The 576,716-nt window shown below is 45.9% G+C and overlaps 1 protein-coding gene across 1 annotated transcript; it reads right to left on the reverse strand.

Annotated features, from left to right (window-relative positions):
- Nucleotides 1-83,225: 83,225 nt before the first annotated feature.
- FAM20A (FAM20A golgi associated secretory pathway pseudokinase) lies at nt 83,226-460,802 on the reverse strand. Its single transcript, XM_086930966.1, has 11 exons — nt 458,589-460,802; nt 286,573-286,757; nt 283,087-283,137; nt 281,826-281,904; nt 201,496-201,588; nt 195,992-196,107; nt 192,225-192,405; nt 137,733-137,842; nt 117,384-117,465; nt 113,882-113,941; nt 83,226-83,999 (listed from the first exon to the last, which is right to left on the reverse strand). Exons 1-11 carry the CDS (start codon nt 459,116-459,118, stop codon nt 83,741-83,743), a joined length of 1,746 nt encoding a protein of 581 aa, XP_086787092.1. The 5' UTR covers nt 459,119-460,802; the 3' UTR covers nt 83,226-83,740.
- Nucleotides 460,803-576,716: the final 115,914 nt, after the last annotated feature.

The following is a 576,716-nucleotide window of genomic DNA, read 5'->3' on the forward strand; positions in this document are numbered from 1 at the left end:
AGGACTGCTGTGAACTCGGCAGGAGAGATGCTCCTTATGTATTAACGCTATCCCACCCCCTTTTCCCTGGCTCCGATCAAGATGTTGAATGAGAAAACCCGAGGGCAGAGCTAGGACAATGTCAGGGTCAGAATCTGGAGATAGCCATGTCTCTGTTAGAAACAGTATCGCCAGTTTGTGTTCTTCAAGAAGTATGTTGAAGAGCTCTTGTCCCAAAGATTTACAAGGATACCCTTTATTACTAGTAATGCTCTGTAAAAAGACAACACAGGGCTGAACCAGAACAGAAGATTCATATGTTGGAAGGTGTTTTTAGGCACCAAGCTCCTAGATCAGGATATTTATGCTAACACGAATGTGCACTCTGTACTGGCGGAGCCACACGGCCCGTCCACTTACGCACGCACACAGCCCGGGGGCGGAGTAGCCCTCGGGTATAAATAAACGGGTGCAAGACTGCTCGTGGTCTTTCGGCCCCTAACCTATAGCCAGTCGCAGTGTCTGTTTATATTGCAGTGTTAGGTAGGCCCCACTCTGCGGCCTAGGTCACCTTTACCCTGTTGCAGGTTTTACACTGGCGACGAGGCGGGTCTTTTGCCCACGCCTCGCCCCGCGGAGGCGCCTGCCGTGTCCCGCGCTCGTGCTGCCTGCGTTGGAACCTACGGCCGGCGACGAGATCCATCACGGGTGCCGACCCGCTGTGCTGGCATGTCCGGCCCTACCTGTTGCCGGTGGGTGTTTCGCGCCTGTCGCGGCGCGAGAGGTGAGCCCCCTCCAGAAGGGATTACTGTACCGGCCGTGGGGCCGTGGGCCCGTGCTGATGCGCCCTCACCGTGAAGGCCCAAACCTGCCTTGCCGACATCCCAGCGCTCTGGCCTGCTAGCGCGTGGGAGGAGAGTCGCGTGCGGCGCGCATTGGGGGGACTGGTTCGGCCCTCACCACACCCTACGGTTACTCACGCATCTCGCGGAAGGATCCCGGGTGGTCAGCAGAAGCGGGGCCGTGCTCCTCACAACGCAGAGCTGCACCAGCAGGTAGATAGGAGTCCAGCGTCGCACCACCACAGCGAGTCCCATAGTGCCACCGTCGCAACTTCACTGCTAGTGCGCAGTCTACGGGTCCAACATCGGTTACGATCAGCGGGGATGCGGACCGGGATGCCCCCAGGTTTCAGAGTGGACTTAGGGCGGTGGCGAGCTGGATGAAGAACAACTGTCTCCAGCTCAACGCAAAGAAAACGGAGATCATGATCGTCGGTAGGAGGTCGGAACTATGGGGGGACAGGTGGTGGCCTGCAGAGCTGGGGCCGGCCCCCATTCCGGTCACAGAATTAAAGAACCTTGGAGTATGGATGGATCCCTCCCTCAGTTTTGTGGGCCATACGAAGAGAACCGCGGCCTGTTGCTTTGGTATACTACGGTCGCTGCGTCCCGTCTTGAAGTTCTTCGACCATCGTACCAGGCAGCTGATAGTCCAGGCTACAGTGTTATCTCACCTGGACTATGCCAGCTCGCTTTTGGTAGGGGCCAATGTGGCAGAGGTTACCCGCCTCCAACGTGTTCAGAATGCCGCGGCGAGAGCCATAGTTGGCTTACCCCAAACATGTTCCGTCTCCGGCACATTGAGATCACTGCACTGGTTGCCTATCAGGGCAAGAATCCAGTTTAAAGCGCTGTGTTTGGCGTTCAAGATTTTGAGGGGTGGGAGTCCTCAAATTCTTGCGAACCTTTTGTCCTGGTATGTGCCTACCCGGTCCCTGAGATCTTTGGGCCAAGCTCTTACGGTGATCCCCCGATACAGGCTGTGTCGGGTCGGCGGCCGCTCTTTCCGGGTTAGAGTGGCCGAGCTCTGGAATTCTCTTCCTGTTGAGATGCGGTTGCTTGCTGATCTTTTAACCTTCCGTAAAGCTTTCAAAACTTTTCTGTTCGAATAATTTGCCTTTGTCTCCTCTTCTGTTATGTTCCCTGTAGGTGTTGCTTATTACTTGCCATGCGCCAGGACACCCCTTAGCTGGGGCAGCTGTGTGCAATACAAAAGTCCGTAACATAACAAAACATAACAAACATGAGCCAGCTAGCATCGGGAGGGACAGCACCACAGGACCGGCCCAGCGTCCTCCCACCCTGCCACCTCGACCACCACAGAATGCTGGGCCAGTACAAGCAGGGCCACCTCCTCAAGCCCCGGCCAACAACAACAACACCACACCCATGACGCAAGGTCACGCCATGGCGGCCCCAATTCCGCCGTTCAGCGAACTATCGGAACCTACCACAGCGGCCGCACGATGGTGCCGCTGGCTTGGTCGCCTAGAACATTATTTTGTGGGTGTGAGGGAGAGATGACAGCAAGGTCAAGCGCTCGCTCCTGATGTGTTATGGGGGCGACAAGCTATATGAGCTCTTCGAGACGCTGCCGAACAGAGGGGATGACAACGACTACGCGGCTGCAGTCACGGCCCTCAACCGCCATTTTGACCCCCGCGCCAACCCAGATTTTGAGTGGTTAAAGCTACGCCAAGCCTGCCAGGAGGAGGGTGAGTCGATCGACGTTTTCTACGCGAGGCTGCGCAAGCTGGCGACGTCATGCGAGCTACCGGACAGGACGCTGGAGATCAGGGCACAACTAATACAAGGATGTTGGTCGGTCCAACTGCGACGCCTAATCTTGCGGCAGCCACGGATCAGCTTGGACGAAATCCTCGTGCTGGCGAGGTCACATGAGCTCTCTAACGCAAGAGCGGAAGTGATGCAGGCCGCACTTGACGGACCGGTGGCGCCGGCGAAACACGTGTCGATTAAGGAAGAACACGTGGACGTGGTCGGGAGAAGGCCTTCTTCCTTCACTCAAAAAGGTCAACCGGCAGCAACCTCTCGATCCGCATGCGGTAACTGCGGGATGGACCATCCCCCGAACGGACGGTGTTTTGCACGTGGGAAGGCATGCTCCAACTGTGGCAAGATGAACCACTTCGCAAAAGTGTGGCGCAGCAGCCGCCGCACCGGCCCTGCTGGAAGGAGCGCCGCCCAAGGAGTACGTCAACTCTCTCTAGAGGACCCGGATCCATGCGGTGACACGCGCCAGACAGCATTTCGGCTGGAAGAGGACGAAGACGAAGACGTTTTCTTCGTTTCCTTTTTTGGGCGAATCGGATCCAGGAAGAGGCCGCCGCCGATGTGTGAAGTCGAGATTGGGGGTTCCCCAGTGAAGGCACTGATAGACACAGGGGCGTCGGTGAATGTAATGGACAGTACGCTGTATGAACAGTTGCACCCTCGCCCACCGCTCCTACCCTCAAAAGCCAGAATTTACACATATGACAGCGATGACCCCCTGCCACTGCGCGGAGTGATCGACGTGACGGTGTCATGCAACGACCAAACGGTGAGCACGAAGTTTCATGTGACCGGGGGTAAATGGGGCACGCTGCTCAGCTGCCACACCGCGGAGGACCTTCAGCTGGTGTTCTTCGCCAACCAAGTCCACGAACGGAGGGTGCCGTTCCACCTGCGGCCGGAGATGGAAGAGGAGCTAAAGAAGCTCGAGAAATTGGGAGTGATCGAGAAGGTTTCAGGGCCCAACCCGTGGATATCACCCCTTGTTGTGGCACCCAAGCCTGAGCTGCCTGGCGCAATAAGACTGTGTGTGGACATGCGCCTCCCAAACAAGGCAGTCAAAAGGGAACATCATCTCACGCCCACTATGGACGACATTGTAGCTGATTTGAACGGGGCCAAATGGTTCTCTAAATTGGACTTAAACGCAGGTTACCACCAGCTAGAGCTCCATCCGGACAGCCGTAACATCACGACATTTTCAACATATGTCGGCCTCTGCAGATTCAAACGTCTGAGCTTCGGCGTGTCCTCAGCCGCCGAAGTGTTCCAAAATGCGATCAGGGAGACGATGTCAGGATTGCCCGGTGTCATCAATCTAAGCAATGACATTCTAGTCTTCTCCAAGACCCTAGAGGAGCACCATGGCCACCTGAAAGCTGCTCTCCAGCGCCTAGCAGACCACGGACTCACGTTGCATCGAAAAAAGTGTTCATTCTACAACAAATCAGTCGAGTTTTTTGGCTACATCTTTTCTCGCGACGGACTGCGAGTGGACCCAAAGAAAGCTGAAGCCATCCGGTCAGCACCGAAGCCGACGTCGGTAACCGAGGTCCGCAGCTTCCTAGGGATGGCCACATATTGTGGCCGGTTCATTCCCAACCTGGCGTCCCTATCTGAACCCCTGCGCACACTCACCAAGGTGGGACAGCAATGAACGTGGTCTGTGAAGGAGGATGACGCGTTCCGAGCAGTGAAGGAGGCCCTGATAGATGACAAGGTCATGGTGTACTTCAGGCCACATCGTGGACGCCAGCCCGGTGGGGCTAGGGGCGGTCCTGTTGCAGAAGATGGAAGATCATACATGGGTACCCACGGCATACACCAGCCGGGCGCTGACGGCCATGGAAATGCGCTACGCACAGACTGAGAGAGAGGCTCTCGCCATAAAGTGGGCATGCCAATACTTTCACCTGTACCTTTTCGGACATGATTTCACGGTCATGACAGACCACAAACCACTGGTTCCGCTGTTTGCGGGGACGGCCAGACTTGCACCACCCAGAATTGAAAGGTGGGCCGTCCAGCTCCAGACGTACAGGTTCGAGGTCATCTTCCGCCCCGGAGCAGACAACCCAGCGGATTTCCTCTCACGCCACCCAGAGCACGTTTCCAAAACAGTTGTACACCAGGGCCTGGAGGAGGTGGAAGAGTTTGTCAGAATCCTGTCACAAGATGCCTGCCCCAAGGCCCTCACGCTAGAATAGATCGGTACTGCCACCGACCAGGATGAGTGTCTTCGGAGGGTGAAATACACCCTGAAGGACCGTAGCTGGAAACACTTCTTGGATGGCGCCGGCGCCCTTACGACAGTGGAGAAGACGTTTCGCCAACAGATGTGGCGCGCGCAAAGTGAACTAAGCACTGGACCTCATGGGGTGGTTTTGTGAGGACCCACGATTGTCATACCCTCAAGTCTGCAAAGGGAAGTAGTACGCCTTGCTCATAAAGGACATCAAGGCATAGCAAAGACAAAGGCCCGACTGCAGGGAAGGGTGTGGTTCCCCGGCATTGACAGCGCGGTAGAGGAGGAGATCCGCAACTGCCACTCATGTGTCATCACAAGTCAGGAACCTGCGCCACATCCAGTCATCACGGAAGACTCGTGTGACATTCCCTGGTCCAAGATAAGCATTGACTTTGGATCTTTCCCGGATGGGCGCCAAGCCATGGTACTGATCGACTCATGCTCCCGATTTCCAGTGGTGGAGGTGATCCCATCCACCGCGTTCAGCCATGTCAAGCCAGCCCTGGATAGGGCATTCGCAATGCTAGGCTTCCCGGATGAAGTACGATCAGACAATGTGCCGCCGTTTCAGGGCTCGGATTTGAAAGCATATCTAACCAGACGGGGGATACGTCATCGGAGGATTACACCCCAGTGGCCGCAGGCCAATGGGGAGGTCGAGAGATTTATGAGGACAATGAACCGAGCTTTAAAGATCGGTGTAGAGAAGGGTGAAGTAGCCGAGGAATGTCTGTCGCAGTTCCTGAATGCCTACAGACAGACACCACACTGTACCACCAAGTGCGCCCCAGCGCACGTCATGTTCAAGAGACCTCCACGAGACTGTGTGCCAGTGAGCCCAGCATGGCAAGCACCTGAATTAGATCATGTAGCAACACAAGACCGGAGACGAAACACGAATGAGAGAGCAAGTCGAACGAGAAGTGCTGGAGTCCGGCCACTGGCCATAGGCGATTGTGTGGTCCTCAAGACGCGCCACCATCAATGGAAGTATCAAAGAACGTTTGAGCCTGAGATATGGGAGGTGGTGAACATCCACGGTACCATGGTATCAGCGTCCCTCGGATCAAGAGTGGTGACATGAAACGTGTCATGGTTCAAGCGAGTGCCGATGAATGAAGCAACACAGGAACAAGGGTTGGAAGACATGGAGATTGAAGAGGACCAGCCGGTTACCCCCGAGGCAGCCGCCAACCCTCGGGACGGAGAACCATCGCCAGCACGAGGGGAAGCAGGATCAAACATCATCCCGCCAGGTCCTGAGAGTGAAGCAGCAGAACCGGCAGGTGCCCCCGAGGTCGAAGGGCAGCGAAGCCGGAGATACAACCTACGACCAAACCCGACTCCCAGTCAGCGGCTCCAGGGCTATGCCTGGAGACTACGCACTGCAAAGAACCCTAAATAAGACTGGACTATTCATCTGTGAGTTTGGAGGGATGTACTGGCGGAGCCACGCGGCCCGTCCACTTACGCACGCACGCACACAGCCCGGGGGCGGAGTAGCCCTCGGGTATAAATACACGGGCGCAAGACCGCTCGTGGTCCTTCGGCCCCTAACCTATAGCCAGTCGCAGTGTCTGTTTATATTGCAGTGTTAGGTAGGCCCCACTCTGCGGCCTAGGTCACCTTTACCCTGTTGCAGGTTTTATACACTCTTCAGATCACTTCATATTTGCAAGTGCGTAGTAGAAAAGAGACCTTCGAAATTGTAGAACATATAACCACTTTAACCGTTTTAATCGTATTTGGACTGAATCTTTCTTCCACGATTGCAAATGAACAATAGAGAAGTACCTTGAAAGACAATTAGGAAATGTAACCCTGTGCAAATTTGAAACCTAAAACAATCAGAATCTTCCAATGCTTCCATATCCGGCATTATAAATGTAAAGGCCTCATAAAAAAATATATATATTTTTACGTTTATGCTGTTTGTAAATGTCAGAGATTATACATTGAAATGATGGTAATGGAAATGGAAGAGCTCCACAGAGAAGAGAATCTCAGTATATGAGGACGATGAACTGCTCCACTTAGCAACCCCCACCTTACGGGCTGCATTGTCTTAGACTATTTGAGCTGTATGAAGAGGCCTCTGGACTCTGGGTAAAAAGGGCAAATCCTGGTGGTCCCGATCCATAGGGATAGTGCAGTATCGCAACAGCGCTCATTAATACCAATAACATGACTCCGTTTTAAATGGCTAGGAATATATATCCCATGCAGACCAAAAGTGGAATGGAATCTTAACATGACACTACTCGGACCACCAACAATGGGCGACCCTGCCACTAAACATACTGGGCCGAGGGTTTCTCTTCAAAATGGTGGACCAACCTCGATATTTATACAACCTCCAGAGGTTCTCGGAATAGATCCCTAACCAATGGTTCAAGGATTTCACATCATCAACACAAACCTTTCTGTGGGTAAATCACCCAGCTACCCCACATAGAATGGAGTAATGTTACAGAATTAGTCTATGATGATGGTTTGGACAGGGCAGACCTTTAACTGTACAATTGTGCAACAAAATTATTAGTGTTCAACAACTGGTTAACCGGAGGTTCGGATGACCCTGGGTACCAGGAAAAGTTCTCCTTTCCTGGACTCCACAAAGTAATAGGACTACTACACTGAGATCCCATCCTGTAGCGTCTTCCTGAACACACCTGTGCAACGTTAATAATTTGGTGCATGGCACTGCGTTATATGAGCTGGCAGGACACAATAACACAAAAACCCACAATGTGGAGAGGAAGACAACTCCATAGTTGTGCTGCACAGCTTCAGGGCGTGGGGCATCATAGGTAGCACAACTTTTGGGGATGTGTGGCAAAGGGGCCACATCTGGTCCTTTCAGGACGTCTACGACCAACCAATATGACCTCCACAAGACCAAGCTCCACAAATATTTGGAACACAAGCATGTTCTAGCCACATTCGGAAATGGATTGGAGGAGCACCCTGAATACACAACCCACTTGAGGCCAGGCCACACTCCTGATTGGTAAATTGGAAAGAGGTGGGTGTCTCCCCTATATACGGCACAGTATTAAACAATGCCCCTGACAACAACACCACTGAGACCGAAAAGGCGGGGGTTGGTGGGAGGGGGTGGAAAGACCCCCATGATGACCTGGAGTGTCAGTTTGCATGTATGGGACCCCTGTGAACTTGTATTCTAGTTAAAAAGCATGAGAGTATAAACTGCAGTGGGAGCTTTGCTTTTGTTCATGATTCGACAAACTGGGACCTTTGATCATTTGGACTATTGGCTTTTACTGAACATGTGCATATATATATATATATATGCATGTTATGATTATTCTGCAATGGGTATAATTGTATTTGTATTTAGTTTTTTTGTTTTCAGTATTTCCATAATTCATAATTGTTTTTACTATTTTGTTTTATTTAAATACATGGAGTCGTTACAGGAGGTCGATTTCACGTTAGCGCACATTATGCATGAAGAGCATTGTGTTTAATTTTACCACAATGATGACAAAGCACATGTTATAGACCGCCAATCAACACTGTTTAAAACTCTTGTTGCGAACGGTTTGCATTTTTACGATGGACTGAGGAGGAATGATGTTTTAGACCTTGGTGAGTATATTAAGTGTTTTAAATTGAGCGGTTGATCAATAACGAAAGCGTGGCGTGATGCGAATAGGATGCACGAAAGGTAGTGACAACGAACCAACGGCGGACCCCAGTAGCTCTCTGCTAAGTTCCCTTTATAGTGTCACTAGCAGCCCGTCCCGACGTTGTCCGGATATGAATTGCTGCTGGTCAGTATTACATTGTTTTGTAGGATTTCATTTAGATAGCATTTCTTATCTGTGACAGGCCTGTGAAACGCTCCGATTCACAGTGCACTGCTGATGCACTTAAGAGTGCTCGTTTAGTAGTGTGTAAACTCGAGTTTCCCTACTTTATTTTTCCTTGCAATAATGTATAGTGCGCACTCGACAACATGGCATATGCACAATTTACATTACAAAAGAACACATTCATTTGTGGTAGGCACGGGGAGACAAAGCGATTTGCCTGGAATCACAGGATGTTGAGCTGATGCCGAGATTCGAACGTAGCTCCCCAGCTCTAAAGTTTGCAATTCTAGAACTTGTGGCGGGAAGTGTGTCTAAAAGTGTATGTCGGTGCTGGCCATCAATGAGAGACCTGTGCATTTTTCAAATGGGTGGTGAAAAAATATGAGTATGTTGCTGGAGATGTGGGCCGCAGTGCCACCAATGTACTTACCGGGGGAGGGTAAACACCCATTATTTCGCAAATTTCTTTCTGCATGCCATCACTCCGCATACTTTCATTACGAAAGTACCATGACTTCAAATGCCATTATAACGCATGGCATTACATTTTATATGCTTTTACCAGGCACAACGAAATTCGTTGTAAATGCATGAATGGTAAAAGCGTGTTTTAAAAAAAATGTTTGGATAAGGTAAGTATGGGTATAGGGGTATATGTTTTGGGGGTACTGAGGTATATGTTTTGGGGTGTTTGGGTATTTTAAGGGTTCAGATATAGTTTTGGGTTATGGGGTACAGGGGTAGTTTTAGGGTTTAGGGATAGGTATGGGATTGGGGGTACAGGGGTATTTTTAGGGTTCAGGGCTAGGTTTGGGTTTTGGGGTATAGGGGTATTTTTATGGTTCAGGGGTAGGTTTGGGTTTTGGGGTACAGGGGTATTTAATTTTTAAGGGTTCAGGGCTAGGTTTGGGTTTTGGGGTACAGGGGTATTTTTATGGTTCAGGGGCAGGTTTGGGTTTTGGGGTACATGGGTATTTTAAAGGTTCAGGGCTAGGTTTGGGATTTGGGGTACAGAGGTATTTTAGGGTTTAGGGGTAGGTTTGTGTTTTGGGGTACAGTGGTATTTTTAGGGTTCTGCGCTAGGTTTGGGTTTTGGGTTACAGGGGTGTTTTTAGGGTTCAGGGGTAGGTTTTGGTTTTGAGATACAGGGATATTTATAGGTTTCAGGGCTAGGTTTGGGTTTTGGGCTACAGGGGTATTTTTAGAGTTTAGGGATAGGTTTGGGTTTTGGGGTACAGGGTATATTTATAGGGTTAAGATGCGTTAGTGTTTAAGGGTGTTGGGGTATTTTAAGGAGTAAGGGTGGGTTATGATTATGGGGTGCAGGGGTATTTAAAGGGAGCAGGGTGGGATTAGCACACGATATGAGACATGGCATGAAGGGCGGAACGTACCACACGCCCCCAGCATTTGTCACGCCCCCAGCACACGCCCACAGCACAACGCAGACACGCCCACAAGGGACTACTTTGCTGGCACGGTTCTTTTACCTTCTAAATGTATATGGTGGGTGTCTGCATAGCCTATGTCCTTCTGCTGCAACTGCCCTTTCCAACGCTGTATTGGGTGTTGTAATTGGTGCTGTGGTTCCTGAGATTACCCGCCTCAAACGTTTGGGCTCTCTATTATATTAGTATGGATGAAAGATGGTGTGCAAAAACGGCTCCTGCACCTGCCGCTGAGAGATGCAAATTGCCAATCAGATTTGAGATACTTTGTGAACTGGAGTGGTGCACTCCCAGACATATCTTTTTCAATGACAGAGACTGGTCATTTCCTTTATGTAAAGCAATTCTTTATTTCAAATTCCATCAGAATATATGAACTCCAGCCTATGCATTACGTTCAAGTGATTGAACTTCGTCAGGGCTGAAAAAGTTGTAACATAAATATACACTTATACAAACAGTGATGCAGAATTTGAATAGTTACACATATCATATTTGTGCTAAGACAAAGAACATTTGAGACATAACACCAGTGACAGTTTAAATACTTAATAAAAAAATACACATAAAAAGCATTTTTGTACACAAAACACAGGACAAATACTATAAAAACAACAACAACCCACACTGGACTCAGACAACCTCACAAGACCAGATGGCTCTGGCACCCAGTATAGTGTCCATATGTTTGTATTCTACATTTTATTAAGAAAAAGTGACTGACTAGTTACAATCTGTATTACACATAGTTTGCCTATGTTGTTTGTGGCAGTTATCTAAACCAAGATTGCCCATATGTGAAACCTGTACTGTGATAAATGGTCATGGACGGTGTGTCTAGTTCCAGAAAGCGTGGAACAGACAATTAAAAAGATATGTATATATATATATCAAAGCGATACAGAATGGTATGCGAATATCCGACCACAGACATGATGCAAGGATAAATGTCCAAAACAACCGGATGACAATATGATGGTGAAGGATCTATCCAAGGAAAAGCGAAAAAAAATCGGAAGGGGTAGAAGGGAGAGGGAGGGAGGGGCCTAACAGAACTGTATAAATCTATATAAATCCAACTTCAAAATGTGTGTGGAAGAGCTGTAATAGAACTAACCACTACAGCTGAAGTCAATCAGTATGAAATCACATACATACCAAACAATATTGGGAAATCCAAATGAGTGGTTCCCCAACTTCAAAGTAGACGATACTGCGCGCAATAAACCATTATGCAGTTAAGTCTGGGATGTCACGACTCAATCGGTGACTCCGCATTCTGCTGGGTCTCCTTGATAAGGGCCTGGTTCATGAACCTGAGTGGAATAAGACATGAGTGTGTAAACACGTCGAGACCATGTTAAAAGGAACAACATGATAATAATCTGGAGGCAGCAAACACTAGCAACGCACATCCTCTTCGGTGGTCTATTCTTATATACCTGAATTAAAAAATATCCTGAACTACTCGAAACAAATTCCAGGCTTAGTGTGTGGCCTAACCGCTTCAAATAAATAACATTGTCAACCCCAGTAACACAGGTATAAAAAAGCATAAATCCAAATCCAATGTTGGTCCTATCGATAAAACCCTGTCTGTGATATATGACTAGGTGCTCAGCCTGGTTACAGTTAATGAGGCACCGTGACACAGGGCGCAAAAAAAGAGCTTGCCCCGGTGGGGTTCGGTGCTCCAGGTAGTTTAAATACAAAAAAATTACTACAGGACCTGAGAGCGAAATATAAGGTGAGGCCAAGGATTCTGAGACAACCGTAAAAGCTGAAAGCTTGTCCTAAGTCAATAACTTTGACATATAAACTACATCACCTCACAGTCTGAGTAAACAGTGACCGAGTGCCCGGAATGTGGATAAAGAATTGCTGTACCAAAACATGTGGATAAAGTGATAATAACGTTCCCGACACAACACATTCTACACCATAGGTAAGAATAAATTACTATCCAGGCTTGATTAGAGAAATGCAAATCCCTCCACTAAAAAACAATTCTGAAAATGATGACACCTCTTCCGTATTCGGCAACCTGGATGTATGCCGGAATTCTTCAGTTGTAACCACCAAATCATTTAACAGAAAAGCAATTAGAGATAAAAGAAAGTGGTGCTAACCTAACGCAGACTCAAAAGGGTGCTCCTTCCTAGCTTCTCATAATCGCAAGATGTAAGCAATGCCACAAATGGAATGTGCCACTTATATGCGGTGGAAAAACTGTGTGACAAATTGAAATCATCAAAGTGAAGAAAGACTCATAGGGGTCTGCTGCCGAGTAAAACGCTATCTCTGCTCTTCATCCTGCGTGACTATAGCGCAGTGGGATGGCGACTCAGTTGCCGGTTCCTACTTGGCACGTATTGTCGGCATGGCAACCAGAATGCCCACAAAGATAAACAACAGACTGATGGTACAAACACCACAGTACTGCACCAATGCTCATAAACCCGGTAATGGTTTTATGCATGACAAAAGTGCCCGGGTAGATTAGAAAAAAGAAAAAAAGTGTGATATATGTCTACAGGAGTACTGGTGTTTGAGGGCCGACGACGAGTACACGGGCACTGGAAGTCCTAACCAGAGGCAGACTTTTGGCATGCATGTGTATGATGTATAGCATCGCAAGCATGCGAGAGGGACAGGTCAGGCAAAATAGAGTCCGAATGCAGCCAGCCAATCAGAGGGGAAAAAAGCATTTACAAATGCAATAGGACTCGTATTTTCGGGAGTGCTATTGCATTGTAAATAAAACTGCGGTCGTCAAAAAGGCAGGAACAGGAGTGGGTGGGGGGGGGGTTGGTGTGGGCACAGAAGTGATGGACTGTTGGTGGGAACGGGGGGGAGGCAGGGGAACAAAACAGTTTTAAAAGTAAAGGGGCCGATAGCTATGGAAGGAGAAAAATAATGTCATGGCAGTAAGGGGGTGGGACTAATACCCCGGCAACCAATGAGAATGCAGCATTTCAGACTTGAGCCAATCTAAAGGATGGGCAGAAAGTGGGAGGAGCTTCCCCCACAATACTGTATACAGCATCTCTCAACGACACAGCGCATGCGCTGCCTAGCCGAGACCTAATCAACGAGAGAGCGCATGCGCTGCCTAGCCGAGACCTAAAAATGGAAGAATGACTTTAAGGTTTAATTTATGTAAACAAAGTGAACGTATCACTGAAGTATGGTCCATGCCTGTCTGAGGACAGAGGCTTCCTTCACCTAGTAAGGGAGGGGAGATTGGGGTGTAGACGACCCAGTAGCCCTACTCCCACCAGGGCACTTTGGGCAGGTGGTATGGTCTGGTGAACAAGGGGGAGATGATTGGCTCTCAGACAATGGTGGTGAATAGGGGAAAGGGTGGTTATAACTGACCCAACCTTTTCTTGTGGCAGGGCATCACACTGGTCTTGAGAGGTAGTGAGTTTTTTCCATGTTTTATTTATTGCTAAATAGAGTTAGTGATTGATTAGTAGGTGTGAACATGGCCAGTGCGCAGCGTGAGGTGGCTATTGAGGCTCTTCTAGCATTAAAAAAGGTGGGAAGGGCAGATCTCTTAAAAGCCAAGGGTGTTGGATCAGGCAAGGGTGCCTTGGCGTACAGGCCACCAGAGGCGCTCTGGGGTGGGGTGGGGATGGGCGTTCAGCATGCTCGCCCCCCCCAGACGAAAGTAAATAGGAGTGGTGGCGATGAGTATGAGGTTTTGATGGGAGGGCATGGGGAGAAGGGGGCAGCCCTCAGGGCCGTTGGAGCCAAAGGTAAGGAAAACAAAAAGGCACAGGTGTCACCTGTAAGTGCAGGGAAGGGTGGTGTCAGACCCAAACAGTGGAAAGAGAAAGATGACTGACACATCCTACAAGTGAGGGCATAAGACACTGTGCCACGTTGATGTGGGAGTTTAAAAGGTGGAGGAGTAGAGTAGCAGCACCGGCAGCAGCAGTGATGATGGGAATTTTCGGTCCTCTTTAAAAAAGTATATGTGAAAGGGGGTGGGGATTTAGTGTTCTCTGTTTTTAAATGCAAGCATATTATGGAGGCTCACAGGGCCAGTAGCAGGATGAAAGTCATCAGTGGGAGTAGGGGTGGCAATTATGAGTGGTTCTTCAATAGCAGGTACAGGGAGGACCATTAATTGTTTGTTGGTTAGCGAGGAGGGCGACAAGGGAGATCAGAGTTTGCTTTATTACAGAGAGAGAGAGAGAGAGAGAGACAGAGAGCGAGAGAGAGAGAGAGAGAGAGAGAGAGAGAGAGAGAGCGAGCCCTGGCGAGTTGGGTGGTGGGGGGTTCCGCACACAGCTTGGAGGGACAAAATGTCAGCTGAGAGAGTCTAGTGCGACTCAAATGTCCCACCGAAGACAGAGCTCAGGTCTGTGCAACTGGTTCTGGGACAGCATTGGACCAGTAGCCAGGAGCGAGAGTAGTATTGACCACGGCCTCCTGTCAGAAGAAGAAAAATATGCACACTGTTGAATTTGGTGATGGTAACGGTGGTGTGGGTCATGGAGAGATTCGTGGCACAAGTGCTGATTTGTGGAGTGAGCAGTGTTGTGTAAATGAGGAGGACACGTTATTGGACTATGATGAGGCAGATCTGGTAAGAGGAAAAATATGGGATCCCATATCTCCCCTCTCACCAGATCTGCCTCAAGGACGGTGAGAGGGTGAAATTGTGTTGAAACGTGCCTTGTGATTTACGTCATAGCAAAAGATTGTAAACAAGGAAGGTGGAGTTGGTGTTAATCAGCAGGGTTTGGCGTCCAAGAACAATGAGAGGTGACTGCGCTACAGAAATGCTGACTGGTACCAGGATGGGAAGCTTTGGTAACAAGTGGAGAAAGAAGACAGGTAAGAGGTACTCAAAGTGTGCAGTAAAATCGATTGGTGTTGGTTGCAAGGGTAGGAGGTGCAGCTTTTAAAAGGTAGATATGTAGAGGGTCAAGGTGCAGGAAGTGAGAAGGTGGGGAAGGAGGAGATGGCAAAGAAAAAAGAAACAGCTGTAGGTCGTGATGGCAAAGGTGACGTGGGTGAAAATGAAGGAGGTGCTAAGAAGGAGAGTAAAGGAATTAAAATAAAATAAATTGCCATACATGGGCATTACAAAATCTTTGGGGGCGCATTAAAATGGCTTCTCCCAAAGAATGGATATTAAAGGGCGAACATAATCACATCTTTTAATTATTACACAGGGAATTAAGAGGGAAGGAAGGTTCTAAAGAGGAGGAATCGGAGCTTTCAAGTAGACCTAGAGTTCCAGTCACAAAAGAAAACTCAATTGCGTCTTTTCTTATTTACGCCAGCGTATATTGTGAAAAATATCCAGAATTATGTGTTGCCCTATTTGAACATATTGGTGTAGGGAGAAAAGCTCAGATGACATTTGGGGTGTGGGCATGGGTTTAATATTATAAGTAGATCTGATAGAGACATCTAGCCGCCGATCCCTTTCCTTAAAATTTCCAAGGCATCAGGCTTGATCCGGAAGACTTTTGCAGGAGCAACATCTTTGTGCGCCAGTAGGTGGTGTTGTTCAGTTACTCATGACGTTGTCGGTGTCGTCCGCGCCGAAAGTGATATCCGCCTCACCTATATAGACACCACCTCTGCGTGCTGACGTTAGTTCTTTTCTTTCCGTGCCTGATAGCACAGATCTGTGAAGAAAGCTACCCTCTGTAACTTTTTGACCGGCTTTTTTTGAAGTTTTGTCGACAATCTTGGTGTGTAGGTTTTTCCTCCAAGTCGAAGAAAATTCCTGGATTCAAACCATGCAGCTCCTGTCATCGCACCATGTCGGTTACGGATCCACACTTAACTTATCTATGGTGCCTGGAGCGCGACCACGGCTCGAGGTCATGCTCCAACGGCCTTGGCTCCAGGCTTTGAGGGAGCGGTCACTAAAGCTGTGGGCGGACCAGCATTTGGTTCCATGCCATTCACCCCAGAGGTCTCTTTCCCGGTCGAGAGGAAGGTCCGAGCACTGCTCCAGCAGTCCCACGTCCTAGTCCTCCAACTCGAAGTCATCTACTTGGTCAGGTAAGATGCATAAGAAACACAAGAAGTTGTAGAGTGCTTCAAATTCTCGCCGTCCTTCGACCGAATCTATGACACCATGTGCTTCATATTTGGGCGACCTAACTCTCCCGGCACATGGAGGCTCAGAGAGGGCTCCATCAGGTTCCTTGCTGGTGGCTCCGACCTGATGCCTCCCTTTAGATCCATTGGTGGATTCGGTGCCCATACGATGTTCCTAGGTGCCAGCCCCCTTGGCGAGTTTCAAGATGTCACCAGCCGCTGTAGCCCTATTTATATCCCTGATGGCCCAGAACCCTATCGACGCCAACGCCACTCCTACATCAGTTCCTCAGCCTTATTTTGAGGGGCTGGGAATGGAGGACGATTGGGAGGGATTCCCTTTACAAGTACAGCATGAGCACAAAATGGACTGGTATGAGGAAGTGGGTGAGACCAGTGGACTGGATACCTCCCCATATTCTGGCCTACTTTCTTCCTCTACCATGGCTATGGAGGAGGGGGCTTCATATGCTATGGTGTTAGGGCAGCCGGGGTCCAGAACCTTTAGCTCCCTTCATTGGGAGTCAATACAAACATCTGGACAGAGCTCTTGCAGCTGTATGTCTCCTCCTTGGCACATCTCCTGCGTTTCACATCAGGCCTTGACTGATGTCCTTCTGGGAACCTGGTCCAAGCCCATGATTGGGGCTCCTGTGAATAGGACAGTCACCCGCCACCATCGTCCTGAACCAGGCGACCCAAAATTCATCACCAACCACCCTACCCTGAGATCTTGGTGGTCCAGGCCTCTACCTCACAAGGCGTGTTCCCTTCTGCACCCCCGGACAGGGAATCCAAGAAGTTTGGATGGTTGGGGCAAGAAGATGTTTTCTTCTGCCAGCCTTGTATTGCGGTAAGTGAGCACTGCATGCCTATTGGGCCATTACATCCACTTCATGTAGAAAATGGTTGCACAAGTTCTGTAGCAGGTCCTGTAGGAGGCCCGGGCCATTCTCTTCCAAGCAGTATCATATTGGATGTGTCAAAGTTCACCATTTTTTGTTGGCTTAATGTAGGGGGAACGCTGCTCTGTGTTCTTACTGTGCTTCCTGGGTGCGACCTCTTTCTCTTTCCCTCCTTAGCTCGGGCCTTTCTTCTACATCCCATCTAGGTTGCCTCCTTCACTCTGAGCTATGTGCTGTTCTTTTTGCTTGTCAGAAACCCTGGTTCATGTGGAATAATAAAGTCAATATAGATAATAAGGTGCACAATCACAATGGAAGGGTTAAAATGATGTCAGAGGGCGAAGAAACCACATACGCCGATGGTTTTAGTTTGATACAATCATATTTTATATTTTACAAACAAAATTCTATATAAAATGAAAAAATAAAAAATGCCCGTAGTGTTCTCAGTGAGAAACAGGAACCTAAAATATTGGTGACATAATTGTGACAGTATTTTACAAGGTTTCCAAGGTATTTAAAAAAGTCGACCATTTAGCAACTCAATACATAATATGGAGGTGATATCTCACAAATTTTACAACGATTAGAATGTCGCTGGATAGAGAGAATTAACTCTATAAATGATGGGCTGAACTCCGCCGAAGAATGGCGCGGTTATATGACCACACTAACCCACTGATGTGACCATATCGTTGTCAGATCTCCTGTCTATAACTGCATCTTGTAAACTTGTCAATGCATATCTGTAGTCATTAATATTATTTTCTCCTATGGCTGGTTACAATAGATGTACATTGTGAAACAGTAACAAAAGGACATACCTCTATGCTATATATTTCAGCACAATAGCATTTCTTCAAATGTCTACCTTTTGATTGCCGGCTAAAATATGTCCTTCTTACCAATGTCACAGTTGAAGCTGAGTGTGGCTGCAGAATATAGACTATTATTTAATATAGGATGTCATCAATGAAAGAGAATGTATCATTACGTATACGCCTCCTTGGACAATCTATTTCATGTAATATGCCAACTGTAAGAGATCCGCTTTATATGCACAAGACTAATACATAGCTCATCAACCCTAATAATGCCTTCCTGCACGCATTTTTGGTGCAAATCAGAACTGTATTAACATGATGATGTAATTAATCATGAAGTACTAATCCTTGTAATAACCGCTCAACATTTACTTTCTGTAAAAAGTTCATGATAATCTCTGTAGGTTATAGAAATTGTGAATTATGTCTTTGCGCAATATTAAAATTCACTACATACAATTTTATTAGTGGAAACACACACGTATCAGACATGTTTTGAAAACAAACCAAGTTGATAAACTAGGACTTGTAAATTTCCCCTCATATGCCCCTTTTGTTACAATTCCCCCACATGGTTGCTGGTTGGTGCATGGGATACTCATCACTTTTTCAACCATTTATGCATACGTTTTTTACATAAACTCTCAAAGGACAAGCATTCATTATTTCAAATACCCCTTTACTGTGTCGCAGCCGTTTTTTGCCACAGTGTAATCCTATCCTTTACCCTGCATTTACCTTCTCTTTACTTTTTGACCTTTCAATCTCCAGTCTTTCTTTACTTTCTACTTTTTATACTGAAAAACGGATGACACGGTGTTGCAGCACTCAACTGTGATGCCTGCCGGTCATCCAGTTTTCGGTGGGAGATTGTCTATTTAAAGGCAGAGTCAGCACCGGTTCACTGTTATTTGGCCAACAGCAGACAGACTGACGCTGTCATGCTACCGGCATAGTGGATCGTCACGAGCTTTGAGGACTGTTATTATTGAAGGTAAGAACCTGATGATGCTGCGCCTACGTAGGGACTCTTGTAGCTTCACTCTCCCTGTTGCCTCACTAATCGTCTGATTCCTGTTAATGATAGGATTCGTCTTCATTGAAAAATACTCGCTTCTATAGATGGGCTTCATACTATATGTAGGTAAGAACCTTTGACCTTGCCCGCCATTGCTCCACCGCGCAATGCCGATATGCAGTAAAACCAAATGTAACTCTGTCCCCTCTGCTATTCTCAGGTACAGACCACCATTTTCAACATTTGTGATTCACAGGTCAGCGCAACAGCACCGCTTGTGATTAACACCAACTCCAGGTAAAATCAGTCTCCAGAGGTACTCACTCTATAGAACCACACCTTACGTGCTCAGGCCCTATTTGTTTCCCATTATTATTAGAGTTCCTCATCACCGTCTTCATACATGTCTCTGTGTATCATCAACACAGTAATAGTGCTCAGATACCCATAGAGTGCCAGCCTTTACTCACACTTGGGGTAAGGTTTCCTTATTATCTATTATCATTAGTACAGATAGCCATTACAGTACCCCTACCATCTTGCTTGCCGTCCTTATACTTAATATTCTTCTCTTTGCTTTTCTTCTCACATAATCAGTACCCGGCTGGGTGTCCTTGTGAGTATCTTGTTTTCCTTTTCCTCCTTCACCCACAGTTATGTTATGTTAAATCGGTCTTTTATAGCGCACGGCTACTCCGAGGAGTGTCCCGGCGCTTTGTACTACATGACCTAAGAAGGGACAGGCAAAACATAACAGTAAAAAAAGAAACAAAAGGACAAGATTCCGAACAGAGCAGGAAGTCTCTAGCAAGTAAAGAGCCAAGTCTTTAAGCCCTTCCTGAACGCAAGCAAATTAGAAGTAGAGCGCAGGGTCAAAGGTAGGGAGTTCCACAGCTGCGGAGCTAACAGCCTGAACGAACGTCCACCAATGCGGGCTTTTTTTATTCGGGGCACCACAGCAAGGAAAAGAGACTCCGATCTCAAGGATCGTGCCGGGTGGTAAAAAGCCAGCCTCCTTTGCAAGTATTGAGCTCCCGTGGCATGCAAAGCTTTGTGAGCCAACGTCATAGCCTTGAATACTATCCGTTTCCGGATAGGGAGCCAATGTAAAACTTGCAATAGGCTAGAGGCACTGGCCCGGCTGTGGAGGCCAAAGATGGCTCGCGCGGCAGCATTCTGGGCCACCTGCAGGCGCTGTAAAAGGTACTCCGGGAGACCAAGATATAAGATGCTCGAGTAATCCAATCTGGATCCAATAAGGGCCTGAACTGTCGTTCTCCTATGTTCCTCAGAAAGTAGCGGGAAGAACCTCCATAGCATCCTGAGAATGCCAAAACATGTTCCTGTAAGAGCCAGCACCTGGGATTCGAGCGTCAGCCCATTATCGATTTTAATTCCCAGGTTCTTAGCTGACTGGGATGAATGAGCTGGAGGGAACATGTCGTCGGGCCACCACCCATGCCAATCCGGATCAGATGGACATCCGAAAAATAATATCTCAGATTTATCTGAGTTGCACTTGAGGCTGTTTAGCTGGAACCAATTAAAAACAGCCCCAAGGCACTCACGGATACTTTCACCATCAAATTCTTCTCCCTTCCGGCAGGTGAAGAGAAGCTGGGTGTCATCGGCGTAGGATACGATCTGGGCCCCGAAAGACTCCACCAGTGTCGCCAAAGGGGTCATAAAGATGTTAAATAGAGTTGGGCTCAACACGGAGCCCTGAGGAACTCCGACTCCCAAAGGCGACATCTCGGCGGAGCCAGGGGAGGCCCAGACCGTTTGTCGGCGGTTGGCTAGAAAAGAGCGAAACCAGCTGAACACCGTCCCCCTCTGACCGATTTCATGAAGTCTTACGAGGAGATCCTCGTGGGGACGGTGTCAAAGGCCGCCGACAAATCCAGCATGACCAGCATAACTCTGCTTCCAGCATCCAGCGTCTCCTTAACGGCCTCCGAAACCTCCAGTAGCGCCGTCTCTGTGCTTAAATTGGGGCGGAAGCCGGATTGAGAGGCATGTAGTAGCTCGTGGGATTCCAAAAAATTGGAAAGCACACCATGTACATGCTTCTCAAGGATTTTGGTCAATGCCAGAAAAAGCGAGATGGGCCTGTAATTGGCAGGGACTTCTGGGGCAAGGCTCGGTTTCTTGAGAAGGGGGATGACCATAGCCTGCTTCCATGTCTGCGGGATAGCCCCCTGACTAAGGGAAAGATTCAGAATTGGGTTGGCTAGAGGGTTGACGATAGCTGCCATTTTAGCTAGGAATTTGGCCGGGCAGGGATCACGAGGCGAACCAGATTTGAGATTCGTCATAAGTGTCAGCGACGAAGATATCGAGAGTGGCGGGAAAACCGCCAAGACTGGGCCTGGAGAGATAGGGTGGACTGACCCCTCCGGAAGGTTCATAAAACCAACCGTCGGCCTAATAGGAAAAGAATCCTGTATCAGCCTGATTTTGGTGGTGAAAAAATTGGCCAGGGTGGCGGCCCAAGTCTCAGAAGGAACTTCCTGAACTGAGTTAGTGCGCATAGTTGTAAATTCCCTGACAATCGAGAAAATCTCCTTACAGGTGTTTGCTGCTTCCTAGATTCTCCTAGCGAAGTAGCATTTTTTTTCCTGAAATACTTCCCGATGGTAGGTTTTGATCATTGATCTATAGGTCAGCCTTGCCTCGGCATCGTACTGAGTCCGCCACGCCCTTTCGGCTATTTTACACTGCCTACGGGAGTGCGCCAGCACTTCGGTGAACCACGGTGCCGAAAATCGTTTCACGGTGGTTCGAGGAGGATGACAAGTACACCTCACGCGGCTGCGCATTTGACCTGTCAGGTACTATTTGATTTTATGCCCTTTTATCCAATTGGTCGCATTTGTGCCAGTACATGGGCCATATGCTTATTTTCTTTTTTTTTCTTTTCCTAGATGTTCCTAAATCCTTAGGTCCTGATGAGACCCTAGATCACGTATAGGGTCAAAACGTCATTGGCAACAAAAGAAAGCGAACCATTAACAGCGTGTATTATTGTATATAGCTGCTGTATATTAGATATTGAGTTGCTAAATGGTCGACAGTTTTGAACACCTTGGAAATCTTATAAAATACTGTCACAATTATGTCACCAATATTTTAGGTTCCTGTTTCTCACTGGGGACACTAGGCACATTTTCCTTTTTCATTGTATATAGAATTTTGTTTGTCAAATATAAACTATGATTGTATCAAACTAAAACCATCGGTGTATGTGGGTTCTTCACCCTCTGACATCATTTTAACCCTTACATTGCACCTTATTATCTATATTGATTCTATTATTCCACAGGAACCACTGTTTCTGACAATAATTTAGCCACCCAGGTTCCTTAGTGAGTTGGGTTCCCTTGTCCTTTTTCTCCTTCATTTTGCTTGAGCTTTGCCCTCAAATTCACTCTTGTTTCCTCAGCTACCTGAGCAAGTCCTATAGCTCCACCCTCGTCTTCGGTTCCAGGGGGACTGAGGCCCTCTTCCTCATTCCAGCTAGCCGTATCACTGTCTACAACCTCTACAAACCTCCCTGTCACTTGTGTTTGCTCACCTAAATCAGTGAGGGAGCATGTACTCTGCGCCGCTTGGATTCTATATGTTTAGTGCAAAGGACGGGGGTAGAACCTCTAGGAGCCCTAGCACCGTCCTGGGGTTGCTCTGTGATTGCTTGGGCCTGCTTGCCTGTTAGTCTCTCATGTCTGGACCTAACTGCTTGTTGTTCGGCAGGGGGGCAGCCAACTTCTTCAACTGGGGGATTAGAGTATTCTAATGTGGGGAAAGCAGACAAGAGCACCTCCATACCTGCATACGATGGGGTAGGTGCTGAAGCCTTGTTTGTTTTGTGTCATGCAGGACTGTTGATCTGGGCCTCCTCAAAGATAGCCCATAGTTCTAATAATACCTCTCTCTTATCCTTCTTATGACCTGTATATTTGGTTTATATGTATATTCTCATGTGTTCAAGTATGTTAGTTTCGAAAGTTCCCTTCTTTGGCCAGGGAACTATATGTGCCTTTGTGTGTACCTGCCATTCTTGGCAAACCTTATTGCTTTTTTTGCCTGTGTGGGGATTCAGGTTTGTATGTGTTTTAATGGTGTCTCCATAATATGTCTGGTAGTTTTAGAGAACAAGGGGGCATATTACCAAGCAATAGCGATAATTATCGCTATTGCTTGGTTAGAGACAAAAATTTACTGCTGAGCTGCGGCGATTTTTACCGCAAATAAACCTTGGTATTATCAAGGTTTATCGCAAATGCGATAAAAATCGCTGCAATGCATGAATATCGCTGAAAAGTCAGCGATATTCATGCATTACCGAGATAATGCTCTTAGCCATGTTATCCACCTCCCATAGTGAAGTAGTGTGGCTCACTGGTTAGAGGCGGCAGACCCGAGAGCAGAGAACGGCCCGGGACCAGGGTTCGATTCCCGGCGCGGCAGGTTTCTGGACCAGGGTCAGCGGACTCGATAATTCTCTCGCCTCGGTGCCCACTCTGATCAGTGATCACACTCGGCAACTCTGGGCATTAGCTTGCCTCATCTTCACTAACGGCCCCACCAGACCGCCGGGGATGCCTGGAGATACCCATTAAGGGACCATCTCTCAGGGAAACCAGGAAGGGTTTCGCAGCGGTCGAAGCGCCTTGGGACCCTACGGGTAAGTAGTGCGCTATATAAATGCCAATACATACATACATACAATACATACATTGGATAACATGGCTAAGAACTGCTCAGGGCAGGTGTTAGCTTTTTGAGATATTCGCGCTTAGCGCGAATATCTCCAAAAGTTGGTAATAGGAGATAGCGATGTTAGCGACTGTTTTCAGTCGCTAACATCTTGGCACGCCCACTTTGCATGTCATTAGTGATAAATATCACTGACATGCAAAGTGGGGCCCAAGATGGTCGCTATCTCCTACTAGCTGTCGCTAACTGGTGTTAGCGACAGCTAGGTAATAGGGAGATCATTTTATCTCCGCTTTCTTGGCTTTTAAAGCCAAAAAAGCGGAGATAAACCCCCTTGATAATATGCCCCAAGATGTCTTAGCTTCGTTGTGTTAGGGATTCTCTGGTTTTACTCTGAATCGTGGGGAAAATATACACATTGGTTTACTGCTTCTAATTATGTAACTATGAGTTCAGCACTATATACAGATGCATCAACAATGCAACATGAACATTTCATAAACACAAATATCAATACATATGAAGTGTTGCAACATGTGGTGAAAAATAGCAGCATCTTCATCTGAAACATTGGGTAATCAACAAAAACACAATACTTAGGACAAAACACAGTTTTCAGCCATTTAACAGTACTACAACATCACATATACACTTCACATCAACAATTGCACCCTGTATCACACACCGGGGCTAAGCCCACCAACTGTATCATGCCCAGGCAACCAACACCAAAAAAAACAAAAAACAGAGAGAGGAATAATGATGAGTTTGTCAAAACAAAATTCCTTAGCCTGCTCCTAGTGCATGCTATCCAGTGACCATGGGAAGCTCTGCGCACTACACAGGACTAAGTGAGCCTGATAGTCTGTCAATATTGGCTCCAGGACTAAGATAATAACAATAGTTAGTGGAAAAAAAGGAATAACTCGAGATCCACAGGCCCCTCTTGTCCCTCTTGTCCGAATCGCACCCTGTATCACACCCAGGGGTTAAGCGTGCCATCTGTGTCACGCCCAGCGGTCAAGCATAATACTGACTGTGTCACGCAAAGTGGTAAAAGCATACCATCTATGTTACGCCCACCAATTCAAGCAGCCAACACCTCTCACTTCTCGCAGGCTATCTTTTTACGCCTCTCCCTTGTTTTCCATACTCCACATGCCTTACTATGGTTCTGAAGTCGTTTCTTACCCTCTGTGACGGTTGCTTCAGGATGCCCTTCGTCCCATGGATTCAGCAGAACTTCCAATTAATTGCGGTATCCGCTCACCTTCCTTGTTGCGCAAATCTAAATACATCCGGCGGGATCCCCTTCCTTTAGCTGTAAGGTTCCAGGTACCAATCAGTTCATATCTGACTCACCAAAATGTTGCTTGAACCTGAAATACCATGAAAAAACTCGAGACAAGAGGAGTTTGACAAAACGGGTACAGTTCCTTTAATTAAAGAATGCTCCCAGGAGCACAGTCACATGCATAGGGTCTGAGGACTGTCTCAATTTACAATCAGTCAGTACAATGTTTCCGGTGATAATTTTTTGTGGTAAGGGATATGTTCCTCTGTCTTTGGAGTCATAAATTAAGGTTTTGGATGATAATCCAGGTGGGCCTGGACCTAGGGTAGACACAATGCGGCCAGTGGGTACCATGTCCAATTGTCCTGCATGTGGAGCACGTGATCACTGTATGTACTGTGTGTACTGTGTCTTGATTGGCTTAATGTTCCTAACTGCTAAACAAAGAGGGAGGGTAGAGGTATGGGGAGGTGGACTCATCCTCCTCGATGCAAGCAGATAACCAAAAAAGAGTCCCTCCTGAAGAGATAACGAAGGAGGATAACCTCTTTTGTGATACAGGGAAAGAAAAGTATCTTTTTAAATTAGCCTCACCCACCAGAGTTGCCTGATGGTGGCATGCTTCATCATAGGGTTCCTCCCTGTCCTACTAAGGAAAGGGGCATGCTACTACCAGCGGAGATGCAGGAGCACTGAATGAAAGGAAGTTCCTATACACCTATGTGGTATTTGGTATGTTGGAGTGGGTTAAATATATAAGAGAACAGCGGTGAGTTAAAAATATCAGACTATTACTAAAACAAATTTTATTCGCTCCTCTTGTTTAATATATTAAAATAATGATATTGTGGGAAACGTTACTGTTTCACCCTTGCTGTTCGGACAATCTAAGCGACAGGATACCCTTTGGGTGACAGTTCAGCGCTATATAAAATTCCCTTACATTACATTACATTACATGTCTGGCCTACCATTTCCTTGGTTGACTAGTTTCAAGTCCTACCCCAGGGCTTTTCTTCAGTACCTTCAAGGAGAAAATGCTCCCACTCCTAAAATTAGAATTAAACTCATATGCTATAATAACAAAAAAATGAATATAAAATGTCATTCAGCACTTTATTGATCTGTTAAAATTCCAAAAGTCCTACAGAGGTTGTGGGAGAAAATGAAACAACATGATTAAACAATAAACGACCCCTCGGGCCTCATATTATAATAAAAGTTTTTTTTGTGGTAACTTTGTGAAAATAGTGCCAAAAAGTAATCAAAATGTGTGAGCACTCCGTGTGCCATATTGTGACGTTTCACATTCAGAACCCTCACACACATATAGCAACAGACAATACATACTGACATACGATGAACATTACATACATGTTTCTGAGACCATGACTGGGCCTCATGAGTTCAGCTGGGAAAAGAGGGACCCCTGTAGTCAAACACTGTATGTAGAGTGAGCAAAAAGATCTCAGGAGATAAAATATGGTCCAGCAACATGGTAAAACCTCATAGGCGCAGTGCGAGAGCTGACACGCTTAATCTTTCAAGGCTACTCCCTCGCTGAATAACTTGACTGATCGCCCTTGGACTCCGGAGATACTGTGGGGCATGGTGCAGGTAATCTATGCACGCGTCGGAAGGACACGTCGATGTCCTTGCGGTCGCTCGCACTAGGACGCCTACTGCCTTCAATCCTAAGGATGCTCAATGTAATAAAAACACTTCCTTCCGGGAGGGAGGGGTGTGGCAAACGTCCCGCCCTTCTGGGAGTGTGCCACCGGGCGCGCAACACCCATTGGGCTCACAGGGCTTCACACGCCCCCCCCCCCCGCCATGTGTGTCAGCCCGGGCGGAGACACGTACGCAGGCTGACGAGCATCTAATTGAAACGCACCCGAGTACTTAACAGGTCTTCAAAAGACCATTTACTTGCAAATGAGGCTTTTGCTGTGTGTTCACCCCTTTTTACAGCCACTCTGTCTATGGTTGGAAGAATTAGCCCCCCCACGAAATATTTTTCAGCCCCCCAGAAATTTGGCTGCTGTTGCCCGCCTGCGTGCCACAGTGTCTTGGCTGCCGTGATTCCAGCAGACAATGAAGCTCTGTTGAGAGCTTCGGGCATGATAACCCAGCTTTATTGAGCCTACTATGCGGGTACAACAGAGTTCTGTTGAGAGTTACTGGCATGATAATGTTTTTTCAAGGCTACTATACAGAGGAGGATATGGTTAATTAAAGACGAAACAAGGTCCGAGATCATGTGGTTTTTTAAAACTATGCCCAGTATGGTGAATTACATATTGATAAAGCGTTTTGGCAAGGATCGCTCAGTCTTCTCTGTATTATCCCCCAAAAATAAAATAAATATAATGATAGAGAGCCTTTATTTTATGGCATTATTTATCAGGTCATTGTGATATGCTCCAAAAAATACTTACATCGGTCGAGTCCCAGCTATGAACGCCCAATCATGTTTATGATTATAGTATGAAAAAAAGGGGGAATTGGGCATAGAGAGTGATGGGACTAGATGTCACAGGAAGTGGATCCTATTTTTGTGTCTTAGTAAGATCAAAAAAGGGGACTGGGTGTACATAGACAGTCTGTACTCATTCAGATGGGAGAATGTGCTTTTTCTTGGGGAGACAGAGAGAGGACCCCCAGTGGCTGTTTCCTTACATGAGGCAGTTATTTGGGTCTCTGTATGTAAACTGTCCCCAGAGAATATTTTCATTCAGCCCTGCATCATCGGTTTTTAATCTATACACCCATTGTTGTTCTTTTTCAAGGTCTCGTTGTTCACTTGTTCGACGACTAGTCATCGTAAATCCTCATGGTGTGTTGATGTTCAATATAATGGGCAGTCATCTTGGTCGTTGTTCTCTTACATTTCAGATTGCTCCGATGTTCGCAAATCCTGCTCCTGATTTTTCTTGTTGTCATCTCAATGTAGTGGAGATTGCACGGGCAAGTGATCATATAAACCACTCCTTCGGTATTGCAATTAGTGAACCTTCTTAGCTCCCATGTGGTATTGTTATTGAAAGTGATCGTATTGCAGGTTTGTGTAAGATGGTATACACTGCAATTCCCACAAGGGTGATGTCCACTGATAGGATTGATGAAACCCTGACCTGATTGTGTTTCCTGGGATGGACGTGCTCATGTGTGTACCAACATGTCTTTCAAATTTCACCCCCTCCTATGGGAAAAAATGGGCTTAGGGATTAGTACTGCACTGCATCTCAAGAACCTCCAGTGCTTATTGATGATTCTTATTACAGCATTAGATGCACTGCTGTATGTGGTAATACAGATAAGGCATGTTTCCTTCTCTTTAGGTGCTGGGGGTTCCAAGAGGGCATCCCTATTATTGTTTCTTGCCTTTTTCATTCCTTTTGCCACTACTTTATCAGGGTATTTGCGTGCTTTCAGTTGTTTTAGTGCCAGACCACTCGCTTGTGATTTAAAGTCACTGATTTCAGAGCAGTTTTGCCTCAGTCTCAAGAATTGGCCAAAGAGCAGATTTTCCCTCAGATGTCTCGGATGAAAACTGTTAAAACTCAGTAGGAAATTCTTTGCCATTGCCTTGAAATGTGTGCAGGTTTTAAGGCCACCTTCGCCTACATAGATGTTGAGGTCTAGAAATACCATGTAGGTTCTGGATATAGTGTGGGTACATTTCAAGAACTCATTTTGTTGGTTCAGCCAAGTCATGAACTCTGTGGTGGTATTTTTATTACCCTTCCATATGACCTGGACAACATCGATATATCTCTTCCAGAGACTGATGTTGGGAAGGTACGGATTCTGTTTGTCTAGGACCATCTCCTTTTCAAGGTGGTGGACAGAGAGCTCCGCCACCCTTGGAACAAAAATACTCCCTATAATTGCGCCGTGTTTTTGTAGGTACAGATCGTCTTCAAACCTGAAGAAGTTTTTCATTAGGGCAAGTGTGAAACACTCCTTGACTAGGTTCTGCGTGGTCTGATATTTCCACTCTGGTGAACATAACTTCCTGTAAAATATCCATAGATTTGGTGTGTGGGAGACTCGTTTAAAGATTCTCTATTTCAAGTCCGATTAGTAGCTGTATTTGAGGATAGAAGGGTACATTCGGTGAATCCGTAAGACATCTCTGATGTATTTTAGGTATGTCTCTGTGTTTTGAATGATTGGTCTCAGAAAAGCATCAGCAAAGCGGGAGAGCGGCTCCAAAATTGATCCAATCCCTGAGACAATTGGGCGTCCAGGTGGTCTGTGTAAGTTCTTTGTATCTTAGGGATCGCATAAAAGTACAGGGTCACTGGGTTTCTATTGATCAAGAACTCACCCTCCTTTCCTGAAACCCAATCATGGGTTAGTTCCTCCTCTACCATGCTCCCTACATGGACTATTATACTCTTTGTGGGGTCTTTAGTCAATGGTTTGTAATTGTGTTGGTCTTGTAACAGTCTTAGGCATTCTGTTTGGTATGCTTCTCTTGTCTGAATGACAATAGCACCACCCTTGTCCGCTGGTTTTATGACCAGTTTGTCATTCTCTGAAAGTTCTTTAATGGCTTTTAGCTCCTGCCTCGAGGTGGTTTGAAACATTGTAGTGTCTTTGGGGTCGAGTTCCCCTATCTCTTTCAGGACTGCTTTCTCAAAAGCTAGGATCTCAATAGGAACCGCAGTGGCTGGTGGATTGGAAGTAGATTTTAATCTGAGTCCTGTATGGTCTTCTGGTTCCTCACTTCCCTGTTTGTCTGTAAAGAAAGCTCTGGGCTTTAGCTTTCTAATAAACTCGTTAACCTCACAGCTGAGTTTAAATGTATCCAGTTTAGCTGGTGGTACAAAACCCAGCCTTTTTTCCAGGGCACCCTGCTGGCAAGTTGTCAGCGGTATATCAGTCAGGTTTACAACGAGACTGTTTGGTAGCTCGATCCCGCTTAGTAGTTGAGTGAGCCTGTCATGCTCCTGGTGGATACCCTGGTCGTGTCTTGGATGGGTTACCAGTGCACCTGGCTCTGTTTCCTCATTCTCCCTCTCAGGAGGCCTGAAAAACTTGTGGATTTCATGTTATGGTCTTTGATGCCCTGTGGATGCTTCCCATGGATTAAAGAAAGGTTGGTGCGGGGGTATGTTGGGTGGAGGGCCATAGTAGAATGGTGCAGGGTAGAGGGGGACCTTGAAAATGTCCCCAAAGACGCCAGTTGGCCCTTTTGTAACCTCTCCTATAAGGATGTTTTCCTCTGTTGTGCCCCCTTGTTCCAGCACTCGAATTGGAACTGTCTGAACCAGCGTTGTATATGTCAACATCTGTGTTGTAGTCCGGGTTACTTCTGTAAGACACACAGTCTTCCCTGGTGCATGGCTAGACCTTCTTGTGGCTGAAATTAGCTGTGCTCTTCAATTTTACAAATTTGCTATGCTTCAATGACATTTCAAAATCATTCAAAGTCTTGTTGAGTTCTTCCAGATTTTTCTTTTGGAAATTGACTGATTGGTACAATTTCAATCGTACCTCAATATCTTGTATTTTGGTATTCATTTCTTGAGCCAGCCGTGTTGTAGTCTAAATGATCAGTCAATCTCCTATGCAGTGCCAGGAGATTAGCGACCAATCTTTTTTGAAAACCCTGTCGTGTTGGAATATTAAAGGCTCATTTTTCACTTTGAGACCTTGTGGGGATGCATTAGCCCTAAGATATCTGGTCATCATGATCCCGAGTATTACAGTTTCTATTTGGATTCTTCGTAGGGTACTCATTTTATCCCAATTATTGCTCTCTATACCCAGATTGATGTTACATGTGCCCTCAAACGGATACTTGCCGCCAGAATCCTTTCCACTTCTTCAGTTGAAAAAGTGAGACCTGTGATCTCCGTCATTGTGATTGATTGACTGGATTTGTTAGTGCGTGAGTATATGGCACTTCTATTAATCTAGACAGGACAGAGCTGTAAATACAGACTATGACAAAGGAACGCAAAAAAGAAAATAAACTCGAGCAGCTGTGCGCTGCCCAAATACTGCTAAATAAAGAGGGAGGGTAGAGGTATGGGGGGTGGACTTGTCCTCTATGATGCCAAACATTTAAAAAGAACCTTTTCTTTCCCTGTCCTAAAAAAGAGGTTATACTCTTTCATTATCTCTTCGGGAGGGGCTCTGCGCACTACACAGGACTAAGTGAGCCTGATAGTCTGTCAATATTGGCTCCAGGACTAGGATAATAACAATAGTTAGTGGAAAAAAGGAATAACTCGAGAGCCACCGGCCCCTCTTGTCCCTCTTGTCCGAATCGCACCCTGTATCACACCCAGGGGTTAAGCGTGCCATCTGTGTCACGCCCAGCGGTCAAGCATAATACTGACTGTGTCACGCAAAGTGGTAAAAGCATACCATCTATGTTACGCCCACCAATTCAAGCAGCCAACACCTCTCACTTCTCTCAGGCTATCTTTTTACACCTCTCCCTTGTTTTCCATACTCCACATGCCTTACTTTGGTTCTGATGTAGTCTCTTACCCTCTGTGACGGCTGCTTCAGGACGGACCTCCGTCCCATGGATTCAGCAGAACTTCCAATTAATTGCGGTTTCCGCTCACCTTCCTTGTTGCACAAATGTAAATACATCCGGCGGGATCCCCTTCCTTTAGCTGTAGTCAGGTTCCAGGTACCAATCAGCTCATATCTGACTCGCCAAAATGTTGCTTGAACCTGAAATACCATGAAAAAACTTGAGACAAGAGGAGTTTGACAAAACGGGTACAGTTCCTTTAATTAAAGAATGCTCCCAGGAGCACAGTCACATGCATTGGGTCTGAGGACTGTCTCAATTTAAAATCAGTCAGTACAATGTTTCCGGTGATAATTTTTTGTGGTAAGGGATATGTTCCTCTGTCTTTGGAGTCATAAATTAAGGTATTGGATGATATCCAGGTGGGCCTGGACCTAGGGTAGACATAATGCGGCCAGTGGGTAACATGTCCAAATGTCCTGCATGTGGAGCATGTGATCACTGTATGTACTGTGTGTACTGTGTCTTGATTGGCTTAATGTTCCTAACTGCTAAACAAAGAGGGAGGGTACAGGTATGGGGAGGTGGACTCATCCTCCTCGCTTCAATCAGATAACCAAAAAAGAGTCCCTCCTGAAGAGATAACGAAGGAGGATAACCTCTTTTGTGGGACAGGGAAAGAAAAGGTTCTTTTTAAATTACCCTCACCCACCAGAGTTGCCTGATGCTAGCATGCTTCATCATAGGGTTCCTCCCTGTCATACTAAGGACAGGGGCATGCTACTACCAGCGGAGATGCGGGAGCACTTAATGAAAGGAAGTTCTTATACACCTATGTGGATTTGGTATGTTGGAGTGGGTTAAATATATATAAGAAAACAGCTGTGAGTTAAAAATATCAGACTATTACTAAAACAAACTTTATTCGTTCCTCTTGTTTGATATATTAAATTAATGGTATTGTGGGAAACGTTACTGTTTCGCCCTTGCTGTTCGGACAATCTAAGCACCAGGATACCCTTTGGGTGACAGTTCAGCGCTATATAAAATTCCCTTACATTACATTACATTACATTACATGTCTGGCCTACCATTTCCTTGGTTGACTAGTTTCAAGTCCTACCCCAGGGATTTTCTTCAGTACCTTCAAGGAGAAAATGCTCCCACTCCTAAAATTAGAATTAAACTCATATGCTATAATAACAAAACATGAATATAAAATGTCATTCAGCACTTAATTGATCTGTTAAAATTCCAAAAGTCCTACAGAGGTTGTGGGAGAAAAAGAAACAACATGATTAAACAATAAACGACCTCTCGGGCCTCATATTATAATAAAAGTTTTTTTTTGTGGTAACTTCGTGAAAATAGTGCCAAAAAGTAATCAAAATGTGTGAGCACTCTGTGTGCCATATTGTGACGTTTCACATTCAGAACCCTCACACACAGATAGCAACAGACAATACATACTGACATATAATGAATATTACATACATGTTTCTGAGACCATGGCTGGGCCTCATGAGTTCTGCTGGGAAAAGAGGGACCCCTGTAGTCAAACACTGTATGTAGAGTGAGAAAAAAGATCTCAGGAGATTAAATATGGTCCAGCAACATGGTAAAACCTCACAGGCGCAGTGCGAGAGCTGACACGCTTAATCTTTCAAGGCTACTCCCTCGCTGAATACCTTGACTGATCGCCCTTGGACTCCGGAGATACTGTGGGGCATGGTGCAGGTAATCTATGCACGCGTCGGAAGGACACTTTGATGTCCTCGCGGTCGCCAGCACTAGGACGCCTACTGCCTTCAATCCTAAGGATGCTCAATGTAATAAAAACACTTCCTTCCGGGAGGGCGGGGTGTGGCAAACGTCCCACCCTTCTGGGAGTGTGCCACCGGGCATGCAACACCCATTGGGCTCACGGGGCTTCAGCCCCCCCCAACGCCATGTGTGTCAGCCCGGGCGGAGACACGTACGCAGGCTGACGAGCATCTAATTGAAACGCACCCGAGTACTTAACAGGTCTTCAAAAGACCATTTACTTGCAAATGAGGCTTTTGTTGTGTGTTCACCCCTTCTTACGGCCACTCTGTCTATGGTTGAGAGAATTAGCCCCCCCCCCCCCCGAAATATTTTTCAGCCCCCCCACCCCCCCCCCCCCCCCCCCAAATTTGGCTGTTGTTGCCCGCCTGTGTGCCACAGTGTCTTGGATGCCGTGATTCCAGCAGACAATGAAGCTCTGTTGAGAGCTTCGGACATGATAACCCAGCTTTATTGAGCCTACAATAAGGGGACAACAGAGTTCTGTTGAGAGTTACTGGCATGATAATGTTTTTTCAAGGCTACTATACAGAGGAGGATATGGTTAATTAAAGACGAAACAAGGTCCAAGATCATGTGGTTTTTTAAACCTATGCCCAGTATGGTGAATTACATATTGATAAAGCGTTTTGGGAAGGATCGCTCAGTCTTCTTCTCTACATTATCCCCAAAAATAAAATACATATAATGATAGAGAGCCTTTATTTTAAGGCATTATTTATCAGGTCATTGTGATATGCTCCAAAACATACTTACATCGGTCTAGTCCCAGCTATGAACGCCCAATCATGTTCATGATTATAGTATGAAAAAAGGGGGAATCTGGCATAGAGAGTGATGGGGATAGATGTCACAGGAAGTGGATCCTATTTTTGTGTCTTAGTAAGATCAAAAAGGGGGGACTGGGTGTACATAGACAGTCTGTACTCATTCGGATGGGAGAATGTGTTTTTTTCTTGGGGAGACAGAGAGAGGACCCACAGTGGCTGTTTCCTTGCATGAGGGAGTTATTTGGGTCTCTGTATGTAAACTGTTCCCATAGAATATTTTTATTCAGCCCTGCATCATCGTTTTTTAATCTATACACCCATTGTTGTTCTTTTTCAAGGTCTCGTTGTTCACTTGTTCGACGACTAGTCATCGTAAATCCTCATGGTGTGTTGATGTTCAATATAATGGGCAGTCATCTTGGTCGTTGTTCTCTTACATCTCAGATTGCTCCGATGTTCGCAAATCCTGCTCCTGATTTTTCTTACCATCATCCCTATGTAGTGGAGGTTGCATGGGCAAGTGATCATATAAACGACTCCTTCGGTATTGCAATTAGTGAACCTCCTTAGCTCCCATGTGGTATTGTTATTAAAAGTCATCGTATTGCAGGTTTGTGTAAGATGGTATACACTGCAATTCCCACAAGGGTGATGTCCACTGATAGGATTGATGAAACCCTGACCTGATTGTGTTTCCTGGGATGGACGTGCTCATGTGTGTACCAACATGTCTTTCAAATTTCACACCGTCCTATGGGAAAACATGGGCTTAGGGATTAGTACTGCACTGCATCTCAAGAACCTCCAGTGCTTATTGATGATTCTAATTACAGCAGTAGATGCACTGCTGTATGTATTAATACAGATAGGGCATGTTTCCTTCTCTTTAGGTGCTGGGGGTTCCAAGAGGGCATCCCTATTATTGTTTCTAGCCTTTTTCATTCCTTTTGTCACTACTTTATCAGGGTATTTGCGTGCTTTCAGTTGTTTTAGTGCCAGACCACTCGCTTGTGATTTAAAGTCACTGATTTCACAGCAGTTTTGCCTCAGTCTCAAGAATTGGCCAAAGAGCAGATTTTCCCTCAGATGTCTCGGATGAAAACTGTAAAAACTCAGTAGGCAATTCTTTGCCGTTGCCTTGAAATGTGTGCAGGTTTTTAGGCCACCTCCGCCTACATAGATGTTGAGGTCTAGAAATACCATGTAGGTTCTTGATATAGTGTGGGTACATTTCAAGAACTCATTTTGTTGGTTCAACCATGTCATGAACTCTGTGGTGGTATTTTCATTACCGTTCCATATGACCTGGACAACATCAATATATCTCTTCCAGAGAATGATGTTGGGAAGGTACGGATTCTGTATGTCTAGGACATCTCCTTTTCAAGGTGGTGGACAGAGAGCCCCGCCACCCTTGGAGCAAAAGTACTCCCCTTACTTGCGCCGTGTTTTTGTAGGTACAGATCGTCTTCAAACCTGAAGAAGTTTTTCATTAGGTCAAGTGTGAAACACTCCTTGACTAGGTTCTGCGTGGTCTGATATTTCCACTCTGGTGAACATAACTTCCTGTAAAATATCCATAGATGTGGTGTGTGGGAGACTCGTTTAAAGATTCTCTATTTTAAGTCTGATTAATAGCTGTATTTGCGGATCGAAGGGTACATTCGGTGAATCCGTAAGACATCTCTGGTGTATTTTAGGTATGTCTCTGTGTTTTGAATTATTGGTCTAAGAAAAGCATCAGCAAAGCGGGAGAGCGGCTCCAAAATTGACCCAATCCCTGAGACAATTGGGCATCCAGGTGGTCTGTGTAAGTTCTTTGTATCTTAGGGATCGCATAAAAGTACAGGGTCACTGGGTTTCTATTGATCAAGAACTCACCCTCCTTTCCTGAAACCCAATCATGGGTTAGTTCCTCCTCTACCATGCTCCCTACATGGACTATTATACTCTTTGTGGGGTCTTCAGTCAATGGTTTGTAATTTTGTTGGTCTTGTAACAGGCGTATGCATTCTGTTTGGTATGCCTCTCTTGTCTGAATGACAATAGCACCACCTTTGTCCGCTGGTTTTATGACCAGTTTGTCATTCTCTGAAAGTTCTTTAATGGTTTGTAGCTCCTGCCTCGAGGTGGTATGAAACATTGTAGTGTCTTTGGGGTCGAGTTCCCCTATCTCTTTCAGGACTGCTTTCTCAAAAGCTAGGATCTCAATAGGAACCGCAGTGGCTGGTGGATTGGAAGTAGATTTTAATCTGAGTCCTGTATGGTCTTCTGGTTCCTCATGTGGAGAAGTGTGGCTCAGGGGTTAGAGGCGGCAGACCCGGAAGCTGAGATTGGTCCTGGACCAGGGTTCAATTCCCCGCCTCGGCGGGTCTTGGGCTCAAAAATTCCACGGACTCGATAATTCTCGTTCCGGTGCCTACTCGACTCATGGGTTCACACTCTGAGACTCTGGGCAATAGCTTGCTTAATCTCCACTACGGCCCCTCGCGGCGGGATGCCTGGCTTTCACCTTGTGGATACCCTGCTGGGGTTATCTCACAGGGGAATACCAGGACGGGTTCCCAAGGCAAGCGCCTTGATGCCTTCGGGTGATACGTGCGCTATATAAATCGCAATACATTTACATTTACATTTACACTTCCCTGTTTGTCTGTAAAGAAAGCTCTGGGCTTTAGCTTTCTAATAAACTCGTTAACCTCACAGCTGAGTTTAAATGTATCCAGTTTAGCTGGGGGTCAAAACCCAGCCTTTTTTCCAGGGCACCCTGCTGGCAAGTTGTCAGCGGTATATCAGTCAGGTTTACAACTAGACTGTTTGGTAGCTCGATCCCGCTTAGTAGTTGAGTGGGCCTGTCATGCTCCTGGTGGATACCCTGGTCCTGTCTAGAAGGCCTGAAAGATTGTGGATTTCATGTTGTGGTCTTTGATGCCCTGTCGATGCTTCCCATGGATTAAAGAAAGGTTGGTGCGGGGGTATGTTTGGTGGAGGGCCATAGTAGAATGGTGCAGGGTAGAGGGGGACCTTGAAAATTTCCCCAAAGACGCCTGTTGGCCCTTTTGTAACCTCTCCTCATGGCTAGACCTTCTTGTGGCTGAAATTAGCCGTGTTCTTCAATTTTACAAATTTGCTATGCTTCAATGACATTTCAAAATCATTCAAAGTCTTGTTGACTTCTTCCAGATTTTTCTTTAGGAAATTGACTGATTGGTACAATTCCAATCGTACCTCAATATCTTGTATTTTGGTATTCATTTCCTGAGCCAGCCGTGTTGTAGTCGTAATGATCAGTCAATCTCCTATGCAGTACAAGGAGATTGACTCATGTGCCCTCAAATGGATACTTGCCGCCAGAATCCTTTCCACTTCTTCAGTTGAAAAAGTGAGACCTGTGATCTCCGTCACTGTGATTGATTGACTGGATCTTGTTAGTGTGTGAGTATCTGGCACTTCTATTAATCTAGACAGGACAGAGCTGTGAATACAGACTATGACAAAGGAACGCGAAAAAGAAAATAAACTCGAGCAGCTGTGTCCTGCCCAAATATTGCTAAACAAAGAGGGAGGGTAGAGGTATGGGGGGGTGGACTTGTCCTCTATAATGACAAACATTTTCTTTCCCTGTCCTAAAAAAGAGGTTATACTCTTTCATTATCTCTTCGGGAGGGACTCTTTTTTGGTTATCTTATTGTTCCTAACTTCATGTGGTAACTGACTTTATGGTGTTTTGGAAAAGCATGCACCCCTCTGGCCATGTGTGCTTCATTGGGGTCAATCTCCCTGGAACATTCTGGTGTTGCTGCACCTATCTGTGGGATCAATCTGGGATTTCCTGTTCATGCATTTGTCTGCTAGCTACATGCCACCCCACTTGTGATCTGGCAATCAGTGAACCAAAGCCTGGGTCTAAGGGCCTGCCTAACTACATATTTTGGAGTTGGGGTTGACCTGGAGTTCATAATGGTCTAATTTGCCATTAAAGATGCGATTTCCTTTGTATACAGGAATGTTTCATTATTCATATCAATATTGACTTATTCAATATTATCAAGGGAGTGGTCGTTCACATTTACATCTGAATAGGTTGTGTCCTGCCCTCACACAAAGGACTGGTTTACACCCTACTAATTGTTTGGAGCAAGAGCTGGGCTGAACGGGATCTTTCTGCACTTCTGAAGGCTCTTTTGAAGTCACCCCCTACATCAAAGGCATTTTTGAGTATAAGTTTTGTGGCTTTGACTGCACATTTTCAGAAACTGCATGGACTTCTACCCAGGTGCTGCAGCCTCTATATCTGCACATAGCAGGGAGGACTTCTGGGCTGCCAGGAGAAACCGTCATTCCTGTTAACTGCTTTGCTGTGTTGGCCTGCTGCCTACTGATTGCTGGGCTGAAGGAGGGACTGCCACTTTGCAATTTATCTGTAGAAACTGTCCAGCTACCTGCTTTTGTGCCCCAAGTGTTCTCCAAGGGGTTGTTGGCTTGCTGCCTGTTTTTCAGAGACTCAGGGGCATCAAAAACTGCATCCGCTTTATTGCTGTGGGGCTCTGAGTCTGGAAATTCTAAGTATCAAACAAAGCCAGCACTTGATTCTGCTCCAGCACACATCTCTATGTTGCCTATAAATAGTGCGTCTTGCCTGCCTGAGCGCCAGCATTGTTGCGTGGAATGGCACCTCAGACTGGGGAAGTGTAAATCGCTTTCCGGCAAGAGTTGTTGCTCAGGGCAACGCTGGAGAGCCTCCGTGACATCAGCACCACCCCTTTCTACTGAGGCAATACCAGGGAGCCAGTTGCACCGCCCCCACTTGACCCCTGGAAACAGAACACCCGTACTGTGCAGCCACATCAGTTGAGAACCACCAGCGCGGGGTCCTACCCTCAGTAGCGACTGCTCCCAGGAAGCAGTAGTGGGGTGGGAAGGGGGAACCGAGGACCTGGGGTTTTCAAAGACAAAAACAAAAAAGACCACTTACCTACCGGCCGGCCACTGCCTCTCTTCCGTCCTCTTCCTAGCTTCTGTGTGAGAAGGAAGCAGGAAGCACCCAGACTCCCTTAAGCCAATTGGTGTCAGCACCATGGTTCTGCGCTCAGCCATGGAATGGGAGCCTGGGCATGTTCTCCACCCAGGCTGTAATGCAGCCTGGGTGGGGAACATGCAAAGTGCGTATTAATGTTTGGCCGGCCCAAGACGGACAGCCAAACATTTATGCACACTTACAGAGTGCCAGCACTCGTCTCCTTTGCTCTGCCCAGCCCAGCCCAGCCCCACTGTCTCAGCATGGAAAAATAAAATTATAATAACCTTAGGTTATCATTTTATTGTTCCTTTTTTACATTGTTGAAAGACAGTGGGGCAACGCTCCACTGCCTTAACAATCCTGTGTGGAGTCTCTTTTGTGGTGAGTGTGTTGCAGAAATGCTTTGCACATTGCCTCTGTAGATAAGCCTGCCTGCTCTGTGCTAAGCTACCAGGGGTGAGCATAGGTAATCTCTGCTATGTATCTTATGTAGCCTAACTAGAGTGACGTGTTCTGCATGGCTCGGGTGCATACCTTAGCTAACCAGAAACCCCATTTCTAACAGGCCATTATTAAAATTTAAGGGCTAAAATCCAATCCCTGTGTGATCATAATTATGAGTCGTGTGATAATTAGCACAACTTTGCATTTTTTGCTTGGTAAATATTGGCAGGTCAACCCTGCCCAAATTTATCAGGTATAAATAAAGGCCGGAAAAAAGCCAAAGCATGCGGAATTTAGTGTGTTAAAAACCACTTAAGCATGTTATGCCCCATTTTCCCTTTAAAAACTTGGGAAAGGTAGCATTTACTAAGTCTGGGAAATACTCCACACTATTCCAACAAACTTGTAATGAGGGCTTGAATTGAGGGCCTGCCGTATCACAAGTGCATTATACTCTATGACATATCTAATATGGCATACTGGATATCGGCCACATTTTTCGGGAGGGGCTCATCTACCAAACTCGAAAAAGGCCCTAAATTTTAAAATTCAGTAACAGGTTAGACATGTAATATCTTACAAATATTGTATTATCTGAAATGCCGAATGTTTAGTTGGGAAGTCGAGTCAGATAGATTTTCTATGCATAGCCTCTTAAATAGCATGGGAACTGTGGAATATATTTAAAACAAAAACTGCCAAATAAAATGATTTTATTTAATGTATAATGCATAATAATGTCCACGTGATATACAAAGTACATTTTGTAGAAACATTTGCATTCAATATTATCTTTTTAAAACAAGTGTTACTGTTTTAAAAAAAATCCAATTCAGTGTTAGAACCCTTTAATATATGACTCTTTTGAAGGCTGTGCTTTTTGTTAAGTCAAACTGAACAACTGGCAGATGCAAGGTTACTTTCTCATAAGGCAAACTAATACATTTATAACTTTTCCATGCCAGTGAGTAATCAGAAACGATACTTTATTATTTGAATTGTGAAACATCCTTTGTTGTGTTAGCTGCACAGAAGGATACTGCCGTATGTAAGGTCGCCCAAGTGAAGCTCTGGAATGTCTTTTGAGGAAAATATAGCATAAAAGTGTGAATTTAAAAGTACAGTCCCGAGTATAGGAGATATATATAATCAATAACAAAATTGACGACTTCCTAATTTGTTTATGCCACATCTGCTATATTTGACTGACAACTCGAAGTTTTATATTGAGGGAGTGAGCGAAACTAGGAATTTTCTGCCTTTTTATAATTTTTCTGGCCTCTGCTGTTTTAACTGCTTGGCTTCTCCAGCATTTGTTGGCTTGCAAGGTCCTGAGGTGACATCTGATGTACCACATCAAATAAAGTAGCTGTGGTTATGCAGAGCTTTATTATTTTAAAACGCAATTATTGAAATAATTAAAAAAACAACAGCAACAGCAGTGTGCCTTGATTGTGTCATTTTAATATGGGAGCGAATGGACTGAAGCAAATACATCTTTATTCATATGTGGGCAGTCCAAGGGTCTGGTGAAAGGTTGGACACTTCTTCACCTCAAAGCAGAAGGGGCCACAAAATATTTGGTGGATTCGCATGTGTGATATTTCCCTCTTTCAACTATCCTGTCCTTCCGCACAGAAGCATACTGTGAAGAAGTGAATTAATATTTGGGGTCGTTGGTAGTCCACCAGGAGTAATAACGTCTGTACCTTGTTGTATCCAACTGGCATAACTTAGAAAAAAATGTGTAAAGCATCTAGAACTACCAAAAAAGTTAAAAAGTCAGACACACGACACACAATAAAAACCCATTCCATTTTTTTAAAGTAGAAAAAAACTTAATAAGCACATGACACCATAATGACAAGTATCCAATAAAAGGCACCTGATGTAGGATTCTTTTTTTTTAAATTCTTTTTATTAACAACACAGAAAAGGTGATGGTCATCACAATCAAGGTCCTTAATAGTCACATGCGTCTTGGGAAATCACAAAGGATACAAAGCATTTACGCTAAAAGGATATTCGTAACAGTGCATCACAGTGCATTTCACAGTACGAGCGGTTCGTCAACCAGGGCAATTTGGGGGGGCTCACATATGTTGCCTCTATCCTCGTTCCAATTGGACCACACTTCAATCCATTTCCGGGGGCATCCACGTGCCACGTACACAGTTTTCTCCTGGAGCATGCACCAGTCAATATCCGTCTTCCAGGAGCCCAATCTCAGGGGCACCGCTGCCCCCCACAACCTAGCTATGTTCCGTTTTGCGATTGAAAATCCCAATGTCGCCCATAGCCTCCCTCGGGGTGACAGATCTGTGGGTTCCCAAATGTTCAGGAGGCACCTCTTTCCTTGCAGTCGCAGCTCCACCCCCCCACACCTCTTGCATACAGCGAGTCACCCGGTTCTAATAAGTCCACAGCACAGGGCATTCCCACAGTGTAGGATTCTTTTAACATTTGAGTGAATATTGTACCAAATAGCGCAAAGCACCAGTGAAAGTTAATGGTCATAGTACACCAGAACCTAGGGTTGATTTAGGCTGACCGCAATATAGTGCTGGTCGGAGACATCAAGCAGAGTGGCCCTGCTGCGGCCTGGAAGTAGGGAAGTTTGAAAACTTCTTTGAATCTTGTCCATGTGGGCCAAACCTGAAATTCAATTTGATGCCATAGAACTACCTATCTGGTAACATTTGTGGTTGGTCCTCTTTGAGCTATGGAGCAAACTATTTGTAAAAGATCCCAAACTACTTTTTGGTGCCCAAACAATCACAGTACACTTTTAAGGCTCCCAGGATGTAGGGGAGACCTCTCAGGGTGTCGGACAGATGGCAGGAGCAAAATCTGGTCCAAGTCCAGCTCTTTATGTTCCTGGAGCCTTCCAGGAGAGCAACCTCATGATCCTTCAAGATCTTTCTATCTTTGGATTTCAAGTGAGAGGGGATGCAATCTACTCAGGTCCTTCTCACAGATTTCAAGTGCAGCAAGTTCTGCCAGCTTTGCATCCTTCACTGAGTCCAGCAATGTTCTGATGTGATGCCTTCGGTATGACATTTATGCCTAGCACTTTCTAGTGGGTGGAGATGACTTCTGGACACTCCCTACCCAGGAGGGTAAAGGTTGCTACCCTCTTTCAAAACTTCTTCTTTGCCTTACTCACAAACAGGCCCAAAATGAGCTGTGCCAGGGCATTTTCAGAATTGCAAAAGTCTTCGGCTATACTAAACCTGGGCTCCGAGTGCTGGGGGGTATGTGTCTGAGCGCAGTTGGGTAAGTCACAGTGTCTTTCCACAACTCATTCTAAAGCAGGCACTGTGCCCACAACAAACCCAGAGACAGACGTATGGTGAGCCAAAAGCATGAAACAGACAGGGCATACACAACATTTTTCTTGCCATCCTGCTCTCTCGCTGTCAAGAGCACCCAAGTGTTACATGTGGCTCAACAGACCTATCAAACAGGATTTGACAGTGTGGTGTGAAAGGGATGCTACCACTCTGAATATTCAGAAGAGACATCTCTTTGAGACATCTCTTCCCAGCCAGGTCAGCCTATTGTTTGTTGCTGGGAGACATTTCTCGCCTCTCTCACACATAATCCTGGGCTTGTGCACAGGCTGGTATCTGGCAGAGACTGGTGCTAATTAGCTGTCTAATAATTGAGGTAGCTGAAGGGTCATTCTATTAAACTAGGACAATTGTAATTCAGCAAGCAGAATATCCATCACATTATGTATCTCATGCCTCAAATTCTAAGTTGGGTCCAATGTTTCCTGGGGGACTGAACTGAGACAAAGAGATACAGGTACATTTGTACTATGTTTGCACATAGTTACACTGAAAAAAGTACATAAAATCAATAGAGTGTACTAGGTCCATCGAAGGGCTATAAATTGGACTGGATTGTGGCAGGTAAATTGTTGTGAAATATTTACTTACTGAAGAATGACATGACCACAAAATCCGTACTTAAAAGCGGATTAAAACAAAAACTGAGACACTATTATTTAATTCATATTTGCAAGTAGTTATGGTATGCCTTATATTTATGCAAGAAGATCTGTGTTTGTAAACATTTGTAAGTATGAACAGTGTAGAAACTAATTTTCCACACTAAGATATGGTAAACAAAGAGTGTGTAATAAGCTGGTTCCATGTGTAGAGGTGACACGGCAGACGAAGCCAGGTGGTGTCTTTTAAGTTATTCGTTCAAGTCTTTAACATCAAAGGTAATAGGGATAGCAGCCCCACCAGGAGCAGCCTACTAGCTGCTCAGCCCATCTTCCCAACTGTCTCACACACACCAGGCACCCAAGCATTCCACTCATGTCAACATTCCACACAGAACACTGGCTGAGCAGCTAGATGTAAGGTAAAGAGAACACAATAAAGATAACATGAAGATATTACATTATCTTCTCCCTTTAAGATTAAAAATAAATAAAACCCTAACAAAAATGAAAGACAACTATACACAAAATATACAAAAGTAGTCAGAAGTCTTGAACCCAGGGTTAAATGGAGAAAACCACTCCACGAGAGGGAACACAGACAACACAAAAGAAGAAAGAATACTGAAAAGCTAAATACAAACTATCACCATCCTCCTCCTGTAATGGAAAAAAGAAACAAAGAAAGAGCAAATAATGTTTAACTTACTGACAAGAAGTGAGTAAAAACCACATGACCATACATGTGAAACGGAATGGAGAGAAACAGTAGAGAAAGACTACAGGAACTCTACATAATGACGAGACAAATGGGGGGACACCCCCAGAACTCATACATTATGGGTGGACCACACCCATGTACGTACAACAAAAATAGAAACAGACACTGTGGGTGCACCACACCCACGTACGTACTCCTTAACTTTGAAAAACAAAAGCTATGGGTGGACCTCACCCATGCACGCTTGAACGAAAGATTAATTGACTATATGGGTGGACCCCACCCACGTACCAAGACTAAAATGTGAGTGAACCGCATCCATGTACATTCACCGAAATATGGGCGGACCACACCCATGTACATACACCAAATTATTATGGGTTGACCGTACCCAAACATGCTAAAATGGGACTTCAACCCATAAAGCAGACTGTAAATGGGACTGACACCCATTACTCAAAAGTCACACCTTCAGTAAAAGAAAAGTGACTTAAGACGTGGCGAAGGGGCTAAGACCCATTGCAATTAGCTAAGTGTGAAGTACTATATGACTATCTATCACACACACTTGAAGAAAAAGGTACAACACAGAACACAACAGTAAAAAGTGATGCGCAGGCACACTCCAATTGACAAACCTCCAGGGTATAAAGAAGCAAAAAAACTTTGGCAACAATAAACAGTTTGCTACAATCGAAATAAATGCTAAGACAATGCAAACTCTGCCACCCTAAACAGTAGTACATTATTTTAAAACAGAAAACACATCCCGGTGAGCGACCTCTCACCCAAGTTGGTCATCCTAAGGAACATTTTAGTACTGCGTACAACTTTCAGTGATCATGCCCACCAGTATTAATAATGCCTGTAACACTTATTTTCAGAAACATGTCCACCTGTGAGTGAAGAAAACATAGTAATGATGCTCAAAAATGATAATGTGTGCCTTTAAACAACCTTAAGTGATGCAGTAAAATCCAGAAAGTACTTGAAAAGGTCAACAGAAAACCATTTCATACTGCAGAATCCTCCTCGTACCATTCGGAAAAGGACAATTAAAAACAGTCACAGAGAAATCGACTGTCACGCCATCCAAACGTAGATATTGGCTGGAGACTAATACCCGTAAATACCTGTGTAATGTCGTGTAGTACCCAGCAATGATGACGCTGCAATCATGTATGTTTAACAATCTTTATTCAGATACGTCTATCCCTGAAGAGCGCCGCGCCTCAACTGACCTAACTGTCTTCCGCGCCAACCCACTACGCAGCCGCGTATCCTTGCGCGGGCGCGGCACGTCACGTGGCTTACGTGACGTGCGTACACTAGTGCGCGCTACTACATATCTCCCCCTTTTACCCAACATGGAGATAGTCTCTCATTGTCCACTGTTCAACTCATAGTCTTTGTATCTCACTGGTTTAACCACCACCCTTCCACTTCGGGTCAGTCTTACCGGGGTGCTGGTGTTCTCACATTCGTTACTTCCTTCTGACTCCTGCGCGGCCGCGCCTCCTTCTCCTTCTCGGCTACTTCCTCGGGCCATCCCCTCCAATTCATTCTCTCTTGTCTCTAGCTCCTGTGCTTCTACTCCTTCCTCCTCAAGTGCTCCCTCCGGGGCCTCTTGCTCAGCCAACTCTGTTCTTTCATCCTCCCAGTCTGTGGTTCTCTGATTCCAGTTCACTACCTTGTTACATCTTGCCATGCGGTCTTGTGACCAGACGTTGCCATCACTTAGTAGGGCCGCTCTGCCTCTTACTTCTCTCACTTGCATCGGCTTGCTGTACTTACTCGCTCCATTCCTCTGCACGTTAGCCAACCTCACACGTACCCACTCTCCTTTCTCTAATCCTGTGTCACGTACATTCCGTCTGCGATCGTAGTGTTCCGTGTAGGTTGCTTGTGCTTTCTCAAGGTTGGCTCGCACCACTGCGGGCGACCATTCACTGGTAATTGTCTTTTCCTTCCACACACGATTGTCCTGTGTGAAGGGCTCTCTGCCTCGGAGTATTTGGAACGGGCTGTATCCTGTACTGGTAGGTGTTATCCTGTACGCCCAAATCATGTGCCAAATCTCCGCCTCCCAGTCTCTGGCATCAGTTATGGCAGCCTGGATTGATCCCATCACCACTCTAATAAAGCGTTCGACCAAACCGTTGCCGGCTGGGTGATAGATAGCCGTGTGCCTAGCATCTATGCCATTTCTTTCCATGAATCTGTTCCACTTCTCGGATTTAAAATGGGGTCCATTGTCACTAAGTTCCACCTTGGGGATGCCTTCTCTCACAAAAGTGTCTGCCAGGGACTTGATTATTGCATCTGTGTCCATGGTCTCTCTTATCATAATTTCAGGCCATTTCGAATACCTGTCCACCATGACACACACGTACTTCTGTACTCCTTGTATGTCCAGAACCGGGCCCAGTATGTCCACGCTCAGTTCTTCCCATGGGTTCTTTGGTATTTCAAACTTCCCCATCTCAGGTCTGAGAAGTTTCAAGGTTTTATCTGCTCCTTGACACCTGGTGCAGTTCCTGACATGTCTTTCTGCTTTCAAGTCCATTCCCGGCCACCAGTAATTTTGCCTGGTCCTCAGCCTCAATTTGCAGATCCCCAGGTGTCCCTCATGGAGTGTGTCCAGTAACCGGTCTATGAGGTTGGCGGGTGGTATCACTCTCTCTCCCCTGTGCACAAATGTTCCATTATCTCCTATCGACAGTTCCTCTCTAACTTCGTAGTAGGGTCTGATTTCCCTCGCCAGCACTCTTTTCTCAGGCCAGCCTTGTGTCACAAACTGCTTCACTTCCCGCAGCACTGCGTCCTCCTCGTACGCCTTCCTCCATTCTGCGAGGCAGATGGCACTTTCTTGGTCCTCTGTGAGTGCCACCCATTCCTCTGATCCTTCCATATCTCCTTCAGTGGATTCCATCGCAGCAGCTCTGCTTAGGTAGTCTGCCACACGATTTCGGTTCCCGGGTACATGTTCCACATCGTACCGGAACTCCATTAGTTTCAATGACATTTTTGATATTCTCGGCGTGGCTTCAGCATGCCCAATTGACGTCAGTACCTTGAGCAGGGGTTTATGGTCTGTTCTCAATAGGAACCGTATCCCCCACAGAAATTGCCTGAACCTCGCGGTGGCCCACACTACTGCCACCATCTCCTTCTCTATTACGCTGTATCGTTTCTCTGATCCGACAGCGTGCGCGAGGCAAAACTTATGGTCTCCATCTGTCCTTGCCCTCTGTCCTGCATCAGGACTGCTCCCAAGCATCACTGGCATCCGTGGTTAGGACCGTTTTGCCTTGGGGGTCATACCCTTGAAGGGGAACGGCTTCCGTGATCGCCTTCTTGATGTCATCAAACTCTTTTTGTGTCTCTGCTGACCACCGGAACTCAGCGTTCTCCTTCGTGAGTTGCCTCATGTCATGGGTTCTGGAAGCAAAATGTTGCACGAATTTTCCATAGTACTCGGCCATGCCGAGAAATGATCTTATCTCCTCCTTGTTGGTTGGAGGCGGTGCTTCGTGGATCGCCTTGACGTTCTCCGTCTTGGGGGTCACTCCATCTACGCCTATTTCATGACCCAGATATGTCACTGACGACATTCCAATGCGGCATTTGGACCATTCCGCTGTAAGACCCTTTCTTTCCAAAATCCGCAGCACGTTCCCTAGTTTTGCATCATGATCCAGCTTGTCTCGGCCCATTATCAAGATGTCGTCTTGAAAGTACTGGATGTCAGTGCTCTTATGGAAGAGTTGGTGCATCAGTTTTTGGAACACTGCCGCTGCGGACGCCAGTCCGAATGGCATGCGGAGGAACTGGTAACACCCGAACGGGGTGATAAAGGACGTGAGCCGGCGGCTTTCTGGGTGCAGGGCTATTTGGTGGTAGGCGGATGTCAGGTCGATGGTGGAATACCATTTAATGCCTCGGGTGTTGGTCAGCATCTCTTCTTTCCTTGGCAGGGGGAATTTTTCCACAACTATATTCTTTTTCAGCTCCCTGAGGTCCACACACAGCCGTACCTTCCCGTTGGGCTTCTTGACCACCACCAAGGGGGATAGCCATTCCGCACATGTGATGGGTTGAATGATCCCCTTCCTCTTCAGCTCTTGGAGCTCTTCTCGTACGGCCTCACGTACTGCTATGGGGATGTTTCTGACTCGGTGGGCTACCGGTACTGCCCTGTCCTTCAGGATGATCTTATGTGCAAACTTCTCCAGCTTCCCCACCGTGCCTCCGAACACCTTGGGGAAGGTCTTCCTCCACCTGTCTTGGTCAGGCCACTCCTCATGTTCCGTTAACAAGATCTGTTCCACTCCTCCTGGGTCCAGCTTGATGCCCAGGTCGCCCTGGTCCAGCCATCCCAATACCGATGGTCCTTTTTCTGCTACGTAGAGCTTGCAGTGGGCCGATCGGCCTCGGAATTCGAACCTCAGTGGTCGGAACCCCACCATGGGTATGCGGTCCCCGTTGTACGTGACCGGGCGTATATCTAGTTTCTCCAGTTCCGGGCCTAGTCGTGGCGCAAACTTCTCCTCCCGCACGGCCCTCTGGACGATGGTATACGGCGAACCAGTGTCCGCTATTACGCTGATCCTGACTCCTCCCATAGCCATCTCCAGCACCGGTTTCATCGATCTTTTCCCATCCACGCTCATGACTTGCACATCCGCTCCCAGTACCTGATCATATATGCCCAGTACTGTGGTTACTTCCTCTTCCGGTGTGTCTTCCTGTGTGTCACTGTCCTGGCCGACTAGTCTCACTGTGTTCTTGGAGACTTTCTTTCTGCACACCTTCTCGAAGTGTCCTATTATACCGCAGTACATGCACTTGGCCCGGAACGCCGGACATTTCCTATCGTGCGCCTCGTGCGACCAGTTTCCGCACCTGTAGCATGGTTTCCGGTTGGCGGCCACGTGCCTTCCTGAGGGCCCGCCCTTGCTGTTCCATTTGGCGCCATTTCCATCCGTGGTCTTTTTAGTCGATTTGTCCTTACGGATCACGTCTTCATCGATCTTGTTCACCATAGAACTTGTCGCCGTCTCCTTTTTAGTTGCATCCGCACATCTCCTCGCCAGCTCCGCTCTTTTAACAATGACCATGACCTCTTTCAGGGTGGTTTCTCCGCTGGCCCACAACTTGTTCTGCACAGAAGCGCACGTGGTGTGCATAATTACTTGGTCCTTTATGAATTCCTCCTCCCAGTTGTTGTACTTGCATGCGGCGGCCAGCCGTTTCAACGCCGCCACGTACTCCTCAACCGTCTCTCCTGGCCGCTGTTTTCTTTGCTGAAAGTTGAACCTGTCCACCGACACACACACCGCCGGTTCGAAATGTTCATTCAGGTCCTCAATTGCCTGCTCTCGTCCTCTAGCACGCCAATGAAGTTGTCGATGTATTCCCTCCAGTCGTCCCACTTCATTAGCGGCTCTCCTGGCCTGGGCAGGAATTGCACCGGCGCCATCGCGTATCCCGTTTGGATGCTCATTCTTTCACTCTTGATCGTGGGCTGGTGGCTTGTTTGTCCTTTGGGGTTTCCCGGGGCGCTCTCACTTTCAGCTTTGTACGCGTGGTTCTGGGGACCACCTGTGTCCGCCCCCTCGATCTTTACCAAGGTATCCAGCTCTTTCCTTGATTAATGGACGATATCTCGTGGCTAGCTGCTGTAAGTGTCTTCCTCGTTCCCTTCTCTGGGCTCTGGAGGAGATTGTAGTTGTTCGGCCCTGCCGCGCTCTCCAGTTGGTTGCTTGGTTGTCGTCGGTTCACTGCGGGGTAGGGATGTCGCATCCCACCCTCGTCGCCATTGTAATGTCGTGTAGTACCCAGCAATGATGACGCTGCAATCATGTATGTTTAACAATCTTTATTCAGATACGTCTATCCCTGAAGAGCGCCGCGCCTCAACTGACCTAACGGTCTTCCGCGCCAACCCACTACGCAGCTGCGTATCCTTGCGCGGGCGCGGCACGTCACGTGGCTTACGTGACGTGCGTACACTAGTGCGCGCTACTACAACCTGCAGTCTAGATTCAAATATAAAGCAGCTCTCCCAGCGCCTATCACCTCCTCCAGCGATTCCAATAGGTGGTGAAAAATTGACTAGGTTAATGTACAAACTGACGATGACCTCCATATGCCATGCTGCTCACCATCCAAACTGGAAAAAAAATCCCCAAAGCATTTTCGGTGTGAAAGAAACGTTGTGCTTAAATTGAAAAAACATTTCAAAATCAGCCAAACAGATGGCATGCCACAGAGTACTCCGGGAGAAAAAGAGTTTGAGTACTATAAGCCGGTAAACCCAAGATGGTGACGCACACCAGTAACGCAAGCTGAGTGGCTCCCGGCATGCCCACACGGCAAAGCCTCTAAAAGCAGCATGCTGGGGAGCATGCCACCGAAAAAGAAAACCTCTGCATGACGCAAGGCATGGAGCACGCGTTTCGCGACTCCGTTTTTAAACCAGATAAAGCGGTTTAAATGCCAATATTCCAGGGTGTCCCACAAATGTTTTTTTCTTTTTTTAAACAATAAAAGAAATGGAACATAATTCTTCTCACCAAAGTACCCGGCATGAGAGCATACTTTACATGTCAGCAATCCAGACTGGGCAGAAAGCTTGTTTACAGTAAATTCCCTTATGTAGGCACACATTTCACAGCACAGGGAGTGAATACTTGCATAGTGCCTGCAGACATTTCTCTATAAACTCCCAACTCGGTAATGTTCAGTCGTGTGGACACACATTACGCAGCACAGGGAGTGAAAACATGCATTGTGCCTGCAGACAATTCTCCATAAATGCCAACCTCGTCACCAAATGCAATAAGCTGGTTCCATGTGTAGATGTTCCATGTGTAGAGCTGACACAGAAGTCGAAGCCAGGTGGTGTCTTTTAAGATATTTATTCAAGTATTTAACATCAAAGGTAATAGGGATAGCAGCACCACCAGGAAACGTCTACCAGCTGCTCAGCCCATCTTCCAAACTGTCTCACACACACCAGGCACCCAAGCATTCCACTCATGTCAACATTCCACACAGAACACTCACATTGGCTGAGCAGCTAGATATAATGTAAAGTGAATACAATAAAGATAGCATGAAGATATCACAGTGTGGGGTATAGGTGCCTTACATATGGTGGAAAGAGAAGAACGACTAGTAAATCAGTTGTGAGCAAAATCACAGACTGCAAATTTGAAAAGCCTAAACTGAAGTTTTATCTGTGATTGTCCTAATTCATTAAAGTGCAAATAGCGGAGTATTGTTCTGTCTGAAAGAAAGGACATGGTTGTAATCTATCTATCTATCTATCTATCTATCTATCTATCTATCTATCTATCTATCTATCTATCTATCTATCTATCTATCTATCTATCTATCTATCTATCTATCTATCTATCTATCTATCTATCAATCTATCTATCTATCTATCTATCTAGAGTAGACATATAATGGGTAACCATGTAAGATGACCCAGCATTGAATTCTTTGTGTCACTAGAACCTCAAAATAACATTAGAGTAGGGTATTTGCATGTTGCAAGTTAAGCACGGTCATATCTTTGTCATACTTTTTTTGGGAAAAAAATATTCTTTTGAAACAAGATAATGTTTATTACAAATATTAAGTAATATGCTGGACCATACTGTTTGGTTGTCTGCAGTTAAAAGTAGAGAACATAAATGTTTTGGTTTTGTTTACCTTTTATGAATAGACTGTTGAAAAACCAACAGAAATGATCAGGCCCAATGCAATTCCTTATCCTTGCTCCCCCCTAAGGCATGCCCACCAGTTCAATCCATTTTTTCTGTTGGAGGGTAGGGAACCAGTGAGGAAGGGTGAAGGGTAGGAAGGCCAAAGCAGCCAGACACCTACAACTCCCCCCAGTCCACCAGTAGAATAAATTAACCAAAAGTTGGAAACTGGAGGGGGAGGAGGAAAGGTTGTGCCTATTCCCTCCCATTCCAAACCCCAATTCCTTGTTAATTTCTTCTGTTGTTGTGGACTGAAAGTATGGTGCATCTGGTTCCTTGCTGGGGAACTTCACCTCTTTTCACAATGCTTTTGTCTCCATAAGCAGGAACCAGACACTGGATGGATTTTTCTTAGCCTCTAGGGGCTGTATTACTCATACGGTGCACTTTCCCTGTTTGCGCTATGGTGCATCTTTCAAAAGGTGCTCCAGGTGCAAACCGGTAAGGTGCCCCATATTAGAAAGAATGCGCTGTCTACAGGTTAGCTGTGAACCTGTGCTGCCCTCGGGGCAGCTCATTCAAGTGAAATATGGAGCAGCTATTTTAAAACTGCTCTCTGTTTTATAGTGTAGGTGGCAACCCGCCTGCACTTGCAAGATGGGAGAGAGATCACCTTGCAGGCGGGTGCAGGGATTGACTGCATCTGTCTGCAAGGGGATGTCTGGAGGGTCCATGGGACCCCCTTTATCCTCTCCAGAGGGCTACCTCTAGGAAGTGCATACCTTTAAGAGGAGCACTCTCTGTCAGCCTTGTAAAGGCATGGTTGCCTCTGCGCCCGCGTCCATAATAGGGTTCTGGGCTTCGAGGAAAACTGATTACCCATTTCCCTCATGCAAATGAGGGACAGCCCTCTTTTTTTTTTTTTTTTTGTCCTCATATATGCCACCAGAATTCGTATGCTCTAGATGGGTCTCACTGTTGCCCCTTATACTGGTATTTTCGAGTCCGCCCTGGAGACAGTATCATAGCAAACAGAGATGTCCCAGAGGTAGGCTGTTTTCCTTATCCTACTCCCCCTAGCCTATTTTGGGAGCCCTAAACCAGGGGGAGGACAGGACCGACACAACCTCTGGCATAATCATCGGACCGTTTACTTGTTTAGCCGGACCACCAATTTAGACCAGACATTCTCAGTGTTCTCATTACGTCCAACCATGCCCATATTGCATACTTCCATTATATATTTTAAGCATACTGCAAATCTGGGGGGAGCTGTTGACTTCCACTCCATACAGATTTGTCTCCTAGCAATGACTACTACGTAGAAGATAAACTGGGTATCTAGACTATTAATATTATAGTCTTTCAATAAACCAAAGAAAACAAGTCTGGGTGAACATATAATAGTTGTTAACAGTACATCACCCAAAAAATCAATGATCGCTCTCCAGTAGTCCTGAATAGCTGGACAGTCTAAAAAAATATGAATATCGTCAGCTGCACTGTGGTTGCAACGCGGACAGTAATAATTATTATGTGTTATCTTGTGCAATTTGGCCGGGGTCCAATATACTCTATAGGCTGTGAATAGATGGTTACGTCTTAAATTGGCTGGTTTAATTAGCCTCTGAGAAAGGAAAAAGGAGTCTGACCACATTTTACTAACTTCTTGGGGAGGATCAGCTATACTGTTTTCCCATAATTTTATCACCTCCAAGTCTAGTTTGTTCTCCTCATCCTTAATTATCGATTTATACCAAAACAATACTTCTTTCATCCATTTCCCCCCTCTACCAACTGCATCAAGAATATCTGGATCTTTTTCCCGTTGCAAATTCTGACTTGACCACCAAGCAGATAGTTGATAATATTTAAACCTAGTCAGCTGACCATTTGTGAGTTGTATTAAAGAATTCCAATTCATAAGGCCTGAATCTACCCAAAGATCTCCCCACTTTTGTAGTCCGGCTGTTTTCAAGGGTTGTGAAAGTTGATCTTGGAGACATAGGGGTTTACCCGGGGAATCCCAGATTGGGGTGTGTGTGTGATAGTATGGAATATCAAACACCTTCCGGATAAACCCCCAATTTTTAAGTGCAGTCTGCAGTATCTTAAGTTGAATTTTTAAAAAAAAATTCTGGTCTCCGAACTTGAATAGAAAGTAATCATGGTCATAAGGTAAGTCATTTAATAGAGCTTGAAACAAACGGCCCTGTGATGATGCGTCTAACGTGTTCGCAAGTAGCCTAAAGTTTTTAAAATGAAACGCATGACAGTATGATAGTAGATCCGTAAGGGCTAAACCTCCAATTTTTAAACCCCTTCTCAATTTTTTCCAAGCTATTCTCGATGACTTACAGGCCCATATAAATGATCCGATCTTACCCTGTAAAGTATTGATATCTTTTGGAGAAAATGATAAAGGGATACAATTATATGAAAAGGTCAATTTGGGAAGAATTGTCATTTTAATAAGGTTAACACGGCCATAAATATTTAAAGGCAGGTTCCCCCATCTTGTTAGAGTTTTGTTAATATCTTTGACCACAGTCTGCCAACTAAATGATGTTATATTTTTTAGTGCTTGAGTTAAATAAATTCCCAAGTATCGCATTTTATGTTTTACGCCCTGTATGTGTATGTTATTATTCCAGCCCATTATCTCCGTTTTCTCCTTATTAATCTGATATCCTGACAACTTCCCAAATTCTTCAGATAAAGAAAATAACCTAGGTATTGCCACTGAGTGATTAGAGGTATACAAGAGAAGGTCGTCTGCATACAAAGCAACTTTCAGTGACATATTACCAAGCTTAAAAGGTTGAATTATATTATCATCTCTGATTCCACAAACAAAAGGCTCCATGTAAACATCAAACAAAAGAGGGGATAAAGGGCAACCTTGTCTAGTACCTCGGGATATGTCAAACCAATCAGATAGTATTCCGTTAACTAATACCTTTGCCTTTGGGTTATAATATAGTGATTTAACCGCCTTAATAAAAGTTAGAGGGAGCCCAATTGCCGACATTGCGGCCCATAAATACTTCCAGTTGACCTGATCAAAGGCCTTAGCCGCATCAATAGCAACCAAGGCCAACGGGAGGTTTTTATCATTGGCATAATCTATGGAACCTATCACTTGGAAAGTTAATTTGTTTAATTGTCTTCCTGGAATAAAGCCTCTTTGATCAGGGTGGATTATAGATTTTATAATCTTCGATAGTCTGGTAGCTAAAATTCCGGAATAGATCTTCATATCCGTATTTAGCAGTGAAATTGGTCTATAGCACTCTATTCTCTTTGGGTCTTTGTTAGGTTTTACTACAAGCGTTATAGTAGCTTCTGCCCAAGAGGGGGGAACAGAGTAACCATGAATTAATAAGAGGTTAAAAAGTTCCCTAAGTGTAGGTAATAATTGATCTTTAATATCCATATAAATCTACACAGGCAACCCATCTGAACCTGCAGCTTTCCCTCGTTTCATTCTATTCAGTTGATTTAGTATTTCCCCTTCTGTGATCTCACTTTCCAAGTATACCTTATCCAATTCAGACAATTGAGGTAAGTTTTTTGATAGCAACCAAGTTTCTAAGTCATCCCCCTTAGGGTCTTTATCTTCCGTGTAGAGGCTTCTCATAAAGGACCTCGCTTCCTCTCTAATCTCTGCATCTGTCTCTATCAAGTCTCCTGTCTGCCCTTGTAATAGGGTTTTAATATTGTTCCTCGTTCTCTCTTCTCTAGATTTCCAAGCTAAGAGGGCTCCACATTTTTCTCCGTAATCAAAGTTTTTTAGTCTACTGGTCTCCCACTTTTCTTTAAGAATTTTCTCATCCGAGATTTTAAGCTGAAGTTGTAAATCAATAAGTTCCTTCTCTATCAAGTGACCTCTCCTGAAGTTAGTTAAAATTGCGTTTTGTAGCTCTAGATCCTTTCTTGTTATTGCCACCAGGTCTTCTCTTCTTTTTGCTTTCATACTCTTTCTCTTGTAAGTCATTAAAGAGCCTAAGATTCCTCTCAGAAAGGCCTTATATGCCTCCCATACTACCTGGGGAGTAGAAGTACCTGAATTTATTGTAAAAAATTCTACTGTTTTATCTTTGACTTCAATTTTTATTTGATTATCTAATAAGAGTGATCTCTCTAGGGTCCATCTTGTTTTTAAAGGAATTAAGTTCAATTCAATTACCATTTCCAGTACTGCATGATCTGACATCCCTGTCGGTATAAAGGAAAGGTAATTGATATCTGTGAGAAGATGCTGATCAACTAAAAAGTGGTCAATCCTAGAATAATTCTTATATTTCTTACTGTAGTAGGTAAACCCTGGTAAGGTTCTGTACTTTTTTCTCCGTACATCTAAGAGACTGAAGTCCTTCATTATAGCATCTAGGGTAGCAAGTGATTTCGAGGGAGCGTGATATTTGGCTTTAGATGTTCTGTCTAGCTTTTGGTCAAAGACCAGATTAAAGTCGCCTCCCAAGATTATTGGGCCGGTTGTCCCTAATAATGCTATCTCTAGCTTAGATAGTGGGCCCGGGTTATCATCATTCGGACCATAGTACGCTGCCAGTGTATATGGGATGTTTTGAATGGATATTACTGCTACCAACCATCTTCCTGATTGATCTGTCTCGTATTTTTTTAGACTTATCCCTCTATTCGCTCGGATTATGATGGAGACTCCCCTTGTAGTACCCGATTGCCTGGAACAGATTATTTCCTGGACCCTCCTTGAATTCTTAAAGAGATAACTGCAGTTATCTGCCTCTAAATGGGTTTCTTGTAGCATTATAAGATGTGCTTCTGAATTTTTTAAAAATTCACAGATTCTATTCTGTTTCCTTTTTTCCCCCAAACCGTTAATATTCCATGACAGGACTTTAAGCTTATATGGATTACTCATGAGTCTATTATTCTCTCATACCCATCCATAGCTATGTACAAAATGTGTTCATCTATATATGAGGATTTTTTATTTTTTCCTCTTGCTCCCTCCACCCAGTGAACACCCTCCCCCCTGAGGAACCCCCCCGACATACCAGACGATGGCTTCGCCTTTCGGAGCACCTAGGTGAGTCCCCTGACCAAATCAAATATGTTATAGCGAGTGAAAATTAAATCCTTAAATAAGTTGTGTCCCCTATACTGTTGTTTAGTGTTTCTGTGCTTCAATTTACTCTCTCCCTTTTTTGTTGTTGTAAGGAGTAATAACAAAATCTGCCCTTTATTGATCTTCCTGATCACTTCTCATTCGGTCTAAAAGATTATCGACCTCTCCTGGCTGAGAAAAACTATAGGTCTTATTCTTCCACATAATCCTGAGCAAGGCAGGAAATCTCATCTGCACGTGCGCCCCCAATGACCTCAAGTCTGGCATTCTGGTGCCCAGCTCCCATTGTCTCTGTGCAGTTCTTGCACCTATATCAGACCTGATAAGATAAGGACTGGACCGATAACGAAGATCTGTTTTTGAAAGGCATCTCCCCAGAACAAGCTCCTTAACGCTGTATGTTTGAAAGTTTACTAATATTTTCCTAGGTGCTTTCCTGTCTGTGCATCTCTTATAAGGATCTCTATGCACCCTTTGAATTTCGGCTTCCAAGTCTATGTCTGGGCGATCTTTTAAAACACCTTCTCTCAGAAGTTTACAAACAAATCCCTTTATGTCCTCCAACTCTTCCCCCTCTGGTATTTTCAGAATCCTTAAATTGTTCCTTCGTGCTTGAGTCTCCAATCTCTCGATGTCCATAGCCAATGATCTATTTTGGGCCTTCAAAGTATCTATTTTTTTTAAATTTCCATGTACAGTTTTATTCAGTGCAGCTGCTTCTGTTTCCAGTTTCCCTGTACGAAGAGTAACCTCCTCTAACTTAGATTCCAAAAGGTCGAATCTATCATGTATTGTTTTTTGATTATTTTCTGATATCTCAAATTTTGACATCATATCGCTTCTCAAAGATCGAAAGAGATCCCCCAAGCGATCGTTCTCTTGCTCGCACGAATTTTCAGAGCCTCTCCTCGTTCCATTAAGAGCTGGAGCCGGGTCTGATTGATTAACCTTATTAAGATCCTGTCTCCTAATTCCCTCACCTGCTCCCTTTGAACTACTTTGTGCAGGTTTGGCTGTTACCGGCTGACTCTTGGGTCTAGTGTCCTGCTTTCCTTGCACTTTATCACTAGAGGGTGCTTTATTTACATTAGCAGGAGTAGATAGTGCGGGGGGTACACTTGGATTTTTAAACTCAGGAAAATTCGACTGAGCCTGTTGCTGCTCTAAACCAGCTAATTTCAAAGTCTCCGCACCCTCCTCTTCCTCACATGTCACTCCCCCGGCATTTTCCATGTTACCCAAGTTCTCCAAGGGCCCAAAACGATTTTTTAGAGGTATAGTGCTAGTACTATCCTCCATTTGCACGGAGGAACTCCTAGCCTGATCTAGAACCTTAAAGTAGGATTTGAGTGAGGGGGTGCTCTTCACCACTTGATTCTCAAGGGTTACTCCCTTAGATTTTTTTACTAAGGTAGTTTTTTTGTTTTTTCTTTTACAGGGGGTTAATGGCATAGGTCTTTCCGTCTCTTCAAATTCCAAGGCACCTCTCTCTTTTAACTCTACCCTGGATCTCAACTGATACCTATTCCTTCTTATTGGAGGGGTGTTCCTTTTTCTTACTGTATTTGAAATTATATCTACAGTAGCAGGCTCGACTGCTGCAGTTAAGACAGTTTCCGTTATCTTTTTTGTTGACTCAACAGGTTTCAACAAAGCCGGCTCCTGTACTGATCCTATCTTCAAAAGTGCAAAATTGTTTTTGATAATTGGAGCCTCAGTCTGCGTTTGATCCATACAACCCTGCCTCCCAAAGGAAACCCCGTGATTTGCTACTTGCCCCCCTTTCTCACCACACCTTACCGCAAATGGGTAGAGCTTCTTCCCAGTCTCCGTTCTGCAAGGTTTTAGTTTAAATACATTAAACACCGGACCTCTTACCTTGATTTTAAATAGAACGGAGCGGAATCTGCTCCATAAACACCGCCGACGTTCTTCCAGTGTGAATGAGAATGCAGGTGGGCGCGGATCCGTGCAGGTCCTAGCGCTGTCTTCTTCTTTTGTGTATCCAAGCCAGCCGATGCCTCGAAAAAAAGGAAAGCAGAGCGAGGCCGATTTAGAAAAGTGTGCGAGACCCTCTCGCGCTGCAAAATTCACATCTCACCTAAAAGCAGGGGACATAAAGCTTCAAAACCTCCTCTCGCGTAGAGCTCGTTCACACTCCATTAGGTCTACGGAGATCCCTAGGTGCGTCCGCGACCGGCTCTCAGCCTGCCGCCATGTTCCTCGTGGGCGTGGCTAAGCTTGTTCCCGTCTAAAATGCTTCAATCGAGGGACAGCCCTCTTATGATAGTGCTGGTGCAACATGTGCACCAGCGCTATCTGTATTACAGAAGAGGACACACAAGTGTCTGTAGTCCCCTCTGTGCCTCGGGGACGCATAAAGTGTGCTCACACGCCCGCTGTGCCCCTGGGGCACAGTGTATAATATGGCCCTGAGTTGTGCATCATTAGAACGTATTTAGTTTTAATAATTTCCATAAAGTCTTGGGTTTGAGATCTGTTATCAAAAGAAGAGTGCACAATGCCTCTGCCACCATTCAGTGATCAATGCTAGATGTAGTGACGTGCAGTCAGCATACTAGTGGTTGTCAGTGTATGTGATACACTGTACACCCACCCACCGCAGGTGACGCTGAGATAATAAAAGTGGCCGAGCGCACGTGCTCTGGGCCAGTTGCACCCAGTAACCACTGTGTTCCTGTCACCAGTCATTCCTAGCATGTGGGCCTAGGGCCTAACATTACACTAACATCACGTAATTTAATGTGCATCCCCTAAGAAACCCACACAAGTCTAGCATTACCACACTGCAGACATTAAGGCAACACGTTTGTGGTTAGCATTCGGAGATTTATATTTATAAAAAAAGAGGATACAACAAATGAGTATGCAAATTGGTAACATCTGTATATTCTTCGTTATATCTCAGGGTTAGGGCAAACAGTGTACAGCGTCAGCTTGATGGAGAGATATAAATGGGAATGTCAGGAGAGCCAAGTACCCAGGTACATCAACCAACACACACACTCTGCCAAAAATAAAGAACAAACAAGGAGCACATGCAGTCTCACACAATCAATCAGGGTATTGTGAAGCGCAGCTACTCACCCGAAAGGGTCTCAATGCGCTGGGAGGGGAGAGGGCCGCACAGCTCCTGGATGTTCAAGGTGATTTGTCGAAGAGCCAGGTCTTGAGGTCCTTCAAGAACTTGGAGAGTGTTGGTGTCTGTCTGGGGTGGAGAGGGAGGAAGTTCCATGCCTTGGCCGCGAGGAGGGGGAAGGAGCGTCCTCATGTTCTGATCTTCTTGAAGCATGGTACCTTCGCAAGGGAGAGATGGGCTGAACAAAGTGATCCTTGGGGTGCGTGAAATGAGAGGAGGTGGTTCATGTAGGCTCATTAGGTGTTGTGAAAGGCCTTGTGGGCGTGGGTGAGTTGCTTAAAGATGATTCTCTTGTCGACGGGGAGCCAGTGTAGTGTCCGTAGGTGTTGGCTGATGTGGCAGTGACGCAGTAGGTTGAGGACTAACTTGGGGGAGGCAATCTGAACGTTTTGGAGTTTGCGGGTGAGGTTCTTGTTGATCCCAGCATAATGTGTGTTTTCGTAGTCCAGTCTGCTGCTGATGGGGGCGCAGTTGATGGTTTTCCTGTGTTCGAGGAGTATCCAGTTGAAGGTCTTTCGGAGTAGGCAGAGGGTCTGGTCCAATGAAGAGATGACAGTGTCGAATTGTCGGTCCATTTTGAGTTTGGATTCCAGGATGATTCCGAATTTGCCTGCGTGGTCCGTGGGAGGAGGGAGGGTTCCTGAGGGTGGTGGCCACCAGGTCTTGTTCCAGGCGTCGGGGTGTGGACCCACGATGAGTACTTCGCTTTTGTCCCTGTTGAGTTGAAGACAGCTGTTCTTCATCCACCTGGCGACTGCTTCCATTCTTTCTTGAAGGTTGTGTTTGGAGATGTTGGGTCCGTTGGATAGGGAGAGGATGAGTTGGGTCTCATCTGCGTGCAATACGATGTTGAGTCTGTGTGATCTGACGATGGATGTGAGCGGGGCCATGTAGATGCTGAACAGGGTGGGGCTGGTGCAGGATCCTTGGGGGACTTCGAAGGTGGGCTATGTGGGTTCCGAGAGGATAGGGAGTAGTCTAATCCTCTGCGTTCTTCTGCAAGAGAGAAATGAGCAGATCCAGTCGAAGGCCTTGTTCCGGATTCCTGCTTCATGGAGTCTGCGGGCTAGGGTACGATGTGAGACTCTGTCAAAGGCAACACACCACAGCCAAAGTCAGTAAACACACAAGCAGACACACACACACGCACACACACCTACCCACCCACCAAAGATCAAATATAGTGCAGGCTCATGTTGCCATAGTGTTTAGATGCTTTACACATGAAATAAAGTTTGAGACATAGAAAAGGACAAAATATGGGGGTCCATATCTATTCAATCGGAGCCTCGTAAAGAAATCTCTTTTCCTGGGTAATAGAATACGTCAGTTCCTGCAGTGTCCTCCTATGAAAGTCCTCTCGCCGTAACAATGTAGTGCTCGCTGCATGCCCACTGCATCCTCTGCCTCTTGCAGTAATCACACTTCTCTAGCACTGCAATGTAGTGTCTTCATTTCTTTTGGACTCACATATGACACACATAGGTTTATCAGATTACTTTTCTCCATCAAACATTGTATGTCCGGTCCTGGGCTAATACTGTATTACTATCAGTCCCTGTTTTCTAAGGCATTTAATAATGAAGCAAATAAAGGCAACAACTCCCACAATACACTGATTCATTTCATGGACGCTCAGAAACAAACGCAGGCTGCCAAGAGTACATCGACAAAACTACATAAAATGTACGTACTTTCCTATTCAGTATAAAATAAATGCATCTTAGTATTTCACTGCATTTCAGCATTTCTTTAAAAATACAAGGACAGCGAGTTCTGGACACCTCTTAGGTAGGTATGTTTCAAACTTTTGTGAAGAGAGGACAGTGCAAGAAAAGCAGCTGTGGTTTATGGACGGTATCATCATTGCGCATGGCTGTTGTGGGAGGTGTGAGTGTCCATTATATGTTGCCAAGCCAGAGCTTTTATCTGCAACTTTAATTGTACTTTGTAAGAAATTGATAGGGCGATGTAGACCCTGCAAGCAGCCTGGCAGATGACAAGGTTAGAGAAGGCCAAGCGCCGCCTGCCACATTTTGGGATCCGCACTAAGAAGGCTGGGGTTTCTGTGCCTTCAGCGGAGCTGACAGTCTGTGGTTCCACTGAAGGCACTGAACTTTGCCAAGTGAGTATCATGTTTGTTTTTTTGGTACGACAAAGGGTTTTGTTTTCAAGGAACAAACCCGAAAGCAGGAGCTGCTTGTGGTCAACAAAAAACAGTGGTCCTACTATGCAGCAAATTTATCTGTAGGTTGTGGTTTTGCTTGATCTTGTCCTGGATTGAGATTTCCTTCATAATGGTTCTGACCAGGGAAACCTAGGGTCTGATTCGTAAACTACATTTTTTAGCATGCAAAGTAGTAATACAGTAGTACTACTTACCACAAAATGTTAATCACAAACATGAAATTGGAAATCTCCCACAGTCCTATGTTTTTTTTTTTATGCGGAGATCTCCACACGTGTAAGTTTACTGCTTTGCTTAGAATGTGGGTGGGACAGGGGGAGTGGTGGGAAAATGGGAAATATCTATTACAACAAGTATTGGCATAGCCAATGGGTCTCCCCTTTGGAGCTTTATAAGTATTTAGTTATGCAGTACAATATCCCTGGTGCAACAACATCAACTGTTGCATGGCTAAACACTTATAATGTCCCAAAGGCGAGACCTATTGGCTATGCCAATGCTTGTGTTCTATGAGTTAGAGATGCTTACCAGGCTTCTGTGCTCTGTCTGGTTTGTGTGGGGAAGAAGCTTGCACTGTTACTACCAGTATTTGTTTTATGCATGATTGAAGCCTACTATGCAGATGTTCGGTGTCTTGCCTGTGTGGGAAAAAGCTTGCACTGTTACTAGATGTTGTATTTGTTTATGCATGAGAGAGGCCTGCCATGCTGCCGTTCTGTGTCTGGTTTGTGTGGGGAAGAAGCTGACACTGTTACTACCAGTATTTGTTTTCTGCATGAGAGAAGCCTACTATGCAGATGTTCGGTGTCTTGCCTGTGTGGGAAAAAGCTTGCACTGTTACTAGATGTTGTATTTGTTTATGCATGAGAGAGGCCTGCCGTGCTGCCGTTCTGTGTCTGGTTTGTGTGGGGAAGAAGCTGACACTGTTACTACCAGTATTTGTTTTCTGCATGAGAGAAGCCTACCATGCTGCTGTGCTGTGTCTGATCTGTGTGGGGAAGAAGCTTGCACTGTTACTACATTTTGTATTTGTTTATGCATGAGAGAGGCCTGCCATGCTGCCATGCTCCGTCTGATCTGTGTGGCTAAGAAGATGCTTGCACTGTTAATATCAGTATTTGTTTAAGCGTTAGAGAGGCGTGCCATACTGCTGCATCTGTCTGGTATGTGTGTGGAAGAAGCTTGCACTTTTACTACCAAGCTGTATTTATTTTATGCAGAAAAGAAGCCAACTATGCTGAAGTGCTCCGTCTGATCTGTGTGGGGAAGAAGCTTACACTTTTACTTCATGTTGTATTTCTTTACGCGTAAAATAACCAAACAATGCTGCTGTGCTGTGTATGTTCTGTGGGGAAGAAGCTTGCACTATTATTACCAGTATTTGTTTTACCATGAGCCATGCTGCGGCTCGTGGTCATTCTGCCTGTGTGTCTTAGTGAAGTCTCAAGGGAAAATGTGCACTTTACTGTCTGAAGTGATGGCATGTGACCCAATCACAGTTCAAGCAGAGTGATGTCACCGGATAGGCCCAGCCACGTGTGCAGGTGCCCAAGGGTAAATAACGGGTTTACATCAATGAGCAGAAGAGTCAGCTAGTTACATCGGGTTCTGGCTGGACAGTCTAGGTCCCTCGATCCTCACTTACGGTCCGAGTGGGAGTGGGGTGGGGGGGAATGGAATGGAACGCCCAATCCTACCTCCCATCGCCCTCTGGCCCGTCAGCAATCTCCGTTCTCCCAGTTATCACCTGTTCAAAACAGGTGGTAAATAGGTGAGGAAAAGAGCCCTTTATTTCTGCAGAGTTGAGATCCGCATTCAGATTGTGGTCCGATTGAAGAGGGGCTGCAAGTTATTCCTAATTCTGGTGGATTAAATCATAATATCTGGATATAGGTTCGAGAAGACTGTCTAGAAACATACATTCCCCCCACCCTGTTTGTGTGCACACATTTCTGCTTAACCAGTTATGGGGCCCTTTGATATTGATTTTTCAGCATATATTTTTGCCTCAACTTTCTTGTCTCCAAGGTTTGCTCAAGAAACCGCTATCCGTGCCGCATACAAAAATCTTATAATGGTCTTCCTCTCCAATTTGCATGAACAGAAGACGTGACGCGCGTTCATCTTTTAAGTGGGCCGCTCTCGATTTCTAAGTAAAACATTACCTTTCCTGGTGCACTTAGCAAATCCGTTCAATATTTCAATGTCGAGCTCTTGGGCTGTATACGTTTTTAATCTTTGTTTGTGCTCTTTGCAGCCACTAAGCAGATATAATGATTTTTCGAAATTGCTATATAGTGAATGCATAATGGTTACATTCAATATCACATCATCCGGCTGCCTGTGTTTAAGTTTCTGCCTGCTACGGTTATTTCGAGGTTCCGTTGAGAGTTTGTAATTAAGTCTGTAAATGGCACGCGCCTGCCAGCTTATATCTGTAGACTAAATGTGAAGAGAAAAGGATGCAAGCACGCACGCCTCGCGCTAAAAATGGGAGGGTTGTGGGGAGTGCGGCCGACAGCACACAAAGCGTTTCCCTTGCGGGAGCGAGCCAGGGGCACCATGTGTTTGTGCGTTAATTACAAACATATGGTGTCAAGCTCGCTCTCGCAAGGAAATCGCCAAACGTGCACACATTGCTATTGAAGGCAATGGAACACGTGCACGTTTTTGGCACAAAAACCGAAGCGATTGCTAAAGGTCTTTTTCTTATGCAACGCATGAGCGCTGCGTAGGCAAGACCTAAAAAAGGGTAATGGCGTATGGAGGAGTAAGTAGAGGTTTAGAAGGGGTTAAGGAGGGGTTTAAATAGGAACAGTCTAATGCAAACATTCAACCAAAAAAGAGTAAACCCATTTCTATTCAAAAACTACTCTTCTAAAGTTACCATAGCCCAAAAGGCCATAAAACAGTCAGAAATACACTTGAGGTCAGCCTTGAGTACATCTAACACCACACCTGGACACTCACTGGTACTACAACACACTCTCATGTAAAATAAGGAAGGCAGTGACTGAATATAAAACCCTATAAGAAACAATATCAAATACATTTAATTAATTGGACTTTTAATTTAAATGTATGCATATAACTGTTTTAGTGCTCAAAGTTATATTAACTTAAAAATGTAATAATTTTAATTTAGAAAAATGTGAAATCTTCAAATGATATCAAAGGTGGGATTTTTTTTTATTTGTTTAAATAAAAACAATGAACCTTGTGTAATTATGATTAGTTAATGTACTGTAATATTTTATTTTATTATTTCTAGGTTAATAATAATTTAAAATGAATTTAAATTTTATTTGACATTAATATATTTTGAATATTTTTTAAAAACATTTATACACTGTATCACTTTCTCCCACACTTCATCATAGGGTGTTCTACATCTTAGGGGTTGGTTCCGACCTGATCCGGAAAGCATTCCTACCGATTTGGCCCAGAATGCTTTCCGGACGACTTGGATTGGGTGAGCCCGACTGAGTGATTTTGATATATCTGAATGCTTCCGGATACAATTCGGTTGGACGCCCATTGACTTCAATGGGTGCGTGTGTTCCGAACGAGAACACAGGCTCCCATTGAAGAAAAGGTTGCTGGGGAAAATTGTGCACACTGTGGCAGGCCCCCCATGGTGCCTGCCACACTGTGCATGCCTGAAAAGGGAGGTCCCTTGGGTACCCCCACGGGCCCGATTCGGAGGGCCCAGGGTTAAGTGGGGCCTGCTACGGGCCCACAAAAACAGATTCCAGCAACTGATTTGTTCAGGAGAAACCGGATCGGAACGGCTGTCCAAATCGGTCATCGTAATTGCTCGCTCGGAAACCGAGTCCATAGAGCTGTACGATTCGACTCTGACAGACGCAACCTGTCCGAATGCCTTCTGGAACTGATTCGGACAGCCCTATCGGTTTCCGGCCAGCGTAATTGGTTGTTGGGAACTGTGTACGATTCAGTCAGAAACAAGGGTTCCGAATTGGATTTGGCAAACCTGAATCCGATTTGGTGCCCTTCCAAACTGCATCGTAATTGACCCTCAAGTCATGGAGATCTCACTTCGGTGGTGGAGATCTCTTCCCTGGTGGTGGTGATCTCTGCCTATGTTTGAAAAGTTACTAGTAGTACCTTTGCATTCGAAAATTTGGCTCAACCAGAGGTTGAAGTGGGCGTGATCGAAGGGAAAGACATGCCCATACTAAATTTGACAGAAACAATTCCCCTACTTTATGTTAAAAGACAACCTTCCTGGGATGGTCAATTAAAAGGCAGCCATCCCCAGACAGTTAATTTGGCATTTGAGATGCCTCAGTTGAAGTGAAGGAGAGAGAGTCTCCTGTGCTGTGAAGCAGAAGGAGGGACATATAGCTGTAAAAAGAAACACACCTTTTTGTCAGTGTGTCTGCTGCATGTAAGAAAAGTAAAAATGTGCATTTAGTTAATCTACAAATGTAAAGGCTGCTTAGAAACCCATATTGGCTTTACATGATGGTATCACTTGAAGAGTATTCTTTTTGGGAGGTATTGTAAGGTGACCTGATTAGCTATAGTTGTGTGCTTTTAATGGACAGTTATACACCATATGCCGTCTGCACATTACTCAGATCTATATTTTGAAAGCATGTTTGTTTATCTTAAAACTAAATCTTTTTCGGCACTTGTGGCAGCATATCTTATACAGTGTGCAATGCAAGTCTAAAATAAAGAGGTACATATTGAAGGTGCTTTCTGTCACAGGCTGGGACCTTCTAACATTTAAAAAAAAATAAGTCACGATTTCTCCACTGTACCAACAAGAATTCATTTCTGTGCCTCTATTGTTACACTCACAGATATGTCAAGTGACTGTATTAACCAATAGAGGCTTCACGATATAGTGCATCTCTCACTGATTAGTTTACCTTGGAATTATCTGTTTTAAGTTGTGAGTTATTTTATATGTAGTTACTTGAAGGTGAAAGTTTAACAAAATAGTTACAGAACATTCTGTTCTTTTTAGCCACGCCTTTGATTCTGACCCTCATGCCTGCTCAACCCTCTGTTTTCTGTGGGTGGGGACATGCAAGCCTACACTTTAAATAGCTTTACACTCCGAAATAGTTCATATCCAAAAGTAGTAGAGTTACTCCAAAGATCCTTTTGCCAAACAGCTCTGGCTAGGCATCAGGTGCACCAGGCCAAAGCATTCAAGATTTTGGCAACATTTTGGTACTTTGCAGTCAGACAGATTATTCACACGCAACTTGCAGTCACCAATAAGTGTGGCCCTATTATAAGACACGAGGACTTATTTGTTAGAGTCTATCAGGGTATTCAATCCAAATTTCCCCATGCTCAGTTACATTCATATATACTGCTACAAAGATGAATGACGGCTATCAAAGGAAAGACAGTCTACAAAGTCAAAGCTCAACTTGTGCCAGTAGTATTCAGTTCGCGGGTAACACAATCCCTAAATTCAAGGCAAGCCCTCTACCACTGGTAGACTCCCTATTGTGATAAATAATTGTTATCCCTCCTGAGATGGCATTTGATATATCAAGACCGAAGCTTTCCAATAAACCAATACCCAGATTTACTAACATTTTGTGTCACGGTTGCTTCACTTTTTTTTTAATGGAGTTCCAATACGCAATGTATATCAGTATTTACTAAGGCAAACAAAGCCAGATTTGCGTGACTTAGTAAAAAAAAAATTACTCAACACAGACTATTCTCTAACAACATAAGGTTTGGCTCTAATCAGCAAGGCTGAGCCTCTTGTCAAAATACAACAAACACCTTGCCTGTACTGAGACTTTCTTTCAAGAGACAAATCAAAAAGGTAACAAAAAACAAATTAATGTCACCCGAATTCAAACTTTGTAAATTGTGTTCATTAATTGACGCAGTGCAGAAATTCTTCTTCTTTTAAAGAACTCACGCTGTTTCTCTGATTGCTAATTTAATGGTAAGGAATTGTTTAAACAAAAGAGATGTGTTATATGTCCTGTCTATGAGTCAGTTGTATTGATGTTGTAATGACCCAAAGGTATTGATTGTCTTGTGCTGGTAAAATATTGGTTCTTGTGGTGTGTTTTGCAAAAACACTTTTTGTATTGTGATACATGTTACACGTGACAAGATGTATGAAAAATTATTCTCAAAATGGTCTTTGAAATTAAAAAATATATTTTGTGATCATTTTCTAATTCGGGTGACATTAATTTGTTTTTTGTTACTTTTTTGATTTGTCTCTTGAAAGTAAGTATCAGTACAGGCTTGGTGTTTGTTGTATTTTCAACACAGACTATAGCACTGCCTTGTGTGACCCTGCATTTGGGAGGCGTCCCATGAGTGAAACATGGGCGTTCCCATGCAGCCATCCATGGATTTTGATGCACACCTAGATTTACTAAAGTCTGTTAACCTGGATTTGCTCCAAAATGGTTCACCTCTCTGAGACTGGCGTAACACTGAGAAAAATCTACATTCATCCTTTTTACTTCGTCTTTGCGTGTTTGCTGCACTCTGCAGCACACGTGCACAGAGGAGTTAGCTTTTAAGAATTGTTTTTATGCAGGAAGGTGTGCCTTCCTGCACAAAAACTATTTTGACCACAATTCATGCTTCTTTGCTTCATGGTGTAAAGGTGCATACTTTGGAGCTAGGGTTCCATAAGTGGACCAACAAAAGGAGAGAGTAGAAGTGTGCCATATCTTTATAAATATTCAGGAAATTGTGGTCAAAATGTCCAGTAGAAAAACAATCCCCAGTTGTAAATTTCTGCAGAAAGCCATCAAGAACTTCAACAGCAAGATAACACAGTGTACAAACACCCTGGCTCCCCTCAAACACAACCCAATGGCAAGAACCTGACCACTAACAACTTTAGTGCATTATTCATAATAGAGTGAAATATCATTCAACACAGTGTTGCCAGATTGGGCTATTTCCCGCACAAATGGGTGATATTTTTCCCAAGTGTGTGGGAAAAAACTTAATTGGTGGGTGCCTTTTTTTGGGCTTATATTTGCCAATTTGTGCACATTTTTAAAGCTGGGTGGTACCCAACAAATGTAATTAAAACAAAAATGTTACATTGCGTCAGCTCAGCAGTGCACGCTTTCATCATTGTCAAACAAGCTTTATTAAATTTGATATTTATTTTTATTTATTTATAAAGTTTTATATAGCGCAAACAAGATCCCGGAGGATATCAGAGCGCTTTACAAAGGATGGAGACAGGTAATAAGAGCAATATCAGCATTAGATAAGAATAACAAAACAAAACAATTACATGACAGAGGGGTCAGACGAGAGAAATACCAAAACTGTTACATAGCATGCATTGTTGAAGCACACAGTAGGGACAAGAAGGTAGCCTCCAAAGAAGGTCTCATGGTTGTAAAATCTATGACTTAGAACAGAAGATCCTATCCTATTTAAGGTAGGAACTTGTTAATCAGGATTCTTTTTAGCTTTCAATTTGAAAGCAACCATGAAGGATATTCTGCATATTTCCAGTGGAAGAGAGTTCCAGTTCTTGGGGGCAGTGCCGGAGAAGGCTCGGTGGCCAGTTCTCTTTTTGCTAAAGATCTGTGGTTTCAGGAGAAAAGAGTTCACACTTCTTGACGGTGTACCACCTCTGAATAGTTCGAGCTTTTGAGCTAGGTAACTGTGGGATTTGAAATGGACGGCTTTGTGCAATAGATAAGCAATCTTTAGCTAAATTCATGCTTCGTAGGGCAACCGCTTAAGGGATTTTAGGATTGGGGACATGTGCGCATTTCTGTTGGTACCCGTCACCAATCTTGCAACAGCGTTCAGTGATGCCCTTAATGGAGCCAAGGTGTATTTGGGGAGGCCACAGAGAGTAGCACTGCCACAGCCTAGTCTTGTCAATGCAAGCGCCTGGACCACCTGCTTGAAGTGAGCTTGTGGAAGGAATGGTTTGATATTTAAGAGTATCCTCATCAAGTGATTAGTTCCCTTACCGACATTGCTGATATGATTCTGCATGTTCAGGTGCTTGTCCAGGGTGATTCCAAGAGATTTGGCTCAGTCTATAATGAGGGGGGAGCAGTTGAAGGCAGTGAGGTGATTCAACCACCAGTCTAGCTTGGGGATGTGTCTCGGAGGGGAGATGAGAAGGAATTCCGTTTTAGAGGTGTTGAGAAGGAGGTGGTTCTCGGTTAACCAATTTTGAGTAGACATTAGGGTAGTGTTGAGTGAAATGATGTTATCCGGGGAGGAGATTTTCAGATAAAGTTGCGTATCATCCGCATACATATGGAAGAGAATGTTCGTAAAATTTAGTGCATTAGCTAATGGTTCCAAGAACAGGTTGAAGAGTATAGGAGATAGGGCAGACCCTTGGGGGACCCCCATGGATACTGGGGAGGGCTGAGAGAGAGAGAGAGAGGTTTGCCTTGACTCTTTGTGTTCTGTGGTGGAGGAAGGACGAGGACCATTACATCACCCAACCAGAGAGGCCCATCCTGATCTTCAAAACGGATAGGAGGTTGTTGTGATTGACCGTGTCGAAAGCAGAGGAAAGGTCAAATGGGATTAGGAGGCAAGATTCATTTTGGTCAAGCATTTTTAAAATGTCATCCATAAGTTGAATAAGAGCGGTTTCATTGCTGCGCCCACTGCGAAAGCCAGATTGGTGCTGGTCCAGGAGTTGGACATTCTCTATGTGAGCACAGAGTTGGGATTGGATGTATTTTTTTTAGGAGTCCTACTAGTGTGAGGATGTTAGAAGTAGGGCGGAAGTTGTTAAGGTCGGTACTATCTGCATTAGTTTTTTTTAGTGTAAGTGAAACCTAAGGTGCTTTTAGGCAATCTGGGATCATGCCTTGTGACAGTGAAGCGGTTACAATCTTTGTCCAGATTGATATGACAACATTCTTGATTTCTTTGAAGATGGAAGGAGGCAAAGGGTCGTTAAAGTGATTAGATGGGTTGATACTCTGAAGAATCTTGTTGATGTCTCTTTCACTGAGGGGAGTAAAGGTGTCCCATGATGCATTGTTCTTGGTGCTCCGGTTTATAGGATTGAGCTTCTCTAGGAGGGCAGAGGGTGGTGCGGACCTGGAGGATGGCAGTAGAGCCTTCTTAGCGGCGAGTTCAATGTTGATAAGTCTTGATTTCTCTGTGAAGAAAGCAGCCAGATTGTCGCATGTGGGTTGGCTGACTCCAGAGTCAGAGTGGTTAAGACCTTCTACTGATTGCTGTTTAACCAGTTCAAAAAGTTCCTTGGGACGGTTAACAGCTTGATAAATTTGGGATCTGAAGTAGTCTGCCTTCGTGCTCTTGATTTGTTTGTTGTAGGAGCTCCTAACCTCTTTAAGGAGTTTTAGTTGATCAAAGGAGGGTTTGGATCTCCACGATCGTTCAACCGACCTAAGGTTGCAGCTTTCTGAGTTTAACTTGTTGTTGAACTAGGGTTTGGATATTTTTGTTGAGGCATTGTTTTCTTTGAGGCGTGCAATGGCATCCATGATTTTGGAGATGGTAGAGTTGTAAAAGTCAATAAGTACCTGAACTTCTGTCATATCAGTTTGGAAGGAGAGGGCCGATTTTCAGTGGGCTGCTAGTTCATCTGTATTGATAGATCTGAGGTCCCTTTTCCAGATCCGAATCATAAAAGCATTACAGACATTATAAAACAATCACACAAACATCAGTATCACAAATTGGTAAAATTCATATAAAATTACATTATCATTTTGGTTAAAACAGTTGTCCCTTCAAATATTCTTAAAATGAAACAATTGCAAAATGCTATATTAAAATGAGTTTAAAAAACAAACTCTCCCTCTTAACAATATCTTCTAATTGTGATTGTTCATTTCGTAAAATTGAGGACACAATAACAGATATATTCACACTAACAGATATCTTCCTTCTTTATAAGATACTGGCGATGAGCCCTCAATAAAGGTAACAGAAATCTATCTCTCCCTGTTTTAGACAGTGAACAAAACAAAGTAAAGTGCATAGTGCTTTGTTTTGTCATGTTATTACATGGGCACAAGGGAATAGTATTTGCCCATTCGCATCTCTGCAGGAAGGCAACCTGAAAATGAATTGAGGACAAGCGGAACCTATTCAGATAAAATCTATGTTGCAGATTTCTAAATAAAATAATATAAGGTTGAGGTTCTGTGACCAACTCACCCACAGTAAGCATGGACGTATTTTGCGAATCTGGCGTTCGCGAATTTTGCGAATTTGCGAACTCGCAATCCGCAAAAAACAAAAAATCACAAAAAATAATCTATATAAATGACACGATCTAAGTGCCTTTCTCGCATGATTGCGACTACGCCTACTCAGCGTTTCAAGTCCGTTACTCACTGAAATGTTTGGCGTTCAATTTATCCGTTACAAAAGGATTACATCAGACACCAAGGATGCTTCCGAAACTATCGACAGACAGATTGTAAAATATGGTAAAAGAGGTTATCCTAACCAACTTCTACAAGAGTCTAAAACCAAAGTCATGGCTCTAACAAGAGAGTCCCTACTAACTAAAAAAGATAAAACTGACCAAAACCTCACAGTGTGTGTATTGAAATATTCCATGCAGTCAGCACAAATCACCAACATCATGAGGAAACATTGGGCCATCATCACTCAAGAACCTGACCTGTAGTCTTTGTTTGCGGAACGGATAACATTTGCATACAACAGATCTAAGAATTTAAAAGAATTGTTGAAGAGCAAAAGAAAGGATCCCATGGAGCCAATGTACAAAGGAATGCGTAAATGTGAAAACTGCACGCACTGCAACAACGTAATAACAGGATCATCTTTCACACATCCCAGAATGGGACAAGTAATACAATTGAAACATTCAAGCACGTGCGACACCAAAGGTGTCATTTATGGCATTAAATGCCCTTGTGGTAAGTTATACGTTGGACAGACGGAGCGCAAAGTTAAGGTAAGAATAACCGAACACAAGAGCAATATTCGGTTAAAAAACTTGAAATCAATTGTGGCAGCACATTGGACTGAGACAGGACATAATATTGCTCAGTTACGTTTTACCATATTAGAAGTGGTAAAAGCGCGCTCAGATGTTGACACACACAAAATGAGACTAAGATCTGAATATTTTTGGATAAAAAAAATGGGGAGTCTTCAGCCAGACGGGCTCAATGACAGATTGGAACTAGACGGTGTCCTGACAGAGCTCCGGTGAACAGTGTTTTTCTAGGCAGCGCATTGAGATCACTAAATAATTCATTATGTACTGTGTTTGAACAATATGCATTAGGCATTAAGGTTATGTTTTATTTTCACTTTTTTTGCTTCTTATAAACCTGTTGTATATCCGTAATAGAACATATCCCATGCACTGAATATTCACCAAAACACCGTCCTTTTTAAAAATGGCCGACACTTTTGTCACCGTGATGTTAATGATTTGGAATGAATAAGAGTGAATATACTGTTCCAGCAGCAATGTTTAACTATGCCAGATAAACTGTTCACCGATTGAGAATTATGACATTCATTCTCGGAGATACCGATTGATTACGTAGTCATAATAGGAAGGCTTCGTACACGCATAGTATCATCAGTTTATTTATTTTATTCATGTAAACATTGAAATGAAACGAATTGATACGCAATCTAGATTGTTAGTTTATCTTTTGGTTAAACAGAAATCGTTAAAACATTCACAAAAAGTAGCGACCATGTGACCGCACTTCTAACCAATCAGAGCAGCTATAAGTCTAGAGTTTGAAATGCGAGCCCAATGCGGCAGGGATTGGATGAGACGGCAGGAGGCTTGAACGCCAAACATTTCAGTGAGTAACGGACTTGAAACGCTGAGTAGGCGTAGTCGCAATCATGCGAGAAAGGCACTTAGATCGTGTCATTTATATAGATTATTTTTTGTAACTTTGCAGTGCCACCAACACGTTGTGCATATTGAATAGGTTATAGGCAGTGATATTAATAACGTTTGTTTCATGCAATATATCTTTTGATTCCCGTATAATTAGTCATGCTATGATGATGTATATGTTTTGTAGACTAGACGAACATAGCTTTGGGCTCATTATGTATTCTTTGTTCTTTTCGTAGAGACCCCCGACGAAGGGTCCATTTGTACCCGAAATGCATTGGGTGAATGTGAAATGTTGTAACAATGGAACCTGCTAATATTTGAAAAAAATGAATTTAATGAGAAATTATCATTAAAAACCATACAGAAAGATGGTACAAAAGAAAACGCATTTAAGGATTCTTTATTGAACAATGATGATGTAAATAAGAGGACTGATATTGGTCCATGAAAAAGAGTGTGCACACCTTGAACCGGAGAGCAGTACCCCTGCTCTCATCTATCTCAATTTACATGATAGTGTTCCTAGACAAAACACTTAATAAGGTAGTCGCACAAAGTTAAGAAATCAAATGAAGATTGATGAAAACCATAACAAACAAAAGTGTGCAACTGCTGGCTAAAATAAGCAACTGTAATGCCCCACCAAGCTTCTATGAGAAAGTTGATTTCTAATCCAAAAGTTATCCAAAGAAAATCAAAAGGCCTCAAATCCAAAAAAGTGCAGGCAAATGTCAACCTGAGGAGTTATTCTGATAAAAATCATCATTTTCAGAAGGTCTATGCTGCTTGCTAGTAGATTTCTTGTGCAGAATTGCAATTTTTGTAATTTCGCGAGTGCGAGATTGTTGCTGCCCGCCGCACCTACATGTTCGCAATTGCGAACTTACACCGCAAAGAAAAAAAAATCCGCTGCGTGCGAATTTGCGGATTTTCGGTAAATTCGCGAGCGTTCGCGGATTGCGAATTTACCGAAAATCCGCAAAATCCGCGAGCGTAATGGATTTTCCGCCCATGCTTAACCCACAGTCAAATGACTTAAAGAACTCTGCAGATTCAGCAACTGTTAATGTTTTACACTCACTCTACTTCCATAAGCTGTTTTAATAATAGATTTTGCTTGCTTGGGAAAGTTAGTAGGATTAAGATAAAGATCAGTTAAATCCAATTCCTGAAATTTATTTTTAAGATAACTGAACCAGGGAATACAATTGATATTGGATAAAAGAAGACAATCTAGAATAATGGACCATGTTAATTCCATATATTGCTGATGTAAGTAAAGCCCTTCAGGCTTCATGCGCTTTTAACAACTTTAGTACATTATTTAACAGATTTCAACTGCGTTGGAACAGGAATAATCGCAGCACTTTATTTTTCCTATTATAAATTAACTACTTAAAAAGTATTGTGCATTTTATCTTAATGCTTTGTAAACAGTAATGTTTCTTTCAGTGTGTGTAAAGGTTTTAATTAACCACACATGATTGAAATAAATGGTTCTGAAAATATTGAGCTATGATACCAGAGCCTAGGATATAACATTTAACTTAAAAATGCTCTCCAATTTACCCCTTTAACACAGCAAAATGTAAATACCTGTAACTTAGCTGCATATATAGTTTAGTACATATCAGCAGTACGGAAAGCAAAAATAACGCACATTATTTGTAACTCTGAAGAGTGATGAAAACAAATATTTTAATGGGCTCAAAACAAATCAAGACACTTACTTGGTGAAGGGCAAGTTATAAATATTCACTGAAACCAGATTTCCACGTTATCATTTGTGCGCTGTATAGTTTTATTAATAAAACTATAACTGTCTTTTAAATTTTGCATCCATTTCAACAACAAATGTGCTGTCTGCAAATTACAGTGCGCTACCACACTCCAAAATGCACCACCAGAAACATATTATACCCTTACCACGCTCCTGCTGAATAGATTTGCTACACTTTTTGAGAAGCTGAGATTTTTCACAATCCATATGACTTCAGTAATGTAACATTGATGTGAGAACCCCCACTCTGCTACTTGTTCAAGCACCACTAGTGTGAAGACGCTGAAATATGTCCCTAAATTCAGTTTTAATCCAAATCAACTTTCTTTTTTGCTGTTGTTTTTTCACTTCACAAAGCCATTTCAAGAGAGAAAGAGAGAATTTACTCACTATACGTGATCACACACAATCACCTCACTGTTGTATGACTTTCACACATAAATTGAGAAAAATGTGCGTGGCCTAATGGGCAAGCTCCCTATTTTTGATCTGTTCCAAATGTTTTTCTGTAGCTTTGATTTGCATGCAAAATGGGAGCCTTGTAGAGGACTCAATTTAGGGCCTGATTAAGAGCTGTAACTAAAAGCAATGCAATTAATACACTATGGGCTCCATTACGATGTCGGGCGGATCGCCACCGCCATGGTGGTGGTGGCGATCCGCCCGACAGAAATGCCCGCCCGCCACCCTTTCCCCCCCCGCCACATTACAATGGCGGGGGGGACCACAACGGAGAGAAACACCGCCCGCCACTTTTCCGCCCCGGTCGCCTTGCGGCCGGGGCGGAAAAGGAATAATATGGTGGCGGTGTCTAATAGACACCGCCAGGCATATTAAGATGAGTGGTGTGCAGTGCCTTTCTGCGGCGGCGATGCCGCCACGGAAAGGCATGCGGTCTTCCCTCTGGGGGCCCCCTGCAGGCCCCCAGAGTGAAGTACAGGTGGGGGGTGCACGTGGGGGGTACCTGTGGTACCCCCTTCATTGTCATTTGCAAAGTGGCAGGCACCGCGCGGTGCCTGCTCTTTGCATATGACAATGTTAAAGTGCATTTTCAGCATTGTGGCGGGCGGTGCAGAGAGCACCGCCCGCCACAATGCTGAAAATACAGGATGTGCCCGCCACTGTGGCGGGCACATCCTAATGGCACCCCCGGGACCCCCGCCCTTATGGTGGGCGGTCCCGATTTACGATGGGATGACGGGCGGGCAAAGTCCGCCCGTCATCCTAATGGAGCCCTATATTTGCATTTAGGTGACCGCGTACAAGGATTTGTTTGTCCTTTGCTACTTGTTCAAGCACCACTAGTGTGAAGACGCTGAAATATGTCCCTAAATTCAGTTTTAATCCAAATCAACTTTCTTTTTTGCTGTTGTTTTTTCACTTCACAAAGCCATTTCAAGAGAGAAAGAGAGAATTTACTCACTATACGTGATCACACACAATCACCTCACTGTTGTATGACTTTCACACATAAATTGAGAAAAATGTGCATGGCCTAATGGGCAAGCTCCCTATTTTTGATCTGTTCCAAATGTTTTTCTGTAGCTTTGATTGCATGCAACATGGGAGCCTTGTAGAGAACTCAATTTAGGGCCTGATTAAGAGCTGTAACTAAAAGCAATGCAATTAATACACTATGGGCTCCATTACGATGTCGGGCGGATCGCCACCGCCATGGTGGCGGTGGCGATCCGCCCGACAGAAATGCCCGCCCGCCACCCTCCCCCCCCCCCCGCCACATTACAATGGCGGGGGGGACCACAACGGAGAGAAACACCGCCCGCCACTTTTCCGCCCCGGTCGCCTTGCGGCCGGGGCGGAAAAGGAATAATATGGTGGCGGTGTCTAATAGACACCGCGAGGCATATTAAGATGAGTGGTGTGCAGTGCCTTTCTGCGGCGGCGATGCCGCCACGGAAAGGCATGCGGTCTTCCCTCTGGGGGCCCCCTGCGGGCCCCCAGAGTGAAGTACAGGTGGGGGGTGCACGTGGGGGGTACCTGTGGTACCCCCTTCATTGTCATTTGCAAAGCGGCAGGCACCGCGCGGTGCCTGCCGCTTTGCATATGACAATGTTAAAGTGCATTTTCAGCATTGTGGCGGGCGGTGCAGAGAGCACCGCCCGCCACAATGCTGTAAATACAGGATGTGCCCGCCACTGTGGCGGGCACATCCTAATGGCACCCCCGGGACCCCCGCCCTTTTGGCGGGCGTTCCCGATTTACGATGGGATGACGGGCGGGCAAAGTCCGCCCGTCATCCTAATGGAGCCCTATATCTGCATTTAGGTGACCGCGTACAAGGATTTGTTTGTCCTTTGCTAACTGATGTGGATTTCCTCCATTGTTTGCTCGTTACTAATATTACCCGCCTTTGTTTATATTTGAAGTGTAAGTGTAAGTGTTTAACATGCCCTTATTCTTTAAGTGTGTGCAATTGCACCTTACCTAGTCGGGGGCTCTGCTTTTCTTTTAAGGAAGATTTAATCTTGTTTCTTCAAGTCATCAGATGCTTCTCATCTTTGGCTTTAACGGGCCTCATTATGTAAAGGGCGCGCTTTCCCTGGGCGCAAACAGGAAAGTACGCCCTATTACATACAATGTGCTGCCCTCAGGTCAGCCGCGAATTCATGCTTCCCTGGGTAAAATAGAGTGGCTTTGAAGCAGCCGTTCAGTGTTTCACAGTGCAGGGGGCATCCCGCCTGCACTTTTAAAGGGGATTAGAGATCCCCTTGCAGGTGAGTACATTCAGTGACTGCACCCGCCTGCAAGGGGGTGTCTAGGGGTCCATGGGACCCCCTTTCCCTCGAGCCAGAGGGCTGCATTCATGGGGCGCACTGACAGTGCACCACCTTTGAGGTGGAGCACCTTCAGTGTGCCTCCTGAGAGGTTCTTTGCCTTTACGCCCGCATCTGTACTACGGCGCTGGCACAGAGGCAAAGGGATTCCCTCATTTACAGGGGGTTAGGCCCCCATGCAAATGAGGGAACACCCTCTTGAAAAAGCGCTGACACTGTATGTGCACCAGCGCTTTCAGTAGTACAGAAGGGGACGCATAAGCATCTGCGGCCCCCTCTGTAATACCAAGGGGCCAGGGGGGAGCGTATAGCGGGAGCAAACGCCCGTTGCACCCCAGGACACCTTCTGTAATATGGCCCCTGATGTTTAGTTCACTTGGCTCCAATGGGCAAATTTGATGGAAGTAAATTATGATCCGCCCCCTGCATATTGGATTCGGGTGTTGTAAATTTCCACTAGTGAGACTATTCACTTTATTTTATTTATTTATTTATTTATTTTTATAATTTATTGAGCGCGGCGAATACCCATGGGCGTCTCGGCGCTGAGTGATTCCCTCATTTCCCTAGCGGCTCATAGAAAATGTCTTAGATTACTGATCAAACAGCCAAGTCTTTACGGAACTGCAGAAGTGAAGGAGACATCTTAATGCAATGTGGCAAGGTATTCCATAACTTGGATGCCGCAACCAGAAAGCGACGATCTCCCCAAGAAACTGTCTTGGATCGAGGGACCACTAGTTGGTTCAAAGTGGCCGATCGGAGCTGTCTGGTTGGTTTGTAAGGTGTCAACTGTTCCTTAAAAAAGTGAGGAGCCTCATCATGCAGTGCTTTGTACACTATGCATAACGATTTAAATTTTATTCGGTTGCGGATCGTTAGCCAGTGATATTTCTTGATGGTGTCAGAAATTGGAGAGAATTTAGGTGTTCCCGAAAGAAGCCGTGCTGCTGCATTCTGCAGTGACTGAAGCTTGTTTATTATCCTGGCTTGGGCATTTAGAAATAGCCCATTGCAGTAATCAAGAGATGTTAACACCAGGGAGCTGATCAGGGTTTTGGCGGCAGTATCGGGAAGAAATGGAAGGATTTTCCCGATCAGTTTTAATTTATGATGGGCTGTTGCCGCTACCTTGTTCGCGTGTGCCATAAAGTTTAGGTCCACATCGAATGTTACTCCCAGGCTCCTAACCTTAAGAGCTGGCCTGGGCGGCTCTCCCATGGCTGATGGCCACCAGGTTGACGACCAATCTGGTCGAAGGGGTCCAAAGATAAGCACCTCCGTCTTATCGGAGTTTAGCTTAAGGCAATTAGATGCCATCCACTCACTGATTGCAAGCATTCCGTGTTGAAATCGGTCTTACCATTTGGTGACGGTAACCTTACTTCTCTGTGTGTTTCTATTACTGTTTTTAAGTTCCACCTGCACAGCAACTGCGTTGTGCTTGTGAAATCTATTGTATTACATTTAAATCTTAAAAGGTCTTTGCATCCCACCCTCGCTTTTCATTGCAACCTCCAATCTTGTACGGGGTAACATCTCTCACCCTGTACACTCACACAATTCTCATTCTGCAATGAACACACATGAACCACCATGCATTCAGGCACTTTTACCCTACACTCAGACACTTATCAACCTTCATTCATTCACCACTCAATCCTGCACAGAGAGCACTCACACCTCTCTCCCTGCACTTATACACTGCTCCCTCGCCTCTTATTATTCTTCCCATAGGTGAAACCTAGTGCATTTTACCAATGCTTGTTTATTTAGCCATCTGATTCGCTAATACGGGACAGTTTTATTTTGGTGCCTGTGGCTATTTTCTGCCCAGTCCGACCTTGTATGAAAAGGGAACGGCTCAGTAGCAGTGTGCAGTTGTCTGGCCATCAGAATTTTTTTTTTGATCCGGGAGGCTGAGGGGGAAGATTCAGTTGCCATATCCACGTAAAAATAAATGAAAATAAAGAAGCAGCTGGGAGGAAGGGAGGAAGATGAAATAATAGGGATTTAAGGCCTGGTAGCACTGTGCAGTGTCTGGGCTCTCATTAAACTGGAACTAAGTTAATAATTAAAAATTTCAGACACGGCTGAGAGCAAGGAAAGCTAAGCACTCCCACTGCGTTCTGCGTGCTTCAAACAAAATGTAATAAAGAACTCCCTGCCATTCAGTACTGGAGGAATATAAGTTAAACATACAGAAACTGGTAAAGAAGGACTGCTCCAGGAGTGGGACAAGATAAGGAAGGAAAGCCATCACATATGGAGAATACAAATGAGAGAGACAAGAAACCATCCAATCACGAGCAAAGGGCAGACCCTAGGCCCAGTCTGTGCATATAGGTTTCTAGGCCCCATTGGGCATCAAGCTAGTCCGACTTAAGTGAATATACAAAATAATCCCAAGCAGAGCGACAGTAACAATACCAATTTGTTTGTATAATGCTTTGAGACTCTGATTATTTGCTTCTGAATACAATATTTTTTTAGTATTACAAATATACATAATTCAAGGTGCTGCCAGAGAAACTTCAATTTAATTGTCTCTCTAAAAAGTTCGAATGTGCAGAACCAACAAGGAGGAAAGACGCTGCGAATTTTCAGAGTGAGGTTACCTTGATTCAAGTTTGTAGCAGTTAACTGGCATTTTTTAAGTAGATTTATTTTGTAATTTGGGAGGCTATATGCTTGCAACTGGCTCCAAGCAAGTGCTAACGATAATCGAAATTACAGCTCCAGTTTAATTCACCTACAGAGTTAGACCGTTTCATTCATACCCGGAGTCTTCTGGCCTCCTCTACGGCCTCTCCTTGACACTATGCAGAGACCACGGGATGCCACTCTTCATTCAAGCAATGCTAGACGTGGTCTCTGCCATTCTGGCCCTTGAGGTAACTCTTCTGCCTTATTTGGTGTTCATCACATGAGGCCTCATTCTAGCTCTAGAGTGTGTATAAGTGGTATGTGTAGGCAAGCCTAGCGCACGAGGGATCTAAGCAGGTGGACAACTGGAAATTTTCAATACTCCTCCAATCGAGAGATTTATCAAACCTTGACAAGTTGATTCTTCTTCTTCCATGGGGCTAGTCAGTAAAGGGGAGAGAATCAGAACACAGGAGGCCTTTACCTTCCTTGCACCTTGAAGGTATTGTATAAAAATAGCTCATGTGGCAAGTTTGTTCAGGCAAAGTATTGACTACAGCGTTAAAACCAACATTGGTTTGATTTGTTTCAACAGACTCCAGTGTACCTTCAGGCCGGGACTGGAAAGTGACCTGCAATGGTCAGTAAATGGGAAACTGCTGTGGTTAAGTCTAAGTTATGGCTAACATACTGATGGTTTTGACAGCCTGGTAGGACTAGGGAAGGAATTGTGGTCTAGCAGGTACGGCTTGAATCTCGTAGTATGTTCTGTTATTCTGTGCCTTCCAACTTTGGAAGTTTCACAATATGCTACCTGTTTCTGCATCCGAGGCATTTCCTGCTAGACATAAAAAAGCTGTTAGACCAATATAAAAGAAATGTTTAGGGGATATAGATGACATATGAGATTGCTCTGCCACATCATTCAAAGTTCCAAATTGCTGAACTTTATACTTAATTCGCAGAAACACATTAATAACATGGCCTACAATACAAACCATCAACTCATTCTTACCTCTTGGGCCAACCCTTGTCGATCTGAATAGAACCATAAAATCTGGTACTCTCGGATTTAGAGCCCACCAATGGCGGCCTCATTGGCATTTCAACCAAAGCTCCCCTGCATGCAGCAGCTCATTGCCTGTTGAAGATTGGCCCGTTTTGAGTATATCACTCCTATACTCACTTCTTGAGGTGAGGGCAGAGCTTCACCTAAACGTATGTTCTTAGGACACACACTCTTAGACTCTGCTTGCTCATATTATCTGGCAAAGACATTGCGGATCTCAGGGGGGTTTGCCCAGTGATGCTGGCCTGACACTCTATTAGTTGATATCCCTCTTTCCATAAAAAAAAAACCTTGGAGCAGTTGTTCTCTGGATGTGGACTCAAAGTCTGGAATTCCTTTATTCCTAGTACGTCCTTGTCTGCTTTCAAGGAAGAGCTTAACCATTCCTGCTAAATTTTCACGTATTCTACTCGTGCCTCTAACTGCCCACTCCTTGTTTTTATCAATAATGTATATGATGTTCTCGCTATTTGATGCAACCTTTATCATACATGTAAATTATTTTTTATCTAGTAATCCTAGTTTTGTATTTGAAACTGGACTCTTCAGTGTTCACATTGTTGCTTACATTTTTGCAGTTCAACACAATATTTTGTTCAATGTAAAGCAGTCTGGAAATCCTGGGCTTTGTATGCGCTATATATAACACTCTGTAAAGGAAAACATGTAAGACTACGATTAAACGAAATCTGGTTTCATATGTCTTTAATTTCATTTGTAAGAGATCAACAATCTGCTGGATACAGGACAGAACTTTACTCTAAAGGACAGTGTCCTGCACTGACAAGCCTGAGCACTTCTCAAGGGGAATGGTTAACCTTAGACTCCCACTAAAGGAGGTTCCACTCTGAAAGATATCTAAGGCAGTGATGAACTGGATTGAAAAATGTTTCCTTCTTTCTCCCTTACTGGCCGTCTGATATTTGGTTCAAGTATCTTACAAAATGGCGTCTATCAAAGAGAGGGCTCCAATAGGGCTTTAGGTGAAGGTTCTCCTTTACTTTGCTGTGCTGAGTAGCAGGCCCAGTTATCCAAATAGTAAGTAATCCTGTTGTACTGATGTGCTTGAGTGCAAAGCACAACGCTTAGGATCTTGGATGCTGAGATTTAGGTTTCAGGAATGTAGTAATTCTATACTAAGCCTATTACATCAGACCTCCACCAAATTCACCATAGCTCTAGCGTCCCTTCGTCCACCACAGCTGTCACGTGTCTCTGTTGAATGTGGATGCGGTGGGTTCCTCCAATAGTTCACTGACCAGCACAGCCTCTTCTCCGTGTATCTGAACACACTCCTCTACTATCTGAAGTGTCTTATGCAGCCGCCTGTCCAAAGCCAGGAGATGAGGTTCAGTGAGAACAGGGGCCAACTGGTCCTCGAGCAGCGATTCCCTCATGATGTCACTCAGCTGGTAGTCTGGCAAGGACAGGAGTTGCAGGCGCTGCCACGTTGCCTTCTTTATCCTAAAAAAAGAATGTGGAGTTATAGTGGTATTTGAAAAATCTTAAGCACAGAATCCTAATGCATGCCATCAACTAGCATATATTTGGACCTATGTCTTCCATAATATCAAGGTGTTGACAGGGAATATATATTCTCTTTGACGCACTGCATAAAAGCAAGTAATAGGTGCCAAAGTGCACATGGAAATCAACAAAACAGCAGTTTAGCCCAAAGTGTATGGTCTCTTACAGGGAAACACTCTCTTTTGATCCTATCGTACTTCGGCACATAAGCTCTGCTGCCTGAAGTTTCCTATTGGTCAAAAAAAGTTTGGATGGATAGATGCTTATTGAAGGCGGTTGATTTAGATTGCCCTACCATTTGGAGATATCAATAGCCAGAATGGTGTCTTGAATCCCATGAGACATGGGGCTGTGCCACTTATCCATGAAGTGGCTTCAGGCAGGATTTGCATAGACGTTAATATCATGAGTAACCTTGTGTTTAGGGGGATCCTTGGAAAACTGACAGAAAAAACAGACTGCGCAAGTTATCTTAAATTCATATTGTGGCTTGTTGGACTAGTTGTCCCATTTCCTGAAGATTAACTCTTTGTGTTGTGACAGTGGGTTATCCATTGTGTATTGCTTGCAGACATAAGAGGCAAATTCAGAATATCTGCACAACTTCGCTAATAAATTTTGCACTTTATAGGCCTCTCTGTGGTACAAGAGGACTTCTGGGGAGAAGGTGAGAGTTCTTTATTGGGAGCTACCTTTGTAATTTCCATCTTCGATCCTACGACATAAAGACCATGACCACGATTCAGACGGGCAATGAAAATCTGCCCCTACTATGAGTAATGCTGCTTGCTACTTGGCAAACGGTTCTGATTTTACAGGGTGGTACTGGTGCTCCGGGGTTCCTTTGGAGCCATACTATGTTGTTATGGGTACTGGTACGATATACTATAACCTTTGAAATGAGTGTGTTTGGAAGCAGAGGAAGCAGATAGTTGTCCAGAGGACCACTAGAAAGCAGCAGCCTCCCTCCACCCCTCCCCCATTGTTCTGCAATAATTATCAACTGTTATTTGTGGAAACAGCCCCCACCCCTTTCATGGACAGTGCTTGCATAAACATTTTTTTTAGGGAATGTGACTACAGAATCCGACGTTTTCTATCCCTCACAGGCCACCGTCTCTGTATTTGCAGCCATTCATTGTAAAATGCATGAGGACTCCTGCCTAATAAATAATAATGAGGCACGGGTTTTTGCCACACCTTGAAAATGGGCAAACTGAGCAGCAAACCAGCATATCTTCAAAATGAAATTGACTGGGTTGTGATCTCACCTTCATACATAAGGCGCTATATGGTGGTTGAATAAGTGCAAATGCAAACATCTAATCTTCATGGAACAGAGCTTCCTGTTTGTGATAGCAAATCACCCAATCAAAAAAGTTGCACCAAAAGAAATATTCACAAAGCAAGATTCTCTAACTGACAAACAAAGGGCTTCCTGGTGCAGAAGTAAATCAAAAGGAGAAAGATCACATGACAGCCAGAGTACTGCAATATGTAAGATTATTGTTAAATTTTCTTTTGTTTACGTTAGTTTACAGAGCCACGTGTAGAGCAGGACGCATTCAAGATAGCACCACTGAGTTTTTGGATCAACACCACGAAGGGCACTCTTTGGGTTCACAATCATTGGAAATAGACAGAATTTAAACTTTTACAAAATCTCAGGTCCCTGCTAGTTATCTGAGAGCACTATGTAAAGGGTTCCAGAGTTTTGCTACATAAAATAGAATACCACTGCAAACAGTAGGCGAAACCATCACAACCTGACTGGAGCTTGCTCAGAAACTTAAATGGGCTGCCCTTTGATAGAGAGGCAACAGAAAATGAATATAGCTTCTTTTGGTCACAAATGGGCTACTGCAATCTTCACAATCTCACGCATGGATCTCACATGCACTGAAATGTGTTTCTCTAGAAATACCTTTTCATTTAAGAGGATGTGCAGGTTTTGGCTTAAAGGCACTGTAAAGATTTGGTTGCTTGTATCATCTGACCAAAACTTCCCAACCAGTGAGATTGCTTTTCCCTGACTATTATTTCGGTTTTATCAAGATTGAGGTTACACCCATTTGTGCCCATCCATTAGTCGACAAAAAGAAGACGTGAAAGAAAGTTGGAAATTGGTGGGCCAAGTTGTTACTATAAAGGCGAAGCAAAATGTTGGGTGATAAGCATGGGATAAAATGGAAACCAGAGATTAGTAAAGTAGAGGTGACAGAGAAAATGCTTCAGTGACATCAGCACTTCATATTAAAATGCAAAAGGCGGTCGGGTCTCAAAGTGGCTCATAGCCAACCAAAAAGATGCTAGTGACTTCTAATGAGCCAAAGACTATGGCAGGGTATGCTGCTGACAGATCTAGATACCTCGAAGAATCAGGACATCATCACCCTCAGCATCATTTGGCATCCAGTCATAAAACAGAAGAGGTTTGGTGGAACAAATAAGGTAAATTCCTCTTACAAGAGAAACAAAATAACAGACATTGAGACCAAAACATCAATAGTGTGTACAGCACTAGTTTTAATAAATGTAAGGGTTGTTGACAATACTTTGATGGATATGATTTGAGGTTTCCAATTTAATGCGGGCAATATACATTACCAGTGGCTGTGATTAATTTAGGCATTTCACCCATCACCTTGTTTGCTGTTCCAAACAGAGTTTACACCCAGGATGTAGAAGCAATTTCACAACTTTTTTTTGTCTGGGACTTCCATTGTGTGTAGCATTTTTGGACAGAGAATGCTAATGAAAATGTCATTAGAGAGGTCACCCTGAATGAGCTAGCCTCTCTGATGCAGTTTTCATTGGTGTTGGGTGCACGTCGGAAATAAGTTTGCAACTGTGGCTTCCCCTGCACTTTAAATAAGGCAGTGAAATGGAATGGAGTGTCAGTGCAACATATGGCTTTGTTGGTTGATGTCCTGTTACTGTCTTCCTCTAAATTAGGTTCTAAGCCTTTGAGATCTGGTCAGCGATCATCGCCACAGTCAATTAAGGAGAACATGAGATCCTTACCACTTGCACATTACTGTACTTTGAACAACCTGCCTCAGACCTTCCACCGGATCTAATGGATAAAGCAACCTGCAACCTTTTTTTTAATTTAACTTTATTTATTGAAATTTTCAAAGACACTGAACAAAAACATACATTTACCATGACATAAAAACAAACAAATATACAAAATAAATAAAAGTACCCAGGTCACACGTTAGAGTTCCAAACATCACACGAAGGATTTGAGAAGGAGGAGAAGGGTCATTGGCATTCCATTTACAAAGCAGCAATTGTACACCTGTAGCATCCCTTCAGGAGACATATTCCAAATACCAAAACATTAACCCCACATAGGCATCACAGTAGTCGACTATCACTTCTCTATAACGCTAACGCTGGCAGGATTCCAATAATGTGACGTGCAACATTAGTCCGCTGATTCTGTAGCAACAATACATTTGGATTCTTGGTATTGAGCAAAGAGTGCCCAAAGCTTAAGGGAAGGGAGGAAGGTGGGAGTAGCTCACTGTATACCTCTGATTGGGTATTACAGTACACCATGACTCTTTCCCATTCGGCTATGGTAGATAAAGGCCCCTGCATCCATCTCATGGCAAGCCTGCGTCTGGCCAAGAGAAGGGCCATTGCTATCAGTTTACGCATATTTTTGCACAGAGTATTTTTGTGTATCCCAACAATGCCAATAAAGGATCCGGTGTGATGGGGGAGGCTACAATAGCCGTGTGTGTCTCAAAAATCTGATGCCAAAACTCTGCCACTGGCAGACACAGCCATGCCAAATGGTAAAAGCCAGCACATGGACCCTTGCAATGGTCACAGCAATCAGAGTCCCGCAACCCATACCTGTGCAATCGATCCGGCGTGTAGTGAACCGTATTGAAAAATGTAAAGTGTGCTAATCTGTGCCTGCCATTAAGAGAGATTTTGCAGTGACTTCGCAACAATAAAACTAAACATCATCCGAGAGTTGCTCCCCGATGTCAGCCTGCCAAACCAATCGAGCTTTCGTGTATGGGGATCTCCTAGTCCGTAAGGCCGAAACATATAGTTTAGAGACCAACTTGACTGGGGACAGCGACTGAAGTAATAAAGGCAACGGAGGAAAGACCATAGGTTCTGCTAACTCCTCTCCCAATACCGCCCGTAGGGCATGCTTCGTGCAGAAAAACTGAAACCTTGTTAATGCAGATGGTTGCTCCCTGTTCGCAACGGCATCCACCCAGTCGACCATCTTACCGTCACGAAAGAGATCACCCATTTCAGCCAACCCGAGACTATGCAGAGCACGGAGCACGTCCCTGTCTGAACTAAAAACGAACCAGTGGCACCACTCAATACGCATGTGCGGCGAATATAGTTGAGCTCCGGGAAACATGCCAAGCAGGGCATGCCACGCATGAGCAACAGAGTTCGCTGAGTCAAGGACGCCACAACGTCGATCCGGAGCTTTAGTTAAAAGCCAGAGCAAGGGTTCGGAAGCTGCCGCAACCCTTTCTATATGAAGATGCGGAAGAGTTATGGGACTGTGTACCCAGGCATGTGCGTGGGAAGCCTGAGCTACCCTATAATAACGCTCGAAGTCCGGAGCCCCCAAGCCCCCGGCAGAGCATGGCAACATGAGGGTGACCATAGAGACAAGCGGCGTCTTACCCGCCCAAACCAGTCTGCCCATCAACACCAGCAATTCCTTAAACAAATGCCACAGGACAACAATAGGAATGTTCACAAATAAAAGGAGAAGGCGAGACAGCACCACCATCTTCATCAAGGAGACTCTACCCACTAGGGATAGCGGGAGGTTGATCTAGCGATACATGTCCTCACTCAACTTGGCTATAACTCTACCGTAGTTTGCCCGGATGACCTGGTCAGCATCCGAATGGACCTGGATACCGAGGTAGCGAACCGGATCAGTGGTCCATTGCAAAAGGAAGTGAAGATCCACAGGAACGGTAGTGGGAGTCAACGGGAAAATCAGGGACTTGTCCCAATTAATGTTTAGACCGGATAAGCCCCCATAGCGCAACACCTCACGAATAACCGGAGGGAGATGCAGTTCCGGGTTTTTAATGTACAAGTGTGTCATCCGCATAGGCTGATATGATTAAATTGTAATCAGGAAAGCGGAGGCCCCTATGAACGTGATATTCTCTCAAGGCCCTTAACAGGGGTTCGGTCGCCAGCCCTGTCTGGTCCCTATAGAGATAATAATTGGGTCAGATACCGCATGCCCCACACAAACTCGAGCTCCTGGCTGATTATAGAGAATTCCAACCAATTGTAAAAAAATATCACCGACCCCCACACGTCCCAGAACTGCATAAAGGAACGGCCACTCAATACAATCGAACGCCTTATCTGCGTCTAAGAAGACCGCCACTGCAGGGATATCCGAACGAGTGTGTTGTAAAGCGCCGAACACCGTGCGAAGATTCTGTGCAAGCATGCAACCTGGAATAAAACCGGCCTGTTCAGGCCCAATTAACTGAGGCAATAGAGGAGAGAGATGGTTTGCAAGTATCTTAGCAAATATCTTACCTTCCACATTCAACAACGAAAGCGGAGGATAAGAGGAACTTAGGCGTGGGTCCTTGTCTGGCTTCGGTAAGATAATGATCAAGGCTTCCTGCATAGTCTGTGGCATAATTCCAACAGTGCCAATGTCCTGAAACAGCGTGGCCAACTCGGGAATCAATAGATCGCTAAAGGCTTTATACAACGTGCCTGTGAGGCTGTCTTGACCAGGCGCACTGCCTTCCCTCATAGAGTTCAACGCAGGCGCCAGACGGATTTCCTGTAGCTCTATAGGGCGCATTAGGAACTCCCTACGCCAGTTTTGTAACCAAGGTAGTTCAATATATTCCAGATATTGCAAAATATCTGTGTCGTTAGGGGAGACCTTAGAGCTATAGAGCCCCTGATAGTAGTGGCGTAAATTATCAGTGACAACCTCCGTAGCAGACTCAGTGGAACCAGATTCTGAAGATAATACAGGAACACAACTGGGCCCCACCCTACACCTTGCCATGGCCACCAGGACCGAACACGGCCAACCAGCCTCCTAATAAACTCTTGCTGTGGCATATTTTCCCATGTGCTTAACCTCGGCGTCCGCCTCTTCGTTAAACTCAGCTATCGTGGATTAAAGGAGGCCCTGCAGTCGTGGAGAGGTCCCCCGAGACAGTTCGTCCTCTAAAGCAGCGATCCTAGCTTCCAACAGCGCCAGCCTGCCACGGATGGAGCGAAGTACCCCCTCGTGTTTGCTGATGGTTATACCTCTGATTTTTTTTTTTTTTTTTTTAAATATATTTTTATTGCAGGAATCAGTACAACAATACAGTAACGACCAGCATCATATTATAGCCAACTTTTACCAGATATAGCCCACCGACCCCCTTCCATAGCATTGCTATACAGCCAAGCAGCCCATATCCCTGGGGTTGGGCGGCGAATGTAGCTGGGGTCAGTAGGATGCGGGAGCTGGTCCGGATAATACACTGTCCGTCCTCTGCTTTTCTAAACAAACCCCAACCCCCAAAAGGTATCCCCCCCTCAAACTTCCAGTCATTGTGAAACTCCCCCCTCCCCCCCCCCCCACCATCAGCGCCAGGGAGCTTATCACTTTAGGATCCACTGCTTGACCCTCGGGGAAGGTAATAGTGCTGTTAATGCTAGAGTCTAACGGGACTCGGGTCTAGTTGCTTCTTCGCTTTCGGAGTCGCTGAGGGCACAATAATCCCTGAGGGCCTGCACCAGCGTTTCCCATTCTAACGCGGCCTCCTGCGCCTTCTCATTGCTTTGCCTCCAAGCCAACTGATATCGCAGCGCGCTCTCCCCCGCCGCCCATTTCAAAAGTTCACCGTGCCATCTGCCGCCCGCAGGACCAGCACGTGCCTTCCAGTTCCTGGTCACCTCTCGTTTAGCAAGTAGGAGCCCCAGGTCGATAAATTTACTGGTGATTTTATTCCGGGGGGTATGGGGGAACCAGTGCAATAGCCCCACCGCCGCATCGAACGATAAGTGCCTCCCCGTCACCTCTTCCAAAGTCGTCGCCACCTCCTGCCAGTAGGACGTCAATCCTGGACAGGCCCATAACATGTGTAGGAGGTCCGCCTCCTGAGCCGGGCACCTAGGGCATTCCGCCGAAGCCGTGGCAAAATAACGCCTGATCTTAACCGGGGTCAGGTACGCCCTATGGAGAACGTAATAGTGGACCAGTTGGAAACGGGCGCTACGTGTACCCTTCCATGCTCGCCTCACCAGCTGGGACCAGGTCGTCTCCGGGATCTCCCTACCGATGTCCTCTTCCCAGCGGGACTTCAGTGTGGCGAGAGGGACCAACCCCTCGGTAATCAGCCTGCCGTAAAGGCAAGTGACCGCCTTCACTGTGCCCGCCGACATCATTACATACTGGCACACCTGGGACAATTGAGGTTCCTCTAGTCCGTTTTGCCAGTGCGCCTGGATCACTCGCACAATGGCCGAGTGCAGCAAAAAGTCGCCCCGGGAGATCCCAAAGCGGTCGATGAGATCCTGAAAGGACAGGAGCACTCCGTCCTCATACAGGTCCCCGACGAGCTGTAAACCCGAATCCTCCCAGTCCGCCAGTCGTGACCAGTCTCCTCCGTGGGGGAGGGCCGTCAGCATTCCCAATGGAATTTCAGGTGCATATGGGGTCCGCAGGTGACCTCTGTTATGAGCCCGATTCCAACAGAGTCGGATAGTCCGCTCCTCCATCGACAGGTCCCGAAGGACCAAACGCTGTCGCAGCGCGATAAAGGAGAGGATGTGCCTGGCCATACCCGTCCCTCTACCGTCTTCCGGGCCTCTGAACTCCCTGGCTATCTCCTGGGTGTATGTCTGGAGCTGCGCCGCTAGGTAATACTTCTCGAAGTCCGGCACAGCGAGCCCCCCCTCGTCCTTCGGCCTCATCAGGGTATTGAGGGCCACCCGCCGCCGGCCCGTGCCCCAAAGGAACCCGACCACCATGGAACGCAAGCGGCGAAAAGTAGCCGGCGGGACCCAGATCGGCAAAGTCCGAAAGTAATACAATAATCGGGGGAGCGCCACCATTTTGAGCAGGGCGACGCGTCCTGCCACGGAGAGCGGCAGCGTGGCCCAAAAGTCCATGCTGCCTCGGAGTGCTCGTATGCAACGGGCAATGTTTCCGTCTAGGAGGTCGGGCTGGTCGTGGTACACAAATACCCCAAGGTATTTAAAGCAGTCGGGTTCCCATCTGATCTCCTTACTTAGCGCCGGAGTGGGGACACCCCTACGCATCGGGAAGAGGCAGGTCTTAGACCAGTTCACACGTAGGCCTGAGACGTCTCCGAACTCCGTAAGCGCTAATTCCGCTCCCCGTAATGCGTCGACCGGATCCTCCAGGAAGAGCAACAGGTCGTCCGCATAGAGCGAGACGTAATGCGGGCCCGCCGCTGTCCGTAAGCCCGTATAGTGGGCTCCCGAGCGAAGATGCATTGCTAGTGGCTCCACCGCTAGTGCAAAGAGAAGCGGGGATAAGGAGCACCCTTGCCGCGTGCCACGCTCCACCGGATATCGCGATGAAATCAAAGGGCCCGATCTAACCCTGGCTGAAGCGGAAGCGTAGAGAACTGCTGTCCATTTGATAAATCCTTCCCCGAGGCCGAATTTCCGCAATACCGCGCTTAAGTAGTCCCACTCCAGGCTATCAAAAGCCTTCTCCAGGTCCACCGACAAAACTACCGGGGACGGGGCATCCACGAATGGTTCCCCAAGCAAGCGAAACAACCTTCGGATGTTCATGGTCGTATTTCGCCGTGGGATGAAACCGGCCTGGTCCTCGTGTACTAGGGAGCTCATATGTCCTAACAGCCTCGAGGCCAAGATGCTGCTCAATATTTTGTAGTCCACCGTCAGCATTGAGAGGGGACGGTAGGACCCCGGGTCAGACGAGTCTCGGCCTGGCTTGAGGAGAGGAACCACCAACGCCTCACACATCGAGCCGGGGAGGCGACCCAGCCTCTTCGCCTCCCTGTAGACCACCAGTAAACGAGGGGCCAGGAGGTCAGCATAAGCTGCATAGAACTCCACCGGCAGGCCATCTAGGCCCGGGGTCTTGTTCCTCGCCATCCGTTTGATGGCCCCGCGGATCTCCCCCAAGCCGATGTCAGATCCCAGGGTGTCTGCCTCTTCTTGTTCCACTGTGCGGAGTTCCAGCGGGCTAAGATAGTTATCAAGCCGGTCTGGGTCACGCGCGGAGCGACTGCGGTATAAGCATTCGTAATAATGCCGGAAGCAATTAAGAATCTCCGGTTGGGTGCACACCTCAGTCCCATCCGCCCTACGCATCCCAGTCGTCGTTTGGGACTGGCGCGCAGGGTTGGCCAACCACGCCAGTAACGCGCTCGATCTGTCGCCCTCCGCTATAGATCGGACCGTGTAGGCCTTATAATCGAAACAGCGGAGCCGTTCGACCTCCACCGCCACCTTCTCCCTCGCCTCTACCGTTTGTGTTTGCAATTCCGGGTGTCCGGGTCGGCTAATTTCGAGCTCGCGGAGCGTTCGGTCCGCTGCGTCTAGATCAGCCAGGATAACTCGCCGCATGCCCACCTTCTTAGAGATACAGTACCCCCTCACCACCACCTTGAAAGCGTCCCATTCGAACGCCCTAGTACTCGCGGTGCCGCCGTTGGATGCAAAATAATCCGTGATTCTCTCCCCTAGGTCTGCCTTGAAGACACTGTCCTCGAGGATCTCGGGGCGCATCTTCCAGGTGGGTACCGCCGGCGTCCCAGGGAACCAGCGAATGTCCAGCAGGAGGGGGTTATGGTCCGAGATGGTCCGCGATAAATACTCCGATCGGGCCGCTGCCGAGACTAATTCGGACGAACCAAGAAAGCCATCCAGTCTGACATGCAGCTCATGAAGGCTCGAAAAGTACGAATAATCTCTAGACGCGGGGTGATGCGCCCTCCAGATGTCCGTCAAACCCCAGCGGGTCTGCCAATCTTGACGGCCCTTAGCCGTCCGCCGGACCGGGGAATCGGGGAGCGGGGGATGCGAGCGGTCTATGTCTACATCTACCACGGAGTTAAAGTCTCCCCCCAGCAGGAGGGGACCGGCGAAAAAGTGAGCCAACGAGCCCGATAACCTGGAAAGGAAGGCAGTCTGGTCCACATTAGGGGCATACACACAACAAACATTCAAGTCCCTCCCTCCCAGCGTGCCTGATATGGCCACGAAACGCCCCTCTGGGTCCAACACTGTCCTCGTGACCTGGAAGGGGACTCCTGCCCTGATCCATATTAGCGCCCCCCTGGCATAAGCAGAGTACGCCGTGGAAAAGACCTGCCCTCGCCACCTACGCTGAAGCGCCGCCCCTTCCGCCTTGTTCAGATGCGTCTCCTGCAGCAGCGCCATTTGCACTCCCCTACGCACTAAATAAGCGTGGACCCTGTGACGCCTGGACATAGTGTGAAGCCCCCTCACGTTCCAAGTAATACATTTCAAGTTTGCAACATCAGCCATTGTCCCAGAGTGTTCTTGCACAGTCTCCCCGTCCGGGTCCCCATAAAAAAAGGACATCAATTCTCCCAGCGCTGACGGCGGCCATTTTCCCCAACCAGATCCAAACCCCCCAAAAACCAACAAAACCCCCTCCCAACCACCCCAGAACAGGACCCAAACTGCGCCATCTAGATCCCATCCAAACTTCTATGAAGAACAACCCCAAAAACCCCACTAGTCCCACGGTCGCCACCGTAGGAAGGCCTTATGGGCCAGGTGCGGGCTGAGCGGAGGCAGTGGGCCCTCGTCGCCCAGGCCACCAGGACTATAATAAGCCCCCCCCTGTGTCAAAATCTTTCGGGGCAAGAGCAGAAGCCTCCCAACCCTCCCTCTCCCATTGTCAGCAATAAAGAACGGCAGCCGCCTCCCCCCTGCCGGGCCCCCACCCAAAACAAGGCAACCTATCCCATTACCCTTGTCCGTCCAAAAGGTCCTCCACCGATTTCGGTGTGATCACCGGTGTGTGGGTACTGTCTGCCACTGAGTCTTCCGAGTCCGATGGTGCCCCCTGAGCACCCGGGTTGTCTTCCTCCTCTTCGATGTCTTCGCCCCTCGCTCCCGACAGTTCCGACAGAACTTCCAACACTCCCCTCCGCTCAGATGATGTCTCCGCTGTCGAGGGCCCTCCCGTGCGGCCGCGGCGGTTCCTGACCCTTTTAGAGCGCCTCCTTTGTTCCGGCTCCTCCGCCTGATGGGTCGAGGCATTATAACCATCCTTCCCCGTTCGGTACAGTTCGAGCCAGTCACAGACCTCCTCCGGGGTGTCGAAGAACTGGGTTTTGTCGTCGACAATGACTCGGAGCCTCGCGGGAAATAGGAGTGAATATTGGATGCCCTCACTCCTGAGTTCACGCTTAACCGCCAGGAAGGAGAACCGCTTGCGCTGCGTCTCGTAAGTATAGTCAGGGAAGATATTCACCTGACTGTTTGCAACCTGGAACGGGCCATTGTGTCTGGCGGCGTTTAGGATCAGATCTCTGTCCCGGAAATGGAGCAACCGCGCCACCACCGGCCTCGGGGCTCGTCCCAGCTGTGGGGGCCGCGCTGGAACTCTGTGGGCCCGTTCTAGAGTGTAAAAGGAGGACAGGCCCTCCGGGACCACCGTGTCTCGGAGCCAGGTCTCCAAGTAGCGCACCATATCGCCTTCCTCGATCTTTTCCGGCAGGCCCACTACCCGAATGTTATTCCTCCTGTTTCGGCCTTCCGCATCCTCCGCCCTCCGTTCGAGGGTCTCGATTCGGGACATGGCATCCTTGATCGTCGCAGCCAGGGTCCTCTGCGCCGGTTCGATAGTCTTCACCGTGCTCTCCACCTCCTTGACCCGGTCTGAGAGTTTACCATGGTCTGCCCTAAGGAGGCCCAGGCCAGTCGCCACCTGGGCAATGTCCTGTTGTAGAGCCGACCGAGTTGCCTCTATGGCTTCCAGTACACGGTCGAATTGTTGCTGGAGTGGTGCGCCACCAGGTCGTTTAGGATCTCCATGCTCTTCCTTGTCCTGGGCCTCAGAGTCCGAGGTGGCCTGGCTGGATCCCTTGGCTCCTTTAGGTTTCCCCATGCTGCCAGGGGCTCTCCGCAAAGGTCCCGGAGTAGGCGTCTCCGTGTGCAAGTGTCCAGCACGACTTTCCCGGGATTTCGCCCTCCAGTCCGGAATGGGCGACCTCCTTCTCCAGAGCCTGTGGAGACTCCGCCGTTTCGGCTCACGCCACCGCCACGGCGTCCGAGGGCACCGATAAGGGGGCGGAGACACCCGTCTCCGAGTCGGGCAGGCCCGTTCACCCACTACAGCTCTGGGGCAAGGGCCACCAACTCCCCCGGTTGTCCTGAGGCGCCCGAGTGTCGCGCCATCCATGTAGTCGGGGTGGCCAGGAACTCGCAGCTAGCTGCGGAGTCGCGGTGCAGACCACCGCCTGGACCTGAGGGCACCCGTGCCCGGCGCCCTCTAACGCGTGGGCACCCGCCCGGTCGTCCAATCGAGTATGGTCCCGCTGTGGAGGGTCCGAACCAACCAATGTCCAATGCCTAAAGCCACTGAGGCTGGTGAAGCCGGGTGCCGGGCGACATCCGCGAGACCTCCTCAACTCCGTAGGTCCGTTCAAGGGGACAAAGGGGTCCGGGCGCCATATTGGGTCGTCCTCCGCCACTCCGCAAACTTCGGCATTTCTTCAAAGCCACCCCCGTCCAAACTCCACCAGGGCCCTCGGCAGGGTGTCGTCGCCTCGCTCAACCGAATTCGGGGTCTGGGGTGCCCCTCAGCCACGGATGTTCAGGATAATTTCGGGCTTAGTCCCGGAGCCGAGCTCTCAGGCGACCATCGCCATTGGTGCCCAAGCCACGCCCCCCTGGTTATACCTCTGATGTAAGCCTTAAAAGATTCCCAGACTGTGACATAAGAATCCACTGAGCCGACATTTAACGTAAAGAACTCCAAAATAGCATCACTAAGCTCCGCCTTAAAGGCCACATCTAGCAACGAATAGGGGGGGAACCGCAGAGGAAGGGGGAGGCCCGCGCGGAGGGACCGATAGAGTCAGCAGGATAGGTGAGTTGTCCGAGAACGTCCGCTCCAACACTTCACAATTCTGCACTGTGGACAACAAGGTTTGCAAGATGAGCCAGTAGTCAATGCGTGTGTGTGTATGTCGTGTGGGGCTGAGTAGTGTGTGAATCCGCCCCTGTCCCCCGAACGAGCCCTCCACACATCAACCACCCCCAACTGTAGAAACACATTAGCAATCGCCCTAGCATTAGCTAAAGGCGGCCTCAGGGGACCTTTAGAGCGGTCCAAATGTGGGTCCAAGACACAATTAAAGTCACCACCACACACCACAGAAGAAGGGGCACGTGATTGAATAGCCCTGTAGACAGAGTGATAAAACTGTGGATCATCATAGTTCGGGCCATAGGAGTTAACTACCAATAAATCCACTGAGGAATTATAGCAGCGAGTAATGGTGTACCTGCTAGATGGATCCGCCACGCAGCAGTCCATCGGAGCCTCGCACTGGGATTAACACAGGTCAAGACTCCCCTAAAGTGTGAGGTGAAGTCAGCTGCATGAAACTCCCTCAGCATACGGCTACTTGTCAGCAGGCTGCAGCTGGGGTGGAGGTGGGTCTCCTGCAAGACAGCAATGTCAACCTCTTTCCTCTTTAGATAAGCTAGAATTTTGCACACTTTTCTATGGTCATTAAGACCCCTAACGTTCCACGTCAAGAGTTTCAAGCTCTTTCGGTTAGACATACTAACCAGCATTTAACAAGGGAAGTGAGCAATTGCCAGTGCCATTTACAGCTTGAGATTGATACCCCCACCTGGTACAAGAAATTATAATCAGCAAATACGACCTGCAATAAAAACATATATCAGAGACATACAAAAAAAACACATTGCCACACCCCACCCACGCCTTGCAACCCCCAACCAAGGAAGAGCGACCCTCAACCCACCCAATAAGGAGACCAATCCAATATACCCAATAAAAAGAAACATAAAGACCACAAACAACATCCCCGAGAACATTCTCAACAGCAATGGGTAACGCTTAGGGGCGGATGTTACCCAACAATCTCCAGTAACAGTATCCGAGAACCATTTTCACCGTAAACAAATAGAAGGCCTCATACAGTTAGGAAGCACTGTGAAGGGGGCCAAGGGCCTACAATATAGCAATGGGTAGCATTTAGGAATAGGCATTAAAGAGGAAAATATTGCCACAAGCATCAAACAGCAACATCATAAGGAAAAGAGTTCCCCCTCCCACTGTGACCAGAGAAATAAAAGCGGAGCGCCAACAGCTCAACCCAGTTCACAAGAAGAGACAAACAGGAGTCAGTATATGCAGTCAATCATTGTCCTCCAAAATATGCGACAAGGAAGCTCCATCTGTGCCCTCACCCTGCGCCCTTCGGCGTTTACCTGCTACCTCCCAGGATTTCAGTGCCTTTTGTAGAGTTTGCGGATCAAAGAAGATACACGGCTTGCCATCAAAAAGTACCTTGAGCCTCGCTGGTTAGAGCATAGCATACTCTAGGTGGTGATCTCGCAACTTACGCTTCAGGGGAACAAACTGCTGCCAGGCCTCCTGCACTTTGATGGTGAAGTCGGGAAAGAGGGAGAGGGTGAAGCCCTCATATTGCAGTGTGCCCAGTTCCCTCGCTTTACGGAGTGCAGCATCCCTGTCCCGGTAGTTGAGGAGCTTAGCAATAATGGGCTGAGGAGGAGCGCTGGGGCAGGGTTTAGGGCCCAAGGAGCGATGTGCACTCTCCACACCAAACATAGCGGAGACGTTGTCAAGCCCCAGCAGCATTTTGAGAAGCTGCTCAATGAAAAGTTCCATGGGCCCAGTAGGTGTAGATTCCGGGAGGCCTGTGATGCGGAGTTTGCAGCGCCTAGACCTGGCCTCCAAATCCTCGAAGCAATCCTGCAGCGCGATCAGCGTTTTCTCAACTTGCCGCTGTGTGGTGGTGGCAGCCGATTGGGCCTCCTCTGTTTCTGTGATACGGCGTTCCACCATATTAAGATGCTCCGCGTGCTTGTCGACCCTCTCCGAAATCCGGTCCATTCTGTAGGCCAGCTTATCTATCTTGGCGTCAATAGCAGTTAAGCCACTCTGCATAGCAGAAATAATTTGTTTTATATCCTGCACTGGGTCATCCGCAGGGGTATCTGGGTCAGATAACGCCGAGTCAGCTGCCTCCTCATGCCGTCGGGATTTATGATGTTCAAATGTGAGCTTGGGCTGGGACTTATCCGGTTTACCCATGTTGGTATGGGAGGCGTCCACAGAATGCTGTCAAGGAGGCCCACATGCACCCCCCAAGTCTCAGGGGAGTGGGAGTGCCAGGGAGAGCACGAGGAATGAAAAACAAACCAAGGGGACCGGGCTCCCTATATGGCCTCATCAATGTCCTGCCACCTCATTATTATTGTATGACGATGTATGAGACACGGCCCCCCGTCACGTAGCTCTCAGCAGCTCCCAGATCCAGCCAACCCAGAGTATCGGTGATTCAACAGAAACAGGCCACAACTGATGCAGGATCCCAAGACTATCAGGCCTACCGTGCCCAGCAAACCCCCGGCAGCCTCACACGGGGCTCAGCACAGGATATGGGACACAGGCAGCTTATTAGGAGTCCAAGGGGTAGCAATGATGTACAGGCTGCCGAGCGCCGCTCCCCAGGGCCGCGGTAAAGGAAATTCACCAAGCCATCAGTGGGCCCCGGGGCAGGGCTAGAACGGCCGCACTGCTAAGGCCGGGTCCTGGGGCAGCGGCGAGCAGGACTCTAGAGAACACTGCCCAGTAGCCAGATTGAGGGCACGAACTCTACGTCAGCCCGCCAGAGCCGAGCCGCGATGTCGATGATGGGGCTTTGGGCAAACGCAGCGCGCCCCCCATCACCTCCGTGGTCGGTATGCGCGACAGCCATGTTTTAGGCCGCAGCGATATGTGTCACCGGAACCTGGAGCGCTACGATCGTCCGGACAGGTCCAGTGGGTTCAGCAGAGGGTCAAGAACACAGCCCCCTCCTCCGTTACTCAGGTAGGGGCCCCAGAGGCCGCAAATTATGCAGGATAGTTGCGGTGAATGGCGGAGCCCGATCACCTAGCGGCCATCTTACAGCCAGGCAAGCTCCGCCCCCAAGCAACCTGCACCTTCTAAGTGGCAGTTAAGCAGCAATATATTGCAGCTGCACTTTAGGTTTGGAAAGAGTGATCCATCTTTACTCAAAGTTGATGGTGGAAACAATGGAGAGGGAAAAATTCTCCTTCCCAAGCTCTGACTTCCTGACAATATAAAGTGTTGGGCATTTCGGTGGAGTGCAAGAAAGTAATGTTTGACTGGTTTTCCTAATTTTAAAAACATTTTATAATGTATTTCTGTATCTACAAGGCCTGTTACGCTCTCATCTGCTAAGTGGTACAACGCCCCCTGTCATGGCTCAGGGATAGTAGGACTCTGCAGGACAGAGTCCTCACGGGTTCTCAGTAAGGATACTGGACACCACTTACTGCGTGGGCCAGTGGCGTCACTAGGGGGGGGTGCGGACCGCACCGGGTGACACCATCACATGGGGTAACACCGTGAGCCTCTGCTTTAAATATTCGCTACATAAATCAGGAGCCGAGGAACCCGTTACCCGGCCGCCTGCCAAGATTATTGTCCAATTAGAATTAGCTGTGTTAGCTGTATGACGTCGGCGTCCAGATGTCAATGACGTTCGTTCGAAATGTCACTCACGCAAGGAACGGCTGAATGCTTTTGCGTGAAGCACCGACGGAGAAAAGTTAAAAGCTGAAAATCCGCGGTGCAGGTGAAGGGCAGGTAAGGAAAAAAGTTGTGCGTCGCAGTGGGGTGGGAGATTAAAAAATGCCACTGCCACATACATCACAAACTGGGCTGTATATCGAGCTGACCTCTTACAAATGAGTTCTACTAGGTACAAATCACTCAGAGCTTGTAGGTGACTGACCGCGCGCCTACTTTTCCCACACCAATCTGATAATATTTCATCCAACTCAGAAATTTTTCTCTTTGTATTCTGTCAATTGTAGACCTGGTATTTTTTTGGGCTAATGTGGATTTCATGTGACAGAATACAAAGAAAACCTCAAATGATGAAGTACTCTGAGACCTGGGACACGTGATGTTCTAGTCTGAGCCCATCATAGCATGGCAGGAAGTCTAACATCCAAAAATGATCAGTCAGCAACTGAATTGAAGCGAGTGATACTTTAGAAAGGAAGCTAGCAAAAATGCACATTGCTAGCCACTCTGTGTCATCTGTAACTTATGAAGCGTTTAGTTATATCTAGCTTTTAGCCAATGCACTATGCATGCTAGGCATTTTCAAGGCTTTTTCTAGAGGAGGGACTATAAGTCCCGGAACGCAATGTATCATTTTAGCTAAAAAGCTGTGGTTAGTTAAAGATGCCGCACTGGGCATGGGACGATGGGAGAAAGTTCAGAAATGGCATAGATTTAAGCAAAAAATAAAGATCCTCGCATTAGTGTGCCACTCTGTACCATTGGATTCAGAAAAGAGGGTGGTGATGAACAGAGAGTCTGAATTAAGCAGACCACTCTTACCCAGTCCAAAGATCAGGGCTTGATCCATCACCGTTTTTTAGCTCACTGCACCATCCCAGCTCAGAACCTGGCTACATGCAAATTAGTCTGTTCCTGTCCCAGTGCATGATGGGAACAGGGCAAACCAAACTACCAAGCCAATTCTTATACTGGGAAGGGAACAAGCTTCCAGGGGCCGGTTTCTGGCATTTCAGCCGTCGTCGGCCCGGCTTGCTTGAATCCTGATGGTGCAATGAGCAAGGGACTCACATCTGAGTATACCCTTCCACGCTTATGGTGGACAAAATGATTCAGAAAAGAGGGTGGTGATGAACAGTGTCTGAATTAAGCAGACCACTCTTACCCAGTCCAAAGATCAGGGCTTGATCCATCACCGTTTTTGGCCACTATAAGTGTGGCAGGGTATACTCAGACATGAGTCCCTTTCTCACTGCACCATGCACTGATTTGCATATAGCCAGGTTCTGATCTGGGATGGTGCAGTGAGATAAATAACGGTGATGGATCAGGCCCTTGGTAGAGTCAGGAAGCATGGTGAACAAAGAACACTCGGCTGCAGGCTAAGGCAGGGATCGAGGCAAGCTCCCCCATATGTAGAGGAACGAAGGAGACAGAGAGGGATCAGGACAATAAAGGACATATTAAGTACTCATACCTGGGTCTGGGTCTTATGTCCATGCACACAACACTATGCTCCCTTGGTGGGAAGTGTGAGCATGACTAAAGCAGAGGCATATGAAAAATGAGGAGAGGTGATCCTGTTTAGATTGCAAGCCTCAAGGTGGATTACTGGAAGGGCTGACACAGCTTTTCGCCTTTCCAACACTGAAAAAACTGAGTAAAATTAAGTTTGATGGTCATAATGCTTGGCACTGCCGCTTCACCTACCACAGCACACACACCAGCCCAATGACCAGCCCCACCCAAACACACCACAGTCACCACCTGAACAAAAACACCAACTCGCATGTCCTTCTCAACACATGCTCACTATGCAAACACACCACCAAGATTTGGAACCTCATCTACACCTTCACACCCGATGGCCTGTGCCTCAGTGAGACCTGCCTCAACCCCACTTCCATACCTGAAATCACCACTGCAATATCTGAAGGATACAAGACCACCTACCTTGACTGCATCAGCAAGTCTGGTGGAGGGATCAGCATCATACACAAGGAATCCAGCAAATGCACCACCGCAAACGACGACATACCCCAAAGCCAAGGAACACCTCAACTTCCGACTCCAAAAAGATAGCAAAACCACCATTAGGGGACTCTCGCCTACCATCTTCGAGGACCACTTCCAGCCTTATGCAACTCCATCGCCAACTTAACCGCCCCCCGTCATGGACTCCAACAACTAAATTTTTACGGGACAAGTCAACTTGAATCTCATCGACCACAATGACATCAGCAGTACCAACCTCCTCAACAGCATGAAACACATATGACTTACCCAACTCATCCACGATCGATCCCACACACACACCACAGGCCACATGCTAGACTCCATCTTTACCTCAAGCGACTACATCAGGTACAGCCACACTACAGAACTCACCTGGACCGACCACTCCATCGTCCACTTCAACATCATCAGCTCAAAGATGTCCACCCCCAGTCTGCCCAATGCCCCGCACTGCAGCTGGAACAAAGTCTCAACACCACCCACCCCATCTCCTTCAACACCCTAGACTTGAACTTCAGAAACTTCCACAGTTTGATCACCAACTGCTCCCACATCATTACTCCCATCTACAAAACAACCCACAGAAGGTCAACCATGCAAGCTAGCTAGCACACAGAAGACTTCAGAACCGCTAAACGACACTGTAAACAAGTGGAAAGGAGATGGCGCACCAGCAAGGATACGTCCAACAACACTGCTTTCAATACAACCCTCAACCTCTACCATAGACAGTTGAGAGATTCGAAGAAAAAGGCCTTAGTCTCACATGTTGAATCAAGCTCCAAAACAGCCAAGAACTCTTCAACATAGTCAAAGAATACTCTAACCCTTCAGCTGCAACAAACCAGATTAACCCCTCACAGGAACTCTGCGACAACCTTGCAAACATCTTCCAATACAAGATTGCCAACATCTGCAGAAACTTCAAACCCCAAACCAAGGCCAGTAACTTCTTCAAGCAACACAACAAGCCGGCTACCACCACAGACATACGACTTACCGAATGGAGGTAGCTTGCCCCACAGGACACAGCGTCCATCATGAACTTGGTCCACTCAGGGGCCAAAACTGACCAATGCCACCTCATCTTCAAACTAGGCAAGCCAGAATCAGCCATGTACTCACCAACTTGTTTAACACCTAAATTGCGATGGCCAACTTCCCCGAGGATTGGAAACATGCAGAAGTCAATGACCTACTAAAGTAACTACTAGAATACGCCAGCATACTGCCCAACTACTGACCAAACTCCCTGCTCCCCTTCCTGGTCAAAGTATTAGACAAATCCATCAACTAACAACTCTCCTCATATCTGGAACGGAACTTCATACTTGACTTCACCCAATCTGGAGTCCACAGCAAGCACAGCACTGAGACAGCCCTTATCGCCGTTACTGATGACATCCAGCCCTACTTGACAGAGGAGAGACTACTGCTCTGATCCTCCTAGACCTCTCTGGAGCCTTTGATATGGTCTCTCACCACACACTCATCACAAGGCTGCACAACATAGGCATCCAAGGAGCCACTGTCGGATGGATCGGCTTTTTCCTGACTGGAAGAACGCAAAAAGTCTGCCTTCCCCCCTTCACCTCCGAATTAGGGCCGGACTGGCAGTAGCGGGCACCTGGCATTTTCCCAGTGGTGCGGCAGGGTGAAGTCGGTTTTGGCCAGGAGGTGGCCGTATTTGGTAGCAGTGCTGTAATATTGGTCCTGACACCCCTGCGCCCGGTCTGACTTAATTGCAAGGGCCAGTTTGCGTTCCCAGTCTGGCTCTGCTCCGAACCCAAGAAAATCATCTGTGGAGTATCTCAAGGATCCTTATTCAGCCGCACCCTCTTCATCACTTATGACACCTCTGGCCTGCATCGCCAAAACCCACGGACTCAACATCATATCCTACCCCAACGATAAACAATTCATTCTTTCCCACTCCGAACACACCACCAACACCAACTTCCACAACTGCATGACAGACATCGCCAACTGGATGAAGGACTACTGCCTGAAGATCAACACGGACAACAGAGAGGTACTGATTTTTGGAAACTAAAGCTCACGATGAGATGCATACTGGTGGCCCTGAAAACTCGGACCTACTCCTACCCAATTGACCAGGGTAGGAGCCTAGGCATCATTCTGGACAACATGCTAACCATGACGACACAAGTCAACTCTGTCTCCTCCTCCTGCTTCTTCATCCTTCACATGCTTTGTTAGATATTCAAATGGCTTCCCCAAAACTCGAGACACAGCATCCCTCAGGTCCCTATGTCCAGGTGACTGGACTACTGCAACACTCGCTACGCATGGATCGCAGCTCACCTCCTCCTCCTCCATTTACAGACCACACAGAATGCAGCAGCAGACAACTGCACTGGCTCCCTGTACAGAAAAGATGCCAGTTCAAGCTCCTGACCCATGCATACAAGGCCCTACTTAACTACGGTCTAGCCTAATTGAACCACTGCCTGAACTTCCATCAGCCCACCTGATACCTCTGCTCCGCATCACTTTCTCTAACCCTCACCCCCCTCATCTGACGTAGCAGAAGCAAAGTTTGCTCCTTCTCCTACCTAGCAGCGAAGACAAGGATCGAGCAACCCTTTCATCTAACCTCCCCATCTCTTCCAGAGTTCTGAAAGTCCCTGGCTATTTGGCAAACCAACCTCACGGGTAAAAAGAAGCGCTCTACAAATCTACTGATTTATATAAGCGCCAATGGACTCTTCAATTTCTGCTGTAAATAGGCAACATTACTTGCCTTATCATCATTAGAGGTGCTTCAAATCCTCTCTTATTTCCCAATTGACAGCACTGTGCTGCTTTTGATGTCACTTGAGATGAGGGAGCCATAGAACATATGCCACGTTTGTGATTTCTTTGAAAATTTGGCGTAGAGAACAATACCATTTTCATAGGAGTTCACATAGGCCATAAAGGTAAATCATTGTTTAATGGCCAGGTGGCACATTTACAGTATTTGAAAGAGTCATTTGCTTTGGCCTGAATGATGATGTTGTAGTGCTGCTCCAAGCCTGCAGACAGAACGGATTTCTTAGAAAGGGGCTGCACATCACCTGATGAAGTGCCACGGGTGACAGCTTATCTGAATATTAAAGGAGCTTGCAGACTTTTATTTATGGATAAATAAACTGGATCCTGAAGAGCATTGCAATTTCAGTCACCTAATGCGCAAGAGGCTATTGAATACCCAGAGCTGGGGGCACAGTCTGATGCTCTATGCATTTAAAGTGAATCCAGGGAAAGTCTGAAAGTGTCACGCTCTGAATAATAATAAACATATTGTTTTTCAACAGAGTTTCATGCCGTAGTTTTGCGCCCTCTAAGCACTGTAAACAGTAGTTGTTACTATTTACCAATTTAATGGTACACCGTTAATGACTTCGGTAGGATAGGAGCCTGAGCTGGTCTTGCCAGGATTTTAACTTGCGACCTACAAGTCATAGCAATTGTCAGCAGCATATGTTTAACTCACAGGCCTTTTGGCTGTCTCCTGAAGGTGTATGTAAGGCTCACACTCTGTTGTCCAAGGGGAGAGGGCTCTCTGGACACTGAAGGCAGCCAAATACCAAACCATTACACAGGAAGCATATGCTTGCTTGGATTTTGGTGAACCTGTAAAATACACAAGATCAATGGTCTTTCTTACTGGCTCTTGCAACTCAGCCTTTCCCTCATTCAAATGGCTCTCTACACATTATGGTAGGTAAGGGAGACCTTTAGATCTCATTTCAAAAGGCGAGAGATCACTATGGGATATATGACTCATAGGACGGGTAGACATGACCACTCTACAATGAAACAAAGCGACTGAGAGAAAGCAAGAGTGGATGAAAGATCATGTGAGAGAGCATGTGTGAGAGAGAGACAACAGCTAATTTTTTGAATGGCGATAAATGTTTGATCCTTTGGATGCAGCATATGCTCCCCGACTACCAAGATAGCTATGGTCATTGCTGGGGTAAATACATAGGCTTGCAACCATTATTTTCCTGCAGCCAGTGAGACAGCTTATGGTGCTATGTTTTAGAGATAATAAAGACCAGAGTATAGGTAATTGAGGGGGAGTGAGTTTTTGTGCATTAGCCTGTGTGTGCATCTGTGTGTGTGCCTTTATTCACTGTCCTGCTACCAGACACCGAGGGGAGGCGCTCGTATATTGTAACATGATGTGTTGCAGCTATGTCCTAGAGGCTCTCCAGGCACATTTCCAGAAGGCTTCTCAGCACGCCTGAACTCAGACTCTTAGACCTCTCCTGATGTAGGGCATGCAAGTCAGTGTAAAATAAACCACTATACAAGAGGCGCTGCTTTAGAGAAGAGCACCACAAGTTTGGTTCACCCATCTTTATTGTTGTGTTCCACTATGAAACCCTACATTTCTGCTGAGTGCCCCGTGTAAAATGTTTGTTCTGATTATGAATGTGTAGACTGCAGGGTTTTCCATGTGTCTTAAGCAGCTCCCTGGTCTATCATGAAGAAGTTTGTTAATAGATTGAGTGCTGTGTCTCCTGAATTTTATGACAAGGCTGTGGTATTTCCACAGTATTAAGTTTAGCGTTAGGAGCTAGTACATATATGTTTTCAGGTGAAGAGTACAGAATAGCCACTGGAATGGCAGTAAGTATTGTCAAGCCGGAGGGTGACAAGAAATTTTCCGCACCGGGTACCACCTGACCTTGTTACACACTGGTAAGCACCAATACGTTTAGGGTTTGTGGACATTCAGAAACTGTATCAATGGTACCCCCACCCCTCCACCTACATCTGGTGCTAAGAAAGTAAATATTTAGTGAGAAACTCTTGAGTATCTCAACATTTTGTGGGTACATTGTCAAGAGATTTCTTCACAAGAAGAATGTTTTCAATTTTAAGAAAAAAGTTAGCAAAAGTTTGATGTGTCTATGCAAATTTCTGTCAAACTTCCTCTTGTAGATTGTGTAGCTTGCTCACCAGCCCACGTAGATGCAAATATTCATGCCATTAGCTTGATATTGCAAGTCCTAATTTCTCAGCGTGTATCCGTTAACGGAACATTCTGCATCGGGAATTCTATCACCCACGCATCTACTTCACTGTTCTACGAAGACCATCAGCAACAAAACGTGTCCCATCGTCTTTAACTCACAAACACTACATCTCCCCCTTTGTTAAGTAAAAATAACCAATATTACATATGTGCATTACAACTCTTCAATAATAAGTTTTGGTGCTCAAGTCAATCGCCCAGATCTGATCATGTGAGGCTGCGTAGACACCGGAGAAGTACATGACTGGCCCTGGTGACAGAGATATTGGTACAGTCATTGGGCTCTCAGGTGGACACGTATCACACCTAACCCCTGGAGTTGGTAAAGGTCGAGGCAGGTGCTTGAAATGCAAAGAATCTTGCAAAATGGACTTCCGGGGATGGTGAGCATTCACCAAGTGTCCTTTAATAGTCACAACCCTCAGTGGGTAAGCATCAAAAGGACTTTGGTTTTGTTTCTGCCTGACAGTAACTCTTCTTTTGAACAGAGTCCTCTGAGCACAGCAGCGTCTATCCACATAGGTCTTCATTTTGTGTTTGTGAGATACATCAGTAGCGCAAAGTTTAGCAATGCCAGTAGATCTCTCATTGGTCCAATGTGGCACTTTAGTTCCTATGGATCTCCCAAACACCCGTGATAGACTGGGGAGTTGACATGTATGCACAAAGTGTAGACTGCAAAACTGATTTGAGTTCAAGCTTTTCCAGTACAGTGTGCTGAACAGCCTTCTTGAGGGTGTTCATAAATCTTGCAACAACACCATTCACCTATGACCAGAGAGGTGTGTTTTTCTGATGCTTGACTTTTAGATGAGTGAGGAAATCTTTAAATGTGAGCCTATTGAAAGGCGATCCATTGTCAGATTTCACAATTGGAGGAACAACCCAGGTTGCAAAGATACGTTCTAGTCCCTCAATGATTCTATCATGAGTAATTGACAACAGATCTACCACAATGGGAATATTCATCAACAATTACTACTAGATGATGTCCGTTGTAAAGGAGTCCAAAGAAAGCAATAGTAATCTCCTCCTATGCATGCTTTGGAAGATCAGACACGTTTAACGGACGCAGGGCTGTTTTGGATGACAAGCAGTAGCACAAATGACATGCCTTTAACATTTTCAACCCCATAATCAAGGCAAGGGAAACACCCTCTGTCCCGTAGAGCTTGTTAAGGAGCAACAACTCCATGATGTCCCTCTTGAGCCAGTTCAAGGACTAGTTGTCTCAGATACTTAGGTATGACAATTCTCAACCCCTCATATGATGATGCCTTCTGGGGTAACTGAAAGGTCTTCCTGCACATTTTTTAAATTCTGATATTCAAGGCCATCATGAAGAGTTTGACTGTGTTTTGGCCACGATTGATGTGTATTAATGTCTTTGAGTTTCAGCAAATCTCTGTCAGTGCTCGTGGCAGCGATGATTTGCTCCACCAATATGGAAACTGGAGTGCTGGATTTCACAATGAGGTTAACATAATCATCAGCCGCTTTATAAGTAGTGCCATAACACTGTATTGGCAGTCGTGAGAAGTAGTCAGCGGGGTTTTGATTTTTTCCTGGACGAAGCATCATCGTATAATCACATTCCTATAATCATAACCCCCACCTCTCAATACAAGGGGGCGTCTTGGCTTTAGGATTGCCGAAAATGGTGAGCAAGCATTGGGTGGATGAGTCGAAAAGGTAGTAATGTACCTGCAATTCTCTTCTAGTTGGAACTGGTGATTCCCTTTATTCAAATCAAGGCGCGAAAAGTCCTTAGCTCCATTCAGCTGCATAATCATGTCAGCAATTTGAGGACCTGGATGTCGTCCTCTTTCTGTCGCCTTGTTCGCTTGGTATACAGCAATGTAGATGCACACAACTCCTCCACTATCCATCTGAAAATATACCCGAGCTTAGTAGATCAGAGCACAAATTCCTTAGGAACCTTGTGATGCTGCCCCAAAGTACCCCCTTCACTCCCCTAATGCTTGATATGTGCAGCCGCTCTATCAGCGATATAGAGAGGCTTCGCCTGCTGCTTTTCTGGGCTTGCTTCAGGAGGACCCCAGAGCTTCTGCCCTACACGGAAGCCCTATCAGAGGTCATCCGTTTAGACACGTGCAATAAAGTAAGGTGGATCGAAATGTTAGGAAACTGTTGTCAGATGTAGGGCTTCAGGCCCTATGGGAAAAACAAGATCCACCCTTGTACCGAAAAGATGTATTAAAGCAACATTATTGGAAATGAGCTAAGCAACAAGAGTTTTCCAAGCCTATCCAGGGGAAACTCACCATAGAATTCTATCTCCACAAACAGGCAAGACTATTAGAACCCTACCTAGATCTAATCCAGGCCCCTCAGGATAGGATGTTATATATCCAATTCAGGTTTGGCACTCTCCTGTGGGTGAGGTAACCACCAAGTGGCATCCAAATGACCTAACCCTGAGAATTTGCCCAGGATGCAAGGCACCAGTGGAGTCCGTTGCTCATGAGCTGTTTGCATGCCTGACTTATGCGCAGCCTATGTCTAAATGGTTAATACCGATCTGCCGGCATTTGGGCAGACAGAACCATTGGGAAGCCGTGCACATCCTAAAATTGGATCCCAGACCACTCTTTGTCTGTGGAGTGGCTAGATTCCTAAGCCACATGTGGGGTATTAGGAGGAGGGCCCTAATGAGAGAACCATAGCAAACAGTGGGTTGGTCTTTTGGCCTAGCTGCCCAAGGGTTTATTAGTTTTTATATCCATTAAATTCTTGGTTCCCTTAGACGCAGATCACAAGCACTTTACTGTAATCAATTACCTCACAGTTTTTCCATGAGAGGGTCTAAAAGCAAAACAATGCAATCGCTGGATATGAAGATCAAATTAGAACATTTTAATTGTTGTAACATCACAATGGTTCTTCTTTCTTATTGAGATCGTTATAAGCACTTTTACACCTCCGCAATAACTTGCTAGTTGTTTTTAACTCTAATTACTCATTATTTTATGTTTTTAATTGCTGCAATTTAAAACCAAATGAATTTTAACCTGTTTGTAAGAAGGATTTTGTACTATGAATTGTTCCCCATTGGTTCATGTTGAAAGGACACAGTACCTTTCGATTGGATTACATTTTGGATCGCCTTCCACCTGAGGTGTTGATTGCAGTAGCATTGTGCTTCATAAGTAATTATTGGACGCCGTTTTAACACAAGATCTTTTTATAGGAAGTGTGTCGCAATAACCATACTGTTCTGGAAGGAAGAACCTGTACACCCATTGTGACATGTTCTATGTACTGTCTATTCTTATTTTCTTATCTGTATTTTAATTGGTGCATTCTTTCTAGCTTTTATGACACGAGCTGTCAAAATAAAGCTTATACTACCACTATGCTTTTTCAGCATCTTGCATATGAAATGCAATTCCATGATGCTGTTGAGGAACAAGACGAATGTCCTCATTTATGTAAAGATACACTTTTGTGGTCTTAAGCCTTCCTAGACCATGAAACAAGGATGGAAACTGATTCATTATCCCATGATAGGCAATGACATTGTAGTTTACAGAAATCATCCCCAAGTCACCACCAATACTGAAACTGAGTAAACACTCAGGACTCAATGAAGTGCCTGGCAAATGAATTGGTGCATCTTTTTATGCTTCAGAGTCGCTATGAATGAACCTTGACTTTGAAGTGGCGTCAAAGCAGCCCACATATACACTTTGCTTTTCGATGGGGCACTGGAGACAGTTCATTGTACTTTTCCAGTGGCATAATGTTTATCGATGCGCCACTGTCTATGATAAAAGGTATGGAGCACCAATTCACTTTCAGTGTGATCTTGGGACAGTGTCCAAATGAATTTCACAGTCTCCCTTGTCGAACTAGTTTTGACCGGCATTCTTCCTTGCACAAAGCTAATCCTACATGTGCACGTCATCCAGAAGTCAACATTGACATTGCACATTCATCTTCCTGACTTTCGCTTCACAATGATGGTGACAAACGTTTAGATGAGGAAATTTTATGAAAATCGACATTGTTCAGTTTCTACATGCCTCACCTGATGTGGTCGCTTGTCCATGTGGGCATTCTGAAATCCATGTTGTTTCCTCGACGTGACTCACTGGATCTTTCCTCCATTTTGTTTTCTCGACTTAATGCACTTGATCTTTCCCTCACCGTTACAAGCTGGTTGTCTTTCTCTCATCCTTTGCATATATGTTCAATGGCGGGATATTTATCTTCATGTGAAAAGGAAAATCCACATTGACAACACAACTTCTTTTTCTTTGGTGACATTACTTTATGTCATTCTACCTTTTATTTCGACGTGCTTTTCACTCTCAGCGCCGATTTATTTGGGCTGTTTCGGTCAATGTTAGCTGCTTGTCTGTCAGCTATTTCTTCCACTCTGGCAGCCATGAGTACTCGCTCCAAGCTGAGTGTCTCTTTTAGCATTCATGGTCTAAAGGAAACGGATAGACGACCATCTATTTCCCTGAGATGCATGGCCTATTCATAGTTGAACTCATAGAACTTGCAATGCTTGATGAGCGAATCAAGTCTTTCTACAAACTCTTCCATCGTTTTGCCAGCTATCTGTCTTTTCTGACTGAAAATGTACCTTTCATAGTCAACATTCTGCTTCAGATTGAACTTGATGTTTTACTCCACTTTGATTTGATGGTACGTCACTCTATCACCTTGTGGTATTTTCTTATCACTTCTTTTACTTCATCAACTGCTGAATTCCTTATAATATTTAATGATATTTTTTGTTATTTGCTTTTTCAAACTGCAATTTAAAACCAAATCATCAAAGGCAATCCATCTGTCGCCAATATTTTGCTTCTTGGCAGTATCTAAAGGAAGTGGTGGTTTTAGGAATGCAGCAGCATCATGACCTTTGGAACTTCCTACCGGGAGTGGAGCTCATTCCAGCAGTGTCTGCTACCTGCTTGGACCAGCACCTTTGTCAAGCACGAGCCGTGTGCTGACATTTGAGTAATCGCGCCCAATCTCTGTTCGTGAGCTTTGTTTCTTGTATGGGTTATTCCCCTTCTCATCTCTTTTCATTGTGCCTGGTTCTGCTGCCTTTAGTGTTTCTTTGCATTAGAAATGTTTCCGCTTTTGACACTTTCTTTGCACTTGGCTATCACTGCCTTTACCGCTTCGCTGTACCTAGTTATCGCTGTTTTAACATTGTCGTACTGTATGAATGACGGCTCTGTGTTGCCTAGTGGCAGGGTACCTCTTTCCTCGACTTTACCAGCAAATTTCTAGCCGACGACAAACAAACGTTTATAAGGCCTTCAATTTCTGCACAGGCCTTGCACTAGCTGGAGTGGCTCTTTGACGCCACATAAGCCAACAATTGATTTTCTCTTTGACTGAGGCACACAAGGCATGCACAAGCAGTCTGCTGGACCATTACAAACTCTCCTGGAGAGCACTCCGGTTTTTCAAGTCGCAGGGTTTACATAATCCCCTATCTTGTCACCAGTTGTAGCGTCCTCTTCAGCCCGAGTATATGTAAATGATCATGCCACACATGAAGCTTTGTATTACACATCTTTAGTCCTTAGCATGTAACCGTTAACGGAACATTCTGCATCATGAATTCTATCACCTACACCCGGCACCTATGTCACTTGTCTAGGGAGTCTGTCAGGAAACAAAAGGGTCCTGTCATCTCTAATTTACAGAATGCTGTAGATTGTTTGCTTTGTGAACAATCTGCAGAATTACAAGTAGTCAGTCATTTACTAAAATCATCCAAGGATTAGTGGATTTCCTACTTCTTTAAAATAAGTTAGTTAATTGATCCTAGAGAATAGGCAGAACTAGTTGCTGTGTGCATCAATATCTACATTAAAAGGCATTAATGGTCATTTTTATTAATGATTTCCAACTTACAGGCAGCACTGATAGAGAGGCGCTAAAATTGTGATTTCATCTTGCGAATGCCGTCCAAACCTAGAGGAGACAAATTAAAAAGTTTATTTTTCACATGATACTTCATGACTTGTGACTAACTTGTTTCAGATAAAAAAAAAGAAGGAATAGTAAGATCCCAGAATTGGGTCAAGTATAAGCCCATGCATATGTGATTCATCAGCATTTAACTTTAATCACTAGAAAAAAGTTGACAATTTTAACGACTTAGGCCACATCTCCCCCGGAGCTTATACCTGGTAAAAAGCACAAAGAAGATGAACATTAGCAAGGGATGTGTACAGATTATTGAATCTTCCATTCCCTACACGTTGAAGATTCAGACCTCTGTCTTCAATATTCTGTCCTACATTTTGCTTGTATCCAGTCTTTAAGCTGCAACTCTCTGTCCTTTGGCTTTATTCATACCTGACTTATGTTTGACCTCACATTTAATGTTTTATGTCAACCTTCTGTAACAATCTTTAAGCTTCTATCCTGTCTATAATCTCTGACACCATTGTCTATTAAGCTTCTAATCCTTATATGTAATATTCTTCCCCACCTTTAAGCTTATCTCTAATTTTCCTTTAAACTTCTAACCTCCCCCCATCTTCTACCATAACTTATATCTTTGGGGTTCTAGTCTCCATCTTTAAGCTTCTGTCTTCATGCTTTTATAATATCCCATATTCCATTTGTTAAGCTTCTATCACATGATTACACTTAGCTTCTATGCTATCTTGGACCCTCTCTTTTATAACCTTCCATCTCCAATATTTAGCATTCTTTCTGTCTCTTTGAATCCTCCCTTTATAACCTTATGTCCCTAGTATTTAACATTCAACACTGTCTCTTTAAGATTTTACACTCCTTTTGGACTTCTTGAGCGGTCTTGATTTATGGTTTAACCATTTCATCTGGCAGTTTTTGTGCTTCTAACATTTTATCCTGCTGTCATTAAGTGTTTCGCTCTCTGTTTCCATGTTTATGTCCCCATATCTTTGAGCTGATATCCTTGTGTGAAAATTATAAATTACAGGCAAAATGTTCATTATGAGGATCTGTTCACATAAGTACATAATGGTGGAATGTGCATTTGCACCACTAATTGGAGATCACTTTTTTCTGCATTTTCACAGATGTACATTTGCACTCAATAGCAGGATAGGAACTAATTAGAAGTGAAAAGCCATAAACTTGCAGGTTTTTAGGTGTTCCTTTCAATTTGCCTGGCCATCACCCTAAAATGCCAACAATTCCATCCCTAAACTCAACCCACAGAACATAAGATGTTTCCAGCCCCCATGCGAACATTTGGCTTGTTTTGTGTTTTAAAGAAGTCACAATTTGTGAGGAACTAACTACTTCCTTATTCTCCTCCACCTGCTGGTACCTCTCTGTTTTCCGATATGTCTGCTGAGACCTTGGAGTATCCCATGATCAGGATCCTACTTGACATAGTTTTAATTGTTAGAGTGAAGTCACTTATATCTCGAAGAAAGAAGATGCTATGATCTGGTTTCAGGTACATGATGAAGGAATCATTTATGTTGTGGGAGCCATGATGTAACTAAGATCAAATGACAGATACAGTGCTGATGAGATTCTCATTAATGTGATAGTTTCCAAGACAAGAAGATAAGGGTAACTTCTCCAGCCTTTTTCATGGCTCTATTCTTGGAGATGACTTTGTAGGAAAGGTACAGAATTTAATCAAAAAGATCAGCTGCATTTTTCCATATGCTAGGCTTGTGTTACATACATCTGGAATGTGGTTTCTCTTTGTCCACTGCACCATTAATTTCCTGAGCATTTTTTATTAGCCATTTGTACTTTGCATGTTATGTCCTAAATGTACCCTACCACTAGTTTGGTTGGCTTCACTAACGTTGTTGGTTGGAGAGATAGGATTATTCAGATTTTTGCTTCTGGTGTCCACATTTCTTGATGAGGGATAAACCATTTCTGGTGATTTTATCATCTGCGTTTGTATGTAGTTTGATCTCTTTGACTTTTGTGTGAGAACTAGAAGAGTGGCCATAAGTAATGGAGTGGACGAGCCTCTAGGACTCAGTTCCCACTTCTGAGTAATGGTACGAAGGCATCCAAATGTATCAAAGAGAGATTTTGACACATGTGAGGGTTTTCTCACTTGAGCTGGTGGGATTAGTGATGAAATTTGCTGACACATTTTATTATGTTCCAAAGACCTTTAGATGAATCACCAACGTGGAATTTAATAGCACCCTATTGTAAGTTTATGAATGCATGGATGTCTCCCCACAGTGATCAGTCTTTGACCACATAAGACTGATCTTGCAATGTCAATACTTATAGCGATCAGAAAGAAGATAAAGCATCTGCCCATTGAAGATTTCACGGCATACAGAATAGAAAGCCTACAGACTATAGTATACTTAATTTGATCAAATGTACTGTGAAGTGTGATAGTACCTGCATTTCATGCACTTACCACACTTTTTTTATTCATACCTTTCGACTAGTGTTTATCAAAAAAGCTCTAAATGCTAGGTAAAATCTGGGATAGTGGAGTAGAGCAAATGCTGAATAAAGTTATAAGATTTCCAACCTGAGTTTAGGCTGCTGCAGAAAATAATATATTTCTAATACATTCACTTAAAAATATTTTGGTAAAATTTGGGAGATTAGATTTTGTATCCAGGTGTACACTATCCACTGTGGGTATAATTAATGATGGTTGATGTTGAAAATGCACTGGCACGACTAGTGTTGGTAAAATGAGGAACTTCCATACTTTTGCTCATTTACACATACTGGGCCAGATGTACGACCATTCACTTTTGCGAGTCACAAATTGCGTCGAATTGAGACTCGTGATTTGTGACTCGCAAAACTGAATGTACAACAGTGTCTCAGACACTGTTTGTGATTAACAATGGGGTCGCAAATTGCATGCCTCATTATTATTCATGAGGCAAGAGCAACTTGCGACCCCGTTGGGAATGGCTAGCACTCCCAGGGATGGTGGCCTGCTGGGGTCAGCAGACCACCATGTCTAGGACTGCTTTTTATATAAAGCAGTTTTTTGTTTAATGCAGCACGTTTTCCCTAAAGGAAAATGAGATGCATTTAAAAAAGAAAAATTTAACTTTTCTGTTTCATTTTTTAAAGGCAGGCAGTGGTTACTGCCTGCTCTTGAAAAATATTATCGCACACACTCACAAAGGGGAAGGGACCACTTACCGTTTGCGAGTGGTTTAAAACAGTCATACATCTAGCCCACTATTCCTTTCATAGCTCATGCATAGTGCATACAATACTTCTGTATTGAGGCTTTTTTTTTATTATTGGAACAGACAAGACAAGCACTTTCTGGTCTTCTACGCCTAGTTGTTCCATCTATTGATGGAAAGTATTTAGTGAATGATCTTGAATGGTCCATAGAGGCAGAGTGAAAAGAAAGATTATTATCAATAAACTGTTCATATTACAATCTTACCCTCTGGCATTGTCCAGGTGAAGCAAGAAACCCTCTTCGCCAAACTTAGTGAACATCTCATAATGATGACGATCCATGTTTCCTTTAAAAACCAAAAAGATAAGGTGCTTTAATGCATAGTGCCAAAAACTCAATTTGGACAACCAATCCCTTTATTTTAGTTTCCACATCCATATTTAGATATTCTAGTTAGTTTTGGTGTTTCATGCTGATGGTCTTAACTCAGACCACCAAGAAGCTCATTACCTTCATCCCATTACAAAACAAAACTTATTTACTACAATTCTTTGTGGTATGGTTCTCAACATTGATCTTTTTTGTTTTGCGGAAGGAACATCTTTATTATTTACATACATCTATTTTGGCCAAGTCTATCCCCCCGCCACCAAATTTTGTTTTTACATTCACAGTATACCACACAACATTTAAAACAACAAGCAAAAACATTAAAAACAATATTAAAAACTAGAAATGAGAAAATTCAGTTGGCCAAGTGTGCCTAATATCTTTTACATCATATTATTGTTTATTATAGTAGCATTTGTTTAACACCTAATACTTCTGACAATGCTACAAAGTACCTCTAGTTGTTGGGTAATTCAGTGCTCCTTTTGTTGTCCTTATTTGGTGGCAATTTATAATGTGACCTTTGTGAAGCATGTTGATGTTGTGTTGAGGACCAGAAGGACGCTCCAATCTTGTTGCTGTGAGCTTCTTGCCAACTCTACGTATGGAGTGAGGCAAAGAAGCTTAGGATATACAGTCTCAATTTGTATTTACTTGCCATGTAGGTGTGGGATCCAAAATACCTGTGCTCTTTGGGTTGCAGTGCTGTATAGCAGCCAGCAGGAGTGGAGAATTGTGTTGTGCTTGAGGCCTCAATGGGTACTAAAAACATACCACACAAGCAAGGTGCTGTCTTTAGGCAGGTCTAGAATTGGTTCCATGGCACTAGATTGGGAGGTTTGGTGTTGAACCTGTGTCAGTGTTTTAGGTGTTTTGGGTTGGCGTGAAAGATAGACAGAAATTGAAGTATTATCCTTCTTTGTGGTTTGGGAATCATACATTTAGGAACAATCAGCTCTTTACAACGTTGAGCCAGTTGTACTTGTATGCTACAAGTATCACTTCCGACCCATTTACTTCAAATAAACAACAGCCTAAAGCTCCCCCACCCCACCTCGCCCGAGCTGTGTCGTGGAACGACCTCCTGTTTCAATAAATTGTACATCTGGTCCTAGGAGAGAGGTCCAGCTGAAACCCCAGGCCGCTCCCTTAATAAATATATCCCCATTCCCTCAGGAACACTGAAGTTAGTTGCCCCACTCATCTTAATCTTAATTTTGGATGCGGCTCCAAGGCATAGACTGATAGCAATATTCAGGCATGAAAGAAACAAGATGGTGGCCTGGAACCTTTTCCGACAATGCAGTTGGGCGTGGCCCAAAATCTCTGAGGGCTGTGTGTAGTTAGTGCGATGTTTCACCATGTTTGGTGGCATTGGTCTAGGCCTCTTGGATTGTCAAACTTGATGATTTGTGCCTCATCCACATAGTTGTAGCAGGTTATTATGGAGGGTTTGGTGAGGTTTGCTTCAGGGCTTTCATATGTATTGAAGAGTAGTGTAAAGATAAAGGAACCATGTGCAGTGTTGATCTTGATAGGACTTGAAGAGTGTAGCAGGACATACATTATATTGGATCTGTCAGAGAGGTAGTAGGGTATCCAATCCTGGATAAGGCATTAAATGGTATGATCATTCAGCCTCTATAACAGGGTGGGTTGGTGGACTGTATTAGAGGTGAATTAGAGGTACAGCATCTTCATTTATTTTTGACAGTGGTCTTTAGATCATTCCAGAAGGAGGTCAAAACAGTTTCTGTTCCTCTGTCAGAATCCTGTTTGGGGGATCTAAAAGCAGCCTATTTTCTTCTAAGATATCAGAAATCTGTATGAATGTGGTCTTTGTTGAACATTGGAGATTAAGCAGTACCTGGTGGATTAGGGTCATTTTTTAACAATGGGGAAATTAATGGGCTTGATGAGGACATCTTAGATCACCCAGTTTAGAAATGTCGAATTTGGCCAAAATGCGCTGCACCAGCTTTTCACAGATGATTGGCAACCAGCGTGCGTTGGGGACAGGAAGGGCTGAGGAATACAATGTGGAGGCGCCAAGGACGTGCCACAGCTTATCCCAGGCCCAGTTGTTGGTGGAGATGGTCTGAATATCTTTAGGGTCTCTGGGTATGAGCTTAGGTAACACAGTGGATAACTGCTCGAGAAGGACGAAATCAGCCTCTGGGCGGAGGAAGGGAATCCTGGCGTCGGGGTGGAACCATACAAAGGCGGCCAAATAGTACAAGTGGAAATCTGGAACGCTGAACCCTCCCCTCTCGCACCTGCCAGTGCACGCTGGCCTATTCCCCCCCCCCCCCCCCCCCCCCAGACCAATCTAACAAGGTGTGACCACAACGTTAAAAAGAAACTTTTCAGGAGGGGTATGGGAATATTATTGAAAAGATATAAAAATTTAGGGAGCTCTACCATCTTAATGATTGCCATGCTGCCGGCAATAGACAATGGAATCCGTCTTTCCACTTGAGCCTCAAGGGCGCTGTTGCCCGCCCGTAATTAAGGCGGAGGATCTGAGCGGTCTCCAGATGGATGTGTATGCCCAAATACTTGACAGAGTCAGAACACCATTCAAGGGAGAATTCACAGTCCCAACAAGTCGTAGTGGAGGTTAAGGGAAAAATAACTGACTTACGCCAGTTGATTCCCAGGCCGGAGTGTTGACCAAATCGGATGATCTCTCTAATGAGTGGCTCCAAGTTCACCTGTGGCTCTCTGACATAAAGGATGGTGTCGACTGCGTTGAGCGAGACCAGGAGAGGGCCCCTGTTGAACTGTAGGCAGGCAGAGGACAGCCCTACCAGGTGCCGCGCGAGAGAGAGAAGGGATGGTAGAGCGTGCCATTCAGGCAGAGTCTCGTCTTGGGGCGCAATATAATACTGCAGTGGTGCCATGAATCCCACAGGCATTCCCATACGGCGCATAACCGAAATGAAGAAGGACCACTCTAATGATTCTAAAGCCTTTCCAGTGTCCAGTAGGATGCGGAGGCAGAGACCTCAGGGTTAATCCTGTGGAGGACCAACAAAAGTGTCCTGAGATTAAGTGAGGTCAATCTACGGGGGACAAAGCCAGATTGGGCTGGCGAGATGATGAATTCCATCAGCTGGGACAGGCGATTGGTGATTATCTTAGCTAACATTTTATAATCCAAATTCAAAAGGGACAGAGGCCTATATGACCCACATAACAATGGGTCTTTGCCCAGCTTAGGGAGAAGTATGACGACCGTTTCACGAAGAGTGGGGGGAAGAATTTGTTTCTCGAGGGCTTCAGCGTACACTTAAATTAGTTGCAGCACCAAAAGATCTTTATACGCCTTATAAAACTCCCCTGTAAAGCCGTCCAGCCCAGGGGCAGAAGAGCATCAAAGAGTATCAATGGCACTTAGGATAGTCCTGCATGTATTTTTCCAAGTAAATCAATGCAATCGCCGATAAATAAGCTTCCTGGGCCGTGGGGTCATGCCCCACCTTGGAAGTGTAAAGAGATGTAAATAAGTTAAGAAATTCATCACGAATTTCCAGGGTGCCGGAGAGCATCTAGTTTGTGGAAGATTGGAGCTCAGTGATGCAAGCCCTGCTGTATGGGGGCCAACGCATCTGAGCCAATACACGGCCTGGGTGCTTTTCTGTGCCGTATCACCTGGCGGTTTGATATTTGCCTAGATAAAGTATCTCGCGATACGCAGTGTCCCTGTACTCGATAAGGAGGGCAAAATGTTTACCCGCTGTGTCTGTGTCAGGAGTATGAGTTAAAGCGTTGTCCAGTTCTGTCAGGTCGCGCTCTAACCGTGAAAGCGTGGTCCGGAGATCCTTGAGTACCCCAGCATGTTTGGCGATGCAAACACCTCTGATAAATGCCTTGAAGCCCTCCCAGAGAACCGCCCAAGTGTCGACTGAGCCCATATTGATAGGGAAGTATTCTTCAATAGCTTCGTACACATCATGCTTGGAAAAGGTCGTCATTGAGGGCGTGACTTGGGAAGCGCCATTGCTGTTCGAGCCCTTCATGTCGGGGAACCCTAAGAAGAACCTTGACCGGGGAGTGGTCCGAGTATGTTCTCGGTAGAGTCACAAGGGAATGGACCCAGCTGAAGATGCCTGGGGAAACAAGACAGGTGTTGTGTTTGCCAGCGTAGTGCGTATAGTCAGTGTTGGATGAGTTGCGCCTGCGCCTAATGTCTAAAAGAGAGAATTGCTTGCAAAGATCAAGGAAAGCACGACACGCACGAGGTTTAGTGCCAGGGGAGACAGCAGTACTGACTAATGCGGGATTAAGGAGCAAATTGAAGTCCCCACCCACTAAAAAAGAGGATGGGATATATCTTTGAAAGCTGCGTATGTAAAGAGTGAGAAAATTCTGAGGAGTCAGTGTTAGGGGCGTAAATGCACACCAGAGCTGAGCTTTGACCCATTAGAGATCATGTGACAATCAATTATCTACCCTTGGCGTCCGTTACGACTGAGCGGGGGTGGAAGGGGACTCTCTTGTGAATGAGAATAGCCGTGCCCCTGGCGTATTTACTGTAGTTGGTGAAATACCTGTGCGTTCCCCAGCTAGAAGCAAAGTGGACAACGTCCGTCTTAGATAAATGCGTTTCCTGCAGGAAGGCAATGTCCATGTTGTGTCAAATAAGATAATGGACAAGGTGCCGTCTTTTACTATTATCGTTGAGACCCCTGACGTTCCAGGATATCAAGGACAGGTCAGATGGACCCTCAATATTACCCAGCTGAGCCATCTGCTAGTAGTAGCATAGGTGACAGATGCATGCTCCAGCAATTGAATGAGAACCATGACAGTGTACCAAACAGAAGAAAATTACAAATGGAAATACAGTAGCAGTTATTCCCCCCCACCCCTCACCCAGCATTACTACCAAAACAGCAAGGTAAACACATGATAGGAAACAATGCGTTAAGTACCAATTGACTTTACAGTGGAACGAGAAAACCCTGAAACAGTACATTTGTGTAACCGAAAACAAACCCATGGTGTACACTACATGGGTGGCAACGCCATGTCAGACAACCAGCTATCTGCAACATTTCACTATGGTGAAGAACATTATCCCAATTGAGTCCTGCTAGAAAGAAGAGGAGACAGAGCAGTTGTGTCAGCCAGTCCCGGAACCAGAGAAAAGTTCCATGCTTGCATTGGAGCCACTGTGTGGAGGGAAGGGACCACCACCTATTGCTCCCGACTGACTGTTGGTCTGCTTGTATGTACGGCAGAATTCCTGCACTTCAGAGGGGTAATTGAAAATGCAAGGTCTACCATTAACATCAATTCTCAATCTTGCGGGGTATAGCATGCTATATTTCAGACCCAAGTTCCTGAGGGTGGCCTAGACCCCGTTGTATTTGTGCCAGGCCTCCTGCACAATGATAGTAAAGTCTGGGTAAAAGGATAGTTTTGAGCCCTGCCAGGTCGTGTCTCTGCGTTCTCTGGTGAGGCGCGGAGCAGTATCGCGGTCCTGAAAGTTCATGATGCGGGCGATAGTGGGTCGTGGAGGGCAGCCAAGGTTAGGCTGGGGCCCCAAGGTGCGGTGAGCGCATTCCACTATGATTCCGGGAGTAAAGGAGTCTTTCACAAATATGTCTGTCAGCAGTATCTCAACAAAGAGGTTGAAACAGCCCGTGGCGGTGGACTTCAGAATTCCCAGGATACGGATGTTGTTGCGCCATCTTTGAGGATGCGCTCAACTCACTCCAACCTCTTAAGGGACTGTGCGGTACCATTCTCTATGTCTGAGATGCGTGCCTCGGCCCCCTCTAGGCGCCTGTCGTGCACTTGGATTTTGGCTCCCAGGTTCGCCAGATTCTTGTCCAGGGCATCGAAACGACCATCCAGTGCCCTAAAGCCCGCTCTCATCTCCTGTAAGAAGGAAGAGGATGGAATGGAGGAATCTTCAACATGGTCCGCACCCTGCCCACCTTCCGCCATTCTGGATCTTTTCCACAAGTTTTTCAAAAAGGAGGGTCTTCTGCTTAGGGTCTCTATGGCCCATGCCGCAACCCAACCCAACGGAGGCAGCAACAGTGGAATGATCCCTACAGGTGGGTACGAAGCAAGGACTGGACAAGTCCAAAGGACAGCGATTGAAAGAGAGGGCAAAGCAGCGCGGCGGACCCTGGGCATCGGTGGAGCAGACGAAAATTACCACTGGTCAGTTCAGCTCCCGACCCTCCAGGCGGTCTAGGACTCCAGCATGTTGATTTGAACAATCAGGTGTCCAGTATCGCCCAGGTTCGAGGCCCAGCGCAGGAGAGGGATGGAATCTCAATGAAAACTTGTGATTGACCAGAGACAGACGGGACAGGGGGCGCAATCCGGAGCTGCCAGGGAATCAGCGCAACCGAGAGGGAGTCTAGGCGTGAGGCAGTGACCGGGTCTCAATCCAGGCGTGTAGGGAAGTTAGAGTACCTATGGAGAATTGGTTGGTGGCTGATGCTCTAGGCCAGGGGTCTCCAAACCGGTCCTGGAGGGCCGGATCCATGCCAGATTTTTAAAATTACTACATGTATCTCAATGAGGGTATCCAAAAAATCTGTAATGGATCCGGCCCTCCAGGACCGGTTTGGAGACCCCTGCTCTAGGCCATCGATGAAATATGTTTCTGAAAACTAAGGTGATTGTCAAGGATAGAACCCAGTGATTTAATTTTCTCCACAATGGTTGGTTTGCAGTTCAGGGGAAAGGAAGAACTGAGCCCCTCTTGGGCAGGTAGGTTGGATTTATTTGGTGAGATTAGTAGAAATCCAGTTATTGTTGGGTTCAGTTTTAGGTGGTGGTTGGCCATCCACTTTCGAATCCTGTCAAGGCTGTTGAGTATAAGGATTGTCTTTGGGCAAGAAATATTCAGGTAGATCTTGGGTATCATTCTCATATTGATAAATAATTCCAAATTTACTCTGAATTTCTCCAAGTGGTTAGAGATATAGATTAAATAAGGTTAGGGATAGCATCAACCCCTGTGTAACCCTTTGTTTGCTAGAGAGAGAGAGCTCCTTATTTAACTATTTGCCATTGGTTGGATAAATATGAATCTAACCAGTTCCAGACTAGACCATCAATTCCCACTCGTTCTTTCATGTTAATCAGAACATGGTAATTGACAGAATTGAAAGCTGGTGAGATGGCCAAAAGCATAAGGGGTTGGCAGATCTTGGTGGAAGTGAAAGCCCAATCTACTTTCTTTACAACAACTGCACTTTACACAGTTCCCATGAGCACCGGCTATCTTTGATTTTACTTGTGGCAGAGGACCACCAAAATAAAATTGTTTTCCGGTACCTTGTGCCACGTTTTATCCTCACCCACACTATCTACTCTGTCCTGGCCCCTCACCCCCACTTCACCCATAGGCAGTTGGATAAAAGATCTCCGATAAAGAGCCCCTCTTTGAGGTGAGCCGATTGGGCATTGCACCGCATGCCCAATGAGGAGCATTGACGATGATGAAGCATGACACTCGCAAGGGTGTGCGAGGCCATTATATCCAACAAATTGGATACCCAGAGATGGTCCTCCATTGAGCACTAGCCCTTATACCCTAGTGACCTTTTCCTCCTTCCCTCCTTTCTTCCCATTGGCTCTGAATGCTCATTTTTAAATGAATTCCTTGCTGGAATCATTGGCACAGCAGAGGTTAGAAGCAACTGGAATCTAGAAAGATCTAGTGTTCTTTCATTCATTCAGCACACCTTGTCACCTGTCAGGCATTTAACACATGCACCAAGAGTATTTCCTCACTCAGTGTCAGACAGGTCTGTTCCTCAGCAATCATATGGCAGAGATTAAAAGAAATCTCTTAAGCACTGACACAACAAACTACCTTTTGACCCCTAATCACATTGAGCATTAATGTGCTTTAAATAAACTTCGCACAAACACAGCCAGCGTTGCCGGGCAGTTTTGCAGAGTCACATTCACTAGTAACTCTGTCTCACTCCCTCCCGACCTCTGACTCTCTCTCCCTTCCTCCCCCCTCCCTTTCACTTGTCTCCCTCCCTCTGTCACCTCACCTTGCGTGCGTGAGTGTCAGCTGGGGCTGAGGCAGCTTGCCGGCCGCACCCGAGTACTTCACGGGTCTTTAAAAGACCACTTACTTGTTAATGAGGCTTTGTTGTATTTCGCCTCTTCTTAGCGCCCCTGCATCACCTGACCTTCGCTGGAATCGCCCGACCCCCAGAGAGCGCTGCTGCAACCGCAGTGTTTGGGGACACTCTTTAATAAAAAAATTTGAAACGCAGGTAGGATGTCGGAAAGGTCCGCGGGCCGCCAAGGAAGGCTTGCCGGGCCGCGGGCCGTACTATGATTACCCCTGGTGTAGAGGGAGGGAGAGAAGGTAATCAAAGGCATTGTTTGAAGCATCCTTCAGTCAACTTTCTATCAACACCAACCAAGAGATTCAGGTTGAAGATCACAATTGTATAGGAAACCTCCAGGCAATTTTTATCTGCAGCTCAGCAAATATGCGATAGACAACGCAGCGATGAGTGAATGGATTTGGAGACAGGAGCTTTACAGTGTTCAATAAGGACATGAGTGATATTGGATAGATCCTTCTTCCTGGATGGTGGGTATGATAGAGGAGGTCTGAGAATCCCTTGGGTGAGGATGGGGAGACTGTCTTTGGTAGGGAAATAGACAGGCTTGTTGATAACATTCAAGACTGAATGTTGTCCTCATGTAATGCAACTGGTGCTATGTAAAGCGCTCTGATAACTGATTCGGATCAAGTTTGCGTTATATAAAACTCTGTAAAATGTTTTTTTAAAAGACTCAATAACTTTGAATGAGTTTAATAAGATCAGCATCATCCGGAGAAGGTTTTGTTCAGTTGTCCTTGGGTTTCAGGTTGCTCCTAGGTAGATTTTCACCCCAAGGAATATTTTTTAGGGACTGTCAACTAAGTTGTGAATTATGGTTGTAACAGCAACTGAGCATGGACATGGAAAGTGAATGTTGTGAAACTGCCTGCAAGAGGACGTTAAATTTGCTACACAGAAGAGTAAGTGAGGATAAGAGATCGGGAGAGGAAGTCAGGAATGTTGTAAGGAGAAGTTATTTTGAGTTACTATTTATATTGCGCATAGGGGCTGTAGGGCTGGTCTCCAAATTTGGTTGCTAAGAACTTGACATTTGAGGAGATAGGCAGGTAATGGGAGGAAATCCACTTGGAGATCCAGTCGGAGCAGGAGGTGGGGATAGATCAGGATATGGGCCTGGAGAGGAGGAGGGGAAAAAAGGCAGGGGACACTTGGTTAAAGTAGGTTTCGTGTCCATACTTGCGGGTAGGAAAGAGAGATGCGGACAGACATGTATGTAGCTGTGGGAGATTAGGGGGGTCGTGGGGGAATAGAAGTGGGAGGCTGCCCTATGTACTGGGGCGGGGATCAAACGGCTAGCTGTGAGTAAGTTGTTGGGTAGAGTAATACTGGGGAAAAAGGTATTATGGGGAGCGAGGCCAGATGGGGTGTGGGGACAAGTAGTAGGGTGAGTGGGGAAGATAGCAGGAGCAGGTGAAAAAGGGGAGGAAAAGGTGGTAAAAGAGGATGGAAAAGTGGAAAAGGTCACAGCAACAGGTCAGAAGTGCAGAGGAGTGTGTGAGGGTACTATGGTGGGGTGGCGGGGGTGCAGAGTGGGGGAAATGTTGGTATGGATAGAGAAATAGAAAAAGCAAGAGGAGTCAAAACAGTAGGCGAGCAGATGTGGCGAAGGGAAGGCTCAAAGGTCCATGAGATAGACATTGCTTTCATCTCAATACCAATGTCATGGGACTTGACTAATGCTTGGAGAAAACCTACAACAGGTACTGTTACAATTGCTATGGGACTGCCCAAGTAAGCCCACAGGAAGGGGCAGCTTCCAGCGCTACAACGCTGCAGTGTTAGATTCATATGCAGACACTTTTAAAATCCAGCATTCCCATTAATAATAGCCAATGGCTCGTGATTCTTGGTTATTAATGTTTAACAGTCATATTCACAAAAAAGCCCACGTTTGCTCGCCCGCTAATAATGAATCGCGCCCCTTTTCAAAGCCTGGACTATGAGGCTATTGTTCGCACAGTGACGCATCCAGTGACACACAGACGGAATCCCCCTCTTGCAGAGGAACAAAAGCCCTGGAACAAGCTATTGAATTGCTCTTTAATTCTTGAAATTACGTAAGTGCAGAGTCTAGCCGTCAGCATTGAAGCTGGAAACAACTCATTATTTTCCGAGTTGGAACTTGCTGCCAGGTATTTAGCATCTTTGAAGATTATTTTGCAGTTCTTACGTGTTTTCCATTTTGTTATCTATCTTGCTGACAAAGACTGTTTTGTCGAGACGGTTTTACAAAGCAACAGTGTTGATTTTCTTAGTAACTGGGAATTTGTAATGGAGAAACCACGTAAAGAACGTGTCCCCTTATTTCTATATAAGGCATCCCAAGCTGTTGTACTTCAGGACAGTTATGGGGAGTGTCATCACAGCATTGGCAGCTAGAGCTTGAAGCGATGCAACTAGAGAAAACATGTAACAAGAAGTATTGGCAAAGCCAACAGGTCTGAGTTTAGTTTAGTAAAACATGTAGCGGGACAAGAGCCCACTGTAATAAATGTCGGAAGACCTTATTTGATGAAATCCATTGAAGTTTATTCCAAAGGTTATTCACGCCCAATAACAAGCGTCCTATCAGCCCGGAGTTCGTTCAGCAACTGCAGTCACTGAATGAACCACGAGCCCAGAACACAAGAACAGAACAGATACAAATCAATACAATGCACACTTAAAGAAACATCATAAAAAAACATAGTATTCTATTACATCACCTTCTCCCTTATTACAACAAAACAAAACAAAATAATAAATAAATAAATAAATAGAATATAGATGAAACTAATATCTACAAATTCAAAATATACATTAAAACTAATATCTTACAATTTCATTGAACCTTGAGGGAACTTTTAACATCCTACCAATGCGGCTAAAAGAAATGGAAGGTAAACTAGAATCAGTAGCATTCAGTTCAGATTTAAATTACCCTGATCACCACCCTTTTCACCCACATTAGTTTGTAACCAGTAAGTCCACTCACAGTTATCAGAAACATTTTTATTTTAGCCCTATTGACCACCAAGGCTTGATCTCTGGACATTCTCACCAGTTGCCTCATATTTCACCAGCCCTTCTCTCCTAAAAAAGCTGCTCCCTTACTTACTTTGACTACCTGAACCGGATTTGAAAAAATAGAATTCCCTTTTGTCTATTTTGAAAGGTTTTTTAATCATCACCCAGTCCCCTACTGAGATTTCTGCAAAACTAGAGCACTTTTTCCCATCAAAATTTTTTTCATTACCTCTTGTTTCTCCCTAACCACCTCAGCCAAATTTTTACGCGAACCTTCCTTACCAATGTCTGGGCATTTCATGTCCAACAAAGCTGGGACCAATGCCGAGTGAACCTTTCTTCCTCTCAATAACTCAAAAGGTGTAACCTCTGTAGTGCAATGTGGAGAGGTGTTATAATTCCAGACCTTTTCTTCAATAAAGGCCCCTACGTCCAATCCTGAAGCAATGGCTGTCTGGATACCCTCTTTCACCACTTTATTACCGTGTTCAACCAGACCATTCGAGGCGGGAGAATAAAGGGCTTCTCTAAACTGCTTTACGTCCTGAGAGGTTACAAATTTACAAATCTTTTCAGATACAAAGTGAGTACCATTATCCGTCACCAAAAACTTGGCGGCACCCTCCAACATGAAAGGTTTTTTCAAAAACCTCATGGTATTGTCTGAATTAGGCGCTTCTAAAAATTTGTAATACAACCACTTAGAAAAGTAGTCCACTGCTAAAATCAAACACCTCATTCCCTCCGGTAAGACATTATATGGACCTGAAAAATCTAAGCCTACTTTATCCCAAGGAGAACTTGGAAAAACTGTAGGGTGTAAAGGGACGCTAGGTGACTTCCAATGTTTATCGGAAAGTAAACATTCCTCACAATTGTAAACCACTGACTTAACCTGAGCATCCAGGCCCGGCCACCAATAATGTGATTTAATCCTCATGCTTGTCTTCATCACCCCTAAATGACCATTATGCACCAACCTTATAATATCCTTTCTAAGTTCAGAAGGAGGGACAACCCTATCTCCCTTAAGTAAGATATTGTCCTTTACTGACAATTCTTCTGAAACCTGAGCCACAGTTCTAAGGTCTCATGATAAATTTCTTACATCGGGCCATATCCCAGAAGGAAACTCAATTGCCTTGGACAAAACAGCATCTCTCTCTCCTGCTTCTTTCCAATCTTCCTCTGAAACCGAAAGTTTCAATTTATCAATCGCGTCCACCGATGTCACGCATTCCACATATCTTCAATTAAATCATCCACCTTCTATTTATCAAGTGCCATCCTGGACAAACAATCCGCCCGAAAATTTTTCCCTCCAGGAATCTGTCTTAACTCAAAATTATACTCCTGTAATTTCGAAACAAGCCTTGTTAACCTAGGCTGAAGATAAAGGAGAGAGGTTTGTGATCAGACAACATAATGAATTTGCGACCCCATACCTACATCTTAAATTACGGAGCCGCCCAAACGAAGGCTAACGCTTCACGCTCTATGGTACTATATCATTTCTCAAAATCCTTTAGTGATCTCGAAGCAAAAGCCACCGTTCTTTCTGTACCCATAACCACCTGGCTTAAAACAGCTCCTAAATAATAGTGCAAACTTACGAGGTGGGGAATAGTCAATTGCATCTATGGCTACCAGATGATTTTGAAATAAACCCAACCATTCTGGCCATAGTAAAGTAGGTTTACCAGGCTTGTCAAGAAAAGGAGGAGGCTGTGTAATATCCTTAGCTGAAGACATGTTTGAAACAAAAGATAACATGAAACAGGTAAAAAATAGAATTCACCCACAATAACGAGCGTCCTGTCAGCCGGAGTTCGTTCAGCAACTGCATTCACTGAACGAACCACGAGCCCAGAACACTCAAGGAGATTCAAAGCAATACCATTCACACTTAAAGAAACATCTTAAAGAAACCATAGTATTCTATTACACTCACACAAAAAGAAGTTAGAGAAGAATGTTGACATCATGACCCTTTGAGCTAAACACAGGTAAACTTCAAAGGTGAGGGTTCTTTAGGAAACTGGGAATACCAAACCCTCCTTTTTAAGTCTGGCTTGACAGTACAGCTGTCTGCAAGATGTACTGTAATACATTTAAAAAATCTATATCTAACAGGCTTTGGCTCTACCTAGAGCAGTATTTCTCTCTCATCTCATAGTGTTTGCATGTACCATTCCTCCTTCCAAGAAGGGCTTCCATTGGTATGTGTGAATTACTATTTTGCATCTCTTTTACATCTAAAAGAGGCTCAGGCTAAATATTGTATGACCAAAATTGAAGAAAGTCATAATCCAGCCAAAGAAATATTCGTGATTGTGCAGGATCTAATGAAACCATGTGCCAGTGCTTCGGTGGAGGATGCTTCTGTTGAGAAATGTAATTTGCTCGCTGATCATCCACGAAACAAAAAAGAGACTTATACTTTAGTTTTTCTAAAACTACTGAACTGGTAAACAGAACTGCAGACCCGATCAGAAGGGTGGCCTCTTAATTGTTTAAATTATTGTCTAGGAGAATTTGTCCCAGCAGACTTAGAGTGGCTTCAAACTATAATAGCCCAAAATAAAATCGGAATCTCCGGATGACCCAGCTAATCCAGATGTGTTATAAAGAGTAGTCTCTGTCAGCTTTCCTATATTCCTTAATCTGAACCTATATGAGTTGAGGAAGTGCCTGGAAAATTGAAGCATGCAACAGTGCTCCGCTTACTCAAAAGATGATCACTGAGGCCCTGATTATCTATTGTTTTAGACTATTATAATGTGCTATATCTGGGTTTGTCTATATATGCCAAGAAAAGACTGCAAACCATACAGAATGCAGCTACGAAACTACTTTGCCATGTGCCACATAATCGATAACTCAGCAGGTTGGCTTCCCATTGATAAGCGGTTACCTTTTAAGGCCTTATGTGTAGCGCATCATATTTTTTATGAAACTGGCACACAGAGTTTGTGCCCTCTTATTCAATCATACCGCCCAGTTGGGCCGCTAAGTTCAGCAGAGTTACATCTAGTTGTAATCCCTCACTATAAGAAGGCAAGACAGGGAGACATTCCGTTTGCTAGCGCCTACTGTATTGAGCAAACTCCCTGGTCACTTAAGGACAGTGTCTAATCAATTTAGCTTTAGCAAGCAGCTTAAGACCTGGTTTTCCCGCTGTAAACGTTGCTATATTCCACTGGCTCTGGTATGCACTGGGAAGCTCTAGCATAGGGCAGCCATGCACACTATAAATAAACATGACATCTGCAGGCTACTCTCAATCATTGCGCTGTTTGTTACATTTAATTATTTAGCTCCTCTGTGTGCCTTCTATAAAAAAAACCCTTTCACTACTTCTTCTCCCAGCATTGGTAAACCCGTTAGGGCTAAAAAGTGATAAAAATATTTATGAATGCAATGCATGTAAACAGCATTTGTGAGTGTTATGTTACGATACATTATTTTGTAATTAAAATAACACTGGTCCCTAAGCAATAAATGTGAACACAATACTCTTGGAAAAGTAATAATTCCCTGAAATTGTTCCAATTACTTTAAGGAAAATATTTTATTTCTGATAAAAAGCGACCTTAAAGAATGTATGCGCCACCGGGGTATTTCCTGAACAAGTGTACACAAAGTCTAGTGGGTCAGTGTGTGGGTCCCACACTCTGACTCGCTAGGCTTTGCATAACTTTCTCCTTGGGTGCAGAAGTGCTCTATTCTTGAAATTATTGACCTTGACGTTGCATATAATTGCTGGTCATATTTTGTTCTTTGCCTGTATGCTTTTTATTTTGTCTGGTTTTAACATTTATTCTGGAATTAAACCCAGTGGGGATATATTCTTTAATGTGGCTTTTACTCATTAATAAAATATTTTCCTTATAGTCGTTGGAACAACTTCTGGATTTCTGGGAATTATTACTTTTCCAATAGTACTCTGTTCACATGTAATGCTTAGTGACCAGTGTTCCTTTAATTACAAATTACCCTTGGTCCCCAATGATCCTTGGGTTCCCTTGTTTTTAAAACTACATTATTTTGTAAAGCACATTCTCACCATGAGGTCACTTGGTACTAAATAAACAACACTATTTGGGGAGAAGAGTAAAAAAGCATATCGTAAGTGCCAAGTGTTTAGTCATTTCCTAAAGGTAAAATAATTGGACCCACCTGAAGATCTTTAGGTAGTTTGTTCCAAAGAATTTGACCACAGACAGGAAAAGAGCCCCCTGATGTGTGCTTTGCAGTACCTTGGAGCTTGCAAAAGTAAACCTTCAGATCAATACAGAGTCTAGATGGAGGATATTTTTTGATTTGTTACACAATAAAATCAGCTGTGGTACTGTATAATGTACAGTTAATTATGTAGAGGGCCTTAGAGATTATGCGTTGCTGGACAGCGAGCCAGCGAAGCACCTTGCAAATCGAAATAGGTAGCGGCCCTAAACTTGGGAGCTCCAGCCACAAATCTAGCTCCTTGTTTTTGGGTGGACTGTAGACAGCCTGGATGTGCTTATTTTGCCAGCGTTTGTTTTTTTACAGCACCTATCTACGGAGTTATTTTAGGGACCTCTCTATCTAGTCCTGTAATGATAATTATGCATGTGAAAGGGAGGAAGGTAGACTTGTATTGTATGGATCATCAATGCCCGTAACATAGCTAACCCCATGTACAGCGACAACATATTCTTCTACTTTCAAATATTTCCTGGAGGAAAGGCTTTAATTTTCATATTTTGCTTGTTCTCTTTTTCCTGTTGGTCTAACTACAACCTCTAAAACTGTCTTTTTCATATTTTTCGCCTGTTCTGAAACTTCTTTAATCACTGTTGTTCACAGGGTGGCTAACCCTCCATGTTACATCACAAAGCGCTTTCTGCACGTGAAACCAACAGAAGACATATATGGTGCTGGGTTAGGGGGTCAATAAAAAAATGACGGGGTTTCATTCCATAATGCCACACTCTAAATCAAGCTCTTTATAATATATACACTGAGTGTATGAAGTGTGATCACAGTGCAGTAGTGCAGCTGAGCACAGTCCCACTGCGACCTCCTTGAGCCGGGGTATAACTCAGGACCGTGAGGCGCCGGGGGCTCCAGCTACTCAAGGGGGCGCCATTCAGTCCAATGTCATTATTTGTGGTGAATGGGAGAATCATGGACCCCTTATCACATTCTGAAGCAGTGGGGGCATCATTTTGTGTTAGCCCACTGACCTGGAGGTATCTTTGATTTCTCACAATCAGTAGCCTTAGAGAGTCGAGTGTACAAAGGGAGCAATTTGCTTTTTAAATCAGTAATATATAGGATCTAGGTCACCAATTGAGATAGACATTATCCCCTACATATGCTGTGCCAAAGGCACCTCCTACTCCAAGACTTTTAGACAAGGCTGCTCAGCCTCCTACTGCCTTTGTTCCCTTATCTATAAAACATTAAGGGCCAGATGTAGGTAATCCCAGATTACTGATTCTTAAATACCGAATCATACCAATTCGGTATTTAAGAACAAGCAAATGGGATGTAGGTAATTTTACCGAAACAATTATCGAATCAGTAAGTTTCGGTAATTACCGAATCGGTCTTTACCGATTCGGTAATTGCCATTCATTCCTATGGGCATGTATGGTATTTTAAGGAATTGGTAATTTACCGATTCCTTAAAATACCAGTCGGTTAATTACCGAATTAGCAATTTGGGGACCTACATCTCAGTAGCCTAATTCCGGTCAGTAACGGCCGAAATTCGGTAATTTCGGCTGTTACCGACCGGAATTACGCTTCCTACATCTGGCCCTAAGAGCGTTTAGAAGCAGGCTCAATTCTGGCAGGGATTGCTATAAATATAACCTTGAGCGGACTCTCAACACGGTGGGCATTTCACTGGGGTTTACAGACAGCACCACCCCACTTATAGATATGATCCAGTGGGTAGGGTTTAGCCTTGGAACTACAAGGTTTAAAATTATGTCCCAGGTTATCATTTTACCAAATTATGATTGTAGCAAACACTGCATAAAAAATCTAGGCAGGGCTCTCATCTCAGTGTTCTTGCTGTGGTAGGGCAGTTATCGGCCCTTGCCATCAGAACCGTCCCCAACAAGGGTAAGTTAGAAACTGTGGAATTAGAAGACATGTTTTTTATTACAAACAATAATTTTTTTAATGTATTTCTCTGCTTTTTTTTTTTTTGCAACGATCGAAAGAACTTGGAATCAGGTTAGGTGCTTCCAGTATGTGTGATAAGAAAACACAACTGGAACCCAATACACACTGGATATCACCCCGGAGGCCAGCAACCCTAACTCACTGTCTGCTCACTAAAATGTGGTGCAGCAAGACTGTTACAGGTCTTGAAACATACACCCGTGTTGCAATCTGTGTTCTCCTATGTGACCAACTAGGCTGATCTTGAATAAATCATGTTCTCATCTCAGACACCTCGATTTAAAAACCTTCCAGGGGTAGTGTAAGAGAGACTGCACAAAATTTGACCAGTGATGGCAAAATAGGGTGGGACCTTAGACTCTCTTATTTGATGCAGAAGGGCTAGACAAAGGGCTCAGAGAGGAAACTACAGAAAGTAAATGGGGCTCAGTTTCCGTGAACCTTCACCCCAGGGTTATTAAGTGCAGTGTCAGGAGCTAAGAAAGGATCAATCAGGATTAGTAGCTGCTAGATCTGGCTCCCACCAATTGACATCAAAGATTCTCCCGGTGGTGTTGTCTTTTCTGCCATGTGAAACATTCGAAATAGGCTCAATGCAAACAATTAGCACCCAAGCTATATTTCCAAGAGAGGCTTACAAAGGAGTCTTCATTCATATATGATTATCATTTCATCATATTTTTTTTCAACTAAATGGCTAACATAGACAGATAATAACCACCTGGACCAAACTGGACCCTAATTGATTAAATCCATAACAGGCTGTATAGTTTCAGGAGGGGCTGGGTTGAGTGGGTGTTGGTTTTTTTTAATTTTAGGATGATTTAGAAAAGCAGATGAAGATCGCTCGTTTATCTGGATCAACCCCATCATTATGCCGGACCCCCATATGCGACCTTATAGCAGACGCCGCCCGACCCTTGGGTTGTGGGCTGAATGGCTGTGTATGGAAGGAGTTTCCTCACGGGGGATCTGTTGTTTTTCTTTTCCACTGAAGTTATGTCGCTGATCTATCATGTAACTTTGGCTAATTCCTGCAATAAAAATATATTTAAAAAAAAACAAAACAGGCTATATAGTTTCCATTGCTGGATATACTCACACATTATGGTTACAATAAAGATGTGTGGAAATATTAAACTCCAGACGTACCACACAGAGGTCGAAAACGGAGTTCAAAGAGTCCTGAATTCACCAAGTTGTGTTTTCCTTTTTTGCAGACAGTAAAGTTGATACAATTTTCTGCTTAGCAAGGGGTCCAGAAACATTTTCAGCTTGATTTAGACTTTGGCAGACATGTTTTTATGCCATCAGGGCGATGGAGTAAAGTACCCCATCACCCTGATGGAGTCCACGCCTGCCAAATTTTGAGATGTATGCCGGCCCAGTGGACATCGTTAGCTCTGGCAGGAACTGCTGTGACAGCGGCTCCTTTCAATGCATTGTAAATTTTGATGGACGCCGCATAGCAAACTTACAATGTGTTTTTAAAATTTTCGAAACAAACCAAAGTGAGATTTTGTTTTGTTAAATTCTGAGATCAATTCCCTGCTCGCTATGGGAGTTTTCTCCCATGATGAGGGGGGCAGTTAGCAGTTTTCACTGCCCTTACCACCAGGTTTTACCTGGAAGTGACAGATATTTAAACTGGTCATGCGTATGCCCACTCTAAATTCGGTGCACAGACAAATGGACAAACCTCTGACGGCTCTTTCTCTGTCGGGCTATCAGCGGTTTATGTCGGCCATGGAGACGGAGTAGTCTCTGCCGTCGACATAACGAAGGCCCGCTTGATTTTAAATCAGGCAGGAGGGCCTTCAGTTTGGGGCTTTTTTCTAGGATGGCTGACACATTTTCCTCAGTTTCCAGGTTTAGGCAAACAACGCTGCAGGCACTTGCATTCATATTATAATCTCAGAATTTAAACATGTTTCTAAACCCGTCCATAAAGAGTCCTGCACAAGTCACATTCTGAGCTGCAGGTCATCCCTTTCAGTAAGTATGTCAGCAAATGCTGGTCCCTCACACATGCCTCCGAACAGTGTTCACTGTGTCAGTGCTGGAACATTTCGCAAAGTCACTTGATGCATCAAGGCCCAGATATTTGTTTACACTCTTCTGATTGATGAGCTACATTGAGCAAATAGTGGACATTTTTTCAATCCTGCACATGGTAAGACACATCGAATGCACTGCAATCTCGCACAAATTAGGACAGGTGGTCACCGCAATTCTATGCCTAAATCGGATTTTTTCAACTCCTCCTCTCACAATTTTTTATGAAAATAGTGGAGAGAATTGTGATTGTTTTTGACTTCTTGCAATAACAGAAATTTCTTCTTCTGTTTCTTTTAAAATATATTGTAAAACCCTTAGTTTCTTTTATTCTTCATATTTTTGCTTGAACTTCTTTTGATTAAACACACCATTTTCTCATTTTTTTCAAGTCGAATATTATTGTGTTAATGTGTTTATCTTTCACTTGCACTATTCGCTACACTTGCGTGAAAATAGAAATACGTTTGTAAAATTTGAAAAATTCCCGAATGATGTAGTTCTTCAAATTAGCGGAATTTCTCACAATTTTGTAATTTGCAATTTTGTGTATTTTTTGCCCTCAGGGGCTTTTTTGCATGGAAAATGTGTTGCTTGGTAAAACGTTCTGCTCACACCTGCCGGTATCTCACAAGTCTTGTAGTTAAGTGAGGTACGTCCTCGTGTAAAAAAAAATGTCACACGATACTGGCAAACCACATTTCATTCTGAAAGTGTAAATTTGTCACATTTAAAAGTAATTTAACACCATTTCACAGAAAACGTTATTCAGTTTTGTACACCTCTAGCAATAATCACATTAGTTTAACTAAATCAAAGATTCCATATTAAAATATCATGCACTTAGTCATACCTATCAAAAAGTCAAAGATAGCCATGTCAATGATGTTCAGTAACCTGTTGCTGCTGTTGTATGGATAGATCAGCTTCATTGTGTTGCAGTAAAGAGGATTGACTTCCCATCTGCAAAAGAGAGAAACTGATTGCTAAGATTTATTGTTCTGTATGCAGATAATACAATGTCTAAGGATTTCCTGAATTATATTAAGTATGCACTGGTTATTCTCCACACAACAGGCTGTTCTTAGAGGTTAGTCATATAGCACAGGGGCTTACAGAGGCGTTCCATGCCAATGATTCATTCAGTCATTATTTGAACACTGTTCACCACTGATTGTTTGGAAGAGTAAAAACATAAGAGTAAACACACAACTAAGTCATTGTCTAGCCAGTGCTAATCTTTAGGAAAAATGTAGGTCTTTACTTGCAAAACAGAATTGTAAGGCAGTTGAAAGAGATAAGATGATGCACACAAATGACAAGATTGCTCTAACACATTCTAGGACCAAGATGACCTCAAAGAAATAGTTATTGCTTAGACACAAAAACTCTACGAGAGACTAAAGGCAATGTTATCCAATGGCTGTGCATTTGTGAGGTTCAAAAACATTTGGATTGGCTCTGTTGGGAATGAGGTGGCACCAATGGTTGGCTTCTAGGGTGCAAATATCCAGGACCTGTACATCGGAACTGGACAGTAGAGAACAAGATTATCCACTAACCACGGACCCAAGTTTGGTTGTTTCCACCATAAATCCATAATAACTTCAGAACCATACCACGTATAGAGAACGTGAGGGTTCAGAGAGCTAAGAGTTCGCCTCTACTAAGCAGAAAGCCACCTAAAGCGGGAGGCGGAGCTGACAAACAACTAAAATGCTGTCCTGTGAATACGAGTGCTTTCTGATCCCTGCATAAAACCCTGAAACTTGTAGTAGGTGATATTTATTGCACCCGATAAATACCGTGCCACAGGTTATTGTTAATTATTTGGTGCAATAACAAGCACCTGGATTCAACAAACTTGGAATCAGGGCCTAAGTGGAGGGGAGGACCGCTGTGCCATAAGACCTTTATCAGTGCTGAAGTGAGACCAACACAGTGCCTGTGCTCCACTGGGGCCACGTCTACATTGTGCAGCCTGGATCTACCACTAACGCAGAAATGGCCCCTGCAAGGTTTTACTCTCTAGCCTGCACCCCAACTTCAGACGTTGTGAGTCACAAGATGGAGTGCGACCTTAGAGGTAAGCCAGATGGGTTGCTCCCTCTGCTGCTGTATGTCTGACCCTTTTTGGATGACTGTTGTCTGTTATAATTCCTTTCTGGGACCCGATATTAATGTACTTCTGTCACTGACTTGTTTTTAATACGCTGTTTTTAAAAACAAACTCTCACACTGGGCGTTTGTTTTTGAAAAACAAAAATATGTCAATACTTTGGTTTAGAACTGTCAAAAAAGTCAGCAGCTGTACACCAAAGTTTTAGTACATTAAGGTGGAGTACCCTCAGGATGGCAGCGGTGATGTACTGATGTACATTAGTCAGCCCCTCCAAACATTAATCACGTCCATAGTTAGTATCGAGCCTACAGCGACAGTGCGCATGCGCTGCTCGCTTTGCGAGGCATGCAGTATTCAGCATGGAATGGAAGCTCTGTGAAAGCTCCGCCCATTCCCCACCCATCTTTTTCATTGGCTTAGTTCCTAAATGCTGCCTACCGATTGGTTTTAGGCTTGTTAGTCCCTTCTTATGACAGATATGTTGTCATTTGTATCCTTCCATGGCTACTGGCCCCTTTACTTCGAGTGTTGCACAGAATTTTTTATTTATAATGTGAGCACTATTAACTTCCTGTTCCAGACCCCTTCCCGTTGTCCATGTTCCCGTTCTCCGTGTTCCCTTTGTTCCCGCCCCCCTCCCGCTGTCCGTTGTCTCGCAGCTTGTGGCGGCCATGGATGCGAGCGCTTGTTGACCATGAAGCCTCTGTGGCGGCGGCTGGATGATGTGGTGGCCTGGGAGGTGCTGCTGGAGGTCTGCGAGGGCCAGCTGCTCTCCATGGCCGAGGCACCAAGATTTAGTCAATCTTGGGCATGTATGTACCTTGCCTTCATCGAGGTAGAGAGCGACATGAGTGACTCTTTGCTCCGGAGAGCGGGGGAGGTTTAAGGGGATCGCAGGGGAGGTGCCCCCTCCCCTTTATTTTATTACCGGGGTTGCAGCCTGTGACGAACAGTAACATCTCTGTATTTCTTCCTGTGTATTACTCTCTCCCCCTGTAGGAAGAGCCGCAGACCTCCACTCCAAGGTGCGTCCCTGGCCATCAAGCCTTTCTTTATTTTGGGGTTTGTCATGGCCGCGTTTCGGTTAATCCTGAACAATTGGTGGATGTCTAAAGGGTCAAGGGATGCACATGATCTCGTTAAGATATTGACAAATGAATTTGTCTAGTGAGGATTATTGAATGAAAGGTGGTCTATAAACGTGGGTTTTGTATTATATTCATGTTGTTGTGGATGTGCCAACTTCAACTGATAAGGAGATGACTTGAAATAATAATCACAAAAAAACACAACTCTAGAGGTGTGATTTGGGAAGGTTGCAGTGATTGGGCAGCATGCAGAAAACAGAACAGCGACCCATTAGCTTGTACCGTGCTTAATTCGAAGGACAGGTTTGGCTCTGCATCTTTGCTGTCGTGGACAATATGCTATTGTCACCTGGAAAGGATTTGAGAAGCGCACTGCCAGGCAATTAAGGGTAAGGTGGGCATGCGTGGTTTCTACTTTGCCACGGGGGCTTGAATCGCGGTATATCAGGTTCTGATTTAATGGACATTTGCGGCCTTGCTGGTAGGTAATGAAAAACATGTGCAACTCAACAGTGCTTATTTCATTAAATGGAGGAAATGTTGAGACAGCCCTGTCGAAATTATGAAATGTTGAGTAAGTCCTATGAAAAGATCTAAATCTCCGAACTCCAGGTATCAAACACATCTCAGAAAGCAGAAACCCACGGAGCAATGTAAGCAGTTTATAGAAATACGTCTGGAGAGACCTTTGTATCTGGTACTACGACAAAAAGTAAAATGGGGCAGCAAACAAGGACCCCTGAACTGCATGCTCCGCCTGGTCCCTGGCAGTACCCTCATTTTGTTGGTACAATTGTACTGTATTAGTAAGGGCCCACCCATTCCACTCGAAACCTGCCTTTTCTTTTCCCGGACATTAAATTGCCTCTAGATAATACCATCTGATGCATGACTCATCTGGATTTTGACGCTAGCACCTAAGCAATAAATGTGTGAATGTGGGTATATTAGCACAGTTGCCCTAAATAACTATGCATATATTACCCAGTGAGGACCACGTTTACATAGGAAAAGCATCTGTTGGGAATGGTGCAGCTCTGGACGTGTGAGACAAGATGGCTGTCGACTAGACTGTAGCAGCGCACTGTGACAGAGAGCCCGGCTTTCTTCTAAACTATGCTGTGATTTTCAAGCGGAGAAGGCGAAATGATACCGGAGCTTCAGACGGAGATCCTACGGACCCCTCAAAATCCACAGTGGTGCTTTGTGCAGTTGGTTGGGGCATTTATTGGTTTGGCGCTGCTTAGGTATTTTAAATACCTTAAAGGCACTTTTTCGGCTATCCAGACGGTACCTGCGGACTGCATTGGAGGTGGAGCGGGATTGTGGTTGACGAGGTCGCCAGCAGCAGAATCAGCACCTGCCTTCTCGGAACAGGGGGCCGCAGAGCTTGTAAAGATGGGCCCGAAGTCGGCGGCGTCTCAGGTTAAAGCAAAGGCACGGCTCATCTTGAAGAATCCAGTTGGGGCCACGGCTGCAAACGCAGACATGGGGGAAGATGCTTCACCGGGTCTAACCCCTCACGAGAAGGCAGAGGTGAAGGAGCAGAGTCAATCCAGTAGAAGAATTGGAGAGGCTGAGATGCGGTAAAGGTGCGGCCGGCCTGTCCCACAGTGATTGACCCTCTGAGAGGCCAGGTAGAAAAGGTAGCTGTCTCGCCTGTGGAAACTGGGGAGAAGAGAGCCAAGAGGGAGTCGCTGACAGCTTATTCAGAGCAGGTATCAAGCCATGTATTGGGGGAAGAGGTGGGGGATAGTGGGCCCGCTCCCAACTCTACACCCCCACCCAGGGGCAACGGGAGAGAGGCTGAATCTTAATTGTGTGCTTCAGAGGTAGGGCCTGCCCCAATAGAAGAGAACACTACTGAAACTGCAGATACTGGGGTCCCTGCTCTTGGTATATCAGGTCAAATGATAGCAGGAACAGAAACAGAAGGTGAAAATATGAGTGGAGGTAGGAAGCCTGAAAAGGAATCCGAAAAAGAGCTTGACTTCTTTTCTGTTTCAGATGGAGGTGAATGGTCAGAGGATCTACAGAAAGCAGTAGCACGGATTTGAGCAATAGTGATCTCGAATTGACAAATGGAGGAAAATCAAAAACAATTTTGAGGAAAAAGAAAGCGTGAGAAAGAGACCTTACTTTGGACTAGACCCCTTCAACCCAGCTTATTAGTGCCTCAGCAAACGGACAAGCAGGAAATGGGGAAGAAGTATGTGGGTCCAATTCACTGATGTTAGAGGCTATTTTTCAGGCAATATCTACCCACCGTGAGGAGACGCGTCAGGATGGGCACAAAGCTCAGGCAGCTATGATACAAGTACAAGGGGTGGCGTGAAAATTGATGAAAACGTGTAGTGCTTTTAGGGAATGGATGTCTGATTTGGAGGCAAGGATTTGCAGAGCAGAATCAGCTCTTGCAAGCACTCAGGAACTGGCTAAATCACAAGAGGCAAAGATAGCTGATATTCAGTGGAAACTGGAAGAACATAAGAACTGCCAACAGCGTAATAATTTACGGGTTCTAGGGGTTCCAGAGGGGGAAGACGCCCGCAGGTATGCTATAGAACTGTTTAGAGAGTCACTGCCAGAACTTACTGACTGGAACTGGTCAATGGAGATTCAGCATGCCCATAGAATGCCTTTTATACAAAAGTGTTAGACCTGACATCATTGGCTTGAGTCTCTCCTCCATTTTTTCTGTTTGCCTCCACTGTTTTACGACGTTTTGCTGGTATATGCTTTGGGCGCCGTGCCACTGCTGATCAGTGCCACAGCGCAAGTGCTCCCTATGTTAAATTGATGTATCTATTGTATCCATGTTTGGCTTATTTGGTTTACTGTCAGTCCCTAGTCTAGTGCACCCGGAGTGCCGGGGCTTGTAAATACAAATGCCGCTCGTGGGCTTGCAGCACGTGTTGTGCCACCCACAGGAGCGGCCTCGTGAAAGAATGTCTACGGGTCGGTCATTGCGAGACCCACGTGTAGCCTAGTGCTGTCACGCAGGCTGCGCAAGTATACCTACTTGCCAGCCCCTCAAACCTTCCCTTAACTTCATGCTAGTCACCCCTATGGTAGGCCAGCGGGCAGGGTGCATTGTAAGTCTAAGGTAGGACACGCCTGACCAAGTTGGCATGTCCTAAATAGTGAATTACCGCCATCTTCGTTCTTCACTATTGCGAGGTAACCTGCTCTCCGTTGGTTAGAATGGGCCGCCGGGATTATTAATGCTATGATCCTAGCTGGCTCGGGGAGCATGGTGCAATGTCGAGTTTGGTATCCCTGAACTCGGGGTTTAATTACGCATCCATTGGTGTGGATGGTTTTTGGACTCTGGGTTTGAAAATAGCACTTTTAGAAAGTGTCTATTTTCTTGTCTAACCATTTCTGGTTTCTGCTGGTCTTGCGTGTGTGTGACAGGAGCTGGGTGGCTCCACAGGTCTGGATGAGTCAGTGTGGGATGAGTGGGACATTTGCGTTGAGAGTAGGGGGAGAGTAGTTGTTGATAGCCTGCCCTGCCTGGTACAATGCTGGCTCCACCTCCTGCCAAGCGGCTGATGGTTCTGTGCCTGCCATGGACGATCCTAGCCCCACCTCCTGCCAGGAGGCCGATAGCTCTGCTCCTGCCAGTGTCAATGCTGGCTCCACCCCCTGCTGGGCGTCTGAGGACCCAGCCCTGCGCAATGAATAGACCAGGTGTTTCTGCCTGGCTCCACCCACAACAGACCCAGGATGTTGGGAAATTCCCCTGCATGGACAAAGGGATCAAAGCCAAAAAGGGGTATAAGAGAAGGACCCCTGAACCAAGAATTTAGATCACTTCTGACAAGGAACCCTGTAACCAAGGACAAGAGGCCTGCTGATCTGAGGACTTGCCTACCCCTTCTGCCAGTGTGCTGTTTGCTGGGGGGAATCCTGCAGTGCTTCTTTATTTTTGCCAAGGAACCAGGAGAGAGGAACTGTGTGTGTACTCTCACGCTTGCTAAGAAAATCTCCAAGGACTGGAAGAGTGCCAGTCTCCTGCTGAAGTCACAGGGCTAAAGGACTTCATCTGCTTAAAGTGCTATTTGCTGGAACCTGTGAATCCGGCACCTCTGAAAGAACCAGCAATCTCGACGCCGACGGACGTCGCCGAATTCAGCTCGACATAGTGAGTAACGGCTCCAGTATCCCGCTTCCTCGACGACCGGCCGTCGGGCCCGATCGACGCCAGCAGCAACGCCAGTGAGTAGTGAGTACGGCTCCAGCTCCAAGGGACCTCGTGTCTGCACCGCTGCTGATCGCATCGCCTCATGCCTTCTCGACGCCGTGAGCGCTGCTCACTCTGTGCAACCGCATCATCGACGACGATGCCTGCTGAGGCCTGATCGGCACCGAAGGCGCGACGCCGGATTGCTTGACGCCGCTGATCATCGTGTGCTTCATTATCCAAAGGTACTGTGTTGTTGGGGGTCCGTGTGACTCCGGGCTCGACGTAGCGCTCCTCGCGGTCGACGCCGAACCTTTGGATTAACTTTGCCTCAACGTCGTGTAGCTCCCGTGTGAGTTACCCTGTTGCTAAGAACTGTGTTTCCAAGAAGAAGATTTGCTTTGATACTAAAGACTTTGTGCTAAAGAAGAAACTACCTTGAACTATTTTTCCCCTTCCCAGAGTATTTATTAAGATTGTGTACATTTTTTGTCGTTATTTGGTCTTGTGCTAAGCCTTATATAAAAATACTTATTTTTATAATACTACTGTGTCGTGTCCATTTGTAGTGTATTCACTTTATTACTGTATGTGGTCATAAATGCTTAACACACAGCCTCTGAGATAAGCCTGTCTGCTCTGCCAAGCTACCAAGGGGGTGAGCAGGGGTTATCAAAGGGTGTGATCCCCTTGCCCTGACTAGAAAAGGTGTGTCCCTACTTGTCAGAAGTGTATACCTCTGCCAACTAGAGACAGCCGGTTCTAACATTGGATGCAGCGGTGAGGATTTGGACCTTGCATTTATGACCCATGTGCAGTGATTAGTGTACGCTACGTAGTGAAAGCAGACCATAGCGCAGTCACGATCTAATTGGGAAGGATCCTATTTTTGGTTCTCCGCTTTTCTGAAGCTTGATTTTTTTAACACTGCCAGTTTTGACCATGAGTGACAACGGAGTCACTACCCCTGTTGTTGTTGTGGAGGAGTTTGATAGGAAGAAAATGAAGAAATACAAGAAAAAGCAGCTGCAACACTTTTGCGAGCAGCTTAAAGTTCCTACAACTGGCCTCGAAAGGAAAGAGGATTTTCGCAAAGCTTTGGAGGCCTGGTTGGAGTCCAGAGATCCCACTGATCCGGTGGTGGTACCGCCAGTGGAAGGAGATGAGGAGGCGCCAACGAATGGGCCTGAGTCCTCTCCCGGAAGCAGTGTTTCCTCCAAAGGTCTTTCCCCTGAAGAACGAGAAGAAAGGGCGAAGGAGCGTGCATACAACATGGAAATGGCAAGGCTAAAGATAAATGGGCAGTTGGAGTTAGAAAATGCAAGAGGTAGAAGAGAAGCTGATTTGGAGACCAAAAGGTTAGATTTTGAAAGAGAGAAGTTAGCTTTGGAGCGTGATACCAAGTTGAGGGAGTTGGACATCCAAGCTAAAAAGTTAGAATTGAATCCCTCTGGTGGCAGCATCCCATCTGGGCCTGCAGAAAGTAAGTTTTACTTTCCCAAAGATGTGATAAAAGATTATCATAGGAACGAAGATATTGGTCAGTGGTTTAAAGCATATGAGTTAGCATTGTTGGCCCACCAGGTCCCTGAGAAGAATTGGGGAGCGGGGTTGTGGGGTCGCTTTGTGAATGAGGGGAGAGATACCCTGTTAGACATGCCTGTTGCGGATAGGATGTCGTATGCTCATATGAAAGATGCTTTAATGTTGCGGTATGGCCTAACCCCCGAGAAGTACAGACAAGCTTTTAGAGAATGCAAGAAATTGCCTGGTACGACGTGGGTTGAATATGTGTCTTATTTTTGCAGAGCCATGGATGGTTGGGTGAAGGGCAGCAAAGTGGAAAGTTATGAAGCTCTTTATGATTTGTTGCTTGGGAGCATTTGTCTAATAACTGTTTTCCAGAGCTGCGCCAGCACCTTATTGATAGCAAGATATCTAACCCTAGAAAACTTGCTGAGGAGGCGGACCGCTGGGTCAGTACCAGGGTCCACAAGGGTCCAGTGGGAGACTCAGCCAAAGGTGGGCAGGGTCCCCAGCAGAAGAGTGGGGGGGACAAGGGTAAACAGAAGGAGTCTCAGAAAGGGCCCCAAAGTAATCCCCAAGGGAACCAAGGGAAAGGTTCCCAGCCTCCCCCTGAGAAGAAGCCAGGGGCCCGACGGGTACACCTGTTCATAGGGGCCCCCTAACCTGCTACACTTGTGGGCAGGCGGGACACCGGTACTACGACCCCCAGTGTCCCATGAAGAAATCAAATGCACCGCCGAGTGCACCCCCCAGTCAGTTGGCGAGTGTAGCCCTGGGAGGGGAGGAGATGGTTGTCCATGGTGGGAGGGGTCCCACAGAAATGTCCCTGGTCTCGCTAGGAGACATGCAAATGGTCCCTCCACCCCCTCTGCCTAGTAACACTAGTAAATATAGGCAGTAGGTGACCATTAATGGCCATAGAGTGGAAGCTCTCAGAGACACCGGAGCGAGTTTGACAGCTGTCAAGTGTCACTTGGTGTCCAGAGAGGAGGTGGTTCCCCACGCATTCTACCCCGTGATAGCTGCCGACAACTCCCAGAAAGAGTGTGAGGTAGCTCAGGTTTCCTTTGAATGGGGGGGAGTTTCAGGTACTCTTCAGGTTGCTGTGAGGCCCGCCATGCCTGACGATTGTCTCCTGGGCAATGATTTAGAAGACTCCCCTTGGGCTAAGGTGGAGAGAGAGGCGCACTTGAAAATGTTGGGCGTGCCAGAGTGGGTGTGTGCAACCACTCGATCGATGACAGCAAGTAAGGGTGTTGATGGGGTCCCGGAGCCTGAAAGTACGGCCCAGGACCCAGCTGTGAAGAGAAGAGGCAGGGGGCGCGGGAAACCGTCCCCCGTAGTTCCCGTGGTCCAGGAGGAGGTAGACCCTGAGGGGGATGCCCTGGAGCCCACAGGGGAACAAATTGCCGAACTGGGAGACCTGCCCGAGCTGGTCTCTCGCCATTGTCTAACCCAGGGTGGTGTGGAGTGCAAAAAAACGATGGATTTGGGCCCAGATCTTTTGACTGGGGGAATGTGTGACATTGATCCACATTCGGTCCATCACTTGTTGTTTTTGCAATTGCCGCCCTAAGTGCGCTGGGGATGCCCAGACGTGGGTCCCAGGCACTCCACACCACTTGGAGTCAAGCTAGCCGGGCTGATGAGAGGTGTTACCTCGAAACCGGTCCGGTCCTCGGATGCTTGATTCCGTTCTGGGAAGGACATGGCTTTTGTAGTTCGGACTGGACTGTTCCCATGGGGCAACAGGGTCAGAGCTGATTTGCATATCGCCATTGTCTAACCCAGGGTGGTGTGGAGTGCAAAAAAACGATGGATTTGGGCCCAGATCTTTTGACTGGGGGAATGTGTGACATTGATCCACATTCGGTCCATCACTTGTTGTTTTTGCAATTGCCGCCCTAAGTGCGCTGGGGATGCCCAGACGTGGGTCCCAGGCACTCCACACCACTTGGAGTCAAGCTAGCCGGGCTGATGAGAGGTGTTACCTCGAAACCGGTCCGGTCCTCGGATGCTTGATTCCGTTCTGGGAAGGACATGGCTTTTGTAGTTCGGACTGGACTGTTCCCATGGGGCAAAAGGGTCAGAGCTGATTTGCATATCGCCATTGTCTAACCCAGGGTGGTGTGGAGTGCAAAAAAACGATGGATTTGGGCCCAGATCTTTTGACTGGGGGAATGTGTGACATTGATCCACATTCGGTCCATCACTTGTTGTTTTTGCAATTGCCGCCCTAAGTGCGCTGGGGATGCCCAGACGTGGGTCCCAGGCACTCCACACCACTTGGAGTCAAGCTAGCCGGGCTGATGAGAGGTGTTACCTCGAAACCGGTCTGGTCCTCGGATGCTTGATTCCGTTCTGGGAAGGACATGGCTTTTGTAGTTCGGACTGGACTGTTCCCATGGGGCAACAGGGTCAGAGCTGATTTGCATATCGCCATTGTCTAACCCAGGGTGGTGTGGAGTGCAAAAAAACGATGGATTTGGGCCCAGATCTTTTGACTGGGGGAATGTGTGACATTGATCCACATTCGGTCCATCACTTGTTGTTTTTGCAATTGCCGCCCTAAGTGCGCTGGGGATGCCCAGACGTGGGTCCCAGGCACTCCACACCACTTGGAGTCAAGCTAGCCGGGCTGATGAGAGGTGTTACCTCGAAACCGGTCCGGTCCTCGGATGCTTGATTCCGTTCTGGGAAGGACATGGCTTTTGTAGTTCGGACTGGACTGTTCCCATGGGGCAACAGGGTCAGAGCTGATTTGCATATCGCCATTGTCTAACCCAGGGTGGTGTGGAGTGCAAAAAAACAATGGATTTGGGCCCAGATCTTTTGACTGGGGGAATGTGTGACATTGATCCACATTCGGTCCATCACTTGTTGTTTTTGCAATTGCCGCCCTAAGTGCGCTGGGGATGCCCAGACGTGGGTCCCAGGCACTCCACACCACTTGGAGTCAAGCTAGCCGGGCTGATGAGAGGTGTTACCTCGAAACCGGTCCGGTCCTCGGATGCTTGATTCTGTTCTGGGAAGGACATGGCTTTTGTAGTTCGGACTGGACTGTTCCCATGGGGCAACAGGGTCAGAGCTGATTTGCATATCGCCATTGTCTAACCCAGGGTGGTGTGGAGTGCAAAAAAACGATGGATTTGGGCCCAGATCTTTTGACTGGGGGAATGTGTGACATTGATCCACATTCGGTCCATCACTTGTTGTTTTTGCAATTGCTGCCCTAAGTGCGCTGGGGATGCCCAGACGTGGGTCCCAGGCACTCCACACCACTTGGAGTCAAGCTAGCCGGGCTGATGAGAGGTGTTACCTCGAAACCGGTCCGGTCCTCGGATGCTTGATTCCGTTCTGGAAAGGACATGGCTTTTGTAGTTCGGACTGGACTGTTCCCATGGGGCAACAGGGTCAGAGCTGATTTGCATATCGCCATTGTCTAACCCAGGGTGGTGTGGAGTGCAAAAAAACGATGGATTTGGGCCCAGATCTTTTGACTGGGGGAATGTGTGACATTGATCCACATTCGGTCCATCACTTGTTGTTTTTGCAATTGCCGCCCTAAGTGCGCTGGGGATGCCCAGACGTGGGTCCCAGGCACTCCACACCACTTGGAGTCAAGCTAGCCGGGCTGATGAGAGGTGTTACCTCGAAACTGGTCCGGTCCTCGGATGCTTGATTCCGTTCTGGGAAGGACATGGCTTTTGTAGTTCGGACTGGACTGTTCCCATGGGGCAACAGGGTCAGAGCTGATTTGCATATCGCCATTGTCTAACCCAGGGTGGTGTGGAGTGCAAAAAAACGATGGATTTGGGCCCAGATCTTTTGACTGGGGGAATGTGTGACATTGATCCACATTCGGTCCATCACTTGTTGTTTTTGCAATTGCCGCCCTAAGTGCGCTGGGGATGCCCAGACGTGGGTCCCAGGCACTCCACACCACTTGGAGTCAAGCTAGCCGGGCTGATGAGAGGTGTTACCTCGAAACCGGTCCGGTCCTCGGATGCTTGATTCCGTTCTGGGAAGGACATGGCTTTTGTAGTTCGGACTGGACTGTTCCCATGGGGCAACAGGGTCAGAGCTGATTTGCATATCGCCATTGTCTAACCCAGGGTGGTGTGGAGTGCAAAAAAACAATGGATTTGGGCCCAGATCTTTTGACTGGGGGAATGTGTGACATTGATCCACATTCGGTCCATCACTTGTTGTTTTTGCAATTGCCGCCCTAAGTGCGCTGGGGATGCCCAGACGTGGGTCCCAGGCACTCCACACCACTTGGAGTCAAGCTAGCCGGGCTGATGAGAGGTGTTACCTCGAAACCGGTCCGGTCCTCGGATGCTTGATTCCGTTCTGGGAAGGACATGGCTTTTGTAGTTCGGACTGGACTGTTCCCATAGGGCAACAGGGTCAGAGCTGATTTGCATATCGCCATTGTCTAACCCAGGGTGGTGTGGATTGCAAAAAAACAATGGATTTGGGCCCAGATCTTTTGACTGGGGGAATGTGTGACATTGATCCACATTCGGTCCATCACTTGTTGTTTTTGCAATTGCCGCCCTAAGTGCGCTGGAGATGCCCAGACGTGGGTCCCAGGCACTCCACACCACTTGGAGTCAAGCTAGCCGGGCTGATGAGAGGTGTTACCTCGAAACCGGTCCGGTCCTCGGATGCTTGATTCCGTTCTGGGAAGGACATGGCTTTTGTAGTTCGGACTGGACTGTTCCCATGGGGCAACAGGGTCAGAGCTGATTTGCATATCGCCATTGTCTAACCCAGGGTGGTGTGGAGTGCAAAAAAACGATGGATTTGGGCCCAGATCTTTTGACTGGGGGAATGTGTGACATTGATCCACATTCGGTCCATCACTTGTTGTTTTTGCAATTGCCGCCCTAAGTGTGCTGGGGATGCCCAGACGTGGGTCCCAGGCACTCCACACCACTTGGAGTCAAGCTAGCCGGGCTGATGAGAGGTGTTACCTCGAAACCGGTCCGGTCCTCGGATGCTTGATTCCGTTCTGGGAAGGACATGGCTTTTGTAGTTCGGACTGGACTGTTCCCATGGGGCAACAGGGTCAGAGCTGATTTGCATATCGCCATTGTCTAACCCAGGGTGGTGTGCAGTGCAAAAAAACGATGGATTTGGGCCCAGATCTTTTGACTGGGGGAATGTGTGACATTGATCCACATTCGGTCCATCACTTGTTGTTTTTGCAATTGCCGCCCTAAGTGCGCTGGGGATGCCCAGACGTGGGTCCCAGGCACTCCACACCACTTGGAGTCAAGCTAGCCGGGCTGATGAGAGGTGTTACCTCGAAACCGGTCCGGTCCTCGGATGCTTGATTCCGTTCTGGGAAGGACATGGCTTTTGTAGTTCGGACTGGACTGTTCCCATGGGGCAACAGGGTCAGAGCTGATTTGCATATCGCCATTGTCTAACCCAGGGCGGTGTGGAGTGCAAAAAAACGATGGATTTGGGCCCAGATCTTTTGACTGGGGGAATGTGTGACATTGATCCACATTCGGTCCATCACTTGTTGTTTTTGCAATTGCCGCCCTAAGTGCGCTGGGGATGCCCAGACGTGGGTCCCAGGCACTCCACACCACTTGAGTCAAGCTAGCCGGGCTGATGAGAGGTGTTACCTCGAAACCGGTCCGGTCCTCGGATGCTTGATTCCGTTCTGGGAAGGACATGGCTTTTGTAGTTCGGACTGGACTGTTCCCATGGGGCAACAGGGTCAGAGCTGATTTGCATATCGCCATTGTCTAACCCAGGGTGGTGTGGAGTGCAAAAAAATGATGGATTTGGGCCCAGATCTTTTGACTGGGGGAATGTGTGACATTGATCCACATTCGGTCCATCACTTGTTGTTTTTGCAATTGCCGCCCTAAGTGCGCTGGGGATGCCCAGACGTGGGTCCCAGGCACTCCACACCACTTGGAGTCAAGCTAGCCGGGCTGATGAGAGGTGTTACCTCGAAACCGGTCCGGTCCTCGGATGCTTGATTCCGTTCTGGGAAGGACATGGCTTTTGTAGTTCGGACTGGACTGTTCCCATGGGGCAACAGGGTCAGAGCTGATTTGCATATCGCCATTGTCTAACCCAGGGTGGTGTGGAGTGCAAAAAAACGATGGATTTGGGCCCAGATCTTTTGACTGGGGGAATGTGTGACATTGATCCACATTCGGTCCATCACTTGTTGTTTTTGCAATTGCCGCCCTAAGTGCGCTGGGGATGCCCAGACGTGGGTCCCAGGCACTCCACACCACTTGGAGTCAAGCTAGCCGGGCTGATGAGAGGTGTTACCTCGAAACCGGTCCGGTCCTCGGATGCTTGATTCCGTTCTGGGAAGGACATGGCTTTTGTAGTTCGGACTGGACTGTTCCCATGGGGCAACAGGGTCAGAGCTGATTTGCATATCGCCATTGTCTAACCCAGGGTGGTGTGCAGTGCAAAAAAACGATGGATTTGGGCCCAGATCTTTTGACTGGGGGAATGTGTGACATTGATCCACATTCGGTCCATCACTTGTTGTTTTTGCAATTGCCGCCCTAAGTGCGCTGGGGATGCCCAGACGTGGGTCCCAGGCACTCCACACCACTTGAGTCAAGCTAGCCGGGCTGATGAGAGGTGTTACCTCGAAACCGGTCCGGTCCTCGGATGCTTGATTCCGTTCTGGGAAGGACATGGCTTTTGTAGTTCGGACTGGACTGTTCCCATGGGGCAACAGGGTCAGAGCTGATTTGCATATCGCCATTGTCTAACCCAGGGCGGTGTGGAGTGCAAAAAAACGATGGATTTGGGCCCAGATCTTTTGACTGGGGGAATGTGTGACATTGATCCACATTCGGTCCATCACTTGTTGTTTTTGCAATTGCCGCCCTAAGTGCGCTGGGGATGCCCAGACGTGGGTCCCAGGCACTCCACACCACTTGGAGTCAAGCTAGCCGGGCTGATGAGAGGTGTTACCTCGAAACCGGTCCGGTCCTCGGATGCTTGATTCCGTTCTGGGAAGGACATGGCTTTTGTAGTTCGGACTGGACTGTTCCCATGGGGCAACAGGGTCAGAGCTGATTTGCATATCGCCATTGTCTAACCCAGGGTGGTGTGGAGTGCAAAAAAACGATGGATTTGGGCCCAGATCTTTTGACTGGGGGAATGTGTGACATTGATCCACATTCGGTCCATCACTTGTTGTTTTTGCAATTGCCGCCCTAAGTGCGCTGGGGATGCCCAGACGTGGGTCCCAGGCACTCCACACCACTTGGAGTCAAGCTAGCCGGGCTGATGAGAGGTGTTACCTCGAAACCGGTCCGGTCCTCGGATGCTTGATTCCGTTCTGGGAAGGACATGGCTTTTGTAGTTCGGACTGGACTGTTCCCATGGGGCAACAGGGTCAGAGCTGATTTGCATATCGCCATTGTCTAACCCAGGGCGGTGTGGAGTGCAAAAAAACGATGGATTTGGGCCCAGATCTTTTGACTGGGGGAATGTGTGACATTGATCCACATTCGGTCCATCACTTGTTGTTTTTGCAATTGCCGCCCTAAGTGCGCTGGGGATGCCCAGACGTGGGTCCCAGGCACTCCACACCACTTGGAGTCAAGCTAGCCGGGCTGATGAGAGGTGTTACCTCGAAACCGGTCCGGTCCTCGGATGCTTGATTCCGTTCTGGGAAGGACATGGCTTTTGTAGTTCGGACTGGACTGTTCCCATGGGGCAACAGGGTCAGAGCTGATTTGCATATCGCCATTGTCTAACCCAGGGCGGTATGGAGTGCAAAAAAACGATGGATTTGGGCCCAGATCTTTTGACTGGGGGAATGTGTGACATTGATCCACATTCGGTCCATCACTTGTTGTTTTTGCAATTGCCGCCCTAAGTGCGCTGGGGATGCCCAGACGTGGGTCCCAGGCACTCCACACCACTTGAGTCAAGCTAGCCGGGCTGATGAGAGGTGTTACCTCGAAACCGGTCCGGTCCTCGGATGCTTGATTCCGTTCTGGGAAGGACATGGCTTTTGTAGTTCGGACTGGACTGTTCCCATGGGGCAACAGGGTCAGAGCTGATTTGCATATCGCCATTGTCTAACCCAGGGTGGTGTGGAGTGCAAAAAAACGATGGATTTGGGCCCAGATCTTTTGACTGGGGGAATGTGTGACATTGATCCACATTCGGTCCATCACTTGTTGTTTTTGCAATTGCCGCCCTAAGTGCGCTGGGGATGCCCAGACGTGGGTCCCAGGCACTCCACACCACTTGGAATCAAGCTAGCCGGGCTGATGAGAGGTGTTATCTCGAAACCGGTCCGGTCCTCGGATGCTTGATTCCGTTCTGGGAAGGACATGGCTTTTGTAGTTCGGACTGGACTGTTCCCATGGGGCAACAGGGTCAGAGCTGATTTGCATATCGCCATTGTCTAACCCAGGGTGGTGTGGATTGCAAAAAAACGATGGATTTGGGCCCAGATCTTTTGACTGGGGGAATGTGTGACATTGATCCACATTCGGTCCATCACTTGTTGTTTTTGCAATTGCCGCCCTAAGTGTGCTGGGGATGCCCAGACGTGGGTCCCAGGCACTCCACACCACTTGGAGTCAAGCTAGCCGGGCTGATGAGAGGTGTTACCTCGAAACCGGTCCGGTCCTCGGATGCTTGATTCCGTTCTGGGAAGGACATGGCTTTTGTAGTTCGGACTGGACTGTTCCCATGGGGCAACAGGGTCAGAGCTGATTTTCATATCGCCATTGTCTAACCCAGGGTGGTGTGGAGTGCAAAAAAACGATGGATTTGGGCCCAGATCTTTTGACTGGGGGAATGTGTGACATTGATCCACATTCGGTCCATCACTTGTTGTTTTTGCAATTGCCGCCCTAAGTGCGCTGGGGATGCACAGACGTGGGTCCCAGGCACTCCACACCACTTGGAGTCAAGCTAGCCGGGCTGATGAGAGGTGTTACCTCGAAACCGGTCCGGTCCTCGGATGCTTGATTCCGTTCTGGGAAGGACATGGCTTTTGTAGTTCGGACTGGACTGTTCCCATGGGGCAACAGGGTCAGAGCTGATTTGCATATCGCCATTGTCTAACCCAGGGTGGTGTGGAGTGCAAAAAAACAATGGATTTGGGCCCAGATCTTTTGACTGGGGGAATGTGTGACATTGATCCACATTCGGTCCATCACTTGTTGTTTTTGCAATTGCCGCCCTAAGTGCGCTGGGGATGCCCAGACGTGGGTCCCAGGCACTCCACACCACTTGGAGTCTAGCTAGCCGGGCTGATGAGAGGTGTTACCTCGAAACCAATCCGGTCCTCGGATGCTTGATTCCGTTCTGGGAAGGACATGGCTTTTGTAGTTCGGACTGGACTGTTCCCATGGGGCAACAGGGTCAGAGCTGATTTGCATATCGCCATTGTCTAACCCAGGGTGGTGTGGAGTGCAAAAAAACAATGGATTTGGGCCCAGATCTTTTGACTGGGGGAATGTGTGACATTGATCCACATTCGGTCCATCACTTGTTGTTTTTGCAATTGCAGCCCTAAGTGCGCTGGGGATGCCCAGACGTGGGTCCCAGGCACTCCACACCACTTGGAGTCAAGCTAGCCGGGCTGATGAGAGGTGTTACCTCGAAACCGGTCCGGTCCTCGGATGCTTGATTCCGTTCTGGGAAGGACATGGCTTTTGTAGTTCGGACTGGACTGTTCCCATGGGGCAACAGGGTCAGAGCTGATTTGCATATCGCCATTGTCTAACCCAGGGTGGTGTGGAGTGCAAAAAAACGATGGATTTGGGCCCAGATCTTTTGACTGGGGGAATGTGTGACATTGATCCACATTCGGTCCATCACTTGTTGTTTTTGCAATTGCCGCCCTAAGTGCGCTGGGGATGCCCAGACGTGGGTCCCAGGCACTCCACACCACTTGGAGTCAAGCTAGCCGGGCTGATGAGAGGTGTTACCTCGAAACCGGTCAGGTCCTCGGATGCTTGATTCCGTTCTGGGAAGGACATGGCTTTTGTAGTTCGGACTGGACTGTTCCCATGGGGCAACATGGTCAGAGCTGATTTGCATATCGCCATTGTCTAACCCAGGGTGGTGTGGAGTGCAAACAAACGATGGATTTGGGCCCAGATCTTTTGACTGGGGGAATGTGTGACATTGATCCACATTCGGTCCATCACTTGTTGTTTTTGCAATTGCCGCCCTAAGTGCGCTGGGGATGCCCAGACGTGGGTCCCAGGCACTCCACACCACTTGGAGTCAAGCTAGCCGGGCTGATGAGAGGTGTTACCTCGAAACCGGTCCGGTCCTCGGATGCTTGATTCTGTTCTGGGAAGGACATGGCTTTTGTAGTTCGGACTGGACTGTTCCCATGGGGCAACAGGGTCAGAGCTGATTTGCATATCGCCATTGTCTAACCCAGGGTGGTGTGGAGTGCAAAAAAACGATGGATTTGGGCCCAGATCTTTTGACTGGGGGAATGTGTGACATTGATCCACATTCGGTCCATCACTTGTTGTTTTTGCAATTGCCGCCCTAAGTGCGCTGGGGATGCCCAGACGTGGGTCCCAGGCACTCCACACCACTTGGAGTCAAGCTAGCCGGGCTGATGAGAGGTGTTACCTCCAAACCGGTCCGGTCCTCGGATGCTTGATTCCGTTCTGGGAAGGACATGGCTTTTGTAGTTCGGACTGGACTGTTCCCATGGGGCAACAGGGTCAGAGCTGATTTGCATATCGCCATTGTCTAACCCAGGGTGGTGTGGAGTGCAAAAAAACGATGGATTTGGGCCCAGATCTTTTGACTGGGGGAATGTGTGACATTGATCCACATTCGGTCCATCACTTGTTGTTTTTGCAATTGCCGCCCTAAGTGCGCTGGGGATGCCCAGACGTGGGTCCCAGGCACTCCACACCACTTGGAGTCAAGCTAGCCGGGCTGATGAGAGGTGTTACCTCGAAACCGGTCCTCGGATGCTTGATTCCGTTCTCGGAAGGACATGGCTTTTGTAGTTCGGACTGGACTGTTCCCATGGGGCAACAGGGTCAGAGCTGATTTGCATATCGCCATTGTCTAACCCAGGGTGGTGTGGAGTGCAAAAAAACGATGGATTTGGGCCCAGATCTTTTGACTGGGGGAATGTGTGACATTGATCCACATTCGGTGCATCACTTGTTGTTTTTGCAATTGCCGCCCTAAGTGCGCTGGGGATGCCCAGACATGGGTCCCAGGCACTCCACACCACTTGGAGTCAAGCTAGCCGGGCTGATGAGAGGTGTTACCTCGAAACCGGTCCGGTCCTCGGATGCTTGATTCCGTTCTGGGAAGGACATGGCTTTTGTAGTTCGGACTGGACTGTTCCCATGGGGCAACAGGGTCAGAGCTGATTTGCATATCGCCATTGTCTAACCCAGGGTGGTGTGGAGTGCAAAAAAACGATGGATTTGGGCCCAGATCTTTTGACTGGGGGAATGTGTGACATTGATCCACATTCGGTCCATCACTTGTTGTTTTTGCAATTGCCGCCCTAAGTGCGCTGGGGATGCCCAGACGTGGGTCCCAGGCACTCCACACCACTTGGAGTCAAGCTAGCCGGGTTGATGAGAGGTGTTACCTCGAAACCAGTCCGGTCCTCGGATGCTTGATTCCGTTCTGGGAAGGACATGGCTTTTGTAGTTCGGACTGGACTGTTCCCATGGGGCAACAGGGTCAGAGCTGATTTGCATATCGCCATTGTCTAACCCAGGGTGGTGTGGAGTGCAAAAAAACGATGGATTTGGGCCCAGATCTTTTGACTGGGGGAATGTGTGACATTGATCCACATTCGGTCCATCACTTGTTGTTTTTGCAATTGCCGCCTTAAGTGCGCTGGGGATGCCCAGACGTGGGTCCCAGGCACTCCACACCACTTGGAGTCAAGCTAGCCGGGCTGATGAGAGGTGTTACCTCGAAACCGGTCCTCGGATGCTTGATTCCTTTCTGGGAAGGACATGGCTTTTGTAGTTCGGACTGGACTGTTCCCATGGGGCAACAGGGTCAGAGCTGATTTGCATATCGCCATTGTCTAACCCAGGGTGGTGTGGAGTGCAAAAAAACGATGGATTTGGGCCCAGATCTTTTGACTGGGGGAATGTGTGACATTGATCCACATTCGGTCCATCACTTGATGTTTTTGCAATTGCCGCCCTAAGTGCGCTGGGGATGCCCAGACGTGGGTCCCAGGCACTCCACACCACTTGGAGTCAAGCTAGCCGGGCTGATGAGAGGTGTTACCTCGAAACCGGTCCGGTCCTCGGATGCTTGATTCCGTTCTGGGAAGGACATGGCTTTTGTAGTTCGGACTGGACTGTTCCCATGGGGCAACAGGGTCAGAGCTGATTTGCATATCGCCATTGTCTAACCCAGGGTGGTGTGGAGTGCAAAAAAACGATGGATTTGGGCCCAGATCTTTTGACTGGGGGAATGTGTGACATTGATCCACATTCGGTCCATCACTTGTTGTTTTTGCAATTGCCGCCCTAAGTGCGCTGGGGATGCCCAGACGTGGGTCCCAGGCACTCCACACCACTTGGAGTCAAGCTAGCCGGGCTGATGAGAGGTGTTACCTCGAAACCGGTCCGGTCCTCGGATGCTAGATTCCGTTCTGGGAAGGACATGGCTTTTGTAGTTCGGACTGGACTGTTCCCATGGGGCAACAGGGTCAGAGCTGATTTGCATATCGCCATTGTCTAACCCAGGGTGATGTGGAGCGCAAAAAAACGATGGATTTGGGCCCAGATCTTTTGACTGGGGGAATGTGTGACATTGATCCACATTTGGTCCATCACTTGTTGTTTTTGCAATTGCCGCCCTAAGTGCGCTGGGGATGCCCAGACGTGGGTCCCAGGCACTCCACACCACTTGGAGTCAAGCTAGCCGGGCTGATGAGAGGTGTTACCTCGAAACCGGTCCGGTCCTCGGATGCTTGATTCCGTTCTGGGAAGGACATGGCTTTTGTAGTTCGGACTGGACTGTTCCCATGGGGCAACAGGGTCAGAGCTGATTTGCATATCGCCATTGTCTAACCCAGGGTGGTGTGGAGTGCAAAAAAACGATGGATTTGGGCCCAGATCTTTTGACTGGGGGAATGTGTGACATTGATCCACATTCGGTCCATCACTTGTTGTTTTTGCAATTGCCGCCCTAAGTGCGCTGGGGATGCCCAGACGCGGGTCCCAGGCACTCCACACCACTTTGAGTCAAGCTAGCCGGGCTGATGAGAGGTGTTACCTCGAAACCGGTCCGGTCCTCGGATGCTTGATTCCGTTCTGGGAAGGACATGGCTTTTGTAGTTCGGACTGGACTGTTCCCATGGGGCAACAGGGTCAGAGCTGATTTGCATATCGCCATTGTCTAACCCAAGGTGGTGTGGAGTGCAAAAAAACGATGGATTTGGGCCCAGATCTTTTGACTGGGGGAATGTGTGACATTGATCCACATTCGGTCCATCACTTGTTGTTTTTGCAATTGCCGCCCTAAGTGCGCTGGGGATGCCCAGACGTGGGTCCCAGGCACTCCACACCACTTGGAGTCAAGCTAGCCGGGCTGATGAGAGGTGTTACCTCGAAACCGGTCCGGTCCTCGGATGCTTGATTCCGTTCTGGGAAGGACATGGCTTTTGTAGTTCGGACTGGACTGTTCCCATGGGGCAACAGGGTCAGAGCTGATTTGCATATCGCCATTGTCTAACCCAGGGTGGTGTGGAGTGCAAAAAAACGATGGATTTGGGCCCAGATCTTTTGACTGGGGGAATGTGTGACATTGATCCACATTCGGTCCATCACTTGTTGTTTTTGCAATTGCCGCCCTAAGTGCGCTGGGGATGCCCAGACGTGGGTCCCAGGCACTCCACACCACTTGGAGTCAAGCTAGCCGGGCTGATGAGAGGTGTTACCTCCAAACCGGTCCGGTCCTCGGATGCTTGATTCCGTTCTGGGAAGGACATGGCTTTTGTAGTTCGGACTGGACTGTTCCCATGGGGCAACAGGGTCAGAGCTGATTTGCATATCGCCATTGTCTAACCCAGGGTGGTGTGGAGTGCAAAAAAACGATGGATTTGGGCCCAGATCTTTTGACTGGGGGAATGTGTGACATTGATCCACATTCGGTCCATCACTTGTTGTTTTTGCAATTGCCGCCCTAAGTGCGCTGGGGATGCCCAGACGTGGGTCCCAGGCACTCCACACCACTTGGAGTCAAGCTAGCCGGGCTGATGAGAGGTGTTACCTCGAAACCGGTCCGGTCCTCGGATGCTTGATTCCGTTCTGGGAAGGACATGGCTTTTGTAGTTCGGACTGGACTGTTCCCATGGGGCAACAGGGTCAGAGCTGATTTGCATATCGCCATTGTCTAACCCAGGGTGGTGTGGAGTGCAAAAAAACGATGGATATGGGCCCAGATCTTTTGACTGGGGGAATGTGTGACATTGATCCACATTCGGTCCATCACTTGTTGTTTTTGCAATTGCCGCCCTAAGTGCGCTGGGGATGCCCAGACGTGGGTCCCAGGCACTCCACACCACTTGGAGTCAAGCTAGCCGGGCTGATGAGAGGTGTTACCTCGAAACCGGTCCTCGGATGCTTGATTCCGTTCTGGGAAGGACATGGCTTTTGTAGTTCGGACTGGACTGTTCCCATGGGGCAACAGGGTCAGAGCTGATTTGCATATCGCAATTGTCTCACCCAGGGTGGTGTGGAGTGCAAAAAAACGATGGATTTGGGCCCAGATCTTTTAACTGGGGGAATGTGTGACATTGATCCACATTCGGTCCATCACTTGATGTTTTTGCAATTGCCGCCCTAAGTGCGCTGGGGATGCCCAGACGTGGGTCCCAGGCACTCCACACCACTTGGAGTCAAGCTAGCCGGGCTGATGAGAGGTGTTACCTCGAAACCGGTCCGGTCCTCGGATGCTTGATTCCGTTCTGGGAAGGACATGGCTTTTGTAGTTCGGACTGGACTGTTCCCATGGGGCAACAGGGTCAGAGCTGATTTGCATATCGCCATTGTCTAACCCAGGGTGGTGTGGAGTGCAAAAAAACGATGGATTTGGGCCCAGATCTTTTGACTGGGGGAATGTGTGACATTGATCCACATTCGGTCCATCACTTGTTGTTTTTGCAATTGCCGCCCTAAGTGCGCTGGGGATGCCCAGACGTGGGTCCCAGGCACTCCACACCACTTGGAGTCAAGCTAGCCGGGCTGATGAGAGGTGTTACCTCGAAACCGGTCCGGTCCTCGGATGCTAGATTCCGTTCTGGGAAGGACATGGCTTTTGTAGTTCGGACTGGACTGTTCCCATGGGGCAACAGGGTCAGAGCTGATTTGCATATCGCCATTGTCTAACCCAGGGTGGTGTGGAGTGCAAAAAAACGATAGATTTGGGCCCAGATCTTTTGACTGGGGGAATGTGTGACATTGATCCACATTTGGTCCATCACTTGTTGTTTTTGCAATTGCCGCCCTAAGTGCGCTGGGGATGCCCAGACGTGGGTCCCAGGCACTCCACACCACTTGGAGTCAAGCTAGCCGGGCTGATGAGAGGTGTTACCTCGAAACCGGTCCGGTCCTCGGATGCTTGATTCCGTTCTGGGAAGGACATGGCTTTTGTAGTTCGGACTGGACTGTTCCCATGGGGCAACAGGGTCAGAGCTGATTTGCATATCGCCATTGTCTAACCCAAGGTGGTGTGGAGTGCAAAAAAACGATGGATTTGGGCCCAGATCTTTTGACTGGGGGAATGTGTGACATTGATCCACATTCGGTCCATCACTTGTTTTTGCAATTGCCGCCCTAAGTGCGCTGGGGATGCCCAGACGTGGGTCCCAGGCACTCCACACCACTTGGAGTCAAGCTAGCCGGGCTGATGAGAGGTGTTACCTCGAAACGGGTCCGGTCCTCGGATGCTTGATTCCGTTCTGGGAAGGACATGGCTTTTGTAGTTCGGACTGGACTGTTTCCATGGGGCAACAGGGTCAGAGCTGATTTGCATATCGCCATTGTCTAACCCAGGGTGGTGTGGAGTGCAAAATAACGATGGATTTGGGCCCAGATCTTTTGACTGGGGGAATGTGTGACATTGATCCACATTCGGTCCATCACTTGTTGTTTTTGCAATTGCCGCCCTAAGTGCGCTGGGGATGCCCAGAAGTGGGTCCCAGGCACTCCACACCACTTGGAGTCAAGCTAGCCGGGCTGATGAGAGGTGTTACCTCGAAACCGGTCCGGTCCTCGGATGCTTGATTCCGTTCTGGGAAGGACATGGCTTTTGTAGTTCGGACTGGACTGTTCCCATGGGGCAATAGGGTCAGAGCTGATTTGCATATCGCCATTGTCTAACCCAGGGTGGTGTGGAGTGCAAAAAAACGATGGATTTGGGCCCAGATCTTTTGACTGGGGGAATGTGTGACATTGATCCACATTCGGTCCATCACTTGTTGTTTTTGCAATTGCCGCCCTAAGTGCGCTGGGGATGCCCAGACGTGGGTCCCAGGCACTCCACACCACTTGGAGTCAAGCTAGCCGGGCTAATGAGAAGTGTTACCTCGAAACCGGTCCGGTCCTCGGATGCTTGATTCCGTTCTGGGAAGGACATGGCTTTTGTAGTTCGGACTGGACTGTTCCCATGGGGCAACAGGGTCAGAGCTGATTTGCATATCGCCATTGTCTAACCCAGGGTGGTGTGGAGTGCAAAAAAACGATGGATTTGGGCCCAGATCTTTTGACTGGGGGAATGTGTGACATTGATCCACATTCGGTCCATCACTTGTTGTTTTTGCAATTGCCGCCCTAAGTGCGCTGGGGATGCCCAGACGTGGGTCCCAGGCACTCCACACCACTTGGAGTCAAGCTAGCCGGGCTGATGAGAGGTGTTACCTCGAAACTGGTCCGGTCCTCGGATGCTAGATTCCGTTCTGGGAAGGACATGGCTTTTGTAGTTCGGACTGGACTGTTCCCATGGGGCAACAGGGTCAGAGCTGATTTGCATATCGCCATTGTCTAACCCAGGGTGGTGTGGAGTGCAAAAAAACAATGGATTTGGGCCCAGATCTTTTGACTGGGGGAATGTGTGACATTGATCCACATTCGGTCCATCACTTGTTGTTTTTGCAATTGCCGCCCTAAGTGCGCTGGGGATGCCCAGACGTGGGTCCCAGGCACTCCACACCACTTGGAGTCAAGCTAGCCGGGCTGATGAGAGGTGTTACCTCGAAACCGGTCCGGTCCTCGGATGCTTGATTCCGTTCTGGGAAGGACATGGCTTTTGTAGTTCGGACTGGACTGTTCCCATGGGGCAACAGGGTCAGAGCTGATTTGCATATCGCCATTGTCTAACCCAGGGTGGTGTGGAGTGCAAAAAAACGATGGATTTGGGCCCAGATCTTTTGACTGGGGGAATGTGTGACATTGATCCACATTCGGTCCATCACTTGTTGTTTTTGCAATTGCCGCCCTAAGTGCGCTGGGGATGCCCAGACGTGGGTCCCAGGCACTCCACACCACTTGGAGTCAAGCTAGCCGGGCTGATGAGAGGTGTTACCTCGAAACCGGTCCGGTCCTCGGATGCTTGATTCCGTTCTGGGAAGGACATGGCTTTTGTAGTTCGGACTGGACTGTTCCCATGGGGCAACAGGGTCAGAGCTGATTTGCATATCGCCATTGTCTAACCCAGGGTGGTGTGGAGTGCAAAAAAACGATGGATTTGGGCCCAGATCTTTTGACTGGGGGAATGTGTGACATTGATCCACATTCGGTCCATCACTTGTTGTTTTTGCGAGCTGACCCATTGGCAGCAGGATGGTGGTCCCTCCAGGGAGGCATTCTGTGCGGAACAGAAAGTGTGCCCTTCTCTTGTGGGCATGAGGCAGCAGGCCTCAGCCCAATCCTCAGGTGATCAGTCAGGGTCACATTTTGTGTACTGGGAGAACGACCTCCTGTATAGCGAGCCTAAGGCTGCTGAGCCTGGGTCAGCCCGTGTGCTGGTGGTACCCCATCGCTTCAGAGCCTTCCTACTGGGTTTGGCTCATGACGTTCCGTTAGCTGGACATCTGGGGCAGGACAAGACCTATGACAGGCTTGTCACCCATTTTTATTGCCCTCAGATGCGAAGGGATGTAGACATCCATTGCAAGACTTGTCACACTTGCCAGGCAAGTGGGAAAAGCGGAAGGAAGCAGAAGGCTCCCCTCCAACCTTTTCCAGTGGTCAGTACCCCCTTTGACCGGGTGGGTATTGACATTGTTGGGCCCCTGGACCCAAAGACAGCCTTGGGCAACAGGTTTATCCTGGTCTTGGTGGACCATGCCACACGGTACCCGGAAGCCATCCCTCCCCGAACAGTGACGCCCCCCGTGGTGGGACGGGCACTGATGGGTGTTTTCTCCCGGATGGTGTAGGAGAGTAGGGTCTGCAATCCCATGATCACCCAGATTTTTTGCTTTTGTTCACTGGTTTACGACTTTCTCTGGCTGTGGGCCTGCTAATCAGACCCACAGCCTGGCTGTTCTCTTTCTAAATTACGACATGTACCCTAGGTGCATTTACCAATTGGTACTGGGCCACCTTATCAGACCCCGTAACGCAGGGCATAGGTGTACCCAGGGCCGCCAGGGGCTGCAGCATGTATTATGCCACCCCTGGCTGGCCTCCTAAATTTGACACAACTGGCTGCATGACAGCTGGGGCGAAGTCGTGTAATCACACTTTGCTTTAGATATAGTAGCCCTATATCTAACCATACAATGGACACCCGAGTTCCTATCAGTCACTCCTATGGCAGGCCTTGACAATCCTGAAGGCAGAGTGCATGGGCTCGTGTGAACTAGGCTCTGGCCCGAGCCGAGCCCGGTTGCAGCTGGCGGAACCAAGACCCAATGGCTGTTCCATGATAACGCGTACCTCATCGGTAACTCCAGTGTCGCGTTATCAAGGCATGTCGAGTAAGGTGTCATACGAATCGGGATGCTGCCCCCTCACCAATTCTGGCGACGAGGTTAGCATTCCGCCCTTCTAGAGGGACACGACATGTACGTAACTGTGAACCCCGGTTAAAGTTAACTAAAGCCTCAGCTCCACAAAATGGATGCTGCCACCACAGACACGAGTCTGACCTCCTGCTGCTGGGAGTCCTTCCAGTGAGGGGAGCTTGGACAAAGGGTTTCCTGTCGAGGGCGGTGTTCGCACCGTCCCAGACAGGGTTTGTGTATTCTGGGTAGGTAGGGCTTTTGCGAGAAGGTGACTGCGGAGTGGCACCCCGGTGCTCACTACGCATCTGCCGGTCAGAACCAGTTCCAGGGGCGCCAGCCCTGGCCTGGGGAAAGTCCGGCAGGGGAGAGGGGTGTAACTACCCCCCTTCCTGGTCCCACCCTTAGGGCAGGACCTAGTCATGTACCCACCCCTTTCTTTAGAATAAAGGCCGGAGCGGGGACCCTTCCAAATTAGATCATCTTTGAATCAAGAACTACTTTCTACGAAAGGACACTCAAGACTCTTCTCAAGATTTCTCCCTTGTGACTAAGGAGTAGTCACCCTGCATCAGCGGGCACCATCTAAGAACTCTGCGGTTTGCTGCAAGTCCTTCCTCAAGGATCCGACGGCCCAGCTCGACGAGAACCGGCTTCCCTGGCACCTCTGACCTCTACCCACGTCATCAGCTCAGCTGTGATCTGTGGGTGCGACGAGACCTCGAGGGACCGGCCATCATCAGGACCTGCACGCTCTTAAACCAGCACGACCATTGAAGCGATTCCCTGGTGAGTGCTCTGGGGTCCGAGAAGCCCCGACCCTGAGCCGCTCTAGCACCGAAGTGCAGTCTCCCAGCATCTCCACGATCTGCGTGGGGCCCTTCTGCTCGCTGCTCAGCACGTTGTCTGGTCACTCGCCGCTGGCTTGTGCCCTTCTGTGACGACATCCGACAATCAACACTGCTGGTCTGGTTGCTCCAGACTGGCCCTTGCTTCCATCTCTGCGATAAGCACCCCGGACCCTCCTGGTCCACTCACGACGCCATCTTAGGCCCACCACGTGGCCCTGAGATCTGCCAAGGCTTGTTGCCCCAGCCTGGGCCCAGCGACGCCGACAGCATCATCCTTTGTGGGACAGCTCGCACCTCCGCCGTGGTCGCCGACAACGCCTCCTGGTCCGTGAGACTGCAGAGCCTAGCGTCGCCCACTCACCTGGTCGAGGTGACGGCCAACCGGTGCCATCCTGGTACCCCCTGACTACTGGCTAGTAGTACGAACTTGGTCCCCTCTGCTTTCAGGTATCAACAATCTCTGATCCAGGCTTGGATCTCTACGAACTATTCATCACTGGTCGCCGGCCAGCAACTCCTTTTCTTCCGGCTCCTGGCTCGTCAGCGAAGACCCCGACGCCTGTAAGACTTGTGCAGCCGCAGCCCTCGTGGCTAGGTAACTCGGCATTTCGGTGCCTGCATAGCCTCTTTACTCTAGGGTCCCGAGTCCCTCGCTTCCGACTTGCCTTATCGGGTCCGCCCGAGACCTTAAACTTTCCGTGTCCTCGGACACTTGTTTTAATTGTGCACTTGAAGTATTTTCCTAAGAGATTTGGTTTGTGCTTAGTACCCTGTCCTCATAAAGAGTCCAGGGCTGTTGTGAATCTTAATAAATATCCTGTTTATTTTCATAACACTTGTGTGGTGTCCTTTCACTGGGTGTTCAAGGGGTACATGTGTGGTAAACAGCTGGCTTAACGCGCCCTCTCGAGTCTTTAGCCTTAGACTGCTCGTATCCACGCTACTAGGATAGCTGGTCTATAGGTTGACTTACAACCAAACACCATAAGGGTCGTTGGAACGATACATAGCGGTCGCTAGAATAGCGAACGTTGCATATCGGGCCAACTTCTCACATTGGTGAGCAGCGGTTGGGATTTGAGCTTGCTGTTGTTTTACCACACGTATCCTAAGAATATCTTGTTGAAAGATCGCATAAGTACTGTTAGTACATATAACTAAAGCTTAGAATACTCTGAGTTCTACTGAACCAGCTGTTGCAGCTCCTCAAGGTCTAGCACACCTTGGCTGCAACTCTTAGCAAGGGAACAGTAGGTAAACACATAGTGTAGGTAGGTGCATCACTTACACCACACTAGAAGCAGTATGTCGGACAAAGGAGGAAACTCTGAGTCTCCCCTTGTGTCAGTTGACCCTCCACAGGTCATCCCTTCAAGATATACTGCGCTTAACTTCCATGAGTTACGACAAGTATGTACCTCTAGGAAGATTAAGCAAGGGGCTAACCCCACCACCTCCTTTCTGATTGGTCTCCTCGAGACTTATGATGCCAGAAAGACTGAGAAGCTTCTTAGCCATTCTAATCCAGAAGGAGACATGCCTCCCCTCAAGGGAACCAGAGGTGACCCTGACCTAATCCTCCTCTCAACCGAGAATGAGAATGTGGAGGAGGATGAGGATGAGGATCCTTCTGGGGATGAGGCAGATAAGGGACAGGTAGAAGTCGTCAGACTAAGCAGGTCCAACTTAAGCAAACATGATAGCGGTACTGGGGGACCCCTGGGGCCACTATCAGGTCAGCTTAACATTGGGAATGGACGGGCCCGATCTCTGTCAAGAGACTCTGGCAGATCCCTTCAAACCAATGGCTCTCGCAACTCTTCTCAGAGAGGGATGACGTCCCCTCAGCGGAGAGTGTACGAAGCTAAGGAAAGGGCAGCTAATCTGAGGATCGAAAGGGAAGAACTTGCCCTGGCCAAAGAAAGGCTTGCCTTTGCGAGAGAGCAACAGTTAAGTGGGGTAGTCCCCACTGGTGGCAGCAATGTACCTAGCAATAGGGAAAAGAGTTTCGATACGAAACACCTTGGTAAGATAGTGCCCCCCTTTAAACAAGGGGACGACATCCACAAATGGATTACTGCTTTGGAGAGGGCCTGCACTGTGCAAGGTGTTCCCCAGAGTCAGTGGGCAGCTATCTTGTGGCTCTCCTTTGAAGGTAAAGGAAGAGACAAGCTCCTCACCACAAGGGTGGAGGATGCGAACGATTACCAAGTCTTGAAAAATACACTCGTTGAAGGGTTCGGCCTAACCACTGAGCAGTACAGGGTGCTGTTCAGGGATACCCAGAAAACGCAGTCTCAAGACTGGTCTGACTTTGTCGATTGTGCCACTAAGGCTTTTGAGGGCTGGTTGCTGGGCAGTAAGGTTACTGATTACAAAGGATTGTATAATTTGATGATGAGAGAACAAAATTTTAAACAATTGTCAGAACCAGTTGTTGCATCAGCATCTTGTCGACTCGGATCTGACCTCTCCCCAAGAATTGGGAAAGAAGGCAGACAGATGGGTTCGCACGAGAGTTAAACAGAACCAGGGCCAGAATCAAGGTGGTCAGAAGAAAGCAGACCAAAAGGGTAAAGATTCTAAAGGGGAACAAAATGACCAGAAGTCTTCGACAGGTCCCCAACAACCCAAAGAGGGAGGGGGTCAGGCTCCCCAAAAGAAGAAAGAAGGCCAATCCAAAAGATGGTGCCAGTACTGTAAAAGTAAATCTCACTGGTTTAGTGAGTGCACCAAGAAAGGAGGAGGGCAGACTCCTGCCACTGCAGCCCCTAAGGCACCTGTGCCCCCTAGTACAGTCAGCAGTGGTAGTGCGCCTCCCAAGGGTTTAGTAGGGTTAACCCTGGGTTCTGAGGGACGTGACAACTTAGTTGGCACACTCACTCAGGCTGTCCTTGTCAGTACAGGGGACGCGGACGTGTCCCCTGACATAAGTCCCAATACCTTGGGCAAATACAGACAGACGCCTTTCATAAATGGAAAGATGGCTCAGGCCTATAGGGACACTTGTGCCAGCGTCACCATGGTGACGCCTAACTTTGTGGACCCTGGACAGATCATGCCAGGTACAGAATTCCTGGTGACCAATGCAAGCAATGTCACTACCAATCACAGTATGGCAATTGTAGCTTTCTCCTGGGGAGGGGTAACTGGCCAAAAGAAGGTTGTAGTTAGTCCAGACCTCCCAGTGGATTGTTTGTTGGGCAATGATTTGGAGTCATCACAATGGTCAGAAGTGGAGCACCGGACTCACATGGAAATGTTAGGTTTGCCAGCACATGTGTTCGCTGTGACCAGGTCACAGGTCAGGAAATGCCCCACTGAACAGGTGCTGGATCCTGGAACAATGGACCAGACACCTCCCAAGAAAAAGAGCAGTAGGGTTAAGGCTGCGCCTTCCCCCTTGCCCCAGGTCGTGGATCAAGTCTCAGAGGAGGCTGACCTACAAGAATTGAGGGAAACTGAGCCTAGGGAGTTCGAACTTGATCAAGTTGAATTCTTGGGTTCAGGGGGACCCTCAAGGGAAGACCTGGGGAAGGACCAGTTAGACTGCCCTTCTCTTGAACCCCTCAGACAGCAGGCTGCTGCTGAGGCTGCTGGGAACGCCACAGGTACCCACAAGGTATACTGGGAAGACGGACTCCTGTACACTGAGTCAAGAGACCCCAAGCCTGGCATGACCAGGAGGCTGGTTGTACCCTTGTCTCAGCGTGGTTTCCTACTTACCTTGGCCCACGAGATTCCCTTAGCAGGTCACTTAGGCCAGACGAAAACGTGGGACAGGCTTGTCTCACACTTTCACTGGCCTCATATGAACGAAGATACCAAGGAGTTTTGCCGCTCCTGTGTCACTTGCCAAGCCAGTGGTAAGTCAGGTGGCACGACAAAGGCCCCCCTTATACCAATGCCTGTGGTGGGGGTGCCCTTTGAACGGGTGGGGATCGACATCGTCGGTCCCATGGAACCACCAACAGCCTCAGGGCACAAGTTTATACTGGTGGTAGTGGATCATGCCACCAGGTATCCTGAAGCTATTCCCCTTAGGACCACTACAGCACCTGTTGTGGCAAGAGCCCTAGTTGGAGTATTCTCCAGAGTGGGCTTCCCTAAGGAGGTCGTCTCCGACAGAGGTGCAAACTTTATGTCGAGCTACTTAACTGCTATGTGGAAGGAATGTGGTGTCAACTACAAGTTCACTACACCCTATCATCCACAATGCAATGGGCTTGTTGAGAGATTCAACAGGACCCTTAAAGGGATGATTCATGGACTACCTGAAAAGCTTCGGCGTAGATGGGACGTCCTGATCCCCTGCCTCTTGTTCGCCTACAGAGAAGTCCCACAGAAGGGGGTTGGCTACAGCCCTTTTGAACTTTTGTACGGGCATCCTGTAAGAGGACCCCTGTGTTTGGTGAAGGAAGGATGGGAGAGACCTCTCAAAAAGCCTGCAGCCAACATAGTGGACTATGTGCTTGGCCTCCGCTCGCGGATGGCTGAATACATGGAGAAGGCATCTGAAAACCTTAAGGCCAGCCAAGAACTCCAGAAAGCTTGGCATGACCAAAAGGCTGTCTTGACTGTTTATCAGCCCGGACAGAAGGTGTGGGTGTTGGAGCCAGTGGCCCCAGCAGCACTCAAGGACAAATGGTCCGGGCCCTACACCATCCTGGAGAAAAAGGGAGAGGTCACCTACCTGGTCGACCTGGGAACTCCCCGGAGCCCCCACAGGGTGCTTCATGTTAACAGGCTCAAGGCATATGTCGACAGGAAGGACATGAGTTTGCTCATGGCCCTAGATGAGGGACAGGAGGAGGAGAGTGACCCTCTCCCCGACCTGCTCACTCAGAATCCTGACGATGGATCGGTAGATGGTGTTGTCTTTTGTGGCAGCCTCTCCGAACATCAACAGAGAGACTGTAAACAGGTTCTTCAGTCTTTCAGACATATGTTTTCTCTAACACCCAGCCAGACCGATTGGTGCGCCCATGAGGTTGACACTGGTGACAGCTTGCCCGTTAAGAGTAAAATCTACCGGCAGCCTGATCACGTTAGAGACTGCATCAAGAGTGAAGTGCAGAAAATGTTGGAGCTGGGAGTCATCGAACCCTCGGATAGCCCTTGGGCTAGTCCCGTGGTTCTAGTGCCAAAACCTCACACCCAGGGTGGTAAGAGAGAGATGAGGTTTTGCGTAGACTACAGGGGTCTCAATGCAGTCACTAAGACTGACGCCCACCCAATACCAAGGGCAGACGAGCTTATCGATAGATTGGCTTCGGCCAACTACTTAAGTACGTTTGACCTGACAGCTGGGTATTGGCAAATCAGGTTAGCTGAGGACGCCAAGCCTAAAACCGCATTTTCAACCCCTGGTGGGCATTATCAGTTCGTGGTAATGCCCTTTGGTCTGAAAAATGCACCTGCCACCTTCCAAAGGTTGGTGAATCAAGTCCTTACTGGGCTGGATGACTTCTGTGCGGCGTATCTTGACGATATCGCTGTCTTTAGCTCCACCTGGGAGGATCACCTGGTCCACCTGCGGAAAGCGTTAGAGGCCCTGCAAGCAGCAGGCCTCACTATTAAGGCCACCAAGTGCCAGATAGGGCAGACACAGGTTGTATACCTGGGCCACCTTGTAGGTGGAGGCCAGGTTCAGCCACTGGAGAGCAAGATACAGTCAATCAGGGACTGGGCTCCTCCAACCACCCAGACTCAGGTTCGAGCTTTCTTGGGCCTGACTGGATACTACCGGAAGTTTGTCAGGAACTATGGTTCCATCGTGACACCATTAAACGAACTGACAAGCAAGAAAATGCCAAAAAAGGTTCAGTGGACAGCGAGCTGTCAAAAAGCATTCGATGACCTAAAGCAGGCCATGTGCACGGCGCCTATCCTCAAGAGTCCGGACTACTCCAAACCATTCATTGTCCAAACAGATGCTTCTGAGTTGGGTGTGGGAGCTGTTCTTTCTCAACTGAATTTTGATGGTCAAGACCAGCCCATTGCTTTTATAAGCAGAAGGCTGACCCCTAGAGAGAAGAATTGGTCAGCTATTGAGAGGGAGGCCTTTGCTGTGGTTTGGGCCCTGAAGAAGCTGAGGCCATACTTGTTTGGCACTCACTTCAAGATTCAGACCGACCATAAGCCCCTCTTGTGGCTAAATCAGATGAAGGGTGAAAACCCCAAACTGCTTAGGTGGTCCATTTCCCTACAGGGGATGGACTTTACAGTGGAACATAGACCTGGTACTGATCATGGCAATGCCGATGGGCTCTCCAGATATTTCCACTTAGAACAAGAAGACTCACCTGGTCAAGGTTAGCTTATTGTTCCGACGTTTGGGGGGGGGTCATGTAGGAGAGTAGGGTCTGCAATCCCATGATCACCCAGATTTTTTGCTTTTGTTCACTGGTTTACGACTTTCTCTGGCTGTGGGCCTGCTAATCAGACCCACAGCCTGGCTGTTCTCTTTCTAAATTACGACATGTACCCTAGGTGCATTTACCAATTGGTACTGGGCCACCTTATCAGACCCCGTAACGCAGGGCATAGGTGTACCCAGGGCCGCCAGGGGCTGCAGCATGTATTATGCCACCCCTGGCTGGCCTCCTAAATTTGACACAACTGGCTGCATGACAGCTGGGGCGAAGTCGTGTAATCACACTTTGCTTTAGATATAGTAGCCCTATATCTAACCATACAATGGACACCCGAGTTCCTATCAGTCACTCCTATGGCAGGCCTTGACAATCCTGAAGGCAGAGTGCATGGGCTCGTGTGAACTAGGCTCTGGCCCGAGCCGAGCCCGGTTGCAGCTGGCGGAACCAAGACCCAATGGCTGTTCCATGATAACGCGTACCTCATCGGTAACTCCAGTGTCGCGTTATCAAGGCATGTCGAGTAAGGTGTCATACGAATCGGGATGCTGCCCCCTCACCAATTCTGGCGACGAGGTTAGCATTCCGCCCTTCTAGAGGGACACGACATGTACGTAACTGTGAACCCCGGTTAAAGTTAACTAAAGCCTCAGCTCCACAAAATGGATGCTGCCACCACAGACACGAGTCTGACCTCCTGCTGCTGGGAGTCCTTCCAGTGAGGGGAGCTTGGACAAAGGGTTTCCTGTCGAGGGCGGTGTTCGCACCGTCCCAGACAGGGTTTGTGTATTCTGGGTAGGTAGGGCTTTTGCGAGAAGGTGACTGCGGAGTGGCACCCCGGTGCTCACTACGCATCTGCCGGTCAGAACCAGTTCCAGGGGCGCCAGCCCTGGCCTGGGGAAAGTCCGGCAGGGGAGAGGGGTGTAACTACCCCCCTTCCTGGTCCCACCCTTAGGGCAGGACCTAGTCATGTACCCACCCCTTTCTTTAGAATAAAGGCCGGAGCGGGGACCCTTCCAAATTAGATCATCTTTGAATCAAGAACTACTTTCTACGAAAGGACACTCAAGACTCTTCTCAAGATTTCTCCCTTGTGACTAAGGAGTAGTCACCCTGCATCAGCGGGCACCATCTAAGAACTCTGCGGTTTGCTGCAAGTCCTTCCTCAAGGATCCGACGGCCCAGCTCGATGAGAACCGGCTTCCCTGGCACCTCTGACCTCTACCCACGTCATCAGCTCAGCTGTGATCTGTGGGTGCGACGAGACCTCGAGGGACCGGCCATCATCAGGACCTGCACGCTCTTAAACCAGCACGACCATTGAAGCGATTCCCTGGTGAGTGCTCTGGGGTCCGAGAAGCCCCGACCCTGAGCCGCTCTAGCACCGAAGTGCAGTCTCCCAGCATCTCCACGATCTGCGTGGGGCCCTTCTGCTCGCTGCTCAGCACGTTGTCTGGTCACTCGCCGCTGGCTTGTGCCCTTCTGTGACGACATCCGACAATCAACACTGCTGGTCTGGTTGCTCCAGACTGGCCCTTGCTTCCATCTCTGCGAGAAGCACCCCGGACCCTCCTGGTCCACTCACGACGCCATCTTAGGCCCACCACGTGGCCCTGAGATCTGCCAAGGCTTGTTGCCCCAGCCTGGGCCCAGCGACGCCGACAGCATCATCCTTCGTGGGACAGCTCGCACCTCCACCGTGGTCGCCGACAACGCCTCCTGGTCCGTGAGACTGCAGAGCCTAGCGTCGCCCACTCACCTGGTCGAGGTGACGGCCAACCGGTGCCATCCTGGTACCCCCTGACTACTGGCTAGTAGTACGAACTTGGTCCCCTCTGCTTTCAGGTATCAACAATCTCTGATCCAGGCTTGGATCTCTACGAACTATTCATCACTGGTCGCCGGCCAGCAACTCCTTTTCTTCCGGCTCCTGGCTCGTCAGCGAAGACCCCGACGCCTGTAAGACTTGTGCAGCCGCAGCCCTCGTGGCTAGGTAACTCGGCATTTCGGTGCCTGCATAGCCTCTTTACTCTAGGGTCCCGAGTCCCTCGCTTCCGACTTGCCTTATCGGGTCCGCCCGAGACCTTAAACTTTCCGTGTCCTCGGACACTTGTTTTAATTGTGCACTTGAAGTATTTTCCTAAGAGATTTGGTTTGTGCTTAGTACCCTGTCCTCATAAAGAGTCCAGGGCTGTTGTGAATCTTAATAAATATCCTGTTTATTTTCATAACACTTGTGTGGTGTCCTTTCACTGGGTGTTCAAGGGGTACATGTGTGGTAAACAGCTGGCTTAACGCGCCCTCTCGAGTCTTTAGCCTTAGACTGCTCGTATCCACGCTACTAGGATAGCTGGTCTATAGGTTGACTTACAACCAAACACCATAAGGGTCGTTGGAACGATACATAGCGGTCGCTAGAATAGCGAACGTTGCATATCGGGCCAACTTCTCACAGATGGGGTTCCCCAGAGAGGTGGTGTCAGACCGGGCACCAACTTCATTTCTAACTATATGAAGTCTCTGTGGAAGGAGTGTGGGGTAACCTACAAGTTCACCACTCCTTACCACCCTCAAGGAAACGGGCTGGTTGAGAGATTCAACCGGACCCTTAACGGCATGATCATGGGTCTTGAAGAACCAATGAGGCGGAAATGGGACGTCCTCTTGCCATGCCTGTTGTTTGCTTACCGAGAGGGGCCGCAGAAGTCTCTAGGGTTCAGCTCCTTTGAGCTCTTGTACGGTCATCCGGTAAGAGGGCCTTTGAGTCTGGTCAAGGAAGGCTGGGAGCAATCTCCCAGGAAACCTCCCCAGGATGTATACAGCTACATGCTGGCCTTTCGGAACCAGACTCGGCGCTTCAGAGAGCTTGCTCAGGCAAATCTGGAGGCCAGCCAGGAGGAGATGAAGCGTTGGTACGACCGGAATGCCACTCTGGTAGAGCTTCAGCCTGGTCAGGAAGTGTGGGTCATGTCCCCTGTGGAACCTTGTGCGCTCAAGGACAGGCGGACTGGACCGTTTAAGGTTGTGTAGAAGAAGAGCGATGTCACCTACTTGGTGGACTTGAAATCTCCCAGGAACCCCTTGCGGGTCCTGCATGTCAACCGTTTGAAGCCCCACTTAGAGAGGTCCGAAGTGGGCATGCTCCTAGCTACAGATGCTGGAATGGAGGAGGAGAGTGAGCCTCTTCCTGACCTCCTGTGTGCTAAAGAGCAAGACGGGTCAGTGGATGGTGTGGTCCTCTCTGACACACTGACCCTTGAGCAGAAACAGGATTGTCGCCACCTGTTGGGACAAGTCCCGGATCTGTTTTCCTTGGTTCCGGGTGTCACTCATTGGTGCGTCCACGACGTTGACACCGGAGACAGCCCTCCTGTGAAGCACAAGGCTTACAGGGTGACTGACAAGGTTCGAGCATACATTAAGGAGGAGGTCTCCAAAATGTTTGCGTTAGGGGTGGTTGAGTCCTCTAGCAGTCCTTGGGCCAGCCCAGTGGTCTTGGTCCCGAAGGCTGCAGCGCCTGGTGCTTCACCGGAACTCCGGTTCTGCGTGGATTACCGAGGACTCAATTCGGTCACGAAGACTGACGCGCACCCCATCCCCAGAGCTGATGAGCTCATCGATCGGTTGGGGGCTGCCCGGTACCTTAGTACGTTTGATTTGACGTCTGGGTACTGGCAGATCGCCTTAACCGATGGGGCAAAGGAGAGGTCAGCATTCTCCACACCAGATGGGCTATACCAGTTCCGGGTGATGCCCTTTGGGATGAAGAATGCCCCTGCCACCTTCCAGAGGTTGGTCAACCAGGTCTTGGCTGGACTGGAGGATTTCAGTGCCGCCTACCTGGACGACATCGCAGTGTTCAGCACCAGCTGGGAGGAACACTTGCGCCACCTCCAGGAAGTGTTGTTGGCCCTGCGCAGAGCAGGCCTCACAATCAAAGCCAGTAAGTGCCAGATTGGGCAGGGTTCTGTGGTGTACTTGGGGCACCAAGTAGGGAGCGGCAAGGTTGCCCCCCTGCAACCCAAGATCGATACCATCCTGGCTTGGGCGCCGCCCAAAACCCAAACTCAGGTGAGAGCCTTCTTAGGACTCACGGGTTACTACAAGAGGCTTGTCAAGGATTACGGTAACATTGTGCACCCCTTGACTTCGCTGACTTCCAGGAAGCAGCCACGAAACGTGATCTGGACTGATGCCTGTCAAACGGCCTTCGACACCCTGAAAACTGTAATTTGCACAGCACCTATACTCCAGGCACCCGACTTCTCGAAATAATTTATTGTCCAGACGGACGCTTCAGAGCATGGCGTGGGGGCTGTTCTAGCTCAGGTGAATGAAGAGGGCCGAGACTTGCCTGTAGCCTTCATCAGTAGGAGGTTACTTCCCAGGGAAACGAGGTGGAGTGCGATAGAGAGAGAAGCATTTGCTGTGGTCTGGGCGCTGAAGAAGCTAAGACCCTACCTGTTTGGGACTCACTTCCGGGTTCAGACAGACCACAGGCCCCTCAGATGGTTGATGCAGATGAGGGGTGAGAATCCGAAACTGTTGAGGTGGTCCATTTCCCTACAGGGGATGGACTTTACGGTGGAACACCGCCCTGGTACAGATCACGCCAATGCTGATGGTCTGTCCAGATTTTTCCGCCTTAGTGAAGAGGACTCCCTAGGTTAAGGGTAGTTCTCCCCACATTTCAGCTGGAGGGGACACGTGTTAGACCTGACATCATTGGCTTGAGTCTCTCCTCCATTTTTTTCTGTTTGCCTCCACTGTTTTACAACGTTTTGCTGGTATATGCTTTGGGCGCCGTGCCACTGCTGATCAGTGCCAAAGCGCAAGTGCTCCCTATGTTAAATTGATGTATCTATTGTATCCATGTTAGGCTTATTTGGTTTACTGTCAGTCCCTAGTCTAGTGCAACCGGAGTGCCGGGGCTTGTAAATACAAATGCCGCTCGTGGGCTTGCAGCACGTGTTGTGCCACCCACAGGAGCGGCCTCGTGAAAGAATGTCTACGGGTCGGTCATTGCGAGACCCACGTGCAGCCTAGTGCTGTCACGCAGGCTGCGCAAGTATACCTACTTGCCAGCTCCTCAAAACTTCCCTTAACTTCATGCTAGTCACCCCTATTGTAGGCCCACGGGCAGGGTGCATTGTAAGTCTAAGGTAGGACACGCCTGACCAAGTTGGCATGTCCTAAATAGTGAATTACCACCATCTTCGTTCTTCACTATTGCGAGGTAACCTGCTCTCCGTTGGTTAGAATGGGCCGTCGGGATTATTAATGCTATGATCCTAGCTGGCTCGGGGAGCATGGTGCAATGTCGAGTTTGGTATCCCTGAACTCGGGGTTTAATTACGCATCCGTTGGTGTGGATGGTTTTTGGACTCTGGGTTTGAAAATAGCACTTTTAGAAAGTGTCTATTTTCTTGTCTAACCATTTCTGGTTTCTGCTCGTCTTGCGTGTGTGTGACAGGAGCTGGGTGGCTCCACAGGTCTGGATGAGTCAGTGTGGGATGAGTGGGACATTTGCGTTGAGAGTAGGGGGAGAGTAGTTGTTGATAGCCTGCCCTGCCTGGTACAATGCTGGCTCCACCTCCTGCCAAGCGGCTGATGGTTCTGTGCCTGCCATGGACGATCCTAGCCCCACCTTCTGCCAGGAGGCCGATAGCTCTGCTCCTGCCAGTGTCAATGCTGGCTCCACCCCCTGCTGGGCGTCTGAGGACCCAGCCCTGCGCAATGAATAGGCCAGGTGTTTCTGCCTGGCTCCACCCACAACAGACCCAGGATGTTGGGAAATTCCCCTGCATGGACAAAGGTATCAAAGCCAAAAAGGGGTATAAGAGAAGGACCCCTGAACCAAGAATTTAGATCACTTCTGACAAGGAACCCTGTAACCAAGGACAAGAGGCCTGCTGATCTGAGGACTTGCCTACCCCTTCTGCCAGTGTGCTGTTTGCTGAGGGGAATCCTGCAGTGCTTCTTTATTTTTGCAAAGGAACCAGGAGAGAGGAACTGTGTGTGTACTCTCACGCTTGCTAAGAAAATCTCCAAGGACTGGAAGAGTGCCAGTCTCCTGCTGAAGTCACAGGGCTAAAGGACTTCATCTGCTTAAAGTGCTATTTGCTGGAACCTGTGAATCCGGCACCCCTGAAAGAACCGGCAATCTCGACGCTGACGGACGTCGCCGAATCCAGCTCGACATAGTGAGTAACGGCTCCAGTGTCCCGCTTCCTCGACGACCGGCCGCCGGGCCCGATCGACGCCAGCAGCAACGCCAGTGAGTAGTGAGTACGGCTCCAGCTCCAAGGGACCTCGTGTCTGCACCGCTGCTGATCGCATCGCCTCGTGCCTTCTCGACGCCGTGAGCGCTGCTCACTCTGTGCAACCGCATCATCGACGACGATGCCTGTTGAGGCCTGATCGGCACCGAAGGCGCGACGCCGGATTGCTCGACGCCGCTGATCATCGTGTGCTTCATTATCCAAAGGTACTGTGTTGTTGGGGGTCCGTGTGACTCCGGGCTCGACGTAGCGCTCCTCGCGGTCGACGCCGAACCTTTGGATTAACTTTGCCTCGACGTTGTGTAGCTCCCGTGTGAGTTACCCTGTTGCTAAGAACTGTGTTTCCAAGAAGAAGATTTGCTTTGATACTAAAGACTTTGTGCTAAAGAAGAAACTACCTTGAACTATTTTTCCCCTTCCCAGAGTATTTATTAAGATTGTGTACATTTTTTGTCGTTATTTGGTCTTGTGCTAAGCCTTATATAAAAATACTTATTTTTATAATACTACTGTGTCGTGTCCATTTGTAGTGTATTCACTTTATTACTGTATGTGGTCATAAATGCTTAACACACAGCCTCTGAGATAAGCCTGTCTGCTCTGCCAAGCTACCAAGGGGGTGAGCAGGGGTTATCGAAGGGTGTGATCCCCTTGCCCTGACTAGAAAAGGTGTGTCCCTACTTGTCAGAAGTGTATACCTCTGCCAACTAGAGACAGCCGGTTCTAACAAAAGGCAACCAGTGAGGGCGGGGGCTTTGCCACAAGCCATTCTGGTATTTTTTGGTAGTTTTCTACTATGTCAAGCTATCTTTGAAAAGGCAAGACCCGAGGCAAGGAGATCCTGGAATGGGGTTTCTTATTTTGTTTGTCCAGACTTCTGTCACATCACCGTCGAAAGACGGTGGAGGTTGAGGCAGATGATTAAATCCTTCCAAAATAAAAATGATTAGGCTTTTTTGAACAACCCTGCCCTACTAAAAGTTGTTTGGGGTGAGCAAACACGTTTCTTTATGTCTGAGGTGAAAGCCAAGGAATATTTGTATAATTTGAAAGGAGAAAAAAAAGGAGAACAAAAAACTTGGTGTGGGATAGGGTATTATAGTTAAAATACAGGGGGGAAGGGGTATGTATATCGGTAAGACAAATAAACACACAGTATGTATTGGCTAAAGGAATATGTGTTTATGGCTCTCAGCTCTGTGCGATGCAGCCATAATGCACAGACACCTGTCTGAGTGCCTTTCGGGAGGGATGTTGGGGGGGATGGGAGGGGAAGTGGGGAGGGGAGGCGGGTGACAGGGGGGTAAAATATGGAAAAGACATACCCAGAGGAGAAAAGGAAATATGCATACAATCAAAAGTAATTCGAGTAATTCAGAATATGTAATGTATTGTGTTGGGGAAAACAGGTAGAATAATAGGAATGTTAGGATCACAAGGAGCCGCTAAAGCTAAATGTAGATGGGGAGAATAAACATTTGCTCGATGAATGTGGCAGTGCTAAATGATGGAGCCAAGAGAGCTAAATTGGGGGAATTGTTGAGGACAAACTCATTTGATATTGTTTGCTTGTAAGAGACCCACGTCCCGTGGGGGAAAAGACATTGGCTGATAATCCAGGGATATAATCTTTTGACATCCACATCTCAAACCTCAAATATCCGTAGAGTGGCGATTCTGGCTAAAACATCTCTGGGCCAAGTTAAACGAAAGGCGGCCGATGCTCTAGGGAGGTGAGCAATAATTGAGCTAGGGATGGGACTCACTATCTGCTCAATCTATGGATCGAACTACGATGATCCCCAGATTTTTGAAGATCTTGAGTTAAAATTGGCGACGTGGCCTACGCCGCTAATTGTATGCAGAGATTTTAATATTGACCTAGACCCACAACAAGGTCAAACAAATCAAGGGATATACCAGGGGGGAAACCCCGAGTATATAGGGCACTAATTTCACTTAATAGGAGCCATGGTTTGGTGGATGTATTGATGGCCAAAAATCCCCCCAAAAATGTAGGATATACATATTACTCATGTCCGCATAGAAAATATGGTAGGATTGTCTATTCTTTCGGAACAACAGATCTACTTAATCAAGCTAGCATTAACATCTTACCTAAGGTCATATCTGACCATAACCAGATAATTTTAGAGGTGGAAATTCCAGACTTTATGAAAAAAGGGGAAAATGGTCATTTGACAAGAAGCTATTAGTCAACATAGGATACATCGAGCATATTAGCAAGTGGACAAGTGAATATTTTAATATCAATAGATATAGTGCCTCTAGAATAATTGTCTGGGTTTGAGAGGAGAAACTATTAGCTACACTGCCAGAGATAGAGCTCAGCATATTACGAAAAATCAAGAATTAATGTACAAACTTAAAGAGGCAGAAGAGGAACATGTCTTATTGATTAAACAGGGAAAGGATGTAACACAGAAACAGGGGCAAATCATGGCCCTTAAGGCAGAAATGAATGGTTGGCTAGCTCAGAAATCGGCGGAAGAGTTTCAGTTCCATCGCAATAGCTTATATGAAAGTGGGGAACTGGTTGGAAAGAGATTAGCTCTCCGCACCAGACAGAAGATAGCGCAGAATCAAATACTGGCTATTAAAGCAAGAGGAGAGACATATACTGACCCAGACGATATAGTTAAGGTTTTTCAGGAATACTATCATGTACTGTATTCAGAGGGAAGGGCTAAGGATGTAGCTTTGACATTGAATGATATTAGCCATTTGGTGACTATGGGTGAACTGGGAGAGGTCCTGGATAGATCTCTTAAGGAAGAATTAGAGTCTGAGATCACACTGGAGGAAATTCAAGCAGCTCTGCAAAGTATGGCTTCAGGTAAGGCCACGGGCCCTGATGCAATACCTCTCGAGGTATATAAAATCTTGGGTATAACAATAATGCCCCTCCTGTTAGATCTCTTCTGAGGTATTCAGTATAGTGGTAACACTCTGGATTTGTGGAAAGAGACAAACATCATAATCTTTCCAAAAAAGGGGAAACCTCCCGACAATCCAGGGTCATATAGGCCAATTTCTTTAATCAACACCGGAACAAAAATGTATTCCAACATCTTAGCTACTCGGTTGGGAAGGAGCATTGGCCAGCTGGTCTCCCCTTGGCAACACAGATTTATACCAGGGAAAGGAACAACAGATCACATTCGTAGAACCATCTCATTATTTGATGTTATGTCCGAAATGGGAGGCCAGATGGCCATGATCCTCCTAAATGCCGAGAAGGCATGCGATCGAGTGACATGGGAATTTTTGTGGGGGATCCTGGAGTTAAAGGGGTTTGGACAGGGATTTATTAGGGCAATTAAAGCAATGTACTGTGATCCAAGAGCCTGGATACAAGTGATGGGGAGGGAATCAGGTGATATTTTAATATCTAGGGGAACCCGGCAGGGGTGCCCATGTTCACCTATATTGTTTGCTTTGTATATTAACCCTTTAGTGGCGAAATTACAACAGTCCTGTAAAATCAAACCTATATCTACCAGGGGGTATCAGACCAAAGTTCTGGCCTATGCAGATGACGTGGCAATTCTAACAACAGATCCAGAAGAGGCCATTGGGGAAATTAATCACATAACTGAAAGGTTTGGCCTTCTTTCAGGATATGCTCTAAATAGAGAAAAACTATTGTTATTTGTACAGATAATGTAGATTTTAACGATTCTAGGTGAGTTGATTTGGCAGTCTATCTTGGTGTGCGAATTACAGCAAAAGTGGATGTCATAATTAAATGCAATTTTGATCCATTTGTTAAATGTATAGCCATGGAATTAAAGAGAGTGAATGGGCAACAGTTGTCTATAATTGGGAGGGGGAACTTTTTTAAAATGACTATTCTGGCCAACATCTTGTACCTGTTTATGTTAATTCCGCTTGCATTAGAGGATCATATATTGAAGAATATTAACTCTATTTTTTCTAATTTTATGTGGCAATATGGGAAGGTGAGGAGGGTTGTGAAGTACCTAACATTGCCACAGGATCGAGGAGGGCTTGCAACTCCAAATATCGTATTATATTATTGGGCTGCCCTACTGCCTCAGATGGCACTGCTGTTGGAAATAGAAGTAGTAGCGAGGACAGGATGGAGAGAATTCCCACAAAAATCGAACTTGCTATGGGGAAAGAGACCTCTGGTGCTATTAAAACAACTAGAGCAAAGTTACTATAAAAAACTCATTTAAAAACTATACAGAGTGGAGGGCGTGGCTAAGCGCGCAACGGGAATGGCCGCCTTTGGGTAGAGCTCCGCACCGAGCTCCCCTTCCCGGCGCATTTACCCGTGAAACCGCCGCTTGCAGCCGGCCGAAAACCGCCGGCGCCGCACTGGGACGTCTCCCTTCACCACCCTGCCGATTCTGGGACAGATCGGTGACGGTGAAAATCACCGAGACTTCTGCGACACGGAGGCCGCCCGCGAGGCACCCAACCCGGACTGGCGATCAGGAGAGACCGCGGCTTCGCCACACACGGTAGGCCTGGACTCGTGGCCCACGCACTAGGTGATCACGAAGTGCAGCGGGGTGCTGGCGATATCTGAGACTGGCCCTGGCCCGACCTGCAGACCCACGCAGCAGGCGCCTCCCGCCCCCGTGCCCCGACCGGTCAGCAGCCCAAGACCGCCTGGAGGGAGCCGGCTGGACTGACGTGCACCAAAGGTAGGCGGGGAAGACCTGCTTCACCAGCAGCGGGGACCTGCAAACACCCCCCCACACCCCCGGGGACCCTACCCCTCCACACAGCGGCTGGTGGACCTGGCCCAGAACTGTCATCGGCAGGAACAGGCGCGCAATTGGGTAGCGGACACGGCTGACCCTCACTTAGCTCCAGTGAAGTGATCTGCGCCATCCCGGCTGTAGGAACAAGCACCTGCCCACGGCCGGACCACGACACGCCGAGGGCACACGGCGCCCACAACACCACTTGCATCAAGTGTGCAACGGCCCGCACAGCTCATTGCGGCACCCAGACACGACGAGGGGAGGCACGCCTAGAACCCACGCCGCCCGCTGCTGGTGAGACATCGGCCCAACAATCCCCGGAGGTGGAATACCACCGACGAGAAGCCACGGACGCAGACGTCTGCACACACACACACTGTGCACACCGGGGGATACTCTACTGCCCTGACACTCGGTGAGTTCACACATCGACAGGCCCCCAGGAGGTGGGACACACCACCGGCGCGAGAGCGACACCGTGGTGCAGATGTCTAACGGACCTAGGACGCGCGCTGGGGCTGGAGGCGCAATCTCGAAAGGCAAAATGGATAGGTCCGGGAAAGGCACAGACCCAGACCACACAGCGGCAAAGCTCGACACAATGCTGGCAGCAATGGAAAGACTGGAAGAGTCCATGCAACTGACCCGCACCTCCCTGGCCGCCAAAATAGACAGCGTGGCCGTGGACCTGACGCACCTACGGGCGGACCATAAGAAGCTGGCGGAACGCACCACAACCCTTGAAAGCAACATACAGGAGCTTCAACCCCGGACAGACCAGTCGCACAAGCAAATACAGGACTTACTGAACAGGGTGGAATTCTTGGAGGACAGAGCTGAAGATGCGGAAGGCAGGACGCGCAGAAATAACGTACGCCTTGTCGGGGTTCCGGAGAAATGGGAGGGGAGGTCCCCGGAGGAACACATGGAACAGTGGCTGAGAGACATTCTGCCGGAGGGGTCTCTCTCCCCACACTTCGTAATAGAACGAGCTCACAGAGTCCCCACCAAGCCCCTGGCGACGGGCTCCAACCCGAGGCCCATGCTGCTCCGCGTGATGAATTACCGAGACAGGGACTCCATACTACGCGAGACGAGGAAACTCCATGAGGTCCGGATTGACAATGCAACGGTAATGTTCTTCCCGGACTATACCATACAGGTGCAACGGCAACGACAAGACTTCATGGCAGTGAAGAAGCGCCTGAGACAGCTGGGCTTGCAATACTCCCTGCTGTTCCCCGCAAAACTGAGGGTAGTGGCTGGAGAACGGACTCATTTTTTTACGGACCCAGCGGAAGCAGAATCATGGCTGGACAGTGGAGTAGACACAGTCCCAAGAACAACTGCGGGATCCGCGCCCCGGCGACAACCCGGAGGCTATAGGAGAAGACGTCGACCCCGCCAGAGATCACGAGCAGGGCCGGACTCCGAGACGAGGACTCCCCCCCCAGCGGACACCACGCGCCAGGAGAAGCAGGACGCCCTTCGCCTGGTGATGGAACTTAGTAGATCCCCAGCGCAGAACGACACGGCGGAAGGCGGCACACAGGAATTTCCCAGCGACGACGAGGCCCTTTATGGAGTACCGGACTCCCCAACATCGGAGGGGCGACCGGATGTCACTCCCCAAACGGCGGACTACATCAGCTGACCAAGCAACGAGCAAGGCGACCCCAGAAACATTTGCTCAGCGCCACCAAGATGGCCCCGGAGCCACGCACTACCAGAACTGACGGGGGCGACCCCCTCAACCCTGAGGGATAGACTAGCAATGGATACACACCAGGGGTCCTCCCCGATGGGTGGGACGCTGCTGTCTGACACTGGGTGCCTGACCAGGATACGACTGCAGAGACTCTTCGCCTAGCAGCGGCTCAACTGGATCAAGTAACGTATAATGCTTGCTGCATGTATGAATGGGGCTCCCTGCGCGCCAGTGCGGTATAGGCCGGCACGCTCTTCCCGGGAAGGCAGTGGGCTTTCCCACAACGCCATCACTGACTTGATCTTACTGACTAAGTGCGCATAGCACAACCACCCCCTTAGACTTACAAGTTGGTTGCTCTCCTAGAGAGCATGGACGGGAGCACGTTTTGCATCCGACCTTTTGGTATTCTAACTGTTCACGATGTTCGCTGGCTAGTTGTTCTTTCAGCCATGTCCCCTTTTCCCCCACTGGTCTTAAACGAAGTAGTGTGCCAATTTATTCTGATTGTTCGCAGGAATGTTTGCTCGATGGCATGTGTGGGTACCATGTGGGAGCGGCGGTCGGTTGGGAGGGAAATGCTATTGTGTACATGCAATGTTGGCCTATAAAGTTTGTACGTGGAATGTGAGGGGTATGCATACACCGTCCCGGCGTTACCAAATTTACTCATACCTCAAACGCCACCACATACAAATCGCCCTACTGCAGGAAACACACCTCAGCGGCGCTGAGACACCCACGCTACGCCGCAGGTGACGCGGACAATTATATGCCACAGGTTTCTCGTCTTATGCCAAAGGGACACTGGTATGGGTTAAGCCGGGCACCCCATGGACCACGCTGGACGTACACATAGATCCTGGGGGGAGATACGTAGTAATCCACGGCAGGCTAGATGGGAATCCACTGGTGTTGGCATCAGTGTATGCGCCCAACACAGGCTTGTCGGATTTCCTCACCCAGCTGTCACACGCACTAGCCCCCTGGCATGGGGTCCCCTGGGTACTCGGTGGGGACTATAACAGCTCACTAGACCTAGCACTGGACCGCTCCCACCCTCCACAACCTAACTCGCAGGCATATAATACCGCGAACACACTCCGGGCCTGGTCCGCACAATGGGACCTACACGACGCATGGCGCACCCGAAACCCGCACTCCAGGGTCTATTCATATTATTCGGGAGCGCACGCCCTACATGTACGCCTGGATAGGTATATGGTCACCAGCGAAATCCTGCCACATGTCACAGACACCACCTACATGGGCCGCACACACTCTGATCACAACCCGCATACGTTAGAGTTACTGTGGGAACAGCCACGGGCCCCGATCCCAACGTGGAGGCTACAACCCGACCTACTGTTAGACGGCCAATTTCGGGACTCCATAAATGCACAAACTGCACAATATTTTGAGGACAACACTGGCACAGCGTCAACACCACAAATAGAATGGGACGCTTTCAAAGTGGTCCTTAGGGGGCAATGCTTGGGCACTCAGGCACATTCCCGACGACAATTGGAAGCTGACCTTAGACGCTTAGAATCACGCTTGCTGCAAGCGGAACAGGCAGCAGCCGCGGGCGCGCGCGCTGACTTGCTGGAGATGCGGGCAGAACATGACAGATTGCTCGCCAGGTTGAAAAACATTAACTACACGGCCCACTCAGCCCGTACACACCACACAGGTGACAAGCCTGGTAAGCTACTGGCTTGGCTGATACAGCGAGAGGAACGTACCACGCCTGTGACAGCGATACAACCCACAGTCGGCCCCACAGTATTCACCCAGTCGAAAATCCATGAGGCCTTCGTGACACATTACAGGGCGCTCTACGAGTCCCACCTTCGGACGACACAACCCACCATAGATGCATACTTAGATGACATAACACTGCCGACCCTAACAGACGACCAACGGGACGAACTTGGGTCACCACTGGCAGCGGACGAACTACGTGAGGCCATCTTCGCCCTCTCGAACGGCAAGGCCCCCGGCCCCGATGGGCTGCCAGCGGAATATTACAAAGCCTGCTCTAATATCCTGATCCCGGAGCTCCTCAGAGTATACGCAGCAGCGGTGGAGGACTCGGCCTTGCCCCTGTCCATGAACGAGGCGACCTTAGTGTCCCTACTAAAGCCGGGACGAGAGGGAACGCTCTTAGGTTCGTACAGACCCCTAGCGCTGCTAAACACAGACTATAAGATTCTGGCGTCGACTCTTGCTCGCCGCCTGGCGACCCTAGTACCTGCCTTAATCCATAGTGATCAAAACGGCTTCGTGCCCACCAGATGCACCTCCCACAACATACGGAGACTCTTCAGGGTGCAAACTTATGCAACACGGGATTGGCCAAGGTCGGGTTGCTTGATTCTAGACTTGGAGAAGGCATTCGACTCAGTCGAATGGCCCTACCTGCTGTCGGTACTGCACAAGTTCGAGTTGGGGGAGGAGTACATTGAACTGGTTGGACTGTTGTACAGACATCCCGTGGTGAGAGTCCGCACGGGCAAACTACTTTCAGATGCCATCAGGGTACGCCGCGGCACCAGACAAGGCTGCCCACTGTCCCCATTACTCTTTTCGCTTGCGATAGAACCCCTAGCCGAGATATTACGCAATAGGGGCGCGCAATGGGGCATTCCACTGGCAGACGGCGCACACATTGTCTCGCTATATGCGGACGACTTACTCTTGTATATCAGAGATCTCACTAACATACCGCCGGGACTCTCAGATATTTTCCGGTCCTTCGAGGCCATGTCTGGCCTCAAAGTGAACTGGGCCAAATCTGGGGCGTACTCCTTCAATCCCGACATTCCGGTCCCAGACATTAGGATCAACGGCGAACAGCTGCCATGGCATCCAACTACGTTTAGGTACCTGGGAATATATATCTACAGAACACCCCCGGATGTTCTGGACGGTAACTTGACACGCGCCATCACATCTATAAGATCCCAAATTGCCTTCTGGAAGACCCTACCGCTCAATGTCCCGAGCAGAGTCACATTGACGAAAATGATCGTCCTACCCAGACTACTGTACTATTTTGCCAACATCCCGATATATGTGCAGGCCCGCGTTTTCAAGGACCTGGCATCCATGCTCAGGGGCCTGATCTGGAACGCCGGGAGACCCAGGGTAGCCCTTCAGAAATTGTATGCGCCGGTCAATGAGGGCGGCCTCGCAGTACCGAATTTGGAATTGTACTACCTAGCTGCGCAGCTACAGTGGGTGACTGCTTGGCTCGCGGGAAAGAACCTGGAGGAAACGGCCACAGCAACAGACGTGCTGACCACCACACAAGTACATACCCTATTCCACCCCCTGGCTCACTCGAGGAGATCGTCACAACCACATGTAGAGGTAGCAGCGCAGTGCTACACCAGGAGCTTGCGGCTCACGAAACACACCAAGCCATATGCCCCAGCACTCCCACTCCTAGGCACCCCTAAGACCACTTCCATCGTCACGGAGGCGACACTAGAGCACTGGACACGCACAGGGGTGGACACCATGGCGGACCTCTATGCTGAGGGCACCTTGATACCCTTTGAGACGCTGGCCGCTGATACGGGCCTCCCAGCGGGACAGTTCCTACAGCATGCCTCAATTATCATGGCATACACACAGCGGTGGGGAAGCATTGCTGAGGAACTGCCTACACATCAACTGATCCAACATCTGCATGTCATGGGGAACGGCACACATGTTGTACACTGGCTGACTCAGGCACTCCTGACACACACGCAAAATACTCTGCAGCCACTGCGCACCAAATGGGCACTCGACAGGGGACGGGAATGGACGGACAAGGAGTGGGCAATGATACTCATGGGCCCAAGAAACATTCCCCGCAACGCACGCTTCAAACTGATTCAATTATACATTCTACACAGAGCGTACCTTTCACCTGATAAAATTAACCAGTACTTCCCGGGCACTACGGCTAGCTGCCCCAGATGTGCCCTGGTGGGAGCAGACCTGCTACACATGCTGTGGCAGTGCCCGCAGATCCAGACATACTGGCAGACGGTGCTACAGATTTTAGAAAAGTGCACAGCTATGCCAATACCACACACCTGGGAGGCGGGCCTCCTCGGCCTGTACAGACGGACCAAACAAAATAAAGTACCCTCTCGCTTCTGGGACCTCGGCCTCCTCACAGCCAAAAGGCTGATAACGAAACACTGGAAACGAGCCACTCCACCCCTGACGGAGCACTGGAGCACCTCCCTAGACAATTGGGCGAAGGCAGAAAGTACCACCCTGCACAGTGAGGAAACGGCGGGACGGCGACAGTTCCCGATTGCGGCACTATGGGACGCGACGCTCAGCTCCTTTCACAAGGAATGCCAACTGGTGGGGCACTCCCAGCATGACCCCCCCCCCCAGAGGAGACCAGGAGACACAGGGTGGAGAGGGGGACACATAGGCCACAACCTTGTTACCACCGACAGAACCACACACGATCACCCCGACAGCATAGACACGGCGTAGGCAACCGATGCTCCATGACGACCACCAGGGCGCTGTCCCGCCCAACACTTTCCACGCTCCTGACGCCCACCCACCCCCCCGCCAGCCCGCTACCCTCCCTGACACAGGACCCGCACCCATAACTGCGCCCTGATAGCCATGAGCACCCTTAACATCGACACTCCTTCCATGCAACACACACACACACCACACTCTCGGAATTAGTGACCACACCCTCCCTTTACCCTATCCCCCCTGGTTCTTTCCCCCTTTCACTGTTAATAACGTTATGTTTTCTCCTTTGCCACGCAAACATGGGTGGGAAGTATGTAGCACACTACCAGCGCGATGTATGAAGTAATACAATGCTATGTGATATACTGTGCCCCGCAACCATGACAGACATCCCCGGGATGTAAAGATGTGCAAGACGAATCTTGCAAATGTTCTTATCTCCTGTGATTTTCAATAAAGGATATTTTAAAAACTATACAGAGTGCATAGAGGATATGGAATCAAGTATCAAAATGTATAGGAATACCTAGGGTTACTCAATATACCTCTCTGTGGCATGTATCACTTTTTCCGACAGTAGTCTATGATGCTATGGGGAAGGATTAGGAAAATAGAGGGGTGATCACAATTGGAGAGTTTTATGCCCAATTCTCTAAGCTCCAACATGATTTTGGAATAGCTCCCAATTACTTTTTTTAATTTGCACAGATTACGAGCATCCTTGTGGCTTAAAGACCAACTGTGAAAATTGAGAATATACCTTTGATGGATCTTATTAATAAAAAAATCATGTAGAATTAGAAACATATGTAGTCTATTGTTAACAGCACTGCCAGACGATTTGGAAAAGAACGAGACGTCTTGGGCTGTGAAATTAGATAATCCCGATTTAGACATCTACAGGAGCTTAGATCTTTCTGTTGAAATATTTGTATCTTCAAATCTTAAAGCCCAATTATATAAAACTATATTTCATCTTTATTTTACACCAGTTAAACTATTTATGTGGGGGAAAAGGGCGGATAATAAATATCCCAGATGTGGGGTAGGTCCGGACGCACTGATAAATATGTTTTATGAGTGTGGGAAACTGATTCCCCTAAAACTAGGGCTGCTTGGCTACTGGAAGAATCTATTTGGTATTACATCTGAGCCGACCCCCACATTAGCAATCTTGAGATATGATAGCTCTTTGGGTCTTAATAAGGAACAAGAATATTGCCTTTTTCTGGGCACAGCTATTTTTAGAATAATGTTAGCAGCCTGTTGGAAAGACATAGAACCCCCGACTTTTCAGATGTGGCTAGCCAGACTTCTTGGAGTTTGGAAACAAGAGGCAGCCCTATATGCATGCAGGGGAGGCAAGTCAGAATTCGAGGGCTAAAAATATGGGGATATATCTCGGAATGGAGCAGAGAAGCTAGGGGATTGGAATAGGATGGAATTTACAAAATGCTACTAAAAGTTTTATGAAAGAATTTGGTGCTATATTTAAATAAGCTATGTATCTTTATGAATTTTATTTTGATCAACTGCTATTTATTTCTATATACTATATTTATCACATTTATTTCAATTTAATAGATATGTGTATTGAATTTGTGATATATTGTTTTTATATATTGTAACCAACTATTTCTATGAACTGATATGTCATTGATTATTTTTGTAAAGTGGTCTACTCTGGGTATGAATTAAAAAAAAAAAAAGGAAAAGCATCTGTTGTTTGCTTATCAGTTTGGCTCCGCTTGATGAGTCTTCACAAAACTTTCCCATAAAAATGTTTTTCCACCTCAGCTCCTTCCTGAAAAGTTTCAGGGTGCTCTGCTGGGGTAAAACTGGGTTGGTGTGCACTGAAAGTCTATGGTATATCTATGTGACAGAGGACATTTGTGTTCCTTTGGCTTTTCCATGGTTATCTCTAGTGCAGTGCTGTGTGCACTACCCAATACTTCTAACTCTCACAAATGTTAGACCAATTTGCATTGCCAATGCTTGTTTTTAATCTGTCATGTGGCTACCTGGCAGTATCTGACATATTAAGTGAGTTTGGGTGATTGAGCACAGAGACATTTTTCTTGTCTTTCATTCTTGAAAGAGGGATGAAGGAAGAAGGACCTCCAGAAGCTGCCTCTGCAGTTTAAAACCCCAATGCTAGTAGTAGGGTCTGAAGGTCAATGCACTCCATGGATAGAGGACTGCATCAAGGATAGAGAGGTTCATTGTGAATCAACCTAATAATACCAGTATAAACACATTGATGAAACCTCATTCCAAAAACAGCACTTTGAAACACCTGGCCAAATCAAGAAATATTCTGGAACTGAGGAAGGCATTGGAGACTTGGATCTTCTCAAACGGATGAAGAAGTGTCACACAACAAGTAGACAGAAATTATTCCATCAGAGAGGACATGGACAATACAGAACTCCTGATCATACCCACCTCATCCCGCAACAAGTCACCCCCAAAGAACCGCATACACAGCTACCTCACAGCCTTCTTCACTCTATTGCAGACATTAATGCGCCTACACTTTCTCAGCGACACAATCTGAGCAAACTTGTCATTGCTATGCTACACGGAATTAAAACAAAGAAACAATGAAACACTTCTCGCATGGATCACACCAGAAACCCACAATCTTCTATCTAAGCACACCCACGGAGCAGGGTGCTCTGGTCTGCAAATGTACTGCGGAACCTTGACGGAAGCTTACGAGCTATATATAGATGCAATCAAACTAGAGGTACATGCCAGGTGACCTCTGGATGGTTTGTGAGTGCGGAGAGAAGGTGGTGGAGAGTTCGGAGACAAATAGCTAGCCCTCTGATAAGCATCCTAGTTCACTTCTTAACAATGTAGGCACATTTTTACCACTGGTGAGAACACCTGAGCATCCTCCTGGTAAATCGATAAACAATAGGAACCCCCCATCTCCTACTCACTCTTCTTTTCCGGTAAATGTGTAGGACCGGATCCATGGGTTGGGAACAGAGAGTCTCGGGGCAAGGCTGAGTGATGGCAGGAAAGCCGAGAGTGACCCCTCCAGCAAGTGGGGGCTGCCGCAGACCGCATACTCTGTTTTACACATGTAGGGACATTTTGCGAAGAAACAGGTGTTGTTTGCTGTGAAAGATAAGCACAGTGATCAATATTTTACACTGTTTGGCTTAATGCTTGCATCAGATACAGAGTATGTCACCGAGTTGCTACTCATACCAGCCCACCTGCGCAGAAACTTGAAAACAGCTGTGACAAATCTACCACTAACAGCTGATGACGATGTCTGGTGAACTGCATCCCCTCACTTCAGACACTGTTTCTTTTCTTTATCAACCTCTTGTACTACAGGCATACTTTAGATTTGAAAAAAACGTATTTATGAAATACCAATTATAGTTTCCCAATGAATATCTATCTGGTCAGGTTTAAAGTAAAACAGCAGTGAGTGCAGCATCACTCAATCCCTTGTATAATTAATCTTTACAGTGATTTGTGTGGCTGTTCTCAGCCTGACTCACCCAATCATTGAGATAGATTAAACGGGAAACGGGCTTTCCTTCACGGGCAAAGCCACGCGTGCCGTTTCCCTGCAAGCTTAACCACGCATGCCGTAACCACACATATGCCTTAACCACGCAAATGCATGGTTAAGGCAGTATGTGGTCTAGATGCGTGGAAGGGCGGGTCCAGGAACAGGAAGATCTGGAGAGGACGCGGTGAGGTAAGTGGGGCTGGAGCCTGATTTTGTGGGGGGGTAGTTTTTAAGGGTTGGGGTAGTTTTTAGGGCTCAGGGGGGTCGGGTAGGTTTTAGGGTTTTGGGGTAGGGGTAATGTTTAAGGGTCAGGGGAGTCTGTGTCGTTTTTTGGGCTCGAGGGGGGGGGGGTGTTGGGGTGTGATCTTTGCCACACATCTCTTTATCCGTCATGCCTTTACCACAAAATTGCATAGTAAAGGCATTTATTTTAATTATTTTATAAAGTTTTATATATAACTCTTAAAGACCATCTTTTTACTTTGTAGGGTAAAGGTTGACGATTTTGGGTGACACCATTTTGGAAGGCTTTAGGTTTTTGAGGAATGTAGCAATGTCTTCCAACGCCCTGGGCAAACTGACAGCTCGCATCCAATATAAAGTGATGCGGCCTGCATTCATAATTCAGGGCAGAGCCTCGGACAGTGACAGCTGGTCTTTATGGACATTGGTTCTCCATCCTGCTTATTTTCTACTCCTATTTTATGGTACTAATAGTGAATATTAGCCTGTTATTCATTATTTACTTATTAAAAAATGCAGACCCTTGGTCGGAGGGTCCAGCAGCAGTCTGAGACAGGGTGTGGAATTACTTATGCCAGGTATAAAACAGATTGGCAATGGCTGGTGAACGCCCATCCCTGACTTTAGGAGCCTGCCACAGCTCAGGGCCTCTTAATTTGTGATGTTTTGCAGCATCATCCTTTCAGAGAACCCCTTGCCCTTTACACTTAAGCCCTACATTGCCCAGGGTTATCCCTCAATCAGACTGTCACTAAGTCCTTCATTTGAGCCGGTGGGTTCCACAGGCACTTTTTTCCTTATAAGACAAGAGAGGGGAAAACAAATAAACTGGAAAAGAGAAGAAGACGGAAAACCTGTGAGACGGAGAAAGCAGAAGCCTGCAAGAGTGAGATAAAGGGGCAGGGAGAGGCTGGCAGTGGATTAAAAAAGGCATGAGGTGGATTCAAGACTACGCAGCCTTGGTATTCGGCGCAGGGACATTTAATAGCTCTGGCCACAGTGCTTTGGGAACCGGCACTATAAGCACTGCTATCACCTGACACACTCTTGCATCTCATCAGAGGGTGGGGAGCCTCACTGACCCCACAATACCATGTGACGAGATGCGGTGAAAAAGCAAGAAGCTTAAAACTGAAGTCTGTGCAGTGAATACAGTATTCACAGCGTTGGTGTCAGCTCTCAGGTGCCTGCTTCAGTGCATGAGGCAGGAAGGCGTCACTCAGCATGTCTCTCCAATTCTTACTTCAGCGCTTGGACGCCCTTGGGCAGCAACCGCGCTCAATAAATGTATTTCTAATTCTAATTCTAATTCTAGTCTGGCCGAGGGTACATCTATCAGTAGCAGTGGTTAATTTGTAAAATAAAAAATGCCGGGGCTCTCCTCAGGAGGCAGAGCTAACAGGAGAAATGTGCTGGGGCAAACTGCCTCCTGACTTGAGCCCAGGCACTTATTATTCTGGAGAAAACTTGACCTCATGGCTACAGCTGCTGATTTCGGAGCTGGGGAACCAGGTTCGAATCTCGGCGTAGCTCAACATCATGTGATTCTGTGGAAAATCACCTGCCTTCCAAATGAGTGGGTCCTTAACTGGTCCTATAGGCACCGGTGCGGAGTATTAGGTGCCGGTGCTGAGCACCTGAAAGCACCTTCTCAAATTAGGCACTAATCAGCAGCTGAGGAGCTTAAGCACACTGATGCAGACAACAGAAGTGAGGTAACTGAGAACAAATCTGCTACATCTTGTGTGTGAGCCTGTAAGTGAGACAATGTGTGTAAGCATGTGTATGTGTGATCACGTGTTTGTGTGTGTGTAAATATTTGTAAGTGAAAGTAAGAGTGAGTGACAGATTAAGTGGAAATAAGTGATTCACAGTGAGAGGGAGACTGAGGCTGAGTGATAGAAACAGTGACATTGAGTGAGATTGAGAATGAGTGTGAGTGAATCGATGTAAGTGAGCATGAGTGAGAGTGTGTTAAGCTTTCAAGTCTGCATCTGGCCCGGCATCTTGGAAGTAATTGATAGCATATGGGGTACCAATGGCAAATTGCTGGAGTGAGGAAGCTAGAGGCGGTTCTTGACATAGAGGGTATTAATGGTAAAATGCTGGTGCTGGCACATTGGAGGTAATTCTTGGCATACGAGGAACGTGGAGCAAAATGCTAGAGGTGATTCTTGGGATACGGGGCAACTATGAAAAATGAAGGCACTGGCATATTTGACATACTTATGGTATAATGGAAAACCATTGCAAAAGCTGAGAAGGGCATATTAAATGTAATTCTTGGCATAAGGGGCATCTATGTGAGAATACTAGTCCATTAGAGGTTTGTTTTGCAATATGAGATACACTGGCTAAATGCTGGAGCTGCCATACTGAATGTAAATGTTGACCTTAGAGAGCACAGCATTTTTTACATATGCGTCACCAATGATGATAGGATGACATCAATTACAAACTTCTGTCACTGACCTACTGTAATTCTTGACATTGGGAGGACGGCACTCATTACATTTGGGGGCACATATTTCATATGGAATAGCAATGACTGAATCTGGTCCTGGCACAGTCGGGTAGTCAGTGAAATATTGGAGGTACACAATGCACATTTTGAAACAATATGTGGGCAGCTCCTGGGGAGCATCAGGCCTAATAGAATTGGCACACTGTGTAAGCACTTCAAAAATGAATTGGGCATTATAGAAAATGTCTTTGGACATCGTGCTTTAAAAAGCACTATTCGACCCAAGTTGTTGTTTTGCTTTTTTTTTTTAAACCAGATTCACAGCATTCAGAGTATGCTTTGTCCCCCTCTCAGGTGCTCAAATCTTGCTTGTAATTATAACAGTATGTATTTGGAGGGAGAGATAGTGCGTCTGTTTCTTTCAGTCAGAAACCTGTAACTATTTACCTATATTGGTACTTGCACATTACCTGGTGAGATGAAGAATACGCTCTGTAAGACTTCGTTCCGGGCAACCTCCAGGACCTCACTGGAGATATTTATGAACCTTCCAGCCACTGGGGGGACCCGCCGAAAGTCCAAAATCCTATGAATAGGAACACACAGTATTGCTAAAGTTTAGGTTAGTAGGACAGGACCTTGCTGGAACCTATCTAGAGACTTAAACCGTGCTTAATTTGTTCCGGTGTTTGCCTGTGCTTGGCACCAGCACTTATATACTAACATCGGCACATATTTATGGCAGTCTACCACATGGTGGCACTATAAGTCTATTTATTTTAACACTCACATGAGCAAAGTGTTTACCAATTCAATATCTGATCAAAAATGCCAGGGTGCAGAGACCATTCTTGCAACTTTGGATCACCTAGTACAGACCAAATTGTAACATTTGAAGGACTGTAATAATAAGTAGGTGTCATTGGTACTGGGATTTGGTAGAGTTGACAGGTGGCACAAGCAGCAGTGGCCTCATGAGAAATATCTTGGGCCCTGGCACTTGTGTTTTTTTACACAGCTGGAGCACTGGACCTAAGACATATAAACCAAATGGATGTGCCTGGTGAAAGCGCCACGAGTCATTGCAAGGCTTCAATTGACTTAAACCACAGCCCTTATATGTATTACAGACTAATATAGTTACAGGCTAGTTAAAGTTAGGGAATGACTTGTCTGTGGGCTAGGCAGTATCATGAACGAGCAGATCATTGCAGCTGGTTTAGCTGTACCATACCTGCTGAAGGCAGAGGAGTTCTGGTCTATATAAACATCTGTGTATTATATACATCAAGGGCCTGTGAAAGGCTAGTAGAGTCCCATCTCTATATGGCCTTCGGAAAGAACACATAACTTTGTAGGCAATGCTCCCAAAATGTCAGTCTGCTCAGAAAAGTGCGAGTGCAACCAACAATGTCTCCTTTTACAAAACTTAGATTAGAACCCTTTAGCGCCTACCACTCCACCCCTTGGGCTGCAACCCAACCGAACTACGAGTTTGTAGCCCCTCTCCTAGGTTATCACGCAGGAGACCACCCTGCTAACGTTGGCAACTAATAAGTATGCTACAACAGGGAGACCTGTGTGGGACAAAGTCAAGAGGTGTTCAACACAATAGCTAGAGATGACACAAAGATATGCAAAGTCTTGTAAGGGTATTTGCCATACAGAGCAAACATTGTTTTACAATAGAATAGAGACATATTCTCAGTGCAAAAAACCCTTTGCACTGCTTTGCATTACTTTGGGTCTGGGAGGAGGGGACGTTGCTGGGGCATCGACGGGGCAGATCAGTGCATAGACCATTAGGATTTGAGGCAATGCCCAATCTGCTACCCAGAATGGACTTTGCATCAAAATCTAACACCTAGTTGAAGCCGGCCTCAAGGAGAAACGTGTTTAGTTCTATAAAAAAAAAACAACATTGCATGTATTCTGCAGTGCACAGCACACATCCAAGCATCGGATCCTTTTGAGTTTCTCTAGGCATTGGAATTTGTATCCGAATAGTATGCTCCCAGTACAAATCCAACATTAGACAGCGCACACTCATCTCTGCACTGGGGTGTGAGGCTGGGTATTGCACAAGGCACTGTTTGTGGGCCAGCACAGATGATGATAGCAGCAACAGGCAATCTCACCAGGCATGACTGCTCTGTGTTTTCATCCATGCACTACACAGCACCACAGATTGGATTGTTCTGATGTATTACATGAACAGATAGTAAAGCCGTCAACAGGTGATTAGATCCATTGGCAAGAGACAGAGAGGATAGTGAGTGCACTTAAATATGTCCACCAGTGTACCAAGGGCTGCAGAGAGGTGGTCCTGGAATTCGTTTTCTAGCAACGCTTTAACTACATATGGGGAAGGATTCTGACACCTAATGATAGGAAAGTGGACGATTCTAGGAAGAATGTAACATCGCAGGAAAAGTGCCTTGGAAACTGAAGCTGTGCTCGCTCTAGTTGCAAAAATATTAAGAATGCTGGACATAAAGGGGAATGATCATGGGAGGAAATAACTTCAACACCCAGAGGGCACATAAGCTCTTTGTAGAAATAATGGCCCCTTTTTTTAGGTCTCGCCTAGGCAGCGCGCATGCGCTCCTCTAAGAGGGCCTTTAGCCATCGGTCTGCTCCTTTTGAAGCACACTTGTGCTTGTGTTGGCATCCACCTTGCGGGAGCGAGCAGTGGCACGCGTGCTAATTGAAAACATATGGCTTTCGCACCACCGCTGCTCACTCCCGCAAGGCGGAGGCCAGCACAAGCACAAGTGTGCTTCAAAACAGCTGCTGCTTGTTCTTTACACCGTTTCCACGCCACTTATGGGTGCGCTGCGCTGCCTCCAGAGCCAGTTCTCGTAATCTCTCCGTGCCTTACCCCCAACACCTCAGCTCAGGGCCAGACTGGGAACCAAAACTGGTCCTGGCAAAGTGCTCGGCCAGCCCCCTCCCCTCCTGAGGGGGTTGTGGGTGCCGCCGAGCTCTTTGCCGGGGCCGGTTTTTGCCCAATTTTGTTACAGGGCCGATTTTGCAGCTATGCTGCAAAAACGGCCCTGTAACAGAAACGGCCCCCAGGGGCCCCAAAACAGCCCCCACCCATGCGGCACACAGGGGGATTGCCCAGTGCCCGCTACGGCAAGTCCGGCCCTGATTCGCTTACGGCTTCGGAAGCATCTGTTCTTAATTGTTCAACATTTTATGTGCCCCTTTATTCATTTATAAAGTGCGCCACTTGAACTTTAAATGTAAGGAGCACAGCTGAGTACCACTAAATTGGACAGAATCTGTGTTGCGTTTCGACTGTTGAAGGTATCGTAGCATTTACATGAACACAGATTACATTGCCGTAATTCACATTCCTTTTTGGGGAGGGATATAAAGTGTTCCCTTAATCACGCTCAATGTGTTACTTTGAAGCACCATCTGCTTCTCAGAACCCCCGCACTCCACTTTACTGTTTGCCTTCTGTTTGTTTTTTTACCGTGCCAGTGGCTTCCTGCTGTTGGAGCCTGGGCACGAGTGCTGTGTGCATTGTTGCGAGTGGAACAACAAGTTGCAACTCAAAGCTCTACTTGCTGCTGCAACAGCTCTGCACTCAACACATAGGGATTGGAGCTGGCTGCTGCCTTCCACAGCTATCAGAAAGTGCGGGACACCCTGACCTCCATGGGACATTCTGTCCATCAACTGTGTTTTTTGCAATTTTCACCCCGAGTGTGCTGGGTATACTCAGACGTGAGTCCCAGGCTCTCCACACCACTGGAGTCAAGCTATCCAGGCTGAAGAAGGCTGATAGCCAGAAACCGGTCCTTGGATGCTTGATTCCGGTCTGGGAAAGACATGGCTTGGTAGTTCGGACTGGACTGTTCCCATGAGGCACAGGGTCAGAGCTGATTTGCATATAGCCAGTGTCTAACCCAGGGTGGTGTGGAGTGCAAAAAAACGATGGATTTAGGCCCAGATCCTTGTTCTGGGGTGAATGTATGACATTGTTTTACATTCTGTCCATCAACTGTGTTTTTTGCAATTTTCACCCCGAGTGTGCTGGGTATACTCAGACGTGAGTCCCAGGCTCTCCACACCACTGGAGTCAAGCTATCCAGGCTGAAGAAGGCTGATAGCCAGAAACCGGTCCTTGGATGCTTGATTCCGGTCTGGAAAAGACATGGCTTGGTAGTTCGGACTGGACTGTTCCCATGAGGCACAGGGTCAGAGCTGATTTGCATATAGCCAGTGGCTAACCCAGGGTGGTGTGGAGTGCAAAAAAACGATGGATTCAGGCCCAGATCCTTGTACTGGGGTGAATGTATGACATTGTTCTACATTCTGTCCATCAACTGTGTTTTTTGCAATTTTCACCCCGAGTGTGCTGGGTATACTCAGACGTGAGTCCCAGGCTCTCCACACCACTGAAGTCAAGCTATCCAGGCTGAAGAAGGCTGATAGCCAGAAACCGGTCCTTGGATGCTTGATTCCGGTCTGGGAAAGACATGGCTTGGTAGTTCGGACTGGACTGTTCCCATGAGGCACAGGGTCAGAGCTGATTTGCATATAGCCAGTGTCTAACCCAGGGTGGTGTGGAGTGCAAAAAAACGATGGATTTAGGCCTAGATCCTTGTACTGGGGTGAATGTATGACATTGTTCTACATTCTGTCCATCAACTGTGTTTTTTGCAATTTTCTCCATGGGACCCCAGCAGCCCCAGTTTGCTGCCCCCCTTCCTTGCTTTCAGGTATTCAAGAATAACATGTTTATAGCAACATTTCTTTTTGCACTAATTTATATGGTGTAATCTCAACCCGACCTAATGGTATTGGAGTGCTTTACACGCGTGCCAATTACAATACCTACGTTTACCTGATTTGCCAAGAGAATATTGCGTGTTTTTGCAGTGGCCTCCCTTCCATGCTTTCCTTCGTCAGGCTCTCTGTGTTACTTTAAAGCACCATGTGCTTCTCTGCCCCTCTCCACTCACCCTCAGTGGAAAAAAAACGTAACTCTGCATTGACTTTGATGTAACTTCAAAAACACTTTCGCGCTTTCATCATTTTAGAATCTGGATGCAATGACGGAAGAAGCAAAATACGGCGGCACACTATGCTAACTAAGCACAGATTTTTAGCTTAAGTAATTTTAAGCCACACCCTTAAGTTCATCAGCCACGCCCCTTTCAGAGACCCCCCACTTAAAGCCCTGGCTACAAGGATGACACATTTGAAGCCCCTGAAAATGCCCTACATTATAAATGACCGTATTGCCATTTTTGTAATCAGCACACAATTTTATTTTTAAAAATTACAACTCAGTTGTCTGTTTACAACAGCTGTTGAACTACTTTTGGATTTAGTGCAAAGCTTCTCTGTTTTCCCTAAGGGACTGTTTTAGTGTATCTGTTACTATTACAAGGGCACTACATGTTCCACCCACCCTTCTATAGTATAATGCCTGACCCTTACAGTTTCTTCAGTCTCTTGTGGCCTGTACAAGCCCATCCTGGCTTGATTGGCGGCTCTCACTCACCCGTTCACTAGTGGCATGTAAGCATCAGTAGATGTTGTAGCACCTTTAATAATGTGGTGCATGGCCATAAACTTACAAGGTCCCAAAGGCGAGACCTATTGGCTATGCCAATGCTTGTTAATTTACAGGTATGTCTGAGTTATCGTTGGGTAAATATCTTCATTGCTCTGGTAATTAGGATTGAGGCTGAGATAATTGGTCCTCTGGGTCCATTATTACTTTTCCCTCTTTACAGAATGGTGTGATCTTGCGCAAATCAAGTTCTCGCTCTCTCTCAGCCTCAGTTCTCATATTTGCCCCAAATTCTGAATACTTAATAACCGTCTGCACACCGGTATAAACCTCTCTCTCTGTAAATACATCACATTTATGTTTTTCACACACAGATTATGGGAAACCAGAGTCCTAGCAGTGAACGCATAAAGGACAGGTGCAGATTTGATTGCATACCTGTCGAGGTGGAAGGCGGCTATCTCTGCATTGTGCCGTTGAAAGTCGATGAAGTAGAAGAAGTCCTCCGGGGTCTCGTCTTCTCTTTTCTGTCTGAAAGAAATTGTAAATTACCAACGTGCAGGACAGCATGGGGGCTATGTCTGCGTGAGGGAGTTCTGTGAAAGCTGGAAAACAATAACAACAAACAAGTTGATTGATAGAGAGCAATGGTGCTCTTTCATTTGTTGGGGTGTATTATATAATCATGGGTAGTGCGCACCTACATTTAATCCTTTGTTGTGTTATCCTGTGATAGTAGAATGTGTACTGTGATAAAATGAAACGTGATGTGTTAGAGACATTTTTCATATAAATGTGGAGAAATTAATAATGCAGTACATGCGTGTCTAGCTGAAAACATTAACGTGTAGATTTGCGCTAACTGTTTGCATTTATTCCCGCATCTGATGTGCCCATGTAACCTGTTGATTTAGAAATGCTCAATGCAAGATAGCATTTATATGTAAACTTATGAGCAGGGCAGGACTGGCTGTAGCAGGCACCGGGCATTTCCCCGGTGGGCCACCAGGGTGGGGGCCAATTTTTGGCCCTCTGGGCCTTTTTTGTCACAGGGCCGTTTTTGTAGCATAGCTGCAATATCCGCCCTTGTAACAAAATCGTCTGAAACCAGCCCTGAAAAACAGCTCAGCTACACCCCCACACCCCGGAGCCAGCCGAGCATTTGCCAGGGCCGGTTTTGGTTCCCAGTCTGGCCCTGCTCATGAGGCCTATGTATTATTTTCTTATGTTGTCCGGTTTCTGCAGGCCTGAAATGTATTTTCCCTGGTGCTCTTTAGTCATAGAGGCTGTTTGAATTCCATGTGCCTGTTAGATTTGTTCCTTTCTCATGTTTCTGTTGCAGGTGGAGAAACCTGTATGTGTTAGTTAGAATGACTCTTTTGTTTTAGTAGCTAGTCTTAAGGGAGGAAAGAATACAATTACCCAAGGGACTGTGTTTTTCTCACTGGAGAAGGCATGGGAATCAAGGTCATCGTACCAGGAGCTGGGAGTATCGAAACTAACTGGAAAATCATCTATGAGGAGCGAGCAACTGGATGAGGTGATCAGAAGACGAGTAGGGGGCGTGATCAGATATTTTGGTGTTTGAATTAGGGACAGTGCCTTGGGGGTTGAGAGAGGAGAGGAGATCAATAAGGAGAAAAGGAGCATCTTAGAACGAGCTCTGTAGCCTTGGGCTACTTGACCCATACAAAGTGAGTGCACTTCTTAGGAAGACTTCACTCGCTGACACCTTTTCCTGACTTGCCTCAGGAATGCTAAGTAGGGATGGCACGTTAGTGGTAGAGTAGGGACAGACTAATGCTTTTTACTTACGACCTTCCAGAGAAGACCAATCTAGACGTGGGGGCACTTATTGACTGCGTTCTGGTCTTGGAATTTGTCATCCTTTTCATGTTCCAGAAGCTAAATTTCGGTCATAGGTTAGGCTATACATTAGTTCCAATGTATTTTTACAACCTTGTCTTGAAGTGCTTGAATGTCCAGTTGTTTTTGGCTTCGTAATAAACTCACTAAACCTGACAACTTGGAGTCTGTGATTCTGTGGAGTCCTGATTCTTTGTGCTGTTGATTCCAACTGAATTAGTTATTTTTCCTCTCTACACTTTTAAAGCAGACACCAAAGGTTCATCCACTGAGTGTTCCAGAGTACAATTGAGAGAGGGAACCCGGCTCCTTCACAAAGATAGCATTACCAGTCACATGACTTGATAAGGCAGGGTGGTGACAGGCAGCCTAGTGCAGGAGCTGTGAGGTGTTCCACGAGCACACTGGCAATCTATAGTTTCACTCTCTCTCAGTCGTGGCCGGCATAGCTGGCAGGTGGGGTGGAGGGAATGGGGGGGTCATGTTGTGTGGCGGGAAGAAAAAGCCCAATGAGAGAACAGAGAGGCGATCCATTGATGCACCTTTTTTCCCCAATGCTCGAAGAATTGAACTAGCTTGTGCAGGATTATTAAAGTTCACTATTATACAGTCACCTGCTGATGTTTTGTGGGACTGGCCTATCCAGCCAACCCTTTGAGCCATTAAAATTCTTCTATCAAAATCTGAGTGGGAGGATGGTAAGTTTTCACCCTTCTTGCCAGCCAGTGTACTACTTTATTCTCAAGCTGAGGGTAGTTTTCCTGTGCATCCTTCTTCAAAGGAGGTACATCCACCAACGCAAGCATATAAAGAGTGACCGCCGGAGGTAGTTGGATGGGAATATCAGAGGAGTGATCACCCAAATGAAGATTTTGAGATGTACTAGGAGCAGCCGACCCTATATTAGCACGATTCCTTTGAGCAAGCACTTGGTCAGTGACTAAAGTTGGCCGACCGAGATTATCCCCGGATAAGCGAGAGGGAGAAAATTGATGATGATTACAAATGCTCAAAGGTGAAGGTAATAAGGCTCCAGATGGAACCTGAGCCTAGGACAGGGGTAATGCTCCTACTCCTAAGTTACCAGCAACTTCACTCAGAGGAATTCTAAGACCTGTATTTGACATGGTTCTAACTGAGTCTCTGGGCTGGCTGCTAATGCTTAGATGTAAATTGTTCAGAGACCCTTTTAAACAACCAACTGTTTTGTCTATTGCAGTTATCTGAGAGCCAAAATCATTTAGAGCCTCGATCATCTTAGTTTGAAGATTTTTCAAGAATGACTCAAGTGTGCCCTTTGCTATGTCCTGCCCAGGAGCTGTAACTATACTGGGAGCAGATATAACTGAAATCTTCTTAAGGCCGGTTGTTGCCTTCCTGATTGAATTTGCAGGAAGAGACTGTGATGAGTAAGATGTTTTATGTTGAGTACCCGTTTTACGAAAGTTATCAGTGCATTTCAGTATAGCATCACTAACAGTAGGCTGTACAGCATGGGTGCAGAGAGAGCTGGTCAAAGGAGCTTGGATAGAAAAAGCAGGTGGAAGAGATGCTCTAGTGGTAATGTTGACAGAAGCAACGACTGCCTCACTTTGCGCCTTTATATCATGCGATAAAAAACGATGATTAACAGCCAGCTCTATTTCAGCACTAGTAATCTCATCGAAGGGCACCCCCACAGCTTGGTTTAAGAATGTCAGTATAGTATTGCTAGCTCTCATCTTTTTTCAGTCGCTTCTGAGGTTTCTTCCTTTCTCTTCTCCATCCTTAATAAGTCAGGCTAGCTCAGGCTACAAGGTGGCAGGCTACATAGAAAGGTGCAACTCCCAGCAGACAGAAGGGCCATGAAGTCAGGTGGTATACAACAAAAATAGCACCACTCGCCGTCTCCAGATTCCAAAGTCCAAGGTCCAGAAGTAAGAGAATGGGCCCAATCCAGTCTCTTCCGGGCGATGAAGGGCCCGCTTTGGCCTTGACCCGAGTGCATCTCACTCTTGACCCACATGGCGGAGCCCAATTACCTTTTCATAGAGCCTCCTGGTGCGAGAAGGATGGCAGCAGCTTCTTCTTCCACAAGGAATGACTGGGACTTGCAGTCCGCCCCTAGTCAGCGACAACAATGGCTCCTAAGTCCTGATATTTGCTTTTCCTTTTCGGATTTATTAATCAACTAAACAGAAGATTTGTATCAGAAATGTCCTTCTTTTCTTTCTTTTCCTGGGGAATTTTAGATTCTTCTGGCATTCGTCTCCATCCAGGTAAATGGGTAAAAATAAAAAGAAACAAAAGTGGCACAGGTCAGCGTTAGGTTCGGATTTCTACCCGTATCAGGGAAGGGAGTGTAGGATTCACACCATTGAAAATAGGCAAGCGGATTGAGGGAATGGATAGTGCCTTCACCCATGAAAACAGAAGAGGTACAGGCTTAATCACATGTGTTCCCTCTGGAAGGACTGTGTCCGTCCCTCTACCTGCCTCCCACTGTAGTGTAGTTCCTATATTCCCAATAGGCTCTGCGCTTTGAAATAATATATACTATAGATGTGACGTAGGACTTAGGTTGACTAGGTCTCAATCGAATATATTAGACTTAATTGTGAGTGCCAGCTAGCTCAGAGTTCACTAGAAACTTTCTATAATAAATAAAAAAAAAAAAGAAAGAAAAACAACCACATGAACAAGACAACTTTGTTTCCCAAGAATAAGAAATATATCTCTAGAGTGGCGGAAACAATAGATAGTTATTTCACTCAGTCAATCGTGCATGCTTCGTTTCACCAGAGGTGCAGAGAAATAGAGAGAAGGGCGTTTTCAATAAAAGTATTTATTGAACAGTCTTCTTTCTCATGCAGAAGAAATGAACTGCTACAATCGTAATACTGGTTGTGAATTACAATGCGTACAGTACAAAGAGTATTACAAAATAATACAATAAAAGCATGATATGGTTCTAAGCCATAAAATACATAGAAAACATACATTAATAAATAAAGACTAAAAATACTCAACTGGTGCTTCTAAAATACGCCTGCCCCGGTGTACCTAACCTAAGTCTAGTACGAGGGAAGAAGTAAGTCAGGTGAATCTATCCAAGAATTCTCTAAAGGTCTAATCAGCTCTGTACCTTGATTTAGAATGAAGGAGGTCTGGTATCTCTCTCTCTCTCTCTCTCTCTCTCTCTCTCTCTCTCTCTCTCTCTCTCTCTCTCTCTCTCAGGACTCGATTTCCCAACAACCCGCAAGGTAGCTTGGAAAAACTGGAGCTGGATTTCTCGGCAGGGGAAAAGACAGCTTCTTTATCAGCGCGTCTGCTGGAGGGTCGGCTTCCTTCGGCACTTGCTGCGGCGAGCTGTGTCGTGTAGGTAGATAGTCGAACTGCTCCAAACCACCGTATCTTTGCCAGGGCAAGTGTGGGCATATTTATATCTTGAAGGTGCCGAGATTGACGTAAGGTTGGACATAATAACGTCATCAAAGACTCCGTTCTTTGAAAACTCCATGAGTGACTGCTGAAGGTGGGTTTTTCCAAGAAATGGATTTTCGGAACTAGTGGAAGTAGCCATGCCGTATTTGGACTGCCTGAGCTATGTCTTAATATGGTTATGATTTCTATGCCTATATAAGGATATGGTGATTTACACCTATATAAGGGCATGAATCGGGAAAATTACACTAGGGTCCTAAAATGCTCTACAACACCACCTCGCAAGAACCTAGCATGCACCTGTCCAAGCCACATTCCTCCAGTAACGTGGCTGGGCGCTAGGCGAAATGGTTGGCCTCCTAGCGTCTTTGCGGCCATCTCTGCCCTGAACTCCATGCTCTGCAGACCCTGCTCCGTATCTTCTCCTCCAGAGTGTGCTCTATCTTGGCCGCCCATGAGTCTCATTCTTTATCACTTGGTAGATTTCAGCTCAGTGAAGTGAGCAGCCTCATTTCTACTCTCTTCACTCTGCACACTTTGCTTCAGCTTGGTTACTCCCAGCGTTGCTCAGCCTGGCCCTCCTGCCGAAAGCTTCCAGGTACTCTCAGCTGCAGCCTCCATGGACTTCTGCGGTGCCGTCTCCATCTGATTGCTGAAATCAAGGACTAACAGACCCAGGTGCCATCACTTTCACTGAGCGATCTGAAGGGATGATCTTGGAGTCCATGGCCCTGTAATTGGACATGTGCAGGCTCTGCCCCCGGGCACCCTGCGCACGACGGGTCAGGCAATGGTCAGGGAAGGGAGGTAAGGGCAGCAAACTGTTTGTCTCCGGTGTCTCGGCGTTGCAAGTTAGGCAGTGGTTCCTAGATCCTGTGCCGGGCTGGCACGTGCAGGGTGACCGCCCTGGTCCCAGTGGCAGCCACAGCGCGTGAAAGGCTCTGCGCCCCCCTTTCCCATTTCCTCCTTCTCCAATAATTCCCTCACTACCACTCACCAACAATGCATCTCATCTCTCTATAGCACCTTTCTGACAAACATTACATTTTTTATAGTGCTACTCATAGTTTACTCACACTCAGTTCTGTGATCTACATGGTACACGTTCTTTGTAGCAGGCATATTAACTCTCTGCGCTGTGTTGGTGGCAGGAGTGCCCCTGTGAATGCATGGTGAGCAATGCAACAGGGTGTGAGTAGGTTAAGAGGAGTGACTGCAGTGTGAGTGAGTTGACCATATGAATTTGCGTGCGGATGTAAGTGCAGAGTGGGATGAATGGAAGCATGGTTAGTGATGGGGTTTGAGTGAGATTGCAGATTGAGCAGTGAGGGGGACAGGTGAGTGAAGTGTCACATGAGTAAAGGGTGAGTAGTGTGCTTGTGTGACTGCATAGTGAGGTACAGGGTGAACAGCACAAGTGCATTGTGAGTGCAATGTGATCACTGTGATTGCAGGGTGAGCGGGTGAATGGTGTGAGTGCATGGTGATCGCTGTGAGTGCAGGGTGTGCTTGAAACTGAAGGGCGAGAATGAGGAGTGAGTTGTCTGGATGCAGGGTGCATTCACAGACACTTGAAGCACCTCAACATGTTATTGACGGCAGCGTAGTATTTCAGATATGTTAAATTATTGCTATTGTGGCATCAATCCTGGATCGAGGGCTCAAGGAAATAGATAATGTGCTGATCTTGCAACAAGCTACCAGTCTTATGATTAGGGTTGCCATCTCATTGTTTTGATGTCACAGATGGTACAAAAATAAACAGTCACCTAAAGCTGTATTTTCAGCACTTATATTGGCATTCCTCTTGCAACAAATATGAATAGAAAGCACTTTAAATTGTGTTCTGGGGCTGCCTGAATGATCCATGACTGATTATTGGAGCAAACAAAAGTCACATTACAAATGAATAAATACTTTTTTATGTATAACTCTATTCAGTGTCAAGACGAGGTATTTGCAGGCTCTTTAAACAACACATAGCTGCCATTTTACTTTTGGCAACCCAACTTTATATGCGTTTTCATGAAATGTATTCCCACACTACAGCAGTAAATGTAAAATATAAATGTAAGGAATAGGCAGAGTGTGGGCCCACGGGGTATTGGAACTAGAAAGAAAAAAACTAAGCCTTGGTAACTAGTTTACAATGTTATGAAAATGGTTCTAATTAGAGCACAGAAATGTCATAGCACCGGATACTGAACAATGATCCATAACAGAAGTGCCCAAGACTCCAGAAGCAATCCCAGCGGATCTGCGTGAGTTGTTTTGGGTGTAAGACCCCTTTCAAGTCTTTGTAGTAGAATCTTGGGCTTAGTAAAGGCTGGACTTCAGGTGAAAGACCAAATCTTCTCAGGCTTGTAATTGATGTACTAGAAATACAGCTCTGTCACCACCTGGACTGCAACTAGAAGCACTGGAGCTTCGAAACTGTAGAACCACAGCACTTTATAAAGACTAGAAAAAGACTGGAGCATGGAGAATCAGACACCTGAGAGAAGCAGCCAGTAAGAGCTGCAAAGCAATAATGTGCAACTTGAGAACTGTCTACTCATTGAAGATTCTATACATTAAAGCCCAGATTTACTAAGAGTTCATGCAACACAGGGCAGCAAGCAAAGTTGCAGTGCTTTTTTTTTCAAAGCAATGCAAACAGCCATTTGCATTGCTTTGTAAATACCCCAAATATTTTGCAACTGGTCTGTTAAAAAAAACAGTACCACAAATATAAAGCAACATCTTTGTAAATCTGGGCCTAAATGTATTGCAGCAAAGCTCAGAAGTGCTGGTATTCTCCCTTAAAAATAGGAAAGTGCAAGGATTCAGTACCTAATAGTACTGGCCCATTTAAAGCACTGGTTTGATAATGACTAAATAATATGACAAACAGGCAATGGCTTTTAGTAACTAGTGCATTGTTATGGGTATGACAAAAATAATTTTGAAGTAATTTTACAATAGCTATAAAATATTAAAGCCCTCGTTTATGAAAAATGTCACATTGCTGCCTAAAAACAGAAATACAATACTTTTCATTGTGCCATGCTTGCGACACCATGGATGCACCGTATTTACTGTACGGCACTCCGTGTCACAAGGATTTACAGATACGCCAGTATTTCTGATGTATCTGTAGGCACAGTAATGACACATTGCTGGAATGTGTTGCAAAAGTGATGCTACTCCAGCAATGGGTCATTACACATGGATAATTCCCAGGTAAAAGGCTCCTGCATCAGTCTGCTGTGAGGCAAGCGTGACATTTTGATGCAGTGGCGCTCTAAAAGTGGCATTGTGAAATCTCATAGATTTCACTGCGCCACTTTTATGACCCTTTTTTGCAGGGGAACGCCCACCCTGCACACATTATACCTGATGCAGGTGTAATGTTGTGCAGGGCTTTACAAAGTGACACATCTGCTTAGATGAGTCACTTTGTAAATATGGCGCAATGTGTCACCTTTTTACGCTGCCTCAGCATCACAAGATGTGACACAACAGTGGCACAAAGGGTTAATAAATAAGCCCCTAAAATTGTGTCAAAGTGGAAGAAACATCTGCATGAAGCCACTTTTAAAACTTTCCAGAGATCCCCGCAGAAGGATTTGACACTAATTAAGTTTCAGTGCCATTGACTTTGGGTCTCCAAAAATACCTTACCACCCCCTCAAAAGCCTCATTTTACAGTGACTTCTGCAGGAAAGAATTACCCTGTATAGGCTACTGTCATCTTAAAGAATAACATGCTGGTAAACACCATCCACACAACAGCTCAGGAACCTAAAGAAGAGCCTCCACTAATTGTGTTCCGGCCCCAGTTCTCTGCAAGCAGGGCTGTCACTTCCATAAGGCCTGAAAAATTGCCTTTTTAATATGGAACAGTGAGTGCTCCTGTAACAAACTTCTAGTTTGCCTGGAGTGCCTCAAATTGTTACACCGTTCTATTGTGCAAGTGAATGGGCGCTCCAAGTATCAAGAGAGCTGAAAGAGGAATAGAAGAATGAAAACCAATGGTTTTCCATCTCAAACAGAGGGAGATTTCAAAGAGGAACAATAGCGTTGCAGGATGCTTCCACCACCAGGCTACAGATTTACTAACATTTTGTGTCAGTTTTGCATTAGAAAAGTGGCACAAACTGGTGCAAAAAGTTCTTTGAAATTTACTGTCAAGCACAAAACTTTATTTGTGCTGGAAAGTAGCCCTAAAGTATAAAGTAGTGCTTGTGTTGCTTTGAGTCAAGGGGGTGCACATTGGGTGGTGCCTGGGAGTTCCCAGGCAACCACCCATGGTTTTTGACAGAAAGCCCATCTGTCAACATTTGTAGACGGGCCGTATGCCCAAAGGTAACGCCTCTTTGAGGCTGGCATTAAAAGGGAGTGAAGTTTTATTTCTCCAACCGTTTCTGACTTTGCATGTATGCTGCACTGTACAACAAACATCTAAAGTGAGAAAAGTTATAAAGTTGGCCTTAGCATAGTATTTTGTACTAGAAGGTCCCCCATCCAGCACACAGCCTATACTAAGCATTTCTCAGACCCCTTTCCACTGTGGTGCAAAAGTGTGCTTGTTGCCCTGGGAGTATGATTGTACACCATTGCTGGGGCAGTGCCTGATAGTACCATTTCTTAGTAGATCTGGCAGCAGAAGTGGAAATCAGATCACCTTCCTGAACCATAACCAGACAGGTCCCCAGGCCAATGGTAAAAAGTCATATTTACTGTTGAAATATCAATAGTATGAGGGTCTCTTTATTTGACACAGAATAAAGAGCCAGATGTACTAAAATAGGGCTTGCAAAATGTTGTGCGATTAATTTGTTTACTTTTTGAGAATTCTATGGTATTTTGCAAACCGACCTATGTACTAATAGGCTGGTTCCCAAAACACAAAATCGCAGTGGGTCACAATTTGACCTACCGCGTGAATAATGAATTAATGAGATAGGTCACAAAATGTGACCCACCACTATTCGCTGCCATCACTGGGATACTTGCTTGCAGGGGTCAGCAGACCACCAAGTCGGTGTATTTAAATAAAGCAATTTCTGGTCATCTTGCCTGTTTTTAGAGGAGTCGTGGACGCTGCTTGGGGCTGCCAGCATAGAGGACGCTCCCTGGTTTTCACCTGCGCCTTAACCAACACCTCGCAGCACCCGCTTCGCGGGTGCCGCTTCGAGTGCCTGGACGCTGGGAGGTGTTCCTGTTGTTGACTGGGCTGTGCCACAGTCCTTGGACTACGGAGGGAGAGGGTGTGGGCTATCGAACGCCGCAGGGACTCAGTTGTCCAGGAGTCCCTGCGAGACCACAACACCTGGTCTGCGTTGCTTGCTCGGCCCCGCCCACCGGTCACCACGCCTTGAAATTTGACTGACTTTGCCATCCATTTTTTTAAAATTTTTTATTTATTGTTTTACTTCAACAAACAGTCATACATTGAGCAATGTAAAAAGGAGCAGAAATATTATAAATGAGAAACAGACTGCGAAGATACACAAATAGGGGGAGTATCTTAAATCCATTTAGTAACTGGATCCCAGATTTTTGATCCTTGCCTTTTTTTCCTTATCCCCTTAAGCCTATACATAGCCATTTCTAAATGATAAATAGAGAGCAGCTTACATTGCCATTGATGAAAGGTTGGGGGTTCATTATCAATCCAGCGAGAAGTGATGGAGAAACGGAAAACAGACATACAGATACACAGAAATGCTTCTTCAGCCGTAGGTCTTACCCCAGACTGATCTGCTTGAAAACCAATAATTACCAGTTCGGGAGAAAATTTCACAACAATCCCTAAATTACTATTAATAAAAGATTCAATATCGATAATAAAACAAGAAAGTTTCTCACATTTAAAAAACATATGAATGGAGTCCGCATCCACCTCATCACAACGATTACATGACTTTGCCATCCAAAGCAGGATCTGGTCACCTTGCCTGTTTTTAGAGGAGTCGTGGACGCTGCTTGGGGCTGCCAGCATAGAGGACGCTCCCTGGTTTTCACCTGCGCCCTAACCAACACCTCGCAGCACCTGCTTCGCGGGTGCCGCTTCGAGTGCCTGGACACTGGGAGGCGTTCCTGTTGTTGACTGGGCTGTGCCACAGTCCTTGGACCACAGAGGGAGAGGGTGCAGGCTATCGAACGCCGCAGGGACTCAGTTGTCCAGGAGTCCCTGCGAGACCACAACACCTGGTCTGCGTTGCTTGCACGGCCCCGCCCACCGGTCACCACACCTTGAAATTCGACTGACTTTGCCATCCAAAGCGGGATCTGGTCACCTTGCCTGTTTTTAGAGGAGTCGTGGACGCTGCTTGGGGCTGCCAGCATAGAGGACGCTCCCTGGTTTTCACCTGCTCCTTAACCAATACCTCGCAGCACCCGCTTTGCGGGTGCCGCTTCGAGTGCCTGGACGCTGGGAGGCATTCCTGTTGTTGACTGGGCTGTGCCACAGTCCTTGGACCACTGAGGGAGAGGGTGCGGGCTATCGAACGCCGCAGGGACTCAGTTGTCCAGGAGTCCCTGCGAGACCACAACACCTGGTCTGCTTTGCTTGCTCGGCCCCGCCCACCGGTCACCATGCCTTGAAATTCGACGGACTTTGCCATCCAAAGCGGGATCTGGTCACCTTGCCTGTTTTTAGAGGAGTCGTGGACGCTGCTTGGGGCTGCCAGCATAGAGGACGCTCCCTGGTTTTCACCTGCGCCTTAACCAACACCTCGCAGCACCCGCTTCGTGGGTGCCGCTTCGAGTGCCTGGACGCTGGGAGGCGTTACTGTTGTTGACTGGGCTGTGCCACAGTCCTTGGACCACGGAGGGAGAGGGTGCAGGCTATCGAACGCCGCAGGGACTCAGTTGTCCAGGAGTTCCTGAGAGACCACAACACCTGGTCTGCGTTGCTTGCTCGGCCCCGCCCACCGGTCACCACGAGGCCTATTTCATTGATACTGGTTCCTGCTGCGCAGGAGCGCTGGGCGAAGCCCGGGCCAAGGGCGGGCCGTCTGTGGCCGTCCGGGGCCAGAGGAGGCTGGGATGGGCTACCCCCCTTGGATCTTCCATCAGGTACTTGTGTATTGGATCGTATCAGATTACCTAGCCTTATGCCTGCCATAGGACTGTGGACATTTTAAAAGACTGAGTTGCGCGAACTTTACTCTGCCTTTGGATGGGGATGAAATCGTTTTAACGCATTAATAGCGGCAGGCCCTTCCGTTGTTACCCTATTGTCCCTGTATTGAGCCAATCCGGAGGCAGATTATAGTGCAGATTACTGTCTAAATACCATGGCCACCAAACCGAAAACTCGCTCTACTAAGGGTAAACCACGCACACCCCTAATACCTACTAAAACAGGCCCGGACCACAACACTATAGCAGGACATATAGCGACACCAAGGGCAATTGACTTAATGCTGAGGAAAGTCATTGTGGAGATTGAGCGCACTGAGAGGCGCTTATCCATGACGCCACCAACTGTGCCACTCACACCCACACAAACTTTGGTTGTAAACTCATGTGAGACCTCACACAACGCCGGTCTGGACAATTCACCTGAAGTTGTCCCTTGCGCCCAACCGATAATAGACGCTGAGGTGCTGACAAACAGGGTTGAAAATAGAACTTCTGGAAATAGAAGTAAAAGAAGGGGTCTCCAAGAATATACATACCCGAAAATTGAAACAAACTAGAGGGGGCACAAGGGCAAAAGAGACAGAGGATGAGGTTGAGCTAATAGAAGCCCCATGTCCCTCAATACCCCCGGGGTGGCTGGACCCTTTAATTGCAGAACTCCAAAAACATCTCGAGGCCTTCATAGTGAGCCAAATAAAACCATTAGTTAGTAAACTAGATAAGATAGCTAATGAACTGCATAAACAGGGCAAGATAAAGGAGACCACAAATGTCAACCCAATTGGTAATAACCTCTTCAGTAGCGCTGGCCTTAACTCAGCAATCCCCAGCTAGGAATAACTGTGTAAGCAATGAGCAATGCACTATTGTACAAGTTCATGCATTGCCCAAAGCTCCAGCTCAATTGGGGGAAACAAGCATACAAAAAGGTGGGAATAACGACAGAGATAAAACTCAGTGGCAGTCAAATTTCACACAAACACAGACAGGGAACCCTGCAATTCACAGCTTGACAGACAATTATCAGAGAGTCCATGAGCGAAAGGACAGAATGCATTTTCCTGTACCATGTATAAACTTACCCCCGAAGCAAGTCCATACGTTGTCGTTTTTGCTGGAGTACCGGAACTTAGAGTGGGTCAGAAAGAGTCGCATATGGAACTTAAAAATAAGATTGTCAACTGGTTGAACATTCATAGGCCATTGTAAGGGGAGGAATCTGGAGAAATCCTCCATGTGAGGAGGGTAAATTGGATTGGCAGTAGGAGGAAAGATATTGAAGGGAATTGCATCATAGCAAACTTTAGGAATCCAAACCTAGTGGATTACATACTGGGTAACTGTAATAGGAATGTTACGAGTACTATACGATCTATGCCACTAGGGTATTTCTATCCTAGAAAATGTGTTACATACCCTTTAAATCATGCACAGGGCAGAAAGGACAGAGTAACAGACGGGTACTGGGCAAGGAAATATGAACACTGTGGCCTGCCCATATTAAATCAGGGCGGTGTACAGTGGACAAATAGATTTAGCCCCATACAGTCCCTGGACGAGAACGAATGACTACCCCTATTAGGTTACTACCACGAGGGGACAGATAGATGGGTCTCCAGTGATTGTAGTGAACAAGGACGGCAGGGAAGGCAACAGGTGATGGAGCCTGAAGAACTACCTTTAAAGCAGGACGGGGGAGAACAGGGGGTTATGCTAATGAGTAGGGATGAACGCAGGTTAAACGCTCAGGGTATTAATGTTGTGAAGGTGCCAGGGGGAAGGGTGAACATAATGTCCTGGAATATAGCAGGCTTAGCTGGAAAATTTGAAAATGTAGACTGGAGAAACCACCTATGTGGTTTTCAAATACTAGCTTTCCAAGAGACCTGGGCAGTCAGTTCCTCTCCCTACCAGATAGAGGGCTACAAATGTTTTTTCGTCCCAGCCCAAGAAAGTAGAGCAGGCAGGGCTAAGGGAGGGTTAGCATTGTATGTTGACCTTAATTTAGAGGGGAAATGGACACTACCATCCTGGACATCACATACCCTTCAAGCAATAACATTCCAAGGGCAAGGGCTAAGGTTACAGCTATTTAATATCTATAACTTAGGACCTATAAACGGTAATAATGCTGTCCTGCAGGAATTAGATGGTAGACTTACTCAAGAGGCTGAACAAAGGAAGGGGGGGAGAACCTCTGTCCAAACCTAATCCCTGTAACTGCAGACTGGGCCACTTGCCCGACTAAGAATGGGCCACATTTTGAGCATAGCAAAGAGGGTACAACAATAACTAAATTATTAGACACCCACACACTAGCACACATGATTGACTTGATAGCCCCGGGCCCAGAGGGCACGCTCATCCCAACACTTAAAGGAAGAGGATCCTCCTCCATTATAGACTTTATAATGATATCCACCTTTGCTAAAGCTTGGATTATAGAGGCCAGAATTGAATGGAGTACTTTCAGTGACCATAATCCCTTAGCTTTAGAATTAATATGCAAGGGCCGTCTGGAAAGGAACAAGCAAGTAGATATTAGTTTGAGACCAACCGATCAGGGGAGGCGACTAAGGTGGGCGAAAATTAAGGCCCAGGAATTCTATCATACACTACTGGAAAAGGGCAGAAAACACGTCGAAGACTGCTTAGACCCTTTAATAGGGGGAACTGAGCTAGTCGCGACATTCGGGTCACTGACTAAACTGGCCGACACATTAATGGAAGTAAAAGGTCCTAGAAAGATTAGTACACAGCCAAGATGGTTTGATACTAATTGCTTTAGAGCATTAAGAAATCTGAAATCAAGCCTTAAAGCTAACCCCAGGGACAAGGTAGAAGTGGCTAAATGTAGACAAATTTATAAAATAAAGGTAAATGAGAGGAAGGCTACTCTACAAGCGGAAGTCTGGGCGGATTTAAGAGAGGCAGGAGAAAATAGGGATTTTACAGAATTCTGGAGGATCATTAACAGGCCCTGTTTCCAGGACAGTAGTACCCCGGTTATCAGTACTAATATCCTCCCTGATCAATGGGTGACCCATTTTGAGGGTCTCTACAATCACTCTAAGGAGACAACCCAAGAAGGGGGCTGGGATGGCACACGGAGTTCGGAAATAGAACTCTCATTAACAGAGATAACTAAGGCGATTCAAGGTCTGACACCGAATTAAGCTCCAGGGCCCGATGGTACACCCCCAGATCTTTACAGAAGTAACACGGATCTGTGGGCGCCAATTTTAACGACGGTTTTAAATGCGGCTATTAAATCAGGTCTACCCCGATCTTGTTCTACCACATTAATTGTCCCTATCTTCAAGAAAGGGAGTAGGGATTACCCAAAATGCTATAGACCAATATCTCTAATTGACGTATCAGCTTATGGCCTGGACAGAAGAGCATCACATTATAGCTGACACACAGTATGGGGTCAGAATGGGTAAATCGACTAGTGACCAGTGTCTTAATTTGTATTTGTTAGCCGCCAAGTACAGTAAAGCAAGTAATGGCACCATTTACATGGGATTCATGGACCTTGCTGCGGCCTTTGATAATGTGAATAGGAATAAGCTGTGGGCCTTGATGTTTGATTTGGGAATAGACTCAGGTCTCATAAATATCCTAAGAGAGTTGCACTGGAACACCACTGCTAGGGTCCGCTTCAGCGCGGAGGTGGGGCGTACTGACCCCTTTCCGTGCACAAGCGGAGTAAGGCAAGGGTGCATTCTCGCGCCCTTTTTGTTCTCGCTGTATATTAATGAGTTAGAGAGTACCCTTATCGCCTTGAATGTAGACTGCCCAAAAGTAGGAACGCGTCAAATTCCGGTACTTCTGTACGCGGATGACGTGGTCCTGCTTGCACGAACAGCACGGAGTCTACAACGCCTCATGGACGGATTTGTAAAGTTCATGGAAAATCTAGATTTGTCGGTGAACCTGAGCAAATCCTTCGTGATGGTGGCAGGTAAAAAGCCCTCCAAGAAATTTGTGTTTAAAATAGGTACTCACACACTGGATACTGTAAGCACTTTTCCCTATTTAGGCCTTTTATTTGATGGTGAGATTCAGTTTTATTCCCTGATTGAGGAACGCTGTACAAAGTTGGTTTCCGCAAATGGTGCCATATTAAATTTTGCTCGCAGGCTGGGCCGCTCGTCCCCAGAACAAGTAATGTGTCTATATGGCTCGATAAGTACGGCAAAGGCCTTGTATGGAGCTGAGGTTTGGGGCTTTAGGGACTCTATAAAATGACAGTTAGAGGAAGATAAATTTCTCCGGAGAATCCTAAAGATTCCTCAGTCTATCCCAGCTGAGATCGCACACAGGGAACTGGGGATTCCGTACATAACAGATCAGGTAAAGATGAGGCCAGTCATGGCATGGCTCAGAATCTGGGCCAATCCTGAGGCGGAATTAAGCAGGGACATTTTTGCAGACTGTTTGCAAAGGGATAAGGGCCTGCAAATCCCTTGGCTGAAATATGTTAAAAATACACTAGAGATCATAGACCAGTATAACCTCTTTAGCAATCCGCGCTTAATCTCTACTGCCTGTAGACCACGAATTAGAAAACTGCTGCTGGAAAAATTTGAAACTATCAGAGCAGGCACTGAGTTTTCAAAGCGCTCAGTAGTGGCTTACTCTCTAGTCGACAATGGGGAGAGCATGGAACCCTACTTATGGCTGATGCATAATCAGCAGGATAGGTTTTTAATGTGTCGTTTTAGGCTCAATCTGTTACCTAATATTTTATCTTATCCCTCTGGTTTTACTGTAACTATTGAGCAGAAGGGTGCCTGCGGCTGCGACAATAGGTCTCCACAGGACACTCTTCATTTTGTACTTCTTTGTTCATTTTATCGGACACCTCGGCGTAGTTTTTTGGTTGATATTTTAAGAGAGAAAAAATTCTGTCATGCTAAAACTGCACTACTCTTTCTACAAAGAGCAAATGATATGCACACTTTATGCTCTGTGATAAGTTTTCTAAAAGTTGCAGTTAGGTTAAGGAACACAAGAGATTAAGCTATGATGTGTATATAAATTTTGTATCTCCTCTTTATGAATTGTATCAGCTTTGTATCTGTTTTTAATTTAAATAGAGTTCAGAAATGTAATGTAATGAATTTTTTAGAACTTGTAATTTTAAGATGGTTTTAATCATCGAAATAAAGATTTACTGAACTGAAATAAAGCAATCTTTTTTCTTTAAAAAATTAAACTTTTTTAAAATATTTTTTAAGAGTAGGCAGTGGTCTTATGGAGAACTACCTACTCCTAAAAATGTATTTTTTTGACCAGTGGTAAAGAGTAATGGGTCTCTTGGGGGCTGTTTTCCATTTGCAAAGCGGTTGCCACTTCATTTCAGTCATCAATAAAAGATTATTGTTTAACAACCGGATTTCAGTTGCAAAACATTAATACATACCATAAGAATTCAATATTTGGAAGGGACTCCCCTTCCAAATAACAATTCCTGATTATTTCCCAAATCCATTCACCAATGTGGTCTGGTTGCAGACGCTGGGGTTTACCGAAACGCAGGGGTTGCGACCAGTAAATGTGTTCCTACATTAGGCCCGAAGAGGCCTCCCTTCCAGATCAGACTCAGTGCAAAGAACATATTACATGAAATCCTTCAGTATGGTGGTCTCATGGGAACCTGCAGGGCTATCTATGTCTCACGAGTCACGCATTGCAGATATCAAAAATGCATATGGTGCAATGCTGACATGATTTTCTCGATAACACGTGTCTAATATTTACTTCTTTTTTCCAGCAAAGTACGAGCAGTTTATAAACATTTTGTAAATTAATTTTGTAAATTATATAAAATCCGTGCAAGGCCTAGATGTATGTGGGATTAGTGTTCTGACTTCATAAGGCTAGGCAAACAAGATTACAATTTAAAAAAAAAAACATATCCATTTTACTGAAGAGCAAATTAAAAATTGATTTTTTTTTGGAGTTGATGTGTATCTACTGCACGAAAACCCTGCATAAATGTGCAATGGAAAACATAATTACTGTCATAAACCACAAAAGAGAATGGAACTGAGCTTTGGGGAATCGTCAATAAATATAAAACGGCAAATACATACGTTCGGAAACGTAGTTGGCAGGATAGACTTGTTTGTGCCCACGTCATGGGCCTTAGAAAAAAGTCTCCATGTTCTCCGCCGACCCTCGGGCTGGCACTCGCCGACGCCAAGCCGAGGTATAATGGCTCTCTGGCTTCAATTATCTGCCGCCCGAGTGGATTATCGCAGGGGTTTTGTGAGGGGAGCATTATGTACGATTGCTCAGTTCACTGTAGATGTTTCGAGACTAATTATCTGAGAGCTTCTATCTTCGCCCCCGGTGTTTGGTGCAGTGGAATAAGACAGGATGGCTGTGCGTTGACGAGCAAACCCTCCTCTCGGGTCGCCTTCTCTGTAAGTAGTTTATTTTCCCCATAGCGCCGCGCCAGTAGGTGTCTTGTTTTCACCGCTAGGTGTTTTGAGTAGCTTTACTACCACTCCTGTAGGCGCCTTGTTTTTATACCATGGCCTCCTGCTGTAAGTGTCTTGTTTCACCCTACGCTTCTTCTTGTAGGTGCCTTGTTTTCAGCTTACCAAAGTTTTCATAGTTGTCTGCTTCTCACTCTCAAACCTCCTTCATATGTGCCTTGTTTCACACTATGGCCTACTATTTAAGCGCCTTGCTTGATCCTAAAACATGATCCTAGAATGTCTTGTCACAACATAATCCATAAGTGCCTTGCTTTAACCCTCATACTTCCTTCAAGTGTGCCTTGTTCCAGACTCATGCACACTACGCAACAGCCTTGTTTCATTCACCCTACAACATTATCCCTAAGTGCCTGTTTGCTCTTCATTTTAATCCTTGAGTGCCTTGTGTTTACCCTCAAACCTCATGCATTTGTGCCTTGCTTCTTCCCAATATTGCCTATTGCCTACCCTGCAATTCACAGCTTGACAGACAATTATCAGAGAGTCCATGAGCGAAAGGACAGAATGCATTTTCCTGTACCATGTATAAACTTACCCCCGAAGCAAGTCCATACGTTGTCGTTTTTGCTGGAGTACCGGAACTTAGAGTGGGTCAGAAAGAGTCGCATATGGAACTTAAAAATAAGATTGTCAACTGGTTGAACATTCATAGGCCATTGTAAGGGGAGGAATCTGGAGAAATCCTCCATGTGAGGAGGGTAAATTGGATTGGCAGTAGGAGGAAAGATATTGAAGGGAATTGCATCATAGCAAACTTTAGGAATCCAAACCTAGTGGATTACATACTGGGTAACTGTAATAGGAATGTTACGAGTACTATACGATCTATGCCACTAGGGTATTTCTATCCTAGAAAATGTGTTACATACCCTTTAAATCATGCACAGGGCAGAAAGGACAGAGTAACAGACGGGTACTGGGCAAGGAAATATGAACACTGTGGCCTGCCCATATTAAATCAGGGCGGTGTACAGTGGACAAATAGATTTAGCCCCATACAGTCCCTGGACGAGAACGAATGACTACCCCTATTAGGTTACTACCACGAGGGGACAGATAGATGGGTCTCCAGTGATTGTAGTGAACAAGGACGGCAGGGAAGGCAACAGGTGATGGAGCCTGAAGAACTACCTTTAAAGCAGGACGGGGGAGAACAGGGGGTTATGCTAATGAGTAGGGATGAACGCAGGTTAAACGCTCAGGGTATTAATGTTGTGAAGGTGCCAGGGGGAAGGGTGAACATAATGTCCTGGAATATAGCAGGCTTAGCTGGAAAATTTGAAAATGTAGACTGGAGAAACCACCTATGTGGTTTTCAAATACTAGCTTTCCAAGAGACCTGGGCAGTCAATTCCTCTCCCTACCAGATAGAGGGCTACAAATGTTTTTTCGTCCCAGCCCAAGAAAGTAGAGCAGGCAGGGCTAAGGGAGGGTTAGCATTGTATGTTGACCTTAATTTAGAGGGGAAATGGACACTACCATCCTGGACATCACATACCCTTCAAGCAATAACATTCCAAGGGCAAGGGCTAAGGTTACAGCTATTTAATATCTATAACTCAGGACCTATAAACGGTAATAATGCTGTCCTGCAGGAATTAGATGGTAGACTTACTCAAGAGGCTGAACAAAGGAAGGGGGGGAGAACCTCTGTCCAAACCTAATCCCTGTAACTGCAGACTGGGCCACTTGCCCGACTAAGAATGGGCCACATTTTGAGCATAGCAAAGAGGGTACAACAATAACTAAATTATTAGACACCCACACACTAGCACACATGATTGACTTGATAGCCCCGGGCCCAGAGGGCACGCTCATCCCAACACTTAAAGGAAGAGGATCCTCCTCCATTATAGACTTTATAATGATATCCACCTTTGCTAAAGCTTGGATTATAGAGGCCAGAATTGAATGGAGTACTTTCAGTGACCATAATCCCTTAGCTTTAGAATTAATATGCAAGGGCCGTCTGGAAAGGAACAAGCAAGTAGATATTAGTTTGAGACCAACCGATCAGGGGAGGCGACTAAGGTGGGCGAAAATTAAGGCCCAGGAATTCTATCATACACTACTGGAAAAGGGCAGAAAACACGTCGAAGACTGCTTAGACCCTTTAATAGGGGGAACTGAGCTAGTCGCGACATTCGGGTCACTGACTAAACTGGCCGACACATTAATGGAAGTAAAAGGTCCTAGAAAGATTAGTACACAGCCAAGATGGTTTGAAACTAATTGCTTTAGAGCATTAAGAAATCTGAAATCAAGCCTTAAAGCTAACCCCAGGGACAAGGTAGAAGTGGCTAAATGTAGACACATTTATAAAATAAAGGTAAATGAGAGGAAGGCTACTCTACAAGCGGAAGTCTGGGCGGATTTAAGAGAGGCAGGAGAAAATAGGGATTTTACAGAATTCTGGAGGATCATTAACAGGCCCTGTTTCCAGGACAGTAGTACCCCGGTTATCAGTACTAATATCCTCCCTGATCAATGGGTGACCCATTTTGAGGGTCTCTACAATCACTCTAAGGAGACAACCCAAGAAGGGGGCTGGGATGGCACACGGAGTTCGGAAATAGAACTCTCATTAACAGAGATAACTAAGGCGATTCAAGGTCTGACACCGAATTAAGCTCCAGGGCCCGATGGTGCACCCCCAGATCTTTACAGAAGTAACACGGATCTGTGGGCGCCAATTTTAACGACGGTTTTAAATGCGGCTATTAAATCAGGTCTACCCCGATCTTGTTCTACCACATTAATTGTCCCTATCTTCAAGAAAGGGAGTAGGGATTACCCAAAATGCTATAGACCAATATCTCTAATTGACGCATCAGCTTATGGCCTGGACAGAAGAGCATCACATTATAGCTGACACACAGTATGGGGTCAGAATGGGTAAATCGACTAGTGACCAGTGTCTTAATTTGTATTTGTTAGCCGCCAAGTACAGTAAAGCAAGTAATGGCACCATTTACATGGGATTCATGGACCTTGCTGCGGCCTTTGATAATGTGAATAGGAATAAGCTGTGGGCCTTGATGTTTAATTTGGGAATAGACTCAGGTCTCATAAATATCCTAAGAGAGTTGCACTGGAACACCACTGCTAGGGTCCGCTTCAGCGCGGAGGTGGGGCGTACTGACCCCTTTCCGTGCACAAGCGGAGTAAGGCAAGGGTGCATTCTCGCGCCCTTTTTGTTCTCGCTGTATATTAATGAGTTAGAGAGTACCCTTATCGCCTTGAATGTAGACTGCCCAAAAGTAGGAACGCGTCAAATTCCGGTACTTCTGTACGCGGATGACGTGGTCCTGCTTGCACGAACAGCACGGAGTCTACAACGCCTCATGGACGGATTTGTAAAGTTCATGGAAAATCTAGATTTGTCGGTGAACCTGAGCAAATCCTTCGTGATGGTGGCAGGTAAAAAGCCCTCCAAGAAATTTGTGTTTAAAATAGGTACTCACACACTGGATACTGTAAGCACTTTTCCCTATTTAGGCCTTTTATTTGATGGTGAGATTCAGTTTTATTCCCTGATTGAGGAACGCTGTACAAAGTTGGTTTCCGCAAATGGTGCCATATTAAATTTTGCTCGCAGGCTGGGCCGCTCGTCTCCAGAACAAGTAATGTGTCTATATGGCTCGATAAGTACGGCAAAGGCCTTGTATGGAGCTGAGGTTTGGGGCTTTAGGGACTCTATAAAATGACAGTTAGAGGAAGATAAATTTCTCCGGAGAATCCTAAAGATTCCTCAGTCTATCCCAGCTGAGATCGCACACAGGGAACTGGGGATTCCATACATAACAGATCAGGTAAAGATGAGGCCAGTCATGGCATGGCTCAGAATCTGGGCCAATCCTGAGGCGGAATTAAGCAGGGACATTTTTGCAGACTGTTTGCAAAGGGATAAGGGCCTGCAAATCCCTTGGCTGAAATATGTTAAAAATACACTAGAGATCATAGACCAGTATAACCTCTTTAGCAATCCGCGCTTAATCTCTACTGCCTGTAGACCACGAATTAGAAAACTGCTGCTGGAAAAATTTGAAACTATCAGAGCAGGCACTGAGTTTTCAAAGCGCTCAGTAGTTGCTTACTCTCTAGTCGACAATGGGGAGAGCATGGAACCCTACTTATGGCTGATGCATAATCAGCAGGATAGGTTTTTAATGTGTCGTTTTAGGCTCAATCTGTTACCTAATATTTTATCTTATCCCTCTGGTTTTACTGTAACTATTGAGCAGAAGGGTGCCTGCGGCTGCGACAATAGGTCTCCACAGGACACTCTTCATTTTGTACTTCTTTGTTCATTTTATCGGACACCTCGGCGTAGTTTTTTGGTTGATATTTTAAGAGAGAAAAAATTCTGTCATGCTAAAACTGCACTACTCTTTCTACAAAGAGCAAATGATATGCACACTTTATGCTCTGTGATAAGTTTTCTAAAAGTTGCAGTTAGGTTAAGGAACACAAGAGATTAAGCTATGATGTGTATATAAATTTTGTATCTCCTCTTTATGAATTGTATCAGCTTTGTATCTGTTTTTAATTTAAATAGAGTTCAGAAATGTAATGTAATGAATTTTTTAGAACTTGTAATTTTAAGATGGTTTTAATCATCGAAATAAAGATTTACTGAACTGAAATAAAGCAATCTTTTTTCTTTAAAAAATTAAACTTTTTAAAAATATTTTTTAAGAGTAGGCAGTGGTCTTATGGAGAACTACCTACTCCTAAAAATGTATTTTTTTGACCAGTGGTAAAGAGTAATGGGTCTCTTGGGGGCTGTTTTCCATTTGCAAAGCGGTTGCCACTTCATTTCAGTCATCAATAAAAGATTATTGTTTAACAACCGGATTTCAGTTGCAAAACATTAATACATACCATAAGAATTCAATATTTGGAAGGGACTCCCCTTCCAAATAACAATTCCTGATTATTTCCCAAATCCATTCACCAATGTGGTCTGGTTGCAGACGCTGGGGTTTACCGAAACGCAGGGGTTGCGACCAGTAAATGTGTTCCTACATTAGGCCCGAAGAGGCCTCCCTTCCAGATCAGACTCAGTGCAAAGAACATATTACATGAAATCCCTCAGTATGGTGGTCTCATGGGAACCTGCAGGGCTATCTATGTCTCACGAGTCACGCATTGCAGATATCAAAAATGCATATGGTGCAATGCTGACATGATTTTCTCGATAACACGTGTCTAATATTTACTTCTTTTTTCCAGCAAAGTACGAGCAGTTTATAAACATTTTGTAAATTAATTTTGTAAATTATATAAAATCCGTGCAAGGCCTAGATGTATGTGGGATTAGTGTTCTGACTTCATAAGGCTAGGCAAACAAGATTACAATTAAAAAAAAAAAACATATCCATTTTACTGAAGAGCAAATTAAAAATTGATTTTTTTTTGGAGTTGATGTGTATCTACTGCACGAAAACCCTGCATAAATGTGCAATGGAAAACATAATTACTGTCATAAACCACAAAAGAGAATGGAACTGAGCTTTGGGGAATCGTCAATAAATATAAAACGGCAAATACATACGTTCGGAAACGTAGTTGGCAGGATAGACTTGTTTGTCCCCACGTCATGGGCCTTAGAAAAAAGTCTCCATGTTCTCCGCCGACCCTCGGGCTGGCACTCGCCGACGCCAAGCCGAGGTATAATGGCTCTCTGGCTTCAATTATCTGCCGCCCGAGTGGATTATCGCAGGGGTTTTGTGAGGGGAGCATTATGTACGATTGCTCAGTTCACTGTAGATGTTTCGAGACTAATTATCTGAGAGCTTCTATCTTCGCCCCCGGTGTTTGGTGCAGTGGAATAAGACAGAATGGCTGTGCGTTGACGAGCAAACCCTCCTCTCGGGTCGCCTTCTCTGTAAGTAGTTTATTTTCCCCATAGCGCCGCGCCAGTAGGTGTCTTGTTTTCACCGCTAGGTGTTTTGAGTAGCTTTACTACCACTCCTGTAGGCGCCTTGTTTTTATACCATGACCTCCTGCTGTAAGTGTCTTGTTTCACCCTACGCTTCTTCTTGTAGGTGCCTTGTTTTCAGCTTACCAAAGTTTTCATAGTTGTCTGCTTCTCACTCTCAAACCTCCTTCATATGTGCCTTGTTTCACACTATGGCCTACTATTTAAGCGCCTTGCTTGATCCTAAAACATGATCCTTGAATGTCTTGTCACAACATAATCCATAAGTGCCTTGCTTTAACCCTCATACTTCCTTCAAGTGTGCCTTGTTCCAGACTCATGCACACTACGCAACAGCCTTGTTTCATTCACCCTACAACATTATCCCTAAGTGCCTGTTTGCTCTTCATTTTAATCCTTGAGTGCCTTGTGTTTACCCTCAAACCTCATGCATTTGTGCCTTGCTTCTTCCCAATATTGCCTACTGCATAAGTGCTTTGTTTCACCCTACAACATAATCCTTAAGTGCCTTGGAATTTACATATTAATCCATAAGTGCCTTGTTTTCATCCTCAGGCATTCTTCATTTTGCCTTTTCAAATGATTGCCTATTCCGTAAGTCCCTTGTTTTCACTCTACTACCTCCTCTGCAAGTGCCTCTTTTCCCTACAGCTTCATTCATAAATTGTTCGCGCTAAGACTGCTCCATGGAGCGCCGTATTTTTGCCCTAACATTACCTCTGTAGGTGCTTTGTTTCATCCTCTTCCCTACGTGCTTTGTTTCCACTAAAATGGCTTCATAATAAATACCTTTTTTCAGGACCGAGGTTTTTTCCCCTCTTAGACTTCTGCTTTCCCCCTAAATGCCCCTCTATAATGACCCTGTATTATCCACAATGCCTCATCTAAGTAATTTCTTACTGCCCTAGTGTTTCATCCATAAGAGACCTAATTTTGCATGAAGGCTTTATACACTTTAATATCTTCCCCGAGTTCCTTGTTCTCACCTCTGTGTTCTCACTGAACATGTCCTATTGCCCTGCCCCAGGGACTGCTCGATAAATGTTTAAACTCTTTTCTGCAAATGCTTTGCTGAAACTCATCCTCCTGGTCTATCTAATGTTTCATCCAAAGAGGCCTTGTTTTCACTCTAGTGTCTCTTCTGCACAAGCCAAGTTGTTTTATTAGTGCCGAATTCATAAGTTACTTAATTTCTCACAGGACCTCCTCTCTCAGGACATTATTACTGGTTGGCAGTTACATTCTGACATGTGCAGTAACACCTTGTACCGCACATATCACAATCATAAGTATTGCAGTAAATATGGCTCCCCTAATAATCCCGGCAAGTCAAACCTGCTGATATTTATTGGGGTAAAAATGCCTGGTAAATATATAGTGACATGTTCATTTTGGTGAGGTACATATCAAAATATGTGAGGTATTCCCCATTATAGGGGAAAAGCTCTTATTTGTTTGGTAATTATCACACCCAGAAAACTCCAATCCAGTGCAGTCAGATTTTATAGGGTCAAGATATATTGTACTGGACAATTCAACCATAATGCATTGTTGTTGTTATTTTATCCATTTAGTACTATCTGACTCTTGGTGATTCACTAGATAAAATTCCTTCAATTGTTTCGGTCCATAACAGAATTGTTTAGGCCTTGGAGATTCTTGTTTGTATCATTCTTGACTAGTCATGATCTTGGTCATCCTTGTTCAGTTTTCTTTCCATCATTCCCAACATAATGTTTTTTTCCAAGGGGTCTTCTCTTCTCATTACGTGGCCAAAATATCTGAGCTTAATATTTATAATAAAAGACAAAAAAGTTTGTAAAAGTTTCGGCTTGATCTGGTCAAGCATTGATTGATTCGTTCTTCTAGCAGTCCATGAGATATGCAAAAGCCTTTGAGAGCAGCTGAGTTTGAAGGAGTCAATTCTTTGACGATCATTATTATTAGTTGTTCAGCTTTCACATCGAATAAATTGTTGCAGGAAAGACCTTTGCTTTGATGATTTGTATCTTTGCTATTAGCAAGATGTCTTTGCTTTTTAGGTTTTGTCTGCACAGTGCTTGTGAAATCTCTTGTAATCAATAGACATCTTACAAGGGGCTTACAGCCTACCCTTACTTTTCATTAATTCTTGAGCTTGCCACTTTTGTTTACTCGGTTTCTGTTGGCTGTAGAATGCTATTTCCTGAATGTGTTTGTGTGTCTTTCTTATCAGTTAAGTTTGACCCAAGTACTCCTTTTCATCCGATTATTCAACTTACTTTTTCTCTGTGAGCAAGCGTGTTTGGCGACTGCATGCTATTTGAGTACCCCTGCTTTTTAAATACAGTCCATCTCCTTCAACCCCACCCTCTTCTTGCTGTTACTCCTCTCTTTCACTTATGTTCACTGTCCGTATTCCCTCCACTGTCCATCATTTCTCAACCACCACACTTTTCCCTTATCTTACTCCCCAGCTGTGAAATTACCATGTTTACAGGAAAGGCAACGCACAGGTGTCAGAAACATAGTTGCGCAGATAGAATTTTTGTTTTTCTTTTCACACTTGATGAAGGAAACTAACCGCACTAAATATATGAAACGGTAAGAGGTGCAGCTTTTCTTTTTACCCTGCAATTAACTTCTTGACAAAGAATTTAATTGAGAGGAATTGGCATAATAGGTAGAGCTGCTGACATTAGAACTGGGGGACCAGGCTAATTCTGCTTCTAAGTGTTCAAATATAGCAGGATCGTCATCATTGGATCCATACACATTGCATATAGTAATACCAAGTGTGAGCTTGACTATAGCCCATCTGCCGTGGGGGTCGGAGAGATAGCGTGATGCCTCCCCCAGATGTGTCTTGGTTAGTATTGCTACCCCTCTAATATTTGACGTTTGGGTTGAAGCTATTGCTAAATTATAGCCCCTTAGATTTAATAAGGATTTCCTATCCCAAGGCACATGTGTCTCCTGGAGACATATAACATCGACTGGATTTAAACCAATTAACTCAGCCAATCGCCTGCGTTTTTCACTGTTTAGGAGCCCTCCAACATTCCAGCTTTTAATACTCAACCTACCCATTGTCGTATAGGAGAAACTGAACTGGTGTAAAACTTATTCCTTTATTAGTGTTAATACTTGATGTAGTTTCCTTCATTTCTACAATTATCTTCATTGCAAACTCTATGTTCATTTGTGAGGCAACTGCCATCCGGCTAGGTTCGTATTTTTTAATTTTTTGCACACCCCCTCCCTCCCCCCCACCCCGAGTAGACCCATCTACCCGTTGCCCTCCCTCCACCCCCCATCTATGAGGCGATCAGACTCAATTAGAGTCTGGGTGATGACTGCAGAACAACACCAGAGCTTCCGCTATCTTCATTTGAAACAGAAAATGATATGTAATAATAAACAGAGTGTCTAAAAAAAAAACATCATGCAACATGCAACAAATTAACTACCATAACCTTTGATTACTATATTAAATTCAAACAAGATCACAAGGTGAAAAAAGAAAATGAGACCAGAGTTCTGAGGGCTAATATCCTGTTGCCCTACATATGGGCAAATCGCGCCCAATTAGTTTATAGGTTGGTCTTACTATTACTGATTAAAGAAATATGCTGTTTTTCAGTAGATTATAATCCCCATCCTTAATGGACTGTAAAGGCTAAGATTTAATATAAAGTAATGCAGAGTCGATTACTTCATCTGTTCTAGGAAGGCCTGAGCTTTGATTTCGGATATAAAAAATTTTGTCAGACCCCCCTTAACTACCTTAAGCTTTGCAGGATTGTTCAAATAGGCCTGGGCTCCTTTCTCCTGAAAAGGCTTGATTAACATACATAATCGCCAGCGCCTTTCAACCGTTGCATGACAAAAATCAGGTCTCGTGAAATATGATATCTCTTGGAATGTCAGTTTATGATCTGGCCTGGCTTTCTCAGCTATAGTTTGCCTTAACAAAAAGTTTCCAAAATAAACCAGTATTGCTCTTGGATAGGGACCAGGTTTAACGGGAGGATTGAACGGCATTCGATGGGCACGCTGGATTTCGAACTCCCAGTTCCAATCCTTTAATTCGGGCAATGACTCTTTAAATAACCTAATCACAAAAGCGCGTACATTTTCCCCCTCCATTTTCTCTGGGACTCCAAGTATGCGCAGGTTATTGCGGCGCTGACGATTTTCAAAGTCCTCGAGCTTCTATTTAATGTCAGTTAGCTCGCTTGCTTGAAGATTTAAATTTTCCGTATTAGCCATAGCCTCATTTTCTGTGGAAAGAACCCTTGATTCCACTTCCGCCATTCTTATACCAATCTGCTTACATGATTTCGATAACTTTTTGACCACACCTTGCATTTTGCGGATAGCCGCCCGTGATCGCCTGCTATCCTGAGCAGTCTCCTCTCTGTGGGCGGCAATGGCCTGTAGGATTGTCTCTACGGCAGTGTTAGAGATACCATGTATGTTGGCTCCTCCTGAATCGGGGTCCGTAGCCTGTGCAGATGGGTGGGGTAAGGCTGGTGCCTGCAGTGAGCCCCCTGCTTGGTTTAGCCTAGTCATGGGCTTTAGTTTAGATCTCACGGTGTTGGTCCTTGCGTCTTCTTCCTCACTGAATTCACTACTGATAACACCCATAGATTCCGAGTCTACCTCCTCGTCCTCGTCACCTTCTTCTGACTCTGAGCTAGACCCGCTGAGACCCAGATTACCTTGTCCTTCCCCTCCAAATTCAATGTCTAATCCTGCCTCATCAGTAAATGAGTAGAACTCGCTACGGTCCGTATCAGGCTCTAGGGTAGCCCCTTGTAAGTTAGAAATATGATGCCCCTCGGGTTGCATCCCTTTACCTCCTACGTTAGTAAGTTCATCAGGGTATGGAGCTGCGACCATACTATCAGATGTAGTTAAAGCTATAAAAGAGGTTATAGCTCCAGCCGGCGCAACAGATAAGATTGGTGCTGTTTCACTAACGTCCTCCTGCACCTCCTGCACCCCCATTATATTCGCGCCCACTCCAGAAAAAGACATAGATTGTTTTTCAGCCATCTGGATAGTAGTAACATCATCATCATATGCCTTCTCCTGTGCTTCAATAAGTGAAATACTCACAGTTCGAATGTCTGGGGTCAATATGGCAGTCTCTGTAGGTGTTGCTTGTACTTCAGTGACGATGGAGATAGAGTCCGAATTGCCCCCGGAGCCTTCAGGATTTTGTAGCGATGATTCCTGTGAAACCAGGTTTTGATTCTCCATTGTGGTTATTTGTATGCCGGTCGTGGGAGAGGCGGGAGAGGCAAGAGGCCCCTGTTTCCTAAGTAGCATATCCATAACTGTATTGCCGGGTAGGACCATGATCTGGGTATTTTCTTTATTTATTTTCCTTTTGGCAGCCAGGGCTGCTTGCCTTGGCGTGTTCTCCCCAGCAGGTGGTCTCTGAGTTTTGGATTTCGACGGGGGGTTAGTACTGCTCGAGGATTCCCCCTGCTGCATCTCCTCCTGCTCTGCCTCACGTAGAGCTCTAGCGGCCTTTGCCAACCTGGCGCATGCTGCAGCTGCAGATGCAGCTTTAGAAGGCATTTCACAAGTAACTGTCAGTGTGAACAATTCACTGCAGACTAGCAGCAACTGGGTTTTAATTCGGCTCCAAACTCTTTGTCCAAAAAAAGGCTGCAAAACCTCAGCTAAAACGGAGCACAATACATCTCTGCCAGAATTTTCGTCGCTTTCCTCGTTTTCGAGCTGACAGCAATGCTCTCCCTGCCGGTTCAACTTCCCCTGTAGCAGTGAGTCAGGCAGCGCTTGGCGGGAGAGAGGACAGCTGTGCGAGTCGATGGTCACGCCCAGCACCTTGCCTGCAATCCAACCGAGGAGCAGGCAGCGGAGCTCAACATATTCGGCAATGGATTCTCGCCCTACGCGGCATGACATGCTGTTCCTAAACAAACGGGCAGACGAGCAAAGGGACAGACGAAAGACGCTATTGGAAAGGGGCGACCAATCGGTCCCCCCGAACGTATGGTCGAGTACCACGATCCCCCCGGGAAGCCATCTTGGGCGGGAGGCGAGTCTCGGCTGGTATGCCCGAAGCGGCGTAGCCGGGGCGCGCCTTTTTCCCGCCCTAGAGTGGGCTGGCCTAGACACCAACACGGCCGGCCACGCCCTTGGAGGCAGGCGGGGGCGGGTTCACGCCCACCCTGAAGACGGATAAAAGGAGCGGAAGCCAACAAAGCATCCTCTTGTTCCTGTGCTCTGAAGCTGCACCTCCCCGCTGCACGTGAGCTCGAGACGGAACGAAGAGCAATTTTGAGCGTTGTAATCCCTCTTTTTGTCTTACAGATATCCCGTCTAAGAATGCCCAAGAAGGTCGGAAAGCGGGTCGGTACCGAGGAGATGCTCCGCATACTCATGAAGGAGATAGCCGATCTAAAGAGAAAGGTTGAGGCTAAGGACGGGGAGGGAGGACCGAAACGGCCTTTACAGGGAACAATTCCCGGTGGAAAGAGCAAGAGGCCTAGAAGGGGAGCACTTGGGGGGGAGACCCCGGTTCCCGAAGCGCCACGAGAGGAGCCAACCCCGGCGCCAAAGGAGGGGAACCCAATCCCTGTGGTGGTCACCCCTGCGAACAGGGAGGATATGCCCCCCGAGTTAGCGGCGCAATTGGCAGCGTGGTTGGGAAACGATAGCGAGGGCGCCACGGCTGACGACGCCCGGGCAGTGATGAGGCAACTGCGGGAAACTAGGGAGGCTGCGAAGACTCCATCTCCTGTTCCCCCGCAGGTCCCAGCGGTTGGGAGTACAGCAGGCCCAAGTGCGGCGACAAGCGTGGGGTCTACTTCAGGTAAGCGGCCATTGCCGATTGCGGGGGGGGAGTCTGCACCTTCTCGAAAGGAGAAGATTGCCCAGCACGTCCCACTAGAAGGCAAGGAATTGATTTGGGCGGATAAATATGTAAACATGTTTTCATTGCTTACCGACCAATATGAGATCGAGCATGTAAAGAGTCAAAAGGAGCTCATGCATCCGAGTGTTTGGCGCGCTAAAATGGCCGCCTTTAAGGTCGACGAGACCATTGGTACTTGGGGCAGAGCGTGGGGAATTTTTACTTCCATCATGGGGGAGCGCAGACCTGAGTTGTTGACCGAGTTACCCATTTATCAGTCACGTATTATGGAGTATTCTGTGGCATATGGGGGCAATCAGTGGTTCTGCTATGATAATCTGTTTAGAAAAGCTAAAGAACACGACCCGTTGTTGTCCTGGGATTGTTACGACTCTGTGTCTTGGCAAAAAATGGAGAGTACAGGGATGTTGAAGGTGCCATTAGTAGGGAGTAACGGGGGGAATCCTCCCGCCAAAACTCTGGGACGCCCTTTCGGACGGGTACAGGTAACGAGTTCCACACGAAGCCGAGTGGCAACACAGGTAAAAGGGGGATCTGTTGGAATTTTAACAGGGGCAAATGTACCAGGCCCCAGGGGTCATGCAAATTCAGACATGAGTGTGGGGGGTGCGGGCAGCCATCCCATCCTGAGTCCATGTGCAGAGCCAAAACGGGTGATAACGGTGGTAAGGGAGGCGCCAAACAGGTCTAATATAGTCCGAGGGGCGCCTTTACCGACCCCGATTGATACCATGGCAATGATTCCTTGGCTCAGCGAATACCCAGATCATGCTTCCGCTGGGGTGTTGCGGAACGGGTTTTCATATGGTTTCCGCATCCCAGTGGGGGATTTTCAGGGGGTACCGGACTGTAAGAATCAAATGTCGGTCTTACAGCACACGGCGGTGGTGCAGGTAAAGATTGGGAAAGAGGTGACTCGAGGTCGTGTCGCTGGTCCATTCGATTTGCCACCAGTTGCTAATTTTGTGTGTTCTCCTCTGGGGGTGGTCCCCAAGAAGGACCCGGGTGAGTTTCGGCTGATACACAATTTGTCAGCCCCACATGGTCTTTCCGTGAATGACGCGATAGACCCGGAAGTATGTTCGGTGCGGTACGCATCTTTCGATGAGGCCGTTGCCATGTTGAATCGCCTGGGGCCCGGGACGCTGATGGCCAAATCGGACATCGAGTCAGCGTTCCGGTTGCTCCCGGTACACCCAGACGATCAGCGTCTCCTTGGTTTTCAGTTTCAGGGTCGCTATTACATGGATAAATGTATGCCAATGGGATGCTCGATTTCATGTGCCTATTTCGAGAAATTCAGTTGTTTTCTGCAGTGGGTATTCATGAGGAAGACAGGTTTTCAACATGTTATGCACTATCTCGATGACTTTCTGTTTCTGGGGGCAGCCGGGGATTCTGAGTGTGGACAGGCCTTACATGAATTTTGTGTCCTAATGAATCAATTTGGTGTGCCATTGGCGCCAGGTAAGACGGTTGGTGCCTCGACCTTAATCGAGTTTCTGGGGATCGAGCTCGACTCAGTGGAAGGTTGTTTTCGTTTACCTAAAGAAAAGGTGTTAAAATTCAGGTTATCCCTTGAGACATGTATGCATGCAACGAAAGTGAACTTACATCAATTGCAACAGGTGGTAGGTCAGTTGAATTTTGCCCTAAGAGTAATGCAGATGGCACGCCCTTTTTCCCCGCTCGATTGCACAGTCCATGGTCGGCTTGAAGGAAGGACATCATCGTACGAGACTCTCGGCGGAGGTTCGCCAGGACATGCGCATTTGGATTGCATTCCTGGCGGATTTCAATGGTCGAATTGTCTGGAATAAACCAGCAGTGTCTTCTGAGGAGTTGGGGCTATGGACAGACTCGGCGGGGAGTGTGGGTTTTGGCGCCATATTGGGTACACAATGGTCGGCTCAAAAATGGCCGTCATGGTGGCATGAGTGCGGGTTGACGAGTAACATTGCTTTTCTCGAACTGTTCCCTATTCTGGTGGCCTTGAAAACATGGCCAGAAGGGTTTAGGGGTCACTCTGTGGTTTTCTGGTCTGATAACATGACCGTGGTTGAGTGTATCAATAGTCAGGCAGCACGTTGCAAATTGATTCTGAGACTACTCAAGGAAATTGTGTTGTTGTGCATGCAACTAAATGTACTGTTTAGGGCGCGACACGTGCCGGGGGTGATGAACCAAGCGGCTGATGCGCTCTCTCGTTTCCGTATGCAGGCCTTCTGGGGTTTTCTGCCCACAGCGGACCCGGTGGCGGCACCCTTTCCCGAAGCTCTCTGGTCTCTCGGTGCCCCGAACTACAAGACCTCGTGGGAGAGAGTTTAGCACCCAGGACGAGGAAGGCATATGAAGGGGCGTTCCGTTCCTATTGGGCCTTTTTGGGTACTGCCGGGAGGGAGCTTTGGGGTCTGGAAGAGTCTGTAGTAAGATTCCTGCTCTCTTTACGTCACGCAGGCAAGTCAGTAGCTACGGCCCAGAAGCATCGGGCCGCCATTTCCTTCATGGCAAGGGCTCATGGGATCCAGGACCCGACAGCGTCTTTCGTTGTGCAGAAAGCGCTACGTGGGTGGCAACGCCTTGAGGGTCGCAGAGTAGACGATAGGCACCCGATAGGTTTGGATAGGTTGGCCCTGTTATTATCCGTGCTACCGGTAACATGTTCATCCCAGTACGAAGCAGTGTTGTTCCGAGCCGCATTTGCATTAGCATTCCATGGGGCTATGCGGGTAAGCGAATTAGTGGCAAAGAACAAGCAGGATACGATGGGAGGACTGTGCCGGGAACACATTCAGGTCAGGGAGGAGACGATGACGGTCTCGTTTGTAAAGTCCAAATCCGATCAGGATGCAATCGGGGACTGCGTAATCATCCAGAGGATCCCCGGGTCTGCCATGTGCCCTGTTGGGTGCGTAGAAGCATATTTAGCGCAGAGGGTGGCAGCATGGGGGGGGACCTTGTTAAGACACGCTGACGCCACCCCACTGACGAGGTTTCAGTTTCAGCGGGTGCTTGCGATGTCGATTTCTGCCGCGGGCTTGAACCCCGGCGACTTTGGGACCCATTCCTTTCGGATAGGGGCTGCTACGGAAGCTACAGCCAGGGGTCTGAATGTTGAACAAATAAAACGTGTGGGGCGTTGGTCCTCGAACTGTTATAAGAGGTATGTACGGTTGCACATGTTGTGAAGTTGTAACGATGTACTCACGCTTCTTGTTTTTGTTTGGTTTTCAGTTGCGCAAGCCTACGAGGCGGGGCGGACTGTCCAGTCGACCCGACACCGGGGGGCCAGCGGTCAGACATTACCGGCTGTGAAAAAGGAGGTGTGGGTCGTGGGCCACTCATACGTGAGGCGTGCCGCGGACGTATTCAAAGCAGGTGACATGATTCACGTGGCTGGGGAATACGGGTACAGTGTGTCCTTCTACGGAAAGGGCGGGCTCTGTATTGACCAGTTTCGATCATTTTTCGAGGGTTTGTTAGGGCGGACAAGGTCACCGCCGTCTGTAGTCATAGTACATCTTGGGGGCAATGATTTGGTGACCACTGGTAGACGACTTCTTCTTGAGGCGATGCTTTCCACGGTAAGTTGGTTGGCGAGAAGAGTTCCAGGGTGCACAATTGCATGGTCCCATATGATCCCACGGAAAGTGTGGCGGGGGGCTATTTCTGTTTCTGCACTGAATCATTCAGTAAGGAAAATCAATAATAAAATGAGTAGATTGTTTCGTTCAAGTACACTGCATTCTGTTTCGCATGGTTGTATTAAAGGAGACAGTATGTATTTGGGGGACGGTGTTCATTTGTCCCGGGTGGGGAACGAATTACTCATAGGAGACTTCATAGCATGGTTAAGGAATTTACAGCATGACCTTTAGGTAGGAGTGTTTTGTGGGGGGTCCGGATAGCCGGTCAACTATCCGGCCTGTGGCGGTAAGGTCATGATCGGTGAGCAGTAATTGGAAGATCCCTATGAGGGGGCGTCACCCATTACGGATGGGAGCGCGCGGGGGAGGTGGCCAATTGGCCCCTCAACGGGGAGGCGGTCCTGTCTAAGGAGAGGCCGCCGGAAGGAAAGGAAAGGTGGTCAAGGCCCCTTCCTGGATAGGAGGGGCTACGGCCCCTCCTGGGGAATTTCCCGGGGCCAGGACATCTGCGACGGCAGATGGGTAAGTTGTGTGGGGTGCGGGAGGGGGTTTACGCTACCTTTTAGACACCTCACACGAGTCCTCGAACGACCGTTAAATGGCGTCGAGTGTATTTGGGCCCCCGTCAAGTACAAAGGGAAATTGGTAAATGCACTTGAGGTACGCCTCTGTGCGGTCGCCCCTCTCACAAGTGAGGGGGGTATTTCTGGTTTAGGGATCTGACACCGGTTACGACCTTACCGTTGGCCCTTAACGTTAGGATGTACAATTTCAAGTCAAATGTTTTGTAGGATGTTAGTTCGGCTAGGAGAACCTTTGTATTAGAGATCTGTTAAGGTTAGCCAACATCGTAATGTGGAAATGAAATTGTACATTATATGAAACTGTTATTTTAATGTTTTCTTTTGTTTCATATTCTAATAAATACGGCCGGGAAGGGTGACTCCCTTCCCGCCTTCCAAAAGTTCAAAAACTGTTTCCGGTTTCCCAATTCTTGGGGATTGTGTTGAGAGGGGGTGGCGGGTATCTCGGCCATATGGAAAGGGGCGACCAATCGGTCCCCCCGAACGTATGATCGCGTACCACGATCCCCCCGGGAAGCCATCTTGGGCGGGAGGCGAGTCTCGGCTGGTATGCCCGAAGCGGCGTAGCCGGGGCGCGCCTTTTTCCCGCCCTAGAGTGGGCTGGCCTAGACACCAACACGGCCGGCCACGCCCTTGGAGGCAGGCGGGGGCGGGTTCACGCCCACCCTGAAGACGGATAAAAGGAGCGGAAGCCAACAAAGCATCCTCTTGTTCCTGTGCTCTGAAGCTGCACCTCCCCGCTGCACGTGAGCTCGAGACGGAACGAAGAGCAATTTTGACCCACCCACCAGCCCCTGAGGACAGCGATTCGTTGTAAATACAGTTGATATAGTATCTTGGGTTTTCTCTGCTTTCTTACAGGTTGTGATGATTGTCGTGAAAGTTCTTAACGATGCAATAAAGATTGATTATTTTCAGTATGTTTTGCTAATAAAGTAATTTTGAACAAGGATTGATCAGTATTTACGCTTGATAATAAATGTTGTTTTGCTTTATAGATCTTAGTAACTTAGGTAGAACTGTCGTATTTATTTTGGTCGGGCGGTAAGGTCATGATCGGTGAGCAGTAATTGGAAGATCCCTATGAGGGGGCGTCACCCATTACGGATGGGAGCGCGCGGGGGAGGTGGCCAATTGGCCCCTCAACGGGGAGGCGGTCCTGTCTAAGGAGAGGCCGCCGGAAGGAAAGGAAAGGTGGTCAAGGCCCCTTCCTGGATAGGAGGGGCTACGGCCCCTCCTGGGGAATTTCCCGGGGCCAGGACATCTGCGACGGCAGATGGGTAAGTTGTGTGGGGTGCGGGAGGGGGTTTACGCTACCTTTTAGACACCTCACACGAGTCCTCGAACGACCGTTAAATGGCGTCGAGTGTATTTGGGCCCCCGTCAAGTACAAAGGGAAATTGGTAAATGCACTTGAGGTACGCCTCTGTGCGGTCGCCCCTCTCACAAGTGAGGGGGGTATTTCTGGTTTAGGGATCTGACACCGGTTACGACCTTGCCGTTGGCCCTTAACGTTAGGATGTACAATTTCAAGTCAAATGTTTTGTAGGATGTTAGTTCGGCTAGGAGAACCTTTGTATTAGAGATCTGTTAAGGTTAGCCAACATCGTAATGTGGAAATGAAATTGTACATTATATGAAACTGTTATTTTAATGTTTTCTTTTGTTTCATATTTTAATAAATACGGCCGGGAAGGGTGACTCCCTTCCCGCCTTCCAAAAGTTCAAAAACTGTTTCCGGTTTCCCAATTCTTGGGGATTGTGTTGAGAGGGGGTGGCGGGTATCTCGGCCATAGAATTTTAGGTGAGACTGCCGTTTTTTTTTCCCTTCTGTTCGGCGTTCCCTTTTCACTTTTCGCTTTCCAATCGCCCTTTAATATCTCTTTGAAACCGCATTCTTCCGTGGGGGCTTTCCATTCAAAGAATGCCAGTAAGATAGGTATGGTAAGTCACACTCTGTTCATGCGAAGCGGAGCTCCGGCGTAGTGCTGCATCGCGGTCTACAGCCAGACCGCCATCTTGCCTCAACCTCTCTTAATCACTCACCCAAAACCGGGTTCATGACAAAATATGTGGTCCGAAAACCCAAAGTTTATAAAGCAATTAAAAGGCTAGTCAACAGTTTTGGTTTAATAGATGTTTGGGCTCAAACTAACAAACAAGATCCAGGGTACACTTATTTTTCGCACCCACATCAGAAACACGTACGTATAGATTACATTTTTGTTACCCAGGAGTTAGCCCCTCAGTCTTCGATTGTCAAATGTCCCCAAATAATATCAGACCATAATGCCCTCATTCTTTCTACTGAATTTGGCTCCTCACAAAAACAACCTAGGCACTGGTCATTCGATCGTAAACTTTTGGTTAACGCTGAATACATTATGTATATCAAGAATTTTTTGATATGAATCGTTTCAGTTCTTCAAGAAATATTGTGTGGGATTGTTATAAGGCAGCACTTAGGGGAGAAACTACTAGCTATCAAAACAGGATTCGAAAAAAACAACTTAATGAACATAATCTGAAAATACCCACCCTAGCTAAAGCTGAAGCAGAACACACCAGGCTAATTTCCTTGGGACAGGACGCCAAGCAATTAATGTATCAAGTAATCACATTGAAATCTGAGATTAACACAGTTCTTAGCCAGAAAGCGGCACAAACATATAGGGCCCATAGAAAAGATCTATATGAGAACGGAGAGAAAGTAGGCAGACAACTGGCTCTAACCACCCGGCAATAAAATGTTGCCAGTAATATCAGTTCAATTCAGGAGGGTGGTCAAACATTTACTAAAGCGACTGATATAATACAACAATTTCAGCAATACTATCAAAGCCTATACACTGAAGACCTAGCTACCACCGACGCCCAAATAAATCTGTTTCTTAACAATTTTCTGGATAACGATAACGAAGAGAAAGTTCTCGATGAGGCTACTCGGAAAGATCTGGAAGGGGAAATCTCCATCGAAGAAGTATTAACAGCACTTACTGCACTACAAGCAGGAAAAGCAGCGGGGCCTGATAAAAATCCAATAGATCTGTATAAAATTCTATCTGAACAACTAGCCCCAATTCTGCTTGATCTTTTTCTAGGGATACAATGGAACGGAGTTTCTCCTGCATCTTGGTCTGAAGCCAGTATAGTTGTATTTCCTAAAAAAGGAAAATCACCCGTACTTCTCACTTCATATCGCCCCATATCCCTTATTGATTCGGACTCCAAATTGTTTGCTAAAGTAATGGCCAGTAAATTAAGCAGGGTGATTGAACATCTGGTCTCCCCTTGGCAGCGTGGTTTTGTTCCAGGTAAAGGGACTACTGATCATACCTGCAGAGCTCTGGCCCTCTTTGATGCCACTGCTGTTGGGGGAGGGCAGATGTCAATGATCCTGTTGGACGCCGAGAAGGCCTTTGACCGTGTCTCATGGAAATTTCTTTGGGCGGTTATGGCAAGAAATAATTTTGGCCCCAAATTTTTAAAAGCTATGAATTCTATGTATACGTCCCCCAAAGCCAAATTACAAATTATGGGTTCCAAATCTGGACAGATTAATATATCGCGTGGTACTAGACAAGGCTGTCCTTGTTCACCATTATTATTTGCGCTTTATATTAATCCGCTTATATTAAAACTCTTAGAGCATACACTTATTACCCCCATCCTGAGTCATTCATTTGAGACTAAAGTACTAGCCTATGCGGACGATATCGCGGTCATCACCGCTGATCCAGTAGTGGCCATGCGCGAAATCGAAGCATTAACTCTGGAGTTTGGCTTATATTCAGGCTACTCCCTGAATAGGGGAAAGACTATTATACTGGCTACAGCCAATACAGTGTGTAACGACCAAAGAAGGAGTCCTAAAGCCACCTATTTGGGAGTCATTTTAAGCCCTGACACCAAGCATATCGTAGCTCTGAACTATGACCCTCTCATTGCCAAGATTAAACAAGACCTAGATCGAGTCAATAATTTACACCTCACGATCATAGGAAGAGCTAACTTTCTTAAAATTAATGTCTTACCCAGATGTTTATATCTTTTTCGTGCAATACCGTTAGTAGTAGAGTCAAGGATATTAAAAACACTTGACTCACTTATGTCGAAATTTATATGGCAGCACGGAAAGATTAGGAGATCGAATAAACTGCTCTCTCTTCCTATAGAAAGAGGAGGACTTGCTGTTCCAAATTGTACGCTCTACCACTGGGCTTCGATTTTAAAACTCTCATCTCCAATGCTTTGTAATAGCAATGGTACTACACATGTTGATATTGATTACATTCCTTCAATATATGAGCTGGTTCTCGGTAAAGAAGCAAAGGGGCTTTTTCTCCAGGCAATTGACACTAAGCATATGAAAAAGAAATGCAAGGTTGAAATTATGTTAAGCGCTTGGAAAGTCTGGGAACAGGTTGTTAAACTTATACAACTTAAGAAACTTAACAGGTATACGCTATTATGGAAACATAGTACTCTTTGTGCACCATCCTATGATGTGATAGCAAGAAAATGGGAAAGGATTGGTATAACCACAATTGGCGATTTCTTGATTAACGATTTTGAAACCACTTTTAACGACCTAAAACAGAAATACCTACTCTCAAATGGCGACTACATTAAATTCGCGCAGGTAATAGCGTATTTAAGAGCAAAACGTCTCTCTATTTATTTGGGGAGAGTAGAGATAATTGAAGCCCTTTACAATACAAACACTAGAATAGGAGTACTTTATAGGCTACTCCTAATTAATATGTCGGATGACTTGGAAAAAACAGAAACTAGCTGGGCGACAAAATTAAATAATCCTGATGTGGATATTGATAGGATACTAGAGATGAGCCAACTTTTGGTTATGGCCAGTAATTTAAAAGCCCAAATATACAAAACAGTTTTCAATCTCTATTATACACCCGCCAAGCTGTTTCTATGGGGGAAAAGGGAGAATGACATTTGCCCAAGATGTTCGAAAGGTCCTGCCACCCTGATACACATGTTTAGTAGCTGTCCCTCACTTGCGTTAATTAAGAACATGCTCTCGGATTTTTGGGAAGAGCTTTTTGGGCATAGGGTACCACATTCAGATACACTTTTTGTTTTAGGATTCGATACTACTCTAAAATTGACTAAAACAGAGTAAAAAATACTATATATTGGGACTGCTGCCTTTAGAATCATTCTGGCAGCTTGCTGTAAGGAGCAAGAAGCTCCTAGTTTTCAGATGTGGCTATCCCGTTTCCTTGCAATCTATAGCATAGAGACGGCTATATATACTACTAAGGGAAAGAGAGCAAGGAAACATGGGGAGTCACTATGGCTTCCGATAACTAATTGGAAATCTAAACATAATCCTATGACTATATAAGGCTTTTAGGGCCATATGTAGGTAAATGGCATTTACCGAATCGTAAATACCGAATTTTACTGATTCGGTATTTACAATTCGGTAAATGCCATGTAGGTAATTATTCTGTAAATATTACCAATTCGGTACTATGCGGTAATTACCGAATCGGTATTTACCGATTCGGTAATTGCCATTGATTCCTATGGGCCTTGAGGCCCATAGGAATCAATGGCAATTACCGAATCGGTAAATACCGAATCGGTAATTTTACCGATTTGTCAAGGGGGACAGGGTGTCACTTTGACACCCTGTTGCACCCCTGATTTTGGCTTGTGTGCAATGTGACACACATACATGCCCTTAGGGCATGTATGTGTGCCACATGGCACAGGTGTACATGCACAGATGTGCATGTACACAGAAATTCGTTATTTACCATGCCATTGTATTTTATGGTAAATAACGAATTTCTGAGGAGCTGTGGCACTGTTCCCAGTGCCACCTACATCCCAAATTACCGATTCTGTATATTTACCGAATCGGTACTTTACTGATTCGGTAAAATTACCGATTCGGTAAATATACAGAATCGGTAATTTTCAGGCCCCCTACATCTGGAATTACGAATACCAGTCGGTAACGGCCGAAATCGGCCGTTACCGACCGGTATTTGGCCACCTACATATGGCCCTTAGTTCGCTCCATTCTAGCTGCTTGCTCTGATGTTATTTGATGTATTTCTATTACTCCTTTTCTTTTTAAATGAATTTGTAATGTATTGCTTTATATGATGTATTGTATAGATCCTGTCTGGCTCTGCCTGTGCTGGGTTCGTAATAAAAAATTAAAAAAAAAAAAAAAAAAAGAACTGGGGGACCAGGTTTGAGTCTCAACGTCATCTCAACATCCTGTGATTCTTGACAAATCACTTCATTTGCCCATGCCGATACACAAAAAAAGTGAATGTGTCCTTGAGTATTTTAAATTTTGGTCATGTAAAGTGCTGCAATGCCTTTGGTTCTTGTTCGCGCTATGTAAAACTGCAAAAAAGAAAATAAATAATACTCGTCTGTTTTAATAATTTGATATCAGTGCCAATTCAAGCAGTGCCTTCAAGGCACTCCTGTGTAAGACAAGCATGTGGCTTTTATGAACTTAAAAATAATACACTTTGCACTTTACTCGATTTTAATTGAAGTTAACTGGACTTTCCTCGATTTTAAATCAAGCTAACTGGGCTTTCTTATTTGCTGCACCACCATTCATTTGATTAAGGGGTATCCACTTGTGTTCACTGCCTGTTTATTCCTCACTGTCCATTATTTCCCAACCACCACTCTCCTACCTCACCTTGTTTACCAGCTTCTAAATTGCCATATTTACAGAAAATGCAATAAGCAGATGTCAGAAACATATGTGTGCAGACAGGATGTTTCTTTTGTTTTCACGCTTGATGCGGGAAAGAAACTGCACAATATAAATGAAAACCGTCAGAGATGTGGCTTTGCTTTACACTGCGCTTAAAATCTTGACAAACAATTTTCAGGAGTGGAATGTTTTTCTTCATTGAGAGGATAGGATGGGGTGTAATAGGCAGAGCTGCTTACTTTTGTACTGAGGGACCAGGGGGCATATTACCAACAAGTAGCGATATTTATCGCTAAATAGTCTTAGCGATGATTTTTTTATCGCTGCCTGTCGCTGGATATGTTAGCGGAGAAAACATGCTATTAGTAACGTTTTTCTCCATTATGCTAAAATATCCAGCGATAGCGGCGAAATGCGTAAAAATATCGCTGAGAATACAGCGATATTTACGCATTAGCGACAAAATGCTCTTAGCCATGTTATCTACCTCCCATTGGATAACATGGCTAAGAACTGGTCTGGGCAGGTGTTACTATTTGGAGATATTCGCGCTTAGCGCGAATATTTCCAACGCTACGCCTGCCTGGCTAATAGGCGATAGCGATGTTAGCGACTGCTTTCAGCCGCTAACTGGTTGGGTACGCCCACTTTGCATGTCATTAGGGATAAACATCGCTGACATGCAAAGCGGGCCCCAAACCGCTCGCTATCGCCTAAAAGCTGTTGCTAACATCAGTTAGCGACAGCTTGCTAATAGGGTGATAGAATTATCGCCGCTTAGTGGCTGAAAACGGCCGCTAAATCGGCGATAATTGCCTATCGCCCCCCTTGGTAATATGCCCCCCAGTTCGAGTTTTAGCCCTATTTCAACATCCTGTGATTCTAGGCAAACCACTTAATTTCCCCATGTCTATAAGCAAAAGATACATGTGTTCTTGGGTAATTCATTTTGTTTCTCTTGTAAAGCACTTCAATACTTTCGTTTTGAGTTTGTGTTATACAAAACGGCAAAAAAGTAAACAATAATCCTTGCCTGTTTTATAAATGTGATATCTGTGCCAATTCAAGCAGTACCTGCAAGACACTCCTGTGGAAGACACATATGTAGCTTTTATGACCTTATAAAAACATACGTTTTGCACATAACTCAATTTGTAGTGAAGATAACTGGGCTTTATGTTCCGTGGCACCTCTGTTCATTCGATTAGGGGGTATTCTAGTGGAATCTAGAACAAGGGAAATCAGTAAGGGGAAGTGAGGAAATACTACTGAAAACTAATCTATAATGTGGTTTGTCCTGCCTCAGATTGAGAAGTTTGACAAGAGAGTCAATTTAAAATTGCTGACTCTTTACCCTTGGCTAACTAATGGACACACACCTCTTCAGAAGGCGCTTAAGGAGGTTAGAGAATACTCTTACAACTTTGTTGCCAAAATATTTATCGCCTCCTTCTCTCGTCCCTTTCAAACATTTACTGTTCTATTGTGATTGATAGGGCCTAAAATGCTCTATTACTCCGGGTCACGTTGTCCTCGTTCCATTCATAACAAAGTGGAGATGACCATCTCCCGACAGAAAAAAACCAAGAGGAATGCTGGGACCCTAATACTGCCCTTCTACCGGGAGTACATAAGCAGTACTTACCCAGCATCCCACCTGTACAACCAAGCCCAGACAGGAAGGCCGTCCGTCCGGGAGGGAGGGAGGGGCGTATGAATGGGACGAGGACAACGGGACCCGGAGTAATGAAGATTACCGGTAAGTAATAGAGCATTACCCCAAGGTCCCGTTGTCCTCATCCCATTCGTAACAAAGTGGAGAATACCAAAGCAGAAACCGGCCTTCCGCGCCCACAAGCACACCCAGAAAACCACAACAAAAGCAGCAGCCCATGGGAGCACCGAGAAGTAGGGAAAGGAAGACCGCAGAAAACAACCGGCCCGCAACCCAGAAAAGAACAGCAGAGACAAGGACCGGAGACAAACAGAAGGCCAGGACCCCAAAAAGGAGGCCGCCAACCTGAGAAAACGGAGAAAGGGCAACCCGGACTAGAACCCAAAGAATACGCTAAAACAACCCACCGGACAAGGCCGCCAAGCCAAGAACCAGCAGGAAGGCACACAGGACCCGGCAGACACACAAGGAAACCGAGACATCCTCAAATAATGCCAAAGAAAGAAACGGCCAACAGAGCGCAGGCACAAGCACCCAGACCAACAAGGAAGGAGAAAGCACAGGCCAGAAACCGGCCCACCTCACCAAACCGAAAGACCCAGCTCCAAAAGAGACCAGAGGAGGAAACCCCGCCGAGGAGGTCCAGGAAGCAACAAGAACTCAGGAGCCGAACAGGAGCCATAACCTGAACCAAACCGAAAGACAGGGAAGGGGAAAGACATCATAAACCCCAGGAGGCCAAAAGCCCCGCAGGGAAGGAGGCCACCAACCAAACCAGGAAGGCCACCAAACCCAGAACCCAGCCCAAATACCAGAGACGCGTTTCCATAGAAACTCAAACTGCTCCACCCCCCTATCTCCTTGCCCTATCGCTGCCGATGACATCACTGTTGTTGTCATTTCCCACCCCCTACCCTTGACTCAGTCCCAGCCCTAAACGCGGAAGTGAAATATCTCTTCCCTTTCAGCGCCCGTCTCAGAACTGCCTCGTGGACATGCTGACGGACGCGCTGATCTAATCAGGTAACTTTGAGCACCGGCCCCACCAAGCCTTCATGACCATGTCTCCTTATCCAATACACATAGGAGAATGGCAACTTACTCTCTCCCTTATTTATTCCCCAGCGCCCATTCAGCACGGCTGATTGAAACGGCCGGCTGCAACACTGATCTCCCCGGCATATACTTACCGAAGTACGGCTTACTTACAGGGCCGACACGAACGCTGAATTTTGCAGCGAGGTATGTTATTGTCACCCCTTACCCTCCGTGACTCTACCCACTCGAGCACCACCCAATTTGTTTGCTAATACCCTTACCGTCCAGCCAATCATCCCCTCCCCTTGTTTCTTCCCAGCTCTGCCCAGCAGCGAAGACACCCATTAACCAGTGACCTACCAAGCTGCCTCAAGCCTTCCCATTCTACTTGGTTACAAGGATTCAAATTCTTCAGGATCCTCCGAAGGTAACCATTACCCTTGGCTAGTCCTTCCACTTGGGCACACCTTCTTACCCCAGCCCCCCTAATATCTCCTCCCTTCCTCCCTTCCTCCACAGCACTTCCTAAATCAGACAACCAGTCCTGATGATGATCCGAAATGCTCCGGATCGAAACGCCGTCGACCCAACAGCCTGACTAATAGGCGCACTTCTCCTTAGTGGCTTTAGACTTGAACCAAAATTAATTGGGCCCACTGTGATATCACAATGTCACATGCGCCGTTCTAGCCACTCACTGTAAATAGTTTGCACCGTATGCACAGTGCGCCGACTACGCTGTTTTTCTTTCACTTGGTCGCCACCTGCACTATTTATTCACGTTTGTTGCACCAAGTTCCATATGGTTGTCAATACATTCTATGCAGTGCTGTTCCTAACTGTGTATATCCGACCTTGAAATGAATGTTACCACATAAAGATGAATAATTATCTTTTGACATAAAAAAATGAGTAATCTCCTTCTTGCCCACCCAAGTAATGCTATGTGCATGCTATATATAATTGTCTATTGACTTTCACCTTTCAGGACATTGTGTTCTAATTGTACCAAACCCAGAACAGCACGGGCAGAGGAGGCCAACACAAAGGCCACCGCTCAGAGACGCCCCCAGAAAAAAAAACAGTCGAAAGCCGACCAAGCGGGGAGAGGCCAATAAGACCGAAAACCAACAACAAACAAGCCCAACAAGGGCGGACACAGAACCACCGGCAACAACCCCCAGAAAAACCCTAAACCCAAAAGGGAGGGAATATAAGGCAGGAGGCGAGTACAGAGCAACCGGGAAACCCTAGCATCCCCCGAACCAGGCACAGAGAGCAAGACAAAAAGAATGCCCCAACACGGCAGAGGACCCCACAGGCACCCCACACCCAGGCCAGGCAAGCAGCAAGGGCAGGAGCAGCGGAAAAAAGAAATGCCCCAGGGTGCACAGCACCCAGACCAAAACCACAAGGCCCGAACCCAGCAACGCCAGAGATGAGCCAAGTAAACGGCAAAAAGCAGGGCAACAAACGCCAAAGGTACCAGGAAGCCAGGACCAGAGCCAAACTACCCGACCATGCAGGAGGACCTTAAGGCCCACCAAACCCCAGAAGGAGCCATGCATCGCCCAGGCCAAGCAAAGGGCAGGGAGGAACCGAGAATCACCAGCCCAACACCGCTGGACCACACAGAAGGCCGGAAAAGAAACAGAGGAAAACCGCCAAAGCGGAAGCTGGAGGTAGCAGAAAAGGCAAAGGGCCAAGCAGCAGGAAAACCCCTAGACAAACAGCAGCCAGGAGGGAGGGCCCCACAGAAGCAAGAGCACCATAGAACCGCACCCCAACCAGAGTGGGGGGGGGGGGTGCACCCAAACAGACTCACACCGGGAACAAAGCCTGGGGAAGCAAGGGAGGAAGAAGCAAGCCAGGACACCAGAACCAGGAAAGAACCAGGAAACGACCGGCAAAACACTCCCAACAGCAGCCCGAAAAGGGACAGCACAGCCAGAAATCCCAGGAGGCACAGCCCGAGGCCAACCCGAACCAGCAGGAAGCCCGCAGACCCGGAGCCACAGGACCCCAGAAGGACCCACCAGGATGCGGCCACAACAGCAGAGTACCCCCCCCAGGACCCAAAAGAGAGCCCAGGCAAGGAAGCAGAGCCAAAAAAGGAGCAGAAAAGCCCCAGCAGACAACCAGGCATGGGAACCAGACGAGACCAGAACAACCCAGGGAGAAAACACACCTGAGTGCAGACGGACCAATGAGCCAACAGCACCTGGCAGCCCCAGGAGGTCAGGCAGGGTCCAACCCGGCCCGACCACGCACAAAAACAGAGAGCAGGTGAAAGCAGTCTTAGAAAGGGGGACACGGCCACAGGCCACCAACCTGGAGAACTGCAGAACAGAAGAGGAGAAACAGGCGGTACGCCAGGACATGGTAGCAGCAAAAGACAGCCAGGCCCAGACAGCAGCAGCACAAACCCCAGGGCAGGCGCCCAACCACACCAACCCGAAAAACCACCACCAGTCACCCCCAGGAGGCCCCTAGCCAGGAATAAACCAAGCAAGAACTACCACAAAACCAGGAGGGGCGGCCAGGAACCCCAGAAGCAAGCCAAAGGCAAGCACAGGGAGAGCCAGGGCAGAAGCAGCCAGACCCCAGAAGCAAACCAAGCACACAGAAGGCCCTGGGACAAACACCCGAAGCCCCAGGCCAGAGCGAAGGAGAAGCCCGGGAAGGAGCAAGAGGAACCAGGCGCAGGCCAACGAAGCCAGGAACCAGGAGCCCCAAGAAGGAGGAGACGAGAAGGCTCAGCGATGCCGAAGAGCAAGCTCCCTTAAGTCTGGCGCCGGAGACCACTCGGACTTCCCGACAGTGGCCCGACCAACCAAGCAGAAGCCAGGAAGCGGAGGCGAGGCCACAACACAACAGCCGACGGCAGCGGAGCGAAGGGCACCAGAAAAAAAGGCACATGCAGCACACCTAAGGCCAGGCCATGAAACACCCACACCTGCGACACCCCGAGAGCAGGGGCAGCAAAGAAAAGCGGAGAAAACAGCGGCGCGCCAACAGAAACCCAGGGGAGTCAACAGGACCCCCCCCCCAACAGCCCAAGTAGCAGGAACACCGACTCACTACCATCAAATGAAGGTGAGGTTCCGTGACGATTTGAACCCGTGTTTTCAAGTTTGTCGGAAATACATAAAATTAGTATCAGTGAACCGCAAATGATCCATTTAGCATATCCTGGTGTTTTCGCTACGCTACGAGCAAGAGCACTCCTTCCATTGACATATTTCTGATATACCCACGGCATCCATCTTAGATCGTGGCCGCCATTTTGTGGTTCCTTGCCCTCACATATGCAATAGCCTCTGATCATTTCATTTACTTCACTTTGATTAAGGACACGTAGCCTTAGCCGGAGATTCACCTCTTACATGACACGTGCACCTTAAACCAGATCACGCTGAAGCTGCATGACTCGACAAAGGCTGCCTCCTCTGCCCGAGGCCAGCCCACCTGAACTGGTTTTCCTGTCCATTGTACCTGATCATGATTAGGCGGCCGAAGCCGGTAGCCTTGCCCATTTACAACCCACAAACATCTCTTATCCCGCTTTTCTATCTTCTGCACCTGGCTCTGCTCCTTTCCTTCTGGGCCTTTATTAGGGGGAGGTAACGAACTTTACGATGAGGCGGTCCGGGTCTTGAATGCAATATTGACAAGGGATTGTGATGGACTGGTGGGAACCCCTCTTCGTGATGTTTGGTATCAGATATTATCGACAGTTCCTGTGTAACGCCAAATATTTATTGTTTAGAGACACAAAGGTTTGGGAATGTACCGACATGTGAAATATTTGCCTAGAGCACAATTTTTGGTATATAAGGAGCAACCCACTTTGTACAAATCGAACAGTCTCCTAGATTCTGCCCGTGTGTAGATTCTGTGATTTCTGTGTCCCTGCAGTAATAAACCTTTGGTCTTTGACGCCACCATCGAGAAGCCCGTGTTTCTGTTCATTTGTGCACCAAGGCAGGTGGGACTCCGGGGTCTTTGGGTGTTGTACCCTGACACCTCTGGACGGAACCAAAAAGTCCAGAACTCCAATTGGCGCCCAACGTGGGGCGACGTCATTCGGTACCGGTCCAAAAGCCTGAAGAGTTCGAGAAGCTTCGTGTGAAGATTCCTGAGGGAGGCGCCCCACTTCATCGATCCCGGCATATCGCAAAAGTGGCCCTGAAGTTCTCTTCCACGAGGGTTCCCGTTCAGGACGGCTGCAGTGGGCCGTTGCCTTGACCGTCGCCCTGTCTTGGACCCGAAGTGGTGCAGTCCTTAGTACGGCGAAACGTGACGGGTTTCTCCTTGGTGACGTCTTCAGTGCCTCAGTTAAGTATTTAGTGATAGCTAGCTGGTTACTTTTGTGAGGATTGTTAAAAATCCTTGATCGGTTCTTGGTTTGGTTTGGTTTTGTAAGATTATCTTTGGTTGTTCTAGTTACGATAATCTATTTGGTTCAGTTTTGGGTATCGATACATCAGTTCGTTTTGGTAGGCCTAAGTTCTTGGTTCAAGTGCACAATTTGTTTCGTGTTTTGTTTGTTTTGTGTTCCGGACTGAGAATGGTAAGTCGGAAAATGTTGTCTTGTTTTAGTTGCAACAGTGACTCACAATTAGAGGATTCCTGTCTGGTTCCTCCGATTGGGACTCCCCTATATGACCTATATTGTAAGTATGGTGTGGGTCCTATAACTTATAATGAGATATGGGTCCGTTATTGTAAGAAGGATGGTGTCCTTAGTTGGCCACTGTATGGTAGTTTTGAACAAGAGATTCTCGACAATTTAGAAGCGAAATTGTTTAGGAAGAAAGCCCGGCCGGCAATGTTTGACTCTTTTCGTTATTGGCGGAAAGAATCCAAACAGAGAGAAATGAAAAGGTTGAAGAAAGAGCAAAAAGAACTAGAAGAGTTAACTCTAGAGCAAGCGACTAAGCAGTTGCAGGCTAACGAGTGTGAGAAAGCCATAGATGTAGCCATTAGAGAGCGTAACTTAGCGATTGACAAGTGCTATCCTGCCTTGCCATCGAAAATGGCTAAGATACTGGAGGATTCCGAAAACGATCGTCTGCTATCTTATCTGTTACGGTCGCCTCCACCGTATGCACAAGGTGCTACGGCTCCACTTATACCGAATGTTCAATTGCCGGTTGCTGGACAACCTGGTGTTCTTGTTCCTCAGAATCAAGTTCCTATACTTCCTGTGGTGAATGTAAGTGTTCCTACAGCTCCTCCTCTTCCTGCACTGCCCGCTCCTATACCTACCACTGTACCTATTGGTCCTCAAACTATTTTCCTCGATACTCCTACTGTTTCGTCATCTATTCCTACCTCTACTGCGTTCTCTATGTCTGCGAGTGTACTAACTCCACTTTCTGTTCGTCGAAGAATTACTGATTCTGTTACTAATATGCTGTCTCCTATATATAAAACCTTGATTAAGACTCCTACTCCTGACTCTGTTCAGAGACGGAGTCAGCTTCCAAGTACTGAGGAACGGGGAGTTTTAGACTCCACAGCTCTCAGATGGATTACAAAAGTTAGAAGATATAGTACGAAAGATGTGTTAGAGACATTTATGCAATGGGGAGAGCCAACACAGCGATACGTCTTCGACGAGATGTGCTCGTTGTTGCGTGAGGAAATAGAAGAAGACGATGTCGAATCAGATTTGGAAGATTTAATTAAGATTCAAAAAGAGTTTGCTGCTGGAATGATAGTGGGCGATAATATAAAGGAAGCGATGGAACTCATTTTGAGTTTTAGGAATGATCCATCTCTTCGTTCGCCGAGAGATTTAGAGAAAGGTAGAATGAAGCCAAGTCGCCAATATCCTATGAGGGAGGTTCCTCCAATTTGGCGCGAAGCAGTACAACGTGATGATAATGCGGGTATTGCAGCTGCTCCAGCACAGTTCCAAAGAGTATGGATACATATTCCGTGGAAGCGAGCAGAAGTGTTAGCAGTGAAACAGGCCTTGCCAGATCCACGTAAGAATCCAGCCGGATATTACAAGGAATTGACACAGACAGTTGAGGCTTGTATAATGAACTTAGCCGACATTGATATGTTGTTCGGTAATGTAGTTCCACAACCAGTGTGGGCTAAAATTCGTAGAGAGGATCATCAGGCTGCTTTAGGTGGTGATTGGGCAGCTATCACTGCAGCAGATGCTCAACAAATAGGTGGTGCGAAACCCGAACCCCTAATTGCTAATCTGCCAGGCAGAATAATAGATTTAATGAAGACTCTGATGCCAGCATTGCGTGTTAATTGGGATAAATTATCCGCATGCAAGCAGAAGAAAGACGAAAGTGTCTCCGACTTCTTCACGAGGTTCGAGGAGACTTTTGTAGACCATAGTGGTCAGGATATGAGCACTGAAGGAGGACAGAGATTGTTTGTCGATAAATTTGTGCATAATTTGTTACCCGAATTATGCAATAAATTGAAAGACTCAGAAAGTGCGTGGGCTGTATCTACGACAGCGCAAATACTTGCGACTGCACAGTACTATGAAAATAGGGATAAAGAGGAAAAGGAGAAATCAGAGAAGAAAACGAAAGATTTAAAGACTAAAGTTCTTTTACAGCAGGCGTATCCGCCTCGCACGAATCAGACTAATATGCAACAGAATTCGTATCAAAAGACAGATTATAATTCGACCAGGCCTCAATACCAGTGGAATCAGTGTGCGTACTGTAAGAAAGAGGGTCACTATAAAAATGATTGTCAGATTTTAGCGCAAAATAATGCGGCAGCAGCTCAGAGAGGTCGTGGTGGTTTTGCACAGAATTCTAGAGGTCGGGGACGAGGTGCTATGCCTCCACAAACTAATGATCGTCCTTCTAATCACTTTGATCAGCGAAATGTACAGTCAGCTCAACAGAATAGATCTCAGCAATATCTTGTTGAGGATTATTGTGAAGTTGAAGAGGGATTTCAACAAAATGGGTACTAGGACAGCCATGGACAGAGAGAGGGAGTAGTATCAGTTCCAGTGGATCAGAGTGGGCCTTATGTCGCAGTAGCAACATCAGGTGTAGTCGAACCGTTTCTGTTGGATACTGGTGCCGCGAAAAGTTCTATCATGCATGCGAAACTCCCTGGCGCACCTTTGTCTGGCTCAACAAATGTTTCCGTAGGTTTTTCAGGCGCCCCTGTGTACAACCCGATATCTGGTCCTTTGTCTATTTCTGTTGGACCGTGTCAATTGAAAGCACCCTTAATTTTGACGACAGGTTGTAATGAAAATCTGCTTGGTTTAGATTTGTTAAAACGACTATATGCGACATTGTACTGTTCTCCGGAAGGAGTACAGCTTACTTTGGGTAAAAGACTCACCTCTCCGATGTACTTGTCTATGGACGCACTCCCGCCGGAGCTACGTTCACTCCCTGATTCTCTTTGGGCGACTGGTCCCAATGATGTAGGTCTACTAGAGATTCCACCGTATGTAGTAACTTTGAAAGCGAATGTGAAATTTCCAAGAATTCCTCAATATAAAATATCGAATGAAGGTGAGCGTGCACTCTTATTGATTGTGCAAGATTTGATTAAGAAAGGTGTGGTTGAAGAAACGCGAGGAAATGTTTGTAATAGTCCTGTATTGCCGATTTTGAAACGAACAGATCCTACAAAGCCTCCAGTCTATAGGTTTGTCATAGACCTTAGAGAAGTTAATAAGATTGTAATTCCGCGGTTTCCTGTAGTGCCAGACATTACTGCTTTGTTAACATTGATTCCTGCTACAGCTACATGGTTCTCAGTCATCGACTTGAAGAATGCCTTTTTCAGCATTCCGATAGCCGAGGAAAGCAGAGATATTTTTGGCTTCTGTTTAGGAGGTCGGAGTTTCAGATTTAAACGCGCTCCACAAGGCTATTGTGAAAGTCCATCTATTTACAGTCAAGCTTTAAAAAGTCAGCTAGATTCTTTTGTCCTTCCTCCAGGCTCTGCCCTAGTACAGTACGTAGACGATCTTTTGGTGGCTGCCGATGACAAGGAAACTTGCAAGGCAGCTACAATTTCACTATTGCATCATTTGTCTAATTTGAATCATAAGGTGTCACCTTCCAAAATGCAATATTGCTGCCAAGAAGTAACCTACCTAGGTCACCTCTTATCAAAGGAGGGAAGGAAGTTGACCCCAGAAAGAATAAAAGCAATTACGCAGATGAGTGTTCCACGCACACAGAGGGAAGTACGTGCCTTTCTAGGTATTACCTCTTACTGTAGGCAATGGATCCCAAATTTTTCACTTTTGGCAAAACCGTTGGTAGCTTTGACTGGGAAAAATGTTCCGAGTCCGGTGCCATGGTCTGATGAATGTCAAGAGAGTTTTGCTGAATTACGAAAAGCTTTGTGTTCAGCTCCTGTATTGGGCACACCTGATTACAGTAAGCCATTCACGCTCTACGTTCACGAAAGAGAAGGTTGCGCGTTGAGTGTCTTGACACAGAAGTTTGGTGATAAACAACGCCCTTGTGCGTATTTCTCATCAACATTAGATCCGGTAGCTAGAGCATTGCCTAGTTGTTTGAGGGCTACAGCGGCAGCTGCAGCTTCCATTCGACAATCTGCTGGTTTGGTGATGAACAATATGCTAGTGGTCATGGTTCCTCATGCAGTGGACACACTCATGAACCGAACGAAGACACAACACCTTACTAGTGCGAGATTATCTGGTTACGAGTTGACGTTATTAGCGAGTCATATTCAGATCAAAAGATGCAATGTATTGAATCCAGCAACATTGTTGCCGACTGATCAAGAGTCGAGTGATTCTGAGCCACATGACTGTTATTTCAAAACGGAGGAAGAGACAAAAGGTCGTATCGACTTGAGAGACACTCCTCTATTCGACCCAGATGGTACGCTGTATGTGGACGGGTCATGTTTTAAATTGGAGAATGGTGATGTGACTGCTGCCTACGCGGTAACGACTTTGAAGACGATTGTGGAGACTGCAAGAGTGAGTCAGAATTCTGCCCAAGCTGCAGAGTTAATAGCTCTTACGAGAGCGTGTGTTTTAGCTGAGGGAAAGAGAGTGAATGTGTTTACAGATAGTCAGTACGCATTTGGCGTGGCCCATAGTTTTGGCCGGTTGTGGAGAGAAAGGGGTTTCATTACGTCCCATGGGACTAAGATTCAACATGGTCAGCTAGTTAACGACTTGTTAGAATCTCTAACCTTACCGACTGAAGTTGCGATTGTGAAGTGCAGTGCTCATAAAGCAATCACGGATGATGTTGGTCGGGGAAATGCCTTTGCTGATGAAACCGCTAAACAGACAGCTAGAGACATGATGAGTAGAATGTATGTTGCTACGTCTGCAAGATGGATTGCTGAGTCTGGAATGTGTGAGGACACAATGGAAAGTGTGAAAGAGATTCAGAAAGAAGCGACTGAGGAAGAGAAACGCGTATGGAGAGAAAGTACGGGCAAATTGGACTCGAATGGATGTTGGATCGACTTGACAGAACAGCAGCGTTGGATGTTGCCTGATGCATATGTGCTTGCAGTAGTGACGATGGCGCATGGAGTGGCGCACATAAGTTCTAAAGGGATATGTAAGATGTTAGCTCCGGTTTGGAAGAATGAGGGAATCAGTAAGTGTGCAGAGAGAGTGGTGAAAAATTGTATGGTGTGCTTGATGCATAATCCTGGCAAGGGAACTCCAACTCCAGCTGGTCATTTTGCTCCTCCTTCCTGTCCCTTTGAAGTAATACAGTTAGACTTCATTCACATGGAACGCTGCAACAATTTAAAATACGTCCTGGTGGTGGTTTGTGCTTTTTCCAGGTGGATAGAAGCATACCCACTAAAGGACAACACTGCTTTATCAACTGCCAAAATTCTTCTCAAAGAATTTTTCCCTAGGTTTGGAATGCCACGGATTGTATGGTCAGATAACGGAAGTGAGTTTATAGGGAAAGTTATGCAGAGTGTGTGTGCTGGTCTAGGATTGAAACAAAAATTTCATAGTGCGAACCATCCCCAGTCTGCTGGTTTAGTTGAGGGTTACAATGGCACCCTCAAGCTTAAAATAGCCAAAATTCAAGCATCCACAGGTTTGGCTTGGCCAGACGCACTTCCTTTGGCCTTGTTATCAACGAGAGCAACAGTGCATTCTAGAATAGGGCTTTCTCCATATGAGATTGTATTTGGCCGCCCGGCAAATGTCTGGGGTGTGCCAAGGCCTAAACAATTCTGCTCCATTGAATATCCTATGTTGATAGACTATCTTTACGACTTGACTGCTAAATTAAGTCTTATTCATCAACAGGTCTTTGATGCTTTGCCAAAACCTCCGGAGAGTCCAGGGCATCAGCTGAAACCCGGCGACCACGTGGTGGTCAGAAATTTTGCGAGGACAAAGAATCTTCAGCCTCGCTACATCGGCCCCTTCCAAATCCTGCTGGCGACGAGGACAGCTGTACGTGTTGCTGGTCGCAAGCACTGGATCCACGCTTCTCACGTAAAGCGTGTTCCACTGCCGCTGCCCTACGACGACTGGGTGAAGAAGGGAATTGGTGCCTCCGAAGCTGAAACAACTCCGAAATTTGTCCCTTTCAGCGATGCCGATTTGATTTCTGACACTTTGAAACGTGACTCTCCTCTTGAAAAGACTGCTTTGAACATTGAAAATTTGTCTCCAGCACCAGAAGAAACTTTGCCATCTGCGAATGTAAACTCTGCAACAGCTGCTAGTGATACACTATTCTCCGATCAGACAGTACCAGCGAAGCAGAAATACAACCTTAGAAGCCATAAAAAGGACTAATAAAGCAGGCAACTGCATACTGTGATTTTGATATATATATATATATATTTTGAACTTTTGCCTTCAGCCAGGAAGTTTGTTATTGTTTATTGTTTTTAAAATTGCCTTGCCGTCTGGGTAGCCGTAGGGTCGTGGCTGTGTGCCTAGTTTGAATTTGCAGGGGTCTGACACAAGGTCGATCTTTCTGTTAGTACTGGGAACTCCCAGGGCTGACAGAGGCATTTTCATCTACGTACACATCATCAGTGGTCGCGAGCGGATTGTAGAAGATGGAACTTCCTGCGCTGCAACGAGAAAATGTGATTTACGTTCGCAGAAACAGACTAAATAGAATTCTTCATAGCAAATGTTTCTTGATGCAATGTGCCATTACATTTTTGATTGTTTTAGCAACACTGGTGGGTGGAATTGTCTTTAGCATAAATTTGATTTTTGTGCCAGTATCTACAGTACCTCCCCTTGATCCTGCTATTTCTACTGTTTCTTCTATACACTCTTTTCACTCGTTTCCGGAACATGAGCAAGCTCGACGCTCAGAATTCATTAATAATACTTTTTTACAGCTCTTGCACCAACACCAACTGGTAGTTAACACGACAGACTGTTGGGTGTGTGGCTTGATACCCCACACTATGGATAAAGGTATTCCCTATCTGGTTTTGCCTTTCAGCTACAATGGATCATTTCAGGCCTTCCAAACCATCTTTGCTTATGCCCTTGAAACTTATCCTCCACGTCCACCACGTTCCACTAAATATAACTCTGCTAACAAAGCTTTAGTCCAGGGAATTATTGACATGGTCAAGGACGTCAATAATACTCCATCATACCCTAGAGACGAATTGCGAGTATATTTAAGTTGGAATACTTCAGAGTATCGCCTTAGTTTAGGAGAAAGCAAGCGTAAAAGCTCAACTCCAATCTGGGTCGTACCTCACCGAGGTCAGATCTGTTTGCAAGGTAATGGGAGAAATCCGAGAGCTCAGCTAGGGAGGAGTGAGTGCGTAGAGACTTATGTGTTTCCGGCTAACTCTTCCCCTGCCTTTCTTACTGCTAGGGGTACCTATTTCATTTGTCGAGACAGAGCTTATACATGGTTGCCTGCCGACTTCTCAGGATCATGTTATATTGCTCGATTATTGCCTCCGACATACACTGCTTCACCTGATTACCACAGAACAAGAGTAGCGAGAGGTGTCTTCAGCAAGGAAGATACAGCTGGTCAGGAAGCTGGAGACTTCTTCAAAGGCTTCCTTCCGTTCTGGGGGCCTATGGCCAATAGTAGAAACATACGTCAGCTAACACGGGTAGTTGAATCTACTATTACCGAAACTGCTGGTGCCCTTAGCAATCTGACAGCTGAGCTTCAGGCGGATAGGCTCATGACATTGCAGAACCGTATGGTTCTAGATGTTATACTTGCAGATCGAGGTGGGGTATGCAGAATGATCCAATCGAGCTGCTGTGTCTTTATTCCTAATAATGCTCCAACAGTTTACGAGGCGATCTCTAAGTTGCACAAGATTTCGGACTCCATACATGTAGATGAGGGAAACTGGTCCTTCATGGAGTGGTTTTGGACTCTGATCTCAGCGTGGGGATGGAAGGTTCTAATGGTCATTGGTGTCATCCTAGTATTCCTATTCTCATGTTGTCTGATTATCCAGTGTGGTCCTGCTCTGTGTAGTCTTTGTGCTGCAACCTGTTTTAGGAAACCACCTGCGTTTGGAGAAAAGACACGAGAAAGGATGATGATACAACAGCATGTCACTGACCTGATGAGCATAGAATTAGACTCTGACATAGACTGAGTAATTGCCTATGTAAGGGCAAAAGGAGGGTCTGAGGTTCCGTGACGATTTGAACCCGTGTTTTCAAGTTTGTCGGAAATACATAAAATTAGTATCAGTGAACCGCAAATGATCCATTTAGCATATCCTGGTGTTTTCGCTACGCTACGAGCAAGAGCACTCCTTCCATTGACATATTTCTGATATACCCACGGCATCCATCTTAGATCGTGGCCGCCATTTTGTGGTTCCTTGCCCTCACATATGCAATAGCCTCTGATCATTTCATTTACTTCACTTTGATTAAGGACACGTAGCCTTAGCCGGAGATTCACCTCTTACATGACACGTGCACCTTAAACCAGATCACGCTGAAGCTGCATGACTCGACAAAGGCTGCCTCCTCTGCCCGAGGCCAGCCCACCTGAACTGGTTTTCCTGTCCATTGTACCTGATCATGATTAGGCGGCCGAAGCCGGTAGCCTTGCCCATTTACAACCCACAAACATCTCTTATCCCGCTTTTCTATCTTCTGCACCTGGCTCTGCTCCTTTCCTTCTGGGCCTTTATTAGGGGGAGGTAACGAACTTTACGATGAGGCGGTCCGGGTCTTGAATGCAATATTGACAAGGGATTGTGATGGACTGGTGGGAACCCCTCTTCGTGATGTTTGGTATCAGATATTATCGACAGTTCCTGTGTAACGCCAAATATTTATTGTTTAGAGACACAAAGGTTTGGGAATGTACCGACATGTGAAATATTTGCCTAGAGCACAATTTTTGGTATATAAGGAGCAACCCACTTTGTACAAATCGAACAGTCTCCTAGATTCTGCCCGTGTGTAGATTCTGTGATTTCTGTGTCCCTGCAGTAATAAACCTTTGGTCTTTGACGCCACCATCGAGAAGCCCGTGTTTCTGTTCATTTGTGCACCAAGGCAGGTGGGACTCCGGGGTCTTTGGGTGTTGTACCCTGACACCTCTGGACGGAACCAAAAAGTCCAGAACTCCAAAGGTAGTCGCGGAGGAGCCAGAAGCAGGGGAACAGAGTTGCACCCCCAACAGGCCGTGGCCGAAGAAGCGAGAGGCAACGCCGACACAAGAGCAGCAAAGGGCAAGGCATAAGCAAGCAGGCTGGGAAATTAAATGAAATGAAAAATTGCACTGGTATAGCGCGTAACTACCCGGAGGCCTCGCAGCGCTTGTGACTGATTGCTTAATGTGGGCTCAGGGTAGTTCAGCAGGTTTTGGCAAACAAGTGCGTTTTCAGAGCTTTCCTAAGAGACACCAACAACACTAGAAACCCAAGGAGCAAGCACCGGCAGAGACAGCAAAAAAAGGAACCAGCCACCACAGAGGCAACAGGAACCCACGCCAATCCGAGGCAGTTAGAAGCAACCCAAAGGGAGAAGACCCCCGGTACGCCCTACCCCATAGAACAAGCGAGAGCAGGGGTGAGCAGGAGGCAAGACCGCAGGCCAGAGACAGAAAAGCCCAACCACGTAGACCAAGGGAGAGGAGCCCAGGAACCTGCGCTGACGACAAGCACCGAATGCGGAACCACAGCGCCCGACTGTAAGTGAAAACCAGGACAGCAGTGCCATACCACAACACCAGTGTGCATGTACAAGAAGCACCCGGAGGCAGACAGCCAGCGCCCAGACATGGGCATTGCGCCACCACACAAACATACGCAGCTTGTACACGGAATGACACGGTCACCACACAACAATGCCAAGAATGAGTCGTCACTCAAACAGACCCCGGGCCAGACAACCAAGCTCCGAAGGCGGGGGCGGGGGCAGAGAGCCCTATAGAGCACCAGGACGGAGTCCACACAGGAAGCACAGACCCAACCCAAGGCACACTCGACCAGGGCAACGAACCCCCAGGAGTAGCGGGGGAGCGTTGGCAGCAGCAGGACAAGCAGGAATGTAAAACAAAAACCCTCATCATGCACAAGCACAAAAGAAACACTCCCAAACTACAAACGAGGCACTGGCGGCCACCGGAGAGCACCAACGCCAGCCACATGGTGACCACCCGCGCAAGGGAGCGAACCAGGAGATCGGAGCACCTAGGAGGCAGCCGCGTGGGCCGAAGCGCCACCACTAAGCACGGAGGACAGAAGCGGGGATGTAGCTCAGTAGCAGAGCGCATGCATCACATGTATGAGGCCCCGGGTTCAAACCCAGGCATCCCCAGGAGTCTCCTGTGCGTATCGAGGCAAACACCATAATGCCAGCCCACCATCAATCCAGGACCAGCACCAGCACAGCAAAAAAAACCCATCCAGGGCGGGGGCCAACAGCACAAAGACCCCCACCACCACCGGGAATAGAAACATCTTCATCATGCACAGAAATGTCGAAACAGTACCTGAGAAACACTGGAAACGAACACACTACCCCAGCACTCGTCCCCACACAGAAACAAGACAGGGAATATCACAGTTCGGGTACCATCTGAATCGTGAACAATGCATGCGCAACCCAATCCACACTGTAACCCAGGATAGCGAGCAACTGCTTGCCTGTACGTTCTGACATTGCTGCCACCAGAAAGCACAAGGAAGGAAACAAAAACCCGGCAAACGGGACTCACCCCGGAGGCAGGGCCAACCCCAGGAACAAGGCCCCCACCCCAACTGCAACACATCCAGGAGACCGGCAGGAGCCCATCCAGCAAGGCACGTCTCACCCAGCCAAGTTTGGGAAGACGAACCTGTGACCCGGAAGCAACCGGGAACTCCAGCCCCAGCCGCAAAGGACCGGAAGATGCACGCAGTGCACAGCAGAACACCGTTTGCAAGAGAGACTGATGCCCAGCAAGCCCGGCAGGCCAGGAGACAGTCCAGGGAACCCCGTGCCCGCACAGCCAGGCAGCCGGGCAGGGGGTGAAGAAAAAGTACTGCCACTCCAGCCCAGCAGGAGCAGCACCAGCACACCGTCCATTCTATCGACGGACACCAAAAAGAACAGGGGGGACGCTGGTTAAGTACTGCTTATGTACTCCCGGTGGGAGGGGCAGTATTAGGGTCCCAGCATTCCTCTTGTTTTTTTTCTGTTGGGAGATGGTTATCTCCACTTTGTTATGAATGGGACGAGGACATAAGGGACCTGGGGGTAATCTCGACTGTCAAATACTGACTGCAGTCTGAGCAATATAATTCAGTGCCCCCACTCTCAATATTCCAATAAATGTGCTAATTGCTTTTATTTGTTGCACCTATAGCACCAGAATGCAGCAGCAGGCTGTTTCAAAGTGGTTGCCAATGAGAGGTGGCATTGGGGATCGGAAGCAATGAGGGAAAAACAGATTCCAGAACAGTGATGCCCTTAGAGGTCTGTTATGGGGTCGTGTTTATTTTTATTTTCCTTTTTCATCCCTTGATTGTTCCCTCTCTTCTTGTTGTCTTTTTTTTGTTTTATTTCTATCAATGTTTTCTTAGACATCTTGCACAGCAGCGCATGCATTGTAACATGCCTTAAAGCAAACAAAAACGTAATATGATGCGGTCAACGCCGGCCAAGCCAAAGCGCTTTTTTTTTACCTTAAGCCATGTAGCACAGCAGTCTGCGCTGCTCTGCAGCATCTCGTCAAAAATATTGACAAGGCATAGGTGGAACCTTTTGGCTTTGTCAATGCTTGTTAATACTTTGTCCAGGCTTGTTATTGCTTTTCTTCCCAGTAATAGTCATCTTCTGACTTCGGGGCAGGAATTGTCATCTCGACTTAGCTGTGATCCTAAGAAAATTAAATGTTTGAGGATCTCTATTTCTTCATTGTTAATTCTGAGACATAGTAAGATTCTTGTTGACATGATTTTAGTCTTTTTCACATTTCGCTTTGGTCCCAGCTGCAGCGCTATTTTCTTTGATTTTGACAATCATTGCTTTGAGATCTTCTGCACTTTGCACAATCAGGATTAGGCCATCAGCATACCACAGGTTGTTTTTTCCCCGAATTTTGGATTGTTAGAAGGGGCGGCTCCAGAGGTCGGGTTATGTCTACCCAACTCCTCCGTGACCCACCTCTCCTACCAATAATGCAGAGCCTTGGGAGGGATCTCCACCGGGGAAGACCTCAAGTAGCGAATCGTACACACGAGGACAACACCACACTTATGAACAGACACAACACCGAAGGATTAGTTATCAACTTCTTTATATTCACGAAGAAAAGCAATCCCACACTTATGTACAACGATCGAGGAATCGCAAAGAGTCTCAAGTCTTTCGGGAGAGGGTAGCGGGACAGTCTTATGGTCGTAATCCAGAACGGGGCATACCCTGCACACAGCTCTCAATCCTCGAGCCGGGGGGATACGGTAGATGGGAAACGCACTGGTGATCCTACTCACTTGCGGTTATTCTCTTCAAGATGTTAACTTCGATAGTCCCGCCGGACTAGAATGTTCCTTGAGCCTCGACAGCGTCAGCAGGGCTCGCTCTGTAGAATGTTCAGGAGGAGCCACGACCACGTCAGCAGGGCTCAGAGGGTTCCGTAGATGTCTTCACGATTCAAGCTCGAGCCGCGACGAGGTCAGCAGGGCTCCGATGGTTCAGTTCCAAGAACGAGCCGCGACAGCGTCAGCAGGGCTCAAGAGGTCATGAGGTTCAGTTCAGCCGCGATCAAATCAGCAGGGCTTCCTGGTCCAAGATACAACTGCCCGCTAGTTCTGGGGTGCCCCTTGATATAGTTCAGGGACCCTTTGATGTCCGGACCCTGGTAGGCGGGGGTCAGAGGCTGTGGGGGCGGTTGGTTCTTTGATCCTTTCAAGGATGCGTCTGGGAATTCCCAGACGCCCAGCAGGTCTGGAGCCAGCACTCGGGGAGGCCAGAGGTGACATCGAAACTGGCCCTCAGGGGAGGATCAGAGGTGTGATTGAAACCGGTCGCTCAGGGGAGGCCGGAGGTGCCATCGAAACTTCTCGTCTTCTCTCACTAGGGTAGCCCCCACCCTCCCAAGGGGGCTGGCGCGTCTGGAGCCTACGCTGCGCTGGGGCTGGGGTCAGGCTAGGCCTACGGCATCAGGGATCACGGGAAGGGAAAATGGCTGCCGAGGGGCCTATGGGGCCTTGCGGGTCTGGGGCATGCGGGTTGGAAGAATGGCCGGGGACAGGCCGATACAGACAATGGGCATTGGGTCAGACATTGGTAGGGCAGCTAGGGAGTCCCTATGTACAGAGTTGGCTGACGGGGAGCTGATTCGTGAGGGGGGGAACCACGCCACGAGGCCGGGTCCAACACGCGTCCCCCCCAGCTGAAAGGCGGAGAGAACTACCCATCCCCTTGGGGGTTCTCTTCACTGAGGCGGAAGAAACGGGACAGGCCGTCAGCGTTGGCGTGGTCAACACCTGGCCGGTGCTCCACAGTGAAGTCCATCCCTTGGAGGGAGATGGACCATCGCAGCAATTTGGGATTGTCTCCTCTCATTTGCATTAGCCACCGGAGGGGTCGGTGGTCGGTTTGGATTCAGAAGTGAGTACCGAACAGGTAAGGCCTCAGCTTCCTCAGAGCCCAAACCACCGCGAAGGCCTCCCGCTCGATGGTGCTCCACCTTTGCTCTCGAGGGAGTAACCTCCGGCTAATGAAGGCCACTGGTTGGTCCAGGCCTTTCTCATTCAACTGGGACAGGACGGCCCCGATGCCATGCTCGGAGGCGTCCGTTTGGACCACAAACTCTTTGGAGTAGTCGGGGACCTGCAACACAGGGGCAGTGCACATGGCGTGCTTCAGGGCTTCAAACGCTTCTTGGCAGGCGGGGGTCCAGTTAACCTTCTTCGGCTGGTTTTTAGAGGTCAGTTCGGTGAGGGGCACTACAATGCTACCGTATCTCTTTATGAACCTGCGGTAGTACCCCGTGAGCCCGAGCAAGGCTCGCACCTACGTTTGGGTGGAGGGGGCTTCCCAGGGCACGATCGCATCGATCTTGTGTTAAAGAGGTGCCACGAGGCCGCTGCCGACCTGGTGCCCCAGGTAGACCACGGACCCTTGTCCGATTTGACACTTACTGGCCTTAATGGTGAGACCGGCCCTCTGCAGGGCCAACAAGACCTCCCAGAGATGGAGGAGATGTTCAGGCCAGTGGGAGCTGAACACCGCAATATCGTCCAGATAGGCGGCGCTGAATTCTTCCAATCCTGCCAGTACCTGGTTCACCAGTCTCTGGAAGGTGGCGGGGGCCTTTTTCATGCCGAAGGGCATCACCAGGAAATGGTAGTGGCCATCCGGGGTGGAAAAGGCGGACCTCTCCCGAGCCCCTTCGGTCAGGGCAATCTGCCAGTAGCCACTGGTCAGATCGAAGGTACTGAGGTATCGAGCAGACCCTAGGCGGTCAATGAGCTCATCTGCTCGGGGAATAGGGTGAGCGTCGGTTCGGGTGACGGCATTGAGCCCTCGGTAGTCTACGCAGAACCTCAGCTCGGGAACAGCGCCGGGGGCGGCCGCCTTCGGAACCAGAACCACGGGGCTGGCCCATGGGCTGTCAGAGGCCTCGACCACTCCCAGGGCTAGCATCTTGGAGACTTCAGTCTTGATGCAGGCTTGGACTCTGTCGGGAACGCGGTAGGCCCTGTGCCATACCGGAGGGCTGTCCCCGGTGTCCACATCGTGGACGCACCAGCTGGTAACTCCGGGGACGAGGGAGAATAGGTCAGGAAACTGCCCCAACAACTGGCGACAGTCTTTGCGCTGCTCGGGGGTGAGGGAGGGGGCAAGTCTCACTCCCTCTACAGAGCCATCTTTTTCCTTTACGCACAAGAGATCGGGGAGGGTATCCGTCTCTTCTTCGGCTCCGTCGTCGGTGGCGAGGAGTAAACTCAACTCGGACCGCACGAAGTGGGGTTTCAGGCGGTTCACATAGAGAACCCGCAAGGGGTTTCGTGGGGACTGGACATCCACAAGGTAGGTAACCTGACTCTTCCGCTCCACCCCCTTGAAGGGACCCGTCCACTTGTCCTGCAAGGCACAGGGTTCCACAGGGGCCATCACCCAGACCTGCTGTCCGGGTTGGAACTCGACCAGAGTGGCATTCTGGTCATACCACCTTTTCATTTCTTCTTGACTGGCTTCGAGGTTTGCCTCGGCCAGTTCTCGGAACTTTCGAGTCTGATTCCGAAGAGCCAGAATGTATCGAAACACATCTGGTGGTGGCTCTAAGGACGTCGTCTCCCACCCTTCCTTGACCAGGCTAAGAGGTCCTCGGACTAGGTGCCCATAGAGCAGCTCGAAAGGGCTGACCCCCAGGGACTTCTGGGGGACTTCGCGGTATGCGAACAGGAGGCAGGGGAGGAGGACGTCCCACTTGTGTCTCAGTGGGTTCCTCAAGACCCATGATCATCCCCTTGAGGGTGCGGTTGAACCGCTCGACCAGGCCATTCCCTTGGGGATGGTACGGGGTGGTGAACTTTTACGTCACCCCGCACTGTTGCCAGAGAGACTTCAAGTACCGGGAGATGAAGTTCGTTCCTCTGTCGCTCACTACTTCTCGTGGGAATCCCACCCGGGAGAAGATCCCCATGAGGGCCCGCCCCACCACGGGGACTGTCACCGTCCGGAGGGGGATGGCTTTGGGATAACGGGTGGCGTGGTCCACCAGGACCAGAATGAATTGGTGTCCTAGGGACGTTCGGGGGTCAAGGGGGCCCACGATATCGATTCCCACCCGTTTAAAGGGGGTACTGACCACGGGGAAAGGTTGGAGGGGAGCCTTGCATCGCCCTCCGCTTTTTCCGCTGGCCTGACACGTGGGGCAGGACCTGCAGTGGGCCTCCACATCGGAGCACATATGGGGCCAGTAGAAATGGGTGACCAACCGGTGGTAGGTTTTGTCTTGACCGAGGTGTCCCGCCAGGGGTACATCGTGGGCCAGGTTCAGGAGGAATCCGCGGAAACGTAGGGGTACCACCAGCCGCGGCCCCACAAGAGAGGGACACGAGGTCTGCTCCAGGCAGAACTCCTCTCGGGAGGGCCCTCCCTCTTGGCGCCACTGGGCCAACTCGGGGAGATCGTCCGTGCTCGAGGCTGGCTCACCAGCTTGGTCCAAATGACCGGAGTCGGGGTCACTGCTTTCACTGGGGAAGAGGTCCAGGCCCTCCGTCTGCCCGCGACCCTCTGGTTCAGCGGGAACGGGGGGAGGTAATTCGGTAGTCACCTCCTCGGGGGTGGCCACCCGGGCCGCCATGGATCGGGTGGTCACGCAGGCCCACTCGGGTAGGCCCACCATCTCAAGGGCAGTTTTGCGCCCTACTTGCTTCCAGGGAGAGCTCTCCAGATCGTTACCGAGGAGACAGTCCACGGGCATGTCGGTGCGGATGGCAATTCGTAACTCTCCGGAGACGCCCTCCCACTCGAATGGGACCTGAGCTATCTTACAGGTGCGGACGGTATTGTCAGCGGAGATCACTCTGCAGAAGGCACAGGGTACTATTTGGTCTGGGGTGACAAGATGCTCTTTCACAGCCATGACACTGGCCCCAGTATCTCGGAGGGCTCCTATGCGGAACCCGTTGACAGTCACCTGCTGTCGGTACTTCTCTGTGTTATCAGGTAGGAAGGTTCCGGGGACCATTTCTCTATCCCCCAGGGAAACTAGGGTCATGGCTGCTGGTTCCCACCCCTCGGGGTCCTCCATCTCCTCTTCTTCTTCTAGGGCTACGTTGGCGAGGTGGCGCGCAGGGGGACCCGCAGCAGGGGTCTTCTTGAGCAGGGGGCAGTTGGGGTCATTGGCATAGTGCCCTGTTTGGTTACATCTATAGCAGGCTGTGGCTATTCTGGGTCCTGATCTAACAGGCGGGAATCCGGCCTTGACGTCTGGCGGGGGGTCCCTGGCTGGTTTCTAGGAGGACTGCGAGGAGGCCCTGTCTGGGGAGCCCTCTGCCTATTCTGATTCCCCCCTCCCCTCTGCTGTGGCTTTTCTTGCTCGTTTCGGTTGGAGTCTCCTACTGGATTTCGTGGGACTCGTGTTCACCCATCGATCAGCTTCGACAGCCAACTTCCTGGGGTCGGCCATCTTACTATCAAGAAGATGCTGTCTCAGGTCTACAAAGCAGTTATCTGATAGATGTTCATAGGCGATGAGGTCTACCAGACCTTCGAAGGTGGTCACTTTGCTGCCCTTGATCCACCCATCCAAAGCTCTGCTATAGAAATTCACATACTCCACCCATGTGGTGCCGGGTATCTTCTTGCAGTCCCGAAATCTCTGCCTGTACATTTCGGGGGTTAGTCCATAGCGAGTCATGAGGGCGTCCTTCATGTGGGTGTAAGAGTTCACGGCGGCGGAGGGCAGAACCAGCAGGGTGTCTCTCCCTTCGCTGAGGAAGCGGCCCCATAATCCGGCCCCCCAATCCTTCTCAGGTACTCGGTGGGCGGTCATGGCGACCTCGTATTCTTTGAACCACTGCTGGATATCGTCGTTCTTGTAGTATTCCCTCACCACATCCTTGGGGATGTGTACCTTCGGTTCGACCAGGGGAGCAGGGTCTCTGTTCCCCGGGGGTCGGGACTCTTCGTTCCGGGCCTTGATCTCGAGCTCCTTCAGGCTGCGCTCGTGTTCGAGCTGGAGCTTTTTCTCCTCGTGCTCCCGCTGGAGCTTCTTTTCTTCCAGCTCCCGCTGGAGCTTCTTTTCTTCCAGCTCCCGCTGGAGCTTTTTGTCTTCCAATTCCCCTTGCAGCCGTAACTGTTCGATGGCCAGTTTTTGTTCTGCCAGTTTGATTTCACCTTCAATTTTAAGTCGGACCAGTTCCAGCTCATGGCTCCGGTTGCGTTCCCGGTCTGCCAGTTCCTCCACCGACAGGCCTCTCTCCGTGTGGGTAGCTCGTGGTAGGGAGTCGGCTCCCTCTTCCCTCGGGCCATCAGTTTTGGTCGGCGGCTCTTCCTCTCCACTGTTTCCTTCAGTCGTGGGGAGAGGGGCCCCGGCTTCTACCCAGGCCGTCAGGGCCTTCTGGAAGTCGTCTTTAGTGCTCAATCCAGTGGTAGCGATGCGGAAATCTTTACAGAATTGTTTCAATTCTTTGTAGGTGTATTCTTCCAGCTTTTCCTTCTGAAATGCGTTTTTTTCGTTGGATCCGAAGAGACTCGTGGTTGGTCTTGTTCGGGTGGTGTGTCAATCACTTTACTGTACGATTCTAGGCGTAGGCTCTTATCCCGTCGCTTGCCACCAATGTTAGAAGGGGCGGCCCCAGAGGTCGGGTTATGTCTACCCAACTCCTCCGTGACCCACCTCTCCCACCAATAATGCCGAGCCTTGGGAGGAATCTCCACCGGGGAAGACCTCAAGTAGCGAATCGTACACACGAGGACCACACCACACTTATGAACAGACACAACACCGAAGGATTAGTTATCAACTTCTTTATATTCACGAAGAAAAGCAATCCCACACTTATGTACAACGATCGAGGGATCGCAAAGAGTCTCAAGTCTTTAGGGAGAGGGTAGCGGGACAGTCTTATGGTCGTAACCCAGCACGGGGCGTACCCTGCGCCAAGCTCTCAATCCTCGAGCCGGGGGGATACGGTAGATGGCAAACGCACTGGTGATCCTACTCACTTGAGGTAATTCTCTACAAGATGGTAACTACGATAGTCCAGCCGGACTAGAATGTTCCTTGAGCCGCGACAGCGTCAGCAGGGCTCACTCTGTAGAATGTTCAGGAGGAGCCGCAACCACGTCAGCAGGGCTCAGAGGGTTCCGTAGATGTCTTCACGATTCAAGCTCGAGCCGCGACGAGGTCAGCAGGGCTCCGATGGTTCAGTTCCAAGAACGAGCCGCGACAGCGTCAGCAGGGCTCAAGAGTTCACGAGGTTCAGTTCAGCTGCGATCAAATCAGCAGGGCTTCCTGGTCCAAGATACAACTGCCCGCTAGTTCTGGGGTGCCCCTTGATATAGTTCAGTGACCCTTTGATATCCGGACCCTGGTAGGCGGGGGTCCGAGGCTGTGGGGGCGGTTGGTTCTTTGATCCTTTCAAGGATACGTCCGGGAATTCCCAGACGCCCAGCAGGTCTGGAGCCAGCACTCGGGGAGGCCAGAGGTGACATCGAAACTGGCCCTCAGGGGAGGATCAGAGGTGTGATTGAAACCGGTCGCTCAGGGGAGGCCGGAGGTGCCATCGAAACTTCTCGTCTTCTCTCACTAGGGTGGCCCCTCACCCTCCTAACGGGGGCTGGCGCGTCTGGAGCCTACGCTGCGCTGGGGCTGGGGTCAGGCTAGGCCTACGGCATCAGGGATCACGGGAAGGGAAAATGGCTGCGAGGGGCCTATGGGGCCTTGCGGGTCAGGGCGTGCGGGTTGGAAGAATGGCCGGGGACAGGCCGATACGGACAATGGGCATTGGGTCGGACATTGGTAGGGCAGCTAGGGAGTCCCTATGTACAGAGTTGGCTGACTGGGAGCTGATTCGTGAGGGGGGGGGGGGGGAACCACGCCACGAGGCCGGGTCCAAAATGAATCATATTATCAAGCCTGGGCACTAAAATTATCGCCGCTTTATCAGCAGGAAACTGCCGATAAAGTGGCGATAATGGGCTTGATAATATGCTCTATGGAATTCCAATCGAAGCTCATGTTAGATGTGAAGGACATCTAACATGAGCTTCGATTGGTATTCCATAGAGCATATTATCAAGCCCATTATCGCCACTTTATCAGCAGATTCCTGCCGATAAAGCGGCGATAATATTATCGCCCAGGCTTGATAATATGCCCCTTTGATTCCAGTCTGAACGTCATTGAGTCCAGATTTTTACACAATATGCTTAGCGTAGAGATTGAACGAATATGGTGAGAGGATACAACCTTGTCAAGCATGTTTTGCCACATTGAGTCACTCTGTTTCTCCATAATCGGCCCTCACTGTCTCTTTTCGATTGGTGTACAGACTCTGTATGAGGCTGATCAGGGGGTATTTTAATACATTCCACAATTTTCTATGATCAACATAGACGAAGGCCTTGGTATTCAGCCTTGACCTTGCCGTCATCAGCACACTGAAACCTTTCCACCGCAGTAAGGTAGTAATTGATGGAAAGGACAATAAAGGATAGTAAAACGCTTTTGCATTTACAGTCTCGTAATTTACAATCACATCCCAATCAATTTCAGTTGATTTAAAATGTCCAGTTAGCAATTAGTTGTATTCCAGGTACTATTTCTCACTCTAGATACAGAAAATAAATTAATATCTTCATATTGCTCTGTTGTTAGAAATTTCTTTACGAGTTGGTGACTCCACAATATTGTTCTTGTATTTCCATTTTTCGGCAGTTAAACAAAATATGTATAACAGATTCTTGGTCACTGTTGCACAGCCTGCACCAGTGATGCCATCTAATAATTCCAAACCATCTACATCAGGTCTAGTAATGGAAGATGGTTCATGTGGAGAAGCATGGAAACCCCTCTCTGTTCAGGGTTCAGTGACAATCTGCATTAGTCAGTGGTAAGTTTTGTGGCACAATCTTTAGAATGCATGGAAATGAGCATTTATTTGGGAGAAATATCCTGGCTTTGATATAAGATCCTTTCTGTTCTCCAATGCTTCCTCAGGGTTTTCATCAAATAAGATACAGCAGTTTCTAGAGGATCGTAAAAATGGCCGTCAAAGAAAGGTTATCCACCCTTTGAGTGTTATTGTAACCCTGTTTTTTGGATCAACCATTCCCAAATACGGAGAGCAAAGAGGGAAGCTGTTGTTACACAAACATGGAGTTCATCATAGACTGCATGCTCTCGCTTTACACTATGTCACTGGAATCAAGCTCTGCCTGGCTGATGAGCCCTAACTAGGAAAAAAACGGTTCTGGGTTGTTGTGTTCCGTTTCAGGGAGGACCTGGTTTGGCAGTTCGGGCTGGATTGTTCCCATTGGAGCAGGGTCAAGAATGATTTGCATATAGCTGGGTCCAAACTGAGGTGGCATGGTGTCCAAAATAACGATGGACTGGGATGCAGCCCCAAGTAATTACCAGTGGCTGAGATTAATTCAAGCATTCCATCCATCACTGTTTTGTATACTCGCTTTAGAGAAAGGCGTTGTCAGTTCCAAGCATATCACCTGGATAGGAATAGAACTTCTAAACCCCAAGGTGGATTTAATACAGAGCCTTCTATTAAATATAAACCAGACCTCAATCCGTTTAGCCCAAATGACAGCCTTATCTATTAAGTGCGGCCGCGGCGTACTTTACTCTCATACGCAAATACTAGATGTAGCGATCTGTTTGCCATGTAATTAACTAGACACTTAAACGTCTCTTCTCGAAGTTTCTGTAAATTAACATACTCTCCAAGTGTTTCTTTCCACCCTTAAGTATGACCTCACCTCATCTTTCCTTAGTAGTTTTGAGATCATAATGCCCAGCTGTTGCCCCCGATATTTTCTGCATTCCCCAAGCCCATATGAATATTTTCTGTCTCATACTAGCGAATATTTACAACAAGGGGTGGTGAGGGACAGAGTCTCTGAATTAAGCAGAAAGCTCTCACCCAGTCAAGAGATCAGGGCTAGATCCAACACCGTTTTTTAGCTCACTGCACCATCCCAGTTTCAGAACCTGGCTGTATGCAAATTAGTCTGTTCCTGTCCCAGTGCATGATGGGAACAGGGCAAACCAAACTACAAAAGCCAATTCTTACACTGGGAAGGAAACAAGCTCCTGGGGACCGGTTTCTGGCATTACAGCTGTCTTCGGCCCGGTTTGCTTGAATCCTGATGGTGCAATGAGCAAGGGTCTCACATCTGAGAATACCCTTCCACGCTTAGGGTGGACAAAAATATTTACAACAAGGGGTGGTGAGGGACAGAGTCTCTGAATTAAGCAGAAAGCTCTCACCCAGTCAAGAGATCAGGGCTAGATCCAACACCGTTTTTTAGCTCACTGCACCATCCCAGTTTCAGAACCTGGCTGTATGCAAATTAGTCTGTTCCTGTCCCAGTGCATGATGGGAACAGGGCAAACCAAACTACAAAAGCCAATTCTTACACTGGGAAGGAAACAAGCTCCCGGGGACCGGTTTCTGGCATTACAGCCGTCTTCGGCCCGGTTTGCTTGAATCCTGATGGTGCAATGAGCAAGGGTCTCACATCTGAGAATACCCTTCCACGCTTAGGGTGAACAAAAATATTTACAACAAGGGGTGGTGAGGGACAGAGTCTCTGAATTAAGCAGAAAGCTCTCACCCAGTCAAGAGATCAGGGCTAGATCCAACACCGTTTTTTAGCTCACTGCACCATCCCAGTTTCAGAACCTGGCTGTATGCAAATTAGTCTGTTCCTGTCCCAGTGCATGATGAGAACAGGGCAAACCAAACTACAAAAGCCAATTCTTACACTGGGAAGGAAACAAGCTCCCGGGGACCGGTTTCTGGCATTACAGCCGTCTTCGGCCCGGTTTGCTTGAATCCTGATGGTGCAATGAGCAAGGGTCTCACATCTGAGAATACCCTTCCACGCTTAGGGTGGACAAAAATATTTACAACAAGGGGTGGTGAGGGACAGAGTCTCTGAATTAAGCAGAAAGCTCTCACCCAGTCAAGAGATCAGGGCTAGATCCAACACCGTTTTTTAGCTCACTGCACCATCCCAGTTTCAGAACCTGGCTGTATGCAAATTAGTCTGTTCCTGTCCCAGTGCATGATGGGAACAGGGCAAACCAAACTACAAAAGCCAATTCTTACACTGGGAAGGAAACAAGCTCCCGGGGACCGGTTTCTGGCATTACAGCCGTCTTCGGCCCGGTTTGCTTGAATCCTGATGGTGCAATGAGCAAGGGTCTCACATCTGAGAATACCCTTCCACGCTTAGGGTAGACAAAAATATTTACAACAAGGGGTGGTGAGGGACAGAGTCTCTGAATTAAGCAGAAAGCTCTCACCCAGTCAAGAGATCAGGGCTAGATCCAACACCGTTTTTTAGCTCACTGCACCATCCCAGTTTCAGAACCTGGCTGTATGCAAATTAGTCTGTTCCTGTCCCAGTGCATGATGGGAACAGGGCAAACCAAACTACAAAAGCCAATTCTTACACTGGGAAGGAAACAAGCTCCCGGGGACCGGTTTCTGGCATTACAAAACAGACTGATTTGCATATAGCCAGGTTCTGAGCTGGGATGGGGCAGTGAGATAAATAACGGTGATGGATCAAGCCCTGATCTTTGGACTGGGTAAGAGTGGTCTGCTCAATTCAGACACTCTGTTCATCACCACCTTCTTTTCTGAATCGATTTTGGCCACTATAGGTGTGGCAGGGTATACTCAGACATGAGTCCCTTTCTCACTGCTCCATCAGGATTCAAGCAAGCCGGGCCGAAGACGGCTGAAATGCCAGAAACCGGTCCCCGGTAGCTTGTTTCCTTTCTGGTGAAGAATTGGCTTGGTAGTTTAGTCTGCCCTGTTCCCATGATGCACTGGGCCAGGGACAGACTGATTTGCATATGAACAATTGTTACTTACCTGTAAACAGGTGGTTCTCCAGTATTGGTGTCTTTCATAGATTCACATGCTTGAATATTCCCCGTCGTCGGAGTGGGAGTCCCACGGTAAATAAAATAGCAATAAATGCTAAATATATAATAATATATAATAAATATATATATACATAATAAGGAAAAACCCAAAAAATGCATACAATAACCATCTGGTACCTAACCAAGAGTTTCCACATAGGAATGCATGGGGAAAAAGAAGCTCCAATGCAGCCTATCCTTGTCATTATGTTAGTCCAAACTGCAGCCAATCAGGCGCCAGCAGCCCTCTAGAACCTTCTCCTCAGAGCTCAAGCCCTCAGATTTTCGTAGCACAAGAGTGACCACAGAGTCTATGAGGAGAAGCGAGCCTCTGAGGGGAGGATGGGAGGGTCGCATGTGAATCTATGAAAGACACCAATACTGGAGAACCACCTGTTTACAGGTAAGTAACAATTGTTCTTCTCCAGTATTAGGGGTGTCTTTCATAGATTCACATGCTTGAATATAGAATAGTAAGCAGTCCGTATCCGAACACAAAGTTTCCAGGATGCAATGTATACACAGAAGGTTGGAATCAACAGGTGTAAACCCATGCCATAGAAGTTATAAAACTATATGTATACATAGAGAAGACATGCATAAGACTGGAAACCATAGGAGGAGGGTAGAACAGAGGCTCACCTTATTGAAAAAGATTACGGAGCACAGCTTGTCCCACTGCGGTATCCCCTTCAGCCATGGCACCCAGGTTGTAGTGCTTCGTGAACGTGTGCCTGTTGGACCACGTGGCAGCTCTGCAAATCTGATGCAATGGAACTCCGGCAAAGAGTGCAGTCGAAGAGGCCACAGACCTGGTAGAGTGGGCTCTTACTGTAGACTGTAAAGGTTTTCCCGCTTTCTGATGGCAGAAAGCAATCGCCGAAGCCACCCAGCGGGCTACTGTAGGTTTGGTGACTGGTCGCCCTTTTTGAAAACGGCCATAGGCCACGAAGAGCTGATCCGATTTTCGGAACTGGGCTGTTCTGCTGATGTAGAACTTTAAACATCTTTTAATGTCCAAAGAGTGCAGGCGTTGTTCCGCAGGTGATTGCGGATTGGCAAAGAAAGACTTCAGTATAACAGGTTCATTAATATGGAAGTCTGACGGCACTTTTGGAAGGAAAGTAGGGTTAGTGCGTAAAAGCACAGAATCCGGTTTGAACTGTAGAAATGGTTGTTTAATCGTGAAAGCATGCATATCACTCACTCGACGTGAGGACGTGAGAGCAAGTAAAAGCGCAACCTTCCAGGTGACATACTTGAGGTCTGCGCTATGGATTGGTTCAAACGGAGCAGTCATTAATTGTGACAAAACAATGTTGAGGCGCCACTCTGGAGGAGGACGCCGAACTGGAGGAAAAGTCCGAAGAAGTCCTTTGAAGAATTGACGTATCAATCTGGATGAGCATAAGGAGGCGGAGCCATCATGGCGGAAGCGTGATATTGCCGCCAGAAAAACTCTTAAAGTAGCATGTGACAAACCCGACTGAGCCAGATGGAGAAAGAAAGGGAGGAGCTCAGCGGGCGTGGCACGCAAAGGATGTACTCCGGCGTCTGCACACCAGTGGCAAAAGCGTTTCCATTTCAACTTATAGGTTTTTATAGTTGATGGAGCCCTGGCCTGAGCGAGGATGTTACGACACTCCTGAGGGATGCTTAGATGTGCAAATTCACAGTGCTCAGGTTCCAGGCTGACAAGCTCAGGGAAGAGGGGTCCGGATGGTAGATTTGACCCCTGTTCATGGAGAGAAGATCCATTCGAGGATGAAGAAGAATGGGTTTGCATTGAGACAGGAGTAGCAGCTCTGAGAACCACGCCTGTCGTGGCCACCTGGGAGCAATCAGAAGGATGTGGCAAGGCTCTCTCCGCATCTTCCAAAGTACGCGTGGCACTAGAGGAATCGGAGGAAAAGCGTAGGCGAAGAGATTCGACCAATCCATCAAAAGGGCATTGCCTTGGGACCCTTTGTGGGGATGCCAGCTTGCGTAAGCGGGGCATTTGCGGTTCTCTGGAGTCGCAAAGAGGTCGATTGCAGGGAATCCCCAACGGTGAAAGACCATATCGAGTGTTGGCTGGTGGAGTTCCCACTCGTGGTTGGATGATCGGGATCTGCTGAGGGAATCCGCCAGGAGGTTGGACAACCCCGGAAGATGTACTGCAGTGATTTGGATTTGATGATTGATGGACCAGTCCCAAATCGCCTCTGCCAGGCGGGATAACACCGGAGACTTCGTTCCGCCCTGCTTGTTTATATAATGCATGCAGGTCGTGTTGTCCGTTTGTATGAGAACTGACTCTCCCTGCAGCACTGGTTGAAATGATTTCAGGGCCAGAAAGATAGCCATAAGCTCCAACTTGTTGATGTGCCAGGACTTTTGATGGAAAGTCCATTTCCCTTTCACGGACAGGTCTTGGAGGTGAGCTCCCCAGCCCTCCAGGGAGGCATCCGTCGTCAGTGTTAGATCTGGGGTGTTGGACAGAAAAGACGTGCCTGCTGCTAGCTGGTGTGGTTGTGCCCACCATCTGAGCGCCTTCTTCATGGGAATGGTGATGGAGACCTGATCGTTGAAGGAACCGGTGACTTGACGCCACTGCTTGTCCAGAGCCTGTTGGATAGGTCGTGCTCGAAGTCGGCAATGAGGGACAAGAGCGATGCATGACGAAGCCATCCCTAGAAAAGACTTCAACAAGCGGACTGAAACGCACTTCTTTGCGAGAAGTAGCGAAACTAGCCGGAGGATCCTCTGTTGACGTTCCTGGGAGACAAATGCTTTGGCCAGGTTGGTGTCCAGCGTTGCTCCTAGGAAATCTTTGCAAGTTGTTGGCTGCAATTGAGATTTCTCCAGATTGATGGACAGACCCAAGGAACGGAACACTGTCTGGCAGATTGCTGTATGGTGTAGAAGTTGTGCGCGGGATTGTGATTTCAGGAGGCAGTCGTCGAGATATGGGAATATCTGTATGCCTTGGAGACGAAGAAAAGCCATGACCGGAGCCAACATTTTTGTAAAGACTCGGGGGGCAGAACGGAGGCCAAATGGAAGGACCCTGAATTGGAAATGAAGGTGCCCCACCTTGAAGTGCAGGAATTTGCGATGAGCCGCTAGAATTGGGACATGGAAGTAGGCGTCCCGGAGATCGATGGTAGTCATGAAATCTCCGACTGAGAGCAAACGCAAGATCTCTGTAAGCGTGAGCATACGGAAGGTCTGGTCCTTGAGATAATGATTGAGTGCTCTCAAGTCCAGTATTGGTCTCCATTCTCCGTTCTTTTTGATGACGAGGAAAAAACGGGAATAAAACCCCTTCCCTCTCTGCGACTTTGGCACAACTTCCACCGCACCTTTTTGAAGGAGAAGGCGAACCTGATGAAATAGTTCTTTGAGGTGCGGAGGTGGTGGTCCGGAAGGTGGCGTTGGAGGAGGTACCTCGACAAATTCCAATGCATGGCCTCTCTTCACAATGTCGAGTGCCCAACGGTCCGTAGTAATGGAGGACCATTGAGAACCAAACAGAGAGATTTGACCTCCAATTCTTCGTTCGACAGAGGAGTCATTGACGTTTGTTGGATTGTCCTCTGAAATTAGACTTCCCTCTGTAAGTTCTGGCAGGCTGCTGACGGGAAGACTGCTGGCGGTTACCGGTGTAACGCTGGTTACTTTGGTTGAAGGACCGGTATTGACTGCTTCCTCCACGAAAAGTGGACGTAGTGCCACGTCCTCGAGCACCCCGAAAGGGCTGCTTCTTAAACTGAAGGGTACCCAAAGCACGTGCAGTGTCCGTGTCCTTTTTAATAGATTGTAGCGCTTCATCAATATGCGCTCCAAATAATGACTCGCCGTCAAATGGCATATCTAGGATTCGTGCTTGAACTTCCTGCCGAAACGAAGTTGAGCGTAACCAACCCTGGCGACGCAGGACGGCCGCTCCAGCGAGCTGGCGAAAACCTGTGCAGGCTACATCCACTGCACAATCTATAAGTTCTTCTGCCGTCCTTTCTCCTTCTTGCAGAATCTTCTGTGCTTCTGCCTTGGAAGCATCTGGGAGTAACGCTACGTAGGCGGCCATGTCAGCCCAAGCCTGACGGTCATAACGGCCTAGAATGGCCATTGCGTTAGCTACTCGAACTGTTGTAGAGGACATGGAGGAAAATTTTCGCCCAATAGCATCCAGGCGACGGCCCTCACGGTCCGGAGGAGCAGTGATTGTAGACGCCGGATTCTTTGAACCCCGTTGAGCTGCCTGCGTGACGACAGAGTCGGGCTTAGGTTGACCTGTAAGGCATGCTGGAGATCCTATAGGAGCTTTGTATTTCTTTTCTAACCTTGGCAGCTGTGCTGGTAGAGAGTTTGGCGTCTTCATTATTTTCTCCCCTTCAGACCAGATGAAGTCTATAATCGGGACTGTGTGGATCTGTTTCAAGGGCTGGTTTTTGAAATCGTATAGGAAGCAATCTTCCTCTCGGTGTGCTCGTGGCAGTTTGAATCGCTGAGCTGCCCTATCCATTAACTGGTGGAAGCCTGCGATGTCTACTGGAGGAGAATCCGCTGCAGGCACCTGAGAAGGAGATGGTGTTTGAGCACGATAGTCATCCCACTCCGCCAAATGTTCCTCCCCATCCTCATCTACTTCAGAAACTTCACCATCTTCACGCTCTGGAGAATTCTCGTCATCATCATCCTCTGGATAGATGGTAGTATGAACACGAACTGATGTAATTCGGTGACCAGGGACAGGCGACGCTGGTTGAGGAGGAGCCAGAACCGGGTTAGAAACTGGATTAATTACTGATGGGACCGTTGTAACCTGTGGCGTTGGTGGGAAACGCCGATTGTAGTCTTCCAACATACTTTGGAGGTTAGATATCATGGAGATAGGCAACATCGCCGTTGGAACTTGAGTGTGAGTTGTTTGATGTTGGCCATAAACATCTTCCTCGTCGTTACTGAAGTCTTGGCACTTAATATTTAGATCCGAAAGACTGTGAGCTTGGTCATCAGACTCTTGATCAGAATCAGTCGCAAACAGCGGAGATGGAGGATTAATCATCTCTTGCTCTGTAAGAGTCTCGAACTGTGGCTTGCTGGACTGCAAGGGCAATAGAGGCATTGTAGCAAAAGAAGAGGCCGGCGTCGAAATTGTATCCTGCGTACGCGTCGACGGCATGACATCAATTGACTTTTGCGATGGGATCGGCTTGGATGCCATCGTCGACGAGGAGACCGTCGACGGAGCAGTCTTCATTGGTATTGATGGAGTCATCGTCGACGGAACCTTGACTTTCAATGTCTTCGTCGACGGAGTCATCGTCGACGGAGTCATCGTCGACGGAGCCATCGTCGACGGAGTCATCGTCGACGGAGCGGTCGTCGACGGAGCGGTCGTCGACGATGACTCCGTCGACGGAGCGGTCGTCGACGGAACAGATGGAACAGGTCCCCTCGTCGACGGGATAGCCATCGACGGTGCGCTCGTCGACGAGAGCGTAGACGGAGTCAAAGCCTTCACAACTCTAGTCGACGACGACCGGGTCGTCGACGAGTGAGCTTTTTTCGTCGTTGAAGATGAAATAGGAATCACAGAAGACACAGTCTTAGAGCTGAGAACCACTCTCATCGACGATGAAGACGTCGACGCTAGAGCCGACGACGATCCAGAGGCCAGCGTCGTTGTGACTGTCGTCGTCGATTTGGAACCAGAGACAGCCATTCTCGTCGACGGAGTAGAAACCACCGTCGTCGACGGCAAATCCGTTTTCCTCACAGAAAAACTGGACTTTGAAGCAGAAAGAGCCTGAGAGCTTTGTCTCGTGGGCCCAGACGTGGTAGGCAAAGGTGAAGACACCGCAGGGGTCATTGTGAGGGAAACTTTCCTCTTTTTAAGAAATGGCGAAGGCACCTCCTGCACACTACCACGTTTAGAAGCTGCTTTAGAACGGCCTGACCCAAGACTTTCAGCGTCAGAAATTAAATTATCTTTGTCTTTAAGCCTCTGAAGCCAGACAAGTAAACGGCCTTCTCTGTCCTTTTGAGTTTTCTCTGAGAATTTTCTACAGAGTTTACAGGTACCCACTTCATGGTCCGGATAAAGGCAGTAAATACACTTACTGTGTGGGTCATCATGAAATAATCTCAGCTTTCCACATGAGGAACAAGCTCTGAAGAGAGACTTCTTACTTGAAGACATTTTGGAAGAAACTGGAACACTTGAAGAAAGAAAACTGAGCAGAGCTCAGGGAGACTCCCTTACACACGACGTGCGGTAGAAAATCTGAGGGCTTGAGCTCTGAGGAGAAGGTTCTAGAGGGCTGCTGGCGCCTGATTGGCTGCAGTTTGGACTAACATAATGACAAGGATAGGCTGCATTGGAGCTTCTTTTTCCCCATGCATTCCTATGTGGAAACTCTTGGTTAGGTACCAGATGGTTATTGTATGCATTTTTTGGGTTTTTCCTTATTATGTATATATATATTTATTATATATTATTATATATTTAGCATTTATTGCTATTTTATTTACCGTGGGACTCCCACTCCGACGACGGGGAATATTCAAGCATGTGAATCTATGAAAGACACCCCTAATACTGGAGAAAGCCAGGTTCTGAGCTGGGATGGGGCAGTGAGATAAATAACGGTGATGGATCAAGCCCTGATCTTTGGACTGGGTAAGAGTGGTCTGCTCAATTCAGACACTCTGTTCATCACCACCCCCTTTTCTGAATCATACTAGCGAATAGGCATTTTTTTTTTTAAAGCAATGGCAAAGCTGCCAGCCTTTTGACTTTTTGTCAATACTTGTTTCTTTTGTGATGTTTTTTGTAAAACTTTATTGTTGAGAGAACTGTTAGACACTCACCAATATATATAAAAAATAGGTAAAAACAAAAGCGATTTTTGTTCCACAAAAGCATGTATTTCCTTAGCAGTAGTTGGCACTAAAGGGAACTACTTGTGCGAGCAAGTGCACTTTGGGAAGGAGCAGAATACTGTCAATCAGAGTGAACTTAAAATCGGCTGACCCACTGCCCGGTGCTGTATGTTGTAGGGAACGGAAGAAAATGTGGATTACACACAACTGATCAATAGATGCAGGGGGCAGGCTCAAAGCTCTTATATGTATACATATTATGCATGCAATTATATTATAATCAAAGGTTTTGGCAAACGGCAGACCAAAAAAAAAAGATAGCAAATAACAGCCGCATGCAAGAGAGCACACTTGTCACTTACCTCATTGGTTTGAACATTGCTTTGCCGAAATCCTGGAACCTCAGAACGAGTTTCAGATGTACCCCACTGGGCTTCACGACTCAAAGACAAAAAGGAAAAAGTTAAACATACTTTATTAGGAAATTAACCTCACACTTTTTCTTGATAGTTAATATTCTAACATGTGTATTATTACTTTTGGTAAACTTATAATACAATTAGAAAATTGAACATATATGCAGATTCTCAGAATTCGACATGGAAGCCAGTCACATCCTATTTTTTTCTGTGCGACCACCCAGAATCCTTCACTCTGCAGAATCCTTATTGAAGAATGTGAAGGTCTGTGTGATAAGATTGTCAATTCGCTGTGTTCAGCTTCTACTGATAGTGACCAGTGACCGCTCAATGGACATAATCAATGTGCAGTGACCATCTCTCATCATGAGTAGAATACAGAAGTTTGGCATCTGTGGACTAAGGGTCAAATGAGGGTGATAATGTAGCAAAATGGGTGAGGCACTGAGGAAAGGCATTTGCACAACTTGGATGTACCGGTGAGCGAAGTATGCCCACAAAAAGACCAGCAAACTAGGAAGAGAGTTCAGTGAAAGCATCACTCTCCACAGGGAAAGGCGAAAAGTAGAAGACCCACAACACTAGAAATAGTGAAAGGGGTGAAGGGTATAAATGCACACAATCAGATGGAGGAAGAAGGGAAGAAGAAGTTCTACACAGTGAGAAGGGAACCCATGCTACTGAGAAGGGACGTGAGGTCGTTGCACATTGCAGAGCCTAGTGCCTGTTTTTGGTGCCTGCAAGGCGAAAAATGAATTTGAACCCAATATTTCTCTGAGTTGTTGACTTATTTTCAGATAATACTGCTCAGATTTGCCTCTTTCTGAGCTGTAACTCAGGGAAATATCAGGCGAAATGAATTCACTTTACGCCCTGTGGTCCCATAAATCTAGAGGTGGTTGGAACTTGTGGAATTTAACTCCGCAGAATTGCACTACATTGCATAAAAACTCAGTGAGATTCCACAGTGTTCTGCCAAAGGGAAAAAATATAGAGGTTGTGCTGCTTGCTCAGTAATTTAGTGCTGATTGCAGTACAAGCAGTGCTGAAAAATCAGTGCGAATAGCACAATGAGATATGCAAGAGCGAGCAGCAATTCTAGTTGATTTTGCTGCAACTGGAGACAAAATCTACTTGAGCAGCAGCATTAAAATCCAACATAAAATGAGCCCGTCAACTAAGATGTAGGTGAAACATGACTTACTCTGGCTGCAGTCACAAGTTCCTAATAGAGCCTTCTCGTCCTGACTGTAATCTGCAAGAAAAGCAGAAAGAACATGAGACAAAAGCAAGGCTGTTACGACAATCATCGAGGAAGCTGATGTGGCCTATAATGAAGCATAACATCCCTTCAATGATCAATGACAGACCTTTGAAGGACCAGTGGAGGTGGCCTCCCTGCAGCGTTCACAATAGGAATGATGAGTATTGTCCGTTCTTCCTATCAATCACGGGTCAATGAGGAAATAAGACGCTCTCGCCACCCTCTCTTGCCTCTGAAAGTCCAATGGGCTGGAGGAGAGTCAGTTACAGATGAATTTCACCCAGACGTGACTCTCCCAGCCCAGCATGTGTTGTAGGGGTTCCAGCGGTTGGAAATTCTATCAGTTTTCCTTTTTGCCTAGTTGTTTCTCTAAACCTCAAGCTCTACCCAGACAGTGACTCATTCCACTTGTGGGTTGTATTTTGTAAGAGCATACCGTAGATTTCCAGCTAATCTCTGTCATTATTGAGGCAGGATCAGTTGCAGTCGCTTTGTGCATGTTCGTAATTTTCACTAATCTGTTTGGCTCTTTTCGCACAAAACATGGATCCCAGTGCTGAGTAGTAAACCCCTCACACCACGTACACGTGGGCCTTAGAGTCTTAGAGGCTTCTGTTGCATCATCCTAACGCTGGCCCATCGCCTGTTACCAGGCAAAAAGAACAATTGATGGACACAATGATGAACAGTGTCATACATTCCTCCCAGTACAGAGATGTAGGCCTTAATCCATTGTTTTTTCCCTCCCCATGCCATTCCAGTTTAGACCCAGCCATATGCGAATCTGTCTTGACCCTGCGTCCAATAGGAACAGTCCAGACCGAATGGCCATTCCAGGTCGTCCCTGGACTGGAAACAAGCATCCTAGGACCAGTTTCAGGGTTTCACCCCTCATCAGCCAGACTAGCTTGACTCCATGGAGAGCACGGGACCCACGACTGGGCATACCCATCAACCTCAGGGTGGCAAATGCAAAAAGAACAAGTGATGGACAGAATGCAGAACAATGTCATACATGCACGCCAGTACAGAGATCTAGGCCCAAATCCATCGTTTTTTTGCCCCCCATGCCATTCTAGTTTAGGACCAGCTATATGCAAATCAGTTTGACCCTGGTGATCATGTAATACCTGATCACCAAAGTCTCAAAGCACTCATAACACATTACCAATTCACACCCAGAGTTCAGTCCTAGCCCCAGGGTATTCCAACTGCACAATACTTTTATTGCAGTATCATCTGCTCCATTGGTTTCTCATTGACAGTTTAATGATACACACATCATTTTCTCCTTTCGCTCTTGCACACTTCACTCACATTAAAACAAAAATTTCCCACTGTTTTATTGCTATTAGGTATTTAATGGCCAGCTGCTGCTTCATGCCTAGCTCCTCTTAAATAAAGATACTCTGATTTATTCATTGCACTGCTGAAAACTTCATCTTCCCCAAGATACCCCGTATCCCTCACCCTCAGCCAGAAAATGAGGACCACGGTTCATTTCCACCATGAGACTTGCACCTTCCTATTCACTGTTGCTACTGCCAACAAGTTCTATCTTCTCAACATCAACAAGATTTGTTCCCACTATATTACTACCGTCTTTAATCAATCAATCAATCAGGGTTTTATATAGCGCGCTACTCACCCGTGAGGGTCTCAAGGCGCTGAGGGACCGCTCCCGATCAGTTGAAGAGCCAGGTCTTAAGGTCCTTCCTGAACATATGCAGGGTCGGGGAGCATCTGGTGTTCACCGGGAGCTCGTTCCAGGTCTTGGCTGCGATGTGAGGGAATGCTCTCCCGCCTGTTCTGTTTCTGCGGATGCGGGGGACCTCTGCCAGGGCGAGGTCGGCGGATCGGAGTTTCCTCTTGGGTGCGTAGAAGGATAATCTCGCGTTGAGATATTTGGGTCCGATGTTGTTGAGTGATTTGTAGCGTGGGTGAGGAGTTTGAAGGTGTCCCTCTTCTCGACGGGGAGCCAGTGGATGTCTCGTAGGTGTTGGGTCATGTGTTCGTGATGTGGTGTCCCGAGGATGAGTCTGGCTGCAGCGTTCTGCATGGTTTGGAGTTTGTGTAGATGGGCTCTGTTGATACCGGTATATAGGGCGTTGCCATGGTCCAGTCTGCTGGTTATGCGAGCGAGGGTGACGGTTCTCCTGCAGTCGGGGTGGGATCCATTTGAAAATCTTGCGGAGGATGAGTAGGCAGTTGAAACTGGTGGAGGCGACTGCATTGATCTGGCGGTTCATGGAGAGGGAGGAGTTGAGGATGATGCCAAGGTTTCATGTGTGGTCTATGGGGCTGGGCGGGCCCCCTAGGGCAACATGTGGTTCAAAATTAGACTTCAGGGATTGCATCACTCCACTATTCGACAACAGTGCCTTGTTTATTTGGCTTTACAGTGGCACAGAGATGAGATTTAACTTCCACCATGTACACAAGTTGATTCCAGCAGATCAAGAGCTAACCCTGTTGCACAGATAAAAGCCATTCCTCCCAGATCTGGACTTCAGAACAGTTGTTCAAGCACTAATCCTGTCCTGCCTAAGCAAAGGCAATTACTTGATGGCCGGCATCCCCAAGACCCATTTACTGACCTGAGGAGCATACTATATGCAGTCAGCAATTTTATCAAAGATCTTCAGAAGGAGAATAAAATCAATGAAATCCTAAACAACTAAATTATCTCATTCCAGCCATCTGCACCCCACTCAGGATGTGCTGCATCATATACAAAGCAAACAACTTCTTCAACCAACTTCTACATCCAACAGGTCTTGTGTCCAAAACTGACATCTCCAGTACAAGATGCAAGACACAAAGCATCAGCATCATCAGATTGGAAAACCAGGAAATTAAAGCAAAGATGGACAAGGTGATGAGCATTCTCTTGGTATATCCTGATAGTTTAGAACTCAATCCAAGTCTGCATCTGCCTGGCTCCATCTCTTTTCCGTTTTCAAACAGTGAAAAAACTCAAGTCTTAAAGTCATCTCTCATCGCATCATAAACTCTAGGTTCGGACATCCACGTCAAAGGACACCCTTCATCCTCTGCAGGTCTGTGTGTGCTAAATTCCCCCCTCACTCGCATGCCGCAACTTCACCCATTGTAGTCCCGATGACCGCTCTCTCAAGATTTACACACTCTGCTCCTGCGCCAAATTCTATCCATACCTAAATCACATAACACCCACATATACCGCTATCAGCATAACATTCTCTCATCTGCCTCAGCCGGGACCACCTATGCCACCTCCCTGTTTCACTGCTTCCATGATTCACTCTTCATTATAAAACTTCACTTCTTGTCATGTGCTTTATTTTGTAGCTAGTTAGGTTTGGGCTGTATGAGTCCCTCGCGTATGTATATACATTCATAACAGCATATTTAGCACGTAAAATCAAAGGTTTGAGAAGTTCTTACCTGCACTGATTGTGATAAAATGCCCCAGATTATCCAGAAGTTTGTCAACAGTAGGGCTGGATCTTGGGTACAATGAATGCCGGTTGATTTCCCGGTGGAACTGTAGCCATGATGCCTGCAGGTTGACTCGAACAGGTCTTTCCGCAGAGGTGTTGTTGAGCTCTTCCTTGTGCATCCTGTGTCTCCTGTAATATCAGAAATGAAGTTCATTTTAACATCGGCCCTTGAATCCTTACCTCAGCAAACAAAGCACTTAGAACATAAATATTCATCCACAATCCCAAACACATTCATCCAGTCAATCCAAAGTTTAGAAATTGCCGTGGACATGCAATGCTGGAATAACATGCCACGCCCTAAAGTCACCTTGGATTGTCTCTATTGACTTTCCAAACTAGATAGCTCCTCAGCTGCATAAAACAGAGACATGATTGTTCACATTCAGCAATTATTTCGGCTTAAATGACCAGCACTGAAATGGCGAGGATGATGGGACCCGGAGCAGGTTGGAGCCTCACTGGGAGAGGCACATCAGGCAGACACTATATTTGTCCTATACTGGAATGCCTGGTCTGAGCTAGTCCTCTGATGTGGCACATGACTGGATGGAAGCTATCTGCAGTAATGCAGCCCTCCACCAGAGCTATGTATAACACACGAGGTTTGTTTGCACTGCGCGCACTATTCATCAAGCTCTGTTGAACGCGCAGGCGCTTCACAGCCAATCTAAGGACTTCTGCGTTATACAACCGGCGAGTAACAAGCGCGTGCCCTTTTCCATGTAGATTGCGTATAAAGCGGAAATGGTGGCGGCTGCGCGTCTTCCAGCAGGAGGAAGCTCAGGAGAGAAGGGTCTAGAGAAGAACCTGCTGCGCTCTTAGCAGCAGCGCACTTAGCAGCAGCGCGCTTGGCTCATTCATCCTTTGTACTAAGCATAACGCAGAGAAACACAAAAGTGGCCAATGCTCCTCCTTAAAAAGGGACAGCGCAGCGCCTGTGATCTTTAGTTGGTAGCACTTTTTATGTATGTAACGAGTGTCTATTCTTACAACTGGGTCCTACCTACCCTATAATGTAAAGTGCTTTGATAACCTCTAGGTTCCTGTTCGTGATGCAATACTTGATAAATAAATAGTCAAATAGACTTTGCTTTCTTGAACTTTAAGTTATCCTCCTTCAGAAAGCACTGCCGAAATCATTCCAAAATATGAGAAGAAAAAAAAATTAGAGATCTTATTTTGGCGTCTATAAAATATTTTATTTCCCACTTCATTTGAGTTTTCCCATTTATGAAAAAGTCATGCAGCTCACAACTTGGTGCACTGCACTGCGCTGCATGACAGGAAAAGGGCAGTAATGCACCACTTTTAGGGCAATATGGCACAATCCTGCCTTTTCCTCTGCTTTGGCGCTCTTTTGGAATGCCTTCCCAGGGCAGAGTAAGGCAGTGCAGTGATGTGTGCTGCGTTACCTTTCTCTAGTTTTATGAAGCCGCTCCGGACCACTCCAAGTGGCCTTGGATGGCTTCATAAATCTGACTTAAGGTTTGTGCTGCTCTTGCATCATGTTGCAAGAGTGATGTAAACCAGCTAGTATATAGGCCCCTCTTTGTTTTCCTGGTGAAGGATTAGTAACGCAAACCTTTCACAATCTTATCATAGTTGAGAGACTGGCAAGTTGGGATGCAGTAAGCATGAGTTATTCAGAATGTATACATTCCAGCGCAGCAACCAAAGCTGCATTAAAGGGACGGAGGAAAACAATGTCATATCTTCTAAGATGTAGTGCTTTTGCTCTTTTCCTCAGAACTGGTGTGCGTTAGGCTGCCTTGCACCACTCACATACCCCTGCACCACACTGAAATGGTGTGTGTCTCATGTCTAGCATAGGTTTTGTACTGGAAGGACATTGTTACATTACAATATACTTTAGTTTAAAACATTTGCCACTTTTTTTGCTGTACATGACGGAAGGTTTTGAGAAAATACATTTTTTCTCAATTGATATGCTTGAATCACCCATGAGAAGCCTCCTCACACAAAGCACTGCAAATCAGCAGAAATTGCTACTTTGCGTTACTTTATGGCTACTTTCTAGCAGGAATCACAATTTGCACTGGAGTGTAGAAAATTTACCAAGACTTTGGGGCAGATTTACTAACCTTTTGTGTTACAAAAAAGTGATGTGAACAAGCACAAAATGTTTATTTTAAATTTACTTTACAGCGCACTTGTTTTGCGCTGGAAAGTTGTCCGAAAGTAATACATCACTGTGTGCATTGCTTTGCATTTTGGGAGCCTACTTGGGCAGTTCCATGCAACCACCCATTGTTTTTTATGCAAAACCTTATCTACTAACAATAGTACACAGAGTTTTGCACCAAAAAATGACACCTCTTTGAGGCTGGCTTTAAAAGAAAAATTGCTTTTATTTTTCCAAAAGTTCCTGAATTAATTTTCCATTTTTTAATTTATGATGTCTTGTATAGCTCAAACAAGACCAAATGCTAGTATTGGGCGCTGAACAAAAAAAAAAGCAGAGAAAGTACATGGGGTAATATACAGAATCACCAGGTGATATCAGAGTGCTATATAATGAACATTAACATATAGAGTGCAGAAATAATACAACGAGAGACAGGGTGATATCACAAAACAAGAATAGCTGGGCCCTGTAATGCAGAATACCAGTAGGTTGAGTTGAAGTGAAGATCAGCAAGAACAAAATTGGTAGAGTCATAAAAATAAACAAATGAAAGTCAGGCAAAATAAAGCACAATGCCAGCAAACAGGTGGATTGAAGAGGGTTCAGTTAGTCATATCAGAGAGGGAGGAGACTATTCAGTAGTACCATTTTTACATCTTTTTTTAATAGGGTTATTGAAGGGTTGGTCCCTGTCTTCGGGGGAAGGAAGTTCCAAATTTTGGGGGCAATTCTGGAGAATGTTCACTTGTAGGTACTCATTTTGTGGAAATGTTGGGGTTCAGCAGTAGGGAGCTTGTGCTACGAGAAAGATCTGTTCCCACTAGATAAAACTTGTTTCTGGGCCAGTTAGCAAAGAATATTGTGGTGGATGGCTTTATGCATCATTCAGGCAATTTTTAGAGAAATCCCAATCTCATAAGGTGGCCAGTTCAGTGAATGTAGGACAGGGGTGATATGCTCACTTTTTCTGTGTGGCTGTGATGAACCAAGCAGCCGCATTCAGGTTAGCCCCCAGAGGTACCAGTTTAATGTTCAGTAGGCCTGTGAGCGTAGCATTTCCATAATCAAGTTTGGAGGTCACAAGTGCTTGAACCACTATTGTTGTTCAGTGTTATTCCTAGGGATATGTGGGGCACAGTTCAGGTAGTAAGGAGTGAAAGCCAGTCATTGATGCTGTAGGTGAAGTTGGCTAAAGAGATTAATGTGAATTCGGTTTTAAGGGCGTTAAGTTTGAGGTGGTTGTGAGTCAGCCAATGTTGAGGTTTGGTCAGGATGTTATTGAGGATGCTGATGTCTTCTGGAGATGCAATATTCATGTAAAGTTGCATATTATAAGAATACATATTGTAGAGTTGGAGAGTTTGAGGATTTCAGTTAGGAAGTCCATTTACAGGTTAGACAGGGTGGGTACAGTGTTGAACCTTGGGGTATGTCGATTGTGACTGACATCTGGTCAGAAAGGGTGTGATTATTTAGGACTCTTTGAGATCTGTTTTGTAGGAAAGAGGAGAACTATTTTTAGACCGTACCTGAGAGACCCATCCTGTGATCTAATAGGTTCAAGAGATTCTCATGTATGACCATATCAAATGCTGCTGATAGGTCATGTAGAATTAATAAACCGGATTCATTTTGCTTGAGTACGAGTAAAGCATTGTCGACAATGTGGACCATGGCAGTTTCAGTTTTGTGACCTGGTCTGAAACCAGATGGGCAGTGGTCAAGGAGTTGGTATTGAGCAATGTGATTGCAGAGTTGCTGATGAACACATTTTTCAAAGAGCTTGGCTAAAGTTGGGATGCTAGATATGGGGCTGTAGTTGGAATCAGAGAAGTTGGTGTCGGGCTGTTTTAAGATAGGGGGACTTGCCCACTTTTAGACAGTAGGGAATGGAATTTTGTGTGAGAGAGGTGTTGATGATCCTGGTCCATAAGGGGAGCAGGAGGTGTGTAGTCTCATTGAGGAATCTGTAAGGAAAAATTTAATTGAAGTGGTTGGCGTATTTTATGAAAGTCAATATCTTTAGCCCCTTCGATGCTTGTGACGGAACCATTACGTCATCAGTCACGGTTGGGCTGTGCTGATGACGGAATGGTTCCGTCACGACCACACCCATTTCAATGAGGGACAGCACAGGAGGGGAATTCCATTAGCAGCGAAGGTGTTAAGATGTGAGTATCATCAAATGTATGGAAGATGGACTTGCTATGTGCTTGGGTTAGGCCCATGTAGCAAAGCAGCTCATTTCTTACATTGTACTATTTTTTGCAATAACATTTCTGCTGTGACCTTTTGCACATATTTGCGTGCACCACAGTGTTGGATTAGTTTCTCTGAAACTACTTTGTTTACACATCTAGCTTTGCACATTATCATGATGCCTTGAGCACCATGTACAAGGCTCTTCCACGCAGTGTGTACAACTGTTGTTCTTTCTTCATCCACAGGCGACAGGGCTATCCACATCTCCATAAGATCACTAATCTATACGCACATCACAAGGCTGCTTTCTATTATAAATAAAGTCCATCCCAAAAGATTATCAGAGGAGGCACTTCAGCTTACACCGAGGGTCCCTGCATTCTGAGACTTCACTACGCAGTGGTCTGACATCTCCCTGAGGGGTGTCCAGATCATGACCAAGACAGGCTCCTACATTCTCTCCCACCAGGTAATGGATTTGGATCAATCCTTGGGGGGAATCTTGGGTACACACCTACACACACTGCAGGTACACGCAGAGTAGGGTCTGCATAGTAGGAGTACGACTGATTTCTGCCTTGTTTATATTCCTGCATATATACACTGTTTAAGCACCATGGTAGAACTGTATCTACCATTTACTCTTTTAGTTCTTTTAATCACTTCATTTTCTTCTGTCTACTGAATATCACAGCTCATGTATTCTATACAAGAAAACTGTTGGTTCAATAAATATATTGAAACGTGCCACTATGTATTCTGTATATTTATGTGAGCACTTGTAAGCATGAGTGACTGAGCGAAAGGTTTTGATCTGGTTCCACAATCCTTGAGGGATCAGGGTTGTCTTGTTCAGTGGTTGCCAGAAACCATTTGCTCCCTGGTAAGGTTAGGGGGCTTACGTGGCACTGTGAGCTAGCTGGTCTCTAGGCCAACGTATCTTGCGGGGGTGCCAGGAATCAGTCTAGGCACCTCACCCAAAGTTTATGTTGTCTAACAAATGTGCAGGTCCTACTGATTAGTCGGAGTTACACAACAGACCAAGAGGCATTGCTTTTCATTTTCAGGAGATGACTGCCAAAGTAATGAAGGTGCACTGTAGAGGGACTTCAATTGGTAAGAGATTCTCAGCATTCCGGAGATTTCCATGTGTGCTGCACGCATCCAAAATGGGAAACGTTTTTAAAACGTACTAGGTATAGTAGTTTGTAGTGCAAGGGTACGCTTCATGTTCAAAACCTATGCTATGCATGATGTAGATACCCTTTCACTGTGATGCAAAGGTGTGTTATGTGGCGCTAGGCAGCCTAATAGTGGGCCAGTACTAGGGAGAGTGTAGGAAACTGCCACAGCTTAACAGATATGGCAGTTTCCTGCTTTCTTTCTCTCACACAATGCAGATTAGCTTAAAGTTGCTGCACTGTGTGATACCTTTGTACATGTGCGCCTTTGTGTCAGTGGGTATCACTTTTTGTGACTCTGCACCTGGAGAGGCCTCAAAGGCCAGTGCCAGTAGTTGTGTTGTGACACAGCAGGCACATTTCAAGAAGTTCGTTACATTTAAGTCCTTCTAAAATGCTCTCCAAACCAAAATCTGAGCACACCACTTGTATGGGTGCTTCCTTCTATGAGAGTCAAGCTGTTAAGTGAACCTTTTACACAAGTAGAGACCCAACTTTCGGATCGATCGCAGGCCATAGAAAATTGTGTGGGAATCTTCTCTGCTTTATATATTCTGCTACACATCTGCCAATTCCTTTCTTTTCATTCACCCATAATCTTCCAAAATGCCCCTTGTTAGTTTTGGGGATCTCTAGTTGGCAGAGGTAGGTTCCTTTGACGAAATAGGGACCCTTGCGTCTAGTCAGGGTAAGGGGGTATACTCCTAAAATAACCCCTGCTCACCCCCTTGGTAGCTTGGCACGAGCAGACAGGCTTATCTCAGAGGCAGTGTGTAAAGCATTTGTGAACACATACAGTAACCCAGTGAAAACACTACAGATGGACACCACACAAGTTGTAGTATAAAAATAGGTATTCTTATATAGACTTAACACAAGACCACAAATGACAACAATCCACAATACTGTACTTTAAAAATGGTAGAAATAGCATAGTTCTCTTTGGATGTAAAATGCGACACTTTGGGTTCAATGTACCTTTGGACGAGTAACGCTATACAACAAAAGTGTTGCAGGGAAGGTGATGCGTCCGTTCCTTACATGCAAGAACGGTGATGCGTCGGGTCCCTTCTGCTACGTAGGGGATGCGTCGGTTCTTCTCTGCGTGGGGAGGTGATGCGTCAGTTTCTTACTGCGCTTCTGTGGCAATGTGACCAGCAGCGCCGTGATGCGATGAAGATCCGGTGCAATGAGACAAAATGGGTTTCTTCTTGGTGCGACAAAGATGTGCGCACGCCCGATGGCGACTCAACGATTCTTCTGAGCTGCAACAGGCCCTGAGACACGCTTCTCTGGTGATGTGACGGTGTCTTCTGTGAAGGCGACACACTTCTCCGGTGATGCGAGGTGCTTCGGGTGATGTGATGGTGACAGCGGCAGCGGTGGCACGCTTCTCCGGTGATGCGATGGCGTCTGCTGTGAGGGCGACACTTTGCTCCGGTGAAGGGGCGACAAGGGTGCAGCGGTGACATGCTTCTTTGTCTTGAGTCGTGCTTCCAGCTCCCAGCGACACGCAGTCTCTCAGAAGGCCCAGCTCAACAGCAGGCACTTCAATTCCCAGCAAGGGACGGCAGGGGAGCTGGTTGGTGAAGTCTGTTGTCCCTGAGACTTCAGCAGGAGGCAAGCTCTATCTCAAGCCCTTGGAGATCATTTAGAAGTTGATTTGAAAGTAGCACAAAGTCCTTTCTCCTTTCTTTGGCAGTCAGGCAACCACTGCAGGCCAATCCCCCAAACAGCACTCAGCTTAGTGATAGTCTCTTCCTCAGTTTCTCTGGTTCCTCTTCTCAGCAAAGGTTCTTCTTGTTTCCCAAAAGTGATCTAATTCTCTGGGGTCTGGGTCCCCATATTTATAGTAGCAAATCATTTGTCCTCTGAAGGCAGAGGGTCCTGTACCCAGTCCAAACCAGTTCTGTGCAATCCTGGAGCACTTTGTTAGCAAGACTCCTTCTTTCCTTTGACAGTGTGGGCCAGGGACATAATACGCACCACATGAGGTGGAGCCAGCATTGTGGAAGGCAGGCCCAGCACTATTCTGGTCGCAGGTGCAACTACTCCCACCCATCTCTATTCAGCCCTGTGCTGACTCACCCTGTCTCCTGGAACCCCTCAGCCCCTGTCACTCAAACTCCAGACAAGAATACACAACCTAGCAGAGGCAGGCAAGAAAATACCTACTTTCTAAAAGTGGTATTTTCAAACACAGAATGTTAAAACCAACTTCACTAAAAGATGTATTTTATCATTCTGAATTCAGGCATACTAAACTTGAATTTCTTCCTAGTTCCCTGAGCCAGTTAGGATTATAAGATGTTATAGTCAAACTGCCCATTCTGGCCTATGGGGAACAGGTTGCCTTGCAATAGTGAAAAACGAATATGGCTGTAATTCATCATTAGGACATGCCACACATATCAGGGGATGTCCTACCTTTTACCTATAATGCACCCTGCCCTTGGGCCTACCTGACTAATATGCAGAAAAGGGTAGGTTTAGGGACTGGCAAGTGGGTGCACTTGCCCGGTCAACATGGCAGTACCAGACTGCACACAGGCTCTGCGATGGCAGACCTGAGACACACTTTATAGGCGGCTTCTTTGGGTGGCACAACCAGTGCTGCAAGCCCACTAGCGATACAAAAGGGGGTGGTGATGGAGGCTGAAGACGGCTGGAATGCCAGAAACCGGTCCTCGGAAGCTTGTTTCCGGTCCAGGGAAGACATGGCTTGGCAGTTCAGGCTGGACTGTTCCCATGAGGCACAGGGTCAGACTGATTTGCATATGGCCATGTCTGAACTGGGGTGGCAGAGTGGGCTAAAGAACGGTGATGAATTAAACCCAGATCTTTTGACTGGGTGTGAGTGTTTGATTAATTCAGATACTCCGTCCATCACCACCCCCTTTTGTACCGCTTTTGGCCGCCATAAGTGTGGCAGGGTATGCTCAGACGTGAGTCCCTTGCTCACTTTGCCACTGGATTCAAGCAAGCCGGGCTGAAGACGGCTGGAATGCCAGAAACCGGTCCTCGGAAGCTTGTTTCCGGTCCAGGGAAGACATGGCTTGGCAGTTCGGGCTGGACTGTTCCCATGAGGCACAGTGTCAGACTGATTTGCATATGGCCATGTCTGAACTGGGGTGGCAGAGTGGGCTAAAGAACGGTGATGGATTAAACCCAGATCTTTTGACTGGGTGTGAGTGTTTGATTAATTCAGATGCTCCGTCCATCACCACCCCCTTTTGTACCGCAAGCCCACTAGCAGCATTTGGTTTAAAAGCCCTGGGCACACTCAGTGCACTGTACTAGGATCTGACAAGTAAACTAAACCAGTCAATCATGGAATCACTAATCCATACATCAATTTACCATAGGGAGAGCATATGCACTTTAGCACAGATCAGCATTGGTAAAGTGCCCAGAGTCGTAAAACAGCCAACAACATGTCAGAAAAAAATGGGAGGAGGGCAAAACGTTCAGGGATGACCTTACAAAAAGGGCCAAGTCCAACACCCCTTAAAAAGAGTAGATCCAAGTACAGAGCCGAAAGTGATAGAAGTTAAATAGCAGACATTATGATATTTAACTGACTAACGTTACATAACATACCCTGGTACTCTGCCACAAACAGATATTAGAGAGTTAAGTGGGAAAATTCTATTTTTGGTGATCTCGCCCAGTGATTCAAGATTTATGAATGGACGTTCTGAGTTGGATGAGGCATATCTCAGCAATCTACTGACAGAATGCACTAGAATACATTCTCTTCACATATCTTGGCTCTGAGTCCAGTGGCAAAGCAAACAAGTTAACATGGTGATAGCAATTAGATTGTCAATAGATTTTACATGAAATATAGAAGGAAATCTTCAATGCAGTAATAGCTGATCAAAGTCACTCACCTCTATGGTGCAGTAAAATTACCCTACATAAGAAGAAAAAAAAGTGTAGAAGTTGATGGAACCTGGTTTACTTTTACATTACTAATAAAAACACAAGCCCAATGAGGGTCCCTCATTTTAGGCTTACTTTAGATCAACTGTCTTCTTTTTCTCCAGATGTACTAGGTAATCCTTACCTTACCTATATACTACTAATCAGTGTATTTTCTTACTCCATTAGAACTTGCTGTATTTATTCACTTCTCCCTACAATTTACTTTCTTTTTCGAAATGTAGTCTTATAATTCTGTAAAAAAAAATCAGGCAGTATATTTTAACCTCTTCATCTCAGATGGTTTTTATTATTCCGTGTCTCTGTGGAGCCAAATTTCGTTCTATATTTTTAGGTCTGGAATTTGACAGTCCAATTGTCAAACAGACCTATTGCTTACAATATACAGAGAGTGCCCTTTTCGTCCACCCCTTTCAAATATTGGCTTTCTTTAGCCAGCTTCTTCCAGTTAATGGCTTTGTAAATCACAACTTGGTGTTGCCCAGTAGAATATTTATTGCTCACATAGAACTATTGGCAGTTTTGGTGTATCGTTCTGCCTCCACACAAGTGAATGAATACACCTTAATGAGAAACTACTTTACAACTGTAACCCTCTTCGTCAGCTCCTGCTGAAGGTACTAGTAGCAGTAACAGCATTTATAAAGCACCTACAGGCACATGCATCAAATAAAAAACTGGTTGCAAATGGGCAGATTTTCAGAATCTGTCCCTTTGTGACCAGTATTTTTGCATTTGTGATGCATCATCCCAAATGCAAAATTCGCAAATTAAGTAATCTCTAAATTGAGATTACTTAAATTGCAATTGCATTTAAGGAATCGCAAATTGAGATTCCTTAAATATAATGCATTAAAGTAAAAAAGTTAGCGATTTCGCTAATAGGGGGTGCAAATTACCATGAAGTTGAACTTCATGTTAATTTGTAAAAACTTTGAAAAATGCACTAAAGTGCATTTTTCAGAGTTTCATGTTGTGCACACACATGCCCTTAGGGCATGTGTGTGCACAACATATGTGCACAAATCAAGTTCATGGGTGCAACAGGGTGTCTTTTTGAAACCCTTGCACCCTGAAATTGCATGCGCAATTTGCGAGGACCTATTGGTACTCTCACATTGCGCATGCTGATAACAGCCCCACTTGCTACTGAATAAGCTGTGCCCTGCCTTCACACAAAGGACTTTTCACCACTGCATTGTTCATGCAGCCAGCTTGATGGCAGGACTGGGGAAGCATGACACTTTAAGGACTTTAATGTGAATTATTTTGAAACTTTTCCCACTTCACAGTGGGCACCAAATATAAATTTTGGACCCTCAGACCCAACCCAGGGTGAAATGTGTTTAAAAAGCAGGACACGTAATCTTAAGTTTTAAATGCTTTGGAATTGTAATGTAAAATCCTCTTTTATGGTGAAGTCAGAATTTTTGTTACAATTTTGCAAATACCACTTTTAGAAAGTTAGAATTTTGCTGCCTAGCCATTTAGTGCATGTGGGTCACATGGCAGAGTATAGTTGGCAGTTGGTCTTTGTGTATTCCTCCTAGACAGCCACACACAATAGTGAGCTTAGGTGTGCCTGGATGGGGCATCACTGGCAGGATGGGAGAGCGGAGCCCCACTTACACCTGAACAGGCTGTGTCCTGCCTTCACACAAAAGATTGTAAAGCCCCTGTAGTTAGTCTGGAGTTGCGGCAGGGGAGCCAGGTAACCTGAGCACTTCAAAGTAGTCCTCTGAAAGTTTCTACCACTTCAAAGAAGGCACCAGATATAAATATTTGGCTCAGACACCAACTCTTCAGTACACTCCTAGACCAGTGCATACTACAGAAGATGGGCAGCTATGCTGCTTTGCTGCCAGAGGTACTGCCACTCTGCTGCCCGTTGCCCTGCTTGCTGAGAAAGAAGACTGGAACTGCACTCTTCATCCCAGGCTAAGATGACTCCAGGGGTCAGCTGACTGACCTCAGGTTTTGAGCTACATGGATATAACAATCTCCAGAGGCACCCTGCAACTGTCCAGCTGCCTGGCTGTGCAACTGTACATGCTACTGGACCTGCCTGCTGGGCTCTGCTTGAGTGAGTTCCTAGCCTTCAAGAGGTGCCCCTCAGGTCCTGAACCCTTGGTCTGGCAACGGTTGAGCTCCCCTCCAAAGAAAAGGAGTAATCGTGACGTTGTGGGTTCTTTGAGAAGGGGAAAGGTCCCAGTCAAGCCAAGATCTTGCCACCAGTGCCTCCCGCCAATACAAAGTACCAACAAATGTGACTCTTTGTGCCATGGTGACCCGCAGCTATGCCAGACAGTGCAAGATCTGCACTTTGTGTTGCAGCATTACCAGCTCATGGTAGCCTTCAAAGCGAAGTTCCAGCAATGACTGTCCACGATACCCAGCAGGATCTTCACGCTACAGCAACTGTTTGCGACGCCCGGCATGCTCTTTGCTCCTCATCTACAGTCATCGGCGAGGCTCTCCTGCTCCTCATGGTCCCTTCCACCGCAAACAGACTCTTTTCGCTAGACTTTGAAGGTAAATGTTTCAGCTGAACTAACCTGGTCCCTCTGTCTGGCACGCACTCGATCGGGGTCGAACTAAAGCAGTAATTCCTCCTCTCATAGGAGGTTGCAGCCTTCCCATGTGGAGGTATAGCCTGCAGTATGAAGTACAGCCATCCATTTGAAGTGTCTGCAAATGGCAGTGTGGTCTTCCCATGCAGTTATAATTAATGTCCATTTTCGCCTCAACTTGCACATATACATCCTCAAATACTCAGGCCCATATTTATGAAGCCTTTGCATTGCTGTTACTTTGTAAAGAATTGTAACAAAGGGCAGCTGTTTGAGCTGTGTTACATTACATTTCAACCTGAGGGGCACTCGATGGGTGGAGCATGGGCATTGTCATGCCTCCACCCATGGATTTAGCGTGTTCCCAGATTACAAAGGCTTGAAAGCCTGGGAGTGCATCAAAATGCTACACCTTCTCAACTGAGTGTTAATGAGGAGAAATATGTTTATTTCTCCTCGCCATTTCCTCTATTCAAGTGTGTTGCATTCTGTGGCGCGCATAGAAAGAGGAAAATGTCTCTAAGGATTGTTTTGTGCAGGACGGTGTGCCTTACTGCACAACAGCAATCCTGCCTGTAGCGCAGTCAACCTTGCAAAGGTGCAAGATTGCCTGTGTTGGCGCTAGGCTGCACAGTGCGCCAGCACAAAGAGGGAGCAGAAATGCTCCATATCTTTGTGCGGAGGCGGCAGGTGTTAATTTAGAAGGTGGACCTGCCAATCACCTATTCGAGTTTCTGCCCCTTGAGGCAGAGGACTTTTATGGATTAGCGTTTGGTATTCCTTCTGGGTCCCCCTTAGATCTGATGCCCTATAAAATCTGGAAAGAGTTTAAGGCAGAGTTGTTTCCTACACTCCTTCAGATCTGTAATCAGTCGCTTACAGACGGAGTGGTTCCGTCTCAGTGGAAGCAGGCTGTGGTGACACCCCTATTAAAGAAGCCTTCCCTCGAACCGGAGTGCCCTAAAAACTATAGGGCCATCTCTCTCTTGCCTTTTCCTGCTATGTGGAACAAGTGGTGAGTAGCACTCTTTCCAAATATTTGGAACAACATAATTTACTGGAGGAGATCCATTTTGGATTTCGGCCGTACCATGGCACCGTCACGGCCTTGGTGACCGTGATGGATGAACCTCGGAGGCGGTTAGACAGAGGTCAGGCAGCAGTACTTATTCTGCTTGACCTGTCTGCTGCCTTCGACACAGTCAATCATGGAATCCTGCTGAGAAGGTTGAGAGGAGAGGTGGGGGTGACGGGCTGTACTCTGAGGTGGTTCCAGTCTTTTTTACTGGACAGACAGCAAGCAGTGTCCCTCTCCTCTTATCAATCTGCTTTTGCTAAAATCACGCATGGCGTACCGCAGGGCTTGGCCTTCAGCCCCATTCTGTTTAATATCTATATGAAACCCCTAATTGCGGTCATCAAACAACATAATATTAATATAGTAAATTATGCTGATGACACACATCTGATCCTCTCTCTTGAGGGAGATCAGTCAACTTCATTGGAAGTGTTTCATAGCTGCCTGCGGGACACAGTGTTTTGGCTGAAGGAAAATTCGCTGCAATTTAATGCTGAGAAGGCAGAGGTGCTCTACTGTGCTACGGAAAGGGTTCCCTCCGGGCGGCCTAGTAAATTTTTGCCTATTGACACCCTGACCGTCATTCAGTCAGTAAAGACCGTTCGTAATCTGGGCGTTATATTTGATAGTAAACTTACTATGGAAGCGCAGGTGACCAAAACAGTGGGTTGTTGTTTGGCCATTATTAGATCTTTGCAGAAGATTTTCCCTCTGCTGGCCCCCTTGGCGAGAGGGCTTATAGCATGCAGTACTATTAGCAGATTCGATTACTGCAATGCCTTGTTACTTGAGTCCCCGAACTTCCTTCTTGACATGCTGCAGATGATTCAGTCAACGGCAGCCAAATTAGTGCTAGGCTGGTCCAGAAGGTTCTCTTCCTTGGCCTTGGATGAGTTGCATTGGCTCCCACTGAGATAGAGAGTTCAGTTCAAGTCTCTTTGTTTAGTGTTTAAAGCCCTGTATGGGCTGAGGCCCGTTTCCTTCCCAAGAAAATTCGAATGTTATGTCCCTATGAGAACTCTGCGCTCCTCAGGGGCGAAGCTAGTAAAGATACCTAGATTTAGGAAAGTTAGTTCAGGTGGCATATCCTTTGGGGTTTCATCTGCGAAGATTTGGAATGCTCTGCCTCTGGAACTTAGACAAGTCAGTGACCTCCTTCCTTTTAGAAGGAGACTAAAAACATGGTTGTTTCTGAAGATTTAGGAGGTTATCTGCAGTGCGGCCCACAACTTGTTGTGATTCTGAACTGCCAGTGCCAGGATGCCTGCTAGGTGACAGTGCGCTCTATAAATATAATAAACTAGCTTACCCGTTGCGCGTTGCTGTGATCTCAGAATAAAGGAAATTCAAGGAAACTCGTTATGATAACATTAAATTTACATTGTGTCATTGATATTGAAACTCATTCATTTTATTATTGAAAACATTTCTAAGTGTGGCTTGAGCAGTGCGTCCTAGATTGGCTCCCAATCTTGATTCTGGTTGCTCTCCTGTTTCGTTCGAGCGGGCTTGAGCAGTGCCTAATTGATTGTTTTCCAATCTTGATTCTCGTTGCTCTCCTGTTTTATTCGAGCGGGCTTGAGCAGTGCGTAATCGATCTGTTTCCAATCTTGATTCTCGTTGCTTGTTCTTTTGAGAAGAACAGGCTTGAGCAGTGCGTACTCGATCGGCTTCCAATTTTGAATCTCTTTGCTCGTTCGTTTGAGAATTACGGGCTTGAGCAGTTTGTATTCGAACAGCATTACGGGCTTGAGCAGTTTGTATTCGAACAGCTTCTAATCTTGCTTCCCGTTGCTCGTCTGTTTCTGAAGCTCGTAATGTCTTTTTCTTTTGTGCTTCTGATGTAGATTGACCAATCGATTTCTGTTTGGGGGTCATGACTGTCGACAATGCTCGCAAATTCGCTGTCTATTTCAGTATTTGAAAGATTATGAGGGCCCTGCGGGTGGTCGATTTTTAGAAAATAAATTTGACAGAAACCTTCATGGGAGTGTAGTCAACAACTTCACAAAGTTTCAAGGCAATCCAATGAATGGTGTAGTAATGCATAAAGGACAAACAGACTAACAGACATACTTTTGTTTTTATATATATAGACTAGCTTACCCGTCGCGCGTTGCTGCGATCTCAGAAGAAAGGAAATTTAAGGAAACTTGTTATGATAACATTTAATTTACATTGTGTCATTTTTATTGAAACGTATTCATTTTAATATCGAAAACGTTTTCAAGTGTTGTTTTAATTCTGTTTATTTATTCGAGTGCTTGTGGATACACGGTATTTTTTGGTTTTCCGTCTGGTGCGTACACGAATAAATCAGAAGGTTTTCCGACGCGTGAGCTGGCCACATACATTTGTCCATGTGAGAAGCACGGATTCTCCAAATCTAGTCCACACACTTGCAGCGATAGTCCTTGTGCTTTTTTGATGGTCATTGCAAAAGGGAGTTGCACCGGAAACTGTAAACGTTCAGTATTGGAAAGATTATGAGGGCCCTGGGGTGCCGGGGGGCCGATATTTAACACATTTTTCTTTTTTTTTTCTTTTTTGCCAGAAACCTTCGTGGGAGTGTACTCAACAACTTTTAACATTTTTTTTTTTTTTTGCCAGAAACCTTCACGGGAATGTACTCAACAACTTCCCAAAGTTTCATGCTGATCGGATGAATGGTGTAGTAATGCATAAAGGACAAAGAGACAGACATACTTTCGTTTTTATATATATAGATAAATAAATCAATAAATAAACATCTTTGTAAATATGGAGCATTTCTGCTCTCTCCCTTTCACAAAACACTACACAGTATTTATTTAGCTACAAAGTTTTATATTGCGTGAACATGACCCATGAGGGTAACAGAGCACTTTACAGGTGACTGTGCTTGCTGCCCTGCGTTGCGTGAAAGTTCAGTAGAAGTGCCCCTCTATAAAAAAAGTGGTGATGCAGCCATGGTCCTGACTGTCTAGTTCTGTCTCTTCATGAACAGAAAGTGCCTCAGACGTCTATCATTGTCTTTCCACGTGGAGCTTCAATTTCAAGTGCCTGTGCACTTTACACACATGTGGGTTTAACTTCAAATGCCTGATGCAGCCTCACCATGCATGTGTATGGTCTAATATAACCTAGGGCTAATATAACCTAGTGCTTTGAGTCGAGCACCGTCCGAGGCACTTTAAATTCTCAGTAGCTCCTCCTAACACCTAAAAAATAAAGCTTCTGAGGCTGCTGCCAATGTCCTGGGAAGGTTTCACATCCAGGAATGGTCAGTGGCTGCACAGAGCATCCAAACACTTATCTGGAAACGTGTTGGCTGCAGGGGTTCCCAGCAAATTGTGTGCACACTGTGTGGTTTCGACTTCTCACCGGGTGATTGTGTGAAGAGTTTCAATGTCGTGTCTCATAAAATGGCACTGTGTGAATTGGAAGGTCTTCCATATATAAAATAATATATGTGCGTGTGCTTTTGTGTGTGTGTCTGTATGTGAACTAATGCAAAGTAAAATGGTTTTGGTTTGAGTGGTGTGTTAGCTGTCACTGAGTGCAGATATTTTATACGTACTTCTGCGCATGCTTGGTGATCACATGGATGGTGATGGTGTGCGTAGTAGCACGAGTTGCTAAATGGCAAGCCCTGTGTAGCAACTGTTACCACTGCACCCGCCTAAATGATGTTCATAATTACAGGGCAGGCATGATTCATTCTGCCTGAATCTCTTCTCGCTGACCAATTTTTCCAGACAAATCTGGACACAAAGTCAGCGGAAGCCTATTCTTACACAGTCATAAACTGGGAATCTCAGACCTTTCTTAGAGCTCCATGAATCATGTGAGACACACAAAGAACGGCACACCACCCCCCTCACTGTCTGCACAGAGAGGGTTTCATTTTGGGCCTAGTCCAGCACCTAGTTACCACAGCTGCTTCAAGGTTCTTTGGGTTCACACATTAAGGAGGAAGGGAGCAACATAGGTATGAAAACGATGTAGATTCCAGGGGATGTAGATTCCAAACGAGGAGTAAAGTGTGAAGGGAGGAACACTGCAACTCAGCGGCAGCTTACTGTGGGGATCTGCAAAACAATATTCAAATGATAGCCAAAGAAAACAAAATGGTGCAAGCATAAATTGCACAATAGATGTTCAATGGCAAGGCTGGATTTTTGGACCAGTGGGCAAGGCAGGAGAGGTGAGGCGATAAAGTAAGATAGTCCAATAGCTAGACTGCATGAATGGAAAGTCAACAGCATGAGCAGTGGATACCCTGTTGCCTGGAGAATTGTTATACTCTGTGAGGATGAGACACATGAATGACCAAAGATAGCAAGGATGAAGAGTGCATGGAAAGGTAAAGATGTGGAGTTGCATGGAAGAGAATAGAGACAGTGCTCTGAAGAGGCAAGGTTTAGCGAAGGCACCCCAATGAAGAGCTAACCAGACACTAGAAAACTGACCAGAAAGCCAGAAGAGCAGAAACTTGAGGGGGCGAGACTTCTCAGATTGGTCAGACCTTTCCCAGAATCATGCTGACTAAAGTAATGAGCAGGATATGACAGAGGACGATGCAGGAGAAGTGAGTCCACATGAAACCAGAGTAAGCATCAGTATAAGTGAGGATGGAGAGGGCAAGTGGCAGAAGGTACACTGGGTCATCAAGTTCAAGAGAAGCAAGTGGCACGGATGGGCTCATTGTGACTTGTCTTATAACAGGTATAATGGGGTCATTTGTAGTAGACTGAACACATTGAAGCTTTGGAGGTGAGGAGTCACGGTTGACTTGTGAATCAACAATGAACAGTGAGGGTGGCCTATTTTAGAGGGAGAAATTAGCACATAACTTGGACAAGTGAGAGATGGCCCGTAGTGAGCAAGGGGTACATTTAGAGGACACTGAGAAATTCTAATTAATGTCTGCTGTATATACCGTTGTTTATACTCACTACCAAAGAAGGAAGATGTTTCTCTCTGGTCCCTCCTAGAGCAAGGAAAGATCTGCTTAGAATATTAAGGAAAGACCCTCACCTGGGGTCCTTCAATAGCAGTTAAATGCCATGTGATTTAACTAGTTACCAAGGAGCCGTCCAGCTTGCTTGCAGCTGTGCTTGAGTAGTTTATAGTTATATTGCTAGACCAGCGTCTAGAAAGCCTTTTGGTAAAAAGTGGTATATAACTGATGTTAGTTGGTTGTTTTTTAAGTAAATAAACGGCCACTGAGATGAGATGAGTTTAAGATGAGAGAAGCATACAGCATGTCGGTTCCAGTGCAACTTACTGTAACGAGGTCCATCAGAAGAGGCAGCAGGCCGGGCCGAGTAATTGGAAAGTGGAGTTTAATGTGGCACCTTCAGGAATGTGATGAAGAGTCCAAGATGGCCACTCTGAGCAGATTATGATATTTGCCACAATGTGGCACCGACTGCTCGCCATGCAGCAGATAGTTTGAAGAGTCACAAACTGCTGAAAGTGATGCAATGAGTTAGGTGTGCATGGTACAGAATTGAGGGATGGGGAATTGTAAAGGGAGGCTGCAAATGGTGAGAGATGCAGACCGGGTGGGGAAGAAGAGGCTGCTTTGAATAGGTTGTAAAACTGGGCATAGCAGAGGGTATCAGGGTTGACAGGTTGAGGGGTTATGGCCACTGTGAATGGAGTCGAAACGCAGTGTTTTACTGCTGTTGGGCTGGTTTCCTCTGGGTGACAACTGGCTTATGGACATGCAATGTAGAGGAGCGACATTAATTGATAGTGCCACAACAATTTAGTGCAATTTCTCTTTGACTTCGGTAGGAAGTTTGCAGGTTTTGGCCATGTTTACTAACATTTCTGGTTCTGAAACGATTTGGATTGCTCAGAGGGTAAATACAACTTCTGGATCCGGCGGGAATTATTGGGGTATTAAGGTTACGTTTTTAAGCAGAATGGTTCATGGCTTGCTGGTGTAGCAGCTGGGACAATAAGTCAGATGCTCTCTGATACCCTGAAATGACTAGTTCAGTGTTTATGGCTATTGACACGTGAGTAATTGGCTGTCAAATGTTAAGGAGCAGACATGTTTGTCAGATTGAGAAGCTTCTTGGTTTGAGTTTTATGGCTATTATTAGAGAATGTTTGGGACTCAGACTTGATGGAGTGTGTTAAAAAGATAGAGAAACCATCTATCAGAAGAACTGTGATTGGCTATATGTGCAGAGGCTGCACTATTTTTTATAGAGGGATAAAAAGTTCTGAGAAAAAAAATAGGGGGCAACACACGAACTGGCCAAACTATACCACAGACATCTGTATGTGTAAGTCTGAAATCATATGTGTGATTTAACTGAATCATGTTTATTTTGGTTATAGAATAGAGATATTATAGACCATTACTGTTATATTATATGACCTACTGTTATGCTATAGGACCGATGCCTGAAATTTAGATGGGTAAGAAAAATGGGGATTCCATTTCGCTATTCTGAACTTTGATCGTCCACATTTCAAGTCTGCCTGATATTTGTTGCAACGTTTGACCCATGAACGCAAACTCAACAAAATGCTTGGTAGTAGAAGTGGCCTCAGGCACCCTTTAACTCAAATGACATCACAGGGTTGACTCTTTACAGAGGTCTGAGGCCGCACTTGCTGGTCAGTCTGATTCTGTTTTGTGGGTTGGTAACTGTTCTGAAAAGGGTAGTTGGTAAAGCATTAGAGGCTCTACCAGTGCCTGACAGGCCCCTCGGAGTTACATGTGTGATATTCGGCAAGGCCAGAAAATGCCATGTGAATCGAAATCCTGGCTTCTGATTTTAATTACAACTCGGTAGCCGTAACCAGACCGGGCATTAGCCCGGCGCTGCCTTCCACCAGACAGTTTACAATTACGCCTTCCTTCGAGCTAAAACCACACTGCTCGCGACGTGTAATTAACAGCAACAACAAATGCTGTGGTTTTAAGAAAACAGTTATTGTGGCAGCGTCAAGCCTGATAATGCACATTACCTGCATTCCTCGCGGCGGCTCGCGCTAGGTGCCAATATAATCACGGGTCAATCAATGTGCGCTCGAGTGCCTCGCGTCTCCTTCGGCGCGCTTTAAATAATGAGATCGAGTCTACAATTGAGAGCCCGGGGACGCTTCCAGCGTCATTTCTTGATGTTGTTGTATATAAGACACAGTGAATTTTAAATAGGAAAACGCGCCTAATGCGGAGTTTCCCACCAGAAGCCCTCCCAGACTTGGACATGCCCCTGGTCCGTTCAGTTTACGAGGGGAAGGGGGGGAGGGGTATATACTCCCCGAAACGGGTGTGTGTGACACGTGGACTCCGTGTAACAAGAGAGACGATTCGTTCGGAGAGTTCTACCTTAGGTAACAACCTAAGGTGGGAAATCTCCGAACGAAGCTTATCTCTTGTTAAGGCTTGGTTTCACACAACTTTAGTTGTCAGCCAGAGCTCGTCATCCACACGCAAAATACACTCAGCCTGGATTTTAGCTCATAACTATGAGCAGTTATTATACATAGGTGTTGCTTTTAGTGTGACTGGGAATAAATAACACAGTTGACTCCACCGATTGTCTAAGCATTAAGTTATTCTTTGCACAATTATTTCGATTCTGTACATATCCCCATAACATTTCTATCCCCTTTATATATACTATGGAGATCAACAACCGCAAAGATTTTTCTCCATTACAGTAGAAATGAACCTGAAGGATTCACGATTGTAGGTCAAAATGGATTGAGGCTACACACATTCCCATACAAAGAATTGTATGTATGCAAATGTACTACACAAGGAAAGTCACTGAGGTGTCCTTTCATTCATAGATCAATAATTGCTTCGCTGTCCAGCATTACCAGCAAAGAACTTCACTCACTCAAAAACTGATGTGCAAAGTAAAACATCAGTTATTTATCCGTTTAAAGGACAGCTAAGTGCACAAAAGAGAAGGTGTAGTGGCAAATGTCACTCGTCCATCAATGTTTTATCTATGTTCCTATGGTTTATAGTGCCTATCCAGCCTTCGCTTGTGCCCCTTACCTCTGTCGCTCCCTTTCTCTTCAGTAGTCCAGCTTCAGAGTTCCCTCATGCGTTATTACAATTGGGATTGTGATATTCCAGAACGTATTATGCATTTCACGAACCCATATCTGCTGTGACAGGGCCAGTATACTTGCAGGTTTGTTCTCGTAGTGCATTTGCTTGCATGCATTTGTCCATGCACATGCATGTAAAGGGTGCAAGAATACAAGCTAAAGCAAAGGACATCAAACACAATCCGAGAGACTGAGTTCAGCATCTACCGGGCCATCAGGGTACCTGCCCCAGGATCGCTTGTGGGCTCATTCTACCCTTTCTACCAGTCACTCGAGGCCACAGTAGCTCTATAGCTTATTCTTACCCCACTGAAGGATTACTTGGTCCTTTGATTAAGTGTTTTTACGAAGGCACATAGCAAGGCACAATGCACACACAACTTTTATAGTTTGTACAATTAGTTTCTTCTTGCTAAAGTCTTTAAAAATTTACAAAATGGGTGTAGCAATAACGTAAATTGTAATTTTTCATGATGTGGTGGTGGCACAGGCATCTGCCTGCACTGGGCACCCAGTAACCCAATGTATTATTACAGCCTTTGGCTGACTTTAGAAGGACTTCTAGGAATTACTCGAGCCACTGCACCCATTCTGCGGGGTTCAGAAGGCCCTCAGTAACAACCTGTGTTACTGCACATGTTCTGCGACCTTCAGAGGAGCATCTAGTAACAACCTGTGGGATTGCCCCTCATGCAGTTGGCAGTATAAGGAAGATGAAGCAGATCAAGAAATCACTGTTGATGAAGGATGGGTGTAGTGTCATCAGTATAAATTCTACAGGCCTTATGTAGACCTAGGCAGACCAGGGTTCTTCACAAAACGTGGGGTGGACCACCCTGCCCCCAGGGTGTCCACCACCCTGTCAGCTGCTCTATTTACAGTTGGGAGAACTGACGTATTTCCCGTGGTGGAGCCTAAGTTAGCTTCGCTGGCAGAAACATTTGACAGACGGCCCAACAGGCATTGGGCCATCGGCCAATGGAAAAAAACCTCAGGGGCATTTAAAAGATTCTGGGGAGCCTGTGCCAAAAAATATTCTGGGGAGCCATGTTTGGAACAGCTTTGAATTTATGATCCAATTTCAGTTTGTACATGCCCTTTGAGGTCCGGTCACTGACACTGCAAGGGCAGACTGCTCCAAACTCGAAATGGGTTTCCATCTAATATTTAGGGATAGTGATGTGTGTTTTCAATATTGTATTATAGCAGTCACTTACTAAAAGTATTGCAAAAACTCTCTGTGACCCACTGCCCTTTCTCATAAAAGGACAATTTTTATGGATGTTGCCTGAAGTTGAAAAACATAAATACAACATTTCTCTGCAAAATGTCTGAAATGGACTCCCACACATTGCAATACCGGGCAATTGTATTGTCCAGTTCAGGACCACCAGAGAAAGCATGTATTAATGAACCCAGTGCACTGGCAATTAGTCCCAGTGTGTCACAGCAATTTTTGTTTTGTTTTTTTACCAAGAAACTACTGCTTTAGTAATTTTTAATAACTACAGAAATGAAAATGGCACCGACACCACAAAGTTTCAGTGCCTTCGGCAGAGCCACTATACGTATTGTGGGCTCTATCAAAGGAACAAAGATCACTGCCTGGTTTGCCGAGATCTCTATACCTAACCAGCTGTAGTCCTTCGGGGCAGTGAACTGCATCCTCTCGCGAACGTGGTGGAATGGAGCATATCCACGACCACAAAAAAAGCCACAACGCCATTTGCATATGAAAATTGCTTACATTGGTATTAGCAAAGCTAACTCTTCTAAATAATAGTACAACTCTGGCCTGACACCCAAGATTTTTGACAACGAATCTGAACAGTAATTAAAAATGAATAAGTTATGAAGCAAATTTAAACATACTCTAAGGATTACTAAGTGATGGAGCACATTTAATAAAAATAAGGACTACTGAGTAATGGCATATTGTAAGCAATTGTGGAGATGCTAGCACTGGTTCAATTGTAATACTTCTTTATATATTTTTGTGGCATCTTTAGGACTTCATTGCATAGCCATGGTGTAATCCTTACATTGGTATAATGTTGGTAATTTTTGGCATATTTAACAATTCTAAGGCTACTGCTATCTGGGGCATTAGCCTGTAAATTTTGTGTAACATGTCTGCACTCATTCATATGTGACTAATTAATGCATTCATGCACTGACCTATTTACTTATTCATCAATTCAGGCATCCATCTAGGAACTCACTGACCCAATACTTATTCTTGCATTTAGTCACTTATTCATCTACCCATGCATCCGTTCATCCATCCAACCATGGACTCATTATCACAATCGCACAACCGCACATGCAAACTTACCAATCATTGAAGAGTCACATTTGCCTATAAAATAGCACGATCCACCGGCTTTGCCAATGTTTGTTGTATTGACTGAGTGCCTTTCCCATTACACCAATGATAACTGTCAACTTTCATTACTGCGAAGTCACTCCCATTGCTGTTTCTACCCAGAACTTCTACTGTGTTTTTTTCTGCTCCAGCCCCCTTATGATTAATGGTTCTCCTTGGGTAGTGATCGACTTTGGTGCATGCTTGTTACCCATTTGCTTATCTTCTTCATCATGGGTTTATTAATTTTGGGGTTAAAAGTCAGAAAAACATATGCAAAACATCTTCTCACAGAAATATAGTGTCCTAAATATTGCTTTAAAAAATATCATCCTCTTGGTCTGTATTTTATATTATTAAGTCCAGTGGGGCAACGTTTTGTAAATCTTATTTAGGATGCAATACTTATGTCAGAGTGTATTCTGACTATGACATTCTCATACCATGTACAGCACTCAGGCGCCTATTTGTCTGTAGTCTGCATTATTAACAATGGAAAATCAATCAATAAAGGGCTATGAGGCCAGGGAAAGGTAGTAAAACCTCTTGAATATGTGTAATCTTGAATGATGACCCATGGCTTTCCAAACTGGCATGGAGTGGCAGCGCAGTGTATTTGTGAAATAGTCACCACATGCATATCTGTAGATGGTAACGGAGTGGCATAGCTGAGAGTCTTGGTCACAAGCTATTGTAAGTAGGCTGTGAGTGGAATATGCAGAGCACGAGTCAGGGGTACACGAAGGTGGATGGCGTCCACCAGGACGCTGTCCACCCTGCCAAGAAGTTGGACCTCACTGAAAAATATGCTCAAATCGTCCCGGTGTAATTTGCAAACACCGGGACACATTCAGCAGCGCCTGCACTTTGTCTGCTTTTGATCCACAACAACGTGCAGGCGTGGATCGGGCTTTCTTATTTAAGACTCCTGCTGGGCCCATAACAAAGGCCAAATTTGAGGGGGTCATCATTTTTATTTTATTTATTTTGGAGTTTTATGAAGCGCCTGGCTACGCGGAGGCTTCCCCACGCTGACGATTAGAACCGTGATTGGGAGGGGAACCAACTAATAGTTTCCTGGAAACAGCCAGGTCTTCAGTCCCTTTCTGAAGGCCAGCTCATTTTGTTGACTTCTTAGATCCAGCGGCTGCTCATTCCATATCTTAGGAACCAGATGTGAGAAGAATCTGCCTTCCCATCTGGATCTTTTTATTCTGGTGGCTGGTAGGAAGTGAGAGTGGGAGGACCTCAGTAGCCTAGTTGGGGTATGGGCAGAAATCAGAAGTCTGTTTTTTTCTGGGCCTTTGTTGTTTACTGCCCTGTGGGCGATGCAGAGGGCTTTGAACTTCACTCTTGCGGCGACTGGGAGCCAATGTAGTTTTTTCAAAGATTATCGCACTGAGGTATGTTTATGGAGTTTGAGCAGAAGCCTGGCTGCCACATTCTGCACCGTTTGAAGCCTCTTAATCACATACTTAGGCGAGCTCAGGCAGAGGGAGTTCCTGTAGTTCAAATGGTCAACTATCAGAGACTGCAGGACAGATTTCCTGAGCTGGTCTGAGATAAGGTCAAGAATCTTCCTGAGCATTCTCAGAAGTCCGAAGCAGATACCAGACACTTTGTTTGTCTGTTGGTTTATTGAGAGGGAGTTGTCTAACCAGATGCCTAGGTTTTTTATCACCTGTTTAGGGACTGGTGGAGGACCCATACAGGCTGGCCAGTTGTAAGATGGCCTTTGAATGTCCCTGTAGCCTAGGATCATGAGTTCCGCCTTTTCGCCATTCAGTTTTAAGTAACTCTCTGACATCCATCGGGCCAGTTTGTCCTGGCCCTGGTTATGATCTTGGGGCAGGGAAACAATCAACTGGGTATCGTTAGCATACGAAACACCCATCGGGCCTCCTTTTGTTCCAGTCTCTTGGCTGGGAGCAGTCAGGAGCCTCACACCTGATGCCATTGCAGCAGAGGGAACAAAGGCTCACTCCTTGTTAGCACTTCACACAAACGTAAGCAAGGCAGCTTTTCACTTTGTTTAGGAGATATGCATGAGCTGTAAGAAGGTCAGATGTGTTGGTCTGTCCCAGTATTTACACAAAATAAATAGCATTTATATAGTGCTTACTACCCCTGAGAAGGAGATGTAATAATTTAAATATCACTATTTTTCATTGTAAAGCACTATGGGTAGAGGACGTTTACGCTGACAAAAATCAACACTGTTTTATGTGTAACTTACAAAAGTGTGAATCTTCTGCCTAATTCAGGAGGGCTTCCCTATATACTCGAAATATGCTCCAATGTTCTCATGATAGACATGATAGACATGTTAAACATGTATGTGAGGGTACACAGACAAAATATCGAGTTTTAAATATCGATATACCAAAATATCGAGTTTTAAATATCGATATACAAAAATATCGAAGGTAAGTAATATCGACAGTCTAAATATCGATATTGGTATGTTATCAGTAATATCGAAGTTGTAAATATCGATGTTAACAATATCGAAATTAATAACTTTGATGTTACTAATATCAATTTTTAAATAAATTTAGTGTATATTATATTGTATTTATTATGTTTTATTAATTATTTTTAATGTAATTTAATTAAATATTGTCTTTTACTACTGTAGCGGGTTGTGGGTTTATAGGGGAATAGGGTGGGAAGTAATTTAACTATGTTAAATTAATTAGTAGGAATTATTAATTAATTAACTGAGAATTAATTATTAATTATTTTTAATTAATTGATTAATTGATAAATATGTTCTGTAGCGGGTTATGGGTTTATAGGGGAATAGGGTGGGAAGTAATTTAATAATAATTAATTAAGTGATATATGTTGTACATATTTTAATTAATAATTAATTGGTAATTAATTTCTATTAATTAGTTAATTAATTATTATAATTTTTTACATATTTTTAATTATTAATTAGTTGGTAATTAATTATTATTAATTATGTTATTACATTAATTATAGTAATTTCTTTAATATATAATTTATTGTTATTCTTAATTAATTAATTGGGCAAAATAATATTAATTATTAAATTAAATTAATTACAGCAAATGTGCTAATATATTTACTTTATTGTTATTGTATATTAATAATTAATTGGTAATTTTATTATATTAATTAATTTTGGGTACAGGGGTATTTTTAGGGTTCAGGGTCAGTTTTCAGTTCATGGGTAAAGGGGTATTTTTAGGGTTCAGGGTCAGTTTTGAGTTTTTGTGTAAAGGGGTATTTTTAGGGTTCTGGGTCAGTTTTCAGTTCATGGGTAAAGGGGTATTTTTAGGGTTGAGGGTCAGTTTTCAGTTTTTGGGTAAAGGGGTATTTTTAGGGTTTAGGGTCAGTTTTCAGTTTTTGGGTAAAGGGGTATTTTTAGGGTTCAGGGTCAGTTTTCAGTTCATGGGTAAAGGGGTATTTTTAGGGTTCAGGGTCAGTTTTCAGTTTTTGGGTAAAGGGGTATTTTTAGGGTTCTGGGTCAGTTTTCAGTTCATGGGTAAAGGGGTATTTTTAGGGTTGAAGGTCAGTTTTCAGTTTTTGGGTAAAGGGGTATTTTTAGGGTTTAGGGTCAGTTTTCAGTTTTTGGGTAAAGGGGTATTTTTAGGGTTCAGGGTCAGTTTTCAGTTTTTGGGTAAAGGGGTATTTTTAGGGTTCAGGGTCAGTTTTAAGTTTTTGGGTAAAGGGGTATTTTTAGGGTTTAGGGTCAGTTTTGGGTTTTTGGGGTACAGGGATATTTTTAGGGTTCAGGGTCAGTTTTGGGTTTTTGGGGTACAGGCGTACAGGGTAAAAACAAAAAAATATTACATTCCATCAAATAAATTAGATGAAAAAAATTAAAATTACTTTACATTTTTAAGTGTTTTATTTATTTTAAATTTATATGTATTAGTTTTAATTTTGTTTTAATATTTTTATTTAATACTTGTAAAATTATATGTATTTAAATATTATTTTTACATTATTATTAATACATTTAAAATAACGATATTTTTGATTCCGATATTTTTGTACTTCGATATTATTTTTTCGATATTTTTGTACTTACCTTAATGAAGATAGGATTCCGATATTTTTGATGTCGATATTTTTGCTCCGATATTTTTGTATCTCGATATTTTTGTATTCGATATTTTGTCAGACATTCGTATGTGAGGGATTAAGATCTGATGGCACTTCCTGTGATGCCACTTCCTGTAATGTCAATTCCTGTGATGTCACGCGCCGTGATGCCACTTTCTGTGATGTCGCACGCTGTGATGTCATGCGCCCGGGATGTCACTTGCATGCTGATTAACTAGGTTAGTCCCCCCACTTATGTTTTTAGGAATTGTGCCCTGGGAATATGTGTGCAGCAGGGGCCACCTGATAGGCTAGAGGTGTTTGAGGGGATGTATGATGCTACATTGCAAACGTTTGCATCGCATACCTTTACATTGCCGTCTTTACCTAGCATGCTCATTCACAATCCAAGTTTTCCCATTTAAATCCATGCAAAAGACATTTACAACGCACACAAACACACCGTATGCTTTAACATCGTGATTTTGTTCCCAAAATAACCCCGCAAACTAAAAGACATTTACAACGCACACAAACACACCGTATGCTTTAACATCGCGATTTTGTACCCAAAATAACCCCGCAAACTAATACACTACCCTACATAACACAGACTTTACAACACTACCATGCAGCACAAAACAATCCACTACCCTAAAGCCTAACACTACCCCAGCAAAACCCTACTCCTGCACCCGTCCCCCTAAACCTGAAATCTTAAATCCTTAATTATTACCATACATTGACCCGACCCTAAACCATAAAACAGTACCCTACACTTCCCTAAACCCTAAGCCCAAATACACTACCCTACAGTAAGACCCCCTGACACTACCCTCAACCCTAAGCCCTAAACCCTAATGCCTAATACAGTATCCTACAGCAAGATCCCCTGACACTACCCTAAAGCCTAAACCCCAAAGCCTAACACACTGCCCTACACTACGACCACCAGATACTGTCCTAAACACTAAGCACTACACTCTAAGCACAATCCCCCTTACCTCTGTCTCCTTGCGTCATCCCTCGCCTCTTACCCGGTGCTCGTCCATCCAGCCCGCCTTGCGTCCATTACCCCACATGCGATTTAAAACCGCATGCATTTTAAATGCGCATGCGATGTAATGGTATGCGTCGTAAAGGTCCGCGTCGTAACATCGCTTACGTTGTAATGCTTCCAACGTAAACGCATGCGATGTAGCGCATGCGTTGTAATGGATGTTCGCCGTTGGAGGCCCCATCCTTTTAGAGTAAGGACCGGTGGTAGACATGGACTGGGAGGGCATGCCGTTCTGGTGGCCACATGGCTTGGTGCCCATTTACAAGGAAGGGTGTGACTCAGCAATAATGATCAGATGTCTTCATGTGCTCAGGTTCTATATTTCAGCATGTGCATTGATGCAAATATCCAGGAATCCGCTTTTCACAGCCTAACAATATCGAGGTGACTTGAAGGGAATTCAAGTCCAGTTTAGGCCTAGAAAAGCCAACAATTATGCAGAGAGTGGGTTTTGGGTCAGAACCCTTCATACTTGGGTGAGCCCTCGGTGGGTGAGCTCTCTGTGCCACTGCTTTGAAACATTGTCAATCACACATTGGATCAGAACAGAGGAGTGTTTTAGTGTCTTAGTCTCAACATCTTGCTTTTGGCAGATGTCTGCTCCTGCCCCAGGGTGAACACTGAAATACGAATGCAGCATGCACAACAGCTTTGGCAAAATCTGTAGGTGTGGGCCTTGAACCTGTTGGCTTTACCAATTCTTGTTGCTTCATAAATAAGAATACGAATTGACCGTGCTGGCCATGAAAAAAAAAATTACTTTTGTTTTAAGGCAACTACTAAAATAATTAGTTCAGTGTTGGTCACATGGTTTGGAATTTTGTTTATTGGAGATAACCAATCGCTGTCGTTCACCTGAGACAGACACTGTCTCGAGAAGCTTTCTTTTGGGTCCTCTTAGCAAGTGTTACCGTAAACGCACTTTCATGCCAAACTCTTCCATTACATCCTTGGTGGTTGTTAGTTTACAATGTTTCAGCTCTTGAGGAATGCGGACTTAGCACCTCTCTCGCTTCGAACCCTCAAATAACTGGAGTGACAGCGAAGCTCGAGGTGAGAAAACTTTTTTTGCAAGTTAATTCCTCTACCAAATGAAGTTTTTTTAACTGATATTTTTCTTCTTAAAATCAATTTCAGTTGTTTTTGAAGCTGATACTTTTTAAAACTAGGATGGATGAATTAAATCACTTACATTGCAATGTCTTTAAAAAGATGTCATGAAATATGCCGAGTCCCGTAATCTTACAAAGGCCCCAAGAGGATAGTGCTCCAGCTTCCAGGTCTTCTGTAAGGTTCTGAGGTGCCTCAGGGTCAGGTGATAACAGGCACAGCAGAGGGTAGGTTTCAAGTCATTCTCATTCTTGACACTAGTGATATTTTGTGCTATTTACATATTCATTACTTGATAATAATGTCTTGCATCAAGAAGAGTCTCTGAATGACAAACTACCTCTAACTACCCTTTCAGGATGAATTTTTTCCGTGACATTGCAACAGACTGAGCATGCGCTGTTGTAATTCAGCAAGCAGAAAGGGGCAGGGAGCTGACAAGTCAGGGGGTCAATTGGGTTAATACTTCTGCTTCCTGAGAAGGGATGACTGGGCGACTGGAGCTACCTGCTGCAGCTTTTAGAAAATACCTCCATTTTGGATTCTTGCTAGTTCCACCCTCACCAACATATCTTAAACAAATTAACAATAATTACTCCACCATTGCCAATTGAGGCATTGGGGCACTCAACCACTAGTGAGCAGGGTGGCTCCTCCACTAAAGCGAAGGAGCATCGCCCCACTGCACTCCGAGTAGTTCAAAAAGAAGAAAGAAAATTATAATAATGCAACGTTATAAGTTTTATTTGTCCTTTTGCAGTGGCTCAGTTTGTTTCTTGTGGGCGGGGCTGGGCTTCGTGATGTGGTGACACTATCCAAGTGTGCATGGCAGTTTGGTCGGCCGTCTTGGGCCGGATAAACAGTCATGCGCACTTTGCATGTTCTCCTCAGGCTGAATTATACAGCCTGGGTGGTAAACATGCCCAGGCTCCCAGTCCCTGTCTGAGTACCAAACCACTGCGCTCATACCAATCACAACGCTGCAGTTCAGTGTTGTGATTGGCTTTGGGGAGCCTGGGAGCTTGGGTGCTTCCTGCTGCCGGGACTCCAGACAGGAAGAAGAAGACGAAGGAGATAGAGAGGAGGCGGCGGCTGGCCGGCCAGGTAAGTGTTTTTTTTTTCTTTTTCATTCCCCCTCTCTCCCCCTGTCCTTGCCGCCTCACCATCCCATCCGGTAGCAGCTGCTACTGGTAGCGCAGACAAGGGCTACAAGGAGTTTAACCCTCTTTGAGATGTTTCTGCAAAGGTTACCGTCCACGCAACACATGGTCTCTGGTATATACTCCCTTCTCAACACACACTCTACAAACATTAAGGTTCCATTTCAGCTACAATGGGAGAAAGAACTGGGTTTTACATTCGACGAGATACAGCGACCTATACATTCTCAAGTAATGCACAGGTGGTTTGTGGGTTATTGTCCTCCAAGTTGCCTGTTTCAAGCGGATAAGTGTCTCTGAGTCTGTGCTGAGTAATAGAGGGTTTAGGGGGCTGTAGTTTGCTTAAAGCTGCAAAAAAACATATAATTCCCTTGAATAGGTACACACGTTAATTAGAAAGAATTATCAGTTTTCATTTAACACCGTTGTACATTCATTTTGTCTGGCATAAATAAATCACCCAGATCCTGCCTGTCTGCTACATAGTACTACTACACTGGTAATCATAACGCCTTACTTGCTGTGTAGATGCTCCTAATTGTTCAGATCGTGGGACTAATGTTTTCTTATTTACCATTTGAACGGATCCCACAAAAGCTAGGTGCAGATGGCAGAATCCAAATTTTGTTGCGGATTCAAGAACACTTTGCACACAATTGCATCACAAAAGTGATGCGGACCCAGTGCAACGTGTTGTGGTGGGATTTCCTTTCCAGCGCAAAGGATGATTTGTGTTGGAAAGCTGTCTAAGGTTATCCATAGTGGTGCTATGCGATACTTTGCATCAAGGGGTAGTATAATGGTTGGCACATGAGTATTGTCATCCAACCACCCATGGGTTTTGATGCAAGTCTCTATCTACTAACATTTGTAGACAGAAATTATACCTCCTTGAGTCATACGAAGCAAGTTTTAAAAGTCTCCACATTTTTCCTACTTTGTATGTGTGCTGCACTGCACAGCACACATATACATTTGGAAAATAATTAACCCCAGTAACCCTTCCAGTACAAAAAATATGCTTGACAGAACACACATTCCCCTGCAATTCTGTGCCAGGGTTTGTGCATTTGCACATGGCAGCCTAAACTACGCCATCGCTGAATGAGAGAAAAAAAGCTACATATATTAATAGATATGGGGCCAGATGTAGGAGAGAAAATACCGGTCGGTAACGGCCGATTTCGGTCGTTACCGACCGGTATTTAGGATTTGGCATGTAGGGCCATCATTTTACAGAATCGGTAAATTTACCGAATCAGTAAATTTACCGATTCTGTAAAATACCGAATTGGTAATGTTACCGATTCGGTAAATCCACATGTAGGTGACACTCCTAAGAGTGTAACAGGCCCTTAAGAATCGGTATTTTACCACCCAATCCAATTGCGTGGTAAAATACCGAATTCAGGTGTGCATGCACATCTGTGCATGCACACCAGTGCAATGTGACACACAGACATGCCCTTAGGGCATGTCTGTGTGCCACATGGCACACAAGTCCGGAATTGGGGTGCTAGAGGGTGTCAAAGTGACACCCCCTGCACCCTTGCAGTATTCAGTATTTACCGATTCGGTAAATACCGAATCGGTATTGCCCATTGATTCCTATGGGCTTCATGGCCCATAGGAATCAATGGGCAATACCGGTTCGGTATTTACCGAATCGGTAAATACCGAATCCTACCGATTCGGTAATTCTTAAATTAGAATTACCTACATCTCCCCCCTTCATATTTACGGACTCTTAAATACCGAATCGGTAAAATTTGGTATTTAAGAGACGGTAAATATGAATTACCTACATCTGGCCCATGGTGCTGTTTTTCTCTCACCCTTTTGACACCCTTTTATTTGCAAGGATGTGGAATAGAATATAGTTGTCAGCAGCAAAGAAACTGAACGTGAGGGCCAAGATTCACATAGGGCAGGAAAATCTGGGGAAATGTGACGGTAAGGTTTTATACAAAGAATATTGATTTAGTGTGAAAGTAGGTAGGGACATAAGCAGAATGGAAGGGCCTGGTGGTCTGCTGTCAGCATGCTCTGTGAATCTGTGTACATGGAGAATGTATAAGCTCTTAGATCATTGCAGCCCTCACAGTCTTGCAAGCTGTGCACTGTTAGCTAGCATGTGACACACTGTATCTATTCCATGGACTCAGCTATTGTAGTTGTAATATGTCTGATTGCCCTTTGAAGGAGTAAAAATGCCACAGGGTAGCTCTGCATACACCTCAAAGAGTAAACCATTGTCGCTCCATCCGTGCTCCGTGTTCCAAACATGATGTCCTACAGGCCCTCAACCATTATCTCCCAAACTTCATTACCAGTTTTCCCTGATCTCTCACCACTTGAAAAGTCCACCCAACACGTTTATTTGGGAATTGAATGGCTCATGGTACAGAATCTCAGAACCCAGTAATTTTATTTTTTAATGTAACCTCCAGTGCTCCATTTCAACCAGTGGTTGCCGGAGGGAGCCACTGGTACTCATATTTGTGGACTGGCACTTATTATTCTGCATCAAACTTTTTAACCCAATCAAAAGAGGGGAAAAACACAGAAAGTGGAAAGCCGGAAGAAAAGAAAGACGGAAAAACCATCACAAAGGGAGAAAGCAAAAACCTGCAAGAGTGAGCTAAAGAGACAGGGCGTGTCTGGTAGTGGATTATAGAGGCATTAGGAAGATTTAAGACTACTTAGCCTTGGTATTTGACACATATACCTTTGATTGTACCAGCGTGCAGAGTTTTGGGCCCCAACAATCCTTCTTTTACAAATTAAGCATTAGTAACTTTTGTTACTTTTTCCCAGCAGCTGAAAATTAACACTTTTCAGTCGCCATCTTTCCCTTTCCTTGATATTTTCGGACACATTTGATGATCCTTAAATGCTACTTAGTTACTGTATTTATTTTTGTGTGTGTGTATGTTTGCGTGTGCTATCCTATGTGTGTTTTTAAATGCTCCTCATAAAGTAACAATGCTCTCTCCAGTTGAAACTTGTCAGAGAACAGCAAGGAGGGAGAACGGTGATGGCTGCCAAGTGTGTTATTTTCAGCTCTTAAAGTGACTGAAGTTTCTTTTTTTTAATTTTTATTTTTTTAGAAAAAATGTCTAACTCTGGGATTTTGTACTATGACCCATTCAATTTCCCAAAAACGTGTTGGGCGGAAGTTCTCTGTTATACATCTAATTCTTTACCTTTATTTTCCCATTCTCTCTTTGTTTTCCTCTATCCCTTTCTTTATGTCCCCACTTCCTGCTTGCTAGGTTCTCAAAAGTTCTCTGACACCACCACCATATATACAAGTGTTACAATTAACAAAGGTAACTGTTGGCTTAGCACATATCCTGATTGCCTGTTGCTGAGTCACTGTCTGCTGCGACTGCCTACATGTGGTATATGGACTTGATGCAATAACTGTACCTGTTGCAACAGCTTGATCCCCTGCTGACAGGATTATCCCACATAATGCATGTGGTTTCAACACCCATGATTACATTCATGGGTGTACTTCTGTTTCTAGCTATTTAGAAGTGTTTTCACCGTCAAGACAGGTACTCATCCGAATCTATAAAAGTGCTAGTCATAGTAGGCTTGGCCATTTCTGCCCCTCCAGCCCAAAGATGCCTCTATCCACCAGCTAACTATGGTACAACCAACATGCCAGCCCTGATGTCACTAGAGGTTGGACTTGGCTGGGTCCACCAGTGAAGATTTCATAAAAATCTCAGATGTATGAAATAAAGTCACTAGGATCAAATGGAATGGAAGCTTTGGCAACTGACGCCGATCACCAGCTGTGGGATCGCCAAAAGAAATTGAAAATATAGAAAAATATATATTGACCAGAGATTAAACTGAGGGGTGGAAGAGCCCTTCAGAGCAGAAGCGATTTGCCAAATGAAACACAGTGTGAAAGCCTGATTGAATGAAATTCAGAGGCAAATTGAGAGAAGGTAGAAACAGGCCTAATGTGGTCAAACCTAGAGCAAAACTTCTCGGCAAAGATCGCTCAAGAGCATTTTTTACCAGTCTAAAGTGTGTCACACAAGTCATAAAATGGTTAACATTCAGGGGAATCTCGCTTCCTATGGCAGGGAGAATGTATAGCCTACTCACTTACAAGCAGCGAAGGCCTCCACATAGACTAGGAGATACCATCTACCTTCCAAGTAGGACAGGTTAGGCTTTCCTCAAATATTGAGGAGTGCGGCATTCAGCCACCCAGCACTTGATCTACTTGAGATATAGCATCCTACGGAAGCCCTAGGAGAGCAGGGTGTGTCTGCAGTAGAAAGCAACTTTCTGAGCCCAGTGTAAATGCATATTTGGATCCACATATCTATGACTATGAGAGCCTAGATCTGCCTTGTGAATCAGTTCATGTTTCCCTATTTGTACAGACCACAGTTGCATGCTGGGTAAGAATGGTGTGTGTCTTGAATCAGCTGCTCTCCCTTCAGGTGGTCCATGAGCAGAGTTGGGCATGGTTTTGCTTGCTACAGCCGTTTAGCCTTTATGTCGTTTAGGAGACCTAAAGCTCCACTGTGGCATTCTGACTCGGCACAACCACTGACTTGGGCACACTGGCTGCGTCTTGAGGGCCACTGTTAGTAAGGGTAGGTCTGTGTTAACAGGGCTACTGGAATTATGCGATCAGTGGCTGCTGCGTTTTCCACATAATTATGGAATTGCAGCACTTGCCATATAATCCATTATCTGCTTCATAATCTGCAGGTTTAAAAAAAAAAGAATTTTGCTTCTTGATCAAATGGATCAAAAGTTAATTGAGATGCAGTGACATGCAGTGTCGCCAGGCAGTGGAGAACCCTTGGCAAAGGTTGACTTATCACATTTTATCTGCATATTTCTGTATTTGGTATTAAACTGGTTCTAATCAGGTAAATCCTTTGCCTGAGCAGTGTCAACATGTGCAAAATAATTAAGAAGTACTATCATAAAATGTGTCCCATTATGCCACTAAATTTGCATTTTCTTGCCGCATAATTTAGTGTACACTGCTGCGTTCTTTGGCCTTCCTCTTCCGCATAATTCCAATGGCCCTGTGTAAAAGTAGGTGCACGAGTGCACCAACACGTGCCACTCGTTCTTGCTGAGGCAACATGCGAGGGTTTGTTTGCTGATTCTGCAGTCTGAGTTGTACATTCCCCACTTTGACCCGCTGTGCGGTCGTGGGAGATCACTCTGTCCCACGTCTCGGGTGATTTCAGCTGGATGTCGACTGTCGAGGCACCTGTGCCGTTGCCACATACACACAGGGCCACGTGGCACAGGCACCCTGCAGGCATATTCTTGGCGCCAACAGCCTTGGGCGGGCTGCGTGACCTGGGTCACCTCACTCCAGATGAAGGGCGGTGTGTGCACGAGCAAAAACAGACTGTGTGCTTCTCTAAAACCTTGCCAAATCCATTATTTACCTTTTTGCGAAATATCTCTCCTAGGCTCTGCTGTCTCCAGTCTTCCAGTCAATATCAGGCTGTTTATTAGGTCGCGGGAAAGCAGCAACTCCTTTGCTCTACCAGTACTGTTGCATGGATGCCACGGGTCCTGGTGCCCTCAAGAAAAATGGGCCCTTTTTACTGCTGATTGAGTAGTAAATACAGCAATTATCAGGGTTCACTGGGCCTCGGTGCTACTGCACCTGCGGTACCTATGGTTGCTAAGTCCCAATGCTCTGCTGAGGAATTGTAACTCCTACTAACTGAGCAGCTGCACTTTCTCCGTATAGGAGACGGGGGCAGCTTGCGTAAAACCTCAATACTGTGGGGCTTTAACTCCACTACGCAGGAACTGCATTTCATCCATAAGGACGGACTGAAGCGCATCTGTGCTGAGGGTTTTAACCCCTAACCAGAGCTTCATTTGAAAAATAATAAGAGCTGGGGCCCAAAGGTTTGCTCTGAAGCTCCAGGCCAGCTCTATCGAGGTCGGAGTAACGAATACCAAGAATATAAGCTTGATTCCTTCTCAGACACCCTTAATCCAGCACCAAACACTCCTGGCCTCTTTATTTTACTTGTGCAGGTTATTTGTAATTTTTTTTTCCTCTTTGACACTGATTTTCCATCGTTCTCTTCCTCCATTTTACCCCTTTTGTAGTTTCCTCTTACTTGCTCCAGCTCAGCGCTGTTGAAGACAAAATAAGTGTGGTTCCCCCAAAACGAGTGCCGATGGGCCCCACCGGTAAGTACTGGTTCAAAGACAACACTGGCTGTAACCTCTGCATACAGACGGCTCTGGCCTCAGCCATACTGGGAAATAGAACCTAGTTGAATTGTGGGTCAGCAATACCACCACGCTGATGAGTTAAAACAGCTCCTCACGGAGGGGCAGCAGAGCAGCAAGGATACCACAGGCCCCAATGTGCCCCAGTTTCAGTAGAAAAAAACAGCTTTGGTTTGCACTGACCCCACACACCTCTGAGCACTGGTGATACTGCACCTGCTACACTGTTAGTAGATACGCCCCTGCTGAGGGGCTCTAGCTACTTTATATAGAGCAACTCAATTCTTCTATACTGTGGCACTCTGGTTCTACAACACAGAGGGGCCCTGACACATCCACATAATTGGGCTGTGGCGCCCCCATGCAGAGTTACCATACATTCTGTTTACTGAAGGACTCTCTAGCATAGTATGAACGCAGATTTTCAGGGACTGCAATGTATAGCAAGACTATTTGCACATATTTAAGCAGAAAGAAATACAGCAACACCAAAACACGATATTACAACAGCACACTGAAAGAACCGGAATATAGCACAGCAATACATCAACAAGTATCACACGAGAAATAGAGAGCACACCAACACAATACAATGTATCAGTAAAATGAAACAGAGCACAAACACAATAACAAAACAAAAACATCAAGTTAACACAACAAATCAACAGAATACATCAACAAAACATAATTATACACCAAGATGAATAAACACAATAGCACCTCTTTGAAACTGTGTTGTGTGATTTGTGTTATATTATTGTGTTGGGTTCTGCAGTTACTTTAGAAACATCAACAAATGCTGCTATATTTCTAGCCAGAACCAGAACATTCCTTTACATTTTCAGAGGCAGACAAACATTTACCAATGTCTAATGTGGTAAGTAATTGCTGCTCTCCGTATTCATCAATTTCAGATACCAGTCAGCCCAAAACTGCATCAGAGACCATGCCTTAAATATGGACTTTCAGGGCTCATTGTACGTGATCCAGCCAAGTAACTGCACCACATCGAGGGGTTCTCTTATTCCCTACTAATGATAGGTTGTGATTAAACATGCTTCGGATCATACCCTCCTTGTTACTGAGCATCCCTCAGTGACGCTCCTCACAGAGTTGGGTGGGGTGAGCAGTCTCAGTGTACCCATCTCTCTTTGCGGCAACTAGGGGGCTGTCACCTCCGCTCATTGGTTACTCCATAAGAAGGTCAGCCAATGAAAGGAGGGGCAGTCCAAATCATCAGGAACCACTAAGGCTTCCCTCCCACTACCTGAGATCACTGCTACGGCCTGGTAAGTTTTTTTTGTGTGTTTGATGTGTATGTTTGTGTATCTGAGAGTGTGTTGTGTGAGTGTGTGTGTGTTTGTAAATGGTGGGTGTATGTGTGCATGTGTGTGAATCTGAATGCATAGTTGTGAGTGAGTGTGCATGTGTGGCCCACCGGCTCCCCCTCCTCGAAATACCTTCCGCCACTCGTATCACTCCAATAAGTTATAGCTCGTCTATACTGAGGACTCAGACTTCTTTATAGCAAAATGCACTGTCATACTGAGGAGCGCCAAATACTTCATACTGAGGGGTGCTAAACCTTAATACTAAGGGGATGCAATTCAGTGTCTAACCATATAATACTGGTAAGCTGTAACTCCGCCATACTAAGGAACTGATGTAACTCGTCTGGTATGGTGTCACCTCTACATGCCACGGTGCTCTAACATACAGTAGGGCGGCTATTGCTTATCTATACAGTGAAGATCTAAAAATATCATATGGACGCGATGTAACTCCTACGTATACAGAGTCTGTACCTACTCCATGCATGGGGCCCTAACTCTTCCTTATTTATCCCCTTCAGGGGTTACATGTCCTCCATAAGGGCTCTACATGCTGAAGGAATGTAACTCCTCCACCTTGAGAGGCGGTGTTAACTGCGTTGTACTGGGGGTCTGTGATGGCACCATGATGAGGGTTCACACCACCCCGTACCAAACAAAAGTACATCCTGCAGTTTCTGGCTTGCAATATTCTGCAAATCTATCTTCGTGACAGAAAGAGAGCACGGTGCAGGAACATTAGTATAGAAGGAAACCCCTCACAAAACTGCCCCCCCCCCCCCTGCCCATCTGTAGGGACAGTGCCGTTATTGTGCCAAGGGTAGCTCGAAGCAATGGATACCTTGATATAGATCCGGCGAGGGCGGCGTAGCTGGAATGAACCAGGGCTGGTAGGCTGGGTGCATACCTTATCTCTGCAAACAGCAAAGCCTTTCAGGAAGGAACAAAGAATAGGGCTTCTTTGCAATTCACAACAGACAGACCTGTAAGAGATGTACCAAGCAGACATTGTGCTCTAAGTGGCAGCCGGTGCTATGTACAACGGAACTCTGGAGGGCCAAACACTATGGGCCTGAAGTATCGATATCAGGAAGGTAACCCTGCCCCGTGGGGTCCAAGCAGATCCATGCCTGGTGATGGTGGCTTTCTGTGCCATGACTAAAGGCAGGTGGGCTGACAGAGCAGATTGCCAGATGGACCAATGCAACAGGAAGTACAGCCAGTCTAGGGTAGTCCAAATTACATTATAGAGGAGATGCCTGGCTCGCACGTAGCTTGACCAGCCTTTCAGTTTCTCTAGTCCCTGTGAAGGCCAGCATGGCTCTGTCTCACAGTGGCCAGAACATGTTGTATGTTGGAATGGGCTGATCCATAGAGGGCCTAATGTGCAGACCAAGACATGAAGTAACCTTGCTTACAGCCCCCAAAAAAGGATTAAACTAGTGTTTCTTCAAGAAAGGCTTTCAGTAGCAGTCACAATGAACGATTTCAGCTAACAATGGTCTACAGTAAAAAGAAGTGACATTGTGTGTGAGACCCAACTAAGGGATGCGTACGTAAATGCAATTGTTAGCTGAATGCTCTCTGTATTTTTGATTGCAAAACGAATAGTATCTCATCAAGATACACCTTTTTGTTACTGATGTCTTCCCGGATTTACTATTCATTCACCTCTATGCAATCTGTATTGAACTCTTTTGTCTGCAAGCGCTTAGAAGCTATGAACATTTCTGCCTTTCGTTGTCAATCTAAATAAACACGATTATTACTACATGTGCATGCAGTGCACTTTTAAATGTTGGCAATAGTGTTTATGTAGCAATAAACGCAATTTTTGATAACGATATTAACTACTTAAAAAGGACACCACTAAATCATAGCAAAAGATGGTATTATTAGTATCTGGATGTTAGCCGTTGTTTGTTATCTAGGGGGTTTTATGCATTGCCCTGTATTGTACTTTAGCCATCTGTGTAGCGCTTTATAACACTGTCGTGGCCCAAAGTGCTTTGTGTGGTCTGGTAGGAGGCTAACCCGCTATTTGTGCACGGTGGATAAACACTGTGTGCATGAGAGTGAATTGAAAAGAGCGTGTGCTGGGGAATGCTGGAGGGTGCTCATGGCTCAGGCTATCCTTTACTGGAGCATTGAAGCTGCCGTAGGCCTTTCTACCTCTCTCATAAATCCTGTTCCTTCTGTCGTTATATTGCTTTGTTACAATTTTGTCTAGAGACAAAAAAAGGCCAATAGGCCTTATTTAGAGTTTGGTGTATGGAATAATGTCCATCAGGGGTGACATCTTGCTTCACTTCGTCGTCCTGACGGACATTCCTTCCACCAAATTCTGAGCTGTCCTTCGGTCCTGCAGACAACTCTGTTCATTGACAGGAACCGTTAGCGCAGGTGTTCCTATCAATGTAGGAAATGTCTGGCAGATGGCACCGCCCACCATGACAGATGGTCGCCAAACTTTTCAAACATTTTTTGTTTTTCAAAAACAAGCTCCCAAATGTGGGAGTTTTCTTTTGGAAAAGAACACAAATATTGACCCCTCACACCCTGTGAGTTTTCTTCCTGGATGTGGGCGGTCATGTTGACCTTTTTCGTGTCCCTTGCAACCAGGTTATTTTCTTGGTGAAAGTTAAGGGGGAAAAAAACCCATCACAACCTCCACCTTAATAAAAAGGGCACACACTGTAAATTCCTTCCTCTGAGGGCTCCTATTCCATCCGCCTGTCAAGGAAGTATTCTGTCGATGGAGTCAGCGGGGGCTCTGTCAACAGAATACTTACGGTCCACCCAGCTCTATATGAGGTTGCGGGCGGTCAGTTCTCGAGACAGAAAGTACCATGTCGGCCATACTCTAAATCATCCGCAATGTCATCAATGTTGGAGAATATTTGTCAATTAACGGATACTAATGGACCATTCTGGGTCAGGGGAACAGGAGACTGCCTGAGCAGTGTGACCCTGAAAAGACTTCGTTGGTACACAGTCCATCTTTAAAAAGGTCAACTGATGCGATGAAAAGTGTTCACAGATTCACAGCGAGATTAAAATTCTCAGAGAAGAATGAACTGGGTGCGAGTGAGGGGGACAAGGTTTGCAAAATGGTTAAATGATAGGCCTTAATTTAAAAAAGCCTCCAAGAGCAGTCAAAATGGTGACATAAACGTGGGACATAATAAAGATGATGCTAAAGCACAAAGTGGGACATAATCAAGGTGCTAGTAAACCATAGAGTGGGATACAGTCACGATGGCATAACACATAACGTGTGACGTAATCAAGATGGTATTTAACAACAAGGGGTGGTGATGGACAGAGTTTTTGAATTAAGCAGAATACTCTCACCCAGTCAAGAGATCAGGGCTAGATCCAACACCGTTTTTTAGCTCACTGCGCCATCCCAGCTCAGAACCTGACCGGTTTCTGGCATTTCAGCCGTCGTCGGCCCGGCTTGCTTGATCCTGATGGTGCAGTGAGAAAGGGACTCATGTCTGAGTATACCCTGCCACACCTATAGTGGCCAACGACGGCTGAAATGCCAGAAACCGGTCCCCGGTAGCTTGTCTCCTTTCTGGTGAAGAATTGGCTTGGTAGTTTAGTCTGCCCTGTTCCCATGATGCACTGGGCCAGGGACAGACTGATTTGCATATAGCCAGGTTCTGAACTGGGATGGTGCAGTGAGATAAATAACGGTGATGGATCAAGCCCTGATCTTTGGACTGGGTAAGAGTGGTCTGCTTAATTCAGACACTCTGTTCATCACCACCCCCTTTTCTGTATCGTTTTTGGCCACTATAGGTGTGGCAGGGTATACTCTGACATGAGTCCCTTTCTCACTGCACCATCAGGATTCAAGCAAGCCGGGCCGACGACAGCTGAAATGCCAGAAACCGGTCCCCGGTAGCTTGTCTCCTTTCTGGTGAAGAATTGGCTTGGTAGTTTAGTCTGCCCTGTTCCCATGATGCACTGGGCCAGGGACAGACTGATTTGCCTATAGCCAGGTTCTGAACTGGGATGGTGCAGTGAGATAAATAACGGTGATGGATCAAGCCCTGATCTTTGGACTGGGTAAGAGTGGTCTGCTTAATTCCGACACTCTGTTCCTCACCACCCCCTTTTCTGTATCGTTTTTGGCCACTATAGGTGTGGCAGGTAATACTCAGACATGAGTCCCTTTCTCACTGCACCATCAGGATTCAAGCAAGCCGGGCCGACGACGGCTGAAATGCCAGAAACCGGTCCCCGGTAGCTTGTCTCCTTTCTGGTGAAGAATTGGCTTGGTAGTTTAGTCTGCCCTGTTCCCATGATGCACTGGGCCAGGGACAGACTGATTTGCATATAGCCAGGTTCTGAACTGGGATGGTGCAGTGAGATAAATAACGGTGATGGATCAAGCCCTGATCTTTGGACTGGGTAAGAGTGGTCTGCTTAATTCAGACACTCTGTTCATCACCACCCCCTTTTCTGTATCATTTTTGGCCACTATAGGTGTGGCAGGGTATACTCAGACATGAGCCCCTTTCTCACTGCACCATCAGGATTCAAGCAAGCCTGGCCGACGACGGCTGAAATGCCAGAAACCGGTCCCCGGTAGCTTGTCTCCTTTCTGGTGAAGAATTGGCTTGGTAGTTTAGTCTGCCCTGTTCCCATGATGCACTGGGCCAGGGACAGGCTGATTTGCATATAGCCAGGTTCTGAACTGGGATGGTGTAGTGAGATAAATAACGGTGATGGATCAAGCCCTGATCTTTGGACTGGGTAAGAGTGGTCTGCTTAATTCAGACACTCTGTTCATCACCACCCACTTTTCTGTATCGTTTTTGGCCACTATAGGTGTGGCAGGGTAAACTCAGACATGAGTCCCTTTCTCACTGCACCATCAGGATTCAAGAAAGCCGGGCCGACGACGGCTGAAATGCCAGAAACCGGTCCCCGGTAGCTTGTCTCCTTTCTGGTGTAGAATTGGCTTGGTAGTTTAGTCTGCCCTGTTCCCATGATGCACTGGGCCAGGGACAGGCTGATTTGCATATAGCCAGGTTCTGAACTGGGATGGTGCAGTGAGATAAATAACGGTGATGGATCAAGCCCTGATCTTTGGACTGGGTAAGAGTGGTCTGCTTAATTCAGACACTCTGTTCATCACCACCCCCTTTTCTGTATCGTTTTTGGCCACTATAGGTGTGGCAGGGTATACTCAGACATGAGTCCCTTTCTCACTGCACCATCAGGATTCAAGCAAGCCGGGCCGACGACGGCTGAAATGCCAGAAACCGGTCCCCGGTAGCTTGTCTCCTTTCTGGTGAAGAATTGGCTTGGTAGTTTAGTCTGCCCTGTTCCCATGATGCACTGGGCCAGGGACAGACTGATTTGCATATAGCTAGGTTCTGAACTAGGATGGTGCAGTGAGATAAATAATGGTGATGGATCAAGCCCTGATCTTTGGACTGGGTAAGAGTGGTCTGCTTAATTCAGACACTCTCTTCATCACCACCCCCTTTTCTGTATCGTTTTTGGCCACTATAGGTGTGGCAGGGTATACTCAGACATGAGTCCCTTTCTCACTGCACCATCAGGATTCAAGCAAGCCGGGCCGACGACGGCTGAAATGCCAGAAACCGGTCCCCGGTAGCTTGTCTCCTTTCTGGTGAAGAATTGGCTTGGTAGTTTAGTCTGCCCTGTTCCAATGATGTACTGGGCCAGGGACAGACTGATTTGCATATAGCCAGGTTCTGAACTGGGATGGTGCAGTGAGATAAATAACGGTGATGGATCAAGCCCTGATCTTTGGACTGGGTAAGAGTGGTCTGCTTAATTCAGACACTCTGTTCATCACCACCCCCTTTTCTGTATCGTAATCAAGATGGTGGCAAGGAACACAGTTGGACAGGCTCCATGTGCTACAGATGTGGATAGAGCACACATTACACAGCCCAGATGATAACCTCCGAGATTATGGAGTGCCAGAGCTGTGGTAAACAGTGACATGTTTCTGGTTATTTTTTAGCACTGGTAAAGAACAAAGTTTACACTACCGAGAAAGATGTGGAAAACAAATGTGCAGCGAAACAATAACCAAGTTTTAATGATTAATAAACAATGTTTAAAAATAAAAAAAAGTGTTACAAAGACTTAACTATAGGCTTGGGCATGCAATAGTCTAAGGGTATGCGTGCTTGGACGTAGCAACCTGAGATTAAAGTACAAAAACAAATGCACAATTAGCAAAATATGTCTAGCCAACAGGAGTTTTAATATATTTTGATCGGGGAAGAATAGAGATATTTCAGCAAGAACTTGGTAGCTCGTGAAAAAATATATGTGATATATGTTAATAAGGAATGTGTAAATAGTATTTCGCTGGATTACAAGGAAATATTAATTGGCAAATTGAAAGAATACATAGAATTATACTGTAAAAACGAATCAAAGAAGAATAACCTACATGCTGTGCACAAAATGAGGAATGTGCACTTGATGGGAAGTGGTGTATAATCAGGGTATTATTGAGCCTGTGGAGTCCTCATTATGGTTTTCTCAATAGTTGTGTCCTAAAAGGAATCCGGAGATATAAGAATTGCATTGATTTGAACATTTGAAAGCAATGTTTGGGATGACTGTCATCCCTTCAATTTTATAGGAGATGGTGAGTTTAGGTAGGCCATGGATCTTGTTTACCCTAATGTAGTGAGAGCCATTAATCATATAAACCTTCATGTGGAATCACTTGGTCTCACTGAGCATGTTACTCTGAAAGGGGTCTTCTATCCAGAATATGCCTTTTGGAATTTGTCTGATACCTCTGTGTTGTGTTCCAAAGACTAGTGCATTAATTCTTCAGGGGCAAGGATACTGTACAAATCTTCCAAGATAACACTGTCAGCCATGAAGAAACCAGTCAGGGACACAACATGATTTTGAGCGGTGTGTTCAATGAAATTTTCAAATCTGGTCAAATGCAATATTCAACAGAGAAACTTAAATATCTTGGCCATTTATTCCCAGTGGAAGGTCGAAAACCCAGGTCATATCTGGTAAACGCCATAATTTATTCTCTTCCACTTCACAACAAGAGAATTTGTGAATTTTATTCAATACTCCCTGAAACATGTTCTGTCAAGGTCAGACTCTACGTGCATTGCTGCAAGAAGATGATTAATTTCAGTAAAGTGTAAGGGTATTAATGAAAACGGTCTTACTCGTACCTGGACTTTACAGTTTTGGCGCATCAGTCTATGGTCACTTTGGTTGCAAATGGACATGGGTTGAAGGTTGTGCTGTCATATCTTGAGTTAAGAAATGAGAGAACCTTCACAGACCTTCCACTTTGAAAGAGAAAATCAATATTCTGTGTTTGGCCACAACATGTGTGCTTCAATTTGTACTGAGAACTCACCATAACATAACTAGGAAAAGCACCTCAGGTAATATTCTTTTACAAGCCCATAGTAGCCACCCAAGAAATTTCATAAATAGTATCCAGTAATGGGAGTTCCTACTGGCTCATAGGAACTGTAGCTCTGAATTGGCTTCTTCAGAAGAGTACAAGGTGATGACTAGCATTTTAAAGAAAGAGGATATGAGGAATCTGTCCTCAGGAGTGCTTTGGTGAAAGCACCTGGTGTCAGCAGAGAGGTGGTGCTGGCTCCTAAAGCTAGGCCTTTGTCTGATAATACACCCACTATGAGATTTATTATTACGTACAACGACAAACCACAGGGAGTGAGGAAAAGTTTGAGGCAAACATTGGGATATTCTGAAAACAGAAAACAGAAAACAGAAAACAGATGATGTAGTTGAAAATCATCCTAGGATCACTTTTATGAAGAACACTTCTGTAAGTGACAACATTTTATAGAAACGAGGTGACTGATAATTATAATCTTAATCAGAGCACAGTGAAGGGATTTTATACATGTACTATTTGTAAGGCATGTAAGTATAGTTCCAATGTGAAAAGAGTTTTCTCCCCAATAACCAATATATCGGGCAATAGATAAACACATGTTGTGTCTGTCTGATTTCTGTGTGTACGTATTGATGTGCCATTGTGAGAAATCATATGTGGGGAGCACTGTGTTTCCAGTACAGAAAAGGGTGTTGGAACATGAAAGCCATACAAAATAAATATAAACAATACCCTGTAGCACAACATTTTGAAGAAAAACATGATAGCAATAGAAATTAGCTTCATTTCTATTCCGTTTATGGAATACCCAAATCTGACAGGGGTGGTGATAGAATAAGCCAGCTGCATCAACTTGAATCAAGGTACATATGGGAACTAGATACTAATGTCCCTTTGGGGTTAAATTCTGATGAGGAGATGCATATACATTTAGGGGAATGATCCCTGTCGTAATGGGTTAGGTAGTCACCAGTTTCTATCCTAAAGTGCTAATAGATGTGTTAAGATCTTGCCTTTAGATTTGTACTAACTTTCTTCTTTTTAACTCTAGCTGTCTCTGATGATTTTTTATAGGATATGCATAATGTATAGTGATTTTATGGGTTTGTTTTCTTTGTTTGTTTTTATATGCACACTTGGCATTCCATCTTTCAGAAACCAGCGGGCCGTATGCCTAAGCCAGTAAAGGAAGAGCAACCATGGTCTGGACACCACTTTTCCCTTCTTTCTCTGGAGGCTGAAGAATTATTGGCAGATGGTGTGATAACAGATATTTCCCCAAAAATATTTTCCTCTTTAGGCACAGTATTCATTGAATTATTCTATTTCTAAATGTATTCTTCACTACTTTCTTCTTTGTACCTGAGGCTACATGTGTATTATGTAGGCAAATAGTTGCAGGTTTGATTGATCATCACTGGGGCAGGTGTCATAGACAGGTGAAAGAATATCACTCACTCTGTATTCGGCAATGGTGAATTATTATCATTGCAGCATTTCGTACTTCTAATTGGCAAAGGATTATCAAAATCTAAGGTATTCCGTATTTTCCCACTGAGGCTAGACTGTACGTGTTTCATTCAGGAAAGGATGACCTCCTATTACTGATTGTATTGTATATATTTATAAACTGCTATATGTTCAGCCACCACTTGGAACCTAGGATTTATATGGAGGGTTAAGAGCTCATTGATACTCATGGGATTTTTGTGGACTAAGCCTAGATTGGCAATATTGCGTGGTTGTAATCTTGTCACCATTATGTCCATCCGGATGACAAATTTAATTGTCTGTGTTGACATTGACTTGCTCATTAATTTACAGACTGTTACATTTCTTCATATTTTCTTACACATTTTTTAACAGTTCAATGTGCTCAAACTGGCAATACGATGTTGATAACAATGTACATATCTTTGGCATAGTGTAATGCTTCATATTGTTTATATTACTTATTATACATTCAGGAACTGCGTACCTGATTAGTGCGTAATTCCTTAGATATTTGATCTCATACAAAGTTTCAGTTGTGTGTACAGCGTTAGAACATGTGTTAAAATGGCCGACCCGTTTATGGCTTAATGTTGATGTACGGAGTGCCTTGTCTTCTATGTTGTTGTAATCTATCGTACTTTAAATGTTTGCCTGGAAAAAAAACCTGCCTCACCCTTGAGCAAGATGTGACATTTTTTGAGGGTGGGTGTTTATGCGTTTATTTTTGCATGACCTTCCCTAAACCCCTCCTTGCTCTTCCCTAAACCCCTCTTGCCACTCCCAATGTTCCTCAAACATTTGCTATTGAAATGTGTACCTACGTGTGTGATGCCCATGTGCAATGTATGTGAAGCCCTCCTCAACTGAGGGAGACAACTCCATAAAGAAAAGATTTCAGAGATGGAAGCGGAGGCCTCCACACTTAGGTTTGTGAACAGTATTTTGTTGTACTGGAGTATTACTATTGTTGTACAATTTAAGGTACTTTAAAGTGCAGCTTGTGGGTGTGCACATTAGTTCTTTATAGTCAACTCATAGAGAAAGTTATTATGGCCATGTTTAGAAGCATGGTTATAGTTTGTAAGTAAGTAAAATATTTAGATTGAGGAATGACAATGCAAGCAACCAATTTTGGTAGAGATAATTACATTGGGTTATGTAGGACATGTAGGAGTATCAACCACTTTGAAAAGACTAACATGGATTATGGTGGTTTAAAATATATCAGTATGTGAATGTTCCTGGTCAAGCATGTGTTTTATGTTGCATGCCAGACAAATCTTATAAAACATTAGCTAGTCCAGAGATAGTGTTGAAATTACCAGATGGTCCATGGCAAAGGATAGAGGTCAGCTACTTTAGATTGATAAGGTAGAAGATATGCAATATGACTTTCCTCCCTGAACTGCTATTTTAAAGAGATGAAGATGTAGACTTTGGGAGTACCCACTGCAAGAGGTGCAATTTGCTTTTTTAGAAAAACTTCCACTACAGAAATATTCCCTTTGAAATTTGTGAGCAATTATACCTTTGCATTAGGCATATTCAATTGGGCAATGCAACTGCGTTGCCAAGGAAGCAATATAGAAGGTGTCAGTCTATTGCATTTTAATTTGCAAACCTATACAGGCTTTGTTTTGGGTTCCTACCACTACACTGCACAAGTCTTCTGGGGAAACTAATGTTTGACATTGTCAGTTTTGTGTCAGATGTTGGTGTGTTTGTGGGACGAATGGAGACTTGCTTATAAGAATAACATAAAGAAGTTGTTGTGAGAATTTGTGGATAAAAGCAGTCATACAGGAAGGTGTCTGGAGAAACATGATTTTGAACCTGTGAATGACGCAGATTGACCCTCGTCCTTCAGGGACTAGGAAGAGGGCATTTTCAGAAACCCATGCAGGCAGCCCGAGTGTTCGATAATACAGTGAAGCATAAAATGATCAATAGTGGGCTTTGAAGCAAATGGTGGAGGTCAGAAAATGGACCAATGTTATTGGGTTAGGACATGAATGGGAAGAGGTTAATATTGAAGAGGGACATGATTGCAGCATGAGAGTTTGTCAATATCAGGTGGGCTGATTAATAACAACTTCTGGAGGGTTCACGTAAGGTAGAACCTCCTCATTTTCTTTCACCCTTCACCTGTAAACGTTCATGCTATGTTCCCTGCTGCAAACTCTTAATCCCCATCTCCTATCTCATCTGCGAACCTCCTCACTCCATATGCTTCCTTGTCCCTACCCACCTCCTCTAACCATCAAACTCCCTTACCTAGTGCATCCAGTGCTTGACCAAGGTGTATAAATGTATAGAGCGCCTTTGTTTTTGTAGTCTAGTTTTGTTGTTCAGAGAGTGTGTTGAGTGAATAGTGCACTGTTCAGTGCATGTGACAAAACTGCCAAGTATCCCAGGCAAGTACGTGATGCGCTGATCTAGTACAGGTTTTTTCTTAAAATTCTAAGCTTTGTAGTCCTGTTTTATAATGGAATAAACTAGACTACAAATCCCAAAATTACAAAAACAACACGTGAACTGGGTCAGAACCGCTTGCATGGACCTGGGAAAATTAACGTCTGGGCAGATGTCAAGGGAATGATTTAGGGAGGCTGTTTTCAAAGATTGTGTATCTGAGTTGGTTCCTGTTTGGGAAGGGGGATGTGACACAAGCATACATAATGGAATGCTGGAGCTGCTAGGGGAGTCCACTAGTACACTAACCTCTGCTGGAGCCCTGAAAGTGTGCCACGTGTTCCTACTCTGTTCTCTAATCTTCCTCCTGATGCCACCTCATTGTATAGTTATATACTAATTTCTGGGCTTTGAAAGGATGAAAGGCTAAAACTGTGACTAGGGGTGGACAGAACTCATGGAGATTCACTCCATGGAATTCAGTGGAGTTACATAAATCTCTTGATGGTTCCACTGAGTTCTGCCAATGGGCAGAAAATATGCAGCCTGCACTGTATTTTAGTGCCGGTAGCACGAGCAGTGCTGAAAAATCTGCGCAAATGGCATCATGTGCTGCGCCAGAGAGCGAGGCCATTCGAGTTGATTTTGCTACCACATGAGTAGAAAATGTACTACAGTGGCAGTAAATCTACTAGAGAAACAGGCCTCTGACCGCAACCACCTGTACCCTCCCTTATTAGAGAAGTCAAACCTAGTTCGCATTTTCTGCAACCTCGCTGGACAAACATTCGGCCAAGTGGCGATTGGTGGGATTTGGCCAGAATACTACGTTAAAGAGTAACACAGAGTGAGTGAAATTTCACCAATTCCTTGGGTCAAATGAAACATTCTACCCACCCTTAACTATGACATGTAATTTACATACGAATCCCTAAAGCAGCTGCCGAGATCACCCAGCCATTCTAATTAGGGACTGCTAACACTCACTGAACCACAATGTAGAATAAGGAATAGGAATCCTTCATATAGTCACCCGGTGATGATCGTGGGCCAGGGTCATCGGACTCGATAATTCTCGCCTCGGTGCCTACTCTAACCAGGGATCACACTTGGCAACTCTGGGCATTAGCTTGCCTCATCTCTACAACGGCCCCCCACATTCGCCGGGGATGCCTGGTTTCACCTTGGAGATACCCAGTAGGGACCATCTCACAGGGATAGCCAGGACGGGTTCCCCAGCGGTCTACAGCGCCACGACGCCTCAGGGCAGCAGTGCGCTTTACAAGACACATACATACATGCCCGGTGAGGATGCCACTGGTTTGCTCAACAATTTATAATTAGTAAGCCTCGGACCAGAAACCAGTGTCAATGATGGCCTGGACTACAGTGGCCACTCTAAAATGGCATGGCAGAGGCCTGCCACAAGTGTCTCAATCGTTTAGGTGTTTCACGAAAAGCTCAAAAGGTTTTCAAGTCCGTGCTTGAATTATCAACTAGTCCAGATTTTCACTTTGCATGTTTGGATTTTTAGCTCTGCAGTTATAATAGGGTAAATGAACTACAAGTTCCAAAATCCAAAGAAAAAGCTTAGTAGGTATGACTTACTCACCTATAGGCTTGGAAACCAGAGAGCTCTGCTCACACCCCAGGGGGATAACGTTTTGGTTTAAAATCAACATTTGCACACATTCTTTCAAATGTTACTCTTCTGGGCCTTTTAAACATGAGATAGCTGAAAAGTAAAAGGTCATACTTGTGTTTCTGATGTCTTCATTAGCTGCTAGACCGAGTTATTATAGCACACTGCCTCTTTAAAATGCTGTCTGCGTGTTGCTTCTGGGCCCAAGCCGCACTCTCCACATTCATTTTTAGGAATGACAGAAGGATGTAATCTCAGGCGAAATGAGAGACTTGTTCTGCAAACACGCCTCCAGCATACATTGTTTAGCCACATAATCCCCTTGCTGACAAACAAATGTCTGTGGTTGCCGAGAGGAAACCTGCTTTCTTGATTTGGGAGGAGGAGGGCTGGCTTAGAGAAGCTCTTTTCTTTGTGGTCTTTTTACACTTGCATAAAAATTGAATAATAGGGATCAGCATGGATGCCAAGCGCACCAATGTTATGTGTGACACCTTAATCCAGTGCTGGCTTTTCTAACCTAAAAATCAAAAATCACAGCATGGTTAAAAGAAGGCAGGACTGAGTGAATGTATCAAAGATATGATGACAGAGGGCCCGATTCACAGAATTAACTTAAGACAAAATCCTAAACTTACTACTTTTGGTATTCACAGAATACACTTACTACTTTTGGTATTCACAGAATGCACTTATTACTTTTGGTATTCACAGAATGGATTCACGACTACTAACTTTACGTCCGCACTCGGGCCGGGGAGTCTGGCCCGGAGGCGGAGCATCTGGCTTGGAGGCGGAGCTTCCGGCCCGAAGGTTGAGCTTCCGCCTTGGAGACAGAGCTTCTGGCCCGGAGGTGGAGATTTCGGCCATGGCTAAATCTCCACCACCGGCCGGAATCCCCTCCTCCGGGCTGGAAGCTCCGCCTCCATGCTGGAAGCCCCGCCTCCGGGCCGGAATCTCCGACCCGAGTGCGGACGTAAAGTTAGTAGTCGTAAATCCATTCTGTGAATACCAAAAGTAGTAAGTGCATTCTGTGAATACCAAAAGTAGTAAGTGCATTCTGTGAATACCAAAAGTAGTAAGTTTAGGATTTTGTCTTAAGTTAGTTCTGTGAATCGGGCCCTATATCACTAGTGCACCATGTCACCAGTATACCTCTTTTCCATTCCTGAAACCTAAATCTAAAGCAGCAAATATACAAAGAAATTAAAAAGTATTTGAGAGTCGTCTAAATCGTTTCATAATGATTATTGTAGGAAACAGATGGATAATTGCTATGTTACAAAAGAATCCTGACAATTTTACACAAATTCTTTTTCACCTACCAGCACTTTCCTGCTCTAGAATAGTAACATTTAATAATTTTGTGTTTTTTTCCCTAAGAAAGAAGGCAGCCTTAGTTGGAGATCTGTATGTGCAACAAAAATCACAGGCAACATCAGAAATAAGTGAAATCCGCACCTTTTGCCACTCTGCAGAGCCTGAGCCATTGAGGAACAGTCACAGAAGAGGATAGTAGGTACCAATAAAAATAATATTCCTTTATCAAGGAGGTGCATCCTATCAAGCAGTGTCTCATTTCCATAAAATGTTTGCTTTGTTTGTAAAAAAAAAAGGAAAATCCCACTTGTGGTGACGGTAGGTGCAATTAGTCTAGGGGCCCCAACAAGGTGAATACCATGGCAAATACTAATATGTTTATTCATTTTACAGACTTCAAAGAGATATGTATGGCAAGCGAGATAACAGAAGAAACAAGAGAGGTCACTGCCAGAGATCCTAAGCAAAGAGACAGAGCAGAACGTAGGCTAAAACAGAATGGTCACGTGTGTTAAGCCTCTTGAATGCAGTAGACAACCTGTTGAGAGCCACTGCTTTACTTCGCTGTAGCAGAGGATGTCAACCAGTTGTCACCACATTGCGTGAGATAATCCTGCTTGTGCTTGCTCCAAAAGGATCTTCAAAGTATGGACACAAGAGAAAAGCTTTCGTTGCGTCACAAGTTTGATTTTTGTTTTCTTTACTGTGATGCTCAGCTCACACAGCATGCTGATGTTAGAGCACAGTGTGCTTTCACTTTGGTACTGGGGGAGCAAAACTCTGCCTGCTTCCTAGAATCAGTCTGTGCAATACACATACGTGAGAAAAGGGGCAATGTCCCCTTTCCAGCAATATAAGTCCTAAGTGGAGCTTGGCATGAGGATTTGGCCAAGGACTCCAATCCCCAAGCAGGGAAATGCCCACTATGTGCCAGGGAGTTTGTTTTTGAGTGGAGAGAGTGGACCCTCTGGGTGATGGCAAGTGCAGCTATAACAGTCTTTCTGTATCCCCGGGGGAAGATATGGGATGTTTATCCACATCCGCCATACGGGACGGTTTGGACGCAGGCGGGAGGGCGGCACTTATTTTGCTGGACCTCTCAGCCACGTTCGATACGGTCCCTCACTCTTTGCTCTTGTCACGCTTGACCAGTATAGGGTTATCGGGTGCTGTGCGGGGATGGCTCCGGTCTTTTGTGAGGGGGCGGGCAGAGCAGGTATGGATTCCTCCGTGTTCCTACGCTTCGCAGTCAGTCATAACAGGTGTCCGCAGGGCTCTTCCCTTAGTCCCCTTTTATTTAATATCTACATGACTCCCCTGCTATATTTAGCAGAGGCGATGCGGGCAACGGTGTTGGCCTATGCGGATGACACCCAGCTGCTTTTCATCTGGGCAAAGGGGGATGACTCTGTGCTCCGGGCCCAAATTTGCCTGTCACCTATTTTTAAATGGATGGCAGAGGCACACCTTAAATGTAATGAGAGGAAATCAGAGATCTTACTCTTCGGTACATTCCCTCTTAATTTTAGAGAACAGCTTTGGCCCCCTGAGTTCCCATGTCCCAGCAAAAAATCTTGGGCTCTGGTTCGACGAAGATCTCTCTTTCACGGACCATATTAAGAAGCTGGCCAGCGGCTGCTTTGCCTTATTGAAATCTTTAAGATATTTTTTTCCCCTCCTGCCTCCGGCGGCAAGGCAAACAATTACTTGCGCATTGATCTGTCGTGGCTGGTTTATGAGAATGCCCTCTTTGCCGGTATTCCTGGTTACCGGCTAAGGAGGCTTCAGGTGGTACAGAACACGAACACCGCAGCCAGACTTTTATCGGGTCTGTCATCCAGGGATAGTGATCAGTCAACAAGAAAAGAGTGCCCTATGGTTTATTTTTGACCACATTTACGGAGCAAAAAGAAAATATAACAAACAGCCTGATTTAGGGTGTTTTTGAAGAAAGCCCTCACTCACCACCTGGGGATGACATGCTTCATCATTGGGCTCCACCAAAGAGACCGAATGTCTCTTTGGTGTTGAGAGAGCGAAATTTGAATGAAAATCATGTATACATCATATTTACAAGCTTGTGGCGTAATGTTAGCCAATGTAACCACAGAAGTGAGAAAATGTATTCGTATTTACTCTAGAGTGTTTGTTAGAAGTAGAAAATTCATATAGAGTGTGAGTTAAAGTAGAAATGTGTGGACTGTTTAGAAATATTAGACGTGTTAATCAAGTTCCATGTAGGTAGCTGCTAAATGAAGAAAGATGTAAGATGTAAAACGAAGAAACGTGCAGACCACATGGCACTGTGTGAGAAGAAATATACAATTGCATCTTTTATGCGACATGGATTTATTATAATCAATGATTTTGCTTACATATATATGTTAAAGGCAATATTTTATAGAAGTGTTTTGTATAACTTTAGTGTGGTAGGTTAGCGTGTTATTTTAAGCAGAGTGAATAAGAGTTCACAGAGTGTAGAATACTGCATGTAATTTAGTGAGCCCAGATAGATAGTGGCTTGCCTTTGATCTGCACGTGTGAGCTACAAGTCAAAAGTCTCGTTAAAATAAATTGCCAATGGTAGTCGAAGTTTTACGGCCTAGTAAGATAAGAGAAGCCAGGAATTTGGGGCCCTGTTTCGAAGTGTCTGTTTCCAGGTGCAAGGGGGGTACCAATCAAAAGCTTTATGAATAGAGCTCTGTTTGAGGAGATAGGCTTGGGTCTGGAGGAGTCAACCGGAATGTCATGGGGGTACCAGCACGATGGAGACGGCGCCTGGGAAGCAAGGTCAACTTAACCAACGATCCAAAGAAACGAAACTATGGAAAAAAACCAGAAGCAGGACCACGTGAAATGTATACGTGGTGGGCGTCTCAAAGTGGGCGTTCCACCCGTACTGTGATTTTGTATTAGGGACAGTACCCCGGGGAGGAGGTAGAGCAGATGGCCTGAGGACTCTTAGAGAGCGGATGGGTAGGCAGAAAGGGTACTGCTACACGACATAGGTTTTCCATCTGAGATTAAGAGAGATTGAGCTTCTTTGGAAGTTCAACGGCTGACACCTTTTTAGGTAAAGAGCTTGTTAAGTAGGGATGTCATCTAGCATAGTATAGGGACAGTTTAATCTGTTTCATTTCTTTTCTGTAAATGACGCTTCAGGTTCATCTTGTGTCAACGATATTCAACTTATTGATTTTTGAATTGGTTTTAATAGTTTTCTTCTGTCGATTGAGATCTCTTAGAGAGTTCATGTTCATTTTATTACCTGTATACCTTTTGAACCTCCTAATGAGGTGCTTGTACTTGCAACAGATTTTGGCTTTATAATAAATCTTTAAAACTTTCCAGTGGTAGGTGGTTCTTTAGAGTTGCGTCTGTCTATGGGGTTGATTTGATCTATGTGGGTTGCCTTTTACTCAATGACAGTCAATAATCGATTCAGATAGGGACTCAAGTGAGATAAGGATCAGGGTGATAAGATAATCGATCAAAATCTCACGCCCGCAGTTGGTAGCAGAGAAAGATGGTTGGCTTCTTGAGGAAGGCGACCTAGGTTAGGCTAAGATTACCCCAAGGCCCCTAGTCATCGATGACCAGAAGAAGAGCCACCTGTCGAAGAAGGTGCTGACGGTGCGAGAGAAAAAGCAGCAGAGTCAGTCGAGAGTGAGTATAAGGGTCATGCGTTGCCAGATTGCGGTGTTTTGTGTTGTACCTGTGTTGTAATGTCAAGCGGAGTTGAATGCCTGTAGAGTGATTGAGAGACGGTTGTGAGCGCGCGCAACCGGGGAAAATCTTAAGTCCAGGGAAGGGCTTAAGTGGTTCGGGTGTATCGGACATCCAGAGTAATTGTCTACCATTGTGAAGGGGGTCATGAGGTACCATTGATCGCCCGCAGGACCGTGATAGGGGGAACGTAAGAGTGAGTGTATGAGTAAACGGACGCTGGACGGACGTTTACTGTGTGTAAGTAACCTATCAGTAAGGCGATCGTCTGACCCTTAGGGAAGACGTTTCGTCAGTTGAGGTGACAATTACAGGTAGACTGTGGACGTACAGTCGAGAAAAGTGATTGCTTGGTCGGAAGTAGTCATTTTTCGGTGTATGAACGAGACGCATGCATGATCGGGAGACGAACTGAGAAAGGAGGGGAACTGCTGCAAAGGGGACGAGTGACGTCAGAGTGAGCCGCGCTGGGATAGGCTGGTTGGTGTGAGCCACGCTGGGATAGGCTGGTCGGTGTAGAGCCGCGCTGGGATAGGCTGACCAGCGAAAGCCGCGTAGGGATTGGTGGCTCATCACCATCGGGAAGTAAACAAGGAAGAGAATTGAAGAAAAGCGTAGAGTCTTAAAAATGAAGTGTTTTAAATGTCTAAGGGCGATCTTTAAGAGAGACAGAGGGAACTCATATGCTGGGGAAGAGGCCCCACCGGAGGGCACACCAGCTTATTACATGGCTGTGAATGTTGGGTTACACACTATACTATGGATCTCTGAGTGGAGCAAGTTAACAGAGGGAAATGAGGAACTGACGTTCCCGAGATTCGGAACGTTTAGGTTAGAAGTGTTGAACCAGTTGAAAGAAGTAATGCTCGCAACGAGACCTCTACCCAGGCCAACACAATTCGAAGCCCTCAATGCATGGTTCAGGGCGGCGTACGACCGGAGTTTGACCAGACGCCAAGAAAGAGTGAGACGATCGGTAAGAGCAGTACAGGACGCTAAATGGGATGATGAGGCTAAAAAGTGGAGAGTACAGAGAATAGACACAGATAAACTGTACCCAGTGCTAGAAGTTACGGGAGAAAAGAAACCTCCAGAGGAGGATGAGGAGAGCGAGACGGATGATAGTCTGATAGATAGGCTATTATCAGACAGACCACCCCCGTACAACAGAGAAGCCGAACGTCCTGAACTCCAGCAGGGGGACGGGGCCGGAAAAAGGGAATATAGACCGCTCCCCATATCAGACTGGGAACCAAGAAAAGGCGAGGAAATACCTCAACCTAGTCCAGTACAAAGAGTAGTCGGAAGGTTCGTGGTACAAAAGGTGCCAGAAACAGAGTGTGCCAGGTCGTATCAGCTACCAGATGCTTTACAAGTACCTGTTACCATAGGTCCTGTAGTGTCAATCTACAACCCAGAAAGAGCACAGGAGGAGGAACAGGCACGGTGGGACAGGGAAAGAGCAGAGATGGAAAGCAGGAACAATACGATAAATTCACAAAGGCAGCTGCTAGGACCAAGAGGTCGGAGTACCCCATTGGATTCAGTAACGGATCCCTTAATAGAGCAGGGGGGTCAGAGAGGACCGATGGATCTGAGGGGACCTCGACCGAAATCCTTTAAGGAGTTAAGGGAGTATTTGAAAGAATGGGACACTGCTGTAGAGACTCAGAATAAAAGAATAGAAACGGAAGCTGAATGGAGAGGCCAAGACAACAGGATTCTCTCTCACTGCGGGGCTGGCGAAAGCAGTCCGGAGTGGGACGGAAGGAGTCAGGAAAGCAAACGAGATACCTGCCTTATCACGGGTGGCAATAGACAGGTGCAGGCTGCCGAAGTTCCATCGTCACATGACCTGTGCCATGACCTGTGTCCGGGGGACTGGGTCCTGGTGAAGAAACACGTCAGGAAGAATTGTCTAGATGTGCGCTGGCGTGGACCCTTCCAAGTCATATTGGTCACCAACACTGCAGTGAAGTGTGGAGGCTTGCCTAACTGGATCCACGCCTCACACACTCGAAGAGTTCCAGCACCTCTTGAAGAAACAGCTCCTCTCTCGGATGAAAATCCGGCTGAAAGCGGAGAAGCCACAGAGGGGATCAGCCAAGCTGCAGAGGTGCTAGAGGAAACTGAAAGCGTGTCTGACCAGGCCGAGGACGGTCAGTACACCAGCGAAACTGAAGCTGCGACAGAAGGAGAAAGTAGCTGGGAGTACGAATCGGACACTGACCAAGCTGCAAGTGGTCCGGAGTCAAGTGCAAGAACAAGAAGCAGGAGGACAAGGAGTGGAGAAGCTAGCTGGCCGGAAAGAAGAAGGAGGCCAAGCCTGAGAGCAGATCCAGAGAGAACTCTTGTCCCGATTTCTGAAGACTCAGACCTAGACGAAGGTGCAGCAGACTCAGATTCCGAGAGTCCAAGAAGATCAAGGAGAGTACGTGTGCCTTGCCGAAGATACGCCACTCCTGAGTGGACTTACCTGGCGGCAGATGTCTTGGGGACAGAGATCCGGGAGGGTGAGGGAAGTGCAAGTGACCAATCTCGATCCAATTGTAACGGTGGAAGTATGGATGTTGACACCTGGAATCGAAACTGAAGGGTTGCTAACGTTCACACTCCCCGTCCCCCTGTATCTAAGCCGGATAAAGGACTTGGTGCTAAATAGATTAGAGTTTTCAACCTTGGGTCATCCAGTATCAGCACAAGAGGAAACCATCCTTCGTCTAGAACTGTTGGAATACGCCATTAGGGCTGCTGGCACCAGAATTATTGTAGATATCTAAAGACTTTGCAAATAAACCAGTGAGAAAGAAGATAACCTAGCGCCTAGTGGAAAGAAGAAGAAAATTAGGGACTTCATTTAGTGGATGGAGAAGGGCTAGGGTTGTCTGTTATTGAAGATAAAGAGACTTTGTGGTGAAGAGACTTTGTAATTTTTTTCAAGTGTGATTCGTAGACCGGAAAATCAAATGTAAGCTGAGTAAAGAAATCAGAAGAGACTTTTTCAAAGAAAGCTACGCTATCTGATAAAATGGAAACCGGCAGTTCGAACCGCAAAGCAAAATGCATAATAGGCACACTTATAGCAGTAGTAATTTTTCTCATAATCATAGTAGTTACTGTATCATACACAGTGAGACATGCAAGTGTAACTGAGACAAGAGATGTAAAGCCTGTAACGACTTTGAAACCTGTTCTTGGTGGAAAGAAGGAGGAGAGCAATGTAATACAGGGAAAGGCGTTATTGGCAGCTGAGGCTCGTAGGTTACACGTAGATGAATCGCAGGGAAATTTCAGAACAAACGCATATGCTAAACTTTTGTATGAGTATATTGATGCCATGGAGGCCAGGGATTGTTATGTCTGCATGCAATTGCCGGCTTCTGTAGATGAGGGCATACGATATCATCACCTTCCATTGACATATGGGATCACATGTAGTTTACTGCTCAGTATATTTTATGGTCGAGAGGGGTTTGAATACTACTTTTCGAATTATGATTCGGTACTGCCCGAAGTCCCGAATTATAAACAGATGAACAAATGGGACTATTATAAGAAGGAAGATAGATTGGCTAAATTCTTCCTTCCCTGGGATACATTAGATACTTCAGATGCACGCCGAAATAATCTGACTTGCAAGGTTTCAGAGATCGAGAAAAGGTTTATTGGACAAGTTGATGACCGTTACAGGAGGCAGAAGATTTTGAAAATGTCAGGACAATGGAAAACAGATTGGACCGAAGAGGAAAAGGCACACAAAAAGAAGGGTAGTAATGGTCCTATAGCGTTAGATCGAACACAGAAAGGAAAGTTATGTCTGACCCGAAGCAAAACGTACTATGAGAGTGTATTTGTAGGTGAAGTTAGCTGTGAACAAGCTTTTCGATTAGAATACTATACGAAAGATTTCATGAAAGGGATGCAAGTGATTCCTAATGTATATTTTGTATGTGGAAGAAATGCCTACGTAAAGTTGCCTGACAATTGGTATGGTTCATGTTATTTGGCAATTGTCTTCCCCAAAATATATCATGCAAAGGATTTGGAGATTATAGAGGGAAAGGCTTCGGCAAGAGGGAAAAGGGATGCAGGAGATGCTGAAGTAGTTGGAGATGTATTTGGAGCCATGTTTCCTCTTCTAGGTTTGATACTTAATGATGTCAAGATCAGGAGATTAGCTACAGTTGTAGATAGGTTGTCTGCCAGTACTGCAAGGTCATTGATGCTGGTGGAAGGAGAGATGCAATCGATTAGGGCAATGGTTCTTCAGAACCGTCTTGCATTAGACGTTCTGCTAGCAAAGGAGGGGGGAGTCTGTAAGGCTTTGAAGGTCCAGGAATGTTGCACTTACATTCCAGACAATTCGAAACCCCTTGAAAAGGCTATACAGAATATTACTAAGATACACCAGGAGATTGAAGACCTAACAAGAGTAAATGTTTGGGAAAAAGTAGGTCATGGAATGGGTAAAGTTGGAGGTTGGTTTGCCAATCTCGGGAAGAGCCTTGTCTGGTATATTCTGAAGCCTATTCTCATAGTTTTAATCTGTATGATCATATTATGGGGTTTAGTGAGGCTGTACAGATGGTATAGATCAAATAGGTTGCAAAGATACATGAGAGAGCAGGAGCGGAGATTAGCTGCTATGCAAGATAATCAATACAGAAGTTTGAGAGCTCTAGAAGCGGTGAAAAGAGGGAGCCTTGCAATGAGTTCTGTGTGACACATTCAAATTGACATATTAGTGATGACCCCTAGAGGTCATCAAAGGGGGGAACTGAGAGAGCGAAATTTGAATGAAAATCATGTATACATCATATTTACAAGCTTGTGGCGTAATGTTAGCCAATGTAACCACAGAAGTGAGAAAATGTATTCGTATTTACTCTAGAGTGTTTGTTAGAAGTAGAAAATTCATATAGAGTGTGAGTTAAAGTAGAAATGTGTGGACTGTTTAGAAATATTAGACGTGTTAATCAAGTTCCATGTAGGTAGCTGCTAAATGAAGAAAGATGTAAGATGTAAAACGAAGAAACGTGCAGACCACATGGCACTGTGTGAGAAGAAATATACAATTGCATCTTTTATGCGACATGAATTTATTATAATCAATGATTTTGCTTACATATATATGTTAAAGGCAATATTTTATAGAAGTGTTTTGTATAACTTTAGTGTGGTAGGTTAGCGTGTTATTTTAAGCAGAGTGAATAAGAGTTCACAGAGTGTAGAATACTGCATGTAATTTAGTGAGCCCAGATAGATAGTGGCTTGCCTTTGATCTGCACGTGTGAGCTACAAGTCAAAAGTCTCGTTAAAATAAATTGCCAATGGTGGTCGAAGTTTTACGGCCTAGTAAGATAAGAGAAGCCTGGAATTTGGGGCCCTGTTTCGAAGTGTCTGTTTCCAGGTGCAAGGGGGGTACCAATCAAAAGCTTTATGAATAGAGTTCTGTTTGAGGAGATAGGCTTGGGTCTGGAGGAGTCAACCGGAATGTCATGGGGGTACCAGCACGATGGAGACGGCGCCTGGGAAGCAAGGTCAACTTAACCAACGATCCAAAGAAACGAAACTATGGAAAAAAACCAGAAGCAGGACCACGTGAAATGTATACGTGGTGGGCGTCTCAAAGGGGGCGTTCCACCCGTACTGTGATTTTGTATTAGGGACAGTACCCCGGGGAGGAGGTAGAGCAGATGGCCTGAGGACTCTTAGAGAGCGGATGGGTAGGCAGAAAGGGTACTGCTACACGACATAGGTTTTCCATCTGAGATTAAGAGAGATTGAGCTTCTTTGGAAGTTCAACGGCTGACACCTTTTTAGGTAAAGAGCTTGTTAAGTAGGGATGTCATCTAGCATAGTATAGGGACAGTTTAATCTGTTTCATTTCTTTTCTGTAAATGACGCTTCAGGTTCATCTTGTGTCAACGATATTCAACTTATTGATTTTTGAATTGGTTTTAATAGTTTTCTTCTGTCGATTGAGATCTCTTAGAGAGTTCATGTTCATTTTATTACCTGTATACCTTTTGAACCTCCTAATGAGGTGCTTGTACTTGCAACAGATTTTGGCTTTATAATAAATCTTTAAAACTTTCCAGTGGTAGGTGGTTCTTTAGAGTTGCGTCTGTCTATGGGGTTGATTTGATCTATGTGGGTTGCCTTTTACTCAATGACAGTCAATAATCGATTCAGATAGGGACTCAAGTGAGATAAGTATCAGGGTGATAAGATAATCGATCAAAATCTCACGCCCGCAGTGTGCTACAACACCAAGTCTACTGCGGAGCCGGTAGGTGGGAGTTAAGGCGTGTTTTTGTGCAAAACTAAGCTAGTGAGTGATGAGGAAATAAAAATGAGTCTGTAGTGTATCAACCGGAACTTTATTCTATGATCACTAAAGGCAGTATTTAAAATCAATGTGTATGGAAGCAGTCCACATCTAGTTGAGTGGAAGTTTCCTAGGTATCAGTCGACATGTTTCTTGCCATGAAACTGGTGTAAATTTACCGGGCAATTCTTCAGTACTAGAAAGGTGTATTTAAACCTTGGTGGTGTGGGCACGCTAAGGCCCACCCTTACCTAGGGACGTTGAAGCACCCTCAGTGTACCTGCATCACCCTCTACTGGACCCAGACGATCATCGTCGGGGTCCAGTAGAGGGTGATGCAGGTACACTGAGGGTGCCGAGGGTCGAGGGCGGTGTGTAAATTACGTTCCCACCCCCCTCCTGTGACCCATGGTGTTGATCTGAAACACCGAAAAGTGCAGAAACCGTAAAGTCGAAGCCTCCAAAACCTGGAGTAATGTAGGAGACTGACTTGTCTTTCTACTTTTTGCACTTTTTCACATTTTTATTTTCACTTCCACATCCCTAGGTAAGGGTGGGCATTAGCGCGCCCACACCACCAGGGCTTACATACACCTTTCTAGTCCTGAAGAATTGCCCGGTAAATTTACACCAGTTTCATGGCAAGAAACATGTCGACTGATACCTAGGAAACTTCCACTCAACTAAATGTGGACTGCTTCCATACACATTGATTTTAAATACTGTCTTTAGTGATCATAGAATAAAGTTCCGGTTGATACACTACAGACTAATTTTTATTTCCTCATCACTCACTAGCTTAGTTTTGCACAAAAACACGCCTTAACTCCCACCTACCGGCTCCGCAGTAGACCTGGCATTGTAGCACACCAAAGAGACATTCGGTCTCTTTGGTGGAGCCCAATGATGAAGCATGTCATCACCAGGTGGTGAGTGAGGGCTTTCTTCAAAAACACCCTAAATCAGGCTGTTTGTTATATTTTCTTTTTGCTCCGTAAATGTGGTCAAAAATAAACCATAGGGCACTCTTTTCTTGTTGACTGATCATAACCGGGGAATAAGAGTGTCACATCTACTCTCCCTACCTCTCTTTTTGTTTAAGGATCCAGGGATAGTGTCCATCTCCAGCTGCAACTATATCATTGGCTGCCCCTGGCTGCTAGGGTGAAATTCAAGCTTATTAGAAACATGCACCTAGAGGAATTATTATCTTTTTGTAGTGCATTATACCGTTGGTACAATATGTATCACACATATATATAGATAAAGTGCTCCTGATACATCAGTCAGCTGATTATTCAATTGTTTACACAGATCCTGTTGTTGGTAATTGCAAACCAAACGGTATAGGGGCGTCGACGTTTCGGTCTTTATCGTACAATTCACACCAAGATGTATTGAAGACTGTAGTGTTTTTGTTGCCTTGTCGTTGTTATGTTTTTTGTAACAATTCTTGACAATTATTTATCTAAAGTATGATATAAAGCTGAACAAGAGATACCTGGTTTCTTATGTTCTCTTCAATCAATGGTACATGGATATGACTTGATGATAAACGAATGATTGTATGAAATAATTCCTCAAGGTGCATTTTTCTAATAAGCTTATACTACCCAGTTCCTTGGGGACTATTGGGTTGCCCTCTTCTAGTGAATAGGGTGAAATTCAAGACATTGGTCATGGCACATTGTGCGCTTCACGGGCATGCCCCTATCTATCCTCAGAAGCGGGTCTCTTTTTATACTCCTACGTGCTCTCTGTGCTCCTCGTCTTTACTTATGGCCCAGGTCCCGCGTTTTAAGCGTCAGAGGATAGGGGGCTGTTCCTTTTCAGTTAAAGCGGCAGTTGCTTAGAATGCCCTTCCTCTGAGCCTACGCATCATCCAGGACCTTAGTGTATTTAAGAAAAAATTGAAGACGCATCTTTTCATGTGAAGCCCTCTGCCATCCCCTATGATTCTGCGCCGGGACACTCATGAGTTGCTGAGCGTGCAATAAATTAATTTAACATAACATAACAACATAACACCCCTCCAACTTCCCATGGTGTCAGAAAGTCCACTAGACACCAGGTACTAACTGGCAGAAAAATAGAATGGGTAGGGGCTGCCCACCATGATATTGGGCAATGCCCCCACCCAAAAAGGGAAATATGGTCCTTCTGTGCCTGTTGGAGGCAGATAAGGAGTGTTTACCCAATCTTCCCTCATAGCAGCAGAAAGCACACAGGACACCAGACAATAATTGAACAAAAAGGGTCAATACTGTTTTTTTGTTCTTAGTTATGGGGCTGAAAGCCTACTAGTCACCAAGGAAAAAAGGGGAAAGGAAAAGGAAGGGATAGGTGCAGGGGTGGACCACTCTGACATTGTGCTATGCCTCCACACCAAAATGGTCAATACAGTCTTTCTGTCGACCTTCACCATAGGGAGCAGACAGGTGGTGTTAATCTAGTAGGCATCAGGGCAACAAATACCAACAAGGGGTGGCCCACCCAGGCATGACAACCTGTACCCCAACTATAATGGTCAGAGAAGTGTTATTTGCCCCTAATTCTGCAGGTGGAGGATGAGGGTTTCTCCCAATCTGTTCCCCTTAAAAGGCCAACATAAAAAAAAGAAGAAAAAAAAACAGCCTTCCTGCCACCATGGGAGGCAGTTTAGGGGATTTACCCTAATTTGCTTTGGACAGTGCAGAAAGCATACTGAGTGGCAGGGATTTTTCTTTAATCGATAATGGGGAGGGTGCCAAGCCATCCTGACATCAGGCCAGACCCCCACTTCTAAAGCCCCAACAGCATATCTGCGCTCTGGAGGATGAGAGCATTCTCAGACCCATGGCAAGTGAGGGGAAATTTTGATTCTTTTTGGCGTCACCGGGACATATGGATAGGTAGAGTGTGATTAATCCAAATCTCCTCTCACCTGCCACAGTGAATAACTGCAGTATTTAGTCTCTGAGTTAGCCGTCAACCAGGGAACGGTACACATCCCTGGCATTTCTGCAGTGTAGAGACGCAGGCAAATCCAGGTTGGTGTGACTCATGTGGATCCCACTGTGCTTTCTTAATCAGAAAGCTCTGCAAACTTCAAACCTTGGCTAAAATCACACATTATTCTCACATTTCTCACACCATCCCTACCACCCAGCATTCCCACTCGTCTAATAAAAACAATACCCACTTGAGTGGCTGGGCCTAACTCCCACAACAGGTACAGATGAAAACGGTGGCCATATGAAGTCATTAGTGTGTTTGCATGGACCCCTGGTTCCATCTGTTCCTGCTGTCACAGTAAAGAAGCAAATCAAGCAAGGCAGAGGAAATTAGAGCCAAGAAGAGAGAATTAGAAGGCAGAGGCAGATTTATGCAGATAGACCGGTAGCTAAGATTTATAGTGCATACATTTGAAGGCTGGAGTAGGTAGTAGGGAAAGAGGAGAGCAGACTGAAGCAGCAGCAATGAAGGAAGATCTTAGAATTCTACCTTAGAAAGGAAGAAGTTGGATGAGTCAAGTGGGGAAGCAAGAAATGAGAGGAAGGACCAAGTAGTTGAGAGAAAAGAAGATGGGTAAGTGACGATTGCGGATACACAGAAATGATAACTTCTTGATAAAAGTGGTGCAAGTGTTTAGATAAGGGCAAAAGACTTTGGATTTGTTGGCGAAAACCTTGTTCCTCTTATTTGTGAACCAGTTTTAATGTGCACTGGAAATTCCTGTCCACTGAAAACACTAGGGTTTAGGCAGCTGCTGAAGAGATCTACGTGCATCTAGACGGTTCCATCTTGTAACTCTGTAAACTCTGGTGGTTAATGCTCTTGCTGGGTACCATCTCTGGTCACAGGTTTGAAGCATCACAAAATATCACAGAGGGTTACAATGCCTGTTTCAGAGCATTGTAAGTAACATGTAGGTCATAGTTTTGTGTTTCTTGAAAGATAGCTCTGTGGATTAATAGTGTAGTTGCAGAGAGTTTTATGTTGCTTGCAGATCACAAGTTACAGTATTGGTAAAATAGTGGAATATGTAATGAAACTGCTTCAAACAGTTGCAAGTACCCTGCATAAGTTTAAACCCTGAAGCTCTTGTAGGTTTTAACTCAATATTTCGTTATTCTAAGATTGATTAAATGTTAAATGGTTCTATTGGGAAGTACTAAATACGTGTTAAGTGCTATGAAAATCAAGCATACATCATGTGCTATATAAATGTTTATTATGAGCATACTTGCACACATATATCTATTTGACATTCACACAATGTGTGTACAGGCCTACATATTTTACATGGTTGAGATTGCCGTCTTAGCTGCTACAGGTTCAGCATGTACCCCAAACCCTCTTGTGTCCTAGCAGATATCGAGTCAGCTTGTGTCTAGGATGTCCGTTTGTTCCTGCAGATGTTGGGACCAAGGCACTCATGTACAAACCATTTTATGGTCAGTATGGCTCTGAATCTGAAAATCAGGGCCTTTCGACCACACAATAGTAATTTTTTATTCACCATACCTAGATAGCGATCAAGATGTTTCCAAATCTTACCAAATTACTAATTGGGTTTGAAAATAAATACAGATTCGGCATTTGGAAGAAGCATGTTAAGGGCATCCCTTCCAGATACCGAACCTTTAAGCTATGTATTAATGTTTTTCAACTAAAATCCAATTGCAAATCATTAATATATTACCACCTCCTAAAAGGAGGTGGTAAGCCATTCGCAAATTGGGAGGGCTCCACAGGGGACCCCTTCCCCTTTGTGAATGTTCACAAAAAAATTTTTTTATGAGCAGGCAGTGGTTCGTGAGACTACTGCCTGCTCATAAATAACATTTGTGTAATTTTACTTATTTAAATGGATCCCATTTTCCTATTAGAAAATCAGGTTATATTTAAAGAAAACATTTTCTTCAAATAAAAGCAATCACAGATATGGTGGTCTGCTGACCCTGGCAGGCCACTGTGCCTGTGAATGTAGCCAATCATAGTGAGTCACAATGTATGACCAACTTCATGCATATAAATGAGGTAGGTCGAATTACGACCCACTATGAATCGGTATTTTAAGAACCAACCTCTTGATACATAGGTCGGTTCTCAAAATACCAATGAATTTGTTAGAGGTCGATGCACAAATTGCGACCACTTCTAACAAATTAATTTTGTACATTCCATTTAAAGAATTACAAATTGTAAATTGTGATTCAAATCTTTAGCATATGATGGTCAGAGTGTTTTTAGGGAGAGAGACAGACTGAGGGAGACCGAAGGAACAGGCACTGGCATTAGCAGAGCGCAAGCAGTACTCATAGGAAAAGAGAAATATACTCACAGCAAAAGAGAAACGAAGAGAGAGATAGACAGGTTAAAAGACAGTTACATGGATAGATGGATGGATGGATGGATGGATGGTTGGGTGGGTGGATGGATGGATGGATGGGTGAGATGGATAGATGGATGGATAGATAGCTTTTTAGTCAATCCCATCAACATGATTGCTCAAGTCAATGCAGTGTGCACCTCCTGTTTCCACATCCTATGCATGCTGTGAAAGACCTTCAAATGGTCGACTCAGAACACTGGACCAACCATCACACAAGCACTCATCACCAGCAGGTTGGACTATGGACACTGCTGCAAGACTCATACTCGTCCTCCCACGCTGCATCCACATGACACTGCACCTCAAGAAGCTTCACGGTCTACCCATTCACAAGCGCAGCAAATTCAAACTTCTCAGGCACACATTCCAGGCCTCACACAACACAGGACCAGAATACCTGAACAGCCACATACACTTTCACAAACCCACCAGACATACATGCTTTGCCTCACACCCACTTGCAAACATTCCCTTCTTATTCACAGTGCGTAACCGACCAAATGCTATCACAATGACAAGGGAAGTGGGTAGGGTTGGGGGTGGGCTTCATAGCGAATTTCTTTTTGTAGTTTCTGTTTATATTTCGTTTATTGTGCATTGCGAATTTCTCTGTTATTATGTCAAAGAATGCAACATCCGATCTCTCTTCCCTCCTCTTTTATTTTACTCATCTTTTCCCAATGACAGTTATTCAGTTGCACAATGCTTGTATCCGGAAAAGATTGTATGGGTCAGATGATGCTGCAAAGTGTTTGTGTTTGCTGTAACTTTACTATGTGCTTTGTCCTAATGCAATAAAATACGTTTAAAAAGGCACAGGGTAGAGAGACAGAGGTAGATATAGGCACAGGGCAAGATAAATTAATAGACAGAGGCCAAATAAAGAGAAAGTTCAATTTCCCATGGGGCCCCTTGGAAGGTGGGGCCGCTGGGCAATTGCCCACTTGTCCCATGCCTTAAAACGCCTCTGCTAGCGAAGGAATCTGGACCCAAATCTCTTCCAAGCACTGAGCCAGACAAAGCGTTGTGTCATCAGTGGGCATGGAGGGGATATTTGCCAAAGACTCCTAAGATGCAAAATAACTTGGAAGGAACTTCTAGTCAGACATTTTCCAAGGCCTCCTTTTCTTCTCCATCTCGCCCATGAAAAGGCCAAACTGTATAATAACGATAATAACTTCCTCTTCTGTTGACCCCAGACAGATTTGCTAGTACCAAAACCAGATGTTTCCGTTGCTCTTTGAATGTATCTAAGTGCCTCTGCCAACGCGGCTCTGCACCACATGCCCATGCTCAGCAATAGGAATTCCTACTCCTTTTCACCAGAGTCAGTGTGCCTCTCCCCTACTTAAAACGCTACTCACAACAGCAGTCCGAGTGCACAGGTTCAGGTTCAAGGCAGCACTATTGGAATATGTAATTTGCAGTAAGCGTTGTATTCAGGGTCGTTGATGTGTTTATAGATTCCTGGGACCCTTCTGTGCCTCGTCATCAAACCTACATCCGGGTTACCCTGTCTCCACTGCAGCAGTGATGTGCACCGATCCCGGTGCTGCTTCCCTTTACACAGTAAGGCAGCATTTCTCACGCTTTAAAGTACATTCTTCTACAATGCCTAATCTTGGCATTTTCTGATTCCATACGATTATTTTTATCTTCCTGAGCTTCCTTTTGTCACACCTCCGGGCTCGTGGAAACGAGTCGTCCTCTGCGCACCTCCCTCTGTCTCGCGCTCCTTGGTCTTCGTCGAGACAGCTCGCGCGGCCTACTTGAATCTGGCGTCATCTGCTCGCTATTAAATGCAGGTGTTTGAAGCCAGCACCGGTTGGAGCCAGCTGAAGTATTTATGGCTTCTCAGAGGATATGAAGCAAGGCGTCCCCACATGTGGTGCCTCTCAGCTGTCTGGTTTACATAAGGCGAAGTGCCTCACTCTCAAAACACCGAAACGCCTCTCCCTTGCCAGTCATGCGACTAGACTCCAGTAAGTAGTGCTGTGTGGTGGGCTTGGATCTAGGGTACCCCCGACCACAGTCGCCATGAATGCACCTGCAGTCCAGCAGTGCAGCAACAATGTTTAGATTGGAGGTGCTGGCTATCGCCATGACTTAAGTGCCCTGAATTTTTTATGCTGCTGATATTCATATAAATGTATACCAAATATTTGTACTTGACTTTATAACGCAGCTACGTTTTATTTATGTATGTTAACAAAACAACTCTGGAATGCTGTGTAATTCTCCTCTCCATATGAACTCTATACTTCCACCATCCCTGCAGCAGGCACCTGATTGCCTCGACAATCAGCAAAGTTTGCCTGCAGGGGCGTAGGAGACACTAAAATTCTGGGGGGGACAGGGACAACCTTGTGGACTTTCCATTGACCCTATACAAATCACCGCACCATTCTATTCTCCCCATCTTAATCCCCTCCTGTCCTTCCTTTCCCTTCCCTCCCTCAGGTTACTGTTATGGTTCAGCGCCGGGACGCCTCGTTGCTGGGGCAGCTATTCGCGCTCAATAAAACTTAATAACATAACATAACATAACATTAAGCAAATACAGTCGCATAGTTTTGAAGTGAAATATTGAGAAAAGCAGGCATGTAGTCACAGTTTGCATGTATGCTTTATTTTTATTTTCATTCACATAGTAATCAGACCAAATGTTAAAAAAACATGTTTATGAATCTTGCATCTTCATGCACCAAGCAAAAAAGGTCGCTGACTTCGGGTGAGGGCGTCATGCTTTTGAGTGCATTATGGTTTGAAAAGTACCTGCTGCTGCATTCCTGGTCTCCAGCAATTTTCAGGCAACAATAAAAATGTGAAGATAAGTTCGGTGATTGATGATCTTTATTGAGAGAGATCAGAGGTCTGACTACTGGAAGTTTTGACTCCTGGTAAGGTAGCCACAATGTGTTAATATGCCTGCTGGCAAGAACGTGTACCACGCAGATCACAAAATGCATATAATGTAAATAGGTCAGTGAGTTACTACTTTTGCTGTGAGATTCTTTTGCTATTTGCAGTTTATAAGTTAAAATCCTAACATTGAACAGTGAGCTATTAACCGTCATCAAAGAGCTGCTTGAAAACTGCAAGGTATAGATTAGAATTTTATAATTTTTACCCAGTCGTTCGTTATCCTAAGGTTGGAAAATGGGTTCATTAGGATGGAAACCTATTCTGATTATTAAAGAAAACCCCCCAACAATGGTGCTATGTTTTAAATTCTGTGTTTGTGCTTCTCTAGTGTTGCAAAGCAATCTGTGCCCTGGCCAATCCCCAACTTTTTGCTGACTGGTACTGGTGGTACCTCACCTTGACCCTGGCCTCTGCCTAACCAGGCCCAGGGCCAGTGCTATGTTGAAAGAAACACTTACAAATACAGTAAAAACACCTACATACACTAGGGTGCACTATGGGTTAGGGTACCTCCATGATTGACATGACCTCTCCTATACGGCCCTAGTACACAATAGGGCATGGAGATTGAAACTACCTTGAAGTCCCTAGTATATATTAGGGCATAGTGGTTTAGAGGCCAGCAGCCCTTCCTGCACTTGCATATGTGCACTGCTGTAGCCTTAGATCAGTTTAAAAGCAGGCATGTGTTGGAGAACTGCTTTTAAAATGAAAATTGTGCCCAATCTTGACTTTTGGGTTTGGGGCACTTACAAATTGATAAACTACAATGTATCCCCAGGGGTTCACCCAGGTGTCCCTGGGGTGAGAGGTCAGGTATCTACAAGGAGGACCCTTATAAAATGAGTGTTATATGCCCTGGTTTTAGTGAAATTGCACATTTCACTGCCTACTTTGTAGTAAAGCGCTTCCCAAAATCGGCTTTTGTGCTAGGAGCACTGTGAAGTGAGGATCTGCAGTATTTTGATATAATCAGAACCCCTAAAGTCTTTCCTATGTATTCTAGGGGTGGGGGTCCTGTAGGTATAAGGAGGATACTTATATAGGCCCTGGTATTGGATAACTTGGCCAGTTAATTTTTCCATTGCAAATCCCCAGCCCATAGGTTAACATTGCAAGAGGTTATTAATTAATAACTGGAGAAAGGAAAGCCATACAACTAGGATTAAAGGACTCAGAAGAATGTTAATGATAAATGCAACAATGTGGTATTGTTGAATTTATTCTAAAATGTACAGACAAGAAGTTATAAGACTTTCTTATCTGCAAATCACAATTCAGCCCTCTAGTGCCTTGCCTTGATTGGTCAGAGGTAAGTTGATTGGACTGGCTGTTTGAAGAGCTGATAAATGACCCCTGGAGTTAGGAGGCCTGCCTGGGAGTAGAGGTTGCTGGGCATAGGAATGCCAGAGCCAGGGGGAGGGGTAGTAAACAATGCTCTTCAAGAGGAGACAAGCTGGAAAAATCCCTTTCATTTACACCTCTCCCACAGCCGGATGGGGGGATTAAGGAGGAATACCCAGATGTAAGGGGAGTGGACCTAGTTAGATGAAGCCATCCTGTCGGCTGGTTTAGTTAGTTCTCCTCCCTCTGCTGGAAAATCAGCCATGATGAATTTTGGAGAAATTGTGCTCTCTTTGGGAAAATAATGCCACACTTTAGAGGATGTTGTACAAAAGGGGGTGGTGATGGACGGAGCATCTGAATCAATCAAACACTCACACCCAGTCAAAAGGTCTGGGTTTAATCCATCAACGTTCTTTAGCCCACTCTGCCACCCCAGTTCAGACATGGCCATATGCAAATCAGTCTGACCCTGTGCCTCATGGGAACAGTCCAGCCCGAACTGCCAAGCCATGTCTTCCCTGGACCGGAAACAAGCTTCCGAGGACCGGTTTCTGGCATTCCAGCCGCCTTCAGCCCGGCTTGCTTGAATCCAATGTCATACCCTGATTGCCTTGCACCTCATTGGACAGGAGTGTCCTCCTTCTAGACCCAGAGAACTTCGAATAAGTATCTGAAAGGGACAACATCTCTCAGATGATGCTGCTTCAAACTTGGGCGAAGAAGGGTCCCTGCTGAGGGGTTTGATTTGAGCCAGCCAGGCCCTGGACTGAAGATTGTGCCTATTGCACAATCTGGAATTACAGTCCTATGGACTACCTTGCTCCAAAAGGACTAAATAGTGGACTCCCTGCAAGCTGAAGGTTAACAGAGCACACCTGGGCCACCACCACCACCAAGAATCCCCAGCCTGGAGATCTACCAGTGAATTTGAAAGGGTTTTGTCCAAGTGGATTGTGGGAACTGAAGTCCATTTCAAGGACCATCTTGGAGATTCCAGACCCTTGGAGTAAGTTTTGGACACTTTGCGACCGTTTGGAAAACTTCAGGAAGAAGTTCCAGAGGTTTGGAGAAGTTTGGAGCAACTTTGGTAAAAAGCTCCATAAGTGGACCGACTCACTCTGGCCAGCCAAGCCGACAACCATCAACCATGAGTTGTCCTGCCGTCCAGGTTCCTCCCGCTGAAAAGCTCCAGCGGTCCGACTTCCAGAGGCGGAAACCCAAGCTGGCGAACCCTCACCGAATCTGGCCTAGTGAAAAGCATTGAGGGACCCTGCAAGAAAAAGCTCTGCAAACATTTCTAATTCTTGAACTTAGAAAAGGTGCCCGGGGCCAACCATGAGAGCTAAGCCACCCACTATCAACTATGAGCCAGCCTGCATCCCTAGCTCGTACCGCTGGAAAGCTCCGGAGGTTGGACTTCCATAAGTTTAATCAGGAGTTCGTTGCAAGGCAAGCCGGCAAACCCTCACCGAATCAGGGCTGACTGAGAGCTTCGACAGCCCCCTTGATGAAAAGCTCCAGAAAAGTTTCTAAGTCAGAAGGAAAAAACTTTGACCGAGACCCAACGCAAGTAGTAGCCCCGCAGGGCTTCATCGTGGTCGGCCTGAACCTTTGACTTTGAGCAGGTCTAGCTTGACTAGATGTACCAAAAGGGGATATACGTTTCTATGTGCTATATCGTGCTAAATTTTTAAAAAGTCAAATCCCGGTTCCCTACATTGGATTTTTTTTAATTTTAAAGAGAAAAATATTTCGTATTTTTATAAATTGGTGTTGGATTTTTATTGAGTGTTGTCTTAATTATTTACTGAATTGGTGTTTTGAAATGCTTTACATACCTGCTCACAGCCAAGTTACCAAGGGTAAAGCATGAGAATAATTTTCGAAGACCGGTATAGAGATATATATTGAGGTAGTGTCCTTATTGCCGGGGACAGATATACATTTTGTGAGAAGTTGTCCTGGTATATGATGTTCACTATTCTAGTGAACACCTTGCACCAGTCCAAACAACCCTTATGGTGACGGTTGTAAAGTCAACCTTATACCAGCTATCCTAGAGGTAGCGTGGACAGAACAGTCTTAGGCTAAAAGACTCTTGAGGGCGTGTAAAGCCAGCTGTTTTACCATATATAACCCCTTGAATACCAAATGAAAGGACACCACACAGGATATATATAAAATATATATGTATTTATTTACCAACACACTCCTCTGAACTCTTTCTGAGGTCAGAGGCAAAAGCACATAACTAGTTACTCTCAGAAATACTTTAAATAGTACAAGTTACAGTTAGGCCCTAGGGGTGCGTAAAACCATATACTAAGTAAGTGGTATAAGAACCACGACTTGGGAAACGAAAAGGCCTAGGGCCTGGAGAATCGCTGGGGCTACACCATCTGACCCTAAGGGTAGAAGTAGGAGGCCCACAGGCGGAGCGTTCAGTGTCAGTACACTCACGCGAGAGTCAATAGAAAGTCAATGGGTACTTAAAAGGCAAGTAAATGGAGATTTAGGACACTTCCGGTCTAACTAGGAAGATACAGCCAACAAAACTAGACACTAGGATAGTAAATCCCTACAGGAGCACCAAAGTATTCGCGTTACCTCACCTATAGGCTGCGGGTGCATAGGTGTCAAAGTGTGTCAGGTTTTCTCGTTGATTCCTATGGAGCCTTGGAAGAAGATGCTGCAGGCGACCAGGAGGAAGGTGTCCGGTGGATCCAAGGGTGGATCGGAGTTGAAGAAGACCTGAAAGCAGAGGGGAAAGAGTCTAGGTCACTAGCCAGTGACCGGGTGGAACCAGGAAGGAACCAGATGTTGTCGAGGAGCAATCAGGTGCTATCGTGAAGCTGTCTTTACAGCCAAGCGGACCAGGAGGCATCGAGGATGACCAGGTGCTGGAGAGGAGCTGTCCCATGAAGGTTCTCGCAGATGGAGGGGTCGACTTCAAGATCGGAGCCAACAAGCCTAAGCAAAGGCAACCCACGCAGGATACACAAAGGGCTTCTGGTGCAGACCAGGAGGGTCTGAGGTACTTCACCTTTTCAGGGAAGAAAGGGCCAGTCTGGAGCAATCTGACCAGCGATGGATTTTCAAAAGGATCATCGCCACAGGGCTACTAGCCAACGGGCCAGCTAGCGGACAACGCGTCGAGCAGAACACAAGCAGAAGAGCCCCACGCAGATCTCGTGGAATGTGGAAGGCTGCTCTTCAGTGCAGGTGGAGCTCGGTGTCGGGGTGTCTCAGTCCCCAGTGCACAGCTCCGAGGATGGCTCAGGAGCTGCGCTGTTAGCAAGTTGCAGACTTTCCAAGATGTCCGGTCCCACGTGTCTCAACGCCTTCCACGGTGCTCAGCTGTGCTGGAGTCGTGCAGTGGGGCTAGAGAGGTGTGGGAGTTGGGGTCTTGTCAGGCTCTGTGCTCGGGTTCCGGCAGGAACGGGGACAAAGCAAGCCATCGAGTTGCTGGTTGGTGCATGGTTGCCATGGGTGGTTACTCCTTAGCCACAAGGGCGATTCTTCAGTCTTTAGCTCAGGTGAATGTCGAAGGGTCCAGAGTTTCGTTTCAAGTCAATTCCAGGATTAATCTAAAGTCTAAGGACACAGATCCTACTTTTATACAACTAAAAGGGGCTGGATTCGTTTCTAGGTCCCTCCTATGGGTGGGACCAGGAAGGGGGTTGGTTACACCCCCTATTCTTTGTTCAGTTTCGTGTCAGAGCTGGGGCTGGAGTGCCCCAGCAACCGGTTTAAACTGGGGTATGCATGAAGCACCTAGTGTGCTCCAGGCAGTGTCTCAATCTATTCAGCCCTCCCTGTCCCAATACACATCCTCCTGTCTGGGGTGGTGCTCGCACCTCCCCAAGCAGGAAACCTATTGTCCAAACCTCCGTGACTGGAAGGACTCCCAGCAGCAGGAAGTCAGACTTGTGTCTGTGGCAGCAGCATCTATTTTGTGATGCTGGGGCTCTGGTTAACTTTAACCGGGTACAGTAGTTTCAACATATCTTCTCCCTCTAGAAGAGTGGAATGCTACCCCCATCGCCAGAATTGGCAAGGGGGTAGTATTCCAAAGTGTATGACACCTTACACGACATGTTTCGATAAAGCCAAACCAAAGTTAGCATTAACCGCGAGGATTATAATGCACTTACGAGTATATGGTATGGCAATCACATAGAACAGCTATAAGGACATGGTTCCGAAAGCTGCAGACAGGCTCAGCTCATGCTAGAGCACCATCTCACACATAACCAAGCACTCTGCCTCCAGGATTGTTAAGGCCCGCCATAGGAGTGACTTATAGGTTACTATGTGTCTATATATAAGGTAGGTATAGGAATACTATACCTAAGCAAGGGGTGATTACACGACCTTGCCCCAGCTGAGTGATCAGCCAGTTGTGTAAATTTAGGTGGCCAGCCAGGGGTGGCATAATATATGCTGCAGCCCCTGGTAGGCCTTGGGTGCACCTATGCCCTTGGGTACCTATGGTACACTATACAGGGACTCACAAGGGTGGCCCAATATCCAATTTGGTATGTACCTACAGTACATGGAGTCCATTTTACAGAGAGAGCAGATAGCCTGGGGTCCTGAATAGCAGGATCCCAGGCCAACTAAGTCGAAAACCAGCTAAACACTAGGCAAAAGGTTGGGGGCAACCATAGTCAGGTATCCACCTTCCTACACATTTTCCCCTACTATTAACCCACTTTCCAACATCCAGACCAAGCACTCTTAAACAATACTGTCTTCAAGTATGGATGACATGTGACTCCTACACCCTGTAGTTGTATTTAACATTTCTTATACACAGATTTACACACCTATGATTGACTGCCTCTGTGTAGTGTGAATGATGTAAAGTGCTGACACTCTGCACTGGTATGAGTGGCGCTGTATAACTAATTAAATGCATCTGAGAGAGTGGTTATGGGGACTCGAGCAGCACTATTAAAGGGTGGTAGTGAGGCAATACGTGGCGGAGCTGGGTTATTGAATACCAAGGCTTTCTATCTGATTTAATCTCCTGCCTCCTTTATCCACCAACATACTCTCCCTCCACATTATCTTACTCTTCCAGGTTCTTTCTCATCTTTGCTTTTACCTTTTCTCTGTTTTCCATATTTCCCTTCCTCCTGCCAACAACTCTTGATGCCTTTCACTTGTTCGGTTTTACAGTCTGATGGTTTAAATAATGTACCGGTCTCTAACAAAGAATACAGTTACGTCTCACTTGCAGACACCAACTTAAATTAAGCATCATTAGCCTGCAGCCCACAAAGGAAATGCCAGAGTGGCTATTCTGGCACTTTCTGCATTGTATATCCTTCCTGAAGAACAGAAACACCCTTTTCTCTCCTTTCTGCAAGACACAAGGATCCCAGCCTTCTCCCTTACCTATGGAAGGGAGAAGGGTGCGTGGTGATCGGTCTCTCCGACTGCCAGGGAACCGCCCACCATTGTAATATGGCGGGCAGTGATGCAGTCATCAATGGCGGTGGGACTGTCAACGGCGCGATGATGTGGCGATCCCACCATTATAATCACCCCCTAAGTTTCATGTGCATGCAAATCCAACATTACCAACCCCTGGTAAGTTGCACTACTAGTGCTGAAAAAGTCCAATGGAGGTACCAATGGGCGAAGTGGACTGGTCTGAAGGTTCTTGTGACCTCAGTGACAGATTCACTGTCGCTCTAGTGTGTGCTTCTTCGTATGCCTGCCCGCAAGCCTGGAGGTGAACTGCATTGTTTGTGGTGGACAGGCCTTCAAGGTTAACTCACACTTGCCACTGTTAGGGTCCACCTGCTGGTGCTAAGACACCAGGGCTTCTAAGGTCTATCAGGCCTTCTAAGGTGTAGCATCGGAATGAGCTCTGTCAGCAGTGTGGTCTGGTGGACTGGTCATCATGAAGGCTGAAAATGGTGCTCCAGTTCCAAATCTGGCATCTCTGGCCAGAGTGCCACATCCTCTTCCACCATACTGCCCCACTGGGAGAAACTGGTACTGCCTTCAGCTACAACCCAATTGTGCAGAAACTCTTGTCCAATGCATAATTTGAATTGAGTAAAATGCTGCCTGAAAAAAAGTAACACCCTGTAAAAAGCAAAACACTGAATGCAAGGATGAGCAACTCATTTGAAATGTAAGCAGGAACAACATGGTTGCCTTAACGGTTTTAAACTCATTATTCAGAAATCAGTAAGTGATTTTACCTGAAAAGTTCAGGACATGACTACAGGACCAGGACGGGACCCGTTTCAATGTCCATTGCTTATATCCTTACAAAATGTAAGCAGTTTGGTTTAAAAAAGACCAAATCCCTCAACACAGAGCTGCAGTACACATTTTATAGGCTAAAATAATTAAAACAGTTGAAAATTATCATATTAAACGTTTTCCACTCCACCCCTCAACCAGGTATTGCAGGGAAAACAATGTTGTTCAAAGAAAGAAGATAAAAAGAAAGTAGCACTTCACTGGAAAACTCTGTAAAGCAGCGCTAAGGTGCATGGGTGTAAATAACAATCTGGCCTGTCTGCTGACCACTCTGTATTGTTTTATTTGGTTATTTAATTATTTTTATTTTGATACTTTTTTTCTCTCTGTGCCGAGGTTGTACTTTGGAATAGAACCCTGTCAGAAAATGAGGACATTTCCAGCCATAGTGTTCTGCTCGTTTTTGGATCCATTTCACAGGGGAACAAATAAAGAAAAGGAGAGGCATGAGAAAGTATGTAACAGCTGTCTTTTGAAATCAGCACTTAAGGATAAGTGATACAGAGACAGAAAGAGATGGAGGAATAAAGAGAGAGAGAGTATGAGGGCAGCTGCAAGAGGCAGAGCAAGAGAAGCGGACACTGTCCTTGCCTTCTCTGGGCATGACGGAAAAGAGGCGATTTTTTTTCCTTCTCTGCCCAACCCAGACTGGCCAAGCCTTACTGCAGAATAACAAAGGGCAGAGGGCGGGTGGCCTCTTTGACTGCCGGCAGGTGAGGTCACAGGTCAAGTACAGGGCCATTACGTAGCGCATTCACGCACTAATGGCCCTGCGAATAACAGAAGGGAGAGGGGAAATTCTTTTGTCCCCTCGTCCCCCCCACCCTTGTCCCCCTTTCCCCCCCACTCAAAAATCTGGGGGGATATATCCCCAGCGTCCCCCACACTTCCTACGCCCATGTTTGCCTGTGTGGTAGCAGTGTCATTTTGCTGAGGGTGGTAACATGTTTCTTTACTAACCCTGCTGTGCTGCTGTGCTCACGGCTGTGCTAATGAGCCTTGGCATCAATTTCAGAAAACACGGATATAAACCGGCCCTTGGGGAACTGGGGCATTTTCTTAACCATAAATTACCTATCTTCGAGCATAAGTGGGTGCTCCCATGTTTGTCCAAGGAACGAGTAGAGAGTATAGGTGTCTCATCTGGCTGGCGTTGTACAAACTTGGCATGACCGTTATGCAAAGGTAGGTGGAAAAAAAACCCAGAACAGAAGTAAAAGAATCACTATATTCTCTTTGTGAACAAAAATCCAAACAAGAATTCCAACTATTGTATTGAAGATGCGTTCGTTGAGGGCTTGAAAAGAGGCCCCACTGGACATTATTATAAATTATTATCATTGATAGGTCTGGATAACTTCTAAATCTAAAGTATGGGGCCAATTCACCAAAAAGTATTACATCTGCACCGCATTAGTATGAAAGTGGACAGCTACAGAATTACTGCTACTTTCTGCAACTCACAATATGCCTAGAAAGCTGTACCAGGTTCAGGTTTCCAGGTGTTCTACAGAGAATTTAATGCAACTTATTATGATTGCATTTATATAGTGCTTACTACCCTGGGGCGTCAAAATGCTAGAAGAATTAGTGGTGGATTTGAATAGGGAACTATGAGTTAATTCGAGCGTTGGACATACAAGTCTGTTAGTTGAATTGAATAGGATGATGGAGGGATAGAAGTGGGAAGAGTCTAGAAACTTATTTGGAAGATCTTAGTAGCAAAATGAGGTTTTGGATGAGTAAAAGGAGAGATGGAGGAGGGAAGAGTCTCTAGAAAGAGATTGGAGAAATCATAGTAGTAAAATGAGGTTTGGAGTGAGTGAAAGAAGGGAGAATTTAGAAAGGATTGTTTAGGAAATCGTAGTAAAATTAGGTTTGGGGTGAGCTAAGGAGGGACAGAGGAGGGGAGAATCTACAAAAGGCTTGTTTTGAAGTTCATAGTAGTAGAATGAGGTTTGGGATGAGTCAGAGAGTGTATTGAGAGAGGAATAGGGTGAGACAGAGTAGGACATTAGAGAGAGTCAATGGTGTTTTTTCTTTTTCTTCTTTTCAGTAGGGGTAAAGTAATAAATATATAGATACAGAATTACAAAGAAAGGGCTTACCTGTCTGAGGAAGATAATATATTGAGATTTAAAGTTGTATAAACTCAGACTTTTAATCGATGCTGTACTTGAAGTTAATTTAGTCATGTATTTTTATAACTTTTTTATTTATTTGATCTTTTCCTCGATTTTTCAATAGTCAAGCACTAGTAAGTAAAACAGTTATGATGATATTTACATATTGTGCTAGATAAATAAAACAGAGATCCATAAATAATCTAATCAAATAACTTAGATTAAAACTATGCAGTGACCTATAAAAATGTTAAGCATAAAATAATTATATATATATATATAACCATAAGTAATATATACATTTAAGAAGGCCGAAAGAATATCTATATATTTTAAAAACCATTGTTATTATACATATTTGCACAAAAATACACATATCTTTATACATTTAATCAAATTATAAAGGTTTACAAACAAGGATAGGCTGTTCTTTAGTGTTTGAGTATGGTGGTTATGTAGGAAAGAGCTAATACTTGAGTAGTGTTCTGAACATAAGATAGTTATCCATGGATCATATGTTTGAGAGGTAATGAATTCCATAGTTTGGCTGCTTGAACAGTGAAAGATGTACCACCTATGGTGTTTTTTTTTGTCCTCATCTCCCCAAAGACTTTCACAAATTTGACAAGCCAATTGTTTTATCTCTTTGCATCTGGTGTCCCCTTTATCTCACTGTTTCGGCCTTCCTCACGTGATTGAGGACTGGTGTAATCATAGGACTTTGATGACAGGAGCCATTTCAGTTCTTAACTCATTAATTAATCAGGTGCCTTTGACCTGCCCATCTTGTTAGGGGCTGCCAGAGGTTTGGAGGACCGTCATCTCCAGTATCTTGCTCTAACCTTGACATGTTAATAGTGGCTTTTAGCCAGTCTTCCCTGCCCGGGGGGATGGTGGCTTTCCACTTGATGCAGATCTCTCTCCTTGCTAAGAGTATTAAGTATAGTAGAAGAGCTTTTTGACTCTGTGTGAGCACCCTATTTCTAGAATCGTTCTTACCTAGGAACACCAAGAGTAGGTCTACTGCTATATCCGTTTCAAAGATAGATGATAAGGTGTCCCCCACACCTTTCCAAAAAATATCTAGTTCTGGGCATTGGAAAAAAATATGCATGTCATTGGCATTGATTTGAGTACATCTGGGGCAGCTTGGTGGCGGGATAGGTGCAAATTTTGCAGTTTTGGCTGGAGTATAATATAGCCTATTTACAAAAAAAATATATTTTTCTTCAGGGTGGCAGGCTTTACAAATTTGTATAATATCTTCCATGATGATTCAAATGATTCCTCCATATTGGGAACGAGTGTCGTTGAATTCCAGATTGATATGGGGGAGGGAATCCTGGATTCCTCAGCTTCTTGGATTTGTGTGTACCAGAGAGCTATCTCTTTCTTCCTGGGACTGGGGTCTTGCAACAACTGCCCTAATTCCCAATTCCCCGAGATATCCCGACTTATGACTCATACCAAGATTTTAGTTGGAGATATTTAAATCTTGAAAACAAGGGGCCTATCTTGGCTTGTAAAACTTCCCAGGGAAGAATGCCCTCTTTATCAACCAAATCAGACCATCTAACCATCCCTGAACTTTTGATTGGTATCGCCAGGCTGTCTTTCATACAGAGTAGTGTCCTGGGAGAATCCCAGATTGGGGCAAAATCATAAAAATACCCTATGCCCCATATACCTCTGATTTTATACCAATTATATAATGCTGATTTCAACACCTTAAGCCGAACCCTCTTAAAAAACTTTGGAGCGCCAAATTTATACAAAAAGCCTCCCTGTCCACCCCCACTTTCCACCAAGACCATTTCCCTAAGTACTCTACCCCATGCCGTTGTTCAGGATAAGATAGCAGCATCCTAACACCTTTGAATTGGAAGGCCATCAGATGCCAGTTGATGTCCAGGAGTGCTAATCCTCCTTTGAGGAGCTTCCTCCTCAGATTTTTCCACGACATCCTGACCTTCTTCTGACCCCAGAAAAAACTGCCTATCTTCCCCTGTATCCTGCTGATGTTTTTACTAGGAAAAAATTGTGGGATTGCATTAAAAATATTGGAAGCACTGACATTTTTACTAAATTGACCCTCCCGTAGATGGTCAAAGGGAGGTTCTTCCATTTAGCAAACAGATAATCTATATCTTTTTCTATTTTCCCCAGATTTATCAGTGGGATTTTGATTAATTCTTTGACTATTTTGATTCCAAGATATCTAAATTCTTTACTTTTAGAACCACCTCTATATGTAGTGTTCCAACACATTACTTCGGTCTTATCCGAATTTACAAGATACTCCGAGACCTTACCAAATTCCCTCAGCGTATACTCCAGTTGTGGAATGGTATATTCTGGGTCGCTGGTATAAACAATGATATCGTCGGCGTAGAGTGCCAATTTACACTCATAGCATGATGATTTAAATGGGATGATGGTGTTATTCAGTCTGATGGTCTGCGCTAGGGGTTCTATGTAGAGCTTGATTAATAGGGGGACAAGGGACATCCCTGCCTAGTCCCCCTCTGGATTTAAAAACTTGGGGTCAAAGAACCATTCAGTAGGATTTTAGCCGATGCGTCTGAGTAACAGTGCTTCAATGTCTGTACGAAACCTGGGCCCAAGCCCATGGCCTCCAATGCTCCCCAAAGATAGCTCCAACACACCCGGTCGAAGGCTTTGGTGGCATCGATTGCCACTACTGCCAAGGGGTCTGTCCTTGCCACTGCAAGGTCGATGTTACCTATCAGGAGCTGGGTTTGCTCTTGGATCACCCTTCCTGGCATAAAGCCCTTCTGATCAGGGTGAATCAATTGGATGCCAAGTTCGCCAATCTCCCTGTTAAGATGCCCATAAAGATCTTATAATCGGCATTTAGCAGGGAGATTGGACGATAAGAGTCTGCGGCCAAGGGATTTTTCCCAGGTTTTAAGATTAACACTAACGTGGCCTTGCTCCAAGATCTTGGCATCACCCCTTTAGAGCTATAGATTGAATTGAAAAGCGTAAGGAGTACCGGTAGGAGATCTTCCTGTAGTAATTTTATATTTCATTGGGGAGGGCGTCGAGGCCAGCGGCTTTTTTATTTTTTGCTCGCTTCATTTGGTTCTTGATCTCTTCTATTGTAAAAGAGGCATCGAGCGCCTCTCTGGAGGCCTCCGTAAGGGTAGTTAAGGACTTATTCTCTAGTCAGGAGGATATCTGGGCTTGAGTAGGTTCAAGATCTTCTTTATAAAGATCCGAAAAGAGTGAAAGTAGAGTATTTTGTATATCATTCTGATTGGTTGATTTGTTACCACTATTGTCTATAATGAACTCACTAATATCATTCTTAGCCCGATCTTACCTAGCCTTCCAGGTTAGAAGTGCCTCTGCCTTCTCCGCATATTAGAAATTCTCCATGTTCCTAGTTTTTCCACTGTGCCTTGCATTTCTGGTCTAAAAGTAACCTAACCTTTTGTCTGGCCTCCTCCAATTTATTATCTATCAACTCTAGTTCCCCCTGATCTTTTATCATAACCATACTCCTTTCCGCCTCCAAAACCACTATCTTTCCCTCTAATGCTTGTAATTCTTGGGTTTTCAGTCTATTTTTAGAGCTTATTAGGGCATGTAATTGGCCTCTCAGGTGGGCCTTATAGGCATCCCATACTTGGTCGATTGAAGTTGATCCCAAGTTGAATAGAGAAAAATTCTAAGGAAAATCTGCTAATAGATTGTATAATCTCTCTGTCTGTTAGCATTGCTCTATTCAAAGTCCATCTGGGATGGACACACTTTCCACTGATGACATAAACAGTTATTAAGGGACCATGATCTGATAAGTGCCTTGGCTGAACTAAGATGCTAATAACATTATTTAGAGCTTCTTTATTAGTCAACATATAATCTATCCGTGAGGAGTGTCTATATTTTTTACTGTAATAAGTGAATCACTGAGCATCTCCTTTCTTAGATCTCGATATGTCAGCTAGGTTTAGATATAAAATTAGATTTTTCATTACCCTTCGAGATTTAGGGGTTGCTGTTGTATATTTTAAATTGGAGCTATCTTTTACAGGGTCGAGCCTTATATTGAAGTCTCCACCTGTTATCAGCGGGGGACTTGCCAGCATTAAACTCCCCTGCAATTTAACTAAAAATGAAGGATAATCCGTATTTGGACAGTAATAGGATGAACATGTCATCTCAGCTCCCCCAGAATCGAATAGGGCAATTACCCACCTGCCAGATTGATCAGTTTGGATAGACTTGATCCTACAGGTCACACCCTTCTTAATCACAATTGCTACCCCACGGCTACTCAGTGTCTGTTGTGAGACACAAAAACATTGTACCCATGGAGTCTTAGAAAAAACCTCTTGAAACTCTGTTAGACTTAGATTAGTCTCCGGTAGTAAACATATCTGTACTTGAGCAAGCTCTAAGTATTTTAGAATCAAACTTCTCCTACGCGGACACCTCAGGCCATATAAATTCCAAGACATATATTGGATTTTACGGCCATCTTTCACATTACCCGTCACGGCCTTGGACATCATCACAGTTACTGCATTCCCTTACTACTTCCTTATTAAAAAAACGAAAGTTAGGTTGTGATGGGGTATTTTTTATTTTTATTATTTCCCTACTATGCTCCCCACCCTCCGTCTTCCTTATCCTCCCATACGTGCCCCTTTAGTCCCCCAGCCCACCCTTTACCTTGAGGAACCCTCCCTTCCAATAGGCAAAGCCTATTCGAGTACTGCTCCCTCGAACTACCTTTCCTTAGTTAAAACTGTAGTTGCTGACAAGCCAGGAAGACCAGACCCTCAGACCAAGCCTCTTAACACTCTCTTATTTCCCACCCTGTTTTTCATGCTTAATTTTAGCGATGAGTGTGTCGACTTCTTCTGAGGATCGTAGCATGTGCTTGTGGTTATTCCACATTGCCCGAATGGTTGCAGCAAATCTTAATTGTGCTTTTACCCCAAGGCTGTTGAGCTCCTCCAGTCTCTTCCCTAACTCCCACTGCCTTGTGGCTGTTGTATGGGAAATGTCTGATCTGATAAGGAAAGAGAAAGTGGGGTGGTCAGATGGTGGTGAAGAGATACTCCCTTCCTTTAGTGCAGCTGAAAGACTGAGCTCCTTAATTGAGTATGACAAGAAGTTCACTAGGATTTTGAGTGGCTTTTGTTTTCCAAGCTTCCTTTTAAAAGGGTCCCTGTGGGCCCTTTTGATCTCATGGTTAAGGTCGATATTTGGTTGATTTTTTAGGACTGTGGGTTTTTGTTTTGTTTTTTATAAATTATTTTTATTAACACATACAACAAAAGAAAAAGAAGCATTGGGTGACATCCGAACATACAGTGTCAATTGATACATCTTGCAAGTTACAGAATATTGAACAAAAGATTATAATGGGGATCAGAGCAGTTCTGACACAACAGCGCCCTCCTTTGCAGCAGGGGGTGCACAGATATCTCCTCTGTAACCATTCCAAGCGTCCCAAATTTTCCCCCATTTCCGGGCCTCCCCCTGGCAACATATACTGAACGTTCTCTAAACATGCACCAGTCTAAGTCCTCGCCCATTTCCTAATCTGGGGGGTCTGCCTGGCTCCCCACAGCTGGGCAATATTGCGTTTGGCTATAGCACACGCCAGTGTAACCCATGTCTTCCCGTGTGCAGTGAGATCGGTTGGCTCCCACACATTCAGGAGACAAAGGCGAGCCTCCAACCCCAGGTCCACACGCCACACCTCACGTATCTTGTTGTGGACTTTGACCCAATAGATTCGTATTTCAGCACAGTCCCATAACATATGCATGAATGTTCCGGCCTCGCCAAATCCCCTTCAACACTCTCCACTCACAGCCAGACCCATACGCACCAGTCGCGGTCCCGTGACATAAGAGCGATGAAGGACCTTCAACTGCACCAACCTGAGTCTCATCTGTATTGCAGTCACTCTTGGGGAAGACACCGCCTCCCTCCAATCTTCGTCATCCAAAACCAGGCCATCTGCACCCCATTGTTCGCTAAGAGTTACAAGCGGGTCCTCCGTGTGGTTAATGAGATTTTTATAAATCAGGGAGATTGTTTTAGTTGGAATGATGACCGTCCAACACTCGATCCTCCAACTGGGCGGCCTCTGGGGGCGTAACTCCACGGGGGATATTGGCCAGCAACGCATGTCTGATCTGCATGTACCGAAACCACTCGCTCTCCCGCAATTGATGCCTTTCCTGCAGAGCCTCAAATGTAAGGATCCCGTCCTTCCCCCACATATCTCTGACCGGTGAGATCCCAATGAGATACCACCTGTCAAAACCTTTCGTCTTCCATAAGCCTCCCAGACATTCAGCGTTCCATAGTGGCGTGGCCAAAGTTATTTTCCCATCCCATTTAAGAGAACGATTAGCCTCACGCCACACCTGCACCGGAACCGCCGCCGGCCCAACCTGGGAAAAACGCCCCTCTCTGGCATACAAAGCCCTGGTATATTCACCACCTGGTATCTAACCATGGTCCATTGCGTATCCGGGGTCAAGCGGCGACCCGTAGATTGCTTGATTGATCGCCGCCAGCTGGGAAGCCCAATAATACTTCCGGATATTAGGCAGGCCGATCCCCCTGTCATACCATGGCAGCGTAAGTTTAGAAAACGCGATCCGCGGCCTGCCATCCCAAAGAAGTGGCCGCTGGAGAGACTCAATTTCCTTGAAATATGACAAGGGTACCGGGTCCAAGGAGTTTTGGAGGGCATACAGGAAACGGGGAAGGGCCATCATTTTAAACAGGACAGCGCGTCCCAACAGGGAAAGGGGCAACGATTTCCATCTCACCACATCCCTCCGGAACCTAGCCAGTGGCGGCATCAAGTTGTTATCATATCTTATCTTGGGATCCAGTGACACAAATATACCCAAGTACCGGAACCCCACCAACTCCAACTTGACTGGGCAGTCCGCCGGAATAGCAGGGGGATCACCGCTTAGAACAAAAAGGACTGACTTCACCCAATTAATGGCAAAACCAGACTATCTCCCAAATATTGCCAGGACATCCAGAAATGCAATCAGTGAGTTCCTGGGGGTGGATAAGTACAATAGGATGTCGTCAGCGTAAAGCGATATTTTATCCTCCCACTCAGAAGTCCACCGTCCCCCTGATCGACCTGTCCCAACTGACCCATGCCGCACGTGGCTCAAGCGCTAGGGCAAACAACAGTGGGGAGAGAGGACATCCCTGTCTAGTGCCCCTCCCCAAAGGGAAATCCGCAGACCTATGATTATTTACCACCACTCTGGCCAAGGGATCAGAATGAACCCAATCAGTGAACTCCGAACCAACGCCCCTCTTGCCCAAGACAGCAAAGAGATGAGGCCACTCGACTCTATCGAAGGCCATGGTAGCATCCAATGATAACAGGACTGTCGGTTCATGTATTTTCGATGCGCCACCCAGGATACCATGCCAGCCTGATGGCGCCCAGGCCGTCCAGAATCCGCTGGGATCCCCAGCCACACAGACCCAAAAAGTCCACTCGTCATCAGATCCTCACTATGACCACCAGGGCTTATTGTTGTGGCCCGGGCCCTCCCAGCACCACGGGGCAGTCGCGGCTTTCCTACACGCCCCTGGGGAGCAACACACCTCCAGGCAGGCCGCAGTGGCAGGCGGGGATATGGCCGCGCCTCACTTCTCTTGTAGGGGCACTTCCCGGCAAGTCCACAGCATAGGGGCACCGAAGGAAGACCCCGGGATATTATCAGCACTGCGCAGCACCTCCAGGGCCAAATCACCACTATCTCTGGCGTCTATATTTAGGCCGGCATTGGTAGACAGCAGAGCTCACCTCTAGCCCCGGGGCCAGTCACCATCAGTCCGTATGGCCGCCGGGTCTCCCCTCCAACCGGCAGGCAGAACAGGGAAGCGGCAGGACATCCACAGCAGGGCGCCATCCCCCTACAATCGGCAGTCAATGCGGGGCCGCTAAGCACCAGTGGAGCATCCGCCACCGCTCCGATCCACGTCTCCCCCGACCTCCGGCCAGGACTCCAGACGGACCCGGCGGCCGATGTTGATGCACTCGGGCCGGAGGCCGTGATCACTCGAGGCCCCGGCTTTCGAGCCCAGCAGGCCGCAAAACCTCAGGCGGCACAGCTCGGCCGCCAAAGCCCCAATTCGGTGTGAAATTTCACCCGCAGGCGCCTCGTCAGTTCCCCCACCTGGAGGATGGGTCGGGGCTACGGATTGGGACCTGGATGGCGAGTCGGGAGAACAAGGTCGGCCGGAGCCGGTCTCTAAGCGGCCATCTTGGTCGCTGGCTCGGCTCCTCCCCCTAGGACTGTGGCTTTAAAAAGGGCAATCAAAAACCCCTTTATGTCCTCTCCTTCAACGGACTCTGGAACATTCAGAAATGTCAGGTTGTTTCGCCTTGAATGATTCTCTAGGCGTCCTAGATAATTCTTAAGCTCTTTATTCTGGGAGGCAATAGATTCTAACCTAAATGAGTTAGATACTAATGATTCCTTCAATTTTGGGATCTCTTCCTCAAGTGTTTCAGTCCTTGCTGTGATCTCCTCTAATTTTTTAGCAAGGGCCTCCAGCAAAGGCCTCGCATGATGACTGAATTGCTACCTGATTTGCCTCTGAGACTGTGAATCTGGAGGCCATTTCCACCTGATTTGCTTCCGAAACTGTAAATCTAGATGTCATCTCTTCCTTCATTTCCATCAACAAGTCTGCTAATGAGAGTGGGATTGGATTTAAGGAAGGAGGGGGGGGGGAGGTGCGCTTACACATTTCTGATTAAGTTCTTGTTCTTCTTGTTCTTCGTTCCCATCTCTTTGTTCTTGGTCAATTACTTTGGCAACATCTTCAGGTTCCTCTAGCACTACAAATCTGTTAGAGAGATCTATCTATGGGTGTATAACCCATTCCTGCAGCCCGACAGTGGCTGATTTTATAGGTTGAATGTGTTGTTCCTGACTTACTTTTGCTGTTGCTCTCTGGTATGATTTGCGACGGAGGAACATGGCGCCCGTAGTTTGAGCGGTCGTGGGGCTGCTCCCTTGGACGCTTTCTGATTCTTCATTGCCGGGAAACTAGACAGGCTTAACATGGTTACCTTTGAGTCTGAGGAGGCAGGCGTATTGGTGATGGATCCCGGGCATATTCGGTAATGAAAGAAAATCTTCCGGGGCTTTGACAGGCTCGCCCCGCGGCATCCGAGGCTGGCGCGTCGGATCTCCGGAACGAGGGTGGAGCAGCGATTCCAGAGAGGCCGTGCTGGAGGTGGGAGGCGGCGTCAGCAGCTGCGCGTGGAAGCAGCCGCTGTATTCCCTGTTTCTTCGCACCCGAAGAAGAGGACCGGCTCAACAACCGGACGCAAACTACCTGGTTTCAGTGCAGGTAAGGGGGGGCCCGGTCAGCGCTTGAGGTCTGGACCGAGGTTCCCGAAGGGGGAGATGGACCTGTATGGTTGAAATGCCAGGGATTTGATGGGTGTTTCTTTTACCACAGCAAGTTTGTGTCTGGTAAAGAGGCTGGTAAAGACAGCATCGGTAAGCCGAGGTAGCATAGGGGGTGCTGTTACACGAAGGAGGTCGATCTGTCTCAAGGTTGCATGGAATGTATGGAGAGGAGCATTGATGTTGAGGGATTATCCTCCCAAAATTAAGCAGATGTTCATTATGAGCAAGAGCTGCACACCTGGCTGCAAATAGGGATATTATACACTTTCCCCAGCAAGTCTTTCCACCTGTGGTATTAGCTCCGGAAGCTAGGAGTAAACCCACATCAGTGAGGTAGCACAAGCAGGTGCTAGAGGTATTGGGGGCACGAGACACCTCTGGAGGTCAAACACCAGCCAAGCAGCTACAAGGCAAGGTTAGACCACAGGAAAGGTGAAAAAAAAGAAAGGTGAAAAAAAACAGCAATTAATGCTAAAGTCACCCCATCCTTGAAAACTTTCTATCAGGTCATCTCATTAACAACTTCAAATAAAATACAGCAACCGCAAAATAACACCATGCCCAGTCCCGCCAAGGGGGTCCCTGATCATACATCGATAGTGAAACCGAGTACACCCTCTTCAACCCCTTCTTAGACATCCAGCTCTACGCCTAAAGAGAAGATGGGGAAGTCAGCAAAGATCAAAATGGTTAAGGTTTCCCAACCAAAATCTGTAAGTCAGGAACAACCCATTCAACCTATGGTGTTTTTTGGTATGGTGAGATTTTGAGGCCAGGTGCCAGTCTTGAGCAGAGGTTCCTTTGTTGAATGCATTTGGTGATCTTATTCCTAATGAAAAGTGTCCTGTTCTATCTATCACTTTATGGGTGATACAAAGCAGCTTGAAGGTGGTTCTTTTGGCAACCAGTAACTAATGAAGGCCCCTCAAGGCAGGGGATATGTGGGCTTTTGGCTTTACATGTAGGAGCCGTCTGGCAGTAAAATTCTGAATCTATTGTAGTCTTTTCATAGTTAATAAAAATTATCTGTGGTAGAGGCCATTGGCATAATCAAGTTTAGACAGTACAAGAGAGATAGTACCTTGTGTGGGTATCCCAAGAGGGGCAATATGCATTGCAGAGTTTTCATGGTAATGAACTTTCATCTTGCTAATTTTTCCACTTGGGCATTCATTGATAACTTGAAGTCCTTGGTAATTCCAAGGTTTCTTACCTCCTTAGATACTTTAGGAGTTGGTCCCAGATCTTCAGGCCCGGAGTTGGTCATACTTTTCCAAATGCCACTTGTTAGTAGTTCAGTTTTGGAAGCCTTCAGTTTGAGATAACTCAATGTCATCTGCTCATCAATGGCTCCTAGGTAACTGAAGATTTTTGAGTTTCCAATGTCCATGGGCTTTCCAGTTTGTGGTGTATTTGTGTGTCACCTGCCTAGCTACAGCTAAAATCCATTTATCATTGCTGGTATCATTGCAAATTATTGACTTCATGCAGATGTTGAAAAGCATGGGTGAGACGATAGAGCCTGAAGGTACCCCTGCTTTTATGAAGTTTGGTTTGAATGAGAAAGGGGGAGTATGGATGACATTTGTTCTGTTTTGAATGCAGGATGTGATCCAGTCAAGAGCAGTCCCTACTATACCAGCTTCGTAGAGTCTTGTATTAGAGTCTCATGGTCAACTGTGCTGAAGGCAGTTGAGAGGTCCAAGAGAAGTAGTGTAGTAACCCCGCTCCGGTCTACTGTTTTTTTAACATCATCACAGATAGCGATAAGGGAAGATTCTTTGCCTATTACTGGGAGGAATCCTGCTTGGTAGTCTGAAAGTATGGGGTTATCTTCACTGAATTGTGACAGCTGGGCAAATGCTGCTCTTTCTGTCACTTTGCTAGGAATGGTCCATATGTAATTGATCTGTAGTTATTGGTGTCATGCGGGTCCAGGTTAGTGTTCTCTAATAATGGGCGTATGTATGCATGTTTAGGCCTTCTGGAAAGATTCCTGTAGTGGAAGAATTATTGATGATTCTTCTTACAAGTTTGGCAGCAGAAATAGCAGAGGTAGTTAAAAGATTATTCTTGAAGATTTGTGGTGGACAAGGGTCAGAAGGGCAGCCTGCTGGCCTGATTGATTTGACTAGAGACATAAATTCACTTTGTGATATTTGTTTGAAGGAATGCAGAGGCTGGGTTACCCAATTCTCAGAAATGGATTGGTGCTTGTGGTTCTCCTTTGTTGTAAATAGGAGTCCAACATGTTTGCTTTGGTTGTGTAATGATTTGCCAGTTAATTCTTGAGTGGTGGGATGAATTCCTTCAGTGCGTGCAGGTTAACGAAATGCAGTGAGAATATTATACAATTCTTTATTTGCACATTTAGCATTTTGAATTCTGTTTGAATAGCAATGCAGCAAAAGGAGTGCTCAACTTCAATCCATCAATGTCCTTCCCACAATCCCAGGGATTATATTCTTTTCCAATACTTCATTCAATAATCCTGTTCATGGTGAAAGTACCACACTTCACCCAAAAGTCATGATCCCATTCAAAGCAGAAATTCAGGAGTCTTGTATATATCCTGGCATCCAATTTTATTCAAAATAATGCAATTTGACAGAAGTAATCCATACAGCCCAGCCAACGCGTTTCGTCCCACAGAGGACTTCATCAATGTTGTCATATCCTCTTGTTCAATTGTCATCAGTATTTAATCCTTTCTTTATTATATTATTCTTCATAAGTGGTAATTTCTGTCACAAAGGTGGAGTGCTGTTTCCAGTCTCATGTTCATCATTCTGGCTTCTGGGTCAAAGTGCCCCTCAGATGCACGCCTAAGCATGACTATTGGATGAAGTGTGGTATTTTTGCTGTGAACAGGATTATTGGAGGAAGTGTTGGAGAAGAATATAATCCCTGGGATTATGGGAAGGACATTGATGGATTGAAATTGAACACTTCTTTTGCTGCATTGTTTTCGTTTGGACCTTGTGTTGCGGTGGTTTCAGGGCAGTGGGGTCACAAAAAGTAGAGGGTTGGTATGAGCTCAAATTTGGAACCTATAACACACCAGTGCACCTTTTCTAGCCTACACTGTCAGAGTGCTTTTTTTGTCATTCTGTTTGAATGGCACTTTTTTTGTTAGCATTTTTTCTTGTTAAATTGTATATTCTGTTAAGTTTGTGTAGATGAAGTTTGTCTTGATTGCTGATTTGTTTTGAGCCAGGCGTGTAGCAGCTTTCTAATTTGTTGTTTTATCATTTTTAGTTCTGTATTTCTCTTGGGTGCTGTTTTCTTTTGTCATGTTTTGTTGTTCTTAGTGGTATTAGGACATCAAAAGCTTTCTGTAGCCGCTCATGAAGTTTTTGAACTGAATTTATTGTGTCTAGATCTGTTTTGGATGTTAGTCGCGTTTCTATGTATTCAAAATTGAGTTTGTTTCATGGTTGATATGTGAATGCATGTAAGGTGGTCTTAGGTGTGATGATGATTTGTAGTGTTTTATGCTGGAAAGCTATCAAATGCTGGTCTGAGCATATGACTGGAGTAATCCTTCGAAAGGTCACTAGTTCTTGATTTTCAAAAATAACATAGATGAAGTGCCCTGTGATGATTGTGGGGTTGTGTACGATCAGATGCAGGTTTAGTGTGACAAGGCTATTGATTTTTGGGTGGGTCATATTGGGTTTGGCAACCAAATGTTTAGGTCGCCAAGGATGCATAGATTGGAGTGTAATGTCATACGGTTTGAAACTGTGTCCAGAAATGTGTCTGGTAATGTTGCATTGCTAGGTGGTGATCTGTGAAGGAGAAGGAAGTTACAGGTGGACGTTGGTGTAGGGTGCATCTGATGATGCATGGCCTCACAGCCTTGTATGGGAATGTTGTCAGCTTTGGTGAGATTTATTGTTTGCTGAATAACATATCTAGTATACCTCCTTTTTTGCCTATATGACTTTTTATGATAGTTTGATAGCCAGGAGGAATTGCTTCATGCAACACTAGAACCATGTCATCTCCTAACCATGATTAAGTTATGAAGAGTAATTCAGGTTGTGTTTCAGTGAGTTGGTCGTAGATGTGGTACTTGTTTTTAGAAAATGTTGGAGCATTTATTAGTAGATATTGTGTTTTGATGGTGGTTTGACCTTGGTTTTTAGAAGCGCGAGCAGTATTTTATGAACTTGTAGCAGGTGTGTCATTAGTACTAGTACTAGCTGTATGAGTATAGCAAAAATGCTGTTTTTTGATTTTGTATTTCTCATCCAGCAGGCTTGAAAGGAATTTTGTTGGGTCTACGTGTGTAGATGGTGGAATGATGGTTGAGAGTGAGTTGGTGAGCTGTGTTGTTTTTGTAGAGTAGCCTTGTTGTGTAATTCTAGCATTACGTAACATTCTGATTTCCTCCATTTCGTAAACTTCTTTACCAACATGCTCTATAGAATGCAGTTACTCAAACTCCACTGAAAAGGTAGATGTAGCTTCAACAGATTGTAGTTCCTACAACTCCATTTGAAATTGTCTACTCGAGGTAAACTGCGACAGCACACATTCTGTCATTTGTGGTTATGAACCATTTCAAACTGAATGTCATCAGGAAAGGAAATAAGAATTGGTGCTGGTGTCAGTAGTGGATTATCTAATGCAAGCTTCATATGACGTATGATAGATTTTCCACCAAAGACTGCAAAATACGTGCACTCTAATTCCGTGTCAAATTCATGGGCATCCACCACAAAACAGGTCACGTTCAAGTACAGGAGTATTGCCCATCGGAGTATCATTAACCGTAGCCCCCACTTGGGTCTGCCTTGTGCTGTCCTTAGCGACCACTATTGCCTTCTGATCCTAATAAGTGCTCATATGTTTCTGAAAAACAAGAGAGGATAGCTGTGTATTTTCAGTGTTGACAGTCACACTCTGGTATTCTCTTCCTACTGGTCTTAGAGGGAATTATGATCATATGACATTTTAAGGAACATCACATCTTTTTGTATATGGACACAGATCTGTGTTCAATGTTCCATTGTTAAACAGGTGTTTAGGGAAAAGGGTTTGGTTTTAGGGCCTAAACTTTAGAAGGTCACGAGTTAATATTACAATCTTCACTAACATGTTTTCCATAACAGAGTATACACACCACAGCATAAAATGTGTGTGGTTTGTTCAATGCAGAGCGAAGCACACAGGTAAACAGTAATCGCTGTACCATTGTATTCGTATGGCTGGGTTAGCAATTACACTTGCAGCTAACCTGGAAGGATTGTTGGATCCCAGCGCTTCCTGTTACTGACGTGTTGCCTTTAAGGACTCCCTGTATTTTAACATATTGGCTTGCTTTACTAGCATGCCTCAAGCTTGTCAGAGGAGGTAACTGTCCTTCTACTCAGACATAAAAAGACTATTCGAACCTCATTCCAGCAAAATAATTCACTAAAGCAGCGGAGACATCTGTTTCTCCTAGAGTGGGTTCAGTTTCCAAAAATGAACGCTCAAGCAGAGAGAGCCCTTTGCCAGTTGGCAAGACTGGAAGCCAGCTGTAGAATTTCTGAAAAATTGAGCCTGCGCCATCACAGATAATCATAACTACACTCAAGAATTATTTAGAAAAGACAAAATGAAGCAACAGAAATGTCAGCCAGAGCACTGACATCCGGTTTCTAAAAGTGGCTCATTCACACACGTGGTCCAGCGATGGAATCACGTGTGTGTTTTGCTCTGCCGAACCCTCATCCTTTACCTTGCATGAGTGCAAGCTCATTTTGTGTCCTATTAGTGTTCCTAGAATGTTTCTCAAAGCCTGTTCTGTGCATTATTTGTGTCCGTTATTGTTTGGATGATTTCTCTAGCATGAGCGATATATTTTGCAACAAGATTAAACAAGATGAACGTGGTATATGGGCATTCATGTGCAGAAATCCATGCTTTTTGATGCAAAGCCCTATCAACTACCAATAGAAGGCAGGGGGTCTATGCTAACAATAAAGCCTCTTTGAATCAGGCATTAAAACTAGAAATGTTTTTATTTCTCCAAACGTTTCTGACTTTGGATGTGTTTGCACTGTACAGCACACATTCAAAGTGGAAAAGGTTCATCTAGACATGTTGTACTGGAGGGTTGTGCGTGTGTGTGCGTGCATGCTTGCGTGTGTGTGTGTATTGTACTAAGCAGCCTGATTGTCCACCAACACAATGTAGAGAGCAGGACAGCATGTTGTCTATACTACTATTATAAAGAGAGAACACACACCTTTGAGCCAGGTAAACTCTGGAACCACAGCGCCAATCCACACACCCGATACATTGTAGAAATTGTCAGGGTGTGCAGATGGACATAGGCGATAAAAAATAAAAAATAAATGTACATTTCAAAAATATAACTTTTAAAAAAAAGTAGTGCCCTGAAAGTAGCTCCGGCCGCGACGCTGTGCTGTCCGCGACGTGCGTGATGACGAGCGGCGGACATGGAGCTGCGGTGAAGTGAGGAGCGCGGGAACGAAGCGGCAGCTCAGGTAAGGTAAATGCACATTGGAGTCAGGGCGGGAGGGAGTCAGGGCGGGCGGGAGGGAGTCGGGTCAGGAGGGAGTCGGGGCGGGAGGGGGTCGGCGCGGGTGTGCACAGAGGGACGGGCGGGAGGAGTCAGCCGGGAGGGAGTCGAGGAGGGAGGTGGTCGGGAGCCGGTGTGCACAGAGGGACGGGCACGCAAGCATCAAATGCTGCCCCCAGCCCCTTTCTGCCCCAGGCAACGCTGGGGCGGGCTGCTAGTTAGTAGATATAATGCTGGCCTGTTCTCTTCCTGTCTCCACAGTGCAGCACGGCCCTTTGGACTCTGAGAGTGTACATTATTAATATTTTCCTTCATTTCCTGTTTCAGAGTTTATCCAGAAAAACTAATGGTTTTTTGAAACATGCCGTGGCCACCTCCAGTTTTAAATATAGCAACACTCTTTATGTATATCTGGTTAAAAAAAAATGATTGCCCAGCTATAAAAGGTTTAAAAGACCGCAGTTCACCATGTAAAAATAAACACATCACCAATACCATGAGGGCCATCAGTAGGTAATCGGTGGCAGCCATGAAACAGTTTAAGTCTTGTGATCACTTCACGATGCACAGACGATTCAGTCCCTACCTATTTATGCAGCAAGATGGCGGACAGGGCCTCTTCCAAACCCTGCCATCCACTGGATGGTATCGCCCGTGCCTACCAACTTTTAAACTTCCCAACGGGAGAGGGATGTGGCTGGTGGTCAAATTACTTTGGATTCCATCTCTGGGATGATCTTGCAGAAAAACCCATTGAAGAAAAAGACCCCCAGGGATTCCTAAGCAGTTCAAAGAGCCACCCTTTCTAATTCCCAACCATTCTCCAGGAAACTGTGTAGACCGGAATATGGTCTTTGGCAGTGAGTTCTAAAATGTCCTGTCATTCCTTTGTCTCAATAAGCCCTGGACCACAGAACTGGCCAACTTGACGCTATTGTCATCACTGAAGCTTTCTACTTCGACCAGATAATGCTGTGATGATTGTTAATGCCTAACACACAGCCGTCCCATACCAGACTGCCCAACCCCATGCTTATCTTCTGTAATTCAGTCAACACTCCCACTTTAGAAATATATATTACATGTAATTTGTGTTTGGTTTTGAATCTCGAGGAACATAAACAGTTGCCAGGCCTAGAAGCTGTGCCTGCACATGTTAATAAAAGCACTGCATGCTGCCACGTCCACAAGAGCACTTGTAATTCCCAGTTTTAGTCTTCCTCTCTTCTTTAAGTGACTGTGAAACTACAAAAACTCACTGTGGGATTCTTCCTCATGGAATGTCTTTAACTGGGTTTTATTGCAAAAACATCATTCCAGTGCCCAGGCAGATCCCACATGTCAGGCATTACTTAAAAATCCGGCATCTGTCTTTGATAACACAGTTACAAAATCAACTTTTTAAACTGTGGTATGTTGCTGCTGGCCAGTCCGCTGGCTCTTGCTGTTCCGAGTGAGAGAATAAAGAGCAATGGTGCTTTCTATCTGAGAAAACACAATGTTGTGTCGTTTTGGAGTAGCACGAGAGAAGCTGGGAAGCATACATTTGACTGCCGAGGCTGGAGAAGCATCTTGGAGAAGCAACTGGTCGCCATCTTATTCTAGGCTTCCAGTGAGAAAGACCAAAACAACTCTTATGTTCATGGCTTACTTACAGCTAGCCAAAGCTTCCCAAGTGAGAGGTATGTATTCTGAATTTTAAGAATTGCCTTTGAGCACTCAAAATTATAAGTCCAAAATGTTTCAACATTCCGTTGCGCTTTATCTGGATTTCCATGGAATTCTTTATTCTGGATTCAACAACATACCCTTCAACAAACTAGGCAATGGCTGCTGCTTATTGACCGGAGATCTGAGCTTCAGTCTGAAGAACATCCATGTGTTGATCATGCAGTTTAAAGTGGCCACAAAAGTGACAAGCAACGCTCACCAAGACATGAAAATACATTTCCATAGTAAAATGAATCTACTACATTCTGCGGATGACAATGACTTGTATTCGCTACAGCAGCCTAATGAGCCATGTCAGCCAATGACCTTAGCGCATTCCCCTGTGCGACTTGTAGGAAGCCAGCAGAACCTTGACAGTGTCAAGAATGACTGAAAAATGTGCATGAATAGTGCAAATCTTAGCCTGATTATTGGCTGGTAAAAGAAGTAAAAAGGCAATGCTGCCTACAGACGCGTGATAAATGCAACTCATGTTTGAACCCTTCTTGGCTCAATGAGAGGCACCATGAAATGGATGAGAGCAGCTCTGATTGTGACCGATAAAGGTATAAAAGCTGGGCCTTTAACGACGCATAAAACACATTGCTCTTTCAATTGTCCTATCAAAGCAGTTACTGCAGGCACAGCTCGCAGAGAATGTATGACGCATACTTTTACAACGCATACCTTTATAACACATTTTTTACAACGCAAATTCCATTACAACGCATGCCATTACAACAAATTTTTTAAAACTACCTTTACATCACATTCCATTACAATGCATACTACCTTTACAACGCATACCATTACAACGCATACCATTACATTGCATGTATGGGAAGTATTGGATAGTGTAGGGGTAAATATTACAATTCTAACTCCAGGGGGGTGCAACAATAGGGTAAGTATTAGATAGTGTAGGGGTGAAAATTACTATTCTAACTCCAGGGGGTGCAACAGTAGGGTAAGTGTTTGGATAGTGAAGGGGTAAAAATTACTATTCTAACTCCAGGGGGTGCAACAGTAGGGTAAGTGTTGGATAGTGTAAGGGTACTATGCGTTGTGATGGTATGCGTTGTAATGGTATGCGTTGTAATGACTGCGTTGTAATGACATGCGTTGTAGTGGTATGCGTTGTAGTGTCATGCGCTATAATGGTTGCGTTGTAATGTCATGCGATGTAATGGATGTTGTGTTGTAAAAGTTTAGTTGCAATGTTAGTGCGTTGTAAAAGTTGCGTTGTAAAGGTTGTTTCCCCTCGCAGATCACTGGCTGAGGAGCCTTGTGCCAAAATGCAAGTGAGGCTCGTTCCTCCAGAGCAGACCGGAAATGGGCCGAGAGGGTGTCCTGGTTGTACATCCTGGTCAAACGTCCTTTCTTCCTAAGGTTTAGTGATGCGGCCAGGGCTTTAAGTGGACCGGGTTGTGCCAGGGCAAAGACCCAACAGTAATTAAAACTGACTTTGATGCAGGCCCCTTTTGAGCTCTATGGTAATGTCCTTAACTGTACTGACAAAAGATTGATCAATTTCTCAATACTGACTGTAAATACCCTTTAGGTATTGCATCTCCGTCATGCATTCCCTCTTTACATTTCACGTTTGTTTAATCTTGCATTTAATTTTTTCAAGATGTGTTTCTGTAGGTTTTATTTTTTGCAACGTATGATCCTTGTGTAATGCATATTTTGAACTGAGCAGCATCCAGGTGTTTAGGTGAGTTCAAATTGTGAATAGCTATTTACGAAGACGCACCATTGCGAGCTCTGACGTTGAGGCTGAAGATTGTGCGAGTTTCTCAAAGTGCCTGACAGTGGGTCACAGAGGAGTGCAAACTACATGCACATGCAATTCTGGGCATCTCTGTAAAGTGCACAGACTGATAAATTCATATGTGCCAATGATAAATGCCAATGATAAATGTTGGAAAGAGTGAGACGGGCATATGGAGGATTTCAGAAAGATGTAGCGAGAAAAAGGGCTTCTACCCATGAGACTGTAGAAGAAAGTGGTGTGAAAGGAGAAAGCAAGTGTCAGCGACCCTCTGAAGACTACCACCACTTCCACAGACCTTAGTAATGCTTAAGTTGTTATTCATTTATATCATACAGCTAACAAGCAGTGGCATAGCCAATGTTTGTTTTAGGTATATGTATCTGAATTTGTGACATTTTTGGGTGAAATAATGGAATACTCACAGATAAGTACCCAAATACTGGTCAGCCTGCGTGGTTGTGAAGCACAGGATTTTAGTTTACGTGTTGCCTCACTCCAAACTGTTGCATGCCAAGCCCCTATTTACATTGTCAACATATCCTGGAAGGATTCCTATATACGCTTTTATGGCCAGGCCCCTTTTAGAGACCCCTCCACTTTTTTCATACACTTAAATCACTGGACGCATCTGATGAGTGGTACCTTCAAACACATTTATTTTTTTCCTAAACTATCTCCTAAAGTGTATAGGTGTTCAACTTACCTTATTCCTATGTTACTGATGCTGGCCTGATTTCAACATATTTGTAGGTGATAGGAGAAGGAGTGCGTGTGCTGTGCTTGAATGCACCAACTTTCAGCCTAGGCACAGCCAAGGTGTGGTTTAGGAGGACATCAGGACACTTCCTGACATGCCTCTGCTTCTGAGACATGAGTAAATTATATCTCCTATTGTGGCTACCATGCAACTTGACTCATCGTAACACTTCCAGCCTTCTGATAGTGCCAACTTGTTGGACAATCTTCCACTTAGATCCAGGATAGAATAGCTCTATCTGGTTGTACTCTAGTCTAGAGCCTTTTCAGAAACACGTTTTTTTACCTCATTGGATAGTTGTTTAAATACACATGAGCATATATATTCATTGCAAAGTATTTGCATGCTTCTTCATCCTCTTTTTTCAAATTTAAGGTCTGCTCCTCAATCTATAACAACACCTACAACAAACCCTCTCTCTCCAATAACTCAAGCCTAGGGCACATAGCAGCAAACATTGGGACATTAAACACCAGCTTCTTGCCTGAGTAATCTATGGGTAAGGGCGAGGGGGCCGGTATATCCACTTTATTACCGGGTCCGCAGGACAGTCAAATCCTGCATTGCCTCACCAAGGTAATCAGTCGACAGTGAGGAATATTGCAGCTCCATAACATGTGAACAAAGCACCATGTAGGACTAAAGAGTCTATCCAAACAAACGGAGAGATTGCAAGTGGGACGCCTGGGACGAATGGAGTGGCAATTGCAAACTGCTGTGCTACGCCTGATGGAGTGAGACAAACTTTAGAGAGGTCTGTGATAGTTTTTAATGATTCCTTTACTTACCTTTATTATTCATTACCCCGATACTTAGTGTGACTCAATCTGTCTGCCTGAAAGTTCAATTAACCCTGAATGCAAACGGCCCCCAGAGCCAAGAGGTGAGATTCTTCCCACACAAAAATAAACTCTGCCACCTGATTGAGCCTCCGCCACTCAGTGCTCCCTGATGATTCAGATAAACCCTGTGACTAGATTGTCTGTTCTCACCAGGATACTGTGTCCCTCCAGCCGAGAGGCAAACGCAAGCAGAGCCCACCAAACAGCTGAGAGCTCCCCCCAACTGGAAGAGTGAATGCCTTCTGCTTCAGAGCAAAACCATATACCCCAGAGTTTCACCCCAGTCCCAAAGACTGGCATCCATGGTCACAACCAAAGAAAACGAGTACTGAAAAGGAACTCCACAGACACATTCTTTTAGCCACCAACCCAACTGATGCCTGATTTCCAAAGTCACTGGTATTATGGACTCGTATTTCCCTGAAGATGGGGACCACAATGCCAGGACATGATTTATCACTGGTTTGAGATGGAACAGAGCGCAAGGTACAATAGTGACTGCCAGTAAACACGCAACCAAGATTGTGTCATTGCAGAAGACTGAGACAGTAGGTGACAAATGCTCTGAAGAATTGGCTCCATTCTAGCTGCTGGCAGGAACAGCCTCTCCAATTGAGTGTTGAAGAGTGCTCTCAGAAACAGTTTCTCCTGTGATGGGTGAATACTGGACTACTGATAATTAGCCATGAACCCTAGGGGTTGAAGGATTGATATTCCCATCTCCAGGTCCTCCATGACCTTAGAAAGAGAAGAAAAAGACAGCAACCAGTCATCGAGATAAGGAAACAATGTGACAACAGATGATAGATGCACAACAACCGGAGCAAGTATCTTGGTGAAGACCCTTGGTGACGTGGCCAATACAAAAGGGAGAGCCTGAAACTGGAAAAGTTGACCTTGTACCACAACCCGAAGAAACTGCTGACTGGAATGATGTAATGGTACATGGAAGTACGTGTCCTAGAGATCCAGAGTCACCAGAAAGTTGTTCTTTGCCAACAGTGGAATTATCATCTGCAGGGAAATCATTTTGAAAGTCTCTACTGGCACATATTTGTTCATCATCCTAAGATTCCGAACTGGTCATAGTTTTCCGTTGTGTTTGGGGACGAAAACAGAATTGAATAAAAGCCCCATCCCTCCTGTTCTACTGGAACTGGAACAACAACTTTTTTCTTTAAAAGCTCTTGCACCCCCAATGCCATTGCCCAGGCCTTAATGTCATCTTTTGGATATGGTGTAGATTTGAAACGTGGTTGTGGAGGGGCGGGATAAAAAAGAATTGTGCAACCTTTGCATATTATGCGGAGAACTCAACAATCCAACACATACCCTTCCCACTGATGAGGAAAGCGTCTGAGTCTTGCTCCTACGCCTGGATAATCATTTTTTGGGTTGGCCTGGAGATGTGTGGTTGGGATCTGAAGGCAACTGCAGCCCCCCGACCACGGGCCAGGCCTCGAAAGGGAACGGAAAATTTTTCTGGAACAGGCTGAGCAGATTTCTTAAACAGAAAATATTTGCCTCCTGAATCCTTCAGAAAAGGGTCAGAACTGTCTTCTTCTCCACAGCCTTGTGCACCATGCCATCAAGTTCGCTACCAAACAATTTTGACCTTGGGAAAGGCAATTTCTAAATAAGGCTCCTTTGGGTAGATTCCAATTTTGAGGACTTCATCCAAAGTAATCTCCCACTAAAGCACCTGCTGCAGATGCGGCTGCCCCTAAATAATCAAACGAGACATCTGACATAAATTTGGAAAAACTCAATTTGACCCACAATGTAAGGGGTCCATTAGGATGGCGGATGGACAAAGTCTGTCCGCCATCCTGTCATGGGGCCGATACTGTCGGGCATGGTCTATCAACGTTTCTATTGCCTTGTCAGTCTTTGGCCTCTTAAAGGTCCCCATTAAACACACCTCAGTAGTCAGGACGTTGGGCATTACTGTGCTACTATAAAGATCATCTCCCCAGTAACACACTGGTGCGTGGCACTCCCACAACATGTGTATACAGTTGGCTTCCAAAGAGCAGCATCGGGGCACTGTGAAGGAGCATTTGGAAATATCCTGACTACTTCAGTTGGGGTGAAGTATGCTCTGTGTAGGATGCACAACTGCATTAGCTTAAGTTTCAAGTTGTGTGAGGCCTTGTTCAGGTGTTGAATCACTTCACCCCACTTCTCAGTAAACATTCTCCCGAAGTCAGCCTCCCATGTGTTTCTAGGGGCCAGCAGTCCGGCGGCAGGTTCATGGACTAAAGTCTCTGGTGATGACATTACCTATGGGCTCATCATGCCCTTGGGCTGTAGGTTCTTCAATAGCCTTAATGCCTATGAGCTAAGCAGGAAAACCCTTGTTCAAGTCACTTGGTCCTGATCCCTAAAAGCGGACCCCTGTGCAACTCCCGTCCCTGATCCCCAGCCCTTCTACAAAATACCCCTTACCTGAGCCCTAAAAGTGGACCCCTGCACAACCCCCTGATGCACATCCCTTTAAAAAATACCCTTTGCTGTCCTGTACACTCATGGAAGTTGTCTGTTCTGCAGTTCAGTTCAGTAGATGTTTTCTCCCAGTTTATTTTTACTCACCAAATAATGGAGTTTTTTGTATTTTATGGAAAGGGATTATTGTTAGGGTTGTGTGACAATTTGCTTTGGAGAACCTCAGTAGGAAAAAGTGTTATTCTTTCCCAAGCTGTTGGTATCCCAATCAGTCATCTTAGTTGTTTGCTTGTTATGTACACAACTAAAGAAAATCTAGAAGCAGCTGCTCTGTATTAAGGGTTGCATTGATCGCTATCTGTTTCTATTTACAGACAGGAACAAACAAATTCCTGCCACACTGCCATTTCCAGTAGCCTTATCAGAGCTCCGGATTGCCATTACCCTTGCCTGTACAGTAATCTGTGAGATACCATGTAACAAAGTACTTGCCTAGCACAGTGATTTTTACAATAGAGAAGTAAGGTCTACTGACTTTGTCGTAATGTCTAATAAACAGATCATCCCTTTGGAATCTGACATATGTTTTCCCAATAAGCCAATAATGCCTAAAGTCTTTACGCAGGCTTGACACTATAAAAAATAGAGGCCTACCGGGGTACATATAAACTGACAAAACAAAATACAACCCCTTTGAAAAAGACCTAATAAGAATTATCACTGTAAAAACCTCTGGTTTGTCAGAGGGGAGGCCCAATACCAAACTTTGACATACCTGGCTACAGCCAGTGACATAATGTGATAACAATCTACTGTTAAAAGCCTATTGGCTTTAACAAATGCTTTTCACAATAACTAGGCCACGCCTACTGCATTTTTCATAACTCTTCACAATAAACAGATCAGCCCTTTGGCTGTAGGTATACCTATTTCCCAGTTAATCAATCAAGTCTTTAGCCCTTATCATTGGCTTGTAACCATAACCAACTACAGCCTACTGCAATGAGTAGACAAATGCCCACGAGACGACCATCAGGCATACAGACATAACATTGCAAATCCATACAGAATAAAATTTGACAAAGCAAAATTATATCACTGCTAAGAGGGCGTTGCAAGGATTCTCACAGTGCAACCCTTATATCTCCCCAGTTTATCAGAGGAGGTAACCAACATCAAAACCTTTGCCTACTACGGTCATCAGTGAAGATTTCATGTAACAAAATACTTTTCTGTAGGCTTTATTACAGAGTATTACCAATTCACCCATAAATGCCTATTGACTTTAACATATACTTTCCACAATAAATATGCCAGGCCTAATTCCTTTATCATATTTTTCCAATATAATCAGATTAGGCCTATATCTTTAATCAGTGGCTTGCAGACTTTTATCTTTGAGAAAAGCTACCTATGTATTGAGAATTAAAGAATGTATATATTTTTGATACAATTAAAGCGTTTTCATTGAATCCCTAGGGTTACAATAATTAGGTGTTCACGTTTGTGACACAAATAACAGTGAATTAATATTTAAATGGTTCCTTCCTGGGCATTTTGCTTCTATTGCCACCATACCAACACAGTTATATTATAATGAGTGTAAGCCTTCACACGAGTCAAAAAGTGCAATACAACCACTCTTTTTCAATTGAAGAACACAACTTCTGTCCAATCAAATGCTATACTCAAGGAAATCATCAAGTAGGCAGAGCATAAAGAAGTAATTCGAAAGCTCTTTTTCGATAGACTATGCTGTGAAGCCAGACCTAAAGACTAGAACTACACTCAAGTGCTATAAAATTACTTATTTGAATACAGTTTGTGTTAAAGAAGGTCCACATTTGCCTTCGATTAAAATAAAATGCGATTTTTTCAATGAAGAATACACAACTAAAAATAAAAGCATTTTCACCTCTCCACAACAAATATTTCCCCATGTGGGTGATGATCGGCAAAAAAAGTACAGAATGAGCTGGATTGTTCTAGATCTGTCACGCTCATCTGGAATCCTCACCATTCTGGTATTGTTGCACTGGGGGAAGTTTCCAGCATTTTATGGTGCTTCAAGTCTAGGGGAGTGAGAAAGGTCAACTACTGTCAGAGTTTGTTTTACAGACAGACATGAGATGCAAGAGGTCCTGTCATAAATGGGCTATCAAGGGTCATCAGGTTTGGCACACGGTTGATGCTTCAGATCTAACTAAGGTGAGCAGCAAGCACATGTCTTCTTGAGCATTTGTGGTAGAGTGCTACAATTTGGAAGCTATACTAATGAAAGCAAAAATGATATCACTTGGCTCCTTGCTTCAGTTTCAGATTAAAGAGCAATGGAGGAAAGCAATGGAGAGAAGGCGCACTAAGCTCCTCTTCTGTTACATAGTGAAGGTGGATTTGTGATGCAGAGCAGGGGAATGATTCTGATGCTTGTAGTTTGAAACAAATCAACCTCAAACAATCCATAAAAAACATGTTTAATTTAAGCTCACCGCAAAGAGAATGCAACACAGTGAAATTCAACTCACACAACACAGACCAACCTCCCAAACCAGCAATAACAGGCCCCCTACAACAGTAACCACCAATTAGTGCAACATAACCAAAACACTAGCCGAACAATAAATGCAAAATGTACACACTCCACATAATGCTAGCTTTCAAATCTATCTGTGGCTGGTGCAACAATCAAGTGTGTATAGATTGAAGAACACAGGCCCACAGCACGTCAACATAATAGAATCATTGAAATCTCCGGGGCTACCAAACTATCCAATTTGGCAACAGATCATTTACAAACTACAAGGAGAACATCACCACCAAGCTACTGAGAATTCATATCAAGACAACCTTATCACAAAAATTGGGCTAACGAGGGCAACCATCCACCCCTTCACTAAGCTTCATCCAAGGCAATGCTATCCTTGTTCTAAACAGTACAAGAAAATAGGGAGGTTAACTAACAATTAAAAACAAAAAATCACGGCCGTAGTCAGTAAAGTTGAAAACGCTGCATCACATTTTTCATATAATATCTGCCAATTTTATCCATGTTGATGATGTATTATTACACATGCCTGGAAATGGTAACAACATCTTTCAAAGTTCTCTTCCATTCATCATACTATACTACACTTATTTATTTCATGCGATCCAGTCTGCTGTGAGCTAAACAAACATGAGCAAATTGAAAACATTGTTCAGATGACAGTCAAAGAAAGTAACAGTTTCGTTTATACCATTGCAAAGTGGCAAAGAATTTATGGTTTGGAAGCAGCAAATGAAGCTACACTGTATGTCATGTAGAAAATATAACTACGCACAACCATTGCATGCAAACTGTAGGTTGCTAATTGGATTCTATCAAGCCATCTATATCTATAAATAACATGCTTCTACGCCTGGGGTTTTATTCAAGAAATTAGCTTAATCTGGGAATTTAGTCTAGCTCAGCTTTTTTTAACCTAATTTCAATAACACACTTCAAATGGATTTGTGAAAAAGTCCAGAGCTCTATGCTTGTTGTTCAGTGTAAATGAAGTGATTTAGCTAAATGAAATGTGACATATTTTAGTTTCAGAAGGATACAGGTACTGAATTATAAATATATATGTGTATGGACTGAGTCGAAAAACAGTTTAGGCTACTTTCAACTTGGGCAGCATAAAGTACATTTTTACAAAGTTACTTTTCCACCTAAGTTATTAAACATCTGTTTTCACAATTAAATCAGATTTTGAAAATCAAGTTTGAAATAAGGTTGAAACAATTTTCTAGCATTTTCTCAGATGGAGATAGGAAATAAAGATTGGAACTCCTTTCAGGCCTGTTCAGGGAAAAGACTAGCAAAGCTGACACAGTGAAAGAGTTATTTCACTATGAGAGCACACTATTAGTGTGCCCTGTTGTTCTTTATTAGCCTTGTGGGCATACAAGTCACTCTTTAAGGGTGACTTATGACTATATGAAAATATTTGTTTCTTTCATGGCAAAACATCTTTTCCTTCCAAGTGTCACTGCAGTGGATTTAAGTTGAGGACTGGACTTCTATAGGCCTGTCTACAAGCCATCTGTTCCCTTGGGTAAGTACTTTTTTTTTCTTTACACATCCTAGTCACGGCTTACTTTTTGCTATCATGTACATCTCCCTTAGGTTCAGGCACTAGGTGTATTTGGTTCACTAACTTTTATTAATTGCTCATGCTTCACATACACTATTTTCCCCTCTATATATTTATATACATGCTGGTTCCTATTCATTTACATCCACATCATAGTCCTTGTTTTGTCCTGATGAGGCCCTTAAATAGGAATGAAAGAGGCCGAATCAAGTCGGATATTGTATGAACGAAGCCCACCATTCATGGAGTGAATTTAATTTAGCTACTGCTTAAAATACTCCATCAGAGTCATATACATGCTGCACTTTGATTGAACCAGCAGAAATTCGATATACTGGTCTCTACCAATTGACATTTCCACAAAGACTTTGTAAATAGCAAATAAATGTTTATTCATTTTTGTACAATGTAGATAGCTTTCTGATTAATGTATTATGTAAATGTGTCTTGATGTAGTGACTGTGTTATATTTATATGTTATGTGGTTCATTACTTTATCATTATCACATCTTTCACTCATTAGAATGTTGCTTTCTTATGATGCCTTAGATGGTTCTAAGATGATGTCATGCCTGTGGCATCAGTGAGTTGGTCCAGCTGTGTCTGGCATGAAGATGTTCAGGTCTTTCTTTGAAGAATAAATCCACTTGGAAATATTACCAGATCTACTTGGTTTATTTATCATAACAATTTTTTTTATTTTTTTATTTTTTATTTCCAAGTGGATTTATGCTTCAAAGGATTTTATTAAATATTATATCTGTAAGGATTTTGTTATTTGTAATCATCACAAATTGTAATATATCACATGCAAATGAAAAACAAAGTAAAAGAAAAGGGTAAAGAAGGTTAAAAGTGAGCATTCGTATTTGTATGACTATAATAAGGCCCACTGGAATTATTATAGATTTGCCGCATTTGCCTCATAATCCATCATCTGCTGTATGAATTGCAGGTTTTAACTCCCAAAAGTTTTGTTTCTAGCTCAAATGGTTAAAAAATTAATAAAAAATGCTGCAACAAGTGATCCCACGCAGTGGGGGACCCTTTGCAATGCAGGACTGATCACCTTTCTGTTGCTTAAAGCTATAGTTGGATGTTAATATGATGCATACGAGGTGCAATTAATGTCATACAGGATTATCAAGTTTCAAAATGACGAAGTAATGAAGTAATATTATAACAAAACGTGCCACATTATGCAGCATAATTTGACTTTTCTTGCCACAAAATTTACTCAACTCTGCTGCACAATTTTCCCCCCGCGTGCCGCATAATTCCAGTGGCCCTGACTATAATATGGATGCCCTATAAGAGTACTATAAATACATATTTGCAACAGGCTTCTGCAAAGCACACAGGGCCAGATTTATCAAAGTGTCACCCAACTCAGGGCAGCACCAAAAATGCTACGCTGCATTGTATAACAGGGAGGGAGCAGGAGAGCGTCATATCTACAGAGATACAGCACTCTTCGCCACGTTCCCTAGTGTGGGCGCAGAATTTTTGCGGCCGCGCTCAACATACACATACATACACCTTTGAACCATAGCTCCTATGCACCATAGTGTAAAGGTGTGTGCGTGAGTCTAGCACAGGTTTTGTACAAAATACTATGCCTAGACAACTTTTAAAGCTTTTCTTTCTTTGTAGGTGTGCTGTACAGTGCAGCACACATGCAAAGTTGTAAAAAAAAAAGGAGAAATGAATACATGTTTCCTTTTAAGGCCTGCTTTCCAGTGGCATTAATTTTTGACCGAAAACCTTGTCTCAAATTTTTGGTAGATTGGGTTTTGTGTCAAAAAGCATGGGTGGGTGCATAGGAACGCCTATGTACCAGCTATGTAATGCCCCCAAGATGTCTCAGTTCTGCTCTTGAATGTGAATTTAAAAAAACAATTACGCTGTTTTGCATCACTTTTGTGACGGAAACCCACTGCACAATGCGAGTTAAACTGGCCCACCGTCTATATTCATGCAGCCATTTAGCAAGTGGAGTTCATTTAGGAAACATGATACGTGAACCTGTGCTTACCTAAATTCATCGATGAAGAGTCTGACGGGGGAATTTGGGGGGTGTGCAGACCATCATGGTGAACATTCATTTTCTACCTGCAGAATGGGACAGAAGGACCAGTTGGTGTGTCTAACATGAACTAGCAGTCTCTGCAGTTCTTTCCATGTGCGCACTCTCAGCCTCCTCGGTGACGTGTGCTCCAGACCTCAGTGCAAGAGAAAGATGTGCTGTGAGCCGAGTACTCGCAGTGCTTGAGATGGAAACAGTGGTGCAGGTGCTCACTATCCCAGAGTACCTGCTTGCGACTCGAAGTGTACCTACTCTGCCATTAAAATTAAAGAAGTGTGCAGGTACTGTGTACTGACCGTAACAGCCCATTTAAAGCACTGCTCCATGCAGGGGAAACAAAAAACTCTCAAATTTAGGAACGTGAAGAAAGACTGACCTTTCTCCCGTTAAAATTGTTTATTCACTCCAGACTGCGCCACCGCGCCCTTAGCTGGACTACAAACAGACTGACCTCAGCCAGAATTAAGACAATAACCCTCTCATTCTCTGCCAAAAGCTTACTTAGTTCTGGCTTTATGCGGGGTAAATATGACCGCACTCAGCCCCTTAGTCCTCTCTCCCCCCATCCCTGTGCGAGGAAATATTTCTTAGTCACCGCCGCCCACTTAGCTGGAAAAATATGTCCACTTCCTTGTTTGTTGGTTTTAACACTCATAGAATGTATGACTGGGAAGTTTGTTTTCTTATAAGAGGTTGAACTCACCGCCTCTGTTTTCCCCCTCTCCGGTTTAATTTTCCAGCCCCCCTCCCCGTCAAGGAGGTTTATGGCAGTAGTAATGGAGGTGAGGGGAAGCAGGGGTGAAAACACCTTAGTTACGTGTTTTCAATGCAAACAGCTAATGTCCACCGTAGCTCTTGCTCATACAAAGTGCTTAAAAATCCGAGACATTCACGGTGTAGTGATATCAGAAGTCACTATGGCACTTGTTTTATCGACCATAGGAGGTTAAAAGGATGTTCCAGCCCAACATGAATTGGAGCCTCTGGCCTGTATGTTACACACCTTTTTAACATCCCGCTGAAACTCCACCCACAGTGACACAATACAGAGGGCGCAAGTCATCCAAATGTGTGTTTTACAAATATCGGAAAATGATAAGGTGAATATTCAAAGAACAAAGTGAAGAGTACCGTGAAGGTAAAAATAAAAGGCTACGCTGTTAATATCAAATATCCGTGTTTTGTCGCTCTGTGGAATAGGTTTACGGGAAGGGTATGGACTGACAATCAGTGGGGGAGATTCACACATTGTATGTAACTGTAAATGTCATGGTACTTATAGAGCGCACTGTCACCAGACGGTCACCTTGCGGTGTTGCCTATTCGACTTCCTGGCGCTGATACTCATACCACTGAGGAACCCCTCCTGGCTTTCCCTGTGAAGTGTCCACTCCTGGGCACCCCCAGGGTGAAGCCAGGCATCCTTAGCGCTGTTGGGGCCGGTGTGGAGGCTAAGCAAGCTATTGCCCAGAGTTGCAGCATGGGGCCCGTGATTAGAATAGGCACCAAGACGAGAATTAACAGGTTCGAGGAAATTGAGCATAAGACCCCGCTGAGGCGGGAATCGAACCCTGGTCCCTGGCCAGAACTCTGCATCAGGGTCCCCCGCTCTAACCATTGAGCCACACTCCTCCGTGTATGCACACTATGATCAGCGCCACCCATACCTAGGCGCGTGGTGTTCTTAGTTGCATCTTGGGCAGGAGCCTTTTCTCTCCCCTCCCTGATGACCTGGAAGTATTGGTAGCCAGGGTGAAACCCGATGACGTCAACGGAGGACGCAAGTCGTCCGCAACGAAGATAAAAGCGGACAGGGAAGAGGTAATTTCTCTTTGTTCTCTCCAGCGGCTCCCTAAGTTGCAGACCAGTGGCAAGTTACCCGCCCACCCATTCCTAAGGGCAGGGTCCCTGGCAGCAAAAAATGGTGTGAACTCTTTTTGGCATGGACTGACGGACACTTGGGAAAGGGCGAGCATTCAATGGGGCTCCGGGCTGGCAGGAGGGGGGACTGATCTTCTGGTGGTCCATCTCCTGCTCTTCCCGAGATGCCGGTGGGTTAAGAGACTTTGGGGGGACCTGTGTTCAGGAACCCTGGTGGGGCCCAGGCGTTATGCAGTGCCCTAGTGGTTGCAACTCTGGGATGGAGGGCTGAAAAAGTAATTACTAATAAAGGTGACTGGTGGTCAAAGTGATACATCAATGCTGTTGGATGCCCTAGGTGGTACTCAACTGCCGGTGCAAGTTGGGGCCTCCTGGCACAGCGCCCACAGTCGGAGTCATTACAAATTGGTCTAATTGATGTCTTGATGGTTAATGCCATGCCTGTACTGTATATACAATCCTTTGCCTAAATGTATCCTTTGAAATGCGGCCTCTTCTGGCTTTTTCATAAGTTAAGTCATCAACAATGTGTTTTTTACATATGCCTGAACATGAAAAAGTGAATATTCAAGGAGCAATGTGTAGAACAAATAAAAGGCTACGCTGTGAAGATCAAATATCTGTATTTTGTCGCTCTGTGGAATAGGTTTGCGGGGATGGTATGGATTGACAATCAGTGGGGACGATTCACATGTTGTTTGCACACTATGGTTAGGAAGGAGTGAAACCCTTCTCAAGCAGGAACCTTCAATTCTTTTCAAGGTGAAGCCACAAACAGCCCAAAATTAATCTGTGCTCAACCCCTTGGTACCTTGGCACAGAGCCGTCAGGCGTAACTTTAGAGGCAATATGTAAAGTATTTATGAAGCTGTTGAAACAGTAATAAAGTAAAAACACAACAAAAAAGATCTCACAGCAATTTAGAAATATTGAGTACATTTTCATAAATAAATCAAGACCAAAACATCAAAAATATAAGCAGTAGAACTTAAGATATGCAATTTTCAGGATTTCAGTGAATATAGTCTCAAAAAGCACAAAGCAGCAACTGCGGGGTCTGGTCGGGCTAAACTGCGACAAAGTCACAAGTTCAGGCCGACCATGATGGAGTGCGGGCCAGCTACAGGGACCAAGCTATGCTTGCTGAACAAGGGTACCTTAAATACTGGTTACAAAGAGTTACGCAGTCCCACATCGAGGGTGCTTTGTGCAGCAGAGGTGATGTGAGGTCCTGGTTGGAGAAGCGTTGTACAAAGTCGGTTCAGAGAAGCTGTGAGGCTGTAATGTGAAGTCGAGGAGGCTGTCGACGAGGGGGGCTTGCGATGTGAAGCCCTGTGTCGAGAATGCGGCACACACTGGTTTTCTACGAAGAAGATACGGAGCATGCGGAGTTCTGTGTCATCATCAAAGCTACCATCGACAAGAGACTTGCGATACGAGGTCCTGTGTCGTGGATGCATCGTACAGTGTGAATCCAATCGGGCTGCGCTGCAAAGTCCTTGCATCAGGAATGTGAGGCGATGCATCCATTCTACTTAGGGTTGCGCTTCACTCTAGAGGAGATGAGTACATTCTCCCTGATCAACAGATGGACTGTAAGAGCACCTTGAGGCCCACTTCCAAGGGTCCAGGACTGGGGTGGCAGCACTTGGCATGGTAGGACTTACAAATGGCATAGTCCAGGTGTTGGGTTCAAAGTTGTTGGAGCACCTGAAGCTCTAGACAGGAGGCCAGGCAACATGCTCCTGGAGTCACTATGGGGTCCTTGGTTCAACAGATTCAGGTCCAGTCCTTCTCACCCAGGCAAGAGGACAGCAGGTCAGTGCAGCAGGGCAGCAATCCAGAAGAGTGTCTGTCCTTTCAGTAGCACAGCAGTTCTTGCTTCTTCCTGGCAGAGTCCACAGGTCCAAATGTGTACTTAGGAGTTGGGGTCTTAGGTCCAATATTTACACATGGTGCCCACTTGAAGTGGAGGAAGAGTCTAGAGGTTTCCACTCCCTTGAGATGTCAGACATCCCCTTTCTCCCTGTCCTGGCCCTAGCTTTTCTGGGGTCACAAAAAAACAGGGATAACCCTTTTGTGAGAGTGCTTAGGCACAGCTTTTGTGACATAAAAGTGTGGTAGGTGACAGCTCCTCCCCCTCGTTAACTTAGAGTGCCCCATCCTGCCAACACCTATCTTCCCTTTGTCTCCCCATCTGGGAGCAATACACAAAGACCAACTGTCAACTACACCTGGTCATGTGATCCAGGAACAGTCTGCAGGCACCAAATGGTTAGGACAAGCAAATGCCAACTGTCTAAAAGAGGCATTTTCAGAATTGTGATAAAAAATGTACAAGTAAAGAAGGGTTTTAATTTCAATTCTTTAGACACCATACTCAACCACGTTCACCTATTTCCAATTGGAAGATACAGCTTATTAAATGTAATAAGGTAACTCCAATGTTATCCTATGGGACAGGTAGGCCTCGCAGTAGTGAAAAATGACTTGAGGTTTTTCCACCTTCCCACTACAGAAGATAAAAGTATATATCCTACTTTTTAAATACAGTACACCCTGTTCATACCCTACCTTGGGTGTTATCTACATGTATTATAAAAGAAGGTTTGGGCCTGGAACGGTTAATTTTGTCATGTCAAATTTGTAGTTTAAAAACTGCACAGACAGGCTACAATGGCAGGCTTGAGATACGTTTGAAGGGCTACAATCAGTGCTTCATGCCCAGTAGTAGCATTTAATTTACAGGCCCTAGGTACATATGGTGACACTTTACTAGGGACTTGCAAGTAAACAGTAGGGTTGAAGTAAAAAGAAAGTTAGTGGGAAAAGCACGCCAAGGGTGTCTGGTCTAACAAGCAACATTACATAAAAAGACAGGAGAGAAGGGGGCGGAGCTAGCCCGCGACGAATATGGCCGCCTGAGCCGGTAGCTTCCTGCTTACACCCAGCTAACCTGCATTTATCCTGCTTGCAGCTCACCTCTACTCTGTCCACAGCCATGGGCTGTGTCCCTGAAAAGCTACGGCATGTGTGTCCTGGAAGATGGGGGCTCCTGCCTGCCTTTACTGCGACATCCTGACCAGGTGCGTGGTCTGCCACTGGCCTGTGGACCCCTGGTGAATTCCTGCGAGGCGGGCGCAATTTGCCGGGACCCGCTGGAGCCTGGCGCCTGGGGAGCGGAGCGACTGGGGTGCTGCCTGCCGGCCGCTGTTCCGTGGACCTGGACAGCCCTCTGGGGGCTGGGGAGCCGGCGGGGAGCATCGGGCCGGGAGAGTGTGGTGATCGGGAGCACGCACAGGATGAGGCCCTGGAGGCAGACTCGGGCGGGCGCTAGGACCTGCGCGGACGCCCGGGGTCTCGCTACGTGAGCAGGGCTGGATGGGCTGCTTGGCATCGGGATGGAGAGGCCCTTCGCTCCCTTGCTCCACTGGAGGTGTCCAACCCTCTGCGCCCCGCAGGAGAGCTCTGACTTGTCCCCCCCGTCCTCAGTTCTAACCGGGGGGCTGTATAGGAGACTGCCTGGACTGAGGCCCCGTACAGGCCTAGACTTGTGGTTGGTCCCGGAGGTGCGGGGCTCCCTCTCCCTCGCAGGGTCCCGCGGTGCTATTTCGGGAGGCGGTGGTCGGGCTCTGACCTCGCCGGGAAGCATTGGGGCTGGAGTGCTCCCACCTGCATGACGGCCTGACAGCAGGAGACTTGCTGCGAGGTGTTCACCCTCTCCCCCCTTTTTCCTTCCTCTGGGGCTCATAGAGAGATTCTTGGCCTGTCCCAGAGGAGCTGACAACACGTGGCTGCTGAGGAACGTGCTGATGCGGTGATTGCGAGGCTCTCCACGAGTTTGGGGACAGCCTTCAGATGGGTGTGGCGCCCCGCATTGGTGGCGCCCTGGACATACTGTTACAGGTGCAGCGCTTGGTGAGTGGTCTTTCTCCCCCCCCTCGCTCTAGGTTTGGACTGAGTGGATCTCCCTCAAGGGATCCCCCCCGAGACAAGTGATGGGGCGAGTGGATAGGAGTCAACCCAAGCTGACGTTTGACTCGAGGAGGTCCAAGTCTGCGGAATCTCAATTAGAGGAGTGGGCTGGTCGGTCGGACTTGGCTGACGGGTCCCAACAACAAGACATCCACGGCCTACTGATGGCGATGGAAAAGAGTCTGCAGGGAGGTATCGCTTCGCTGGGGACTAAGATTGATGCCCTCACCTATCGCATGGACCGCATGGCAGAGAGAATAGATAAACATGCGGAACGTATAGACATGTCCGAGCACAGAATAACGGAGGTCGAGGAGGCCCATACTACCCTGGACTCTGAGAACAAGCAGCTGAGTAGGGTCCTGCAAGTCCTACAGGACAAAACGGAGGACCTTGAAGCGCGTTCTAGGAGATGCAACCTCCGCATCACTGGCCTCCGTGAAACTACCCAGACCGGGAACATGGAGCTGTTTGTCGTAGGATTTTTTAAAGACCTTGTTGGGCGATACAGCCTTCTCTGCGTTGTTTGTGATGGAGAGGGCCCACAGATCCCTGGGCCTGAGCCCTAAGCCAGGTGCTCCAGCACGGCCCGTCATTGCAAAATCGCTGCACTATAGGGATAGAGACACTGCGCTGAGACTGGCCAGGGAAAAACAGCCACTACAGTACGAGGGCTCGACGATTTCATTATTCCCAGACTTCATCGCAAGGGTCCAGGAGGCGAGACGACAGTTTGTTCCGATGAAGCGACAACTCCGGGATATGGGAGCCGACTACGCCAAGCTGTACCCTGCGAAGCTACGGGTCAATCGTCAGGGGCGCTCCATGATTTTTACGGACCCTAAGGCTCTGCAGAAGGCCCTGAAGGAATGGCGGAGAGATATGCGGTCCCCTACGGACAAGGACCTTCCAGACAAGGTGGCCGGAGGCGGATTAGATGATCAGGACTAGTCCCACGGCGTGGCTGGTTACGGCTAAGTACTGTTTGTGACACTTATAGACCAGATTGCTCTTGTGCAGGGCCTGTGGGCAGGGATCCTTCCCCCATTGAGATATATGTTTCGTTATTTTATGAGTAATGTTAAGCTTGGATGTGAGAGGGGCTTTGCAGGGAGGAGGGTGGACGCTGAGGTGGCAGACATGCAGCCGTCCCATTGAAATGTTTGCAATGATTATGCATAGCAGAGAGGGCTGATAATGTCGCTACGTGGATTGGAACCGGTATGTGGGGGCAGGGGATTGCTATGCTGTTGTTGGCCCTGTGGATACTTAGCAGATTGGATGTGAGGGGTGGAGGTGGCTACCGGGGGCCATGCACCACAGAGATGGATATTGGGACTCCTGCACTGAGGGGGGGACCTTGGGACTCAGGAGAGGGTTGACGTAAAGCTGTTCAATGTGACATGGGCAGGCAAGTATAATACTGCGGCATTGTATATTGTGGTGATGCTTGTTTTCTATTTTTGATTGGTGGGGCAGGGAGGCGGCTCCTGAGTATGTATCAGTGTAGAGGCTTTCCTTACAATGGGCTACCTCTCTCCTCGAGTGTATCACACTAGCGACATGGTTGTAACATTTGGGTGCTGTGGGGGGAGGTGTGGGCGGTTGGAAGGCGGGAGGGAAGGTGTGCGCGGCCAAGTTGCGGTTGGGCAGGCATGGGAGGGTATGGTGTGGGTAGTTTGGGGACTGTTGTTGAGGGGGAGATGGGGGGCGGGGGAGATGCTCAGTGTTATATGGCCAGGATTGTTGATTTGCTGACTCTAGCAGTTGGTTCAGGCATCAGTGCACTAGAAGGACAGGACGATTGTCAAGAAACCAGATATGTGAAACTCAGTCATGACTCAGAGGTTTACAGTTGACCCTACGGTGACTCCCCCGGTGCGGCCCCCAGACTCGTTGGTTTTGCTGACATGGAATGTACGGGGCCTTAACGACCACAGAAATACTCAGAAGGTTCTTAGCTATCTCACTAGGCATCACGTGGATGTTGCTCTCCTACAGGAGACGCATTTACGCCAGGACAGCCCAATATTATGCACTAGAGGACTTACGCTTCCCAGCTGAGTGGTCGCTCCCTTTGGCTCCGGTATCGTTTCAAAACGCTTTGTGCTTTTGCATTGCCTGATTGAATTGCCTGCTGTGCGCCTTGTATGCCGCTTTACATATTTAAGTAATCTTTCATTGCCAGCGCGACTTTGCTGATCTTTCTGCCTATTCCCCCAAGCGCCCTCCATTTTGTTGTTGTTGTCCTGATACCTAGCCCGCCCCGCCTCCCAGCTGAGACGCCCTCGCCCCTCCCCCTCCACCATCCATTTATGGCCAATGGTCCCACGCGCAGCGTCCACGCGCTACGTACACGCCGAAGGTGTGCCAAAGGTAAGCCCGTCTACGCCCGTCCGCGCCTGGACCGCGCCCAGCGCCAGACCCCCTGCCCCTCGCGCTGCCCAGCCCTCCCGCATTACCTACGATGCCGCCACCCTCCTAGCCCTTAACCCCGGTCGCGCCCCCAACTGCGTCCAAGCCGCTCCTGGACTAACCCATGGACCTTTCTCCTGCTCCTCCTGCAAATTCAGCGGCACCAACAACATCTCCGCTACGACCACACCACTGACTCCCGACCCCAACCACCTACAATGCATCCTTCTCAACACCCGCTCGGTCCACAGACACGCCATTGACCTATGGAATCTACTAGACACCACTTCTCCAGACATCGCCTTCCTAACAGAAACATGGATGAATGCTTCCTCCGCACCAGACATCACCATTGCCATCCCTGAAGACTATAAGATCACTCGCAAAGACCGCACCAGCCACACAGGAGGAGGCATCGCTATCGTCCATAAGAAATCAATCCGCATCTCAACCAGCTCTGACGCCAACCTCGCTAACTCCGAACACCTTCACTTCCAGATCCACATCGACCCCAAAACAACACTCAGAGGCACCCTCCTCTACAGACCACCAGGACCCCGCGCAAAATTCAGTGAAGACATCACGGACTTCATCACCCCACACGCGCTCCCCTCCAAAGACTACATCCTTCTGGGAGACCTCAACTTTCACCTTGAAAAGATCAACGACCGCAACACCGCCACCCTCTTAGACAACCTCGCCAACCTCGGACTTAAACAACTAGTCACTTCCCCCACCCACATCGCAGGCCACACACTCGACCCCATCTTAACCTCCAGCAATCATGTCTCCTTCAGCCACACTACGGATCTCCTCTGGACTGACCACAGCTGCGTTCACTTCACCTACAACAAGCCAAAACCCACCAACCACCTCCAACCAACTCTGCAAAGAAACTGGAACAAAATCACCACCGACCAGATCTCCGCATCGCTCCTTCGAAACACCCCAGCCCTCTCTTCTAACGCTAACGAAGCCGCCGCCAACCTCACCCTATGGTTATCCAACACCGCCGACACCTTAGCACCACTGAAAAAACGTCAAAGCAAACCTGGCAGCAAGAAGGCCTCATGGTTCAACGATGATCTTAAGAAATCCAAGAAACTCTGCCGCTCCCTTGAAAAGGCCTGGAAAAAAGACCCAACCACTAGCACCAAGGACGCCTTCAAAAACGCCACCCGCACTCACCACCAACTAATCCGAAAAGCCAAGAAAACAGCATTCAAGGATCGACTCGACAACAACGCCCACAACAGCAAGGAACTTTTCAACATCGTCAAGGAATTTTCCAATCCCTCTGCCAACTCCAACGACATCACCCCCTCTCAAGCCCTCTGCGACTCCCTAGCCTCATTTTTCCACAACAAGATTGCAGACATCCACAACAGCTTTGACAACCAACCCGGAAACCAACCCATCCTACCATCTGCTGAACACTCTCCCCCCGTGAACACCCTTAACGACTGGAACCTAATCTCCACTGAGGACACCATCCGCCTGATGAACTCCATCCACTCAGGATCCCCCACAGACCCATGTCCTCACCACATCTTCAACAAAGCAGACTCCGTCATAGCACCGCACCTCCGAGACGTCATCAACTGCTCCTTCAACTCCGCCACCTTCCCGGAAAACTGGAAACACGCTGAACTCACCGCCCTTCTGAAAAAACCCACGGCGGACCCCACCGAACTCAAAAATTACCGCCCCATCTCGCTTCTCCCATTCCCGGCCAAAGTCATTGAGAAAGCTGTCAACAACCAGCTCGCCGCCTTCCTCGAATCCAACAAATCTCTCGACCCCTCACAATCTGGCTTCCGAGCAAAACACAGCACTGAGACCGCCCTCATCGCAGCAACAGACGACATTCGAACTCTACTGGACAATGGAGACACAGTCGCCCTCATCCTCCTTGACCTCTCTGCAGCATTCGACACAGTCTGCCACAGCACCCTTTTACAACGCCTCAATAACATCGGAATCCAAGGAAAAGCACTTGATTGGATCACCTCGTTCCTCACTGGAAGAACCCAGAGAGTCCGCCTCCCACCTTTCAAGTCAGAGGCCACCGAAATCATCTGTGGCGTACCACAAGGATCCTCACTCAGCCCCACCCTCTTCAACGTATACATGAGCCCCCTCGCGGCCATCGCCCGCCAACACAACCTCAACATCATCTCCTACGCGGATGACACTCAACTAATCCTTTCTCTCACCAATGACCCCAGCACCGCCAAAACTAACCTACACGAAGGAATGAAAGAAGTTGCCGAATGGATGAAACAAAGCCGTCTGAAACTGAACTCAGACAAAACAGAAGTCCTCATCTTAGGTACATCCCCCTCTGCATGGGACGACTCCTGGTGGCCGGAAGCCCTTGGAAAAGCACCCATCCCGACAGACCACGCACGGAACCTAGGCGTCATCCTGGACTCTTCACTCTCAATGAACAGACAAGTCAGCGCCGTATCCTCTTCCTGCTTCAACATTCTTCGCATGCTCAGAAAAACATTTCGCTGGATCCCCTCCGAAACAAGGAAAACAGTCACCCACGCTCTGGTCACGAGCCGACTGGACTACGGAAACACCCTCTACGCAGGTACTACCGCGAAACTCCAGAAGAAACTCCAACGAATCCAAAACGCCTCAGCCAGGATCATATTAGACATCCCACGTAACGAACACATCTCTGGTCACCTTAAAGACCTCCACTGGCTACCCGTCAATAAGAGGATCACTTTCTGACTGCTTACCCACGCTCACAAATCACTCTACGACATCGGACCAGAATGCCTCAACTCACGTCTGTCCTTCTACACCCCCCCCGCCAACTGCGTTCTTCCAACCAAGCCCTCGCCACTGTACCTCGCATCAACAAGTCCACCATGGGAGGCAGATCCTTCTCATACCTGGCTGCTAAAACTTGGAATTCACTCCCCGCTTACCTTCGCCTTACCCAGAACCACCTAGCATTCAGAAAGCAACTTAAAACGTGGATATTTGACAAATAATCCTCCTCCCCTTCCTAAGCGCCTTGAAACCCTCTGGGTATGTAGTGCGCTATATAAATTATCTGACTTGACTTGACTTGACTTGGGGAACATACACGCAGCAGGGTTCACTTCACATGCTAGAGGGGTCCTGACATGGGTTAATCCAAAGGCTTCTTTGACACTAACACCTCTGGAAACGGATGAAGAGGGGTGCTACACTATATCCAAATGTAGTGGAAAGGTTTGGAGATATGCATAGTTAATGTTTACGGTCCTAATTTTGACCATCCAGCTTTTTACATGTCTTTGACGAATAAAGTCCAGTTACACGCCCAGGGATTGCAGCTCTGGGGGGGAGATTTCAATTTGACCAGGTGCCCGGAACTTGATAGGTCGTCTGGCCCGGAAAGACGCCCCTCGGCATCGGCCAAAGTTCTAGAGTCGACTATACTGAGACTAGATTTGTGTGATGTCTGGAGACAGAGACATCCGGCACAGGGGGGATACACTCATTACTCGGCCAGCATGATATTCACACTAGGATAGTCTACTGTCGTGACTCCACAGGTTTGGTTCAGCAGATAAAGGGGTGTAAGATCCTACCTCGCACATACTCTGACCACTCACCACTTTTACAGACTCTAGATTCGCACAAGCGTGTCCCCCCATTCATGTGGCGATTTCCCCCTATTCATTACAGGATGACGCATTAAAGGAGGAGATAGCCACATCCATTGAGCTGTTCTTTGACACGAACGTGGGCTCGGTCGACTCCTATCAGATAGTATGGGAAGCCTTTAAGGTATATATCAGAGGGATCACTATTTCTAAGCATGCAGGGGTCTTAAACTCGATACGTGGCCGGCTGAAGCGTTTAGAGTCTAGGATAACGGAATTGGAGGCGCGGAGGCTGACAGACTGGAATGACTTGCTCGAACAAGAGCTGACCCAGACGTTACACTAATTTCATGACAAGGCAGATGCCGAAATAAAACATATGGGTAAATATGCCACAGCAAGAGTCTACAGTGAGGGGGTGCTGGCACAGTTGGCACAATTGGCACGCCAACGTCGGAGTAGAACAATGGTCCCTGATATGAGAGCGGCGCCTACGGACCCCTCCCTACCCGAGGCTCAGGTGGTCGAGAGGTTCCGGGAGTTTTATGCTGTGTTGTACGCCTCCAGAGCCCTGCCCTGGAGAAACACATTCTGGATTACTTGACGCATTTAGAACTCCCATGGCTCACGGACGTCGATCAGAGATTCCTGGCTAGACCAATTGAACGGGAGGAAGTCGCCCTGGCACTTCGGGTATGAGGGCCAATAGCGCCCCGGGAAGTGATAGTCTGACCGTCGCCTTTTATAAGGCTTTCCTTGACCTGTTAATCCCACAGCTACTTGCACTTTTTGAAGATATCTGCTCTTCAGGCGTGATGCCCTTGTCCATGCGGGAGGCGATATTGGTGGCAATCCTTAAGCCTGGGAAACCAGCAGGGGATTGTGCTTCATATAGGCCATTGTCGCTGCTGAATGTGGACGCCAAGCTGCTTGCAAAACTCATAGCTAACCGTCTTAGCCCTTTGGTTTCCACCCTCGTTGCACCGGAACAGGCAGGCTTTGTGCCCTGTCGCAATCTCACCTATAACCTCAGAACGGTGCTTGCGGCCATGCAACACACGCGTCCCGAAGTTCCGGCGATAGCAGTTTTCCTCGATACGGAAAAGGCCTTTGACTCAGTTGAGTGGCCTTTCTTACGCCATGTCCTGGCCCGGTTGGGTGTTGGGACACTCTTTCTCCAACTATTAGCGACGTTGTATTCTGATCCTAAGGCTCATATCCGAATTGGATTGTTGGTCACTGAACCGATATCCATAGGCAGGGGCACGAGACAGGGCTGTTCCCTGTCACCACTGCTGTACGTCCTAGTGGCTGAACCGTTGGGCTGTGCCCTGCGAGAATACCATGGTCACAGAGGTGTACGCTTTCCGAACTATCACCTTATCGTATCTACATATGCAGACGACACTCTCCTATATGTGAGAGACCCGGAGGGTACACCTCTCCCCAGTTCTTCGGAGGTGGTATTATTCAGCTCCCTCTCAGAGATTACTGTTAGATTACTGTTAATTGGGATAAATCGGTAATGTTCCCTCTTACGCCGGACACAACACGTGTAGTCCCGGAGTATCCATTGCAATGGACCGAGGATGCGGTATGCTATTTGGGCATCCAGCTACATACGAACTCGGAAGTAGTGCTGAGAGAAAATTATGGGGTAGCCATCTCCAAATTGGAAGATGACATTGAAAGGTGGATTTCCCTACCATTGTCCCTGTTAGGTAGGGTCTCTCTGAAGAAAATGGTTGTGTTGCCGCGGTTCCTCTTCTTATTTATTAACATTCCCATGGTATTGTCGAAATCCTTCTTTACACAATTGACCGCACTCCTGACTCGGCTAGCGTGGGGGGGGGGCAAACAGCCCAGGGTGGCCAGGAAAGTTCGGACCCGCCCGTATGCAGCAGGAGGACTGGGTGCCCCTAACATGGAACTCTATTACAGAGCGGCACAGTGCACTCAAGCTTACCAATGGATACACAGTCCTGCTGAGGCCCCGCATGTTCGTATAGAAACTATAGTCGCTGATCCGACCCTTTTACCGGCCCTCTTGTTCACCCCTCGTGACCGTCGCACAGGACTCCCTGAATTCTGTTACACACGCATGGCATCACATGCTAGAACTACAGGCCGGCAGGTTACTATATGCGCCGTTTGCCCCTTTACACTGGTGCTCCTGGCTTTCCCCATGTAAAGATAAGGGGTGATTGTGGCGCTGAAAACGTTGGGAATAGACACCATGGGCGACCTTTTCGAACTGCTAGATCCTGGGTGGCGTTACCTGAGGAGTCCTATATGATGGTCTCGCGCTTTCAGTTCCACAGGGTGCGACAAGCCCTAAAGAGTCTTTTGGGAGAGGACTTGACTGAACCTCCAATAGTTGAGGCCTTAAGCTATATAACACAGGCAAAGTCCCCCGATAAGCTAGTATCCAGACTGTACCGCATGGCACGGGCTGAAAGTCAAACTGACTACACTAAACCGTGTTTGGAATGGCAGAGAGACCTGAATGTGGAACTAACGGATGAAAAGTGGTTGTATAGCTGCTCGAGTAGCAAACGTATCTCGCTGAACGGTCGTCACCAGTTGATCCACTTTAAGTTTCTTAACAGGGTCTACTATCTGTTAGACTCCACCGATATGGTCTACGCGAGAACCCACACTGTGAACGGTGCGGTGTCTTGACTGCGGATTTCATGCATGTGGCATGGAGCTGCCCGAGGATCGCTCACTTTTGGTGCCTGGTGTACAAGGAGGTTAACCGGGTGACGAGTCTAGGGCCAGCCCGACCCCCTTTTAGCGATACTGGGATATTCTAAGCCGATCCCTAAGAACCTCAGGTGACTGGTGGAAATGTCTTTTCTTTTGGCCAAAAGGCGTATTGCGCTGTCCTAGATGAGAGGCCCCGCCCCCACCATGGCGCAGTGGGATAGAGACATGCTCTACTGCAGTACCAGACAGAATTATATAGCGAAATCATGCCCCCCGAAATAGACCCAAAAACTTCTGGGACCTTTACCACAGTTCGAGACTTACAGGTGGGGCTACTGAGGAGGTGGCCGAGACCACTCCCGTGGAGACAAATACTCAAGATCTGACACACGGGGGGACTGGAGATGAGGGTTAGGTTCCGCTGCACACACATCCTGGGGTGGACCGCAAACTGGGGACAAAGGGACGACCTCTAGAACGGGCCCTCTGACAGATCGGTAACGTAGGGCCCTGTGAGTGAATTGACGGATTCCACGCAATTATAATAGATTGCATAACTGTACTGGGTAGACACTTATTACTGTTTTGGGAGGGAGGACACTTGGGTACTATTTTTTATGGTCAAATTGCTGGATGTCATGGTTGTATGTGCCTATGCCTGATCCTTTGGATCATCTGATTGTATTTGATTTTTTTTCATTTACGAAATACTAATAAACATATTAATAAAAAATAAATAAAAAAATATTAAAAAAATAAAAAAAGACAGGAGAGAAGACGACTAAGTTATCCTGTCCTATTGCAACTGTAAAACTCCTCAGGGTTCATCCCAGCTCACCCTGGCTAAATCCATGGAAGTTTATGCCAGGTTTGCTTTTAATAATTACATTTAGGGTGTGGCAGAATAAGAAGGTCAATTACAGCAGTTGTTAATTGTCTCTTTTTAGTGGACCTAACTACTTGTTATATTATTGATCATGTAACAGATGTGCTCTGGTATATTCTTAGGTGTGGCTTCATTGGACATGGACCAGAACAGCTGATACTCTAGTGGACCAGGAAGTGACAATTGACTTGAATATTTACTTTAGATTACTAATTCCAGAGGAGAACCAGGTATTGGGAAATCTGTTTAACACAACTCTTACTAGAGGGGTTAGTCTTTGTTGTGGTTATACATACACACATGTGTTATGAAAGAAGTTGCAAATTTAAAATATATTTCTTTTTTATGAGGAAGGGGAAATTAGACCTCTGCTATATTCAATTCAGAAAGGCATTAAAATGAATGGAATCTATATTTATGGCATGCCAAAATAAATACAATTTGCTGGAAGGGATGCAATAAAGATATCAACAACAGTGCCTTGTCCTGAAGATAGATTAGGCACATAGAAGAAATACTTAATGATATGACCTAGAGAAGTACCACACAAGCCACTTTAGAAAGGAACAGCAATTGTGTGCATAACACATCAAGAAAATAATGGTTTCCTAAGAGTGAAGAAAATAAAGACCCTTAACTGTCCAGAAATTGATGTAGGCCACAATAGGTGTCCAGCTGAGAGCTTTGATGCTAAAGTATGTAGGATGAGAATAAAAGACATGAGTGGAAAGGATTGGGTCTGGTGACTAATGCATCCACGGTAGGGGCATGGGTTTGACCTCTTAGTTACAGGTTCAAATCCAGGCGGGTCCATTCAGCCTTTCATCCTTCTGAGGTCAATAAAAAAAATACCACTGAGTTGCATAACAATAAACATCTATTATTCAGTGCCTTGATACCCTTAGGTTATATGTGCGCTTCATATCCATGTTAAAACTCAAAACACAAAGCATAAACATGAGGACATACAAATGCAGACTGTCCATAATTATAGAAGGAAATTATAGACATGATTCACAAAGCACTCAAGTGGCCTTTTTTTAACAAGAGGAATGTCACATGGTTACATTAAGCCTGAACAGAAACACCATTTTACATCCTTACATTCTTAAGTTGCCTACGCATCCTAAACACAATGACATTTGACACACATTCATTTGTGTGCACATACAGGATAATATTCTTCGAACTCAGTTTTGTTTATACTGCTACGTCATAGGTACACTAACAGGCACCTTTAACATTCTGTACAAGGGCTAAGTTCACAATGCAAAATTTTATTTGTTTTGGCCACTCGACAACAGAGCTATCACAATAGAATAAACAATAGAGGCCTGACTGGGGCTTCAGCATGGCATTATGGATGATGTTATCATAAATATAGGCTTTCCTGTTTTCAGTTTCTATTTTTGGTAAATTCTGGTGTTTTTTTCCAGTGTTTTCAAGTGATTTCAATACTTTAAAAAACAGTGGTTATCGGAGGTTACACATTTTCTCTCCATTAAAAACTACAGAAGCAGTGTTTTTCCGGTGTTTGTGCAACGTTTTGCTTTTATTATTGCTTGCTTTCTGTACTGATAGCACATTGTACATAGACAGTATAAGTATAGTGTATATGAGGTCCAAATAGAATTTTTCAAATTAAACTTATTGTAGAACACCATACAATACTTCTTCAGTGAGTCTTTGGTCATGTGTGCTAACGCTTTCCTTCCCATGTAAACTTCTGTGAAAAATCCCTCTCAACGTTGACACTAGAGATGGGCAATGCGAAACAGCCAGTACTCAAGTTTTTTAACTCTGGCCATTGACATAGCTTTCCATGCCAATACTGGTTCACTTGAAGATTGCGATTCTCAGGGCAGGTTCTGCAACATTTGAACTGATCTGGGCGCTGATGCCCTCAGAATGATTGAAGCGGTCAAAAATGAAGCAGCACTTTTGAAACTACAGAGAAAATTCGATTTTTACGGAAGGAATCTAGAACAGAGTACCACAGTGAGGTTTCATTGACTTCAAATGCCATTGGTGGTGAAGGGACATTTCCATGCATATTGCAAGCCTTTTCTCATACATTGTAAAATAAAAGTTCCTGAATTGCTCTTCACCTTTGCTTTGCTTACCTATTGGCAAACACTCTATCATGGCCAAAGTCACTAAAGGTGTCACCCAGCCTACTCTCAAGGAGATGTGTGGCGCCGTGCCTAGGGCAACTAACGCTGGAATCTGGGGATCACGGTTCGATCCCCGGTGCTGGAGGCAGATTAGTCCAGCATCATGTGTCTCTGGGCAATAGCTTGCTTAATCTTCCCAACGGCCCCCAGCTCCTGGAGACCCTTATGGGTGATTGTTCGTGCTTTACAAATGTGGATTATTGTACACCAATTATGCTGAACACTTGGCAGACAAGGGTGTTTTCAGACTCTAGTTTTTTTACTTTGTCCACTACCGCAATTATGTTTTCCTGTAAACATCTAAGAATGAAATCACTATCAATATGTGACCAAAGATCCTCATATTTCTTGTTTTTGGCATTATCACTCAGCAAAAATTCTGTAAATGGTAGCCACATGGATTATATAGCATTCTTAACCCCTTGGACTGAGAACCATCAGCTAAGGGACACAGTTGGGATGACTCATTCTTTGATGCCACACAAAGCACGAAATGATAAATATTTGCGTTTTAGTTAATAAAGTTCCCTTTTCCCTCTGGTCTCCACAAATGTTACAGCACGGGGATGCCTCCGGGTCACCAGGCGCTCTACAAATCGCTAAATAAATAAATAAATAAAATAGTTCCTGTGAATTAGAAAACAGTGCACTAGAATGGACTAAAAAGTTTTTAGCATTCCTCATTAATTCTAAAGATTGTAAAGATGCTTTCAGCATACCATCTAACAAGTGGCAAGTATCTCTTACAGGAAAGCACTTCAGCTCAGGTATCAATTTTAACAGGTCATCACACAACTTTTTCATATACGTAGCTGAATCTCCAATCTTTGTTGAACTTGGAAAGACCCTTTTTTCCAGAGCATTCCAAGTGACACTGCATTTCATGTTTTCCAAAAGTCTGGTGTCATGTTTTAACCACTATCCCAGATGCTTGCTGATAGCACTCTTTTCACATATACTTGTCCCTATGCCTTGCATTGAATTTATTAAAGCCTGAGGTGTTGGCAATTCGCCTACTATCAATACTGCCTCACTAGAAATTGGGGACTGATGTACTAAGGGTTTTTACCCATTCTCTGTGGGTAAATGTGATGACACATATTAGGAAAGATTCTTATGAGACCATCTATTTTACCTATCAGTGAAAGAATCAAATGCAGCCAAAATATCAAATATGATTTTGATATTTCCTGATTCTCGACAGTTTATAAAATAATTAAACAAGACATAAAACATGCTTCTAAACCCTGGATCTTTAGACCAAAGTCCACAAAACTGAAAACAACAAAAGGAAGAAGAAACAATATTTTAGTGACATCCCTAAACATCAAAACTGAAGCAGAATAATGTTAGCTCAGACTTTCTTACTGCTAGCTTGTATAACAAATTTACATTCTATTGGCCCCTTCAGGAAGAAAGAAAATGACTCTTTCACTCTCCTTTTCCTTTCTTTGAATGGCATTTAGTTTATCGTTGTGCGGGTGTTTTTTCAGTGTTGATATGTTTTCACTGGTAAGGGCTATTTCTCTTTCAGTGGGGTGTTATCAGTTATTATAGGTTTAAACCTAAAACCAGATGAGCCCTTTGTTTAGACATAGGAGCATTTCGCCAGCACTGAGAGGTTGACCCATGCCGGAATTCCAGCCCAGCTGATTCCCGTTTATCTCATGCGAGGGATGCTGCCCAGCTCTCCACCAAGATGGGCAGCTTGATGACACTTACCCACAGGTAACGGGGAGTTAGATCACCCTACAGGGATTTGGCAGATTCACTCACCCTAGACATGATAGGTTAGGATGTGCTAGGTAGGAGTACAACATATTACAGTATTTGTATGCAAGCATATATTCTCTGTAATAAGCAAAATGGTTGAACTGTTTATCTTTGTCACCATTCTAGTAATGCTAATCACATTATTCTGTTTCATTTTATTGATTATTGCAGTGCAAAAATTTTACTCAAAAATCACAATGCTTCAATACATTTTGAAATGCTTCACTGTGTATTTCTTTCTTGTGTATCTCTTTGAGTATGCACAGATGATGCACTGTGAGCGAGCAGAACTTCAACAATTCATTTTCTCACAGTTCTGATAGTTATGTTTTCCAACGAATGCACAGTTTTACTTGGGACAATATAAGCCGTACAACAGTAAAGTCAAATTTGTCTTTCTCAAAACATGGTTTTACTCCCACAAAACAATGCATTCACATCTGGATTTTATGTATTTTTATGTATCTTAAATCTTCCACAGGGGACAGAGAGGATGTTCTAAGATGGAAATGATCCAAAACTGTGGGAACATTCCAAACCTAATTTTAGTGGGTATTCACAAACTTTTTCTGGTCCCTGGCCACACTGGAAATGGTCGGAGATTTACTGTTGTCACGCGTGCCTGTCCTCTATCTCTTCCTTCACCTCTTAGCTCTCTTAGCTCTCTTCCTCCTTTCTATTTCTCTTTTCACTATGGAACATTAACATAGAAGGGTACACACAGAATGGTACGACATTAGTAATTTGATGTGACGTTGTAAGCCTTGTTTCTTTATAGAAAATATGTAATAAGAAAAAAGAAAAAAACATCGAGAATTGACTTGGAGCATCCTCAGGTGAAATGAGCAAGCTTTTGTGATTTGGGGGAATTTCCTTTTCTGAACACAAAGAAAATCAGAAACTGCTGGGCAACTCTTGTGCCAGGGGAGGAGATGCCATAGCAGAGCCTCACGCTGAATGCCTACATGGAGATTGTACTGAAAGGTTTAACAATTACTGTAGATTGTAGCTCATATTTGACAATGCCACTTGGGTCTAGACTTTGATGTCACTGCTATGCATAGTACGGCCACAGGGCTACTGTACGAAATCCTGATCTTGTTCCTTTTTCTGGACCATGGGCCAGATATACGACCATTCATTTTTGCGAGTCACAAATTGAGTCAAATTGCGACTCGCAAAAATGAATGTACAACTGTGTCTCAGACACTGTTTGCAATTCCCAATGGGGTCGCACATTGCATGCCTCATTAATGTTCATGAGGCTGTCGCAATTTGCGACCCCATTTGGAATAGCTTGCACTCACAGGGATGGTGGCCTGCTGGGATCAGCAGACCACCATGTCTGTAACTTTTTTTTTAATAAAGCAGTTTTTTTAAATGCATCCCGTTTTCAGGAAAACGGTATGCATTTATTAAGAAATAGGTCAAGTAGAAATGTAATGTTAACATGCCCTTACTGTGACTAGCATCCAAAAGCTATTTGAATGTAGGGAGGCTGTCTGACCATAGAGAAACACTGGGAAGCAATATTAAATACTAATACTGTATTACAGAAATGGGACCAGCTACACAAAGTTGGGATATAGACCTTCTTCTGACAGCATAGTGTCAAATTATGCTCATCAGATCTATTGAGCCACATTTAATATCAGCACACTTTAAAAGGAGACAACAGGATAGTTCATGTGGATCCCCCGTCTGTTTGATGAAGGAGCCCGGTTTTCTGTTACCAAACATCTGTCTCTGGGTTTCCATATAACACCTGGGGTGCATATGAAAGGGAGAGAACAGAATGCCAAGCAATTCTTGTGTATCCATTGTTTGGTTGCCGAAGGACCTTCTTCTGTCATGACAGACTTCTGTCTCTGTTTTTTTTTTGCTGACACAGTACCTTCTTCCAAATTGGATTTTAGATTTAGATCTGGGAAGACACTAAGATTACCACAGTACACTCCCCACGCACACACCCAGCCCTCGGGGCCCAAGTTGAGTGTGGCCAAAGACTTACACCATCGTGAATTTTCCCTGATACATTGCAGTTCAGGCTTGTTCGCAGTAAGACAACAGGAACTACTGAAAAAGTGGGTAGGGTTGTCTCTGTAAATATTTACTCAATTGTTTAGAAAGAGGCCATGAATAACCCCCACCCAATAGCTTGTGCCAGGAATAAATATGGCACCTGCAGGCACCCACTTCAGAACACTTTCTGGACATGTGGAAAAACAGAAGACGACTGGACCTGCTGTCTGGGACCCGAGAGGAGCTCTGAAGGTCTGGACATGCTCCCTCTTGTCCCCAGGACAAAGAAGTGGACTCCAACATTTAGTTTGCTGACCTCCTGTGTGGCAACAGGGAGACAACAAGCTACAAGAGGCCGTTTCCTGGAAGTATCCATCTGACCAGTGGCAACCGGACTTAGACTGGACCCTGCTGTATGCCTCTGTCTGACACTCTTTCAGTTTCTAAGTGCCTTCCCTGATATCTTGGGGGCTTTATAAGTGAACTCCTGTGGTGGATGGGAACTACAAGACAAAGATAGAAGCTAGAATCTCTGATCAGGGCGAACTTGCTTGGATACAAGACCTGCATTGGCAGCCTCAAATTGCACTGAGGTTCTTGTCTACCTTGACTATTAACTATCATTGGCGCTTTGTGCTTTTGTGCACTATTTCTACTTAATATTAAAAAAATGCATAACTCTGGTTCCCTTTAGTGAATATTTGTCATTTTGGTGTCATTTTCTTTATTATAGTTTACCCATTTTTCGATTATTTATTGGGTTGGAATTTTTAATGTTTTGCATTCTAACTCCATCACTATTTTGGCTCTGAATAAATACTTTACACATTGTTAGCTCTGTTCCATAGCTACCATGGGGTTGAGCTCCAGTTTATTTTATGAGCTTGAGGGCTCATCTTTAGAAGAGTTGTGATTAATTCTTGAAGCAGATAGTCACCTACTTCAACAATAATCTAGTTCCGTAGAGCTACCAAATAAAACACAGATAATAATGCCCTTCAAGATGAGATTGGTGGATGGGGTTAAAGTGACACAGGAAATGTGGATTAATGGCACAGAAAATGTGGATTAGTTACTATCCTCAACGTCCTATTTGGCTTGCCATCTTTAATTCTCTTTATGAATACCTACAATATGTTTAACCTACAGAAAAAGACTTAAGTCTCTTTGCTATATGTTCAGACCTAAAATGATTCATGATTGACTGAAAAATAAAAAGGAAATTCAAAACAAGTGATGGCCAGAAAGCAACGTGGCAGAGATATTAAAAAAACTAGCCATATCTAACGGGAAACTGAGCAGCTACAACAACAGTTTCGTGACCAATGCATTTTTTCACGATTTAAAATAGCAGAAGAAAACCAGATAGCAATTACACAGTAAAAGCAATGACGATGCCGTTGTTTGGCAGGAGTTGCATTACACCAGTTCCACCAGAGCCCACAAAAAGTCTTTATGGAGTAGAAAGAGTTTATCGCTCCTCAGAGTTTTACTGGTTTAATGCTTCAGGACAATCAAGAGGATTTTAAAATCTATAAAGGTTAGAGGAATGGGTTGGCCATGGGTTGGTCGTGGGGGGCATGTATTTTGAGCCTGTATATTTATATATAGTTGTTTTCTGTGTTGAAATATCCCAATGGCAGAGTGACAAGTATACACCCCTTCGTGTTATGATTGTGAATTTTAGCTAAATCTACATAGAGCGTTGCTTGTGGCTCGGGACATCTTACTGGTAAACAAGCAGGAGGTTTGCAGGAAAGTTTTAATAGTTCGTCTGAATCAAAGTCCTGAAAGCCAACGTTTGATGTGACAGGAAGTGAAAGGTGCACCGCTGCTTCTTCTAATCCGTATCTGTATCTGCCCCTGCTGAGCGTATGCTGCATTCAGTAACGCCAGGCAGTGAGCATACACTGAGCTATGGTTATACTCTGTGCGCCTTACCACATACACCGAGCCCATGATACAAACAGAGGAGCATATTAGCAAGGTGGGCGAAATTTGATTATTGCAGCTTTAGCGGCGATAATTTTATCGCCCTATTAGCAAGCTGTCGCTAACAACAGTTAGCGACAGCTTGTAGGCGATAGCGAGTGGTTTGGGGCCCTCTTTGCATGTTAGCGATATTTATCGCTAATGAAATGCAAAGTGGGCGTACCCAAACTGAAAGCGACTGAAATCAGTCGCTAACATCGCTATCGCCTATTATCAACGCAAGGCGTAGCAATGAAAAAATCTGCGCTAAACGCGAATATTGCCAAAACCTAACACCTGCTCAGACCACTTCTTAGCCTATATATCCAATGGGAGGTGGATATTCAGGTTAAGTCCCCATTAGCGATAATGCATGAATATCGCTGTATTTCCAGCGATATTCACTCATTTCGCCGCTATCGCCGGATATTTGATCGCATTGGAGATAAACTTTGCTAATAGCACGTTATCTCTGCGATAAAATCCGGCGATGCGCGGTGATAAAAAAAATGTCGCTAAGCTCATTTAGCGATAAATACCGCTAGTTGTTGATAATATGCCCCAGAGTGCTTCCGGATCTTCGGCTAGGACCTTAAACAATTCTCTAACAATGGTGAGGGCTACTCACATGAGAACATCAGACAACTATGATCATATGAATCAGCATACAACTGTGGGGTGCTGCTGGAGTACAGCCTACAGCCACTACTGGCTTGAAACTACTTCACAGCTCAGTTCAAGGCACTTAATGGATTTTTGGCTGGCAAAAATGTAAGACTATTTCTAGGGAGAAATTAGAGAGAGGGGGAGTTCGAGAATACCCTGATACATACAGGTTTTGTGGGTGTTCCCTAACTTCCAAGGTAAACCACACTTTGGAACACCCACTTTCTCAACCCATAGGTGTCATGTAACTCTGAAGATATCGTTGGAGTTGGGCGGAGAATTGCCGTCTCAGTGACTGGGTTTAATGCTTACCAGGAATCGCTTAGTGAATTTATGACAGGCGTAAAAAGGTAAATTGGATGATAAACTTACGTTCATGGCTGAATTTACCTGTGTGTTTAGGCCCTTAGAGACCAATGCTCTTGTGTCTGCAGCAACATCTTTTTGGGTTTTTTGCATTTTACCCATAAGGGGTTACAATCAGGTTACACCCAGTTCTCTGTAGCTAGTACTTAACCAAATGAACTATCGGGCATATTATCAAGCACGGCGTTAACATCGCTGCTTTAGCGGCAGAAAACTGCTGCTAAAGCGGCAATAATGGGCTTGATCATACGCCGTAGAGAATGCCCGCAGAAGCCCATGTTCACACCAGAACATGGGCTTCTATGGGAATTCACAAGGGCGTATTATCAAGCCCATTATCACCACTTTAGCGGTAATGTTAATACTGTTTCTTGATAGTACCCCCCTTTCTTTCTAGAAGAAAGGCTTTAAGCAACATCATTATTGAGAGCATTAGATATGTTATGTTATGTTAGTGGCAATTGTAAAGCGCAACTGTTACCCAAGGGAGTCCTGGCACTATCTACAGTCCTCAAGATGAAGCTTACATATGAGACCAGAGTTATACATCAAAAAGCCAGGTTTTAAGGCTCTCCTGAATGCCAATAGATCAGTACTGGTTCTAAGGTAGAAAGGGAGGTCGTTCCAGGACCTAGCTGCCCCAGCCACAAAACTTCTGCCTCCTCAGCTGGCTTTTTTAAAGTAGGAACTACTACCAACTTTGCTCCAAGGGAGCGAAGTGGTCTATTTAGGACATACCACTGAAAGAGTTTATCGCTCCTCAGAGTTTTACTGGTTTAATGCTTCAGGACAATCAAGAGGATTTTAAAATCTATAAAGGTTAGAGGAATGGATTGGCCATGCGTTGGTCGTGGGGGGCATGTATTTTGAGCCTGTATATTTATATATAGTTGTTTTCTGTGTTGAAATATCCCAATGGCAGAGTGACAAGTATACACCCCTTCGTGTTATGATTGTGAATTTTAGCTAAATCTACATAGAGCTTTGCTTGTGGCTCGGGACATCTTACTGGTAAACAAGCAGGAGGTTTGCAGGAAAGTTTTAATAGTTCGTCTGAATCAAAGTCCTGAAAGCCAACGTTTGATGTGACAGGAAGTGAAAGGTGCACCGCTGCTTCTTCTAATCCGTATCTGTATCTGCCCCTGCTGAGCGTATGCTGCATTCAGTAACGCCAGGCAGTGAGCATACACTGAGCTATGGTTATACTCTGTGCGCCTTACCACATACACCGAGCCCATGATACAAACAGAGGAGCATATTAGCAAGGTGGGCGAAATTTGATTATTGCAGCTTTAGCGGCGATAATTTTATCGCCCTATTAGCAAGCTGTCGCTAACAACAGTTAGCGACAGCTTGTAGGCGATAGCGAGTGGTTTGGGGCCCTCTTTGCATGTTAGCGATATTTATCGCTAATGACATGCAAAGTGGGCGTACCCAAACTGAAAGCGACTGAAATCAGTCGCTAACATCGCTATCGCCTATTATCAACGCAAGGCGTAGCAATGAAAAAATCTGCGCTAAACGCGAATATTGCCAAAACCTAACACCTGCTCAGACCACTTCTTAGCCTATATATCCAATGGGAGGTGGATATTCAGGTTAAGTCCCCATTAGCGATAATGCATGAATATCGCTGTATTTCCAGCGATATTCACTCATTTCGCCGCTATCGCCGGATATTTGATCGCATTGGAGATAAACTTTGCTAATAGCACGTTATCTCTGCGATAAAATCCGGCGATGCGCGGTGATAAAAAAAATGTCGCTAAGCTCATTTAGCGATAAATACCGCTAGTTGTTGATAATATGCCCCAGAGTGCTTCCGGATCTTCGGCTAGGACCTTAAACAATTCTCTAACAATGGTGAGGGCTACTCACATGAGAACATCAGACAACTATGATCATATGAATCAGCATACAACTGTGGGGTGCTGCTGGAGTACAGCCTACAGTCACTACTGGCTTGAAACTACTTCACAGCTCAGTTCAAGGCACTTAATGGATTTTTGGCTGGCAAAAATGTAAGACTATTTCTAGGGAGAAATTAGAGAGAGGGGGAGTTCGAGAATACCCTGATACATACAGGTTTTGTGGGTGTTCCCTAACTTCCAAGGTAAACCACACTTTGGAACACCCACTTTCTCAACCCATAGGTGTCATGTAACTCTGAAGATATCGTTGGAGTTGGGCGGAGAATTGCCGTCTCAGTGACTGGGTTTAATGCTTACCAGGAATCGCTTAGTGAATTTATGACAGGCGTAAAAAGGTAAATTGGATGATAAACTTACGTTCATGGCTGAATTTACCTGTGTGTTTAGGCCCTTAGAGACCAATGCTCTTGTGTCTGCAGCAACATCTTTTTGGGTTTTTTGCATTTTACCCATAAGGGGTTACAATCAGGTTACACCCAGTTCTCTGTAGCTAGTACTTAACCAAATGAACTATCGGGCATATTATCAAGCACGGCGTTAACATCGCTGCTTTAGCGGCAGAAAACTGCTGCTAAAGCGGCAATAATGGGCTTGATCATACGCCGTAGAGAATGCCCGCAGAAGCCCATGTTCACACCAGAACATGGGCTTCTATGGGAATTCACAAGGGCGTATTATCAAGCCCATTATCACCACTTTAGCGGTAATGTTAATACTGTTTCTTGATAGTACCCCCCTTTCTTTCTAGAAGAAAGGCTTTAAGCAACATCATTATTGAGAGCATTAGATATGTTATGTTATGTTAGTGGCAATTGTAAAGCGCAACTGTTACCCAAGGGAGTCCTGGCACTATCTACAGTCCTCAAGATGAAGCTTACATATGAGACCAGAGTTATACATCAAAAAGCCAGGTTTTAAGGCTCTCCTGAATGCCAATAGATCAGTACTGGTTCTAAGGTAGAAAGGGAGGTCGTTCCAGGACCTAGCTGCCCCAGCCACAAAACTTCTGCCTCCTCAGCTGGCTTTTTTAAAGTAGGAACTACTACCAACTTTGCTCCAAGGGAGCGAAGTGGTCTATTTAGGACATACCACTGAAAGAGTTTATCGCTCCTCAGAGTTTTACTGGTTTAATGCTTCAGGACAATCAAGAGGATTTTAAAATCTATAAAGGTTAGAGGAATGGATTGGCCATGCGTTGGTCGTGGGGGGCATGTATTTTGAGCCTGTATATTTATATATAGTTGTTTTCTGTGTTGAAATATCCCAATGGCAGAGTGACAAGTATACACCCCTTCGTGTTATGATTGTGAATTTTAGCTAAATCTACATAGAGCTTTGCTTGTGGCTCGGGACATCTTACTGGTAAACAAGCAGGAGGTTTGCAGGAAAGTTTTAATAGTTCGTCTGAATCAAAGTCCTGAAAGCCAACGTTTGATGTGACAGGAAGTGAAAGGTGCACCGCTGCTTCTTCTAATCCGTATCTGTATCTGCCCCTGCTGAGCGTATGCTGCATTCAGTAACGCCAGGCAGTGAGCATACACTGAGCTATGGTTATACTCTGTGCGCCTTACCACATACACCGAGCCCATGATACAAACAGAGGAGCATATTAGCAAGGTGGGCGAAATTTGATTATTGCAGCTTTAGCGGCGATAATTTTATCGCCCTATTAGCAAGCTGTCGCTAACAACAGTTAGCGACAGCTTGTAGGCGATAGCGAGTGGTTTGGGGCCCTCTTTGCATGTTAGCGATATTTATCGCTAATGACATGCAAAGTGGGCGTACCCAAACTGAAAGCGACTGAAATCAGTCGCTAACATCGCTATCGCCTATTATCAACGCAAGGCGTAGCAATGAAAAAATCTGCGCTAACGCGAATATTGCCAAAACCTAACACCTGCTCAGACCACTTCTTAGCCTATATATCCAATGGGAGGTGGATATTCAGGTTAAGTCCCCATTAGCGATAATGCATGAATATCGCTGTATTTCCAGCGATATTCACTCATTTCGCCGCTATCGCCGGATATTTGATCGCATTGGAGATAAACTTTGCTAATAGCACGTTATCTCTGCGATAAAATCCGGCGATGCGCGGTGATAAAAAAAATGTCGCTAAGCTCATTTAGCGATAAATACCGCTAGTTGTTGATAATATGCCCCAGAGTGCTTCCGGATCTTCGGCTAGGACCTTAAACAATTCTCTAACAATGGTGAGGGCTACTCACATGAGAACATCAGACAACTATGATCATATGAATCAGCATACAACTGTGGGGTGCTGCTGGAGTACAGCCTACAGTCACTACTGGCTTGAAACTACTTCACAGCTCAGTTCAAGGCACTTAATGGATTTTTGGCTGGCAAAAATGTAAGACTATTTCTAGGGAGAAATTAGAGAGAGGGGGAGTTCGAGAATACCCTGATACATACAGGTTTTGTGGGTGTTCCCTAACTTCCAAGGTAAACCACACTTTGGAACACCCACTTTCTCAACCCATAGGTGTCATGTAACTCTGAAGATATCGTTGGAGTTGGGCGGAGAATTGCCGTCTCAGTGACTGGGTTTAATGCTTACCAGGAATCGCTTAGTGAATTTATGACAGGCGTAAAAAGGTAAATTGGATGATAAACTTACGTTCATGGCTGAATTTACCTGTGTGTTTAGGCCCTTAGAGACCAATGCTCTTGTGTCTGCAGCAACATCTTTTTGGGTTTTTTGCATTTTACCCATAAGGGGTTACAATCAGGTTACACCCAGTTCTCTGTAGCTAGTACTTAACCAAATGAACTATCGGGCATATTATCAAGCACGGCGTTAACATCGCTGCTTTAGCGGCAGAAAACTGCTGCTAAAGCGGCAATAATGGGCTTGATCATACGCCGTAGAGAATGCCCGCAGAAGCCCATGTTCACACCAGAACATGGGCTTCTATGGGAATTCACAAGGGCGTATTATCAAGCCCATTATCACCACTTTAGCGGTAATGTTAATACTGTTTCTTGATAGTACCCCCCTTTCTTTCTAGAAGAAAGGCTTTAAGCAACATCATTATTGAGAGCATTAGATATGTTATGTTATGTTAGTGGCAATTGTAAAGCGCAACTGTTACCCAAGGGAGTCCTGGCACTATCTACAGTCCTCAAGATGAAGCTTACATATGAGACCAGAGTTATACATCAAAAAGCCAGGTTTTAAGGCTCTCCTGAATGCCAATAGATCAGTACTGGTTCTAAGGTAGAAAGGGAGGTCGTTCCAGGACCTAGCTGCCCCAGCCACAAAACTTCTGCCTCCTCAGCTGGCTTTTTTAAAGTAGGAACTACTACCAACTTTGCTCCAAGGGAGCGAAGTGGTCTATTTAGGACATACCACTGAAAGAGTTTATCGCTCCTCAGAGTTTTACTGGTTTAATGCTTCAGGACAATCAAGAGGATTTTAAAATCTATAAAGGTTAGAGGAATGGATTGGCCATGCGTTGGTCGTGGGGGGCATGTATTTTGAGCCTGTATATTTATATATAGTTGTTTTCTGTGTTGAAATATCCCAATGGCAGAGTGACAAGTATACACCCCTTCGTGTTATGATTGTGAATTTTAGCTAAATCTACATAGAGCTTTGCTTGTGGCTCGGGACATCTTACTGGTAAACAAGCAGGAGGTTTGCAGGAAAGTTTTAATAGTTCGTCTGAATCAAAGTCCTGAAAGCCAACGTTTGATGTGACAGGAAGTGAAAGGTGCACCGCTGCTTCTTCTAATCCGTATCTGTATCTGCCCCTGCTGAGCGTATGCTGCATTCAGTAACGCCAGGCAGTGAGCATACACTGAGCTATGGTTATACTCTGTGCGCCTTACCACATACACCGAGCCCATGATACAAACAGAGGAGCATATTAGCAAGGTGGGCGAAATTTGATTATTGCAGCTTTAGCGGCGATAATTTTATCGCCCTATTAGCAAGCTGTCGCTAACAACAGTTAGCGACAGCTTGTAGGCGATAGCGAGTGGTTTGGGGCCCTCTTTGCATGTTAGCGATATTTATCGCTAATGACATGCAAAGTGGGCGTACCCAAACTGAAAGCGACTGAAATCAGTCGCTAACATCGCTATCGCCTATTATCAACGCAAGGCGTAGCAATGAAAAAATCTGCGCTAAACGCGAATATTGCCAAAACCTAACACCTGCTCAGACCACTTCTTAGCCTATATATCCAATGGGAGGTGGATATTCAGGTTAAGTCCCCATTAGCGATAATGCATGAATATCGCTGTATTTCCAGCGATATTCACTCATTTCGCCGCTATCGCCGGATATTTGATCGCATTGGAGATAAACTTTGCTAATAGCACGTTATCTCTGCGATAAAATCCGGCGATGCGCGGTGATAAAAAAAATGTCGCTAAGCTCATTTAGCGATAAATACCGCTAGTTGTTGATAATATGCCCCAGAGTGCTTCCGGATCTTCGGCTAGGACCTTAAACAATTCTCTAACAATGGTGAGGGCTACTCACATGAGAACATCAGACAACTATGATCATATGAATCAGCATACAACTGTGGGGTGCTGCTGGAATACAGCCTACAGCCACTACTGGCTTGAAACTACTTCACAGCTCAGTTCAAGGCACTTAATGGATTTTTGGCTGGCAAAAATGTAAGACTATTTCTAGGTAGAAATTAGAGAGAGGGGGAGTTCGAGAATACCCTGATACATACAGGTTTTGTGGGTGTTCCCTAACTTCCAAGGTAAACCACACTTTGGAACACCCACTTTCTCAACCCATAGGTGTCATGTAACTCTGAAGATATCGTTGGAGTTGGGCGGAGAATTGCCGTCTCAGTGACTGGGTTTAATGCTTACCAGGAATCGCTTAGTGAATTTATGACAGGCGTAAAAAGGTAAATTGGATGATAAACTTACGTTCATGGCTGAATTTACCTGTGTGTTTAGGCCCTTAGAGACCAATGCTCTTGTGTCTGCAGCAACATCTTTTTGGGTTTTTTGCATTTTACCCATAAGGGGTTACAATCAGGTTACACCCAGTTCTCTGTAGCTAGTACTTAACCAAATGAACTATCGGGCATATTATCAAGCACGGCGTTAACATCGCTGCTTTAGCGGCAGAAAACTGCTGCTAAAGCGGCAATAATGGGCTTGATCATACGCCGTAGAGAATGCCCGCAGAAGCCCATGTTCACACCAGAACATGGGCTTCTATGGGAATTCACAAGGGCGTATTATCAAGCCCATTATCACCACTTTAGCGGTAATGTTAATACTGTTTCTTGATAGTACCCCCCTTTCTTTCTAGAAGAAAGGCTTTAAGCAACATCATTATTGAGAGCATTAGATATGTTATGTTATGTTAGTGGCAATTGTAAAGCGCAACTGTTACCCAAGGGAGTCCTGGCACTATCTACAGTCCTCAAGATGAAGCTTACATATGAGACCAGAGTTATCAAAAAGCCAGGTTTTAAGGCTCTCCTGAATGCCAGTAGATCAGTACTGGTTCTAAGGTAGAAAGGGAGGTCGTTCCAGGACCTAGCTGCCCCAGCCACAAAACTCCTGCCTCCTCAGCTGGCTTTTTTAAAGTAGGAACTACTACCAACTTTGCTCCAAGGGAGCGAAGTGGTCTATTTAGGACATACCACTGAAACTGCCGCTTCAGGTGGTCTGGACCTATACCCTGAAGGGCCTTGTAGACAGTATACAGTGATTTAAACTGCACCCATTTCCTAACGGGTAGCTAGTGAAGTCTTCTAAAATATCACAAGACTGAAGCAAATTTGGCAGTCTCGGTCAGCAGTCCGGCGGACGCGTTCTGTAAGAGTTGGAGCCTATCCAGAAACTGATCCTGTATGTTAAGACATAGACTATTACAATAGTCCAGCCTTGACATTGTTAATGCAGTGATTACTGTACATTGACTATCCTTAGGTAGAAAAGGCAGTATTTTTTTACATGTTCTAAGAACAAAAGACGTGGCTGAGGCTACTGCATTAACTTGGTCACCAAAATGGAGTTTATTGTTGATCAAGACTCCCAAGTTTTTTACTTTCATAGTGCGGGTCAGAAGAGAACCCAAGGAATCTGGCCACCAGCTTGGGGCCAGAAAACTTTGGGTCATTACCAAACAGGATACGGTACAAAAGGGGGTGGTGATGGACGGAGCATCTGAATCAATCAAACACTCACACCCAGTCAAAAGATCTGGGTTTAATCCATCACCGTTCTTTAGCCCACTCTGCCGACCCAGTTCAGACATGGCTATATGCAAATCAGTCTGACCCTGTGCCTCATGGGAACAGTCCAGCCCGAACTGCCAAGCCATGTCTTCCCTGGTCCGGAAACAAGCTTCTGAGGACCGGTTTCTGGCATTCCAGCCGTCTTCAGCCCAGCTTGCTTGAATCCAGTGGCAAAGTGAACAAGGGACTCACGACTGAGCATACCCTGCCACACTTATGGCGGACAAAAGCGGTACAAAAAGGGGTGGTGATGGACGGAGCATGCGTTGTTAATGCAGTGATTACTGTACATTGACTATCCTTAGGTAGAAAAGGCAGTATTTTTTTTACATGTTCTAAGAACAAAAGACGTGGCTTAGGCTACTGCATTAACTTGGTCACCAAAATGGAGTTTATTGCTGATCAAGACTCCCAAGTTTTTTACTTTCCTAGTGCGGGTCAGAAGAGAACCCAAGGAATCTGGCCACCAGCTTGAAGCCCGAAAACTTTGGGTCATTACCAAACAGGATAACCTCTGTTTTGCTGGAGTTAAGTTTTAGACAATTTTGGGACATCCATCTGTCCACCGCTTCCATACAATCAGGAAACCGTTTTGCCGTCCGCATCTCCTCCCCTGGTATCAGCGGCACCACAATTTTAGTGCCGCCCACGTAGGAAGTCAGAATCAACCCAATGGATTCGATAGGAGGGGCAAAGGAGGACACATAGACATTAAAAAGCATAGGGCTAAGGGATGACCCCTGAGTGAATCCACAAGGTAGTGAGAATAGTTTGGAACAGAATTCACAGAGTGAGACCATTTGCACTCTGTCCGAGAGGAAGGACTTCAGGAGTTCCCATGCTTTACCCATGACTCCAAGCTCCCACAACCAGTCCATCAACAAATCATGATGGACAGTATTGAAGGCCGCAGGCAAGTCCAGCATAATCATAGCGGTCTTACCTCCCAGATCAAGTACAGCCCTAATCTGTTCTGTGGATTTTAAGAGAGCGGACTCCGTGCTGTGCTCCTCTCTGAACCGATATTCCATGGGATACAGCACTTGCGCTTCTCATAAATAAGCACTTAATTGTGTATTCATTCTTTTCTCTATCAGTTTAACTGTATTAGGGAGACGCAATATGAGCCAAAAACTATTAGGATCCTTAAGGTTCAAACTGGGCTTTTTTTGCAGCGGTAGTATTGATGCTGTTTTCCAGGCTTTAGGGAAATATCCTTCTGCAAACATTGCATTCATCAAGGAGGTAAGCGTTAGTACAATAGGTTCCAGGGCCAGTTTTAAAACCGCAACCGGACACGGATCATAAGAGGAACCTGATTTAGCTGACATCAGAAGCATATGTGTATCCATAATGGATAGAGGTGCGAACTCCTCAAGGGCAGGGTGGGGCTTAGAAACTGGTTTGTATCCCTTCATTACGTCCAGTGTCCTATCAATTGTTGGACCTTTGAACATGGAGTAAATGACTTCCACTTTTTCAAAGAAAAATGCGACTATTTCTTCACACAGACCCGGACTCATAGAAATACTGGGTGCCCTGGGGTATGCCAAGCTAGTTACTATTTTAAAGAGTTCTTTAGCTGAGTTTATAGCCGAGTTAATTTGGTTAGTAAAGAACTCTTGCTTAGTTTTATGAAGTAGCTTTTTATAGACCAACAGACTCTGTTTGCACACATCTTTTTCAGCACCCTTATACTCTTTCCTCAAATTCCCCTCTAAGTGCTTACAGATCAGTTTTTGGTCTTTAAGGGCCCGATGTAGGTAGCCCTTTACCGATCCGAATCGGCCGAAAATACCGATTTTCGGCCGTTTCCGATCGGTAAAGGGCTACCGAGATGTAGGGGCACATTTTCGGTAATTTTACCGAATCGGTATCATTACCGAATCGGTAAATTTACCGATTCGGTAATATGTACCGAATCGGTAAAATAATTACCGATTCGGTAATATTTACCGATTCGGTAAAATTACCGAAAATGCAATGTAGGTAGGCAATGTACCTTCTGCACTTGGCTTACAGAATCGGTATTTTACCATGGAATACAAATCCATGGTAAAATACCGATTCCGGTGTGCATGCACATGTGTGCATGCACACCTATGTCATGTGACAGGCAGACCTGCCCTTAGGGCAGGTATGCCTGCCACATGGCACCTGTGCCTGTTTTGGGGGTGCCAGAGGGTGTCAAAGTGACACCCCCTGCACCCTTGTGAATTCTTTAATTACCGATTCGGTAAATACCGAATCGGTAATGCCTAATCATTCCTATGGGCTTCAAAGCCCATAGGAATGAATGGGCATTACCGATTCGGTATTTACCGAATCGGTAATTAAAGAATTGTTAAGGATTCGGTAACGAATCCAGATGTTGGGACCTACATACCATTTACCGATTTTGAAATACCGAATCGGTAGGATTCGGTATTTTAAAATCGGTAAATGGCATTTACCTACATCGGGCCCTAAGTTCCTGCAAATACCATGGAGCGGAGGGTCGAGCCCTATTCGAAATTAGGACTTTTTAGGAGCTAACATGTTGCCGGCTACCTCCAGCCAGTTAGTGTGTAGCGTAGTTGCCTCCTCTATGTCTGTGGGCATTTGATATGACATAGAACTCAACAATTCTTCTAACTCCTTAGTCTCTATTTTATTCCATGCTCTAAAATCCCTGTTTATTATCTGGCTTATCCACCGTATGATAGTTAAATGTGGCTAGCTCGAAAAGAACTGCCTTATGATCTGACCACACTATGGGCAGCAGGCCCGTAAAAGAAAGATGCGGTTTGTTAAATACCATCCAACGTGTGCCCTGCCGTGTGAGTAGGCCCAACGACTTGCTGCTTTAGATCTACACTATTCATTAGCTCTAGCAGAGTCGCAGTATCAGGTCTGCATGCACCTCCAAATGGAAATTAAAGTCGTCCAGGATGTTATTAGAGCTGGCACAGAGACCCTTTTCCATCAAATTTCCCAATGAAATTACAAACGACTTCCTAAGACCCGGCAGCCTATAAAGCAGGATGCCCTTAAAGGTACGATGATGGGAGTAGTAGAAGCTAAAATCCAATGCTTCACAGTCTACATTTGACGCTGTACTAAAGGTCACATTTAGTATAGATAGAATCCTCTGCCTCAGACACTGATCACGCAGAACTGATAAACAAACACGTTGTTTTAGCACCCAAATTAAATGTTTTATAAGGTGCTTGCATCCAGTCATTTGGCTTTGTAGCGCCTTACATAAAAAGCATCACAATAGCATATCGACTTCAGGACAAGGATCACTGTGCCTTGTGGGGGTCATGGAGATAGCTCTCCAGAATATGTGCATTAATCCATGTAGTTACCGTACTTTGTGATCTAGTTCTTTGCAAGCTCCTGCTTTGGTGATAAAACTGATGAGTAGGACACTTTCAAGGAGTAGCGTTTTACTGTAATGGAACAATAACTTTACAGGTAAGAAAATAAATGCGAAAATTCGCTAACCGTATACTATTTAACACTTGGGGCCCGGACTAACGGAAGACTGTGCTCTTGCAGATTTAGCATCTCGCCAGGGGTAGAAAGCGCTACAATATGCAAGTCAATACAAAACAATACAATACCAATGTAGGCAACATATACTGCATTTCAAAGTGGGGTTGTTTTGGAGTCTGTCCTGCTTCAGCCTACAGACATCCGCACACTACAGCTCCATAACCATAGGTTTTTAATTATTTGCATCTGGTCTGCTTCCTTCCCTGCCTGCAAAGCTTCCATTCTGCTTTGTGGTTTTTCCTAGCTAACCACAGATTTGTGGAAACTGTCCAATGTATTCTTTCCTGTCGTGACACCCCAGGGACCGCAGCTGAGTGGGCAAAGAAAACCGCACAGTAGGCGACAAGTTCATGGCAAAGGTATTCAATAAACCCACTAGCTGCATGGTGACCAGCTACCCCAGATTTGCGGGGAGAGACACGATTTGTAATCATCGGTCTTGGCAAATTGCATGTAATTTAGCACATCTCCTGGTTTGCAGAAGAGGTTGACTGAACATAAAGAGAGGAAAGTAATCATATCTTCCAGTGCAGGATTAGATAGTAGCCATTATCGAAACACAATTTAATCAACACGGATGCTGCTGTTTGTAAAATTCCCATTAATTTCTCATTAGTACCACATTTAGGGTGACCAACTGGCATGGGTGCACATTCAGGAGGTAGGTGTAAAAATTCAGGACAAAGGGTCAAAATTCAGGACAGAAAGTCTAAATTCAGGACAAAACTTCGGGACAAAAGTTAAGTTTTACAGGCACATCAGAGGAAGTTGCGCGAAAGTATAAAAGTAAGTAAATAGGCAACCACCTCACTAAAAGTCAAAATATGTTTATATTAGGTTGAGAATCGTGCACTTCACGGTTTTTCGGTATGCCCACAGCTCTAAGCAGCTGTGCAGGTCTTTTTGTGGCATTTCATATGATAATAATGTATTTATATGGTTACTGCACTAGGTTGTCCAGTTTGGTATTTTGTTTACAACTCATGGCCCTGAGCAGGTTTGTTTAGTGATAGAAGTGGTCAAGAAGATCTGCTCGGATAAACTCTGTTACTACCATTTCACATCTGAGTGCCATTGTGAGATGTAATGCGGCACGCATTTGTGAACTAAAGGTAGGATTGCTGTGATGAACCCACTATAGGGTGTTTCAGCAAGTGAAACTTAAAATATGGAATCCCACTTTGCTGATGGGGCCTTGGCAGAGAGTTGCACTAGCTGACGAAGTCACAAAGGTGTTTTTTCCTGCAGCTTTCATAAAGAAGGCACTATAGATACACTATTACATAGTTTATTTTTGACACCTTGCCTATTTCTACCAACACAATATACATTTCAAGCACAGCTCATGGCACTATGCGGCTCGCCCTAAAACCTTACGCCTAAAACAAAACATACAAACATTTACAATTACTAGTGTAACATTCAAGTAGCAGTTGGGTGTCATTCAAAATGTCATATGCATGATGTATAGATACCACACAAAAATACAGCATATTAAAACATAGTCGAGGGAGTAGCCAGAAGATGTAAATACCTCCCACTTTGAACTAAAGCTTTTGTGGCACCAAGAAAGCGAAGCAAGTCATCATAACCCTCCCCAGAGGAGTTCCCTTGTCCAAGGATCTATCCATTCATATTTCCATCAAAACCCTGATATCCACTATTTCAAATGTATATTCTGTCATCTATTAATTCTTTCATCCATCATTCAGTCTTTCACCATTCATTCTGTCCTTCTATCTGTGTGCCCATCCATATCCAAACCTTTTCAATCATTTGTAAACCCATCCATCATCTATTCTTCCATCCATCATTTCACTCATCCATCCCACCATTCACCTTTTCACCCAATCCATCCATTCATTCATCATCTACTCTTCCACCCAGCCATCCATTCATTCATCCATCTAATCATTTACACTTTCACCCATGCCATCCTTTCACTTATCTATCCACTCTTCCACCCATCTATTCATTCACTCATCCATCCAACCATTTACCCTTTCATCCATCCAGCCATCCTTTCACTTACTCATCCATCAACCCATTCAACTTTTCACTCATCCATCCATTCTTTCTTCCAACTTTCCACCCTCTCTTTCACTCGTGTATGCATTCTTTAACTCATCCATCTTTACATTTTTCATTTCACTCATCCAGGCACCCATTCGCCCATCCATTCTTTCAAACATTCATCCATGCTTTCACTCATCCATCCATTCATCCTCGCCTTTCTCTCCCCATTCCCCTTTCACTTAGCCACCCATCCTTCCATCCACCCTTCACCCACCACCCACTCATCCACTTACTCATCCACTCATGAATTCATCCATTGGTCCTATCACTCATCCATCACTCATCCAGCCATTCTTTCTCTCATCCATCCACCCTTTCACTCATCTATCCATCCTTTTGTCCATCTAGCCTCCCTTTCACTCAACCATCCATCCACTCTTCCAACCATCCATCCATTTCCTCATTCATCCAACCATTTACCCTTTTACCCATCCAGCGATCCTTTCACTTACTCATCCATCCACCCAGTCACTCATCCATCCACCCACTCAACCTTTCACTCATCCATCCATCCTTTCTTCCAGCTCTCCACCCTCCCTTTCACTCATTTATGCATTATTTTACCCAACCATCTTTACATTCTTCTTTTCACTCATCCATGCACCACTCGTGCATCCATTCTGCCAATCATTCATCCATGCTTTCACTCATCCATCCATCAACCCTCCCTTTCTCTTTCCATTCCACTTTCAGTTAGCCACCCATCCTTCTATACGCCTTTACCCATCCACCCACTCATCCATTTACTCATCCACTTATAAATCCATTCATTGATCCTTTCACTCATCCATCCATCTTTTCTCTCAGCCATCTATCCTTTCACTCATCTATCAATCATTTTGCCCATCTACCCTCCCTTTTGCTCACCCATCCATCCGTTCACCCTTTCACTTATCAATTCATCAATCCATCTATCATTTCACTCATCCATCCACCCATTCACTCGCCCACCATCCACCCTTTCATTCATCATCAATCCTTTTACCCATCCATCTACCCTTCCACCCATACATCCATCTTTTTAATATCATCCATCCTCCCACTCACATATCCACCCATCCTTTCTCTTATTATTTAACCATTCACCCTTTCACGCATCCATTCATCCTTTCACTAATCCATCTAGCCATTACCCATTCCTTGACTTATTCACAAACCCACCGTGTCACATTAATTATAAGCTGAGCCTTTGTCTACTGAGTTGCAAACAGAAGAGAGCCATAAAGAACTTCACCCTCACAATTCTTCCAAAAGCAAGAGGTGTAGTGGGGGAAGGTTCACTAAGGCCTTGCACGTAGAAAATCTGAAAGCTTGGAAGTCATGAGTCATGTATGATGTACAGTGCCAGGACATGAGATGACTGTAACATGGTGTTGTTTCCAGGGCTTTAAGTTTGATGGAAAACTGGGGGTCTCCCAAGGGGCATGTCTGATGTAATTAAGGGCATGGCTTTAAACACCTAAGCTAAAAATATGTGCAGAGAATAATGTGCCGCCTAACTGGTATTTATTGTTTCTATCATAGCATCCAGTATCATTAGATCTACAATAAGCCATGACTATTGGCTTTTTCAATAGATGTTAGTTGCATAAAATAAATTTAAAAAAGCAGCAACTATGGCTTAGTTGTATATAATATTAAAAATGATTCAGCTCTGAAATTACGAGACTGTGTAAGAACTATTACCTCTACTGTTTAGCTTCTTTCGCCAGCTTGTTTTCATGAACTGACCCACTGCAGCATGGGCGTTTTTGTGCATTTCTTCCATCTAACCCTAACAGGATGCCCTGCCCTAGACCATGGCAGGAGGAGGCTACCACATGCTGTAACAGCTCAAACTGGCCCATTGTCATTCTGTATGTGACAATTAGCTGCAGACAGAATGACAATGGGGGAGGTGGGGAAGCTCTTGTGCTCAAAGGAGGAGTACAAGGCGGCCCCATCAGGGAGCTGAGGACTCTCGCAGGGGAACAGCTCAGCTCCCTGCAAGGTCCAAAATTACGGACAAAAGGCATCTGTAAAAGGGATTCTCACAGACAACAGACAAGAGGTCCAAATTACGGACAGTCCGTGAAATTTACAGACAGTTGGTCACCCTAAACCCATTATCTTTGTTTCTATGTCATAGAGAGCTGTCAGTGAAGTCATTCTGTGAAATTTGAAGTCCTATTTCTATGTTTGTAGAAAGTCCCAGCTTTAGGATCTAAAAATCAGGTCACCTTACAATGCTGTAGGGATGGGTTTATCCATTGTGTGGGTATTGTAAAAGAAAACAAAGTAGCCCTGACTAAAATTCTCAAATTAGCCTCGCTCTCCTCGCTTTGTCTCTTTCCATCCACCTGTTCTCTTGCTATCTTTTCCTCTCTCTCCTTCTATGATGTCTGTGAGAAATTGGGTTGTTGGTTGAGGTCATTGAGACCCTACTCCAACAACAGCCACAAATTCCCATCAGGGTGAACCACAAAAAGTCACTAAATTAACCTGTGACTAAATATGGTCACCAGATTATGAACAAATGTATTGTTATAATCATTATGGTCATCATTTCTTACACAAACTGTAAACCCTAGAAATGTATTGATGTACAACCAATGGGAACATTGTCCGACGCCACCAAAGGGTAGCTCAAAAACATTTTTGGGAAAATGTCCATACTTTTCAGGTTTTAATACTTCCAATCCAAAATCATTTTACGTTAAAAATGTTAAGAAGACAGGAATGACAAGTATGTTGACAAATGCCAAGCAAAGACATTCTGCAGCCTTATATGCTCAGCTGCCTTCGCTAGGTTTTGACTTTTGGAAAGACAACATTGAGACAAAAACTGTCTGGGGCACAAATGATTGGCAAGTGCAGGGGATAGAAGATTTATTTAGAGCCTGCATCATCCCAGAGAAAATTATGTTTTGAATGACACTGTCCATCAGACATCTTGTCTTGGGTTAGCCAAGATAAAAGACCTAAACAATCCGTCCATATCTACACCTACAACTGATAGCAGTAACACTTCAGAGGGGGAGGTCGACGTACATACTATTTTGCATCACAACAGAACAGATTGGAAAAAATGGTTAATCTGGCCCACAGACACAAACAACTGTCAAGATAGATAGCTGAATAAAACACGGGGGTTCCAGATCCAAGATATGTTCAGAGACAGCATCCAGGAATAGTAACAACATACAGTGTAGGGAAACTATGCCTTGAATGGCTACATAGATCTACACTCAAGGAAGTAAAACAACACTTATCTTTACTTAAAGATGGCGCTGATCTTAGAGAATTCCTGCTAGGACCAAGAACACCGCGTCATAAACGTTTTATATATGCCGGTATCTATGCTGCTTATAATGAAGCATGGAAGATAACGCAAGCAGAGAATGCAGAAAAAATACGAGAAATTGATTGTATTAATTTAGAAAAAAGTCTCTCTGTAGTTGACAATAGGTTACCGACTCTGCCGTCCAGGATATGTTCTTTGGACAGCATAGTATCTTCTGCCATAGACATCATGGAACAGGACTTGGTCATGTTGCAACATGGTCAGTCGCAAATACGTTCTATCATGCTATTAGACTGGACGTCACAAAACCTACGTTCAAGCTATGTGCCTTGGCGTTTAATCAATACTACGTCACTGTTTTCGGAATTCAATCTCACTGATAAACAGATCAAACTGGCACAGAGGGGAGCAGACTATACGGTGCTGAGTATTGAAAAACTGGAAAGATTGCCATTAACTGTTGCTGAGAAACCAGCCTCAGAATGGATTATACATGGAACAATCACTCTGCCTGTTACAATTTTCCATTTTCAGTATTGCCTAAAACATATACCAGCAGGCACATATGAAAGGTTGGGTAAAGAATCCATCAAGACATCCTCGGAATTACCATACACACACAGATGTTGGAGTAGGGGAAAAGAAGTGTTTCTTAGTGGTAAAAATTGTGAAAACACACTAAGCGGTTCTCTCCTTTGTAAGGGTATTAATATACACGGGCCTGCAATGGTTCCTCTACCAACTTATCCTGCCACCTGCAAGGTTCACCAGCTGCGTGATTGATCCAATTTTTAGACAACTTTCTAATGGAAGTTACTTCATGTTGACCGATCACAGTTGCTGTGGCATGTTGCCAGGTTTACCCTATCTAATAACTGTGTCAGCCAGGGTCACTTGCTGTATGCAAGTATTGTTTCCAAAAACCAAGACAGACCGGGAGTCGCCTTTATGGCCTTCACTGAACATCTATTCTATACGAATTGATACTTTAAGCAGAATGAAACACATTCTTTTACAGAAAACTGTGCCACTGACCTCGGCAAAAGAGACCTATGATCTGCAAGTCGCAAGGTCTTCTGCAGAGATACATGCCCTCTGAACTACAAATTGCCCTATACATTTCTCTGCAATTTTAAGTCGTATCTTAAACATGTCTGATACAAGTGGTATTGTACATGTATTTAAGACTGTTTTTTCGGGACTGTTAACACCGTTTGAAGCAGTCCTAGGAAACATTCCAAACTTCGTGCACTCTGTTTGGCAGATTGCCTCTCATTTTGGGACTCGCTGCATGGATACTATTTTTGCTCCTACTGCTGCGATATGGCAAGTCAATCAACAAGTGACACCCAGTTCACCGTGGAGACAACTCTACTGGCGATTAAGTGTCGTGAGTGCATCGTCCAATTTTTGGGATTAACTTGTTTAAGAGAATTGAATACCACATGGTTTCTATCATTCAGACCAATTTGGCAAGATTGCATCTTACCTCTTCTACGATGCCTGCTATGCGGAGAAGAATGTGTGCTAGACACATGTCGGACACTCCCATCAGTCATGCAAACGGATGTTGATACTTTGCTTGAACCAGTAACGGCCCATGCACTGTGTTGTCCCCAGCGGCTACCAATTCTGATGACGGCATTCATTGAGATCTCACAGACGCAAAATGCTGACGGTGAGGTACGAGAGGAAACAGGCACACAGGTATCATCCACTTCGAACATTGCTAATGCGACCAATGCTGACGGCGATGCGTCACATCTATGTGCGATTAATCTTCTAAACAAGGTAATCTAACTTTCATCTACAATGGTAGGCACATTTTTTACAGACTTAGAGGATTTGATGTTTTCTCCAAACAATAACACTGACTTTTGATTTGGCACACAGTGTTCTGAGAGACTCTGAATTCGACCTTCATTTTTTCAAAACAAAGTTCTAACTTTGGGACTCATTTTTTCTATGATTAACTTTTTCTTTTGCAAATTTGTATTTTTTTCTTCATTTTTTGGCACAAAGTAATCTGCTTAAAGTAGAACTGTTCATAGAGAACTAGAATTCTTTGAAAAACTTCCAGAGATAATATTTGACCTTGTCCTCATCCCAACAGTTATATGTAATATGACATGAAATGGTTTCAGCACTTTTTTCTTCTGTATTTACGAGCCATTTCATAAATGTATTTTTCGTAATTCATTCATTTAGCATCCTAATGTTAACTATATGCTTAGAATGAAACATTGCTTAAATGCGTACAGCACCATACATCTTTTATGTGTACAACCAGTTCAAATGTATTTTTATGTATTTCGGGTGGGTTTTAACACATCATGTTTAGATCTGTTTAACATGTTTAGAACTTAGTTGAAGTCATACATAAGAAAGCGGAGTGGGTGTAGTATGGCGTTTTAGATTCCGAATGGATTTCCCCGATTCATGCCCCTATATAGGTACAATTCACGTTGCCCTTATATAGGCATAGAAATCAAACCCTTATTAGGCATAGCCCATGCAACCCAAATACAGGCATGCCAAATTCCATCCGTTCACCAAACGTCACAACGATTTCATGGAAAACCAGCTTAAGCCGTTAGGGACTTCCCCTTGCTTGAATATTGATTTCTCTAAGAACTCAGTTAGTTTTACAATGAACATCTATTCCTTAGTGGTTCATTCATGATGTTCATATGGCCGACTTTACGTCAAACATGGCATTCCTAAACACCTTCAAGGTATAAATATACCTTTATTTGCTATGGCAAAGCACGGTGGTTCGGAGCAGTTCAACGACCTACTTGCCCGACGCAGCTCGCTACAGCAAGTGCCGAAGGAAGCCAACTCTACAGCTGACGCACTGATCAGGAAGCTGCCCTCCTCTGCTGAGAAATCCAGCACCAGTGTTTCTGACTCCCCTTGCGGGGTGTTGGGAAATCGATTCCCGAGACAGAGATACCAGACCTCCTTCATTCTAAGGTATGGAGCTGATTAGAACCTAGAGAAACCTTTGGTAGATTCTTGGCAAAAACTAATCTATGCTAAAGACCATACTTACTTCTTCCCTCGTACTAGACTTAGGTTAGGTACATTGGGGTCGGCGTATTTTAGAAGCACCTGTTGAGTATTTTAGCCTTTGTTATTTATGTATGCATTTTTATATGGGTTAGAAACCATACAATGCTATTGCAGTATTATTTTATAATACTATTCTCGCTGTACGCATTATACTTTGCATTCTGTCCAACGATTGTAGCAGTTCACCCCTCTTGCATGAGAAAAGACTGTTCAATAAACCTTTTTATTGAAAACGCCCGTCTTTCTATTTCTCTGCAACTTTGTAGAAACGAAGCATGCACGATTGACTAGGTGAAATACTTATCTATTGTTTCTACGGCTCTGAAGATATTTTCCAGTCCTAGGGAAACAAAGTTGCCATGTTTATTCGGTCTTCAGAAACTAATCCCTTCTTGTGAATTCGTGAAAGTTTCTAATGATCTCTGAGCTAGCTGGCACTCACAATTAAGTTTAGTATATTCGATAGAGACCTACTGACCTAAGTCCTATGTCAAATCTATAGGATATATTATTCCTATGCGCAGAGCCTATTGGGAATATAGGAACTACACTATACTACGACCTGTGGCGGCACTTCTTGTGAATCAGGGCTCACTCCAGAAGAGGCCAGCCTGCAGTGCACATGCACATGCAGGTCCAGCTAAGTCTAGGCTGCTAAGAAGGTGTGGGGCAAGTCTCTGGAGCTTGTTATGTCCCTGTAGCTCAGAACAGGACGCCAGTCAGCGAGCCTTTGGAGTCAGTCAAGAAGCATGTCCAGTCTTCCTTCCTCATACAGCAGGGCAGCAGGACAGTCCTTTTTGCAGCAGGGCAGTTCTTCGAGAATCAGGGCAGCAGAGTAGTCCTTCCTCAAAGTTTGCCATAGGTCAAGAATTGATCTGAAGAGTGGGTCTGAGAGTCCTACTTTTATACCGGGTGTTAGCTTTAAAACGGAAAAAGCTTCTGAAGGTTTATCTTACAGAGGTGTTTGGAGTTTCCTGCCTCCCTGCCCTGGTTCCAGTCTGACTGCAGTTACAATAGGCTAGTGTAAAGTTCTTTGTACAAGATGTAAGGCAGTGTCTTTGAAGTGCAAGTGTGACAGGGGACAGCTATGCCCCCCTCATCAAGTCAGGATGGTCCATCCTGCCAACACTCAGTCCCTCTATTGTGATACTGCTCTGGAGGAATACACAATGGTCAACTGCCAACTATACTTGGCCACGAGTCCCAGGAACGGGCTTCAGGCACCAAATAGTTAAGACATGAAAATGTCAACTTTCTAAAAGTGGCATTTTCAGAAATATGATGTAAAATGTAACTTTACCATTAAAGAGGGGTTTTAATTACAATTCCTCAGACACTGAACATGCCATTCCTACCAGCTCCCAAACAAAAGCTATCTCTTATTAAATGTAATAAGAGAACCCAAAATTATGAATTTGAGAGTTTTTCACCACCAGGACATGTAAAACTTAAAAGTACATGTCAATTATTTTTATATATAGCAAACCCGGCCTTATGGGCTGATTAGGGCTTATTCTAGGGGTTACATATGTATTAAAAGGAAGGTTTAAGCCTGGCAAAAGTTTTATTTTGCCAGGCTGAAATGGCACTTTAAAACTGCACACACAGGCTGCAAGTGTCAGGGCTGGGATATGTTTTTAAAGAACTACGTAAGTGGGTGGTACAATGAGTGCTGTACGCCCACTAATAGAATTCAATTTACAGGCTTAGAGTACATGTCGTACCGTTTTACTAGGGACTTACAAGTAAATTAAACGTGCCAATTGGGTTCAAGGCAATTTTACCACAGCAAAAACACTTTAGAATTGGTTAACAGTGGTAAAGAGTACATAGTCCTTAACACAATTGGGTTCAGAAAACAGGAGGGTTAACAAAAAATGTTGCTGGGTGACCATACATAGAGGGCCAGGTCCAGCAATGTGTTTCTTATCACTTCTCTCCTTCCTTCTCTGCCTTTGTTGTACGCCTCCTTGTGTTTGATGCAGTTGACCTCAAGGGCCTGGGGAAAGTACTGCAGGGACAAGCAGTGGCCTTGGGCTTTCCACACTGCCCCCGTAGCTCCAGTGCAGTGGAGTAAATTTCTGATGGACTAAAAGGCCTGTCTGGCCCTATAATAGTACCGCTTTTGCATGTATTTGCTATATTATCCATGCACCTACTGCTTGCCAATGAACAATTACATTGTAACCATGTTCATACTGGCTTCTGGGTGAATCATGTAGACTCTCTACTGAGATGTCTGTGGGTTACGCCACCACTGCTTCTGGGTAGACCCTATAGATTCTCTACAGAGATGCCAGTGAATTTTCTTTGATTGTGCCTCGACTACTTCTGGAGGAAACCCTCACATCCTTTACTGAGGTATCTATGTATTGCCTTGGACCACAACTGGGTAAACGTCATGCATCCTTATTGTGCTATCCATGAACGTCTTTGGGATGTGCCGTCACAATTTCTGGGGTGGCTCTACATACCCTTTCCTAAGATATCCTTGAAATATTTTTTGTTGTGTCTCCATCTCGTCTGGGGGATTGCAGAACTCCTGTTTTTAGATATGTGTAATTTCATCAGGTTGCGCCACCACCATGAACCCTTCAATCCTCTACTGAGGTGTTTGCGAATTTTTCGAATTGTGCCTCCACCACCTCTGGTCAGATTCTTTAGTCCCTCTACTTAGATGTTAGCTAATATTGTTGGGTTGCACCAGCACCACTTATGAGGTTCCTGTGGATTTCCCTGGGTTTCCCTTCAACCATTCCTGGCCCCATAGAACCTTTACCATGGTATTCCTGAATCACACCTCTAGTACCTCAAGTGGGATCATAATCCAAATACTTCAGTTACTAGATACTCTGTACACTTGAGGCAACCTAGTGCTCATTTCAGTTTGGGCTACTCAGTCTCAGAACACAGTAAATGAGCTAAGGTAAAATGGGATGTGCAACAATGCTGCTATCCCTCCACATAGCTTCACTACGTACCATGCCCAAACACAGCTAAGCAAAGCACAATCTCCCCACACAGACCATACACAAAAACATCTTTTCATTCCCAGAGAACATAAGGAAGAGCCTTTCGATCGTCCCTCCAGAAACACTTTGGACCTTGCAGCAGGTAAGAAAGCATTATATGAATGTCAATACATGACAATTCATACCCATGCCAGTGATCTTTTAACTACAGACCAAACACGCCTATGTCCAGACACACTCCCATGGCCTACAAAGATGCCCTTTCAAGAGCTGCTCTGCTATGAGGTACAGGGGCACAAGCGGTAGAGCCAGATACTCCTGGCCTGCTGCACACAAGCTATCCATTATGAGTGCCCCATACGTGGTGCACTCATGCTACAGAACAAACCTGTCTGCACCCACCCCACTAGGCAAAAACAAGACCGACATAGTTTATCGTTGTTGGGAATGGGGGTCTCTAGTTGGCAGATAGGTCCAAATAAGGACCCTTGCTTCTGGTCAGGGTAAGGGGGATACACACTTTAGATAACCCCTGCTGACCCCCTTGGCAGCTTGGCACAAGCAGACAGGCTTATCCCAAAGGCAATGTGTAAAGTATTTGTACCAACACTCACAGTAATACAGTGAAAACACCAAAAAAGGACACAACACCAGTTTAGAAACATAAAGTATCTTTATCTAAAGTAAAGAAGACCAGAACTACAAAAATCCCAAAACACAGTTAAAAATATAAGAACTTGTACCATAGAAAACTATGGATGCGTGACTTTTCACCAAAGTACCTGTGTTGCGTCAAAGTTCACCCAGCCAAACAGCCACAGTGCTGGAAAACAAAGAGATGCAATACTTCTGAGACCCTGAGGAGGCGATGCGAAAGCCAAACAGCGGACGCGTTACATAAACTACGTTCTGTAGGAGGAGTGATGCATCGAGTCTTCGTGCCGGTTCCAGACCGCAGGTATGCGTTGCGAAAGCACCTCGCACAGGTATGATGCGTGGATCTTCGGGATTCGTCAGCTTTTCGCGATGCGTCGGTTCTTGGAACCGCGACAGGCGCTGCAACGGTCTTTGCAGCAGCATGGCAATGCGATGGAAATCTTCTCGCACCGTTGAGATGCATCAGTGAAACATGCCACAAGAAGAACGATGCGTTGAATTCTTCACGCTTCTTCTTTCTTCCAGCTCCCAAACAGCAAGAGCAACCTCCAGAGGCCCAAAACTGGCACAGGCACCTCAAGGCAGGTCAGAACTCACAACAGCAGAGTTCAGGGGAGCTAGGTGTGAAGTCTTTGGGTCCCTGAGACTTCTGAACAGGAGGCCAGCTCACTTCAGGCCCTTGGAGATCTTCTTCAAGCAGGGGACAAAGAACACGGCAAAGTCCTTCTCCTTTCTTTGGCAGAAATAGCAAGTGCAGGCAACCCCAGACACACAGCAAGGACAGTACTTCTCCTCAGTCTCTTCAGCTCTTCTCCTCGGCAAAGGTTCCGCTTCAGCTCCAGGAATGATCTCAAGTTCAGGGGTTTTAGGTCTAGCATTTATACACCAAAATGTCTTTGATCTCTTTGTGCAAGGGGCTCTGAGCCCAGTTCAAACCAGTTCTGGGGGCACTCTGCCAGTGCACTACAACTTTCTTTGTTAGTGTGGGCCTTGGTAACAGACACACAGCAAAGGGGCGGAGCCAGCATTGTGGAAGGCAGGCACAGCCCTATTCAGGTACAGGTGCTACTCCTCCCACCACTCAAAATGCAGATCAGGCCTATTCAGCCTAGTGCAGACTCACCCAGACTCCTGGAGCCACCCCAGCCCCTGTCACTCCAAAGCCAGACAGACAATCCACAACCAGGGAGAGGCACACAAGAAGGTTGAACACGAAAATAGCCACTTTCTAAAAGTTGTATTTTCAAACACACCATCTTTACTAAAAGATGTGTTATTAAATTCTGAATTCAGGGATACCAAACTCCATTTTCCTATCTTACTCCTTTTCGAAGATATGCTTGTAAAAAGGTTACAAAGCATTCTCCATTCTGTCCTATGGGCAAGATAGGCTTTCAATCGTGAAAAACGAAATTGGCAGTGTTTCACTATCAGGAAATTTTACAAGCGGATCACTGACATAATATAGAATACAAAAATATAGACTTACCAAAATATCGTTGACAAAATATAGAATGCAAAAATATTGAACTCCTATCTACAAACAAGTAAGTACAAAAATATCGAATCAAAAATATCGTTGTTAAAAATATGTCTTAAAAGTAATTACAAATTAATTAAATAATAAATATAATTAACTAAAACACACAAAAATAACCTTAAAATTAATAAATAATTAATTTAAGTAAAAAAAGAAACATACAATTTTATATTTTTAATACATATATATACATTAACGTAATATTAATAAATAATATACAATATTTTTTAAGTAGGTTAGCGGGAGGGTAAAATTTACTATTACCACTCCAGTTAGTGCAACAGTAGGGAAAGCGTTGGATAGAGTAGGGGTAAAAATTACCATTCCCACTTCAGTGAGTGAAACAGTATGGAAAGCATTGGATAGCGGGAGGGTAAAAATTACTATTCCCACTCCAGAGAGTGCAACATTAGCGAAAACGTTGGATAGCGGGAGGGTAAAAATTACTATTCCCACTCCAGAGAGTGCAACAGTAGGGATAGCGTTGGATAGCGGGAGGGTAAAACTACTATTCCCACTCCAGAGAGTGCAACAGTAGGGAAAGCGTTGGATATCGTAGGAGTAAAAAATACTATTCCCACTCCAGAGAGTGCAACAGTAGGGAAAGCGTTGGATAGCAAGAGGGTAAAAATTACTATTTTCACTCCAGAGAGTGCAACAGTAGGGAAAGCATTGGATAGCGGGAGGGTAACAATTACTATTCCCACTCCAGAGAGTGCAACAGTAGGGAAAGCGTTCCATAGCGGGAGGGTAAAAATTACTTTTCCCACTCCAGAGAGTGCAACAGTAGGGAAAGCGTTGGGTAGCGTAAGGGTAAAAATTACTATTCCCACTCACCACGCACCAGCACATGTCCTACCTTTTACATACACTGCACCCTGCCCGAGAGAGGGGGGTACTTTGGGCCTACTATAGGGGTGTTCTATGTGTCAGAAAAGGGAAGGTTAGAGCCTGACAAGTGGTTGCACTTGCCAAGTCGACATGGCAATTAACAAACTGCGCACAGGCACCGCGGTGGTAGGCCTGAGACATCTTTTCTGGGCTACTTTTCAGCACTGCAGGCCCACTGGTAGCATTTGGTGTACCTGCCCTGGCACATGTAGTGCACTTTACTAGTGACCTACTAGTAAACCAAATATGACAATCAGGGAGAACCAATAATATTCACAATTTACACAGGGAGCAACTGCACTTTGACACTGATCAGCAGTTGCAAAGTGCCCCAAGCATCTAAGGCAGCAAAAATGAGAACCAGCACAGCATCAAAAACACAGGGGGTAAAGGCAAAAAGTCAGGGAGAACCACACCAAGGATGCCAGGTCTAACAATCGTTATCTCATTCTGCCCTCCTGCATGGTGGAAAAGGGGGTCTTCCATATATGTCTATCAAAACTGCACTGTCTGCTGTTCACGCACCATAACATTGTAGTCTCACGGAAAACGGCTACATGGACCGTTCATTGCTGGGACACAGAAGTTGACCATGATGCCGCCCCAGTGCTGTGCTAGCAGGGGGCAAATTCTCCTTTTTATTTTACTTTGAGGCCAGAACGTTTTGATCCGGAATTCAAACATAATCCTAGACTTAAAACCCTTTTCTGGGTTTCACTCAATCCCTTTTCAAAATAAATTGGTGACAACTGCTTAATCAATCAATCAATCAATCAATCATCAATCAATCAATCAGGGGAATTATAGGCACACTTCACTCTTGAGGGTTTCAAGGCGCTGTGGGGAGGGGGTCAGCAAATCCATTGCATACGAAAAAGCCAGGTCTTCAGAGCCTTCTTGAAAGTGTTCAGGTAGGGGGCACGCCTGATGTCGGCGGGGAGCTTGTTCCAGGTCTTGACCGCGATGTAGGAGAAGGATCTTCTTCCTGCTCTGGCTCTGCGGATGCACAGTGTGTTGGCGAGGAAGAGGTTGGTGGAGTGGAGGTTTTTTTTGGGTACGTGAAAGGTGATTCTTTCATTGGGATATTGGTGTCCGGTCCGGTGTTGTGTAGGCATAGGTGAGTATCTTGAAGGTGACTCTCTTTTCGAAGGGAGCCAGTGGAGCATGCATGGGTGTTGGCTGATGTGTTCGTGTCCAGGGATACTGAGGATGAGTCTTGCAGTGGTGTTCTGAATTGTCTGGAGCTTGCGGAGTAGGGACTTGTTGATGCCGGCGTAGACGGCGTTTCCGTAGTCCAGCCTTTTCGTGATGAGTGCGTGGATGACTGTCTTCCTTGCCTCGGGGTGGTTCATTTGAAGGTCTTACTGAAGGTGTGGAGGGTTTTGAAGCAGCTGGAGGTGACGGCGTTGACCTTTTGTTTCATGGAGTGGGAGGGGTTGAGTATGATGCCCAGTATTTCTTTTTTAGAGTTATATATAGCGTGAACTAGATCCGTAGGTATCGGAGCGTTTTACAAGAGCACCAGTTATGTTACAGACGGACACATTCATTTTTGTTAGGCACAGGGAGATTAAGGGGCATATGTATGAAAATCCCTCTTTGCGATTCTAAATTAGCGATTTTTTAGAAATCGCTATTTGAGAATTGCAAATAGGGATGTATGTAAAAAATCGCAATTCATTAGCGGTTTCTTAATATTCCTTAATTGTGATTAGCAAATTGCGAATCGCAATTAAGGAATACTTTCCCATTTATTTCTATGGGCCAGGAGGCCCATAGGAATAAATGGAAGTTATTCTCAATTTGCGATTCGCAATTTGAGAATCACAAATTGTGAATAATTTCAAGGGTGCAAGGGTGTCATAAGGACACCCTGAGGCACCCCTGAAATTTACATGTGTGCGCATATGGCGTACATACATGCCCTATGGGCATGTATGTGCGCCACATGGCACCTTTACAAATGCCAAAAAGTGAATTTGTGAAAGAAATCGCAAATTACCACCAACTTCAAGTTGGTGGTAATTTGCGATTTCTTAATGGGTGCTCCATACATAGCCTTTAAGGAATTGCAATTTGCGATTCCTTAAATGCTGACGCAAAATTAAGGAATCACAAATTTTGCGATTTCTTAATTTTGCGATGCGATTTTAATCATACATCGCATTTTCCGTTTTTTCAGTCGCAAGCGCTGCTTTTTTGCGAATCGCAGCGTTTGTGACTAAAAAAAAGGATGATACATATGGACCTAAGTGATTTGCCTCGAATCACAGATTGTTGAACGTCCCTAACCAGACTCGAACCCGGTTCCCCAGCTACAAGGTCCACCACCCTAGTGTTAGGCACATTCTCTCCCTAACAACCTTAGCAATGACAGTCAAAAAGAAATAGCACCAAAGCCTTGACATCCAACTCAATGGCCAATAGGTGTCAACGGAAATGTCTAGTTGCTGCATGAAGGCATTTCAATTGATACATGGGTAGGGCCTTCATTGCCAGGGATCAATAAGCATAGACACACAATGCAAACACCCAGAATGCAAAATGCCTAATCTTGCATAGTTATAGTGACATGGTCAAAAGTGATCAAGGAACAATCACTGCTGTACAAGACGTGAACTCCACTTGAAACTACAGAGGCTAAACGCGTTCCTTGATCATTGTTCACTACATCAATATAAATCTACAAGATTAGCTACTTTGAATTTTGAATGCTAGCATTCAGTGCGTTTATGCATGTTGCTCTCTGTTTGACTGTGCCGGTCACACAGGGATTTGACGTCGATCAACCTGGTGTTTATTTTCACGAGTCCAAAGGACATTTGGGGAGGTGGGGGAGTAGTCATGGGAAGGAAGAGGTCTCTGAACTCTGCTTCTCAGCCTATGATCGTGGTTAATTTAAACCCAAAAACTCATTCTAGCTACAATTTTTGTATTCAGACTCGTGTCACAAAATAAAAAGGACAAAAAAAGGATTGAATGGATAAAAAAAATGGTGAAAAACTGGAGGGCTACCAATGTTATAGTAAAGCAATTTTAAAAAGTATATGCGTGGAGGGTTACAGCACTGCTGTGATAGCCGGCAAGTCTGGACTACCAGTCACTTTACCAGCTCTTCTTTGGTGTATGTACGGATAATACATCCCTTGGCATGATTTCCCATTGCTGCAGATAGTACCTGTCCTAGGCCTTTGTTATTTTTTTACAAAGAAGCTTTATATTCCCTGCTTTGCTTATTTGCCTCCTGCATCAGGTTTTTCTACTTCTTCGGTGTACTTATGCTGCAAAGTTTTTTTCCTGTTCGGTTGGTTCTTTATTTATTCCCAGAGAGATATCAAAAGTTTCAATGGGTATTAACCAATACTTAATGGTCCATCATCTGTACCATTAGGCTCTCTTGACTCATGCTTCCCGTCCTTATCAACCTGGCTGGAAGCACTGTTTTAAACAGGTCGGAAAACTTCTCTAAAACATGATGTTTTGTTAAAGAAATTTGGAGCCTGTCCTCTTGTCCTTTGCATTAAAGATTTATTGCCACTTCTCTATCAGATCGTACCCTTCAACTAGCACCTCGATTCTTGTTTTCCCATTTAACAATAGGAACCGTTACTACTTTAACACCTACTTTGCTCTTATTTCCCCTTTTCAGCACACCCTGGTTCCCTGTGCAATCCATCCCAAATATACCATACGTCACAGGCCTCAAAGCTTGAATCAAGTCCAACCATAATCGCGCCCGACCTATCCAGGTTCATCTGCTGTGGAAACATGTTGCCATCATATTGTGACAAATGGAAAGAGCCCAGGACCACAGCAGACTACACTCGACTTTGGTGAAAATGTGTGCTGTCCTGGGAGCAGAACCTTCACTAGCGCGGACTACCACCGGTCCTGGCACAAAGATGGCGCACCACATTTTGGGACCTTCAGCTGCCTGTTAAGGAGGGGAATCCTCTGGGCTTATTACAAGAATGACATGCCTCAGAAGCCAGAACCCATTTTAAAACCTTATATTGGTACCCAGTAATGTGTATGATATGTGCTTTGTGAGCACCACACACTAAAAGTATGGGATAAAATACATGGACATTCTAGTTCCTTTTCTCTGGTACCGGACACAGTATCAAAATATTACACCAGTCAAACTTACAAATGTTATCCTGGAGTTGATGCTCGCTCCTCCTGCAGGAGACTCATAGGATCAGACGGTCATTATCTCTTAAACAGTTATGAGCCTCCAGAGATCCAAATGATTGTTTACTAACTTACTCTATAGGTTTCAATTAACTTACCCCTGATGACAAGATAGCGATTCAGTTTTCTCCAGAAATGACGATTTTGCCGAGATTCACTTCAGGGACAGAACCTGCTCCTAGCCCAAATAGTTACCTCACTGCAATGTCCACGACCTGCCATTTCAAATTTCTGCCAATCAGCTCCTTTTCCCACTTCAGGATTTACTCTGATTGGGCTTCCACCCTTACTTCCTCTAAATAGCTCTTTCCTCTTTGACCAGGTGTTACCACCCTTAAGCATTTGCTTTGCTCTCACGTCCAAAACCCTGGCTGAGAATATGGTTTCTTTATGTGAAGACAAGGAACTATATTCATCTCTCGAACTTACAGCTCCTTTGTCTCTGGTTAAGACTGAGATATAAATCAGGTTCATATTTTTGTTTCCTAATACAACTTACATAAGAGCTCAAGCTGTAGCTTAATGCTCCAAAAGACACCTCAGTTCTCCACAGCCATTGTATATGCAAATGCAGTAATAAGAGTAAACGTCACCATGGATGAAGGGGAAGACAATGCATCCTAACAAATATTGAGGGAAGTCAAAAGCTACTGAGGTTCTTATCATCGTGCCTCCTGATAAACTAGCAGCACAGGGTCTCTTCGCAAAATGTGTTGATAACACTCCCTCTCCCCTCCGTGGGACTGGATCCGCTTTCCTACAGCATGCTGCTGCTGCATGGAGATCTTGTTCAAGGTCCACAGTATGTCCATTTCCTGACTTTTTGAACGTGACCCTCGGAACCCCCCCAATACCCCCCCCCCCCACCCAGACAATCCGCTTGGTGTGCAAGGGCACTCAGTGGACATTTACTACTGCGACGATGAGAAAGGGTAAAGTACCTGCTGCTTCCTTGATCCTAGACACGGACTCCAGCAGGTGAATGCCACCTCAGTCATGGACAGGGGCAAAGGACTTATTTATGACAAAATGGACCAGTATTACTTTTTCAACAGACATAGATGTATTTATTCCGTTTATGTTGAAAGAACCCATTGGGTATCTTCATGTTAGAAAAGACAGACGCTATGTCACTCAATGGCGCAAGGCGTTCATGTGCACAGATATGCTTTGCAAAGACCAACTACATGACATGGGTATGCTGATAACAGTGTGTTACACCAGCCAGGATTGCTCTAACCGCAGAAAAAGATTTTTTATAACGTGTTATTGCGGTGGCTCACCCATTTGTGTGTTTTAACTGTCATAGTGGTTATTTCACCATCTGCAGCAATGTATAGGCTTTCCAGTGGTTATTTAACTATTATTAAGAATTTATCTCTAGTTGATTAATTTAGTTGCAAATTCATAAATGGTAATAAACGGTGCCCATTTTCAGTTGACCTTGCAGATTTCCTAGTTCCTACATAGCCTTGGTTCTTTGAAGATTTAGGATAGTTTTCCAATTTTCCTTGGATTTTGACAATCATATGTTCTATTTTCGCCCGGGTTCCTCGGCACATAGAGGGCTTGCTGAACGATCAGAAAGAAAGAAAAAAAAATGACAGAAGCCAAGTAGACTCAGCCACAGGGGCAGCTGCTGCCACTGACCAGTAACACTGTAAGGACAGATATATTTTCAGAGCAACTAAGCAGCCAGGCTGGACAGTGGGCACCTGTAGTTGCAACAGTATTGTGCTGTCATGGGCTCTAATGCAAGGAATGCACATACCCACATGTCTTCTGATTAAGGAGCATTATTGGGGTGAAGATAACCCTTTATGCTCCTCAGACCCAGGGCCAGTGCAACAGTTGCACTAGTTACTGCTATGCACCTGGGCACCTGCTGCCATGCAAGTCTCACTCACTTACCCATTAACGTATATGCCCTGAATCCAGAACATACATTTGCACTGCTAGATGTACAAACAAGGCCCACAAGGGGTGGGGGCTTGGAAAGGTATGTGAGGGTTCAGTTAACCTGGCATGGGACACTAAACTAGCACTGGGAGATGTGTTTGGGGAGATCTTTCTGTTCAGAGACTCTGTTGCTGAGGACAAATATGCCCCAGGGAGCTAAAAACACAAAGGGGCTGATTCCAATTCGGAAAACAAATCTGTACGACGATTCGTATTCGAAGCTGTTTCCGTATGATTCATACAAATCCATCCGAATAGCGTAGTACGATCCGTAGGATAGAAATACGTCCGAATCTGTGCGAACCGTACGAAAAACAAGGCTAATCCGTACGAATTAGACTCTCACAGTGAACCATACGATTCGTAAACATGCCGTACGACCCTCCAAGGACGATCCGGACCGGGTAATGAATATGCGATTCGTATGGAACACATCGCTTATAGGCAATTCATACGGAGAGCCACACATTCACATATGCCCCGTACGCCTAAACGCAAGGGGTGTACGCATGGGGTGTACACACCGTACACCTACGGCCTTGGGGGGGCACGAACCGTACCCCTACGCACCGTACGCCAACATTCATGGGGTGTACAGACGGGGACATACGCACCGTACCCCTGAAATCCAGGGGTGTACCCACCGTACCCCGATGCACCGTACCCCTGTTATCATGGGGTGTACGCACCATACCCAGGGGGGTCCGTGTCGTACACATTTCGAGGCAAAATCTGCTTTTACTGATGTATTAAGCTCCTGTAGGAAAAGAGTCGTACGGAGTGTTGTCGATACGATTCGTACTTACTGGGTCCGAAAATACAGCTTTGATCCATACGGACATTGCGTACTGCGCGTTCCGAATGCGATTCGCACAGATCAGTGAGTTGTACGGTCTTCGGTACGATTCATACGGAGAACTGCTTTGGGTACACATCATACTAGGTCATAGGTACGGTTCGCCATACGAATTGTATGGAAAAAAGCTCCGTATGGCTATTCAAAGGGCATTTTCCCGATCGGAATCGGCCCCTTAGTGCCTAATTTGCATCACAAAAGTGATGCAAACCTGGTGCAAAGTGTAGTTTTGGGGCTTACAGTCCAGCACAAATCCTGAATTGCTTTGGACAGTAGCCCTAACGTGACATAAAGTTTCACTAGGAGCTACTTTACGTCAAGGAGGCATGGGTGGTAAATGGACTTTCCCATGCACTCACCTATGAAGTTTGATGCTAATTCTTATTTACTAAATTTGGTAGAATGGGATTGGCGTAAAAAAAGTATGCCTCCTTGCTGAGGTAAAGATGGAAAAAAAATCTATTTTCTCCAAACCTTTGCATGCATGCTGCACCTTACAGCACACATCCAGAGTGGTAAAGTGTGAAACTTTGTCAAAGCATAGAATATTTGATGGAATAGTCTATAAGTGGCTGCTATAATAAATTAGGTGGCAGTGCGTGGATACTTACTGCGAGAAGCTGTTTGCTGTGCTATTCAATATTGTTCAAAACCCTGAAAAGCACTTATATGGTGGCACCATGCAATTCATTATTGGGCAAGATCTGAGTTAAAAGAAGTACTTTTTGCACAGCTGTAGCATAGTATCTTGCAGGATGGGCTACTGCATCACAATTGTGATGGATATCCCATCCACTTTATTACAAATGTCATAAGATAAAATGCGCTTGTAATAGGGCCGATAGACTTCTGTGATGGAGTAACCAATCAGTCACACTCTAAATAGCACCTATAATTTTAGATTCCCCATAGAAACAGAAATGGTAAAATCCTAGGCTGTATCCTCTTTGTTTGCCCATTAGAACAAATGTCTATTGTTATTTATTCTTAAAGAGCTCTAGATGTCTTAAAGTGTGCAGCTTGTGAAATGGCCTTGTAGGTACACCCAGATCACTCCAGCCTTAAGTTACCTTCATTGTGTACCCCTGCAAGCTGTAGTGTGCCTTTTCTAGGTGATGAAATTGGCAGGTGTCAATATTATCCAGTTTCACAGTAAAACACTTATTGCACTCTGAAGGACACTCTAAATCTATCTGGATTTAAATGTGAGACATTCCAGATGTCAGTAAGATGTGCTTAGCTCGCTGAGCCATTTTGCTCGCTAAATCCTGCTCCATCATTCAAAAGACTGAGCCCATAGCATTGGGTTTGCAGATGATATTAAAAAAGAAAATCCAGTAAAACGTGTAGAATGCCCCCAAAATTATCAAAGTCTCCAGACATTACTGCTTTTCTTGATGGTCTCAAAAGGCTTGGGCCATATTTGGGTGCAGGGCATCCTGAAATGCAAAATCATAAACTTAATAGGACCTCCATGGCAGGGTCAGGCTTCAACTCAAGAGCTGACAATAACAATTGACATGCAATGGAAATATCAGAAGGTCTGGTATTGGCTGCCAGCCTTTTTGGCTTTGTTAATATTGGTTTTTGCTTTGCTATAGTTTTTACAACACATTGTTGTTAGAGCTGTTGGGCTGTCCAACATTTTTAAAAAATTGAAAATTTAGATATGTTTTAGCCTTTAAAGACACACTTTTTATTGTATTGTATTGCAACATTTATATAGCGCTTACTACCCATATGTGTGGCGCTGAAGCACTTGTCTACTTCAGTAGCAAACTACATTCTGTAATGTGAGTGGTCTGAAGAATATTGTCTTTGTTTTGATCTTATGTGGGAAGTGTTTCCATGTTGTACGTGATGACCACCAATGATTTGTTGACTTGGGCATTTTTATTATTATCCCATATCTGAGTGTCGTTGTGAGATGTAAAGTAGCGGTCATATTTTATCGATACTAGGGACCAGCAGTGGTGGATTCTATTAAAGTACTTCAAATTGGCAAGCGAGGTTTGACAGATCTCTTCTGTAATTCCATGCCTGTTCATTTGGTGAGTAGTTCTCTGCACCTGTAGGGAGGGTGGCTGGAAGGAGACTGTCTTTGTTTTATTTCGGAAGTGTTTTCATGTTGTGTGTGATGACCATCGAGGTGCAGTTATTGTGTTAATGGACTCAACACAAAGCAGTGTGTTGGATGATGAAGTGTGAGAGACAGATGCACAGAGTTATGGTTCTCAGTATGCGGGAAGCTTTGAACAGCTCTGCATGTCCCTTTATTGTTTTTCATATGGTAAATATGTTTAGCGCGTTACTGCACTAGTTTGTCCAATCTGAGATTTTGTGTATAGCTGTGGTCCTGAGTTGGCATGGTTGGTGAGAGAGATATGTTGGGATGGGGATTTTTATTATCAAACCATATCTGAGAGTATTTGTGAGATATAAAGAAGCAATCAGAGTTTATAGATATTTGGGCTCTGCAGTTATAGACTATATTAAAGTCCTCTGAATTGTACAGCAACGTGTGACAGATCTTTTCAGTTATTTCTTGCCAGTTCATTTGGCATAGCCATTACTGTCTCTGGCTATAATTGGAAAATACTTTGTGCAGATATACTATTTGTTAAAAGGCAGAATGCCATCCCTCACAGTGAAGTTAGCCAATGGCTGACCTATCGCCCGGAAATGTATGTAGAAGTGGGTGGAAGTAAAATGTGGCTGATACAACAACAGACCAAGGATGAAGAGGCTTTCTGAAAGCCCCTGGAAGTAAGCATATTAAACTATATTATACTTTTGATTTTACTAAAATCAAAAGGCCTTTCCTCACGCCAGAATAAAACACACAAATTCGATCCTGCCCAATCTATGTCCCCAGGCTTTGGAACGACCTGTTCCAGGGCAGATAAACTCCCAGCGCCAACTTTTATTGGATTTCTAAGACCCTCGCGGGCCAGCCATCTATACAGAACACACCTCAACATTCACTCCAGGCGGCAGGTGGCGAGAATGCGGCCTGCCCTTGGATCGCCCGTAAGATAACCCACTATGATTACATAACGTTGTATGTAATAAACCTGCAGCAGTTTCTTCTCAATCTAACACTGGTGTCTAGTGTGTTATTGGCGGGATGCATGCTATGTTGTGCAGTGGGGGGGTCCTGTTGCCATGATGTGTCTATGACCCCTGGGCGAGGGTCGGCCAGAGGTGGCGAGCACTGGGGCAGTAAACACCCATCCAAACGAGTCTCTAAATGGTCTACAGACTGATCCGATCTAGCAAGTAATCATTATTTGGCCATTTTTGTCAACACTTATCTGCCCCAGTGCTATAGTTTTCATTTCCGTTTCCCATGGCTTAGTCATGCCTGTGGCAATATTTGCCTGGAACGTTTGTTGTCTCATCACCGGCTACTAAGTTTATGTCCCTGGTTAATGCCCATTCATTGACTGGTGACATCACCCATTTTCGGGGCCGAGTCACCTGTCGCCCCTTGTGAGGTGTGTGTGGGGATGGGGGCAAGGGTCGGGTTTCGTTCGCTTTAGTAAATCCCCCGCCCGTTCACGGGTCTGTCTTCCCGCTTCGGGCCCCGGGTTTCCCAGTTACCTGTTCCAGCGGGACACCTTCCTCCGGTAGCTGCGTGCGGCCTCCGGTCCGGACAGCAGGTAGTCCCCGGGCCCCAGTGCCGGTGCGGGGCCTGTGTAGAGCGGGTGCTGGAGCAGCCTGCGCAGCCGGGAGCGGAGAGCCGCTGGGGGGTGCTGCGTGCCTTGCCCCGCTCCGGCGCTGCTGTCACCGGGCTCCAGGTGCAGCCTCTCCCCGGCCCCTGCTCCCTCCTCTCGAGGCTCTTGGTGCATTCCGTTCCCGGTCCCTGCCGCCTCACCTCGGACCTCCTGCTGCACACCTTGCTGGGCGCCAGTCCCCGGGCCTCCCCAGGAGTGGTTTCCATAGCCGGCCCGCTCCGGGAAGGAGGCATTGCCCCGCGTCCCCGCTGGGAGCCCGGTACAGGTGCACGGCCCCCCTGGCTCCCCGAAGAGCCGGCCGCGAAGCTTCGGCCAGAGGTGCAGGGAGAAATCCGCCAGGAGCAGGGCGGAGAGCAGCAGCAGGATGAGCAGCCGGTCCCGCCTGAAGACCCACATGCGGCTGAGAGGGAGGGGAGCCCGCGGTGCTGCTGCTCGGTCAGCGCAGCATGTGATGGGTGTCGCCGCTCTCTGGTCCACCCTGCACGGGAGGAGTTGTGCCGATTGTCTCGGGTGCTGCTGCTCTGTTTGTCAACTTACTGTCAAGAGGTGCGAGCAGGACCCCCGGTGCCTGCGCGCTGTGTCAGCCTTTCACAGGAGAGTCTTTCTTAGTGACCCACGACACCACTGCCCTTTGGCCGCCTTGCACCTGGTCTAGCAGTGGACTGGGTGCTGCTGCCCTATGCCAGTCTTGCACCTGGAGTAGCAGACGTCTGTGTGCTGCTGCTCTGTGTCAGCCTTTGCTGGGACAGCCCTTCTCAATGTCCCGGACACTGCTGTCCTATGCCAGTCTTGCACCAGGAGTAGCAGTGGTCTGTGTGCTGCTGTTCTGTGTCAGTCTTTGCTGGGACAGCCCTTCTCAATGTCCCGGACACTGCTGCCCTATGCCAGTCTTGCACCTGGAGTAGCAGACGTCTGTGTGCTGCTGCTCTGTGTCAGCCTTTGCTGGGACAGCCCTTCTCAATGTCCCGGACACTGCTGTCCTATGCCAGTCTTGCACCAGGAGTAGCAGTGGTCTGTGTGCTGCTGTTCTGTGTCAGTCTTTGCTGGGACAGCCCTTCTCAATGTCCCGGACACTGCTGCCCTATGCCAGTCTTGCACCTGGAGTAGCAGAGGTCTGTGTGGTGCTGCTCTGTGCCAGCCTTTGCTGGGACAGCCCTTCTCAATGTCCCGGACACTGCTGCCCTATGCCAGTCTTGCACCAGGAGTGTGCTGCTGTTCTGTGTCAGTCTTTCTTTGGAGAGTGCGCCTGAGTGTCCGCCGCTGCCCCATGGACTGGGTGCCGCTGCTCTGAGAGTCTGCCTTTCAGTGGGCAGTCCGTTGTAGTGCCCAGTGTGCCATTACACTCTCTGTTAATCTGGCGGGACTCTGCCGTACCCGTAAAGAGATCAGAGTTTGTATCAAGGGTCCTCTGTAGTCTGGTAGCCCCCGGGGTATTCACCTTGTCAACGGAGATGCTGTGATGTCTGCCACTCCTGCCGAAGTCTGTGCATTGCACGGGTGCTTGTTCTGCAGGGGGATATCCCAGACTGTAGGGCCCAGGTGTGTGTACAGGTTGCTGCTGCGCGGCGTGTCAGCCCTGCTGGGGAATGTGATGTTCCCAGGTTGTTGCTGTGGGGTGGTGAGCTCTACTCGAGCAGTCAGTTTGTCTTGTTTCCAGGGTAATCCAGTGTGCTTTTACACTGTGCTTTCCTTCAGTAGTCAGTGCTGTGCCGGGGTCCTGAAGTCCGGTATTCCAGCCTCGCCGGGGTCTGTGCTGAATGCAGGGTGCTGCTTCACGGTGTGTCAAGCCCGCAGGAGTGTCGCAGCATGGCCTGACAGCCGGACTCTGTTGAATACGGGGTGAGCTGTACGGGATTTAAATCCTGAAGGACTCTGAATGCTGCACGTGTCGATCCTACAGACAGATGTTCGACATGAGCACAGAGCACAGCTCGCTAGCCCCGCGGTTCATGCGCGTTGCAGGGTCCCGCTCTCGCGCTCCAGGTGATGCCGCTGCCTCTCTGCAGCCTCCGCCCCCGTCACGCGAGCGCGGCGCTCTCCGGGTCACAGCTCCACTCCGGAGCCAGAGACGGACGCTGTTATCTCCAGACCCGCGCGGGCAGCCTCATTTAAGGGAAGCAGCAGACAGCAGCAGTTAGGAAACAGCTGGCTCGCGAGGAGGCGTCCTCATTGGCTGTGACGGATCACACCTGTGATGACATCCAGCTCCATCAGCAGGGTCTGACTCTGAGGAACACAAACCTCCAATCTCTCTCACCTGCTCCTCACCATTCCCTGCCCCCACGACAGCGCCCACACGCCTTTCACCTCAACACAGCGCCTATATAATGTCGGGCCAACATCCTGCAAATCCTCCTCTCTTACCCCAAGAGCCTCAGCTAATTACCAGATATTCAGACCACACCCTGAACTGCATCTAAGCTTCTCCCAGACTTCCAACCCTAGCCCTCGCCGCCCACCCCAGTCTAACGCCTCTCTAGAATTTCAGAATCATGCCTCACTTTTCATCACTCTAGTCTCCTTCGGACACCAGCCCCTCAAGGCATCAGCCCCCTGGCCCCCAGTCTCCTCTAAGGCCGAACCCCAGCTGTCCCTCGGGTGCCCGGGCGGTGCCAGTGAGTCAGGCATGAGCGTGCCGGGCCGGCTCCAGCTGTGCTGCAGCCCGCTCCCCCTGCACCGAGGCTGCAATGAGCCGCTCCAGCCGGCTTCTCTCTGGGATGGAAACAGAGCTGCACTGCTTGGGCGAGCAGCTGTGTTTCTTGTGTTAACCCCTTTTGACCCAGGACTTCTTCAGTCCCACACAGAGGCCAACAAGCGCGCCCCCTTAAGATCCTCTTCCTATTAGAAGCTCGCAAGCGGATACAGATCTTAATTTCGAGTCAGGTGGTCATGGGAAATCCTCACTTTTCTATCCGGAGCGGCATCCCCCTGTGGAATTTCCTGCACCACACTATACAGGTCCTCAATGAGAGTTGGAGTTAAAGGAACATCCTCCAATTTCTGGAGGAATCTCTAAATATGGAGCAGCTCCTACTGCTGAAATTTCCTCCAAATAATAACACTGTGGGTGGAGAACATTCAGCTGCAATATGTGATTTGTATTTAGAGATTGTTCAAGAAACTGAAGATTTTCAGTTTCTTCCAAACTCTGAGGCCCTCATTACAATGTTGGGTGGAACACCACCGACAGGCAATCTGTGACCTTCGCCCGACATCTAGGGCAGCGGTCCAACTACCAGATTACAATACCCGCAGTCAGACCGCAAAGGGCGGGGGGGAAAGACTTCCGCCTCCGACAGGCTCAAAGAGCCCATGGGGCTGCGGTCGGAAAGTAATCCCTACAGTGAAGGCGGTGCCTGCGCAGGCACCACTGTAGGGATTACGATGCCCATTTACCACAACCTTTTCATCGTGGTCCCACCTATGGAAATGCTGCAGAAAGGGACTTTGGGGCCCACTAGCTGGGCCCCTTGTCCCCTATTGGCCTCCGTAACGTGGCCAGGGGGGCACATGTAGTGGCTCCCCAAACATCCATGCACTGTGTGACAGACACCACATGGTGCCTGGCACATAGTGCATGGATGTTTAAAAACATCCCTTTTTCTACTGCGACTTGTGCTGCAGCCCTTTTTCCTGGCCGCAGCACAAGTCACAATAGAAAAAGGCATGTTTTCAACTGTCTACATGGTGGTTGTATCCTAATATGGCGGGTGGGACTGCCAACTACTTGGCGGCCGGTCCCAATCCCGCTGTGATGACAGTCTTCCGACCGCCATTGTAATAAGTCAACATGGGGTCTGTGCACACGTCATTTATCTCACTGTACAGTATTGACAGGTAAATCATGCACAATATAGCAAAGAGTCAATAAAGTTGAGATGGTCTTGATTGATGTAATCTCCAGTTCAGAGTTTATTTGCAACGCCCAGCCAACACATGTTTCGTCAGGGTGGTACACCCACGACTTCGTCAGGGCTCCAAATGGGCAGTGGTATCTCAGCTATTGTTGTGAGACCTCTACGCTCTCCGCCAGTTGTACTTCCGTCCCGGCTGTCAGGTTAAAACAGAGTGAAAGTCGACACTGCGTGTATTCAGCAGCTTGCTCTCAGTATGGTGTCCTTATGTTGTGAGACACCGTTCGTGTGTGAACCGTCGATTCCGAAACAGACGCTGCAGCTCCAGTACTGCTGCTGGTTCCTGTTCACACACGAAAAGTGAACATGGCTGACTGTGATGCTAATCCAAATAACATGCATTATATACATATGATCTCTATAATATTTTCGTTACAAAAGATGTGAACACATTGGAGCCATTATGTAATGCAATCTGATGATATGCTGACCGCAAGTTGAGTGGTAAACTTAGCAGCACCCTTTAGAGTTAGCATTTCGTTTGCTGGTTGACTAGGGTATGGACCTATGCCAGGCCGAACCTACCACTCTAGTTAGGGCAAGTCAGTTACACACCAAAGATAACCTGTGCTCACTCTGTGGAAGCTTGGCTCAGAGCAGGCTGGCATTACATCAGAGGCAACGTGTAAAGCGTTTGTGCAGCACACTCACATAGCAACACAATGACTACACTACAAAAAAAATTACACACACATATATATATGTGTGTATATATATATATGCAGCTATATATGCATTTATATATATATATATATATATACATATATATAATCCAGCTCCAAAGTACCCAAAGTACAAAGGAGCACCCGGACCTCAGCTGCACACAAGGAGCCTTGAATGGTAAGCACGCCTCCAGCACAACGATATCCTTTGACTGTTTAAACTGCCCTGGATGCCTGACGCGTTTCGAAGTGTCCCCACTTCTCTTTAGAGGCTTTGGCAGTTATGAAGGAGCGCTTGAGGCACCACACCCCTTCTTGCTTAGATGCACGCCCTAGATGGGACTTATGGGACTTGTAGTTCCTCACGTCGCGCTAATGTTCAGTTGGTAACTTTTCAAGCCCACAGATGGGCCTCGCTGTGTGGAATTCGTGCAGAATCAATACGCTGCTGTCCCATGTTCTCGGCCTGTAGTCAAGACGCATGGCCCCCAGTTCTTTCAGGGCACGCATTCCACACAGCGAGGCCCATCTGTGGGCTTGAAAAGTTACCAACTGAACATTAGCGCGACGTGAGGCACTACAAGTCCCATAAGTCCCATCTAGGGCGTGCATCTAAGCAAGAAGGGGTGTGGTGCCTCAAGCGCTCCTTCATAACTGCCAAAGCCTCTGAAGAGAAGTGGGGACACTTCGAAACGCGTCAGGCAACCAGGGCAGTTTGAACAGTTAAAGGATATCATTGTGCTGGAGGCGTGCTTACCATTCAAGGCTTCTTGTGTGCAGCTGAGGTCCGGGTGCTCCTTTGTACGTTGGGTACCTCAGAGCTGGAATACACATATATATATATATATATATATATATGTTCTTCATTTTACTGAAATTATATTCATTAAGACACTTGTCTATTAACGTTTACATTCATGTATGTTCATATGAAATATCCTATGAATTGTATATATTTACATATACATCTTTGTTGCAACGTATTGTCATTGAGCAATCGCTACAAAGGATGACACTTAATACCCTACACATAAATTCCTGGTATGACAAATAGATATTGGCATAACATACATTGTAAGTAATATATATATGTATGTATATATTCACTGAAAAACCCATAGGTTTCAGGGAGGTTATAGTTAGTTGGACATTTCACTCGTACAAAACCAGAGAAATTCAGCCTTTATAGTTAGTCCAGCTAACTATAACTCGCCCCCCTGCAATGCACTGCTGATGACATGCTTACATTTTGCTTAGAAAATAGTTTTTTTATCTTTGCATGGCAGCTGTATAGGCTACAACGAGGTACCACCATGGGCATGTGCTTCGCCCCCAGCTATGCAAATCTTTTCGTAGTCTGGTGGGAGAAGCACGTGGCCTGGCGGGGGGTGCCTGAAAAATGACTGGATATGGTCGCATTATGGGCCAGTTACATTGATGATGTATTCATCGTGTGGAAGGGGTCATGTTCCTCGGCTGAGGAATATATAACATTCTTGAACTCCAATGATTGTAATCTAGTGTTTAGTGGATATACCAATGATACCCAGGTCTTTTACCTTAATTTAGAAGTCTATATTGATGACACTAGCAGTCTGACACTGCTTTACCGAAAACCAACGGCCGGAAATGCAGTGTTACATGCTAAAATCTTTCATCCTAGGAGCATGATTAATAATATCCCCTATTGGGAGCTTTTGCGTATGAAATGCAATTGTGCCACAGATGAGGACTACAATATAGCAAAGAATGAAGCTCTTTATCGCTTTGGAGCTATGAGCTATTCCAATAATGTTCTCCGTATGGCAGAGAAAAAGGCAGAAGAAGCAACTAGACTAGAATTATTGGTTCCTAAATCTAAGAAGGGAGGAGAGCTTACTAGTCAAGTAGAACCAGTGCCTATGATCACACGCTATAATGCAAAATCCTCTAAAATTGTCCAAATGTTCAGAAAGAACTGGCACATTCTGAAAACTGATAATATCTTGAGAAATGTACTTTCTGTTCAACCCTTGATCGCGTACAGAAGATCATAATCCATAAAAGATCATCTGGTGTCCAGCCACTATCAGTCTACTGCACTGATGAAAAAAGAGCCAATCACAGGGTTCTTCCCTTGCTTAAAATGCAAAGCTTGCAGGTTCCATCGCAAAAGGAATACTTATGAAGTGCATGGGGAAAAAGTCTCAGACCATCAGAAGTATCAACCGCCTTTTAAATTGTAGTTTTGAATTTACAATATATTGTTTGGAATGTCCCTGTCAGAAAAGCTATATAGGCAGTACCATTCACCCAATTAAAAAACGGGTATTAGAGCACATGCGTGAGATAGCCAAGAAAGACAATACATACCCTGTGGCTCCCCATTTTGAAAGCACTCATAACAGTAACCGTGATTTGTTGACATTCTACTGTCTTGACCAAATCATGAAGAATGAGTTAGGGGGTATAAGGTCAGGAAGTTAAGATCACTGGAGTCAAAGTATATCATTGAGCTCGACACTATGGCACCACAGGGTTTGAATAATAATGAGGAACTGTGGGTCCATTTAGAATGACCATTCAAATAGATTTTGTCATTCCCATCATTTTTTCTTGTGTCATACTCATGCTATGGATAATGGCAGCATCTGTGAATAAGAACCTGAAATGATCAATAGACATAAAGGTTGAAGTTAGAATACCATTGTGCACCAAACTGCAGGGAGATGTCCTCTCCATGTGTCTGTATAGATATGAGCTTTCTCCTGCCTGTTTAAAAACTTGCCTACAATAACATGATTTGCCCATTAGGGCTGAATATAATTGTGGACCTCTGAGCACTCTGTTTCTAAGATTTTTTAGAAATGTCAATGAACTATGCTCATTTATGGCAATATGATTTGTATACAGTGTTGACATAGAAAAATCTGTATGAAATTTTCACGAGGTGTGAAATTGACTGCCGGGGACTTAGGCTTACATTTTTATCTTTACTGTCCTTTGTGCTGCAATAAAGAACTACATTTATGTGTTTGCACCACCTGTTCCTAAAAACTAAATTTTTTAAAAAACGATCTCTAATTTTAATATTACTTACTGCTCCTATTCTTGGTGGGACAAGCTCATCCAGGTCGCTGATTTAGGGCTCCTGGACGCGAGATTTTACAGCGGGTGCCATTTTGGGTGAGGGAGGTCGGCGTGCTAGTCTTTCGCCAGCCCACTCAACCCAACCTACAAAAGCACCCAGATTGCCACGACCGTCGACTAAGGTAGTAGTCCCTGAGGCGGAAAGCCGGGGACTTAGGCTTACATTTTTATCTTTACTGTCCTTTGTGCTGCCATAAAGAACTACATTTATGTGTTTGCACCACCTGTTCCTAAAAACGTAATTTTTTAAAAAACAATCTCTAATTTTAATCCTACTTACTGCTCCTATTCTTGGGACAAGCTCATCCAGGTTGCCGATTTAGGGCTTCTGGACGCGAGATTTTACCGCGGGCGCCATTTTGGGTGAGGGAGGTCGGCCTGCTAGTTTCTCGTCAGCCCACTCAACCCAACCTATAAAATGCAACACCCCTTTCGGACACGCAGCGGGCGCGCAGATGAAGTGCCGGATGCGCGCCAGAGGCAAGCCCATCTGCGCCCGGTCTCTCCAGATAGGGCCCAGGACCCAGCACTATTCCCAACAGTGCCGCACATTCAGCTGTATACGTAAGGGAGGCTCTTGTCCGACTTAGACAGACCCCCCAGCTGAGCTGCTCCCATACATTCACACTGTTGAATTCGCCCCCACATTGCCCATCATGTCCCTTCCAACTTCAGGGACCCGAGCACCATCTTCCCAAATGGGCCCCAGTCAACATGGCCCTACTAAACTGCTGTTCGCTGCCCAAACACGCTCCAGAAATAAATATGCTGTTACAAGACAACCACCTGGAGGTCTTGTTTCTCACAGAGACATGGCTAACAGCTGATTGCAACCCAGATATTGCGCAAGCCTTGCCCCTGGGTTATTCGATACAGCGCCTTGACAGACCAGCAGGGAAGGGAGGTGGAATTGCCTTGATATATCAAGACCACCTCTCCTGTCGCATCACCGACAGCCCCATTTTCGATTGTGAAAATGCTCTGTTCTCAATCCAAATTTCGCTTCCTGGTATATAGACCACCGGGCCCCCGAGGTCGCTTTTCAAGCTCTCTTCTGGAAGCCGCTCTGGCATTAGCCAGCACTTCTTCCAACTTCATTATCTTGGGTGACTTAAACCTTCATTTCGACAACCCCAATGATAAAGGAGCTTCAGAATTACAACTTGATCTCGCAGCCTACCAACTCCACCTTCTAAGTGACGAACCCACTCATAAAAAGGGTCATCTTTTAGTCCCCCTATTCTCGAACATTCCCAATTTGAAAATTCAAAACCCGATACCCTTACCTTGGACAGACCATTTTTTAATCTGCTTTAGTTGGCACTTGCCAGTTCCATACCGGCCAAAACTACCCTCCTCCTGTCTCGAACGTCGTTGGTCAAAACTGGATACAGAGGAATGGAGGCACTTCATGGAACGCTCTAAGCCACCTAATGACTCCCTCACCCACGCAGCAGACACCAAGTTCTCTGCTTGGATTGAAAATTCCCTCGATTTAACCCTTCCCAAGACCCCAGTCCAGATCGGTAGGGGTAAGCCGCGATCCCCCTGGTTCAACCATGAGCTCCGCTTACTAAAAAAACTATGCAAAAACATGAAAGAGCTTGGAGGAAAGAATTTACCCCCCCAAAAAACTACATGTCCCATAAGCCTAAGGGGCGGGTTAAAGACACAACAGGAAATGATGTAATGGGTCCGCTTTCAAACATGTTTAAATCACGGAAAAAAAATGTGTGTGTGTAGACGCCGTGAACAAGCATCACTCCTGTCCTCATCCATGCCGCTGGGTAGCACCACCCCGAAGAAACGGGGGCCACGAGACCCTCTATCCAAGGAGTCTCGTATGTGGAGCTGCGCGATGGATGAGGACAGGAGTGATGTTTGGGGGCTCATGTTAGAGCCTTTGGAACGAGCAGTAATTTGAAAGTGCATCCATCCAGGATATATGGACTACATCTCCCATAAGCACAATGCGTGTTTTCATACAGGGAGATGGTAGACGTCGTGCACTTTACTGCTGGCCCCTGATGAGGAAAATAAATTTCCGAAACGCGTCGGGCCTATTTCAAACCCGCAACTGCCCATACCAACTAACGCCTTGGGGAAGGCGCACGCAGGCTCTGGTGCTACCCGCTACTTGGACAACCCCACGGAGCGGAATATATATATATATATATATATATATATATATATATATATATATATATATATTCCAGGAATAATCCGATGTAGCGCAGAGCTTTCGATCAGCTGCAAAAACGGACTCAAACCCAAAGTTCAGTGCAAAGATGGTGATTTATTCAGCAAGTGGTGTTCCCATAGTCATCACGACGCGTTTCGCGCTTCACAGAGCGCTTGATCACATGACACAGGTGATCACCTGACACACGTTTAAATACAGTCTACCAATGCAAGTCAAACTACAAATGCAATAGAAATAGAAGAGTTGGATCCCTAAGAACTACTCACATTATTGTTTTGATATCTGCTAATGCATTTGCAAACTATAATTTAGTGAGACATATTTAAGCATTGTAAATTTAAATGACCGGCTGTAGACATAAACAAAACATGTTGGGATAAACATTAGGTGATGGTGATTTAAAAGTGAGTTTAACCAAAGAAATATTCGTGAAATAGGACAAAAACAATTAAAATTAATTGTCGGTTAAAGTGCGATATTTTTAGATGTTCGAAATCTTGCAATAATACCTGTATAGTACTTTCATCATAAGAACCATATTATTTAAACAAGTACCCATATGGAGCCCCACATGTTCGTACATTGCCATATAATAAGTGTAAACTTGAAGGTCATGGAGAGTACTATAAAGTGCTGGTGCAAAAATAACTAGATAGCTGCCAAGTTTCTGAGGACAGGGTCACCTCTGGTAGAGACGATATTGCACAGTGGGTATAAAAATATAATCTCTGTAAAATACATGATACAATCCAAGCGCTTGTCGTTCTACCAGTAGTAACATTAGCGATGTGTACAGTACTAGAGAAGATAAAATATTATTCATGTAAAACCATATGTACAATTTACCAAAAAGTAGCCCAGTGATTAGAAGACATAAAAATATTCATAATTCATATATAGACCTATAAACACCTTAAAATGGTTGTTTTTATAAAAGGCTAAAATAAATGAATACAAGTAATATGTCTAAAATCCTCATATAAAAAGATTGTTAAAATCACAAACTAATTAATATGTATGGTATAAGACAGTACAAATGACATAAATAATCTAAAATATTTCTCTATGTTTGAAAGGCCCATGAAACACTTGAGTAGGTTGTATGTTAAGGGAAAATCATTTTATATATATACTTTTTCATAGACAAGTGTATAAATCCTCTGTGATGTTTAGGCCTGAGGGATGCTTGGTATTTAGTTCAATGATATACTGTGTCTCGAGGCGGCGTAGTTTGTCTTCTCTGTTGCCTCCTCTCCTACTGGCCTGTACACAGTCAATAACATAATATTTGAGTTCACTGCTTCTAGAGTTATGTTTTGACTTAAAATGCCTCGCTACGGGATAAGTATTATCCTGATTCCCAATTGCTCGAAGATGCTGCAAGATCCTTTTGTGTACTGGGAGCTTGGTGCTCCCAACGTACAGCAGGTTGCAGGGACATATTAACACGTAGACAGCAAATTCTGTCTTACATGTTAATAGTTTGGTAATGTTATGTTCCCTGGTGTCAAAAGGGGAATGGTAGCTCTTTTTGTTGATGGCTTGTTGGCATGCCTTGCAGACTTTACAGTTGTAAAAGCCTGTGTGAGTTTGATACCAGGCTGATGCTTCCAGTACCTCAGGACTGGTTTTGACCAGTTCATCCCTCATTGACTGCCCTCTGCTGTATGTTATACTGGGCCTCTTAGGGAGATCCCTCCCTATCACTGGGTCACTGAGGATTAGTGGCCAGTTTTTGCTAATGATTTTAGCTATCTCCTTATGTTGGGCATTGTACTGTACAATAAATCTGAATTCAGAGTTCATTGTGACGGTGTCCTCAGAGTCTGTTATTGAGAATAAGTTACCCGCCAATAAAAGAGATCTGTCTTTCTGATTAGCTTTCAAAATTGCCGCATGTACACTTTTGGGGGAATATCCCCTAGCTAAGAATCTTGCTTTGCTCTCCCTCTGTGCCGAGTCTAGATCAATCTGCCTGCTGTGTATCCTTTTAAGGCGTAACATCTCGCCATAGGGGATGCTGTTTATGAGGTGCTTAATGTGGGAACTGGTGGCATGTAGGGTAGAGTTTCCAGCTATTACCTTACGGTGTAATCTTGTCTCTATTTTACCCTGTTCTATAAACACCTCAGTATCAAGAAAAGTAATGGACGACTTGCTCAGTGTAGCTGTGAACTGGAGGGTTAAATTGTTGTTGTTGAGGTCAGAGATAAAATTCTCAGCTGATGACATATCCCCCTTCCAGATCACAAAGAGATCATCAATGAAGCGTAGCCAGGTAACTACCTGGGCCCGCATAGTTGTTGAGTGTAAGACCATGAGGACCATCTCCTCCCACCAGCCCATGTGGAGACATGCGTAGCTGGGGGAGAAGCTGGCCCCCATGGCCACACCCCGCAATTGCCTGTACATAAGATTGTTAAACATAAAGACGTTGTTGTCAAGACACATTTTAACCATTTCTAGCAACATCATTCTATGATCAGGCATGTTAGGTAAGGATCTCTGCAAATAGTGGTCGAGAGCATTAAGGCCATCTAAATGTACAATGCTGGTATACAGCGAGCAGACGTCCAGAGCAATGAGTATGTAGTTTTCCTGCCATTGAATATTTTTTATTTTGTTCAAAAAGTCGCTCGTGTCACTGACATATGATGGGAGCTTTTTGACCTCCCCCTGCAAGAAAAAATCTACATACTGAGACATATGTTCTAAGCAGCTGTTCCTAGCTGAAATTATAGGGCGTCCAGGGGGATTTGTAGGATTTTTATGCAGCTTAGGCAGAAAATATATAGTCGGTACCACAGGGTAGTCATTTCGTAGGAATTTGTGCTCCTGATTAGTGACGAGGCCTTTTGATTTCCATTTAGAGAGCTTTTTATTGCAGTTTAGGTACATATTTTTAAGTTCTGCACTGGAAAATCTGGTGTAACACATTCTGTCATTCAATTGTAGAAGTGCTTCATTCACATACATTTCTCTTTGGAGCAACACAATGTTTCCACCCTTATCTGATGCTCTAATAATTATATTTCGATTGCTCTGTAGTTTAGAGATAAGGGCCCTATAGTCCGCTGTTTCTTTATTGTATTTATGTCTGCCCCTGTGTATTCTGATATTCAGATCTTTTAGTTGGTTGGTGACTTGTTCGTGGAATAAGTCTATGGACTCTTTAAGTATGATTGGAGTATATGTGGACTTAGCTCTGAAACTGGTTAAGGGTTTCTTTATCTGTTGATTCACAGGTAAATTGAGACTTTCAATTCCAGTCAAAGATACAGTTTGTTCATTGTCATGGGGTATACTCGACCCCCACATTTCCGCCAGGTCTCCCATTAATGCCTCTGTTGCTTGGCTGGCGCTATTTTCTTCATTTGCTGGCAAGGGTGTATGTGCATTTTCATATTTATTCAATGTGAAATATTTTTTGAGTTTAAGTTTTCTCATACTTTTATAGACATCCAATCTCATATTGACATAGTTAAAATCCCTTTTTGGACAATAGGTTAAGCCCAGGCTTAGAATTTCTTTCTCTTTTTCACTGAGTTCAATGCCTGCGAGGTTGACAATGGTTTTATCAACATCCAAGGGAGTGATTAATTTTTGTTCCACCCCCCTCTCTTTTTGTTTTTGTTTTTCCAGTTTGCGCCTGTGTTTGTTTGCTTTCCTCCGCTCTCGTCGTTTGATGTTTTTTGAGCGGCGTAGTGTTGTTGTCTTGTCCTAGGGCGCAAGGTTTGTCTTCTGTCCTCGCAAAAAAGGGCCAGCTCTTCGTCTAGTGTGTTTTTAGGTCCCGCTGCCCTTGCCTGTTCATCCTTCTCCTGATCACTGTCGGGATTAGAACTATCCTCTGACACGGATGATACAGTGGCATTTTTTTCAGTGTTGGTGATTGTTTTTTTAGTAGTAATGATAGCTCCTTGTTTGCTTGCTTGTTTATTTTTTCTTAGAGCCTCATATTTTCTAGAGAAAGTAAAAATTTGGCCTGTTCATAATCAGTTTTGTCTCTGAAGAATTTATATGTTTTGCGATTTTTTATGATGTCTTCCTCTTTTTTTAGTCTAATGCACATCTCCTTTCTAAGTTTGGTCGCTTCATCCACATCATTGAGGGCTTCAATTTCTTCATTAATTGTATTGATTTCCTCCAGCAATTCGGTTCTGTCCAATTCTGCATGCTTAACTAAGATTACCATGAGTCTTTTGGAGTTGTCAATATTACAGTCAGCCCATTTGCGCATTAGAACAGGATTCGGTTTGTCATATGTAGGCGCTAAAAGAATACGGAGCCCACGCGGCACTCTATTCACATCTAAGTACATTTTCAGTGATCGCGCCTCCCACCATTTACTCTGTTCTGCGCGGCTTTTTTTCTCCAAAAGTTTAAATTTTTCTTTAATTGAACTACTCGATTCCTTATTTACATTTGCAGCACCACTCTCCTTTGGTGGTTCCGATTGCTTCTCATCGAACATCATTAGTGCCGCACTCTCTCTTTCTTGAACTGTGTCAGATGACATGGCGGGAAATCACCAAACAATTACGCTGTTGCAGTAATGGCTTTTAAATATGCACGCAACGGGTTTTCAAAAGTTCTTTTGTCCCCGGTTTGCGTATAAGCCTTGCACAACCTCTCACTCCCTATGTAGGCGACCTTGCAGTTTGTAACACGTACCTCAGACGTTCAACAGAACCCTGCTGTTTCCTCCGATACAGCCGCGTCCCGGTTCGTCTTCCGGTACTCCGTGTGAATTCAATTCCGCTGGGTAGCACCACCCCGAAGAAACGGGGGCCACGAGACCCTCTATCCAAGGAGTCTCGTATGTGGAGCTGCGTGATGGATGAGGACAGGAGTGATGTTTGGGGGCTCATGTTAGTGCCTTTGGAACGAGCAGTAATTTGAAAGTGCATCCATCCAGGATATATGGACTACATCTCCCGTAAGCACAATGCGTGTTTTCCTACAGGGAGATGGTAGACGTCGTGCACTTTACTGCTGGCCCCTGATGAGGAAAATAAATTTCCGAAACGCGTCAGGCCTATTTCAAACACGCAACTGCCCATACCAACTAATGCCTTGGGGAAGGCGCACGCAGGCTCTGGTGCTACCCGCTACTTGGACAACCCCACGGAGCGGAATATATATATATATATATATATATGCAGAGCAAACTCGAACCCGAACCTCCAGGAATCCTCCATGCACCGGGACACCACCAGAGAACGAAACGAGAGCCGACCCAATCTTGCAGGCGAAAAATTATTTATCTGTTTTTTTCGCCGCCTGCCAGCATAACATTTCGGCCAACCCAGAGGCCTTGATCACACAAAAGTGCAAAGTGCTAATTACTTTGTTACATGATTGGTTGTCACAGGAGCAAGCATGAATAAACATGAAAAACATACTGAATGTGGATTTAAAGACATTGATAATAAAGACTTCATATTAATTAATCCGACCTAAAAATCTAAAATACGTTTTTATAAAAGACAGCAAAATAAAGCAAGCCTTTTAAAAATATTTGTGTTAAAAAACGTATATACAGATATGTCAAAAAATTAATTCATAATAATAATTTCTTCAATATACCAAATTGATGCAGTTGGTAAATAGACTAAGGCGAACGCCCTAGTATAATTTAACCCAAGTGGGTTAAATTAATGTCATATTTAAAATCCATAAAATGTAAACATTCACAGTCATGCGGCAATTAAAGTGCAAATACTATGTAACATCAGTGCAAAAGAATGTGCAAATATATGTGCAAAGAATAATATAAAAGAACTAATTCTCTTATATTAAAAAATCCTAAAAACAGATTAAATAGTTAAAAAACCACTGTACTGTACAAAGAAAGAGGCAGGCACCTTTGTTATCCCCCTAATTAAAAAATTACAGCAATAGGGAGATATATGATGGAACCTCAATATTAAAGAAAAGGAGCCAAGTGGGTAGAAAAGTGGAGACTACAGGCAGGTATAGAAATCTTCACTGGCATTGAGGCCGGAGGGAGACTTGCAATCAAGATCCACATTATACCTAGTCTCAATGGTTCGCAAAATAGCCTCACGGTTCCCTCCCCTCCTCAGGGGTGGAACTGCATCAATGACAAAGTAACACAACAGCTGACTTTGATTTCCGTGATGATCTTTAAAATGACGTGCGACTGGGTAAGCAGCATCACCGGTGTTGATGGCCCTAATGTGCTGGAGTATCCGTTTGTGAGCCTGCAGCTTGGTGCTACCCACATACTGCAGGCCACATGGACACTCCAGCACATACACCGCAGACTCAGTCTTGCACATCAGCTGTTTTTGGATCACACGGGGGATGTCAGAAAAAGGTGTAGTGTATTCTGTCCTACTTACCCACTTTCTGAAACCCTTACTGGCCTGAAGCCAAGAGGTGTTAGTTAATACCTCTGGACTGGACTTGACCAGAGCATCGCTCATCGAGCATGCTTTTCTAAAGGAAATTTCAGGTTTGGCTGACATGAGATTACCAAAAACCGGATCATTGCATACCAAGTTCCAATTTTTGGTAACTATTTTACGGAGAGCTTGGTGCTGTCGGTTGTACGTCAGTACAAGTCTGAGCGGTTGTTTGGTACTAACGGGTTATGCTTTCTGAGATTTCTTATGTAGCAGAGCCTCTTTCCTCGGAATGGAATTAACCTTCTGAATAGCCACATCTAAAGCAGTCTTAGTGTAACCTTTGGCCAAAAATCGTGCTTTACTCTCCTCCTATGCTGCCCTACATTGGCCCTCAGTGCTGCAAATGCGTCTGATCCGCAGCATCTCCCCATAGGGGATACCGCGAATCAGATGCGCCGGATGATGACTCTTGGCGTGCAGCACTGTATTGCAAGCTGTAGGTTTTCTGTATAGTACAGTCTCCAGTTTGTTGTTGTTCACCACTACCTCTACATCCAAAAAGCAAATTCTATCCTGACTAATGTTAGAGGTGAAAGTAAGGTTGAAAGCATTCTGATTTATCATGTCAATGAAGTCACCGGCCTGCTGTTTGGTACCATCTAATATCATCACTATAGCGGTACCAGTGTACCACATGCTCAACAACAACATCATGGAATGTGACATGTGGGACCTGCTCCTCCCAGTAGCCCATATGCAAACAGGCATAATTGAGAGAGAAGCAGGCACCCATGGCCACACCCATGATTTGCTGGAAATACTGATTGTTGAACAAGAAGAAGTTGTTATGGAGGCAAAAGGAAATCATAGTGATTAACATTTTTTTATGTTCATACAATCGGATCGGCCTGTTACCCAAATAAAATTGTACAGGTCTCAAGCCGTCCATGTGTTGGATGCTGGTATAAAGAGCTGAAACATCTAGCGTAACCAGCCAACATTCTGAATCCCAATGTGCACTTTCCAATTTTCTTAGGAAATCCCCAGAATCTTGTACATAAGATGGTAAAGCTTTCACAAAATCCTGAAGAAAAAAGTCAATGTACATGGTAACATTTTCCAACAGTCCACTCCTGGTAGATATAATTGGTCTGCCTGGGGGATTTTCAAGGTTTTTGTGGACTTTGGGGACCAAGAAGAAAACAGGCATCACAGGATGGTCTTTCTTAAGAAATTTAAATTCATCCAGGCTCAACAAACCTGCACTCCTCCAACCCGCCAGGAGTGTGTGGAACTCTGCCTAAATTCGCCTGATGGTAAAAACATCACAGCGTTTGTAACATAATACATACGCTTAAAAACTACGGCAAATTTGGTGCGGTACTGGAGTGGATCATTTCCTTTCTAGAAAATCGTACGTTCCAAATCATGTCAACGACAGCCTGCTCTAAAATCTATACCTCACCTCACGAAGTACCCCAGGGCTCAATCCTAAGTCCACTGCTATTTAACCTTTACGTTAGACCTTTAGCGGACATAGCAGATCAAGCTGGACTAACTTTGTTTACCTACGCAGATGATTCTCAAATCATCTTTTCCCTCTCTGACTCTAACCCGCTTGCTCCTTCCCATCTCAAACAAGGCCTCACCAACATTTCCAACTGGATGACCAAAACCAGTTAAAACTTAATGGTGATAAGACTGAGGTTCTCATATTGGGTAAACAGAAAGACCGTTGGAAGCTTTCCCACTGGCCTACTCAAATGGGTAATCTCTCTGAACCTACCAGCCATGTTCGGAACTTGGGCATCATTGTGGACAACACACTGTCCATGCACCAACAAACAGTTAAGGTAGCTGCACTATGTTTCACCATTCTAAAATGGCTCAAGAAGATTCTCTGGATATTGCCCGTTTCCACTCAAAAGACCGTAGTCAATGCTCTTATTACATCAAGACTTGACTACGGTAACATTCTCTATCTTGGGTCAAACAAAGCCGTGGTCCGCAGACTGCAGCTAATCCAGAATTCTGCTGCCAGGTTCCTCTGCAGGATTCCAAAGACCTCCAGCATTCCTGGATATCTACGTGACCTACATTGGCTCAGGGTGGAGAACCGTATTAAGTTCAAAGCCCTGAGCTATATGTTTAGGATAAAAGCAGGTACAGCTCCCAAATATCTCCAAGCACTAGTACGTCCTTACGTACCTGCCCGCCATTTAAGATCTGAAACCTTGGGAAACTTCTGTGTGCCCAGGGTTAAACTTTCCAGAATGGGAGGGAGATCATTCTCCTATCTGGGCCCCTCCATCTGGAATACTCTCCCTACCTCCATCCGTAAAGAAATCAATTACATGCGTTTTCGAATAAACCTCAAAACCTGGTTGTTTGATCAGTAACACCTGCTGAAGGTCCTGCATTACTGCCAAAGCTCCGTCCTGGCGCCGGGAAACCCTTCTGTAAAGAAATCCATTAGACACAATACATATAATTAATTAATATATCTTTAATGGAGCTTGTAAATCAGCTTCCTTATCTGTCCTGGTATGTCCCATGAATGTTCACTCAACATTCTTTATTCTTGACATTCTTTTACATCTCACATTATGATGTCATTTATACAGCATTACATTCTCCTCCCTCCCCCCTAAAATAAGTGAAATAATTTAAATAAATGAATAGATTAACATTGTTCAATATTAACATTGTTCAATCAGTCTCTCGGGTCTTTTTGAAATTCTTTCTGATCTCCTTTGTATCCACTCATCTTGTTGATCATTTGGTTGTATGTTTCTCTGTACATTGCCTGTTGCAACTTTCCTAAAGAAAGACTTGTTTCTTGTAATTGTTCTGCTATCATTTTCTGCAGTCACTGCTGTGCCATGTATTTTTGTAACTTCCAAAGGCATTGGGTGAAATCTAGTTTGTGATTTCTTAACTTTCTGTTGTTTAACTAAAACTAAATCACCAACTTGATAATCTTTGCCTTGATAAGTTTTTCCTTTTCCTGCATAGTACTTCATTTTCTCTTTGGCCTCTTTGTCTTGTTTTAAGACTTCTTCACGTGCTTTTGGTGGACTTGCAGGTAATTGTAGTAATCGAGTTCTCCTTGATTGCACAAACATTAATTCTGAAGGGCACTTCCCAGTTGAAGGATGAGGGGTATTTCTATAGTCTCTTAAAATTTGACACAAAGCTTGATTTACTGAAATCTGTGAAAGTTTTGCTCTTTGTACTCCCTTTTTAATTGTTGCCATCAATCTTTCTACCATTCCATTTGCTCTAGGCCACATTGGAGTTATCTTCATATGTACTATTCCCAAATAGTTCATAAATTTTCCAAAATCCTCTCCACTAAATGGTGGCCCATTGTCTGTTTTTAATATACTAGGTATTCCCCATGTTGAGAATATTTCATCTAATATTGGAAGTACTGTTGAAGTAGACGTAGATGATATCAATTTTACAATTGGAAAACGAGAATATTCATCTACCACTGCTAGTAGGTAATGCCCAGAATCCAAAGGCCCATAAAAATCTGCTGCCACGTTTGACCAAACAGCATTTGGAAGATCCGACATGTGCAACTCTTCAATTCCTTTCTCCTTTACGGTACATTGGCAGATATAACAAGACTGAACAATTTCTTCCACTTGTTTGTCCAGCCTTGGAAACCATAGTTTCTCTCTTAGAAAATTCTTTGTTACTGATACACCACGATGACTTTCATGAGCCAAATCAATTACACGACGTTGAAGACTGTCTGGTATTAATATTTTTGTTCCTCTGAGTAGTATTCCTGAGGAGGTTATAGATAATTCCGAATTTATATTTTTAAACGCCAACATATCATTTTTCCTAATATTTCTTTGAAATTGACGTCCTTTATTTATCAATCTCCACTTATTTTCATGTATGATTTTCTTCACCTCTTGAAGAGTATAATCTTTCTCAGTTTCTTCAATTAGTTCATTTTCTTTCAAAACTCTTGGCATTGCTGATTTCACTATAAAGTGTATGTAGTTCTTCTGCCTCTAATTGTTGTACATCTGTTGTTGAAGATGGGTGTCTAGAAAAATATTCTGCTGGATTATGTTCCTTACCTGGTTTATGAATTATTTTGAAATCATAATCCATAAGCCTCATATCCCATCTTTCAATTCTCGGCGGCATTTTTGTCTTTGGATTCCCAAAAATGGAAACCAATGCTTGATGGTCAGTAATAATTACAAAGGGTTTACCATAAATGAAATCATGAAAATGTTCACATGCCCAAACAACAGCTAAACTTTCTTTTTCAGGCTGTGAATATCTTTGCTCTATTTCAGATAGACTTTTACTGGCACATGAGATTACATATCTTTGACTTCCTCTTCACGGCTTATGTTGTACCAGCATTGTCCCTAGACCTACAGGGCTAGCATCCACTATTAATTCTGTGCATAGATGTGGGTCAAAATATTTTAGGTTTGCTGCATTCGTAATTTCCATTTTTATATTTTTAAATGCTTGTTCACAGTCGATATTCCATTGAAATTTCCTTCCTTTTTTTGTTAACTCTTTTAGAGGTGAGCTTGTAGTTGCAAAGTCTTTTATGTATCTTGCACAATAGCTTGCCATTCCAAGGACTTTACTTCTGCTATGTCTTTTGGTCTCTGCCTTGCATTTAATGCTACTATTTTGACATCCCATCCTCGTCGCCAATGTAAAGAAATCCATTAGACACAATAAATATAATTAATTAATATATCTTTAATGGAGCTTGTAAATCAGCTTCCATATCTGTCCTGGTATGTCCCATGAATGTTCCCTTACATTCTTTATTCTTGACATTCTTTTACATCTCACATTATGTTGTCATTTATACATCATTACACCTTATTGGGTAGCTGAGCGCCTCACAAACTTAACAAATAAAATAAAATAAATACATCATTTAATTGGAGGTAAGCCTCCTCCAAATATAGAGAACGTGGCCAGATCACGACATTGCCCCCTTGGTCGGCTTGGTGAACGATGATGGTAGTGTCTGCCTGCAATTTCTTAACCAAGTTGTTATAATGGTTATTGTGAGCCCCATATTTGCGTTTCTCCTTTAATGTTGTAATATGGAGTTTCTTGATCCCAGCTGTTGTTAATTCGTGAAAAACTTCAATGCTGTCATATAACATGAGCGGGGTAAAGGTTGATTTGGGTTTAAACTTTGTATGACCTGGCAAATCCAAAACCAAATGTTCCTCCGGGGATCCTGTAATCGGAGCTTCATTGCGTAATGCTATCAAATCTTGAAGCAATCCCGAATCTTTGGCAACCAACCCCGGTGATAATTTATCTAAAGGGGTCTCCTGTATTTTCGGCTGATATTTTTTGCTAATAAAATATTTCTTTAACTTCAATTTGTGTGTGCATTTATACACATCTATCCTGGTCTTGGCATAATCTAAGTTACTCGCTAGACTGTATGTTAGCCCAAGCGACAAAATGTTCACATCCTACTTGGTAAGATTGATGACAGATAAATCTCCTGCAAAGAGATGACTAGCATCATGTAATGGTTTTAGTTGTTTTGATTTCATCTCTTTTTGGGGTAATATTTCTTTTTGGGTTTTTCTGAAACGGCCTGCTTTCCTTCGTTGTTGCCGCTTTTTGTTGTATCTTTTATTGCGGTCTGACTGGGTTTCCTGGGTCGTAAAGTCTCTCGTCTGTCTTGTTGCAGGAAATCGACTTTCTGGGCTAACGAGCATTTTATAAACCCCAACCGCGAGTCATGTCTAGCTGCTTCTGTGTCTGATCCACTGTCAGGCACTGAACTCATATCCGATGCAGAAGACAGCAGACCTGAAGCTGGCAAATTTCCCAAACTGGCCGAGGCCGCAGTAGAGTTCGAAGTACCTTTGGAAGCCTTAATAGCGTCAAATATTCTTGCGAATGTAAAAATGCGCCCTTGCTGATAGTCGACTTTGTCACGTTGAAATTTAAATGCTTTGCGCTTCTTGATAATGTCCTCTTCTTTGCGTAGCCTGGCCATCATGTCACCCCTGAATTTAGTGGAATCTGATTCATCTCCTTTTTCTACATTAAGTTCGTCAATCTGCTGCTGTAACAAAATACGGTCGCTCTCCGCATATTTCACCAAGATAGTGACCAATTTACGGGAAGAATCTAAGTTGCATTCCGCCCATTCATTGGGCATGTTAGGATCTGGTTGCTCACAGCTGGGCGCTAACATGATTCTCAATCCTCGAGGGATTCGCCCCACCTCAAGGTATCTGCGTAATGATCAAAGCTCCCACCATTTAGCCTGCTCTCTTTACATTAGTTTTTCTAATTTTTCATAGTTATCACGTAGGCTCGTGCCTCCCTCTTGTACAGATTCAGTGCAAACAGTTCTGTTGGACTCCCCAGCTGGGGAGTGGTCGAAGAGGTCAAGTGCTGCCTCCTCTCTACCCCTCAACGCGTCTGCTGACATGGCGTGCAATGATATGCAAAAATGCTCTCTTACACTGAAAGACGAACAGCTTCCCCAGTGGTCCTGTTTGCCGCCCAAACAAACTCCTTCACCGGACAATCCGGGTTGACAGACACCACTGCCGCAGCGAGCACCTCAGATGGTGCCGGGACGTCCTTCTCTCAGCACCGGTCTCGTTTTCGGCCGTGATGTACACAATGATGCGGTCCGGGGGCTTGCACAGCTACTCCACACCAGAGTCAAACGAGGTCTTCCGGGTAACCGAAAGAGATCGCTTCCTGCCGTGCAGCCCACAAGGAAGTAGGGGTCAGCTCCAAGGCCGAAGAAGCAACACCGGCTGTCGAAATGCAGAGCAAACTCGAACCCGAACCTCCAGCAATCCTCCATGCACCGGGGCACCACCAGAGAAGGAAACAAGAGCCGACCTAATCTTGCAGGTGAAAAATTATTTATTTGTTTTTTTCGCCGCCTGCCAGCATAACGTTTCGGCCTGCCCAGAGGCCTTGATCACACAACACTAAAGGAGGAGCAGTTCATTTTTAAAGTGCAAAGTGCTAATTACTCTGTTGACGTCACATATTACATCACTCATGACATGGTCAGTGAGCGATGTAATATGTGACGTCATCAGCAGTGCATTGCACGCGCAAGTTATAGTGAGTCCCACTAACTATAACGTGGGAATTTCAATGGTTTTATGCGAGTAAAACTTCCTGCTAACTATAACTGATGTGAAACCTATGGTTTTTTCAGTGAATTTTATAGGTTTTTTAAATGCTAATTGCTAACTATAACTGGTGTGAAAACTATGTTTTTTTCAGTGAATTTCATAGGTTTTTTAAATACTAATTCCTAACTATATATAGGGCCTCAAACCTATGAAATGTAATATTTATTATAATGAATCCTATATTGTATATTTATATAATAATGTTTAAAAATTGTATGTTATTTAAAAAAAAAAAAATTTGACCTGGTGCGCTCCCGGTGCGCGCCCCGGTGTGCGCACTGGAAAGCGCATTTTTTTTGAGCACCCCGGGTCGCACACCGGTGAGCGTCCCGTTAGCGCTATTGCCGCGAACGAAAACATCATGACGTATCGCATAGCCGCGTCCGCGTGATCGAACGGCGTAAGCGCACCCGGAAATACTCGAGCGAATACAATCGCGCAACGTAATCATCTGACATTTGATTTGCGCGGGCGCACCGCGGAGCGTACCGGGAAGCGTTCCATGGGGAAAAAAGAATGATAGAGTTTTTAAAAAATGTAGCCTTTTTTTATAAATTGGAGGTAGTTCTAAAAAGAACAGTTTTTTTCTTCTTTTTGTTGTTTTATATTTTTTTAATGTTTTTTGAACATTTTGTACTTTTTTTGGCTTTTATGAACTATTTTATATTTTTGTTGTTGTTTTTATGGGGAGAAACAAAAAACAGGGAATTGAAAACGGCTCAACTGGAGAAAAAAAAAATCAGGAAAAAATTAAGGATTTTTGGGGCATTTGGTCTTGCCACAAAAAATACAAGAGATCTTGTAGTGCCCAAACTTTTGTTGAATGTTTGGGACCATCTCCCTTGTTTCTGGTCCCGATGGAGTGGGTTGCTTTCGTTTGGAGGTGCTGGGTGAAGATTGGGGAGGGTTGCTGGCCAGTTCTCTCACCTCTGCAGCAGCATAGTTGTTGGGATGCTTGCGCTGCATGTGCCGGATCATGATGTTATTACCAAATGAATATTTTTTATTAGGGTTCCCCCTTGAAAGTTCAATGCCACAGATTTGGCAAGTCACCTTTGGCGCATTCACTTTCTTCTTTCCCTCTGGGATGGAAAAAACTCCCATACAATGTGCTGCTTTGGCCTGTATGGGGTATTGTCTTCTGGCAGCCACCTCCTCCCCTCCTCCTCTTCCTCCTCCTCCTCCTCCTCCTCTTCTTCTTGACAACCAATGTGATGTTGTGGTGGTCCTCTTGGTGGTGGTGGTGGTGATGCAGATGCTCCAGCTGCTGCTGCTACTTTAGCCATTGTAAAGTACAAAATATAACACAAAGATCTCCAAACAGGTCTTCCTCAGTAAAAGGACAAAGTCAGAATAAGGAAAAAAGGTGGGGGCTTTCATCATTTGGAAAAATAACTATCCTTAACCAATGAAAAGTGTTATTTTCAGGTCAAATGACCCGGGCTTTCATCATTTGGAAACCAAAACTGTTCTGCACCAATTAAAAGTGTTATTTTCAGGTCACATGACCCGACGCGCTTACGCGACGCGCCCCCTGGCGCGCCACGGGGCGCGTTGCGTAAGCGCATCAGATGCTTACGTTGCGCGATCGTATTCGCTCGAGTGCTTCAGGGTGCGCTTACGCCGTGCATATCACGCGGACGCGGCTACGCGATACGTCACGATGACAATAGCGCTAACAGGACGCTCACCGGTGCGTGACCCGGAGCACTCCGGAAAACTGCGCTTTCCGGTGCGCACACCGGGGCGCGCACCGGCAGCGCACCAGGGTAAAAAAAAAAAAAAAATAGTGTTATATAAATATACAATATAGGATTCATTATTAAAAATATTACATTTCATAGGTTTAAGGCCCTATATATAGTTAGGAATTAGCATTTAAAAAACCTATGAAATTCACTGAAAAAAACCATAGGTTTCACACCAGTTATAGTTAGGAATTAGTATTTAAAAAACCTATTAAATTCACTGAAAAAACCATAGGTTTCTCACCAGTTAAAGTTAGCTGGAAATTTTACTGACATAAAACCATAGAAATTCCAACGTTATAGTTAGTTGGACTCACTATAACAAGCGCGCCTGCAATGCACTGCTGATGACGTCACATATTACATCACTCATGACATCATCAGTGAAATCACTCATGACATCACTTATGACACCATCCTTGTGACAGAGTGACAGACCTCCTTTTAGTGTAATGTAACCCTTGAAACACATATTCAAAAATAGAAACTAACATTTTCAAAAAAATGGAGATACCCATACCAGTTACAACAACCAATTCAGTAATTCCACCATCTATATACACATCCACTCATTCATCAACAGTTCTATATAGTCACTCATACATATACTCACTCATCATATGTAGTGATACATCTATACATCCTGTTATACACCGACAGTCATCCAAAAGTTACTCACACACATACTCACACATGCAAATAAATTATTGAACATCCATTTATTTGCATATACAACTATACACACACTACCTCCTTACTTCTAAGGAAACTTACACATACTTACTCTCTTAAACAATCACTTATAGAAACACATACTTATTTAAACAGGAACTCTTACAATCTCTTACTCTCACATATACTCACTAATATACATCAAAACTCACATACACTAGATTAAAATATATGTCGTTATTAAAAAAGACAATAGTGAGACAGTCATTCACTCACTAACACACACATATACACACTCATCCACCCATACAGTCCTGCACATATGCTGTCTTCAAAACACATACAAACAGTGAGTCAGTCACCAACCCATGCAGCTACTTATACAGAAAGTGAAACACTGATACATATATTTCAATATTTAAAAGTTACTCGCTGATATATGTATTCAATAAAATAAACTTAATAAGGCAGCTAACCAATCATTGTTTTTTAAAAAACATCCATTTACACACTTATTTAACCATTTATTCTTCCATCAACCTTTACAAATACAAATATAAAACATATTAATTTTTCACAAAGACACACATTCACTGGCTGGTGTCATCAGTGATGTCATGAGTGATGTCACTGACGATGTCATGAGTGATGTAATATGTGACGTCATCAGCAGTGCATTGCAGGCCCGCTTGTTATAGTGAGTCCAACTAACTATAACGTTGGAATTTGTATGGTTTTATGTCAGTAAAATTTCCAGCTAACTATAACTGGTGTCAAACCTATGGTTTTTTCAGTGAATTTAATAGGTTTTTAAAATACTAATTCATAACTATAACTGGTGTGAAACCTATGGTTTTTTCAGTGAATATATATATATATATATATATATATATATATATATATATATATATATATATATATATATATATATATATATATATATATACATATGAAACAAACAACTCCTCTCGAAGAAAGAAACAGAAGCCACAGCGGGGATTGGAAGGCAGCACCGTTTATTTCAAATCAATGGCGAATGCATTTCGCCCGGTTTGGCCTTCGTCAGCGCCTGCGGTGGATGTGAAGGAAGTCCTGACGTTCTGCAGTTCAAATGCACCCAACCGCACTTTGATAGGTGCAAGTGTCCGCTCCGCCCCTAAGAAATAATAATCTCAGGTGATAGGTCAGCCGGTCCAAGAAGGTCTACGGACTCCGTTTCCCAGGATGCAACAATGGCTCCCAGGTGAGTGAAGCTCAGGGTCGAATAGCGGGGGGTTGGGTATTCTGCACAGCGTTCTGGAACCCCGCAAAAGGAAACTTGTTGTGCTGCCTCGAGTCCCCTTAGCCTCATCAACCATAAGTCCGAGTTGCAAATTAACGTGGGCAGGAGGACAGTGCATCCCGCCCTGTCTGAGGCAATGCCTCGCTGTACCGCTTCAGATTGCTCGGACTGCCGGCGAGCCTGGAGATTTTCAATAACTTGAAGAAACGAAGATATGCCGAAGCAGGAACCAGATTCTCCAGGCCACATGTGATGAGGGGGCTTCTGAGACGCGCTTCTGGAATACGTGTGACAATAATGAAACAAACAACTCCTCTCGAAGAAAGAAGCAGAAGCCACAGCGGGGATTGGAAGACAGCACCGTTTATTTCAAATCAATGGCGGATGCATTTCGGCCGGTTTGGCCTTCGTCAGCGCCTGCGGTGAATGTGAAGCAAGTCCTGATGTTCTGCAGTTCAAATGCACCCAACCGCACTTTGATAGGTGCAAGTGTCCGCTCCACCCCTAAACAATAATAATCTCAGGTGATAGGTCAGCCGGTCCAAGAAGGTCTACGGACTCTGTTTCCCAGGATGCAACAATGGCTCCCAGGTGAGTGATGCTCAGGGTCGAATAGCGGGGGGTTGGGTATTCTGCACAGCGTTCTGGAACCCCGCAAAAGGAAACTTGTTGTGCTGCCTCGGGTCCCCTTAGCCTCATCAACCATAAGTCCAAGTTGCAAATTAACGTGGGCAGGTGGACAGTGCATCCTGCCCTGGCTGAGGCAATGCCTCGCTGTACCGCTTCAGATTGCTCGGACTGCCGGCGAGCCTGGAGATTTTCAATAACTTGAAGAAACGAAGATATGCCGAAGCAGGAACCAGATTCTCCGGGCCACTTGTGATGAGGGGGCTTCTGAGACGCGCTTCTGGAATACGCGTGACAATAATGAAACAAACAACTCCTCTCGAAGAAAGAAGCAGAAGCCACAGCGGGGATTGGAAAACAGCACCGTTTATTTCAAATCAATGGCGAATGCATTTCGGCCGGTTTGACCTTGTCAGCGCCTGCGGTGGATGTGAAGGAAGTCCTGATGTTCTGCAATTCAAATGCACCCAACCGCACTTTGATAGGTGCAAGTGTCCGCTCCGCCCCTAAGCAATAATAATCTCAGGTGATAGGTCAGCCGGTCCAAGAAGGTCTACGGACTCCGTTTCCCAGGATGCAACAATGGCTTCCAGGTGAGTCATGCTCAGGGTTGAATAGCGGGGGGTGGGTATTCTGCACAGCGTTCTGGAACCCCGCAAAAGGAAACTTGTTGTGCTGCCTCGGGTCCCCTTAGCCTCATCAACCATAAGTCCGAGTTGCAAATTCACATGGGCAGGAGGACAGTGCATCCCGCCCTGGTTGAGGCAATGCCTCGCTGTACCGCTTCAGATTGCTCGGACTGCCGCCGAGCCTGGAGATTTTCAATAACTTGAAGAAACGAAGATATGCCGAAGCAGGAAGCAGATATGTATATATATATATATATATATATATATATATATATATATATATATATATATATTGTTTTACACAAAGCATCCTCGAGATGAAAGCGCACTCAAACACCACCGATATAATTTTGATGCAGAACTGCATTTATTCATGTGCAAGGTTTGTACTGTAGCCTTACGCGTTTCGGGGCTCCTGTCCCCTTGGTCACAGGCATTTAGACATGCAATAGGGCGGATTTAATTTAAACAAGCATTTTCAGCATGTGACATCTAAAAGATCTTCAATTGGCCACCTTTAATCACAGCGTAGTGCTGCATGCTGGTAATGAAAGTCCATGATATTTTAGTAATATTTAAAATGTGTTACCTACAGTAGGCTCCGCTCCATTGCACAATTGAATCCATTTCACAACCGTCCAGTGGGCCCTCAACACGAATTGCAGTCTCTTTCCACAGCAGGTAGGTAACAAGACCAAAACAGCTGGAATCATGTGTATACTACGTGAGATTTGGTTCCTTGAAAATATCACATTAATTTCCTGAAAGCCATATTCCCTTCTAGGAGAGATTTTACTGTAATCTTTATACCGTGCTAGCGATCCCTGTCGGGGGTGGTAACTGAGCTCTCCCCCTGTTGGTGCGGAGCGAGCAGAGCTCTAAACAGGGGTTCAAGTGGCAAGAATCTGGTAGAATCTGGTAGCTCAAGTAAGTGAAGAGGTACTGGTCACCAGGTACTTATTGCAGCACGAGTTCGCGAGGCTGCTGTCGGTCCCTCGAGACTGGCATGTGCAGAGCAGCCCCAAAGGCAAAAAGGCTTCCTTCCCCAGATCTTCAGACTAGGCCCCACTTCGGGGTCCTTGAATAGGCACACTACCACCGGAGCAGATCAAGTGCAGGAATAGTCAATCACATCAAGGATACCAAATATATAACAATTTTATTCATTTTTTGACAGACATATCAGCAGTGATTAAATTCCTATGATTGTAATAAATAAAACATCAATAACACAACAACTCCAATGCATCAAGTCCCACACCCCTATTGCATAAAACACATTCATTCCTTCAAATATTCCCAAAATTCACCAAACAAACCCATACCTCAATCACACAAATCCCAACACTCTCTATAATAAAAAATGTACAAAGACGTCACAAGATGGTCAGGTGACAGCATAGAAAAAGTCATCATGATGGTGGTGGTAGGGGTAGATACAGTCCAGCTGCCCCCTCACGAACAACGCCAACACGCGTTTCGGTGTGTTGCCCAGCCGTGCTACACCTTCATCAGAGCAAAAATGAACAATAAGGGGTAGGATAGGACACCTATAGGTATAAATAAAAAGAGGGTAATACATATTTCAGGATAATTACTAGATTTATGTCCAACGAGTAATTAAATATCAAATGATAGGATGCATATTTGATAAGCTCCGGGGGCATCATAGTAAATCAAAGGCAAGTATAATCATAACTGGAATAGTACACTAGAACTGGCCCCATTAGCACAGGGAACCACATTCCAACATTTCATCTCAAGAAATTCCATTCAACGCTCTACAGGGGAAGTGAAAAAGATGGTGAGGAAAAGAAAAGCTTTAACAAAGAAAACAAGCGTGTGTCGGTGTCAGAACACAAAACTTCATGACTAAAGACCAGCTACAAACAAGGGCTAAAAAAATATTACCAAACCCATATGTGCTCAATAAGATTTAATATATGGTGGATAATCTCCAATCGCCTACCCAAGGCAGAAAAACAGCATACAACGCCACAGCTCGGTACAACAGTGGAGACACTGGGTGGAGCGCCTCAATAGTGGAGACACTGGGTGGAGACATAAGTAAGGGTAAAGGCCCAGGCAAATAATACAAAGTCTGACAAAAACAAGAAAAAGGGCACACCATAAGGAGAAAGGAGACTCAAAAGAAAATACTATATGATAAAGTACAAAGTTTAATTACATTAATAAAAAATTGATATGAACATATTCATTGATACACATAATTAAAATTGAAGGGATAAAAATTGATTTTTGTAAAATAAACTGTTATTCCAAAGAAATATACATAGGTCACAAAAATATTATCAACATAATGATAATGTCCAAGAATTGTTGAGGATGCTGATTTCTGTCGACGCGTTTCGACACACCTTTTTGTGTCTTCCTCAGAACAATATCAGCAAATTGCTCAAGTGGAGCCCGGAAAATCTTAAAAACAGGAAGCCAAGTGAATGGAGGCTTCGTTTAAACGCTATCAAATGCTGGGCTAATAAGGATTCAAATATTCCTTAGTGACTTAAGTCCTGTGTATTTCTTAATTAATTTAAAAACAGATTTCATTCAATTGGTGCTGCACTCATGTGCAAACCCTTTATTATTAGGTAAATCGATATAAAACTGGCTTCAGGCCCCGGATATTGCAGGTAGAGAACGAACGCGGTCCTTTTCATATAACCCTGTCTGTTCGTTGTGACCGAACTGCTGATATTGCAGGTAGAAAACAAACGCGGTCCTTTTCTTATAACCCTGTTCGTTGTGACCGAACTGTTAATGCAAACAGATTTCTATTAGGAAGGGGTGTGGCAAGGGCCTCCCTTCCTAATAGCGAGTGCAATGGCATGTACCATTGTTTTGCCTTCGCATTTGAGGTCGCAAAACACTCGCAGTTTACCATCCTTTTCAAAAGGGTGGTAAACCATTTGCAAACGGGAACGGGTCCCCAGGCGACCACTTTTCCTTGGTGAATGGGTGCGTAAATATTTTTTAAGAGCAGGCCTGCCCTTAAAAAATGAAACTGAAAAGTTACATTTTTCTTTTTTAAATGCATTCCGTTTTCCTTTAAGGAAAAAGGGATGCATTTTTAAAAAAAAACTGATTATTGAGAAAGCAGTCACACACATGGTGGTTTGCTGACCCCAGCAGGCCACCACCCCTTTGAGTGATTGCCATTCCCAATGGGGTGACAAATTACACTTGCCTCATGAATTGATGAGACATGCAGTTTGCAAGCCCATTAGGAATTGCAAACAGGGTCTTAGGCACTTTTGTACATTGCATTTTGCGACTCGCAAACTGCAAGTCGCAAAGCGACGCAATTTGCTAGTTGCAAAATGCATGCTTCGTACATCTGGCCTAAAGAGTCATAAGCACAGAGAAATGGCCACTTTCTAAAAGTGGCATTTTCAAAATGTTAATGTAAAATCCAACTACACCAGTAGGCAGGATTTATCACCACTATTTTAAACATACCAATCATGGCAACGCCATGCCTTTCTCATCAGGAATTACCACTTAAAAGTCATTCCCAATGCTAGCCAATGAGAGGAGTAGTCCACACAGCAACCAACCCATTGGGCTACCAAGGATATACCTCAAAGGTGACCGAGGTTTAACAAAGGCGAGTTTAAGGTTTGTCAAGTAGTTTTAAATGCCAAGTCAAGGTGGCAGTAAACTGCACACACAGGTTCTGCAGTGGCAGGCCTGAGTTAAGTTTGAATGGCTACTTCTGTGGATGTCACTGGGTATATGGGATACCACTTTACAAGGAACTTACAAGTAAATCAAATATGTCAAACAGGTGTAAACCAATCATCCCTTGTTTTAGAGGAGAGAGCATGTGCACTTTAGCACTGATTAGCAGTGGTAAAGTGCCCAGAGTCTTTAACCTAACAAAAAGGTCAGAAAAACAGGAAGAGGAAGGCAAAAAAGTTTGGGGATAACCCTGCAGAAAGGGCCAATTCCAACACTTTGGTTGTCATCAGTAGTGGCTCGTAGTGGGAGTGCTGCGGGGTGGTGGGGCAGGGCAGGGTGGTGTAAGCTCCGGCATACAGCCGACCGGAGGTAAGTACATAAATAAAACAAATTACATTGAGCGCGCTGCAACGCCATTTGCGCAATATAATTTGTTTTATTCATTTAAGTACTTACTTTCAGACGGCCATATGCCAGAGTTTACAACCCCCCACCCTGCCCCTCCCCGCCTCACCGCCCTGCAACACTCCCACCACGAGCTGGTTGTCATGTCTTTTACCTTTCCATTTTCTCTTTGTAGGTCTTGCCTACAGACATCTTTAGTGGACTCACCAGCCTTATGTGATCAAAAAGTTAAGAACAAATAATTCAAAGTACACATACATTAGACAACCCTCTTCATCCATTGGACTGTTCACGTCATTTACATTTTATCTCCACCCACCACAGCACATACACTGGACCAGTGGATCATCCTAATTATTTAATTGGCTCTGAGGCACTGTGAGTGACTACATTTTGTCACATCACATGTGCACATCTGCCTAAAAAGTAGAATGTTTCAGTGGCGAAGATGGTTTATTTATTTTCCCTACCAAATCTGTGTTTTTTTTCATTTTACAGCCCCCAATATAAGGCATATTTTATTTTTGACCTCTCACATATTCCCTGTGCATCTGTGCTCAGAGCAGCATTGCTCGCTAGATTTATTTTTCATCCAATACCGCAAAATTAGCCTCTCCACCTCCTGTATTTTTAAAAGGTGGTGATTTTCTAGGATCCATGGTTGGTAAGCAGATCCCCAAGCAACATTGATATTTTCCTGCGTCTCCGCGCTAAACACAGTGGGGCAGATTTATGTTAACTGGCGCATCCCGAGGGATGCGCCAGTTAACATGCGCCACAGTGCGCCACAGCTACGCCACCCATGGTGCGCCGCATTTATGATGCGGCGCACCATGGGGCAAAAACGGCACAGATGCGTCATGCATCTGTGCCGTAAAAGTGACGCATTGCTGGAGTTGCGTCGCAAGCGCGACGCAGCTCCAGCAATGCTCTGTGGGGGCCTATTCTTTCAATGCTGCCTCAAGCCTTACGCCTGCTTCAAGCAGGCGCAGGGTTTTGACGCAGCATTGCCCTGAAAGTGACTGAGTGAAATCTCATAGATTTCACTCAGCCACTTTCAGGAGGCGTTCCTGAGCAGGAACGCCCCCCCCCCTGCGCAGGAACGCCTCCTCATGGCGCAGTGCTGTACAACATGACGCATCTCCTAGATGCGTCACGTTGGAAATAGGGCGCAGGGATGCGCCACGTTTCCGCGCCGTTGCGTCACGCAACGGCGGCGTAAACGTGGCGCAAGCCCTTCATAAATCTGCCCCAGTGTTTATTATCCTCCCCTAAATTAAATGTCATGCTAGCCTCGCTGAGATGTGTCGCTGTGCATAGTGTGAATGGCAATTTTCTTTTTTTAAAGCTGTACTATTCCACATTTTTAGGTATTCTCAGTATTTCATCTCACGTTTATGGGCAATTGGACTTTACCAAAAACAGTGCCATATTACACCAAAGAAGGACGCCTTGCTGTATTTGTGTATTAACATGTTTTATGATGTTTTCGGTTTGACTGTCAGAACATGACTGCTTGCATCTATTTCTGGAACATTTTCATAGCGCTGAGGCTCAATCTTGTGTAAGGAAGCGCTTAAGTTAGACCTAAAAAGAAGCGTGAATCAAACTGAAGCGCTTTTATCACTCACGGACAGATAGTGTCCGTCAATCTTCCTGGGATGTGAGCTGGTAAATCATCACTGTTCATCAGCTTTCAAACTAAACAATGCCCCATTAACTGTTAGGCAATGTATCCGTTCCTCAACCAGCTTTATAAGCGCAAATAAATTAAACTTCACTACTTCCAACATATGCCTCATTTGTTTGCTTTCCACGAATTGCGGGCAGCATGTAGGTTTATTTAACCCTTCTCATTCCATATGGCCGAGATGCCCGCCACCCCCTCTCAACACAATCCCCAAGAATTGGGAAACCGGAAACAGTTCTTGAACTTTTGGAAGGCGGGAAGGGAGTCACCCTTCCCGGCCGTATTTATTAAAATATGAAACAAAAGAAAACATTAAAATAACAGTTTCATATAATGTACAATTTCATTTCCACATTACGATGTTGGCTAACCTTAACAGATCTCTAATACAAAGGTTCTCCTAGCCGAACTAACATCCTACAAAACATTTGACTTGAAATTGTACATCCTAACGTTAAGGGCCAACGGCAAGGTCGTAACCGGTGTCAGATCCCTAAACCAGAAATACCCCCCTCACTTGTGAGAGGGGCGACCGCACAGAGGCGTACCTCAAGTGCATCTACCAATTTCCCTTTGTACTTGACGGGGGCCCCAATAAACTCGACGCCATTTAACGGTCGTTCGAGGACTCGTGTGAGGTGTCTAAAAGGTAGCGTAAACCCCCTCCCGCACCCCACACAACTTACCCATCTGCCGTCGCAGATGTCCTGGCCCCGGGAAATTCCCCAGGAGGGGCCGTAGCCCCTCCTATCCAGGAAGGGGCCTTGACCACCTTTCCTTTCCTTCCGGCGGCTTCTCCTTAGACAGGACCGCCTCCCCGTTGAGGGGCCAATTGGCCACCTCCCCCGCGCGCTCCCATCCGTAATGGGTGACGCCCCCTCATAGGGATCTTCGAATTACTGCTCACCGATCATGACCTTACCGCCCGACCAAAATAAATACGACAGTTCTAACTAAGTTACCAAGATTTACAAAGCAAAACAACCTTTATTATCCAGCGTAAATACTGATCAATCCTTGTTCAAAATTACTTTACTAGTAAAACATACTGAAAATACCCAATCTTTATTGCATCTTTAAGAAATTTCACGACAATCATCACAACCTGTAAGAAAACAGAGAAAACAAAAAGATACTATATCAACTGTATTTACAACGAATCGCTGTCCTCAGGGGCTGGTGGGTGGGTCAAAATTGCTCTTCCTTCCGTCTCGAGCTCACGTGCAGCGGGGAGGTGCAGCTTCAGAGCACAGGAACAAGAGGATGCTTTCTTGGCTTCCGCTCCTTTTATCCGTCTTCAGGGTGGGCGTGAACCCGCCCCCGCCTGCCTCCGAGGGCGTGGCCGGCCGCGTTGGTGTCTAGGCCAGCCCACTCTAGGGCGGGAAAAAGGCGCGCCCCGGCTACGCCGCTTCGGGCATACCAGCCGAGACTCGCCTCCCGCCCAAGATGGCTTCCCGGGGGGATCGTGGTACTCCACCATACGTTCGGGGGGACCGATTGGTCGCCCCTTTCCATATGGCCGAGATACCCGCCACCCCCTCTCAACACAATCCCCAAGAATTGGGAAACCGGAAACAGTTCTTGAACTTTTGGAAGGCGGGAAGGGAGTCACCCTTCCCGGCCGTATTTATTAAAATATGAAACAAAAGAAAACATTAAAATAACAGTTTCATATAATGTACAATTTCATTTCCACATTACGATGTTGGCTAACCTTAACAGATCTCTAATACAAAGGTTCTCCTAGCCGAACTAACATCCTACAAAACATTTGACTTGAAATTGTACATCCTAACGTTAAGGGCCAACGGCAAGGTCGTAACCGGTGTCAGATCCCTAAACCAGAAATACCCCCCTCACTTGTGAGAGGGGCGACCGCACAGAGGCGTACCTCAAGTGCATCTACCAATTTCCCTTTGTACTTGACGGGGGCCCCAATAAACTCGACGCCATTTAACGGTCGTTCGAGGACTCGTGTGAGGTGTCTAAAAGGTAGCGTAAACCCCCTCCCGCACCCCACACAACTTACCCATCTGCCGTCGCAGATGTCCTGGCCCCGGGAAATTCCCCAGGAGGGGCCGTAGCCCCTCCTATCCAGGAAGGGGCCTTGACCACCTTTCCTTTCCTTCCGACGGCCTCTCCTTAGACAGGACCGCCTCCCCGTTGAGGGGCCAATTGGCCACCTCCCCCGCGCGCTCCCATCCGTAATGGGTGACGCCCCCTCATAGGGATCTTCGAATTACTGCTCACCGATCATGACCTTACCGCCACAGGCCGGATAGTTGACCGGCTATCCGGACCCCCCACAAAACACTCCTACCTAAAGGTCATGCTGTAAACTCCTTAACCATGCTATGAAGTCTCCTATGAGTAATTCGTTCCCCACCCGGGACAAATGAACACCGTCCCCCAAATACATACTGTCCCCTTTAATACAACCATGCGAAACAGAATGCAGTGTACTTGAACGAAACAATCTACTCACTTTATTATTAATTTTCCTTACTGAATGATTCAGCGCAGAAACAGAAATAGCCCCCCGCCACACTTTCCGTGGGATCATATGGGACCATGCAATTGTGCACCCTGGAACTCTTCTCGCCAACCAACTTACCGTGGAAAGCATCGCCTCAAGAAGAAGTCGTCTACCAGTGGTCACCAAATCATTGCCCCCAAGATGTACTATGACTACAGACGGCGGTGACCTTGTCCGCCCTAGCAAACCCTCGAAAAAAGATCGAAACTGGTCAATACAGAGCCCGCCCTTCCCGTAGAAGGACACACTGTACCCGTATTCCCCAGCCACGTGAATCATGTCACCTGCTTTGAATACGTCCGCGGCACGCCTCACGTATGAGTGGCCCACGACCCACACCTCCTTTTTCACAGCCGGCAATGTCTGACCGCTGGCCCCCCGGTGTCGGGTCGACTGGACAGTCCGCCCCGCCTCGTAGGCTTGCGCAACTGAAAACCAAACAAAAACAAGAAGCGTGAGTACATCATTACAGCTTCACAACATGTGCAACCGCACATACCTCTTATAACAGTTCGAGGACCAACGCCCCACACGTTTTACTTGTTCAACGTTCAGACCCCTGGCTGTAGCTTCCGTAGCAGCCCCTATCCGAAAGGAATGGGTCCCAAAGTCGCCGGGGTTCAAGCCCGCGGCAGAAATCGACATCGCAAGCACCCGCTGAAACTGAAACCTCGTCAGTGGGGTGGCGTCAGCGTGTCTTAACAAGGTCCCCCCCCATGCTGCCACCCTCTGCGCTAAATATTCCTCTACGCACCCCACAGGGCACATGGCAGACCCGGGGATCCTCTGGATGATTACGCAGTCCCCGATTGCATCCTGATCGGATTTGGACCTGACAAACGAGACCGTCATTGTCTCCTCCCTGACCTGAATGTGTTCCCGGCACAGTCCCCCCATCGTATCCTGCTTGTTCTTTGCCACTAATTTGCTTACCCGCATAGCCCCATGGAATGCTAATGCAAATGCGGCTCGGAACAACACTGCTTCGTACTGGGATGAACATGTTACCGGTAGCACGGATAATAACAGGGCCAACCTATCCAGACCCATCGGGTGCCTATCGTCTACTCTGCGACCCTCAAGGCGTTGCCACCCACGTAGCGCTTTTTGCACAACGAAAGACGCTGTCGGGTCCTGGATCCCGTGAGCCCTTGCCATGAAGGAAATGGCGGCCCGATGCCTCTGGGCCGTAGCTACTGACTTGCCTGCGTGACGTAAAGAGAGCAGGAATCTCACTACACACTCTTACAGACCCCAAAGCTCCCTCCCGGCAGTACCCAAAAATTCCCAATAGGAACGGAACGCCCCTTCATATGCCTTCCTCGTCCTGGGTGCTAAACTCTCTCCCACGAGGTCTTGTAGTTCGGGGCACCGAGAGACCAGAGAGCTTCGGGAAAGGGTGCCGCCACCGGGTCCGCTGTGGGCAGAAAACCCCAGAAGGCCTGCATACGGAAACGAGAGAGCGCATCAGCCGCTTGGTTCATCACCCCCGGCACGTGTCGCACCCTAAACAGTACATTCAGTTGCATGCACAACAACACAATTTCCTTGAGCAGTCTCAGAATCAATTTGCAACGTGCTGCCTGACTATTGATACACTCAACCACGGTCATGTTATCAGACCAGAATACCACAGAGTGATCCCTAAACCCTTCTGGCCATGTTTTCAAGGCCACCAGAATAGGGAACAGTTCGAGAAAAGCAATGTTACTCGTCAACCCGCACTCATGCCACCATGACGGCCATCTCTGAGCCGACCATTGTGTACCCAATATGGCGCCAAAACCCATACTCCCCGCCGAGTCTGTCCATAGCCCCAACTCCTCGGAAGACACTGCTGGTTTATTCCAGACAATTCGACCATTGAAATCCGCCAGGAATGCAATCCAAATGCGCATGTCCTGGCGAACCTCTGCCGAGAGTCTCGTACGATGATGTCCTTCCTTCAAGCCGACCATGGACTGTGCAATCGAGCGGGAAAAGGGGCGCGCCATCGGCATTACTCTCAGGGCAAAATTCAACTGACCCACCACCTGTTGCAATTGATGCAGGTTCACTTTCGTTGCACGAATACATGTCTCAAGGGATAACCTGAATTTTAACACTTTTTCTTTAGGTAATCGAAAACAACCTTCCACCGAGTCGAGCTCGATCCCCAGAAACTCGATCAAGGTCGAGGGACCCACCGTCTTACCTGGCGCCAATGGCACACCGAATTGATTCATTAGGACACAAAATTCATGTAAGGCCAGTCCACACTCAGAATCCCCGGCTGCCCCCAGAAACAGAAAGTCATCGAGATAGTGCATAACATGTTGAAAACCTGTCTTCCTCGTGAATACCCACTGCAGAAAACAACTGAATTTCTCGAAATAGGCACATGAAATCGAGCATCCCATTGGCATACATTTATCCATGTAATACCGACCCTGAAACTGAAAACCAAGGAGACGCTGATCGTCTGGGTGTACCGGGAGCAACCGGAACGCTGACTCGATGTCCGATTTGGCCATCAGCGTCCCGGGCCCCAGGCGATTCAACATGGCAACGGCCTCATCGAAAGATGCGTACCGCACCGAACATACTTCCGGGTCTATCGCGTCATTCACGGAAAGACCACGTGGGGCTGATAAATTATGTATCAGCCGAAACTCACCCGGGTCCTTCTTAGGGACCACCCCTAGAGGAGAACACACAAAATTAGCAACTGGTGGCAATTCGAATGGACCGGCGACACGACCTCGAGTCACCTCTCTCCCAATCTTTACCTGCACCACTGCCGTGTGCTGTAAGACCGACATTTGATTCTTACAGTCCGGTACCCCCTGAAAATCCCCCACTGGGATGCGGAAACCATATGAAAACCCGTTCCGTAACACCCCAGCGGAAGCATGATCTGGGTATTCGCTGAGCCAAGGAATCATTGCCATGGTATCAATCGGGGTCGGTAAAGGTGCCCCTCGGACTATATTAGACCTGTTTGGCGCCTCCCTTACCACCGTTATCACCCGTTTTGGCTCTGCACATGGACTCAGGATGGGATGGCTGCCCGCACCCCCCACACTCATGTCTGAATTTGCATGACCCCTGGGGCCTGGTACATTTGCCCCTGTTAAAATTCCAACAGATCCCCCTTTTACCTGTGTTGCCACTCAGTTTCGTGTGGAACTCGTTACCTGCACCCGTCCGAAAGGGCTTCCAGAGTTTTGGCGGGAGGATTCCCCCCCGTTACTCCCTACTAATGGCACCTTCAACATCCCTGTACTCTCCATTTTTTGCCAAGACACAGAGTCGTAACAATCCCAAGACAACAATGGGTCGTGTTCTTTAGCTTTTCTAAACAAATTATCATAGCAGAACCATTGATTGCCCCCATATGCCACAGAATACTCCATAATACGTGACTGATAAATGGGTAACTCGGTCAACAACTCAGGCCTGCGCTCCCCCATGATGGAAGTAAAAATTCCCCATGCTCTACCCCAAGTACCAATGGTCTCGTCGACCTTAAAGGCGGCCATTTTTGCGCGCCAAACACTCGGATGCATGAGCTCCTTTTGACTCTTTACATGCTCGATCTCGTAATGGTCGGTAAGCAATGAAAACATGTTTACATATTTATCTGCCCAAATCAATTCCTTGATTTCTAGTGGGACGTGCTGGGCAATCTTCTCCTTACGAGAAGGTGCAGACTCCCCCCCCGCAATCGGCAATGGCCGCTTACCTGAAGTAGACCCCACGTTTGTCGCCGAACTTGGGCCTGCTGTACTTCCAACCGCCGGGACCTGTGGGGGAACAGAAGATGGCGTCTTCGCAGCCTCCCTAGATTCCCGCAGTTGCCTCATCACTGCCCGGGCGTCGTCAGCCATGGCGCCCTCGCTATCGTTTCCCAACCACGCTGCCAATTGTGCCGCTAACTCGGGGGGCATATCCTCCCTGTTCGCAGGGGTGACCACCACAGGGATTGGATTCCCCTCCTTTGGCGCCGGGGTTGGCTCCTCTCGTGGGGATTCGGGAACCGGGGTCTCCCCCCCAAGAGCTCCCCTTCTGGGCCTCTTGCTTTTTCCACCGGGAATTGTTCCCTGTAAAGGCCGTTTCGATCCTCCCTCCCCGTCCTTAGCCTCAACTTTTCTCTTCAGATCGGTTATCTCCTTCATGAGTATGCGGAGCATCTCGTCGGTACCGACCCGCTTTCCGACCTTCTTGGGCATTCTTAGACGGAATATCTGTAAGACAAAAAGAGGGGATTACAACGCTCAAAATTGCTCTTCGTTCCGTCTCGAGCTCACGTGCAGCGGGGAGGTGCAGCTTCAGAGCACAGGAACAAGAGGATGCTTTCTTGGCTTCCGCTCCTTTTATCCGTCTTCAGGGTGGGCGTGAACCCGCCCCCGCCTGCCTCCGAGGGCGTGGCCGGCCGCGTTGGTGTCTAGGCCAGCCCACTCTAGGGCAGGAAAAAGGCGCGCCCCGGCTACGCCGCTTCGGGCATACCAGCCGAGACTCGCCTCCCGCCCAAGATGGCTTCCCGGGGGGATCGTGGTACTCCACCATACGTTCGGGGGGACCGATTGGTCGCCCCTTTCCATTCATACATTCAAGATTTAATCTGCAGCAACTGGTATGGGCGGAGCATTGCCTGGCGCTTGTGACACAGCCCCCATCCCCCCCAACCTTCTTCAGCACAACATGGCTTTGTAGCCATGTTCACACACCGTGAGTGCTGGTAAATAAACAAACAGCAATATGGATTCCATGACACCACTTTGATCAATGGCGTTGATATTCGTTTTGGAGCGTGTTCTGTTATCTTTTACTAGATGGTCCTTTACTTTCTGAACTATTATCAACAAACCAGACTCAGCGTAAACACATTTAGCCTGCTTTCCCCTATCTTTTCTCATATAGCTGTTCCCTTTCTGGCATTTTACCCTCTCTATTTTTTTGAGAGCAGTTCATGGATCAGGCCCATCATGGTTATGACATGCCATACTAGGTTTTTTGTTTTTTTCTGGGCTGGCACAGACAAACCTTCAGCAAATGTTGCACAATATGTGCCTTAGTGTTTGGCGGTTGTTAGAGTGGGTGTGTCAGTTGAGTGTTTATACCTCTCACCTTAAAAAAATATGTGCTGCCTTTTTTCGATTCCCAGTGTTAGAAAGAAAATATAACAATTGTTTGAAGGTGGATTATTAGCAGGAATAAGTATGCACATGCCACTAGAAATATGGCCACAGGCGCAATATAAGGCACAGTCAAGGTCTCAATAACTTATTCCCTTGCTCAACCCTTGGTAGCTGATTGCGAGCTGGTAAGGCCCAGTCAATTTTTACCTTCGCACTTAGGGGCAGATTTATGTTAACTGTCGCATCCCCAGGGATGCGCCAGTTAACGTGCGCCACAGTGCGCCACAGCTCCGCCACCCATGGTGCGCCGCATTTATAATGCGGCGCACCATGGTGCAAAAACGGCACAGATGCGTGACGCATCTGTGCCGGAAATGTGGCGCATTGCTGGAGTTGCGTCACAAGCGCGACGCAGCTCCAGCAAGGCTCGGGGGTACACCATCTGCACAATGCTACGTCAAGACCTACGCCTGCTTCAAGCAGGCGCAGGGTTTTGACGCAGCATTGCCCTGAAAGTGACTGAGTGAAATCTCATAGATTTCACTCAGCCACTTTCAGGAGGCGTTCCTGCGCAGGAACGCCTCCTTATGGCGCAGTGCTTTACAACGTGACGCATCTCCTAGATGCGTAACGTTGTAAATAGGGCGCATTGTTTGCGCCGCAGTTGCGTCAAATAAAGTGACGCAATTGCGGCGCAAAGAGGCGCAACAGCCTCATAAATCTGCCCCTTAGTTGTTTTTATGGAGCTTTTCTCTCGTCGTCGAGCGGGGCACTCAGGCCTTACTTTGGATCAACCATGACGACTTGGATGTGCATGAGACTTCGGTGAAATCCTGGAAGTCTTGAGTTCTGGAGCTTTCAGCAGGACAAATCTGAATCCAGGCCGAGTCGTGGTTCAATGTTGGCTGCTTGATTCCCGTCAACAGGTCAGTCCACTTATAGGGCTTTTTCACAAAAGTTCTCAAAAGTTATCCAAACTTCAGGAGGTGCTTCCGGAAGTTCTATTTGGGGGTTCAAAGTATCCACAAACAAAACCTAAGGTTCCAGAATCGTTGAGTTGCTGCTCAGAAATTGGGACTACAGTTCCCACAATGCACCTGGCCAAATACTTCAAAGTCTAGCTGAAAGTGGTCAGCTGGGTTCTTCTTGTTGGAGATGATGCCGGTGAAGCACTTTTAACCTGTTGCTTACAGCGAGTCCACCCCTTGTCTTTTTGAAACAAGGCAAAAATTCTTAAGTTGCCTGTAGTTCCTAAGTGTGCAGTAGGTGCAGCCATTTAGAGTGCAGTCCTCTTGGTGCAGGCCAAGGTTCCAGCAGGGCCTTCTTCTTCTTGTAGTTTCAATCAGGTTCAATCAGGGGATCTGAGTGGCTAGTCAGCTCTCCCATATGTATCCAGTGTTTCTGGGGTGACAAGCAGGGGAGCACCCTTGACTAATATGGTCCAGGGTGCCACCCAAATGTATGAGAGCTTCCTCTAAAGTGTGGCATATTCTTGCCTGGTGGTTACTGGAAGAGGGGGTAGGCCTGGCTTTCATCCTTACTGTCTTGCTCTTTTTGAAGTAAAATCTGTTAATAATAACGATAGTATTAATGATGATGATGATGACCAGGGCTTTAAGTGGGCCAGGTCTTACCGGGTATGAGCACCAGCAGTTTTTAGGTCGAGGACCTAAAGGCTGCGCTTGCGCAGTCTGGGGTCGGAGAATTAATGTTTCTTATTAAGGCTGTAGAACCCGCCTCCCTGCCCTGTCTCTCCTCCATTGGCTGGCTTCCTAAACGGAGGCCAGCCATTGGAGAAGAGATGCGTCACTCCAATTTAGCCCCATCTTTTTCGGATTCGGGGGCGTAATTTTTGCTGTTCTTTAGACAGTGACGTCATGCGTCACTCAAAAAAGCGAAACCACGCCCCCGATTCTGAACAATTCGGAAGCCTGCAGCCGCCATTTTCTTTCCCCCGCAGTGAAGGTGAGCCTCGAGCCTCTGCCTCTGCCCCCGTTTGTGCCGTTTTTAGTGCTCCTGCACCTCTGTTTGTGTCGTTGTTCTAGCTTTCCTTTATTTATTTATTTAATTCAACGGAAGCCGGCCGTCTCTCCAGCAGTGGGCTTTCCGCGAGAGGGCCTCGCTGGGGGAAGTCATGCAGCGAGTGGCAGAGGCAGGGGGCTCCTTCGCCTCTCTCCGCTTCGATAACCTGGCCCTGCGCACACTGCCGGTTTTGTGTATTTATTTAATTCACCGGGGGCAGCCGTTTCTCCAGCGTACTCTGTTTGCCGATTTTATTTATTTATTTAATTTACCGGGAGCCTACCCAGTTTACAACTATTAAATTAATCGGCCGGAGAAGCTGCATGCAAACGCATAAAGATGCTAAATTGGACAGAAGCGGGCCGCATATTTTATTATAGTTGAAGCCCTCGAGACGAACAGGACATTTCGCCATGATGATCATAGAGAAAACGCCTGTCCCGGATGTGATACTCTGCTGTCCGTCAGATCTGGAGCCCGGCACGTTCTAACGTTAGTAACCATAGAGATGTGGCCGATCTGTGCCGGAAATCATAGAGTCGGTGCTGGGAACCATAGAGCGCATGCCGTTGTTCCTCGCCGGAGCGCTGTGATCGGCGCACACTGAAGATGGCTCAGCTACAGCAGGAGGCGGTGCAGGAGTTTGTGGCAGTGACCGGGGCCGAGGAAGAGAGGGCGTGCTTCTTCCTGGAGGGCGCTGAGTGGAACCTACAGGTGCAGTTGGGAGAGTGGGTTCGAGAGATCAGAAACCACCAATAAAATGTAGTGCTAGAAACGGCCACCATCCCCCAACACCAGGTCTGGGAGAGAGCAGTTTCCCTTTCACTCCTTCGACAGTCCATTCTATGGTATAGTGTCAACACAACCGTCATGATGGCCCATCAACACCCTCCCCCTTCCCCTTCAAATGGTACATCACTTCCTCACCTTATTCCATCTCATAGAGTGTATACCATTGTACTCTTGATCCACCCTGGTAGCAGCTGCAAAACACACTTAATCTGATCTGGTGCAGCCGCCCAGTCTCGCCTCATCCAGTTTGATACACCTGCGGCATCTTCCCTCCCCTACCCGGTCTGCACTGTATCAGTATATCACATCTAATCTGGTGCAGTTAGAGCAACTGGACTTAAGAGAGTGTGGGAAACCCCATTTTGTAACAGAGGTAGGAAATTATGTGGTATAAAAAGTCAAGTCATGCATCAGTGTGTTGTAAATTCAGTGGTAGTGTTCTCTGTTTTTTCATCTGAACACATTGATACAAAAGTGATCCCTATGTTATGCAGCCTACAAAGGTATCTTAAAATGGAAACGTATATAGGTTCACCAGATCCTTTTGAAAATAGTATTCTCTAAGAAATAACTATTAGAACTGCCTTAACAAACAAAATCACCTCATTAATCCCGGTTTAATATACTAATCAACAGCTGAGACATGACCAGGCAACTTTTACAAATTGTCTGTTACTTCCCTTCATTGCAGGTGTTTTTATATTAACATTTGTTCCGTTTGAAATTGGATCAGTTGTTTTGAGTCTTTAAGATTTGCCAGTTATTTGGCAGAGGGTATGTTTTAGTACTCGACATGTATGATTCGTTTGTAATGTACAGTACAATGCTTTGCAACAGTTGAAATTCCCCAGTTGCATTCTGCGTGCCTGCATGTTGAATGGAAAGGTGCTCAGATGTGGCATGTATCATTGATCTACTGCAGGATAAGACAGTTTGTGGCTGTGCACTGTCCCTACTAATGTATGCTAAGTAGAAAGGCTTTGTGTTAGCTAGAGGTGTTTAAGTGTGTGTGTGAGTCTGTGTGTGTGGGTGGCTCTGTATGTGGGTGGGTGGCTCTGTGTGTGGCTTGGTTGCTCTGTGGGTGGCTGGGTGGCTCTGTGTGTGGCTGGGTGGCTCTATGTGTGGCTCTGTGTGGCTCTGTGTGTGGGTGGGTGGCTGTGTGTGTGGGTGACTGTGTGTGGGTGGCTCTCTGTGTGTGGGTGGCTCTCTGTGTGTGGGTGGCTCTCTGTGTGTGGGTGGGTGGCTCTCTGTGTGTGTGTGGGTGGCTCTGTGTGTGTGTGTGGGTGGCTCTCTGTGTGTGGGTGGCTCTCTGTGTGCGTGTGGGTGGCTCTCTGTGTGTGTGTGTGTGTGTGTGTGGAGCTCTGTGTGTGTGGGTGGCTCTGTGAATACTCTCTACTACTCTCTAATGCTCACCTATTGCCATTTTAAATGACTTATACCATTTATTTATGTTTTTTTTTTAAATGAAGAAAAATGTCACGAGCAATGCCAATATCTCTACCTTTAATAATGCCGAGACCATTGCATTGTAAATGCTTGTTTTAAGAAGGCCTCAAACGGGTCTCTATCGGGCTCTGTTTTGTGCCCTGGCACAGGCAGCCCATTTTTTCCAAACATTATAGGGGAAGGGAAATCCTATAAAGTGAGTCCGTTTCTCTCTGGATTTCTCTTCTCTTTTCGGAACTCAGGAGCAGCAACATTGTTGTGGTGTCACCAGGGCTTTATGTGGAAGTTTTTTTAATATTATATACTAGCCACAGTAGCTGCTTATTTATCTTATGCAACTAACAGCCATTGTCAAAGGCTATAGTCCGGACTTGTTGTAGGTATGACGTTACTTGTTGTATCATATATCTGGATGCAATAACAGGCACTGCAAAATGCCAGTCGGGCGGCACACTATGCTAAGCACAGATTTTGAGCTTGCATGTTTTTTAGCCATGCCCTTAATTACATTGGCCACACCCCCTTGAGATACCCCCAGTTTTGTCAACCCACTTAAAGCCCTGATGATGACAATAATAGTAACTCCTCTCATGCAGCATGAAACAATAAAAAAAACTTGCCAAAGATTCCACCTCACTAAGCACAAGTCAAAAATGTACCAATAAATCTACCAAGTTCCCTGATCTTTCCTAACAGATCAAGAAAGAAGAGACATGCAGAAAAAGTTCGATGTCCCCTTTAAATTGAACCAGTTTATGAAGGCTTTACTAGAGACACCCACTCAGAAAAAATTCATTTGACTACTAATTTGACATGACTGGCTTCAACCCGTTCTTAACTTAAGGCACTGAACTACTCCCTCACAAACATGGCGACGTAAATAATTCCTACTTCCAGCTCCTATATATCAGAAACATGAATTGGTGCTGTCTCCATGTGTTGCGACCCTCACACGTATATATTGTTTAGGTTGTGCTCTAGTAGGCATGCAAAGTATGTCTGAGTACATAGGTGTATGTACATCCATATGTCACTGCCGCATTAAGGTGATATGCTGAGGTACTGCTGCTCCATTTGCAGTAAACTACTATGTGGCACACATAATTGACACAACTAATCTTTGACTGCATTAGTTAAGTGTGACTAGACCAGGCTTTTACAAAGAGTAGCTCGTGAGCTACTGGTTGCTCTCCAGGTACCTATAAGTAGCTCACCTTTGTGAATCCCAGACTACTAAACTAGAAGCTTTAGCTTGGCTGAATTAATATGTATACCAACATTAAAAAGAGTATATTTGAGACACAAATTGTGCATGTTAAGAACTCCTAGCTGATGCTGGAAAAAAATAGTTGAATTTCCAAAATATATTTAAAGTTGATATTTAAGTGATCCATCATTTGGTGTTTGAAAGAGTTATTACAAATATTATTACCTTCGTGCCAGTGGTGTTGCAGCTATGACTGTTATGTGTAACTCAGGTAAATACATTCCAAATTGACAAATCCTTTTGTATGTTTCTGCTGACAACCTTTCTTGGTGCCCAGAGGTGACCACTGATGCTATTCTTGCGAAGGGTGTCACTAGTGTAATATTGTCTGACATTAAAATATTAAAATACTACAATAATAACAATATTAGTAACTCTGGATGGCTTTCATTGAAAATAAGTAGGTCTTATTAAAGAAAAGTTTGGAGACCCCTAGAATGCCTAATCATGGTTAATCTGGGAAAGCATTTCTATGCTTAAGTGCTATGCAACTATATAAGATGTATGTGCAGAGAGCTGTGCATTTCTACATATATGTATTTGTATATACTATAGTAGTTCAAAGAAAACTTATTTATGAAATATTACTGGGCATTATAGCATGCAGGATGCATTTCAAATCTAGATTCCTTCACATTTGTGATCATGATTATATTTATGATTGATAAGAGACATTTTTTTTGTGAGTGGTCCACTAAGCTGTCGGACTGATTTAACGTCTGCATTAAAAATCTGTTGGTACCTATATCTTGAAAGGGGGGTTTGACCATTCTGTTTGTAAGAAAGGGCCTCAGTCTGAGCCCTTCTCTTTTAGGCCGACATCCTTCTTAGAAAACATGTAGAATGTGTTTGAGGAAAGTGTGCTCTCCTGAGACCTAAAAAACAAGGCATATTGAATGGGAATATTCTCTGAGGGACAAATTGGTGGTTTACATGTCCATTTGGGGTTAATTCAAAACTGTATGTTCAACCTGTATAATCCAATAAAAGGACACCATCTGACTGTTTATTTAATCAATTGTCTGCTTCAATCAATGGAGTAAGTCATGATAGAATGTGGGGTAAATTGCACAACTACAGCTTGGACTCTAGGCCTTGTATTTGGTTCGGGAATTGTACGTGGATGCATGAACCTGTATCCAAATGCAAGGTATTGGGTGGTTTTCCAAACCAACACAGACCAAAGTTTCCGCTGTAACAGTGATGGTAAAAGGAGTTGCAGCATGGCTAGATAAATAATGGAAGTCTGTGCGCCCTCCCTCTACTGAGAAACCAGAAAAGTGTTTCACGGGGGGAACGTAACTCCTGTGCCTTAGCAGTGTAGATGAAAGAAAAAGACCAAGGTAGGTTTCGCTTAAATCGCTTCCTGTTTCCTCGCAAGTTTGTATGGGAGAAGTCCCTAGTGGGATGGACGCAGTGGTCAAGCCTCCACTAGGAGTAGTGAATCGCAGGCAGTGAGAGGTGGCCAACAGAAGCACAGGACTCTGGCTTGGCTGCCAGGATCACGATAAACATCAGTGACTCTATAAGCAGCACCCTCCTGATGACTGCTGATTGGCTGCAGGAAGGATGATGAGTGAAGAAGGCTAAGTGCACCATCAAAAATCCGTGTACTCCCGTACTGCAAGAGAGTAGGGTAAGGCCAGGTATGCTCTAAGAGGGAACGCTATAGGGAAGACAGTTTTTCGCCAGATTGGAAGTGGCAGCTCAGCTCAAAGCCACTCTGATAGAGTTCCTACAGAGAGTTGCTGCCCCAGGAAGGCAGGGAGGACGAGATAATGGGAGAGAGAGAGAAATAACTGGTTGGATCTCACTGTGCTATGGTTCTATTCATCCTAGGAGTAAGAACAGACCCAGCCCCACAAGAAGATGACAATGATCTCAGACTAGATCAGGCTAATTCAAGGAAAGTAGCTATTTAATGCCATGAGAAATAAAACCCTGATGCACAAGTATCACAAACCCTAGAGTTGCACAAGGGAAGCAAGCTCTGTAAAGGATGGACTCATTCGGGGAGATCGAACTGTGAAGTGCATTATGGACATGGAAAAGCAGATTTCTTGCACCAAATCAAAAAGATGTGGGTAGCACCAGAATTTAGGTGTTACCCAACGGACATTTATGAATTCACAACAGGGTGTGAATGTGCTCCCTCCTCACTGTTCAATAACCCAATCTCTGTAAATAAAGCACGTTAATAAGAACAGTAAACTGGTTAACGTTTTGTTATATGATCGATATGTAATAATACACACCTCCACACGTGAGTAACTGCAGGGCTGCGGAATTTATCAACAGTGAAGTGGAGGCGTGTGGGCCCCAGCTGTAACAGAGTCACGAGGATGGTCCTTAGAAAGCGGGAGGGTGAGCGTTTGATGCTTCCACGCCTGAACGACCTGTTCATCTTTGATAAACCTGATTAGTGCCAAGCCTCTTCTCAATCAGCAAGGGCTTTAAGTGGGCAGGGTCTCACCGGGTCTGAGCACCAGCAGTTTTTCTAAGGAGGCCTCGAAATGGGTTTCTATCGGGCTCTGTTTTGTGCCCTGGCATAGGCGGTCCGTTTTTTTCCGCGGACTGCAATGACAACAGGCACATTGATGTGCGCGTGGTGAGCATTGTAGGTTAAGGGAAATCCTTTAAAGAGAGTCATTTTCTCTCTGGATTTCCCTTCCCTTTTTGAAACTCAGGAGCAGCAACATTGTCGTGTTGTCACCAGGGCGTTAAGTGGAAGCTTTAAAATTTAATAAACTAGCCATAGTAGCTGCTTATTTATCTTATGCAACTAGCAACCATTGACAAAGCCAAGAGTCCTGACTTGTTGTAGGTATGATGCGACTTGTTATGTTATGTTACATAGAGTTTTATTAAGCGCTCAGCTACTCGGACCGAGTGTCCCGGCGCTATCAGACCCAACACAACACAACCATCACGGCCGAGGGGAGTTAATTGCAGAACAACCACGTTTTAAGCTCCTTCCTAAAGGACAAAAGGGTCACGCATTTCCTAAGTGACAGTGGCAGTGCATTCCAGGCTCGGGGAGCAAGGTATCCAAAAGAGCGGCCCCCGATGCGGGCACGCCTGAATGCCGGGACAGAAGCCAGTGAAAGGGACGCAGAGCGAAGTGCTCTGGATGGAATGTGAAATCCCAACCGCTTCCTTAGGTAACCTGCACCAGAGCCATGGAGTGCCTTAAATGTCAAGGTCAGTGTCTTGAACTCGATGCGTTTCCATATCGGAAGCCAGTGGAGGGATTTCAGCAGGCCCGCAGCGTGAGGCCAAAGATGGCACGAGCGGCCGAGTTCTGCGCCACCTGCAGACGTGAGAGAAGATAATCAGGGAGGCCAAGGTAGAGTACGTTAGCGTAGTCAAGCCTGGATCTTACCAAAGCCTGCACTATGCTTTTCCTGTGGGCAATGGATAGAAGAGAAAGACATTTCCTGAGCATTCTCAGTATCCTGAAACATTGACCTACCAGGCCCAGGATCTGTGGTTTAAGGGACAGACCGGTGTCCAACTTGACTCCCAGATTCTTTGCCATCCGCAGAAGGGGGGTGAATATCACCCGGCCACCAGGACTTCCAACAAGGGTCAGGAGGACACCCAAAAAAGAGGACCTCAGATTTATCTGGGTTGCATTTCATCTGGTTTATATGAAACCAGCCGAACACAGCACCAAGGCTTTCTTAATAAGCCCTCCATCAAAGTCCCTATTCTTGCCACAGGTGAAGAGAAGCTGGGTGTCATCAGCGTAAGAGACAATCTGGGCACCACAAGCCTCGGCCAGCACCGCCAAAGAGGACATATAGATGTTAAAGAGGATGGGACTTAGAATCGACCCCTGGGGGACTCCAACCTCCAATGGCGGTACTACGGCTGAGTAAGGCGGGGCCCAGACTGTCTGTTGTCGGTTCGAAAGAAAGGACTCAAACCATCTGAACACCGTTCCCCTTAACCCAATCTCAAGAGTCTAGCCAAGAGGCGGCCATGAGGAACGGTGTCAAAGGCCGCCGACAGGTCTAATAACACCAGCAGTGCCTTTCGTCCCTTATCCTGGACCTCCTTGATCGCTTCCGACACCTCAAGCAGTGCCGTCTCCGTGCTCATGTTAGCACGAAAACCGGACTGGGTAGAATGGAGGATGCCATGAGATTCCACAAAATCCGCCAGGACCGCCTGTACATGCTTCTCAGTCACCTTAGCCAGAACCGGAAGCAACGAGATAGGACGGTAGTTGGCATGAGTGGCTGGATCTAATGCCGGCTTCTTTAAAAGGGGAAGGACCAAGGCTTCCTTCCACGATGGAGACACAACTCCTGTCTCAAGGGAGAGATTCAAAATTGGATTGACCATAGGGTTAATCACGTGCGCCAATTTGGCGAGATGCTTGGCCGGACAGGGATCAAGAGGTGATCCCGATCACATCTTGGATAGAATCTCGAGCGAGTCTTGTAGAGCAATAGGAGGGAAATTAGCAAGCATGGGCTGCCCCAGCACAGGTTGGGGGGCGGGCAGAGCCATGATGGAAGATGCTGCCCCAGCAACTAGAGGGAAAGTTGCCTGAATACTGATGATCTTATTAGCAAAAAAGCTTGCCAATTGAGTAACCCAGGACTTCGAAAAGGATCATTTAGGAGTGATAGAGGCTGGAGAGGTAAATTCTTTTACAATCAGTAAAATCTCTTTGCTGGTATTAAATGCCTCCTCAATCCTCCTAGCAAAGTACGATTTCTTTTCCACAAAAATTGCCTTATGGTAGCCCTTAACACACTGCCTATAAGCCTCCTTAAGGGGCTCGTCATAACTTAAGCGCCAAGCTCGTTCGGCCTTCTTACAAAGCCTACGACTAGCATTAAGCATGGGCGTGAACCAAGGCGCTGAGGCGCGCTGAGAGTTCCTAAGCTTCCGCTGGGGAGGGGCCAGCTCCTTAACCCCTTCGACACTCATGACGAGCTGGGCTCGTCATGGTGTAGCCCGCTCGCACACTGATGACGAGCCCAGCTCGTCACGCAAAGTGCGATTTTGAAAAACCCAGCGCGCTAGCGGAATTCCGCTAGCGCGCATGCGGTTAAGGCACTGCGCTAACCATGTTTCAAAGAAATCCAGGTCCTGTTCCAAGTCACCAATGGTCTGGCACAGATGGAACAGTAGATACTGCGCGACCATATCAGGGGAAACTTTGTGAAAGGCACAAGAAGGCGGGGGATTAAGACCAGTCCCTCTGGACGAAAGGCTTGATTTAAATTGAATATCAAAATTGACCAAGAAATGGTCAGACCACAGTACAGGTCGAGGAAACGCAACTGTGATGGAAGTTGTGGAAAAGATCTGATCAAGCATATGCCCCTTGTTGTGAGTAGGGGAAGCCACATAAGGTAGCAAGCCAAGAGGTTTGGTGGTGTCTAGCAACTTGATGGTGTCGGGTGCGTCTGGCAAGTCCATGTGGATATTAAAATCACCTAGAAGTATGCAGTGCTTAAACTGCACACTCATAGCCGATATCACAGCGTATAGGCCCTCGTGAAAGGACCCAATAGGCCCAGGGGGCCTGTACACTAACAAGCGTGCGCAGGATTGGGCTGAAACCCAGAGTTCCAGACTTGTTGTTTTATATATCCGGACGCAATGACAGGACCAGCAAAATACAAGTCGAGCAGCACACTGTGCTAATCACAGATTTTTAGCTTACGTGTTTTTAAGCCACGCCCTTAATTACATTGACCTTGACCCTTTGAGGGACCCCAAAGTTTTTCCATCCCACTTAAAGCCCTGCAACCAGCTTATCCATGAGAACACAGCACACCTTTTGCCTCAGCAATCTCTTTTCCAGCATCACTTACCTGTTTTGAGGGGGCCCTTGGGAATGAGGAGGCGAGAGCCCTGCTGAAGACACACACGCTCACTTTGAACCTCACAAAACCTCAGATTTCCTTGAAGCTGAAAGTCAATGGCATGTGCGTCAGAGGAAGCCCGGAAGGAGGCCGGCCAGACTGTAGATTTTCATGTTTGTGCACCAAGTGGAAGCAATTCTGCTGTTGTCTCAAACTCCATTGTTTAGTCTCGGATGGCATTGTGGTTCAGGGATTAAAAAAAATTGTGACAATGGCCTCGTAATCCACGATGACAGGGAGAGCTTTTGCAAACAGGACTAGACGGAAGAATTTTTAAGTGCACACCACTGCCATGCCCTCTTCCTCTGCTGGTGAGTAAGCTTCCCCAGCAGGGTCGAATTGGGATCACAATGCGGCCCGGGCACCCCTTAAAAAAGTGGTCCACATTCGCGGATTTCACCCTTTTATAAAAGAGCATTTGGCTAGTCTCATTGGGCTCATTTTTAGGTAATGTTTGATAAATTACATATTTTAAAGCTCATAGAGCCATACACATTGGAGAAAGCTAGAAGCACTACCTTTTGGCTGATAAAGTGAGGTGAAATAAACTGGCAGAAACACCAGAACTCCTGATGCAGACTCTTAAAACTTGGCAAACAGAAGATTATTTCTTATTGTAATTTTAGAGTAAACTCAGCCCGAGGGCATTGAATATATGAGCACCAGTCACATTAAAAAAGATCAAATTAATGTTTATTTTAGACCTTAAGCAATTAGGTTATTTGCTCAGAATCACAGCATGTTGCTTTGAGGCTCGGACTGGAACCTATTTCCAAATTCATTAGTGCTGACCCTAACATTACATCCTCTTAATTTTTCTTGCTGAAATATGCCTCACAGCGAGGCCTATCCAAACATACACCCATCTGTTTACCAAGACCTGAAAGACTCTGGCACTAAGGTGACAACAATAGGCCCCCAGTGGTGCCCTTCACTTACCCTTCAACCTCCCCAGCCAAGTATAGTCTCAGGGCGATGACATAGCAGGGAGGGGTAAAGTAAAGTACAAAGCTGCTGCTGCTCCAGGGAGAGGAGGTGATAATGGCCCACCTGTTGCATAACCTGCTCCCAGCCAGTTGCCTATAATTAACAGCACAGCAGGGAAGTGAGTGTCTGTCCCGGCCCCACAGGGCTAAGCTAAAGTCTTCAGGGGCGGGAATACTGACCGAGCGACGTTGCTGAAAGCTACCCTTCTGATGCTTGCTCCACATTATAGTGGCTGGGCTGGGAAGAGGCAGTAAGGCACAGTGGGCCGGTTGATTGAGCTAACAAAAACCGTCCCACAGGTGACCCCTATGCACCGGCCCATCGGCCGGTGCCCGACTGCCCGTCTTCCCAATCTGATGCTGTTTCTCAGCGCTCACCAAGGTCCTGTTAGTGTATGCAGTGATACTTTAAGGTGCTTCGGGTTCCTACTCCGACTGGGTCTCAGTTGCCTCAAGATCGAGTTAGACCACGTTGTTGTTGACCTCTGCAATGCACTCTGAAGTGGCTTCCAAAGGTATTTGACAGTTTCAAGACAATTATGACTTTCATTTTTGGTGACATCTCTCAGTTGAGTTCTGATCGTTGCAAAATTCTGGTTATACCCAAGACAGCAACGCGTCATGCCAGAAGAGAGAGAAAAAAAGATGTGTTATATATGGCTCTCATTGAGAGCCAGTAGCTTGAACACCAGATTCTAAATCAATTATTCAAGGTGACTACATCACAGGAGTGGAAAAAAAAGTTGTTTTCCATGGATTCCAGGCAAAGCTGGGAGGGCTCCTAAGGAGCCTGTCAGATCCCCTCACAAGTAGAAATTGTACAATACATTCAGCAGCTATGAACTTCTCTCACACACAGCACTGGAGCAAAGCCAGTAACTGTGCATGTTTCCTTCAGACACGTGGATTTCATATGGAAACTAGACTGCCCTGCACCTTGGTCCTGTTTTCCAAACCTCTTCATCTAAACATTGTGCAAAGCTTGGTTTTTATTTGAGGGGTTTGAAGACCCTTCTCAAGCAGGGGGTGAACCACAAAAGTCACTAAGTTAACCTGTGCTTAACACTCTGTTAGCTAGGCACAGAAGCAGTAAAGCCTCACTTAGAGGTTATGCCTAAAGTATTTGTGCTTTTTATTTTGTGTTTGTGAAGCACACAAACACAACCAGTAATAACGTGAAAATACAACACAAGAAAAATCCTGATTACGCTAAATTTAGTCCCTGCCTTCCCTTCCAAATTTAGTACTGATGGTCTTTTATTTGCCTGCTGAAAGTGGTTGAGAGGAATAAACACTTTATACTTACAATTTAGTCATGCGTAAAAGACCACAGACTCCGAATTCCAGTTCATGGATTTTATTATAAGGCCAAAAATAATTGAATGTGACCACATCTGAGAATCAGCTAATATGGTTACATAAAGATCAATACAGAGAGCGGAATCATTAGGAAGGAAAGCATGAATTATCTTTCCCTACACTACTCTCTCTGAGGTTCCTGGCTAAGTACCCTAATTACCCTAATTTCTTTCCCAAAGGTGTCAGCACGTGTAGACTTCCTAAGAAGTACTCACGTCAAATGGGTCAAGATAGCTTAAGGCTACGGAGCTCGCTCTTAAGGTGCTCCTTCTCCTCAGAAAGTGTAGAAGTCTGATTGTCTGTTCCTGCCCATCATACAAAAAGGCAAAACTCAGCCCCCTCCTAAATGTATCACATGACAAATTGTTTCACTTGCAATATTCCCCAGTAGCTTTCCATGGACTCCTTTAATTAAGTTCTTCTTGTCTTCCAGTGGCGTTGAGGTTCAGTTAGGCCAGGCACAGAAGGCATACTCCCTTCCCGCTTCTCAGACTCTTCAAAGACATTACAGGTATCTCCTTAAACTAAGAATAACGAGGTCGAATTCTTGTACCTGCAGTGGGATGAGAGCATACTTTTCTGGTACACAAAAGAGATTCACCCAATTATTTCTTTAGCAACCAAGGATTTCGAAACTGTCAATAACTTGTAGCTTTTGGCCTACAGTGCGTAACACACAGAGTTAAATTGATGTGAATATAATGTCATTCTGCACATTATGCATACAGGAATGATAGTGTCTCTAATACATATCAATCCTGATTAAGGTGTACATTACTTTTCAATGCTGTGGATGCTGAATCGATGCATTTAATAAACCCAATACACTGCAAAGGACAAAAATATATGTGAGTGCGTTTAAACTATGAGTATAATGCACCCATACATTTGGAGTGCTGTAAGTGCTCTATCAGTCCCCCCCCTATTATGACTTGTGTCATAACACTAACATCTTACTCTCTACAGTTTTCTTCTTGCAGAATGGATCGTCCTAAACAGAGGTCGTAGCTTGCCGTCCCTGTCTGAATCTTTCTAAACCCATAAGATGCAGATTATGACTGTCCTGCTGTCTTTCTAACTGCCGCTCTCGTTTCTTCAAGAAGTTTTCATTATGGCGTGTCTTTTGCCATTTATAAGCTTTGATGGCTCCCAATAACACAATGATACAAATGACTGCTATTATGATGGGTTTCAAGATGTATCCCATTATCCATTGTCCCAGGCTTCCAAATCAGCTTCCAATCTTCCCAAATCCCTTGCCAGTTTATTCCCAAATGCCATCTGCAGCCAAATCACGCAACTCTTGAGGTATCTCTGAAATATTACTGATATATTTTCGTATATCCCGACCATAGTCAGGAATATACATGCAGCACTGTTGACCTTTCAATAATTTGCAGACTCCTTCGTGTTTTACCAATAGGACGTTTAAAGCAAGACGGTTTTGAAGAACCATAGCCCGAGACCATCTCCCCATCAACAAGTAACAATATTTGGGCTATATTCGCAGAGAGTTTATCCACTTTTGTTGCCAACTTTCTAATTTTCACATCATTCAAGATCACACCCACACTTGGAATCATGTCTCCAAAAACATCTCCGACAATTTCTCCAGCACTTGCACCAGGTTTTCCTCTGTGAACGCCTTTTCCCTCCAAGGACCATAGATCATCTACAAGAAAGATTTTAGGGCATATCACTGCTAAATAACAAGTACCATACCAAATCTTGGGCAATTTCACTTAAGTAATTTTTCCATACACAAAATACACATTTGGTACTATGGTTAATTTATCCAACAAAGCCTTTCTTATCGCCTCCTCTATTAAGAAAATGTGTTCACAATCACTCCCACCCACAAATATTTTGTCATAATAAGTTGACGGGTGTCTAATGCATACCTTTCATTTTTGCTGAAATTCTAAAGCTATTGGACTAGAACTTCCCTTTGCTTTATGATCTAATTCTTCCTGTGTCCATAGGATAACCTTATGCTTTGGTCCCATTCTAAATAAGGTCTGCTATGTTGATCTTCTATCTGATCCACAAATATCTTTTTGATGTCAGTCAACATGCAAGTCAAATTGTGTCTATGAGCATATGATGTATCTAAAGTATTAGTAGGCACGAAATACGTAGACATCGTCTCTACCTCCTTAAAGTAATCATACTTATTCGTGTACTTCGAGACTGGAACTTCTGAGAGTACCACATCATAATTTGAGAAATAGTACTCAAAATGGGCCTTACTATAAAACATGCTCAGCAACACACTACATGCGATGCCATAAGTCAAAGGTAAGTGATGATATCGGATGCTGGTAATTGCATACACACATAACAATCTTTTGCTTCCATTGTGTCCACATATTCATACAATAAACGAGCATACTCATTCAGCGTGAAATCTCCTTTTGACAAATCTACGTGTAAAATCCGACACGTTTCCCTAATCATATCTCTATCTTTGGCAGATGCACCCTCTCCTACATCTACGGTTGATGGGGTAGATGTAATTTCATTCCTTTCAGCATCGTGAGACCCAATCAGAGATGTAACAATTACCACAGCTATGACAATAAGCACCACAAAGATAAGGGTACCAATTATGCATTTCTGATTGCGTCCTGACTTCTCGGACTTCATTTTGAATTACTGTTTTGATTTGAAATGTAACTGAATTCAACAAAGTCTCTGTTCTTCTTTACTTTGCTTATTTTGGTTATTTACAATGTCTTTTTATTTTCCTGTTTCCATTTCATTTGTGCAATGTTCAGTTCAATGATACTAAACCTATTGAAGAGACAAAGTCAGCCCTAACCTTCAATTATTCTTTCTATTGAAAGTCCCTAATTTTTAATCTTCCTCCTCTTGGTGCTAGGTTATCTTCTTTCTAAGGCTAATAAGATTTCCTTTACAGTTCAATCTTCATCATTTATGATATTAGATCCAAGCATAGCAAGAACAAGCTATAGTATTTCAGCACAAATTTCTCCCATTTCGTGTGCGGTTGGCTGTCGACCAAAAGTAGGGAAAGCAACCTGGTTGAGGATCAAAAAACGTAACCCACTCAGCCTTGGTGGATTGGGAACTGTCAGAGTCAGAATTCCCAAGGCATCCACTCCAGGGACTATTAACTGAAAGTCAATTGTCAGAGTGCTCTCTCCATGACTCACTGTGCCGGTCCCCAACCTCCAGGATCTCTCCAGTCTCTGCATCTGCAAACAGATATGTCCAGTCAGGAGATGCGTACTTTTGAGACAGTACTCTCTCCCTTCTGGATCGTCTTAGTCCATTTGGTCTTTCTTCGGTTTCACTTTGATCGGATTCAGATATTTCAGGAATCGGAGCAAGATTTTTCTCAGATGCAAGCCTTATGTTCAACCCTCCTTCTTTGTTGGCCACCTTGTTGCTGCAGCATATGCTCTCCTCTCTTCCTCTTGATCTGATCCTGCAGGACCAGGCTGTTCACACTGCTCTGGTTCAAAGTTCACCTCCACAATGTCGTCTATCTCTGAGTCTGCATTCTCTTGACCAGAAGCACCTGATATGGTCCTCGCCAACGAGCATCAAGGCAGCTCTTCCTCACATGCTTTCGGACAAACACCCAGTCACCAGGGTTAAGATCATGCAGCAGGTCTCTCGAGGTGGATGCAGTTGCAGCCTCGACCTGGTGGGACTCAGAATTAACCACAACAGCCAGTCCCTTACAATAATCCATTACTAAATCATCTGTGATGTTTATCAATGCTGTAGCTGGCACCATAGGCAATCGCATAGCTCTTCCCATCAATATTTAGTGGGGAGAGAGCCCTCTCCTCCTATCAGGAGTACGACGCACACTCATCAACTCTAGTGGCAATGCATCTGGCCATTTCAATGAAGTTGACGAACATACCTTTGACACCCTCATCTTGATTGTACTGTTTATTTGTTCCACAAGACCAAAAGCCTCAGGCCTGTAGCTACAATGAAGTCTCTGATCAATGTTCAAAGCTGTACACAATAGTTTCACGATTTCATTATGGAAGTGTATTCCTCTATCTGTCTCCACCGAGGTCGGAAATCCAAACCATGGTATCAGTACCCTTAAGATCAGTTTTGCCACTGTGAGACTGTCACATCGTCTAGTTGGATATGCCTCAACCCAACCTGAAAAGATACACACCACCACCAAAACATACCTTAACCTATTTTTGCATACCAATAAAGTCCTATTGTATCCTATTGAAAGGACCTCCTGATCTTCCAATGTGACTCATCACAACCACAGTTATTTTCCCACATTAATTTGTTGACATGTAACACACCTGTGACAGACTGCTTCAGCATGCACACGAAATCGGGGGTTAAACCATGTTTGCCTAAACACTCATACTATGGCATCTCTTCCGAGATGAACTGCTCTGTGAATCTGCCTTGCCATTGGGTTCAATAAATAATTAGGTAACACTGCCCTTTCATCTGTCGATACCCAAATGCCATCTTCTCTCTTTTCACATCCTGCTCTAACCCATGATGCAGTTTCTTTCTCTGAGACCTATCTGGCAGCCGCTTAACCTCATCCCATGTATCGGCCACAGTTAACAACATGCTGAGCTCAGTCTCTTCCGTTCTTTCTCCTACATACTCGCCATTGAAAACACAAACAGGTAGTGCACAAAACAAGCTACTTCGTCAGCATAGTTCTTACCCTTCGTGACAAAATCTTCTCCTCTCCCCATGGCTGCACATTTAACTACAGCTATTGCTTTGGTTCTCTGTAAGGCTTCCAGTCATTGACGTACATATTCTCCATTATGAATAGGGGATCCTGATGACGTTAAAAATCCCCTGTGATACCATAACTGTCCAAAATCGTGAACCACTCCAAGCCCATGTTGGCTGTCCGAATAGATAGTCACCCGAACGCCATCTGCGATTGTACAGGCACGTATCAGATGGATATTTTCGGCCACCTGAGCAGAATATACTCTGTTTAAACAGGTAGCTTCGACCACCCCCAAAATGGTACACACAGCAACAGCTGCTCTCAAACACCCTTTATTGTCTCTTAGGCATGAACCATCAACAAAAAGGATTAAATCAGATTCAGTCAACGGTTTATCGACAATGTCAGGCCTGGGTTTGGCAGATAGTTCTGTAACATCCAGACAGTCATGCTCTTCACAATCTTCTCCTTCCTCTTGTGGGCGAGGCAACAATGTAGCAGGGTTCAAAGTTGTACAGCGTTTTAGTGTAACATTTTCAGAAGCCAATATACCTTTCTCATACTTTGTAAGTCTGTTATTCGTTAAATGCTGTGTCTTTGTTCTTGTCATTAACAGTTCTAATGAATGTGGCACATAAACAATAAGCGGGTGACCCATTACTATGCTTTCACATCTCTCAGTGCTGACACCTGTTACAGCAACAGATTTGAGACATCCGGGCAACGCAAAGCTACAGGATCTAATGTAGCGGGAAAACAAGCCACTGGTTTACGGGAACCTCCACGTGTCTGTACAAGGACTGCTAATGCACATCCTTCTTTCTCACAGCAGGAGAGCAAAAACACGTTTTTGTAATCTGGCATTCCCAGAGCTGGAGCACGACATAGGCCATCCCTCAGCTTATGGAAGGCTCTCAAGCAGCCATCATCCCATGGTATCGGATCACTAATGTCCTGTCGAGTCAACCTCAAAAGTGGCTTTGCTTGCAAGGAAAAGTTTTGGATCCACTGTCGTCAATAGCCGACCATTTCCAAAAAACATACAGACTTCTTTCTGTGTTTTTGGAGTTCCCATTTTCAGGATCGAATCTATACGATCTGGTGACACCCTTCGTTTTCTGTTTTCAATTCGGTGACCTAGATACTGCACTTCTGTTTGACAAAACTGAAGCTTGTTTGCGGACACCTAGAGTCCATTCTCTGCTAAATGATTGAGCAAAGCCATTGTATAGATCCTGCAAGCATTTTCAGTCTCTGACGCAACCAGAAGATCGGCGATGTACTGTACCAGGACTGAGCTCTGGGGCATCACCAGTCCTTCAAGATTCTTTTTAAAACACTGGCTAAAGGTAAAAGGACTTTCTGTATACCCCTAAGTGATTCTACACCATGTTAACACATGGTCGTCCATCCTAAACGCAAAAATATATTGGCTTTCTTCATGCAATGGTATAGAGAAAAACGCCTGGCACAAATTGATGACTGTAAACCATTTGGCCTCACATGGTATCTGAAATAGTATAACAGCTGGATTTGGTACCACAGGACAACATGGGATTGCGATTTCATTGACTCTGCGCAAATCCTGCACTATTCTGTACTTGCCACTAGGCTTCTGTAGTCCCATTATAGGCGAGTCACAGGGACTTCCTCTTATCTCCTTCAGAATACCTTGTGTAGTCATGGACTCAATTACAGGTCGTATTCCAGCCACAGATTCTGGAGTCAATTTATACTGCAGGATTTGTGGGAATTCAACATTTGGTTTGACCTGTATCTTAACAGGGTCAACCCCTCAGATCATTCCTATCTCCTCACCCGTGAAATACCACACCTTCAGAGAAACTGAATCTCTCAGGTCATATGGTAGATCTTCTATTGTGAGAAGCACGTACAGCTCTGCACACAAACTCATATTGGCTATTTTAAAATCGTCATTGTCATCATAGGTTGGCAACTCCACACCCCTCTGAGTGCATGATAATGTACAATTTAGCTTGCAAAACAAATCTCGTCCTAAGAGACAGACTGGGTTGGAATCACACACCACAAATTGGTGCTGTCCTGAAAGGGTCCTATTCTCACAGGTAATTCATTTGTTAACGAGTTAGTCATTTTCAAATTGGTTACTCCCACCACATGGATCGATTTTCCTGACAGGGATAAATCTGGGACCACTTCTGTCCGTACTGTGGAGCGTGCAGCTCCAGCGTCTAACAAAAAGGTAACAAGATGTCTAATCACTTCTGCATCTACAAACAGTCTACTCTGATCCACTTCTAGAGCAGCACCCAATGTGCACTTTCCCTGCACCCCCCTTTGACACTCATGCGCGCCCTGTATTTGATCTGATCTGTTTTGTATCTTGAAGTAAGGCATCTGACGATATGTCTGATTACTCATGGGTATTCTTGGAGGTTGTGGTATCCGCATTTGGGAATCACAACTTCCCCATACATGGATCTGGGTCTTATCACAGTAGTCACACCTTCTGACATTTGTCCCTCTCCCTCATATTGCAATAGTTTTCCCAGATTCAATCTACACTAGCACTTCCAATGCCCGATTTTGTGACAAAAGTGGCAGGCTGTGACACGTTTTTGATTTGCCACCCACTCAGCTCCCATTATGGCATCTGCACCCCTTCCTCTACCCAGTCCAGGTTGAGACACTGTCTGTTGGTTCATTCCTCTGCCACTTCCTCTTCTTCAACCCATTGCTCCTCCAACCCCTTCCACCCAATAAGGTCTTTCGGCATTTCTCGACTGTACCAACATTAAGTTTTCTTTTGTTTTCTTTTGTGCCAACTCTACCTGTTCACTGCAGTATTTTGCATATCGCAAAATTTCAATGGACAGAATTATGCTGCCAACATATCAAGTAGTGCTGTATCATCACATTGATTTCAGATCTCAATCCTAACACACATTTAGAAAGAAACTGTCCCATATCTTTTGGCTCAACAGTATCCAAACCAGTATGTTGTTTAAATGCCACTAAAAGTCTCTCATAATAATCATGTACCGATTCTTTAGGATCTTGAGTAGTATGATCCTTTTTAAGCCAATCGATAGTCTGCGGGGCCACTTTAGACTGCAACCATGTAATCACTTGTTCATATTTCTTCATCACCTCAGCCGAAGGAACATTAGTCAGAGGATCTCTAGCTGGTTCTGCAGCAGGACAATCAAGGGCAACCTTACATGCCGTCCATAGATCACCCAAAAAAACTAAATCAAACAAGGTTTTCAAATCAATCCATAACACCTTCGAAATCTTAACAAACCTATCAATTTGTTTATACCAGTCAGCAGGTTTCTCTCTCAGCCGAGGAAAATCATTGGTGAATGCTGCTAAATCACCGCTGCTCCATGGCACATGTACATACCCCCCATTCTGTACTTCTCGCAGAGGGAAATTCCCTGCTGCTCCCATTCCTCCACCTGGAGGCGAAGTATCTCCTATCACTTTCTTGGCGCTTTCTAATTTAGCCCATCTTTCTTCCCATTTGCCCAGTTTTCTCCATGGTCGCATTGCTATCATCAAATCTCTAATTTGTGCCTTTAATCCTGTTGCTCGCTTTTCCTCTAAATCTTAATCAGTATAATTCAATCTGCAGCTTCCCTACATCAATTTTGTTTTGGCCAAATCCACCCCGTACCGTCTTGCCAACTGTACCAATGCTTCATGAGCTCACTTTGGCTTTTTAGTAACATCCTTATCTACAAGTAACAACTTGTTTGGGTCATATGTTTCAATTCTATCCATGGCAGATTCCCTTCTATCTCTTCATCTGTTTTAACTTTCAATCTGACCACATCTAACAATGGTGCCTTCATTGCCACCTGTATGATTCTCTGACCTTTCTCATTTTCAGTTTCTTCTCTGCTGCAGTTTTGTGCCCTCCTTAGACCTGCACTCTCCTCAATTCTCAACACCGGACGACTTTCTCTCTCACAACTTTCCCGCTCTTCTCTTGGTAGCATTGACTCCCTCACTGGTGGAACACATATTCTAATCTCTGTCCTAGAATTTGCCAAAGGTCCTGTGCGTCTTTGTTCTGCCCCACTGTCCATCCTTGATGGATCAGCAGTTGCTGGCAATGGAGTACTAGCTTCCATTGGCATCTGAGCCATACCTGTTCCACTCATTGTAAGTAAGACTGCCCCCTGACATAGTTTCTTCCCCTTCTCTGGTCTTTTGTTGACTTTCATTTGCTCTCTCATTTGGGTTATAGTTCGAAACCACAGGTCCAATTGTAATTGGTACAGTAAGAGAGTCTGGTAATTGCATGGCACATGCTCTTCCATTGTGCTCAGGATCTGCATATCCTGGCCCTCCAGACCCCCCGGGAATTCTTATTCCATCTGCCTTTCTCCCTCTTACTCCTGTTGTCTGCTCTTCTGAACCTGTTCAACCTACCCCAAAAGCTTCCTCAGGTTGCTGCGTTCTCTCAGGCTCCAACCTGGAATCATAAGGTGGAGGACGTTCTGCCAACAGCCTCTCTAGAAAACTATCATCTGTATCACTGTCCTCCTCTGTCTTACTCTGTCCTTCAGAGCCTACTTTTAGCAACCTGAATGGATATAAGCGTTCTCCCTCTATGGTGTCTATTCTCCACCTCTTCAATTGAGCATCCCACCTGGCATCCTGATATGCCTTCATTGCTTTTTTCATTCTTCCCTGTGACGCTTCTCTTCTCTTTGCCATTGCTGCTTTAATCCATGCATCTAATGCCTCCAATTGCGTTGGTCTAGGGCGGAGGCTTCAGAGAAGACATCAAGCCTCTCAGCTGGTATAGCACCTCCATCCGAAATGACCCATAACGAGGGAAAGCCAATTCTCCCTCTTTTTCTGTAAATTGATGCCTATTTTGCAGCCACACTATAGTATGGAGTCCTACATTGGTTGCCATATAATGTGCCGAGGTATCCTCTGGTGGAGCTTCTTCTCCCACCCAAGTTACCACCCCTGTGTCGCCTCTACACAAATCACTCAATACCTTAAAAAATCTAATTGTGAAAATCAATTATTTGCAATCCAGAATTCAATATTAATTTTCTGACGAAATTCCACCAATCCCAGTGCAGTGTTACACCAACCGACCAATCCCACCGCGGCTCGCACTGACGTCACAACTTCCTCCTTGCAGCGGCTCACCCTCCTTTACAATTTCACTTCGTACACTAGCTCACATATTCGTACACAAGTGACTGTATAACCAAAAGTTATTACCCGAGTAACTGCTTCCTACTACTGCCACAATAACAGTAATTGTCCGTCCGCTAAAAGATCGATAGAACAATCTTACAATAACATCCGCTGTGACCCCACACTGCGTTGGTCACCCAATCGCTGTAGTCTACCCCGGTACCTGAGGCTTTCCATCACGACATTACTCCTACATTCACACAAAAATCCCTATCACAATTGGTTCGTCGATAGTATTTCACGACACCCACAATTTTGATCGGACAATCACATATACAAAACTATCCCGGGATCTTGGAGTTCTCTTGAGTCCGCTCACCACAACTTCCTGATCTGCACGTGTCCAGACCAGTAAACCGATTAACCCACAATCACTCGACTTGCACTCTCACCTCGCAAGACAACACACAATGAATTCATCACCGCAATCTAGCACACTACACAATTTCATACTCACGCTACCACTGTTTCCCCTGCACCAGCAGCATCAGCCGACCTCCGTCAATCTTCGTTTCTCGCCGTCGTCTACTTCGATTCCGAAGCCAAATTTTACTCCGCTTTTACTCTAAATCCCTCATTTTCCCCTCACTTTAGAGGCAAACCATCCTCTGTTACAATTTGATTACGCTAAATGTAGTCCCTTGAAGATTATACTTACAATTTAGTCATGTGTAACAGACCACAGACTTCGAATTCCAGTACTTGGATTTTATTATAAGGCCAAAAATAATTGAATATAAACACATCTGAGAAACAGCAAATATAGGTACATAAAGATCAATACAGAGCCAAATCTACACATATAATTAATTCTGCACAGAAGGCATAATGTGACAAACTCCAGAATTAAAATACAACAAAGGATTTAGGCTGAGTCTAACTCCTTATTCATTAGGAAGGAAAGCATGAGTTATCTTTCCCTACACTACTCTCTATGAGGTTCCTGGCTGAGTACCCTAACTTCTTTCCAAAAGGTGTCAGCACGTGTAGATTTCCTAAGAAGTACTCACGTCAAAAGGGTCAAGATAGCTTAAGGCTACGGAGCTCACTCTTAAGATGCTCCTTCTTCTCCGACATTGTAGAAGTCTGATTGTCTGTCCCTGCCCATCATACAAAAAGACAAAACTCATCCCCTACTAAATGTATCACATGATAAATTGTTTCACTTGCAATATTCCCCAGTAGCTTTTCATGGACTCTTTTAATTAAGTTCTTCTTGTCTTCCAGTGGCCTTGAGGTTCAGATAGGCCAGGCACAGAAGGTATCCTCCCTTTCCCCTTCTCAGACTCTTCAAAGACATTCTGGTTATCTCCTTAAACTAAGAATAACAAGGTTGAATTATTGTACCTGCAGTGGGATGAGCTCATACTGTTCTGGTACATACAAGGATTCACCCAATTATTTCTTTAGCAACCAAGGATTTCGAAACTGTCAACAACTTGTAGCTCTAGGCCTACAGTGCAGGCAACTTAAACATACACAGTTTCATTGATATGAATATAATGTCATCCTGCACATTATGCGTACAGGAATGACAGTGTCTCTAATACATATAAATCCTGATTAAGGTGTACATTACTTTTCAATGCTGTGGATGCTGAATACATGCATTCAATAAACCTAATACACTGCAAACGATAAAAATATATGTGAGTGCATTTAGACTATGAGTATGATGCACCCATACAATTTAGAGTGCTGTAAGCGCTCTATCAATCCCATACTGATTTAGTACAATTAGTTAATTTTAATAATCCAAAAATCACAGAAATACAGGCAATAGAACCAGAGATAAGCAATTTCAAAGTTTTAGGTTAGTAACGCGCCTAAGAGCACAAAGCACCACTTCCAGTCATCTGGTCATGCGAGACTGGGGGAAAGTCACTAGTTCAGGCTGTCCACCATGCAGCATGGGCTGGATACATAGAGCAAGTTAGTCCCACTAACAAAGATACCTTCTAATAGTCCGGCATGAAGAGTCTAGTCCAGACACCATTTACACGCTACTCGCTCTTTTGTTAGTCTACCTAATGCTTCACACCGTCAGCATTGGTTGTTATCCAGCTATGAAGCATCTATTACCTTTTCTTTTGTCATCAGCAGTAGCAGAAGCTAGTATGGCTAATCACATGGGAGAATTGATATTGCGTACAATACAGTACATAATGCTCAGGGGTTTTAATGAATTTCAGCTGGGTTAAGGCGAAGATGTATATTCTGAGTACCTTCAAAGTTCCATTGTGAGGTCTATATATCTTCAATGAAGAAAGAGAAAAAATGTGATCTCATGTATTTGCTTGTGGTAGCTACTGCTATTCATACTTTTCTGGCACATGCTCATATGCCTATTATGTTGCGGTAACAACTGTGGTCAATGCTGTTATTGCTGTTGTTGTTTTTGCCATGACAGCAGTTGTGGCAATGTCTGTTTTCCTGCTGTGCTCATTGCACGACTGACATCTGTGGTCACTGTGCTCTTGTGACAGTTGTTGGTGCTGCTGTTGTTTCTACTGTGGTAGTGTATGAAGCTGTTGATGTCCATGCTGAGGTTACATATGTGGCAGTTCTTGTGGTCCATGTGATTATGCCAGCTGCTGTCACTACTGTACTGCGGTGGAGCATGCTTTGCTGTCAACTGTTCTGGCTGCTGTGGTCCTTATTGTGGTGAATGCAGTAGTCCCTGCATCAGTGGAAGCTGCAGGCTTTGTTGTGGTTACAGGGGTGGTTACTGCTGGTGTTTCTGTTGGTGGCACCGGTTTTTGCAGTGTTGGTCCCTGCTGTGGTTGCAACTGTGGTAGTCACTCTTGTGCTCTCGTGGTTATGGCACTGTTGCTCTTGTCCCTGCACTGCTTACCACTGGGGTGACTGTTAATTTCCCTGCCTTGCTTGTAGCTGTTGTTGCTGCGATTGAACCTGCCATTGTGACAGTTGTGTTTGCTGCTGTATTACTCACTGTGATTACTTTTGTGGTTGTTTCTGTTGTGGGTGATGTGGCGAAAGATGCTCTCATTGCCAGTATTACAGCTGTAGTGTTTGATGTAGTGACATCTATTGTTGCTGATGTTGCCCTGTTGTGGTAATAGCTCTGTGTATTATTGTACATCTATTGTTGCTGCAGTGACCCCTGCAGTGGTTACAGCAGTAGTCACTGCTTGGGTACCTGCCACAGTGACCCGGCGGTTCCCTGCTGCTATCAGAGGTATAATCACTGCTGTGGAGTCTGCTATGCTTTCAGGTGTTACTGCTACATAGTAGTGAGTGTTTTGGAAGCTCCTCTGTCTGCTGTGGTGGCAGCTGGTTCTGCTTCGGTGCTCTATGCTATGCTGGAAGAGTTGTTGCTTCTATAGTACCGTAGGTGGATGCTCTCCAAAATCAAGTAGAACTCCAGGAGCAGTGTTCACGTCATGGAATCTGTGAGAAGCTAGCCTGGTATTTGATGTCCACCTATGTAAGGGGGCCCCTTGCACAAGTCCAGACAACCCTTATGGTGATATAAGAGGTCTTAGATTATCTTAGAAATTTCTCTAAGTGGTAGCTGTGGAGAGCAGCCTTCGGGCTAAGTCTAGAAGGAGTGTAAAGCAGATTGTTTTACCAGAATGCAACCTTATAGTATAGATTAAGTGAAAAGAACCACACCAAGTATTTATAAAAATATGTATTCATTATATAATATTCTCTAGTACGTTCAAGTATCTGTCACACAGAGATAATCACAATGCACACAATACTTTAGCAAGAAATACAGTAAATAGCACGAAATACACAGAGAGGGGGGGACAAAACCATATATTAAGAAAGTGGTATAAGAAGCATGACTCGAGTGAGGGCGATGTCGAGAGGACATAGAATTGCTGGGGACCCACACAACCACCCAAGGTAAGTCGATAGGGACCCAGGGAGAGCGTGTGCAGTATGTGAGCACGATTGCGTGCTCCCTACAAGTCTATGTGTAAGTCGTGGTTGAATTGTTAAAGATTAAGGACCCTTCTCAGTGATCCCTGGAAGAACCCCTTGAAAGACAGAAGGTTGGAGAGCCACCCTACCCTTGGATACCCTAGTACCCAAGTTACCTACACCAGGGAAGCGGGGTGCATACATGTGAAGTGGTGTCGGAAACTGCTGTTGAACCCAATAGATGACTTCAGGAAAGTGCTGCTGCTGGAAGAGGAGAAAGTGTCCATGGGAATTCAAATGTTGATTCTTGAAGAGGAGTACCTGAAAGCAGAGGGGACAGAGTCTATGTCACTCACTTGGAAGACGATCGAATGTCAACTGATGTCGGGTGCTTCAGGGAAGATGACGATGACCTGACTCTGCAGCTGTGAGGCCCAGGCGATGCTGAGGAAGACCAGGACCCAGGTACGAGCTGTCCTACGAAGGATGTCGAGTGCTGAGGGGTCGGTGTCCGGTGGGAACACCAACAAGCCTTGGCAAATGCAACTGACACAGTAAGTCAAGAAGGTGCACAATTGAGACCAGCAAGGCCCCACAAGCATGGGAGTCAGGGCTGACCCGAGCAATCAGGGGAGCCCAAAAGTAATAAATGTGACCCTCAAATGGACCCATAGGCCAGAGGCACTGGAGTCTCGAGAGGACCTCCAGCAGCTCACCAAAAGATGCAGGCCACGATGCACAAGGTGCTGTGTGGCTAAAGATTCTGGTTACAGGAGATACTCGAGGTTGGGGCAACATTGAGCCCGTAGATCTTCTTGGAAGGAAGCCAACAAGCATTTGCAACTGCAAGTGCACAGGGTTTGGTTTTTAAACCCCCACAAGGGGTATCACCTCAAACTTGGTGAGAGGGCAAGGCAGGCCTCAGTAGCTGTGGAAAACCACCACCTGTGTTGCAGAGCACAGGGAGTCCGGAGGAACCAGGATCTGCAGACCAGAGTGCCTAGTAGAAGTGGTGTCTGATCTGAATCTTATCCCAAGATGAATCTAGGGACCTACACCCAGGTAAGCCCTTAAGGACTCTCGGGAAAGGGTTGGGACGATTCAAGGGACCCTCCCAGGGGAGGGTCTGGACAGGGAGGAGTTTACTCCCATGTCCTTTGTTCAGTTTTACGCCAGATCAAGGAGCCAGCGGCTCCCAGGACTGGTTTGAACTGGACTATGCACAAGGACACCAAAAGTTCCCCTCACGCAGACTTTCTGGCACTGGCAAGCGCATCCACCCAGCACTAATACACTAAATATTGTCTGGGAGGTGGTCACACCTCCCTGTGACAGTATCCCTGTTGTTCTACCTTCCTCTGCTCGAACTTAGCTCAGCAGCAGGAGGGCAGAAATGTGTCTCTGGTAGGCAGCAACCATTTTGTACTGTTCGGGTATAGTACAGTCACCACTTAAATCTGTCTACCCTTGTGTCCTGAACTTCCTTAGAGCTGCGCCTTCCATTCATCCCTTCCCCCTCTACTGATACCCAACAACACAACCCTACCCATTCATTGCCTTATATCTTCCACTTCAGTCCAGCACACCCTGTTGCACTTCCCCTTTCCCCAAGCCCCCCCTTTTCCCCACCTCCCATCATATGGGAACATACTGTGTTTTCACTTGGATATCTTCCTCCTTACGAGGTATAGCAATCAACTGTTCCCTTGCATGAAGTTTTTTCTGTATGCTTTGCCAGTTCAATTTAATTGTCATAGATTGCCGTGAATCGTGAACGGACGACCTTTAATTCTGATTATGTTCATAAATATACTTGTGTTTCAATTTTACGGTTGCTTGATTCAGACTACCCAATGTTTACATGCTGGCACAAACTCGTTCCACTGATGGCCATCGAGTTTGCTCATACGCCCACTCTCCCGTGACAGGACGCGTTTCCATAGTACTTGAAACGCCGTCATCCCTGCCCCACCTCCACATCCAATCACTGGGGACTCCCATCATATGTGAACAGACAGTGATTTCACTTGGATATGTTCCTTCCAACAAGGTATAGCAATCAACTGTTACCTCGTACGAAGAATTTTCTGTTTGCTGTGTCAGTCCATTTTAATTGTCATAGATCGCCATAATCATGAACATACGACCTTTATTCTGATTAGGTTCACAATAATACGTGGGTTTCAACTGTATGATTGCTTGATTCAGACTGCTTAATGTTTACACGCTTGTACCAACTCGTTCCACCTATCGATATCGAGTTTGGTCAACACTCCCACTCTCCTGTGACAGGACGCGTTTCCATAGCACCTGAAACGTCGTCACCCCAGCCCCACCTCCACATCCAATCACTGATGACCACATCATTGATACCGTCATTTCCCCGCCCCCTGCCCTGATTCAATCCCCGCCCAACATGGAAGTATCTTACACGCCGTGCAGCGCTCGTCCAGAACCTGTCTCTACTGGTACACAGACGGTCGCGCTGATTCATTAAGGTAACTTTGGGCCTCGTCCCCCGCATAACCCCCTTCATTCTGCCTCCAATACCAAGACTCGGGCTATTGGTTACTCACCTTGTCCCCTTTCATCCCTCAGCGCCGACCCACAGCGCGGTTAATTCTGCAACGCTGATCCTGCCTCTAATCATTTACCGGAGCTAGGCCAACCCACAGGGCTAAAAAACACAGCTTCTGCAGCAGCGAGGTATGTAAATGTCCTCACCCTATGGGACCCTATTTAATACTCCAATAAAGCGTTTTTACTTTACCCCGACTTCCCATTCATTGTTTCCCCTCGTTTTGTTCTCAGCACGGCCCACCAGCCAAAGATACAAATTACCTCATGGCCCAATGGCGATGACACCAATTTACCAGTGCCGCACCAAGCTGCCATATACCAAAGCTACCTCTAACCACCCTACTCTACCAGATTTTAAGGACTCATAATCTCTGGGATCCTTTGAAGGTAAACAGTGCTCCAGTTCCTTAATTTGGACACACCCCTTTCCCTTATTTCCCCCTCTAACATATGCTCCCTTTCTCCACAGCACTTCCTAATTCAGACAACCAGTCCTGATGACGATCCTAATTTCTCTGGATCGAAACGCTGTCGACCCAACGGCCTGACTAATAGGCACACTTTTCCTTAGTGGCTTTAGACCTGAACCAAAATTAAATGTGCCCACTGTGATATCACAATGTCACATGCGCCGTTCTAGCCACCCACTGTAAATAGTTTGCACTTTATGCACAGTGCGCCGACTACGCTGTTTTCTTTCACTTGTGTCGCCACCTGCACTATTTATTCACGTTTGTTGCACCAAGTCCTATGTGGTTGTCAATACATTCTATGCAGTGCTGTCTTCTAACTGTGTATATCCGACCTTGAAATGAATGTTACCACATAAAGCTGAATAAGTACCTTTTGTCAAAAATTATGAGTTATCTCCTTCTTGTCCACCCAAGTAATGCTATGTGCATGCTATGAATAATTGTCTATTGAATTTTACCTTTCAGGACATTGTATTCTAATTGCACCTTACCTACCCAGTCCTGACTTGGTCTATGGGTTATACTCCTGTCTTGTTTGAAAGATTGTGAGCAGCCGGCTGGCTGCGAGAGTCCGTACCCTCGGGTACTCACATTCCCTGGCTATATTCATTAAAGTCCCATTGTAATGTCAATTCACAGGACACATACGATGTCGAAGGAGTCTCTCTCTTACACAGAGGACTACATTAACTCTCTTATGGTCGGACCCTCCCTTCTCACCCATGCCTCCCCTCTGCCACATCCTCCACCCCCTCCACCACCTCCAAAACCCTTCTTGAGAAATTAGAAAAACATAAGAAAAAACAAATTCGAAAGGACCTTCACGCGCGTATGCTCACGGACTACCTCAGATCAGGTACCATCCCTGTGGGCTTACAAATACGCAAAACCCCAGCCATCTTCGCAGCCGATCCCCTATTCCGGACCAAATTCAGCCATTTGGCTACAACCTGCTCCAGACACTGGATGGTCCTTGGCATAGACACAGCGATTGAACACAGCCGATTGAAACGTCTGGAAATAGCAGAACTGGAGAAACAAATTTTGGAAGACTCATCTCTCTCAGTCTCTTAGACAAAATTAACACCACAATCGACACTTTTAACACCTTTGAAGTGAACAAAAAAAACAACAAAATCCAAAAAGATATCAAGAACTACAAGGTAGAAAAGACCTACCCCTACTTAGACGAAGCCTTTTACAACACCCAATATATTCCACCTAAAACACGCGATTGGGGCCGATTCAGAAATAACCAACGCGTGACATTCTCGGACTCATCCAACACCTCTGTGGAAGAATCGGACGCAGATAACCGCCCAGGCACCTCCACAACAACCAACAGACCCCCCCTCTGATTCCGGCTGGTTTTTTAGGGAGAGGCCGGGGACGCGGACAACCACCACCTCAAAATCGCCCCAACAGAAATCGCTATTACCAACCACAACTCCCGGGAGAACGTCAAACTCGCAACCGCTTCTACCAATGGGGACAACAACAATAAACAATGAAGATCCACCGGAATCCATTGATCTCCAAAAACCCATCTTCAATTTATCGGATCATGTATTCAGCAGTGATGAAATCAACCTCCTTTCCCGAGGATTAACATTTGTTCCAACTGAACGAACAGATTTCTTAGATCTTCAATCTAGTCTCCTGACATTTTTCAGACGGATCCGATTAAGACACTATTTCGCAGACAAAACGGAATCTGCACCCTTAAATCCTTTCCCCTTCAGACCGCCATCCACCTTCAACCCTCCTCATGCCAAGCCACCTGAAATATTGGCTTTTGAGCGACTTGTACTAAAAGACGTGATGGATCTTAAAAATCAGCCACAATTCATTCCGTACAATCTCCCGCTCACTGAGAAACTAGCCCTAAAAACATTGAAAGAAAACAATGACATCATTATAAAACCGGCCGACAAGGGCGGAGGGATTGTTATCTTGAGCACTACTAAATACGACCTAGAAATCAAAACACAACTGGCAAATCAGGAACACTACCGACCCCTGCCTAAAGATCTCCTGGAATGTATCCAGAACAAAATACTATCCGTCACCACTGACGCTAAAGATAAAGACATCATTTCCAAATAAGAATTCGAGTTCCTCAACAATGCTAACCCCAGCACTCCAGTACTCTACGTTCTGCCCAAAATACATAAAGACAGTCAAAACCCCCCTGCCAGACCAATTGTTTCTGGGTGCGGCTCAATTTTGGAACCACTTGGGAAATATATAGACTCTGTCATCAAACCCTTTGTCCCTGAAACTGACACCTACATCAGGGATACCATGGACCTTATTAATACCATCGAGGACCTACCCTTCAACACGGATTTACAAGGGATGGCAGGGTTAGACATTGAATCCCTTTACACCAACATCCCACACGATGAAGGCTTACAAGTTATCCATAACTTACTCGTCTCAAGACCACAACCCACACGTATACCCACAGAATTCATCATGGATCTCCTGCGGATTGCATTGAGAAACAATTATTTCCTTTACCAAGATACATTCTTTCTACAAGTAAAAGGAGTCTCCATGGGCGCATGTTTTGCCCCAAATTTTGCTATATTGTTCGTCCATCATCTCGAAAAGACATTAATTCTGACAACAATGAATCCATTCTTTGACAATATCAATCTATGGCGCAGATATATAGACGACGTTCTATTATTGTGGTCCGGCACGGCTGATACACTGCGACCCTTTATTGAATGGCTGAACCACAGCCAAGAACACCTCAAATTCACCAGTGACTGCAAACAAAACGATCTGCCATTCCTAGACGTCACCATCCACGCTGAAGAAGGACGTCTGGGTACCAGCCTGTACCGCAAGCCAACCGAAAAAAATACACTCTTGATTTACTCCAGCTACCACCCACGCGGACTGCGAGATGGCCTACCTTATGGGCAATTCCTCCGAATCCGACGTAATTGCAAGTGGAAAAAGGATTACTTCAGGGAAGCAGATGTACTCACAAAGAAACTCATACATCATGGATACCCTAAACGGCTGGTCACTAGAGCAAAGAAGAGAGCGTGGTATTGCCACAGGGAACACCTCCTCACCATTCAACCCAAAAAAAACCATGTCGAGGATCCCCTTTGTTTCAAAATTCAGTCCGTACAGTAACAAAATAAATAAAATCATCCGGAAAATTTGGCCCCTTTTGCGTTCAAATGAACAATTCAAGGAAAAACCTATTTTTTCTTACCAACGCGTCAATAATCTTGCTAACCATCTGGTACACGCTAATACCTGGCCACAAACCAAACAGGATAAGAACACCATAACAGCCTCTTGGGGCCTTGACCCTATAGTAGGACACTACAGATGCCAGAACTGCAGCGTATGCGTGCTCACCATCAACACGAAAGAATTTGTCACCAATGGCTGCACATACAGACTGAAAAAACATACCAACTGTAGATCACAGAATGTGATCTATGCCATAAAATGTCCGTGCAACTTGATCTACATCGGACAGACAACACAAATCATCAAACAACGCATCATCCAGCACAAGAGCCGCATCAACTGTAAAACCATGTCATCCCCGTTGGTATCACATTACCTACAACATGACAATCTCGATACTGACATGCAGTGGCAAGTAATCGAAAAACCTATGTTGCCAATTCGAGGGGGAGATATCAGAATTCTCCTCAACAAGGCTGAGTGCAAATGGATGACGATTTGTGATTCCATCAACAAAGGACTAAACACCATTGACGAATGGAATAGTACAGTCACCACTTAAATCTGTCTACCCTTGTGTCCTGAACTTCCTTAGAGCTGCGCCTTCCATTCATCCCTTCCCCCTCTACTGATACCCAACAACACAGCCCTACCCATTCATTGCCTTATATCTTCCACTTCAGTCCAGCACACCATGTTGCACTTCCCCTTTCCCCAAGCCCCCCCCCCTTTTCCACACCTCCCATCATATGTGAACATAATGTGTTTTCACTTGGATATGTTCCTCCTTACGAGGTATAGCAATCAACTGTTCCCTCGCATGAAGTTTTTTCTGTATTCTTTGCCAGTTCAATTTAATTGTCATAGATTGCTGTGAATCGTGAACGGACGACCTTTAATTCTGATTATGTTCATAAATATACTTGTGTTTCAATTTTACGGTTGCTTGATTCAGACTACCCAATGTTTACATGCTGGCACAAACTCGTTCCACTGACGGCCGTCAAGTTTGCTCATACGCCCACACTCCCGTGACAGGACGCGTTTCCATAGTACTTGAAACGCCGTCATCCCTGCCCCACCTCCACATCCAATCACTGGGGACTCCCATCATATGTGAACAGACAGTGGTTTCACTTGGATATGTTCCTTCTAACAAGGTATAGCAATCAACTGTTACCTCGTACGAAGAATTTTCTGTTTGCTTTGTCAGTCCATTTTGCTTGTCATAGATTGCCATAATCATGAACATATGACCTTTATTATGATTAGGTTCACAATAATACGTGGGTTTCAACTGTATGATTGCTTGATTCAGACTGCTTAATGTTTACACGCTTGTACCAACTCGTTCCACCTATCGATATCGAGTTTGGTCAACATTCCCACTCTCCCGTGACAGGACGCGTTTCCATAGCACCTGAAACGTCGTCACCCCCGCCCCACTTCCACATCCAATCACTGATGACCACATCATTGATACCGTTATTTCCCCGCCCCCCTGCCCTGATTCAATCCCCGCCCAACACGGAAGTATCTTACACGCCGTGCAGCGCTCGTCCAGAACCTGTCTCTACTGGCACACGGACCGTCGCGCTGATTCATTAAGGTAACTTTGGGCCTCGACCCCACATAATCCCCTTCACTCTGGCTCCAATACCAAGACTCGGGCTATTGGTTACTCACCTTGTCCCCTTTCATCCCTCAGCGCCGACCCACAGCGCGGTTAATACGGCCGGCTGCAACGCTGATCCTGCCTCCAATCATTTACCGGAGCTAGGCCAACCCACAGGGCTAAAAAACACAGCTTCTGCAGCAGCGAGGTATGTAAATGTCCTCACCCTATGACACCCTATTTAATACTCCAATAAAGCGTTTTTACTTTACCCCGACTTCCCATTCATTGTTTCCCCTCGTTTTGTTCTTAGCACGGCCCACCAGCCAAAGACACAAATTACCTCATGGCCCAATAGCGATGACACCAATTTACCGGTGCCTCACCAAGCTGCCATATACCAAAGCTACCTCTAACCACCCTACTCTACCCGATCATAAGGACTCATAATCTCTGGGATCCTTTGAAGGTAAACAGTGCTCCAGTTCCTTAATTTGGACACACCCCTTTCCCTTATTCCCCCCCCTAACATATGCTCCCTTTCTCCACAGCACTTCCTAATTCAGACAACCAGTCCTGATGATGATCCTAATTTCTCTGGATCGAAACGCCGTCGACCCAACAGCCTGACTAATAGGCTCACTTTTCCTTAGTGGCTTTAGACCTGAACCAAAATTAACTGTGGCCACTGTGATATCACAATGTCACATGCGCCGTTCTAGCCACCCACTACACTGTTTTCTTTCACTTGCGTCGCCACCTGCACTATTTATTCACGTTTGTTGCACCAAGTCCCATGTGGTTGTCAATACATTCTATGCAGTGCTGTCTTCTAACTGTGTATATCCGACCTTGAAATGAATGTTACCACATAAAGCTGAATAAGTACCTTTTGTAAAAAATTATGAGTTATCTCCTTCTTGTCCAACCAAGTAATGCTATGTGCATGCTATGAATAATTGTCTATTGACTTTTACCTTTCAGGACATTGTATTCTAATTACACCTTACCTACCCAGTCCTGACTTGGTCTATGGGTTATACTCCTGTCTTGTTTGAAAGTTCGGGTCTAGAAGGCTGGTATCGGAACACTGAGAGCCTAACAGAGGCCTCTCACAGTGCTTAGAATTATACCCCCACACCATTCCAACATGTTTGATACCTCATTGCAGCCATTTTCGAGATGGTCATCGCGTACTTTCGCTGTGCCCCTCTGTATAGTGTATGGCTGCTTCACTGACAACCCAGGAGAATGGACTCCTTAGACTGCAGGAATGTCCTTCTCATGCAAGGTAACCATCTCACTTAGAACTAAGGACCCTGGCTTCAGGACTGCAAAGGCCTGCTATAGGGGTGGCTTATATGTGTTAAGTGCAGTGACCCTTAAATATAGTAAACCTATCTGCATCTGTATGCACTAACTTACACAGGCTGCAATGGCAGGCCTGGAGTTCTATTTTGAATGGTCTCTCATGAGTAGCATATTACATGCTTCAGCCCATGGGAGACCTCTGGGGTACCTATGCCCTGGGTACATGAGTACTATATACTAGGGACTGACAAGGGAACCCCAGTATCCAATATGGGATGTACCTAAGTACTGACACAACAGTTTAGGGAGAAAGCAGATAGACTGGGGTACTGATTAGCAGGATCCCAGTCAGACTAGCCAAAAAACAGCATAGCACAAGGCAAAAAGTGGGGATAACCATGCAAAAGGATTCTACATTCCTACAGAAGCTACCTAGTGCGATCATGTTGAGGTTCTACTTTTCATCCCACTCACCAATGCAGAACACAATACTTGAGAAAGGAACTGGACTTCATGTGGATAAATTAGGTCTACAACTTTAAACTGACCCGAATAAGTCTGAACTACTCACTAAATATTTGATGCATGTGAAGACAAGTGGACTTGTATTGAGCTAGTGTCTAGTGTGTAGAAATACAAGATCAAACCCCTTTCCATGAGCTATTAAATATTGCTTATTTAAAGTTTAGAGTGGGCGGAAGAAGATCTTCTTGTGAGAGTCATGATCCACTTCTCACTTTTGTTACTTGGCCACAGCACATATTCTTTCTTCTTCCCAGCCCGTTTACAAGGTGTTCTGCCTTCCATTTCTCCTCCATTCCTATGGCCTGCAAATGAATTTTCAGCACCCTAGGCAGAGCAAGCTATAGTATGTTGCTCCCTGGCAATGGTCAGGAATGATGCTTCTGGCAGCATCCTGTTGCCCGTTTTGCAGGCAGCGTTCTAGATGACTGCCTGATATTGCCTTATTGTGGCAACGGCCACGATGGACCTCATAGGACCCTTTATGCCTTATGATCTGGAGAAGGGCTGGATTCACTCTCTGAAAACACGTTGCTTCATGTTCCATGTGGACACTCACTCAACAAGGAGTAGTTATTCACAGATTTTCTATCCTTTCTAGATAGTGGGGTTTGAAGGTTGTGAGTGAAGCCAAATTAAGGAACTTTATGTAGCATTGCCGATCACAGCACTTTGGAATCAAAGCAGTGGTAGATATAAACAGTCTATAATGCAAAACAATAATTCCATTGTATTTTTTGTCGAGGGTGAATAGTGCATTGAAAGTATCCAAACATGCATGAATTCTGAATTTCTGATTAGACTACAGGGGCAGATAAAGACTGGACCAGCAACAATATCCTTAATCATATATAACCATGCTTTACATGTCCACGGCGGGCCATTGGCTTGGAAATCATATTGACCAGGGGGCAGTAGAGGGAGAGAGGGACGGATAAATGAGTGACTTAATGAATGAAGGACACATATTAATAAACAACAGTCATGAATGAATGAATGAAAATATATCTATGAAAAGCAGCCAGACTTCAAAAGTATGTTTCCTGCCGCTGCTAACTCAATCTAAATCTAAATTGTAATGTTAAACAGGTAGGTCTTCCATTGTTCCTAAAACTACTGTGATTAGATTGTGCACAGAGAAAAACAGGCATGGGCATAGCATTCTGTGCTCTAGATGTCAGATCTGATCAACAGTTACCACCAGCGACATCTGTTTGTGTATTTCAATCAAACGTTGAGAGTTCGAATGCAGGATGTGCAGAGAAGAGTACCGGGAAAATCAGAAGGACATTCAGGAGTCTGATTCAACCTTATAGATAGATTTTTGAGACATAGTGCTTTTAAAAGACTTCTATGAGTGATGGACAGCCAGTGAAATTAGAGGAGATATATAGAAATACATGAGTTCCTCTTTAATCCCAGGACAGTGCATGCATCTGCACTTCAGGGTACCTGTAACCTATCAATTAGATATTTTGAAAATGCCAACTGATACGGAGTCGCAGTAATTCATTCTGGAGACTAACCACTTGTTTCCTAGAGGAAGGTGTGGAAAGGGGAGCATTTTCCTTATAATGCTTAACAATCGAAAAAAGGTATTAGTAATCGATTGAATCTGTTCCTCAAAGTTAAGTTTGGAGTAAAAAATATGGGCCGGGATGCCCGCCACCCCCTCCCAACACCAATTCCCCATGGGAGGAGACAGACACAAGTTTGAACTTTTGGAAGGCGGGGGGGAGTTACCCCCCCGGCCGCATTTATTAAAATATGAAACAAAATTTAAAACTTTAAATTAAAACGTTTCATGAATCATGTACAATTTTACTTCCATTACATTTTGATGAAGACAAGTTCTTTGGCTAACCTTAACAAATCTCTAATACAAAGGTTTCCTAGCCGAGTCTAGCATCCTGAAAATGCATAACATTCTAAAATAAAATTTACATCCTAGCATTAAGGGCCAACGGCAAGGTCTTAACCGGTGTCAGATCCCTACTACCAAATTCCCGCCCTCACGGTGTGAGTGGCGCATGCGCAGAGGACTTTACCCTCGCTGCCAACTGTAACTTCCCTTGTCGTGGGGGCCCCCTTTCACTCGACGCCATCTTAAAGGTCGTCCAAGTTCTCGTGCGAGGTATCCTTAAGAAGGACAGCGTGGACTCCCCCCTTCCCCACACTCTCTACCGTCGTAGCGGATATCCGGCCCCCGGGAAATTCGTAGGAGGGGCATATAGCCGTCTCCCCCTGGGAGGGGCCTATGGCCGTCTCCCCCTAGGTGACCCATCCGTAGTGGGTACCGCCTCCCCGTGGGAGGGGCCAATGGCCGCCTCCCCCCGGGCACTCCCAACCGTACTGGGTGGCGCCCCCCCTAGGGACCTTGAAGTCACTGCTCACCGATCATAACCTTACCGCCACAGGCCGGATAGTCGACGGACTATCCGGCCCCCCCACACCTCCTAAAGGTCATGTCTCCTCAATGCCACTAGCCATGCTATGAAGTCTCCTATGAGTAAATCATTCCCAGCCCTGGACAGGTGAACCCCATCATTCAAATAACAGTGATCACCCCGAATACACCCATGGGGAATGCTTTGCAAATGCGCGGAGCGAAACAATTTCTCAATTTTGTTGTTGACCCTCTTTACCGAGTGGTTCAACGCCGTCACAGAGATACCCCCCCCCCCCCGCCAGATTCTTCTGGGGATCATGTGGGACCAGGCAATCGTACACCTCGGGAGCCTCTTAGCCAACCAGCTGACTGCCGACAATATGTTTTCAACTAACACCCGTCTTCCCAGTCTTACCAAGTCATTGCCTCCCAGATGTACTATGATTACAGATGGCGGTGACCTTTGCCGCCCTAAGAGTTCCTCCACAAAGGTTTGAAATTGGTCAAAACAGAGGCCTCCCTTCCCATGGAAGGTCACTCTGAACCCGTATTACCCAGATGCGTGAGTCGCGTCACCTGCCTTGAATATATCCCCAGCACGCCTCACGTATGAGTGGCCCACGACCCATACCACTTGATCTCCAGTCGGTGATCCTTGACCGCTGGTCCTCTGGTGTTGGGTCGGCCCAAATTCCGCTCCGCATCACAGGCTTGCGAAACTGTAATCCAAACAAAAGACAACAAGCGTGAGTGCAATTCATCAGTCTTTTACAACATGTGCAGTCGCACATACCTCTTGAAACAGTTCGAAGACCAACGGCCTAACTGTTTCACTTCTTCCATACCCAGACCCCGAGCCGAAGCCTCAGTAGCGGCCCCTATTCTGAATCAGTGGGTCCCAAATCGCACGGGTTCAAGCCCGCCGCAGCAATCGTAATTGCCAGCACCCTCCGAAACTGAAATCTCGTCAACGGGGTGCCGTCCTTGTGTCTAAGCAGGGTCCCCCCCATGTTGTCGACCTCTGTGCCAGGTAGTCCTCTAAATACCTTATGGGACAACTGGGGCTCCCTCGGGCGCGCTGCAAAACCACACTATTCCCCAAAGCTTCCTGGTCTGTCTTGGACCTGGCTATCGAGATCAACAGAGAATCACCCCGTACTTGAACATGATCCCTGCATAGACCTCCCTCTACATCCTTCTTGTTCCTTGCTACGAGTTCACTTACCCGCATGGCCCCATGGAATGCTCGGAACAGAATTACCTCGCTGGGCGAGGAGCATGTCTCATCCAGTTTTGCTAGTAGCAAGGACAATCTGTCTAGCCCAATCGGGTGCCTTGTATCTTGTCTGCGACCTTCTAGGCGCTGCCAACCGCGGAGCGCCTTCCTGACAAAGAAGGAACCCGTCGGGTCCCGTATCCCGTGGAGCTGTGCCATGAATGATATGGCTGCCCTATATCTGTTGGCAGTTGCCGCCGATCGGCCTTCCTTATGAAGTGCCACCAAAAACCAGAGGAAGGATTCTTCCCGCCCCCAGCTATGTCTCCCTACCGGCCCTAAAAAGGCGCAGTATGAACGAAACGCTCCCTCATAAGCTTTCCTCGTCCTGGGCGCTAAGCTGGCTGCCATGAGGTCTTGTAATCCGGGGCACCGATCTGCCATAGTGCTTCGGGGAACGGTGCCGCCACTAGTTCCGCTGTCGGTAGATAACCCCTGAAAGTCTGTGTGAATGAGATAGTGCAGCAGCTGCATTATTCAGTACACCTGGCACATGTTTTGCCCTGAATTGTACATTCAATCTCATGCATCGCAATACAATTTCTTTCAACAGTCTCAAGATCCACTTGCAGCGTGCTGCCTGGTGATTAATACACTCGACCACCGTCATGTTGTCTGACCAAAACACCACTGAGCGGTTCCTAAAGTCTTCCGGCCATGCCAACAAAGCCACCCAAATGAGAAATAGCTCCAAGAACCCAATGTTACCTGTTAGGCCACTTGAGTGCCACCAGGCCGGCCATGTTTGCGCCGACCATCGGTTACCAAAGATTGCGCCACATCCCACACTCCCAGCCGAGTCGGTCCACAAACCCAGTTCGTCAGACGATGCTGGGGGTTTGTTCCACGCCACTCGACTGTTGAAATCCGCCAGGAATGCCAACCAAATGCGCATGTCCTGGCGAACTTCTGCCGACAGTCTAGTTGGGTGGTGTCCTTCCTTGAGGACTACCATAGCTTGTGCAATGGAACGTGAGAAGGAGCGAGCCATCGGTATCACTTTTAAGGCAAAATTAAGCTGACCCACTGTCTGTTGTAACTGGTGTAGGGTCACCTTGTCCTTACTGAGACATTGTATCAAGGAAGCCCTGAACTTGGCCACCTTCTCAATTGGCAGACGGAAACACCCCTCCACTGAGTCGAGCTCAATTCCCAGAAACTCCAGTGAGGTAGATGGCCCCACCGTCTTACCTGGCGCCAATGGGACCCCAAACTCCCGCATGAGTGTGTAGAAGTCCTGCAGTGTTTGCGCACATTCCGTAGTGTCTGCCGGACCTCGAAAAAGGAAGTCATCTAAATAGTGCATCACCTGTCTATGCCCAGTGGCCTCGGTGAACGCCCATTCCAAAAAGGAGCTAAACATTTCAAAATAGGCACATGAAATTGAACAACCCATGGGCATACATTTATCCATGTAATACTTCCCTTGGAACGTGAATCCCAGCAAGCGCTGGTCCTGAGGGTGTACCGGGAGCAACCTGAATGCCGATTCGATGTCTGATTTTGCCAACAGTGCACAGGGGCCCAGGCGATTCAGCAGAACAACAGCATCATCGAACGTTGCGTATCGAACTGAGCACACCTCAGGGTCAATAGCCTCATTTACCGAGGCCCCCTTAGGGGCCGACAGATTGTGAATGAGTCTATACTCCCCCGGGTCCTTCTTCGGAACCACTCCTAGAGGTGAACACACAAATTCCGCAACTGCCGGGCAGGCAAATGGCCCCACTACCCGTCCCAAGCTGACCTTTTTCGCTATTTTCTTGGCGGCCACCGCCGGGTTATGTTGAATAGACAGTTGGTTCTTACAGAAGGGGCTCCCCCGAAAATTTCCCGCCGGGATTTTGTAGCCATACAGAAAGCCATTCCTCAAAATCCCAGCGGATACATGATCTGGGTATTGGTTCAGCCAGGGGGTCAAAGCCAAGATATCAATGGGCGAAGATGTTCGCTTCCAAGGCACCACCTCAATCCTGCTTGGATCCCCCCTTTCCTCCCGCACCATTGGACTTGGATCTACAGCTAAGTTCTGGGTGTGAGGAATTCCCACAGCACGAACAAGCATGCCGGAACCTACACGTTCCCTGAGGCCTGTTACAGGTTCCCTTGTTGAAACCCCAACAAACCCCTCGCTTGCCTCCATTCCCGCCGGATCTGGGATGTGACTCCCCTCCGGCGCTCGCCCAAAAGGGTTGTGCCGGCTTCTGTTGGAATGTCCCAGAAACGCTCGTGCTCGCCACCGAGGTACCCGCCGGTCCCGGCAAAAGCTGATTATGCCACAACACCGTGTCCAGACAATCCCATGTTAACGCCTCGTTAAACTCTTTTGCTTTTCTAAAGTTAACGTCATAACCCTTCCATTCATTTCCCCCGTACATTGCATAGAAATTCATGATCCTGTTCTGGTAACATGATAAGTCGGGCAACACTTCAGGTTTACGCTCCCCCATTACTGCCGTAAAAATAGAAAAGGCCCTGACCCAGTTCACCATGGTCTCATCGACCCTGAATTCCGCCATGTTGGCCCGCCATACGCTGGGGTGCCACAAATCTTTCTGGGTTTTTGCATATTCTACCTCACGATGGTCAGTCAAAAGTGAAAACATATTGATGTATTTGTCCCCCCATATCATTTCTTTCGTGGCCGCCGGAATGTGCTGAGACAAACTTTCCCGCCTTGAAGGCACTGAACTATCCCCCACCAATGGCAATGGTCTCTTACCGGGTTCAGCCGCCGTGTCCGTTGTCTTCGCTCGACCATCCGTCATGACCCCCGTCGCTACCTGTGGGGGAATATAAGGAGCATTCGCTGTCCCAGCATCCCTTGACTGCCGCAACTGCTCAATAATTAGTTTGGCTTCCTCAGCCGGATCGCCCACAGCCACTGATCCCCCTGCTCTCTTCTTTAGCCAAGGTAATACTGCAGCTAACTGAAGGGCCAGTTCTGGGGGCAATTGGTCATCCCCAACTGGGGTTATTACTACGGGGATTGGTAAACCCACATCCGGACCTGGTACCGGGCTATCTACCGGCGCGACTGGGTTGTCTGCGCCCGGGCTCGATGGAGGCACTTCTGGGACTGGGACCTCCCTGGAACCCGCCCTCCCCTTATTCCTCTTACCCTTACCCTCTGGGGCGGCATCCGGCAAGGCCGGCCCTATGACCTTTTTAGGCCGCCCCGAGAGGGTGTTCTGGGCTGCCATCTGCTTCTTGATGTCCGCTAAGCCCCGACCGATTGTATCCACTTTACCCATTTTCCGGTCCATCACCGCTACTCGGTTCACCAAGGTGCGTAGCATCTTCTCCATCTCGGAGCTCTTTCCCGCTTTCTTGCCAGACATGCTTTCGGTTACTCCGTCCAACTTGATCCACAAGATACTAGATCTTCCACACGCCTGACACTGAAAGAGAAACAACAAAGATTACAAGTTCTCAAAATTGCCGCTTGTTCCTTCGAGGGCTTACGAGTGGTGCAGCCTTCAGAGCACTGGAACAAGAGGAAGCTTCGTTGGATTCCCGCTCTATTTATCTATCTGCGGGAGGCCGGGGGCCCACCTCAGGTACGCCCATCCGTGCGCGGACTTCCGGGCGGGTGTCTAGGACAACCCCTTCTGGGCGGGAAGGGCGTGTCTCGGCTATGCCGCTTTGGGCATACCAGCCGAGACACGCCCCCCGCCCACAACGGTTTCCCGGGGGATCGGGGCACCCATCCATACGTTCGGGGGGACCGAGTGGTCTTCACTTTCCATGATCCCCTGATTTCTGGCTTGGTGAGAGTGAGTCTGAAAAGTACCCAGAGACTCTGGAATTCTTTGATTCAGCAGACCCCTGCGTGGGGTTGCCAAAAATAACCACTTCTGTTTATTATCGGAGACCTATATTTATTCTGCCTTGCCATCTCCTTGACACATGTCATAATTGGTGAGATTGACTTTCTATGTTCCCCTTCTATTCTTAAGATGATTTGAGTATCATTGGCATAGGCATAGAATTTTAGGCAAAAACAGTCTATCAATCTGGCTAGTGGTGCTACTTACAGATTAAATAATGGGGAACTTAAGCACTGATCCTAGAGGTATCCCAGTGGTGATAAGTTTAGCTGGGGTCCGATAGATGGCCAGACAGACTGTCTCCATACAGTCCTGCAGCAATGAAACAAACGAATTACGAATTGTATCCTTTTTGCCAAAATCAGCCAGATGCTCAAACAGAGTAAGATGTGAGACAGCAGTGGCCCATCCACACTGGCTGAGGGGCCATGCCTCCCATCTTTTTCAAGGCACGAAAAATGTCTGTCAGGCTTAACAAAGGTCAGCCTGACAGACACTCTTCTGGTTCAAGAATCTAGACATGCGCTAAATTCGCCGGCTCCTGACTAGCTGAGATGAAATTTGCCAGGCTGAAGATTTCACAGCCCTGTGGGTGTAACCTCCTCAGCATGTCTGGACTGTTCCCATGAGGCACCGGGTCAAGACTGATTTGCATTTAGCCGTTTCTGAACTGGGGCGGCGAAATGAGCTAAAGAATGTGGATGGATTCAACCCAGATCTGTGACTGGGGGTGAGTGTCTGAAATCTTTCAGCACTCCGCCCATCATCTCCTTGTGTTTGCTTTGTTTGCCCGAAGTTGGCAGGGTATGCCCAGACGTGGGTCCTTTGCTTACTTTACCATTGGATTCAAGCTAGCCTGGTTGATGAGGGGTGTTACCCCGAAACTGGCTCCAGGATGCTTGTTTACAGTCCAGGGAAGATATGGCTTGGCAGTTCGGTCTGGACTGTTCCCATCAAGCCCAGGGTGAAGACTGATTTGCATATAGCTGTGTCTGAACTGGGGTGGCAAAGTGAGCTAACGAGTGATGATGGATTCAACCTAGATTTGCAACTGGGGGAGAGTGTCTGAAAACTTTCAGCACTCCGTCCATCATACGTTGGCAGGGTATGCCCAGACATGGGTCCCTTGCTCACTTTGCCAATGGATTCAAGCTAGCCTGGCTGATGAGGGATGTTACCCCAAAACTGGTCCCAGGATGCTTGTTTCTGGTCCAGGAAAGACATGGCTTGGCAGTTTGGTCTGGACTGCTACCGTGAGGCACAGGGTCAAGACTGATTTGCACATAGCTTTCTCTGAACTGAGGTGGCTAAATGAGCTGAAGAATGATGGATTCAACCTAGATCTGTAACTGGGGGTGAGTGTCTGAAAAGTTTCAGCGCTCCGTCCATCATCTCCTTGTGTTTACAGTTTTGTGCTGTTCTAATGGTAGGGACCAGTCCTAACTGTCCAGTGTTGAGTAACTGCTTTACATGGTTTCTGAACTCCTGAGTATCTTATGGTTGCTATAGTCAATAAATTGTGACTCACAAGTAACCCCAGATATGTGACTCTAACATGTAGTTTAAGAGCCACTGTGGCAGTGCTTAATTTGTAACAGAATAAGTGCTGGGGCCCAGAATTTTGCTCAGAAGACCCTCCTGGTGGGTCGCTCCCCCTCCGCACAGCGATGCCTGTGTGCCCCTGCCTCAGCTGCCGCTGCTGAGGACTCGCTCGTAAGTGTGCTCATCCTCCATTTTTGTGCCCCGTTTTTTTGCTTCTGTGCCACTGTTTACCCCTCTTTTTTGCCCCTTTTTGCCTTCTCTGCCACTGTTGTCCCTCTCTTTTGTGCCCCGTTTTGCTTTCTGTGCCACTGTTTTCCCCCTCTTTTGTGCCCCGTTTTGCTTTCCGTGCCACTGTTTCCCCCCTCTTTTGTGCCCCGTTTTTACCTTCTGTGTCACTGTTTTCCCCCTCTTTTGTGCCCCTTTTTGCCTTCTGTGCCACTGTTTTCCCCCTCTTTTGTGCCCCTTTTTCCCTTCTGTGCCACTGTTTTCCCTCTCTTTAGTGCCCCGTTTTGCTTTCTGTGCCACTGTTTTCCCCATCTTTTGTGCCCCGTATTTGCCTTATGTGCCACTGTTTTCCCCCTCCTTTGTGCCCCCTTTTTGCCTTCTGTGCCACTGTTTTCTCCCTCTTTTGTGCCCCGTTTTTTCCTTCTGTGCCACTGTTTTCCCCCTCTTTTGTGCCCCTTTTTGCTTTCTGTGCCACTCGTTTCCCCCGCTGCTGTGCCCCTTGCGGCCCGCCCCCTGACTGCCCACTGCCCATTCGCTGCTCCCGCCTCCCGCCTCCAAGCAGCTCCTCCCTCCCACCACCCCATATATGCCGGACGCTGCCATCGTCCATAGAAACACTCTCAAAATCTCGACACACGCCGACGACACCCTCTGCTTCGCCGAACACCTGCACTTCCAGATCCACACCGACCCCAACATTACGCTCAGAGGCACCAACATCTACAGCGCCCCAGACCCTGACCGCAGTTCAGCGACTCCATCACCGACCTCGTCAGCACACACGCCCTCGCCTCCACGGACTACATCCTCCTTGAGGACCTGAACTTCCACCTCGAGAACAACAACAACGCCAACTCCTCCACCCTGATTGACAACCTTGGCAACCTCGGACTCAGAAAACTTGTCACAGCACCCACACACTCCGCCGGCCACGCGCTTGACCCCATCTTCTCAGTGAGCACCCACATCTTCTTCGACCACACCACTGCATCCACTTCATATTTCGGAAACCCACCACACACCACCGCACCCAGCAGATGCCTCGCCGCAGCTGGGACAAGATCACCAAGGACCAGCTAACCGCCGCCCTTGCCCAGAGCCCACCCACAGACCCAACCGACCCCGACGCCGCAGCCGGCAACCTCAAACAATGGATCAATGACTGCGACAACACCCTTGCCCCGCTCAAAAACAAAAAAAATAACACCCACACCAGCAAGAGAGCCAGCTGGTTCACCGAAGACCTCTAGGCCTCCAAGCGAACCTGCAAAAAACTAGAAAAAAAACTGGACCCGCGAAAGTACACAGGAAAGCACCACAGCCCACAGGAACGCCACCCGCCGACACTTCCAACTCATCAGATCAGCCAAAAGGACCGCCTTCAGAGACCACCTAGACAACAACACAAGCAACAGCAAAGAGCTCTTCAGCATTGTGAAGGAACTCTCTAACCCCTCGCACCGTCACAAGACCGGTGCGACTCGCTGGCCACATTCTTCCATCGCAAGATCGCAGATATCCTCGACAGCTTTGACGCCGTCAACACCCGCGCAACAGCCTACACCCCCGCTCCCACGACCACCACCCGCAACAACTGCCTGCTCGCCTGGACCAACATCAACGACGACGACACCATCAAGATCATGAACACCGTCCACTCCGGATCGCCGGAAGACCCCTGCCCACTCCACATATTCAACAAAGCCAGCAGCAGCATCACACCCCACCTCTGGAAAACCATCAACATCTCCTTCGAGACAGCGACCTTCCCAGAGAGCTGGAAGCACGCAGAGATCAACGCCTTACTAAAGAAACCAAAGGCAGACCCCAAGGACATCAAGAACTTCCGACCCATCTCCCTGCTTCCATTCCCGGCGAAGGTCATTGAAAATGTCGTCAACAAACAACTGACCAACTTCTTTGAAGAGAACAACATCCTGGACTCATGCCAGTCAGGGTTCCGCAGCAACCACAGCACCGAAACGGCCCTCATTACCGCCACCGACAACATCAGGATCATGCTCGACAACGGAGAAAACGCGGGCTATCCTCCTGGGCCTGTCAGCCACTTTCGACGCAGTCTGCCAACGCACACTAAGAGCACGCCTCCACGATGCTGGAATCCAAGAGAAGGACCTGGACTGGACCACCTCCTTCCTCTCCGGGACAACCCAGAGCGTCCGCCTTCCCCCCTTCAGCTCCGAAGCCACCGAGATCATTTGCGGCATACCCCAAGGCTCATCTCTCAGCCCAACGTTGTTCAACATCTACATGGCACTACTCCCCACGTCGCCCGACAGCACGACCTAAACATCATCTCCTATGCCGACGACACCCAGCTGATCCTCTTGCTCACCAAGGACCCCCACACTGCCAAAACCAACCTCCACAAAGGAATGAAGGCCGTCGCTGACTGGATGAGGAACAGCCGACTGAAGCTGAACTCGGACAAGATGGAGGTCATCATCCTCGGTTCCACCCCCTCGGCGTGGGACGACTCCTGGTGGCCGACGGCACTAGGAGCACCCCCTACACCCACCAACCATGCACAAAACCTAGGGGTCATCCTCGACTCCACACTCTCCATGACAAAGCAGGTCAACACCGTCTCCTCCTCCTGCTTCAACACCCTCCGCATGCTTCGCAGGATCTTCAAGTGGATCCCCACCGAAACTAGAAGGACGGTCACCCAGGCCCTCGTCAGCAGCAGACTGGACTACGGCAACGCACTCTACGCAGGAGCCCTGTCAAACTCCTGAAACGACTCTAACACATCCAGAACGCCTCCGCTCGCCTGATCCTGGACATCCCCTGCCGGAGCCACATCACACCTCACCTGAAAAACCTGCACTGGGTCCCCATCAACAGGAGGATAACCTTCAAGCTCCTTACCCACGCACACAAGGCACTCTACGACACTGGACCAGCGTACCTCAACAGACGACTCAGCCTCTACACCCCCGCCCGCCAGCTCCGCTCCGGAGACCACGCCCTCTCCACCAACCCCCGCATCCGAAGAGTGACCGCCGCCGGCAGATCATTCTCCAACCTCGCCGCCAAGACATGGAATACCCTCCCCATCCGCCTATGGCAGACCAAAGACCTTCTAACCTTCAGGAGACTCCTCAAGACCTGGCTCTTCGAACAATAGCAACACTCACCCCCCCCCCCCCTAGTGCCTTGAGACCCTCACGGGTATGTAGTGCGCTTTACAAATGCTTTGATTGTTTGATTGATTACCATTGCTACAAATGTGGAGGGTTCCAAACACTAAGGAAGCTTTTACCCTTGTGCCGCCAGTGCGTCACTTTTAATATGAGAAAAAGTGATGTACGCGGCGCAAAGGGCTTGTAAATAAGCAACTAAGGCTGCATAGGCTTGATTCCATTTTGTGCTTCTTTCTTCCATTACCATACACTCCCAGCCTTTCCCTCTCACTCTTTCAGGTTCTTTTTCACCTGTTTTCTCGCCTTGTTACAGTTTTTTTTGCCATTCTTCTCTTCCTTTTACTGTCCCCTTTCGTGTTTTTCTCTCTCTTGCTCTGGGTGAAAGTACGCTGAGGAAAAATAAGTGCTGGTTCCCAAAAAGGAGTGCCGGTGGCCCCCACTTGCAATCCCCGGTTGAAATGAAGCCCTGCCTCCATTGACTCCTTAAGTTCGCCCACCTCCACGTCGACAGAAGCATCCGTTTTGCAGTGGTAAGCAGCAGACAGACAGCCGGGTCCAAAACATATTATTAACCTCTTAGAGAGTAGGTGTAAAACCGCAGCTTGCAGCCTCACCATAATTCTAACACAACAACTGTTTTTAAAAAACTGCAAAAAAGGGAAATGTTGTCCAAAGTGCTGGGGTCTCTACCAATGCTAAGCTCTGGCAAGAGGTTGTTGTGGGCGACCAAGCGGGGGGGGGGGGGGGGGGGGTGTTGTTCCTGTAGCTATCATTTGGACCTGATCTTCCAAGGTCTGTGCATTCTTCGATCAGACGCCGATGCACACATCCCGCCATCCCGCTTATTCTCTTTACGTGTGATTAGACCTCTCTCTTCGAGCCCTGACATGGAAGCCATTGTTGACTTTTCACTGGGGGGGGGGGGGGGGAGGGTGAGTGGGGCATGATGGAACTGGCAGGAAGAGAAAGTAAACGTGCCTTTCGGAGCGTTGTTGATTTTATTTTACAAATGCAAAAACAACAGTTGATGGACATAATGCAGAACAATGTCATACATTCACCCCCAGTACAGAGATCTGGGCATAAATCCATCGTTTTTTTGCACTCCACACCACCCCAGTTCAGACATGGCCATATGCAAATCAGCCGTGCCTCAAGGAAACAGTGCAGCCCGAACTGCCAAGCCATGTCTTCCCTGGACCGGAATCAAGCATCCTAGGATCGGTGTCTGGCTATCAGACTTCATCAGCCAGGATAGCTTGACACCGGTCCTAGGGTGCTTGGTTCCAGTCCAGGGAGGACCTGGCTTGGCAGTTCGGGCTGGACTCCATGGGCCAAGACTGATTTGCATATGGCATGGTGAGCAAAAAAACGATGGATTTAGGCCCAGATCTCTGTACTGAGGTGAATGTATGACATTGTTCTGCATTCTGTCCATCAACTGTTGTTTTTGACTTTATTTTACACGCATTGCCATTCCAGAGCCCGTCAAAAGCAAAAAAGAGACTATTGTGGGGCTATAGCTGGGATAAAAGGCCAACCTTATGTCATCAGGTGGTAAAGGTGCATGATGTCACTTGCGCTACCCCTGGTGTTGTTGAATCAATATCCATCATTGTACACAGAGAAACACAGTGAAAACAATAGTTGTTATTAAGACAGAATAACTCGTTTAAACATAATGGGCTGAGCAAAAAGATTTTGTTAGACATGAGTAAGAGCGACCTAATCTTGCAGTGCTCCTAGCTTACATCTAGGATTCTGTAGTAAGCCTGGAGTAATACAAAACAGGCCACAGCTCCATTTTTGCGCATGGGGCCTACCAGGTGTCACAGCGCCTCAAAGCATGATTCTGTGAATGCCCGAGGGACTGGCTGCAGGGCGGACGGACATTTAATCTCCTTATAACTTCAAACTGGTTTAGCTGGAATGAAGCACGGGTACTCAGAATTTAGCTCATTGTGGTCTTTTTTTGATATGAAAATGTTTTAATTGGCGCTCATATTTGTCAGTGTAGTATCACGTGCAGGGTGACGTCTTACGTGGAACCAGCAGAGCCAGTTTCCATTGTCATCTTTAAGTCCTTGCACCTGCCCGTGGAAGGAACTCTAGAAGAAAAGAGGAATCAATGCGAAGCAGGCCCTGGGCCAGCCACTCCCGGAAACCATCACTCAGAAAGATTTCCAGCAAATGCATGTGATGATCTCACGGCTTTCACCACTGTTTTATCCACTACACTACCGGCGCGAGAAGGTGAGCGCGCCCTTTCCTCACGAGGATCCAGCAGTGGGAGGGCACCTCAGTCACGAAGTATTCAAGTGAGAAATCTGCGGTAACCAGGCATGGAAAGCAAAGCAGGTTATCTTGCCATAACCCCGCCCCCCCCCCCCCCCCAAAAAAAAAACAGTTCACACATCAGTGAACCTCTCATAATCAAATTGTATGTAATTTATTTTAAATTGCTAAGTTCCCCCACTACTTTTTGCTTGAAACTCTTACCTCGAAGAGGGAGGGAGAGAAGCAAGACCCCCTGCTGGCTATCTTAGCACCTCATTCCAGCCACTTCTTTGCTGCAGGGCCCCAGGACCTGCTTAAGGTGACTTGGCGCAGGGCCTTGCGCTTACTCAGTTTTCTACCATTGCTGGGGGCGAGCCTGTGCACCGGTTGTGCTACTGCCATGATCTAGGCCTGGCCACGTGCCTGTCACCAGTTCTCAGGGCAGCACTATTGGACCTAGGCCTGGCCACGTGCCTGTCACCAGTTCTCAGGGCAGCACTATTGGACCCCATAGCTGGTGGGCTGTAAAGCTGAACTGCTGTCCATGTTACTCCCTGCTCTTCGTTTTGCCATTCTGATTGACCTAGTATGTTTTCATGTGCTTATGAGTGTTTCTCACCAACACAGGGTAAGGCTTTGTTGGGTGACAGGGGTATTCCACATTGGTGCTCTTTTTATCTTGGATGATAACTGTTCTGTGCCAGGTCAGACTATTGCCCACGAGGCAGGGCCAAGGCACCTATGGCACACAAACGAGACTCAGCACCCAGTGGTTTGGTCGGACTCTGCCCGATCAGCAGGACGCCCCTGTATTTATACCGGTGGCATCAGGCCTCAGGACATGCGTTGTGTCAGGCACAGATGATCCTTTGTCAATAATTAAAATACAACATCCTGGCCCACTATAGTTGCATCCCCCAGAATGAGGCTGAAGAGAATCAGCCAACGGTTCCGCCACACTTGTGTTGGGTCGGATGGGTTTCCCAGAGGATAGTGTTGGCTGGCCCTGATGGGACCTTTCTGTGTGAGCTTTGGAGTGGACCTACATGAACAATGGGTGGCCTTTGGATCCAACAGGTTGGCCGGGGGTGTGTCATTGGGGGCATGAGGGGAAGCCACTGCTGGAGGTACCCGTTCCTTCGCATTGTCCCATTGAAGAGGTTCCTCTCTATGGCTCCCTTCCCTTTCCAGGGTCCCGCTTCCTGAGTCCATTTGTGGGTGCATTTTTTTGAACAAGGAGTTGTTTCTCATCATGACTTCTGTTCCTTTTGTTGCCCTGATCATGGTTCCTTTGACTCTTGTTATCATCCACAATGCTTTTTCCTGTGGTGTTTGATACTTCCAGAGTCTACAATAGTGGGACAGGGGGGGGGGGATGAAGGTCCAGCATACATGCCCCCAGACAGGCTATGTTAATCGAAGGGTATGCAGTTCCTAACAGTAGAAGAAGCGGTCGGAGGAACCTGAAATGTCAGATCAGGGGGTCTGTTTCCTCAGGAGCAAGAGCCCTCACACACCCAAATGGCGATGTGCTGAGCACAAGATAAATAGTTGTATTATTTATTTACTTACTTTACTCCTTTCTATCGTGTCTGACTCCACTACCGCCTCACCCTGCCCCGCCCCCGCCTCACTTCCCCACAGCACTCCCTCTGTGAGCCGCCACTGCGTGATATCTATAACTAGCTTGGGCAGATCTGCTACTGTCCTTTATTCCTGGACAACCTGCCATCACGGCATGAGGAGGGCATTGCCATAGCAGCAGTCTCACCTTGACGAATGTGTGACTACAGGGAGCCGCTACCGCTCCCATGCCATTTCAAGCTCACACGACTAAGAAACTCGATATTACCAAAAAGTGTTCCTTGGAAAAAAAAAACCGAATCTAAGGGAAAATACTGCGTACCTACAGAATCAAGGTAGGACAGAAGGGACATTAACAGGATCAAAGCTCCTGAAGAAAGCCGTACCGACCCTTTTGAGGGCTAATAACATTGGCTGAAACATGTGGACGAGTATGCAGTTAGGAGGGGTGAGGGGCAACTAATAACCCTTGTCACCACCGTACTATTTTTGCTTTTAATCCTGGCCGGGTAGCCCACAACTTGTGGGTGAGGGCAGTTTTTTTGCATCTACCACACGCCATTTAAACTTAATAAGCGTGATATTTAATATTCCTACCTCTCTTTTGTGTGTATAGAGTTATTTGGGGAGGTCGGGTTAGGAATGTGTCCTCTCCCCCTTCTGTGTGTGTTTGACTTTTTCGATTACCCCTTGGCTTTCAAGTCTCGCCAGTTCCATTTCCATTGCTGGTCTCACATGGAAAGAGGTGCATTGGTGCCTCAGTGCTTCCGGCTTGATGGTCTCATCAATATGTAGCTTGATGCAATAGTCTTTCAGAGTCCCTAGGCTTTTGAATACGTCCCTGCATTTTTGCAGGTGGTGCTCCTCTTGGTGAGTGTGGACTTTCCTGTCAGATGCTATCAGCTCAAGGTCCTCTGGATGTGGCAGCTGATGAACGTATCTCACACTTTTATGCTGGTGTAAAATCTTGCATTGATATTTTGCTCTAGGTTGCGGATGTTTCCTTCAAACATTCCTGCTAGGGGAGGCAGAGTGCCACTCCCATAGGTGAAAATAAATGTCTCCACAGTGGCCAGTGGGAGCCAGTTTTCAACTAATGGTATTGGGTCATGTCCATTATGTATACTGATACTCCAGTAGCTTTAAGAACAATGGCGGCTGCCTCAGAGCAGGGGTGGTGGGCCAGGATGAAAAAAAAACAAAAAACGTACCTTCTTCTTTTTTGCCGCGGTACGTCTCTCCTCCTTCCACACTCTGTAGCAACGGAAGCACCCAGGCTCCCGGACTCTCCCAACCAATCACAACGCTGCATGAGCAGCATTGTAATTGGTCTGAGCGGCCTCTTTGGCCGCTCAGGCACTACCCGGGAGGCTGGGCATGTTCTTCGCTGGGCTGTGCAAAAAAGCCCAGTGGAGAACATACTAAATGCGCATGACTGTTTGACCGGCCCCAGAGGGCCCACCAAGCAGTCATGCACACTTAGGAGTGCAAACCGCTCTTGCTCCATCTGACGGGGGAAGCCCAGCCCCAGCCCGCACCGAATCTAGCATAGTTTTAAGTGACACAGAAAAATATAACTTCTTGTTATTATTATTTTCTTTTTCTTTTGCACTGCTCAGTGAGCATTGGGGCGATGCTTCTCCACCTTAGTGGAGGAGCCCCCACTGTATAAGAGACAAGATAGGTTTCCTGTTGATTTCAATATTAAAGACAGACTGTAGCCCTTTTGCTGCTTGCCCTTTTGCTGTGTAGGTGATGGGAAATACTTCTTCATCCTCTTCTTCTGCATCCTATTGGGCGTAGTGTCTCTCTGGGTTGTGATCTCCCCACCTTTCACCTACCTTAGGTGCCATCATTTAGATCCTGACAGCGTAACTACAGGAGTACTGAAGCAGTAAGATGCAGAGATGTCATGGCGTCTTTGGCTGGTTTTTGCTAACCATACTTTGAATCACCCTCAAATGAAAGTATCACCCGCGGCGAATATTCGTTTTTTATGAACACATTGTCTGTGTAATCCCGAGACAAAGAGAGGGAAGTTAACAGTGAGATTCTTTGAAAAAGATTTCACATACCTAGAGAAAGATTTTTCCAGAGGTGCCCCATTCTTCATATCCAGCTCTGAAAGCTTCATAATAGAAATAAGCGTAATTGCGCAACTGCAGGAGATATATCTGGAGTAATCGCGGCGTCTTTGGCTGGCTTTTAATCGATCGCGCTTTGAATCACCCTCGAATAGAAGTATCACTCGCTGCTAATATTCGTTTTTAATGAACATAGTGGTTGCGTAATCCCGAGACGAAGAGTGGAAAGTCAGCAGTGAAATCCTTGGAAAAAGATTTCTCAACCCTACAGAAAGATTTGATTAAAGTGCCGCATTCTTCGGATTCGGCTGTGAAAGCCTGATATTACAAATAAAGCCACTCTAGGCTCAATAAATACCAACTGGTTTTAAACAGAAACCACAGGAATCTTTGGAATTTGGGTTTATCCCATATACAGAGAAAATTTGGCTGCAAAAAATATTGTCCTGATGAAGACACTACGACGTGTCGAAACGCTTTGACAGACAACAGCCTCACTAATACAATCTGGGACGACAATATTGTTCCTCGAGTATTATTATTAGAACAAATGTTTTATTTTAAAAAATAATAATCAGAATTTTTATATTGTATCAAATTATCATGTATACGTGATTTATGTGTTTAATCTCTTTTATCAATTCAATTATAAAAATATTTTATATATCAGTACAGTCCTTTGTGTTATTGTTTGTGTATAATCTGTTCTTTTGAATAGCCAGTGTTTGTCCTTGTATTTTAGGCCTGGGTTTATACCTTTGCATTGAATTATTTTCCCTGACCCAGGAACTCTATCCTAACCAGGGGGTCCTTGATACACTACACAACTCATGTGATATTGCCAGTACCAGCATGTCTTCCAATTTCATGACTGGTTCCCTCAGAGGGAGTTGATGGAGCACACTTACTTTGAAGCCCTAGAAGATTTTGGCTCGTACCTCTTTTTGTGGGTCGTCCTGCATGCTTGTGCTGGCCATCTCACACAGTTGCGTGTAGGACCCCTCAGTGGTTTCGTCATCATGCTGTTGGACTTAGTGAAATTTGAAGCTTTCAAAATCGGGATTAATCAGTGGGTCCAAATGTGCGCTGAGCACAGTAATTGAAGCGTCATAGTTGTCTTTGTCTCCTATGTTAAGGAGTTTTTCGAATAGGTTAAAGACTTCTTCACCTGCATAGTGGAGGAGGAGGTAGCATTTCACAACTGAATCAGTCTCTCTCGTGGCGCAGAAGTAGTTTGTGAGTCTGCTAAGTGATGGTTTCCAACAGGGTGCTACAGTGGTTGGGTTAACTAACTTGCTAAGGGGTGGCAGGGCACATGCAGACAAATGGACTGGAATTCCCATGGCATGTGGTGTCACTGGTTGTCGGCCGGCGCCATTAGCTGGAGTTGGGGTACTGTTCCCTTCTCTTTGTTAGTCCACCGCAATGGTGTGTTCCACTTTAGGGGGCTGCTAGCAAGCTGTCGGGCTCTGTATGGCCATCTGTTGGCACTGGTGGAGTGATGGGGAATGCTTGCTTCTCGGCTTGATGCGTTAGCACTGGTGAGCTATCTTGAGGGATGGGTAAATGGGTACTAACCCTTCTGCATTCTCAGGGTGCCAAGTTGTGGGTAAGTGACACTGTGTGCTCATACCTCTTCCTCAGTGTGGTGAAGGTGGAACACTAGCAGGTGGCGCTGGTCAGCCTCGGCATATTATTATTTATTATTATTATTTATTTCATTTATAAGGCACACAGCTACCCAACAAAGGGTTTCCCGGAGCCACAGATCCCGATGTAATAAGCTATGGCATGCTAGATATTAAATAACCAGGTTTTTATGGCCTTCCTGAATTTTACGTAGTTCAGCTCTGTTCTCAGTGTCGGTGGCATTGAGTTCCAGAGAGATGGTCCAAGAACTGAGAAGGACTTTCCACCCATGCGCGCCAGTTTGAATTTTGGAATTACAAAATGATTTGCCGTGGAGGACCGCAGAGTCCTGGTGGGGCGATAGGGGCACACCAGGTTCTGCAGATATTTAGGGGCCGTGTTAGTAGAAATGCTATGCATAAAACATAAAGTTTTGAATTTGACTCTGTTCTCAACCTTTAACCAATGAAGTTTCCTGATATATTTGGTGGTAGGTGTAGAGAATGGAATTTTACATAACAGTCGTGCTGCTGCATTCTGTACAGTCTGTAGTCTGCGGACAGTGGCCTTATTTGCCCCCAGGTACAAAACATTACCGTAGTCGAGCCTTGATGTCACTAAAGCATTGACTACGTTTTTTTTAGAATTTTCTGGTAGCATCCAGCATATCTTTTTTAGCCACTTTAAGATGGCAAAACAAGTGGCAGCGGTTTTTATCGCTTGTTGGTGGAGGTTGAGCGAGTCATCAATAATGACTCCCAAATTGCGGGCATTTGTGACCGGTATGGGGGGAGTACCCATTTCAGAGGGCCAGTGCTGGGGGCCCCATAACTCTTTGTTTTTTCCCAACAGGATTAGCTCAGTTTTTCCGCCGTTTCATTTTAAAAAATTTCTATTCATCCAATTCAAGATATTTCTGAGTCCAAGTTGCAAAGCGGAGGGAGTGCTTGCATCCGCTGATGAGAGAGAAAAGAGCAACTGAGAATCATCAGCGTATGAGAACATCAAAAGTCCTGTTTCCTCCACTAATTTAGCTAAAGGGCTCATGTAAATATTAAAGAGTAACGGGCTCAAGATTGAGCCCTGAGGGACTCCGTGTTTGAATGACTTGATGTCTGAACTAGCGGTTTGTGAAAAGATTTGAAATGTTCGATCTTTTAATAGTGATTTAATCCAATCGAGAGCCCTACCTCGAATGCCTATGGAGTAGAGTGTCTGGGCAAGGATAGCGTGTGAAACGGTATCAAATGCCGCGCTAAGGTCGAGCAGCACAAGTGCTACCGTTTCACCCTGGTCCACCATGCGGCGAATGTTTTCAGTAACGCCCAACAGAGTGGTCTCCGTGGAGAATCCTGAACGGAAACCAGATTGATGAGAGGGGAGTAGGTCATGAGTAGAAATAAAATCAGTAAGGCATCGATGCACATGTTTTTCCAGTATTTTAGCAAAGGTGGGCAACAAAGATATGGGACGAAAATTAGATGGCAAATTGGGGTCAGCTCCAGCTTTCTTCAGGAGTGGGTGGATCATAGCATGTTTCCATTCGCTAGGTACGGTTGCCTCCAGTAGCGATGAATTCAAAAGATCTGTAATTATTGAAAAGACATTGCTACTGAGTAACTTTAGGATTGTGCATGGCAGTGGGTCTTTCGGTGAGCCTGATTTAATAGTTTTGAGCAGACTCTGAACCGTGTCAGGATTTAACAAGGGCCATTCTTCCAGTGTAACAACCGCCACCTCCACTGAGGTGAGACCCTCTAACGTGCTGGTATCCCCAATGGGAGTAGGAGGTATCCCATTGGATGTAGCTGGTATTACTGGGGGAGTTTTTGGTGGGGTCTTGATTTATATCTGAGTGAATTAAGTCAACTTTATTAATGAAATAGGCGGCCAGAAGATCACATTGCGTTTTGTTAAGATCTGGGGGGGATTGTGATGTATTTGAACCAGCCAACTCCCATACCAAATTAAAAAGTGTTTTTGATTGCTCCAGTGTATTTGTGATTTTAGTGCTGACATATTCAGATCTTGCTATACTACACAATTTTTGGTATTTTGTGAGTTGGATTTTATATTTGTACTTATCTTCAGGGGAATAATATCTCCTCCATAGCCTTTCCAGATTTTTACATCTAGTTTTTTCATTTTTTAGTGTGTCATTAAACCAGGGAGCTGGGGATCGGTGAGGGTTTTGTTTTAATTTGGTTATAGGCAAAATGAGATCGATGGCTGCCAAGAGCCAGCTCTGAACTGCGGTCGAAAGCTGCTGAACTGTGGGCTTAGTCCTTGGGTCGTGATTTTCTAGGAAAGCATTAAGACTCTCCATGCCTACTTGCTTCCATTTTCTAATGCACTTATTTGGTGCTTGGATGTAATCTTTATTAATTATTTCATCCTGAAGTGTGAATTTGACCATGTAGTGGTCTGACCAGGGCAAGGGCAAGGCAGGGTGCATATTGATATTATTGAGATTTGAGAGTATGGGGTCTAACAGATGGCCTGCACGATGTGCTGGTCCTGAATTTTTTTAATCAAGTTAAGAGAGGCTAGGTCCCCAATCAGACTTTTAGCCAGGGAACAGTTATCATCTTCTAGATGTAAATTAATATCCCCTAGGATGGTGAAGTTGGCACTTTTCATCGCCAGTGGGCCAATAAGATCTAAGAGATTGGTCAACCATTTGGACGCCGAACCTGGTGGTCGATAGACCAAAAGTCCTGAGAGGGTGAAATTAGGGGCCAATGAAAGTTTGAAAGTTGCAGCTTCGCATCCATCCCAGCTAAGGGGTTTGAAATCGCAACTGTAAGTTCTTTTAAATATAATAGCTATTCCACCCCCAGGATTCTTAATGCGATCTTGTCTAACTATCGCATATGTATCTGGGAGTGCCATGGCTATATCCGGTCCTGAGCTTTCCTTGAGCCATGTCTCGGTCAAAAATAAGGCATCTGGTGTTTCATCCATTAAGATGTTAAATATTTCCATTCTGTGCATTGGTAGGGAGCGACTATTTAGGCTGAGGAACGAAAAAGGTTGAGATATAGATGACATAGGTAGTTTGAAAGGACTAGCCTTAGAGGCTTTTGTTCCTACAGGATCAATATGCAAACAGCAGTTTTGGCATGTATCTTTATCCCATCCCATCTTAAGCAGTCTACATGCAGAAGGTCTCACTGGTTGTAGGGTCTTCATGAAAGCAGACGTATACTTAGTGCGTGTGGGGATTCTAGCCTGAATTGAGGGAGTTACCTGTGTTGTAATGGTACCTGACACATGTGGAGCGGCCATGGCCCTAAGGCACGTCCGAGGCGCGGACGAGCGCAGACGGGCTGACTCAGGCGTGACTCCGGCGCTGATGAGGCGCGTCCGCAAACGCGACCGCTAGCGCGGAAAGCGGATGTATCCTTAAGTAGAGGACGCTGGAGCACTCTCACTGCTCTAGCCCCTCACTCAATATGGCCGCCGCTCTTAAGCCTTAACTCCCGGTCAACAGCCCTAGAATCGGCTGGTACCGTGAAGGTAAAGCGAAATTGGGCACAATTAGGCTGCAAGTATGCTGTGTGCTAGTATTGTGAGAGAATATTAATTTAAAAGCGACAATTTCATTTCATAAAAAAACGCTAAGTAAAATAGCTCGTTGCACGCTTAGTAGCTTCTAGGTGCTGCTAGCGTGATCAGGGTCTGGCAATTGTAGGCAATAGCGCTGGAATATTGGGCCATGGGGACTGTTGAAAGGCAGTGCGCTGCCCCTCCGGACATTGCGTAGGAGTGCTGGGGTGTTGTAGTGCAGGCCTCCAGGGCTGCTTCACTCCAGGGTGAGGGGGGAAGAAGAATCACTTCTTTGCAGTGGAGAGAGGATCACTGGTCACTGGCCCCTTTGAAGCAGCGCTGCTGACTCTGTTAACCATCAGTAACGAGGGTGGGTGGTGCGAGGTAGTGGTGCACATGAGTGGGTTCTACCTTCATCACCAGTGTTCAGTGCTAGGCCAGGCTTTTGCCCATGAGACCGGGCCCAGGCACCAATGGGGCATACCAGAGTCTCAGGACACTAGTTTGGTTGGACTGCGCCCTGAGCGGAAAGATGTCTCTGCATTTATACCTGAGGCTACACCTGGCCTCTGGTGTGTCTTGCGTCAGACGAACATGATGCTTTTTCCAACAACTAAAACAGTACAACTGCACCCCCATTAACCAGGCCATGTTAAGAGTAATAGTTGGTGGCAGCTGATTCATATTCTTGGGATACAGGCCTTTTTTATTTTACCTCAGTGAGGACACTGTTTACCATCTCTCGATGTAAAGACTGGTCCAATGTGTCATGAAGGAACCCAAGGCCATCGCCACGGGAGGGCCCAGTTGGGCTAGGCACCCCATATTTCTGACCACCGCCTCCTCCAATCTGAGGCCACCATGCTGTTCAGCCGCGGCCCTTGCAGGTAAGAGCAGTGGGGCAGAGGGGCCAGGTTAGTGGTGGGATTTCAACATATGTCTGCGAGGGAAAATTAAATAAATAATTACATTTCCCTCATGGTCGTATGTCGAATTCCCCCCACCGGGCCCCCCTGCTCTTACCTGCATGGATCGGGTCGTGGACCAGGGTCAAGGGTCGTGGACCAGGGTCAACGGACTCGATAATTCTCGCCTCGGTGCCTACTCTAACCAGGGATCACACTCGGCAACTCTGGGCATTAGCTTGCCTCATCTCTACAACGGCCCCCCACATTCGCCGGGGATGCCTGGTTTCACCTTGGAGATACCCAGTAGGGACCATCTCACAGAGATAGCCAGGACGGGTTCCCCAGCGGTCTACAGCGCCACGACGCCTCAGGGCAGCAGTGCGCTTTACAAGAACACATACATACATGGACCGTGGCTGATGCTGTTAAATGAGTATTTATGAGTGAGTTAATACACATAAATTCGTGTTAGCAAGCGTTTCTCTCTGAGGTGTTTATGTTTTAAATTACGTGACTGAGCTTACATCTCTTCACAGAGGAATGAATGACGTCCCGCGTGTGGAGCCTGTTATTGTGTCTGCCTGTGCAGAGTTGCACTGACCGGCAGATACTGCGGCACCACACTTTAATTCAAGTAATTGCGGCAGGGGCAGTACCGTGGGGGGCTGGCTGGAACGTCATTGTTCACTTACCGTTCAGCTGGGCTCAGTGAAGATACTAAGTCATGTGGCACTGCCCTCATCTCTAGAGCTCTAGAGGAAAGTGAGCAGGTCTTGCTGGCGCAGCTGGGCCTCAGAGTTTGAGTCTAATTTTCCTGAGAACTGAGGAGCCAACCAGGCGATGTTTTGGTGAAGGCTAGAGCGAGATCTGAGCAGTGTCCCTTCCCACCCTTGGCGTCAGAAACAGGCAAGGTGGAAAAGCGGGGCTAAAGTGAAGAAAGGTTTGGGAAAGGGTGACATGGCTCACAAAGCCCATCGTCCCCAAAGCATGCGAAATCCTGTATGTGGATTAGCGCGTAGGATAATTGACATTAAAAATATACTAACAAATTTATTCAGATATAAAAACTCTATTCCATTTAATAGATATTCATATAAAAAAAATACATTACATACATAAATGTTGCAAAAAAAATAACAAGTACCAAAAAACCATAATTTATACAATTTTCATAAAACATATATTCACATAATATTTAAAAGAAACACAAAGTGGCAAACAATATTTTCTCGACACGCGTTTTGGCGTTTCTAAAAACGCCTTCTTCAGGAGACACAATATATTATTCAGAATCTCCACACAGTGTCTAGAGAGAGGATCGTATTTTCTTTAGCAATTCAAACTCTACTGATGAAGAGAAAGTGCCATCTAATGTCTATTAGGAACGTGAAGAAGCCTTTAAAGGTTAACTATGAACTTAAACACGTAAAATATTCTGTATTACGTCTTCTTCTCTGTACTGCCGATATAAATGTAAAAGATCATAACTTCTCAGCAGCCCGCTGTGACAGAATAGTTCGGATAGAGGAGAACCACGTTTCCTTGTTACCGAGTCAAGATCGGCGAAAACCGCTTTCCTTAATTTCGGACTCGAGTCGCCTTTATTCAAAACACCTTCGTGTCTATGGCAATTTCGTATAAAAGAAGCCGTAACGGCCGCAGGACGCTAGGAGTCATCCCTTGCAGCGCCACAGACGCATTTGTTTGCAGCTTCCAGCTTCTTTTATACGAAATCGCAATAGACACGAAGGTGTTTTGAATAAAGGCGACTCGAGTATGAAATTAAGGAACGCGAAGTAGCGCTACGCGAAGCTACGCAAAGAGCACTTCGCACTACGCGAACTTCACGTAGCACTACGCGAGTTGCGTAGTAGCATTTTCGCATTGTGCAAGATGGTTTTTCAATGATTGCACAGTGCGGACAAGAATCCGGCACTGTGCAATCATTGAAAACGGCATCTTGCACAGTGCGAGCTGTAGTTTTCTGCTGCTCGAGTACATTATTACTCGAGCTGCAGCTTTCTCAAATCGAACTGGTAGTTTCTCATTGAGAGCGGTCGCGAGCATGCGCAACCACTCACAATGAGAAACCTTACCTCCCCGCGTTGAGAATCTCGCCGGGATGTCATTTTGCTTGCTCGCGGTCGCAAACATGACGTTCAGGACCGCGAACAAGCAAATAATTAGCGCTGCACTACGCTACGCTGCACTACGTGTGTTCGCACTGTGCTACGTGCAGCTCGCGTAGTGCGAAGTTGCGCAAACTTCGCAAACTCCGCGAGCGTAGCGCAGTGCTTCGCCCAGGGTTAATAATGGGTACACAGTGTCCACCCACTGTTTTCACAGGGTGGATGCCGGCCACCCTGCTAAGAAGTTGGGCCCACAGAAGTATGTTGAACTTGTCCCAGCATAATTTTCAGACACCGTGACACGTTCAACAGCTCCTTTGTTTGTTTGAAAAGTTATATAAAGCGCGAACATGAACCTTGCGGGTATCAGAGCGCTATACATAGAGGCAGAAGCATGCATGAACTCAGAACAGTTGAGGCCAACATTGTAAAGCAACAAGGAGTAAAAAAAGTCAGATACCAGGTAGAAGGCCCTATTAGTTCAGTTTCTCATATAGTGCAACATATTTCCCGTAACATTCAGTAAAACAATCATTGTGGCTCCTGGATGTTGTCTGCTTTCTATTCGCAGCAGCAACGTGCAGGCGAGCAGGGACTTTTTTTCACCTCAAACTGGGCGAAAGACAAAGGCAGAAGTTAAGGGGCCATCGGCCACCTTTTGATCAAGTATCGGACTGGAGGCAGCCTGAAAACTAACATTTAAATGCAAATAGAAGGGAGCAGAAACAAAAGCACACAGCATGCTATCTCTTCACATGTAATTAAGAGATGCATGCTTTTTACTTTGTTCAGTCCATGTATATAAGTTCATGCACTGTAAGAATGTCAGATGGGCTTGTCTGTCCCAGTATTTACACAAATAACAATTTAAATAGCACTATTTCATTTCTTTACAGCGCTACTCATTCCAATGCAGAGTGTTAGAGCGCTTTACATAACATAAACATTATCCATTCAAAATAAATCATTTAAGTGTGCAAATCAATGTTCAAGATGTGTTACATGAGACAGTCAGGGTTGCAAGGAGTAGTCAAATGCCCTTCATAACTCACTGGATTATAATTTATGAACTGCAAGTAACAAAAGGATCTCTGTGTTCAAAGCAGTGATCTAGCTACATAAAATATAAATCTGTGTTCTGCATCTTATATGAATTGCTTTGCAGGGCACAACTTTTTTTTAAAACATACTTTACTGCATTTCCGGTTGCCGTATGCTATAACATACACATAGCAGAGTAGTGGGAAAGTGAGATTTTTGATCAATTATCAGATCACTCCAACTCCTATCTCACTTAAATCATTTGGATCGATTGTTGCCTGTCATTGAGTAAAAGGCAACCCTACATCAGGTCAAACCAGCCCCAAAACTGACACAACTCTAAAGAACCACTTACTACGGATAAGTTTTGAAGTTTTATTGCACAGCAAGAGTTAGCTGAAGGTATAAACATCTCATTATCAGGTTCAAAAGGTACACTGGCATCAACAGAAACATAAATTCTCTGAATGATCTCAAACGACAGAAAAATACGACCAATGCTAATTCAAAAATCAATAGATTTGCCAATATAGACACAAGCTGAAGCTTGCGAGACATTTACAGAATGAAGTAAATCAGGTTAGACTGTCCCTACGCTGAACTAATTGACATCCCTACTTAGTAGAGTCTTATCCTAAAAAGGTGTCAGCCGTGGTGACTTCCAAAGAAGATCACGCACTTCTCTTAGTCTTAGATGAAACCCTATGCATAGCAGTTATGTCCTCTCTGCCTACCCATCCGCTCTCTTAGGGTCCTCAGGCCGTCTGCTCTCTCTCCTCCCCAGGGTGCTGTCCCTAATACAAAATCACAGTATGGGTGGAACGCCCCTCTGAGACGCCCACCACGTACACAATTCACGTGGTCTCGCTTCTGGTTTTTTCCATGATTTCACTTCTTTGGGCCGCCTGTTAAAGTTGACCTTGCTTCCCAGGCTCCGTCTCCAGCATGCTGGTACCCCCATGACATTCCAGTAGACTCCTCCGGACCCGAGCCTATCTCCCCGGACAGAGCTCTATTCATCAAGCTCTTGATTGGTACCCCCCTCGCACCTGCAAACAGACACTCTGGAGTAGGGCCCCAAATTCCAGGCTCCCCTTATCAGGCTAGGCCATAAAAACTTCGACCAGCATTAGCAATTTATTTTAACGAGGCTCGACTTTAACTAACACGTGCAGATCAAAGAGGACACTTTATCTTTCCAGGCCTACTAAATTACGTGTAGTAGCCTGCACCCTATGAACCATTATTTCTTAGCTTAAAATAATATGCTAACACACCACACTTTGATTATATGAAACACTTCTATAAAACATAGCCTTTAACATGCAAGCAAAAATCATTGAATAATAGTGAATCCATGTTACATGAAAGATGCAATTGTACATTTCGTTCTTATACAGTGCCACGAGGTCTGCACGTTTCTTCAATTTGCATATTACATCCTTCTTCATTTAGCAGCTACATAACATGGAACCTGATTAACACTTCTAACATTTCTAAACATTTCCACACATCTCTATATTAGCCCACACTCTATAGGTGCTCTCTATTTTTAACAAAAGGAATAGTGAGTAAATGCGGATACATATTTTCATTTTTCTAGTTACCTTAACTAACTTACGCAACTGGTTTGTAAATATGGCGTATTCATACATTTCATTCAAATTGCGCTCTCTCAGTACCCCCCTTTGATGACCTCCAGGGGTCATCCCTAGTACACCAATTTGAATGGGTCAAACAGAACTTGTTGCAAGGCTTCCCCTTTTCATCGTTTCTAGAGCCCTCAGACTCCTGTATTGATGATCTTGCATAGCAGCTAACCTCTGCTCCTGTTCTCTCATGGACCTTTGCAATCTATTCGACCTATACCATTGGTACAGTCTCACTAAACCCCACAATATGATTATGCAAACTACTATTATGATGATAGGTTTTAATATATACCAGATGAAGCTCTTCCCGAGATTGGCAAACCAACCTCCAACTTTACCCATCCCATGACCTACGTTTTCCCAGACATTTACCCTTGTTAGGTCCTCAATCTCTTGGTGTATCTTGGTTATATTCTGTATGCCCTTCTCAAGAGGTTTTGAATTGTCTGGAATGTAAGTGCAGCATTCCTGGACCTTCAAAGCCTCACAGACTCCGCCCTCTTTTGCTAGCAGAACGTTTAAAGCAAGACGGTTTTGAAGAACCATTGCCCTTATCGATTGCATCTCCCCTTCCACCAGCATCAATGATCTAGCCGTGCTGGCGGACAACCTATCTACAACCGTTGCCAGTCTCCTGATTTTGACATCATTCAGTATAATCCCTAAAAGAGGCATCACAGCACCAAATACATCTCCGACTATTTCAGCATCTCCTACATCTCGTCTCTTTCTGTCAGGTGTTTTCCCCTCTATTATTTCTAAGTCCTTTGCATGATATATTTTGGGAAAGACAATAGCCAAATAACATGAACCATACCAGTTATCAGGTAGCTTCACGTAGGCATTTCTTCCACATACAAAACACACATTAGGAATCACTTGCATTCCTTTTAGGAAATCCTTTGTATAGTACTCCAATCGAAAAGCATGTTCACAGCTAACTTCTCCTACAAACACATTTTCATAATAAGTTTTACCTCGGTGTATACATAACTTCCCTTTCTGTGTGCGATCTAAAGCTATTGGACCGTTGCTACCCTTCTTTTTATGTGCCTTCTCCTCCTCGGTCCAATCTGTTTTCCATTGTCCTGACATTTTCAGAATCTTTTGTCTTCTGTACTTGTCATCCACTTGCCCTATAAACTTCTTCTCAATCTCTGACACTTTGCAAGTCAGATTATTTCTACGTGCATGTGAAGTATCTAGGGTATTCCAAGGAAGGAAGAATTTCGCCAATCTATCTTCCTTCTTGTAGTAGTCCCATTTGTTCATTTGCTTATAGTTCGGGACTTCTGGTAATACTGAATCATAATTCGAGAAATAATACTCAAAGCTATCTCGACCATAAAATATGCTAAGTATTAAACTACATGAAATTCCATAAGTCAATGGAAGGTGATGATACCTGATACCTTCGTCTACAGAAGCTGGCAATTTCATGCAGACGTAGGAATCCTTAGCCTCCATGACATCTATGTACTCATATAACAATTTGGCATACGCATTGGACTTAAAATTACCCTGCGACTCATCTATGTGTAACCTACGGGCTTCGGCTGCTAGCAAAGCATTGTCCTTCTCTGATTTGTCCCTCGCCTTGCCAGCAGTAGCAGGTTTCGATGTCACTCCAGCCTCTGCATCTGTTGCCTTTGTTATACTCTCATGTCCCACTATATACGATACAGTAACTACTATGGCTATAAGAAAAATCACTACTGCTAAAAGCGTGCCTACTATGCATTTTGCCTTGCGGTTCGATCTACCGGCCTCCATGGTATCAAACAGTGTGGTTCTCTTTTCTGAAAAAGTCTCTTTCCTTGCTCCTTCAATCAATTTTTCTTTGCGTTATTCAGTCTATTAAACACCCTTGGAAGCTGGTAAACTCTCCTTGCAATTTGGTCTCTTTAATTTCAACGACAGACAACCCTAGCCCTTCTCCGTCCACTAAATGAAATGTCCCTAATTTTCTTCTTCTTCCACTTGGCGCTAGGTTATCTTCTCCCTTTGGTTTATTTACAAAAGTCCTTTAGGTATCTACGATGATTCGTGTTCCAGCAGCTCTAATAGCATATTCCAGCAATTCTAAACGAAGGATGGTTTCCTCGTGTTCTGGTACTGGGTGACCCAAAGTTGGAAATTCTAATCTGTTCAGTACCAGGTCTTTGATCCTGCTTAAATACAGAGGGATGGGGAGAGTGAATGTTAACAATCCTTCAGTCTCAATTCCAGGCGTTAACAGTCTTACTTCCACCGTTACGATTGGATCAAGGTTGGTCACCTGCACTTCTCTCACCCTCCTGGATCTCTGTCCCCAAGACAACTGCCGCCAAGTAGGTCCACTCAGGAGTGGCGTATCTTCTGCAGGGCACACATACCCTCCTTGATCTTCTTGGACCCTCAGATTCTGAGTCCACTGCACCTTCGTCTAGGTCTGAGTCTTCAGAAATTGGAACAAGAGTTCTCTCTGGATTTGCTCTCAGGCTTGGCCTTCTCCTCCTTTCCGGCCAGCTACCCTCTCCACTCCTTGTTCTCCTGCTCCTTGTTCTTGCACTCGACTCTTGACCACTTGCAGCTTGATCAGTGTCTGATTCGTACTCCCAGCTACTTTCTCCTTCTGTGGCAACGTCAGTTTCGCTGGTGTATTGACCGTCCTCGGCCTGGTCAGACACGCTCCCAGTCTCTTCTGGCACCTCTACAGCTTGACTGGTCCCCTCTGTGGATTCTCCGTTTTCAGCTGGATTTTCATCCGAGAGAGGAGCTGTTTCTTCCGGAGGTGCTGGAACTCTTCGGGTGTGTGAGGCGTGGATCCAGTTGGGCAAGCCTCCACACTTCACTGCAGTGTTCGTTACCAGTATGATCTGGTAGGGCCCACGCCAGCGCACGTCTAAGCAATTCTTCCTGAGGTGTTTCTTCACCACGACCCAATCACCAGGGCACAGATCGTGGCACAAGTCTTGGGACGATGGAACTTCAGCAGCCCGCACCTGAAGAGACACAGAATGAATGGTGTCAGAAAGTCCCTTACAATAGTCCAGAATCAGATCATCTGTGATATTCAACAGAGCGGTGGTTGGAACTGATGGCAGTCTCATAGCCCTCCCCATTAGAACTTCATGTGGATAGAGACGTGTTCTCCTGTCTGGTGTACTACATATGCTCATAAGGACCAGTGGCAGTGCATCAGGCCAGCTCAAGGATGTCGATGAACAAACTTTGGCAATTCGGGACTTAATCATGCTGTTGATCTGCTCCACAATTCCTGAAGCTTCCGGTCGATAACTACAGTGCAATTTCTGGTCTATGTTTAGGGCTGAGCAAAGCATCTTCACAATTTCGCTGTTGAAATGTGTTCCCCTATCTGATTCCAAAGAGGCCGGTACCCCGAAGCGCGGTATCAGTTCCCTAAGCAACAATTTTGCTACTGTGAGTGTGTCACACCTGCGTGTGGGGTAAGCCTCAACCCATCTGGAAAAAATGCAGACAACCACCAGGACGTATCTGAGGCGGTTACACCTTGGCATTTCAATGAAGTCTAGTTGCATCCTATTGAAGGGCCCCCCAGTCCTCCCTATGTGACTCAAAGTGACTGGTGTTCTCTTTCCTACATTCAGTTGTTGGCAGATCACGCAACGTTGACATACTGCTTCTGCCGCTACCCTAAACTTGGGGTTGTACCAGGTTTGCCTGAATACCCTCACCATAGCATCTCTACCTAAGTGTGCTGGCCCATGTATTCTCCTTGCCATTGGACTAACTAGTTCGTTTGGTAATACTGCCCTCCCATCTGCGGAGACCCAAAAGTCCATTTCACTCTTTGTACAACCTGCAGTTTCCCATGTCTTTCTCTCGAAGTCAGGTGCATTCTCTTGTATACATTTTAACTCATCCCAAGTGTCTACAGTTTCCAACAACATGGTTAATTCGGTCCTTTCCTGAATCCCATTCACTTCCACCTCTGTAAAGGAATATCCTTGTTCTGCACAGTAGCGTGCAACCTCGTCGGCATACCTATTGCCTTGTGACACAAAATCGGTATTTCTAGTGTGAGCTGTGCATTTTACAACGGCAATGGCTGCCGGACCTTGTAGTGCTTCCAACAACAGTCGAACAAATTCCCCATTTCGAATAGGTGAACCTGAAGAGGTCATGTAACCTCTTTGAGACCATAATTGCCCGTAGTCATGAACTACCCCGAAACCATACTGGCTATCGGTGTAAATGGTGACTCGAATTTTGTTACCTGCTAAACAGGCGCGTGTCAATGCAATGATTTCAGCTACCTGAGCAGAGTGTACTCCTTCCAGGCAAGCGGCTTCCACAACTCCGGTAATGGTGCAAACGGCATAAGCTGCTCTCAGCTGACCAATATCGTCTCTTACGCATGAGCCATCAACAAAGAATACTTCATCGGGGTCAGTCAATGGCTCATCTACGATGTCTGGTCTTGGTTTGGTGCATAGTTCAGTCACATCAAGGCAATCATGATCTGTACATACATCATCATCAATGTCATTTGGAAGTGGCAACAGAGTGGCAGGATTCAAAACAGAGCATCTCTTAAGGGTCACGTTCTCTGCAGCAAGAATGACTTGCTCATAGCGCGTGAGCCTGCTATTTGTCAGATGCTGTGTCTTGGTCCTGGTCATCAACAGTTCAACAGAATGCGGTACATACACCACTAACTGGTGTCCCATTACGATATTTTCACACCTCTCAATGCTGACACCCGTTGCAGCAACGGATTTGAGACATCCGGGCAACGCTGCGGCTACTGGATCTAGGGTAGCCGAAAAGTAAGCAACTGGTCTACGGGCATTTCCATGGATTTGGACCAAAACTGACAAAGCACAACCTTCCCTCTCACAACAGTAAAGTAAGAATGGCTTCTCGTAATCCGGCATTCCTAGAGCAGGGGCACGACACAAGTCCTCCCTCAACTGCAGGAATGCCATCAAACAATCCTTGTCCCATGGTACCGGATCACTCACCTCCTTGTGCGTCAGTTTTTGTAAAGGTTTCGCTTTCAGTGAAAAGTTAGCTATCCACTGTCGGCAATAACCAACCATTCCTAGAAACATCCTGACTTCTCTCTGTGTCGTGGGCGAATTCATTTTCATGATCGCCTCTATCCTATCTGGTGACACCTTTCGTTTTCCCTTTTCAATTCTGTGACCCAAGTACTGCACTTCTGTCAAACAGTACTGTAATTTGCTCAGAGACACCTTGTGTCCGTTCTCAGCCAAGTGATTCAGTAAGGTGATGGTGTCTATTTTGCAAGCTTCCTCCGTTTCTGACACTACAAGTAGGTCGTCTATGTACTGGACCAGAACCGAGTTCCGTGGCAGTACTAGACTTTCAAGATTTTTCTTCAACAGCTGGTTAAAAATCGATGGGCTTTCTGTATACCCCTGTGGGATACGACACCATGTTAATACGCGATTCTCCAGCTTAAAAGCGAAAAGAAATTGGCTATCTTCATCTAATGGGATTGAAAAGAAAGCCTGACAAAGGTCTATCACTGTGAACCACTCGGCTTGGAATGGTATCTGAAACAATATTACTGATGGATTCGGTACCACTGGACAACATGAAACAACTATGTTATTAATCTTTTGAAGGTCCTGCACTATCCTGAATTTCCCACTAGGTTTCTGCAAACCCATAATCGGGGAGTTACATGGACTACCCACGATTTCTTTCAGTATTCCCTGCTTAATCATGGATTCGATCACAGGTTTTATTCCTGCAATCGTCTCTGGGGTCAATTTGTATTGTGGCGTTCTTGGATACTCAGCATTTGGTTTTACCATGATCTTCACTGGTTCTACCCCTTTGATCAGTCCTATCTCCTCCCCAGTGAAATCCCACACTTCAGATGACACCGCACCTCTCAAGTCCCATGGAAGCTCCTCCACCGTCAAGGTAGGATATAGTTCCACGCATACCTGCGAGTTTGCAACCTTAAAATCGGCATCATCATCGTTAGTCTGCACTTCTACTCCTTGGGGTGTGCAATATATAGTACAATTTAGTTTGCATAACAAGTCTCTTCCTAACAGACACACAGGGCTAGAATCACAAACCACAAACTGGTGCTCATCACTGTATTTCCCTATTTTCACCGACACTGGTTCGGTCAGAGGATTTGTCATTCTCTTATTTGCAACTCCCACCACTTGAATTGTTTCTCCTGACATTGGCAGACCTGGGACTACTGCTGATCTCAGAGTGGATCTAGTGGCCCCCGTGTCCACCAAAAAGGTCGTAGGACACCCTGCTACTTCGGCCTCCACGTATGGTCCCCTCTGGTCCACCTCTAAAACTGCCCCGAGAGTACAATCCTCCTCTCTATCCACTCGCTGTCCCGTAAGGGGATCAATATAATAACACTCTTCTCCTCCTACAAAAAGAGGCATCTGCCTATAGATCTTTCCCCCTGTCGCAATTCTGGGTGGTTGAGGGAACTGGGCTCGAGGGGTCGGGGTCCCCCCTTTGACCATCTTTCCCTTGTGTATCGTTGTCCCCTTCGCCAGACTGCTCTGGACTTCTTCCTCCTCTGGTTCTAGTTCTCCAGTCTCAATATTATAGGGGCACTTGCGTTTCCAATGCCCCACCTCGTTACACTGGTGACATCTGGTCGTCTTTTTCAACGTCGCAATATCTACCCTAGGTCTCTGTTTTTCCTCATCGTCTTTATTCTGATTATTTTGCTTCCTTCCTAATGTCCCTGTTCCCTGTTGCCGCTGTCCACCCTTTCCAGCCGACTGCATCTGCACCATCATCAGTTTCTCCTTAATTTTCTTTGCTTTGGAGTCTATCTCATCACTGCAGTACCTTGCATATCTCAAAATTTCATCTAATGGTTTGTTTTGCCAACAAATTAAATGCTGCTGGATCATCAAACTAATATCAGGTCTCAATCCCAGAACGAACTTTGACACAAACTGTCCTATGTCTCTAGGATCCATTACATCCAACCCACTGTACTGTTTGAACGCTTTCAGCAATCTCTCATAATACTCATGGACAGTCTCTTTAGGTTCTTGGGTGGTCCGATCTATCTTAACCCAGTCTATGTCCTGCAACGGCACCTTATCCTTCAGCCATGCCATTACCCTTTCGTACTTTTCCATGACTTTTTCTGATGGTCCGTTTGTCTGGGCATCCCTATCCGGTTCGGATGTTGGCCATTCAACGCTAACCTTGCATGCTGTCCACAAGTCCCCTGGTACTACAATGTCAAACAGGGTGTTCAGGTCAACCCACAGTATTTTGGATATCTTTACGAACCTCTCTACCTGCTTATACCACTCCACGGGGTTCTCCCTCAGCTTAGGAAAAGAATTGGTAAATGCCGCTAAATCCCCTCTACTCCAGGGCACATGCACATAGCTTCCATTCGCAATTTCTCGCAAAGGGTAAGCTTCCATTCTCTGTGGCCCTCCCTCTAGGGACATCCCAATTGTGCTCCTCCTGACGGTCCCTCTCTTGGACCATCTTTCCTCCCATTAATCCAAATATCTCCACGTCCTTATACCCATGATCAGATCTTTTATGTGTGTTTTCAACCCGATCGTCCTCCTCTCGTCTAAATCCTGATCCGTGCAATGCAGCCTATGGTTACCCTGTAATGCTTTAGTCCTTGATAGGTCTACCATGTACCTATCTGCCAATTCAGATAGCCTTTCATGTACTGCCCTCGCCTTCCGAGTAACATCTTTTGCTATAAACAGTACCTCATCTTGTTCGTACAGGTCGATCCTCTCCATTGGCAATGTGCCGTCTATTATTTCATCTAAGTCCGATTTTAGGCTGGTTAGATCAAGTCTCCTTGCCTTTATCTCAGCTCTTAGTACCTCATTCTTAGATGGTCCATTTACATTCCTCCCGTCCCAACTCCGAGTCCTACGCCTAGGCTCAGGTGAGTTATGAGGAGTCCTCCCTTGTTCCCATCTTTCTAAATCCCATGCTCTTCCATCTTCCCTCGGTGGGTGGTGAAACAATGCTCTATTCCCCACCATCCCATTCAGTCTCTGCGGTTCAGCCTCTCTAGACACACGGTAAGATCCTCCACTATTCTCTAAGCCTTCGCAATTCCCTTGCTGTCTAGTGTCACTCAGTACATGATAAGGTCCCTCACAGCTCTCCATGTTCCCGCGATCCCGTCCGTGATCACTGGATGCATGGTGAGACCCCTCGCGACTCTCCATACTCCTGCGACTCCAATGTTGTACATTTTCGCCAGGTGTGTGGTGAGTGCACCTGAAGCTGTTCCTGTACTCCTGCGTTCTTCGATCTCCTTCGCTGTGAATGGGGCGAGGCACCCCTCGACATCCTGTACTCCTATCTTCATGCATTTGTCTATTTCCACCAGTGGTATGGCGGATATCTCCTTTACTTTCCTGACTCTTCCCATCCCACTCTGGGCCGCTTTCTCCAGCTCCGCAGTGAGACAAGGTTCTATTATCTCGGCCTCTCCATTCAGCTTCCGCTTCTATTCTGTTATTCTGAGTCTCTACGGCAGCATCCCATTCTTTCAAGTACTCCCTTAACTCCTTAAAGGATTTCGGCCGTGGTCCCCTCAGGTCCGTCAGCCCTCCCTGACCCCCTTGATCTATCACGGGATCCACTACTGAATTCAATGGGGTGCTCCGATCTCTTGGTCCTAGCAACTGCCTTTGAGAATTAATCGTACTGTTCCTATTTTCCATTTCTGCTCTCTCCCTGTCCAAGCGTACCTGCTCTTCCTCTCGTGCTCTCTCTGGGTCGTAAATCGATACTACAGGACCTATGGTAACAGGTACTTGAAGAGCGTCCGGCAGTTGGTACGACCTTGCATACTCTGTTTCTGGCACCTTCTGTACCACAAATCTTCCGACCACTGTTTGTACTGGACTAGGCTGAGATATCTCCTCACCTTTTGCGTACAGTGCCACGAGGTCTGCACGTTTCTTCAATTTGCATATTACATCCTTCTTCATTTAGCAGCTACATAACATGGAACCTGATTAACACTTCTAACATTTCTAAACATTTCCACACATCTCTATATTAGCCCAACCTCTATAGGTGCTCTCTATTTTTAACAAAGCAATCGTGAGTAAATGCGGATACATATTTACATTTTTCTAGTTACCTTAACTAACTTACGCAACTGGTTTGTAAATATGGCGTATTCATACATTTCATTCAAATTGCGCTCTCTCAGTAGCATTGCATAATTAGGTGGCACATTTATGCTCACAACATTGACTAAGATGCGCACCATGTGTGTTGCGATATCATGAATAACAAACCTGAAAAGGGTAACAACAAAATAGAGGTTCAACAATCCCTAAAAGCCCGCTCCCCGCCCAAGAACAGTGGGTGATTATGTTTTGCAGGAGATAAATTAATCTTCTAAATATCTTTGATCCAAATTTGGGACTACAGAAAACACAGATCTCTTCAACAAATGTGTTAAACTCCAGAGTTATCTCACCATTATTATTATTATTATTATCTGAGCTTTTTGGGCACCTCTGCAG

Source organism: Lissotriton vulgaris, chromosome 7, assembly GCF_964263255.1.
Source record: "Lissotriton vulgaris chromosome 7, aLisVul1.2, whole genome shotgun sequence".
Lineage (NCBI taxonomy): Eukaryota > Metazoa > Chordata > Amphibia > Caudata > Salamandridae > Lissotriton > Lissotriton vulgaris.

What these genes read in the sequence shown, in the direction of transcription:
- FAM20A (XM_086930966.1), bottom strand. Translation starts at nt 459,118, where the DNA reads ATGTGGGTCTTCAGGCGGGACCGGCTGCTCATCCTGCTGCTGCTCTCC. An exon ending in TTTTATCACAATCAGTGCAG is followed by an intron (nt 283,138 to 286,572) that starts GTAAGAACTTCT and finishes CTTTTCTTGCAG; the next exon opens with ATTACAGTCAGGACGAGAAG. An exon ending in CCTCTCTATCAGTGCTGCCT is followed by an intron (nt 84,000 to 113,881) that starts GTAAGTTGGAAA and finishes TTCTTTTTTTAG; the next exon opens with GATAAAGAAGGCAACGTGGC.